At 39.3% G+C, this 576,716-nt stretch overlaps 16 protein-coding genes and 2 long non-coding RNA genes across 33 annotated transcripts; 9 read left to right on the top strand and 9 right to left on the bottom strand.

Moving 5' to 3' along the window:
- The first annotated feature begins 1,040 nt into the window (after nt 1–1,040).
- Nucleotides 1,041–3,917, top strand: LOC121954555 (zinc finger protein 503). The gene is made up of 2 exons (XM_042502134.2): nt 1,041–1,645; nt 2,025–3,917. Exons 1-2 carry the CDS (start codon nt 1,391–1,393, stop codon nt 3,453–3,455), a joined length of 1,686 nt encoding a protein of 561 aa, XP_042358068.2. The 5' UTR covers nt 1,041–1,390; the 3' UTR covers nt 3,456–3,917.
- A 57,418-nt stretch (nt 3,918–61,335) lies between these two features.
- LOC148187683 (uncharacterized) lies at nt 61,336–80,848 on the bottom strand. The gene is made up of 5 exons (XR_015778464.1): nt 80,628–80,848; nt 72,041–72,593; nt 71,475–71,682; nt 61,782–61,879; nt 61,336–61,399 (listed from the first exon to the last, which is right to left on the bottom strand). It is a non-coding gene; the product is annotated as an uncharacterized LOC148187683 (long non-coding RNA).
- A 1,757-nt stretch (nt 80,849–82,605) lies between these two features.
- Nucleotides 82,606–86,439, top strand: comtd1a (catechol-O-methyltransferase domain containing 1a). Its single transcript, XM_042502503.2, has 7 exons — nt 82,606–82,762; nt 82,851–82,969; nt 83,925–84,030; nt 85,253–85,371; nt 85,812–85,866; nt 85,967–86,100; nt 86,208–86,439. The coding sequence occupies exons 1-7, from the start codon at nt 82,708–82,710 to the stop codon at nt 86,358–86,360; spliced, it is 741 nt and encodes a 246-aa protein (XP_042358437.1). The 5' UTR covers nt 82,606–82,707; the 3' UTR covers nt 86,361–86,439.
- A 140-nt stretch (nt 86,440–86,579) lies between these two features.
- Nucleotides 86,580–92,199, top strand: LOC121954925 (uncharacterized). Its single transcript, XM_042502670.2, is given in 4 exon segments — nt 86,580–88,069; nt 88,072–89,033; nt 89,123–89,247; nt 89,993–92,199. Coding segments are annotated over 4 exon segments (2,661 nt in total). The 5' UTR covers nt 86,580–87,804; the 3' UTR covers nt 91,302–92,199.
- A 910-nt stretch (nt 92,200–93,109) lies between these two features.
- vdac2 (voltage-dependent anion channel 2) lies at nt 93,110–100,280 on the bottom strand. Its single transcript, XM_042502358.2, has 9 exons — nt 100,122–100,280; nt 98,715–98,786; nt 98,548–98,597; nt 97,768–97,920; nt 97,578–97,630; nt 95,745–95,972; nt 94,566–94,716; nt 94,414–94,471; nt 93,110–94,121 (listed from the first exon to the last, which is right to left on the bottom strand). Exons 2-9 carry the CDS (start codon nt 98,779–98,781, stop codon nt 94,030–94,032), a joined length of 852 nt encoding a protein of 283 aa, XP_042358292.1. The 5' UTR covers nt 98,782–98,786; nt 100,122–100,280; the 3' UTR covers nt 93,110–94,029.
- A 564-nt stretch (nt 100,281–100,844) lies between these two features.
- On the bottom strand, nt 100,845–103,636 carry LOC148187682 (uncharacterized). The gene is made up of 7 exons (XM_088086987.1): nt 103,505–103,636; nt 103,061–103,360; nt 102,845–102,929; nt 102,502–102,599; nt 102,345–102,379; nt 101,836–101,875; nt 100,845–101,721 (listed from the first exon to the last, which is right to left on the bottom strand). The coding sequence occupies exons 2-6, from the start codon at nt 103,326–103,328 to the stop codon at nt 101,840–101,842; spliced, it is 522 nt and encodes a 173-aa protein (XP_087943113.1). The 5' UTR covers nt 103,329–103,360; nt 103,505–103,636; the 3' UTR covers nt 100,845–101,721; nt 101,836–101,839.
- A 1,942-nt stretch (nt 103,637–105,578) lies between these two features.
- Nucleotides 105,579–110,123, bottom strand: LOC121954635 (polymeric immunoglobulin receptor-like). 4 transcript variants are annotated; one of them, XM_088086984.1, is made up of 9 exons: nt 109,956–110,123; nt 109,395–109,706; nt 108,896–109,201; nt 108,499–108,738; nt 108,333–108,367; nt 107,603–107,635; nt 107,209–107,265; nt 106,966–107,031; nt 105,584–106,400 (listed from the first exon to the last, which is right to left on the bottom strand). In XM_088086984.1, the coding sequence occupies exons 1-9, from the start codon at nt 109,999–110,001 to the stop codon at nt 106,338–106,340; spliced, it is 1,158 nt and encodes a 385-aa protein (XP_087943110.1). In that variant the 5' UTR covers nt 110,002–110,123; the 3' UTR covers nt 105,584–106,337. The 4 variants fall into 4 exon arrangements, with proteins under 4 accessions (XP_042358207.2, XP_087943111.1, XP_087943110.1 ...); XM_042502272.2 differs by having other exon boundaries at nt 105,585–106,400; nt 106,957–107,031; XM_042502273.2 differs by lacking the exon at nt 107,209–107,265 and having other exon boundaries at nt 105,579–106,400; nt 106,957–107,031.
- A 135-nt stretch (nt 110,124–110,258) lies between these two features.
- Nucleotides 110,259–115,636, bottom strand: LOC121955057 (polymeric immunoglobulin receptor-like). Of its 3 annotated transcripts, none has more exons than XM_088086986.1 (10): nt 114,966–115,636; nt 114,420–114,737; nt 113,985–114,284; nt 113,762–113,852; nt 113,163–113,260; nt 113,017–113,051; nt 111,715–111,771; nt 111,345–111,401; nt 111,093–111,167; nt 110,259–110,944 (listed from the first exon to the last, which is right to left on the bottom strand). In XM_088086986.1, exons 1-10 carry the CDS (start codon nt 115,009–115,011, stop codon nt 110,897–110,899), a joined length of 1,125 nt encoding a protein of 374 aa, XP_087943112.1. In that variant the 5' UTR covers nt 115,012–115,636; the 3' UTR covers nt 110,259–110,896. The 3 variants fall into 3 exon arrangements, with proteins under 3 accessions (XP_087943112.1, XP_042358791.1, XP_042358792.1); XM_042502857.2 differs by having other exon boundaries at nt 113,762–113,855; nt 114,966–115,634; XM_042502858.2 differs by having other exon boundaries at nt 110,259–110,941; nt 113,762–113,855; nt 114,966–115,634.
- On the bottom strand, nt 115,551–120,284 carry LOC121955056 (uncharacterized). 6 transcript variants are annotated; one of them, XM_088086982.1, is made up of 9 exons: nt 118,822–120,284; nt 118,227–118,547; nt 117,737–118,105; nt 117,385–117,514; nt 116,880–116,974; nt 116,749–116,783; nt 116,061–116,138; nt 115,854–115,925; nt 115,551–115,714 (listed from the first exon to the last, which is right to left on the bottom strand). In XM_088086982.1, exons 1-9 carry the CDS (start codon nt 118,865–118,867, stop codon nt 115,658–115,660), a joined length of 1,203 nt encoding a protein of 400 aa, XP_087943108.1. In that variant the 5' UTR covers nt 118,868–120,284; the 3' UTR covers nt 115,551–115,657. The 6 variants fall into 6 exon arrangements, with proteins under 6 accessions (XP_087943108.1, XP_087943109.1, XP_087943106.1 ...); XM_088086983.1 differs by lacking the exon at nt 118,227–118,547 and having other exon boundaries at nt 118,822–120,283; XM_088086980.1 differs by lacking the exon at nt 118,822–120,284 and having other exon boundaries at nt 116,883–116,974; nt 118,227–118,803.
- Nucleotides 120,285–120,495: 211 nt separating this feature from the next.
- Nucleotides 120,496–126,333, top strand: polh (polymerase (DNA directed), eta). The gene is made up of 10 exons (XM_042502853.2): nt 120,496–120,877; nt 122,104–122,238; nt 122,401–122,633; nt 122,755–122,933; nt 123,043–123,146; nt 123,273–123,392; nt 123,966–124,089; nt 124,277–124,342; nt 124,480–124,652; nt 124,745–126,333. The coding sequence occupies exons 1-10, from the start codon at nt 120,738–120,740 to the stop codon at nt 125,643–125,645; spliced, it is 2,175 nt and encodes a 724-aa protein (XP_042358787.2). The 5' UTR covers nt 120,496–120,737; the 3' UTR covers nt 125,646–126,333.
- Nucleotides 126,334–126,827: 494 nt separating this feature from the next.
- On the bottom strand, nt 126,828–202,917 carry gtpbp2a (GTP binding protein 2a). Of its 2 annotated transcripts, XM_088086979.1 has the most exons (14): nt 202,753–202,917; nt 158,170–158,280; nt 147,600–147,702; nt 136,180–136,206; nt 135,541–135,725; nt 135,250–135,358; nt 134,959–135,156; nt 134,515–134,689; nt 130,730–130,949; nt 130,442–130,577; nt 130,260–130,318; nt 129,999–130,170; nt 129,627–129,791; nt 126,828–128,846 (listed from the first exon to the last, which is right to left on the bottom strand). In XM_088086979.1, exons 3-14 carry the CDS (start codon nt 147,663–147,665, stop codon nt 128,664–128,666), a joined length of 1,695 nt encoding a protein of 564 aa, XP_087943105.1. In that variant the 5' UTR covers nt 147,666–147,702; nt 158,170–158,280; nt 202,753–202,917; the 3' UTR covers nt 126,828–128,663. The 2 variants fall into 2 exon arrangements, with proteins under 2 accessions (XP_087943105.1, XP_042358788.2); XM_042502854.2 differs by lacking the exons at nt 147,600–147,702; nt 158,170–158,280; nt 202,753–202,917 and adding an exon at nt 137,793–138,216.
- On the top strand, nt 140,450–141,725 carry LOC121954702 (otoraplin-like). The gene is made up of 4 exons (XM_042502370.2): nt 140,450–140,657; nt 140,787–140,926; nt 141,213–141,323; nt 141,460–141,725. Exons 1-4 carry the CDS (start codon nt 140,543–140,545, stop codon nt 141,481–141,483), a joined length of 390 nt encoding a protein of 129 aa, XP_042358304.1. The 5' UTR covers nt 140,450–140,542; the 3' UTR covers nt 141,484–141,725.
- pcsk2 (proprotein convertase subtilisin/kexin type 2) lies at nt 165,947–200,131 on the top strand. Its single transcript, XM_042502122.2, has 12 exons — nt 165,947–166,413; nt 168,152–168,256; nt 175,455–175,568; nt 175,998–176,106; nt 176,896–176,933; nt 182,876–182,952; nt 183,915–184,003; nt 184,586–184,761; nt 187,976–188,191; nt 191,309–191,409; nt 192,786–193,013; nt 199,070–200,131. The coding sequence occupies exons 1-12, from the start codon at nt 166,231–166,233 to the stop codon at nt 199,557–199,559; spliced, it is 1,926 nt and encodes a 641-aa protein (XP_042358056.1). The 5' UTR covers nt 165,947–166,230; the 3' UTR covers nt 199,560–200,131.
- A 1,423-nt stretch (nt 202,918–204,340) lies between the features above and the next one.
- On the bottom strand, nt 204,341–216,935 carry bfsp1 (beaded filament structural protein 1). Of its 2 annotated transcripts, none has more exons than XM_042502121.2 (8): nt 216,405–216,935; nt 214,293–214,353; nt 213,706–213,801; nt 210,882–210,974; nt 208,416–208,523; nt 207,158–207,378; nt 206,101–206,192; nt 204,341–205,866 (listed from the first exon to the last, which is right to left on the bottom strand). In XM_042502121.2, the coding sequence occupies exons 1-8, from the start codon at nt 216,776–216,778 to the stop codon at nt 204,866–204,868; spliced, it is 2,046 nt and encodes a 681-aa protein (XP_042358055.1). In that variant the 5' UTR covers nt 216,779–216,935; the 3' UTR covers nt 204,341–204,865. The 2 variants fall into 2 exon arrangements, with proteins under 2 accessions (XP_042358055.1, XP_042358054.1); XM_042502120.2 differs by having other exon boundaries at nt 208,416–208,529; nt 216,405–216,934.
- A 6,016-nt stretch (nt 216,936–222,951) lies between these two features.
- On the top strand, nt 222,952–230,315 carry prokr1b (prokineticin receptor 1b). The gene is made up of 3 exons (XM_042501585.2): nt 222,952–223,354; nt 224,264–224,855; nt 228,142–230,315. The coding sequence occupies exons 2-3, from the start codon at nt 224,389–224,391 to the stop codon at nt 228,845–228,847; spliced, it is 1,173 nt and encodes a 390-aa protein (XP_042357519.1). The 5' UTR covers nt 222,952–223,354; nt 224,264–224,388; the 3' UTR covers nt 228,848–230,315.
- A 16,186-nt stretch (nt 230,316–246,501) lies between these two features.
- On the bottom strand, nt 246,502–254,705 carry plek (pleckstrin). The gene is made up of 9 exons (XM_042502722.2): nt 254,547–254,705; nt 251,341–251,496; nt 250,954–251,135; nt 249,975–250,066; nt 249,683–249,867; nt 249,470–249,574; nt 249,111–249,194; nt 248,921–248,990; nt 246,502–248,797 (listed from the first exon to the last, which is right to left on the bottom strand). Exons 1-9 carry the CDS (start codon nt 254,586–254,588, stop codon nt 248,658–248,660), a joined length of 1,056 nt encoding a protein of 351 aa, XP_042358656.1. The 5' UTR covers nt 254,589–254,705; the 3' UTR covers nt 246,502–248,657.
- A 23,376-nt stretch (nt 254,706–278,081) lies between these two features.
- LOC121954395 (protocadherin-15-like) lies at nt 278,082–533,418 on the top strand. 4 transcript variants are annotated; one of them, XM_088086315.1, is made up of 39 exons: nt 278,082–279,044; nt 309,141–309,206; nt 357,456–357,574; nt 372,803–372,817; nt 375,049–375,114; nt 398,588–398,748; nt 402,350–402,505; nt 404,878–404,997; nt 405,125–405,235; nt 408,515–408,685; nt 412,834–412,942; nt 413,096–413,208; nt 416,688–416,894; nt 419,726–419,860; nt 425,149–425,298; nt 426,860–427,053; nt 428,079–428,211; nt 430,647–430,726; nt 437,984–438,077; nt 444,805–444,933; nt 453,122–453,427; nt 454,566–454,796; nt 457,397–457,513; nt 463,879–464,019; nt 465,797–465,909; nt 488,248–488,357; nt 491,523–491,663; nt 498,271–498,398; nt 504,813–505,028; nt 506,223–506,311; nt 508,778–508,954; nt 512,026–512,244; nt 515,546–515,665; nt 524,913–524,934; nt 526,955–526,993; nt 527,135–527,208; nt 528,879–528,993; nt 530,400–532,342; nt 533,277–533,418. In XM_088086315.1, the coding sequence occupies exons 3-38, from the start codon at nt 357,484–357,486 to the stop codon at nt 532,317–532,319; spliced, it is 6,513 nt and encodes a 2,170-aa protein (XP_087942441.1). In that variant the 5' UTR covers nt 278,082–279,044; nt 309,141–309,206; nt 357,456–357,483; the 3' UTR covers nt 532,320–532,342; nt 533,277–533,418. The 4 variants fall into 4 exon arrangements, with proteins under 4 accessions (XP_087942441.1, XP_087942439.1, XP_087942438.1 ...); XM_088086313.1 differs by lacking the exons at nt 372,803–372,817; nt 515,546–515,665; nt 524,913–524,934; ... (3 more) ...; nt 530,400–532,342; nt 533,277–533,418 and having other exon boundaries at nt 278,101–279,044; nt 512,026–512,300; XM_088086312.1 differs by lacking the exons at nt 278,082–279,044; nt 309,141–309,206; nt 515,546–515,665; ... (4 more) ...; nt 530,400–532,342; nt 533,277–533,418 and adding an exon at nt 327,755–327,929 and having other exon boundaries at nt 512,026–512,299.
- A 6,603-nt stretch (nt 533,419–540,021) lies between these two features.
- On the top strand, nt 540,022–568,615 carry LOC148187681 (uncharacterized). The gene is made up of 4 exons (XR_015778415.1): nt 540,022–544,176; nt 551,109–551,149; nt 554,812–554,973; nt 568,373–568,615. It is a non-coding gene; the product is annotated as an uncharacterized LOC148187681 (long non-coding RNA).
- Nucleotides 568,616–576,716: the final 8,101 nt, after the last annotated feature.

The raw sequence follows: 576,716 nt of genomic DNA, 5'->3' as shown, positions 1-576,716 counted from the left end.
TGGGTGCATCTGAGAGAAAAAAATTAAATCTTAACTCGAGAATCGATTTATTTCCTCTGAAAACTTGGTGTCTCTTGCAGAATGTCTCTCTACCCCATTTGTTCTTTTCCCGCAGTCACACTGGCATGTAATCAGCCACAATAGCTGACATAAATCAAGCGGTGGATTGACAGCGTCTGACAAATAACTGATTGATTGCGGTGGAGCAGAATTGACACTTGACGGAGGGGTGGAGATAGAAATAGAAGGGCGGTGTATATTATACTGAAAACATGTGACATTCACATCCCTCCATCACTACATTGGTCTATTCCTGTCAACGCTTGTCTGTTTAGGGAATTCAAGCTGGAAATGGTTGGTTTTATGTTTGCCAGTGAAGGAAAAGTCCCCATGGTGGACGTGCGCGCACCGTGTGCGTCTCATGGGCTGCAGACTGGTGGAGAATAATAATAAAAAAAAAACACTCGTTCAGATTATGAAAGATTTCTCAGTGACATAGGACTATTTCTACCTGTAAACTTAAAAATGAGTATTTTGTTGCCCATTTTAATGATAATAAAGCAGTGGAAATGTTGGTAATATTTGCCCGTTTCCTCAGAAATCGCTTATAAATAGTGCCATCATCAATTATTTTTTGTTTAATACAAGTCTAATATATAAATGATTTTGTTGTTTATTATAAAAACACGATTTCAATCTATCCTGCAAATAATATGAATAAACAGAGTATAGTGTTATTTAACATCCATGCGCAAATGTTAATATCATCGTTCATATTAGACGAAATTAACATATTTAAGTGAGTAAACTACGTCTTGCAATGTTATTAGTTTCCATGTTGTTCATGTATTGTATTACTCACACACTATTCTGTATTCTGGCGTGCATAGACCCCGTAGCCTCACATCTAAACTAGCGCAAGCGTTCCCAGTAACCAACATATTTAAGCCTATCTCCTCCCCCGAGCTGTCGAAATAGAGGCGCTTACAAAGAGGAGAACGTCACATCCCCTTGACCCTCCAATCACCTCAGGGTCCCATTTGATTGGAAGGCGGCAAAGGCTTTAATCTCGGACTAATTCAGCTGCTTTTGAAGTGAAAATTTCAACCAGTTCGTACTTCGGGAGTACAGAGCGAGGACCTGCACACAGACGCACTCAAGGCGCAGCGCTCATGGTGCAAGACGCAGACACGGATCTGCGATAACCTCGCACCGTCTCCTTCCAGCTGCCTCGCCTTGCTTCTTTTACTACCAGGATTACTTATTATTGAACCGTTTTACGATTCTTGTGTTTTTTTTTCCCCGTGAGAGAGGCTCGGTGCTTTTGTGATTTTCTTTTCTTAATGAATCTGACGAAAGCATCGCCGTTTCATTTCCTGACAATTGGGACATGATCACGTCGCCCTCGGCGTCTGCCCTGAAAAATAGTGATATTTGTGTAGCCTGGGAAAGCAGCAGTTCTCGGAATAGCAGCTCGACGAGCATCAACAAGCCTTTTCTCCACTCCGCACCCCCGTCTGATCCACTACGGCAAGCTAACCGACTTCCCATCAAGGTTTTGAAAATGCTTACCGCACGGTCGGGACACATTTTGCACCCGGAGTATCTGCAGCCTTTGCCTTCTACCCCGATTAGTCCCATAGAGGTAAGATGGATATTTTTATTACTTATTGTCTGTATATTTACAATGTGGGTATTTCAGTTTTAGTGCTGCGCGTGACAACGCTTTCTGAGCCATTTGCTGTTAAATAATCCTTTCGAATTGTAATCCTGATTTTGAAAATCGCGAAGTTAGTTTTGGGGGAAAAGCAGCAGTTTGTTTTTTCTTAATAATAAACAGGACTGCCGTTTTGTTCACGGAGGAGCCGTGCGTAATTATCGCATTGATATTTCCGTTGGGGAATTTGATTGTATATCCAGATTAAACGGTTTCCCATCGGGTTGATCATTTTGTAACCACCAAAGAAAGCAGTCGATGTGCGTTTTAATAGCATTTATCAACATCTGTGTCATCTGTTTTACAGCTAGATGCCAAGAAAAGTCCGTTGGCTCTGCTGGCGCAGACCTGCTCTCAAATCGGCAAACCGGACCCACCACCCACCTCCAAATTATCCTCCGTAACATCAAATGGATCTAGTGAGAAGGAATCTAAATCCGGTCCTTTAAAATTGAGCGACATCGGTGTGGATGACAAATCTAGCTTCAAACCTTATTCTAAACCTTCAGATAAGAAGGACTCGTCCTCGGGCGTCTCAAGCGGAGAGAAGTCTGGTTTCCGAGTGCCGAGCGCCACCTGCCAGCCGTTCACGCCGCGGACAGGCAGCCCCAACTCCAGCACTTCTGCCTCTCCCATGCCATCCGATGGGAAATGTGGGGAACGGGATGAAAAGAAAGAGTCTGATTGTAACAAAAATGGCACTACGGACGGGTCTGGCACCACGAGCCACAGCAGGATAAGCGTGAGTTGTGGTGGAATTAACGTGGAGGTCAACCAACACCAGGAGACGACGCCTGGCACTAAAACCACCTCCTCCTCGGAGTCCTCATCTGTAACTTCTGTATCCTCCGCATCCGTTCTCGGGTCAGGACTTGTGGCGCCTGTTTCTCCATACAAACCGGGACAGACAGTTTTCCCTTTGCCTCCTGCCGGTATGACCTACCCAGGCAGCTTGGCTGGGGCCTATGCTGGTTACCCTCAGCACTTCCTGCCCCACGGAGGGAGCTTGGTAAACGCACAGCTGGCCAGTTCTCTGGGCTGCAGTAAGGCCGGATCCAGCCCTTTGGCTGGGGCTTCTCCACCGTCCATCATGTCAGCCAGCCTGTGCAGAGACCCTTACTGCCTCAGTTACCATTGTGCCAGTCACTTAGCGGGCGCAGCCAGTGCGTCCTGCACGCACGACTCTGCAGCTGCAGCGGCCGCTAACGCCCTCAAATCCAGCTACCCACTAATGTACCCGACACACCCCATGCACGGCGTCCATTCCTCGGCGCCATCGTTTAGCGGACACCCTCTGTACCCATACGGTTTCATGCTCCCCAACGACCCTCTCCCACATGTTTGTAACTGGGTATCGGCAAATGGACCGTGCGACAAGCGTTTCTCCTCCTCAGAAGAGCTCCTGAATCACCTGAGGACTCACACTGCTTTTACTGGGGCGGAGAAGTTGATATCTGGTTATCCCGGGTCTTCATCACTGGCCAGCGCTGCAGCAGCGGCCATGGCCTGCCATATGCACATGCCACCGTCAGGTGCCCCCGGGAGTCCTGGAACTTTGGCTCTCAGGAGTCCGCATCACGCGTTAGGACTCAGCAGCCGCTACCATCCGTACTCCAAAAGCCCCCTGCCAACCCCCGGTGCCCCTGTTCCCGTCCCCGCCGCCACCGGTCCTTACTACTCCCCTTATGCACTGTACGGCCAGAGACTCACCACAGCATCAGCGCTTGGATACCAGTGAGGAAAAAAAAGACTTTGAAAAGTTTATAGTACTAAGAATGCAAATATAAAGACTTTTATATTAACAGCGCTAAACTTATGGGCGGGATCCGTGGACTTCAACTGTATTTATTTATATGTCGGCTTAAAAGCAGGCGATAATAGCTGCAAATGGAAAATATTTGAGCAACTCAAAAAGTGCATTATGTTGAACTCTATAGGTAAAATGAAAACACACACGTTAGAGTACTAATTAAAGTAGGGGTCTTCATTTCGATGTTAATTTGAAAATTGCTATGATTGTATTTGTTCTTATTTAATGTCTCATTGAGAAGAAAATAATTTACATGCATGTTTGTTTCTTAAATTTCAGAAATTGTCCACATTTTAAATTGCCGTTATTTTTCAGGTGTACACCTTGGAAAGAGAATTGGTATTTTTTTGTATGTATTCTGGAAAAAATAAGAAACAATTCTGTTCCATATCTCCGTGTGCCTCATTTTCTCAAGTATTCAGCGTAGTTGAATTTGTATTTCACTGACAGTTTTAAAAAATGGTTGGATAAATTAATGGGGTTGTGACAAAATCATTGATCATTTCCGCAACACAGGCCTATAGATTTTTCAAGGCTGTCATACTTTTTCAAACATTTCACTGCTGTCTTGTCAGAAGTCATTTTAACAGTTTTCTGATGTGCATCTTTCTTTCGTTTTCTTTCTTTCTATTATATTGGTTTTTTGCCAAATAACTGAGAAGCTTTAAACGTTTTATCAGAGCACATGTGTTGTAAAGTTTAAATTAAATGCAACTTGAATGAGAGTGGGGATTAGTGTGTGTGTGTGTGTGTGTGTGTGTGTGTGTGTGTGTGTGTGTGTGTGTGTGTGAGAGAGAGAGAGAGAGAGTGAGTGTAAGAGCGAGTGTGTGTGTATGTGTGTACTCAGAGTTAAACAAGCTTTATAAAGTGAATTTGTATGAGAGAATTTAGTTTCCTGGTGGGCGAATTTTGTTGAGTTGTTGAAGGCATATTTGCTACTTTGCCTGCGTAAAAAGTGAAATTTGTGAAATACGCCAGAAAAAAAGCGGACAAAGACAGCTGATTTTTTTTCAGTTTTTTAAAATCATATGCACATCTATGTGATTTAAATTAAAAATTAAATTATATATTTAAAGAAAAACTATTTTACAACCTTACAAGAACGGCGGACGTTGATTTGAATAATCTGACGGCTTTCAGGTTTAATGCACTAGAAGTTTTACAAGCGTCTTCGACTACTTTATGATAAAATTATGGGCTGTTGATTCTCCAGGGTGATATTTCGATGTGGAGCCCATTTACTGGTCAATATATAAAATTGATATAACTTTTTTTTTTATCATTACTAGGATGCTACCATTTAATTTGCATTTGATAATCTCATCCACCTGTAAATCTAATGTACACAGCACTAAATGTGTTATTAAATTACGCGCTTGCAAAGTTGTGGGATATTCATGCAGGTACAAACATTCAGGAATCGTGGTTTGAACATGTAAACACCATGGCGCATACTGAAGTTCTTTTGTATGTTATTTTTTTTTTTTTTTTTTGAAAATCACAAATAACACCCCACGTGAATTTTTTAAAAAAAATATTTTGACATTTTTTCTCTGTTTTCTTCGCACTGATAACGGCATAGACGCATAGTTACAGCTGATTTTGTTTGTAACATTCAGAGGCAAAAATCAGCATATTTATATATTCAGAAAACTTCACAAGTCGAAATCGGCGCGTGGATAGATAACAGTTTATACAGCCACGTTAATTATGACTTTAAATCTACCTAAAGGGCCTATATATTTTACATGTATTTATTGTTGCTATCATCGACTCTATACAAAATTAACTTTGTCTTTCAATAATACTGTTGACCCAGCTGTGTTACACTTATTATTTAGTAGCTCCTCTGTCTCTTGTCTATCGCGCAGCGGTTATTCACACGAAACAAACTCCTCTCGTAGTGTGTATAAGGCCCACACGCGTCCTAAACTGATGTAATGACGGTGAAAGGGAGCAATTTCCATTTCTACCCACATCATGGTGGCTGTGCTCGGAGGGTCCCGGTGGAAGGCAATTTATCATGTGCCCCTCCCCCTGGCCCTGTCACTGGAGGAACAGGCAGGCACATGTGTGCATGAATTACCAGGCCTCCCACCCACCCAGCCCTCACTGTGGAGATCTGACACAGAGGAGAGAGAGAACATGGGGTTATTACAGTATGCAGAAGTATTAAAGTGAAGATTAACTTTGTCCACCAGCATCTAAAAGTACTAAGGAGTGTGCTGATCTCCGCAGAACAAAAATACACACCAAACTACGGCATAATGGTACATATATAGATTAAATGAAATATATATAAATATAATTAAAAACAATTTAATTTTAAAATATGATGAAACTGGATTTTCATGATTGTTACTTAAAAATCTGCTTAATATGAAAAAAGAAACAATAGGCATGGTATTAACCAAATTAATAGTCTGATGAGGATTTTGAGAGCACAATGAGTTTAAGAGAGGTGTAATAACGGATTTGGTACAGACAGAGTTAAAGGTAAAGGGTTAATACACGGCATCAGGACTTTCAAAATGAAAATCTGTCTGAATTTGAATTTGCAAACACAGCACACTGGAGCAGCAGAGGCAAAATGTTTACCAAGAGTGTAGCTTTAGGTTTTGGGAGGTCCTTTGCCATAAAACTTGGACTGCTCAACACTTAATTTTCTGCATTCTGATGATTTTTTTTTTACGCAAATTTGTGTCTTTTCTGCATTAATTTAAGGTATAAATGTCTTAATTTTGTCAAAATAAAAGTCCTCAGCTAATTTTATGATTTTTGGGGGGAGGAGGGACAAAATTATATTTTAAATATTGAGAGGGACATGTCTCCTAGGTCTTCCCAGTTTAGGGACCAGATAGACAAGACACAAGAGGTTTTAAGTGATAGTCTTACAAAATAAGACATTAAATTTGACATTTTCTTGAGAAATTCCTAAATGAAGACGCCCACCCATTCCACTGCCTCACCTAATACTCCATAATGCACATCCATGTTAGCGACTAGCTGCGTTCAAACAGGACAAAAACGCAGTCCTTCAAAAAACGAAGAAAGCATGACAAAACACAAATCTATAAAAACAACATCCCATGCTTCTCCACTTTTCTGGTCAACACCTAAAGCAGCCATTTTAGATTCTTGGGAGATACTTGGATCCTCTGAGAGCGAGTGAGGCGCTGCAGGAAACCTGGCAGGACATCTGGCAAGGGGGGGGGGGGTAGGAGGGGGAGCCCAGGACGTGACTCACACACACCTAACCCCATATTCAACCTTACTGAATTACCACCACTAAAGCTGTCATTAGTGGGTGTGTGGCACAATATAAAGACATGCCGTCGTCTGCAGTGGCAAGTCTATAGTTTGGCTAACAGCTGTGTCAATAAGGGGAAGCTGCTATAATGTTCAACCCCATGCCAGACATAAGTCACAGAGCGATTATTATCTTTTATGTATGTGCGGTTGTTTTATCAGGCTGCGATTACAATGTAAAAGCTCTCAGTGATGGGAAAAAGAGACCTATCAATAACGGCTTTGTTTGCACTGTTTACTTTATGGGCACTTGATATTTCTTACTTGCAATTATGCTTTACAAGGGTAGACTGTTACTTTGCAAATACATTTTGATTATACATCTACTTATACAGCACAGAGAAAGGCCTTTATGCATATCTACTGTACGTTACATGGATCTAAATCTAAACTACGCCTTTGCACTCGAGTTGCCATAAAAGGTGTCATCTTTGCAGAAACACTCGACTGTCATTATCTCAGTGTGAGATTTATGGTGATCAGGCTGTCGAGGTGTCCACAGATTGTGATTGTAGTAATGAAGCCATAAAGTGAGCTGCACGAAATAAAGCAGTGGTCGTAACCAGATCTCTGCTTCAGGCAAATCCGTACTAAATCTGGCTATTATCCCGGAGATTAAAAAAAATCAACATTGTTGTTGGTCACATGTCATATCCATCAACGCTAAAGCACCCTTTCCTGACAGATTGATCCTAGAATGCAGTCTCCAACTGAGAGCTGTAATAGAGGTAATTTGGATCTCAAAAATCTGTGCCAAGGTAGACAGGAATCCCTCCCAGCTCTTCTACATGTGGTTACCCTCCTCATTGATTTACAAATGTAAAGTGCTCATCCAGGTGATGCGAGAGAAGTGGCAGTGTTGATCTATCTGTGCCACTCAGATCTCGAGCCAGTGAGACACTTTCTTGTGCTTAGACAGCCTAAATGAGGTCATTTCTGTCTGCTTTGGGATCTACGGTGCGCTGGGGTGTTTTAGTGTTCAGATAATTTGCCCATTTTCTGATTCTGACAAAGAATATTTTATGGAAATGCACCCTTATTCCAGGCACCTTAATGGAGTGTGTTGGAGTAGCATGCGAGCTGATGAGGTTGTTGTCTGTCACTGATAAATGTGAAAAAGCAAAGAAAATGTCAGGGATGAGCTCAGCTGCAAAGGGCTTTTTGCCTTCATTTGAAATCAGCAATGCCTAAGCACTGTATCTTCGGGGCGTAACGGCACACAATCACAAGGTTACTCTAATTGTTTGAAGCTGTGTGAATACAATATAAGACACTGTACGGCGTCTGTCTTTGTGTGTAGCCACCCAGTGGATTATCAAAGACAGAGCTATCCAACTTAATGCGAGATAAAGGCATTGGCTTTCCAAGTCTTTTTGACAGGTTGAGGTTTCAGTCTACCACATAATTGCTGTCTTCTGCCGTTCTCTTCCTTCTATGAGTAAATCCTGATGGTGTGTCACCGGCCTAACATGACAGTATGAGTACATGATGTCATTTCCATGGGTGTGGACCACCAATTACCATGACTCACATGCTTACTAACAACATAAACTCAGCTCTTCTGTCATTTTGGATTAAGATATAATGACTGGTCAATAATCTTCAACTTAATATATCTTCCAGGGAATATAAACGACTTACACTCCTGGGAAAAACAACATGTAAGTGATTGATGATTTTATGTACAATGCTGTTGTTTATGTTACTAGATGACTATTTGCATGTTAGGCCTACGTACATACTGTATTATGCACATGGACAGAGAGACATGCGCATATGTTATACACAATAACAAAAGGCCCCAAGAGCTGGTTCATGTTTGACTTGTAATGTTGGGGTTTTATTCTATTTGTGTGACATAGCCGCCATTCTTATTAGAATCAATTGGAAATACATATGCAACATACAGCACCACGATACTGTTGGTCAAATAAGAAACTTGGCAAAGTAGTTAAATTTACATCTATGATTGCTGTTACAAAAAGTTAGAATCATTCCATCTTAAGTGCACAGACCTTTGCCATCTCTGTTATTCTATTTAAATGATCAAATTTCTAAGCAAGCATTTGCTAAAATGATGCAAAAATACAAATCAAAAGTCTTTTCATTGTACATAATCATAGGTCATGCTGTAAAAATAAATAAATTACAAAATGCTGAAAATGGAGTTAAACTAGTTTTGAAATTAATATTTCACTTGCACACATGACTATAAAAATTATCATAATAAAATTAAATATCGCAAATTAAGATTAATATACAATGAAATATATGAGCCCTGTCACCACACACAATGTTGCCATTGTAAATGTGTCAATGTATGCAAAAACATGAATATGTTACATTTGCATGTTTCATATGTATCACATCAACATTTCTAAAATGACCTAGTATATAAGTGGATTCTGTTATTGGGAGGTGGACAGGATGGTGGATGGCGTGTCACAGGCAAGATGCCTGCCAAATAGTCGATTTGTTCAGCGGCTTTTTAGCCCCTAACATGGGTATTTTTTTCAGCAACCCTTGACTGTTTTTCCAAGTGGAATAGTGCCAGCCAAATTCTTTTAATTTTTTTTTTAAACCAAGAAATAGCTGTGTTTCAGCTGGGATTGTGCCCACATAACTGGGAATTTTAAGCCAAAAATGATATTTTCCTAACCATAACCATAGTGGTATTTAACATATTAACCATAGCATTGTGAAGTTTGAACGTATGTGCTACATGAATGAAATGTTAAAATCATAGCATATCTATGGTTTGTAGAAATGTACAATGCCAACTTTTTTTCTGGCAATTGGATTGAATGGAACAAATTCTAAATAATTTATCATAAATAAATAATACTAAAATGGCTGCAAGTAAGATGTGCACCACTCTGTGTTGAAGATTTAATTATAGAATAAGCCTATATCAAAATAATTAAAGCTGACCTGGCATCGGCAGGCAGTACTTGTCATTCACAACCTGAGCAGAAACCACATGAACACATGATAAATACAAGCCCTGAACATCTTATTAAAATCTCAAAATACTTGCAAACTAGTAAAATATTTGTTAGCTTGAGGACAAACTAAGCACCTTAGGTGCTATGTGAAAGCTAAAGGTACTTGAAAAAAAACAACAACAAATGCATACTTGTACATGTTGTAGTATGGCACATTATTAATCCTCCCAAAACACTAAATCACAAAAATCACACCTGAAAGGATTAATCTACATCTTTAATTGATTACAGCTGATGTGGCATGTAATACTGGGTGCATTTTTTTTGATGTACAGTGCCGAATAGCCACAACTTGTGTTGGCCATGAGGAAGGGTGTGACTGCTTGGCTTCATGACTTTTTCTTTGGTGGAAAATTGGTGTTGTGGTTGCTCAATCCACATACGCACTAAAACTAATGGCTGGATGCAAGTTCAGACACATTTTCAAAAGAATTTTCAAAGAAAATCACAAACTAATTTGGGCGTAGATTGAGCCAAGTCAAAGAAAAATACAAGACTTCATCACATTTCTGGCAGTGGCAGCCATGGGGTTTGACTAATGGGAGGATTAGTTTACAGTGGCACTGGATGGCTACCTTTCCCTGCTTTTTGATGTTTTCTCCGACATTGCCCATGCCTATCATCTGGCTGTGTAAGTGAGCTGAATGATACAAATCTAGCCAAACATAAATAACAGTTACACTCATTATAGCCGACATTTGAGTGATTTGCAACCCAACTTGAGCCTGACAGGTCCTTGCAAATTAACTATTACATCACAATTAAATCAAACATTTGATTTTCTACAAAAAAAGTGCCAATTTTAAATGAAAATTTTCTGCTGTGCTGCTTGTCACCTACCTTTTCTGACAGAGCTAACATGAGAACTATTATTGGGGAATTTTGCTTCTTCAAAATATTACTACACATACCAAAGCAACATGATTATAACATGAAAAGTGTCTCTTTTAAAGTTAGTTCTGTGCTAACAAGTAGTTATTTCACTTATATTAAGTATAGGAGTACACAGCTGCCTTTGTGTTTGCCTCCATTTCCCACCTCAGCAGCTGTTTTTTTTTTTTTTTGAGAAACAGAACCTGTAAAGAAGCATATGGGCGCATTAATAGTTCTCTGTATAACAGTGGTACTCTATAGGACCATTATCCAATTTAAGGAACCACGGCAGAGCCAGAACTTTCTGTATACACTCCACCATGATATTCTCCAGAGTTCCCTGGTCGGAGCCAAGTGTGAAAAACAGCAATATATAACACTTATGTGATTTATGAGAGCTATATTTATCACATTGATATAAACTATTCAACTATTACCAGCCTCCACATTACTCCTGCAATTCATTCATGTCAGTGGACCAAACAATTCCCTTCCCTGCACACGAACAACCCCAAACCAAATGACTTCTCCCTGCATGTGCCCATATGACTTTCAATAGAGACTTCTCCAAGGAAATAAGAGGAGAGGGGGACATTTCTCAACTCATCCACATGCAGTAAGTGATGATGCTGCGATGCATCACACATTGATCTGAGGCATTTGGGGGAGCCGAGCGTATTAAGAAGGGAGCGCAGCAGACTAATGGGCCTGACTGGGAGACAAATTGGGCCAGACGTACAGCAACACAGCCCCAGGAAATATGGGGGCTCGCATCACTTTTATTGCTTTAATGCATTTTAGTGTTAACTGAGAAATTGAACCTCAAATTACCTACAATCCATTTGTTTCTTCCCTTTTTGTGTTGTCTCCTGCCCTGCAGAAGGTGTAGTGAGGACATTATAGGTGGCTGCATGCTGAACAAGCAAGTTTCTCTGTTTTCCTTTTGAAATAAGTTACTTATTTAAAATAGTATGCTATATTATTTTGTAAAAAAAAAAAAAGTGGAGAGTCTAAGAAAATCAAGAGAGGCTTTGTTTTATTTCTTTCCAGGTAATATGGTTATAGGGACATTATGTCAAAGGGAAATGGAAAAATGTTACAAATTTAACAATAAAACCACTGCATATTTTTTTAGGTGATTGCATTTACAAGAAAAAATAGAACAATAATGTAAAGTAGCTATAAATCATGTTTTAATTTAGTCTGAGTTCCAGTTAGGGACTGCATGTTTTATTTAGAAGCTAACTGATTTTGTCATTACAATGTGTTACTCTACAAATATTGCAGACAGTGCTAGACTGTATGGTCATGTAATACTCCCATGCTGAGGGGTTTCAAGTAGTTGCACCCCAAGAAATCTTTCATAGGGGTGGCCAGAGGGGGGGCACTGAAAAATTGGGGGGTGGCACATAAAAACCAAAAGCCATCGCTGAATTTCAGGATAATTTTATGCTGTTGCAGTATATAGGCAGATTGGAAATTGTGTCAATATGGAGTACTGAGGAACCACACACTGATATACTACTATTTTACAGCTTATGTTACTAATTATCTGATGTGCATAGACTAATACTGTTACAGTAAACCACAAAGTTCCACAACTATCGTTTTTATGTCTTGTCATGCTGATTCAGCATGTTGAATCAGCATCAGAGACGGTGCAGAAACAGAAGAGAGGAAAGCAAATACATGGCTAAAGTCGAGGGGGAATGAGGTCGAAACAAATTTGTTATATAAGACATGGTTTTTTTTTTCACAATTGAGCTTTTTAGCAGACAAAGTTGTGAAAATGACTGTGCTATTGTTCACTAACGCACTGTGAATATCCTTTGTTCTTTCAACATTGGGTGTGTTGTTTATTAGCTAAATGGCTAACTAGCGTCTTGAATCCGTTCTGTCAGCCTACCGTTTCCCTTTTTGAATGATGAATACACACTACTGCCACCTGCTGGTATGAAGAATTATTTCCTCTCATGCAGGCGCAGAACATACGTGCTTATTGGCCATTAGCTGTTGTCTTTGTGGAGTGTTAGCGTGCAACTTTTTGGCTGAGGCAAAGTTGACACAACGCAACAAATTACCTTTGTCACCACAAGCTTTTAGATGCCAGTTTGGTGTGTCAGGTCACTAATTGTTCTTCAAATAGGCTGGTTGCCTTTTTCTTTAAAAAGACAAATACACAGCTTTAATTTACTTAATTTTACCCATAAAACCCATTTTCAATCAAATATCTCAAGACAAGAGCTCAAGGGACCCATCTGAAAATTGCTATGCTGGTTATTTCTTTGCCAAAATGTAGCCAAACTTTAGCGCCTATTAAGCCCCCTTCCCAAAAAGCTATACCGACATGTGTTTTTACCAATGGATACCTTAGGTTGTCCGGGTTCTCAAGAAACCGCTACCACTGTCTAGCTTAAAAAGTCTGCATGCTACAGCCTCTTGAAGACAGTAATATCTGCCCCCTATTATTTCGCCAGAGAGAAGAAAAGAGAAGAAGAAAATGTTTGAGAGGGGCTAGTAGGGGGGTCAGCAACTGTATCAGGTGAGCCATGGCCCCCTTGACTTCCCCCTCTTGGGGGCAACACTGGTCTCGAGGTGGTGATAATACTGTACATGGGAAATATCTCCTACATCTGTCCAAATGAACCGTGTCCTGTGACAGATAAAGAAGACCTGACCTGTCTCCCTTCATTTCCTGTGGCTGGTCATACAGAAATTCAGAGTCAGACAGACAGTCTGTCTAATTTGCAGATACAGTCTGCCTGTAAAATATTCCCTCTGTTGGACATAGCGACACTTTATGAAGTGAGTTTCATGGGAGCAAAGCTGTTGAAACGGCATGTCAGGATGAGTCCTCTTCATCATTTCTAATTTTCTATATTGTATTTAATTTGGTTGCTAAAGGGAAGGTACAATCTAAGAGCTAAAAGTCACACATAAAATACACACAGTATTTCAACAGTATAGCTTTATGTGTGATGCTCAGCATCCCCCAGAGTTTGGATTAAGTGCAACTGTTTTATGTGACAAGCAACTGGCTTTTCTCTCTGCTATGTGACATGACCTTTCAGAGGTTTTTGAAAGCCAGAAGTGTTGACAATCCTATGCTGAACTGCTCCCCCTATAGGCAGGCAGTATATGAGTAAGCTGCGGGTAGCACAACAACACAGGAGCCTGCAGATTGTTTCCGATGTGGCAGCCTGTAACAGTTAATTTTCTTTAAGATGAAAGCTGTGCAAATGCAAGCTATCAACATTTTAGGCTTTAAATACAATGAGAGAAAGAAGCACACAAAACTTAGACGTGCACATGCGCCACACACCCAACGAGTCAATCAAAAAATAAACAGATGAAATCTACTGAAAATTTCAAGATAGAAAAACTGTCACCGGGATGATTCTCACCACAAAGAAAGCGGGAAAGACAAGTGAAGGGATCTTTTGAAACCTAAGGTAAATAAGAGGAATCAGGCGTTGAACATCCAGGTAATAACTGATGTTATGACTTGGCATTTGCTCTGACATGCATTTGAGACAGGAACATTAAAAGATATCCACCATTTGACAGGTATCACAGTTCCCCCAGGCAAGAAGGATTCTCATTTTGATGAGTGTGTCAGTCACAGTGAAGCCTGTCGACAAGCCAGATCTCAAGCACTGACGTTCAGGAATAACTCTTGCCTCAAAAATTACAAATGGAATATTTGAATAGCTGTGTGAAGGAAGACTGATTATTGTTAAACTACAAAATGTTTAGTTTGGGGTATAGAGGCTTTAGCGTTTCTGAAAATACAAATTTTAGTTTTTCTCACATAACCATTAATGCAACTGAATGTTTTGAATCAGTACACTGTAAAATCTCACAAGTTGATCTTAACAAAATCCAGGAATCCGATTGCCTCGAAAAAGGCAAATAAGCATAACTATTCTTACATTATGTTTATTTTATATCTATTTGTTAGGTTTACTTAAAATTGTGTTGCATTTACTTCATTTTGTGGAGTTAACTTAAAAACAAGTGTAATTAACTAATCTGACTTAATTTAATGGTTACAACTTAACAGTTGTGTTTGCTCGTATTTATGACAGTGATTGCATTTGATAAAGTAAGCACAACAATGACTTATTACTTCGCAGGATTATTTTCACATTAACAAAATGCCATTCTGACCAGTGTTTGTGGTAACAAACGAAATTGTAAAATCAAAACAAATCCATTTGAAAGCCTTCTCTAAAATCTTAAATAAATAAATAAATAAATAAATAAAAAATATTCAGACTAGATCTTTCTCTTTGAGTTTACTTAGGACTCCATGTCATATTGTTTCATCACAAATATCAATACTCAATCAAGCTTCAGCCAATTTGTAAAATAAATAAAACTATTCAGTTAAGTCTGCCTAACATGGTTTACTTTTAAATTGAAGTTGTTATCACTTACAAAGAACAAGTTAAATCACTCGTCATTTTTCAGTTGCAACAACTTCACAAAATTAAGTAACTAGAACTTAAATTAAAGTAAACTTTACAATTATATATGAAATAAACAAATTAAAACTAATAGTTATATATATTTACCTTTAGCAAGGCAATCGGTTTCTTAGATTTTTAAGTCAGCCAGTGAGTTTACAGTTTATTCTGTTCATCAGCTAAATATTGAACATAGTTCTCCACTGGGGAGCTTGTGCCTCATTCTGTGTGATAACAATGCACAAAAAAAAAAGAAAAAAGCACTGATTTGAGACATAACATAAGCCACCGCTTCCAGTGTACATAAGCTCAATACTCAGCAGAGTGCAATTGTACAAATTCCCAAAATGGATCATTCATAATCAACTTCAATGAATTAGTTGTGACTGAAGTTGACAGGGCTGCGGAGAGATGGCGGACGACACAGGGTTTTAAATGCCATGCTCAGCGCCAAGTGTGAATAGTCGCTCTGTATGCATTTTTCACTCCGGCATGTGCCATGTTCAGTATATGACACTCACGCTGATTTACTACCCTCTCCCAGCTAAATAATTTACAGGGATATGGCTCTCTGTGCTTTTAATGGTTGTTGTATAGACCTGCTTGCCTTTAAAATGTTCCACAGGCAAGCAGCCATATGCCTGGATGGATGGGAGACCTCTCAGCGCTGATTAATAAGCTGCTCAGTACTTCACTGCAAACAGGGTGTCATGAAACACTGCATAACCAGGAGCAGCCGAGGCGCAGCTGAATGTGTTGTGTGCTTTGTGTGCATGCGTGAATAGGCCTCAGTCCACGGCTCCACAGGTAATACGAGTGATCTGATGTAGAGCTTATAAAAAATAGATCTGTTTTAAATTTTGATGTGTGATTTAGCCTCAGTGTGCACATGGGAGCCCTATTATGAAATATGAATGGGTTTGTTTTTTTGGCAAATGTTTGTGTTTGTCGGTCTAAATGCTAGTTCAAAGGAACACTCTGTCGGTTCTTTGTGGGAGGCCAATCTATTGGTGTGCAAACAAAGCCGGAGAATATGATTCATTACAATGTCACTCAAACTTCATTTCATGGACGCCGCCAATCAAAAGGCATTGTTCTTTGAAATGTTATTCCCTGTTAGTGTTTAACGTCTCTGGCAGTTCATTGAATTTTCAGCATATTCTTTTGGAGAAGGAGAGTTGATATGCTAACAATTAATCATCCAGGTGTTTACTTAAGAGCACCTGTTGATTAAGCTCTCTGACAACAATTGAGCCACCCTTTCTTTTGATGAATCTGCACTTGTTCAACTCGCAACTGCTGATAGAATTCATTTAAAAGCTCAAAGCATCAAAAAAAGACATATGAAAAACTCAACAATGACTCTTCCCAGAAATTATGACGAGGTTACTCAAGATAATCTACAGTTCTTGCTGTTTCAGTTTCATGTAGGAACTATTTTCTGTTTACTGCACATCCACCAACCATAGCTCTGCACAGAAGGAAGCGCACATCTTCTACCAAACGAGAGGTGCGTGCTCATGACAGTGCGCAACATATTCTGATAGAATAGGTCTAATGGGATCCTACAAAAATGTATGCATAACAGTTCATATTATATGATATGAATTAGTGCCCTACAAATGACTTTATGCCGACTTTGTTTACTCGCGGCAGTGCACTGATCATGTGATTGCAGCCTCTCATATACGTGGGATATATGCAAATTTGGGTGCATTATTTTCGTAGGAAAACTTATGAACAGTGTGTGAGAACAGCCTGCAGGGCAAGATGTAAACATTACTGGCTATTTAGCTAATGTTTCAGTTAACTCAGTGCTGCTAGGTGAGCTAATAGTAGATGCATACTTCCTTTTTGCGTGGTGACACCGTTGGCGGTTGTAGCTCGGTTGACAGAAAATGGTTCCTACACGAAGCTGCTCACAACAAGGTCAGTGGATTATTTTGAGTAACATGATGTCTGGAAAGAGACATTGCTGTTGAGTTTTTCAGATGTATTTCTTTTGGCGCTTTGAGCACCACAAGCTGAGTGCCATCTAGTTCCATTATATTTGAGAGAAGGCAGACATTTCTATGGCCAATATCTCCAACACACAGCAACTCACACCAAAGATTGATAAATAGAACCACAGGTCAAAAAAATGCAAAAACATTTATATTTTTGATAGGGGGTTCAATTGTTCCTTTAAGAATAAGTTCTAATGATTTAGGGGAGGTCTGGTGAAGTTAAATTTGTTTTTTAAATTGTTACAAATGATGTAATGTAAAGGGTTTGACAGCATGATGGCTGCAACATAGAGACAGTTATACAATTTAGTATTAAATCAGTGGCAAAGATTGTATCAAATGGGAGTCAAGGGGATGTAATCTTACTGGCTGCGGTCTTTGGCCTAATGTGTGTCTATGCGGGGCTCTGTGACATGAAAATGTTTGAGAACCACCGCTTCAGACAGTCCAAAACTGCAGGGAGGCAGCCAGCATTTTCCAGTTCAGAGCTCAACACAGCCCAGCATGGTTTCGACAGGTTGAGTGCCTGCATGCTTTCACTCTGAAGCGATGGAACAATATCCCCTTGTTCCTGGCGAAAAGAAAGAGAATCAACGTGACAGCTGTGAACAAATATGAAGATGATGGGGAAGTTAGCCATGTGAGATGCAAAATGCTTTTTTCTTCTTCTTAAATTTTGTGAACTTGGAAGCTATAATTGCTAATTTGATGTGTGAGCTATGTGATACACTGTCTCATGATGAAGTGCTTCACTGTCTGACACGAGTTGGAGACGATCATGCTTGAGGACAAAAACTACTGACTTCTTTTCGGCTATGGAGACAACCAGAAAATCACTTTTAATGAACTGAAATTATCATTAAAACACTCGATTACCCATTTAATCAAATATGATAACAGCAAGCAAACTCTTTAATCCTGTCTATAACATAAAACATCCAGTATTCGTGTATGTTAAGAGTGAATTCCTCCTGTTTTATCGCGCAGGCAGAAAGATCCTGACAATTCACTTCATTTTGTTTTGTTTCTGTACGAGCTATTAATTCTACATTTTCTTCACACTCGACACTCTTCTCACAAACACACGCACAATTCTGCATGTCAGGTTTTAATAAGCACTCACAGGGATATATCTTTCTAGTCCTATCTGTCATGATTACTTTCTAGCTCCTCTACAGATATCTCTTTGACTCTGTTCGGCTGAAATACACATTGAAGGCTGAACGACGCAGAACAACACACACACAGTTGTCCCTGTATTTTTCTCTGGGCTATTTAATGGTTCATCCGTCTCATCTGTTCAGCTAAATGTGCTTGTTGAAAACTATCTGAGCCCGGGCTCCGCCGCAGATTTAATTTCCATACACACTGTATACTGTGAGCTTTTAGCTGTTCTGGTAGCTGAGTCTCTTCGGAGTGAAACTTGGCTCTCGGCCACAAAAAGTCTATCGTTTGAGTATCACATGGTTAGTGGTGTTTCCTACGGCTATATTTATGTACTCTAACTGTATCCCCTTTCATTGAAACCCTAACCAGTGGGTGATTTGTCTCCATAAGAGAGTGCCATTTACAAGCAGCCATGCTGGGGTGGGACCCCAACCAGCGGACTTGTTAATAGCACACATCCACTTCGCACCAGATGCTGTCCAGAACAAACCAACATATACTGAGAGAGATGTCGAAAGCAATTTTCTGTGAACGCTGGACCACAGTGTTAAACTTTAAATGAGTTTTAATGTAACTTGCATGTTTTCTTTCCCCTTTTTTTCATCTGGCGCCATCATACAGGCCATGCCACCATAAATTAGAAAGTAGCTGAGAAGTGCGATAAAATTTTTCATAATTACTTAGTTAAAAGACAAACAAGAGAATTACACCGTGTTAATGCCTTATTGTAAATAAATAATATGACATACAAGTGATAACTGTTTAAAACTTTGTAAATTTAGTGCAGATAAATAATCAGCCAACAAGATCTTTTATCTTTTTCCAAGGTTCAAATCCCTCATGAAATCTAAAATAATCTCAAATAAAATGGTCTATTGATCCTCTGACCAACTTGACCAGCTTGTCTCAGAGTTTTACTCTGCTGTGCCAAGAACATTACATTTTAAGTCCTTTGTGCTTCAGCCAAACACCCTTGGTCTTACAGACATCAGTCCAAGAGAGCTTACTTCACTTTACCTACAGTCAAACGCCCAAAGTATTTTCCTGTCAACTATAAGAAGTCACGGGTGACCTTTTGACCTTATGCTTTTCAATTGTTCTTACTCTATGTTGGTGGGCTATTTCACACTTCTATACCTACTTTTATTAACATATTCATGTTTAACAAATCACTTAATGAATCTTTCACAGTGCTGATTGCTGATATTGAAATCATAATCGTACTGCTTACTCAACCGAATCACCCAAAAAAATGTTTGCAATGTACGTTTCTGCAAACTACTAATATGTTACATTTGCACGTTATGGAGCTGAAATGTTGAAACTGCATGTTTCAAGACTGCTGCGGTTAACGAGTGGTTAGGTTTACGCACAAAAACACTTGGTTACTGTTAGTTAGATCATGCCAGTGTTTATTAATGCCATCACTGTTCCTCTCTCGATTTGAAGATCAATGCTTGTTCTTTTGTTTGATTTAAGTCTGCGGTTATATTCCCTTTTATCATCCTTCCTTTTCTTTTTCTTTTCCTTAATTTGCTGTTTGTTGCATAGTTGTTTGTTTTTTTTTTCATTGTTATGTTTTATAACACTGTGTCTGCTCTGTTTTCCATTTGTTTTATGAATGCTTGTATTGGGACTCCCTCAAAAACGAGATGATGCATCTTAAGGGGCTTATCCTAAAATAATAAATGTATGTTTTGGCTTTAATTAACCAGTTTTGGTATTGCAGTCCCACCTGGAAAAGCAGCGATGTTGGTAAAAAACAACCACTATTAATGGCACTACCCCAGCTTCAAAAACAGCAACAGATTGCCATAAAAACACCCACATTTATGGGGCTGAAAAGTCGCTGGAAACACAGCAATCACAGAACAGTTTTGTTGTTTATTGGTCTCAAGCTATTACAACTTGACACACCATGCACTGTCCCCTCCACTGTTGATGACAAAGTCATTTCAGAAACACTATTATAACAAGTATGAAACGTGTAAATGTAAGCTTTTTGTGGCTGCAGAAACAGACAATGCCAACATTTTCTTCTGGTGACTGCATTGACTTTCTTTGAATTTAAGAGTTTCTTATTACATTTTTTCATGAATATTTTAAACTTTCATATGTTTTTGTTTAATTCATATATGTACAAGCACCCAATTGAAGTTAAAACTGTAGTTTCCTTTGTGGAGTCAATAACAGTAAAGCTCTAATGAATCTCTATCACTGGCTAAGCAGCAACATAAACTGCCTTGCAGTCATGTATACTTCCAGTAACTACATTTGGCTTTGCGATCAGGGTTTCACCTACAGCTGTAATAAATGTTTACATGCAATTTTGGGGCAGCAGGAGTTTACATGACATCTCATGGCAGTTCAGCCTTGAGTCTCTTTACTCCTACCATTTGATTTCTATCATTCTTTCTTTCTGTTTGTCAGATATTGATCCGATTAACGAGGTTTTAGCCTTCGTCCAGTATTAATATGAATTTATGTCATTCTGTGTGAACATGTTTCGTTAACTTCCCCCGCAGTAGATGAGTTCCTGACCCAGTAAGAGATGATATATTTTCTCAAATATGTGAGACACATACTGCAAATTGGAAGCTTTTTAGATTCACAGGGGCCACTGAGGGCAATCTGAGATAGACACTCTACATGCCACTCCTCACTACTTGGATCAATTTTGAAAGTCTCTCTCTCTCTTGATGTAATTGCCCTCCGTTTCATGCAGAAAAGATTTATTGAAAATCAGATCTCAGGTTATGGGCCCTGATGACAGCAAAAGAAAAATGCAGAATTTACTGTCTGCTTTTACAGCCGGATTTCAGGAGTAATTGTTGCGGGACATGACGGTGAGTTAGCAGTTATAAACCTGTCCTCCATATAAATTACCTAATCAGGAGATCCCAGTGGTTATATAAATTGAGCCACTCATTCGTCTTCAATGGCCTGTGTGTGCATATAAAACCACAACGACCATCATATACTTCACAGGAAAGGGGGTAGCCGTTGCTGTTTACAGAGTTAGGGGGAAATGGATGACTTTTTGCATGCTCAATCAACTGTGAAATGTCCATTTAATCATCCCCAGAAACCCCCCTGGTTTATTTGTGCTGCAGCACAGATTTACATTTCCAAACATCCCCCATATTAATCATTACTTCATCACGCCCTCCAACTGACAAGAAGCATAAACCACCTCAGTGTACTGCCCTGTCGACTAATGTGTGTATGTTTCTGTCTACGAGCATGTGTGAATTTGTGTGTATGCGAGCACTTTGAATGTGTGTATGCGGGTGGGTTGGTGTGAGGGAAAAACCTGCCCTTTGATTCACTCACCACTCACTGTGTCCAGCAGAAATATTGAGTTTTAGTGGCATGATTGCATTTTTTTTGGTCCGCTGAGATATTTTTGAAATACAACTTTTCAGGGCCGGGGAAGCCAAATGGGAGTCACTCACATGTACTTTTTCTTCTTGTGAGGAAATCAGAGTGATTGATGTTATTTTTCAGGAAACGGCATCAAAGAAAAAACACATGAAGTGAAAATGTCACATACTATCGTGGTTTTTAAAGGGTGAACTGGCTTTAAAAATAGTGAGCGTTCAGTTTGACTTTTGGGTAAAACACTGAGCTTTAACAAAATGGCTGCAGAAAATGCTGAGGTCAGATTTTAGTTTGTTGCATTTTTTTTACAGCATCCTGGTCTGTCCTCAGCATAAGACATCTTGAGTGATTTACACATACTGTACTGCAGCAGGAGTACCTTGGCAGAGCCCGTCTACCTGCTGCCGTAATGATATTCAGGACGTCTCACCATCAACAATGAATCCTTCATAAAAGAGTGAAGTATGAGTTTATCACCCAGGATGAGAAGCATGTTACATTTGCCACTTTAAACATGATGAATGGGTCACTCAGCCATTTACATTCTCATACATTTTTATGACTCTGCCATGAAGTGAATTTGATCTATTGGTAACAAGATAAATGATGAGCATAAAGCTTTGGCAGTTCTGACTTTAAACAATCTTTCATTTGATGCGTGTCTTTTACTTTTACATGACGCACCGTCTGTCTTCATAACCTTGTGCTCAAACAGTTGAGGAGCAAGAAGAGGAAATGGCAACCTCCCTATTTCCTGACAAAAGTCTTCACATCCAATATTAAGAATTTCACTTAACACCACAAATTTTGTGTGTTAAACATATGTCTGACACGTGATGGGAAACAGGTTGACCTCCAAGGTGCACAAAGGGATGTTTTGTTCAACACGGTCGATGGAGACGTTCAGCCAACCATGGGAGTTTGCCGTGCAGTAGCATGAGAATCAGCTGAAAGCTTCACTTTGCAGTTGCCAGTTTGGAATAATGCTCGTATGTGCGCATTTGGAATTTCAGTAGCACGGAAACAGAGTTGGGTCGCAGGAAATATCCCCTGTCAAAGAGTGATGGAGGACAGTGAATGGAGCTGTCCGGGGGATCAGAGTGATGGAAGAAGACATCCTCTCTGCTCTCTCTCTGCGTCCACGTCCTTCGTCTACTTCTCCCTCCCATTTTTGTTGTACTGCTATTTTACACATGGTGTCGGCTGGTTGGATATAACCATCGGGCACATTTCAACAGAATAATCTGTCTCTGACTGTCACGTAGATGAACTTTTTAGCTGTATGGACGGCAGATTAAAAATGTTGCCGTCAGGGCGCCATGGATGGATCCTTGTGGAGACCTCAGCACCTCTGTGCTTTAATTTGAAAACAGCCTGGACCCATTTAGTCACTGGTGAGCGAGGGCGTTGCAGCGCGGACAGAATGATGTATCACCTGGTCCAGCTAAATGACAATTTTATTTCTCACCTCCACTTTCACTGCGAAATATTACCAGCACACCGTTCTCCCTGGCAACTCCTGATTGAACCCAACGTCCGTCAAGCTAACTAGCAAGTGAGTTTGCCACAAAAACACTGACATCATCCTCTAGATGTGTTGACTGACAATACATGCCAAGAAGCAAAGACAAACACAGCACATTTTGGGGTGCGCACGTGCATTTTGCTGTGAGTTAAGTGCAACTGAACAGTGGCAATCCCAGACTCTGGGGGTCCCTGGGCAACGAAGACCTCTGAGGCCCTCCAACACCATATAGTGTAATTTTCCCTCTTTTTCTTGTTATTTTTTAAATTTCTGGTGATCAGAAGATGTGCTTGTTTTATTGTGCTGATGCTAACACCTCATGTATGTATCACAGTTAAAGGTAGCCAGCTGACTGTTTATGCCGGTGGATGGCACATAGCACAACCGCCAGATACGCACACGGGTAGCAGACTTGAGAACACAGCTGGACTGAACCTGTTGCATGCACATGAAATGTGGAAGGACGGAGTCATGCTGAAACACTGCCAGTAACCGTGCAATATAAAAAGCATGTGGGCACCCATAGGGCAGGAGGGAGGGGTGGTTGATGGGTCCCACAAACAATGGACTTTCATGCAGAAGTCCAGTGTTTGCTTCCTTTGTGAATGTAATGTTTTTTTCTACACTTAACCATGTACCTCCTTCCCCTTAACCTAACCATCAATGCCAGTGTGTGCATTTATTGATGTCCGACATTGGTTGCCATGTGCTGTTGTTACCTAAACATAAGCACTTGTGGTCACCATGTGCATTTGTTGACACCACGGTAGCAGCATACCGTAAAGTAAATAGCAGATGAAGAAGGATACCAAATTCGTAATATGTAGACATGGAAGTCCACTGTCAAAGTGGCAACATGTGATGAGCTGGGATGAGAACGGCAGTTCACTGTATTAAGCCTTTATGGGAGGTTTAAGGGGGGTTTATAGTTGTCATTGAAAAAACTGCCAATATATCGGGGGCACCTTTTCCAAAATTATTTGGTCGGCCCCAGAATTTGCCTGGTTTGCCTCTCCTGGTGCACTCCTGTGGCTGAAGTCATCTTTTGTAAAAGAGGCATGGATAAGACTATTGGGAAGAGAAACAGGAAGTACAACAGACAGCCTTTGTTTGGATATCTACGCTGAGGTCTGTAATTTACACCCTAATGGCCGACGCCATTGCCACTAGAGGCATCGCCGCTCCGAGGGAGAAAAAGAGAGAGAGGGAAAGAGCTCCATCATGGAAAAGGGAGCTCCTGTCTGCTGCAGTGGTCCGGGACAAAGCTGAGAGCTCCCAGACGCCCTGTATGATTAATGACTTATGGCCACGCTGTGTGGAAGCCTGGTAATTAGCTACAGGCTGATTAAAGACAAGTAAACTTCTGCTGATAACCCGATTCTGTTTCTCCCCAGCGCCGACACTGGCATGTGGAAGCTCTTACTGCCAGGGTTGCAAGAAACAGACCAACGTTGAGTATGATGAATGTAGTCTCCAACAGGCGTATACAGGCTCTAATTTAAAACTATTTAGCGTGTGACATATTGGCATTGTGCTCTCTCTGTCTCTCCTCCGTTCATGTTCGCGGTTTGCGACGGCGTCCAAGTTTCAGGGGGCTGTTGTTTTGAGTCTGCGCCTGGCATATTCATGAATAAAGTTTTGTGCTGGCTCCCTCCCTTTTGCTCCCCCCCGGTCTTTTCCCTGTTCATAGATTTTCCTCCAAACATTTGCATTTTCTATAATAGCGAACAAGGAGAGTGGCAGCCTGCCACGAGAGTTCGTCAACTACCAGATTTTTACAGTTCTGGTTGTCCAGAAATTGACAGGAGAGCGAGAGCTGGGCCAGAAAGTGGACAGCATTACACTGGATTTACCTTATGAGACAAAATGTAAGCAGAGTTAGCTTAGGCATGAAAAGGAAGAAAAGGCCTCCAAGAGCTCCACCAGCAGCCAAAACGACCCACGCAACCGTCCAAAGTCTTGTCTCTGTATTTTCATGAGGTGGGACTATTCCCCTAAAGTAAACAGATGGAGCAAAAGAATAATGGATAGCAACATTAAATAAAGCTGATGTCAGTTGTTTTACACTGGAGCTCAGAGAGCCCCGCAGATATTGAAATTAGTACCAGTGTTACTTAATAAATACTGTGCACTGTCATCATGCTTCTCTGATGGGAATATAATGCCATAACAAGATGTTATGCAACAGATGGATCCATTTCTCCTCTGAAAATGTAACAGAGACAGGAGCCAGTTTCACAGTTTGCTTCAACTAATCGTGCAAGCCAGTTTGTCTGTGGCAATTGAAAAATGGGCTTTACTCGAAATGAAATAGAGGACTGTCTGTGTGTGCGCACATGTGCAAGGGTCTCTGGTAGGGAAAGGACAGTGCCACAGGGCAACTGTTGGTGTGCCGAGATGAAATGCCCGGCCACCCAGTTCCCTCCTTTTATCACCCCGCTCATAATTAGGTTGGTTAACATACTGCCGTGTATGCAGTCATATTGACTGGGAACTTAATCATATTAGTATCGAGTTCCCGTCCCTGCTTGCCCCAGGTGACGCTTGTAAGTCCAGAGTTATAGCTCTAACCTATGGGAGGAAATTAGCTGTGGACACAAGTTTGCTCTTGTTCTCCACCCTCTGTGTGAAAATATTTAGCAGGCAGGGCGGGCGACAACACAGTGAGAAATGGAAGGGGAAGCACCGCATTCTGCATAGAGCGCCAGTCTATGAAAAATGCAGGAAGAGCAGAAAGAGGTGCAGCGTGTGTTAGTTTGGCTGGCAGTCCATTAGGCCTGATAGACATTTCACTTACCAAAGTCAAATATAACAGTCTAGCATTCATTAATATGAGGAAGGGTCCGGCGAATCAAACCCACCATCTGGTTAAGACGACAGTATAATCTACAACTCATGATTAGGTCTAAGGAGTGGAATTTCACTTTAATCTTTTTCAGGGCTTGAAATTTCCATCTGCACTGTGCGGCACATCATTTTTCTTCAAGACAAATGTGCTGTTTTTCATGTTCCAAAATTAGATCAGAAGAAAACGATTAATCATGTCATGGCCTGGGAAAGGAAACAAAGATCTGATTTTCCTCTCTTCCCTCTCTCTCTTGCTGCACTCGTGCCCCTCCCCTTTCCTCACCTCTTCCTTTTCTTCCCCTCTAGCCTCCTCTCATCCGCTCTGTAAGACCTCCCTCCTTTCCACCTCCTTTCCTGTATCTCTTATTCTCTACCTTCCCCCTCGCTTTATTTCCACCAGTTTCTGGACAGCATTGCTGGGCCCATATCTTCCTCCCTGTCTTCGTGTGAGACAGACTTATTTTTCTCTTCATCGCTCGGCCCTGACTTCAAAAGAAAAGATACATAGGCTCGATGATTAATACGAAATGGCGACGAGTCTTCAATTAGCATAGCCTTCCCTCGTCTCCCCCGCCCTCCCTATGGTGGCGAACAACAGATGGCTGCATGTTTGTATGTGACACCGCAACCAAATCTAAACCGGGAAGAGTGCAAGTCACCGGGACTGCAAATTAGTGAGGCCACACAACTGTCAGGTGCTGGCCTCCACTGACAGTTGTAGCCCATTACGGGAACATTGATGTTTTCACAGTGTGACAAAAAGGATTCCTTTTTTCCCCCTCCTTACAGAGGACCTGTCTGTCAGCCAGCTCTCAAGTCATAACAAATCACTGGCACTCAGCTGAGGCTGAGCATTGGGAGCGTCAGGGGAAGATAAATGACCTGCAGGCCTTTGAAGTGCTTTGGCAGTTCAGATGGCTCGGCGGCGCTGACAGAGAAATATACACAACAGCGTAACCAATAATGAGAACATTAAACATTCCTGCCTCCTGACAGGCTGACAGGAAAGCCCAGCCTGACATCAATCATCTTCCGAGGCATAACCTTGACAATTAGTCTCCTCTCTGCCTCCAGCTCTCACCCCACGCTCTCCAGACTCCAATACCCAGACTGCACTAGCTGCCAGGCTCAAGGCGGATAGGATGGCGGGGTGAAGATGACAGCGGGAAGGCAGAAAGGAATGAGGGCCACAATCAGTGGACCAAGACAGATTCCCTATCTGTATATGTAGGTGACAGCGGATGTGGGCCCGAACATGTCAGGGCATCAAGTTGGATTTATAGTGTCGTCTTAGCCAGGATGGCGCTGACTACTCTGCCTTCACTTTTCATTCATGTCGTATTCATCGTCTCCTGCCTGTCTGTCTGAGCCATACCAGCTCTTATTTCCACAAACCGTACTAAACTTTGAGAGCATGTAATCAAAGTATATCTGTGGATATACGTACTTTAAAGGCGTACTATGTAGGAATTATTGGTTACTATTTGTAAACACTCACACTTGGCTCCTCCTCCCTACACTGGTTGCATGTACACGTCAAGCTATTGTTGTAGGAATGTTGCATTTGTTGTAAAGAAAAACCTGATATATTAGCTGTCCAACACAAAACAGGTTAACTCCCTCAATGCCCACAAGCAAAAGCAAAGGTGAAAACCAAGAATTGATTAAGTCTCATTTTGGGACAAGCTTTGTCCTCTTTCCGTTTGGATTCAGTATTTTTGCCTCTTTTTTTGCACCGTGTCAGTGGTTTTTGTGGCTTCCTCTTACGTGCGTACTTCTTACGGTCTGGCACTTGCTCACTACTTTTCATAAAGTCATGGCCTCCCCTGTGCGTTGTGCTAAAGAGTGCCCCGAACATAGTAAAATAAGAAGAAAAGAAAATACAGGCAGAAGGAATTATCTTTGCAGACAAGTACAGTGAAACACACTTCAAGTGGGTCATAGGTTAACGTAGTCTCATAAAACGGACCGCACCATGACTAAGTTATGTAACATAAAGTTACATAGGTTTGGTTTAGGAGAAGAAACAAAGTGACAATATGGGTTGCAGCATTATACCAGTTTTAAGGTATACCGTGATGTGAAAGTTGACTATTATGATACCATGTGCATCTGCTTATCTATGATATTGAAAAAAACAAAACAAACAAAACAAACAAACTGGACAAGGAATCTCACCTTCATTTAAGTTATTTTAATTTTAATTATAGTGATAAAACATTTATTCAACCAAAACGTCTGTTTTCATTACTTTGACTGTCATTCTGGCTGATAATAATAATAATAATAATTCTGTAATACCGTGAAACTGTGAATGTGTGATATTTTCTAAGATGGTTATCGTACTGTGAAAATCTCATACCGTTGTATATATCTGGTGTACCTTAAAATAACAAAAAGTTCACTTAGTTTTATATGGTCCCAAACACCGGTCTCCTGGGGGGAAGTCCTGCATAGTTTTACCCATCCACCACCCCAAAGTGCCTCCGTATTTGGGCTTCCAGCCTTTACAGTCACATGATCACAGCCTTCCTGATTACGAAGGTTACACACAAATTACTGACTCATGATAACGTGTTAAATAGGAATTTTGGTGCAATATACCAACAGAGCATGAGAACAGCCGCCAGTGGTGATGACTGAGAGGGATTACTTTTGTATGAGTCTATACATTGCAGATTTGTTTTTATAAAAAACAAAGTGTACCCTTTAGGTCAGAATTTCATAGTGTAGAGTCACTAAACATATTTTGCATGTTTTTTTTGGTGACTACAAATTGTATCTTTTCCATCATTTCCGAGCTAATCATACACTGAGAATATTTCTATTGCTTTTCAATACAATTAGTGAACAGAAATCAAATAAACACAATCGTGGGAAATGTATTTTTATTTCTCAATTTTTCATATTTAACTAAATTGTCTTAGAATTAAATATATTCTGAAGTATTTTGTCTTCATTAGTTTTGAGGTAAGATTACCTGCAAATATTTGATTTTGTTATCCAAATAAGTATATCAAATGTGACAAGGAAACTATAATACATTTCAGAGCTGAGTGGCACAATCTAAACATGAATGTCTCTCAATAATAGGTACTGAAACAGCAGGAACAGCCAGAGTCCCCCAGCCGTGCCGTTACTGCACACAGTATTTCACTTGTGTTTCCTCCATTAGCCATCCGCATGTAAATCAACACAGACAAGCTGACCCCCAAAATGTTTATGTTCTCCAGTTTCCAGCACTTGCGCACTGCTCTGGCCGAACATTTTGTTGCCGCACTAGAAGAGATGATTTATGTGGAATGAAGACATTTCCCCTTTGACTAGCACATTTGCGAAAAGGTATGTCAAGGATGTGAGGTGCCTGGTACAGGCAACCTTTCAAGAGAGTATTTTTTACCCGCTTATTGGAAGAGCAATAAATATCTGGGCGACAGGGCCTTCTCATGGTTACAAAGCTTACCTGCAACTGAGCTGGATAATTAGCAGGCCCTGAAGATGATGTATGACTTTCATTACCCTTTGGGACGGGGCAAACTAAATGAGGACACAGCTAATTGCCGTGCAAAGCAGTCTGGCATGATGGGGAAAAATGCAGTCCCTGCCTCTCTCTCTCAGTCCCTCTCTCTCGCTCTCTTTGCTCTGTTGAAAAAGGAGGCCCTGTTGCGGTTGTGGGGCTGTGATCTCCCTCTCCTCCCTACCTCGCTGCCCGCAGGAGTTCACCGACTGTCCATAAATCAGGAGCTGCTTACAGCTGAAACTACCCTGAGTCATCAACATGCAATAAGCTGAGTGACAGATTCCACCCTGACTACATTACACTCGCAGTTCAAACAGTCTTGTTCTCTACTCTGCTTTCTTTTCCCTCTCACCTTAACTCCGTCTTTCCCTGTCTGTCTGCCACATCTTGAACTTCTTAGAAATCCAAACCCATCCCGGCACGGTGAGGATAAAAACAAAAGCTGGTATAATCATAAGATCTTCCTCTCTGCCAAACATTCTGGGAGGGGGGGTGCAGAGAGAGGGAGAGGCTATAAGCAGAGTGTGTACGAAAAGTGTTTCCAGAAGCAGCCCTCTCAGGAGTTCCAGTGGTGGAAGCTAATGTCTAAAATGGTGGGGTTAAGTATGTTGGCATCCATTACAGCGACAAAGCCCTGCTCTCCCGCTGACATGCCAATTCAAATCAAGCAAGCCTTTCGTTCATTATGGAATAGTGTGAGAGTTGGGTGTTGATGGTTGTGTTCATGTATCATGAGTGGCAGATTCTGTAACTAATTGCACCCGCTGAAACTTTGACCCTTGACTTTATGCTTGGTAACCTCTTAGTAGAACATCCGCATTAGCTCAAGTTGCAAGTTTTAAAGTGAATGACAGGTTTCCAGTTATTGTCGAGTGCCCTATGAAATCATAGACCAACGGGAAGGGGTATTGTTGAGAAAGTTGCTTGTAGTTAAAATCTATAAACCTCCATTAATTGATTTTTTGGCCACTTGGGTGCAGCACAAAAAGCTGTAAATGCAACACTGACATATTATCACCTTGTTAAGTTTTTATGGCAAACGTGTGAGCAAACTGTTGCCTGTTTACAGATATGGAGCATCACTTGCATTCACTTGAGTCCAATGGAAGTCCAATATCACCACTTGTGGCTACTGATGGTAACAGCAAGTACTTTTCAATGATACAGACCCCAGAGGTCCCTTCAAAATGACACAGCAGCTGCTCTGTTAGACATGCAACAGAAGAGGAGAAACTCCTGTATCTGATTACAGTGCATGCAACCACACCGTGGGCTGAAGGGATTAATCATGTCACGGAGTTTAAATGAAAAAAGACTAAAGGAGACTTTAAACAATGTCATCCGACATGATCATACTGAACTCTGATTGAATCTTGTCTTCTGCATGACATCTATCATGTGCATGCATCAAGTGGCAACCTTTGAGGCTGAAAAATTAAGTCAACACGGAGTCCCAAAACCTGCAGTTCACTCAATTGGTCATGTGAGGTCGGCTCCAAAAGCGCGTCAACCCTCATAGACCCCTATTGTTAAATGCTCAACTTTACAGCAGAAATAAACATGTTTACAGCCTGGTACAACAAACTTTTTTGGTCTCTATTGCTAATTTCACCATTCATGACAATTGCACAAGGGTGAATATAAATAAAATGGCGATGGGTGAAATGCGGAACCCAAGGCTTCAAAATGGCAGTCCACAAACCAATGGATGATGTCATGGTAGCTATGTCCATTATTTTATAGTTTATGGCTTGCACCAGTTTTTGTCAACCATCTGTGCGCATAGTTTCTACATAGACTGTATATTAAGATGGACAATGCATCTATATTTCCTCCCACTATACAAAAATGAAGCCAAAATATTCTTAACACCGGCACTGCCATCTTGTGCTCTTCCAGCCAGTTTGCACAGTAGTGATCGGAAAATGGAGCCACGATTTCACTGCCTCACACGTGTCCAACCCAATCCAAAACAGCGCCATTGATCGTACATCAACTTAGACACACAGCCATAAATCATGAGAACACACCGTCTTTGTTATGGCATTACATCTGATTAAAAAAACAAACGCTTACATCGGCGTGATAAGAATTACATAAATAACAGGAAAAATCTTTCAGAAAAAATTATGTAAGCAGTACTTTTCAGTTTGGCTGATGTCCCATCTGCTAAAATGGAGCGGGGTTTATGACTCATACTGCAGCCAGGGAGCAACTGAGATGTTCTGGCTTCACTTTTGGGGACTCAACATATTGTCCATCTTTTTATAGTCAGTGATATTTTTTATGAACCCCATGTGTGCTGGTTTGCAATTAGAATACTGTACATACAGTGTAGTAATATGTGGTCTATTTGATCAGATTTATACTTTCTGATTGGACACCTCCCCAGTGCTTTACCCTCAATTAAGCTAATTTTCATCATTTTCCATTCTAATGGGGGTCGAGCCACACGTAACAGTCGCTGCCCTTTTCGTCAGCAATGCCAAAGACCTATAAAATAAAGAGAAGCAGCTCTATCACCGAATGATTTTGTCAGCCATGAACTTAATTTGCTTCACTTGAAGCAGCAATCTGGAGCCTATTAATTCCCTCTCAGCGCGGCAAACGAGGTCTTTTTGAAACTATTTCACCTCTTACTAATGAAGCAATTGTTTCCTCTACCATGTGTCAGCTCGCGGAGCGTCACTAACCTCAGACAGACACAGAAAGGCTTTTGAGCTGTCAGGAGGGATTTTATTTGTTTCCGTCAGCTGTGCCGATCTGAGACTTGAAAGGTACATCTCGGTTTAGATCCAGATGAAGCAGGCACAGTCCAGTGATGTGAGGGCGTGTCTGCTTACTGCTCTGGAGATAATCGCACAAGTCAAACAACTGGGCTGTACCTACTCTTACGTTTACCTAAATTAATTTGGTTTTGATGAAATCTCAAGTTAAGCTAATTGTTCCTGAGAGCACAACTATTTTAGGCTGCGTGACATTCAGGGCTTTACCAAACAAAATAACACTTGGATGATTTTGTTGTGTTGCACGAGAACAAAGCTTTTCTTCAACTATGCAAACAAGTTTATGATTTCTCTCTCGCTTTGATTTCTGCTTCAAGTATCTGTTTTATTTGTTCTATTGATTCCAACTTTGTCTCCTCATCTACGCCCACAGACATCAAATCCCATTACGCGCTGCTTTGTCAGAAGTCATTGGATCTCGTTTTTTATTTATACTGACAGTGGGTGAACTCCACTCTTGGTTGAATTCCTCGTTGTCCTGGATGGAACTGTTCGCTGAGCGAAGCAGGAAGGGAGCAGGCCTCGGTGATGCCTCTTGTTTATCTCAAGGTGAGAATTGTTTTTGTTCTCACAATTCTCACAACATATCTCCCTTCTTGGCCTGCAGCTCTGAGGGGCACATATGAAGAGGAGGCGAATGATTCAGACTGAGACATCTCTGTCTGTCTGTCTAGTATTTTTTTCTTATGTGTGCACATTTTTTTTATCTGCAAAGAAATGAAAAGTCTTTCAGGGTCTCATACCTACTATAGTACATCTAGTCCAAACAAAGGTGTACAGTATGTTTTTGGCTCAACAATACTCGGTATAATGTTGAAGCATAACACAAACTCTGTCATAACTTATAATACAAAGTACAGTCCAAATGTATTTACAGTGTAACTGTGTAGGCTACTGCTTATCCTCTGATTTGGTACCTCATAGAACCGGTCAGCCCAGTCACCAGAAGAAAGTGTTGACTTTGAATGTTTCAGCAAACCAAGACTGCTTTACATTTGTATGTTTTATACCTATCATATCAGCGTTTCCGAGATGGCATAGTTCTGATTACGTTTATGAGCTGAAGGGGATGACGGGTGGCCTGACAACTCAGCGATATGGCTGCCAAGCTGCAGAACAATGTTGCAAGACCAACGAACGACAACAGCAGGTGTTTTTTAGGGAGACATTGGCGGCATTTCCAGCCCTTATTGTGTCACCAGCACTGGGTAAATCAGTGGCATTTTTAGCCATGATTGTACCTCTGAAACCAGGATGTTTTTTTTAGCAAGACATTAGCAGCATTTCAAGCTGTGATCATGCTTCCAAAACTGGGTGTTTTTTATTGGTGGCATTTCTAGTTATAATCATATGACCAAAATCAGGCATATTTTAGGGAAGCATCAGTAGCAATATAGGCATAATTGTGCCACCAAAACCTGGTGTTTTTTAAAGAGAAAGTGGTGGCATTTGCAGCTATTATCATGCAACAAAAAACTGTGTTTTCTTAGCAAGACCGTAAAAACATTTCCAGCTGTGATAATGTAACCAAAACAAGGCATTTTTAGTGAGACTTTAACTGCCTTTCCTGCTATGATCATGTGACCAGGGCCCTCTTTAAGACAGGTATTTTTAGACAGAACATATTACATAAATCACATATATTTTCCAAACTATAACCGTGAGGGTTTTGTGCCTGAACTTAACCATACATTAACCGCAGAGCTGCTAAAACATAAAGAAACAGAAAGTTTCAACATATTCGCTACATAATAGTGAACAAATTTTATATATCCATGGCTTGCAAAAATGTACAATGCCAACATTTGAACCAGCATGCAACTCAGAGATTTATCATTTTACAATTGTATTGCTTTAGCAAAAAATAAAATAATTCTTAAAAGGTTTGAATTGTTTCTCACAATGCTACAATAGATACTAGGGGCCCAGCACACCTGCACGGGGCCACCAGTCTTCATGAACAGATACGGTGCAACTTCTGCTAACCTAGCCTTACCTACTGTAAGAGTCAAACAGCTGTTGGTCAAACACAATCTCTAAATACTAGTACTGTCCTTCGACAACAATCAGCACTGAAAGAAACACCTGCGTGAGAAGAGCATATGAAGGGCCTTTGAAGCAACAAACAGAAATACAATTATTACAAAATGTTATAAATACATACATACATATCTTTTTTATTTCATGTTTTCACTTGGACTTAACATTAAGCTTTTTTAGGCAGATGGCCATCAGAAAAGTATAAAAGCAGACAATGGTGATAAAACATTTTGCAGATTGAAAATGTAAAGTGAACAATCCTCAAAGGACAGACTGACAGAAAAAAAAATTAAACTGCTGCTGCTTTTACTTTTCTTGCCAATAGCTGGTGCAAGTTGGATTTGAACTATGAGTCTCCTGGTCCAGTAATTTGATGATACTGGCTGAGCCTGATATTGTCTGCTTTGCATCAGTGACAGTGTTTGTTCTCGTTAATCTTCATGAGGAAAAAGGAGAGTTTAGGTGACACGAATATGATGAAGAGCCTTCTTAGGCAGCCATGTTGGGGAAATTAAGGTTAACTTATAAGTCGGTCTAAATTCACAACAGAGTGTATACAACTGCAACAGATTGAGCTGACCCTTTTATACTGTGAGACTTTTAATCTTGAGATATTTCTTCAGAATTTGAACCATATGTTGGGTTAATATCAGTGCTAACCTTTATGTTCCCAGACGTCCAGAGCCAGTAGATTTAATGATGCTTTGCTGTAGGAGCAAAACAGCTTCCTAACAAATCCTCTTGGGATTGCCTCATAATAGGTAACTGCTGTTCCTGATCAATTGTTAATATCATGTTCCTACCTGACCACACTGAACTTTAAACAGTGTCTGAACTTGGAGGGATTTTGACGTTTTCCCATCAACATTTCCATTACAAAGTGTTTCTTGACTGATACTGTATTCTAGAACGTTTCATTTTATTGTTGTTGGCAATAAGGAAATAACAGGAACAAATGAATTACAGCGAGGCACCATTTAAATCCAGCCAAGACTGTTATGTAATAACGTACAAATGAAACTATATCCGTATTTCTCCCAACTTTGTTTATATTTTTCATAAACTCTGCGCCTGCTGCTGAAACAAAACTGGTGGAGTTTTGAATGAAATCTGACAAGCACCAATAAATCACACTAAATCATGAATCGATAACAAATGCATTCTAAATTATGAGTAATGGCCAGGCAGTCATAAACTAACACAAGCGCAACTCAGCAGGTCATTCATTTCATGGCAGCACAAAATAAACAGACACATTTCTTTCGCGGCGCTAATAAATTTCCCTGAAAAATTCAAAGAACAGTCCATCTGCTTCAAATAATTTTTAATTTCCTTTTCTGTCCTGTCCCCATTAGGTATTCCACAGAGATATTCTCAAAATTCTTTCATTTACCTCCTCCCATATGCATCCAATTACCTTTCTCCCTGTACCCGGCCTGTGCCTGGTCTCTCCTGAGTCTGGTGCAAAATACCCCCACCTGTACCTTACGCAAACTTTATGCTTGTTTTATTATCTGTGAGATACTGTGAGTCATTCAGCTTGTGCTCTGGTGGATTTGGCCTGGGCTTTTGGTTTGATGTCTTCTGGCTCTGGTCAGGAACACCTGCACCTCCTCTGCTCTCTCTCTCTCTTTCTCTCTCTTTCCAGGCTGATCTATTAGCTGACTAAATGGCCCAGCAGATGTTCACAGGCCAGCGAGGGAATCCGTTCCTGTCCTCGTGACCGCTTCTGCAGTGATGCCGAGAGGATTTACGCACGAAGCGGAGGACGACGACACATTTGAGTTCATTTATCACTAAATCATATTTAGGTAAACAATTCCTCTGAGTGTCATCAGCGCTAACTGTATTTAAAACGACCCCTCATTTCCCATGAACCGGATCATGGTCTGCTCTTTCAGAGCAGTTTGGAGGTAACAGAAACTCTTGCGGGATCCAGATATTAACCTTCTTGATCTCATTGTGGAGTAATGACTTGAAGAGTGCATATAACCTGAGACAAGATCATATTGGCGATATCACAGACTGTTTTCCAGATATTTGTAAAATGTTATTTTAGATCTGTCATTTTGCATAAGATTAATAAAAACATATTTTTATTTATATTTATATTTTATACAGAATATATGACAGCAAACATCATATCTCCCAAAAAATCATTATCACAAAAACCCCTAAAATTTCGAGATATTGTTTTAGGGCCATATCGCCCACCCCTAGTTGTCACGCTAGTTTTAATAATGATAATGCAGCCTATGCCAATTTAGTTAACTGCCGCTCCCTTTAAAGGGAACATTTGAATTCATTTGGGTTTTGTTTGTTTTTTTATAAGGATGTTTTGCTTTCTTTTTCCCTTAATGTGTCCATTTTGATTGCTGTGCTAAAAGCACACAACTATTGTAGTTTAATTTAAATGCTTTTTATCACTGAGCCAATGTCTCTCCCTTCCCATTTTTTCTTACCTCACTCGTAGCGCCAAACTGACTTTCTGTGCATAGTGTCACTCTGCAAGCAGTGTTCATCAAAAATAACTCATCACAAAAAATCATGCTATAGATTTATAGAGCATTTTTACCAAAATAAAACAGCATGAACAGAAATCATTTTCTTAAAAATACATTTTGAAATATTTTGCTGGAAACATGTGATAAGCTAAATCAAACCATATGGTGGGCCATTTTTTAAAAATAATTTGGGTTAACTAACATTTTGAACATATCTAGAAATCTAAAAAAAAAAAAAAACAACTCTTACAAATCATATGTATCCCAAAATGATTGCAGAACAATGCAACGTATGGCTTACATCTCTTAATGGCACCAGTGCAAACAAAAATAACTTAAAAGTGTATTAGCGGCATCTATTTGGGAGGTCGCAGATTGTAACCAACTGAAACTCCTCCCATGTGCCAAGCATATAGGAGAACTACGAAAGCCGATGGGAAACATGCAAAAATCTAGTGCTAGTGTCTAAAGCATCTTCTTATCATGGTTAAGCATCATAAAAACATTTAAAAATGGCTGATTTAATTTTGATATGACTTGAACTTTTAGCTTTTGGTCACTGTAATCTCTGAAGCGCCGACTGTGTGAACTACAGCTGAGGCCATGTTATTTGCATGGTGATCTTGTGTTCACACAATGCCAGTCTTTTCCTTCACACTTTGCCCTCATCCTCAACTGACCCCCAGGTCAACCGAGCTCAAAATAGGCCTGGGGTATCTCTTTTTACAACCTGTGTTGTGACAGGCTGGACAACAGGATGTGGCAGCTAATGAATGCCTTAGAGACACAAAGTGTCTTAATTAAACAGTTGGAAAAGTGGAGGCCAGTAACAGAATAGAGGACGGCATGGAGGACACGGGCCCCTTTACAGAAAGAATTACTCTCCAACTCAAATTGATTGGCATGAGCTTTGATTGATAAGTTGATTTGGCAATTGCTGAGCCTGTAGATTTGGAATATTTCCTGGGGTGGAACATATGGTTTGATTTACTGAGCAGTTCAAGAGGACAAGCTTGACAAGTAGCGGTAGGGATTGAATGACATTTTTGGTAAGAGAGCAATAATTTACGTTTTCCCATGCCAACTATTAATACCCAGCTGGCCTCAGCACAGCACCACTTATGTAGGTCTTAAAGGCCAAGCAGGACGTGTTGTCACTGGAGTTTTTATAAATCTTGCCCACAGGAACGCAGCTCTAAACACGAGACTGGAAACAGAGCTGTGAGTGAATATGTGTGCAATGTGCATGTGTGTATGCTGTCAATATAATCTACAGCACCCTTGCTTTATGACTGTGATTTCTTGTGGCACCCTCAACTCTCATTACACAGGATCACAAATTTCACTGTAACTTTTGCAGGGAAACTGGGCTCAGGAGATAATATCAAGACCAGGGTGACTTATCGCTGTTGTGAGTTGCAGAGATTTCATGCTGAAATGAGGGTGCAGGAACAAACTCTGTGCAGGGGAATATGTACTGATGTGTCCAAACCCTTGATTTCAATCAAGGCCTCTTTTAAAACATTCTCCACCAAAATTACACTGAAAGCAAAGTGTCACATCATCCCCGCCTGTTTAATTAATATGTCTCTTAAAAGATTTACAAGTGCAGCTATTATATGCATGTAAGTTGAGAGAAAGAGAGGGCTGTGATAGCTGTCAGTGTAAAGCTAAAACATTGCCGTAAAGAAGTCTTTGCTCTTTAGAGAATTTACTGGCACAGCAAGGGATGAGGAGACACTAAAGGGTAGACGCCTGTTCCTGGACCTGACAGTTTGATGGCCGTGTGAAACTCAAGAAAGGCCAAGCTGGTTTGTTTTCAAGCCGTTTATAAACTGTACCAACATGCACCCGGCACACTGGAGCTGCTAATTCATTGCTGACTTTAATCACTCATCCTGTGATCGCTCACAACACAACACAGTAAGTGAGTTTTCATGTGTTTTACAAGCTGGTGTTTGCACACGTAGGCAAGTCTGCTTAGGGTGTCTGGTAATAATATGTAAGGTGGGACACAAATGCTACAAAGTGTTCAGTTGGTTGGTTTAAAGGACCAGTTTGACATTTTGGGAAATATGCTAATTTGCTTTCTTGCCACTAGTTAGATGAGGAGATGATTACCCCTCTCATATCTGTACATTAAACATGAAGTTAGAGCCAGAAAGCAATTAGCATTGGAAGAAAAAAGCTGGCTTCGATTTGTCCAAACTTATAAAAACATCCGCCTTCTTGCACCTCTGGAGCTTGCTAATTAAGGGCCCTGACACACCAAGCCGACGGTCAGCCATTGAATGGCCCAGGAATGACGTTTTTCTGTAGGCTAAAGCCTATGTCAAATAGCCTATGAGATTTTTCCATTGGATTTTAATTTACTGTAGAAAATAAGCTCTGCAGCAAACAAATGTTTTTGATACTTACACTCCTTGTTCAGCAAGATAACCTTCACAAATGAAAATCACTTTAAGGGTTTTTGAAGTCTTAATGCCATAAGCAGAAGCAAAAAGCTAATGTTAGGCTATTAATGAACTACACTACAGTTGTAAGATTTAACGTTGCCACAAAAACGAGGCTGTAAATCTTTGGTGTGATGACATTCGGTGGTCTCATTTAAACCATCACTGGCTTGATTACACAGAGTCTCTAATAACTGAAGTTACACAGCCCAGATAATCCTTCATATTTGAAAAACAGAAGTAACAAAGTACTCCTGATGAGTTACTAGACAAATACAATTACTGTACTATGACCTCTAAGTTGCACAGTTTTTGAAGCTTTAGGAAAAATGTTAACCCATCCACACAAGCTATTTCAAATGATTTCTAATTTCTAATCAGTCAACAACAGCAACAAAACATCAGTTTGAAGTCCACTAAAGTCCTTGCTTGGGACATACTTTAACTGACAGTCACTGACCATTTTTAACCCCAGTGCTCCAATCAGCCCACAGAACTTCCACATCATGGGCCACATTGCTAATCCGGGGTCCCAGCATTCCTGTTTGGTTCATAGGAGACTTGTCAGCTCCTGGGGGCACAGATGCTTGCCTGTCAGAGCCACTTCAGGACGATGGATTGAAGAACAGGCCGCACCGTGCTCTCTCTCTCATCAGTGTTAACTTACAGTGGAAAATGCTAAACACCTCTGACCCTCTGTCCATCAATGAGCTAGTTAGATGTCAGGAAGGTTTGGGAACAAGACCGTCAGATGACGAAACTTGATTGATGGGTTAATGATTTCAAGTCAGCAGCAAACTACCAAACACATGGAGATCACAGCAAAAGCCACAACATTATTGTTGTGAAGCAGTCAGTGACCACTGTATGTCAGTTCCTTGGAATTTTACATTTGCAATTCTAAATTAAAAGCTCAATTAAAATCAAGACATAAGCTCACATAGACGTTAACAAATGAAAACTGAAGGTATATAGTTTGTGTTTCCCAGGATAACAATGGCATTACCTTCTGTGTTGCCTTACTCTGTCTCTGATTAGCTTACCCTGACGTTCTTAACCTACCAGTCTCACTCCTCATGCCTAAAACTAACCAACCCAACTACAAGTACTTGCCAATAAGAGGGAGAGTAGGGGGGGTCGTGCCTTTGCTATCCCTTGGTGCAATAATTTAACTACAGCAATACTCAGTTTTTCACTCTGTGCAATATTCTTCCAACTTGTCACACATATTGTATATATTCTTATTGTTATTCCTACTCATGTATATACTGTGTTTTACATTGTAGCATTACACACATATTCTGTATTTCCAACTTTACATAGTAGTTTAATACATTGTATTTTAGCACAAGGCACATAGTTTTATATTTTTCTCTCTCTACTTTTTTCTCTTAAAAAAGTTGTCCATACATTACAACAGTTACTGAAGATTCCTGTGTTCCTGTTTTTTTTTTTTTTGGTCACAAGTCTTTGGCAATCAAAAGCTGAGTAGGGCGGTCATGCCTTTGTTATTCTAGAAAACACAAATTTGCATGCTATATGCATGGCTTTTGTCACCAAGAGTGTTCCATTTAGTTCTGGGTTAATCCTAACCCTAACCCTGTGATGTGGTTGGCTTGTACTAACACTAACCCTAGCAGCATCTGTCCTAAATGTGTCTACATGACAAGTATGAGCCAATCACAGCACAGTATTACTGGTCAACTATAGTGCAGTAGGGCGGGACAAAGCAAAACCAAAACACTCTTGGGAAAAAAAGTTGCATATCCGTCCCAACAGCTGCAGAAGTTTCCTGAGTTCCAGTTCCTTGATTGATTTTTTTTTTTCAAATGGAAAGCTGTAGGAAGCTAATGCTCCTTGATGAGCATTATGAGTCCTTATCAATAGAGTACAATGTTTGCATAATCAGAGATCATGTAAGACAGAAAAACAAGAGCAATAGATGGAATTTCCCTTCCAGTACAGCACTCCGTCAAGACCATATTCACAGTATGGAGGAAGGATATCCAATTCCAAGGGTGACTTAATTCCGCTAATGTTTCACTGCTTCGAAACCGGAGAGAAAATATAAACATCATGTCTTCCTTTTCAACTTTATGTGTCTGTTTATTGGGATTTAATTACTGCTCTTGGGAAAGTTCAACACACTGGAACGTAATCTAAAGTATCAGTCAAAATAGCACTTGGTAAGCACCAGTTGACGTGGGGCTTGAGAGACACCAGGGGCATGGTCGTCCCTGAAGGCTCTAGTTTCAGTGCTGCATGATTGAGGCTGCCAACCTGACAGGCCCACCTGCCCAGTGCCTACAGCCAGCTGGCTCGGACAATGATTAACGGCTAGCGTAAACTTACTCAGCAGGGTCTCAGACACATTTGTGCATTCACTCACACGTAGGAGTGTTACATGACGCTAAAAGCTATTACAGAGCAGGGGCCCGGACCAAGGCAGGAATGACATCCATAAATGTTTAGTGGGACTGCCCTGCGCAGTTATCACTTTTCAAAAGGAAAGACTCGCTCTTGTCAATAGAAGCATGATTCCAGAGATCAATGGAGCAGATTTATGCACTGTGGTATATGGGAGATTACCCCCAAACCTGGATCCCATATCTGCCTTGAGCTTTCACCCCTGCTTCCTCCATAAAAAGAAAATGACATCATAAAGAGTAAACTGGGCTTGATATCAGACTCCCCGGCTCTAATCCCTAGGAGCTTTTTGATACCTTTGAATTTCATTTTTCAAGGGCGGCGTACTATTAATCTTTTGGTGGGGTGTAAAATCTAGCTCTGGGAAAGCTCTTCAAAAACCTCCACCTTTTTTTCAGTAGAGCAAGGACTTTGACTGGAACATTATCAATGTTAGAAAATGCATACTACTCCTCATGTCTCAATGTCCTTGGACAGGCTTGTTTGGTTTGAACTAGTCAGTGAGTAAACAAAGAATTTCAAGGGTAGGAATGAAGCTTTATGCACCTGATAAATTCAGGCAGATTATGACAACTTTATACTGAGGAATGATATGCGACATTTTCCTAAATGCCAACATTGTTACTCCACAGAACTGATTTGAACACATATGGGTAATTCCAGCCTATTAAGATTCCAAAGTCGTCAAATACTGCTGCTTTGTCGGTTACTTTGACGTAAGATACTGACGTCAAAAGCCACCTTTGACACCTTTTGGTGTCAGTTTTAATGCAGCTGGACGAAACCTGTATGATATGATGCTGGATGGCATCAGTGGAAACACTGCCAGTGACAACGTTATATAAGGAGCTGGAACCCAACAAACTCACCTGGAAGCCTGGTGTCCACTTAATGCCTCAAAATACTGAACCTACATTTCACTTTATTCTGGGACGTGCCTTTGCTATTTTTCCATCGGCAATGTAACAGTATTGAATGATGTTCCTTGGACTGACTTCCTTGTTATTACTGTAGCAAAAATTACAAAAACATAGAAGGATATACGCCAGTTCATTTGATAAAAACTTTAAAATCTTTAGTAAGTACGGCTAATCCGAAAATTGTACCACGAACTTTATACACTGGCATGGTTAACATCTACCACAACTAAGAGAGAACAATTACCCGACTGCATTTGGATAGTTCTTGCAGCATTTCTGGCAGTGACTGTTTATTCTTTTGACTTATAATATATCTACTTTACAAACAATGTTTGCAATTATTTTTCAGCTGGTAAACATAAGGAATATATATATTTAGAGTTATGGGTATAGATATATAGTGATACATAGTTCTATAAGCAAAACGTTATCACACCTAAAAGGTATACTATGCAGGAATTGGTGGTTACGGTTTTAAACAGTATTGCCAGCAAAAGTTAAAGTAAAAACAAACCCCAATCCAAATGCTTGGAGTTTCGTCTCAGTGTATTTGCCTTTTTTTGTCGTGGTGTCTGCAATTCTTGCTTCCTCTGGGATGCATGCTGCTTAAGTCCCTACCTCACCTGCATGCTGTGCCCAGGAATGTCCCAAAAATACAAAATAAGGAAGAAATAAAAAAATACAAGCAGAAGGCAGGGTCTCTGCAGATGAATACAACAACACAAAGTTTTAGTGGCTCACAAGTGGTAATTGAGAGGGGCTGCTTTTGTTTGCTTTTAAGTACTTTTTAAGGAAAATACTGCATAGTATATCTTTAAGACAAGCTTATAAACCTTTGATTATGATGCATTTTTATATTTCTTGCAGCAACATAAGAGTTTTGTTTGGAATAAAAAGAGGAAACAAATAGTGTAGTACCTAAAAAATGTTGTGTAATTAATCAGATGTGAAACATTGTGTGATTGCATTGGGAATTTTTGCATGGAGTCAATTTTACATGTCACTTTATGAACTTTAGCACATTTTTGTTTCATCATCCAAGACAGTAATGAATTTAAAACCCTGTTTAATTTCTGAAACTTGTTTTAACAGATTTTAAATGAACAATAGTTGGAAGTCAGTGTTGACAGTAATCTATGGATTAGAACTCTAGTGACAAAAAGACAGAAGAATATGAAAATTCCTCAGAAAGTGCAAAGTTAAACCCTTTGCTTTTAATTTTGTGTCTGACTTTAAATCACTGCTTTAATTTTTTTATGCACCTTCATTTTAGGTAGTTTAAATCATGCAATATAATAAATAGATATGAAGAGCTATCACAGTTCTGCTGATTCATATGAAGTGGATGCGTCTTAGTGTCTGCATATGCAGCAGTGTCTGTTTTACCATTATTCCACAACTAATGATGTACTAGAACCATGACGGGTTATGTACAGAGCCATGCGTCCGAACAGCAATAAAATAAAACCCTCCACAAGAATCTCAAATGCACATTATCACCGTCTTTTAATTTCAGAGCGCAAATATGCACTTGGAAAAAAAAAAAAAAAAACAGCAGCAGCAGCCCATTTTTTAGGCCAGCCATTTGTTAGTTATGTAGCTATCGATAAGGGAGCTCAGCGTGCGGAGGATAGTTAGTATTCTGGATAGGGCTCTTGGAAAAATAGGCTGTTTTTTATCCCTCCCGTGAAACACCGCAGGCCACACCATTGCTCCAACTCCAATTAATTTCTACACCCCATTCATATTACTCTTCTATGTAAGTGCAACGTTTTCTAATTGCATTCATCACCAAAACCCTCACTTAAGTTCCCCCAGTATATTTATTATCACGCTAACTGGGTCTAAATTATTAAACCTTAATGATGTGGGCTCTGAAAATATGTTGTCCTTTATTTTCCCCACAGAGAATCAATGTTATACATTAGCAGTATAAATTAAGTAATACTTTACCTAGGCATGTTGCCGCCTTCAATATTCCTTCTCAGTGAAATGTATTCTCACAGTCCGGTGGCTTGCGGGGGCCTCTGGGGAGGGGATGATATAGTTCATTCTAATGAAAGAGCTAGGTGCTGCTAATGGTTTAAATGATACATTTGTGCAAGAACAGCAGAGAAAATACATATGAGAGATCCGGCGAAAACAAGATAATTCACACTCCCGTGGGGATATGATGTCATCGGACACATAGTGTATGCCGAGGCTCCTGGGAGGCCTCAAATGCAAGGAAGGGCTGCGTATCCCGGTGTGATATATGTGGGTCAGTAATAGAAATGGGCAATCTACGCTAAAGTCCATCACACTTAAAGGTTAATTACAATAGCTACAGTAGTCCTACCTCTTTATGACGAAATTGGTTGTGATTAATCAACCTTAGAGTGCCTTGTAACATTATAAGGTGTGGGAAAGCATAATGGACTGACACAATGTAATCTCTGTCTTCTTAGGATACTTAAATAAGCCCTTTATTTGAAAATTATTGCAGAGGAAGTGCCAATTAACAAACCGAATCAAAACTTAAAATAAGCCACTATAAATGACAGTTTTGTCTGCTTTTGAATAATCAGTGCAGTTAAAGGTGGTTGTAGACCGAGCCATTAACATGATTTGAAGTAACCGATGTCTTTAATTTAAAACCGTCTTTATTATTATCTTTTCAACAAATCTAAATGGATTTCGGCGCTGCCTCTCTTTCTCAAGGTGGGAAGTAGCCTTTAGATAAACGGAGATTAGGGAGCATTGTCTCATTGCAAGAGCATCATCCATAACACCTTCCCTCAGAGTGACTTCAATTACATTAACAAGCTAAATGCTAGTGTAAGGGGGCATTTAGAGGTAAAAAAAAACTCAGAGGGTTGCTACAAAGGTAAGGCCTTTGAGTGATGACGCCCAGGTTGAGGAAATACAGAAGAAAAAGCACTTCTGAGTGAGGTAGTCTTAGTATTTGCAGGACAGAGAAAAGGACTAAGCTCTTCCTACCTTCTGTCTCCTACTACTAGAATAAATCCCTGCTGATCACTAATTGTGTGATTCTTCTTTTCTACATCAACTTCAAACCGACAGGTTATTTCAGCTTGTTATCGGGAAAACATTTATCCAGCTGGAATTATTACTGTGCTTGGGCCTCTGGTGAAACACAAACAGTAGTGAATCTTGTAGAGTTATGGTAAGGCCTCTCCTCATTAGATGGCCAATCGACTGGCGGAGCGGAGGGCCCAATCCCAGCCCTTTATTGAGTGTTAAGGAGACACAGACTGACATTTACATCTCTTGCTTCTTCATGACTGGCTAGAGAGAAAATGGCTGCCATAGATCCTGGCTCTGAGGAGCGGCAGCTAAGGTCAGACAGTGAGACGCATCTTCGTCTCTGAGCAATGCTTCATGGGCGAGATAGCACATTTGCCACACAGAAGAAAATAGGATGAAGGCAGCAAATAGAATACAGTGGGTGCTTGGTAAGTAATCTGTCATTTTGATGAGTGCGCAACTTGGTTGCACAAAACAAACGCCGTTCTCCCAAGGCAACAGAACTCGTCCAAAAACAAACCTAAAAGATGTAAACAAGACAAGTCACCCAATCTCATCTTGTCTGTATTGACTTATTGAGCAGAGACAGAAGAAAACACTGTTGTGGATAAAGCACCCACATACCCCCAAAGAAACCACAACGGCCCCTCACTTCTGAGGTGCTCTTTTCATTCAGTGGCAATTACAATCCACACCTGGCAACACGGAAGACTCAATGCCTAACAATGTCGCAGAGGAACTCTCTTCCAAACTACCCTCCCAAATTGGCTCTGTAGCTTCGACCCAATTAGGGCTGAAATATGGTAACTGCAACAGCCATTACAGAGCCGTAGAGAGTGTGCAGGGAGAACTCTTGAAGGTTAGGAGGGGGTATGCTTCAGGAGTGATATGTTGCGCGGACTTATGCTTACACAGCAGAAAAAAGCACCATGACGAGGGGACAGCAGAAAGAAGAAAGAAGCAAAGGAGGGATGATAAATAAACACTTCTGGATAGATATCCTGTGGACATATATTATAGTAGCAAAGAACACAACAAAGGTTATTGTTTCTGCCATGAACTATTCATATCTTTTGTATCTTTCTGTAATAGGGAGTCTATTGTTAAATGCTAATACGGTCTGTTCACTGCGTGATGTAATGAGCCATAGTCTTAGCATAATCTTGCTGAATTGGCATTAAAACATGCATCATTTTACCAATTTATTATGAAAGATTTTTTTTAATTTGCAAGCTACTTCTAGCCACTACATAATTAAAAAACACCTGATTATTGTTACTGTTATTTAAGAATAAAATAAAGAGAAAATTGCAAAAGCCAAGGCATTGAATATACTTGTATTATGCAAAGAGGAGAATGATGTTTTATAGTAGCTCATCAATATCTCAAGACATTTTAGCAGACCTGCATAAAATAACAAACCGCCTTCCCCCTCTTTCTTCCTGGATGGCTGGCTGTGGCCTACATGTGCTCCTGACACCAGGGTAACTAATGTTCCCTGTGCCAGCAAAGGATTCTGATTTGATATAAGCATTCAAACCTGTCTGCCTTGAGATATGGCGTCTGTCACCCTCCGCTACGATTGATTCCCCCTTGCCCTTAAATGCAGTGCTTGCAATGCAAGCCAAGGACACTCGCCTGCCTGGTCAAGTAATGACAATCGTCTTTAAGGAATAATGGCCCGAACGCTGCTTTTGAAAAGTTACCAGGCCGCATCCAATAATGAATTCCCGGTCGATGACACATTGATAGATTCCTATTCTTCAGATGGGACACTGTAGCTGCAGTTTAATTGACAAGAAATGAATTCAGGAGGTTGGGGAGGAAAGGCGGGGATGAGATGGCGATGGCGGGAGGGAGGAAGCAAGAGGGGGACTAAATTCTGTGTGATCAGCAAGGTTTCAAACAATCATTGGCGAAGTGAAGTCTCTGCCATATCTATAAGTCATCATGTTTTATAGGCCATTAGGATCTCCAGAGAAGGGCCGTGTGGAGACCGTGGCTTTTTGTCGAAATTAAAATGTCAGAGAGGAAGAAATAGAACAAAACAGGGAATCTGCAATTAATTACCTGGCCATAAAAATTCAATAATCGGGAAGCAATGCTGTTTTCCGCACAGCAGTACTCCTGATCACAGCAAACTGGAATAGAATGCATTCATCTCCCCAAATTACATTTCTAATCTAAAAGGGGATATACTAGAGAGGGAGACAACCTTCAGCTTGAGCGGAGTATTATACACAGCCTGTAGTTTACTGTCCTGGGGTAAGCTTTAGTGCAGAGAAACCTGTGCAAACCAAAGTATCTTAAGAATACAGTATTCTCAAAAATCCAGAAAATCACTGAAGAGGGGCACTGCATTATTGGTGCAATATTTGAATACAGAAATTATGTAAAAAGTGTTAACATATGTTGAAATGTTGAATTTGCACTGAGATGCACTGTTCTGATACAGTAGGATTCCCTCTTTTTCCCCATGGGTGAATTATATATAAGAGATGTTGGCCCGAGGTAATTGCTGCTAATGATTTTCAGAATGATATGCCATCAGCATATGCCAATGGAAATTCAATAGTATAAGTGTTGTTAATGTGAGAGAAGATACAGTGTAATGTAAGTTTCATCGACTTATTTGTCAACTGAAGTGGAAAGAAAACTACTGCTAACATGGTGCTCACACAGGACTAAAATATAGACACAGAAAATCCTAGTGGGGTAATAAATACAGTCTGTCCTAATAGTCTATGTAGACACACAACTTTTGAAATGGAAACACAAAATGATCATTCAAATGTGTAGCAAACTGAACTAAAGTGGACTAAACTGGTCAATCAAGGTGTTGCGCTACAACAGCCATCTACAGTACCGCACTGAACCACTGGAAAGAACTGGCAGCAAATCAAGACTTCACAGTGGCGTATCCAGCTTTCTTAATACATCCATAATTGTAGCACACCTAATGTGGGCATGGAACAACTTGTACAGGTTGTACTCGGGCAGGTAACTCAGCGGAGGTTCAACATTGATCGATTTCTTGAAGGATATATAATGGCAGCAAATCAAAGTTCCATGAAACTGCAGACCGAAGATATTTGGTAATGACAAAAAATAAAAGTCATCAGGGGAGCAATCAAGAAAATGGAAAAAAGGACAGAAGAGTGAAATATAGATGTACAGTATCTAAGACCTATTCAAACATTGATGACTCATTGCAAGTTTGGTGCAGAGGATATTGAGTAGTGATGTCCGCTGATCCATTCAATCAACTTCTGAGACCTTCAAGACTTTCTATCATCGATCAATATTGGCGTTCTGAAACCCAGCTGGACATGTGGAATGGATGTCTGGCATGTGGCAACACAATGTTTAGAGACAATTGCAGCTGTGGTTTGAGGACAGGACCTATACAATCAATCAAGTACTGTGCTTAAAATGAAGTTTGTTTTTTTTTTATCGTTGAACACTGTTGTGCATTTACTCTTGTATTTGTAAAGCATTTTTGCACACTTGCTGGTCAATACGTCACTGCACATTCAACATAGCACATCATTTGTATGCTGTGTTAAACTATACACTACAGTAGATGTTTTCGTTTTTTAAGTATCTAATCTCAAAAGTTAGTTATATATCAAGGTGAGAGAAGGGTAAGGACACATGTGCAGATTCTTCGGCACTCCTTGTAGACATTAGACTCCCACAGCAGAGGGTGGTCTGAAGGGGAGGAGGAGTGGTTTTAATTTAAGGAATGTAGTGGTGCTATATTTCACCCTCTGCTGTTGTCTCACATTATCTTGGTAAACATCCCAGGTACTAATATGATATATTTTCGAGCAGGCGGCGTTTCATCCTGCTCCCTGCGTGATTGATGAATGACGGAGGGATGAAACAGGGACAGAGATTTATGGCGCTCGGGCGCATAGAATATGTATGATTATCAGCTGTGTGGTGAAAGCAGCGAGGTTTGAGTGATAGGCGCGCAGAGAGAAATCTACTAAATGACTCCATTCCCCCTGAGAAGTCACAGGAGGAGGGTTTTTATCTCTGTCTATCTCATTCTGGCCCTCTCTCAGACATTTGTAGTTCTTGAAGATGAGTGGAAAGGCTGGCACAAAAGATCTACAAAGCATTGCAGAGCAGAAATCATGGTATTATGCAACATAGGCCTATTGTTACATATCTGACATGCATGTTTGATGTTTAAGAAAGATAGTTTCTTTCAGCTTTGATGGACTTACAACACATTTTACTAAGCTACATGAAATCACATATTCAGTATCACAGAGACAAACAGCGACTTTCTCCATCAGCAGGCAGTGCTGCATCGCACTCACTTTGTCTTTGTCTATTCTCATCAGCCTCTGAAAAGGTGCGACAGTAATTGTCAGAGTGAAATGCTGTAGTTTATCTTCTTTTATACAGTAATTCTGTCTAAGCTCTGATTTAGCTATAATACCCATTGGCACCTCTGAGTGCCTCAAACAGTCAGCTCCTAATTGATCGATACAACGTCATCATAAATCCCAAATCCTATGCGCTTTATTGATCCTTCCAGAGCGCTTTCTGCCTCTCTGCATATGTGATTGCCTCAGCCCACACACATGCCAAGTATGAGGCATATTTTATCCACCGGAAGCATTATCATATGCAGACTGTATTGTTTTCTGCATGTGAGAATTACTGCTTGCCAGCATGACTTGAATGACACCCTAGAGAGGACTTCATTTCCTATTCACCTCAATTTATATTTACACTAGGGGCATAAATAACGCTAATGCACCAAGCGGTTGGGTCAGAGTAATTGTTTATTTGCTTTTTAGTGGACTTGGTTGACAATATTGCTGATGAACACTTCAATGTCTAGCTTTGAATTTCCATACATGCGTGGGAACGTCTCTTTTATGTACTTTTTATTCATAGTTGAATGTGTTGTTTGAATGTTTCACTGCAAATTCACCTCTGTAAAACTGTTTTTCAGTAAATTTCGATGTGCATAACATTGTGTCCATGTTGAATTTGAATTCATGAAATAAAATCAATATTAAGATGTCAGGAACACTGAAACTTAAAGCAAGCTAGTTAGGTGTGAACTTGCTAACTAGCCTCTTTAGCCTAAAAAGTAAAGTTTCAAACAAAAATGTTGACATTTCTGTTATGAGGCGAGGGTTTCTACACACCCAATCTAACAAAATAAAGACATCGAACACTATGCATGATGAGTGTCACATTATCACTGTAATTGCTGTATTAGATATTTTGGTTTGAATGGCTAAAGTGACTAATTAATGAGCTTGCTTTAAACAATAAAGGCAATCAGTTGCTATCTCTTATCTAATTTCAATCACCAGGAGATCTTGAAGGCTGGGTTTTCCCAAAGCAGCAACTGCCAAGCTGAAAAATGAAGCCTACACAGAATTGCTACAAAATTGCAATTATTTAAATAACCATTTGAGGCCAAGCCCCCAGGAAGAGCGCCAAGCTCTGATGCAAATTTTATAAAGCGCCGAAAAGTAAAATTACACCATCTGGGTCGCTCATGTGATGCCCACTGGCCCAGAAAGACCCCATTGACTTTCGTTTTGAAAGAGACATTTTTTGTGGTCATCAAAACCCCCACAAAATGACTCATTTCACTATCTAAATTTAAGTCATCCACTTTTAGAACATTATAACACAAGATTATTTTTTTTCAGACCGCCATTCAAGTTAGCGAGGAGATGCTACACTTGGTTGCGCTTGGCTGCTGTGAGTCTCTAGAATGCATGGCCTATGGGCCAGTAGATCCGTGTATTTTACGCTGATTTTACACCCAGAAAAAGAGCTTTTTCTACTTCATGTGCCAATAAGCAGCTCTCATTGGAATGACCGGGGCCCCGCCTCCATGGCTGTATCCAGACTTCCCATAATAAGTCCATGCTTGAGGCGGGCTCCAAAAGCGAGTCAGTAACCGTATTTCCCTGGTACTGTTAACTATACAAGTGGGTGAATTTTTATATAACCCACCAGTTTATGTTTTATTAAGACATAAAGTCATGCATAATTAAGAGTGTGGCCACTTTGAGTGACAGGATGTATTCAGATGGTGTCCTTGACTTTTCAGTCAGATCCACCCCTCGCTCTTACACAGCAGCAGCCTCTCATCCAATTATGGACACTTCAAGCTCCAAAAAAAAATCAAGATGACCGTGGTCACAACGCAAAAATCAAGGCGTCCACAAACCAGTGGGTGATGTCATGGTGGCTACATCCATTGTTTTATAAGGTCTATGATTTTCCCGACATTTGATTGGTTCTCATCACAACACTGGTTCACATTTATTTTCCCTTTCTTTGTGCTGAGTGCACAATTTTACCTTTTAGGAGGACCAGGCAGAGAAGCTGTAGACTTGTGAAAGCAGACATTTAACTTTAGCATTAAAAGCGCAGGTGTTACTAATAACATTAATGATAGCTTGGTTCCATCAAGTGACCCAGTAAGCCAGCTTGTACAATAACAGGACCCCGGAGAATCTTAACACTGGTGCTTTTCCTGATATAAAATGCCAAAATGTCTGCTGCAAAAGAAGTCTACTGTCCTGTGGCAATCACATTTCCCTAACCAACCTGTGAAGGTGGCTCAAAGTGAAAACAAGTAGCCTACAGGACAATGGCATCACAGAAATATGGTTCTGCCTGAGAAAAATGAATTTGCTTCTCTTACAAATCTAATTGTCTTCAACACAGCATGTTCTCACTTCATATTTCTCCCAGCAGGTTTGTTGCTATGGAGGACAGGACGCCAGAAGGGTAAAGATCCATTCCTGAGAAATGACTCGCCCCATGCTCATGTGACAGTGGCACGTGTCCAAGTGCAGTCCATAAGGTGGAACAATGAGAGGATTTGTCGTCTCATAATTGTAATTTAATAAAGATCTCACATGCTATCAGCAGAGCCTGACAGGCAGGGCCTTCCGGCGCTTGTTAATGCAATTGTTCTGGTCAGACGGTGCTGTCACAAATCATGCTGAAAGTTGGGTGACAGGTAGCAGAGCTCACGGATACATCCTGAGAAGCTCGGACATGTTTTGGATAGAGGCCAGGGAGCGACTGCTGTTGTGTTGTCTGGTTGAAAAGAAAATCAAGCAGCAAATTTGTTTCAGAAAAGAAATAAAGGGATGTGATTCTATTTATTGAGGAACCCCTCGAAAACGAGATGATATATCTCAAGGGGTTTTCCTTTCAATAAATTTAAATTTATTGAGAACTGGAAACATTGATTTTGTGGAGGGCTATAAAATTGAACATCAAGGACAGTGAAAGTAATAATGATCAAACTTCATCTAGTGCTCATCCTTCAAATATACAAGGTGTTGACAGTTTGAGGGAAACCATTTCCAAAATGGAGGCTTTTGAGGATTAAACAATCCCTTCCCTCAACACTGACACCACCACCCTCCCTCTGCTGCTCTTGTTTCACCTCTCTCTTTCAGTGCTGATGTATGGGTGATGTGTGACAGAGGGAGCTCCAGTAAAACCTTGCATACATGCCAAAATACATTTTACAAGCACTGCTCTAATCAGCCTGCAGCCAGAGGCTCATAAATTGCCTCAGTGTGTCTGGAGCTGGTGAACAAACGCAGCTTATGGTCACTGCTGAGGGTTGGATATACAGCAGGCCACGCTCTCTGGGCAGAACCAACTCTGAGTGCTGCCGGTGATGTTTGTGAGTCATTTCAATGGAGGGAGGAACAACTCAGTGCCTTTAAATTAAAAAAAAAAACAGACAGGGTAAAATAATTTATGCGCCTGTTTAATCAGCTGAGTGCATGTAGGCAAATGTTTGCATATTGCTGCATGTTTTATGTCAGACGTAAGTGCGTGAGCACATGTCCGCATGCTTGGGTGCTCTCACTCATGTGAGGAGTCTCAAATATGTTAAAAGCTGTCATTACATCCATATTTAGCCACCACTGGAGGATTCATCAAGGGTTCATTCTGAATTACTGGAATGATTTAGAGCGCTCCAGCAGGTAGAATGTGTCACCATTCAAGTTGGGAGGTTGTTTTGTTCTTTTTAATCTCAGCTGTAACCTTCAGTGTCCTCCACTGACAGGAAATGCAGTTTATCAACTGGGGATGACACCGGCGGAGGTGATATATGCAGGACTGTACTTCCCCAGATAACTCTAATAGCGTGAAGCCCTGCTCCTGCTCTGTTCCTCATTTTCAACCAACAGGGAAATTCCTGAAGTAGGAGAGGTTGATCAAATAAAATGATACTTTGAAGTATGCGCTTGAGTCCCGCGATGACTTCGCCAAGTCCTCAAATGACATCTCAGAATTAAATAAAGGCACCTTGTCGTCTTGGTTAAAAAAAAAAAAAGGTGGGGACGTAGTCTCTATCTTGGGTAAGTGTCTCCTTTTGAAGAACAATTTTTAGATGTTTCTTTTGTGTCGTAGTTTTATAAATAAAGGTATACCACACACACAGATAGGCTGGGGGAGTGTGGAGTGGCATTATCTGAGAGTGTTGCTCAATAAAAGAACAGTCACGGTGTGTGTTATAGCCAAGGCCAACATGTGTCTGCTGGCCTCAGGCCACAAGTGCTGGTGTAGAAAGGATGAGCACATGGCTGAAGTATGTGTGTCCTAAACTGCACAGAGGCAGATGCAGCTCCTACTGTATGTACACTATGTTCTAGATTGGAAATAAAACCCATTTCATTATTAAAGGAACATCACATCTCAGAAACTTCTTTACATCCCTATAGTTTTTAATTTTTATTTTAACACTTTGAAGTCCTGCTTAACTGTTTGGTGGATCCAATTTTGAGTCCCATCCCAAAGAAAAATGTGTTGAATTTAACTATTAACCTGATGGAGCTACAGTATTTCTACCATTCCATTTAAGTATGTAATACTAAAAACAAGTCCACTAAATGTAACTGTGTCTCTAACAGTTTGCTGCCTACAATATGTTAGCAACAAACAAACAAACAAACAAACAAACAAAAACAAAATTCATTCCAGACATGAGGGCTCTGTGTGGTGGGAGCTTCATGAGTAAGCGTGTTTTTTTAAATAAATTAAAACAATATGATTCTTTCACCATTTACGAGATGTTTTCAAATTCTAGTAACGGTAACTATCTAGAATATATTTGTAGAAAGAATATTAGTATGTGAATACCATTGATTATGTGGTAACAAATTGATATTTGTTGGCAAATTAATATATACTAAGCATTATAACAGTAAATTATTTGTAATTTCTATTTTTTTTCTTTTTGTTTTGCAATTATTGTGATTAAGAAATAAATAAATAACAATTGATTGAAAAACATTGAAAAAACACTGATTTGTGTTATTATAGCCCCAAGGAAATAAAAAAAAAATGCAAAAAAAAAAAGGGACAAAAAATGTTTTTTTCTTTTTGAGGACATTAAATGCTTTCTATGTGACTGGTTAAATTCACAGGAAAAGTCTGAGGTATTTTTCTTAAATTTTACAGTACATTGAATCCAACTGGGATCCATTGGGTGGCAGCACTGAGCATGACCAAAAAACTGGAATTGTGTCTATAAAAAAGTATAAATGAAAAAGGTTTTCACATATTCATTAAAAAGGGTGGAAATTTAGATTTTATGCGGCCACTAGCTATCCCTGACAAAAAAGGTGAAAACATATCTGACAACAAGTTTGTCACATGTGATACAAATTAAAATGCCATCCTGTGCGTGTACATTAAAGCGAGGCAGATTTTGTGCAGAACAATGTGCAGAACACACAGTCCCCTAATGATATATCTATAATGGTCTTTGACTTTAACATTTCCTCACTTTTACATTGCAGTGGAATAAAACCCCTGCAGAGGAAAGCTCATAACCGCTCTGAGAGTATAGCCTGCTTCTATGAAATCCAAGATTTGTTGCTTTTTATTCTGAGAGAGGATAAGGCTTGGTTTATACACACACACACACACACACACACACACACAAACACACACAAACACACACAAACACACACACACACACACACACACACACACACACACACACACACACACACACACACACACACACACAGAGAGACACCACCTTCTGCTCTGGCAGTCAATAAGCAGACTGTGGCTTTGGCAGTGCTCTATCTTATTTACAGGACGTTTGTTGCACTTGACATTTATCGTGGCTCCGGGGCCGTGAACTTCATGCAAACGCCATCGAAGCATTCAATGCCAAGGGCCCAGGGCCTCCCGTGTCGGCGTCATCACAAGTCTTTTCACGCTAAGATAAATCACTTCCACTGGACCCCAAGCTCAGGGAAGAAGGGGGAGGGAGGAGGAGGGATGAGAGGATGGAGAGATGAGGGGAGCAGGGAGAAGGGCAGGCAGAGGGAGAGAGGAGGTTCAGGGAGAGGGGTGTTAACATCCAAGGAATACCCGGAGGTTAACGCCAGCCTCATTTCTCCCTCGTTAATTGTTGGGTGCATTTGCACAAATATCACTAACCATTATCAAGGCAGCATATGGTTTGGGTAAATGCTCTTTAGATCTCAGAGGGATGTAAATACTGTCACCACATGACTCTCCCTGGTCTGCTCATGGCCACAGGAGATGAAAGCTCTAGTTCTTAACCATCTGATAAATGCAATATCTTGACCTGGAGGTTCGGGCGGAGGAGTGTGTACTTTTATAATAGACAAATTGTCGCCATTAAAGTTCAACTGCAATCAAACATAGAAAATACAAACATCATACAAACTCATGGCACATGGTTTAATTAAGTACTCAAAATGTGTCCTTATATGTTTTTTGGAGTATTGGAAAGTAACTTAACTCTTACTTTACATTTACTTAAGTATTCTGCTTTACTACATTTTTGAGGCACTTGTACTTTGATTGAGCTTTATACTTCTGCTCACCTGCGACACAAAAATATTTTACCCTTTTTTTTGATCAGCTGCATGTATCTTGAGATATAATTACTTGCAAAATTTCAGATTAGATTTTATATCAAAGAAGTATAGGCTATGATAACATCTAAATGAACTTAGAAAATAAGTTTACTTTTTCAACATACTTGTTTATTTTAAGGCAGTCTAGGTAATGCTTGATAAAGATTGACAAAGTCCCTATAGGGTGGGCAGGAGTGGAGTTGAATGCATCAAACAAGCAAGACTTTCACACAGTAGACCAGTGTTTATGCTCCGAATTCAACAACGACGTCTTTAAATATCAACATCGTGCAGCATGCCAGTATCTGCAGGATCTGTCATCTGTCACATACGTCACGTTACATCAGTAACAAAAGTTATTATTTAAAGCTAAACAACTATGTTTTTTCTAAACTCAACCATAAAGTTTTATAGCACAACTGTGTCTATTTCGTAATGTTAAGGATGTGTCTAAAACTGCAACCGTAAACTGTAATATACAACATGTCATTTTGAGGACTGTCATATATGTTGTATCGGAAGTCAGTGGAAATTCTCCTATTCTGCAGTTTAAGTACGGGAATGCTGCTCAGACGCCTTTGAGTTGTTAGCCCAAAGAGGTAAAATATTCCATTATTTCACAAAAAAGGTTAGAGAAAATCCCAAATGACAAACAAATTTAGTCTTTCATCTATCTCCTTTAATCATCTCAAGTCCTGTCAGATTTATGATGTGGCTCAATGGAGGGGCCTGGCCCCTTGGCTGGAAACTGCTCGACCGAAATACAAAAAAAATGTATGTGCTTCCCATCAAAAATGCTATAATGTCAACATTTAGTTTATATACTGCTGAAAAAGAGGTAAAACTGAACTGTTGACATTTTTTAAGGGATAAAAATGGCTAATTCTTGACCATGGAAATAGTAAATTGCCTAAAGTTTTCTGGCAGATTGAGTCACATCTGATAGCCTTCACCACAGGATGGAGTTTTGTTGTTTTAAGAGATTTTGTTGATAAAGACAATGAAAGCTCTGGATGGATGACATATAGGCATTAATCTAGTGTATGTCCTCAGTTCATGAGAAACAATAACTGAATAGAAAAATGCAGAAAAACAGGCAGATTTTGCCATACTTGTATGAGAAAATAAAATGCTGCAGTCTCCTAAGAAAACGATTTAAATTTTTGACAGATTTCAAAAGAAAGCACACTATATAAACTAAAGAACGTACCTGACTGAATGGCTGACATTCAGGAGGCAGTATATGGTCCTATTATAGGTAGAACAGTACAAGACGTAATAGTGGTACACATTAAAAAATGGCTTCAGTATGGAATGATAAATGTGCCTGTGGAGCCCACCAAATCCTCCCAGCAGCTCCAGAGGCAATATATCCTCACGCCGTCAGCCCCAAATTATAAATCAAACTTCTTGCAGGTCCGCGTGATTCATTACAATTTATCGACAATAATTTACAGAAGTGGTTTTCAGATGCTTTTAACTTTGCAGTGGCAGTAATTTACAAACCAGGAGAGAAAAAAAAAGAAAAGAAAAAGAAAACAACAGTGCTGTATTTTTTCTACTTGACTGGCAGTGCAGTAGCTGAGCAATATGGAGGGATAAAAAATTAGATGGCTGATGAAGGCTCATTGATTCAAATGCTTGATGTTCTTGGAAAGGCAAAAGGATGACACTGAAGAGTTTGCTTCAGGCTGCCTTCTGAGCGTCTCGCTACAGAGGTAGTCTGACACGGATCCAATGCAAAAATGTGATAATCATTTCAGCAAAAACACACCCAAGGCAAACAGCTAACAGACAGCAGAAAGTACTAAACAGACTACTTCTTCATACCACCAAAGATCTACTTGCGTAATCAAAACACCACCAGACGCTAAAATAACGTAGAGACAATTTAATGACCATATTAATGATAGTGCTGTATTTTACTGATTGCAGTGCCACGCAGAGATAATGTCTGTGTCAGAGTCTGTTACCTAAGGCTCGCTCTCGGGGAAAGCTTTGCAACATTTGATATGATACTTGGATTTTACATCCTAACCTGTGTAAGTGTTCATTACGCCCTTCTCTTCCAAAGGTACTGCAGATCTCCACAGAGGCTATTTCCAGTGTCGTGTGACAGTGATGATGTTGACAGCAATCGCCTTCCCACATCACAGCTGCCGCAAAGGTCAGACCAAATGAGAGGGATGTGTAAGCAAAGCCTGTCCTCTTGCCTCTGCCTGATCTGGCCTCAGGCACTCAGGCTGATGAGGCCTAAACATCAGCACAGGGTCATTATTTCAACCAGAGAAGCACTTAACTTCTTTACTCCTCGCCTCTGAGGACACCGCTGCAGGAAGGTGGACGAGGGGGAGAGAGAGGGGAAGGCGCAACGTTGGGTTTTGTCCCCAAATTATGCAGAACAACTTTTTTTTTCTTCTCCCTTCGTCTCTCGGCGAATGTAATTCCTGCACACCCCGTGTGAATTAATTAATTACAAAGCTGGCTGGGTATCAAAGGTAAATGATTTAATTATATTCCTGGCATCTTTGTTAAGAAGCCAACTGTCAGGCAGTGGTAAGTGGGGCTGTGGCCCTCATGGCGCCTGAGGGTGTGTGTGAATGTGTTTGTGTGTGTGTGTGTGTGTGTGTGTGTGTGTGTGTGTGTGTGTGTGTGTGTGTGTGTGTGTGTGTGTGTGTGTGTGTGTGTATATTTGCATGTTTGTGTTTTTGGATGTGTGTCTTTTTACATGAAAAAGACTGAAAGAAATGAAGAAAGAGAGGAAGAGAGTGTATCTTTTTAGAACACACTTGACACCGTGTATTTCCTGGTTTTGAGAACATCCTCATCAGGAAAAACAGCAGAAATTCTCCCTTCTTCAAACATAAAAAATTGCATGTTTTTATGTTTTCTTGACAAGTGACTCTTGTAGTCGCGCTGACTGTTCACTGTCCTAATGAAAAGGCAGAGGCAGTGTTACTCTGCCACAGCTCTAAACATACTGGGTGGAGTTTCATTCCAATAAGGTTCTAACTTTGACACCAAGAGCTGAACATCTTACCAGCAGTCAACACTGGTTTCCTCTGACCACGACCACAATCTCTCCCTAACCTTAACCAAGTAGTTACAGTTGCCTAAACTTAACCAGACCTTAAAGGAGCATTAAACTGGCTGAGCTGGGACAGCTGGTGAGAGCCATGTGCAGGCAAACAAACACTGAGGTGGGTGTGCCAAAACAGTGGCAGCTAGCACTACCAGTGCTACCAGTACCAACAACTGCAACAGTGCTGACTAATCTAATATTTTTAAACTGGGAGGGGACTAGAAGGAGGGCGTTTTGCCTTTGTGATGACCCATTCTCGTCACTGAGGGTTGGGAGAGTATCATCAGAGGTAACCATGGTATGAGCAAGGTGCAGAAAGGCAGTGATAAGTCACACACATGCATTCAAGGCCAGCTCAGCTACTAACACAGGTCATATGACTTTCTCTGCTAAGGATGTCATTACTCCACCTAATCTTAACATAGCAAATATTTGTTTGCTGCCGTATTAATGTGCTAAACTATGTACTAAACCTGCATTTAGTAAATTTTTAGCAACCTTTGCATCGTGGAGCAAATTGTAAAAACAACATTTACATGTTATTATTTTACAAAGTTAATATATTGAACGTATTAGCACCTCAGCTGCTTATTTTCACATCCAGCAGCTACAGAGCAACATTCATTTAGGGTTGTTTTTCTCCAAGTCAAGTATTTACTCTCCTTGTAGCTCTACTTGGTTCTCCACTGATTCCTGAGGGAAATATTTTGGTCTTTCACAGTGAAATGCTTCACTGTTCACCAGCTAGTTGCAAACTTTGTCTGATGTTGTCATTTAAAAAAACAAATAATAAAATGAAAAAATGAAAAATGGAAATTTACATTTTTTTCTTAGCATCTTAATGTTTAATTCTTTTTCATAACCAAAGTGGTGTTCTCAGTCCCTCTATATATTGTGGAATATTTGACAATAATTTTACATTACATGACTTGCTACTGGTTGCATTATTTTACAGCAGGTTACTGTGACATTTTTATAGCAAAATATAAAAAAAGAAAGCTGTATTCTAGTAGGTAAAGTAAAGTAAAGTAAGTTATGCCAACAAATTATGGTGAAATAGCAGTAGGTTTCTGCAGAATTATTGTATTGATCTTTGATTTTAAAGAAATATAGAGGAAATACACAGTCTATCACAGCAAATATAAAATCTGTTTATCTGCTTTGTGTTCTTGCCAAGCCAAAACTGACATGAGCTGGCCCTAAATCCCACATAATCCCTTTCTTGCAATTTAGCACACTCAAACAATATGTGAGATTTTTCAGTATGTCCGAACATCAGTATGATACCAACAATACATTAACTGCGTACTAATTCTGGTGCGATACTACAGTAACCAAACACTATACACTACGGCGGCATAAATATCCCACAATGCAATGTGTTTGACAACATCAACAACAACATTCATAACAGACAGCGACCGAGGGCGCTCTATAACAACAATAACGCTTCTATTTAAGTGAAAGAATAAGATCTCACTCTGCTAGGTGCTATCGTTAAATTGCCTGCAGAGATGAAGTTGGAGCGACTTACCGTAGTTATGCGTCTCCAACTGGCAAGTAAGCTCCCAGGAAGTGATGTGATAATTACAGCTCACTGCATCTAAAAAAAAAAAAAAAAAATGTTGACCAGTAGTACACCAGAGTACTACTGTACGCAGTACGTGATTTTGGACGCAGGGATGACTTTTTAATTTGTGAGCCTTTGTTACTCTGTACAAAAAGGCAATTCAGTCAATGTTAAAGGTAAAATATCAGTTTACAGAGGGCAGAAAGGTCCCAAAATGGCATACATGCCATCTAAATGTCACGCATGTTCAAATAAACATTTGCACATACAATGCACGCTCACACAGTGCAAAAACAAAACCTCACCTGTGCAAGTGTTTTGTTTATTCATACAGAAGAAATAATTCAGCTGCCAAATTATCCTCCTCTGTATTATTCTATAAATCTGCTGTGAATTATTAGTATTAATGACCTACTTTTTCAGACGCCTTGCTCCTGGGAGATGAGAGCTTCACCTTCAGCCACGGGGTCAATACTTCAGGAAGATGAGTCCATGTTTTTGGTGACACAGTGTCTGAAAAACACACACAGGCAGAAGGACAAGATTATGCTCTGTCTTCAGACCAGCAGTTTGTAAAGAGGATAAAGCTTTCATAATGTGGGGATAAATAGCGACACACATCAGCAGATCTTGATTTTTATCTAACAGAGATGCTTTCGTGATGTCACAGATCACAATATCGAGAAAATGACTAACAACGGGAGACATGCTCTTAAAGAAAAAAGCTGCTTTACAAAAAAATCCTCCTATTCACACGGCTGAATAATTGCTGAAGAAGCGGAGCCTTGCATTTGAGATAAATAGAGCCGTTACTGAGGTTTTGTCACTGCACAAAGAAGCTGTTTATAGCACAGAGGCCTCGGATAAACCATTTTCTAGCCAAACAAGGTAAATGAAGCATAATTGGAAGCCCATTACCAAATTGAAAAACGGGTGCCTTTTGTTTTAACTGTGTTAGAATCGAACCGGGGGCTCCTCTCCCACTCTGTAAACCTGCATCAAACTGCAGGGCTCAATAATTATAATGTTCAGGATCCTTCTGAGGGGCGAAGAAAATCAATAGACTAAGGACAAAGAACCTATAGCCATCACTTAATTCTCTTATCACTGTGATTTAGGGGAAGAGGAGGATGTTAAATAACTGTAAATCTTCAGCTATGACTTTGAGGGTGCTTTATGGCAGTTCTTACAGCGTCTCCCAGACAGAATGTCCATACCTTCCGCAGACCACACAATTTATAGCTTTATTACCCTTTGTCTTAAAGAGCAGGGAGACATAGCAGGGAGGAAGGAGATAACAGCCCAGCACAGGGGGGGAAAAAAAAAAGTCGGATGCCATCATCGACAGAGACATATCTCTGTGACAGGTTTACGGCTCAGGAGCAGGACTTCTATTCAGGGGTGGAAGACGAGAAAGCGTGGGTGCCCCCCTCCACCTAACCACCCCTGCTTTAACTCCCACCTGTGCATCCCACACATATCCCAAAAACTGCAGCACATGTAAACCCTGCCCCCTGTGAAGGAAGCTAAATTAAATTTCAGACTTATCCCCTGATGATCACATTTATTTTGCTGTTTATTCGCCCTCACGCCATTGCTGCCACCACGCCACCACGCCTTCCTAGAGGTCACAGGGAGGACTGACACAGGGGGAGGGGTGAGGCGAGGGAGGGCTGGTAGAAGGAGAGGAGGCGGAGCGTTTTTCACCACAGAGTCATGAGTTCCTCCAGACCGGGCAGATGCTTCCTCATATTTTCTTGCTGCGCTGACAAGTGGCTTATTGTTTCCCTTGATAAGGGTACAGTGTTCCCGGTAATGGGAATTAGAGGGAGGCGTAAGTCACCAAGACGCAGGGTGAGACTGAGTCAATAGATAATGGGAGATCTCTCATGGATGCAAAAGGCACGGTTATTATCAGTGCTGTTTAAAAGAGCAAGGCCTCTTATTTGTCTTTGAGCTACACTCATGGGTAGTGTGAAGGCTTGAAATCAAAGTTACACTTTGCTTGAACCCTGTGAAAGCAGTTTCACAGTGTCTCTAGACGAATGCCCCCAGACACCATGTTCTAAAGTGTGTCAACTCATGACGACTGACCAACCGCTGGCTTAATGAACAAAACCTTTATACTGTGAAGGAAAGCTCTTGTGCAGGAAGGATACAGCTCAAGATGAATCTTGATCTATGTGTGGTTTCACAGTGGATCTGCTCTAAATACTAATATGAGTTGTCACCTTCACAAATAAGTTGCTTTTACTGCAGATGGAGGATTAAAAAAAAAGATTTATTGATGTTGTAAGACTGGACAATTTTGAATGTTTTTCTTAAGAATCTGGTACATGTAACTAAACATTGTCTATCTCTACCTATCTCTACACCCCACCGTCTCTGGACACCAAAGAAGGACATAAACAAAAGAGTTTTTAAAAAAAATCAATGATAATATACAAATATGTATACTATACTTACTTATATATATATATAAAGGGACTATGGATTGCTATCACTATGTGGACCAATAAGTAGTTTACATATGCATATGAAGCATACACACATACAGATATCTATCCCAACACACACTTAAATACAGAAGATAGTTGTGTACATCTTCTTTTAGCAAGTGAAAAACAAGCTCATGATAATGCCACATAAAAAAGGCACTTCTTCCAGTTAAATTCCCCTGACTCATTAACACTTCACCTACTTTCACTCCAGATATCTACAGTCAAAAGGGTAAAGTCAGTCGGAAGATATTCACTATAGGGTTTATAAACCTTCCTGTGTAGATTAATAAAGATGTAGATCTTGAAGCAAATTAAAAACAGCACTCTGTGTCAACACAGAGTGCAATATTTGCTCTCTGTTTGATTTCAAGTATTTATACCTGAAACCTGCATACTTAATTTGGCATTGTACGTTTCTACAAACCACAGCTGTAACTTTTGCATTCATACATTTGATGTAGTTCAGCTTGCGTGTATAGCTCAGGGGATGCTGGATGGTGTAACGGCCAAATGTGAGTATTTTTTAATAACACGTCAGAACAAGTCCAGCTGTGTTTGTAGGAACCAAAGAGGGTATTTTTATTACCAAACATGTTTTGTGAACCCTATCCAAGTGGTTTTAGTAGCTAAACCTAACCACACATTAATCACAGTGTTGCTGCAACATACCATTGAAAATTGAAACTTAAAGTTTAAACATATCTGCTACATATGAAACGTGTATATGTTAAATAGCCGTGGTTTACAAAACTATAAACTGGCAATTGGATTGGCTGTCAGCACAACACTGACTGACATATTGCCTGTTCACTAATCCAGCAGATACAGAGCAACATCTAAAGTTTAATATGCAGGATTTTCTTAAAAAACAAACAAACAATGTATAGACTATAGAACAGACTTAAAAACATATATATATATATATATATATATATATATATATATATATATATATATATATATATATATATATATATATATATATATATATATACATATATATATATATATATATATATATAGGTAATACTTCTCAATCATCACTTGATCCGTGTGGCTGTGTATTTATCTGTAGAGACTCTGCCCTCTGCCTGTATATTCTTATTGTTTTTTTTTATTTTGAAACAAGGTAACGCACTGAGGTGAAATCAGGAGTTATCAAAAATGCCTGAATGTAAGCTGCACACATCCAAGAAAAAGCAATGAAAACCGAGGACACAGCACCGAAAAAACACACAAAACAGTGCAAAACAAACACAAACAAACCCCAGCAAAATCAGCTGGTGATACTGTTTACAGTAGCTGACAATTTCTACAGAGTATATAAACATTCATCTGAAATTGTGTTTCTGGTCACGTGATAAATATAAGTGCAATATGAACTCTCTTTAAGCTCTGCTTTGCTCTCCACTATCTCCTGAGGGAAATATCTGTCTCTTTAGCAGCTAAATGCTTCACTATGTTCACCAGCTAGTTGCTAACTTTGTCTACAGTGAGCATGGACCCAAACACTAACCAAACCAAAGCAAAACAATATCTGTGGATTTGCTGCTCTCAAATTTAATTTAATTTAATTAATACGTTAAAAATACAGATTATCGCAACTTTAAACTTGTGAAGATAGATACATGGAAAATGCATGATTATTATTATTATTATTATTATTATAAAATTTAGGCGGCCAAGAAAACAAACGGACATTGAAGTCACTGCACTAAACTGGGCTACAAGAAAAAGCAGACCTAAACACAGCAAACAGAGTCTGACCCAGGTACTGACCGCCTCCCCAAACAATGCCGACATCAAAGGGAGAGCTTGTATTCTCCTGCTTGATAAGTTATTGTCAACAGCTGCTCAGACAAGAAATGACTATTTGCCAGAGCCTCACACTGAACAGCAGACAGGAAGTCAACAAAACAATGGTCCCCTCAAGTGATAAACACAAATGTTTGATGGCTCAGACTTCAAAACCAACAGCAAATCTATAATAACTTCCCTTTCTGGGAAAACAAACCTTCTGAAACTTCTGTGACAGTATCTTCAACATTTTGGGGAACACCAAGGGGGGAAAAAAAGCACTATTACATTCCCTCAGAGAGTGATTTGTGGTTGTGTATTGAGAAGCTTGAATCCTGCAACATCTAGCATGGTCAGTGAGCAGCAGCAGTGAGGGTGTCCTCCTCCTGACAGCTCCCCCTAGGGCCCTGGAATACATTAACCACTGTGGTCCACAGGGGTGTTGGGAATAATTACTCACTCCTGCCATGTGACACCCTCGATAAATTAAACTCCCCCTTTAAGTTTTAAAGGCAAATGCATATTGTGGCCATCACTTAGAGGCTGGCCTGGCCGTGCCTGTGCATAATTTGTTGTAACAATGTGTTGCCACAATTTGGTAACTCGATCCAGTTGCCGACTACAGATGAGCGAGCAATGTGGTGATGAAATCGGAGAGCGGAGAGGAAGTGTGGAGAAAAATTGCATTATGTGTCTTCATAATTAATAAATTCTAGTCCATCAAGCTGTAATCTAATTATGAAGTATCTGCCGTGAATCATTTCTGCACTTTGTTAGCTAAATTAGGGGAAAGAACCCAGACACATCATTGAGATTTAAATGATTTTTTTCTTCGTGGAAAGCGCAGGAGAAGTTAGAGGCCTAACACAAAATGATAGTTAAACCCCTGCAGCTAATGGCTTTAAAGGAAATGTAATTATGATTTAATAATTGACAAATTAAGCCCGGGGAGCTTACATTTTTTGGCAATGGCCGTGATCCATAAAATCAGTTTTTCTAACAGCTGCATGTCTAAAAGAGGTAATTACATTCTCTGTAAACACATATAAAACCTGAGCAAATACACCCAGCAGACGGCTGCGGATTAGGGGTGAGATGTAGATGTCATCCCGTCCTCACGATGGCACATCTGGAAGATAACTCTGGAAAATGCAGCTGGTGATAGGTTCTTTCAATAAAAAAAAAGAGAAAAAAAAGTCTCCAAATAAATTTCCACTGTGCAGAAGTTGCAGTGACAACCCAAAGACAAACTCACAGAGCTGCGCTGGGGAACATCAGCACCTCCACTCAACAAAAACACGACAACCTCGAAAACTAATTACGTGTCACGCTGAGTTTATACTGAGATTACTTGCTTCAGTATAATATCATTTTATTTATGGAACACTCTGGAAACAAGGAAATCACTTTGCCAGTTTTCAGCTTGTGTGGATTGTTTTTGTTTTTGCAGACATGAAACAACACAGAAACATTTGTGAACATCCATGTCAGGTTGGCAAAGCAGGAAGACATTTAGTCCTCCTCTGTCCAATGACAATGCCCATATTATTAGACTCCTCTGAGCCAATGTTCTGTCATTACACGCAGAGACCACCGGCTTCAAGTTGAGTGAAACTTTATATTTCCCTTCTGTCTGTGTTCTTTCCAACATGCACTAATGATCTCGATGAGCAACACGTACACCAGAGAGACAGAGAGCGGGTGAGAAAGGGAGACGCAGAGCAGATATAGAAACCAAATGTAATGTGTAAGATGTGTAACGTGATTAGTCGAGTCCCCAACCGAGGCCCTCAGTCAAAGGCAGCAACGGTAAAGATCACAAGACACATTAAGAGACACTCCGTCATGATGTGAAAGAACATCTGAGTTCTCAGCTGCCGCCATTCATTTTCATAATGACAGTGAGTGCGGTTGAAAGCAGTGGGATCTCTGAATGGCATTAAGCTTTCAACTTTGATTAGGTGACTTGCAGAAGATGAAGAGAAATCATTTAGAGGAGGATAAGTGTGTCAGAAGATAATGGCTCCACAGGTTGAGTATGGCAAAGAAACACTGGCTTCAACTGAAGCTGATGAAACACAGCAACTAACCTGAGAAATCCAGGTGCGTGCATGTTTGTCTGTGTGTTTGCATGCAGATTTGTGTGAATTTGATGCACGAATGCAGTGTTTGTTTTATGTGTGTGAGCGGTGTGTGCATGCATATCTGCCTGCCAAAGAGCTCACTTTCTTTGTGTTTCATGTCAGGCATCTCGGTCTCGGTGACAGCATTTCACATTGAGGTGGCACATCTTGGAAAAGAAAACTAAGAGGGCTAAATATCTCCAGAAAGTACCTTGTCATAGCATATTAAGCCAGATTAATGTCAAAAATTAATTACTGATCGATTGCTCGCATGTTAAATTGTCAGCCTTTGAGCTCAGACGAATCTCACACGCGTACATTTGTGTTAAACCATCACCTTCTGCTTCAAGCTTATGCCCAGGAACTAGTGTGAGGGACTGCGTGCATCACCTGGAGATTCAAATTGTAGCTGTGAAAGTACTAAATCCTTCAAAATGTCTTTTAAAACTTTACGAATGTTCTGTGTGCCCTGACCAAAACAAAACATGATGACAGGTGCCAGTTTACGACATCCCTCTCTTTATCTCTGAGTCTCCTCAATTTCCCCCGACAGAGAGAGAAAAGACAGAGAGAGGGGGGGAGGGGGAGAGGGAGCGCAGGGGACCTGAAGTGTGTTTAGGAGGAAGATGGCTGTCAGTAGCTGTCAATCGTCGGCTTTTTGATGCCATCGTCTCGGCACAGGCCTGTCTGTCTCACAGTGTAACAGCTATCAAAGACTCACTCACAGCAGAGACAGGCGCCAGGGTGGAAACACGAGGAAATCCACACATTCTCTCATTTACACCTGGCATATAAACTTTGTGAAATCTGGGTCTGTGAATCATGATGGAGCCGATCGTTCTCACCTGGCCTTGAAGCAATAAACATCTTGAAGTGATGCGGCAGTCCCGTTTGTGCATTGCATATGATTATTGACATATGTTTGGAGGGAAATTTCGACTGGAATTCTTTATTATTCTGTTTTATTTGGTTTATTTTAATGTGCTGGCGTACACTGTGCCACATTCTATAATGCATGCTTAAAATAATGTTTATAAGTTGAAACTAATGCCATTATCAATGGTTAAAAACCATTTCATTTATTCTTTATAGTAGAACTGGTAGAAAGTTGCAGTACAACATTTATGCTGCAAGGCTGCAAAATTCTTTTGGTTGGTGCATATTCCCTTCATAGCATAATTTTGTCTTTTTAGCGCTTTGATTTACTTTTTTTTAGAAAGTAACTTATTATTGAATTTATAATAACTCATTTTCAGCCATTATATCTGCAGTTATATGTGTGGGTAAATTATTAGTATAGGGGACTTTCACTATAAGAATTTGCTAATATGTTCTAAGAAATGTGCATGTGCTGAAATTTATTTAAAGTTCAATTTGTAGGATTTTTGGGGCATATATTGGAAGAATCACCATATTTCTACAGAAGCCCAGACCAAAAACTCTCTGTGATGAGCTGAACAGCATTGGAAAAACACTGACTTTTAATATGAAACTGTTTCATTCAGTGTTTTAGTGCAGCTGGTCCATTTGTTTTGGAAAGGAAGAATAATTCTGCTCATGGTAAAAAAACTCCTGAATGTCTAGATCTTAAGTCACCAGAGAAAAAAGGTGAGCACACATTAGCAGGTGCTGGACTACTGGCCTGTCTGCAAAGAGCCAAATAGCATAGGAGCAACACAGGTTTGTAAAGTGAAACTACTTTCTTTAGTGTTTTTACTTGTTTTGATCACCTGGTCCGTTTGTTTTGGAGAGAAAAGACCTCTGGGGATAATTGGGCTCCTGGTAAAAACCTCCAAACCAACAAACACTAAAGGAATTCTAACCAGGAGTTTCAGTTGGATGCAATTTGCAGTCCTCACCACTAGATGCCACTAAATCCCACTCATGGTCCTTTTAAAATGAATTACTGCTGTTAAGTTACACAGTAATCATATTTTTTCAGAGAGGTGCTGTAGGTGAGTTCAAGGATGATAAAAACATTTTCTCATTGATGTCTTGCTATCTCTCTAAAGGCATTTAAAACTACCTTATTACATCCATGTTATCAGTACCATGTGGACAGGGGTTCTTGTGAAATTAGTGGAGGAAATACAAATTATAGCCATGCATTAAAACATGACTGTTCCCAGTACAAACAATATCTCTGCTAACCTGTTTTGTTTGCTGTCCTTTGGTCAATTTTAGCAGCTCCACATGACAAATACTTCTATAGTACACATTTGACCGGTTAGCCATGCATCCAGCACTTCAGCAGGGGACACATTTCAAAAGCAAGCAGCATATTTCCAAAGGTCGATATCATGATCGATCGAGCAGTGATCTATTAACAGGAGGTCCTAGCTGGTTGCCTTTATTTTCTTATTATTGCCCGCTGCAGAACATTTTGAAAAGAGTCTGTCACTGTACGCTACCTTGGTGTTAACATCAATCCATTCTGCTGTCCTTGGTGGACCATCTGCTTTTCATCTTGTTCGAGACAGATCGCTTACATGGCCTACAGTTCCCACGCCACACCTCTTCAGTGGTCCAAGACAACATCAGGAATGACTGTGTCCAGATGACCAACTGGACATAGAAGGTGGAGGAGGAGTTGTCAGCCTCCCTTGTGGGTTTGCTTCACTCTGTCCATTTGGCAGGTACAGATTCAGACAGATCAACAAAGTATGGCAGGATCCCCACTCAAGCACACAGCTCAATCTCCGGCCTGCGCCTGTAGCGTGTAGCCGCCTTCGGGAAGTCCTGTCAGCACTTACCATTTGGCCTTGAACCTGTGCTAAACTATTGAGTTCATCATGCATAAAACATTAAAGATGTACATCCGAAAGGCTGTGGCTGCCTCTTTATTGGCACTCACAGCTCCATAAACCATTTTCATCCCTTGCAGGATGAGACACACATGCTCTGCAGTCCTATTGATGGCGTTTAACACGGAATATAAACCATAAAACACAATAATAAACATAAGCGGAGCAAATAAATCTGATTCATAATAACCCCGAGGTGGGATTTATGTAAGCAAAGATAGAGTCTTTGTGCAAATTGATGGTACAAGCTCTATCAAAGCACCAGTGAGACACTAATATAGTCTTATAAACACACCAGCAACACTCTAAAGTAGCTTCATCTCTCCTCTTTGGCTGGCCTAAGTGCTTAAGTAATGTATTGCTTTCATAAGTGTGCAACTTCGTAGCACTTTCTTTGGTGGAAATATGTCTCCATCCTCTGGGTGGTGTGATTAAGGATAAAATACAAAGAGCATTACTTTGGAATAAATTCAAGCAGTGACATAAAGCAGGAAAGTGTTGGCTGCGCAGAGCTGAGCTGCAGCAGTTCTCTCTCTGAGAGGCCCCTGTGACAACGGCAGGGAGCTCTGGCGGTATCCATCACAAGCACACACTGTCCCCCTGGCACCCGAGCTAATGTATCACCTCTGGATTACTGTAATATCTGTCTGATGGATGTTTTCTGAGTGGAGCGGGCCTCGTGTACCCCCAGACAGGAGCCTCAGTCGCTGGGTGCAGCTCTGAGGGGATGGGGCCTCTGCTCCTGGAGGTCCGTTATACTTGTATTCCCCTCCTCTCCTGAGCCTGAGTCCTGAATACTACCTCCCAGTCCATTCATCCTGCCATCTTTACCCCATTCTTCAGCTATGTGTGTGTGTATGTACATGCATGCATGCCTGCTCACATGTGTTAGTCACAGGTCTCCACCGAGAGTCCGACTGCCATCCTGGGGCGATGCCTGGGCTCCTCCAGTCAACTTTACTGCCTTCATTTGGCCTGATGAATGGCTAGCTGCCTTATCAGTCCCTCTGCCTGCAATCTCAAGTGGTTCCCTGGAGCCTCACACCGCCTGCAGCTTCGGTCGCTCTCTCCAGCACGCGCTCTTTCTGCCCCTTTCACGTACATACAAACAGAGACGCACAATTACATACAGATAATACTATTCTAGATGTACAGTTCAGAAAACAACATGCACATGAACAACAATGCACCAATTGTAGCAGCCAAAAACTCTGCAGAGCCCAAAGAGAGACAGAGAGACACACACACACACACACACACACACACACACACACACACACACACAGTCTTACACGAGGCACACAAGCATACGCACACGTCAGCTAGCAAATCCATCATCTTTATTTCTTCCCCAATGTGCTCATATTTTTCTTGTGGCTGCACCATGCTCGCAAAAATATTTATTTTTGCTGATTTTTTTTTCTTGAGGAAACACAAAAGAAATCACACCTCTCTTTCTCACTGGCTCATGCCAAAATAATCAATGCTTTCCAGAGAGGGACTTGTGGCGCGACATGCGTGGAGGGAAGGCAGAAGGATGCAGACATAGCTCCAGGGCTCTGGTTGTAGATAATAAGTGAGGAGCAGTCCTTGGGTATGTTTTACAGCTATCAAGACTCATCATATTTGACATGCATTCTGGTGTTTACACAGTCTCCTCCGTAAAATCCTCTCCAGCTATAGAAGGGAACAGGGTGCAGGGAGCACACACAACGCAGCACGTACACACACAGAAGTGCTTAGAAAAGAGGAGCCGGTTGTTGCCTTTGCTTTCTCTCTCTCTCCCTCTCCCTCTTTTCTCCATGTCCCATCTCTTATCCACGGCACAATTGGCGGCGTTAGCACCTGTCAGCTGACTGACTTCTTGTTCCCGGTGGCTTATGAAAAAATCATGGCTGCTGGGCTTCAGAGGCTGCTTTCCCATCAATATGAATTCACCATGGTCTTCATGCAACATTAGGCCAGGCCCTGTTTTCATACAGCAAGCCACACGCTGCTTCGTCTGTAATACACAAGAGGAAATGAAAAGAGTAAATAGTCCTTTTAGAATGTTGCATTCGATCATGGGTGGAACCAAGTCGCCTATGAAAGGGACCGAGTATACTTGGCTCTCAAAAGCACATTTGCTTTCCATCCCGAGATATTACGGCACTGTGTCCCTTATTAGTGTGTCCTGTTTTACTGTAAATGAAACAGAACAATTCTCAGTGAAGCTCTGCCACGGTTGTCCGCCATTGTTATACTCATTTTTACGTTTACATGGGTAACTCTGAATGTACTTTTGGTTTAAAGCAGTATGTCATGTGGCATGTGTGGGGATTATGCAGAAATGAATGATCCACCCTCAGCAAAATGACACTGAATAGATAATTGCAGCTCTCAGTTATATGCTGAATGATTATGTTACTCATGTAAAGAAAATACAGTAAGGCAGGCGACTAAGCATATGAAACTGTTTCCTGTCTTTCTGTACTGAAGCTTCTCTAAAGTTGTGGTTCCTAACTTCCACAAGCAGTGCACACAAGACAAGGCAACTTCAGTAAGCTGCAAGAGGAAAAAAATGAAAAATTATGCTTAATTCTGTGGCTCTAACATTTGAACATTTCTTTTGAGATATTGTATGTTACGTCTGCATTGTTTACCTCTTTTTAAACCTAAAACAAATTTTCTAGAAGGCTTAAGTGTAGATTTCAGGGGGGGACACGACCCCTCAATATTTAGAACATATGCATTTGTCAAGAAAATTAAGGTAGCATGGCACTTTCATTTTGACAAAATCTTTTGACAAAATCTTGACTTTTACCTCATAAATTGATGCAGAAAAGACACAAATTGGTGCATAAAAATTCACCAGAATGCAGGGAATGAAATGTTTGACTAAGGACCCCCAAACAAAACCTGCGCCCTACGACATTTTTTTCTTTTTTTGGTTTTACTTAAAAAAAACAATCACATAATTGTCTTAATAAAATGAACCATTTGTTATATATATTTTTAATTTTTACAATGTATATATGAGAAGAGCAACACAGAACATGGGGTGTTTGCATATAATAAAAAAAATAGAAGTTAAAAGAATAAATTAAAGAATAGAGGTGCATTTTGGTGAATATGAATATATATTTTCCAATTCTTCCAAATACCCTTAAATTTTATTTCTTACATTCACGCTGAAAAGGTTATTCTTTCCATTACAAAGATTTTCTAAATGGTGTTGTACCAGTTCTCTATGAATGAAGTGCCTGGCAGAAAGCATTTCTTTATAACTGCTTTTCTAGCAGCACTATTTGTTTTGTTTTCATTTGTATTGTTGTATTTGTATAAAAACTCCTGGAAAATACCTAAATTACTGATACAAAATAATATAAACCCATATTTTATTTAACAAAAGCAACCAAATTTTTCAAATATCTACAGCTCTACAAGAACTTATAAAAAAAACTCATAAAATAATCAAAACTTGCAAAACTTTGATTTAATACTAGAACTGAATAAACAGAGAATGCGTAAACATGATAACAAATCTGATCAGATACTTAAAGCTTTTGACTTGTATTCAATATTCTACAAACAAAACTGTTCAGAAGAGTATTGAGGTTCGATACGCAGCATTAGTCAATGCAAGTAGACATCCAAAGCAAAAGAGCGAACAACTGCTCTAAATAACCTGCCGCAGCCAAACAGTAAAACAGTCAAAACGTTGATTTCAACCAGTTAATAAAAAACGGACTCATTTGGCCTTCACTTTCCATCTGCTCGGCTTGGACCCGCTGCAAACCCTCTGCACTCCTTCATCCCTCCATCTCTCTTTGCCTCTAAAACATACTGAAAGTCAATTAACTCCACCACTTCTCCCTGACATCATCGCGCTAATACAAGCTGCTCTTGACCTTATGTTTGTGTGTCTTGAGCGGATGGGAGCGCCATGCTTCTCCCTGATTGGATTAACTTCAGATGTGGTCTGTGTCCGGGTCTATTACAGAGGCTGTGTTGTGATTTCGAACCCCAAGCCCAACCGCTGCTCCTCCTCCCTCCACTAAACCCCACCGTCCCACCCCTCTCCTTCTTTACACCTCCCTGAAGGCCTGTTCTCCCAACACGCCATCTCCCAACACCCCACATATGAAGAATTGTCACGGACGCACGCACACACATATGCGTCTGCCTCCAAACAGTCATATCCCATGTGTCTCCTGCACAGTGATGGAATGCCCGAAGAAAGCGTCCATTCCTGCATCCACACCCTGCGTCTCTCTCTGTTCCCTTTTCCTGAGTCCGGAGGGGTCGTCTCAGACAGAGGGCTTATAATCAACTCAATTAAGCGAGGCTGATTGCTATGGCAAATTGGTCTGGGTTATAACATTATCATTAGTGCCTCAAGTGCGGTCACAATGGGACACGGCAGTCAGATGACAGTGAGACTAATAGGAAGGGAGGATGAAGCGACTCTGGACAGGAGCTCGGGCAAAGATTGAGCAAATAAAAATGTGACTTTCTGCACACAAAAAACAAAGACTGGGTTTAACCAACAAGGATTCATTCAATCTAAAATAAACTCTAATCAGAGTTTAGCAAAACTAGATTTAAAATGAGGAAATCCAGATTTTAATTAAAGCAGGGCTCTGTTGCACTATAAAAAAAAAAATAATTTCAGTTTTATAAAGCCAAGTTTATTTTCGTAAACTAAAGCTGTCAAACGATTGATTTTTTTAACATCATAATTAATTGCAGATTTTAAACAGTTAATTGCAATTTATCACATCTATTAATCACATGTTTTCAATTTCATTATTTTGCATTTAAAAAAAGGAAGTCGATACTGACAAGGAGAAGCAATTCTCACCAGATTGTCTTAATTAGGAATCAAATAACAGCAGACGATCACATGAGGCTGACGTAAAGTGGGCATGTCTGTAGAGGAGAGACTCATGGGTACCTACAGAACACATTTTCATTCAGATATCTAGAGGTCAGAGGTCAAGGGACCCGTGTGAAACAGCCATGCTGTTTTTCCATCACTAAAATGTATCATAACGTTGAAGCATTATTCCTGAGAAGCTAGCACGACATGGTTGGTATCACGGATCCCTCGGGTCGTCTAGTTTCATACGATACCAGTATCATCACTCCAGCTTTAAACTCAGCCCAGCATGGCCTCTGAACGACAGAAATTCGAGCCAGCGATTAACGCAATTTTTAAAAAATGAATGCATTATGGACCATAATTTCATTTACACTCAACATTACATTGTTGCTACCTAGCTAAAAAGGTGCTAGCTTAACAGTACTGAGGATGGACTTGCTATGACCCGAGACACTCGAGTTGTGTGCGCCAAACCCCGATCCCTGGTCCCTATCCACCCTCCGAAAACAACCTGATGCTAAAACGTCAGGGTCACCAAGAGTTCGATAGTCGGTGGTGCAGCTGCGTTTCCGTCACTGCCACGTTTGAAAGTTTCGCTCAATCTTTCTGTTCAACTCCAAAACTGTTGCCTTGGTGAATTGGCATCTTAACAAAAATTCATCGTCATCGTAAAAATCAAGTGGGTTGGGTCTATTTCTCAACATTCTTAAAGAAACTTGATTATTTTGCTCAATCCATCTCGAAAAGGCGAAAGTTGAATCTCCTCACCTGTAGGTTTGAACTGAACCCTGGATCACAGTTTAAAGTGGAGTTTAAAGTTTTGGTGCAACATAATTAAATTGAATCTAGTGTTGGAGTGAAAACTAAATAAGGTTTAAAGAGAGGTTTAAATGTAATAATTCTTCATCTTAAGCTAGTTTTAAAGTTTGGTGCAACAGAATTTAAACTTTAACCATGATTTAATTAGATTTAAAAATGAATCCTTGTGAAATCCAGCCTAAGAGGAAGAATATTGTTAAAAGGGAACAGGGCAGTTCATATATTCAGTGCTGCTATGAAGCCAGAGTGTCGAAACCTGCTGGCTTAAAAACCAAGTGGTTCACCCGGTAATTGTTTCTGAGGATGTGACATTTGTCTCTTTTTGTGGCTTGCTTAAGGTGTCAACACCTTTCATATAGCCAAGATCTTTTGGCTCACGTGCCCCGAAGCAGCCTGTTTGATCTTTTTGAGGACTGTCAACTTATTGTGTGACTCCATGGAAATTGAATTATGTATTTATTTACACGGCAGGTTAATAGAATAGATGCCTAGGTGATTTGAAAGTCAAACAACCACACCTGCCATTCATTTTTTTTCCCGAAGCAGATCCTCTGTTTTGCTCTGTATGGCTTGGATACACAAAGAGAGGATGATAATGAATTGAAAGGCTTATCCTCAACATTCACGCTCCAAAATACACTTTAATACAGCAGCGATAAATCCAGATTTCCATGATTGAAAAGCAGTTTTCAGAGAATATTTTTGTCATATCCTCATCTACATTCTGCAACTCTCCAAGTGGCCTACATAAACTGATGCTCTTTGTATGTGCACGCCTGTGTGGAGAAATTCTCGTTCGGGTCTTGCACAGCAGCACAGTGGCCCAGTTTGAGTAAAATCAGTGTCAATGCATTTCTAATGGTGTGTGCTGGTGCGTGCGCACGTGTGCGAGCCTCTTCCGGAAGCTTTAAACAGACTTGTCATGTTGGGGAGACGCCGCTGTCAAATGGAGGACGAATCTGAAGATGTCAATTGAATGCCGAGAAAATGTCTGTCAGTCGTTTTGACGTTGGTCTCTCCATTGTGATTAGCATCACTTAATATTCATGCGTGCTTATCTGCCTGCTGAGACGGTGCCAAGCTGACTGCTGTTATTAGAGTGCATCACAAGCAGCCTCCCCGTGATAAACGCACCAAGGATGTAGCAGCCATGTGGCATTACAAGCATGTCAATATGTGCCGCTCTGTGTACTCTGCGATGGTGTCACAGGTCAATTCAACAAGAGGAAAGTGATATTACTTTTCAGACAGGGGGAGTGAAGGCCTGGCTGTCTTTGTGCCGTGAGCCTGTGTGTGCAGAGAAAAGAGTGTGCATTAGCTAAACAACACTGCCACTTGCTGTTCACATATAGGTACTAAGTACAAATGCAGCCTGACTGAAATCACTTGTGCCGAAAGGCCTAAAAACTTTCTTTTTTTTTGTGTGCATATTTCAGTTTTATTTTATCGATAATGCAGTATATAAGTTTTAAGAAGTGCTTGGTGTTCTACACACCTATGTTTATTCTCTGCGCAGTTTGGAAAATTTAAAAGCCTTTTTTCAGATGTACAGCATCTTTCCTCCCACGCACTAAATGCATCAAAACAGGAACCTCTTGAATTATTTTGTTTCATATTAGCAGTTGTATGTGTCAGTTTTGTTTTTTTGTTTCTCCGCCACATCAGTTTTTTCTCTACCTCTGAGAGAGTGTGTGAATGTGTATCATTGTGGCACTCTGACAGTCACGGCCGCGAGGAGGAACAGTGGTGTGCTCGCTGCAGATGGCAGCACACATTTTTTCATTCCTTAAACAGACACAAAAAGCAGCTGAGGGACCAGGGCCTGTCTGTAGAATGTGCTGGGGAAGAGTAGGTACTTGGCACAAGTAGCAGAAACAATTAGCGTCACATAAGCAGAGGCCTGAAGCAGCTGGAGAGAGAGCGAGAGGGATGGTGGAAAAACACGGCATCTCATTTTCACTGAGAGGACCTCAGCAGAGCTGCGTGTGCACACTCTGAGAGATCCCCTTCCTTTCCTCGTAACACTCAAACCCTTTTTTAGAGACAGTTCATGTCACGGCTCATTTAATTGATGCGCACTTGTCGGCGGCGTGTTTTTGTTTGTATCTGTGCATTCTTAATTAGGGAATAGACAGAGGAAGCTCTGTGTCCTTGGAGAGACCTCACATCCCACTCACATCCCCAAAATCCCTTTTTGAACATTCCTGGCTACCGTCGTCTTTCCCTGTTCCCGTTTTGAAGTTGCAAGATGAGAGGATCTAACGCATGGCTCATGAAAAACACTCCACCAGTCTTCCACGGCAAAAACATCGTGCTCATTAAACTTTGTCTACTTTGCAGATAAGCTCAAAGAAAATGTTAAATGTTAAAAAACAATGACATTTGAAAGAAGGAGGTGGATACATGCCTCCTGTAAAGCATCTGAAAACACTTTAATTCTTAAAGAAGGGGTTTGCCTTTTTTAAACACACTGCTATACTCACATATACAAGTTGCTAAGCTGTGCTTCTATGTCAGTATAACTCCACTTATTTCTCTGGCTCCTCTTTGTCACTGTTGCTGGCAGTTTGACAGGATAAAGTGCCCACGTTGACCTCTCCCTCCGTAGCTGTGTGTCCAGTTTCTACATCAAACATAAGCGGTGTCTCTGAGAGCATAGCTGTGACCATAAATGGTACAACGAATATGTCTCACAGCAGGCACAAGCAGAGAGATCTCATCAGGCCAGCTAACTCACTCATGTCGGATACACAGTTACATCTAGCTATATAAAGTCTGCTAACCGTAGCCACATTATGCTAACCAGCACCGACTCTTTTTAAGGCTTCCTTTTGCATTTGAACACTCAGACTCGCAGGCAGATTACAGGACCAAGGGCCCCCGTGCACAGACATGTAGAAGGCACCTCCTCTTATAGGAGCAAGAAACACAAACCCTTTGTAAAGCCGCCTTTACATCTCTACACTGAACCAAGTAACAGCGCCATCATGCCGCTCCATTTTGTGAGTATAGACAGCATGTCGGCACTGCAGAAGCAAAGAAAGGTGTGACAGGCATGACGTTTACCACAACAGTGTCTTCCTCTAGCGTGACATATAACATATGCATTGGTGGCACTTTATAAACAATAACAATGGCATCACACGGCAATAACAATCATTTAGCATCCCTGTTTTATGGCAGTTGATCAAACATTTTCAGTTGCTGCTCTTCTTTTATGAGTTAGCTGCTAACTGCTGTGAGCTGCTTTTTAAAACCACAGTCCTGCCGGCTGTCCTTTCTACACAGAAGGTGATTAGGTGCTGTTACTACGTCCCTGTTCCTGTATCATACATTTTATACAGAACAGCAAGGCGACATAAAGAAGTAATATATCTGCCTTGAACAGGTAGTGTAAAAACAGTTGTTCAGCCTGTTTTTGTTATTGTTTTACATCTCTGTAGTTGTTATAAATCTCTGTGGTTTTGTTTCTATTTGTACTTGCTTTGCATCTATACCTATAGTCATTGTTTAGCTTTTTGTGGAAATTTTGAATCTCTTTGTGGTTGTAATGCCCCTTTTCATAGTCACTGTGAGTTTCTTAGCAGCTGTTTTGCAGCTGTTTCTTCCTGGTCGGTACATGTCTTATCAGGTAACATTTTGCAGGCGAAAGCAGGGGCATCCTGACATTTTGGGGGGCCAAGGTCTGTGCCCTTTAGACCTGTATAATACATCCATGCTCATTCTGCACATACCAGTTTAAGTTGCAACCCTGGATTTTACTGAGAAAGACGAAAGCTTCCAAGGGTTTTTTCTTTACTTTTTCTACACTTAAAAAACAATATTGTATAGTCTAGGACTTTAAACTTTCCGCACCATGGGGTATCGGACCTTCTGTTTTGCTGCCTGAATAACCTCTCTGACCATCTGAGGGCACCACAGACTGTTGAGAGTTTTGAAAAATAACTTAAAAAATTTCTTTATAGCAAAAATTATGAATTTTAAGTAACTTCTTGCAGGCTGCTGTACTTGCTTTTATGCTCTTATTATGGTTGTTTTTATGTGGTTTTAATGCCAATACTTTTATCTTGTAGTGCTTTGAGATCTGTTTCAAATTTAAAGTGCATTACAAATAAAATCTATTATTATGATTGTTATCATTATGATATTATATTATATTATATTATGTTATATTAGGGGTGGGGGGTGGGGAAAATCGATTCACATAAGAATCCCAATTCTCGTTTTTAACGATTCAGAATCGATTAAAAAATCCTGAACATCGATCGACATCGGTTACTCTTAACCCTCTAAAATGTTTTATCAATTAGAAAAATCTCAGTAGTTTTGAGAGCGTTTGTCGGATCGTCTTACTTTTTCGCCGGTGAAAGCTGCGCCGTTCAGAGGGATTTCTCCGGTGCATCGTAGCTCTTGTAGAGGCCTCAGTATCCAGCCTGTGAGTTCGGATGTTTTTACGGGACCTTGTTCAATAAAAACATCATGATAGATCCGATATTAGGTGTCTTCCGTCCATATTTTATCCATGTTTCGATGATACAAAATACATTAGCATCGATGCTAAACGCCATATTGCTTTCCCATGGTTCCTTTGGTGAGAAGACAGAGGTTTGCGTTGGTCTTATCCACCAATCGGCAGACGAGTCGACGCTTTGTATCCGCATACGTATGCCATACGTCATCTGGAGCAAACTGCACCGTGATTGGTCTAATCCTACTTTATCTATCGCTCTGTGTTATTGGTGGCGCCTCCTGCATTAGAATAAACTCTGGTCGCCCCTATAATAATAATAATAATAATAATAATGATAATGATAATGATAATGATAATGATAATGATAATAATAATAATAATAATAATAATAATAATGATACTGATAATAATGATAATAATGATAATAATAATAATAATAATAATAATGATAATAATAATAATAATAATAATGAAACAAGGGTAAATCAGGAGACAGTGTAACAAGCAGCAGGGCCTCATATGGATGTAAGCTCTGTGTTCACTGCAGGCAGAGCAGGCAGGAGAATCAGGCCCCTCTCTGAAGTGTCAGGAGTGTGATGTGGCCCTCTGCAGCATTACAGCAAGGAGCTGCTTTGCAGAATGGCACAGATAATGGGATACACAAACAACTGCAAAAAAACAATGGGACTTGGGAAAATGGGAAAAGTGTGTCCATTTTTTGAACTATAACAATTACAATGTTTATTTTTTCACTTTCTGATTCCCAACACTTGGGAGAAAGGTCTTCTACAACAAAAAAACTTGTGCATAATAAAACCTCCATAATTTCATACACACTTTGCATTTCATAACATAATATGCTACTGGCAAAACAGACTAGGAGTACATCCTGAAATTACACCTCTTATATTTTGAATCGGGAATTGATTTTGAATCGAAAATAGTTTTTCTTAAACTGATGGCCCTTGCTATGCTTTGCTATGAAACTCCATATGTCCAAAACCTTTCAGAGTAAAAAAGTCTTTACGCAAGCACATTTAATAACAAATAAAGGTTAAAAGAAGATGCTGGACCCATTATCACAGAGCATAACAGAGGACTGCACCAGAAAATAAAATGACTCGAATCACAAAACCCTTCTGCCACTGAGAGGCAGTATTGTGCAGCAGTAAAAAAAAACAAAAAAAAAAAACAGCAAATGCCATAACCTCCACAATGGGCTGTATGTGTTAAAAATAAATTGTTCCGTCTGGTATCTGTAACACATCTGAATTGTTTCATAATAATGTATGTACTCAATGGTTCGTTAGTGTTAAAGTAACTGTCATACTGTCATAATAACTGAAAATATATTTAGAGTCTGTTGTGTGTGTGTGTGTGTGTGTGTGTGTGTGTGTGTGTGTGTTAATCTACTCACATGTAAGTAAACAGTAAGGGAAGTTAAGTCTTGTGAAATACAAAAAAAGTTCATATTTCACAATGAATTGCAGTGATTTACAGGGCAGAGTAATAGTGTAATAGTGCACAGTCAGGAAGATTATGAAAACAAAAAAAAAAAAATAAAACAGACGAAAGTGTTGTTGTTTGGATTTCAGTACTGTGAGATTCACCAAAGCAAATAAAAAGAACAAACCCAACTAAAAACTATCAGGTCAGTTTTGGTCTGTATTATAAAAACAGCTCTTTGTCCGAAGAGTCTACTGTGATTTTCACTCATTTAATCTCTTAGTTCTTTGAACTAATTCATTGACTAACTTTCCTTTGTTAAACATATGGTACTAATATTTCACAAAAATGCCCCTACTTTTGCAACATGCCTGAAAAATCAATACATTTAGCCTCCCTCTCAAAGGTTACACAGAACAAACACAGACAGTACAAATAAGACTGACTGAGAAATTCAGTGGATTTAACCAAAAACTGTTCAATCTGTCTTTAGCAAAGCCCAGAGCCTGGAGCATAATGGCTACAGTTATCCAGATGATTTTTTGCATTTGCCTTGCTGTTGTACTGTCAGGTATGAGAGGGTGTTTTTGTGTGCATAATAAGGCATCTAGTAGGGATTTCTTGGACTGGTGTTAACTGAAGCTGCTGTCCTGTTTTAGGTGTGGGAAAGTCTGCCTTTATTGGGAAGAGCCACGGCGACGGGAAGGACGATCTTGTGCTGCAGTATGTTGTGAATAACTCAGTGAGGGAGAATCCAGTGCTCGCTAAACTCAGACTGGTAAGAGAACCAAGTAAACCCCATACACTGGTGTCTAATCCTGACATGGAGACAACAATAACTTGGGTACTGATATCTTAACACGCTGATAAAGTAATTCACTTGTTACCTGATTTAGTAAAAAAAACAAAACACAGTTGCATCTTTCATATGAGTTTCTGGATGATGCTGCTTGGCCTCTGACCAGGTCAACCACGAGACCTCATGTTAAAGTTAAGATCTTTAAATTTGTTTGCACAGTTTTGTTAAGTCAACATCATTTTTATAGCGCATTTCATACAATGTAGGCTCAATGTGCTTCACACACAACAAATAAATTAGGGTGTAAGTGCATATACACATACAAATATAGAGAAAAAAAGAAAGGAAAAAGTAGAATTAATATTAATAAAGGTATACAGATTGTTTAGTCCCCACCCACCTGCCAACATAGTCTACCCACCCATACATACATTCAGTTTAGGATTCTTTTGATCACCTTTAGCTTAACATGGACAAGCGCCTGCCAACATTTATCAACATGCTGAAGCCACCAGCAGGTTATTTAGGTCAGACGAAGGCTGGTTGGTCATCTAAAGCTCCAGGCTAAATAACTAAAAATGATTTTGGCTTTGAAGTTCTTGCTTCTAAATTTTGGATCAAACTTTGGACCTGGATACTTTTTTAAAAAAGTAACTGAAGACACACCTGCTTAGAATTATATTTGCTTTTTTTGTAGTTTGTGTTACATTAAATGCTAATATCTCTGCTTTCAATAAAACTACAATATCTTAGAGGAATACTTGCTGTATAGACCACTCACTTGATATAATATCAGGCTCTGAGCAATACAATTTATGAGCACTAGAGGGCAGCACGGTGCCAGAAAAACAATACACAGCCATTGAAGAGTACAAAGAAATGTCCATTTAGTCAATATAAATATTTCTGAAAAGTTTGGATATTTTCATTTCAGAGAACCATGGAAGACCCCTGGAGCATCATGATGGTTCCCAGCGAACAAGCCCAGTTTATGGCAAATCTCATTAGGCTGATAAACGCAACTAAAGTCATTGAAATTGGTGAGATTATGTGAAATCAAATACAAGACTATGGAAGCAAAGAAAGGGCCACTGATTATCTGACTGTGAAATTTAACCACTGCTGAATACTTACTGTTAAAAAAGGCAAATACTGCCGACTTTATAGCACAGAAACATTTCACCCTGAGAGCCAATGATATCTGACAAAACACAATCTGACAGGACAGAGAGGTCGATTCCATCCAGGCCCAAATATGATGTTTATATGTTAGACTTTTTTTATTTTGAATTTTGGTATCTAAATTTAACCAACTTTGATCTAATGATTTATTTTCTTACTTTAATGTAATATAATGTAATTTTTAGGTTCAGAAAAGCAGCCCAGTTGCCAAAAGAAAATGTTGGCATTGTACACTTTTCAAACCATGGATACGTTACATTTGTACATTTTGTACATATCATCAAAGTTTCTAAATTGTTGTATATGAGCTGATTTTATCATCAGGAGGTGGAGGGGATGGTGGATGGCATGTCATCTAAGTGAGACACCTGCTAAGTTGCAAACCACAGCAGATAACTGTTCGAGAACAACAGAAAACAAAGCCCGTCATTTTTTAGCACAACATCACTATGTTTCAAAGAGCTTTTTAAGATTCAAATTTGGGTGTATTTAGCAAACTGTCACTGTGTTTTCACTGGCCATTGCGCTATGAAAAGCAATTGTTTTTTTATTTTTTACCAAGACATAGCTGCATATTCTGTTGGGTAGGTGCCATGAAAAAGGTTTTGGTTTTTTTGTAATTTCTCTTCTTTTTCTAATCGGGGTCATCGCTGCATTTCCAGCTATGATTGTTCCAGTGGGTATTTCAAGCCAAACAGCAAACATTTATCCTAACCATTACCAAGTGGTTTTTGTGCTTAAACCGAACCACATGTGAACCACAGAATTGGTGAAAAGTAAAGTTTCACATACATAATAATGTACAATGTAACATATCTGAGGTCTGCAGGAATGTACAGTACAATAGCAAAATGTATTCTGGTGATTGTGTCGGGAAATGACCACTTAAATTTTAGCAGTTTTAGTATAGTACTTATGAAAATAAATTTTAAAATTTAAAATTTTAGAAATAGGCATTTAGTTGTCCATTAGATTTAAACCCATGTGCAGCTTTTCTTTGCTCCCATAGAGGACTCTCTTATCTTTTAATCATCTTAAAAGGACTAAAGTGACTCAGTTAACATCATATTTATTTTGCAGGGATGTACACTGGGTACAATGCACTGAGCATGGCTTTGGCCATGCCAGAGAATGGACGTGTTGTAGCTTGTGAAATAGAAGACACCTACATCAACATCGGCAAACCGTTTTTTAAAGAGGTGAGAAAGTGTCGCTCTGAACAACATGATTCAAGTCATCTACACAAGATAAAAGAAGATACTGTAGCATTAGGAACTGTTAATGAAACTTTTAACTCCATATAGGTTTCATTACACAGCCTGACACTTGTGTTACATTTAAATTTGGCATTTTGCCAGTTAAGACCGATTGTTGCTTCTGTCAGAGCAAAATTGTGCAGCAGACAGCACACTGTACATCCTGCACATCTACCTTCTGTCAGTGTGTCTTCACAAAATGTTGCAGGCTGGGGGGTAAAAAAGGTGTCTGCTCAGGAAACTGTGTCACATAAAGATGCAAAGCTAAGCAACAAAATCAATGCCTGTTTTAGCCTCCCTAACATTCTCTTAAAAAACAATTAATGAAGAAAAACCACTGAAAGTCTCTGCACAATTATCTCACAGTTTATCTTCTTTTCTAGGCTGGAGTTGAAGATAAGATAGATATCCGCCATCAAATTGCCATGAAGACACTGAGTAAGTGCCTTAATAAATATTAGTCATGATGCCTGATTAAAAAAAAGTGATTTGTGCATTTTAATTTCTGTCTTTTTTTTTTCTTTTTTTTTTACATCAGATGAACTGATAGCAGCCGGCGAAGCTGGAAGCTATGACTTTGTGTTCATCGATGCTGATAAATCCAACTATGACAGATACTATGAGACGTCCCTCCAGCTTATACGAACGGGTGGCATCATTGCAATTGACAATGTAAGTACACTTTACACAAGCAAATTTTTTAAAGCTTTATATAAAGAGGTGTGCAACTTTTTGTCAGTGATCAGAATGAAACAATACTTTTGTTACTGTGTTTAAAGGTGCTGTGGAGTGGAAAGGTGGTGAATCCTGCTCCCAGTGACATCACCTCCAAAGTTCTGGATCAACTCAATAAGAAGCTACACAAGGACGAGAGGATTGATCTGAGCATGCTCACTTTGGGTGACGGGCTGTCCATAGCCATTAAACGCTAAAATCAGCACTTAAAAAGTTACTAATTTGTCTTAATTGTGCTTTTGTTTTTCATATCAAATATATGTGGAGTAAACTGCCTGATGTACTTTTTCTTTTGTCAGCTACAACAATCATCCGGCAGATTAAACATTACAACACCATCTTTGTTGTATTCACAGGAACAGCAGTCATAAAGGAACTATAAATAATTGTACAGTTTCATAAGACTGTAAAATAACTCAAATAACAACCACAGTTCATCTGTTACAAGTAGGAGTTTAAGGTTATGTTTACTTTTATGAGTTTAATATGATTACTTCATGAGTTTGCAGGGAAAATGGAATCTATATATTGGCATTAAATTAAAACATAAAACGGTTGTGAAACATATACTCAAATACTTAAATAGGTAAAGAAAAGAAGGAAGTAGTAAAAGTACAAGTAAAAGCAGAAACACTACAGTGTAGAAATACTTCCTTAAAGGTCACGAGCAGGTTGAGCATCTGAGAAAATATTGTTGTGGTATGAATAAATTATTTTATATTAATATAGAAAAGTATAGAAATACTGCAATGCAGAAATACTTTGCTATAAGTAAAAATCATGAGCAGGTTGAGCATCAGAGAATAATTCATGTTCACATAGAAAAAAATGAAAATAATGCAGCTAATTGCATTCTAAATGCTACTTGGAATAAGTTAAGGTAGCATTACAAAAGTATTATCAGCACAAAATAAGCGAATTTAAGGTAGATATTTAAAGTAAAAGTATTAACATATTTTTATATTTAAATTTCCCTCTAAAATGTGTGGAGTACAAATCTAAAGTAGAACCAAATGTAAACATCGAACATTACTTGAGCACATGCACTTAGTTACATTCCACTGCTGAAAACAAATAACTACGCCAAAGAATAATTTTGAGGGAGAGAAAACCTTTCAGATGGTTTTCACAATTATTCAAACCTTTGAACCCTGGGCAAATTAGTTCAAACTTGGTAGAAGAGGCAAAGAGCAACTTGGTAATTGTTTCATTAATTGCAAGAAACTAGTAGCTTTATAAAATTATTTTTTTCAGTGAAAAAGTCTAGGGAAAAAAGAAAAAAGCTGTATTTATAATGATCACAATTACATATTTAAATATATGTTTAAAAAACTCTAAATAGCCTATATATAATTTTTAAACATTTTTTTCAGTTTATTTACTTTTTTATATAATTATCTCTCTCTCTCAACATTTTTCTTGCACTTTTTTACTAATTTCTTGCAATTATTTTGGTGATTTCTTCTTTTGTTGCTCAATGCCTTCTTCCCATGTTTTCCCAAATTTCTCACGTTTCAAAGGGTTAAATCTGCCTAACTCGGTCGTAAGAAGTGCCTGTAAATAACTGGCATGTGGCGTTTAAATGACGTCATCTGGTAAAATCAGTAAAGGTAGGTTATAAAACACCGTGGACTGGTATTAATGACGAACTTCAACAACATATTAAACGCCCTTACACGCTCAATGGTAATAATGATGACAATAATTAATAATAACATGAAAAACATGCACAGAGGGTTTATTGTTTTGGGACCTCCATCTACAGTCAGTTCACCCACGTCACTGCTGTCTGCGACAAACCGTAGTGTAAGCTCACAGCATCAGCTGATGCTTCACCTTTTCAGCACCGCGGACAGCTCTGTTCTGCAGCGCGAGCAGATGGCGACGGTTATAAAGAGCCCGCGAGAAGCGTCTCTGCACCGGACATCCACCACCGCAGCCTGACTCGCAGCATGGACCACAGATTCGTCTTCCCGCACACACTCACTCAAGATGAGTATCTACAGTACAAGCCAAAACGGTCCGCATTAGACACCGGCGTCGCGTCCACGGGCATGAATTTGACCAAGCCGTTATCTGAGAAGTTCACTGAGAAAGAAGTGATGCACGGCTTGAACGATCGTCTTGCAGGATTCATCGAGAAGGTGCACCATCTGGAGTACCAGAACCAGCTGCTGGAGAGAGAGATAGGGGAGATCAGAGGGAAAGCGAAGCCCGCATCTTGTTTGGAGGACGAGTATGGACCTGAGCTGAGGAAGCTGAGGCAGCTGGTTCAGGACATCACTCATCAGAAGCATCAGATTGAAATCGAGCATCAGAATTTAGAGGAAGAGCTGTCCAAGCTGAGGAGACAACATGAGCAGGAGGCGAGGAGCAGATCGGATGCAGAAAGCAAGATTGTGGTCCTCAAGAGGGACATTAATGACGCGTATCAGGCGAAACTGCAGCTGGACAAGAAAGCCCAGGCTCTCGTGGATGAAATCCACTTCCTGAAGAGAAACCATGAGGCAGAGGTGTCAGAGATGTTTGAACAAATCCAGGGTGCGCAGGTGACTGTAAAGGCGCATGATTTTGGCAACCCCGGCGTCACTGCGGCACTCCGGGACATAAGGGCGCAACTGGAAGGTCATACGGTGTCAGACGTGCAGGTGATGGGAGAAACTTTCCGATCTCAGTTTGCAAGATTAACGGAGGCAGCCGAGAGCAAGAGAGAGGCGTTAAAGGCGACCCAGCAGGAGATTCAGGAGGTCAGGAGGCGCCTGCAGGCCAAGAACATCGAGCTGGACTGCGCTAAAGGCACCAGGGAAGCGCTGGAGAGGCAACTTCATGACGTCGAGGATCGCCACAAGGAAGAAGTGATTCATTATCAGGTAAGGCAATTTGTTTTGGTAAGTGCATTAGCCTTGTCCAGTGTTCACATGGTGTCCAGTAAAACACGTTTTCTCCTCTCTTTCTTCAGAACACGATCAAAGAACTTGAAAATGAGCTTATAAATTGCAAATTTGACATGTCTGGTTATCTGCGGGAATACCAGGACCTGTTAAATGTGAAGATGGCTTTGGATGTGGAGATAATGTCTTACAGGTAAGGTGTGTTGAATGCACGTGCAGGGTTTAAAGTAAAACAGTTCAGGTGACAGCCAGTGACTTTCCAGAGATGTTCATAGGGGTGGCCACATGGGGCCACTGAAAATATTGGGGTGGCACATCAAACCTAAAGTCATAACTGAATTTCAGGAATTTGGTTTTGCTGTTTTAGTAGTCTATAGACTGGTTGAAAACTGTGTCAGTTAAAGTTAAGCCACTTTGATAAACTTTGGTTTCTTATTTTACAGTTAATTTTAGTAATTATTAGGGATGTGCGCAACTCATAACTATGTCAGTTGGGCAGCTCTACCAATTATCTGATGTGCATATAGACTAATGCCTGTACTTTCAAAAGATATCGCTACCTGGGAAGGCCATAGCCCCCCCCGGCCTCCCTTGGTCCTCCCTTGGGTGCGCAACTGATGACAACTGTCATTGGATTCACCAAGGCAAGCGTTTTGGGCATGAAAAGATGAATAAAAACCTAAATTTTACATAATTTTGCACTATGGTAATCAGAGAAGCATCAATATTACGGTCATTGTACATTAAAAAGGCAAAGAACTCAACAAATCTTATTTAAAGACACAAGAAGTCTATAAATTTCATTTATGTTACAAGGCCAACACCATAGTTTTTGCACCTGTCTCAAGTGTTTAGCATTAATGAGGACTGAAATAAATTTAGAATCACTGCTGTACATTGGTCATTGCCATTTATAATCTTTATCAACTATTTTGCAGGAAACTCCTCTGCGGTGAGGAGGCCCGACTATCCACCATGTCTGAAACCCAAATCTCCCTGCCCTACATCTACCACCAGTCCCCTGTTTACACCCTTCCTTGCCTCAGCCGACCGGGAGGCCCCCACAGACGAGCCGAGCCGCAGTATAAGTTTGTCGAGGAGATTATAACGGAGACCACGAGGGAAATTGAGATGTCAGAATTTGAGGAGACAGGATCGGAGGAGACGGAGGTGGAAAAAGATGAACAGGAGTGTACAAAAAGAGACAAAGGGAGCAGTGAGGAAGAGAACGATAATAAAGACAGTCGAGAGAAAGACGGTGAGCAGGTTTCTGACAGTGAGCAGAATCAAGTAGCATCAGCAGGAAATGTAGTAAATGGAGGTGATGATGGGAGTCCTGGTGAGGTGGACGGTCAAAAAAATAAAGAGGAGACAGAAGTAGTTGACAATGAAGGTGAGAACAGCATTGATAAAAATACCCAAAGCAAAGTTATATTAAGCGAGAGCTGCGATGTGGAAGAAAATGAGCAACATCAAAAAGTTGCTGAAAACACAAAAGAGGAGAAAGAAGCTGCAGCGACAATAGTAACAGATCAGGAAGATGTCTCTTCAAAACCAGATGATTTAAAGCCTGAGGTCCCTGTGGAGGATGAACCCATGAAAAAATCTGATGAAGGTAAAAAAGGAGATACTGAGAAAGATAGTTTTATCTCAGCTCAAGCAAAGATGCCTGTTGACAAGACTTTGGCCAAAGTGTCCAAAGAATCAGACAAAACTCAAAAGCCAAGCAATGTTCAAGTGCAAGATGAGGTTCCCACTTCAGAGACCGCTGAGAAAACTGCTGATTTTACAGCAGAGACAAAGAGCACTCCATCTGTAGAGACAGAGCAGCTTTCAGAAATACCTGAACTATCTTCAAGTACAACACCCAAGAGCGAGGGAAAGGAAAACAGTCAGACTGAGCTGAAAGAAATCAGTAAATCTGAAGCTGCACCAGGTGAGGATAAAGTAGCAAAAGGCAGTCAAGACAGTAGCAATAAAGGTCAAGATAAAGAGTCTTCTCTGAAATCTGACGTGAAAAGTCTTCCAGAAGTCGAGGATCAGAAGCCAAACAGTGTGGATGAAACTCAAACAGTCCAAACTGTGTTGCCAAGGGAAAAGACAACTGTCAATGCAGAAATCAAAGAGGTGCATCAGGTACCGGAAGGAAGCCAGGTTCAGAAATCAAAGCTGTCTGAAGATTCAGAGAAAATAAAAGAACCTCAAGGTAAAACTGAGAGTGTTGAGAGTAAAAAGTCAGAGAAATAAGATGTAAGCTGAACGGGGAAAATATCTGCTGAGGTCAGGGAAGTGAGGATTAAAAATGTCCACCATGAAATGAATGAGACAGCAACTGATGGGCAAATATCAGGGATAGTGAAGCTAAAATGGCTTAAAATGCAGATGCAAATTTAAGGCACAACCTGAGCCAAGCAAAAACAGGAAAGCTGTAGCTTCTCTTCAGGATGATAGTTTTAAGAGGAGAGAGCATGATTCTCGTTATGTACTGTATGCGACAGCTTTGCCTAAATGTGATGCATTTAAATCTTTTGTCTCATTACTTATCTGATGCAATGATGAATGTAAAAGATGCAAAGCTACATTTGAAATTATGTCTATATTTATTTGCTTTGGTATGTGCTGACAAATAAATGCAATAAAAAACAGAATACTTTGCTGGTCCTCTTAATAAATGCTACTGTGGATAATTCTGCAATGGGAAATCTACTTGTGTGCTTACACTTTCATGCTGTTTCTGATTTATCGACTATTATCCAATTTCAATTTTCCTCTTAGGCAATACATCACTTACTGCGTTTTTGTTTTTTTTTACTGAAACCTTGTAATGTTTAGTTTATTAAAATGTATAAATCTAGAAAAAAGGGTGATGTGGATATCCAAAACACAGGCTAGGTGTAGATCATGATCTAAGAACATGACAAGGATTGTCTTGTTTTCCTGAATTTGTTTCCTATATTTTGTATCAGTCATCATTGCTTCTTTAATTATTTTGGTCTCGATCATTTGGATAATTGTGCAGGTCTCTTCAACACTTTGTGTCCAACTTTAGTTTTGCTACTTCGTAAAACAATATCTCAATGACATTTGGCTTTGTTTGGTTTACAACTTCCGTTTCCTTTGTCGTTTCCTATGTTATAAAAGTAGCCTGCACACCAGAGAAATTCATTAAGACTATACAGTGCAGGCCGCCATGCATACCCAACATGTATGCAAAAAGTAATATTAGAACTTAGAACAAAGTGGATTTTGCCATGAAATTATGCATCAAAATCATCCCTTCAAACACCTTTCGTCACTCACAGCACACAGGCAGGACGCTGGCTTCAAGGCATGGTCCCGAAAATATTGGAGCTGATTTGTGACTTAAATTCAGGAGTCAAATCAAAAGCTTACTGTTGTGTGCTTCTATAATTAAAAAAAACAAAAACCCTGGATAGTCTGAATATACAGCACAACTTGTCTTTCTTAAAAAGCTTGCAATATTTTCCAAAAACATGCTTCCATGTTTTCTTTTTGGTGTGCATGATCGTCAGAACAAAAACGCAAAATCAACTGTAATACACAAAATGTGAAAATTAGAGAAAAGATTTTCTGAAGCTGCAAAGTTACCAAGTTTACATGTCAGATAAGCTGATAAATGTAATGCTGCATTCAGATGTAATCAGGGAGTTGGTAGACTGCAAACAAATTTAAAATATTTCAACATTTGGCCGTGCTCTGCAGTGGAATTCACAACAGGATGTTGCATAGCTCCCTCACACAAAGAGAACACACAAACTGGACATTACTAAAAAATTACATTAAAAAAACAAACAAGATGATGAAATGTATTTCATATCATTCTTTGTCAACCGTATGGCTTTTTCAGCCCGTCTGATTCCATCTGAATGCAGCATAATTCTTGACTACTGTCCACTTATAAACTCCATTAGCACATTAACGACTTAATCCTTCTCTGTGATACAGGCCTCTAAAAGGTTCAAATTAACCACTAATCAAGCTTGTTTAAAGAGTTGTTGTTAGTGGCATTTTTAAACTCACATATTAAAAATGCATTTATGGAGTTCAAAGACTTTATTGAAAATGTATACATACACATAAGGACCTCCAAGACTTCCTGTGGGCTTTGTCACTGCCCAGCACAGGGAAGCACTTTCCAAGAGCGCACAAGTGCCACTTTGAGTTACACCTCTTCTGGACAATGATAGTTTGGCATTACCGTGAACATTAATGACGTGCCCCCGACGTTGTCCGTTAGTACAGAATGAACAAAAACTAATTCTGCTTGGTCGGCCATGTTGTACGGGTTTCTTTCAAACTTACAGACCGGACTTTAAGCAACCCAAAAACTGCCCAGTTTAAGGGAAGGTCACATGTGCAGCTTTAACAGAACATCACAAACCCTGATGGCCGACGCAAAACAAAACATTACAGAGTTTTAGTTTGTCCTTGTGTGCATGAACAGGAAGAGTGCAGCAGTATTTAAATTATAGCAGAAAAAGACTAGTGTACTTAACAAGGTCTGAAAATTAAAACTGTAGATGACAAAGGAATATCAGATGGACATGATTGTTAAATCAGAGAAGGTATGACGACGCTCACCACACAAAACCGTCAACTGATGTCGACTGTCTGGGGATTATCACAATAAAGCCACAGAGTTGATGACAGGCAAAGGGATTGTACTGGATTTCATTAATATGGCAGTGCTGGACAGAAACAATGACATGACTTATAAATAATATGCCACCAGCTGTCTCTTGAATAGATGCAACTACAAAGTAAAAAGCAACAAAAGGTAAAGTATACCAATGACAGAAGCACCAACTTGAAGTGGTACTCAACAAGTTAGAGTTTGTTGTCGTAGCCTTTGAACCAATCTCTCCAAAGATATCCCCTTGCTGGTTTGAGTTGGACATACATTTAAGGCCAGATTCTTCTGATATTCCCTAGTCCCTTGCAGTATGTTGAAAGCTTAGGCTTCCAGTTCCAAGCCCAGACCAAGCTTGTGGCCTCCTGCATTGATGTTCTTGCCATCGACCAGGCCAGACAGGGTGAGTTTGACTCCTGCACAGGTAAGAAGAACCGACATCAGGCATTTCAAGTGCAAACAAAAAATGACTTCTCTTAAAAGTAGGCTGTGAGACTTCTGAGAATGAGGCTTGAAAGGAAAACACAGGCTGTTAAAGAAGTATTCATTCATTCATTGCTGGAAGGATGTCATTCATAGTACATTTGCTCAAAACCAAAGTGTGTAAGGAATCAAGACTCTAAAAATGGAGGTGCAAAACTTAATAAGTAAACATCTTAAAAATAAAAATCTGTCAGCTGTCCATGAATCTGTTGGAAACCACCTTACCTGGTCTAAGAGTTTGGGTGTACCCAACACCAACAAGGCTATTGTTGTTCACTTTAGCCTATAGAGAAAAACAAAGACAAAACCCAGTTAAAGACAATCAATAGTCACATTTTTATCCTTCCCATTCTATAAGCTTCTGCTGCTCTACTTACACTGACGGAGGCGTCCTTGTCCAGCTGGTATTTGGCTGCAATACCGAAGCGTGTGCTGTTGCTGCCAGCGGTCCAGGCCAGGTTGACTGCCGTCTCCAGCTTGTCGCTCACCTTCTGGTAAATGGAGCCTCCAAACTCAGCACCATCATTGCTTCAAAGATCATAAGCATAAGAGAGATCTCACGCTGCTGGAACCGAAATCTAGAATTTCTAACTAAAGAGGTGCTGGGGCTCATTCAAATGCATTCATCCACTTTATTTTCTTTCAGTTTTCTTTAGTTTTGTTGGCTTCCATATAAGGAATAGTGCTTATCTTGGAAACCGCCTTTTATTTTTTCATTGACAGACAAAGTTTCCAGGCAGAGACATGAGAAATGACGACCTCTGAGCCTTGCATGAAACACTGCAGGAAGAACCTGCCATCCAAATGTTGTTGTTGTTTTTTTTTTAGTACTCTTTTATATTGCACATTTATTTTAAGCCAGGAATCAAAAGCTCCAAGTCCAACTGTGATTGTTCAACAAGCTGTGGTGCTGGAAAAATGCCTCCATTGTTTGCATTTTGTGGAGTGAAGCAACAGATGTGTTTTTTCCACAAGAGTTGTAAACTGCCAGTGATACCATATAACTGTATTGTATAAATTACTCGACTTCTGTCTAACACCACACATTTTACCGTTATAGCTGCAGCGTTGGCTGGAAATTGACGCTGAGCCTCTTGTTGCCATTGTTAAATTAATGTGAGCATGTTTTCCGTGCAGTTTAATTACACTCATAATGAACAACAGACTTATCATTTTGAGGATTACCACATTTAGCAACTCGGAGCATACAACAGAAAAAATGTGTGCCTCTTCTCAGTTGTATAACTCTGCAGATGTTAACACAAGTAAACATACTTTGTGTTAAGTTACTTGCTGGGTTGAGCTTGCAAAGACTGCTCTGTTGCGTTTTATTATCTCTTCAGGCTGTTAAGGCTCCTCATTTTGCATGGCAATGAAAAAAACACATAACCATGTTGGCATTGTAAAAATTAAACATATAGTTATCTATTATCTAATGATATTTTTTAACAGTCACATGTGTATAGCCATTTATAGATTGCGGGAAAACAAATTTTAGATCAAGGGAACTTAAAGTTTAATCCTGCGAAATAAAACAAAGAGTAGACAGTACTCACACATTGGTGTGCAGCTGGAAGTCTCCCGTCTTGTAGCCAATGGCAAAGTTGTTCTGGGTCATCTTGGATTTGGCAGTGTCAAAGCTCATCTGATAACCGGCGAGCCAGCCCTCATAGCCGACGACGGCAGCTCCGTGGATGGTGGGGCCGGCAAAGTCAAAGTCAACATCGCAACCCAGGTTAACGTACTCGCGCTTGTAGGCGGTCTTGACTTTGCCGCTCTTCTTGCTGTTGATGAGAAACACAGTTTTGGTTAACCTTAACAGAAATGACAACAAAGTCAGATCAGGCATCAAAAAACATTTGTAGTGCATACTTTTAGTCCATTTACCAAGCTACTCCAAGGACGTTAAATTTACATTCACCTTGTAAATATATAGAAAACAACATCTTCTTGCATAATGTGTCACCATTATACAATAAAAACACACAAATTATGTAAATGCTCCGAACTATGATGTAAAGTTCAAGTTACGCTGGCAGAGACTGTGTCTTTATTGACATTGTACATTAGGTTAAACCTGTTTTTACAGTGACCGTTCCAATAAAACATATTCAAACAAGATGGCTGCATCCTCAACCATGCTGACATAAACAGAGAGCAGCATTACTCTGTGAGATTTGATATGAATGGAAGGTAAGGTTAGAAAAAAAGAATATGGAGCCGCAGATGGCTTGAAGATGCAGACAGTGTGGTCCATCTGCTTTTCACAGCCGTCTCAGGCCACAACATGTAAAATGTTTAAACCCACTACAGTTTTTAACAGACCTTTTGACAGCACACGAGGGAAGTCAGACTGTGGAACGGCTTAGACTACAAGCCTACCAAAACTTCTGACCTGCCAGAAACCCACCCATACGTTCAAGAGCCAACTGAGGTAATTAATCAGGTCTTATGAACAGTTTGAGACTAAAATATGCACAATGTCTGCCCAGATTTAGAGGATTCTCAAACCTTCTTTTTTTTTTTTTTAAAAAAAAACAAAAAACAAAAACAAATGTTTGTCATGGCTGATTTACTGCCTATGTCCTCTGTTTTTAAGTGCTTTAAGACGTTACAATAAGGTTATGTAAATGTTGCTTCTTCATCGAGTATGTCCTTAAGGCACCCCGGAGAGTTGCAAAACCCACTTCAGAAAACAACTGTCATATATTAACACCCCCCCAGAGATATTTCTAAACACATGCTCTTTGCCAGCTGTCGGCTCAGGTAGCAAATGTGATATGAAAATCATTTTTCTCTAAAGGCCATAATTCTGGGTGATGGAGAAAAATGATCAGCCACGTTTCCTACTTTTACACTGCCAAAGTGTGCTGGTGTTTACTTCCCACACCGCAGCCTTGAACATGCCATCTCAGTGTAGCAGGGTAACTTCACCCTCATCAACCTTCAGTATGAAAGAGGATGTGCTTCCTCTGGGCCACGTGCCATTTTCCTCATGTGATTTACACCTCATAGAGAGTAAACATATTAGGGATTGCCAGAGCAGCTGGGCACACTTGTAAAACTTGTTTTTGTTTATTCCTCACAGGGAACAACAAACTACAAAACACAATTCATGCACACAAAAGTGCAAATCCCAACAGCCTATCCCAGTAATGTGTTTCAATAGACCCGTTCCATATCGGGACTGGGATCACATGGCTGACAACTACACTGGTCATAAGCATGTATGACACAGATCAGGTTGCAAAAGTGACTCATGTAGAGAAGCAGCAGGCAGAGCAGACCACGCTGGTTGAGTGTGTTGAGATGAGAGTTCAAGTAAAATCCACATGAAACTAACTTTTCTATCAATTTAGTAATAATTTATTTGAAAACCAGTATCTTACCCAGTGTTTGGCGAGAAGGTTGTGTCAAAAGTCAACTTCAGGCCCTTGGCAATCTGTAAGAAACAATGACGGAAACCATTTGACCTTAAAAGAAATGAACGTTGCTGTGAAATGCTCAGTGGGTAGATACTAATTTTAGACACCTGTTGTTAAATAACAGGTGTAGAAAACGTTTGAATGTTTTCCTGACCTGATCTTCGACAGTGATTTCTGTTCCCAAGGTGTTGTCAGTGTTCCACTTCTCAGTGAAGGTCAGGCCGTATTCTGCCCTCTTATATTTAGTTTCCAGGCTGCCCACAACTTTGCTGGTATCAGTGTTGGAGGAACCAGCTGTTTTGAATTCCTGAAAAGTGACAATTTTAGAGAAAAATCAATCACAAGATTTGAAAGATGAGTTACGCTGAATAAAATATCTATGGATCAAAAGAAACTCATTCAGTGATATCTCATTACATTTGGCTGTCAGTCATACTTTGGCTAGGCTGATCGGCAATAATCCCTTGAGTTAAAAACAAATATAAATGAAGTGTGGCACATTTACTGTGGTTGAACTTCTGGGCTTGTTACCTTTATGGCTGACAATGTCAATAAAGTGTATCTGAAAAAGCAGGTTGGGCTTCAACAATGGCATTCTTCTTTTTCAATGAAGCGCTAAACTCAAAATCAAATAATCATGTCTCAAATAAACAAGACAGCACATCCCAAATTTCAAAGTTAAAGACAAAACATCATTTTGTCGTCTCCTGACTTGAAACGTTGTGATGTGCTACCTTCTTACACTTTGTTTTAGGAAATGCCAGCGAAATATTTTAAAAACAGGAAGTGTCATAAACTAAAAATGCGAATGTGAATATTTATAGCGCAAAATCGACATTATCCTGTGCAACTTTAATATGGTGTTTAATTGCTTAAATTTAAATTAAGTATGTTCGACTTTTTAAATTCTTAATCCACAGAGAAATGAACTTACCACTCCACTGGCTGACTTCGTCTTGACATCGAGCTTCACCAAGCCAAAACCTGACGAAAACAATGTGAGGTACTGATTTCAAAGCTCGTCTACAAAATAAACTACACTAGGAAACACATATGATTTAAAATCACAGTATTCCTCGGAAGAACCTAAAGAAACCATACCATAGCCTTTGTTGAAGATGTCCTTGGCAGATTTGCCCAGGTCAGCATAGCAGGGAGGCACAGCCATTGTATCTGGAGAAAGAAGCAAAATGCAACATTAAAATTACTCTTCCAATACAAAGTATATTTCTACCAGCTGAAGTCTAGTTAAAAAGAAATCCAAAATTTAATGATCTAGACTAAATTATAAAATTAATAACATATTTCCTGATTAATTTAGCAATTTACCTCCTCTAAGAATTAGTGTGGCATATGCATAACACTAATATCACAGCTTCAAATGCAAGGTCCATAAGTGAAGCTGTTAAATCGCAAGCTTTTGGGCACACGTCTTTGCATGATATGAAAGGCACCAAGATTTGGCCTTAAGGGCCAACATACCAACATACATGTACGGTATCCTGAGATTAAAGTGTTTAAATGCAACAGAGCTACAAACACATTAGGAAAGTTATGTTTTCAGGCTATAAACTTCTTACTCTTAAGATTTCTTGTAAATATGGGCTTGTAAAGAAGCCATTGATTCTTAAAGCACAAGAAAACAAGCCTGCTTTATGAGGATGTCAATTGCAATAGTACCTGTTCTTCCTGTCATTGCTGCACCTGTTGAGTGGAGCTAGACCTTCCATTAGTGTGCATTAGTAACCAGTGTCATGTTCATGTTGCACAGATCTTCCTTGCTGCACAGTCTTGACCTGTACCTGATGCATGTATGAGTCTTTGCTGCACACTGTCAAACCTTTTCTTTACTATGAAATGAGTCTCATGTTATCAAGTTGTGGTTTAAGTGCTGATATATACACTTTCACAATCACACAGCTGGTTTCACTTTTATTTCAACACGTCTGGCACAGTGACAGCATTACTATACAGCAGGTACAGTATCATTTCAAGTGCCTGACAGCTGATAGACAAGGTTACTGACTGACACAGAGGAGCCATTTTGCCGCACTGTAGTGCTTACTTCAGGCCTGGCTCTTATAAAACTACTCCTTTACGTGAATTGGCAGGAACAGCTAGGCGTGGCGGGGCACATGCCCGGCCCAATTATCGAGGATGGGTTAATTAACCAGTTCACTCCGCCACCTACCTCACCACTGCTCTCTAACTAGGCCGTAGAGAGGTTAACCAGACGCTCACTGACGTTTAACTAACAAGTTGTAACTATTTTCTCAAGAGTGGCTCTGCAGAAAAACAGCCACTTTTCCAGCAGCACGAGACTTGCAGCTGAAAGCAGAGCTCGCGTGCTTTAACCTGACATGTGTCAGACGCAGCGTGCCGAGCGCAGCTAGCTCGGCTAACTTCGCTAGCCTGCAGCGCGCCGGTGTATACAGCGCGCTAAAACGCTACTTCTCCTTTGTTACGGAGCTGTATGACGGTGTCAGGCGGGTTAAGAAGTTCTCTTACCAGAAGAGGATGGCGCTAGCGGTAAACTAAAGTGACTTTTGTTGGAGATGTTCCTCACACCGCACGGCCCAGGCAGGCGTCACCGGCAGAAGGGCGAGCTGAAGGAGACTGCACCGCAACGAAATCCACAGCTATCACATCCCGGCTCAGGACCCGGCGCGGCCGCACATGTGCCTGAGTGAAAATGCTTTCCCGTCAAGGCAGGGGTGCGTTCTTATTTTTTTTAATTCGTTATTATTTGATGTATTTGATTGATGCTATGACATGCTATTTTAATTTATATTTATTGCTTTTATGCGTCTGTTATTAATGTTTTATGTTATGTTACTGTTACCATTACTGTTGCTGTGCATCTCTGCCCCCTCTCCCTTTCGCTTTCCTTTATGTCATTTTGTCATCTACTATAATTGAATTGTTTTTACTACACTCACATATTCTCATTCATACTTAAATAAATAGATGTTCTGCTTTTGCTTTTCCCTCTGCTTCAATTGCATTTATTGCAGCGACTTGTCCTCTAAACATGCAATAAATGGGCAACTTTAAAAAGAATGAGAGGAGTATAGACATTTAAAAAAAAAAAAAAAGATAAAATACAACAGGCCACAGTACAACAATATTAACATCCCAGTAATAATCATAATAATAATAATAATAATAATATAATCCGATACACATGTACTACATATTACCTTAGACTGTGTCTATGCCACGGTTGAACAAACAGGTCAGTGCCCCTCTCCCTTTCGCTTTCCTTTATATCATTTTGTCATCTACTATAATTGAATTGTTTTTACTACATCTGTTGCAAGTATTCAACTTGTTTGCAAAAGCACTTTGCAAAACCTGTTTTTAAAGGTGCTATTTAAGCAAGTTATTATTATCAAAAAAAAAAAACGACTGTTGTGTGCAAAATTGAAACAAAGTTTGGAAGCCAGTTCTGCCACCTTAGTGTCAGATAAGGTCAAAGTTAGGCTACTTTATTTTTTCCCCTGGAGGAAAATAGCCTTGGGTTATGAAAAATTGCTGCATCAAACCAGACATGACAGTACAAAACATTTAACAGAAACACAGTAAGAACATCACACACATACATGTGCAAAAGCATTTATTGTGATAAAAGACTATGCAAATTAATTAGAATTAGGCTATGGGGCATATACTACTGCTACCCAGCCACTCAAACACAAAGTCATGCAATATTTACTTGCATAATTACACACCCACATATTCTCATTCATACTTAAATAAGTAGATGTTCTGCTTTTGCTTTTCCCTCTGCTTCATTTGCATTTATTGCAGTGACTTGTCCTCTAAACATGCAATAAATGGGCAACTTTAAAAAGAATGAAAGGAGTATAGACATTTAAAAAAAAAAAGATGAAATACAATAGGCCGCAGTAATAAGATAATCCGATACACATGTACTGCATATTACCTTAGACTGTGGCTATGCCACGGTCGAACAAACAGGTCAGTGCATCTTTTTAATGTTTTACAAATATATGGCAAAGGTAAAAAAAAAAAGAAAAGAAAAAAATAACTACAACAAAAACAGAAATAAAAACAGCTCGCCGCTGCAGAGGCAACATCCTTTAACCTGTTGGAGAATGAAAGAAATTTCAAATGAAGAAGAAAGAGAAAAGAAAAAAATGCAAAAAATAAATAAATACTGAACTACAATATGTATGCTGTAAGATATCCTAATATTTACCATTTCACTGCTGAACCACATCATTCTCCACTTGGTACCTCTGGAAAAAGAAGAAGAGACACATGTATAAAAGTTTTTGGTAGATTTTTAGTATGTTTCTTTTAAATATTGTGGCCAGCAAGAATAGGGTGAAAAGGATAACAAAAGGTACTTTTATATTTTAGCATTCTGTCTATTTAACACTCTTATGTATTAGCGTATATTGTGGTTACTTCGCCTGGCATGTTTCCATGTTCTCAACATTACTGTTCATTACATACAGTACATAAAGCTGAAAAACAATGTCATTTACAGCAGAACTGCAACATTTTAGATGTGATTATATTAGATTTCATCAACATGGCTACCTTTACAATAAAACATATTTTCCATATGCTTGGTTGAGTTCTGATTACTGCATCTATGTAATATCAATAAAGGTACATTATAGAACTGTAGTTAAACCAATGATGATAATCCTCTTTTTTTATTTGAAAAATTATATTTAAAAATTATTCCACATAGTTTACCATAGTTACGGCTGATGATTCAACTTTGGTCTGCCCTAAAGAGAGACAGTAAAAACACCTTTTACTGACGTCTCACTGCTCGATGACAGTTATGCACAATAGCCCTCATTTGAAAACATTTTTACACACATTGGCTTTATCAGTTCACCATACTTACTGTGTCTTTTGAACATGAACAAACTGAACAAGGTCACCAACACAACGAAGATCAACACACTCAGACGGATGCTGAAAATCGTCAAGTGATCAGAAGGGCTGCAGCATGAAATTTTAAGCACACAACGCAAAGTTTTATTATTATTTTTTCAAACAGACTTAGGTAAACAGTGCTACATTATAATCTAAAATCTATTCATCATATTGGTAATTTACAAAATATCTGTTCTTACAGTATCTAATATCAGTCAATCAAGTCACAGCTTCCCATAAGAACTGTTTTCTCAATCACAACATGATCGAATTTCTCCAAATACAGTTATATTAATGCAAAGACTGCTGACCTTGGGTGTTCCCTTTGAGTTGTGGGTCCTTTAAGGGGAGGTGTAAAATCCACACCTTCAGGAGTGGGTGACACAGTTGCTTTTGCTGAACAAATAATTTGAATTAGCACTATAATTACAAATGTAATACAAAAATAAACAATGCTGCCATCACTTCAACATTAAATTAAAACGTTTAGAGATTTTTATTATAAATTCAAATTACTTAATACTTACTGTTGGTATGTTGTTCATAGACAGTTACATGCACTGGCATCTGTAAGTATCCTTTAACGCAATAATACCAGCCGCTGCTCTCCATCTTCAGTCCACTCATAGTTACAGTGAAAACACCGGGGACTCTCCTGATGATAGTCACTTTTGTTCCATGTATTGATCCAGATGAACTTGTCACACAGGAGCCGCCCAGCTTGCACCACTTTACGCCTCCAGAGTTTCTGTAGTGACAACTGATGGTCATGTCGTCTCCAATAAATCCTGTCATCTCCTGTTGAGCCACATATAGACTGGGTGTACCTAAAAAGAAAACAAATTAAACAGAAAACTACGGGTAATGTGATAACAGTTACTCAACAGAACTAACAATGACATTTTTCTCTGAATTGTTAAAATGTCACAAGGGATTTGAAACATGCGTGAAGATGATTTAAAGGCTGTTACCTGTGGTGACTGCCAGGTGAAAATAATTTCTATCATCTCCCCCTCCATCAATCTCCACAACGCACCAGTAATCAGTGTCCTCAGTCGTCAGATGGTTTATAGTCACAGTTAAGATTCTTTGACGTTTGTCATCAGAGATTGAAAACTTTGCAGAATTTTGCTGGTTTGTTTTAACTTTAAAAATGCAGAGGGCCCAGAAATATCCTTTACACAAGCCTTTCACATGGTTTATGTATTGTGAGTCATAAAGACATGGGATAACTATAGAAGCTCCAGTTGTCACTGAAACTTCATTGACTGTGGTTATCCCGTGAATTCCTGCAACAAGAAGAAATACAGGATTATTGCTACTGCTAACTATAATCTTTTTTCATATGACCGGCATACTGTTCATATTAGCTGTTTTACTTATTAGGTCATTAGCCTACAGTCTTCAAAATATTTGAAATAAAAAAACTGAAATTGAACTGAAATTCAAAGATTTAGTTGCATAGAAAAGACATTTCTAAATTGTAATCTGACCCTTAAAACCCACCTCTTAGACCGGTGAGGATGAGAAGCAAGCAGAGATGAACAGTCATGATGGCGAGTGAGCAGCAGACTGCTCTGTTTCCTGATTTTACATGCTCTATGACTGTACCTATGTGTCTTGCAGTTATATTGTGAAATACAAGTTAGGGTTTTAGTGACTCCTTTTTCTTATGAACCAAACATTGCTGCATTTTACTGTTTGCACAGTAAAGGCTATAAACTTATCAGTGTGCTCCAGCCCTTTTATTCTCTCTTGAATTGCTGCATTTTACTTCCTTTTCATATCATGAAGCCACAAATCAACTATTTAAAAAGGGCTTTACACCATTTATTAGACTATATCAGATTCAATTACATCAACATGACCACCTTCGTTTTAATAGCAAGAATGAACCATTTCATACAAATGCTTTTTAAGGCCTACCCATGATCAGAGGAATTACCATAAGTTTACTGTAGATTTAAGGGTACGGTCCAGCGGATACATTTAGAGAAATAGATGCATGTAGACCGAAATGTGTCATTTAAAAAAAAAAAAAACCCCAACAACAACATGGCCTTGAAACAATTGCAATCTTTTTGCCCTTCATCCAACAGTAATAGAGATAGTAAAGCTTTTGGCAGCATCATCCTCTATATTGCCATTGATAACATTTGCTGCTCAGAGGATCATCAGTGTTTTAAGAAATTTGTGTTTTATGTTGATAGTCAGAACATTATCATGAAGGGCAGTTAGCCTGGAGCACTAAGTCAATCAATCTATGTGATACGATAGACTTGTTTTGAAAGTGTGTGAATAATATGCACCACTCTAACTGTGCTTAAAGTGTCTGCGATTACATGACAGCATTTCTGGCATATCATGTAAAGTCTACTGTCACACAGTATGCCACCTGTGCAACTTTTAAATTTTTATCTACATTTTTATATAAAACACATTTTGCAAGAAAAAAAGAAGAAGTTATTGCAAAACCAAAGAGTAGATGACAACAGCCATCCTGAAGCCTCAAGTTCATCATTTTAGCCATTGCCATCTTATTATTTTGAAGCCAGAAGTGACCATATTTGGACATGCTGGACATATCTGCATGCTGGCTGTAGAGGAGTGAGGGGTGAATCTGACTGAGAAGCAGAGAACATCATCAGCAGACAGCCTGTCCTCCCTTAAATATGCATAACTCTTGGCCTTAATAAAATGTAAACGGATAACTGAAAACCCAGTCCAGTCGGTCTTTTGACCTGTTGCAGGAAAAAAAAACAAGGAGGAACAAAAAGCAAAGAAAAAAAAAATCCCAAAATACTGAACTGCGTTGCATAAAAAAGTGTCAGACTGGGTTTGACCTCTTAATATTTAACCTCTGACTGCTGCTTTAACCACAGAACTTCTTCATCCTTTTCTACATGAGACCTCTGGGTGAAGAAGAATAGACAGACATGAAAGTTTACCTTTTTGATGAAATTCAAACTTTTTTCATTCAATTACTGGTGTGGACTGCAAAATGACATCAACAAAATATACATTTTAAGGACACAATAAAAAGGTAATTTAATAAAGGTCTTAGTTTAAAAAAAAAGTACCTTATAGTCTGAAATCTATTCATCATACTGGTCATGTAATGCACTTTCATTTTACAAAATCCTGTAAGTTAATGACTTACAGACTGCTTTTTTATTTCCTGATTTTACATGCTATGTGGGTATAACGTGTGGTTTTGTCTACTAATACTGGGTAGCGCAAGTTAGGATGTCAGTGATATAGTGCTACCTCTTTTTACTTACGTGCTAAATATTGCAGCATTGTCCTTCCTCTTCAGTGAAGGTGCAAACAAAATGTTTTGGTTTTTTTGTTAAAAACAACATTTTATTAGAATCTTCCGTGGGAGTCTTGGAAAATGTTTAAATAACATACATTGCTCTAATTGGGCTTACAGTAAGATTATAACAACTTTTATATAATATTCATTTTTACATCTACTGCCACAAAGAATACATCTGTGCACTATTTAAAGTTTAATCTACATGTATAGCGTAGACACACATGCAAAGTTAAAAGCAAACACAACATATGAAAACACAAAAAGAAAATAACATCAGGAAAGAGGTGTATCAACCAGAGGAGCTGAATATACATCATCATTCATTTTAAATCAGCACTTAAGAAACATCAGTGTTCATGACAAAAGTACAGACTAAAATCAAAAACAAAAAAATAGGGTCATAACATTTCTCCTGCAGGCTCCGTAGCCACTAAAGATGCTCTCAACCTTTTATAAGTGGTTGAGATGTAGGGTGGGGATGACATTTACAGCTTTTGCTGGTGCTGAGCCAAACTGCTGTGTGTTATATCCTCATCTTTTCCTTTAACCTGTTGCAGAACAGGAGAAAAAAACAATTAGAAGGAAGATCAAAGATAAACCAAACCAAGAGTCTACCACCACACTAGCAGCTCTCTGATGACTTGTCCACACTGACACCGCTAACACACTGATTTTAAGAAAGAATGTGCATTTTCATCATCTTGGTTTTGTGTGTTAACATGCTGACATTTGCTAATAAGCACAAAACACAAATTGAGCTGAGGCAGATGGGAATATCATTTGGTTTGCAGGTATTTGGTCAGAAATCAGAAATTTAAAAAATGACCTGATGATGGCGCCAGATAAAAAGTTAATGGATCACCAAAGTTGTTAAAATACATCCTCTGGACTTCAGGACTATCTGTACCCAATTTTGCAGTAATCCATCCCATAACTGTTGATATTTTAGGCTGGACCACAGCGGTGAACGTACAGACAGACAGACTTACTGATATTGCCATCCATAGAGCCATGCTGCTAGTGAGGCTTAATGTGGAAAAAAGTACACTCTGTACAGTATGTGAGAAACAGTATGAAGCTGGGTTTGGATCTTTTGAAATTTACCTTTTATACAGTTTGGTGTTGAACAGTAACCACAGAGCTGTACGTCACGTCCTCATCACTCTTAACATCTGACCTCTGGGTAAGAGAGAAGAGGCAAACGTGCAACAGTGATCAATTAATTTTAAAAAATACTTTCGCTTTATTCAATTGTGAATGTGTATGATTAATAAAAGCTATTTAGGTGAACTTGTTTGTCTTTTTGTGTACTCATGTTGTGTAATATAAGTTGTGGTTTAAGTGACTTTGGGCTACCTTATCTGAAGTTTTTTTCATGTACTTAACGTCGCTGTATGTTACTTCCTCGTCAGCCTGATAAAGACACGAACCAAATATTTTTCACAAAAATGTTTTACACTATTATATTAGACAACATCTGATTAAATTACATCAACATGACCCTTGTCAAAAAATAAATAAAAAAAGAAAACCATAGAAAACCATTTTATATAAATACTTCCTTTTCAGGCAAACATGTGATCAGAGGAATTACCATAAGAGTTTAGCAAATATCTTTGCTGCACTTTCAGAAAACCATATTTCATACAATAGGAAAAAAAAAAAAAGTTTTAAATTAAGGTGGTTTTTGTTTTTAGATCAAGTAGAAACAAAAGGTTTAGCCCTAATAATATGCATATTAGTTCCTTACCTTAACAGTATTGTATGTTACTTCCTCTTTAGCCTGTGTTGAAAGAGCAGAATATAGAACATGAATGGAAAGTATGAACCAATAACCTTAACTGGTTTATTCATTAAGCCTATAAATGTGATCAGAGATGCTCTCAAGTACATTTCTGTCTTTCAGCACTTACTTTTTTTGGTCATTATACAGCCCAGCCACAGGGCTGCCCCAAGATGTAAGAAATGCCCCAACAATTGTATTTTTTAAAAAACCAAACTGAAAACCTTATTATTGACAAGTGCTTGGCTCTTACTGAACATTTTTAAAACCCAAGGTCTTATTTTCTTTATATTATTTTCAATGATTATCATTATTATTTGCTTATTCTTTCACGGTTATGTTCTCTTGTGTTTTAATTCTATTGTTTTAACTTTGAATTGTTATTTTAACTTCATTGTTTTAAATCTCTCTGCACAGCACCTTAAATCTACCTTTGTGTATAAAACAAAATTGCAATGCCTTACTCTAATTTACTATGAAAAATTCACGAGAATGATAATTGATAATTAATTCAATATTAATGTTATATAAAATGTACATGTACAGTGAAACACTAGTCCTGCAGCTGCAAAGGGCCAGTACAGTATAGTCTCCGAAATGTTTACTCTTGATTTTGCTTGGTATCATTACAGTGTTATATTAAGCAAATGGCCATGATACAAGTCTCCTTTGTAAAAGTAGCATCAACATATCTTACCGTTGTTCTGGCTAATGATTCTGCTTTGGTCTGCTCTAAAAGTCAAGCAACAAAATCTCCCATTAGTGACTATCAATGCTCAGTGATAATAATTATGGTAAAATGTGCATAAATAACAAACAGTTCAGGCATGAATTGGATTAATCAAAATTATGTGTAGACTCACTGTATCTTCTGAGCATAAACCAGATGAACAAAGCCACCATTGCAATGAAGATCAGCAAACCCAGGGGGATGATCAAATGCGTTAGGTCTCCTGGAGATCTGCTATATACATTTAAAGTACACAGTGCAAATGGATTAAAATGAACAGACTTGTTTAGACATTCCAACACTGTACTGTAGTTGTATGCAAATAAAAAGGCATCTGACCTTTGTTTACCCTGACCTGTGCTAAGTGTCTGGTCTGCAAAAAGGAGGGTGAGATTCACAGGTTCAGGAGTGGGTAATAAGATTGTTTAACAGCTTTTTTTAATGTAAAAAAAAATTACATATGACTTTAATTGACAAATATTTTTCATTTACAACATTATGCTTAGCATTCATAATTACTTAATACTTACTGGTGGTGTTTTTCTCATTAACAGTTAAATGCACTGGCACTTGTAAGTCTCCTTTCACACAATAATACCAGCCGCTGCTCTCCGTCTTCAGTCCACTCATAGTCACATTGTAAACATTGGGGACACTCCTGATGACAGTCACTCTTGTTCCATGTATTGATCCAGATGAACTTGTCACACAGGAGCTGCCAAGCCTGCACCACTTTATATCTGTCACTACAGAGTTTCTGTAGTGACAGCTGATGGTTATGTTGTCTCCAATAAATCCTGTCATCTCCTGACGATCCACATATAGACTGGGTTTACCTTTAAGGAGAACAAAAAGTTAAAATTGTGGTATTCTTTGGTACATTCTGGTGATGTTTCAGAGATGCTGGAGTTACAACTGGTGGATAAATACAGTCCTCAAACAAAACATTTATTCTTATTACTTTTTAGTGACACAGTTGCGTTCACTAAAGTTTTTAAATGTAAATAAAGATAATGTAAGGGCTCTTACCACTAGTGAGTGACAGGTGAAAATACGCTCCATCATCTGACCCTCCATTAACCTCCACAGCACACCAGTAATCTTTATCTTTCGGGCCTTTTATAGTCACAGTGAAGATTCTGTGGATTTTGTCATCAGAGATTAAAAAATTTCCTGAATTTTCTCGGTTTGTTTTAACTGCATATGAGCAATGGTTCCAGTAATATCCTCTGCACAAATATTTCACATGGTTGACATATTGTGAGCCATAGAGACATGGAATAGAAATTGGATCTCCAGCTTTCACTGGCACTTTACTGACTGTTGTTATGCTGTGAATTCCTGCAACAAGAGCACAGAGAGCGTTTCAGTGGAAATATTCAAATACAATAATCTTCCTTTGTATAACATGGCTATTGTTCATATTAGCTGTTGTTTTATATTAGCTCACCGTAATCTTCAAAATACATAAATATACAAAACTGAATGACACTGATTGTCAAATGGACAGTTAGAATTATAATTTTCTGACATAACCGCTGTAAGTATAGAATATATGTAAAAAACTATAAAATTATTACTGCGACTGACCTGTTAGTGCAGAGATGATGAGAAAAAAGCAGAGATGAACAGCCATGTCGGTAAGAGTCAAAAATGTCACAAATTGACATGAACCAGTGGACTGTAAGCATGATTGTCTACTTCCTCATTTTCCAAAATACACAAATGCAAAAGTTAAAATTGGTCTTCCTCTACTGTAAGGAAGTTGTCTTACATTAGTTAGTTAGGTAATGTATATCTATGCAGCTACAGCACACCATATAGATCATATAGATGTGAATGTGAAGTCTAGTGAATACAACATTTACAATGAAAAGACCAGCACTCCAAGTGTATGGGCTGAATTATCTTCATTTATTTAAGACATGGCAGTTGAAACAATTGAATGATTAATAAAATTAGGATTTTCTTGACATAACTAACTGTCAGACAATGAAAATATTATGCACAGAGATGTATGCTAATTGTTTCCTGCCATGGTTTCAGATCACTTTTTGGCAATTGAAAGTAGGCACGCCTAGACTGTCAAAAGTGAGAGAAACACATAGGAAAATAGAGAAAAATATAGAAACACAGAATGGCGAGGAAGCCCTTAATGTGAATTGTTGAATTCTGTTGACAAAAATCACAGGTGACTGTGCGCCAATTGTTCCTAATGAGTAATCTCTGTATTTCGAGGGAAAGTAAGCTTCAAGAACAAAGGAAGCCAAAATGTTTTACTGTTTATGTTTTAAATTATGTTTATGTCTTAAATATGTGATCGTCTATCTTCAAATGATTAAATGCAGGGTAGGGTTAGAAAGGTTTAACAGAAAAAAAATAAAAAGGAGAAGGAAGACGTTGCTACACAACCAAATGACAAAGCACACAACTTGCAACACGCTAGTTTAAAACAAAAAATATTTACAAAAAAAAATAAAAATCCACTAATAGAGACAAAAAAAGACAAACATTTACATTCTGTGGTGGTGCTAACCCAATGTGCTGTATGTGACATCCTTGTCTTCTGCTTTAACCTGCTAAAGAAAAGAAGCTAATATGATCATCAGGAAGGAAGGACAAAGCTAATCCTATTTAAATCTGACAAAGAATGAACTAATCGGCTAAGAGGACATCTTTTGTCACATTCTAGAAACTAGAAGAAACACTTTGTCTTGTAATACTTACCCTTTTTACATTTTTTTTCTTTACGGTAACCACAGAACTGTACATCACGTCCACATCATTTGCAGGATATGACATCTGGGTAAGATAACAGAGCGAGAATTAAACACTTTCCATTTCTTTTGATGAATTTCAAATTGTTTTATGAAGCTGCATTTGGTGTTATAAGAAATTAGATCCCTGAGAGTTCCTGTGTGCCTTTTAAGGTGTTTGTATTGTTTAATAGAAATTGTAGTTTTATTGTGTTAGTGTTACCTGGCCTGATGACTTTTTCTTGAGGCCAACATTACAGTATTCAGCAACCTCTTCAGCCTGTGTTGAGGAAGCAAAACAAATGTCATTTACAGAAAGACTGAGTTCAATTAAAATGACCACCCTTGTTAAATAGTTACCATGTCATATAGAATGCTTTTATTTAAAGGCAAACACATCATTGATTTCTGTGGTTACTGTGTTCTCTTGATAAAAATTCACAAGGATATAGCACATCAGGATGTATTTTATACTATTAGAAATCCATCTGCAATGGCGTAGTCTGGCAGGTTATATTCTCCTGCACAGGGATTGTGTATTCATTGATTTTTTTTACATCTTGTTTCTAGATATCACTGCAGTTATGAGTTACCTGGCGTGGAGCTTTTCTCTTGTGTTTAACAGTACTGTATGTAACTTCCCCGTCAGCCTGTGTTGAAGGAGCAAAGCAAAGGACTGTCTCAAACCTTGCTCTATGCAGTTTCATAAATTAGAAACACTATTATAAAAATATTTTTAAAAAACTATTATGTATGCTAAAATAATCAACATATAGATAAGCATGTGTTGACAGAAAAAAACAAATGTCAGAGAACTGAAATTGAGAAGCTGCTGAGGTTTTGGATTTTGCATCACACAGTTCATATGATATTGTATTATTGCCATACTTTTATGCCATTTTTTTCACAGCTAGATTCTTTACAAGGCAAATAAAAAGCATCTAATCTAATCATCTGATCAGAGAAATAACCATAACTGAAACATGCACAGAACATAAATTAAAAAATAAACACAAAATTCAGTCAGTTCATTAATACCAAAATTGGGTGAATGCTAATGCAGAAGCAATTTGCTTAAGGTTAACTAATATGCTTATTCTTCGATGTCAAGTATTATCATTGAGTAAAACTACAAATATCTATCTATATAGAATATCTATATAAATGGATCTCTCTCTCTCTCTCCCTATATATATATATATATATATATACATGTACATACACACACACACACACACATATATATATGTATGTATATATATATATATATACACATATATATATATATATATATATATATATATACACACACACATACATACACACATTTCTCAAGGCCTTTTGATGTTAGGAATAGGATTTAGCTAGAAACCAAAGTGTTGGACAAATTGAAAAGCTTTTCCCCATAATGCCCCGAGATGATAAGTTAAGGGATCATAAAGGTATTAAAATTCATCTGTTTATGTCAGAACCAAATTTCATTGTCAATCTATTAAATAGTTGTTGGGACAGTTCACTCTGAACCAAAAACTCATAGCACTACAGTAAAAGTTAGAGGATCAGCAAGCCATTGGGATACATTGTCCTTGGAACCATGAATGTCTAAGCATAATTGCACGGTACATAATTGCATATTTCACTTGATAAATGAAAAGGTTGATTACACTTAAAAAATAATTTAGGAGATCCCAAAAGTCATCATTCTTTAGCTGTCAATACATTTTACTAAACAAAAAAGGGTAAATATTTTATGAAAATAATAACCTTGTACAATTTACGGTACTCTTGGTATCACTAAAGCATATAACCATGATAGGACCTTTACCTAAATACTGTGACTTGATGTACTTCTTGTAAAAAGAAATCATGATGGAGTATTAGTCCTCATATCTTACCGTTGTTGTGGCTGATGATTCGGCTTTGGTCTGTTCTAAAAGTTAATCAAAAAAGTTGGCAATGCAAAATTGTCTAAATTTAAAGTAAATAAATTTAAATATATTTTGTATAAACTGGATGAATCAAACTTTCAAATGTTACTTACTGTGTCTTTTCAGCAAACACCAGATGAACAAGGCCACCACGACAATGAGGACCAACAAACCCAGAGGAATCAGGAGGCTCTTTAGGAGAAACGAAGCTCTGTGCACCATTTTAACAACATGACACAAATTAGTTAAGCTGTTCTGTTTTAAAGATATGCAATGCAGAATTTTCCTGAAAAGACTGTCTGTAGGTAATCATTTAATCATCACTTATGACCCACTAGAAGTGTGTGACTGTGTATTTTTTCTGCAGAGACTGCCCTATGGCTGGATTTTCTTTCTGTCTTTCTGTGTTTGGGACATTTACGGGCAAGTACCTGCACAACACAACATTTGAGGTTGGAGCTTTATTAACAGGTAGAGGTGTTAGATCACAAGCAGAAGGCATCCAAGAGACACAACACTGAAATACTGTAAGGCCAAATTTCAAACAAAGGTGAATCTGGGGTCGACTTTTACTTTCAGTTTTGCTGATGGTATTTACAAACTGCATTTTATTTACTTTAAACAATGCAACAATACAATATAATAGAACATCTATGAGGAAAATATTTAGATTTAGGTTCCCTTAACTTTGAATGCAAATACAAAGACTGACCTGCTCTGTCCATTTTTAATTGTACCATTTGGGCCATCACCAGTACCAGAAATGGGATTAGGAGTGGGTGATAAGCTGGAGAAACTGTCTGCTGCTGCGAGAGTGGATATAATTCAAAACAAGACAAGTATAAGTAGAGTAAAATTACAATATCTATGCCTTTTATCTCTTCAATGTTAAATCAAATGAAATGGCTGTACCTGAGAAATACTGAAGTACTCACCAGTGGTAGGTTTCACAGTAACAGTTACATGCACTGGCATCTGTAAGTCTCCTTTAACACAATAATACCAGCCGCTGCTCTCCATCTTCAGTCCACTCATAGTTACAGTGAAAACACCGGGGACTCTCCTGATGATAGTCACTTTTGTTCCATGTATTGATCCAGATGAACTTGTCACACAGGAGCCGCCCAGCTTGCACCAATTTACGCCTCCAGAGTTTCTGTAGTGACAACTGATGGTCATGTCGTCTCCAATAAATCCTGTCATCTCCTGTTGAGCCACATATAGACTGGGTATACCTAAAAGGAAAAAGATTTCAACAGAAAACCGTTGGGTAGACTGACAACAGTGAAACCCTGCCTCTAGTTTTTCCCCGTTGTCAAAAAATCACAAAGTATTTGAAATGTGCGTAAAGATGATTTAAAGGCTGTTACCTGTGGTGACTGCCAGGTGAAAATACTTTCTAACATATCCCCCTCGAGCAATCTCCACAACGCACCAGTAATCAGTGTCCTCAGTCGTCAGATGGTTTATAGTCACAGTGAAGATTCTTCGACGTTTGTCATCAGAGATTGAAAACTTTGCAGAATTTTGCTGGTTTGTTTTAACTTTAAAAGAACAGTAGGTCCAGTAATATCCTTTACACAAGGCTTTCACATTGTTGATGTACTGTGAGTCATAAAGACATGGGATAACTATAGAAGCTCCAGTTGTCACTGAAACTTCACTGACCGTGGTCATGCTGTAAATTCCTGCAACAAGAGCATTTCCAGCATTTTACGTACTGTATATATAGCCAACAATATTCCTCTTACATGTAATTGTCCCCAAATTACATATAATCTGAAGACAAACTGGTGTATTACTCATCTGAGTGTCATTTTAATACTTAAGTATTGACAGAAGTAGTTAAGTATTGACATAACCAGCTCAAGCACAAAACTAAACATCTGTTCAAATAAAATTACACGTCTACTGACCTGTCAGCCCGGTGATGAAAAGAAGAACTCTGAGATGAGCAGCCATGTCAGTGAGTCAGCAGAGCAAGGCAGAATGATATGGACCAATGCACTGACAGACTAATTCCCTTCTTGCTTATGTTACTAAACCTGCACTTTCAACTGTCTCTTCCTCTTCCTTTTAGGCAATTTTGTTCATTCGGTTTCATGATGACATAATAACGTGGCTACATTTTGCTTTGAGTATGTGAGTATATGAAACCTGACTTACAAAGTGCTTAACAGTAATGGAACAAACATCAATAAAATGTTTAAGGTGAGAAACAAAAATTAAAGGCTTTGTTATCATAAACACATTTGTCACATTGTTTACCAAAAGAAGCTAAATTATTTTAATTTCTTTTATAAAAATGATGAGGAAATGAAAAAGAAAATAAAGATACAGATGAAAAATGTGATATAGAAGCAAATGCAGTGGATCTTGTTAAAGCCAGTGTAGCAGGACTAGAGATGAAAATGAATAAATGAATAAATGTCCTCCCCGGATCAGGACAGTATTCAAGTGCAAGAGGTCACCTAGGTGGTAAAAGGAGCAACACAACTGAGTAAGCTAAACCATTTTACTAATTTAATGACAAAGTCTTTTCCTAAATGTGGTCATTTTCACTTGCCTCTGTTCTGCTTTTGGTCGATATTAAAACTTTTGATCTTACTTAATCTGTTTTAGTGTGTAGTGTGCTGTTGCTCAAACTTCCATCTACTGGTTCAATCTAATGAGAGAAAACAAGCAGAGAAGAAAATACTGATTAATTATGAGCTAATCATAACCCACAATACTAATCTATTTGAGTTATTAACAGACAGCTGATGTATTGAGATTCCTTAATGGATTATAAATTATCCACATACCATCTGTTTCACTTGCATACTATCCTTTATTACGGTACAGTAAGTCACACTGTCTTCAGGGATATCGTTCTGCTGGATGAGATTCGAAGTCAAAGTGATAACATTTCAAGGGAAAGAAAAATACAAAAAAAGGCAAAACTGTTTTCGGACACTATTGATTTTTTTCATATTGTGTTTAACAAAATAAAATGTTCTCATCTGGCTTACCCTCTGCTGAGCTGCCACATGTTGATTGTGAACAATGGTAGCGTAGTGCACATCAGGATCACTCCCAGTGTGTAAGCCCTGAGGGATGAATTTGACATCTTACATTAACCTTATTGTATACGACATAACATTACAGTTATTTGCTTTCTCCTGTCGAACTGGACAGTTTGGTTAATTTGAATAGATCCTGAAAAGTTGTCAGAGGTTTGCCTTTATGGAGTGTATGTCAATGTTACGTTGAACACTGATTAACCATTGGTATCACAGACAGGCCAGCTATCAAACACCCCTTCCAAGACCATCTTAAATGTAAGAAAACCTTCTGATAACCATAGGAGCAAAAGGCATTTGTATACAGTGCGCAGTATGCTATTTCCTCTTTGGGTTTAAAAATTCATGGTTGTTCGTAAAACAAGGTCTATATTTACCCTACTGTACCCTGCCACGCTTAGGTAGATGTAGTCATTTTAAGACAGTTACAGTCAGTGCAGTTATATCAGGACTGAGTAAGACACTTTTTTCGTTTCTCAAAACCTGTCTACGTCACGTGTTGTATGTATGATCAGTCCAAATTGGGACTACCTGTAAAATGTTTTTTTTTTACCAAGCAAAGAAGAAATATGCCAATGAGGACTATAACCATACGTTTATTACTTTACGCGTAATGAGATACATGTTTATATCTTACCGCAGTGATGTCAGAACGCTCAGGGTTACGTTTATCTAAAAGGCATACATTTTCAGAAAAAAAAAAACAATTATAAAATGACAGATATGTGATAACTGAATTTGATTTAGCTGAGATTAGAGCAGACTCACTACATTTGTTCATCATCTTCAATCCGAAAAAAGCAGCAGGAACAATCAACAGCAGTAAGCTGAGGGTGGTGGTGAGGACTATCACCAAATTGGAGCTAGAGGAAAAATGCAGATCAGAGGTACGCTTAACCACACATCAAAGGGTTATTTATGCTGTCTAAAATTAGCTTATGTACACATACCTCTTTTATAGTTTGAATATATAAAACAAAAATTGAATGTATTCAATTAGAATAAAGGCAACTGCACTTCATTCATGAGTAACATGGAGTTTAGCTGAAAGAAACTGCTTTATTATACACTATAATGCAACAAAAAAGTGCATGCTCAAGAGTGAACAAAAAAAAAATCACTTTCATGCACAAATATGTGCTTTAGTCTTTTGGAAAGATAAGTGTACAGGATATCTGTTGTGCTGCAAGCAATAAGGAAGGGAAAGGAGAAGTTGTTAACCAGATCTGAACTTATTTAACCCTTCAAAGTGAAATAAAGAAAAGGTACTGACTCCTTGTTATCTTGCAGGTTCTCTCCAGCTGTCCTGTTTACGGTGGAGTCGGTGGGCTGAGCTGTATGTGGCTCTGCACTCGTAAGTGGGGAGGAATGCTGGGTAGTGACTGGAAGTGTCCTTGTAATGTCTGAATAAATAGATGTGAAAATTCATGTTACTTCACACTGAAGGTGATGCATTTTTAAACTGCATATCGTGGATAATCATGTAGTCATTCCCAGATTTTCAAAGTGAACATCATAAATATATTCTATAATGCAAAACAGGATTTTACTTGGATTATCATTTCATGTCCACTTATTATAATAGATTGCTAATTTAAGAAATTAGAAAATGGTTAGTATCTTACTTGCTGTATTGGCGGTGATTGTAGTTGCTGTATTTGACGTACTTGCTGTACTGGGAGTCATTGTAGTTGTAGTTGGGGTTAACTGAAGAACAGCTATATGAACTGGCATCTGAAAGTCTTTCTTGTAGCACAAATACCAACCATTGCTCTCCGGCCTCAGTCCACTCATGGTCACAGTGAAAACATTGGCGACACTGGTATCAATTTTCACAGTTGTTTCATCTATTGATCCAGTTGGACCTTCCACACAGCCGTTGTTCAGCTTGCACCACTTTGTTACTTTTCTTCTTTTAAAGAAACATCTGACAGTCACACTTCCACCTTCAAATGCTGTTATTTCCTGTTGGTCTACATACAGACTCGGCACACCTTGACAAAAGCACAGCCTGATTTTATGATCAAGACATGCAAGTGAAAATCTCACCTATTTTCACCAAGAAGTTTACAGAAAGAATTTCAAGTGTGTTTCAAACATTTAAACTGAAATTACCTGCGGTGACTGACAGCTCAAAACGTTTTTTAACATCCAGGAAACGTTTTTCCACAGCACAACTGTAACTAATGTCCTCATCGCTCAGATCATTGATGGTAACAGTGAAGATTCTTTGTTTTGGGTCATCAGAGATTGAAAACTTTCCTGAATCATCTGGCTCCTTTGTTGTAACTGTTTTCAGGCATGAGCCCCATGTTTTTACTTTACACAAGTATTTCACATCTTTTATGTCGCCTGGCTCATAGAGACACGGGATGGAGATGGAGTCTCTGGCCTTGACGGACACTTGACTCACTGTCACAATTTTACTGTGAATTCCTAACATAAAACAGCAGAAACTTAGTGTACTAGTGATGGGTGCAAATGCTTTGTGTATATCACCAACAGACATAACTACAGAACTCGTTTTTTTTACCAGCTAGTAATCATGCTTAACTGTTTTCATCAAAACACATTAGTAAATATTGTTGGCACTAAAAATTTAAGACTCAAATTGTATTTCTAAACAGCCATATATCATTAACAACATTGTTTTTAATAATGAACCTATCATTTATGTATAGCTGTCTTATAAAGGATTTAGCTGACTTACCCATGAGTCCAGCAAGTATTAGTTGAAGCACGTATAGAGAGGCCATGTCCGCTCGATGTTGTGAGTAAATGATCTCAGTGTTATGATGGGTAACTCTTATTCAGCCACTTCCTCATTTCTTAGCAATGTTATCCTGGTCCTGTTGTAAATCTTCTGGTCATAGTTTTTTATAGCATTAAAACAATGTACTGCTTGTTTTGCAAGACTATAACAGTACATTTTATGAGTAGCTATAAATTTTTATTTACCGCCTTTAGTGTAACACATGTTCAGTATAAACGTTTATGTTTAACAATGTATGTTTTTCCCTAGCCTACATCTAAATAAAAATGAAGCTAAAATTTGACATTTAATTTAAGACCTGCAAGTTGTCTGTGAGAAATCTGTGAATAACTCCAAAATCTCAAGCAACAACTCTTTCGAGAATATATATGTATGTAGCCTCCATTTGTAAGAGATATGGTTCACAAATAATTTAAATAAAAATAAACTTCAGATGAAAATCCAACAGTTCCTACAGTTTCTAAATGTGCAAACTTAAAGTTTGAAAACTCAAACCTCAATAGAGAGCAGGACAGAGCTGCTGCATTATGATATGCTGTCTGTAACGGGGACTGACTCCAACACAGTAGGCCTGAGCAATGTATCAGTATTATACTGAGATTGTGATATCGTCTAGATATCCTCTATGATTTGCCTTTAGTCACTAAATTAATATTTATAAAAACTCTAATTGTGGAAATATTTTGTCAAAGCACCAAAAAATAACCCTACAATATTTTGGCAATATTGATGCAAAGGTATATGTTCAAAAATCTTCTGATATTTGACTTTCTCCACATCACCCAGCCCTAAAACACAGTGGATATTTCAGCCCCAAACCGATCCCACAAAAGAATGTACTTAGCTAAGGGGCTGTTCTTTATTTATCAGAGGAGGAGGGTGGCTTTGGTATGACTTTTATTTATTTTTATTTTATTCACTGATAAGCTATATACTTTTCCTTGAGCTTCCCTGAGTGACTGGGGGAAAATGCACTGCCCTCCCTGCAACATAAAAAGGCCCTAACCATGCATTTTCATATTCACACCAAATGTAGGTATTGGGGCCAATGCAACAAACAAACAGCACGAAAATAAAGCCTCATTCCCACTTTACAGAAAACTCGCTAACATCTGACTTCATGCAATGGGAAAGCTTACAATCAGCGTTTACACAGCTGACTCTGGGTCAGCTGACTCTGCAGTAGTCGATAGTTGGGTGAACATGCTAATAGAAGAAAAAGTGATGCAGCTCCAGGTTTCAAAGGGTTAAATACCTCACTTTTTTGCACCACTCCCTCCCCCCACATAAGTAACAAACAGTCCCTAATGATATGCCAGTCCTGAACCTCAGAAATAGTAGGAGGCTACTGTAGTCAGCCATACATGCTAACGTCTGAAGCTTACAAATCAGTTACTCAATTTCTTACCTTCTGCTTTTTAGGTTTTGAATGTCTGAAAGGAGACATGCAGCAAACTCTTCTGCACACATCTTCACGGTGACACATTTTAAATTTTGACAGCCCTCGCGCGCAGATACGTTTTTAGCTATGATTGGACAATTGTCAGGAGGCCAATTTTGACAGAAAATAGAGCTATTTCCTTCACTTTCCACGGTGCAGACATTAAGCTAACCTTAGCGTTTTTACAGTTTAACACCGAGCTGTGTAAAATTACCAGTAAAGGGTTAACCAACTGTTAAAACTGCTACGCATGTAGAGTGCGACGATCTCACGCCAACGTCACGTCGACTTTAGATGACGTTTTTATGTAACTTTGGATGACTGCGCGAAATACAAAGTGACAAAACGGCATTTCGGCGCGCTGTTAAGTCAGTGAGAGTTGTGAATTAACAGCACGTCCAGCCAGTGGTGTATGATGGAGTACGGAAAGGAGAGAGTGGTGGCGTTAGTGGACATGGACTGTTTTTACGTCCAGGTGGAGCAAAGGCTGAATGCAGCTCTGCAGAGCACTCCCTGTGTGGTGGCTCAGTACAAGACATGGAAAGGAGGCAGGTGAGTTTCTGATAAAGAGATGTTGATTTTATGATCGATGCAACTGAAACAGCCAGCGAGGAGCGCTGCGTTTCGGTGCAGGATTGTTACAGGATAACATTAGTTAGTCAAATTTTCCAGCTCCTTTGATAACAGAAAGCGATGCAAAAGGTTTCTACTTTTACTCAGTGACGTTTCCCAGCGAGCATAGTTATTCTGCTTCCTGAGACAGCAGCGCGCTCAAGGCAAGCTTAAACAAACCTCTCCCTCCATCAGAAGTCCAATGAGGTTAAATAATAGAGTACAGATGAGGCAAGATATTGTGGATGATCTCATAAAATAAAATAAAAGTTAAAGCTGCAGAATGAGAACGGCTAAATGACAGGATATATTTAACTAGAATGACAGCACTTAAACATAAAAGTTCATTATACAGCTTAAAAATGGTAATCTGAACTCAGGATGCACTTACAACAGGCATGTCCAGAGTCCGATCCAGGGGCCCTTGTGATCCTGAAACAAATCTTGAATAGCCCTCGATTTGACTGTCAAATTATACGATGCTTGGCCCACCACACAATATTGGTTAATCAAGCCAGATCACTTTGCATTTTCTCTCTTCACCTCACAATGGTAGGACTATCACAGTTTGTAGACATGCACCAAAATGCAACGACGCAGGCACAACTGATGTGTTTTTATAAACAGACAGTAAACAAGCAAACAAACAGATACCTAACAGCAGACATTAACAGCTAAGTAGCAGACACGGCCACAGCAAAAAGGCCTAAAGTCAGCAGTGAGGACCACCAGTTTTGGATGTGGTGGACAGTAGAACATTTTTTGCTAAACAATGAAACAGTGGATTCGTCTCATTTGTATTTGATTTTTTAAAATAACCCTTTTGATGCGAGTAGCTTTGTTAGCTAAGTATTTTCCACATGATCTAATCTGGCCCCCATTCAAAACAAATTTGACACCCCTTACTTACAAGCTCTGCAAGTTTGCTCAGTTGTCATTATGTGACCTACAAATGTAACAGAGAGATTTATTATATATCAGTTCTTGCTCTGTTCAGGGATAATCTCTTGCTTTAGATGTGTGTCTGATTTCAGTTGCAGGGACCATTTTAATTGCTGTCTCTTTGTTGGCAACTCACCCGCCTTCATCTTCCACAAATAAACCATATTGGACTTTCTATTAACAATTGTCACGGTTTGTTAAAACTAAAAATCATCGTCTTTTAGTATCATAGCAGTGAGCTACGAGGCCAGGGCCCATGGTGTCACCAGGAACATGTGGGTGGATGATGCAAAGAAACTGTGCCCGGATCTCCAGGTGGCACGAGTGCGTGAGTCTCATGGCAAGGCGGATCTGACACAGTAAGTGCTGGTGATGTACTACTGACCTCTACGCCTCACCACTCCTGAGACTGTGCCATAAAGAAATTCTTCTCTCGATATGATGAACAGTAAATGTGTTATTTTAACACCTCCACCCCTGTGACCAGATGTATAGTAGATAATCTACTCACCTATGTGCAGTTACAGGGAGGCGAGTGTGGAAGTGATCGAGGTAATGTCTCGCTTCGCTGTGATTGAGAGAGCCAGCATCGACGAGGCTTACATGGATCTGACTGCTGCGGTCCAGCAGCGGCTGAAAAACATGACAGACAAACAAATTGAGCCTCACCTGCTGAGGACGACCTACGTCCAGGGGTACCCACAAAGTTCACCTGAACAGGAAGAATCTGCAGAGGACGCTGTTTTGGATAAAGGTCGGCCACAACCAAACTAATTGACTACTCACTAATTTGTTCGAGCACTCGTGTTGATACTTAACAAAACCCCAAACTCAGGTAGGATGTGTCCCTCTAACAGCATCATGTTTGTCCCCAGAGGAGCAGAGGTGCAGAGGTCTCCAGCAGTGGCTGGCGTCTGTACCCGTCACTCTGTCAGGGGAACAGAGCTCCGCAGAACTGCAGCTAACTGTGGGGGCACTTATTGTTGAGGAAATGAGGGCAGCTGTGGAGAAAGACACAGGTTTCCGCTGTTCAGCAGGGATATCGCACAATAAGGTAAGAAAATCTCTCATTGTGTTTTTTCTATAAATATACTGCTGGTGCAATAATTTCAAGAGCGGTGATTATTTTTGCTACAGTCATCGTTTACTGTCTACTTTTTAAGGTATTGGCCAAACTAGCTTGTGGTTTGAACAAACCAAATCGACAAACTGTTCTGCCTTTGGACTCTGTGACAGAACTTTTCAACTCTCTGCCCGTCGGCAAGATGTGAGTTCAGTGTACAGCTCTGCCATAAAGACTCGTCACAAATTACACTCACATCCTGACATAGATAAAAACAAACGTTAACTAACAATGCACTGTACACTTGTATCATGTGTTTTACCTGTGCAGACGAAACCTGGGGGGCAAGCTGGGCGCTTCCATTACAGAAACTCTGGGGGTAGAGAACATGGGAGATCTTGCTCGCTTCTCTCAGGCTGAACTGGGACAGCACTTTGGAGAAAAGACAGGGTAAGACAAGCCAGATATTCCTTTAGGAGTCAGAAGTGCCAAAAGATGACTGGCAAACAAAGGTCTTGCTGAGTCTCTGCAATTATTATGCCAGATGCCATCATAATTGGAAGTGGAATGGACATTTTGATTGACGGTCATTACAAGGCCTTACTGTAAAAATATTTTTCTAACTTACTCGTTTAATTGAATACATGATTTACATGATGTCCTATGCTTATAAACAAATACAGCTAGGCAAACATGCTCCCCTACAAAGACAAACCATAGACTGTATAAAGCAGGAAAAAATGGAAGTATTCAAGTCAAGCACAAATTCTGTAGCCGTAAGATTAAGTCTAGGTTGAGTTTTTCATTGTATCTTTATACCAAATTTGACTGTAAATCCACGTTAAATCTTTATATTTAAAATCTTGTAAGGGGGCATGCCCTCACATCATAGTCACCCTTTTCACCCTTGATGAATTTGCATGCTTGATAAAATGCTCCAAAAATGAACTGGACTTGAACTCTGAGCATTTTGTTCATACGTGATTACAAACCACATTTCCGCTGAACCTCTCTGCTTTGCAGTCAGTGGCTGTTTGACTTGTGTCGGGGGATTGAGTTTGAAGCAGTGAAACCCAGACAGCTGCCCAAATCCATCGGCTGCAGTAAAAACTTCCCCGGGAAGACATCACTGGCTACAAAAGAGCAGGTCTGTCTCTCCCGTGTTACAACAGAGTATATATGACTAGTGTTACTCAAACTGATGATGAAACTTTGAGAAAATGTGGTTGATATATTTAGATGTGTGAGAATGATGCATTCTTTTCAAATTATTCACAAATATGGGACCACTTTCTGTTTGTTGCTGTTATGTTATTAAAATAACCTCTATGCAGGTGCAGTACTGGCTTCATCAACTGGCCCTTGAGCTAGAAGAGAGACTTACCAAGGACAGAGAAGTGGTGAGCTATGTGAAATTTATTCCTTTCCCTTATTGCAGCATCAATATTTACTTCCTCAGTTGGGGTTTGCTGTTGATATATACAGTAAATATGACTGAGTTTCACATCAGTGCTTGTCATCTCTCACCATCTTACAGAATGGTCGAGTGGCTAAACTTCTCACGGTTGGTGTACGTCAGCTCGGGGATAAGAGGCCGAGCAGCTTCTCTCGCTGTTGTGCGTTAGTGCGCTACGAAGCAACCAAACTATCCAGTGACAGCTTTGCCATCATCAAGAGTCTAAACACAGCAGGGAACCACCAAGCAGCATGGTAATTTAACTATAACAACACTGTGAAATAGTTCAAGTCATTGAGTAAAGGAAAGCTGTGTGACTGAATTTATCCTGTCCTTATTTCTCCAGGACTCCACCCCTCACTCTGCTACACCTCTCAGCGAGCAAATTCAGTGATGCTCCATCAGCAGGGGGCATCGCTGGCTTTCTTTCCAGTGATGTCACTTCAACCCAGAGTCTTTTATCCACCACGCAGCGCTCCACGCAGACACCTGCTGAACTGAAAAATGACTCTACGTGCAAACAAGCTGGCACCATCCAGTCCTTCTTTCAAAAGGCAGCTGAGAAACAAAAACAGAAGGTTACAAAAGATGGAGACGGTGAAGACGGCGACGATACAGGCGCCACAGGGATTCTCCCAGCTTCCTCCTCTCTCAAAACCTCTGCTACTGATCAGTTGGAGACCAATTGCCCCGTTTTCTCCTTCTCACTTTTTTCTCAGTCTAAAAATGGTTCTGCCAACCCTCAGTCTGGCATTTCCTCTTTCTTCCACAAGAAAAGTCTTGAAAGAAGCTCAAACAAGCCTGAAGTGGCACATAAGGCTGGACCTGACCATAAAGAAGACACTGCTACTGCTGTGTCAGGTCTACAGGCCAAACAGGACTCATCTCAGCAGTCGCCACGTGAAGAGTTGAAGGATGAACTGGACATGGATCCAGAGGTAAATCACCATCCTTCCAGTGTGGCCAGAGAAGACATGTTGAACTGTGAACGCTGTGGCCAGGAGGTGTCAGTCTGGGAAATGCCTGAACACAACGACTACCACTTTGCTTTAGACCTCCAAAATTCACTCTCTTCACCCAGTCTTCCTCCATCTTCCTCTCGCTCTGATAGCTCTCTAACTCCCCTCAGATCCCAGTCCTCACGTGGCAAGACAAAAACCAGAGGCCAGTCAGAACCACAACCAAAAAGGCATCGATCCCAAGGTGGAAGTACGGGCACTCTGGATTCTTTTTTCAAGAGGAACTGATGATGTGTATTCGGGATGCACGATATTAGATATTTTCCCGATATCCGATATACAGATATGTAACAACTCATTTGGACAATAACCAATATGGATAGCGATAGAGCCACCTCTTTCCCCTAACCAAAATACAATGCTTTTCAGTGTATGTAATATTTATTCATTTTGCAAAATAAGAAAAAATACCTAAATTCAGGGTAGATGTTTTTTACATGTTCACATTGTAAATTAAAAGCAAATAAATAAAAAGGTTGTTTTTTGATATTGGCAAAAAGCAGCATTTGGCAAATACCAATACTGGCTGATACTGATGACATGCCAATATTATCAGGCTTCCCTTACGTATCTGTATGCTTCAGGTGGCACTCACCACTCTGACTCGTGCTTCTGATTCATATTGTTTTTTTAAGAAGTGCTGTAGAGCTACATCTTTTAAATACAAACTGCAAAAGGCAGTTCACAAATGTGCAAAGAAAATTCATGTTTGCTCAAAGAATTGAAAGCCATTTTGTAACATGAAACTCTGGGACTTTTTTTTTAAGTGATCGATGTTATTGTGCTTTTATTATAAGAATATGTAAAACAAATTAAGTGTTTATTTATGCACTTTGTTTTATACTTTTTTATTCTAAAGGGAAAGGCAATAATGTTAAGGAATAATTTTGTAGATCGAATAAATTATTAAATTTTGTGTATGTGATTGTAGTATTCTGATGTGCCAGCAGATGTCACTAATCAGTTAAACACAGAGCAGGATGACGTGTTCTTGTGAGCTCAAGAGCTACAGAAAATGTTTGTCTTTTGTAGGACGAGTATATATTAGAAATACTGATGAAATACATGATTGCCAGAAGGATGAGAGCAATTGCACCATGATGAGCAGACTCATCCTGGTTTGTCTTCACGTTACTACCGTGGTGAACCTATTGTTCTGCCGTGCTTGAGTGTTGAAAGACAGCTGAATGAGAACCTTATTCTTGCATCGTCTTGCATCAGCTGGGGAGCAGATAAGAAGGAACATAGCCAGGAAAATGAAATAACAACGCCTTTTACAACTCGACTTTGTTCAGTGAGTCATGACTTTGTGACATGTGAGCCAGCAGACAAAACACTGGTTGTATGATGACACAGGTAAAAATGCTGGGTAATTTTGTGTTTGACTTAAAAGGCAACAAAGTTTAAAACTTGTTAAGGAGACAATAAAACTTTTATTCATGTACATCATGATACACAAATTGGATCTGTACATAAATACTGCATTTCACCCAAATAATCAAAATATTACACTTTCAATTAAAGGGAAAAGCTCTTAAACGTGATTTGAAAAAAGTGAAAATCTGTTGGTGTCATTAAGAAGATTCCGAAAACAGTGAAAAACATTATAGAATAAATTGTAACATCTGAGATTACCAGAAATCTATAAAATATTTCTCAGATGCATTTAAACAAACTAACACCTGATAACTCTTCACAAAGGCTATAAAACATTTTGGTTGAAATGCGTTCTTAGTTTTTTCTCTTTGAGTGCGCACAAAATGCATAACAACAACGTGGATACAACGAAACAGGGCACACATTTCAGCTGTCCTCTATCATTGGTGTCAGTGGGACAATGACTCCATAAGTCACGTCAACGTGCTATGATAAGACATGATGAGGCCAACAGCAGCCTTAAACAAAGAGTAGCGATTAACATTCATTTTCAAACTTGTCTTCTAAATATTAAAAGCTGTTTCAAGAAGTAGCACCAACCTTTTAGTTGTAAAATGTTGGGGTGTAATGGGATACTCAAACAGTAGTTCCACTAGGCACTGTGTTAAACCCCGTCAAAGTTAGTGACATCAGTAACATAAGTGAAGAGACGGATGACATCAAGTACCTCAAACACATTGCTTTAAAACAAAGCTGCTTCAGTAGGGCAGCTTCAAGAACTATATAGTCAATAATCAAACATCTCTTTGAGAGAAACACCCTTTTCCCCCCACTAACCCCACCACCCCCCAAATGTCAGCAACAGAAACCTCCACTGGAGTCCTTCTGTGTGAGTGGAATGCTGTCTAATATCTAAACTGACCTGAGTAACTAAAGCACTTGAAAGATAGGCAGCAAGATCATAACCATCTCAGTGCGCTATCGTGAGGCATTATTTGTGAATAAAAAACATAATTCCCACAGACATATGTGACATAACAAAACCACTTACGAGGTGATTGCCAATGTGAGTTATCGATCTTGGCATGCTGACATATAAACTGGGTCAACTTCCAACTTTGGAGATTTTGCCGCGCTCTCCTTTACCTTCATAAAGTGCCTTTGTCAGCAATATTATCGCTTGAAGCAAGATGATTTAGCTTATATAGAGCTGACAAGTATTTCAGTCTTCTTCCTATTATCTCATAACTTTTTAGCTGTTTCTCAGAGAAAAGTTTAATATAAAACAAGTGAGGTTTTCCTTATCAGTCAGGCACTATGCTGGTCAGACAGACAAGCTGCTGTGGGGTGATGACAACAGTGACACTGGTGATACACCTTCGTGTCCGAGCATCTCATACTTGCAACATACTTTGTAAACGATTATCTACCAAAGGCATATCAACACTGGCATTTAGGTTTCAGTGCAAGTAAATGTGGGCCTCTTTTTTTCAAAGTGTGTGTTAGGAGTGCATTTAGGTGTAACCTGTGTAAGCAGCACATCAAGCAATTTCCTTGACGATATCACTTTGGTAGATGTTGCTAAGTGAGTGTGTTAAAGAGGCGGTGGAGGGGTTTCCTCTTAACAGTGCCAGGAAAAGCAACACTCTTAAAACCTCAAAACCAGGCAAAAATTGCAGTTATTTAAAAGGCTGAAGAGGAGGATGGTAACAACAAGGCTTTGGAAAAGGGTGCTAAAACAGACTCCCGTGACAGGGATTGACTGTGCAGGGAGCAGGACAGTGACCTTTGGAGAAAGCAGGAGGTTGTTTATAAAGCACCTTTTTTTCGCGGTGGGACGGTGTTTTCGGTTGTTTTCTCAGGGAAACTTTAGGCTTCGTCATCCTCGCTTTGGGATGGCCGGTACTGGGCGATGGGCTGCAACTTAGTGACGTGGCCGATGCCTTTAGTCACGCCCTCTCTGAAGAGCACCTTAGCTCCTACCTTCAGGTATTCTGGGTGCTTGATGAACTTGAAGAGAACCACTGCTTTCTCCCCTGTCCTCAGCTCCTCCTGTTGTGCAGTGATGTATCATAAGAATAGGAAGACAAAAGAGAAACAGCATTAAAGCTGCATTTGGTAACTTTTCTGAACATTTTTTGGTCATATTTGCTAACTGTTACAATATTCTGAGAGAAGTAGATGGGAAGCATAAAACTGCATTTTTCCTCTTCTTCATAGTGTTTTTCATGCCGTTGAATGAAATTAACCAATCAGAGCTCAGGAGTCTTAAATGCAGCTGCCAATCATGTCATTCACTGCACATGAACTGCAGTCAAATTGTCAAACCAGACAGTGCTGATCAAATGGAACATTAGTTACTGCGTTGCCTATTTCTTACATCAAATAATTTTAGAAAAATATTTTAGTGTACTGTTTAGCTGCAAAATGAGAACAATTGCTCCAGCTGCTGGGCAGTGGTTAGCTTTGGCTTGACTTTTCAAACAATCAAACAATGACCAGGTCGCAAACATTCTCATTTTACAGCTTAACAATACACTAAAATACATTTCTGAAAACATTTAAGGCGAGAAATAGGGCTATTTTTTCCTCAGCTTATCTGTCTGATGTACTACTGTGTGAATGTAGTGTAAGTTTCATCAAATATGACAAAAACTTTTGAACAACAATTCGTGTAAGAGTTACTTACTATAGCCTTAAGAAAAGACAAATAAGAAAAGACAATTAAGACAAATCCTGGTTAATTTAACACATTGGGATATAATACGCAGGTTTTAAAAGTAGAGGACAGATTTCAGTCAGGAGCAGTTGTAGCTCAGTTGATGAACTAACCTTCCCATATACAGCCTCCACTGTTGCAGTCTGTCTCACATTGCCGATGTGCACAGTAACCTGGAAGCCCTTGTGGAAGGTCTTGGCATGGAAGAGCAGCACAATCTCAGCCTCAAACATCCAGCAGATGGTAGGATCCATCTCTGGACTCACCATCACCATGCCCTGGAAGTAGCAAACACATGAACATAGATTAGAATTCAGTATCATAGCAATTTCTTTTTTTAAATTTCCTTCACATGGATCAATGATAAAATACCAAATCAGACATTTATTGAGTATACAAGGAACACACAGTCCTAAATACCTTTAAATACTGAAACAGGCAAAGAGTATAAAGAGAAAGAAGGAAAAATTGGCAGTGTGTCTGACCTTGCGCAGAAGTGAGCGGTCAAAGTTGCCCAGAGCGAGTGTCGCAGCCTGGCCGGCCCTGAGTACTCTGCAAGCTGAGCGGTTTCTTTGGATGCTCCCAACGCTCAATTTGTGAAACTGGCCCGAGTCTGTGGGCCCTACTACAAGATGATCTCCCTCACGGCAAATACCACTGCACATTCAAGGAAAGCAGAAGGTCAGATAAAGTCTATGCTAAATGCTGAAAAGATGATCATGATGTAAAAATTTTAACACACTGACCTGTACAGAGTACCTCCCACCACGGTCCCCACTTCTGGCACTGTGTAGATCTCATCCACCTGTAATGATGCAGTCACATTAAAATCACGAGTATGTATTGTGTATGTATCTACACTGCATCTGAAAGAGTGTTTATGTGCCAGCCGATCACTTGCATGCATGGACAAACTGGTCAGACATACCTGAAACTCAGTTAGCTGTTGCATAAGCTCCTCCTGCTCCTTGCTGTTGCTGAGAGGAGGGATGATGTTGAAGAACACCTTGAGCAATTCTAAACTCTCTCCAGACACACTGGATAATGTGAAGATGGGTGTGATGCTGCCAGGAAAAGCACAAGCATGCAATTAGGACAGTCAGTCATCAATGGCTAGTTTCTACTGTTCACTCTTATAAGGGTATTTAATAATAGAGGGAGCACAAACATAACTTAAAAAACATATAAGAGATTTAAATATTTGGTTGTTACATACTTGGGTGACTGGGCGAACTGCTGTGCTGCTGTGACGGCGTCGTCGGTATTGCTTACAACCATGGGCACCTTGTTGCAGCCCGGCTGCTTCAGGACCCGCTCCAACTGCCGCACAGTGCGCTCCACTGTGGCCCGCGTACAGAGGTCCACCTTACTGATGACGATGAAAATGGGCACCTTCAGGGCCATAGCAAGTCCAAGATGCTCCCGTGTCGTTCCAGCTAGAAAAAAGGGAAGAAGTAGGGATTAAGTTAGGTCTAGTTGAAAGGTTTCACTACATTTAATCTACTCATTCAGATGTATCTTGCTCTGCACAACCTCACATTATCAAATGTGCTTTTACATCCAATTGCAAAAACACAAAGTTCGTTTTTAGGTTTTACACACAATGTTTTTATAAAAATAAATTTGCATTTGCACAGCACTTTGGACAAATACTGTAAGCAAATCCATATCATTGCTGTTTGAAAGGACTCTTGTGACCTATGATAGCACATCTTATCTGTTGGTACTTTATGTGTGTCTGAGGGTCATAAGGGCATGTGCACAAACTGATAAGACCAGGTATAATTTACCATGATGTACGATTGTTATACCACAGCAATAAGTAGATAGGATATCAGTCAAGGGATATTCATCCATATATGATAGTAATGTAAATATTGCCTAGGCTGAGGCAGCAGTGTCCTGGAGGCATGTCTAGTGGTTCATCTGGTTTTGTTTCTTTGTAAACAAAGGTGATGTGTGAGACAAAGTTATATACATAGGTTTGTATAGTATAGGGTTGCTACATCTTTAGGCAAGTAAAAAGTTCTAACTTTTTAAGACTGATTTTATTTTGTTTTTCAAGTTATTTTTGTAACATAAAATGTGCATCTTTGGTAATGTTAATTGAGGATGCATTAGGTAAATTATTATTTTTTTTAAGTTACCCATCATTTTCAGCTTTTAAAATGCAAAGAAAAAAAAGTTTTAAAAATTCTATCTCCAATGTTAAAGATTTTTTAGGACTTTAGAGAGATTAATATAAGATATCTCTTAATGCCAATGAAAGCCTTATTTTTAAGATTAATGAATTAATGAAGATTAAAATCCTGACAATGAACCCTGTTGTTGGACCCTGCACTCATGTGGAAGTCGCGAAGTCTTTCAAAAAATAGAGGAATCCGACACAAACAGCTAAATTTAGAGCAGAGTAGTATGACGTTTTAATATGAAGCACTTTATTTTACAAAAGGAAATTATGGGTTGTTTTTTTTAACTAACGAAGCTCTTTCTTTGATAAAATAATAGTGCAATGTTTTGCTACATCAAAGTCAATGATACTTATTACAATTAGTATACTTTCTATTTGAATCACTGAAATGTTATCATTCGCCACATGATTAGACACTCCTTAAACTGTGAAACACAGAATTCAGAAAAATTTAAAAAGGAAAACATAGAATTTTGGAAAAAAATCAAACAAATATCTGGGCCAAGGATTAGGCTGTGTCTCAAATTGCCCTACATCATGAGGTAGTTCAAGGGTACTGACCCATTACACATTCATACGTTGACAGAGACTCAAAGTACCTTTACCCCCTCATCAGCTGAGCAGTGAGTTGTTTTGCTGGTTGTGTCATTTTAGTGCATCTAAGGTGAACGTGCACAGGAATAATCAAAGTCTCATCCCTCATGGAGGTACCAAGGAGTTTGGTAAAGCATCACAGAATGATTCAAGACGATTACCCGCCCTTTGGCTTTTTGGCACGGCACAGACACAACCTAAGATGAGCCCTGTGCATTACACAGATCCATTACCCTGTTTCATAATTAAAGCTGCTGCTCTTGGGTTGCAGACACTATGTCCCCTTTCTGTCTGTTGCGTGGCTAAGGTGGTCATCATTCTTGACCTCATTTCCCCCAACGTGCCCAAGTTTAGAACAGACACCCATACGTACACAGCAATGCCCACTGTGCGTTATTTTACTTCTGTACATAGGTGACATCACTTCCTTGTTTACTACAAAAAACAGTAAAAACATGGTTTATAAAATTTTACATTTGATGGTAATCTTTGTTTCAAAAATAACTCAAACGCAAGACCTGGGTCAAAGTCACACTCATGTCTGCCACCTTTAGCAAAAAAAATCATATATACTATATGACCTTAAAAATGACCCGAAAACTGCCAGCCATACATTAACAGCAGCTGAATATAGTTCACCTAATAACACCAGCAGGCTGTGAGCTGAATTGCTAAGTAACAAGTGTTGTCTCCAAGGCTCAGGTTTCATCTACATGTCTCCTTGCTATTTGCAAAAAGAGAAACATAATAGCAGATTTTTTTCAATAGTATATGTTATTTCAGGCTATTACTGTCAAAAGCAAAGAGATTCTTTGCAGAACGTTACAAGCTTTTAACAGCGTGCTCTTATCTGGTGCCACTTGCTGTCTCTGTCAGAGGCCCTCCTCCCACACATGATGCAAAACTAACACAAACAAAAACATGTCAGGATGCCTGAGCAGTCTCCCTTGGAGGCGTTGGTTCAAATACCACTTGGGACTGCCTTTGATCTACTTCCTGGACAATATTCTACTATTTACTACAGCAAAAAATGTAAACAAACAAAGCTAAAAAACGTCTGGCCTGTCCTACCAGTTTCAGCTGTGGTTTCAAAGTATGTAACCCTAGGCATAGTAAAAGCTTCCTGCACTGCTATTATCATAAAAGGTCTGGGTTGGTAAAAGCATTTGATGCACTAATACAGAATCTATCAATAGTGATGATGAAGACCCACTAAATGTGGAGCAATGCAAAATGAATTCCCATTAATTTTCTATGGGACACAAGTCAGTCGCTGCAAAAAAAGGAGGGGCGGAAAGTTAACAATTTTCAGCTCCAAGGGAGCTCAGAGTCACCTTCAGTGGGTCAGAGTTCTCTGGTATGAATAGATGGTATTTGAGTTATTTGAGTGGTGGCAGGCGGGGACAAGAAGGAGGGGTAAAGCGTCGGCGGTAGGACTAGTGGCCTGTTACATAAGCTCAGATATCAGATATTTGTCCCAGCTGGCCAAGTCCACTAAAGGTATACACAAACATAGGCTCTCTGTCAGACTGGCCCTGCAAGTGTCTGTTACCAGGCTGTGACCCTGTGACAGATCCACTTGCTAGTGAAGTGACTAGATGAAGTGCACACACAGAGACAGCAGCACATTTGAACTTGCTTTCAATATTGCTTAAAACAATCAGGGTTCCCAAACATTTTTATGAGTTAATATTCAAAACTTTTCAGGACTTTTCCATAATATTTTACCCCATTTTCATGAGTTTCTTTAAGTAGTTTAAAATAGGTAGACCTATGAAAATGCACTTCCCAGGTGTGTGGTGATGAGGAACCTACTAGCCCTTGCTATCTTTTTGACATTCCTGATATCAGCTAGATGCATATGCCAGTAGACCACACCAGCACATACGGACACTTCGCAAAACATCAAGGCCATGCCTCTTTTTTTGGGGTTAGAAAAACAAAGATCCAAACAACGCTCATGCAGTGCGGCACTAGATTTTTAACACAACATATTTCGAATTATGTTAGACATGTTTTGAGTATTTTATCAGTAAACATAAAACAACAGCCAAAACAATGTCTATTCAAACTTTTTCCAAAACATTCTAGTACTTCCAAACCATTTCCAGGCCTGGAAAACATTTTTTTATAAATTCATAACTTTTCCAGGAATTTTATGACCATGAGAACCCTGAAAATTAACTAGAAATCTAAATTAACAAATAAATACTTACCAATGCCAGTATTTGCACTAACGACCAGCATAGCGAAATCCGGACAATAGCTGGTGAGGCCAAAGATGGTGGTCTTCAGGTACTTGTGGTGACCTGCCAGATCAATGAATGTGATCATTTTAGAGGCGCTCTCACAAATCTCCTCTGCTGTCCGAGACTCGCTGTAATTCACAACCTAGGAATAGAAGCAATTATATTTTGAGAGTCATGATAAAAAATTACCCACCGGCATTTCCCTCAGTTATACATTTGAGATTGTAGGTTAGGCTAGAAATCAATCACTAACATTACTTGCTGATGCAATGACTATTACCATATTAACAGAAAACCTATTATTAACATATCATTATGTTTTTAACTCATGCTGCTATTCATAACAAATGATGCAAGATGTTATAAATAGGGTACACTTCATTTATTCTCTGGCATTGATTCTTTTCTCACCTCTCCTTTACTATTGAAGCCAAGGATCTCAAAGCTGATGCTTGAAGTGCGTCCAGTCTGGATCTCGTGTAGATGTCTGAAGAGGTTGAGCCTCGCTCTTCCCCGTCCATTGTCCAGCTCACCCTGTGTCAAAACACCCAACAGTGTGGACTTGCCCGAGTCCACATTACCCAGTACAGCTACTCGTAGGTCCAAGAACTGTTGGGAAAACACAAAGAATAAGCTGGGACTTAAAACAATGAGCAGATCAACAAACAAAAAGCAGCATGCCTTCATGTCGGCACTGCTTACCTGCTGGTCATCTGGCACCTTGCGAATGAGAACTTCAGCAATCATACGAGGCACATCAGAGTCATAGTCCACTTCGCTTTCTCTAAGAACAGCAATGTCAGCTCCAACTCTGTTAGAAAAAAATAAACAGAAATATATAAATAAAGTGTACTGTTTTAAGCGTGCAATCACAAAATAATTGTGCTCAAGGGTTTGTTTTAAATGGAAAATTTTGATTTACCATATGTTTGGTTAGGGTTATAACTCAATGTCAAAGTGTGTCAACAAAGTTAGTTTGATGTGTTGACTTACTTCTCTGCCAGCTTGTGCAGCGTCTTTAGTGACGTCCTCATATCTTCCTCTGATAGTCCAACCAGCATGCCATTGTCCTCAACACCTATTTGATAGACAGCTTCACCTCGACCCTCCTGTAGTCGCCATTTCATTTGTGTTGCCAGATGCTCAAAGCGGTATTGTGTGGGGTTCACCAGCTTCAGCTAGACAAGGCAAAGACTTTGGAAATTAGAGCTGAATTTAAACCTGGATTGTAGAGAGTTAAATGGGTCTAATCAGTAGTAAAATAATTATAAGTCCAATAACTAGCATTAAAATTAATTACTGTAGGGCTGAAGCAGTCTGAAACAAAACTACTGTATACTAGTGTGGCAGGGATGGCAGCTGTCCAGATACTAAAAATGCTCTTGCTTATCCACTGTGGTGTTGGTTTTCCATGGGCGGTCATGTGCCTGCACACATACATACTTACTTACACATTGCTGACAGCTTATTGTAATGTTGACCTATACCTATAACCTCCACTCCTGTGATGAAGAGGCTGACTTTACCACAAGCCACTCATTTTTATAGTATTATATGAAGTAACTGGCTCACTCAAGGATGCCATAATATCTTTTAAACACGAGATCCTTGCATGACATCTTATTTGCTTACCTTGTACTCTATATTACCCTCTTCAGCCTAAGAGACAAAGAGAGACAGAGATAGAACAGGAACAACAACTGTCAGACTGTAGAGAAGTGAGACAACAGGCTATTGATTTGTTAAAAGACACAAAGAAAAGCAATCTGACTGAATGCAGCGGACAGTGCACTCCTGTGAATAGGTAGTCACTGAGAGCTATACAAACTGACTAACTGCTTAGCTTGCCTTAATACACAGCTACTTAACGTGTTGTAAAGCACAGACACGTGTATCTGTCAATATACATTTAAAGGTTAACTAGTCAGTGTCCCAACAACCGGGCAATTGTGTAATGTAAGAAATGAATAATGCTTTGAAACAAAGTAATAATTATTGGCTACAGTACTTAAGTGTTTTTGGGGAGTATCTGTACTTTTATAGTTTTTATATTTCAGTCAACTTTCATCTTTACTCCAAAAATGTATAATTTTACTCCAATAAAAGAAAAGGGAGGAAGGACTGGATGGACAAATGAACGCTTGAGAGAGATGGAAAGAGTGGATTTTTTTCTTGAAATCCTTTGAGACTTAAAAATATAAATAGCCTGTTGTTCTTCGAGTGTAATGTATGCTCCATTTTTAAGCTGCTGTATGTTAAAAAGAAATAACTTTTATAATTTAAAACATTCTGACTGATTGCTGTTTAATTGACAGCATTTACTTGTATTTTGACTTTCAATACTTAATTACATTTAATATCATCAAATATCTTCTGAAACTAAAGTACAGTAAATATAAACTGCAGGATAGTGGGGCTAGTTACATGCTGGGATCAGCTGAAACAACAACTGGAATATGTTGAGACTTGCCCCATTAAGAGTTAAGGAGCATAATGCAGTGAATATACCACTAATCTCTTTCAAAATCGAGGTAAATTTACCTGCAGCAACTTATATTACTATTAACATGTAATCCTAAACCTATTTTTATATGGCTCTAGGTTAAGTTAGATAGAGATCAACAAAATTCTTCCCTCAAGTTTCTTAAACAATAATGACCACATAAAGAGTTGAGTGGCATTGCATTTAGCTAACTATCTTTGTAAACAAATGATCACAGTGATCTGTCGTTACTGTGTAGTGACACAGTCCTTGGCTGAGTGAATGTCAGGTCAAAATAGTAACATTAGCTAGCTTTAGGTCGGCCGAGTACACACCCACCCCCCTTCAGTTATTTACAAACACAGCTGTTCCTCTTTTGCTAGCTAACTTAGCAAAAAAAACCAGCAAATATGGGCAAACGGCGTTTAATTAAAGACACATTTGGCTTACAACTGTGAAATCCAAATTGTAAGTTAACAGCAAATGTTAGCTTGCTAATGTTAGCCAATCATATTCGTCTCATTCATTTTCCCTACCGACTTACGCTACGTGTCACCGGCCGGTTTAACACTGAAGGTAGGATAGCAAACACCGGCGACAGTGAATGCACGGTTTATAGCCCTGTGATTGACGTTACATATCACAACATGCACACAAACACCGATTGAAGCCCACATTGTCATTAGCAGACTTTGTTATGGGTCGTAAATCACATTAGCTTGACCATGCTAGCTGTAGTTAGTGCGCTTATTTTCAGCCTTACCTCTGGAGGTAGATACGGAGTGTTATTGCTTGGTTTGAAGTTGCGAGCGAACCGAGCCTTGGATTTCTTGCTGTTCTTTCCACAAGCTTTCTTGGGGGCTAACCCATAGCCATTTCCCTGTTTGCCGTTGGACGCAACACCTTGAGATCCAGAGCCGTGTCCATTTCCTGAGCCAAATAACTCCGATACCCGCGCATCCATCAGCTACTTTGGGACCTAACTTGTTAGCTTACCACTACCTAGATAAAACTTATGCTACGTTATTTACGTAAACCTCGGCCCAGGTATGCAGGTGAGTGTTTTAGACTGGAATTACCCTGCTAGTGGTAGCTTAAAGCCCCCAAAATAAAAACAAAGCTCCGGCCGCCCCCAACTCTTCAAACCGAACAATAACAGTCCCGACCGACACTGTCGTTTTGAGTTTACAGTGTGCTTACGTCACAGCGCTAAATGTCAAGGGATGTGCCTGATTTGTACAACTGGAGAGCGCGAGTGAGCGGTTCTATTTGTTTTCTGATATGTACGGCATTGTATGTAGGTTCAAACCCCGCCCGCCCAGAGACCGAGGCTCTCACAGTGTACACACAACCCCCCACACACAGACGGACACCGTTTTGCAGAGCTTTGCATCAGACAGAAAAGGAAAGTACATACTTGTTTACAAAGACTCTGCACAGGGTTCTTCAGATGATGCCACATGATCGAAAATTGTGTCATCTATTTACACATAACACATATTATATTATCAAATAATATAATATGTGTCATCTATTTACACACATTATATTATTTGATCTATAGCATTTAGAGGCTTGTTTAGTTGTACATTTACATTCACCACTAATAATAATAATAATAATAATAATAATAATAATAATAATAGGAAGAAGAAGAAGCAGCATAAGAATGATTTACTAAAACTTTTTGACAAAAAGCACAGACCCCTTGATCTATCACATTTAGAGGCTTTACTTATTTAGTTGTACATCTATATTCACCAATAATAATAATAATAATAGTAGTAGTAGGAAGAATGCAAAACCCTGGTTTATGTTTAAAATGATTTTGTTCATTAGTTTACCACAAAGGACATGCTTTCATTGTGATTATTTTGATGTAGCTGATGTTCTTTCACTTTCGTTTCAGCATAATACACCCTTAAAAGGTGAAGGCCTATTCCTCAACATTGTGTTTAGTTTGGCTTATACACCAGCGTTATACTTCTTAACATTATCATCTTTACCGTACAGTTTTACAGCAGAATACTGGCCCTATGAAACTGTTTTTGCCAGTTACTGTTTTTGTACTTGGAAACAACTTGGCTACTACCAAACAGACAGACATTGAGTGGTGCAATTTAGTAAGCATAGTTAGGGGACAAGAGTGCCATCAGGTGTCTGCTCAAAATCATGCATCACATTGGTCCAAACTCCTCTCGAGGCACTTGAGAGGGCACAGAGGGTTGCAAAGCAAAATCTGACTAATTCAGAGGAAGTTATAAATGACTAATAAATATATTGGCAATAGTTTTTACAGTGAAAAAAGTGGGTCTTTGTTCTTGTCAAAAAAAGAGACCTTTTTTTCTCCGAGTGTAATATAAGCTCCCCTTTAAAGGTGGTGTAAATTGCAGATAAATACATTTCATTATTTTAAAAATTGCTTTTATATATGACCCCATTTTTGATACTTAATTACATTTAATATCATACAATTATTACCATTATTGTTAAGTAAATAAAATATCATATACTTTAAGACTTTTACTCCAGTAATATTCTAGTGGGTGACCTAAACTTTTAACAAAGTTAATTACCAGTCTAGATTTAAACTGGGAACTAGCTGTCGCCACCAAGACACAATACATGCGATTTCAGAGTGATTTTTTCAGCTTTTTAAGCCTAAGTTTATTTATTTTTTCCTTTTTATTTTGCAATTCTTCCATTTCAAATGATTTTGTTTGACATATATTTTATGTCAGGCTATTAGAATTACATAAGAGCTGAGTGCCCGGTGGCTCAGTTGGTAGAGCAGGCACCCATGTACATTTGCTGTGTCCTTACTGCAGCGGCCATGGGTTTGAGTCTGGCTTTAGCCTTTTGCTGTGTGTCATCCCTTCTCTCTCTCCCCCCTTTACGCTATCACTCTCCTATCAAATAAAGGCATTGAAAAAGCCCAGAAAATATATATTAAAAAAAAAAAGAATTACATCAGAGCATTGTCAGAGCTAAGTGTATGTTAGACAAATAACTAAGAAACCCAGCTCAACATTTTCCAAACTCATTTTAGATTAGTTACACCTCCACTCAAGATGATCTTTAGATTTTACTTCAAGTTACATAAAATACCCAAAAAGTAATTACACTGCTTCTTGGATAGGACATTTTAGTCTGTGCAAAAATATGGCACTTACTCAAAGACCTGTTTAAAGAACAACATGCTTTACTTTATGCGCAGACTTGCTTTTTTTTTTTTACAGAGCTAAAGACAAACAGTTCACATGAACTGTGACTGCTTGTTCCCGCAAAGAGACCAAGATTTCAGCCAACTCCCCTGTGGGAGTACTACAAAGTGTGGCATGTCTGAAACTCTGCACTGATTGGTCAGGAGACCTCTGATGTAGAGGTTCAGCCCATTTAGTCCTGGCCGAGAGAAGTGTTTTGGGATATTTACAGCCCTAAGTTCCTTCAAACTTCCACATTCACATCCGCACACACACACAACGCTGCCTTGGTTCTGCTCTCTCGGTCATCATGAGTTATTCACTGGTGATCCTGCTCTGTGTGGGACTTCTGCACCAGACTGCCAGGGCCGTTCATATGGATAAACTAGCCGACAACAAGATTTGTGGAGATGCAGAGTGCTCACGTAAGTCAGAGCATTAAAGAGAAGCATGATTAGTGTGTAAACTTTAAAATCATGCAATAAAATGCATGCACTTAATAACTTTTTTCTTCTATATTTGTCTTTGCTCTTCTGTTTTCTGATTATTACTAGATGTTCTCTCCATGGCCACAGCCTTGGATGACTTCATTGCTCCTGACTGCAGATTCATCAACATCAGGAAGGGTCAGATGGTTTATGTGTATTCTAAACTCGTACCAGAGGAGGGCGCCGGAGTCTTCTGGTCTGGAAGTGTATGTGAATATTTCTTGCATGTTTATTCATAATGAGTGCAGCTTACATTTTGAAATACATGGCAGGGTATGCAGCAGCTGTGACTAACTAATGAGAACTATCTGGACTTTCTGACAAGAAAAAAATGCCAAGAAAGACATTTGGTTAAATAATTAATTTCATTCACACTGAAACAAGAAAGCTTTTCAATTATTTCAAGTCCAGTAAGGAAGGTTAAATGTACACAGCATATATAATGGGGGGCATACTGATTTGTTAGAGAGGGCATGTTATTTTCACTGGCAGGTTTACAGTGAGCGCTATGTGGACCAGATGGGCATCATTGGATACTTTCCTGCAACTACTGTGAAGGAGACATTGAAGTTTACACAGGAGACAGTTCAGATTCCCACAACTGTGAGTATTTGTGTCTTTTCTAGGACAATATCAGAGATGAATACAGCATTCATCTTATGAATGATCATTTATCTCAATTATAATAAATACAACATTTATCTAATTTATCTCAACTATGTTTTGCCTTTTTCCTCAGAACAATGACTTCTACTGTGATTAAGACGCGTCGGACTGAAGCCACTTTCCTTTCAAGTCTTGCTTTTAGTAACTCTGGCTTTTATGAAGGAGAGAAGACAGCTTCTATCTCGAGCCAGTGTGTCAGACCATTACATCCTGTGGTGTTGTCTCCACTAGGAACAAAACCTGGACACTCTCAGCCCTCTTTAGCCCACGGTCTGACACCTATCTGTCTTGCTTTGTCTTCACAAAGACACTTTGCTCAATAAACACTTTTTCAAGTCAGTCCAAAATGCTGATTATATGAAAACATGAGAATTTGTTTTCCAGATTGCTAATTTGACTTTTATGGATGGGTTATTGCAATTTTATTGTACATTTCTGGTGAAATGTCTGGAAACTTACTTTGATTTGCTGTGAAAATATTATCCTGTTATCATCAAATTCAATTTGTAATGTCTATGTAGCCTTTTCATAACAGTGTCAAGGTTTCTTAACACTGTTACGATTCATTCTGAAGCAGCAGGGAGAGAAGTCTGCTGCTTATCTTTTCTCCTTTAAAAGAAATATAGTCTTTCAGTAGAATAACTGCACAAACACATATTGCCTTATGAAATCCATTAATTCTCTACTAAACCTAATTAGTCATGTTAGCTATTTTTAGATAAAACATAATATTTTATTTTCTTTAAAACTGTATAGATAATTAATGTGCCATAATCCCCTCTCTTACACCCAAAAGCAACTGGGGAAACTAATTCCACAGTACAAACCATTCAGAGCTTACAGCAGAATGATACCGCTGTTTGTGTCTGTGTAAAAATGCAAAGGCGACATAAAGAAGGGACTTTGTACCGGCTCTATAGCACAATGTCTGCATAAAAAGGGCTATAGAAAAACTGCAGCCATGTTTTGTAAAAAGTAAGCCAAGAGATTCAATACATTTATATTTATTAACTCAACAGAAGTGATACTGTGAGAAGAATCTGCCCACCTATCGCTAATCACAGACCGTTCCTTAAACATCCATCAAAATGACATGACAGCAGTATATACAACAACAGTATTTGTAAAGTGTTCAGTGTTTTATTTAGTGATGACGCTTTTTTCCTCTATGTATGAGACAGTGATGAACCGCTTGGATTGATCTCATTAAAGAGATAGAGAGTAACCATTACTCGATAAATACTTTCACAAAGGTGAATTACATAAGATTGCATGATCAAAGTTCCCCGTTACCACCCTGCAGTTTAATCTACAGTGTGTCCATCCTCATTTATTTGATTACGACTTATGACGCTTGTTTCCTGATGATGTGTTCTGTGTTTGACCACATGGCAGCATTAATTTAGCGGGGCTTTTAGATCAGCACACATGCAGTTTGGCTAAAAGCTCATTTAGATGTGTCATGTTGCTTTGAAATATATAAGTCCCCATGCCAGACCTCCTTAAAGGCTCAAAAAGGCTGCAAAGTACCACTTAGTGTAATATGATCCTGGTAGCTTTGATTTTGATTTTACATTATTTTGTATCTACTATCCCTATAAATCTTGTATATCTTGTCTAAATCTAAATATGTATGTCTTTCTCACACATGCAGCTTCTAGAGATCTATCATGATTAAACACAGCCTGACATATTGTCACAGTTAAGACTCTTTCCAAAGGATGATCTGAATCGCTTTCTGATTGGTTTTGAATGATCAGTATCTTTATGCGTCACAGCACTCACCCAGATACAGTGGTGCATATAACATCTCAATCAAATGTTCTCTATTTACGACAGTGGATTATCAGAGCCAAATATGTTTCATTTTGATAAAGAAAGACTCAGTAATGTAGTTATTATTGCGCAGAGCTGACAGTTAATTTCTCTGGCGTCTCAGGAAGTCTCTTACATGACTGCAGCACACATTGATTTGTCATCAGGTCATTTTCATTAGTTTATTTCTGTCTCACCTGAGGCGTTCTTAGAGAGGCAGGCTTACGAGTTTGGGAAATGGGGCTGTCACACATTACGATCAATCTCCTGTCCCCTTCTCAGCCGGGATCAATATAAACCTGTCTCATATGGGGATATCTACCACGAAATGTCACTCAGCAAAAACATACCCCAGGCATGTCTGAGGGGTCTGTTAGAGTGGGGACAATTTCACAAGAGAAGAGAAGGCTGAAGTGTTTCCTGAGGCAATTCTGGAAGTCATTGCAGTTCAGAAAAAATAACATCTGTCTCAATATGTGGTAATATTGGAATGAAATTGGTGCCATTACACAGTATGTCCTGAGGAACAAGATGCTGAATTCAATGGCTATTACCAAAATTGTCCCAAAGCTCAGCATCTTTTGCTGTTATGTTTGTGCATGAGTTGGCAAATCCTCAAAATACACAAATCACAGCAAGTTACTCCTGTCTATAGTCAATCCTCCATCAGACAGCTGTAGTTTTAGGGTGTTACCATGGTGACAGGCAGGGATATCGTGACAGGAGAGATTGATATGTGTGCGTTTGTGTGTGTGTTTCTTGTGTGTGAGCTTAAAGGAGCAGCTGCCAAACGCAGGCCACAGTAGACACGTTTTTTTTTTTTTTTTCCATCCGATGTCACACCCACACTTCTACACCCAGCAGCACAGCACACTGCAAAGCTGAGAAATCAACAGCTTCAGGTCTGGTTAGCATCTGAGCATGACATTTTAGACTGGGTGAACAAGAGTCCCTTTTTTTTAACATCCCAAAAAGTCACGTCTGGCATGCCTGTGTGATGCAAGGACCTGTGATACTGTGAAACAAAAAGGGTCACTAATCAGAACAGTTGAATGACTTCTGGATTCCAAAAACTGTAGCAGATTGTTTTTCTAAGATGGAGCAATTACACAAAAGGGGAGAGGGGGAGAATATAATCAGCAAAAGACATTTTTCACAAACATTTGTGTGAGAGAAGTTCCTGGATACAGTAACAATCCTAAACTGTGGAGGGGGGCCTGGGCAAAGAAGCCCAGCCAGACCCCCCGATGCTGCCTAATGTTGTTTTACCTCCTCCTCTTGATTTTTCTTTTGTTTCTAACCAGAGAGGTACATATGCTTGTTTCATTATGTCAAATGTCGCCTTTTTTCAGGGTACTTCGGCGTCTGACACTGTTGCACAGAGGCATCCTTCGAGGCACCATGATACGTACTGTATAGGGTTGTAACAATGCATCAAAAGGCAGTTAAAAACTGATACAAAATATGTGAGATTCAAACCGGTGGACTGCCATTTTGAAACCTCAAGTTTGGTATTTTGGCTGTCATCATCTTGGTTCTTTGGAGCCAGAAGTGACCATAACTAGATGAGTGCTTAGAGCTGTGGAGGAGCGGGGGGGTCTAACTCAAAGATTGTAGTGACGACTTGCACACAACCTTTCATTCAAGTGATGTTGCCCTTAAGTTTGCGTAACTTTAAGCCTCTAGAAAATGTGAAGGGGTGTGAATAGTATTTTAAGCTAAACCGTGACATTTTTTTTCTTGACTTAACCATGTGCTTTTGTTGCCCAAACTACAGAAATAAACCTAAAAAGAAAGTGTTTTACCTGCATTCGAATTTAATTTGGAAAAGGTCGTATGCAGTTTACGAGCATAAACTGTACATATCCTGCAAAAACGGAGGTGTATTTTCAAAATGCATGTAACAAGCATTAAATTGACGCAGGAGGGGTACCTAGTGCGTCATACTTTGAAGGTCGACAAACAAAGTGGCCGTATTTGACGAGTCGGTGCCCTCCCCGGGCAGTGTACTGGAAAAAATGAGTCTTGTATAGCTTGGAAAAATGCCTTATATTGAGCAGAATTGGTGTGGGAATGAAAAAGATTGAAGTTAAAGGAACTTTTAAAGTGCAAATATATTGGTCCCTGAACATGGGATGAGTTTTTTCAGAAAAACAGCACATTTCTTTCCCAACAAGGGGCTTTGTCCCCCTTAGAGGAGGTTTTTACTCAGGACAAAGACAGACAGAAAATGTAATTTATTGTCTTCTAGAGTGATGGAGGACTTTATGTCATGCATGACTGGAGGAAAAAGTATGCATGTGTCTGTTGTGTGACTGACTTAATCAGTAGTGCCTTGGAGGTGCTTGAGTGATAGGGTTTGTCAGCGCAGATTTTCTTCATGGGTGTCAGAAAATGCCAGTTCACTGCTTGTTTGAGCTAAATCAATCCATCAGTCAGCACGAATCAATCACCGCCAAAGCCCGAGGGTCAGCAGCATCCTTCTCACTTGATTAATATTCTTTACATTTGTAAATGTATTTGTCAGTCCAGTTTTGTCTCAAGAATGTGTGACCGCCAACCAGCCATGTAGTGGGGTGTTCAAGTGACAATAGAGGTGTTTAATCGAAAAAAAGAAAGTGCGGCTTCGCCAATACTCTTTTTTTTCATGTTTCACTGTTTATCTATCTTCCTCTCTTGTTCTCCTCGTCTCTCTGTCTGTTATATCTCTGACTCATATAATTGCACAAGCTGGTGTAATTCCACCCAATTTCTCTGTCACACAACCACACAAAGAAACCATTGATTTCATTTCTTGTGTGTGCAACCCTCCAAACAACTCAGGACATGGTTGTATCTAATACTTGAAGGTTGCTGCTGTGTTCTGGTAAAGGAAAGAAAATGAATTTGAGAAGGCATTTTAACCTGTATTTTGGAAGAAAAGGAACAACATATTCCTCCAGTGAAGAGTGTTAATGTCTCGTAAAAAGTGTGGCTTAGCGGGGGTGAGTAAAAGGAAAACTGAAAGTATGAGTGAGGTATTGATGATTTTCATGTTGTTCCATTTTTCCTCCTCATCCCTACAGTCTCCCCCTTTTTCTAGCACACCTGAATAAACCCCAACCCTCTCCTGACCTTCCCCATCCAAGGAAATCAACTTCCTTTTATTCTTTTTCCTCTCTGTTTTGCCTGTCACCGTGGTTACCGCGAGATTTAGGGAGAGGTGTTGTGTGTGTGTGCGTGTGCATTGTGTGCACTTGTGTGTGTGTGTGTGTGTGTGACAATGGGTGTGGGTGTTTGTGAGCTCAGCAGTGTGTAAAAAGACCTTCAATCATTATCCAAGGGATGCATTTTGTAACCATATCTAATTGGCTGTTAAAGGTCTTGTAGGTGAAAAGGTCATGAAGCTGAAAGAAAACTACAGGAAATGAATGATACCACGAGGAAATTAGGTACAGCCATTAGCCTGTAATTTCTTAACAGATGCAAATCCAAGAGACCCCATTCAGAGACTAGTTTGACGTATTAGTGACAGGTACAGGGTGATAAATACATAATTAAAGGTCGAGTAAGTGGCTCGTTCTAATAATAAAATGACTGTCGTCTCTAGGTGGATCAGTGGATTAAGGTTTATCTTGTCAGTCAGACTCTCTCCACTCTTAATTTGCTTTTTACAACAAACATTGTACTGGCTAAAATGTCGTTAGTCAAATGTCATCCTTAAAAAAGTCATGATCATGCACAATCAAATGGATTTCATTTCAAGCGCATGACTGCAAGCCAATTGCCAGAAAAAAATGTTGGTATCAAACGTTCTTGCAAACCATGGTTACATTTGCACATTATGTTGAAACTTTGTGTTTTAAGGATGCTGTGGTTTCCGGTGTGGCCAGGTTAAAGCACAAAAACAACTTGGTTATGGTGAGGAAAAGATTTTATTTTAGCTTAAAATACCTTGTTTAGGGAGCAAAAATTACTGCAGGAAAAGCAGCAATGTCTTAGTAAAACACAACCGCTTTTTGTGGAACTATCCCAACTGATGATTTGCTACAAAACACCCATGATTGGAAACTAAAAAGCTGATGGAAACTTAGAAATGCCTCACTTAAAGACAGTTGGTTTTGTTTGTTGGTCTGGAACAGTGGTCTGCTGTTTGGTATCTGTCTCACCATAGGTGACATGCCATCCACCTCCTCCTCCACCTCCTGATGACAAGTCAGTTCATGTACTACCACGTTAAAATATTGATATGATTTGTATGGATAAGTAATAAGAGAATGAAATCTACAGGAATCTATTCGGCCAAATGTCGTCTTATGAGATTTAGATTTCCAAGACAATGCAGCAACACATAATCTCATATAAGATGTTGCAGTAAAACACACATGAAAGTGTCAGGCCTGAGTTAGTTGGACTTACATTTATGGCTTCAGAGCAAGAAGGTCCTGGGTTTAAACCTGCTGGCCGTCTGCATGTTCCCCCCATGTCTGTTTGGGTTTCATCCGGGTGCTCCAGTTTCCTCCTGCAGTCCAAAACACACAGGTTTGGTTAATTGGCATTTCTGAATTGCCTGTAAATGTCAGTGTGAATGGTTGTCTCTATGCATCAGCCCTGTGATGTATTGATGTACGTCTGTTAGATGCGTAAATTGTAACTAAGTACATTTACCCGAGCACTGTCCTTTAACATTGATTGACTGATTGATTAATGTATTTAAATGTCATGCACTTAATTGCCCACATGGGCTTATAAGACATTGACGATAACAATACAAAAAAAAAGTCTAATACGTCCATAGAACAAAATATATATTATACAAAGTGCAATTCATAATATACAAACCAATAATAGACAGTTATACCAGATACAGTGTTTTCTGGTATAATGTCCATGCATTTTCAGTGAATCTGGCTTAAGAGCCAACTCAACATGTCACACGCAGCCAGCCAAAATAAGTCAAGGTTCTTCGCCAAGTTGGAGGTACTTACTTGAGTCTTTTCTTTAAATTCCACTTTCTACTTCCACCCCACAACAATTCAAAGGAACATACTGTAGTTTGACTACATTTATTTGACAGCTTTAGTTACTTGTTACTTTGAAAATATTTTTACACACAATAATCAGCAGATTAATCCACAATGAAAATGACAGTTGTTTTTCAATATAGTTAAAAACTAGCTTAAACAACTTAACCAACCATAACCAACTAAAGCAATAAGTTGGTTACATGAAAAATCCATTGTGTACAATTTAGTGGCAGAACTATGGTGGCCAATGCAAGAATGCAAATAGCCCTGTCTACAGCCAGTGTTTGGTTTGTCCATTCTGGGCTTCTGTAGAAATAACATGGTAGACCCCATGGAGGAAGACCAGCTCCATATGTAGATATAAACGGCTCACTCTAAGGTAACGAAACAAAATTCTTGTTTTCAGGTGATTACAAACTAATAAAAACATAGTCATGAATTATATATATCTCCCATTTCTGCCAATAGATGTCCCTTAATCCCACACAATAGACCTTTTATGCATGATTAATAATAATTGATATGATATAATATATCATCATATAATAATTATAGTTTCTTGCACTGAGTACTTTACTTCATGCATAATACTTTAAGTACATTTTCCTGATAATACAGATATGTTTTCTTCAGTAACATTTTAAATACAGGGCTAGTTTATTTACTAAAGTGTCTGTTATAGGCAGCTGTTTGCTAACATCTTCATCACAACAACTATAGAACTATAGCTCATATACTGTGTGTCACTGTAGTGTTTAAAGCTTTTCTGTTGCTCTTAAGTGGCCAAGAAGCGATTACTACTAATTTAAAAGCTTTTAATCATATTTTTTGACCTAATACACTTAATAGCACCTCTAAAAAGAAAGCTGGATATTTGCCACTTTTCCATTGCACACCTGCTGGGCTACTCCTGTTGGTGTTTGTTATGTAAAGTGGCAAACTAACAAACACTCCAATTTCAGAGAACAAACACTTCAGATCACCCTATCTCATTAAACCAGTGAAAACCGTCTATAACAGAAAAAGAGGTAGTCCTGAAAACATGTCTGCATCTCACAAAGGTTTGAAAAATTCATTTATGAAGACATCTACTAACCTCGCTGAGCAAACTGAAAGCAATAAAGCTCTCTGAGGACTATCAACAAAAGAAATCCTTTATTCATCACTTCAGTTGCATGATTGTGACTTGGAGGTCACAGATACCTCACAGTCTCATCTATTCACGCTCTTGTAATATAAATAATACATGTGTTTAAGTAAAACATGGCTGGAGGTCTTGGAGAACTGGTCTTGCAGTCTGCTGCGTTTGATACTCATTTGTCATGACGGCACGTCTACCATCTCACAAAGAAAACCACTTCACACAATGAGAGTGACTATTTTATTGCATGTAACCAAAAGCTGGGGGTCCATTTTGTCCTGGAGAGTCTCCCTGCACCAGACTGATAGATTATTTTGGGAGAAGAGAAATGACCAGCTAAAGCCTCTGGAGTTGCGGAAAGCCTGCATCAGAAATCTTCTACATCCTGTCTTCAAATGATTATTTAATTATTATTGAGTTGGTTTTTTTGCACAAGCCTTTGAGCTATAAATAGACTGAGTGTTTGTCATGACAACCAATTACCCATTACAAAAGCAGTGAGGCTAAGTAAGGCAATTAAGTGGTGAAACAAAATTGTGTGTTGCAGGATCTCTCAGTGTGTTTCCGCTCACATATGTGGGTGAACACACAACAAAATGTTCCTGTGTGGAGTTTTGAATGGGAACATTTGCTGTGTTGTGTTTCATTTCTTGCTTTTTTAATGTTTTAAAAGCAAACTGTCTGCTGACATCATTTAAAATACATAATACTCTTCTGTGCTATGTTTTTTTATTTATTTTAGAAGTAGCAATCATACAAACATGTTTTTTAATTAAGTAATAAGCATCATAAGTTGTATTAAGCAATAACAGTTTGAAGTGAATGGCCATTGTTATACACAACAAGGGGAAAGAATGGCTGTAAATGTCTCATTACTTCTAAATAATGACTGTTAACACACCATCGTAAGAGAATAACTCAAAATTCAATAAATATTTTTCATTTAAGAAGTGACTGAATAACAAGCACAGCACATTTGTTCTTCTAAGCTCTGCTGCAGTGACTCTTGATGACTGAATTACTATTTGTAGTAAGTTTTTAAGAATAGCAGCTCATTTTGACTGTTGAATCTTGCTGTTCTGTGTCAGCACGCTGCGTAATTCTGTGTCTATTAGGTTTCGTCCTGTTTCTTTCAAGTTCCATATCTCACTCTTGCAGCAAACTAAAACTTGTTGCCAGAGAGTGACAAGACTGACAGTGATTTTAGAAAAAAACAGCTGTAATAGGACTTCTCATTATAAAAAAATGGTGATGTATTACTCCATTTGTTAAGTTTCAAATCATAGGAAACAGTGTGGTATAAACAGAGCACGTGCATGCACACATTAGAGGCATTACTGCATGTTGTAGGGGGGTTATCTGCATCAACACGTGTACATTAATGTGAGGATGACAACTGAGGTTCAGAATAAAACAACATCCTGCTTAATACAAATAACATGTCTCTGAGGTTGCACAGCAGGATACTTGCTTTGCCTGGGGGCCACGTTAGCAAAATGACAGGAGATCAGGGGCCCAATTATAAACAAATATTAATTATATTTATTGGTATATAACAAAATTAAATTGCCTGTTTCCACCTTTTAATGTTTGCTGTCCGCACTCATCTTTATTAGGCCAAAATTGTGGTTGCAGCAGCCACACACAAGTCAGGTGTGCGCAGGGCTGGGGTGTTTCTAGGACTTGAGAATATTTGGGGCTTAGCCTGGACCTTTGTTGGGAGGACTGGGAGGGATCCTCCACTGGCACCTTTTGTGATTAAAAAAAAGCTCTATTTTGATGCTTTGTATGCACGCTGGCAGCGTAAAGCACAATATCAGAGAACAAGTGACGGTGAAAGCAGCCTGCTGCATCACCTCACATAGCTTGTGTCTTTGCCAAAAAGTTACAAGGTAGCAAAGACAGACTTGCATAGAGAACAAAAAAGATTCGGACCGAAGACTGAATTTCAAATATCTCTGTTTTTCATGTTTTAGGGCTGTACAGATAGTGAAACAATGTGTAAACAGCTCAGCCCATGTTGGACTTTCCTCAGTCCATAATGAGGCATGCATACTGGTGCACCATACGTATTATAGGTCACTCTTACAGGTGCAACTGGTCAGTCATCAGCAGCTTGATTAGCACACATGAAGACAATTTCCAACAGGCCACATCATTACAAGTCCAATGAAAAGCATGATCTGCAGCTGTGAGAACGGTAATACCCCTCTATACCAGCAGATGGCAGATTTCTTGATTTTAGCACTTTGTTTTCTCATTTTTCTCCTGTGCCTTAATGTGCCCATCATGCTGAGTTGGTGGAAAAAATGCAGACTATTGTCAATGAGGGCCAACATCGTGGGACACATTGCAGTGACTAGGGCAACGGTCACTCAAAGATGGGCCAACATTGACCGATGGCCGACCATCGGTCTGGTGTGTCAGGACCTTTATTTACATTTAAAGTACATAAAAAATCGCAGTGTGAATTCATTTATTGTCATTGTAAATGATCCTATCACAAGCCAGATTTGACCTACGGGCCATAAGTTGAGTATCACTGCTTCATTGGAAGGCAGGCTATCCTGGAGCACATGTTGTTGCTTTACAGAGCCTGAGTGCAGTTTATAGACGGACCAGGTTTGTTAAGCCTAATGGTCCTTGTATTGATTGGCTGGGGTATCCTCACAAATCGCAGGGGTAGAATGAACAATGAGATTCTCATTGAGGATCTCTAAATGCATTTCAGCTTGTAGTTTTATTGACCCTCTCTGGAGTGACCAGTGAGGGGTTTATTTACACACTCTGCTCGCAGCCTATTTCTTACAATGGCACAACGGATCCTTGAAGAAGATGCTGAAGGAAGTATTGTACATCATCCCCTGCACAGCTGACTGGTTATAATGAAGTGAACAGATTTTAATCATATCTAAAATAAAGTGGCTATGGTTAGTAAAGTTGGGAAGTGAAAACGATGAAACGGTATGCAAATGAATACGTGATTAAATAAATGAGGCTACACTGAATAAATGAATCAGCCCAGGACAGAACTGCTAATTAGCTGCGCTGACTTCACAGTCAGTGGGCAGAATTACAGGCTTATCGTTCAGCTGCTGTCAACTCTGTGCAGCTACTGAGCCATAAGAAGACTGTGGCCATCTTTAATCCCAGGCTGGATCAAACGATGCAGGTTCTCACATCTGTGTTAAGAGTCTGATGAAAGGTGTCAAACTCTGGGTTTCCGTAAGAGTCACTGCTGCAGATTATGTGTGCACCATTCACACACAAAGGACATAATCACAGAGAGCCTTCTTATCTGAGCGGCATGGAAAAACACGCTCACCCACACGCATAATGCACACATACAATAGATGGTTTTTACACAGCATTTCTCTGCACCAATAGTAACCTTTGTGCTCCGTAGCTGATGCTTAAATGTCAAGTGGTTGTGTTAATGACTTTGTGTCTAGATTCCTAGAAATGTTTACTCCTTATTACCTCTGCCAAGGTGGTAATGTTTGGTTTGTATGTTTGTCAGCAGGATTACTGAAAAACTACTGGCCTGATTTTCGTGAAACTTGGTGAACTGATGTTGTATGGCCTAGGGAAAATCCCATTCAATTCTGGAGCAGATCTGAGCCCACGGCATACAAAAGTAATTTTCTTTTTTGTTAAAGGTCCAGTGTATAGGAAGTAGTGGCATCTTGGGGTGAGGTTGCAGAACTGAAACTTCCTCTGTGTGCAAAGTGTGTAGGAGAATGACAATAGCTCATGTGAAAATGCGAAAGAGCGAAAAAGCAGATGGACCTCTCTCGAGCCAGTGTTTGGATTGTCTATTCTGAGCTACCGCAGAACAACATGGTGGACTCGTGGATGAGGACCCACTCCATATGTCGATAGCAGCAGCTTGTTCTAAGGTGCTGAAAACACAACCATTATTTTCGGGTGATTATAAACTGATAAAAAATATAGTTCTGGATATCATATGCTATTTCTGCCAATAGATGCCCATTAATGCTGTACACTAAACATTTAACATTGCAAGATAACGCGTTTAGCCTTGGCAGATGTCTGCACTCTCAGAGTGTCACTCAAGTTACCCTTTAATTCAGTACTGTTCGTCTTTTTATTCATTTGTTCCTGACAATTTGCTTGTCTTATCAAAGGATAATGTCGGAAACTTGAGCGTTGCTAAATTGCCTAACCACATGATATGTTGCTAATTGTTTGTGGCATAGACATGTTTACCCTGTGCCCTCTGTAGCCTTTGAAAAACATCTATTGTTTGCTTTCCTAATGGACTGCTCTTTGGCTGCTAGTATATAGGGCAGTACTGGAAAGAGGCTTGGAAACCTCTGAGATACCATTACCATTAGCCCTAATGTTCTTTTAAAATGGAAAGAGCATCAGTACCCACACATGGAGACTGCTGTGCATGCTGCTGCTGCCGTTTGCGTAATACAGCCCCATTGTCATCATATCCTTCCAAGGTCACTTGGCCTGTCCCCTTCCAGTAAGTAACAGAAATTAGCCTCTTAGCACAACAGGCACTTTTCTGCACTTGATGAGCTGACACTGAGCTTTCTACACTCTATTCTCAACATTCCCTTGCTCATTTCAGTATTTCTTGCTGTGCAGTCACGATAAAATATCCTGGGTTAATGTTTAAGTTTTTCACAAAATAAGTGTTTGCTTTAAAGATACACACACACTCTCAACCCACAAGCCCTTTTTACACAGAGATCACACTAAAGGGACACTATAAAAATGCCTCTGCATTTTTGCACAAAACCACGGCAGCATCAGCCCCCTCCAGTGTGTGATTTTAGATAGCATGCCAGCATCGTGAACCCAAAAGAGGCATGACGTTCTGCTGTCCTTCTTTGAGTTAGCCGCTAACTGCTATTAGCTGCTTGAAAAACGTGAGAGAAGGGTGATGAGAAAAGAAAGAAAGAGAAGGAAAAATTACCTGAAAGTAGGCAAAAAAACCCCCAAACAAAACACACAAAAAAGAAAAATTTTACCTCAAGAAAGTGTTAAAAACAGAACTGCAACATAATTTATAAAATAATATTGAGAGAATTATAAATATAGTTTTCTGGACATTTTTCCATAATTTTTGGATAATATCTGGTAATGCCCCCCACTAATTTTCAGATCATTCCCTGGTCACCTTTGAGCAGTAAGGTGCTCTGTATGTTTTTTCCCCCGTGTTTTATGAAATAATTTGAAGAAAATGTATGTTGATGCAGGTGTTAAAGGCTTAAATCTCCCATGGTGGGTTGCACCTACCGTTAAAACATCACACCTGTCATGCCAATGGTCCCATTCCCCAATTTTGTGATCGTACCTTAAAAAGAGCAGCAAAGTGGCACAATGTTGTGATATTCATGCCTTGAACAGGCAACATAAAGGGTGCTACAGTTTCAAATGACTCTAACCTGACAGAAACAAATGGAAAGGGTGACCCCTTTCACTACACTTTCCCTGAGAGTCAGGTTTTTTTGCATGATTGTTTTCAACGAGGACATGGAGCTCAACATGGTTCGCGACAGTAACATTAGTTACACAGTGATTATTTCCTGTTGTGCCTCAAAGGTCAGGCTGTCTCATCAAACCAAAAAGGCATGCAATGTTAAACACTGCACCGTCAAACGTCACAGCCCGACTGAAGCTGATAATTGCTCAGACATCAGATTGGAGGTGGTTGACTTCGCTGACGACTTAATGAGCTTATAAAAGGAAATGGGAAAGTTGGCAGTGCTGTGAATAGCTGAGGATTGATTAGAAAAAAAATTAACTTTGAGGTAATGTTTTCCACACTGTCCAATCAAAATTATCACAGCAAATGTGTTTGAGGTGTTTGACTCAGGCATGTTGGGGTGCACTCGGCACGATACACCAGTGATGGCAATTACACCGCTGCAGTCATGACATCAACATCATTTCTGAGTGCACGCTGGGCACGAATGCGTGCCTCAGTGATGAGAATTGCTCACTCACAAACTTGCTGTAAACTCTAACGCACCCGCTGATATCATTTAGCTGATTACTGTTGTGCTTTTGACAAATCATCCCATTATGTGACACAGAGCAGAATGGGCTCCACTCAAAATACAACCCAAACAATGTTGTACTTAAAACTCAAAATCACATTTTCCAACAATCAAATTGTTGCCGTTTGTTGCGCTGATGTTTTCATTAGCAGAAAAGCAGAAACCCAGAGATCGTTTGAAAGCAGTTACTGTAAAGCATGTAGTATAGAGATAAGCATAACATTATAGTGCCAGGTTCAGACATGGGTGGATTATGAGATAAGGGCCCCTGGGCATTAATATACAAAAGGCCCCACCATCTCTCTGAATTAGAAGATACACAGAGTTTGCAGTGGTTTTGACTCCTTTCCATTTGTTTTGCATCATTTTGTAGTCAGTCTGCATCTTTTTTTATGATTTTGCATCTCTTGCAATTTTATACATCTTTGTATTTATTTTCTGTCTGAGATTTATTTGTGTCTTTTCTTTGGTCATTTTGTGTCTCTTTGTGGTTATTTCATGTCTCTTTGAGGTATGTTTGTGTCCCTTTGTGGTCATTTTGTGTCTCTGAGGTACAGTATATGTGTTATTTCCTGTCTCTGACGTCTCTTTGAGTCCCTTTAAGGTATATTTGCAATTTTTGATTGTTTTCTTTCTCTTAATCATGTTTAGTCTCTCTGTAATTCAAAAGCATCTTTTTGTGTCCTTCTGGGATATATTTGTCTGTTTTGTGGTTATTTTGTGTCTCTCTGTAGTTCCGTTGCATCTTTTTGTAGCTGTTTTGTGTCTCTGAGCTATGTTTGAGTCTTTCCATGGTTGTTTTATGATTCTTTGCAGTCACTTTGTATCTTTTTGAAGTCATTTTCTGTGTCTTTAAGGTCATCTTGTATCCCTTTGTGATATGTTTTTGTCATTTTTTGTGTTTATTTATGCATGATATTTGTTGTCATTTTGTAGTCATTTTTAGTCTCTTTGCATCTCCTTGTGTTTTTTGTGTCTCGCATTTCTTTCTCTTTGTAGAAGTCTCTGAATTGTTTGTTTGCATTACTTTGAGATAATTCTGTGTCTCTTTGAGGTATATTATTGTCTTATGGTTGTTTAATGCCTCTTTGTAATTATTTTGTTTCTCTTAATCATCGTTGCTGTCTCCTTTGAGTTCCTTTTCATCTCTTTGTGGTCTTTCTGTGTCTCTTTGAGGTGGGTACTGTACATGTTAGTTTGACTGACATTTCGCAGGGGACCATTTTGAGCCCCTGGTCCTGTAGCTGGTAAGCCTTTTAATTAATCCATCCATGGGTTTAGATGTCATAGTAAATGAAGTGTCACAGATTCACCAACATTTTCTAACATGAACGTGTATGAAATTTGGACACATGTTGGTGAAATAAGTCTCAGACTTTTTTTTTATCCTCTCTCTGTCTTGATGAACATGATTCATCTTTTACGTTAATTTGCATGTTCTTTTATTCCCTCCTAGGTGGTGCATTCATTAGGCAGTGCAGAATACTCACCTCGAAATAAGTAATACACAGAGGGAAATAATTATTGTGATTATGCATAATCTTTGCCCGCACAGTTGTTTTTCTTTTCCAATTAAACAAAATTTATATTCGGAATACGCTTTGAATAACAAAGCAGGTGGTACCATTGCTTTCCACTGCTGTTTATGAGGAAAGCTGTGTGACAACTGCACTGCTACAGGCTGCGATGGTGGATTGTTTTTCCACAGAACATTTATAATATAGGACATTTTTCCCCATACTGATACTAAGCTTTGGCACAGACCCAGTGAGTTTACGTTCCATTTGTGCAAGGATTTATAGAGGGAGCTGGGTAGACAGAGGAAATATGTGTTTTCTAGAAAGGGAAACAATTGCATAGTTTATCTTTCCGGTTGGTGAATAAAACATAATGTGGTGAAATAACATTATGATGAGTTGTATGTTGTTCACTGCTTTCAGAGTATACGTTTTGAAAGTAGGTAATCTGAATCAGCGGCAACAGGTACAACTCTGTACCTCAAGTCCTATCACTGGGTACACCACAGGCCGCTGCTGTGCACCCACTGTGATCTCATGCAGCTAAAGATACAATGAATAGAACTAGTTGGAGCTTAAACAAGAGTAGATGGTTGGCAATACAACACGATCAATTTGGCAAATTTTGCTAACTACTATCATAATGTTCCAGACTGGTTAATCAAATACTGAAACTGATGTTGTTTCAGTGCAATTTCATACGTGTTCTCTGCTGGTGAAGAGGTGTAGAATTAACAGTACAAGCATCTCCTGTATCATTTCCATCTCTAAAGTTATTGTGGTTTCTGTGGTTGAAAAAGCTGAACCGTCATAAACTCTGCATGCAGAACCGAGCATGCTCACGAGAGTGGCAGCTGCCCCGTGAGGGTGAATAGGGTAACATTTTTAACTAATAGACATAACAATGAAACTTTCCTTGTTTATTACTTACATTAAGCTAATTATTTTTTGTGTGTTTTCTGAAATTGTTTGTCTAAATATGTAAATGATGCATTATCTAATACAATTTGATCGAAATCTGAACTTAAATAAACCTTAACGTGCATTTTGGACATTTTCTATCCACTAGTCTGAAAGAAGACAAGCTATGGAAGCAAAATTCCAAAATTGCCTGACAGAGTTTAGTATTAATTGCATCTTGGCTTCCATGACTGAAGTATATGTGTGAACCAAGAACCATTCAGCTGCCTCATCTCATGTCTAGGAGACCACAGCTGAAGCCAAACTGAATGACTGAATGACAGCGGGTTAATGATATGTCCTCACCTGTCAACCCTCTGCCATCATGACGAGCAGTGAAGCCTGTGGGTTTTGATATCTGTCTACCTGTGAAGGCCGGCATCTTATCTCACAGAACCAGAGGCAGGCAGTGGCTTCCTATGATATAGAGAGAGCAGCGGAGAGACACAGAGAAAGAGATAGAGCGAGAGAGCGAATGAAACCATTAGAAGTGCACCTCCCGGCACTATCCATACTGCAATCAATGCGGATATAGTACCCACAATCCACCACTCACTCAGAGACGTCCCGTCCCACAACAGTGGCTGGCAGTGACGGAGCAGAAGAGTATAGAGCTGCTTCTGAAATGACAGCTTAACTACAGGGAGGGATAAGACAGAACTGCTTTTGTCTTTTTTTATGTCTGCTTTCTATGCACTGCTCCTAATTTCTGAGACACTAATAAAGAGGGAAACTGTAAAACGTTGGCCACATTTGGAGAGCTTTACTTGAAGAGTAAGTTTGAACTCAAATGCTTTCTCAGTGAATGTCTGCATTTTAGAAAGCCTTGGTTAAATCAGCATCTGAACAAGAGCAGAGGAATTGGATCTCTCCTGCAATCATTAACTATTCATAAACTATTCATTAACTATGCATATAGAATGCAGCTTTGTTGCAAAACATATTCTGTGTTTCTGGATGGATTTTAATTTGCATCGAATACACTACAGTGCAGGAGCTAAAGATCAATACTCTTGTCTGAGAGCAAGCAAACAATCCAAGTCTGGTTGAAAGCTCTGTGGCAGAGGTTGCTGAGGCTTTGTCATGGTTTTGTGATCCTTGTGTTTTGGTGTGTGTGCATGCTTATCAGCTTGTATGATAAGCATGCACACACAGCTTGTAGCTGCCTCTCTAATCTCTCCCGTTTTCACTGAAACTCAGAGCAGAAACACAGACAGGCAGTCTGCATCCACTCCCAGCCTCAGGCGAGTATGAAAAATTAAAGATCCATGTTTTTCTGCTCCTCCTCCAACACTGCCGCAGATACACATCCCTGCATTTTAACAACCCCATTAATGTTATGTCATCTCTGCACAGCCTATAATATAGGGCTGCCTAATCATAAAGTATGAAACAGCATCATAAACGTCCAATTTCCAAAAGTCTCCAGAGCTTTAAATAAACAATCAACCCATGATATTTTTATATGGACCAAAATCATCACAACAGTAAGCCATGTAAACATATTACTAAAGTTATTATGGATTGCTCAGTTTCCAGTGGGGTCTGTAAATTGCATAACAAAAGATTACAAAGAGTTCAATCTTTAATGGAGTTGTGCTAAGCATAGAAAAAAAGAGCCATCAGTCATTAGGGAAGAAGAGGAGGACTGAGACCTTTCTAACACAGTTGTCTGTGCTACTTGCGAAGCCTCGGGCACCTATTTTGTGTTTTTTTGTTCACGTGAGGAGAGGGTTCAAACAGGGCTCCTGCAGCTTAAGACAAGGTAGATTTAAGACTTTTTTAATGCCATTTGGAAGTAAGTTAGGAACCAATTTCCGAACAACCACAATTAAAGAAGTAGAATTTTATTTTGCCCAAATGATTATTGCAACATAAAACATTTTGTCAAGTGAAAAGATTATCTCCGTCAAATGTTGGAAAAACAACCAGAGCAACATATCATATTATCAGAAAAGTATCAATTTTGTTTACAAACAGAAGAGGGAAATATCTGGCATTTCTGGCCTGTTTTCCGGCTGATGTTGTGTTAATCTGATGTGACATTTAACTGTTTAGACTCCCATCATGATGAGTTTGAGAAAAGGAATTTAGGAAATTATTAAAAACAAACAAACAACAACAACATTACCTGTTATATTAAGATTTTGCAATCCAATATCAGAAAAAAAGATTTATAAAATCCTTCTTCTAAAACTGTTGAGAGATTAATTTAACTTACTTTCATACCAATTAAGGCCCTATTTTTAGATTAATGAATTAAATGCCTTTTAAGACTTTTTAAAGATCCGCAGGAACCCTGTTTAAAAGGGAACAAAGCGTTTGAAGCTGTTGTCTCAAACCCATCATGTGGTTAACACTCATATATTTACAATTACAAATTAAAAATCATAAATCACAATCTGTTTGAATAAAGATGTGCATTCAAATATCACTACAGACAGTCATAAAGCTCATAATGCTGTTTAGTGAGATCAAGTGACATTTGATCATCAAATAAAAGCAGATGGATAACTAGCTTCTGATTCAGAAATGACTAAAATTTCTTCAGAAACTTGTTTGGTCACCCACTGCGGGCCACAAGATTGAAAGCTTCAGAAACAGCACATTACCTGGATCTTGTATTGAGAAATATTTAGTCAAACTGTTCCCAAGGTCAAGAATGAACCTTCAGTTCAAGCCTGAATTCATGTTTGATAGATGAATTTAATTGCCTGTTTTTTCTGGTGTGACTACCAACAGTGAACACCAGAAATATTAATAGTAGTGTCCATTTCATTAGCCTGTTCTCTATGCACAATATTGGCAGTGTCTGCCTCTTGTGTATCAGGACAGAATGTATTTAACCTTTTGGTGTGATCACAATACACTTTAGGATGTACAACTACCATTATCGTGTCCTGATTCGAGCAACAGTTCACCTGTTGACACATTTCTAGTGCAGTGAACCCTGAACACATTCAGTGAGGATGCACTGACGCTCCATATCTGAGTTACACGGAGAGGGAACTGCTGCTTGTTTGGGTCGTGACCAGAAGGGATACAAGTTCTTATGAGACTGCAAAGCATAGGTTACATAATCTGTGAGCCACCGCGAAGTGACGCTGGGGTCCACACTCTACTGATAGAAACAAACACTTGATGCAAACTTCCAACTGTCTCTCAAACTCTCCAATGTGGTCTCACCATGACATAGTTTGTTACAAAAAATTCCAAAAAATGTCATATTATAGCATGCCATAGAAGTTATATAAAAAATGGTGAACAGTATATCATTTCTTTTCTTGTGCAGCACTCAATCATATGATGACTCCCTAAAATGGCATTCAGTCAGCAAAACTTTGAGACCCCCTGATCAAGGATTTGGACTTAAAAATGCTTTAAAAATAATCTGTTAATTGTCTAAAAATGTGTGAAATATGTGACTACGGCTCTGATTTAATCACATTTGAGATCCCAAACTGAAGTCATGAGTTACTTTCTGACCTCTGCCACCTCATGTCATCAGGTCAAAAATCATGTTTGCAAGCAATTCTAAAAAAAAATGGAAGAAAGTAAAAAAGTTAGGGTTTCCCCTTGAACGTCAGAGGCTCAAATTATCAGTCAGCCTCAGTCGACTGAGATTGCTTTAAGTCAGGCAGTTTTTTTTCTGTGTATTGTACTTTTAGGGATGTTTTGCTCTTGATTTTCACGTTGGACTTTGCAACTGCAGACATGCAGTTTATATGTAGCATCGGCCGAAGCACCGTTCGCTTGTTTATTATATTATGTAAATGCTGCTATCACACTGAATGTCCCACAGCGCCCGTTCAAACTTCTAAATTTTTTGTAGAAAATGAAACAAATATTGGAATATTCATATTGAACATTCAAACCGATTTGATTCAGCTAACAGAATCCAAACATAATATTAGGATAACAATGGATCCCAGCATTGTCTCATATTCACCATACTTTTTCCATTATAACAGCCAAATAACATAATAAGCGTACATTACAGTTTTTCAGTTTATCGAAAGACCATCTTTCTTTGTACATCAGGAACAATTTGCGCTGAGTAATATCATTAATGTTATATAACCAATTTGATTATATACTGCATAACTGAGTGAGATGATTTCCACCATGTCAAACAGAGTCCATTTCTCTCTGCAAAAATATTATAGGCTTGGCTGAATAAAGCAGAGTGTCATAGTCTTTGAATACTACTTCACATAGTGGGACATGGAGCAGCTTTAAAGGCATACAAACACTCATTCCACTCACAACACAAATTTTTAGTGATTTGGCAGAAAAAAACAACAATAATTGGCTAAAAGCAGAAGATGCTGAACCTTTACAGGTTTTTCACACATATATGATGACATGTGAATCAGCTGTCAAAACAGGAGAGCAGATCAGTCACAAGGGAGGAGCAGTGAAGAATGGTGTACTGATGGAGAAGGGAAGGTTGCTGGCTTGCCCGAGCTAAATAAATAATCTCTGGGCTGCAGAATTGCAGGAGTGTGGGAGGAGGTCTACAGGGAGCATGGACACAGCGATTAGTAAAAGCGGATCCACTTATAGAAAATCCACCTTCATTATTTTTCCAGACTTCTGAGATAACTGATCCACATGCTATTGCTCTTCCTTATTACCACACCTTTATAATAACATTATGTAATGGTGAACACTGCACGTGACAGTGCACCATTCTGCTGATGGATGAGCATCTTTGAAAGAGGTGTACACTGACTTAACAGGGATGAACACTGTGAATACAAAACACAGCTCATAAAATATGCATATTTTATAAGGCTGTACTTATTCTCTCACTGTGTGAATTTTTTAGCTCACATTTCACTAACGAGTGACTGCAGAGCATGAAAACTAATCATTTCTCATCACTGAATTCACAATTTAGACTGCTTTTTATGAAACTGTCGCTGGAAATTGATGCAATTCCAAATACATAAAAAACAGGACTAGTAAAATGAGTAGGATCGCTTTTGTAAATCTTGTTTTAGCTCCATTTTTGTGAAGCTTAATATTTAAAGCATGCCTGTGGTGGATCCTCCTAACATAGATGCTTGTCAAGGGTGCCACCCGAGGGAGCCCCCCAAATCTCCCCTTTTTCTTCCTCCTCCTTTTATAAAAAAAATCAAATAAATCTAACATTACGGAAAAATTATCCAAAGATCTAATGTTATCTGTCGATGAGTAATTGGGAGGGCTGAGAGGTGGGCTTACTGTCCTACTGGCACATTTGGGTGAAACTAAAGCTAAGAAGGTGCCGTTGGGTCCAGGGTGAATGACTGCAGATATCCAACTTAAAATGAACTTCACTGCAGTGCAATGGCCGTCTGGCTTGACCGCTGTGATGTGGTCTGGACTGGAGTTCGAATGAGAGATTATATTTTGTAACTGAAGCATGCTCAGTCTGTACGCTTGTTATGTGGTATAGTCACAAAAACATGGGTTGCAAGCAGACATTGGCATAGGTATTTGCGCTTAACAATTGAGAATATGGGTGGTGATGACACAACACATGGACCCAAACTGGACCCTTGCAGACAGGCAGACGCGTTAACTACGAATTGGCCTTTAGAGTAAAACAAAATGAAAAGGGCTGCCCCTTGAAAGCTGGAGATTTGTAACATCAGTCAGTGACCCTCTCAGTCATCTGAGATTGCTTCAAGTCAAGCAGTCGTTTTTTTTTGGTTTTTTTTTTGGGGGTAAATACAAGATAAAGATAATATGTTATTGTGGGATGGCAGGGGAAGCTTGCCTCGGGCGCTTAATATGCTAGGTCCGGCACTAAAGTATGCAGCAATGCTACTTTACAAACAATATAGGTTTTTATGGGCTGACAGAAATTACTGACATATGACAACAATGGCGTTATTCAAAATCAGGAAAACAAAACAATCCTGCTCCACACAGCCCACATACCCGTGTAAAAACACATACAGAGCTCTGTTATTGGAGAACCTGCTGATCCTTAAATGGGCCACTGAATAAAAGGGGCTCAGCGGTTATTTTTACTTAAGCCAGGGCAATGACCTGCCGCATTAAGTGACCAGTCAAGTCCTGGCTGAAAAACTAAAAGATCAAACTCTTTTCCAGCTGTGCAGCAGTAAGCAAGCATGCCTTTTTTCACTGAACCTCATCTGTTTGAGGGAAAATAAAAGCATCACAATCACAGAAACTCATTTCTCCCTCTTGCTCTCTATTTTCTCACTTGCACATCACTGTTACATCAGCAGCCTTCTAACCTATTCATGTATCATATAGCAGCAGGGAAGCAGGCGGAAAGCAAGAGAGTCCTTTAATGAGCAGCCTTTGTAGGAGAAGTCTTTTTGCAGGGTTCTTTCTAATAACCTGCTGTTCACATCCACATGACCAATTACAGTCCGATGGGACTGCTCTTACATTCCACCACACAAAAAAGGTCAGGCTGGTCACAACAGAGGCATACAATATGTCATTTTGTTTTAAAAAAGAACTACAGGCTCAATCCTTTTGAGTTATAGGAATTCTATATGAATGATGAAGAGGTAGAGAGCTGTATATGGCACACTAGCTTCCACTGCACTGCAACAAACTGCTGTAACAATGTGGCCAAATTCTAACAATTACATATAGTTTTTTCCTAAATACAGTGAAACACTACTAAATCTTGATGCTTTTTTTTTTTTTTAAATCTAAAATTGCTGCGGTAAAAATACAGTAAAACACTGTAAATCCTGAAGCTTTATGGAGCCAATATCACGCTGTAAACCTCATATTCCTCTGTAAAATACAGTAAAAAGTTTAACAGTAATATAATGTTGACATCATTTACTGACACTGTAAAAATTGTACCTTACTGTTACAATTTTTCCAAAATACAGTAAAATGCTGTAAATCTTGATGATTTTTGAAGCCAATTCGGACTTGAATTCGGACCTCTGCTATACAAATACAATGAAAATTTAACAGTAATTAACATTTTTTTAACCATTTGAAACCCTGGCAAATGAGCTTGATATCTTTGAAAAACATGGGAAGAAGGCCATGAGAATCCTTAGCAAAAAGTACAAAATATAGAACTGAAAATCAGCAACAATAACAACAAAAACCCAACAACAGACAAGCAAACACCAATAGTGGGAAAATAAGAAGAAAGAAGAAGAAACATGCATAAAAATTATAATAATTCTGAAAAATAATTTTAAAGGTAAAACTATGTTAATCATAAATATACTTTAGTTTTAGAGATTTTATTTTAAAATAATAATTTCTCAAATGACAAATTTCTTGCAAATTGCCAGATATTTCTTGCCAGGTTGTTCATTGCCTTTTCCCCCATGTTTTCAAAATTAATCAAACCAATTTGCTTAGGGCTCAAAGGTTTAAATACTTGTGAGAGGTGGCTGAGCGCTGCATAAGAAAAATGATGTTGATCCTGGTTTCCATACAGTGAAACCCTGTAAATCCTAATGCTTTTTTGAGCCAATATTACACTGTAAACCTCATATTCTACTATAAAATACAGTAATACATTTAACAGTAATATAATGTTGGACTAATGTACGGCATTGACACTGTAAAATTACAGTAGGATGCTGGCAACTACATGTCATGACAAATGTACATTTTAAGAAATTGCTGTAAAAATACAGCCAACAGTAAGGTGCAGTTTTCCAACATACAGTAAAAAACTGTAAATCCTGATGCTTTTTGAGGTCAATATTAGGCTGTAACCTCAAAGTCCACTTTAAAATACAGTAGTAAATTTCACGCTAATATACAATATTTAAGTAATTTACAGTATTGACACTGTAAAAACACTACCAGGATGCTGGCAACTACAGGTGCCAGTAGTTTAGAATAATTTTACAGGATATTTTTTTTACAGTGTGGTGAAACCGTTTTCAACAAGGTCAGCGTCAGCTACAAATCAATAAAATTCCCATCAACTCTGAGGAATTCTCCAAGGTGCTGAAAAGTGTCCCCGAGCTCATCCGGGGGAGGAAAGGGCGGGACACACCCGCCTGAGCCCATTGGTACAACGTCACGCGCAGAAACTACCCGAGCGAGTAAGGTAAATGAATTACAGATGAGAGGAGGAGGAGAGATAGAAAGCTGAGGATGCAGGTTTGGTCCACAACACACAACCTCCCCAACACACAGCAGGAGCGGCTCGGTGAAATACAACTTCCAGTGGTCTCATCAGCTGACGACGAGGAGATGCGTCCGCAAAAGCTTTGATTCGACCCCCTTTGCATCCTCTCCCTCCTCTTCCTCCTCCTCCACCTCCCGTCTTTAGCGAGGAGCATCCCGCACACTGATTTCACTCCGACGGGCAGGCAGGCAGACGGGGCGGATTGACACAATCCAGACACGATGCGTGGATCTCCCCGACATGGGACAGCCGTGGGATTTATGGTGCTGCTGAACGCGCTGCTGCTTGCGACGCAGGCTGCAGAGGGAGTCTTAACGGACCATCTTTTGGTTCAGTTGCACGAGGACGCACAGGATGGGGCGCACCAACTTGCAACACAACATGGGTACCAGAGTGCCCGGAAGGTAGGGATACTCGGGTACAGGGACGCTCGCTTAGAATTGTCTCGCATATATTTAACATTTTATTTTTTAGGAAAAAAACTTTCAGGAATTATTTATTATTGCAAATAAAAAAAATGCAACATAAACTGCTAAAACGTAAACATATTCTTCAAGGAAAAATTCCCGCGATCAGAAATACTCAAACACAGAGAAGAAAGCAACACAAGCAGTCCAGTAGAGAGGTTTCTCGTGCTTTAATTTTGGTTTGACTTCATTGCACTTTTGCTTAATTTGATGACGTCATTCCTACTCAACTGCAGGCCCTGGACAGTAGGTTGCCCACTGGCCTATGGCCCTGAGGGATCAAAGCTGCCCAGACCTTAATCATTTATATTTCCAAACGCATCCAATTTCACTGTTTGGAGAAAGATTTTTTTGTTTTTGTTTTTACATTTCATTTCTTGGAACATGAAGTTAGGGTGTATTATTAAAAAGTCAATTAATGGTTGAGGAGATTCTTGTTTATTTACATTGAATTAATTTGAGTATATGTTTTATTAAAGCAGGGGTTACCATTTTTCGCATTAAATTGTGTAACATTCACATCAAAAACACACAGAGTACATATGCATATTTAGATTGCATATCGTGGCACACATGGCCTTCTCCTGCAGACATTTTACTCACCTGCGTCTCATTAACTAGCTTGACAAATGCATCGCATGTCAAAAGACGCATAACAAGGCATTTATGGCACACCAATAGAAATAATACCCTGACAGTGTGTGTGCCTTGTCACATGTCAAAATAAATGTGTGGGTGAAATTGGCCGGAGCCTTAGCCAGTGAAGCGTAGCACAGAACAGAGGGGTGTCTGCGCTGCTCTGAATGAGGAATTTCTTCACCTTTTTTTTTTTAACTCCACATAAAAATTAAGCCTTGTTATAATCTGTAACTCATCATAATGTGATATGTGTGTGGTGGTTGTGCAGCATCACCAGTCCTTTTTGCTAGTTCCTTTTCTTGTAGATCACCCCCCCACCCCATCTACTGGCTCCCCGGTTATGTAATCTGCAGCTATATTTGTCTAAATGGGATGTGCATCATTAAACATTGTCTGTATTGTTTGAATTATCTTATATTGTTGCTTAATTAACTAGACCGGGACACAGAACCGCGATCCACATACAAATGTGAGCACAAAGAGAGATAAAAGACAGAGAAAGAGTTTTGCCATCAGCCAATTTTCAAAATAATTACTAAAAGAGCATTCAGTAGATGTGCACTATTTGCTTTTTTATTATATGTATCATAGGCTTTCATCTATTCTTTGGGAAATAACAGTAGAATTAAAGAGCAGCGGAAGATAAGAATAATCCTCATCCTTCCATGAGAATTTCATTTTGCACATTAGATCTGACAGGCGCATCTGAAAGCATTTATTTTGAGGATTGACCTGAACCCTGGCTGTTACTAAAGCATAAGGGGGTCTTTAATCTGTGCACAGTGCCGGAGGGAAAGCTCTGGATGATGCATCTCATTTCCCTGCCCTTGTGATTTATTATGGTTGATTCCAGCACTGTTCTCCAGTCCCTGAAAATAGAACCGAGGTGAAAGCCAGGGAATCAGTGCTCTTGCTCCCACCTGGAGAATGACCGGCCTATTGTATAGTTCTCCCACTTTGTGATTGCTGCCTCTGTGTTTGTTTTCTGCTTCTGCTCCTGATCCATCTTCCTACCTCTGTCTATTTTTTTTCCCAGCTTCCCTTTGGAGAGGGGCTCTTTCACTTCTATCCTCAGGACACTTCAAAGAGGCGGAGCAAACGCAGTGCCCGCAGCAGACAGCGGCTCCAAAAAGACCGCAGGGTAAGCAGACACACACAGGGATGCACACTGAGAAAGGCACACTGTGTGTTTACTGTATGCATGTGCCTAGAAGAGTGTGGCTTCACTTTGCACGACAATGGTTGTTTTGAGACACGTGTCCATGTGGAATACAGCACAAAATCAGGGCTTTAAAAATACAGGCAGAAAGTTGGATGCCCCTAGCTTGCAAAAGAATCGCTTATTTATTATTACAGCTTCTGATATGCAGAAAACTGAAAAGGTAAACTCAGCTCACCAGGGATACATGACATCAAAAGCCATGAGATAAATACAAAACTCATTATAATGACAAGCCAACATTATGAGATATACTTCACTAGCCAGGGATGTGGAATAAGAAAATAGTATGAGGGTGATAAAATTAAAAATTAAAATTCAGAAGCAGGAAGAGATTATTGATTTGTCACGCTGATGTTGAACACATTAATAAAATTCCAAGTATAGAGTGTAAAATGCGTGAGTATTTATTCTTATTCTGAAGATGTTACGGTGATGATGACTTCAGGAGCACTGGTCCCCAGTCAGTATCTTAAGGTGATAGGTGTTGCAAATTAGCTATTCCCTGCAAACAATACATACACTGCATCTGTTTTTTGTGCTTAAAGATGTCCATATCAAATAAAATACATAAAACTATAACCCTGACCAATGTTATGCCAGTGATTAATAAGAAATCATATACTCTGTCTCTGCAATGATGATAAAAAACAAAGGCTGACAGAATTATCAATACATTTTGATGTTAATAATATATTCTGTAGTATCGAAAGTATCAAAGCTTTAAAGCACATCTACAAACACATTTTCAACCTAAGGCTGCACAGATGACACAACCAAAAAGAAAGAAATGGTCGTCAACATGTGGCTGTTATGGCAGTCTCTCCAGCAACCAACCCACCACACTGGAGGCGTGTTCATCGACTTTCTCTGTACCAGCACTGTGGGCAGGAAATTATTCCATTTTTTTCTTTTTTCTGTGGTATCTAAAAAGGTACCAGGTATAATTTTTATGCTAGTGTTGTGTTGAAGATTAAAATTCTGGTAGTGATCATGGATTGATTACTTAGCAGGCCTACCAGGCACAGGCCCAGGGACCCAAAGGGTCAGGGGATTGCCCTGGCCTTCACTTGCAAAATGTCAAACGTCAAAGTAACACATAATGACCAGAGCACTCAAAATGCCCACAAAGAGACATCACTCGACAAAAAAAGACACAAAATCACTTCAAAAGGACATAAAGAAAACTAAAAGGAGACATTAAATGACCACAACAAGATGCAAAACCACAAAAAGATGCATAATGACTACAAAGAGATGCAAAATCACCGCAAAGTCCGTCTGCCTTGTAGAAGTCCTATGTAGGAGATGTGGTGGGGCTCTTTGCGTACCTGTGCGAAGGGGCCCATTGCCTCATAATCCGCTCAAGACTGTGACAGCCCTCAAATGGATCATTTTTATCAAATCAACAGGACAACTACAATTAAATAATTGGATATAAATTGTGAAAAATTGAAAGCACTAAAACCTGAATATTCATTTCAATGAGTTGTTGCTAATGTGTGGAAAACAAGGATAGGAGAACACAATTTGTCATTATAGATATATTGATACTTATGGTTTTGTGCGAATTACTCTGTAGACATATTTTGATACCACTCTATCATAAGCTGTAGCTCCTCGCTGCTTTCTGTCTTGTCTCAAGAAAAAAAAAAGCCACTGTGTTTTTGCCATCAGGGTAACTCAAAACCCTGTGGAGTGCCACTAATTCAATATCCAGCTTCAAATCACTTATTAAAACTCCCTCTTTATAGGCATGCCTTTTGGTGATACTTTTGGATTTTTGTCCCAAGTATTGCTTTGAATGTTTTCCTCGTTCTGTTTTTGTGTTGTATGATTTGTGTTTATATGCTTTCTTGGAAAGCGTTTCATAAGACACACGAAGAAAGTGGGTCTAGTTGTTGTGGCGCTGCATTTGCATTGAAAACGACAAAGGTAAATTATTGTAATTGTATTGTATTGTGTTATATTCTAATATACTAATATGCTATTCCAAATGATATATTGCAATAAAAAACATGATGATAGTTGCGGACAAAAATTTCAAAGCTAAAGCTAAGGTAAAATTTTTATTTTGATGGAACTAAAAAGAAAAAAAAAACACCATTAATTGATGCAGAAAAGGTACAAACTGATGAAGTAAAATATCACCAGAATGCAGGAAATTAAGTTTTTGGCACTTGAACATTCTCAGGGGAGGACCCCCAAATGTTGAGTTTCATATGCATCACCCCAAATGTTAAAGAGAAACCTACACCCTTGTGAGGTATCATCCGCTAGTTTCTTTTTTTCTTCTGACCCACACTCCAAAACCTAAAGATAATTAATGTACAGTAAAAAGACAAGCTTGAACCAGGTAGTGTTTTCATTTTTGCTTGAAAAAAATACTTAACACTGATTCTCAAAATACCGTGGCTGTAGATTAACTTGGCGACTGGACTCAATGATAAATTGACAAATCATGTCAGCTCTACTTCATAACATAAAACACAAAAATATGCCATATCTTCAAGCTCTTATTTGTAAATAAAACAGTTTGGCTGCACGCTGAGCTCTGTGTGTTTAGTTCTGTCCACCGTCGGAGCCGGTGAAAGTGGAGGTCCTGCTGCAGACAATCAACTAACCTCTCTAATTGTGGTTGTGAGAGGCGCTAATGAAAATAAATGCAAGCTACTCCACCGAGCTAATACAGCTAATGGAAGTGAGACAGCACGGACATGGGCAGGTCTACGTTCCAGATGCTGGCTTTTTAATCAGATGCTTGACTTGCTCATATGCGACACTGCAGTTATTGATTTCTGTACACCTCTGGAATGGATGAGGTCAGCTGGTCTGATTTAATGTTGCCTGTTTATCATTCTGAAGTGTCGTCTTCCTGTGTTGCAAGGCGCTACAACAGACGTGTGTCAGGTTTACACCTGTGAAAACAACAGAAACTAGTTTGTTACCTCTAAACATTTATGCACACATATGCAAAAAAGCCTTAAAGGGATAGTTCGCTGATTTTCATACAGCTTTGTATGTAAACAATTTGGGTAGTATGTGTAGTGAAATGTGGTAAACTTTCTTCTATTTAACCAGTGCCTTGATACCCCCCCCCCCCAGAAAAACTCCTCTAAATGATGTTAAATACAGTATGTCATTTCCTCTCAAAATCGGACCAAAATCCAATCAAATGGTAAAACTAAGCAGTGCTGATCGAATGTAAATAAAGACTTTTACTACACTGCCTATTTCGTTCCTTAAATATGTCAAGCAACATATTTAAACACAGTGTTTAGCTGTAATAGTGAGGTTGTGAACAGGAAGTGCGCGTCAAACTGTGTCCTGCAGAGTGAAAACAGAGGCCAATGAACAGAGAAGTGGTAAAACGAAGCAGCGCTGATCAAATATAAACAAGATTCTGTTCCTGAGCTGTATATTTCTAGTTTAGCTGTAATACGAATTTCCTGGCAGCCATTGTTTTACTTGGACCAGTCTACATTATGTCACCCACCAGTGGAAGCGTCTGGTAAGGCGTGATGCATTCTGGTAGTTGCATCTCTCTACTGCAGTGATTTTATGTGAGGATTCTCTTTATATTGGTGAAATACCTCTTAAGAAGGGGTGTGACCTTTTGTAGTAGTCTGTTATTTTTCTATTTAAAGCAGTCATTCCACGCTGATTTAATAAACTTAAAACAAGTCTAAATGAGCAGCTGCCTCGTAGTGTGTATTGGATGGATTTCCCCAGTGTCCCAGGAGCCCTGTTCTTTGTTGGACTCGATTAGTGGAGCATGTTGACCCACTTCTGACTCACCCAATAGCTTTCCCTTATATTCCTCCACATCTTCCTCTATGCTCCCTCGTCCTCTTTTGTCCTTTTACATCTCGTGTCCCACATTAATTTCAAATGAGACATCTATTCATGCACACATCCGTGCTTTCACCCCATCAATCCATCCAGCCATGGTTCCTTCCTCCGATATTTTTTTTTACATGAGACACATACATTCAAAATCTATTTAAAGCATACTATAGGAGGCATGTGTGAAATAAATAAAGGTGTGTAATAGAATAAATCTTTGTGAATGAGCAGCATCCCTTAACCCTGAAAGACACATGGCTGAGAAAGCCTTCAGGAAAATAAGGGTGAGGAGAAAGGAGAGAGGCGGCACAGCTCTTTGATTTGAAGTGAACTGGAGCGTTGTGATTCGCGAGCAGGCAGTGGGCAAAGGCGGAGAGTGATGGTGGTGCATGGGCACTGTTTGATGTTGTGAGTGGGCAGCCTGACATGCTGTCTCAAGGGAAATACCAGCTCTCCTGCCAAGTGATGGAATAAATTGATGATTGATGGAGAGAAGTGAGGGGGAGGGGCTGTGGGGATAATGTAGTGCTGGTAGTTTCCCTACGAATGTAAATGACATTATGTGACGACAAATGTAACACGAGGCCAGTTCATGAAGAAAAAAAAATATCTGAATTATTTTCACCATTGAAAAAAAATGAGATATACATGTTTATACAGGGATTTTTTTTAAGCTCTGACTTGTCATTTGAAGGACTCGCTGACATGTTGATTTACAGTGTGTGTGTCTCCTGATTGCTTAGAGTATGCCATAAAAGAAATCTCTGGCTGAATAGGCTTTGGCCGTTTTAAAAGGCCATCTTAAGTGCTGCTCTGCTCTCTTATCTGTGGTAGGAAACACACCGGACAATGCCTGTTTCTCTCAGTCACACAAGAGTGAATTTGCTAAGGGTTAGCACAAAAGAGACATTTAGCCACAGGGACCTGTTTCAAAATGTGAGACAGGCATTTGTTTTTTGGTTGTTTTTTTTATTATTAGCAATAAAATTTCAGGCATGAAAACTGAAAGGAAAGGAATGGAAAGGAATCTTTGCCAATTAAATGTTAAAGCATAGAGTTATTTGTAATGAAAGTCCAGTTAACATAAAGAGACAGAAAAAGAACCTAAACCATCAAATGAAATTGGGGACAAACATGTTGTTGACAATAAATTTCAATTTGAGAGGTTCTCTTCAGGCTTAATTTTGATATAGTCAGACTCTTATGGAGTCAATGATTCATGCTTCCTTTACCTCTCCTTAACCTCTTCAGTTTTTCCACATGTGAAGGTACCTGATTGATGAAACAGGAAATGGGAATTCAAATAAGAACGGCTGAATTAATATGGCTTCCGTTGATTGGCGACATCCTCACTCAGCCCTGTCTCTTAGAAATTACATTTTTATATATAACTAGTTTGAAACAGCTAATAAGTTTTGAGGGAAAAGTAATAGCAAGCAAATTAAGATTTCTTTTCACAAAATGAGGAAATGTTGCAAATTAACATATCTGGGAATAATGCTGATACTGAAGTTTTGGCAACACGTTCACTGAAAACATATTTCAGTTGTTTTCTGCCATCATAGGCAATCTTGCAATACAGTATCCAATCAGAAGTTGTTGTTTTCAAGAAACATGAAACTGGTTCCGTTCCCGCATCTAATTTGAACTGTTTAGAGCAATTCAACCAAAAAAAACCACATTTGTTCAGAACCCAAAAAGTTGGTTCTCTGCTTCAACCAAATATAACAATATAAGAAGTTTTTCTTGACCTGCACCGTGACAATATCAGTGAGCTTGTCATATTGTCCATGTTGGAAAAAGAGGATGGAGGAGGCAACAACGGAGAAATCAATTGTCACATAATAAAGAGCTAGTAGTGGTCTCATTAATAGCTGGTTTATTAATAGTTGCTGATGACATTTGGAGTGCCCCAACAGAACCATCTTATACAGATGAATTAAACATTCATTTTTAGCTGCACATTCCAGACGTCTGGTATGACTTTTTTAACTTTTTTATTTCTTTTATTGGTTTGAACTTAGGTGTGCTTTTACTTTTACTGGTTTATCTATTATTTTATCTTATTTTGTTTTTGTTTTACTCATGTTTTATCTTTTATTGGGAACTGAAACTTACATATAATATAGTCAACGGCAAGTAACATTAGCATAGATTGTTGTTAGGGATGGTCATTTACCTCAGCATTAACTTATAGCTTTTAGCTCTTCCTACAGCTAGCTGACACAGTGTTGAGGTTTTTGTAGGAAAAAAGTAGGTTTAGTACAAAGAGTTCCTCATTTTGACTTCATGAATCAGCTGGTCCTTGTCCACTGGAACACTTTCAAAGCCAGCGACAGATATAAATAGAAACAAACAGCATCCGATGAATCAAACCGGCATAAATAAAACCAGTTTAAGCTGGAAACAGCTAATTTTGTGGAAATGGTGTGATAGTGAATACAGCATTATTTAACCAAAAGCATGATCACTTAACCAACAGGATTGTGGAAACAAACCTAGAAATTTGGTGTCAAAGTCCTGCACAGTTTAGTAACATACATAAACAATTTCTAGGAGAGAGGGATGCCTCACAACTGGTGACTGAAATAAAGGCAGGGAAGTACTGGGAGTGTATTGTTTGCTTGATTTCTAAATGTGACATCATCGTCAAAGACACCCAATCATTTTGATGACATCCGCCAGCTAATCAAGCACCTAAATTCCAAGACATTTATCCCATCATTTATGTCCTCTCTCCTATGTTATCTTCTGCTGCTTTATAAATGGTATTGTGGCAGCTTTCAGCGTGCATTTGTAATCCAAAACGCAGCTGTTCAGCCGCCTGTGAGTGCCTTTGATGATTCAAAGAAACACAAGCATATTTGTGAGTGTAATTGCTGTGGCTTTTTGTTGTAAATGTTCTGAGAGGAAGAAAAAAAGAAAAGAAAAAAAAAACTCCATCCCTTGTGTGACAGGTGAGTTTGGAAGCTTTGGCTCCAGCTGCAGCCGCTCTGATTAGCAGGAAAAGAATAGCCCTTTTGATTTACATGATGTTCTGTCTTCATGGTACAGGAGAGCACAGCTGGGTCTGCTGATTTCCTGCCCGCAGAGCAGCAAACGCCTACACCTCGACCGTCATAAGAAATCCTATTTCTAGTTTGTGTTCCTGCGCAGGCATGGCCGTGCACTTCGATCCCCATTTCGCTCTTTGCATGATCCTTTTAGAAAAGGTTTTGTGAGATCATTTGATGCCTTTAAACTGACCCTGACATGGCATTTCTTTTGCTTTCAGGTGAAAAATATCTTTGAGCAAGAGGGTTTTAGTCGTCAGAAGCGCGGCTACAGGAATATCAATGATATTGAAGTTAACATGAGTGACCCTCTATTTACCAAACAGTGGTATCTGGTGAGTAATCAGCCAAGCAGCTGTCTGCATGCCGCCTGACCTTCAACACCAACCCACATTCTTCCACCTTAATTACTCAGAGACCAGGCATATTCCCCACTACTTTCTGAATCAACGCTGTTATTCATCTTTAATTAGCCTTGCCAATACTGTCCTTGCCACCTCATTGCAACGTTCATGTTTCCTCCCCTCTTGTTTACCCTAAGCGTGACTTTTAAGCTCACCATCACTCATCTGGTGTGTCGCTGACATTTACTTCCCCTTCCTCTCACCTTCTCCCGCCCCCCCAACACTCCTTATCCATAGCCTCCCCTTCCCTTACACAGACACACACACAGACACACATCCTCCACACTGACTAATTTTCTAATGGCAGCTCACCTGGGTGCCATGAGTCATGGATGTTCTCCATATTGTCTGAGTGATTAGATAAACACAGGCCAGGCAGACGGGACCCCTGGGCTGGATCTTAATGTGGCTGAAGCTTGGCAACTGGGCTACACGGGCAAAGGAGTTACCATCGCAATCATGGACGACGGTGGGTGCAAAGTGCTGATGAGTCTTACCCTTGAGAGCTGTCTGAAAACGCTCAATTATACCTGCATATATTCATCGTTCTGATTTAATTAATTACTTTGTTCACATCTGTTTAATTAATGGTACAATAGATAGTAACAAAAGACTGTCTTACAAAATATGTAGATAATTTGTTATGAGGAATATGTTCTAATAATTAGTTCAGACTGGTTTGTCATTCACTGTTTATATGATACACTCCATCAAATTAGGATTTATTATAAGACATAAGACCCAAGTTTTCTAAAGGCTAAACCGTTCAATTATAACTATTTATTTACAAGCTGGCAAAACTTTGCAACATTTTGGAAAAAACATTAAACTGCTTTATTCTGTGTTTTTTTTACTGGTTTAAATCACTGGGTCCAACCTTTTTTTCTATATAATAAGACCTCAGGGGAGAAGTTTCAGCTGGTTGCAATCTGAAATCCTCACCTCTAGATGCCACTTAAATCCTACACACTGTCCTTTTAATCCTTTCAGTATATCTCTGAAATTAAAATCATCAAATATGGAGTAAATAAAAACTTTCTGCATGTTTTGTCAACTTTTATTCTGAAGAAAAGGTGTTACTGTATCTATGGTAAAATGTTTATGAGTTAAAACCAGCTGTGACACATCAGAATTGTGAATTCATGCCTTTTTCTACTTCCTGTCTTCCGTCTCCTGTCTTGAGGTCACACTCTCCTCTGTAAAGCTCTCCCTCTTCAGCTTAATTACATCTCTGATTAATGTCAAAATCCCATTTCAGGCATCGACTATCTACATCCAGACCTGGCATCAAACTATGTGAGTACCTCAGTGTTATTGAATTTCATACTTTCCTTCATTTCTTTGAAGTGCTGTTAATAAGTGAAGCTGGGGTTCAGGTGGTTGATTTCATGGCCTGCAGTGTGCTGTGCCAGTGGCAGTGACAGGTGCTTTCCAAGTTGCCTTCATGGCTGCCGAGTCTCCTTGTATTCCTGGAGGACGCAGAGACAGGCAGACGGCCAGCCAAGCTGTTTAATGTTAATGCACACTGCACTGTGGCAGGCACAATGGCAGGCCGATCTGTCACAAGCAGAGATAATGCCAGGGTAGTTGGCGCTGCATAATGTGATGCTCTATCTCCAGAATACTGATAAAAACTTAAAGGACAAGAGGGATTGCTAAATGGAACAAGGAAATGCAGAAGGCTTAGTTTGATTTGAGTATAAAATTTGCAGTTTTGTCAGTGAGACTGCACTGTGCTGTTGTTTTGAATCCAGGATGTTCAAAAGCAAACCTTCCAGAAAAACACAATGTTGTGAAAGAGTGAGTCATAGTGCTTCGATGGCCACAGAACACCCCCTTTTGATAGTTATGTCCATGCTTTTTTTAAAGCAAGAATCTTATGAAGAAATTTCAGTAGTTAAAGCTTACATTTTTATTAATATATTGTTTCAAAGAGGTATTACGGATTACATGGTGTGTTCTGTTTTTCTTTTCCGCCTCAGCTCACATGTACACAGTGTGATCATTTTGAATGTGGCTTGCATAATTGTTGTTTTCTTCCCCAGTGTGCATGTGTCTGTCCACTTACTGCTATGTTTTTCTGCCTTTGCATGTTTCTTGCCTGTGAACAGACATGAGTCTTGACCCAAAAATAACACTCCGCCTCAGCTGGGGTGATGCAGGAGCACGCTCTACTGGATTGATGGATCATGCTGTGCATAGATCTATAATGTGTTTGTGTAAGCATGTGCGCGAGAGAGAGACGCTGTGTATGTGATATTGTTTTGTTACTGTTGTCATGGTGTTTTGGAGACAAAGATCTCCTACTGTGATTTGACTGAAAACATAAAAAAATATATCATTTTGGGTTCCCATCTTTCAGTTGGATTTTTGAATTGATTATGTGATTGTGAATCTTTTGTGTGTATTTGCTTTGGAAAACCAAATCTTCATTTATGCAAGGGCATTGTTGTTATTAAGATTTTTCCATTTGGTCTGATGGTCACACTGTAACAGCTCATAAGATATATTTTGATACGGTGAGCCCATTGTCTGTGTCCTGATATAAGACATTTCTAATGTGACAGTTCAATTTCATGGCACATTTACCGGCAAATGACAGTAGTTGTAGTTCTTTAATGCTTTTGCATAAATAAATACATCTAGGCCTATACAAGTGATATTATTGTAGATACACTTTATCACTTATTTCCTGCCTTCAATAGGATTTGATGTCAGATAGCAGCAGTGGAAAACATTACTGATAAGAATAAAACAAAGGATAACTGGTTGGATTTCTTCATAATACAATTACTATGTTGAGTTTGACCTCATTCCTTCAACAGAGCTACAAGTGTGCAGTTACTCTTTATTTCCAAGTTTGCCAACAGCTGTTCAATATTGGTATTGTGTTTGGCTACTACAATATTTAGAGGATTTCTAAGTAATGGCAGCATCCATCAGTGGATGATGTTTTTTTCTGGCTCAAAAAGAATTGTGCCAAAAGAGCATAAGTGTGCTGTTGGGTTTTGTTTCCCTTTCATGGAGCATGTTGTTACAAGTCTTATTACACCCCAGGAAGTTACCATGACAACATGTTATGATGTCACATTACCATGAAGTTAATCTCATATGTTGCTTTTGTTAGAATCTGTATGAGAGCAGGAGTGGGTGAATAAAAAAGAAAACGTGAGAGTATCTGTAAAATTAACTAGACGAGATATGAGATTTATAGTGCTTGGTGCTCATCATAAGCTGTAACAGAAATGGCTTTTGATGATGTTCACAACCAATTTTTCAGTAGTAGATAGACGGACAGTGTCACTATAAGCTTGGACCTCATGAAATAGTTTCATTCATCGTTGACTTTAAAGCATCTTGCAAAGGACTTTCAAGCAAGGTCACATTATACAATCCTACACCCACTCTCCTAGATTACAGATTAGGCTATCAGCACCAAATGGATTACTGAAATCAGCTACACTATGGTAACAAGAATAATGACCCTATAAGGGATACATGAGGTTCTTTTGGCAGCATTATGTCTGCTTCTTTATTGACATATGTATAGTAACAAGTCAGGGATAAACAAATACAAATCAAAATCATAGGCTTTGCTCGCAATCTAAAATATTTGTGTTTTAGCGGTGGAGGAAGTACTTAGATTCTTTATGCAAGTGAAAGTATCAGTATAGCAATACCCAATATAAAGTAGAAGCTCTAAATTAAAAGTCCTATTTTAAAAGTAGCTAAGTATTATCATTAAAATGTGCACATTCTGCAAAAAAAAAAAAACTTATGTGAATGATGTACTGTTATATGCCATTATTATCAAATAAGTTAAATTAAAATCAGAGATGTCTTTGTAAATACATTATACATTTAAGATGATACTTCTTTAAAAAGTGAAAAACTGTGAACTATACAATACAGCATTGTGGGGAAAAGAGTTTTCACCATTTCTGTATCCAGGATTTTTTGGGCTGGCCTATATTTATAGCTCAGTGACACAATGGAGCCATCCTTACTATAATCCTTCCCCAATATATAAAACCTCATGTTAGAGCGCATAACATCAGTGTCGTCTCGTTCATGCCCAATGTGCGAATGGCAATTCACTACATTCAGCAAGACCTCATAGCCCTTTCAGACAACTCTGTTAAATGCCACAGTTAAATATAAACACAATGAAGGTAGCTGTCAGAAACATACTTTTCAGTCGTTACAACCTGAATTGGCTACCCAGCTACTGGCAGTTCATGGCCACTGCTGTGGGCGTGTGCTTTGTGCTAATGTTAGCTGCTGAACCAGAGGCTGTCGCTGCAAAGTGGCTCACTCATTCTTCGACTCAGAGTGTATGTGCTTTACACTACTGGGCTAGCTGCTAATGAGAGTCTGTCGTTTTGCAGTGGCTCGTTCTTCATTTCAGCACCTTTAATGGACACCCCCCCCCAGCCTATGAGAAGAGATTACCAATTTTTTTTCACAAATTTTAAATACTTCATCATTCAGATTTGGTTGGGTGGTTAATAACACATTTTTCTGTGGGGTGACAAACTCATAACATATATTTCGCCTTAGCCGAACTTGAAGTAGCATTAGCTGGAGCCAGTTTTAACTTTATATGAAGTTACTTTATTTTGGTAATTACTACTAATAAAACCTAGTCTGGCCCTCTTCAAATGGTCACAAGCTAAATCTGGGGATCATGAGATGATTAATGGGAGATAAAGATATAAAACACTAACGTCTGCTGCATATATTTGTACTAACGTTTCTTTAATCTTTGCTTTTCTGCAAATTTTTAGATGTTTTTCCGATTTAGGCCTTGGACCATCATTAAATGAATTCATCTGAGAAGTTTAAAGAGGAAATCACTATTTGGTGGAACTGCTAACACGTCATAAAAAAATCAACCAGACACTACTTTTATACATGGGTCACAAGCCAAAAGGGCTAGAACAACAGGTATAATCATTAAAAAGGTATTACATTAAGTGGAGTAAATCATACAATATAATCTTTTGACATGTAGTGAATTAGAAGTATATAGTGGCAGAAACTGGACATCCATTAGAAAAGTACAATAATTCAAACTTCTGAGTAAGTCATTTTCTATGAATTGAATTCTAAAAACTTATTCTAGAAAAAATGGGACATAATACACTACAGCAGCTATGAGTCACTGCTCTCCTACCACGCGCTCCGGGGATGGCGAACATACGAGGATTGCCGGGGAAAGGTGACGTGGCTGAGACTGGGCGCAATCCAGATATGAGCACGAGAAGCACAGCAAGTGATTCATGGGCCATGCCCCGTATGTCATTACCGGGACTCAGCACTTTTCCCTCCATTTAATGAAAAAAAAACAGCAACACACACACACACACACACACACACATGTACACACTCCTGCTCCTGATGTGAGCACAAAACCTGCTTAGGGTTGGCATGTTCTCTCTCTGTGAACACTGACAACATTTTCAAGCCAAATCTTAGACTTTTTACATTGTTAACCATCTTCACTGCTGCTGTTTTACCACCCCTTCAAAATATTTTATTTTTACATAGTTTCTATGACATTTACATTTCCAACATGGGAGAAAAAAAGAGAGAAGTAAACACAAAGGAGATGGCATTTACCGTTCTATTTATTATCACATCTCAACTTCTGTCTACCGCCACCATCATGCAACCCCAGCCGACCTAAGCATCGCTACTTTCCTCTACAGTCACCTGCTCCACATTGTGATAATTACAGTGTTTCTCCATTGGGTCAGTAAGCTTTTGCCGTTGTGCTTTCTCTTTGTCGCTGACTGAGTCATCTCGTCTAAATGTCAGCCAGCAGAGCTGTCAGGCCCGATCGTGGAAACAGCCCCCAAGATTGATCTGATTTGTTCAGTTCTACGGCTAAATAAACATGGCTGTAGCTTCTCCATACTCATGACCACATGAAGGACCTGACACTGCGCTAGAGAAAAAAATAGTTGCCACTCCAGGTGACATGAGCGATGGGTAAAGAAGAGATTACAGCAGATTGCAGTGGCCTGAATGATCTTTGAAAGTATGTTATAGAAAGAGCACTAAGAGTGAGACTATCCTGAGGATGTCTGTTGAATCTTGAATCCGGCTCTCTGTGTGAGTTGTTCAGACATGGCTATTCTGGTAATTATGTTGACTGCATTAATGCTCTCTAGGAGATGTGTGTCTCTTCCGACTTGTTTCTCCTGCTTTTCCGCTGCTGTTCGTTCTGATCCTATTACTTTTGGCCATGTGGAATTAAATGCTGGCTGTAATTGGGCCATTATTTTCTCAGCTTGAAATCCCCGCTGTGACCACACATTATTCCAGTATTGCCGTAGAGTGAAGATTTGAAGTTCAAACTGTTTTAACAGAACACTTTACACTACAGCATCTTTTTATTACAAGTCAGCTGTAGTAGAGGAATAGTTTGACATTTTGCAAAATATGATTATTCACTTTCTAGCTCAGAGTTGTAAATATGAAGCTATCATGCTAGCAGCTGATTATCTAAGCCTGGCATATTGGCTGGGAACAGGGAAAAACAGCCAATACCTTACCGTTATCTGGCTGGTGTTTGGCTGCTAGCATTGTTTCGCCTGGACAGAAATGGCAAAACAGACATACTGTGGGAATGTCAAAATAAAAGTGCATCTTAAACATGACGATACGAATCGATGTTTTCACTTTGCAACAAAAATGTTGGATCATTGATCATTAAATATATCAGTATATAATATAATAATAATATATCAATATATCAGTTGATGTATCGTTCATCGTTTCATCCCTTGTTATCACAATATTTTCATTTTTTGTATAGATTCAACATAAATGCCAGTAGGAGGATTTTGTTTTGTGTGACTGATTGACACTTGTCTTTCTTCCTGTTTCCTGTCTTTATAATAAACTAAACTAAGCTAAAAATGTGAAACAGGAGGCTGGCTATAAATTAATTTACTGTACAGATATAAGATTGGTATTGATCTTCCCATCTCACTCTTGGCAAAGTGAATTTGCATATTTTCAAAAATATTGAACTATTTTAAATTGTCTCAGCAAAAAAGTATCAGTATTTTCACATTGAAAAGCCAAGTTTTGGAAAAATCCATCCGGATGACAGAGCAGGCAGTGATAAGGTCAGCACTTCCCCATGAAATGCTCTGTTTTCTCTCCTTTTGTTTTTCTGTCTCAGTGTTGTTGTTTTTGTAAATGCATCCATTTGGTTTTCCTTTCAGAATGCCGATGCCAGCTATGACTTCAGCAGCAATGACCCGTTTCCGTTTCCACGCTACACAGATGACTGGTTCAACAGGTAAAGCTCACCCAGTCGACCCCCGTGTACCTACGCACACATACTGTGTGTTTCTGTGTGCACGTGTGTGTTATCCCCAGAGTCTGGCAGCCCTGCTCTTCGTATAGCTCCATAAAGACATAATAGCGCAGTATAAACAGAGCTGTTGTCTAACACAACAGAATAGAAAACATAAAGCCTATTTTTACCCCCGCACTTGGAGGAGATAAGGCAGATAAAGGAGAATGAGCACAAGTCTAGTCTCCTCTCAGGGTCACAGTGTTCACAGTGGCGACCTTCTGTCTGATAAAACCTTATCTGCCTCCCATCTTCCAATCACACCGGGTGATCCACTGCCACTGCGACATGTTGAGGAGAGGAACAAAGAGGAATATATTCTTTCTCCGCCTCTCCTCCTCCACCGTGCCTCCATCTGCTCAGATGTATCTTTGTGTGTGTGTGTGGGAGTGAGAGGGGAGTATTTGGGTTTGCCAGTGTAGCAGTTGCTGACTGTCGGGCGCAACTCGCTGGCTAATCAGCTGGTTGTTATAAATAGCTGCCTGTCTGTAGCAAAGCATGCTGGGAGAGAGGGGTTGACTCTCTGCAGTGTCGCTGTGAGGAGTAGAGGGATGGAGAGATAGGCACACCTCACATGGTGCACACAAAACACTGATATGTGCAAACATATTCAGACAGACTCAGATGAATGATGGCCAAATGGACGGATAAATCCAGATGCTTCCAGCTGAGCTACAGTATGTTCTTCAGGTCACATAGCGTTTATGCTAATTTTAATTGATTTATGGCTACGGAAAATGCTAAACCTCTTTTCTCATTCTAGTGTGGCAAAGTCAACAAAAGCAAGAGTTGCATCTAATCAGAGGAATCTTATCTCTAACTTAACCCACAATACATTTTGTAAATTCATGTAAATTCATGCAAATCCTATTAAGTACATTCTCTTTTTTTTTTTCTATCACCAGTCATGGCACACGATGTGCTGGAGAGGTGTCTGCAGCGGCCAACAACAACATCTGTGGCGTGGGAGTCGCCTACAACTCCAAGGTGGCAGGTGTGTGACATATTCAAGCTGCAGTTTGGACAGCAAGATGAATAACGAGCAGTCAGTGATGTTAGTAATTTACATTTGACAATAGTATAATAAAAGGATCGGGGGTAGAATGCATGCATCAGTATGCATCATGTGTAAAATTGTATAAATTAGTGTGCAAGAATGGTGTTGCACTGTTTGGTTTTGGAGCATGTTGAAACGGCATCTCTACTCAGACAATCACTACAAACTACTGCAGAGGACAGTTAGAGTCCTCATAGCAACAGGACGACACTAATAATCTGGAAAGCTCCATGTTTCTGTTTCATATAGATTTTTCTTGAAATTTGTTTGGGGAGTAACAGTAGAAATAAGAAAATTAGTATTGACTGCTTGATTTTTGTGCTGCTGTGAAGCTGACATCACTTTCTTGCTATTATTAAGGGTTTAGATACTATAAATGTGCTGTTTTGTGCTGTCTTGACAACCTAATAAGCTGAAAATGGTTTTAAATCACCAATTCACAGCTAATAGAAATACCATATAACACACCAATTGCCAGAATCTCAATGTCAGATTCATATGGAGAAGTTTCTCTTTTAGGTATCAGGATGTTGGACCAGCCCTTTATGACTGATATCATTGAGGCCTCATCCATCAGCCACATGCCCCAGGTTATTGATATCTACAGCGCCAGCTGGGGTCCAACCGATGACGGTAAGACGGTGGATGGACCGCGGGAGCTCACACTGCAGGCTATGGCTGATGGCGTCAACAAGGTAAGGCCATGTCATACCCCCTGTGTGGAGGGTTTAATAATAATGTGCCAAAATGTGTTTTTTTTTTTACCCCCACTTGTACCACCTTTTACAATGTCTGTTTACTTTGCATTCATAAATTCTTAGTCCTGTTTCTTCCTTTTCATTTGACTGTTACTGATACCCAACTGCCAAGCGCTCCTGAGCACTACTAATGCAAATATGGACAGATCTACACACTAAGGTTGCTTTGTGCTTTGTCAGCTCAGTAGCCACATTAAAATGTTGAAATTGTATGTTTTTGTGAACCACGGATATATTACATTTGTGTGTTTTATATATATATATATGACATAGTTCAGATTACATGTAAATGAGCTGATTTTCTCATTAGGAGGAGACGGGGATGGTGGACAGTAAGGGTGTATGAAAATATCAATATATCAATACATTTGACAATGTTAATATGTTTTGTGATACCATATTGATTATCAAAACACTATTGTTCTCTGACAGCGTGTTGATAGTTATAGTTTGAAGTTGTTACTTTTTTTTTTAAATTTACCTAAAAGATGTTTCTTCTTATTTATTTATTTCTTTTAATGATTACTGATTAACTCATCTTCCTCAAATTGCATTAAAAGTAGAACTATGATGGTGGATGTTACAGGGAATGTAATGAATACATAAATAACACAACTGTTATCTATGTTGCATATGGGGAAGTGTTCTTCATACTATGACAATAGCAATGCATGAAACAACAACAATGAAACATAATGAAACTTAAAATTTAAACTTCTGCAACACATAAAACATACTGTATCCATGGTTTTCAGAAACATACAATCACAGCATTTATTCTGCCGATTGGGTTGTCTGTGTTAATGCTGATCCTTTAAAAAGCCTGTTTATAGGCAAAGAATGTAATTGGGCAGTCAGTTCATTATAGTATTTCTAATGTTTAACACTACTTTTAACTGCACATGGATACGTTTCTTATTAAGCAACCGCTGACCCCAAAAAGTCAGAGGAGAGTTTCAGGGCTCTAGAGCTGATTTGACATTCTGGTCTTTCTTAAGGACACTTCAGCAAGGTGAGAACTCTCCAAAGTGTGCCATGGGGGGAAGGCAGTCTTCTTTGACACGTAAAAAGGTGCCATGATAGCAATGCCACTGCCAATTACTTGCTCGATTAATCATCATGCAGCATGTGCAGGCAGGTGTGGGATGCTCTGAAATGACCCTGTTTCAGGCAGGGTAGCTGAGTAGGAGCAAAGCCGACTGTCATCTCTGATCGTGTAAACACAACTAATCAAGCAGCCACTCTGCAATCTGCCTCTTAAATTCTGATGATCACTTATATAAGCTTCTGTGTGTAGGCTGAACATGATGTGCACTGTGCAGAAAAAAGAGAAACATTTAAAATTAAGAAGCACATTATGCTAAATTAACAACTGGGTCAGACAGAGCAGCTTTAAGTCTGCATCTTAAACATAACTGCAGATTGCAAGCGATAATGGAAATAAACGACACCGTGTGCCGTGCAAAATTAAAACGCTTTGTTTGGATTTTGCAGGAGACAGAAGGCAGAAGGCCTGAAGCTCATAGGTGAGCTCAATGATGCTCAAACCTGTCTTTGCAATTCAAATAGAGAGTGACATAAATAAGCATCGTAAGGGGAAGGACATGCCACTCCTCCTCCACTTGATCTTTTGTTCTGTGGGAAAACGGTCGGCCTTTTGTAGAAACAGGTGCAGCGTATGGTGAAGAGGATGCTCTCTGTGTGGAGTCGCAGTCAGTTGTTTCATGTTTCAAGGCTCTCTATCAGCAACAAAGATGACATTTTACTGCATGTTTAAATGTACAGATGGTAATATGCTCCATTGCAAAAAGGAAGGACATAAAGTGCTTTCATTTTTTTCATGCCCTGACTACTGCAATGCCTTTTCACCCAATCTGAATAAAAAGAAATATAATAGATCTGATATGCTCAGAATGCTGCAGCACACAAGGCCTTTAAGGGACCATGTACACTTGCATGTCTCTAACAAATTAAACCTCAAGCCTCCAAAAGATAACAGACCATACATCTACCCAACAGACACACATAAACACAGTATTCAACTCATTATCTTGAACTTATTCTACAACCACCACCACCTGATGACCTAAGAGGTCTAACTGGATTGTGTCAGCCACTTTTCCACTGCATAAAAACATGCTAACACGTGCCAACATCTGGCTTTTTAATGTAATGGGAAAGGTTATAATCTGCATTCACTCATGGGGCAAATGACCCTGCAGTGGTCACAGGTATTAAATCGACTGATCGGCACTGATGTAAAACACAACACCTGGGTGAACATGCCACTTGTAGCCCCTTAACCAGTGAGAAGCAATGACAGGCCGACACTAATCACTGTACTGTCTGTCACTGAACGTGACACAGAAAAAAAAAAAAAAAAAACAAACAAAACAAACAGACAAAGGCCTATTTTTATCAGGTTTACCTGTGTTCAAAAACCTGCATGCATGCACTATTTTTGGTGGAGAAAAGGGGAAGCCAAATTATTAAGGTGCTCTATGTGACACTCAGCATTAATATTACAGCAAACAACTATTATGCTATGTAAAGATATAGTGGAGTAATGGTGACCTGAGCAGAGAATGAAGTCACTCTACCTTTGTGTGTGTTGTAATCTGAGCTTCTCTGTTTTTTGTTGTGGTAGCTGGTGGTGTCTGTGAGTCCCAGTGTAGGTTTCCCACTGGTAAGCTAATTGCGTCTGGCTTAGAACCGCCCTGTTTAGCGTTGTGTGTACACAATCCTGGCTCAGACTCTGGATGATAGATATGCTCTCAATGTCATATACAGCTCCTTCAAGTGAATGAAGCACTGAAAAAATATGTTTAGCTTTCCATGTATTGGTAAGGATTTGACTGACTGATAGTTCCCTAAAAAATATGTCTTCGGTATTTTTTTTTCTGAAAATGTCCCTCCTTACACGTTGACATGCTTTCAGTTGCTTCATCTCTCCTAGAAGTATAATTCTGAATTGTCCTTTTGTGATTTTGAGTTAGACTGTGCACATAATTAGTAGCCCACACTGGCACACAATGACACATACTGTATAGGTACAGTCAGGTGAAATTCCCAAAACCCCAATTCTCATTTCACCCATGTATGTCCCATTACAGTAGTAAAAGGCAGAACTGTGATGACGGTGTTGTTTTAGGGGCGTGGAGGAAAAGGCAGCATCTACGTGTGGGCATCAGGAGATGGTGGTAGCTATGACGACTGCAACTGTGATGGTTATGCTTCGAGCATGTGGACAATCTCCATCAACTCAGCCATCAACGACGGACGCACTGCCCTGTACGATGAGAGCTGCTCCTCCACCCTGGCATCCACATTCAGCAACGGACGCAAGAGGAACCCAGAGGCTGGCGTTGTGAGTGTGTTTGTGTTTAAATACATATATGTTTCATATATAAAAAAACATTCAAAAATATCATCTCAAATGTAAAGTGTCATAAATGTTTCGACATCCTGAAGTCTCATTTTACAGTATGTACGTGCGTGGGCACATTATGAGACTGATGGCATCAATATGCAAAAGACCCAAATACCCTCCTATATAGGAGCCAGAAACACAGACTTTGAGGTTGTTAAGTCCCCTTTGCAGTCATTATGCATCTAAGCTGCGGGGGAGGGTATTTTTTGGCCATTTTGTGCCTCTTTGTAATCATTTTGTGTCTTTCGTGATCATTCGGTGTCTCTTTGTAGTGGTTTTGTGTCTCTTTGTAGTTTGTTTGTGTGCCTTTGAGATAATTTGGTGTTTTGGTTGGGGTTCGAGTCATTTTGTGTCTCCTCCTTGTCTGTGTTAATCTGGGTGACATTTTCCATTGGAGGGCCAGTTGGGGTCCCTCACATTTTAGGCCACTAGGCCTGTGCCTGTGCAGTAGGCCATTTGAGTAATCCATCAGTGGGTAAGTTCACTTTTTGCATTCAAAGACAACTCAATACTTGTTTGTGCTGTCCTTCGAAAATATGTTCCTGTTCATAGACTTAATTGTAAATAGCTTTTTTTCAGTTGGCCCAGCGGGCACTGTATACTCTGCTTTTCAGGAGATTGGATGAGACCAGCCTGAGAAGCTGTTACAGGGTAATTGCTGGCTGGTTGTGAAAAATGGAGGTTCAGGTGGAGGAATAGCTATCCTGTGATTACTTTCGCAGACATCCACATGCATCATTTTGCTGTAGATGCTCAGAGTAGCCGCCATACTGTGCTGATCATTGTGTTTAAGGCACTGTGGGTGTGCTATTAAGGGAAATATGAAAACATTTCTATGGATTCCTCTTTTATTAATTCTCATTTTACCATGTTAGGGAAAAGTTTGGCCAAGAGTTGACACAAAAGTAATAATCGAACAAGTGAGACACCAGAATGAATCCAGTGACTGACCTTGGCTAATGATCTATAACTGTAACTGGCTTGTTGCTATTAACGTGGGGAATTGTGTCACCAGTGCGGGATCATAGAAGAGTAGATGAGTCACCAGAATCAGAAAGACCATACCATCTTTAATAAGAGAGCAGCAGCTGAACTTCCTTTCACTGACAACAAATTTCCGACCTTGATGGTTGGTGAACGGAAAAGGAATGCTCTTGTGCCTTAGCCCTCATTCATAGACAATATAGAGTGATATTCCATACTGTGTGTGTGTGTGTGTGTGTGTGTGTGTGTGTGTGTGTGTGTGTGTGTGTGTGTGTGTAAAAAGAATATCCCAGTTTACAAAGGCAGTGGTGCTTGTGTTTGTGATTATGCAAATCACCTTTGGCTGTTGACAGAGCCATGGCTCTTCCCTAGGGGTCCCGCTCTAATTTCAGTCAATCTGTTATCTTTTCTAATTAAGCACCAAATTAAATGATTAAACGTTTATTTAGTAAATATAAACATTACTTGTCTGTTGATGTGCACTGCGCTCTTATTCATCCTTTCATCCTTCTATCTGGCACTAAAACTTTAATATCGAGATATGCTATTAAGGAATATTATAATCCCCAAATGACCAACAAAAATAACTCACCCTGTGTTTCTATGAATTTGTGAAGAAAACTGCAGAGGACAAAGAATCCAAAAACAGAGAAAATTCTTGATGAATGTCAGAGGCAAATACATTGAACAGAAAAACAATATATTTACACACTGACACAACTCGTGCAGTGTAAGTCTCATTTACCCAGTGGTATGCTCAGTACTTCCCAAACAGACAGCTGTTTCCAATGGGGAACTGAACTGAAACCAATGCTCTCTTCAAAGCCAGACTCCATTGACAAAAACAGCAATTTTACCTCGCTTAACATAGGAGCTACTGGTCTAGCGTCTACTCAGGCAGTTGTTTGTTCAAAGCCTGGTATGCACTTTGGAATTTTGGGCTGTCCCAGACGAAAGATGACCAGCATGAAAGAAAAGTGGAAATATATTTGATAGTGGCTCTAAAACCGTGGTCCTATGTCACACAGTAAAAGAGGTTCAGGGTGGACGTCATCACGGTCTTGCAATCAAAGACAGCCTGGGATAAATTCTGAGTGTCAGAAATTTGGGATGCCCTTCTCACTGTGTGGCTGCTGTTACGACATACTTCTGCTAACAAACCAATATGAATGCAGCATAAAATGACGCACTGATCAGCAGGACTAGTGAATGCTAAATGCTGTTAGATGCTAATTCTTACTTCAAGCTCTCGTTGCAAAATTGGCATGCCAAGTTGGCCTCTTTTCCCAAGTCATGACCCCGTCCTTCTCTCCTCCTCATCCTCTTCTTCAGTTTTTATTCATCACACATAATTGCCACTACAGCAAGGGTTTGATCAATGTTTGTTGTCATTTTTTCTCTCACCACTAGAGCAGTGTAGATGGATGACGCACACTTACAGTTTTCTGTACTCGCATGTTGAAGTCAGTGGACATAATGGTAGCCTGCAATTCAGTAGTCACCAAACAGCCTGTATACATCAAACGTATCCAAGTTTATTAGAACCATGTCGCAAAGTGTAGCTTGCACTAAACTTATGATATTGTTAAAATCTCACAGTCTGTAGGAGGCTTTAGTTATTGTTTGACTTGGTGGTGTGGTTTTTGGTGTTCTGACAGATTGGTTTGGATTCACCAAAATCACACAAAAACACAAACTACCAATCGAGGCAGCTGCAGCTCCCATGTTCAGTTAGGTGAAATTACTGTTTTGGACAATGAAACCTGGCTTTGAAGAGATCAAAGATAAGTTTCACTTTAGTTCAGATCCCCACAACTGCCCGAGTAGGATGAGAGCTTGTAGGATGCTGTGATATAGTGCTGCTGTTGTTAAACATGGCCCCCAATAACTTCAATTCATCAAGAATTTTGGTAATTTGGTAATTTGGGAGTTAAGTATTCCTTTAAATTGAAAACTAGGGGGGTAATTCTGTATTTGATCTTTTTTGTTGATAAAAGGGTAGTGTAAATTTCGGGGAAGGAAGGAAAGTGTCTTAACTAACTGAACGATTCTGTGATTTGTTTATTTCAGGCCACCACAGACCTGTATGGGAACTGCACACTGCGTCACTCTGGAACATCAGCAGCAGCTCCAGAGGCAGCTGGTGTCTTCGCTCTGGCTCTTGAGGCAAAGTATGTACCCTCCTGCTTCTTCCTCACACCTACAACAGTGACTATTGATTTAGATGGATTGTCTGTATAAAACATAATTATGTTACACATTTTATTCCTCTCTGTTGAACAAAGTGCCGGTCAAGGTATAATTTCTCAATAACATGCTGTCATTCATGACATTTAGGCAATCTTCAATTTAAAGGAACACTGTTTTTAGGCAATTCATTTATGAGCTCTATTCCTTTTCAAAGTACAACCTTGAGCTTTTATATGGCATCGTGTCTTTGACTTCCTCCGTCAATCTCTCTCCTCAGATCCCTTTATTGTTATTTCCTCACAGTGTGTCTGAACACCTTAAAGGCACGAATGATTTCTCCACTTTTCACAGAGTTGCTTATTTATGACAATCATAAGGCGAATGAAAAGCAAGGAAGGGCTTATTCTGTCGCCCACAAAAGTACAGACTCAATGTGCTCGTGCCAAGGACACATATCAAATTCGGATCAGTGCTCTTTATATCGCAGTACAAGACTGAAAAATACAGTCTATATACTATATGTATGTAGCAGAGAGACTGGAATGATAAAATGAACTGCAGTGGTTTATCTCAATCTGAAAATTGTATGAAGGCTAACTGTAATATCAAAGCTTCTATTTTTGATGTTTACAAGAAACTAATAATCATGTCATTTAAACAATGTGGTACAAGCTGGAGTTTGTTTTATAATCCTTGTGAATCCAGAGCAAATTGTTCCTTGTGGATCCAAAAAATAATTGAAAATATACCACTCAAGTAAACCCGCCCACACATAATTAAACGAATATGACAAATCTCAAACCTGGAGAATTACTGCTACACAAATCCCGCAGGAGAGCCGCTTTTTTCTCTCAGACGCTTCGTTTCTCACATTAAAGGCTGACAAGATTCTGCTGCCATTAACCGACACCAGTTAGTGGAGTTGAGCAAAGAAACACTGTTTGCTCTGCACACACAATAATGATGTTGCTGTTGGGAGGTGCGGATGCTCACCCCGTCCGGCGGCAAATAGGCCACGAGGCTGTTAGTATGACTGCATGGCCTTTTTACTGCCCAAACACACTTGAACCAACGGCAGGAGTCAGTGAGTCAACCAGAACAAAGCTGTCACTACACAGAGCCAAGATAATGGAGGGAGACGCAGACAAAGGCAACCATCTGCCTCATAGTACAGACACTATGATGTTTAGATAATTAAGAGCATGTCATTAACGCAAATCCATCAAGCAGAAATGTGTGAATATTTGTCAGTAATTTTTTTTTTGCTAGTGTGCCTGCTAACTATGTCTCCCCGCTTTCACTCTGTCCTTCCTATATCTCTGTCCTATGAACGCTGGTGACTGTTGGTCCGCCCCAGTCCTAACCTAACATGGAGAGACATGCAGCATCTGTCAGTCCTGACCTCCAAGAGGAACCAGCTCCATGATGAGGTACACCAGTGGAGAAGGAACGGCGTGGGTCTTGAGTTTAACCACCTGTTTGGCTACGGTGTGCTAGACGCTGGGGGCATGGTGAAAATGGCCAAGGAATGGAAAACAGTGCCTGAGCGTTTCCACTGCGTAGCCGGATCCATTCAGGAAACCCAGTGAGTCAGACTTCTAAATATACATATATATATATATATATATATAAAATGCATTTTACATGTATACACTACATGCTCTACAATTTCAGACTGTCCCCACCGAGACACTGAAAGGAAAACACTGCTGAGCACAAGAGACACGCTCATCTAATTACTGAGTAAGCCCAATAAGGCTTAATTCAATAAAACATCTGCAATGGGAGTGTCCACTTCATAACCCTGTAATATTTAGATTAGCTGCAGAGTCTGTCTGATGGTCCTGTAGATTGATTATGACATAGACTGATATCCTGACAGGCGCTGTTTGGTAATTAATGCACAACTCTCTTGACGTCTGAATTGGATTTCTGTGTTATAGATTATGGATATTTCTCTCAAAAGATGTTCAGAGGACATCTTCTGGCATTTTGTTTGCAGACTGATGTATGTGTAAAGGTTTTCTACACTCAGACTTTGTAACTTTTTAGAGAAGAAATAAACATATTCCGCAGATTAAACATGAAAAAAAAAAGTCATAAGCAATATAGCACGCACAGTCTGGTGTGCCCTGCAACTTATAATGGCTTATCTAAACTAATATCACCAAACTTTAGGTAACTATTGTTGTTTGGTGTACATGACTAAGTAAGTTCACTGGCTGTTTAAGTCCTTTTCAATAGTGTTAAAGCATTTAAGCCAAATGAACAGTAAATTAGCTTTTATAGTACAGTTGTAACTTGTAGCTGAAGTGGCTGCTGTTCAGTTAAAGTAACACTGACCAATGACTCTTTAAACCACACGTCTACCTATGAGGGTGAGTTTGTGACAACATAACTAGTTTTAAAGACAATCATGGTCCAATATGCAACTTACAGAAGTGTGATGTGGAATCTTAAAACATGCAGTCCATGTATTTGAAAGTGAACCTTGCAGCGAGGTACAGGAGACATCTTGTGTCTGGTAGTTGCATTTTTTAATTAAAAAAGGTTGCATTCTCCAAGGGAGAAAGAGTAGATTTAATTTTAAGAATTGGTAGGCAACTTTATTGCTAAAAAAAAAACCAAAAAAACATCAGACATAAATTGTTATTCAAAGCAGAGTATTTTCATGTAAAACGTATCTGGAGGGGTTCTTTAAAGATTTACTCAAACACACAGTAAACACATGGTTATGTAAAATCTTTGCTACATGAGCTTACCAAATAGATTATACTATTTTTATAAGCTTAATTTGAACAAAAAGAAGACTCAAGTGTCAGAATACTCAATGCCTTGTTAAATTGCTTGTATCTCAGTTGTATTTATTTGTCTGCGCTGGCAAATGTTTTTGATTCATCTGTCTCATTCTTGTGAAATTTTGGCACAAACATTCACGCCGGTGCAAGGCTAAACTGATTTGAATTTAATGGTCAAAGGTCACTGATGGCTCACAAATTTTGGGCCATAACACAAAAATTGATGAGGTAGTTATGATACAATTTTACACAAATGTATAAGAGGATACAATGATGAAGTGATGACATTTTATATCCAAAAGGTCAAAAGTAAACTTCACTGTGAGATCAAAATGTTCTGCAAAAACACTTTTCTGGCCATTACTTAACACAATGACTGAGGAACACAAGGGGAGACATTTGCTCAGATACAGAATTGGAGACACTAATCTCGTGTCCACCCCAAAACAATGCTGATTGTATAAACCTTCTGCGCTGGAGGTTTGAAGATATTTTTGAAGAATTCACATTTCTGAATATGTAGCTTTTTGCAGCATTATCAATTTTTATTATAAACGGTCATGGCTACAAATGAGTCTGGACAGACATGGATGTATACTGCAACTTGACTGGTTGGCAGAGACATACAGGCACAACTAGCGTTATTGTAGTTGATAAAGAGACTACGTCAGGTAAATTAGATGTGGATTCCTTTAGAATTACTGGATTTCAAGCATGAGATAAATCTCAAATGCTTTAATGTTAGCTCCTGCTCTCAGGCTTATAGAGTGGTGTATTGATAACAGTCCATCTGGCCTCAGCTTTGGAGGAGATCCTCAGGCTTTGCCATCCATTTTTAATTCTTATCCACCCTGTGTCCACTCATACTAAGTAGGATCTTCTCTTGCACCACTATCTTTTCTCCATATCTCTTCCATCCACTGCCAGCACTTTCTTTTCTTTGGTTCCACTTTCTCCTCCTCTTCCCTCCTTCTCACTGGCCCCCTGTGCATGCCTCATGAGGGCTCCACCATCCATCCATTCATCTACATCCTGAGGCTTTGAACTCCCTTGTGCCTGGTGGTTTCCTGTGGCTAGCCCTCTTATTCGCTCTAATTAGAGCACCACAAATGGTCCAGCATGGCGTGGCCTGAAAACACTATCAATTAGACTGAGTGACATCCAGAAAGGGATTCCAGGTGGAGGTTTTCGTGTGATGTGCATGTGTGAACTAAAACTGAGCTTCTAGATGCATTGTCAAAGAGTCAATGTGTGGGTGAAGATAAAAAAGCAGACTGAATACGGTGTATCTGTGTATTTTTTGTCACCATCAACATCTCCAATTCCTTATTTTAGTCTCTAATCAGTGCTCTGCAGACGATGCAGTCAACAGCATGGTGTGAAAGTGTGCTTGTGTGTGCCTGCCTTGAATGCAGCGCCAGATAAAAAAGGAGAATCCCCTAAGAGCCACATGCTTTTATTGCATCCACGAGGGCTTCACATGCAAATGGTGGAGAGGACCTGCTCTATTATGTAGTGTGGTTGTGCCTTTAGACATTTCATTGCAGAAAGTGGCATCAGCTCTTTCTCAAACCTTAAATATCTGAAAGAATAACTGCTCATAGAGGTGGTATTTATGAGGGAGAAATACAGTCTCTGTTTTTTCATCAGTTCACTGTTTCCACAGTAGCACCACAGGGCTTCAGCTGCCTCTATTGTGGTAGAGATATAATTACAACAAGCCCACCTCTGATGATAGTGTATCACCAGAGAAAAGCAATAAACACCAACATAGCCATGCTTGCAAACACACTGCTCAGCACTGATCTGATAGCTGCTCTGGCTGGCTGTGGCTTACCTAGCTGGAGGAGAACTTCTGATTATCAGTGAAGCTGGCACACAGCGCCCCACTGTATGTGTGGGGTTGTTTTTAATCTATGCTGGTCCTGCCCTTCAGAGGCATCCCTCTCCCTGCCCTACGACCAACTGATGTAATTACTACGCACATTATCTGATGGCAACTGCGCACTTGCTACGCACAGAATCATTTTGGGGTCAAAAGTGAGATCTCAACCACAGACTGTATAAATCTGAACATATTCACTCCCAGATTTAGTTTGATGCACAAACACACATTCTAATAAACTAATAATAGTGATTAAGTATAGACAGTAATGGCACTTTTAGTGGTAATGAAGATGGAGAGAAATTAATAGCAATAAATTGCATGTTTGTAAAATAACTTTGCAGCCCTCTCTTTATACTTTATTTTAACACTACACAACCCATATTATGTAGAATCGTTAACAGGGTTGTATTGTATATAGAAACTAGAATTACCACTTTGCAGTTGTATGTCTCTACAAACCAGTCAAGTTGCAGTTACATTTTACATCCATGTCTGTGAAAACATGGATGCTTCACACACATCTTCCCCGCTAGCAGCACAGAAGATCTATACAATCAGTACAGTTTGCAGGTAGGTACCCAGGATTAGTGTCATCAATCCAGCATCTGACCAAATGTCTCCCCTACTGTTCCTGAGTGATGACGTTGAGTAATGGCCCGAAAGGAGGTTTATTTTGTCACAGTAAAGCCGACCTTTGGCAATGTGAACATCATGTCATCACTTCAGTTTTGGCCCTACTTTTTGTGGGGTCAAAGTGACTTTTGACCACCAAAATCTAATCAGTTAATTGTTGAGTCCAAGTGAACGTTTGTGTCAAATTTGAAAAAATTCCTTCGAGGTGTTATTGAGATATCACATTCACAAGAGTGAGACAGACAACATCACAGTGACCTTGAACTGTTACCAATGACCACCAAAATCTAGCCAGTATATCGCTGAGTCCAAGTGGACATTTGTGTCAGATTTGAAGAAATTCTCTCAAGGTGTTCTTGAGATGTTGTGTTTATAAAAATGGGATGGTTGGGCGAACAACTTGAACAATATAATGCCTGGACACAGCTAACTTCTGTGCAGAGGCATAAAAACAGGTCAGTGTTGGGTTACTTCAAATTTCTCAACATGCAATGTAAGGTGTAACTTACTGTGAAACACCCCACTGCGAATTGTTCTGTTTTTCTGGGAATAGTAATTTGCTTCATAAGCCCTCAGCAGATCACCGCTGCATTCACCTCTATGTGCTCAGCATAGTGCTCTATTAATCATTTTTCAAACTGAGTGCTGTTCCACACGTCTCCCTTGCTTACTTTCTGTGTCTTGTCCCTGTTGCCTTCTCTCGACCCCCATTTCCCTACTGCCTGCAGTGCAGCCTCAGCCTCTAATAATGTTATTAAGCCTTCTCATAGCCTTTGGCCATCACCCCTGCCCTGCTGTGTTCTCACTCTTTATTTCCATCACCCAAAGAGATGGGAACAGCAGTATGTCATCCCTACCACAAAGCAACAACAATGCTAAGATCTGCCTGCTTTTACACTCTGTTCTGGACAAATGCACCGAGATAGAAAGAAAAATGATTTCTTCATGCACTGAAGAGCAGCTAGACTTCAGAGGTGGTCCAGTATGTGACATGTTACATGAATAGTTTATTGACAAAATGCCTCAGACTTACAGTTGGCTGACAAAAACTACTTATTTCTTGTATAAATTTAAATATGTATCTAATTTAGGAGGCATTATTGCACGTTGCTCAAATTTAAGCGTTTGGTAAAATTGCTGTTTCTAATTGACAGTTTTTCAAACAAAAGTGTTTGCTGTTTTTCTCTGTTTTATATGTGTTTGGCTTGATTTTTTAGTTTGAATATTTGAAACATTATTGAAAAAAAAACAAACAAACTTTTAATTTTAGATTAATTAATAGTGAAAATAATCCTTGGTTGATTTACTTATGATGCACCAAACTTAACAGGGATCTTTATGTTTTTCCATATTTTCTGTCATATATATAAAAGTTAAAGTTACTATGTCAAATGTTCAAATAAAAGACCGCCAAAATTTCAAATAAATGCGCAGTCATTCACCAACTGTGAGTACACTGCTCGATGTAGCTGCATGCTAGCGTCAGGGAAAACCATAATCTTGGTTGCCAGTATTGTTTATTCCTACCTGATTTTAAATCATATTCCTGCTAGAACATGTCTGATTGTAAAGATTTTGTTTTTTTTGGTTGCTGGGGATTTCTTCACAGTAGTAAGTGCTGCTATACTCTGTTACAGTACGAAAGAACTGTAATCGCTGACCAGAAAGAACAAACTGAGCTTTTTTTGGGGGGAGGTTGGAAAAGTGAATAAAGGTGTTCCAGCACAGACAGTATGAGGCAAATAAAGCGGTTTTTTTTTTTATGTGTTCAAGTATGAACCTGAAAAAAAGTGTCATAGTTTTCCTTTAAAGCAAAACTTTGTTCTACTCTTCGGATTTGAGACACATATATTTAAGTTAATGAGAAAATATGTATGAAACCCTAATTTAGACTTCACGACAGCAATATTTAAAATCATATCAAACTAGTGGCAGCCAGAATATTATGTGACAAACATGTGGCACCAAATATAAATGGTGGCCATGTACCGTAAAAGCCAAATAGTATTTTATTGCCCCCACTTGAGATAAATTACATGGTGAAGTAAGCAGACATGACAAGTCATCTCTGTGATGAGGGAATAGGTTAAAAAAAGGCTTGATTATCTAGGTCAAGTATGTTATTTTCTTTAACCTGCTCTCTCAATCTTAGCTACAGGGAAGCCCAAAGCTGTCATATCATGATGATATTGTGTCCATGTTCTTTCTAATTTCATTTCAGTCTTCTTTCTTGACTACTGCTAATGTTTAAAGCCGACGTCTGACTTTTCTCTGTCTCTGCTGTGTAGTTTTAACTTCCTCAACCTATCTATCACTCTCCAGTAAAATCCAGTCTGGCAACAAACTGGTGCTGGCCATCACCACTGAAGCCTGTCAGGGGAAGGACAACTTTGTCCGCTACCTGGAGCACGTCCAGGCGGTGGTTACTGTCAACGCCAGCCGCCGCGGTGACCTTAACATCAACATGACCTCGCCCATGGGCACTAAGTCCATCCTGCTGAGCAGAAGGCCACGTGATGACGACGCCAAGGTGGGCTTTGACAAGTGGCCCTTCATGACCACCCACACCTGGGGCGAGGACCCCCGTGGGACCTGGGTCCTAGAGGTGGGCTTTCAGGGTGAGGAGCCACAGCGCGGAGTCCTGAAGGAGTGGACTCTCATGCTGCACGGAACACAAAGTGCCCCTTATATAGACCAGATAGTACGTGATTATCAGTCCAAACTTGCAATGTCCAAAAAGGAGGAGCTGGAGGAGGAGCTGGATGAGGCTGTAGAGAGAAGTCTAAAGAGCTTACTGAGTAAAAACAACTAGATTTTCATCTGCATGTTGCCACTTTCTCTGATCTTTCTCCCTTCCTGCAGTCTCGCTCTATCCTCCTCTTACTCGCCTCAGTTCTTCTCAATCTCTTGACATCCTCCCTTTTGTCTACCTCTCTTCACTCTGCTTTTTGTTATCAAGTGTTTCGATTAGCCCCCAGCCTTCGATGAATGTTTCTTGTAATCCAATCATGATAAAAGTGTAACCCTTACTAATGTGTTCTACATAGAGAAAGAAACTATATAACCTGGATTTTTACACTAAACAGAACTGTACATAAACAAAATATAATCCACTCTCTCATGCTCTTGCTTTAATTGCCCTGCACCTCTCTTCTGCCAACTGTTGTACAGTTTGTGACTGTAAATGATTTTCTGTGTCATTCTACTTAAAGTTTAATATCTTGCAAACAGAGCAGTGATACTTCTTTCTGTTTATATTTTTATGTGACATGCACTGTTTATATAAACAAGGAAAGAAAGATGTGATTCATTTTGCAGCCTATGGTCCTCAGTTCATATTTCATAATCTTTGACATAATGCTATAATAAATCTATTCAGCTGTTTATTAAAGCACTTGAGTGATTTGCAACACACGACCAAACATATTGAGTAAAACTAGCATGCCATTATCTGTCATTTCAAGGGGCCAAAACTCTGATATGGACAAACAAAGAATTATGACAGAAGAAAGAAGATGCTGAGTAAATCTTTCTGCATCTCAAAAATATAGTCCGTAAAATGGAGCACAAGCTGACGCACCCTAACCATTACACACCTAGTTTCAATCTTTCCCTGTGTGTCTTTGATTCTGTACTGTGTTGTCAAATAAAGGGAACACTCCTCCTAAAAATTGGAGCCTGAGCTACTGATGCCAAGTTCACTTTATAGACACGTTTCTGTTTAAGGTGCTACATGTAGCATCAATAAATCACTGCCATAACAATTTTAAGTAATGTATTGACTAAAAATCTGTAAAACATGTAGAGACTTACTATTTTTTAAGAATATGTGCTGCCTTCTGGCTGTATTTTGCAGGAAATACATGGGATTTCTTACTATACAAAGTAAAGTTGACATTATATTGTGGTATTTTTTTTGGACAGGGGTGCCATCTTTGAGGAATTGCACATATTTGGACAAACTAATCATGATAAAAAGCATTTGACTTGGCAGCCCAAGCATGAATTACAAACACTGATGAATTCCCTTCACTTGCATACTAAGACACTGTAAACATTTTTTTGCACTGCAGTGAATTTACTTTGTGTGAGTTTAAAAGTTGCAGATTCCTAGAACCTCATGAAAACTTTTGAAGTGGCACTCCTCATTTTGGCCCAATAAATCAAACAAAATACAAAAGGTAAGCAGGCAACCACTGAAGCAGGCACAGGATAGAGGGCAAACCTTAAAAAATTGCGCCCTTGTCCCACACTGCGTGACGTACCTTCAAATTCTAGTACAGAATACTAGAATATTAATACATTATCACCAAGCCCTACAGTCCAAACCAACAATCACTTGCATTTCTATAGATAGCAGCCAGTGAATCAAACTAATTATGAATAATGAATACACAATCGCCTTCCTCTGTATAGCTGTACAATTGATTACAAAAGAGACAAAACTCAGGCAATATGACACACAATAAATAAAAACAGCTGTTGACAGCGTGGTGAGGGCATTATTAAGCCACATAAATAACCTGCACTTCAACATCAGAATAAAACATCAACAAGGAAAACAATACAGAGATGTAGGCTATAATAAATATTATTAAACTCTACAGTGACTACAGCAACAAACACACTTAATTAGAAAATGCGCAATTTTTGTACAGCATGTAGGCACACACACTGGTTGCTGACACCCTCCTCTGTACAGTGAGTTTCAATAAACCAGTGCTTAATTACAGTAGATGCAACCTTTTTATTTTTAACTATATAAAGGTAAAATAATAGCCTCTAATGAAGTCGTTCTTAACTTTATTGCACTGTTACACATTTTTGTGCTGTTCATTAACTGCAAGCCCCTGGCCCCTGTGGTCAATCTTTTCTTCCTGATGACCCGCACCACTCTTCCTCTGACTGGCTAGTTTTTGTTGCCTTCATTGGCTGGGTTGGTTAGGTTTAGGCATGAGGAGTGAACTTGATTAGTGTGAGGGTAAGAGTACAGCAGGTCATGTCTTTGTCAACTTTGATCAAAAAATATTACACCCAAATGCAACCTCTTCCACACTCCCTGACACCCAGTGATCAAGCACATTAAACAGCACCTGGCAGAAGTTTACCTGGAGGTCTTTCTGGGCAGACTGACTTTTTTTTTACTTTTTTCAGTAAGAAAAAAGAAACAGCACTGAGATGTCTAAACATAGAGGAACATTATCCACCTCCTCCCAAGAAAAAAAGGGAGAAAAACACAAAAGAACCCTTGAACTGTACTCTGTTAAGTATGTTTCTATAGTCATCCTATGATAGAATTACATTACATTATGAAAAGTGCATGAAGACGAATGTTCACCTGAGAGGAAAAGTCAATGACATGTCATGAGGGTGCTCTCGGTGCTGTGGGTTAATCAAGGAAGCGTTGTCAAATCTGTTAAAACCCACTTGTTTTTCCTGACATTTCATATCTTTTTTTCTCCATGTATAAAGTATTAGAGTGCTCTGTATGCCGGATTTTAAAACAAGGGGACGTCATTCTTTTGCAGTAAAATTTAAAACTAATAGTGCTGTAGATAAAGAGAATCTGATAATGATGCTGACAACATTACACTTTAGGCTGTCTTGCTGACACCTGCCTCCTCACTTAGTGCAACACATCACCACTTCACTGAATCACATCAAGACAAGGCCAGGAAAACCTTGAGAACACTAAGTCGAAGTATACTGCTAACTACTGCTAACTTTAGTATCAAAACGTGTAGAGTCAGCTAGTAGAGTGCTGAAATAGTTACAAATGTTCACACATTACATGCACGCCACATATTCAGTGACTTAATAAACAATATATTCAAAAACTGCAATACAGTCCAAGAAAAGTTGTTTGTGTGTGTTCAGTGAGAAATGAAAACAACCTGCTTATCACCCATATGAAAGGAAATATCTGGAGACAGAAACAACCAACCTCCAAGATATATAGGCCTATACTTTCTCAAAACCCCCCAAACAAATGGAGACTGACCTACCTCACAGCAACAGAGAGCCTCAGAGCAGTCCAACATCAACGGGCAGGCTAACAGTGACCACACCAAATCCACCATGGAAAAGTCCACTCAAAATGTCGCAATTAGCATCTTACACTCACATTTTTAGCTCTTTGACTCATGACTTTTTCCAGCTCCGGTCTTCTTTGTTTTCGCCATTTTCGCTAATTTACCGGGCAAACGTCACGCAGGTGGAAACTCTTAATGACGACAATGACTGCGCCAATCACATTCCAACAAAGACAAGGATCGGTCCAAATAGAGTGGAGGGGGGTGGGCAGTCGTTTCCCCCTGAATATTGAAAGTAGATAGGCTCAGTGTGACAGACAGCCTTCGCTATGTGCTGTCTGCACTGAGAAGCAGGCTCCCAGGAAAGCAACTCAGCCTTTGCAGCCATTTTCTACATTGGCCGCTAAGAAATCAAAAACTCTGTGACCCCCGGATGGTTCGGCCTGGAATGGACCGGCTGTTCAGAAGACTTTTTGAGCTACTGCTTGGCTCCGGTTGGCTCTGGATATGCCCTGACCATACATCAACATACATAGTTTTTCCTTCACTTTTTTCTTTTTCCCCAGATGTTTTTCCCTTTCTCTTTTAAAATTATTTTCTAAAATGCACTAATTTCTTGCATTTTGTAACGTTTCTTGTAAATCTGTTTATTACCTTTTTCCCCATGTTTTTGACAGAAATCGCACCAATTTGCTCAGGGTTCAAATTCTTGCATAAGGCCTCTGTAAACAGCACAAGAGAGAGATGCCACTGCAGGTTTCAAATGGTTAAACAACAAATCCTCAATTAGCCATTCAACATGTAGACTTCCAAAACAGCTTCTTATCTCCTGCTAGCCTACTGGCTTGCTAGTTTTTCTTTTGCTCCATCCTCACACAGTTTTTCATGAGATTTTAGTGTGACTGTGTTTATATTGTAAGGAAATGTAGCAAAGTACAGTACTTGTAAAAAAAACAAAAAAAACAAATACGTCCAGCTAGCAACTTAAAAAAATACTCGAAGATAGCCTAAGTAGGCCTACAACTCTGTTACAGTAAGGAGAGTAAGCTAACCAGCCGTCCTGCTTTTTTTTTTTCATTCAACAATTTATTCTTTAGACTTTCAGACATATTGTGTTTAAAGCAGCTCAGCTCAACCAGATCAAAGATTTCTTATTTTTAATCATAAATCGTCTCTGGCACATTTTGCTCATTCTGTCTTTCATATTTGAGGTCGTTCTGGTGGTTTTTTTTCATTACTATTCTTCGCTTTTTAGAGACACAAAAGATAGAACAATAATGCAGGGGTTATTTTGAAGTACACAAGGTCACATGAAAAATTAATGAGTTTCCTGTGGATGCTACAGTAATTAAATTAAGTCTCCTAATCTCTTAATTGAGGGTGTGAGGGATAACATGATCACCAAACTGTTACACCCCAAATATATATACATTTTTTAGGAGTAATTATTATACTTTGATATAAATCTATGTTTTCATATGCATGCAAACGTGGTTTTATGACCTATCAAATATGTGTGTGCGGTACATAGTGTCTGTCTAAAAGCAGAACAAGGTTTCAATTGATGTTTGAATCTTTTTTTATTATTCAATATATCAAAGCAAATTAATTCACAGCAAAATTGTGCTGAGGGCAGGCAGTGGCATCCAATTGAACAAATGAGCTCAAAGGGGAAAATTGGAGTTCTAAGACAGAGTTAAGAGGAGTGGCACAACTTCTTCGTTTTTTGTTTCTTTTCTTATTCATTTTCATTGGTGGCGTGGAGCTTCACTTTTCATTGTCCCAAGTTTTCAGACAGTAAAGGACTCATAGCATGAGCATGGTTGTTAAGTCGAACAACAACAGCAGTACTTATGGAACCAGCAAAACGTATTCTGGACGCAAGACCAGAGACTGCAAGCAAATGGAAGAGCGTTGAATATCAGAGCAGGAATGTGTAGTTGGTCTTTACGCATGGTTGGTTTTTCTCAGAGACAAAAATATTGAGGAACAGTGGTATTTATCAGTATTGTCTTCTTGTTAGAGGACCTGAACCATGTAGGACCTTGGTGGAGTTGACTGACTCTTCATGTCAGGTGACGTGGTTTCAGTGTTTCTTCTTACTGGACTTCTCGATCATGGTCTCCACCACCATGGAAGTCTCCTCATAACCTTTAACCTTGCGGCCATTGGAGAACTTCTCCACAGATTCCACCACTTCCAACTTCTCGTAGCTCATGGCGTCTGGGGTGAAGCTGGCAGAGCTGGTGCTGGTACTGGTGCTGGAACTGGAGCTGGAGCTGGTGCTGGCACCACGAGGTGCAGGCTTTGGAGTGGGACCACTAGGCCCGTTGTCATCCTGGCTTTTCTTGGGATGAGTGGCAGCTGGGGTGGGATCTTTGGGGCCGGAGGGTGAAGGGCCAGGGCTCGGATCTTTAGAAAGAGGTTGAGGTTCTCCGTTCTTATGCTTACCTTTACCTCCATTGTCCTTGCCCTTTCCACCCTTATTATCGTCCTTTACTCCTTCTCCTCCTCCTCCATTAGCAGGCAGAGGAGGACTGAGAGGTCTGGGGTCTGGTATGGGCTGAGGAGGTGGAGGCTGAGGAGATGGTATGAGGGGAGCGTAAGGGTCATAGGGGGGCATCATTCCGTCTCTGATAGTGACGAAGATGTGGCCTGCTGAGGGTGTGGAGGTGCAGAAGCATGGATCCGGGTAGCTGCCGTCGCCGGTGACAAGCACATAACGACCCTTGGTGTAGAAGTCGGCAATAGGCTCAGGCTTCTTGTACTTCCTCATTCTGTCTCTGACAATGTTGCAAAGAGTGTCAAAGGCTTTGCTGATCTGAGCTCCATCGGGGACATCCTGTGGAGACACTCCAGTGAGAACAGGCTTCTGCTCTGTTCTCTTCGCCCTCTCCTCCTCCACTTCCACAGATGGGATCCTCTTTGTTTCATCATCTTGAGCATCTCCAGCAGCTCCACCTCTTTCCTCCAGCCCGCTGTCAATCACATCTTTTGGAGTCAGCTCTTTCTTCTTTAGGACCTTCTTAGCCAGGATCTTCTGGCGAGGCTTGATGCTGGTGATATCTTGGATAGCCTGGGTGATATCTGGACACAAATGAGGCAACAAGTCAACAACTGGAACTGGTGAACTAAAAAGAAAAAAAAAACAACATTTTTGTATACACCAACACATTCAAGTGTTCTGGGATGCTAAAGACAAAGACAGCGCTTTGTAAGACTGAATCTCAAAGAGCGAGTATAGTTGTTTCTATTAATGGCAGCTGATTAAATAGGGACTCTCAATGTAAACCAGCTGTGATGTGCTGATGGTGCCCTTACCTCTCCCCCTGCTCGATGCAGTGGGTGTGTGAGTGTAGCGGTAATTAGTTGTGAACAGGGTAATGGGAGTGCCAATTATCGCTGAATTCAACCTGCAGGAGAGAGAGCAGTGAAATGTCACCAATGCAACAGCCATGCACTCATATTATTAGTTATTTATATTTTCAAAAAAGGAAACAACAAGTAACTTTAAATAACTAAAATATAGCTAAACTGACATAAATACTTACAGTTGGTTGTAGTACTAGTAGTGCAAACGAGGAAAACGTTTGTTGTCACATAGTGCCACCTGCTGGCTAATTCTGCATCATACATTAATCCAGCTACAACAGTTTATAAAGTGGGTAGGGTTTCCACTGTACAATTACACTCAAATTACCCATTGCGTTTTTTTGGTGGTTGGCTGTGATATAATTTGGGTCAATATTTTTACTGATCAAGAAGTTCAAGAGGATCCTCTTGAACAGTGAATTGTACAGTGAAACAATCTTAGGCAGTGTTTTTATCGCTTTTACTCATTTGTTTTGAAGCAGAAGAGACCTCTGCGGGGAATTTGGCTCCCGGTAAAAGCCTTTTGAACAATGGACACTAAAGGGATTCTAATGGGAAGAAGTTTCATCTGGTTGCAACTTACAATCCTCATCACTAGATGCCACTGAATCCTACACTCCTTTAAACAAATGCTTTGCAACTGTTGATCTATGTTTATGCTATTTTTATGATTAAACCAAGTATCCTGGTCATGATAGGACACATAAATGCATTATGTATTGTTTTATTTTATATTGGATTCACCCGAGGTCAAAATGACTGTTTCTCAGCAATTATTTCATTCATTCACCATAACTGCTTATCCTGTCATGATGAAGAAGGGCCTTCTCGTGCCAACCCAGGTTTGAACCTGGACCCTCTCACTGTGAGGTGACAATACTAACCACTACACCACTGTGCCGCCCACAGTTGTTCTAGCCTTTAGCAAAAAAGTCTTTTCAGTCAGACCTGGCATGCCTGTGTAAGTGTGTCAGTGCGTGTCAGCAACCAAATGAAGGTCATCTACCTGTTATCTTCGTTCTCGATGATCCTCTTGTACCTCTCCAGCTCGTTCTCAAGGGACGTCTGGTACATGGCCAGGTGGCGACATTCACTGGTAAACTTCTCGAGGGACCTCTCAGCTTCCTCGATCTCCTTCCGCAGAGATTCAATTTGCTCGTTGTACATCTGAATCTCATCATCGTAACTCTCCTGTGTGCTTTTGATGGATTGCTCCAACACTGCAGTCTGAAAGAAGAGACAGAGACAAGGATTAATTAAGATATTATGATGAAATAAAATAAAATTACAAAGCCACTTGAGGAAATTTAACTATGCAATGCACATTTCATTAATATCCACACTATGGCAGTTTGTATTGCTTATGAAAGGGGAAAAATCTAGAAAAGATAATAAATATGTGTAAATATAAAATCTGAATTTAACTTGTGTCAACACAAGCGTTAACTCTTCAATATTTGTGCAAATTGTGCAAATAAAAACAGTGTTCTCAGACAAATAAAACAAATATTTATTTAAGTAAAACAGGGCAATTAATAGCTCTCTATAGGGTCCAAATAGATAAGAGATATATGGTGAATGATATGATTAGAATGAAGAGCATCATTTGGCCAGATGGCAGAGGTATGTCTTTCGTCAAAACCTGCAGAAACAAAGCAGCTAACTGAAGAAACACTTATGGTGTTTTATTCCATTGAACTAAAGTGGTCCTATATGTTTACATTTCCTTCAAGGAAACACTGACTTCACTAAATTTGTAACCACCCATCTGTCAAAAGGTGGTCATGGCTGACATCTAGTGGTCCTTCTGCAGCACATTATCGAGACCGCAGGGTGAAAGCCTATTAAATGCCTTGCTCAGTAATTATTCTTAACTTATAAGAAGACAAAGTAAATAAAAAAACAGAGTAAAATGAAAATACCCAGTGAAAATTCAATCTTAAAACACATGAAACTGAAAATTAATTCAAAAATTAAAATTTCCTGGGTTCAGCAACTTAAATGCTAATAAAATAAAAACTTCTCCCAGTAGTGTTTTTTGGTTAAATGTGAGAATCTGCACATTAATCAATAATGAAAATAGGTGTATATGTGGGTGTGAAGTGGTTTTACTGGTGTCTGTCTTTCCTCTAATGTAAATATATTTAGTTTCTTTGAGAAATCCTCCTCAGTGTGTCTGTCTATTGGCTTGGTGATTAAAAGAAAAAAAATCTGCACATAATTAACATGAAACCTCTTGTTGTCATGGTGACCATGTGACCCACCTCAGTCTGTAGGCGTTGTTTCTGGGCCTGCAGCTGACAGAGGGCGCTCTTATACTCCTCCAGCTGATTCTGCAGAGAGGGCACTTTCCTCTGGGCCAGCAGCTTCTCCTGTTCCTTCACATAGAGAGCACCAATCAGTGAGAACATGCAGACATGCAGAGTGTGTCTTTACAGCATGAAGGTTACACCACACGCACAGAGACTCACAGAGCTATCGGAAAAGTCTCTTCCTGTAGTCTCACTGTATTAAAAGCTTCACTGATTGATGTTTTATTTTAAAGGCACTACAACAATTAGTTTGTTAAAAGGAGTTATGTTTTCTGTTAATCTACTCTTTAAATGAATTATTGAGCATTTAGAGTGCAGTGTACGCCAGAGTTAATCATGATAAAAGTGTCATAAGTGGTTGTTGGTTGAGCTTTACTTGTTAAACCTGGAAGATCTGTTATAAGTAGTCATGGTTCACACAATATCAAATCATTTAAGTTCATAAGAGTATATTCATTTATTTATTGGCAGCAGGGGTGTTCTTGTATGGAAAAACATTATTAAGTTTTGGACCAATTTAAACATAAAATCCAATAATGACTTCCCATTCTCATTTCCATGATTGACATGCATCATCACGGCTAATTTAATTCTAAGTTGTGATCTCCCAATCATCAACTCATAAGCCTACTATATTTAGGAAAAACAACATAAAGTTTGTGATATTACTCATTAATGTAAATATTCCTGTGCTGGATCTATCATAAAAGAGGTCAGGAGATATATATAAGGATATATAAAACGGCTAATGTTAGCCTTACCTGATGAGTAAAGCACTTTTTTGGAGCAGCAGATATGGTTTAAAAGAGTTTCATATTTTTCACAGTGACAAATGAAGTGATACAGATACTGGGTCAACTTGTCTTTAGTCTGCAGGAAACATAATATTGGTGACCAAGGGAGCCAGGGGCAGAGCAAGAGATGGCTTCTGGGGCTTCAGCCCCCAGATGTTTCTCCAAAGCCTTTAATCAATGCTATTCTCTGAAGAGATTAAATATAATTGAATAAATGTTCTTGTGTTAGTGTAATATTAAATTTAGGGTATTGAAGAACACATTTATTGGCATTTTTGGGAATCTTAGAATCTGCAATTAGAGCAGCCGGGATTATTTTGGCATGGATTTAAATGCAGCAGATTTGTCATCTTAAGGTTCATTTTGTGAACTCGCCTCCAGAATAATAACAATATGTTGTTTCATGATTAGTAATGCTGTTTACATCAAATTTCTAACCTACCTATGTTACATAACTTAAAAGTAGTAATATCAGACCATTTTTGCCTCTTTTTGATTGGCATGAGTGAAAATCAGCCAATACAGACCTGTGTTGTGATATGGTTTCAGAGTAATGAAGATACAAAATAGGATGTAGGCTCTACAAGAGGTGTTTTTCCAAGATGATGTACAGATTTTTAGGTATTCTTGAAAAATGGTGCAAGTGTCTGCTGTTAATAGGAGAAAAAAATCTCCTTTTGGGTGCATGCCCCTGAATTCCCCAAGCTTTGGGGTAAACACTGAATATTTACAATGTCTGGCCCATGTAGAGAGCCAAAAATGATAATTACTTTGAGTATTTCTCATCTACATGAAATGTATCTAAATAACACATTTTGGGGCTGATGTGGCAAAAATCCCAGATATATAATATATATATATAAGTTTCAACAGAAAAAAAGACTTTTTGTCCAGAGCACCTTCTCTGACACTTAACTGCAAACCACGACTAATCAAAAGATATATAAGCAAACATTGCTTTACATGATGATGATGATAATGGAGATTACTGTTGGACATGTCTATTCAAAAGCTTGTCTAGGTGTATGAATGTGTTGTGATCTGGTGACTGAAGAGGCCATATTATAGAATTCACATGATTTCCACACTCATCATTATGTTTTTCCAATTAGGCCACCAACTAGGTTTCCTATCTTCATTACATTTCAGCAGCTAAGAGCTATGTCTTTCTTTATTATGGCCACTGCCCATTTAACTCAACCAATTAAATAGTCACTGCACCGAGAGCAGCACTGATTTTCAGAAATGATTGTATAAATAAGACTCAAATCTGCTGCTAATGCTAGGCAACATATCTCTTAAAAAAATACCCTGCACGGCTGTTCTTCCTGGCTTAATTTTGTGTCCTGCTCAAACCGCTGGCCTGCTCATGTGTCCTCTGGACTGTTCAAGTGTCTTGGTTTTACTCTGCATGTGCAAATACACCCCGTATGCACAGTAAGACACAGACAAAAGCAGGCACAGGCAACCAAGTAGACTGAGCAGTCAGTAACCTCATCAACCCCAGATAAGTAGCCAGGGCTGACACACATGCAAACACCATCTTCTCCCCCACAGGAACCACAGCGTGCGCACACACACACACACACACACACACACACAGTGACAACATTAATGACCTCACCTCAGAGATGCCCACTGACACATTGGGAACAAGGGGAAGCGTCTGGTTGATTTGCTGTAAAATGTTTACATAGGTCTGGATCTCTGCAAGGTTCTGTCGAGGAAGATAATGCAAACAGAAAAACATAAAATATAAAACTCAGCAAAAGCAAATACATCCCTGAGTTATTCCATTTTGCAAACCCCTTGCTTATTTATTTTGCACTTAGGCGAGAGAGTGCAAGTGTCCAATAAAAGGCTTTCATTTAGCTGAAAAATAGTTATACATGGTGCAAGCATTTTTTTTTTATAGCAAAGGGATTTTCTTTTAAAATCCATTTGTGCAACAGTGTTTCAGACTGAATAATAAAGAAAAAATATATTTTGTCTCTCCAGAGGGATACTTCAAAGCTCTGGACCATAAGCCCAATATTCATGTGAGGTGAGTCCCTGTTCTTTCTCACTTAATATAGTAACAGCAGTGCCCTTTGATATGCTATCTTAATATTGCAGAGTCACTGATTATTTCATCATCAAAAGCAGTATTGGGTGCAAAGAAAAAGGGCAGAAAATGGTCAGGCATGAAAGTCTATGGAACGTACGTCTGATGCATTATGCAGTGGTCTAGTTTTCTTTTGTCTCAGCGTTTCTGTGGCCCACTGTTTTGAACCTTCAAGACATTTCTACTGCACAGAGAGGAACATCTCAGTTTTTGTCTCTCCCCTCTGGGCTTTCCTGTCATTTGTCAGCAGCTGTGAAAAGCAGTGTTACATTTTCGCTGTAATCCTTTCCACACTCGCATCACAAAAGGTAAATTGTTGCTAAAGCCCCTGGTACATCATAACACATTCTTTGGCGCCCGTGCCAGATTTTGTGCCTTGTCATTCGAGGAGTTGTGGCCTGAGGTCAAGAGTGCTCAAAAGCAACAGAAAGAAAAACACACTGTGGTCTAAAATACCACTTTGAATTACAACCACTCTGTTTTGTGGAATAGGTTTATTGACTGACTTTGAGTTATCCAATAAATCCATACAAAATATACCACCCTGAGATCAAGGAAACTGTCAGAAGGAACAATACGGGCACAATTTCTAAATGCTGTGAACCTCTCAAGAGCAATATGTCAGAGACATAAGCTGCTTTGAACAATTAAAAGAAATTATTAATGCAATTTGTCAGAGAGTGGCCTTTGAAGGCCCAGACTCTGAGAGGCATCAAAAAGTAACATGCTACTATGATCTGAGCATCACTGCAATAGCTCAAAGTCACCTCTTTATTTTCGCTTTAGAATGAAAACATATTGATTTGAACACTGCTAACGCTCAAAACAGTCTCCTCTTAGGCACTGATAAAACAGCTGGTTTCTGTAGTATTTTGTTATATTGACTTATTCTAACTTTAAGAGTTACATGTTATATAATGTACATACTTATAGAACTGTCTCAGAATAGACCAATATCACATAATTTTATCATTTACAAAGATAATTTGCAATACTGTCCCTCTGTGCACTTTTATTTCCTAGGGATGCCATGTATATAGACTACTATATAGACTATTATTATTTATGATTTAAAATATGTTTTGAGACAATCATAATACCAAGGGATGCACGATAATATTGGCATGTCATCGGTATCAGACAATATTGATTTTAAAACGATCTGAATCGGCCAACATGCTAACAATATCAGCACGTCATTGGTATCGGCAAATATCGGCTTTAAAAAGAAACGTTGGAATCGGCTGACATGCTTTTTCCTATATTGTACAATAAATTAATATTACATACACTAAAAAGCATTGTGTCTCCATCTGCTGGTGGGCCATCACGATAACAGTATGTATAATATAATGTTAATTCTGCAACAGAAGAGACTCGATGGTTACTAAAATTAAATGGGAAAAAAGTGGATATATCGATATCAGTATTGGTTATCAGCCAAATGAGTTGTTATATATCAGCATATAGGATATTAGCAAAATATCCAATATCGTGCACCCATTGTGAGGGCACCTGAATTGTGTTTCTTATCACCACACTGAAGAAAGATTTTTGATGAACATACCTAATAAACTGCAAAATGCTCTTAGTGAACATTTCTACTAAACACTGACTGGCAAGAGATTTCATTTGTTTACCCACAATATTCACTCTTGCAATACCCTACAGTATTCGCTTATAAGTACTTAAGTATAGGTTTTTGGGGCACTGTGATTAATGTGAGTTCAAAATTCATCTAAGTTTTTAGTAAAAACCTTAACCGAAGTGCTTTTTGTTACCGAACCAATGGCAAGACTCAGCATGTGAACTCCAGAGTCCAAGTTTGGACGCAGAGTTTCTTTGCAGCTGTTATATCTAAAAACACACATACTGTACAATGGAAAGACTTGTATTTTGCATAATATGACAGACAACAAACAAATAAACAAATAAACTAACAAGAACAAAAACTATAGACATGATACAGGTTAATAGGTGTCTGCTACACCTACCGGTAGGTTCAAAAGGCTGCTATAGGCCCATTAAATAGTAGGTGTGGAAGGCCCCTATTAACTTATATCTATGCTTATCACCACTGACAACAGTCAATTAATGGCCTGATAACAGCCAAATTGACTTTGGAAGGAGGTTTAATGAAATACATTTTTCATTTAATTATCCAAAATCTGGATTGTGCTGAAGGAGTTGCTTGAGACCCAGAAGTTGCACTGTAAGGTTGGTTCTATGAAAAGTGTTGTGAGATAACTTTTGTCATGAATTGGCGAGATAAATAAAATTGACTTGACTTGCCTTTTTAGTTTACGGGTATTTAATTTGGCAATTTAGCATTAATGCCACTGACCTTCTTATGTCTATCTCTGGTGGAGTTTATGTCGTCCTGCAGGAACTGTGATTGAATCTGGTACTCTAGGTTTCGCAGCAGAGCACCGTCAGCCTCCTGAAGGGGGAGAGACAAGGAGAGAAGAACAAACAACAATCAGGGACCCAGGGAAAAACACTATCAAGTTTACAGAGTGTATTTGGACCAAAGAGGATTGAATAAGATACTGCAGTACTACAGTGACATGGAAAACCCTTCAGTGTCCAACTCAGAGTCATACTGGCCATTTACATTCACAAACCTCTCTGTGGCATAATCAGTCAAAAGTAATTGTGTTAGATTTTTTACATTCAGCAATCAAAAACCCCTTGTCGTATTTGCAAATAAAATATATTTCCCTTGGAAAATGTCTAAAATATAACAAAATCAACAAAGTAAAAATCTCATTTGATTTGATCTACTCATTACTTTTTAAAAAGTACAATAATCGGCAAACCATGTCACATTTTTTCATGTTTAAATGTTGAAGAATTTTAATAAAAAATATTTCAGATGCTATCCATTTCAGTTTATATAATTGGATAACAGTTATTTAATCTATACAGTACCTTGTTTAATTGTTCCAGTGTGCTCCGGAGCTGTTCTTGATAATCACATTCATTTCTGTATCTGGAACAGAAAACAGCTCAATTATGTGTTAGTATAAAACATGAGGAGGTATAATGTGTTTTTATCATATTAAGCTGCAGCTGTCCATGATGCATGAATACTTACCTTCCATAACCTGCTTGTTCACAGTACAACAGGATGGAAGAAAAACCTCATCTTTTTCTAGAAATATGACACCTCTATGTTTGTAACGTGTTAAAGCTGCAAATCGAAACTACACGTGTTGAAATCCAGCTCTCTTCACCTGCTGACTCGACCAGAGTTGGTCAATATTCTGCTAAACTCAATCAATGATGTAGCGAGACTTTGCTGTCTGCTGATGGCTGAATACGGCTGTTTGCAGATAGTTGTAATTAAAGGTTGGATAATCTAAATCACACACACACAAACACGTGCACACCCTTTCTCTCTCTCTTTTGAGACATCTGTGTAGGAGATGCCTGCCACCACATAAAAATAATTGTGAATGGAATTTCATTGTTGCTCACAGCATTGAAAAATGGTAACTACGGATAATCCACAGACCTCATTGTGTGCAGTTTTCACTAGAACTACCCAGCTAGCAATTTTTGGTTCTAAAATAGTTCTGAGAATGGTACAATGCAACCAATGCAATGTTTTAGTAACATGTTCAGTGGAAAGTTTTGCTCCCAGATCCTTCTTATTAAAGTTAGGGTAACATTTTCTAAAACCATAGAAAATTAACAATTTTTTTGTTAACATATCAAATAACACTACATTTTCAACAAAAGAGTCTGTAATTTCAGCCCTCAATAACATGCTCTAAATGTTGCTTTGAAAATGTTCTTCCTTTGTTCTCATCTAAAATTGTGGGAATTTTTTTATAAAAGAACATTCTTTGATGTGTCACTTCTCAACATCACAAAAACATCCTCAAACTGTTGCTGTTATAATGTTATGTTGTAGTCAGCATTTAACCTTAAATCAACTTCATTTGAAATGATAAACATCCTTAAAGTTTTTTTTTTTTTTTGAATTTGAATAAAATGTTAAAACATTATTACAACTTTTAGGTAACATTAGCCAATGTTGTAGGAACATTCCCTGCTAGCTGGGTACTTTCTACTGAACAGATAGTAAAACTATTGGCATTGTGTTCTGTGGATTGCCCAGAATAACACTGAGACTCTTTCTGGAAAGAAATGCCACATTTGAATTTTTAAAAATGTTTTCAAATGCTGCTTTACAGAAATATGAGCATTACAAATTACCATACACCTCCATTACATTTAGTTGATGCATGATGTTACTAGTTGTGTGAGAAAAACAAAGTCTGTTTTTCTTTGTGTGTTTTTTGCTTTGTCTTTCGAGGTTTTGCAGTGATTTGGGTGAACAGACCCTTTAATTTACCATTACTTTAATTTGGTATTTATTCAGCATGTTTTTTAAATCTCTCTCTCTCTATCTATCTATATATACAGATATATATGATCAGATTTTTTTAGCGATTTGTGTGATTACATTTCAGTTTATAAGGCAGTAAACCGATCAAATTGCATCTATTCTGACATCTCTTAATCTAAAGTTTCCTCACTGATTTGCAAAGGAGTAACAGTTATCTGCTTTTTTTTTTTTTTAAAAAAAACCTCACTTCTCACTTCTTCAACCCTTTGAAAACTGGATCGACATCAGTTTCCACTTAGATGCATTTCACAAGTTATTTAACCCTTTGAAAACTGAGCAAACTGTTTTGATTTATTTCAAAAACATGGGGGGAAAAAAGGAAATGACCAAACTGGCAAGAAATCAGTTAAAAGGGACAAGAAAATTACCTGAAAAATGTTGTTTTGAATCAGAGGAGAGGATTATTAGAAAATCACCCATGAAATTGAGAAAAAATGTTTCAGGAGACAATATTTATATTCATAATAATTTCATTTTTAAGCTTATGTCACAGAAAAGACATCAACCCATTTTGCACGGGTTTTAAAGGGTTAAGGGTCTTGATCACTTTCTCTTACTTTTTAGGGCATTTCTATATGTTTCTGATCATCTCTGAATCATCTGACACCAATTCACCACTCTCTTACTTGCTGGTGAATTCATCCAGCATTCGGCAAGCATCTCTCAGCTCTCGCTCCAGCTTGGCGTGATCAGAGGACAGCTCCCGGATCCGCTGCCTGTTGACATCAGTCTGCTCTGTGAAGGCCTCCTCCAGGCCGCTGGCCTCTTCCATCCGCTGCAGCGTCTCCAGCTGCTTGCGGAACACGGCGTTGCGCTGCTCCAGGACTCGTGCCCTGTTGATGTACCGGGCAAAGCGGCTGTTGAGCTCCTGAAGGCTCTCCCAGCCCTGGATGGCTGAGATGCCTGCAGAGGATTCAGAGTCCGCAGGTTCCTCATCGAAGACATCTGAACGCTCATACTTTTCCTTGCGCACCTCGTGCAGGTAGCTGTGCTTATACATGGTGGTACGCTTCCCTCCCGTGGGTTGGTGGTATCCCCGGAGTGCTTGGTCCCGTTCGGCACCTTTATTGTGTGAAAACTCGGGTGCTCACCCTCCGCTGTCTCATGCTAGACTAAACGCTGCACAGCACTGGCTGCTGGCGAAATAGCCCACAAAACCTCCCCCTAGCTGTGGCCACGCATGCTGCGCGCCTGGGGCCTTCCAGAGTTTATTGTGGCCTTTGTGACAGAGATTAGAAAAGCCATGCTGGTGATGACAAAGCAGAACCACAAAAACAAACAATTGGCTGGCCCGCGAAAGCACTGGGTTGTCACACACCATTATTTTGGTTCTTAGTCAGCTGCTTTCTAGATCCCTGTTTGATATGGCAGATTGGATGGTGGCCCACCACTGGACATAGGGGAAATTTCGTGCAGCACAGTTTGTGTGGACTGTGGAGAACTGTTCCAGCCAGAAAGGGCTAAGTGTTGACACACTGTGAGTGCTGAAAACAGTTGTTTTTTGTGTTTGTGTTCCTGATCACAAAAACACAAGACACCCTAAATGCAGAAATTACAGAAATGCATTCATTTTATTGGTATTGAGCATAATTGGGCATAGTGGGTGATTATACAATAGACTGAATGTTTGTTTTGCCATTACTTCTGTCTAAAGCCAAAATTAAATGAAAAATAATACTGAAACGAGTAGCAAACAACACCAAACTGAAAAGAGCAACACTGGGCGCAGTCCTGATCTGAATATGTCATAAAAGTTTCAGTCTTTATTTCTAAATGTTGTTTGCTTTAATAGAAACAATCAAAGCCCATCTTCAAATGCAATGTAGGTGGCAATGTTTGTGTTTTGTTTGGAAGATGGCTCCAAAGCTGAAATATTTCAACACTTTATTTTTTCAATTACGAGAAAAAAAAAAGTCTAGTTATTTTCCTCACGGTGCTTTTAGCTGGCATCTCTATATTTCTTTATTTCCTCTTTGTATTTACATTATTTCTTTTACACTTACAAAAACATTTTGCAGAAATAAGAGCAGGAGAAAGTGACAGAACAAAGAGGAAGCGACAGAAGAGCTTCTGCTTTGGCTCTGCAGGCCGTGGTACAAGGTCAGTGCAAACGTCCCTCTGGACAGATCTAGCGAGCTGTCTGTAAAATGGCTGAATGAAACACATGTCAAATGGCTTTACATCAGCATTTCAGCAGATTTTGGGCTCCAGTAAAGCCCACGGCTCAAGAGCAGACTGTGATTGCTATGGTAAGCGACAGAAATAGCAACTAAACAAAACTTTTAGGGCCATAATGATGCTATTCAGCTGATTTCCCATTCAAACAATAATTACATGCTTTTCTTTCACATTCAGTTACCGTCATCAATTAAATAAATGTATCAACAGAAAATGTGATGACCTCGTCCTGCTGTACTTCTATGTACTTTATAAAAAAATGACTTGATAATGGTATGAACACAAGGAGAACCTGAGAACAAGGCAGAATGAATGATGGGAAAAGGTTATTGCACAAAGTATGATGGAATGGGTATGATGGTGAGGAATGGGGGTCAGTGGAAAATAATGGAGGCAGTTTAGATTAGGCTGGCACAGATGGTGAAGGAAAGGGTGGTGAGCAGGTGAAGCTGGCAGGCAGGCAAGTGGTGATACTGGAGCACATGAAAAACACAGGTTAACAAAGGGCATGGGGAAAAAAAGGAAGCAATATTCTGATAATGAACTTTCCCTTTCAGGTGGGATGTAGAGCTACCACAGAGGTTAACAACAGTCTGGTAGTTGGAGAGCCGAAGACAGGTGAGTATGATGACCAGAGCCAGGGACCAGGGAAACTGGGAAGGGAGACCACACCCACACCGGCACACACAAAACAAAACACAGGGAGAGAAAGGCAAAAAGGATAACAGACAGAAACACAAGGAAACAGTAGGGAAAACAAGTAAGTTACAAATCAATGAAGATAATCCTTTATTTGTCCCACAGTGGGGAAATTTGCTAGTTTTACCTAAAGATATGAAAATTGTAACACATATATTACATCCCAAGTCATACAAAAAAGTCCCTCAAAGCCATACCATAAACTCAAAATAGAGTCAGAAATTTTAAATTGAATATTCAGTTATTGTCTATTTTTGTGCATTTACAGAGGTCATACTTAAACAAACTCCTTCTAAAGATTTGGTTGGATAACTTCAAAAGTTGTGTGTGCCATTTAAAGACCTTCCATATGAAAAGTTGTTAAAGGCTTGATTTTTTCCCAAATGCTGTGTTCTTAGCGAGGCATCACATTTTCTTGTTTTGCCACAAAAAAGGAAGTGCTTTGTATCTCTTCCATACATACTCCAATCTGCCCAAATTTTCATGTTTGATAAGAGTCCCAGCCTGTAGACAGCTTTGTGCAAATGTATTTATAAAAGTTATGGTGCCACCTACTGGCTACAGGAAATGGCATGCTTTATACTTTGATGTCCTTCTTTAATTAGCTAATGTAAGTCAGTAGTCAAGTGTAAAACAAAAAACAAAAAAAGGAAAGAAAAACTAGTTGTACAGATATATATACTTTAATGAACTCCCCCGAGAGATTTGATCTGATCGACTTCAAATTTTGTGTGTGCCATATAAAGACCTTCAAGATGAAAAGCTGCTAAAAGCTTGAGTTTAGGTCAAACCCTGTGGTCTTAACAGGCCTGCAAATTTCCACGATTCACCACAAAATAGGAAGTGCTTTTTATCACCACTTTATATGGTACAATCTACCCCAAACTTCGTATGTTTGATGATAGTCCTGACGGGAAGACATCTAAATGTCAATATTGTAATGGTTATTTATGGTGATAATGGTTATATTTTGTCACCTACTGGCAACAGGAAATTATATGTTTTATATTTTCATGTACATCTCTAATAGGCTAATGTAAATAAATAGATATCTTGGAGTTTCTGTCTAACACTTTGGCCTTGGCAAAGCGTCAAAATTGAATGTTTTTCCACAAAACAGGAAGTGCTTTGTATATCTCTATATTGTACAGTCTGCCCCAAACTCTATAGGGCCACCTACTAGTAACAGAAAATTACATGTTTTGTACTTAATGCATTTCTCTAATTAGGCAATATAAGTAAACAGTTTTTTTTCATGTCTTTGAATATGCAGTTGACACATACTCTATTCTGAAGACAGAAACCAACTTCAAATGATATTCACAATGCATTTCTTTTGTTTAGCATTCAGCACTCACCTTTTCCCACAGTGCCAAGACAAGGATGTTCTCTCCAACTAATGAGCAATATCTCTGAGGATACTCAGCTCTGTGCCTGTGTAAATCTCCAGGTGTATGCACGGATCTTTATCAGTCACTGATGCAGTACGTGCATACTTTTCAGTAATAAATCAGTCTGTCCTCGTGTCATGGAGTGATTCCTAAAGCTGTCAGGGTGTCCATGTGACATTTTCACGATGTGCAGTGATTTTACACAATAGGGACACAAATATTGTTCATGTTAAGAACAGAAATATGACAAGTTATTGTGCACTGCATGACATACATTGGAAAAGTGTATGTCACTGACATTTCAGTGAGAAATTGTTTTGAAATCCTTTCCCACATCCTGATCTGTGGCAGGAGGAAACGTGCCGTGGCATTTAAGGTCAGCTCTAACCTGCAGCTGGTTGATTTGAAAGTGATTTTCAAACGAAGGTGTATTTTTCTGTGATTGGGATCATAAGACAGGCTCCCACAAGCATGCTAATAGACTCATCTTACTGTAGAGCAGCAAGCAAATCCTGATGGATATCAGCTTGCTGCCACACAAATACATTCACATATGGCAGAATGGAGGCAAGATAATGTGAAAATACCTAGGGGCCAGTCGCTTTTGAATAACATCATATTGGTTATTTTGAAAAATTACAAACAAATGAGACAAACAAACTGTTTAATTTTTTAATGAAAATATATTTGACTTCACAGGGCCCCTGAAATTGGCGGCCCCCACTGTCGACTTCACGCGTCTTTGCTGTGGCCATGTGTGCTACCTAAATGAAAATGTCTGCTGCCAGGTCCATTAGTTTGCTAATTTCTTGTCTGTTTATGAAAACACATTAATTCTGCCTGCACAGTTCCCACTTGGTGCATGTCTACAAACTGTATGAAAGTCTTACCATCATGAGGTGAAGACAAAAAATGCAAAGTGATTTTGCTTGATTAACCAATATTGTGTGATGAGCCATATATAGTATATTTTAAAAGAGATGGGCTGTTAAAAGTCTGTCTGCAGGCCAAAACTGGCCCCCGGCTGGACTTTGGACATGCCTGAAACAGAATGTATCAGCAAATGATTAAGAAAAAAGTGAAAACCAGAATGGTTAGAAATGGCTGTGTAGTCAAATACTAGCAGAGAGTTTGAAAGAATACGCAATGAACCAGCATTTTGCCAAAACAGACTGCCTCAGTTCTGATTTAAACCCCATACATATATTTGTATCGATTCTCTTTCACTGCTGCTTATTCCGCCATAATGCTGTCACCAATAAACTATATCACTATCTGTCCAACATCAAGCAGAGGCCATAGATTACAGGTCTTGTGCATATTCTCCATGGCTGAGTAGAGAACACCAGGATCACACCACTGTCTTTTTCCCATCTATATTCATTGGTTACGAGCAGCAGTAAATCCAAAACCCGACTGGGATTAGAGAGCTGTCCAGAGTTGGAAATAGAAGCCAAGTGTTTATCCTGCTGGTCAGGCCTCTTGGGCTACAGCGACAGACACTATCAAGGCCGAGGAAGAAGCTCCTGATATTTAGAGGGTGATAAAAACTAATGGGAACATGCAAAAGCAATTCTCTCACCTCTTATGAGCTGAGGGGTGGATATGTTTAAGTTCTAGAAAAGAAAACAAGAGCTTTTCTCTTCCAGTGTCCACTGGAGATGATAGGAGTTGTCTGCTAGTCTCATGTCTCATGTCTGTTGTTATCCGTTATTGTATCTAAAGTGCACTGACTCTATCTGCCGGCCCACTGCACTCAATGTGAGAGCACACAAAAAGCCATCTCGCCGCCGCTGACAGATGATTGTCAGAGGCGATACAAACCCCAGCAGCATTAGCTTTCCATCACAATAAGGAACTGATTCTAAAAAGTCATCAGTGCTGCTGTCTGTGGCTGTTTATCTGCTGTTCAGCTTTCAGAAGCTCTGTCCATACATTGACCCCCACCTAGAAAAAGGAGACAAAGATCACATTGCTAATTAGTCTCATAGATTCAAGAAATTACATTTTCAAGGAACGTTTATCATCAACCTCATCGGCATAATGGAGGGCTGACTACTACTATTCCTTTTTAATTGAAAGAATATCTAAACTAAACCATTTCTTTTTTTTTCAGAACAAAAAAATGAAATGGTTTTTCGTTTATTATGAGTCAAGACGTCCCATCTCTCACATTGATTACCTTCCCCAAAGCCACTTTGCAATCAGAGTCAGCAGCAGTCACCGGCGTGAATATCAAACGTGTTGTTATTTAAAAAATCTGAGACCAGCAGAGAGAAGAGCACTTGTGATCATATGACACCATGACACCTTAAAATATGTACATTTTAATAAGCATTACATGAAAACTCAAGACATTTAAATCAAGGGAACACACACCAACATGGGCTCTTACACTGTGTTATAGAATGGTTTCAAACATTTAGGCACTTACATTAAGGGTATACATTACTGGCACACCGTTACACTATTATTTGGTGAAGATATGTTCAGGTATTTTAAATAGTTATTTATTTCATTCAATCCAAAACTGTTTAGTGTGTTAATCATTTATGTAATCATTCAAAGTTCAAAAGAACACATACAACAGGCATTAGCTTCATTTTGAAGAAAACAGCCACAAGTGGTGTTTGAAACACTTGAGAGACAGCTGCCAGTAACTCAAAAAAGTTATTGCAGATTTAATGTAATGTTTACATAAATTTTAAAAAACCTGTTTCTTCTAACTCAGTTTGAACATGCAGTGCTGGCAATTAAGCTGTCCTATGACATAGCATGATAATTACTGGATTCATGTAAGCAAAGAACATATCACATGTGATGCCACGCAGCGCAATGTGATAAATACGAAGCTTTCAGGTGAAAGAGAGGCGTGCCTACAGGATGCTATAATCACGCAGCGAGTGCATGTAAATGTGAGAAATGTTAAAAGTTAATGTAGCCTGTCATGTAGGCTACAGATTATTCTGTGTGCACTGTATTTATGGTCGACCAATCAGCTGTAAACTGTCAACTGTTTCATCTCTCGCGGACACTAACTCTTGCACGCGCGCACCTGCCTCTCTCTCACCTCCTGAAAGACGTCCATGTGCTTTCTCCACTTCGCCCGGATTTTTCAGGAGAGGCAGACGAGACACGGACGCAACTTTTTCTCTCCGCCTCTGTGAGAAACGAAGCGGACTCAGACCTTCTGTTTGCGCTGCTAAGATTGCCCGAAAATACATCTCCTCCTCACACAGTGCGGCTGTTACATTTTTTTAAATTACTGAGCTGAGAAAAAAAAGCGGGAGATACTGCAACGTCTGCTGGTAAGTGCCTTATAAAATGTGTTTTAATTCACTAGATTTCATCCTTGGAAAGTCATGAGAGATCAATGTCTCTTAAAATAAAGATGAAAGCGTTTCTTTCTCAACTATGACTCTACATTTGAGTGTTTTTACTATATTGATTTAAATTCACAGACTGTGATATTCCTCAAGGGTGTGATGATCTCCAACAGTTTAATACTCCAATTGAGACACCCTGCAGCTTAACAACACCAAGTTAGGTTTTATAAACTGCCCCAGAGCCCTAATTCAAAGTACATTTTCCCTCTAGTTCTGCAGATATAGTAATTTTTGCATGGCATTGCATTAAAAATAGATTATTACTAATTTCCTTAAGCAATAACTTTTTTCATTTATTTTAATGAAGCAGCTCTATGGAGATCCCATAAATCACAACTGTAAAAATAAGCTATTTGAGATCATGTTTTTTTTGGTGCCCCCACCACCACCACCACATTATAATTGTGTACACAGATTGCCTGGTATCACTGTATATATGTAAACCTGGCATATGTGGTTAAATGTCCCCCCACCCCCCACCCCTTCTAATTGGTTTTATATGATACTTTTTCTTACCTCATATGCTTGCGAAGCGATCCAAGTGTCCACTTTTGCAGCAAATCAAATGCCCTGTCATCACACTGAGTCTAGTCTGTGATATTGGCTTACTGTAAAGTGACAAGGTCCTGATAAATTGCATTGAGCTTGTTATAATGACCTCACCCACTAACATTTTTCATCAGAAAGTAACAGAAATGTCACACATGCCAGTATGACAACGCATGACAACGCATGAAGCACTGAGATCATGTAATTTGTTTTGATCATGTTTTGTCGCCATGAATCCTGACCCTGCATGAGTAATGCTGACATGAGAACTTTCTGTTTCAGGTGAGGATGTGCTGCTTGTTGGCACCATGTACCAAAAAGCATTCTTGATTTTCACCTAATTTGTTGGATCAAATTGTTCTGAAACACAAGTCTTTCTAAACCAAAATAAAAGTGTGTGCGAAGACATGGGGGAGTCCAACATTAGCCATGTGGTTGCAGTTTATACAGAGACACATGAGAGTCTCCCATCAGGCAAGCTGGATCATTACATGGACACCTATGACATGGACTACGGCGTCCCTCCTGATGAGATCCCAGACACAACGCAGGGCCAGGCCTTCTTTGTGGCCACCATAGTTATTGGCGTGGTGCTTGTTTGCATCATGCTTGTCTGTGGTTTTGGAAACTTCATATTCATTGCCACACTGACACGCTACAAAAAGCTCCGTAACCTCACCAACCTGCTCATTGCCAACCTTGCCATCTCAGACTTTATTGTGGCAGTGGTGTGCTGCCCATTCCTGGTGGACTATTATGTGGTGAAACAGCTTTCCTGGGATCATGGATTGGTGCTGTGTGCCTCCGTCAACTATCTCCGGACTGTGTCACTCTATGTGTCCACAAATGCATTGCTTGCAATTGCAATTGACAGGTGAGTGTGTTATTTCTGTCATGAGCTCAGTTCATTAAGACGCTGCTTCTTGCAGGAAATTTCCAGTGTTTTCTACAGACTTTAGAATCAGTAAAGCTCTCATGTTTTTATCTGGAAATAATATCTCCTTTTCTCAAAGAACATCACAAACAATATATCTTTGTCCATCCTTGTGGATTTATTCCAGTCATTGTTTGCCATATCCAAGAGATTTAGAGAGATATGGAGACACTGATGTTGAGATTTTTATTGGCAGACACAGTAAAAAACTTTCTAGATTAAAGCTGGCAACAGATGTTACAGTCTTTGAATAAAAATGTCTGTTTTGTAAAATATATTAAACTTTTTTCTCTATTAATTTTACCAAGCTAACCACTAACCACATTTGAATTTATTTATGGTGAAATATATACTACTATGCATAGGTGTAAATTTAGAGGGTGTGGGGTAGTCACAGGAGACACATCCCCCTTTATATTTATAACATGCATTTTTCTCCCCCCAATAAAAACATGAAAGCAGCAAAGGACTTTTAAAGAAATCTTTTATTTATTCATTTATTTATTACAAAATGCAGGAAATTAAGTGTTTGATGCTAAATATTCTCTAGCAGAGGACCCCCCCACCCCCTTTAATTTATACAGCTTCCCCCACGATGCTGAAATCCCAAAATGAAACCTATGGCTCTGCAAGCTCAGTTGCAGTGTTTCTTTTCCCTGCTGGTTCATATTCATGTCATATTCGTGCTGAGGTGGATATGTTTACTTTTATCAATACATGCAATTCTTTTTAATGCATCATTTGGCTCTACGCTGCTGTTGAGGTCCATCTTGATGTATAATTCATCAAAATGAAAGATTTGCGTGCATAAACACTAACGTTAGTGCTTCAAAGGCCATGAAAACATGCATTGATTCATTCAAGATTGTTAATTAGCCTGAAACAATTCTCTAGCTGATCTGTTCAGTATGCAACAGGTAGATATCCTTTCATGATGAATCAGTATATCCTCATCTACTTGTGCCAGTAATATTTAGACAGCATTGATGTGTTTAGTAGGGAATGAGGCTGTTAACATACCAAAACAATCCAGTATACAGCAGTATCCCTTATGATATACTGTAAAAGTCCTCATGACTTAAGGCCAAATATATTAAGATTCCAAAACAACCAAAATGAGCATTCCTGGCACTGGTAGGACAAAGGACTTCAAGTTCATTTAATTATAAATAGTAGTTTAATTTAAGTGTATAAATTAAACTTAAAGTACTTTGCAAAGTAACTGCTAGTAAAAAAGATTTGGATTGCATTAGCATAGCAGCAAACGTCACTGGAGGTTACTGCTTAATGTTAACATCATGCTTAAAAGTGTACTTTAATTAAAGAAACACTTTACAGCTGTTTGTTTTTTAATCACTGAGTATTTTCAGTTAATAAGAGAGTGAAAGTAATAGCACAGATGTACACATGTTCAATAGGCCCCTTTCATGTGTCATTTTGCCATGAGACCGTAGAGAAAGCACAGGTGTGAATGGTTAAATCAATTATGGCCGAATTTCATGTAGCTGTTCCAGTTACAGGTTCCTGGTGTTGTGCATGCTGGCTCACCTTCATACTGTGATGGCTTACTGGGACACTTGCAGAGAATAAAGCCATTGTTAATTGTTATTTAACACCTGTGCTGACAAGTCAACTCGTCTGCTTTGACAAAGGCTGATATATGCATAAACTGAAACAGCCCCTTAGTGTAACAGAGCAAGATAAATAGTGCAAAACACCATGATTTCTCTGGGAGAGGCACAGGTCATTAACACTGTATGTTACCTATACAGGTTCATGGTCTATAGTGCCACATCCTCTTATTGATTGAAGTGAACGGTTCATTGCCTGTACCTGAGTCTGTGAACTCAGTTCTTCAGAATGCAACCCCCGCCACCTCCTCTCCCTTAATTTTCCTTGTGCTACATGAATGTCACCTCACTGCACTGCCCTGTAGTGCATACATTAATGTAGGGAGACACGTGTATGTGTGCATGAGTGCACACAACATCCACAGATTCACAAAGAAATATGTTTAAAATTTCAAGCTGTGAGGAGATTTAAACGTGGCATGAGGGCTGGATAATGAGTGTTAAGTGTGTGAAAGTGATCAGTATGAAGTATTGTTGAGTTAATAATCCTTCTGATTTTGTATGAGCTTGCTCGTGTTAACCATAAAAACAGCTTTTTGAGCACAGTCTGTTATGGATAATCTGCAGGCCTGCTGCCAAGCTAATGGGTAATAATTGACTTCTTTGTGGGTGGTACTCTGTATCCCAAGGTAGTGTAAATTGTCATGCTGCAGCAGAAAAAACAATTGAATGATACAGAGAATAAATTTAAATTTCAAAATGTAAAATAGTATATATATATATTTGTAATGATAATGCTGATTAACATGATTTTAAACAAACATACAAAACAAGCAAACAAAAAATAATGGAGTGATTTATTAAAAAACTATACATTTAAGGATTTTGAATGGATTTTTAAAAGTGATTTGTTTGACTATAAATCATGTAGTAGATGAAGTGTATCTATATAGAGTGCTGCAGGGATGATGTTGATGATTATTTGTAGAGCAACAGGGAAGTTAACATCACCCTAGCACCCTCGACAAAAAGCCAATGGGGTTTTGCCGTTGTATACTGGATTATTGCAGAAAATAAGCTCTGTGGCAAGCAAAGTTTATGATACTAACAAACTGGCTTTCTAACTAAAAACCCTTTGACTTTTAGTTGAAGGAACCGGGACTGCTTAAAGGCAAACTAATTTCCAAGTTTTAGGACTCATTTCTGCACCACTCTATTGAAAAGTTTTACCCATCAATATTAAAATATTATATTTTTTTGTCTTTCTTAACATGCTGTGATTGGAAATGTTGGGCTATATACAAAATATATATAGATGAAAACAACTCTAAAATACATGAGTAAAGTACTGATGTCAGTTAATGCTTTTACCTCTTGCTTTACATGCCTAAGACACTGTCCCTTAAGGAGCGAAAAGCATCCATACCTTTTGACTCCATAGAAATGACCTTCTACCAATACGAAAAAGCCAGTTCTTTGAATTATGAATCATTGTGAATTAAACTTCAATCTTACATGAGTGACTGAAAGTCATTTGCTGAATCTTTTGACTTCACAGAGCGCTCAGAATGCTAAAAAGGGTGGTGTGATTGCATTGTATTATGAAGTAGATATACCCTGCCTCTTCAATGAATAATATGTCTGTGTTCTTCCAGGTACATGGCCATAGTCCATCCTCTGAGGCCTCGTATGAAGTACCAAACCGCCTACTGCCTGATAATGGGAGTCTGGATTGTTCCTATCCTGATATCAATTCCCTCTGCCTACTTTGCCTCTGAGACCATGTATCCTCATGGCGGCGCCACTCCAACCACTCACAAAGTCTTCTGTGCTCAGATCTGGCCTGTGGACCAGCAGATCTATTACCGGTCCTACTTCCTTTTTGTTTTTGCTGTGGAGTTTGTTGGACCTGTAATCGCCATGGCAATGTGTTACACACGAATTTCCTGCGAGCTCTGGTTCAAGAACGTTCCAGGTTTCCAGACAGAGCAGATTAGGAAAAGGTTGCGTTGTCGCCGTAAGACTGTGATGGTCCTGATTGGGATCTTGACGGCATACATCCTGTGCTGGGCGCCGTACTATGGTTTCACCATCCTGCGAGATTTCCACCCAACGCTCATCTCCCGCCAGAAGAACTCGTTGGTGGCTTTCTATATCATCGAGTGCATTGCCATGAGCAACAGCATGATCAATACCTTCTGCTTTGTTAGTGTCAAGAACAACACAGTTAAGTACTTGAAGAAGATTGTACTGCTGCGATGGAGGTCAACATACACACCCAACAAGACTGTGGATGAGATGGAAATTAGGACCTCCACCATTCCTGTAACGGAGGAGATTGAATGCATCCATTTGAGATGAAGAGAATAAAGTCATAGCAGTCACTTAAATTTGGGCAGTTGATATACAGAAATTATGTAGTTGAATGTTGGTTTTGACATGGAACCTTTCTTTGGTGTTTAAATTAAATTTTGAAAAGATGAAGCACAATGAAAGGTCAAACCAGTATTGTGGTCTGTGTGACATATAGGTTTATGCCGTATACCCACAGAAAGCTCCATTTCCATATGCTGTATCCATTTATTAGTGTGCAACTATGTCACCATAGTTTTGTGACAGAATTTATACTTCAGCTATTTGTTTTTTGGGGTCAAAACATGACACCTAACTGAAAAACCACTGCAGAACATGCAGAGACACTCCTTTTCTTTACTTGCCAACAACCCCCCAGAATAGTACGAAGTATGTGCATAGCGAGTGTGTGGTTGAGCATACAAGAGAGAGGAGAGAGTGACGGTGGATACGCTTAGAGCACAGAGCCATTGGATTCCAGAGGAGAGAGGAAATTAGCAGTTAAGTTGCTAAGTGGTAGTAAATGTTCACTGTAGGCCTCAGTTTGTCCATGGATAAACACTGCATACCCTGGTAAAGTTTTCTTGTTTTGCTTGTTAACTGTTGGGTAAAGTGAAGCTGTTTAGCATCAACCTCAGCCCACCAAGCAAAACAAAGAGTCCTAGGAACCACCTTGAGTCGGGGTTACATGGTGGCTTTGAGTCTGACCATGACCTAACCTACCAATGATTCTTGCCTATGTTACTATTATGAGCATTTTTTGCTGAACTTTTTATGTATTTATTTATTTTTTATTTAGAGCACTATTGTAGGAGTAATTGTATTTGTCAAGTTTTGCATACTTTACCCCATGTACTTAACTTTACATTAAGTAATGTCATTTGTGGGGTGGTCATTCATTAGATAGCATATGAACCATTGTATGAGGATACATTGAGAGACAACATTACTAAAGCTTTGGCAGTAAATACAGTACAGGACTTTCATAAGAATGTAATTGTTGTGCACACTGTGAAAATACACAGTTATTGTGAAATGTTGTAGCATGTGTATAAGATATATTACATGAAATACTTGTAACAGTTGTTACAACCCTTACTGATTCATGATGTTGACTTCAGTACCTAAGGCTAATGCTTATATTGCTTTTATGGTATGTGTTTTGTTTTTGATCGATTTTTAGTAAGGTCAAATGACTTAGAAGATCTTTCATTGATTGCTTTCGTATTTTATGTTTGTTTTCTTTTTTCCTTTTTGAAAATATTCAAGATATTTATTGTCACTATGTCACTGTATTGTCAGTATGTCACTCTATGAATGTACAGCATTGAAAAGGTTATTTAATGAAGTGATAAACCAGCAAACACATAATCCCGTGCCTCTTGAATGTCTTTAAAAATGTCTTGAATATTTGTGCTTTGAAAAGAATCAATACATTGCATGTTGTCTTTGTAGATGGATGGATTGTATGTGCATTTATGGTAATAAATAATGAGACAATGGAAAGAGAAGCTGCTTTAATTTATTGAGCTGTTCTTCACTTTCCTCCATGTAAGTTTCCTATGGCATCTATGGTATCATTCAGAAACAAAGGCACAATACAAATAACAAAGAGCACACCACCACAAGAGGTTTTATTTGGATAAATGAAAGATCAGTAATGATGGGGAGACGGTCAAGTTCAATGGGATGATGGGGGTCGAGAGGAGGGATAATGGGGAGGAGGTGGAGTTCGATGGGATGGCAAGCGTAAGAGAGAAGGATGAGAAAGGGGACGTTTGCCAGGGAATGAATGGGACTTGAAGGTTGGTCAGGGTCATGTATGATAGAATGATGGAGGTTTAGGAGAGTGAAGAAGGTGGGGTCAGGTTCCTGGGTATTGATTATTTGGATTGAGTGGTGGTGAAGCTGGAGGGTGTATGAAACCAGGGGTTGAGACTCGGGGGTGGAGGATATGTCTCAGTGAGCTCTGCCCTGTACAATCCCCCTTGGGGTTCATAGCCGGGACCACTTTGTTTTTAGGCAATGGTACTAGTGGCTGAGTCCTGCTGAGGATGAAGACAGGAGAAGAAGGTGGAATGTTGTGAGAGCTGAGACGAACAGGGGAGAAGGGGTTAAACACACCTATAAATCAAAGAAGATGACTGAATTAATGAGGCACAGGTGGTAAAATTAAAGAGATGCAGGTGATTTGAATTAGAAGGAGAGAGAAGTGTGGTCCTGTTCCTGAACCTGAGTTATAATACTACATTAGGAGGCAGGCAGCAGTTCTCTGATGACCACAAAAAGCACATAAGAACAAACAGAGACCAAAGGTAGTTTGAAAAGGGAAAGAAGACAATTATCTACATGTTAGAAAATCTGTTGTTCTGTTAATGGTCAGGCATGGCTGGAGGCTACCTCAGAAAACATTGGGGCAAAAACATTACATGCTGAACAAGCTATCAGCAAGTGAAGGGTCAAGCTAGAACAACCTTCCCTGAAAAAAGAGGGAGGTGACGACACTACCTATCAGCAACTACTAATGCTATTGTGATGTCATTCAGGAAATTTCACAGCAATTCAGACCTCACACGACTGGTTCAGTTTGGCCTCGTTCTCAAGTGGTGTCACCTGTGCGTGTTGCATTTGGATACGCCAGGTGCCATCTGGCTATCTGCCAGCATTTAATTACAACACCACCGGTTCTGTCTGAGTGCTTTTTTTTTATCTTTCGCCATCCAGCCACATTGTGGTCGGACACAGATGGTGGTTCTTGGCGTCACGATCGTATGCCACAGAGCAGCCCTATTTGACAAGTTTGGAGTGACAACAGGCTGGATATACTGTGGATAGGGTCTGAGGAAATGCTGCCAGTAGCAGCATAATATAAGGAGCTAGATGCTGGCTACCTATAGGGCTGGCAGGAGGGGTGGTGGATAGGTCCAACAAACTGAGGACTTTTACCCAGGAGTCCGATGTTCACTTCCTATATGAATGTAGAGCAAAACCATCACGTTTTTCTTTGTTTTTGTCAACAGCTGACGTTGGAGGATACTACAAATGTAATATGTAGACACAAAAGTCCAGTGACAAAGCTGCAATATGTGACTTGTAACTTGAGATGAGAACTTGTTGTAAGACCACAATGAAGGCCGAGTTGAAAGATGGGTGTGGTTCAAGCAAGGGGGTCAAAAGTAGGGAGATAGGAATCAGGGAAGGAACCATTGGCCCCCACTTTACACCCCTGGCCTACATTCATTATCAGTTGCGGATCACTTTTTTGCAGCTGGTGTGATTTCATAAGAACATGGTCTCTATTTTAAAGTCTCTAGGTGGTCTCTAGTCTCTAGCACTTAAGTAAAACTAACAAGAATGTTCCAAGCAGTGCATTTAGGCAAAAGGTTAACAGTTACTTTAGTTACTTTCCACCTCATGCTTTTATAATGGCAGAACCAGAGCACATTAATAAATTACCATTATGTGAGACCTGCTCCCTGCTAATAACAGCTTTATGTAAACTCACAGTGGTGGGTAAAAAGGTCTTTCACATGCTCACGTAACTGATTTACAATGATTTACCATATGATGGAACAGTAGTGATGAGATATTGTCTCTGGAACACATTTACCTCAAAATACATACACTGACCTTTTTTTCTTATCAGCCTCATTCCACAGTTTGCATCACTCTTATTGTTGTACTCTGAGCATAACCATGCTTCTCCTGACTTGGCCATTAAGTCCTTGTTTAGTATGTACGCAGCTTGTAAAGATGGTCGCCTCTTATGCTAATTTTCTTACAGGCTTGTTGTTTGAAGCTGGGAAATGTTTATTTTGCCATTATCAGGGTCCTTGCTTATTGGCCACATCAGTCTCTGTGCTCTGGCCCCTGTGGGTAAAGTGTCAGTTAATGCAGGTGTGTTTTTTTCTCTCTCTGTTCCTTACTTTCCTGGAGAACCTACTATTAGGTTTCACAAATAAACAACATTTCCAACACATATATTTTGCTGTCAACAGGCAGCTCAGCTCCAATGGGCTATTTCTCAGTGAGTGTTTACTCATCACTAGTTCTCCACAAGATCGTATTCTCCACTTTCTTTGAAGCCACATATTTCCCTGTACTTCACAGGCATTTGCATTAACACGGTGCAATTTCACAAACATTTTTTGTGGTGCTTAAGTGTAACAAGTGGTGATTATTGTACATTTCAGATATTTTTCTCACCTGAAAAGGGGAAATTACAGAGACTGCAGTACTAGTAAGTCCTATTGACATAAAACTAATACATACAGTATATGTGCAGAAAAGACTTGGAAAAAAGGCATTTATGTCACAGCTCAGTGCAAACATAAAGGTGGTAAAATGTTGAGGTTTAAGAATTTTTTTAAGGGCAGTACAAATTCAGATTTTTTTGTATTTAACTTGTTTTTTGACATCATGCAAAAGTGTATGGGTATAATTATTTGTTTTGTCAACAGTCCAAATAAAACTCAGCAAGATCCTATAATGAGCTCTCATCAGTGAAAAGAAAAGAGATCCAGAGGTTGAGATTTTTGTATTTGACTCAAGGGTTGCTTACTGCAACAATGCAGCACCAGTTGGGGTCATAGAGTTTGCATCATGAGGGGCCCAATCAAAATAAATGAGAATGATATTGTATAATGCTGAAATAGGGGAATACGTGACTAAGGGATGATTTTTTTTTCTTTGCCAAACCTGGAATGAATCTTGGACATGTATTTCCCCAGAGAACCAGGGATTATGCTGCTGGCAAAATGTTTGCATATGGATGAATTCCTGCCATGAAGGAGCATATCTGACTGGCAATAATGTCAGGCTAGGCTGTTTATACATTTCCTGATGTATGCATAAAGTCACATGGTTTCCTAATGTTTTATTCTTTTCATCAGTGCGAACAGTAGGGGGCTGGTTTTCACAGAACACAAAGTGGTTTTCTTGTCTCAGTGTCCAACGTCATGTTTCTAGAGCCCAATGTAGCTGTGTCAGGGTGTTTTTGGTGTGTTATGTATGGACAATGGAGGTAGCTACTGTTGCGTGAGCCATTGGTTTGTGGACTCTAGTTTTGAAGCCTTGAGTCCAGTATTTCACCCATTGCCATCTTGGTTTTTTAGGGGCAGAAGTGATCATATTTAGGCTATAGGCTGGTGCTGTTGAGGTGTGTCTAGTTCACAGTAAAGAGTGTTAGGATCTCTTTCCCCTTGTTTCTCATTTTTTCCTCTCCCTTCTTCTTTAATATTGTCCCCACTTTGCTTCCCCTGTCTGTGTGTGTCTTACCCTGGGCATGGCTGACCTACAATCTGCACTCAAGCTGAACTCCTCGCACACCTGCAGCTCCTTACACACCTGCTTATCATATACTCTGATTTCAAGCTATGTGATTTAAGAGCGACTTTCCTCTCCAGCCTTCGCCAGTTCATTGTTATCCTGTATCGGACTTCATCTTAATCATTTTTTTCTCAGTTTCTCAGTTTTTGCCTTGTTTTTGGATACCTGCCTAAACCTGTCTTCTTCTCGACACTTCAAATCTGCCAAAGTCAACAGCCTTGCCCCTCTAATCAGACGGTCAGTGGTTCGATTTCCAGCTCCTCCACTCAACACGTCAAAGTATCCTTGGGCAAGATCCTGGCCCCCAAGTTGCTCCTGATGCTGTGCCATCGGAGGGTGAGTGCATGAGAATGGTTACCGAGAAGCAGGTCCCACTATGTATGGTATCTTAGGCCACCATTGTGTGAATGGGTGAATGTGACATTTAGTGTGAAAGCGCTTTGAGTGGTCAGAAGACTAGAAAAGCGTTATACAAGTGCAGTCCATTTACATTATGCAAATTGATGAAACATCCTGTGATGCTATTTCATTCATTCATTCATTCATTCATTCATTCATCCCTATTTGGTTTATTTGCTCATTTCAGTGAGTAATTTTTGCAAAACAATAACAAAAAACAATATACACTCATTTTCATAATACTTCTACACATTATATATTTACCTTTCTTTTTTTCCACAAATCATCTGAAATTGAGCAATAACAACAGAAACAAACAATTATAGTCGTCTGTGACTAGAAAGTTTATAATGTCTTAATATTTTTTCTCTATACTTTATTTTAAATTGCATAATATTTGAGCTGCACTTAAAGTCATTATCCAGAGAATTCCACTTTTGGGGGACGTTTGCCTCTGGGTCTGGCAAAAAATTACTTTGTTGGTTGGGTTTAGGAAAAAGGTCTCTGCCAGAAAGGGATGCCTGACAGAAAGCCCTAAAGGCTATATTCGCCTATTGTCCCACCAGGCTGAATATAGCCTGACCTTTGTGTGTGTGATGTTCATCTGTGGGAGCAGTGATGCTTCGGCCTCTTGACCTGCAGCTGACTCTCAGTTTGACCTGCACTCAGAAACAGATGACTCTACCCAGAGAACTAAATCTGACATAAATGAAAAGCTCTTTCAAACTTCTCCTCTCCTCTTTCCTGAATGTGCTTGGCTTAAACATTACTAAGACTTCATAAACACTATTCCAACATGGACATAGCGATCAACTTGTTTGGTGTAGAAAAGTTTCCCTTAAATGGTTGACCAGTGTGACTGTCATCAGGAGCAGATCCAGGAGAATAACACTGTCCAGGAAGCCACAACTGACATTAACAAGCAGTTTTCTTTCTTCCCCTCTTTGCTGAATTTTCCTGGCTCATACTGCATCAGACTTCATGTTGATCCACTCCTCATTACACAGAGATCCTTCTCTTCCCTAAATGGGTATTAAATTTTACTTTTCATATAACTGCAAAATTTACTTTAGCATTTATAGGTACTCATATTAAATCCATTTGAAGAAAACTCACCTCTCAGTGTGTGAAACAATAGCCTGGTGGTAAGAATTATTGCTGTGTGGCAGCTATTTGTGCATCAAACTATTTTAAAGAAAAATATCCACTGAAAATCTATCTTTAGAGTATCAAATACACAATGACCACAGGTTATAAAAGTAGCTTGCTCATTTGCTGTGGTCAGCTTGGATTCACACCAATGGTGTGAATCAAACCACACCTGCAGCATAATCTACTTCTCTGCCCTTGATAGATATGTTCCAAAAAGCCAATATCTCTACAGCATGGTTAAATGTAGTAGTTCAGTGTTGTGCCATTTGTAGTAGGTTGAAAATGCTACATGTATATTTTTTATTGAAACAGACACCCCCCTAATTTTTTTGTTGAATATGTGAACTAATCTAACTCGGTTTATACAGTTTTGACATCGCGTCAATACTGCAATATGTCAGCAGATGGCACTGTAACGCCACTGTGGATCCATTAGGGAGACGCTAGATATTTGCTCTGTGCATGCGCGGCTCAGTATTAAACGAGCACTGGCTGGAGCAAGACGCTAACTTTTGGTCCTCTCTCTTATTAATCCACAGGTATGTTCAAACTTGCTTTTCTATGATCAGCTTTGCTTAACATCTAATGCTAGTGCATTGAAACATGTTTGGTAGAGTTTTGATATGGTTTTGAGATGTATTTTGAGCACAGACAGGTTGTTTTTGTCAGTTTGTGTCCTGGCCGTGGCCGCCATCTTGTCTAATTACCTCCGTGAGTTTCTGTTTTCCACATTATTTTCACAAGTGTAAGTTACAGACATTAGCTTGAGGTAACGTAAGAAAACGTGTTGCAAACATTGTTTATGAGTTAAAGCCAGTTCGCCGAGAGTAAATTCGGGAGTCGCGATATGCAAATTAGTTTCACTTCCGGTCGCTCGTTAACAGTCATCCTCGCGCCATATTGTCAGACAGTTAAGTGCAAGGCTAAGACAATGTTATGTAAATGTTGCACAAAGGTTTTGTAACCATTATATCAGTGTTGTATGAGTGTTATTGTATGTGTTAAAGTACGAGTGACTATGGGTATTTGAGTTAAGTAAATGTGTGTTTTTTAGTAGTATTATTTTTGTACAGTTTCATGTTTTTAGTTGAGCCAATTCTTATTTATGTGAAATATAATTTAATAGTGCTGCAGCTATCGAATATTTTAGTAATCGAGTATTCTACTGAAAATTCCATCGATTAATCGAGTAATCGGATAAAACATATTTTTGTTTAGTTAAAGAGCAATTATAAATATACATGAGACAATAAGACATTTCACCTAACAATGAACCATAGGTTTCCTTTTTTAACTACCCAGTTAGCTTTATTATGTTTTTATTTTCCACCCTCATCACTCTGCAGCGCTGTGTTTTTACAGATTAAATAAAGCCTGTATGAAAGGCACGTTAGCCACGCATCCACAGTAGTCATAATTAATAGAAACCTAGCCCTCCGCAGGGCTAACGTTATGTTAGCAAGGTACAGTAACGTTAATCTCATTAATTAGCGCTACATTAACTTAATTTTGCCTTGTCTCGGGTGACGGTCCTCCGCTCTCGGAGTAAACAGGGTGGCCTTCGGTGGAGATGCTGCAGCATTGAAGACGTACTGTTGTGGTATGCAAGCGCTGTCTTACAGTGAATACACGCAGCAGTGTTCGCCTCGGTGTCCAGCTTGAAATGCTCCCACACTTTTGACATTTTCTGCCTTTACTTTGTGCCTTTCTCTTCGCTTTCGTCGCCTTCTTCGTCGTTACCTCTTCATCCATGGTTAAAACCAAACATATCCGCCGCCTCTTTTTTATTCCTTTACGTGCGTGATGTCAGCGCGTTGTGCCGCATTAAAAGTAGTCCGGGCGAAATACCATGCTTTGAGCTGGCAAAATTAAACAATTCCTTGAGGCAGAGAAAATTCCTCGATCATTTTTTGTAATCGAGTTACTCGAATTATTCGAGGAATCGTTTCAGCCCTATAATTTAAATTATTTCGAATTCATGTGTATATAATTTACTTTAGACCTTATGTTTATCTGGTTTATTGTCAATTGGATTTTTACATTGATTTTCTTTGTGTAACTTATTTTAGTGTGAATGTGAAAAATGAACTTTAAAGCAACATATTTCAGACAGCTGACATGACTGAGATGTAACTGAGTTGTCCAGACTTTTGTTTTATGGGCTACACAGTGCACCCTTGCCTGTGTAACCTTTGCCGCCGGTCCAGATTTCCCCTAGGTCTGGCGCCGGTAACACATTGCCTTCTCTTAGCTTTTGAATATTGTATTCCACAATTTAAAGAAGTAATGAGAATTGTTTCTGGGTGTGTGACTCATTCACCTTTATAAATGCATTCATATATGTGCACCAACCTGCACCTTAGCCTTAAAACGTGTAGATAGAAAATGCTCATTGTTGTATAGATTTTGCTCAACTCACTAAACTCCTCCATTTCACACAGGCAAGAATCTCCTCTTTAGATCAACAGGTCTTGCCAGGAGCTAGCATGTTCAGCGGACTAATGAATTCTGGATGTCCTTCCAGGGGTGTTAAGACCACCACCTCTCTTAAATAGCAGTTTAATGCGATGTTTTTGCACCTCCCTACCCTTACATGGCCCACAGCTTTGCAGGCAAGAGACATCCAGTGACAGCAAATCATTGGCTGGTCATGAATAATGATTGTGGCTCAGTTTGTGCTCACTAGAGAACAATTTGATCAATACTGCTCCTTTAACGGCTTAAATGAAGAACTGCCCGTTTGTCTACTGTCCTTTGTTATACAGTGTTGTAGGCGCCTCTAAAAAGCAGTGTGTGAACTGGGACAATATTGTGTTTTATTTTAAAGAATAATCCTTTCAACAACCTAATTGCCAGAATAAATGTTGGCATTGTACCCTCCTGCAAACTGTGGATATGTAACGTTTGTTTGCTATAGTGTAGCAGATATATTTAAACTTGACGTTTTTTTTAAGTTTCAGCCACACTGTGGTTAACCTGTAGTCATGTTTGCGCACAAAAACACTTGACTATAGGAAACATAATGGTTTGCATTCGGAGTCATATTCATGGCTGGAAAATATTGCAGATATCTTGCTGAATAATTGGTGGCACAATCACAGCTGTAAATGTAATCAATGTCTCGCTAAACCACATCAGTGTGGCACAATCTTGGATGCTTTTGGTTGTACAAACATGAATACAAATGCAGCCCACACTTTGCTTAAAAACACCAGCATTTGGTGCTGGAAATACCCTGATGTCTCAATAAAAAGTGACTACTTTTGGTGGCAAAATCACAGCTGAAAATGTGACCAATATCTTGCTGAAAAACAGTTTAAGTGGCACAATCATGATTGGAAATACTGCTGATGTCTTGCTAAAAATCACCTGCTTTCGGGGGCACAAACATGGCTGGAAATGCAGCTGATGTCTCACTTAGAAACACCCACATTTGGTTGCACATTCACAGCTTGAAACACCCCTGATATCTCGCAAAAAAAAAAACTACTCATGGTGGCAAAATAACGACTTGAAATGTTACAGATGTCTCACTGAAAAACAGGTTTTTAGAGGCGTCGAGAGTTGAGGAGTCTCACAGCCTGGGGATAGAAGCTGCTCCGTAGTCTGGTGGTTTGGCAGCAGATACTGCTGTATCTTTTTCCAGATGGCAGCAGGGTGGCTGCTGTTCTTGAGTATCCTTTGGGCTCTGTGCTAATTAAGACTTGTTGTCTAATTGGCTCCATTTTTAAAAATCTCAATCATTAATCATGAAATTCCCGGCTAACAAAGCCGAGCTATGCAGCAACAGTATGACCTGCTCACATACTTATATGTGTAAATATATTAACCGTGTGCTGTTTTGCCTTTGACATAACAGGTGTAAAGCAATAGCAATTTAAAACATGTTTATGCAGTAATGAACCTGGGTACCTACTTAACAAGCAGTATGCAAGACGTTTTGCTATAAATATTCAGTAATGTGGTTAAAATTTGAGCATGTTAATGATGCAAGGCATAATGAACTGTCATTCTAATCTTTTAGGCAGCATCACATCCTACAGAGAAATACATCCTTTTTGACTTCTTTCCCACCAGGCATGAAATCAAACAGGAAACCATCCATATAACAGTGTCATTAGTTGTTAATGTGAATCGGCTCTCATCATGGGGCTTGCGCACTGATGACAGGCTGTCAGGGTCCAGAGTCTCTCCACCCCGTAACATCAGAGAGTACGAGGAGGAGGAAAAGTAAACAAAGATGGCCATGTGTATAAGTTCTCATCACCTATCAACTTCCCGCCAAGACCTTCCATCAGTAACAAACCCAGCAACTCAAGTACCAGCAGGCTTCAGACCTTTGCCAATCACATCTTTCAGTTACTGTTCATGTGGGTCAGAGGGTTCATAGTCAAACATGAAGGCACTGTGAAAATACAGGAGATGGATGTCTTTGGGCAGGGGGAGATACATATCAGACCAAACAACAGACCAATTTACTGACATTTATTAAAAGAAAAAACAGCCTGTATCCTTATGAAAGAGATGCTATTTTACTTTGCTATTATAGTTTGACATTGATATTCTCCACTGTGATCTCACTTAGCCCGCTATATACAGAGATAAAAAAGCCCTAAATTCAAATAAATCAGGTAAATAAAATAAAAGAATATGTTTGTTTAAGATTAACTAACTACTGAATAAAAATTAGTTGTAGTGCTGTTACAAAACATGTAATTGTGTAGTTGTTGCCTCACTCTCTTGTGGCTTTGCCTTTCCTTGTGCTGAATTGTCCTGGTTATTTATGGTGACCTCCACAGATGCAGTACAAATCCAATGAGCCTCCAATGAACCAATGCCATGGAGAGGAGAGTAAAAGAAAATTAAGTGTTCTCGTTTTCCGGCTTTGGGAAATAGCTTCTCTTTTACCCAAGGGACAGAAAGAAAATAAGGAGAAAATCCCTGCCATGTTTTCTTGTGTTACTGAACACAGCACCAGAGTGCTGCCATAAGTAGTTTAAATATCCATGTAACTTGAATTATTACAACAAGAAAAACATGCTGCCATACACACGCATGCACGCTAGTGGTACATTTTAATAGGTTATCTATCTGCCTTTGAATCTAGACATTAGTGAAGATGCCATCCTGTTCAAATACAAAACATGTCATTTAATTTTCTAACTCTAAATATATATATATATATATATATATATATATATATATATATATATATATATATATATATATATATATACTACTGTATGGATAAACTTAGTCAATGATCTCTGCTTTCATTTGGAATTTTTTGTTGATATCCAGATTTGAAGATTGTATGGAAGAAATACAAACATTTCCACCACATAGTTTCGTGTTCTGTTGAATAAACTGATCTGACATGGGTTGATTTCATCCTGTGCGGAAAGTAAATACTCCAGACTGAAATACCTCCTGTGACCTTCGGAATGACAAATTGTGTGAATTATTTCAAACATCTTCTGACCTTTTGTCCACCTCCTTGTTTGTCGTACAATGAAACATGACAGCTCAAAGTGGATTACTGCAGAGGGAGACTGCACTGTTCAGAAAAAATGTTTTTGACAAGCAACCTCTTGCAATAATAACTACTGTCTGTCTTTCCCTAGCTTTAACCAAGTAGTTTTAGTTACATAAACTTAACCATAGGGCTGGCAAATCTATCACAAGTCATTGTTCTTCGTATGAGTCATGTTGGAAGGAAATAACATATAATTACATTCTGTTTTCAAGCTGAACTCCTCACACACCTGCAGCTCCTCACACATCTGCTGATCATACACTCTGATTGCAAGCTACCTGATTTAGGCCCACCTTTCTTCTCCATTATTTGCCACTTGGTTGTGAACCCTGCTGTGGTAACACCTCAGCCTCCATCTTATTCATTTTTTTTTTTACACAGACTTTCATTTTTCATACTGCTTCCATATTTCCACCCATCAGTACATTTGTCATGCGATTGCAGCGTTTCAAAATGTTTCGGATATGTATGAATTTGGGTGGCCCATAGAGAAACGCATGAGCAGTTTGTGACAACAGCATGTTGTTATATAAATGAAGGCATAGTATACATAGATTTCATGCAATTATGTTTGCTTATGTCATAAAAGAAAACGGAGCCGTGACTTGTGTAAAGAATAACCTACTCAGTGGACCCAGTTACTGTAAAAAACAAAATACTCCAGATGCTCTTTCTTTCCCCTCTGATTTTGCAACTGGCCTACTTTGTCTCTCCCCATTTGTGTCTAAACTGAAAAAGCTTGGTCACAATGCCAAACCTACACCATAAACAAGCTTTTCTGCTGCTCTATCTGAATGCAGGCCAGTTTAGCAGAAGGACCATAAAGCCTGCAAATACTGTATCCTCCCATAAATGTTCAATATATGACGTCCTCAGCATATTGTTCCCATCCTTTTCATACTCATCAAACCATTCAGTGAACACTATTCAGCACAGCCTCTATCTCTGCCGAATTTCACCTCTTTTATTAAGCAAATGACTTTCTTTTGTGGGTTATATTTCACAAAAGAAAAGGTAGTGTCTCATCATATACATTACATGTCATACTCATATTGTGATGTGCAGAAGAAAAGATAGAAAGACTCTGTCCTGTGGAAATAGAACAAAAATGTAATATTTTTTATATGTATAAAATCATCAGTTTTCTTTGTTCATGAAGTTTTTACTGGGAGTCTAATCATCCACACAGGTCTCCTTCTCTGCACAACAGGTGGCTTAAACACTGAATAAAGCAGTTTCACATTGCAAATCAGTGCTTCTCAAATGCTATTAGAAATTTTGGAGATGCTGCTTGTGTGTGCTCACCTTTGTTCATCGTTAACTTGAGATCCAGATGTTCAGTAGGTTATTACTAAGAGCTGAATTATCCGCAGAGGTCTTTTCCTCTCCAAAACAAATGGACCTAGTGATTCAAACTGCAAAATGCCAAATAAATTAGTTTCACATTACAAATCAATGCTTCTCTAATGCTTTTTGGCATGCTAGGCCATTAGCCCAGCACCTGCTAATCTCTGCTTACCTTTTTCCCCTAAACAACTTAAAATCCAGATGTTTAGGAAGTATATCCTGGGAGCCAGATTACCCGCAGACGTTTTATGTCTTCCAAAACCAACTGACAGGCAAAATAAAAAAGTTTCTCCCATAAATAAATAGATAAATATTTTTTTATAGATAGATAGATAGATGTTTTTCAGACGCTCTCTTTGCAAAGGGATTTCTATGTAAAGTGGCTGACATGAAAACATTAAAAAACGCAAAAACACAAACAGCTCTATCTGGTGTTTGGTTTGTGGCTCATTTTAAGGTGACGTTTTTTCAGGTGATGATACACTAAAGAAAACATTTATTATATTCCATCATCTTCCATTTCTGCCAGTATATCCCCCCTACACAATGGAACGTATCTAAATCATGAAGTTACCTAAACATATATTTACAGGAACAACCAAAACATGTCATCTTCAGGACATACTGCGTTCACCAAATTTAAGAGCCTGTGAAGTTATGACAAACATTAGTATGCCTTGTTAATAGGTGACAGGTCCATCTTTCAGTAATATTCTGTATCTGTGTTTGGAAGATGTGACTTTTAGTCTGAGGAGGTTTGAACTACTCCTCTTGGGCAGAAGCTGAACTGCAATCTGACAGCAGGGCACAGATCTAATCTGAAAAACCATGTTATTTGAGAGCAGAGTCGTATAAAAGATTCTTCTAGGGGAGTCGCCAGTCGAAGGTGAGGAAAACTTTCATGCTGGTCAGAAAAGGGCTCTCAAATAACAGTTTGGCCAAACCCAGGAATGAGTCAGAAGCTGCTTGGTGCTACTGATGCCGTCTCCATGTGAATGCAGATGTACTTGAAAATGCTGCTCATTTACCAAACGGGTCCATCCACACAAGACCTCTCAGAGTATTTTCTATGTTACTTTGAAATTTGAAAAGTGGTCTGTTTCGACCAGTTTAGTTTAATGGCAGTTGGAAAATATCAAAACTGTGCAGTTCCTCTTCCAATAAGTTCTGTGGCTTTATGGATGGACAGTTTTGGGGGAAAAAAAGACTGGCAATTGTGCTTTGTGTCAGCAGGGTGAGACTTCGACTGTGTGGTCACTTATTTGACGTTTCTGAAGAAGTGTTGTCTTCTGCACATCTCACTGCTTCTGCTGTCAAAAGACTAAATTAATATGGTACAGAAAGATTATCGAGAGTTATACAATAAATGCTGCCTGACTGCTTAGCAAAGCTCAGGATACATAAGTCAATACTGCATCGAGACAAATTGCCATTTTAGACTTGTGTAGATGGCTGGAAGCGAAAACAGAGAAGCATGTCAACGACATTTGTGTTATGAAGTCAGCTACATTAAAATTAAAAATGGTAACAACACAAACATGGGAGTAAGCAACATGGCCAACTTTGGTAAATATTTGTGAAAATCTCAAGCTAGTTTTTTCCAACTATACATTTAAATTTGTTCCTCTCTAATTTTTAGATGTGTAGTATTGGCATAATGTTTGGAGTGCCAAAAGAGAGAGATAAAAGCTATTTTGAATGGATCCACATAAATCAAGTCAAGTCGAGTCAATTTATTTATAAAGCCCATTATCACGAACCATGGCTTGCCTCAGAGGGCTTTACAGCATACGACATCCCTCTGCCCTTAGACCCTCACACTGCTTTAGGAAAACCTCCCCAAAAAGAACCCCTGAAACGGGGGGAAGAAATGGAAGAAACCTCAGGAAGAGTGGTAAAGAGACAGTAAATAACAGTTGAATTACAATAATGTCAAAAAGGAAAGCGAAAGAGATAGGGGAAGAGAGAGGGAGAGATGCGAGCATGATGTGAGAAAAGATTGTTTTCCTATCTGTGTCTGTCCGTTTATTTCTACAATTTTCACAGACTCTGGTCTGTCTTCCTCTATCTTTTCATACTTTCTAGAAACAGGGGCTTTAGAAATCCATTATATCAATTTGTTAAAGACACACACAAACAAACACACACTTTATTCAGTACATTTGTACTTCAGATGGATCCAGCTGTCTTGTATCTTCATTTAAGTTTCATCAACTTCAACTGCAATAGGCGCGAAGCCCATATCTGATAAAAAATTAAGAGCACTGTGTTCTTCTTTACATAAAAGAGATACAATCACTTTTTTTATTTGTTTCAGTATCTGTTGTTGATCTTTGGCGTCTGTACATCAGAAGAGAAGTTCTGTCTCTTTCATCTGTGCTCACAGGATGTTGGTGTAGCATATGTGGGATGCTTTTTACATTTCCAGGATCAGTGTTTTACACAGCATTGAAACAGCTCCTGTGTCTTCTGCTTTGATCTGCTACCACCGCTGCTGGTGACCATTCTCTGATGACGTCTCTACTGAATTATTTAATTATTTTCCCAGTTGCCCACACACCTGTTCCCATCCCACATGGTTTTGAACAGGGGTTACACTATTTAACATTGGTTTTTGTTGTTGTTTTTCCAATCCGTGCTCAACTCTTTACTGGATCTGACTCACTGTTTTTCTGTGGAAAGCACAGCAACAAATTAAAAGTCAATTACTGTGCTTAGCACATGTATTGCAACAGTGTGTATTAACACAGCTTTTACAGAGACACATGCATTAACCAGGTCTGATGACTGTTATATTACATTTCCCCCAAATGTAATAGAACAATAATTTGGCCATTTAAATGTCCTGTAATTTACAGTCCTGTAACTTTAGTATTCTGATAATAATTTCTATAATGGTCTGATTGTACTTTCTGTATCTGCCACAGTGTCATTACACCATCTTTCAAATAGAATTCATAGAAACATGAAATTATTCTCGTTAATCAGGAGGAGAACATGTACACCAAGCCCTGATGCTAAATGTGGGTGACTGACCACAGCGTGTGGATCAACTTTTCACCATCTTTTCGAGGAAAAGTAAAGTGAGTGATAATAATTAAATGGAAGGATCCCACTTTGCAATGACTCACAGGAAGGTTAGATTGATATACAGTGCCCCCCTGTGTTAAAACAGTGAAACACGCATGCAGGCACGTATGATTTCTAAAAAAAAAAAAAAAAGAATAATTTTTTTATCATTGTCACATTATTTGACTGATCTTCATTTTGGTCTTTTTTATAAGTAATAATAAAAACTGAAAAAAGAAATGTACCCAAACTATGATATGCTTACCGTTTTAACAGTACAAAACATTAAAAAAGATTATAAAGACGCAGACCAGAGACATTAGTTAAATATGTTTAAACACTCAGATGCAATTGTTATAGTTCAATCAAACAATAATTATAATTCAATCAGTTAGTCATTTTACATTTTACAATCAATCATAAGTTTAGTATATATATTGCTACTTGAGATTTACATTCCTTTCTTCTGCCTTCGAGCTCACAGTGTTACATGTGACGCCTGGGCTGCTCAAGAGTGAGCAGAGAGAAAATAAAACTGCTGTCTGAGCAATGAGTGGGTGAATCACCACAGAAAATGGACAATGTTGCCAAAGTGATTCATTATGCCTTGTTGAAGGAAAACAGCAAGTAGCTAGAAGGCAACAAAATGTCCCTAAACAAGATGATAGCCTCCCTTTAAGGGGTTTATTTTAATATAATAACTTTGGCTATTCCACTGGAAAACAACTACGACTACAGCAATACAACTACAGCAAGTACACCAAGTGAAAGTTGAACAAAAGGGTTTATCTGTAAACTGTGATAATTTAGGAAAAGACTGCACCACTTGGCATTGTTTTCTCTTATGTTTGGCTGTCCTGCGGGTTTATTTAAAATCTGCACACACATGTTTTAATAATAATATCATAGTATCATATTAATACCAGTGAAAGAATTGACATGCAAAAGGGGTCAAGATTACAAAAATAAGCACCAAGTTGTCACAAACTTGACTTCATCCTTTAATCATCTTCTTTTCAATTGTCATCACTCTAAGTAGCTTCTTAACTGAAGGCTGTTTTTTTCCATGTAGTCATAATACAACTCAAGGCAGTCATTTTTGCCACTGATAAATTCTCTCACAGATGCAGGGCAGACCTATAAGCCACACTTAAAGTGGCTTATAGTGGCACTGAAGTGTGACAGCGGCATATGATTCAGACTTAGTTCACACTCAGGAACTGAGTGTGCCTGTATGATAGCTCAAACTATCTCAAACTATTGAAAAACAGAGAACAAGGAGGAAATCAGATAAACCACAGTGGGCAGAATAGTAAGGCTCGAACCAAAAACACAGAGCACATATTTTCTTGTTAGCACTCTTTACTGTTGTGAAACCTTTTATATTCAGAGTATTTCAGCTTTTGAGTTTTGGAAGGTAAATGATGTAACAGCTGCAAAATTTCTAGAATGAACCATCTTAGGGCCATGAAAACAATATAACGCTTGCTCTCATATAATATGGGGTAATTGCTTGAGTACAGCTGGGAAGTACTTGTGCAACAACGTCATAATTACACAATGTGGAAATTGTGGCAGCCACAAAAATATTTCAGTAATGCATATGTCAAGATGACAATGGGGAAACAAATTAACAAATTAGTGTTGGTATTATTATTTGTAGTACTTTTATTATTATTATTACAATGAACCACATTACCCACTCCATCTCTAATATGATTTTACATCACATGATATTAACCCATTTTTGCTGGACCTTTAGCCTTAAATACCAAGATTATTGTTAACAGATTAACTATTGTAACCTGTTTTTACCAAGTTCTTACTGATACATTTTTTAATTTGTTATTGTTTTTTTTATCAATATGGTCTTCCCAGTATTACTCTTATTTTATTGCCCTATTATACAATACTAAAGTACTCTCAATATTATTACCAAAACATTAAAAGGTTATTAACTGTATAAATACTATGATATTACCTTGACATTACCTGTTTTTTAATCTTGTTGTTACTGAGCTGGAATTTCAAGTGCAAGCAATTTAATTTAACTATTATAATTATTGACATTTATCGTAAAATTGTGATATCACTTGCACACAAAAAATGTTATAAGGTATTTAAAAAGTTATACTGGAGAATGTACTTTATAACCTTATTTTTTCTTAAATTCAACTTTAAAGAAATACATACACTAAAAAAACATTATAACATTAGTTTGATAGTGTGAGCCAGAAGGAAACTTTACATTTTACATTTCATATGTATCATATCAGTGTTTGAAGAGTGACTTTTATATATATATATATATATATATATATATATATATATATATTTATTTATTTATGAGATGACTTTGTTACCAGGAGGCAGAGGGGACGTTGGATGATGTGTCTCATAGGTGAGACACTTTTCAAGTTGCAGACCAAGTTTTGAAACCAACAAACAACACCACCCCTGTTTTTTGAAATCATAGAACCTTTGTAGTTTTAGCAGCACATTGTAGCACTTGCGAGTGTCGTTTGCGTCACGGAATAATTTTTATTGAGCATAGCTTTAACACATCACTGCATTTACCAGCAGTGTTTGTGGCTCCAAACCTTGGTATTTTCCATCACCGCATTCTTGCTTTTTCAGCTCCTTTTATGCCATGAATTGTAGATTATTTCAGCCAAACACAACCTTTTCTTAACCATAGCCAACTGGTTTTTGTGCCTAAATTTAGCCACACCTTCACCACAGTGTTGCTGGGAAATGTAAATTTCAGTGTATGTGTTACAAAATAATGTACAGATGTAATGTATTTGTTGTCGGCAGAAATGTACTGTGTAATATAAGCCTTTTTCTCTGTTGATTGACGTTTGCTCTAGAATGACATATCATATTTCAGTAATACTCTGTTGACACACTGCTAAATATAATGAATAACATTTAAAATGTGGTATCTTACAATCAATAGGTTCAACTGTGGCAGCCCCACTGCTCCTGTTATTTTCCACTTTTTGACACTGCCTGTATCGCTTTGATCCAGTCCTTTCTTTCTTCAGCTGTAGCAGCTTGGAAGAAGTAGTGAATCTCATCTGAGGTGATGATCTCAAAGAGGTTGCCATCAATGTCATATTTTTTGGCTGAAATGGAATATATGAGCGTAAAAAGGGATGGATGAGAAACTACTAAACAGCAATTATATTTCCTGGTCACAGTAGTGAAGCAACAGGGCATGTTTATCCTGCCACTGTGGTCCCACTCACCGTCAGGCACAAATTCCACAGCTGTAACCACAGACCCACGCAGATGGATCGAGCCCAGAGGGTCATCACCCTGACACAATGAAAAGAGATGAAAGAAGGCAGAAAGTAGACATGAAAAAGATTGTATGAGTAAAAAAAAAAAACTCATGTTCTTGATATTTTTTCAGCGTGTACGAGACTGTATATTTACCTTTGTGGGATCATAATAATGCATATAAGCAGGGTCATCTCTCAGAATGAACTTTCGTACCTTCCAGTTTTTTCTCTTATGTCCCTGTGATAAAATAACACACACCTGTTTATTTGATTTGCTGAGCATGATTGCAATAACTAAAAATTTTCCCACTTTCAGCCACACGTTATATTTATCCTGTATGCATCCGTTATCATGTGTGCAAAAGCAGAAGTGTGATGTATTATAATTAGCCAACACTGAATTTGTCCTCTGATCAAGATAAACTAATGTCATCAACACTGTTTATATTATCAGTGTAAAAGCATGCAGTGAAACAAAAACACTGTGAAACTTGTGCTTGTTTTCTGATCCACCTGTTTCAGTAAACAGCCTTGTTTTATGATGTTTCCTCTGAACTCTTCCTTCACAAGCACATCTTCATCACTGGAGTAGCCTTCACAGAAAAACCCACTGTCTGCCTGCAACAAGGCACAGCCACATACACACACAATACAGACACACATAAATCATGCTTCATCATCCCCAACCTTATTGAATGTTCAATTGGCTTTTTTTTTCAAACTTACAAAGTAATAAAGTGCAACTGTATGATCTAAGAAGGCTGTTTGCTCTGCACTCTCAGCTCCTTCTTTCGACATGTCACCTGCAGGCTGGATAAAACCCTCATTCAGGAGCCCTGTTGCTAACATGAGGGCCTCAGGCCTATTTCTGGCTTTCCCCACTGAGATCAACCACTCGACCACTGTTGCACCTGTGCAAAAATAAGGGAGGCGCAAAAACGAGGCAGCAACATTAAAATGTAAAGAAAAAAGAAAACGTCTGTAACTTGAATAAAAACTCTTATAAAAAGAACAGTACCGGTGAAGCAGTGGTTGAAGACTCGATTCTCCTGCTCCAGTTTTAACTCTTTTACTCCGTCATCTTGGTCTTTCATCTGGGCATACAGTTCACTAAGAAAACAAAATGAAGACAGCGTCAACATGTCTTGCCATACTATCATTCTATAAGCTAAGTCTTTTCACTAAATCCCTGCCCTCAGTTGTAATTGTCTAACCGTAGCTTGAGAAGTACACAGAGGCATGACAATCCTGTTACACCTCACAATAGTTGCGTGCCCATCCAAATAAAGCAAAATTCTAACGAAACTTTCAGAAAATCGAATCAATATTGGACGTTGGTTCATAGAGATAAGCAGTAGGTGGCCCTAATTATACACACAGGTGGCATTATTTGTTGAGTGTGTTTTTGCTGCATTTTGTCGCATTTACCTTTTATTGATACATCAAATTTTCCACTACCGTGTGCAATATATGAATATATGAAGATTTTTTATTTTTTTAGCGCAAATTGAAAATATACACAAAAACTGTTAGATGGAAATGCAACTTGCTTCTCCACATGTGCGTAAGGATTCACTGCAAACAGTGGCAAACAAAGACTCTGCACAATAACACAAAGTCCAGCTAACTGGTTTAGTAACGCTGACAACAGTCCAAGGCCAAGAAGCATATCCTTATCTAAAACTTTATAAGTGAAACATACCTTTTGAAACACTACCAGCATCTAACTTCAGTCTTTTGTCTGTGTATGATTTTTTAGAATAAACAAATCCAAACCAGGTTATGCCTGCTTTTGTCTGCCTCTGTTCAAACCAAAGTGCCCATTGTTTCAAAAATTTTGACTGATCTGCCATTATTAATATATGCAGTGCAAGAACGGAAAGCTTGACAGCTCGACAACAGCAACTAAGAGGGACACAACTAACCTAGTTAGGTCAATTCTTAGAAATGTTTTTTCATCAGTGTATTGTCCTTTTCAATTTATTTCTACCACATACGCCAGGTTGACTGTCTCAGGCAGCCGAATGGAGCGTCTTGTGGACTTCCTGGCAAACTTTCTTCCCCCGTCTAGGCAGGTGATGGCTCTCTTGATGTCCTTGACCCAAATCTCTCTCTCCTCCACGTGCGAGGCTTGGAAAAAGTGATCCTGCTTCTTGTCTGTTGTAATCTTGAAAACCAGCTAAATGGAACATTATTAGTCAGTCACGCTGTTACATTTTCTGTTCTCTCTTTAGATGTTGCTTCAGATATAACATATACAGCAACTCATTTAGAAGAAAATACTTAATTAGCTGTCTGAAATTATTCAGAAATGTAATTTGCGTATCTAAGCCTTCAGTGATATAGTTCAGATTTTTCATCAGCTATCTTTGACATTTACTTACTGTCCTCTTGCCAAAATCCTGGCAAGGATTGATGAGCTTGGCTCCCTTTAGTGGGATCATTCCTTTCGGAGACTGATCGGTTTTCTTCTTATAGAATTCCACCCCATCTTCTGACAGCACTACCCACACTGCCTTCCAGGAGTTTAGCACTGTGCCCTGAGGATCAATGAGAGTTGACAACAGGCGGCCTTGAGTTAAAGTATTGGATCAAGGATCTAGTTGTTACAGAAAATGTGTTTGAATATTTCAGATGTACCTGTTTTAACACTGGAACTTTTTGGCCTGATTGTGTAACATTAAAAATACCAAATGAATATTTAGTTTGACAGGAATTTCCCTTTTGTAAATGTGCATTTGCTTTGTGTTTCATTTCAAAGACAGGGTTTTATAACATGAAGTGAAAGGTTATCCAACAGGCATAAGAAACGAAAGAAGGCTGGTCTTATTTCATAATGCACTGTGCTAACCCATGAAAATGCAGAAATGAATCTATAGTTAGGAGTTCTGTTAATGGGTACAAGGAAAAGAAATTACCTGCTTTGCCGAGCCCTTTCTTGAAAAATTTTAGTTTGTGTTTATATATCTTATATATGTGTTCCATTTTACAAACTCTCATGCTCCGTTAAGCCTGCATTATCCTCCGTTTACTTCACTTCCTCAGGGAAGAGAAGCAAGCTGTTTAAGCAGTGCGACTTTTTCCCAGCAGGGCATGCTTTGGAGAAATTATTACATTTAAAGTTACATAAGTTATGTAAGAAACAAAGTCATCCCAAAATATATCTGCTGTGAAACACATGCCTGCAAGCATTGCAAGAAAGCTGTGGGCGTACTCCTCAGACTCAACCATGCAGGGATAAATAAAACAACAAACACATGTAACAACATAGAGTCGGAATATCAGCCTTTGCCCTCTGAGCAGCTGTAGTTCTCCATTGTGTCCTTCATGTCCTGCAGTGTGTGAGCAGAAAACAGCCATTTGGACTGCAGACTGTACTTTCTTTAATACAGTTTGTATAGTTTTAGTACTGACACTCTAAATTTATATGTGTATGTCACTGAATTGTATATAAACATATCCACTCCCACAGGAGTCAACACAGGACTTTTCTTACTCTTAACAAATTTCATTGCAAGAGTCAAACCACTATTGATTTTTAATGTCTCTAAATATTTTGGCTGCTGCCATCTTGTGCTGGTGATGTCTGAATATGATCAGTAGTGATCTCTAGTCAAACTCCCGCCAACATATCCGTGCAGACATTCATGAGCAGCGTCAGTGAATGCGAACATGTAGGTCGGCTGTTGGCACATTGGCACATATGATGATGTCAAACCAACTTAAAAAAATCGCCAAAACATTGAATATACAAACTGATCAGAAAATCTAAAACTTGAACTCACATCAGTGTGATAAGAACTACCTTGACGGAAACCATCTTTGGGAAAAATGATTTTGATGTGTACTTTGAGTTTTTAGTTTGGCACATGATGCGCTAACTTCGAGGGGTGGGATGTATGACCTTTACTGCAACCAGCCATCAGGGGGCAAATCGAGATGTTTTGGCATCCCTGAGGAGTTGTCATGTCATCCATCTTTCTAAATACAGTTGATGGTTTATAGCAGCAGGATGGTGTATGTGGGATTAAATCAAATACTGAGCTCATGACAATACTTTTGTTTTGTTTGTTTTTTAATCTATAGACTTGAAATACACAACTGAAGAGGTATTTTGTGTTTGTCCGTCTTTTATTGTACAAAAATCTTAACTTCTGATTGTAGATAAAGGTTTTTTATTTGACCCACTTTTTGCCTCTGATTGCATTTTCATTGACAGGATGTTATGTCAGGACACACAGACACACCATTAACCGACTGTTTGCATATTTTCTGTTCTACCCATCTGTCCGTGAGAAAGAGAAGGACCCTGATAATGCCTTCGCCATCTCTTGGCATGACCATTGTGCACCAATGTGGCTATGTGTGGTGCCTTCAGTGTCTTCACATTATTCATATGATAAGACACAGGTTATAATGTCTTAATAATCATCAAACAAGAAAAAGATGATCGATTAAGACTGTTTTGCACATCGAACCAGAGTTTATTAAGTGTTTCACAATACAGGATAGAATGAAAAGAAAATACAGAATAATATATTCATGTCTGATGGATAACATCAAATGTGAAATTATTAATATGATGTTTGTAAAGTTTGTGTTCCTTGGTGTGTTAGGTGTGAAGAAACTTTAGAAAAAATCACACTCCTCGCCTGATCTGAAAAAACATGAGCGTGGGTTGAAGTACAGAATGATGTGTGAAACGAACACATTCTATCCACGCTTTGGGTTTTTTTTTTTTTTTTTTAAAAATTCCATTTATCACGTGGTAAATGACTTATGTACTGCAATTATTTTGTGCAGACTAAATGTTTATGTGTCATCAAAGCAGTTTCAGTTAGTTTTGTTGTGTTTTTGAGGATATTCACAGGATATATTGCAAAGAGACACTGTTAATTTCAGGTCGTGGCATTCTTATGTTTTTCTCCATAAGTAAATATGTTTTGTATTTGGGATAAATGGTGAAACACAGCTGATAAAACACATTGCATGCTTTACTCTGGCTTCTGGACAAAAGTAGGAACTTGAGTTTTTGTTGCAACTGTTGAAAAGAAGTGTGTAGTTGTGTACTGTGCAGCAACCTTTGAGTGACTTTGAACAATACTCCTCTTAACCAGCGCTGTTTGTCAATTCCAGACTTTTTTTTCGAAATGTTCATTTTCTCTCGCCACTGTTTCTGACAGATGCATCTAACCTTAAACTTCCACTAAATGTGACTGCGTGTCTTGCCACATTAGTACTCATTACCATTTGGTTCAAGAAGTTAACAGAACCAGTCAAACCTCTTGTTAGTCCTCTATTCTGTATGTATTCTTTGACACACACTTTTTATCCCAATATAATTACTTTGAAGTTATTTTTTTTTAATGTACATGTCAATTTGCACTCTTGTTTTGCTTACATATTGCGTGCCAAAAGGTACAAAGTGTGTTGTCACAAAGCCAAACGCCTACTGATACAGAACCGATCATAACATTGCCGAAGTTTTTACTTCTATTATTTTGTCTGAAGTGCTTGTAAAAAAACAACCACACTCCAGCACTACAAGTGTAATGTGAGGAAGTAAATAGTATTTTCTTGTTATTCTTACCTTTTTCACCAAGTATCCCTCTCTGATCTGTTGTGGCTCCATGACCCTGTTCCTTGCTGCCGGTAGCTTCAACTTTGGTCACTTTTTTGTGATGGTTTCAAACGTTTCCCACTCACTCCACCTACAACCTACTCTCTCTCTCTCTCTCTGTCACTCTGTTAAAACCACAAACACACACACACACACAGACACAGACACACACAAGCAGGAAGTTAAACTGCTGGGTGTGTTACAATGATGCGTGGTCAACCAACTTCCTCTTCAATGTGGTATTATTAGTTAAAGCTACTGCTCGGCTTTATACTGTTAGTAATAATGTTCTCAAAAGGCAACTTGACAGTTTTGACGCAAATGCAAATGCAAGTTGTGGATGTGTCACTGTAGTAAAATGTATAACTTTAAATCTAAACATGGCAGCTGGTTAGAAGAAACAGTGAGGCACAGACAGAAATTAAGCCACCTTCAAATCACACTTTTTTTCTGTGCCTATGATTTAGGGATTTACTTGACCAGACTTGTGTTCCTTTTATTTAAAAAAAAATCGGTACGGTGATTAGCCTTTTTTGAATGTCAGCAGAAAGAAACCATACTTCTGTCATCATATATATTGTAGTTTTACATTCACAAAAACTTGTTGGCCCACTGTTTAAACCCAACTCAGCTGGAGTATGAATAACAATGAGTGCATGATTTAGTTATCACTGATACATCACAACAGCTGACCTGAGTCAGACTACAGTCTATTTCTGGAAAAGCAATGGTTCCTCTTTTCCTGATTGCTCAATGTGGCTGGAGTGTTGTGTGCTTTTAGTGAAGTGGACAGGCTGAGTAACAGCAGAGGGAGAACAACTTTTAAAAAGTATGATGTTGTTAATTTATTAACATTAAAATCTATGTTAAAAGCTGCACCAGTCCCCCCTCCCCCCCTTTCAAGTTCAACCTGTACTATGGAATAAATGAATAAAAAGATAATCTTAAAAAAAAAGAAAAAAAAAAAAGGTTGCACCAGAGCAGTCAGTAGAGCAATGGTACCATAAGACTTAAAGGAGCACTTCACCCCCCAGAATTTATCTTTTTCATATCAGTTACCCACCCCATGTTACATTGAATTCCTGACTTATTTCATTTGCATTCCCCCGGCCATATCCAACAACAGCAAAACTTCATCAAAACATCCATTTATAAACTCTCCCACAACTTGTGCAACATAATCCAAGTCGCAGTTATGTCCAAAAACATACATGTTTGCTAAAACCTTACAATTTAATAAAATTACATGAATCTGAACTCTGCTTTTGCTTTTTTTCAATTTTGTATCTTTCTTTCACCATGGGGCCGAATTCAACATGAATTAATGATATAAAAATGATTGTTTGTGGTTGAAGTGTTCCTTTCAGAACAAACACGAGAACATATACATAACATCTATTTATTAATGATAAAGATGGTCTCTGAATTGTTATCGTCCTAGTTCTTAAAAACCATTATTCTAATGGTTTTAAGAGTAAGGACTACAATGGCACAGTTCAAGTCTAAAGCTGGACTGTCACTTAACTTCAGTTGCAACAGAACTCACTCACACCTTATCTCAATGTGTCACAGCCTGTTTCTTCAAAAAACTTCAGTCATTTCATGACATGAAAGGAAGTCTTTGTATCTGAAGCGTCAGCTCTCATGAACACAGTGAAACAGCTGTTTGCGTTGGTGGAAAAACTCCAAACTTCCAACAAACATATGAGTGGCAGGGGAAAAGACTGGTTCGTTCTCTAGATGACAAAAGTGAAAAGAATGCAAGTTTGACTTATTTTGGAAGATTGTGATTTAATAAAAATATATATAGTGCTTATTTTTAAAATACTTTTTACTTTATTCTGCATGTTGTAAATTGTTAAATACATCTGTCACAGTCTGCTGTGTCCTATTTCTTCAGACTTTGGGGAAGACAGTTATGAGTATAAAAGACTCATTTGAGTTGCCTTTATTAGTAAGTCTGTCTTTGTTTTCACTTGATTGACTTATTGTTGAGAGGTTTGTTTTTTCTTAGTTTTTGGCTTTCAGTTGTGTTCTTCCCCCCTGTGCTCCCTCATTCATCCTGCTACCCATGTGTCTCTTATGTCCTTCCCTGCTCCTCAGTTTTCCCAGCCAGCCAGCCAGCCAGCTCCTGGTCTGTTTTTCTACCTCATCACCTTATTCCCCTCACCTGGGCTTCTCCTCGTTTTCTCCTCCCCACCTGCACCTCATCCCCTCGTCAGTCTAGTTTGTATTTAAGTCCTGGTTTTCAGTCCAGTCTTTGTTGGGTCCTTGATTTGTTCGTGTGATGTTCAGTTGCTGTCTCCTTAGAATTAAGCGTTATCTTTTTGAGTGCCAGTTGCCTGCTGTGTCCTGCTGCTCCACATTACATGACAACAACAAACTTCACAATATAACAACACTTTTTTCTGTACTTTCAGTTAATTTCCGCTGTCAGTATTCACCTGGGTGAAGCAACATGCAGATGGTGGACACAATAACAAACATACTATAGTGCTTTCCCTTACAATATCTGAGCAGCAAAATGTAATACTATTGTGAAGATATTTGCTTCCTTTTTGGCCTTGATTCAGCTCAATGGTGATTCTGAAATCTACTATTTAAATCGATCTGCTTTTGGTAATGTGTTTAATATGGATGGCATGTACAAATAAAATCAGTAACACTTCATTCTTGTGATACTGTTAATGCTCCTCTAGAGGGTGTCGCAAACACATTCAAAACAAAATCAGCTGAATGAAAGCAGCTTTACCGCATTGAGGGGTTACACCGACACTAAATACAGGATGAGAGAGAAAACAAAAGGCTACAGATGGGAACGATTGGTTGATAACGTAAAAGTGATGATAGAAATGTGTGAATACCTCATAAGAGTTAGCATATGAATACAATTCAAGTCTACTGGTGAAACTACTTTGGAGAGATTGCAAATATTTCAAAGGCAACTGGAGTGCAAAAACAAGCTGATAGAATTATTCATGAGCCATCTCATGTGTTCAATCATTCCCCTAATGGGAAGATGGTTTAAACTAGCTGCTTCATCCTAATCAAGCAGTTATTTTATGATAAGAACATACAATGTAAAGCGTCCCTCTAATGATGATCTTATTCCTATAAACGAGGGAGGTTCTTTTTATTTATCAAAAGGGACACTGACCATACAGTACGTGTGTCCGCCTTGAATCATGTGTCCCTCTCTCCCATGAATAAACATCAAGGGGTCTCTGGTGTTTATGAGTTTATTAATAAATCTTGGGGCAGTGAGTTTTATTAACTGTCAACATAAGAGTCATTTCTCTCTGCGGTGGCGACTAAAAAGGGGCTTGAGGTATAGACTGTTAATTTCACTGAGAAAACAAAGATGGAGGCCATTTCTCATTGAAAAAGCAGCCATCAAGGACATCTGCGGGAAAATAATACACTTAACCCTGGTCGTCTTTATATAAGACACATAAAGGTGCAATAACAAAAGCTCAGAGAAAGAGAATCACAATCAAGATGTCCTTTTGGTTTATTTTACTGAAATAATGTCTCTCTCTCTCTCCTCTTCATCCCTGTGCTGCCTTTCATCTGCACATAGAGCAGTATTATGATGATGTACTGTACATCCTGGGAATAGAGAGAAGAAACAGATCTGTTAGCACTGAGCTTGTAGAGGAGACGGGGAAGGTACTGTAAGCATGATGAAACTGAAGAAACAGGACATCTTCATGAGAAAAAAAAAAACACCTGCTGTCTTCCAATCTCACAAACCCTTTTCAGACCTGAATTGACCTATGAGCATCTACTGTCAACCGCCTATAGCAGGAGTACATGATGTACCAGGATTATAATGTGCTCTAATGTTTGTTTAGGATATTTAAAAATTGAAAATGTTATCTTCAGCTTCCTGATGAATCAACATAGACATGGTGTACAGGTTAATACCCTGTGGTGAGGAACATTAGTTGCATCGCCAGATTTCTCCCCTTTTTTCTTGTAAAGCTTTGAAATAAAAGGGGATATGTCTCCACGGATTCTGAATGAAAAACACAAAGTCAGAGTTGGTTTTGCATCTACAAGAAATAGTCACACTTTACTTTTCAGTGTCCATCATTACAATATTCCTCCCAATATTGAATCATTTCTGATTTCTCAAATCTTAAACAAAGGGCTGGATAGAGAGTGCATTTTCTCAAGTACTGCATATAAAACCGCAATTACTATCATTAATTCAATTATTATCCATAACCTCTTAGCCTGTTCAGGGTCAAGGGGGACTGGAGCCTATTGCAGCTCACACTGGGCAGGAGGCGAGGTACTTGCTGGGCAGATAACCAGACTATCACAGGGCTGACACACAGAGACAGATAACCATTCACTCTCACATTTACACCTACAGGCAATATAACATCGCCAACAATCCAACTCCATGAAGTTGGAGCGCTCTTGTTGTGAGGCAACAGTGTTCACCATACTAATCATATGACTAATTGTACTGTGACTAATTGAATTATCATCTGACTGTGTAGTTTCCCCAAATCTCTACTGAGATTTTTAGCATCTTACAATGCGGGGTACACCCTGGACAGGTTACAGGGCTGACACATATAGACAGACAAAACATTTTGATAAATCCAATGTATGCAACCAGACAAGTTAGAAACACACAGTAAAGACCCAGATATTTCCCTGAGGAGTTGGTGGAGACCAACATAGAGCTAAAAGAGAGTGAATATTCTGAATTTTCTGACTCTGTGAATCCACAACTGTTCTACATCAAAGGGTGATGATATATCTGTGTTGTGTTTGCAGCTCATTTTCACTGCTCCAAAGTGGCCAAATGCATCAGTTAGTGCAGGTTTAAGTACTGTTGTAAACTGAAGTGTTTGTCCTTTTCTTGAGTATTTCCATTTCGTGTCGACATGCAATCCATTACCAGATTATACATTATATAAAGATCAGTTAGTTAAAAAAAAGAAAGAGCATGTATTAGTATTGATGATACAATAATATGAACTAATATAACATCTTGATATATCCAATTCTGCATTATGAGTATTTTAAAGGCCTAGTGTGTAGGATTTACAGGAGAACTACAGTGCGATGGGAAAATGAAAAAACGCAAATGACCTAGAGCCAGTGTTTGGTTTGTTTGTTCTTGGCTACTGTAGAGACACGATGGACTATATGCAAAAGGACCTGCCCTTTATGTGGATATAAATGGCTCATCCTAACGCCAGGCTCACACTTGATGCAGAAGCGCTCTGATATGTCAATTGTCATGCAGCCGCTTAAGCAGTCGCCTGGCTATTCACACCAGAAGTGCGTTGCTCTGTGCTGGTCAGCCACCGATTCTGCTCCTCTGTTCTAATCACACATAAAGCTCTGTCTCTGTTTGCTTGTGCGTCTGTGTGTGAATGTGTGTGTCTGTGTCCTCTCATCTTTCTCGCTCTCTGTTTAGTCACAACTGACAAATATGTGAAAGCATGGGATGCGCATTCTATAATTTGTCATAATGAGATCATTTATGTCTTACTGTATATATCTTTTATATCATTCATAGTAGATTAGCAGTATGTTTTCTTGCCAGATTTGCTCATGGCTCAAGGAAAAATAGACCACACATGATACTATTTCTGCAGATTGTAGACTGTAGACAGGCAGCATTGCATGGAAAATTTACTCAATTTGTGGCGCTTCCGCATCCAGTGTGAACGTGTCATAAAGTAACCAAGAAACACTGAGTCTTATTTTGAAGTGATTATACACTAATGAAAACATTGTTTATTATACACTATTTCCAATATATATCTCCCTAAATCCTACACACTGGATCTTTAAGTCACATTTTGAATGCAGCACTACTACCTTTTTTCTTGTAATTCTTCACAACACTCCTACCACAGTAACACCAGAACAGGCTTAGTTCTGAGTTGCTCCACTTTTGAGATCACTTCCATTTTTCTTCCACTCCTTTCTCATATCGAACACAGGCAATAAATACTGCAATACCGCTGTTCCTCCTGCTGTCCCAACCTTTGCCATAGCTCTTGTTTTGCAGCCCAGGGATTTAGACATCTTCATCCTAGTCCTCTGTACCTCACAAGTGCCATCAATAATTCTGCTAAAGAGTGCACTGAGCTGAAAATGGGAGGGGAGGTTGGAGAGAGGGGGGGACAGTTGATGGCTTTTCCATGGCATACTCAATCTCTCTACCTCCTTCCATTCCCATTGTGCCCCTGTACTTCCTACTACATGACCTTCTGCAAAGTTGTTTATCATTTTGTGCTGTGTGGACAACAGGCACACACAACTGGCACACAGCCTTTACAGCTCTGACATAATGCAGGTACTTCAGCAGCTGAAACAGGTTTTCAAGAGGGCTTTTATTTGTGTATTTAAAATTGTTAAAAAAAAATCATGAGCAGTCGCCATTATGAATTGATGAAAAGATTGTAAAGTTTCTGTTAACAAAAGACATCAGAAAACTGCAGGATGGAATTGAATAACTGCTTGATAAATATGTAGAAAAGATGCCAGCCTTTTACAGTAACAGGTTGATGAAATTCAGAGCACTTTACATTATTATATCAGATATTAAAAAACTCTATTTTCCCAATAATTGGTATTATCAGTTACTGAAAATGCATGAGGCAATTACTCATTATTTATTTAATTAGGTAATAAGTACGATAAACATTATGCCATGGAAAGAACTGCTAATACACCTTACTGTATGTTTGTTCACACATGGTGCTAGCAAGACCAGTAATGTGTTGATAAGATGCAATCTGACAAGTTTTCATGAATCACACAGAAATGTAAATCAAATTTTTATGCTGGAGAGCGGTGCAAAGATGACACTGGCCTTCCCTCGGGGCATCACAACACTTGTTTCCACACATCCCACTGAGCCAAGCCTTTATTTAAAACCCACTTTTCATGATAACAGATGAATAAGGCATATATTTTTCTGTAAAATAAAAAATTAATATTACTCTGCCGCTGGGAAATGTAATAAGACCTCTCTGACTGGTCTTTGATAAATATTTTTTTCATTCTGCCACATAATCATGATTTTTTGAAAAAATGATCCTTTGCATATTGGAAAGCAGTTATTTTGACACATGGTGATTTTATGTGTGATAACCCAGGACACATTTTATGAGCTGCCTGCGAAGCCATGTGTTGGTTTGTCAGCATCTAATGTAATTCTGTCATGAGGAATGTTGGGAAAACAGTTTTATAATGAAAATTAAAATAAATACGATATATTTATTGATTGAAAGGGTTTGAAAAGTCAAACAGACAGTCACTCCACCTATTTCCAATGATTTTTTCTGATACCTTGAATTTCCCCCTGGTGCCATTGTGTAGTTTCAGTGCAATGTCTCAACTAGTAGAGGGATTGCAGGATCAATTGCAATAACATTGGTGATCCCTTAACTTTAGCACCCTCCTAAAGTCCGTACATACATGTCCATTACATTGGTTTATTGCTAAATATTGGCCAAGTTCATAACATCACAACTGGACTCAAAATACTTTGTGATTACTGCTAATTATAAAACATTAGCATGTTTACACACCAAACAAAGATGGCAAACATGCTGAGAAGAGAAGCCAATGTAGAAGTGCCTTAAACCCGCATTTGCTCTAATGGCCAGCAGAGGGGACGGCTTGCCAAATGAACTCTAATTGTATAGAGGTCAATGAGAAAATGACGCTACTATCAGAGGATGTTCATTTCATTAACAATGGTCCCATTTAGAGTAAATTAGATGATAAAGCCTGGGTATACTTTTGTGTATGACTTCTTTGTGATTGACAAGTCACTACGAAGTCGAGTTCTCTGCAAGCTCCACCCTCTCATCCAAATATGGTCACTGCTGGCTCCAAATATAGTACAAACAGCATATAGTCTATGGAATGCAGCTGATAAACTCAACATGAAATTTGCATATGTGAGCATTGTCATTGTGAGCTTGTTAGCATGCCAAAAGCATTAGCCACTAGCATTGCTGTGAACTCTTATTTATTGAACCTCCCTTTCCTCCCAGATGAGCAGATGTGGCAATGTTTTAACAGAAATCATCCCAATTTGTTTTCCCTAACTTTATCTCTTCCTTCATCCCAGTGGAGAATCTCAAGAAGTGTTCTGCTGACATCTTAATATTGAAACTAAATTGGAATTTATTTCATTTAGTAAGTGATTAAACAACAACAATAATAAAAACAATAATAAACAAACAAAAAAATAAACAAAAACAAAAAAAAACTTAAATGGGCAATTACTTACAATCAAATACCATAATATATTGTACATCTTCCTATATAGCCCTAATTTGTTGTCAATCAACAAAAAAGTGACAAAATATTGTCATAAAGCCATTTCATCATACATCTCTATGTAAAAAATGTTATTGTTCCCTGCTAAAATGGACACATTTTCAGACTCGACTTCTACAGTCTGTGCAAAGAAGTCAACATTTCTCTGATCTTTATCATTATATAATTTCTTCTTTTTTCTCTAATTACATCTTGATTCAGTCATCTGCTGGGGAGTAAAACAAAAAGAGAGATAAAGGGCAAAGACATCAAGTTCACAGCCTGAATTGACAACAAAGTGAAATGAATGAGATGCTTGAGAAGATGGCCCACTGTGGTGGGACTAATAAACCTGCAGGCTAGTTAGGAGGGAGGAGAAGGCTCCTCCATCTGCCAATTAAATGAAGAGGAAATTAATGGATAAACAGTTTCATTGGGGATCAGAAAAGAGGGATGGTGCTGTGAGCCCTGCAGGGGACTACACCACCACAACCACCACCATTCGTGTTGTTAACAGCCTCGAGGAACAAGCACACTTATTTATTCTCATAATTTTTTTTTCTAATCTCTCCATGCAATTGCCAGCAACTCCCTTCAAGAGTTTAGTTTTAGGGCAAAACTATGCTAATATGATCTTTTTTAGTATATTTTCTCTTATGCAGATAAGTCCTCTTATCCCTCTCCTCACACCTGCTTAGCTTCTGGCTATTTCTGCGCATTATTTTTGGATTGGACGATTGAGTGCACACACACACAAGGTAATGCCTTCAAAAACTTTATATGGCTTTTCATACGATTGCTTGGTACCTTTAACAAGTGAGACAGCCACATGGTAGTAACACCAAACGCAGACGCTGAAAGATTTTAAGTGCCCTCATGTGCCTTGTCTAAACCTTTAAAAGGTATTGATTTGACAGCCCTGAGACACTGAGGTGATTTCTTCCCATCATCAGTCCCAAGCACTGATGAGGCCCATCCATATGTCTGTCTGTTAAGGCTCAGTGCCCTGAAGATTGCTTTTATTTCTCTGACTTACATGAATTCTTTTTGATCTGTGGTACTCTGGCAACACCTGTAGAAGATAATGCAGTGTTATACCCCAGCTCCTTAAAACTGATGCTGACATTTATTCATGTGGCTCCAGGCTAGGCTATTGTTCCCACATCATTATAGTACAAATGTCAAATTGTCTTTTTTGTGTTTTTGTTCATTCTTAAGGGACGGATGATTGCTCCAGCTGTGCATTCATTTGCTTCAGGCCTTGATCTCACTTTGTCTGAGACATAAAAACAGTTCACAGTCAGCCTCTGCACCCACTGAGATATAACTTTGAGAACATACTAGACTTTTATTTTATTTTTTTTACACATTCTATAACAGAAAAGGATTGTGGTGACCATTTACTTACTCTGTGCAGATAAGACCTACTCTGTGATATATGCTGAACAAAAATTTAAACACAACACTTTTGTTTTTACTGCCATCTTTCACAGGTTTGAGTTAAACATTTTAGCCTTTTTCATGAACTCAGCTGACATATTTCTCTAAAATGTTGGTCACAAATTTGTTAAAATCCATGTTAGTGAGTACAAGACAAGACTAGTGGGGGAAATACATTCAAAATTTAAAACAATAGAAACCACATGCTACCACACAACAATTGGTATGCACAGCCGAAGAAATTCTGCACAAATCATCAGAAACCATCTCAGGAAAGCTTTCCTGATGGTTTCAATTTAAACTTGTAAAAAATGGGAGAAAAAACTTGTTCTGCTCTTGTTGATGATCTAGTTTTTCATTAAAAGCTGGTATATGTGTGGCTTTGTGAGAGTGATGGAATGGAAATAATATGTTTTGAAGGGAAGGCCTGGCTCGCTCCTGCTCTAGGGGACAGAGGGTAGCAGGGAGTGAGAAGATGCCAAACAACAGACTGAGGCAGGATATAAATCAAATCTCTCTGGAGACAATAGGGCTCACGGCACACACACTCAACACACACAGTGAATTCTGGGGTCTGCCGGTGCTTCAGTACCTCAGCCACCAGGTTAATGACTTCAAAACTCATTGGAAACAGAAGCATGCAAAAATGATTTCAACAGTAGAATAGTAATTAGGATGAAAAGCATTAGAGATTTGATTTGAAAGACATTTGTGGGAATAATGAGATATTATCAGTCAGGGGTGTCCGGGTTTAGAGGGTTAAACAATATGTTTTATCTTTACTGAAAAACAAAATCAAACAACGGAGCACGGTCGATAATTATAATTCTGTATGAAGGCAATTTCTCCACAGATTAAAGCCTCGTCCAAATTCAGGGATTGGATTCGGGGATGTCTCTGCCTCTGTGCCTGCTGTGGTTGTGTGGGTGATTTGGTTCAGAGGCCAAGAGGCAGAGAAGGGAAGGACATTAGGAAATGGTCTACACCTGAGTGTCTTGGATCTCAGTCCATTTAGGTGGCTTAATTTTCTAATCTCAGGCCTCCGTCAGCTAGTTTGGAGGTAAGGTTTTGTCTTTTTTTAAATCTTTTATGTGTGACTTCTCTTTTTGTCTCTTGCTCTGGGCCTGTTTGTGACACATTGGGGGCTTGTCCAGGACGGCTGCCACAAAAAAACCTAAACCTGCTCTTGCCTCCCCAAACGAGAATCTTGCTTCACTGAGACTAAACTCATGGTGCATTTGGGAGTAAATCAAACTATTCAAGTTTATGACCAGAAAGCTGCCTCTAAATGACAGACAAAGTGTAAATACCAGCGGGACAAAATTACATGACATTCCACTTTACAATTGTGGTCTTAACATTTCACAACACGACTGTCAAACAGTGTAACAGAGTAATGTTAAATATATATATTTATACAGTGTGGCAAATTTCAACCTGTTCTCATCCCAACTTCTCAGATACCACCCCTTTGTCACTGGACCTTTGCAACAACATATGACTCACTAAGTACCCTTCTGTGTTAGTTTTGCACATTCACAGATGCCAATTAAATGGACACTTGCATTTTGTTATTTCAAAATACGTTTCTGTTTTCACAGGACACATACAGTTTCTGCTCATTACATACAAACAGCCTTTAAAAAACCCCCCAAAGAAAAACAACCTTACAATGCAGTCAAAACAGTTTGGGGTTTACTTCCTTGGGTCTGGGCAACAAAAGCACATGGTTAGGTTTAAAAAAAAAAAAAAAAAAACATCCTAGCATTTGGCTTATTAAGTATTGTTGTCATTAGGAATGCATGGCGATATCGGCACGTCATCAGTATATGATAAAAAAAAAGTTTTTTTTTTAATTGACAAAACATCAATCCTAAGCTAAAGTGTTTTTCTTATTTTGCACATTAATGGAAAATACATGTTGACAAGCATTGTATTTTATGTGTCCTCATGTTAGCTGGCCAACACGATAAGAGTATACATAATATGACGGTAATTCCACAACAGAAGAAACTTGATGATCACTTAAATTAGGTGGGGGAAAAAAGCAGATATATCAGCATCTGCATACTAGCACACTACTGTGTTATTAAATTAATGCCATAGACTTTTGGTTTACCATGGAAAAAAGACAGTGGGCTCCCGGGCGAAAGTCCAGAGTTGGTTGGCCCACCTACCTCTCCTCTCACCTGTCCTGTATGATATTTATACTATAGTAATTACCTGCAGTGTCCGGGATTGCTGCGGCCTGGCGCTTATAATACCGCCACAATGGGTGCCTCTGTGCATCAGTTTCTGACGCTGATGTCACTGACAAAGTGGCAGTACGTGATGAGTTGGGAGTGGAATAGGCTTCATATTTACACCTAGCAGCTTTGATTAGCCAAATTTACATTGTGTGTAACTTTGATTGATGACCAATTGAATGTAAATATGACATGGTTACAGTATGTGGTATGTCCTGACTAAACAAGTAGACAAGCATCACCTGAATCCCATCAGACAGTTTCAGTAGGATTGATGGACTCTGACTGCTGCTCTGATGTTTTCGATCTATACATGCAGACATAAAAGCAGCCAGCCTTTGAAACGAGACTCAGCAAAATGATTTGATATCCATGCATCTGTCCATTTTCCAGTGATTATCAAGGTCTGCCTCTCTCTACAGCCTTGCCCTCCATCTTATCCTGGGGTATCCCAAGAGGTTTCCAGGCCAGATGGGATCTGTGATCCCTCCAGTGTGCTCTGAGTCTGCCCCAGGGTCTCCTACCTCCTAACATGCAGAGAAAACCTCCCATAAAAGCAGTGCATCCTCTGGTCTTGTCTTGTCTGGTCCCATGATCAGCTACAGGAAAAGTGAAGAAAGTAAAAGATATGAATTTCTTCCAGTTGGTCTTATAAGAAAAGAGCCTGATACATTAGCACTTTTTGGATGGTTACTGCAACAGCATGTGAAAGGTGGCATCCAAAATCCTTATGGGAGCCCACACACCAAGATCTTGCCTCGAGCAGCGATTCCAGTGGTGCGTATTGTGGCTCTATATAAAACAAGTATTGATTGGTTTAGACTTCCTCTTCCTCGTGTTATAAAGACGACTCTTTACACCCAGGCCTATAGAAGTTTTTCCTTTATTTCAGAGTGATTTTTAGACCAAGTCAGTGTAAGGTGGACACATTTATGTGGTCATCAAACTGCACTTAGCTTTGTACCGAAAAATAAAAACTCATGGACTGCTATATCTATTATCAATATTGTTGATGGAGGTTTGTGGAAGGACACATTTTTTAGTTGTTGTTGCAGCTGAATAAACAGCAATTGTTAACGGAATATTCAAGCATTTCTGTGGAATAAGCCTATTCACTGTGTTATAATTTGATCCCAGTACTTGCATTCAACTGTCAAATGGTTTATTCACACTAAAAGTCTGTCTAGTGTATTCCAGCTTATGCACATGGCCTACTCCAGTGCCAAAGCTTTGGCCTTGCAGGCCGCAACACACAGAGTCGGTGTCCTCTGGGGGTTTTAATGGCCCACAGTATTAGAAATCCAAATCCCATGGCTACTCCAGCGGCTCAAAAGCCTGAATGGTCAATCACAGGCCTTTGTATTTTTGGCTCAACAGAGACTCACAGACTGTCAAATAAACAGAAAGACACCAGCAGAACACCCTTGTTAAACTCTTAAGTTTCACATAATATAATTTTGCATTACCAATGTGAGCTTTAAAAAAGCAGAAAAGTCAAAATGTTTTGTACTATGAACTTGAGAAACCAAAGGCCACAACCTAACACGTGTCTGTTTTAAACATTCAACAATTATACATTTCCTGTTTGGCAATCACATTTGCATTTCATTCATTATTGATATTGTTTTAAATTATAGATTACATGTATTTGACACATTGAGTGTCATGCACTGCATTATTTATAATTGTTACAAGATGAATAACGTGAGCGCTGGGATTCAAGATGAGCTCATTTCTGTTTACGAGACGTTGCACTAGGTCTTCTCAGAGTGATCTCCATCACCCCGCATAACTTATAGTTCTGTTACATGAGAAACTGTAACAGGTAGGTGCTCCAGTTTAATCCAGTATGAAGGATTACTGTGCCTCTGTCGTACACTTGTATCACTCAAAACATAAACATGTAATTTCAAAGCCTTCAGTGTTAATAAAATCACATTATGAAATGGTATATTAAATCATATTATATGGATAGTGTAGCTGTATTACTGTAAGGGGTTTATTAATGTGTTTGCCATCAATTACAACTTTTCCAATTACACATTCATGGTTTTTGAATTAATTGGTAATATATGCTTGATAACACAATATAACATTTATACTTAGTGCATGTTTATTATGCTGGGGAAAAAAGCAGCAACCAATGAGGAGACAATGTAGAACTGAAATTCTCATATTTATGAAGAGGTTGAACAGTAATTAGGATGTCTGCCCTAAGTGCCTGACATAGGTTTTACCCTCTTTATATAGTTGATAATAATAATATAATATGTGATAGTTATTGAATGATAACAGCTATACACTGTCTTGATTTACTGTATGTACACATGTACAAATCAGTTAAAACTGTTAATAAATGTTGATGAATTAAAACTCAGACATGTGACATTTTTGTGTCTGGTTATGTTTAGGCACAAAAACAATGGGGTTAGGAAAAGATTGTGTTTTGTCTTAAAATTACCAGTTTGGTCACCACAATCACGGCTGGGCTTGTCTCAGTGGGTTTTTACAAAATACCTGCTTATATTGTTCGTTGATCTTAAACAGTGATCTGTAGCTGGGCAGCTACCTTGGTGTCACACCATCCACCATCTCCTCCTCCTTCTGACACATGTAATCTGTAAAATGACCTATGTCACTAATGGTAATGACACATAAGAAAAGTCCAAATGTAACATATCCATGGTTTGCGAAAATATAAAACGCCAACATTATATTCTGACAAAGGCTGATTGTAAATACTTAATTTAATATTTAATGGCTTCCTGATTTCAGTAAAAAAAAATCTGTAGCTTCATGCAATGAATTAATACAGAAATCTTCACAGGCCACTGATGAGGTATGTTTTCCACTGTATAGGCTGCTAACAGAACACTGGAGTCTCCCATTAACAGGATAAGAAGTGGCACAGGCAGCTCCACCCTCAAGTGGATGGAAGTCTGCTGCTCTTCTGACACAAATAATGTTGTAATGTTAGGAGTAGGAACCCTTTCAAGTTGTGACTGGGTTAGAAATGATTTGGATAAAACCTCCAGCACAGTATCTAAACATATAGTTTCAAAGCTCTTGTTCTATGCTAACATAGTATGTGAACATGCTGCCAAAAATTCTCATCCATCTGGGAAGAAATTGTGATGCACTGCTTCTGGGAAAATGTAATTTCTGCTCTAGCTATTGCTTCAGAGAGATTACCCATTCCCAATAAAATATTCCATATTTTAATTAATTTCTCATTGACAGTTTCTGGGATAGACAGGGGATTTTGAGAATGCCTCATTGTATGAGAAGTTTAACTGAGTTGATAAACTGGAGTGTCTCTCCAATGCTGGCTGTCATTTGCTCTTTAATTAAGAGGGCATTTCTTGCCTCTAGTGTCAGTATACAGATCGATTTGTTGTTTTCCTCTAATTCAGTGACTATTGCATCTATATTGCTTCTATTACATTTATTTTCATTTGTTGCTGATTAACATTTGTTTTACAATGATTTAGTTTGTGCTGGTTATGTGGCCTCAATAATGACAATGACGGATGAAAATAATGGCTGTCTCCATGCTTTCACTGTCACCCCTCGTTCTCCGGTCCTGACAGTTGCCTTGTAAACAATGTGCAGTGGGAAGCCAAATCAGTTGGCACATTCATAACTGACTACCACCTGCCATTGACACACAGTGATTGGCAACCACCTGTCATTGGCCTGGCTCTTGTTTGATTTAATCCTCATTTCAAAATCCTTCCCAACATGTATGGTGCCTCATGCATACCAAGCAGAGAGGGCTGCCTGGGAGGTTAAATTGTTCATTATCTGATTATAGAAGACAAATTGTTGAATCACCAGCAATAATGATGTAAGACAGTTACGGAAAGCATAAGATTTTTCGTGGCAGAGAGTCAAATTTGGCAAAGTGCACTGGTTATTTTTATCACAGGCATAACACAGTGAGCGCTCACTTTGGGCATATTAAATAAAATGTGTCACATTTTGTTCTGGGCTGAAATATCTATGTCATCTTCAGTGTCCAAGATGTGAATTAATTATGAAAAATACAAGCAATGCATCACAAATTATCCCTGAATATTTCAGAAAAACTATCTTGAAGGATGGCTTCTCTTAAAAATGAAAAAATGAGCATTTTTATCATCTTATATAATTCTTATCGTACAACTACTAAAGTCCACCGTGTAAGATTTAGGGGGATTGACAGAAATTAAATATGACAATTATGTTTTCTTGAATATTTAATGACCTGAAAAAAAAAAGAATCACTGTGGTTGTTTTGTTACCCTAGAATGAGCCATTTATATCTACATGGAGAGTGGGACCTTTTCCGTGTCTGCTATGTTTCTACAGTAGCCCAGAAAGGATAAACCAGACACTGAATCGAAATAGAGCCATAGGGCCATTTGCATTTTTGCGTTTTCACATTTTTCATGTTTTTCGCCTTTTCTGTGTCTTAATATCTTACATGTCTGACACACCTGCCACAGTGGTTGGCAGCCCCTCCTTGATGAGCGCATCAGAAAAATACCAATTTTTAACATGAAACTGCTTTATTCAGTATTTTTACCCGTTTAATTGACTGGGTCCATTTGTTTTGGAGAGGGTGAGACCTCTACTTACAATACAACTCTGGGTAAAAAACCTCCTGACATGTGGACCTTAAATTATCTGAGAAAAAAGGTGCGCGCTCGTTAGCAGGTGCTAGGCTTGTGGCCTGTCTGAGACAAGTCAAACAGTGTATACAATGAACACTGATTTGTAATGTAAAACTGCTTTATTCTGTGTTTTTACAGGTTTAAATCACCAGACCCATTTATTTTGGAGAGAAGGAGACCTCTGCTGATAATTCAGCTCCTTGTTAAAACTTTCTGAACATCTGATTCAGAAGGTGAGCCTACAGTAAGACAGCATATAAAAAAGGTGAGCACATATTTGCGGGGACTGGGTAAGTGGGCCATCTAGGACTTGCCAAACAGCATCACAGAAACACTGAGTTTTAGTATGAAATTGCTTAATTCATTGTTTGAAGCAATTTTAATCACGATTGTGTTGGAGAGGAAGAGACATCTGCTGATATTTTGGCTCCTGGTCAAAACCTCCTGAATGATGACCGGCTGGTTTCAACTGGATCCCACTAACTCCCCCTAAATTCTACACATTGCTCCTGTAAAATGAACACTGAGAAAGAAAAATACGTTCATCTTCCTTTAACATATTTAATGAAAGTAGCAACAGGTCAAACAAGGGAATATTTAATAACATCTGAATAATAGCAATTTTGTATAATCATTCATTCTATGACATTAAATAGATGTCAACACATATGACAAATGTGACAAATGATGTGCTGTCATGAGGACTAATGAATGACTTAATTATGGTGGCATCCATTTTTAGACTCTAATAAAACTGCTAGCTAATATCTTTTGACTGCAGGTAACGTATCAAAGCTGCTTTAAAAATTTAAATGAAACAGTGGAAGTATACGCTACTTTAACAACGACAGAACCAATAGGGTGCATGTCACCTAAAGATGAAGTGTGACTGTGAAAACAGTTTTCAAATTGCTAGAAAAATGACAGAAAGTAATATCTTTCATGTAAATCAGAGCAGCCCTGGAAGTCAGATGGATGTACAGCTCTGGTGGAGTATTATGAATGATTCATGTCAAGAAATGCTACTGCACAGTAAAGCAGACCCCAGATCTGACATCTTTATCTGCATAACAAGGGAGGACAGTGACTTCTTACAGACAAAAACTCAACATTTCATTGATATAATCCACATGTTTTATTCAGTGGGAGCTTACTGGGGGATTTGTGGTTTGGCCAAGTGCTGCATGTTGAGCCATTTAGCACTAATTCCCCCTGAAATATCTGTTATTGTTTGTGCTTTAACAACAATACTATATCCTTTAAATCTGTTGGCTAATGGATCTGTCAGACAACCACAAATGGATTTTAATTAGATTAAACATCTCTCCGAAGTCGTTGGCCAAACTCATGATTGGACCAAACGGATTGAGTTATTATGATTAAGCTCAGTGTTTATGGACGAATGATTCCAACCTACCTGAAAATCGATAAAGGACACCTCAAGGGCCAATTTCATGAGAAGTAGCCTGCATTGCATAATAAGGTTTCTCGAGCTTCTACCCGGTGATTAATTACATTCAATACTGGTGTTGAGCTTAGTCATTTAGTTTGTGTAGAGAAGCATAAACTGCTTTAATGCCTCTCTCAGATTCAAGTATGGCTTTTAATCCCTAACAACTTTCCAACCTGAAATTCAAAAATCTTTTAGACATTTAGTGTCACATCAAGCATGTCTTTGTTCGGGACACAAAGTATCCATTAGCAAAAAGTTCCCCAGCTTCCCTCTTGTGTGAAATTGAGCGAAAATCTTTAGGCACCCAAGGGTTCACAGGTGGGAAACACCTCACACAGCACATTTGTCCAGACAAAAGTTCATTATTCACTGTTTTATTTAACAGTGCTGCCCCACTTCTTTACAATAATTCCATATCAGAGGTTTTGGTTTATGGTAATCAAAAGTCATGTTTGTTGACAGTGTACATGTGTTTTCTTGCATTTGCATTTGACCTCATGCTTTCTTTAAACTATTATGGGAGAGAAGAGTAATATGGCATATGATGTGTGTTCACTAATAATAAGGGATATTTTGTGATATTTTCATATTCATCCATTATATTAGACAGACACTCCAATTCATGCACCATGCATAAAGACTGATATTTGAGGCAGCTCAATAGGTCCACCGTGTGAAGTTTTTCCAGTCTAATCTGTGATAAATATTGTGTTTCACTTCGGTGCCTATTTAGACTTTAAAGTATAGAGTGTAAAAGGGTTTAGAACATTATGATGAAAGTATATTATGGCCATTTTCATGCTTAATTATGTCTCATAAAAAGTTGCACCAATAGCAGTATTGATATCATTTGTTACAAAGATATGGTGCCAAATGTAAGCATTTTGACCACTTGGGACTTGATAAAATGGTCCAAAACTCAGATATAGAAAGAAGCCATGCTGTGATTTGGTATTTAAAAATGGTTGACATTTGCAGAGTTCAAAGAATTGCCAATCAATCAAATAAAATAATTTTTTTCGCTAGTTGGATGGTGAGCACTTGCGTTCTGAAAATTGCTCAGAAACCCTCTTATTGTCGATATACCTTTAAATACCAATCATCCTGTGAAAGTCTGTGGTATTTAGTTTGTGTTTGTTCAGTTTTATGAAGCTGTGATTGTTTTAGAGATAACAAAAGGTCATTTTATACAGTAAGGTGAAGTTTAGAAAACTGGGCTCATTGCAAGGAAACAGCTACTATGGGGACTAACATCATCGCACATTAATACAATTTGGATAATTGAATCCACAAGAGTCTCAGAATCTGTAATGCCCCATTCATGTAATCTCAGGACTATTTGGGGACCTCAGTGTGCCAAAATATTCAATCACAACATTTGTGTATTTAAAATGCATGCAAAAACACTGCATGGTTTTTGCCAAAAACTGTATTTGATTAGCATTAAGATGGCATGTGTGTAAAGGGGAGACCCGTGGGTGCCCATAGAATCCATTTTCATTCAAATATTTTGAGGTGAGAGGTCAACGGGCCCCTTAAAAAATGCATCCTTTGTAGTGGTAATTAACTATCTTTCTGGCTATCTAGTATGACACGGTTGGTCCCAATGGGTGCCCTCCGTTTTCTAGTAAAAAAAAAAAAAGGACCGTACATCATCCTCTTAAGGACAGCGATGGCAGCTGAGATTGCCAGGTCTCAGAGGAGTGCTTTCTTATGAAATGTTTGATGTTTTTTAACCATTTTCCTCAATGTTCATTTTATAGATTCTGTATATTTCAGATGTTGAGTGTGTTCTGCTCTTTGCCTGCATCTGAGGTTTGCATTTGAATGAATAAAGCCTCACCGTTTTAATTGGTGATTGTATTTTACAAGAGTTATTAGTTAAAGTCTTACATGATTAAATTTTAGCAGGGTACTGTGCAAAACAGTTGATTGCTTTATTTATATTTTGTGGTTAATTGTATTGTGAGAAAGGATTTATATTAAAGCATTTTCAAATTAAGAGACATTTTTTTTCAACTAATTTAACAGTTGATTCACTTATCGAACTTGTGAAACTGCTTTTTACTTGCCATCGTTTTTTGGAAAATAAGCAATAACAAACTACTGAAAGCCCTGGTCTGTGAAACGGTTCACAATATATGAGGAGAACTGAACCCTGATAAGAAGCAAATGGATGTCAGCTTTTCAAGTGGCTTGGTAAAGAATCTATGAATTCATCCTCTTGACAGCAGTGCACATAATTTCCCTGATATCCAGAGACAGGTGATGCTTAGGAATAAAAAAAGGTAGTTTCAGCAGCCATGGTACCCAACCAGGTAAAATCGTAACCTGTCATCTTTAGTTCCACAGCACAAATAGACAGATTAAATGGCATCATTTACAGTGGGATGTTTATTGCACTCTAGAGAAAGCTGAAAGTCCACAGCAGCATCATCATTCCAGGAAGCAGCTCTCTGAACTTTTACAAGCGCATTACAAGAAACAGGTACTTTACACTAGTTTTAAGAAAAGGTTATATAACACTCTTTAAAAAAAAGGAACAGAAATCAAGTTTGTGCCTACAGGCTAGAAATAAGTAGGATACAATTATTCTCCAACATCCGGCACATTGACAAGAACTGTTCTAGTTACTGGAAGGCACAAACTGACTACATAAAACTCCTCATATAATTACCAGCTTCTAACACCATTCATTACATGCATATGTATAACAACACAGGTCTGATTGCTCTGACCGAGGGTGGAGAGGCCAGTTGACTGTTGCCCTCCTAATACTTGTGATGTTATTGGTATAGATAACACAATTATCAATAGGGTCAGTGCTTGTGGCCATGGAATAATTAGACCAGTCTTGGTACATAATAACTTAGTGTAGCATAAAATCAGAGCAGTTAAAACATTAAACATGAATGATATACTTTTCTTTTTAAATTAAAAGTGTTTTTCCTCCCTCTGACACTAACCTTGTATTCACATAGTGCCTGTATAATTGGAAAGAAATTAGCTCCAAACCTGGAAAATTCATGTAAACATACAAACTGCTTTCACTCCCAAGTCGTCAAATACTGATGCTTGGTCAGTGACCCGTTGGCGTCAGACATGGACCCAAAGAGGCAACCTTTAGGAGCATTTGTTGGCACTCTGGGCAGCTACCATTATACAAAGAGTGAGAAAGTCTGCATGGAGTGGGATTGCAGGTAGATGGGTAAAACAAATTTTATTAGTGTACTATAATGTGTTAAAAACTATGCTAGGCATGTGTTTTACATAAGGTTATATAATGTCAGTAACAAACATAATTATTTTAAACCAAACCAGGGTGTTTTTTCTTTTGTTACCTAAATCTAAGGAATTAAACCCTCAATACAATGTTTGTTTTTTTTACATGTTCTAAGTGTATTTTGAAAAAGACTATGCATTGAACAAGCATAAACTGTATTTCCTGTGAAAACTAAAGTTTATTTTGAAAAGACACAATGCATGTAACAACTTTAACTTGACACACTATTCTTGAATGTCCAAAACTGCTGCAGGAGGGTACTCCGAGCATCATTATTTTGATGTGACATGCCACAAGAGAGAATGTTTTGGGAACACTCCCTTAAGTTATAACACCAACTCACAGACTAAGAAAACAGTAAATAATGGTTGTTGATGGTTGATGGTAATATACTTTTTATTTTTTCCACATATTGCCTGGCCTTTTTTTTTTGGCTCACACATAATGTGTGATATGGCATTGGGCTGTAACTGCTACTTGCTGTCAATGTAGAGGGACCTATATTAATTAGAAAAATATTTTATTAGCATTAATAAGGTAAAGCAGGTTTTATTTCTAGGGGATGTACTGGTTCAAGCAACAAGTGTGGGATAAAATCCCTTTGTGATAAAAAGCTCAAACTGTTATCAACATGTTCTTTATATTCTCTGAGCGATAATATAAAACTTCTTTGTAGCATCCATTATGTTTCCACAATGCAGCTTAAATCTCATAAACAAACCAAAGCTGGAAGAACAACTTCCCAGTTGAGGAAATGGAACCATCTGATGAGCAAGTGAATGCAGAATAAAAAGCCTTTTTTACTTTTATAGATGAGTGTTAACGCTAATCTTCTCTTCTCTTTTGCAGTAAAAAAAAAAGAGTTGTGAAAAGAAACTGTTAAAGATGCCGATGTAATTGCATACACCATGGAAGTTTAGAATTTGCAGATCAGAGCTTACACAGGATCAGTGTGGGATAAGATCAAGTAAGACTTTACATGTCGGCACTTTATCCTATACAATCTCATGTGCAGATTCAGCACTTACACCTAATGCGCTTGACACTGAGGGTGTTTTCACTCTACTTAGTGAGATTTAAAATAATGACAGAAACAAATAGACAAATCACAGCTGATCTTTCCTATCCTGCCTGATGGATAGATGTTGTACAGATTGTCAGCACTTGCAAACGCAGCACAGTAAAGTTCTTCACAGTTCCTTCTTACTCAAACATGAACTCTACTTTAATGTCATTATATTCCCAGCTAGCTATAAATTTCTCTGTGTTATATAGGAGTCATTTTCTAGTCTGATTTAACCTTTCTCTACCTCATTCTCGACAAGCTGTCATTATGATTCAACATATGGCAGCTAAGTGCTTATATGTGAAACCAACCAACAGGGGTCCCTGGAAATGTCCAACTTGTCATATCAAATTGACAACCACATTGTAAAGACCCAGTTCAGTAGATATTATGTTTTGTGAATGTTGTCTTTTACTTCCTCATTGTTTTGAGTCCCACAGATTCTATTATTGAATAGAAGTTTTCCCTTTTCTCTGACCTTATTCAAACCCCTGTGCCCTGGGCCCCACTGTCTAATAATCCATTGTAAACAAACTGTTACAATAAGAATAAGATTAGAAAGAATAAGAATAAGAATCAAATGACAGAAATCAACAGAAGTAGACTTATTTGAGATTCTGAAGGCACATGGCTGCAAAAACAAGTACTCAGATACTATAGGAAATAATGAAAATTCTGAGAGACCCCAAACCAAAGTAATGTTTTTTTGTTTTTGTTTTTTGTAGCTGAAACATATCATCAGTTCAAAATCATGTTTATTAACATTTTTATTAAAACAAGGGAAAGTCATACAGGTGATTAAACCGGCCTAAATGTTGTTATGCTGCTGTAACAGCATAACAACATTCATGCCCCTAAAAAACAGAATGCTGGAGAGTTTACTATGTTGATTATTAAAAATAAGTTTCCTAAAGTTAACAAAAAGACAAAAAGGAGGCGGGGAGGAACAGTGAGGGTGTGGCTTGTACATGACACAAAGTGCAGAGCTGGGCAGCTGTTTTGTGAACTGGTAACAGGTGCGCAGGTGTGTGGGACTGTCACGTGACGGCTAAAGGCAGGAAATACTGAGGACAAACGCGGTGCTTGGAGGCAGCATTAGCATTATGAGGAACTAGCTGTAACCATGGCACACACTCTGAAATGTGTTGTTATTTGGCCCATGCGTTCACAACGTTATCCAGCCGTATACTGAGGGCGTTCAGTGAGGCTCCAGTGAGACTTGGATTAGTTCCATTTCACTGATGTTTAATTCATTTGATGCTCCGAGTAGAATAACAATATGAAACTTAAATCAAATTTCTGCAGCAAGTGATATAATTCAACAAACATGATCTCGACGGGTGTGTCTCCAAATCACAATCTTATCAAGTGTCCTAAATCTGGTTACAGGGAGCTGAACATGAAGACATTTGGGAATCCCGACGTGTGGATAAAACTCTCCAGGACAACTTTGGGTGGCGCCAGAGCGCAAGAAAAGAGGAAGTGGGGGTAAAAAAAAAAAAAAAAAAAAAAATCAACACAACTCATGGGTTAATCTGCCTGGAGGATGGCTTTCTGGCTCCGGCCGTCTCCACATCCCGCTGGATGATGTGTGAATTTTTTCAGCGGGTGGTTGGACTTGCCACCTGTCAGGAATGGTAGCAGCGCTCCATCGCTGAAGACCGAACCGACCTCTCCCACTTTTTCACTGGGAAACGTGGACATTTTTTAGTGCAGGGCTGCCTGCATTAGTGAAATAAACGCGGACAACTTTGGCTGACCGGCTGCGCAGGAGAAAGTGAGCCACATGCATGAACTGGCAGTGCTGAGATTATAAACGGAGTCTCTGAGCGCTCTGGAGGCTCCGACCCCCTCTCGCTTTGAAGATTAGAGGTTTGACGACGTCTGAAGGACACTAAGAACTGGATTAGGCATTGTGCAGTCTAACCTACTTCTCATTACTGCTACATCTTGTCCTCTGAATATTTGCGCAATGACCTTTGGTGCACTTGGAGTACAGCGGGTGCGTCCGTAAGGTAAGGATTTTTTTTATCTGTATATTACTCAGTTATTTTTTCTTTTCTTGAGATGAATCACATTATGTGAAGTTAACTCAGACACCTAAATCCACTCTTAACGCAAAGCAGCTGGTATTTGGAAAATGACATCCTTTAACGGAGCCTGTTACGCGCAGGTGCCAACGCGATCCTTTTTAAGAATATCATCGACATCTACATATATTTGACAGGCATGGTGTTGGTGGAGGGTTATCCCTCACGTTGCACGTTGTATGGCTTCATCCAGGGACCGTGCGCGGTGTTTCACACACTTAACACGTCAGCCTACTCAGGCGCTCTGAACGCTCCATACGCATGAAGACTAATGCAATTTGCAGAATGTGCACCAAACCGGCGACGATCAATACTTCGGGGATCCGTGTTATAGAGTGCTTTAGTGCATGTTTGGTTAGCAGGGTCAAAGCTGTTTAAAAAATGCCTCGACCCACTCTGATCAGGGCATCGAAAATGATTTCAGTGTGTGCTTCCTTCCCTCGGAGTGACACTATTTAAGAACATGAGATCTAAATCGTCTAGGACAGTGCCATCATTTTTTTTTTGCTCTACAGCCGCCAGAAGCCAAACGAGACGTCTTACTTGTCGTAAGGTGTATAACATGATTTCAGATTCAAACTCACACTACTTTGGGGATCAACGAGATTAATGAAACAATGAAGAGCCTGATGTATCTTCTGTAAAGAAAATGAGCTTTTATAATGCTCATTTATAGAGGAGACTGTCTCTGCATCAATTTGTAGTTAACCAAAACTGCAGTAATCCCTTAGAAAACACTTAAAAATAGAATAGAGTTGGTGAGCTAAAGTGCATGTGATCCTGGCCAGTCTGAGGACACAGAAAACTAATTTCATCACGCAGCATTGTCTCATGCCTTGAACTTCAGACCATCGATCTGTATAGTACAATAGCAAGTAAGTGAAGGCCAAATGTATAAACACAAAAGCCACTGTGATTTGTTTCGTCTGGTATTGAGTGGCATTAAAAAATCCCAGTGCAACCATCAGGTCAGTGCAGTTAGACTTGGACCCCAGCCAGATTTAGTCAACTATTAAGTCCTTCCTGAGCATGGCAGCACACACTTATTGCCCAAACCTGACACACATCTTAATTTGTCTGCATACTTGTAATTGTACGTTGTTGGAGACGCATACGTTTTTATCTAATATGTGCATAGTACTGTGAGCATCATGAAAAACCACAAGTGTTTAAAATACTCTTCTCTCTCTTGTCTTCTATGATGTTATTTTACCCAATATGCACTACATTTCCCAAAAGCTACAGTTTTGGGTAGTGCCCTAGAAGTGTGCAGGGAATACTTAAAAGCATTGCTACAGGATGTCTTCACCAGTCTAGGTTTTGGCCAGTTTTTTTTTCCAGGCTCACATTTGGGAAATGAGAGATGAAGAGTAGCGTGGCTCAGGCCAGCCAGACTCCATTGATATTCTGCCTGTGTCCTGCTCCATAGGCAGCCCATTGTCATGGCCCGCTCAGTGGGATAGCATCTGATGATTGAGGGGTATGGACGAGGGTTGAAAGCCAGCTCGGAGAGAAACTAAAGGTTCATTTGTTGAAGGTTAACGATATGTTCTCACAGGAAAGGCTGATAGTGCGTATGTGTGAGTATTGCATAACGATTAAGTAAATCCAGAAAATGTATCTAATATGGCATTTTTAATCATAGTTTAGTGTGTATTCCATGACATGCACCTTTGTGTGAGCCCAAACTAATGTGGTACGGTCATTTTTGTTTTACAGTAGGATTACATTTAGATGCATGTCTAACAAAATTACACCTTACTTGTTCAGAACCCCCATGGCCCCTTTAATGTTCACTAATTGCGCCCCAGATGCCATTCAAATAAAACGGGATCTCCGAGCAATGCAGGTGCATCCCAAGTTTCAAAGGGTGCAGCTTCTCCAGCGTCAGGTGCAACAGTGACACACTGTGTGGCCACTCAGCCCTAGAAGATTCATGGCCAGCCAAGCAGAAAGATTTATCTGTCGTGAGTGCGTGAAATTGCAATGCTCTGCAGTATTCTGTCCAGGGCCGGTGAGAGAGACAGATCCTCCATTGCTTTGGGAAATAAAGAAGTAACAGAGAAGAGTCACGCACAAAAAAGCAGCGAGCACTAATGGCTGCCTGTGCACTGTGTCAGGTAGAAGTGATCAAGGCCGTACTCTCTCTTTTCGGAGGGAAAGACAGGAAAAGGAAATAAGCAGAAAAGAGCAACCACGAGGGAGTAACAAAGAAATTCATCTGAGCAGTCGAACAAATAAGAAACTTTTAAAGAGTGCTGCAGAAGTTTGACACACTGAAGTGCTAAAGTTTACAAGTGGCTACAGTGTAGTTGGATTGTACTCAGCTCAGAACTGATTATCATACCTCACTCTTTAGGTATCATACTGTAGGGCTGCGGCGATATACCGGTTTTAAAATATACTGGGATGTTAGAACTGACGATTGTTATACAGTGTACATTTGCTTATCTATCATTTTCAAACAAATGCATCTGGATGGAGAATCTCACCTTTATTTTAGCTATTTAAACTCTAAACTCTATGCCCAGGAATCAGTTTTATCTTTACAGTTTTAACAAGACAAGTTAATGATTATATTCATGACATATTTAAATCATATTAAAATGGCAATAAAAAAACCAAAACAGTCAGGAAAAATTCATATTTAGGGAACTTTTTTTTCATTTGAGAGGGAACCTTGCGTTGCTGTGACCTCCAGCTCAAGAGTGCAACATTTCATCAACTTGATCTAGAGGTGTTGTAAATTTATAGCCAAAAGCTTGTAGCTGCATTAGGTCCTAGTATGGCCTGACTAACCGTCGTGGCTGGCAGCTGCAGCAGAAATCTGTGTCCAAGTCCCCACTGAAGCATGAAGGAGGAAGATGATTTCATATACGTTATCTCAGTATGGCAACACCAGTAGTCTCAAAATTAATGGAAAGGGGACTTGATTTGAATATGAAAAAGCAGGCATACAGACGCACTGCAGATCTACTCTGTGCCATCCTTCTCTTGTTCTTTCCCACTGCTTTATCTCTGTTCTTGTCACTCTCAAACACAATGACTAGTTCTATCCATGCTGCTCTCCTTATCTCAGATAAGAACTGTTTTGTTCTTCTTCACATTTATGGAGTAATTTTTAAAAATATGTTGGATCCTGTTCCTCTAACAGGCAGACCTTATTGTAGTAGGTAGGGTGCAAGGTCGCACAATCTACAGTAAAGCCTAACAGAATCCTGAAGGGCAATTTGTTCCTCCAGTGCTTTCATGCTGTTGTTAACTTTCTGAATGTGGACGACTGTAACTACCGCTGACTGGGCTGCAGTGTATTGCAGAGAGAAGAAAGCTTGAAATGTTAGAGAAATATGTTTGGAAATGCTGGACTTTTGATTAGCGTTATTAGTCTTTCTAAAGAAATGAGTCTTAAAGATAAGTTTCTTGCTTCAAACATGATTACCTAAGTGTCTTTGATAAGGGTAGTGGTCAGTGGTGTGCAGGTGGGCTTCCAGATGTGCACATATGTAAGCTGTACGTGTGTGTTTAAGCTCCCAGCAGATGTCTACTAGAGTATTAAAGGGGCTTTATAATAGTGTTGGCTCTTTGTTGAATTGCCCGTTTTAAGAAGAATGTCAAACTACAGCACCGAGTTACCATGTATGCCAGCTGCAAAAGCTAAAATTGAGCCATTATCATGCTGCTGATATTTGGGCCTTTTGCCCTTTAACTCAATAATTAGATGGAGGCTGAAAACAGTTTGTTGTTTACTTGCCCTGCAGTTAAAGTCCATCTAATGAGCAGGATCAAACCAGTGCTCCAGTAAGTTAACATTAAGCGTCTTCTCCTTTTAGGAGCTGCTCTTGGAAGGAATTTATCAATTTTCATTTTTTGCTCAAGGAACCACTGACAGCTCAAGTTTCGAAAGGGGAAACTGTTTGAGGGAAGCAGATATGCAGATTGCTTTCATCTATAATTTGTGAGGAAGTTTGCAAGTGTCCATATGTTTGCTGATTCAAAGTCTATTAGCATGAATTAATATTTGCCCCAGCTTCAAATAAATACTGCTGTACAAAAAACAAATAGTGAGGAAGGGTGTGAATTATCATACTATGATAATAGCTTGACTTGACATAGGCTGCACTATTTGTAGGTGTGCACAGATAACATTGTGGTCATGTTTTAATTTCACACTTCAGCAAGAGTATTTATCTGTGTCTGGTGCGGCAGGATATGGTATATGTTCTGTATCTTTACTGTGCATGATGATTGCATTGACCCTCTGTGACTTTGCTTCAGTATGCACCTCATGATTATTGGGTTATTAGAATAATACAAGAAATATATTACAGAAACAATTTAACTAGATTCAAAACAACAGTGATCTGTGTGAGAAGTTTGGGTTTTAAGATGTGGTTTTAGAGCTGTGACAAAACCAGTGGTTCTGTCTTTATATCTCTGATTATTGCTTGTTCAAGGAAAGTCCAAACCAAGGTCTGAACTCAAGGTTTACATTTTTGTACATTTATCTGGTTAATTTTGGGATCATATTGCAATAATGCAAGCGTGCTAAAGAACTATGCATGACATGCCCATGTCCTGCTGCCATCACAAAGTGAGCTGCGTCTCCCTATACTTGAGATTGATTGGTTGCAGACTGGCTCTCCCATCATTTCCCTACTCTCTCAGTCTCTTGTAAAATGAATCTGAGTTTTTATGAGTTTTTCTTACTGTTTCTTTATAAAGTAATCTCCTCCTCTCCCTGTGTGCTTCTGCAGTTCACTGTTATGTTGCGTTGCTCATTGACAAACTGAAATCTACACTGCACATTTAACATCACTTGACAACTTAAATTCTAAACTCAGGCTAGGATGTTCAACATTTGTCTGCTCTGAGCATAGCCACCATCATCTAGCTGGCCAAAACTTTCTGCAACTGGTCTGAAAGTCTCAACCATCCAAATGATGGTTTCACATTTGAAACTAACGGAACCATACTTCAGATTGATCTGAACTGAGACTGCCTCTTTACATTGGGCCAGGGTTTAGCTGTTGGTCCGGACCATGGTCCAGGGAGGTTTCATAGCTTCAATTTTGTGAAGATTGTTTAAAAGTACAGCAGAATATATTTTGTTAGATTTGACATGCATCAGTATAATTTTAAGGGACATGTTTGAAATAATCTTTTAAAGTTGCAGGAATTGAATTTTTGGCCACTTCGGGGCAGTGCATTGAGCTACAAACACAAATTGGCATACTGTTTTGTAGTGTCACCTTATAAAGTAGCATGGCAATCAGGTTACCAAACAGTTGCTTATTTGAAGCAACATCACAATTCATTGGTGTCCAATTTTTACTCCCGTCTTTGCTCTGCTTTGGTCTCCATCACCTCAGGAAAATATTTGGCTCTTTAGTTGCTTTGCTGGGTTACCAGCTAGTTGCTTACTTTATTCTTATGCTGTTTGGTGCTGGGTAGGTAGTTACGGGTGGATTTTCAGAACTTTTTTGCTGAAAGCAATACTGATGAGAGTAATGAGAGTGAATCAAAACATCTTGCAGCCGTAAAACCAAAACAAATATCTCAAAGGCACTATAACGTTGACAGGAAGTTCAGGATTGGGTTATAATTCTCAGTAGGTTTGTGAACCCCTTTCACATCATCATTTGATCTGCTGTAAATATAAAATATTGAGCAGCTTTAGATAAAAGCCATCATGTGAAGTCACCCACAATATAAAAAAATAAGACATTGGGGCAGACAATACAACAAGCCGCTGCTTCTGCAGCTCTTATTTTGAACAGGTTGTTCATTTTATAACATTGGATAGTTGTAAACTCAAGGATACACTCAGCTGAATGCTCAGCTTTGCACTCAAATAGCCTTGCCAGGAGAAGCACCATCAGTATAACAGTGCTGCAGTTAAAATCCATCAGTTTTTACATTCAGATATTCCAACAATTCCAGACATCTAGGTTACACTGCTGACAATAGCACGCAAATTAAAAAAAACATCAACACCCAAAGCAACCTGCTGTAAGGCCTGTGAAAGATTTTAGTTTCAGAGGTTGAATCCTGAAGCTCATAAGATCCACCCTCCCACCTCACCAATAAAACATCTCCATATTCTCCTGCTTTCTCTCGCTCTCTCTTGAATACTCACTCAAACACACTGACACACACATACACAGCTCTCCTTGAATTTCTGTTTCAAGCCTAAAAATAGTGAGATGCACACAATGCCATGGAGCTCTGAGGCAATCACAGGTTGCGGAAGTACAATATTTGATTCCAGGGTGACATTCCACTGATTATGCTTTAAGTCATAGAGAACCTAAAGCTGTTGGGTATTTTTGGTTTTCTTTCACACAGCGTGTACAGTTTGCTGAAAATAATTGCACTCTTGTGGCCTTACAGGAGAAGTCTTTGGCTTTGTTTTGACTATAGCAACCTCTCTACATAGATTTAGCTGCTTAACTTAAATTAACAGGATGAACACTGAGACAAGGTAAATGTACACACACGTTTTAGACATGAAGTAAAAAAATAAGCTTTAGTTGGCTGATTTACAGCCGGTCAGATTTATTCAGCGGCAGACACCGAAGCAAAGACACACTGGGCAGCAGTTGTTTCTGAAACTGTGGGCAACTACCATAGTTTAAAGAGTGAGAAAGTCCACATAATTGTGGGTGAGAGGGAAAGTTGATGTTTAAAATTAACTCTGGACTTTCAGCTAGGAGCCTGCTGTCCGTGTTCTGTGTGAAATAAAATGTCATTTGTTATTTTAATAACAACTTAGTGAGGTAGTATGTGTAGCATGCTATGCTAGTGGTGTTTGCCACATGATTTTACATGACGTTAGTAGCAACCATATTTATTTTAAGCAAGAAAGTAAAACTTCAAATGAAATATTTTAATTAAGTTGTAATTTTATCCTGAAAAAGACTGTATGCCTTTAATGAGCAGAAACTGTACATGTCCTGTGAAAAAGCAAGTGTTTTTTGAAAAGACACAATGCATGGCATGAGCTTAAATTTACATGCTGTCCCAAAAGGTCCAAAACGGACACAGGAACGTACCTAGCGGGTCATATTTTGATGCGAAGGGCCACTGACCAAACGTTGGAATTTGAATTAGGATGAGAGTGTGTTGAGTAGACTATAATAATCTCGACCATCATTACTACTACTACTACTACTACTACTACTACTACTACTAATTACTAAATAATTACTCTGCCATGTTTGTGGGGACTTGGACGTGGTTAAGCAAGTGTCTCAACAATAAGGAACAGAGTAAAATTTTTCCACAGCTTTTGTGGAATAGATACTAAACAATCTAAGTGATCACACTACTAGGCTAAAGACGAACAATAAATAAAAATTAATAATAATTTAAAAAAGCGGTTAGCCAGCAGAGTAGCTGTTGCTGGCTGCAGCTGTTTTGAAACAGTAAATCAAAATAAATGTAGCAATATAGTCAGAGCGTCTAACTTTGGCGCTTTATTTGCATTCAGCAACATCTTGCATGAATCAGATGATGAATTAGTATTATCATCACATCACTCTTTTCACTCTACAACTATTTGGCGGAGGAAATCCTTCTATTTAAATTTAACCTCTATTTGTATTTGTTACTGAGACATAAACTGCAATAATATCTGATCATCGTCCTGTCTTTTAATTTGACTGTTGAGAACTTTTCCCCAGACAGTACAGCTTATTAAAGACCTGACCTGCATACAAAACATCCATTTAAGGTCAGAGCAGCACATCAAGAAAATGCATTCTGATGATGTTCTTAAGCAACACATGTAGTACATACTCACTCTTTAGCCAGAAGCATTTGACATACTTACAGGGGATTATTTATAAATTATACATTTGATATGATATATATTGAGGATTTGTCGGTAGTTTTGCTAGAAGGCTCTTTAGATTGCTGTACACTCAGAAGGACGAGCTGTTCTATTCTTTAGTTGCATAAATACGAAATGCAATCTCTTTGGCCTTTGTGACCTCAGAGATCTGATAGATTTCTAAGCTGAGGACATGTCCAAGTGCTTTTCTTAACAGGAGGAGGATCAAATTGTATTCCTGAAGCAGTGGGTAGCAAGTTCAGGTTTCTGAGGAACGAAAATATATTTTTTGTCTTTTAAAGAGCACCAGCTGTCTGAATGAGTTGAAGGCCGATAAACAGAGAACTGCAGTAGTCTAGCCTGCTCATGACAAAAACTTAAAATTCAATTGTAAGGGGCGGCCTCTAGCTCACCTTCTAGAGTGTGCGTCCCCATATGCCGAGGCCTTTGCAGCAGCTTGGGTTTGATTCCAGCCTGTGGCCCTTTGCTGCGTCATTCCCCCCCTCTCACCCACATTTCCTGTCATTTTACAGCTGTCCTATCAATAAAGGGAAAAATTCCATTGTAAGAACTTTAAATCAAGCAGTTGATTTGGAATTATTGTGTTAGTTTGATCAAAGGGCATTAAAATAAAAAGTTGCATATCTTTAGCATAGCTTTGGTAAATAGTGTTTGATAATGTCACCGCTTGTAAAGGTCATGAGGGAGGGGTTCAAGGATAGCTTGCTTATAGAGAAACCACATTTATATGGGAGAGAAAGTTGCCAACTGTGACGGTTAAATGTATGTAAGTAAGTGTCACAAAGATGCTTTAATCATGCATGTTGTGTGCATTGTCACTGCCAGCTGCACTGCATACTGAAACTGATGTGCTTACATGTGTTATGAATGGCAGTCTTTGTGCTGGATTTTGCTCAGGTCACACTAAAATCAACACATTTTGATGTTCGTGGTTAAAAGTAGGGCTGTCACATTAAGGGAGTATCCTCTGCCGTGATTAAGTGTGGCTCAACAGCACGTAATGCAGCATTACTACCACTTTTGGTTTTTGCAAATTGCCTTATTTATCCTGATTTTAGTGCTTTAGAAATACGCTTTATTCTTAGGCTATCATCTGGTACATTGTTGTTTTTTAAAATGACAAAGTTGACACAGTTTTAAAACAAATTTAATACTTGTTTCTGTTAAATTAGGAACATAAAAGGACAATAAGTCGCAATTAGGGGAGCAGCGTGTTTGCCATGCCTCATCGCATCTGGTTACTATAAAGAATATTGGGAAGTAGAAATAATGTCATAAGGTTGAGTACTTGCTCTGGATGGAGGGAAGGCTAAAGCAATTAGGCAGAGAGGATGGAGCTGCCAGTCTCTGTGGGTTCAGTATTTATTTGTCCTCAATTGTTGTGGTTCAGCGATGTGACAGTTGGCCTCTGTGGTATTTTTCCTTCCCCTCCTCCACTGTGATTGGACATCTAGGTAAAAAGTGACAGTGACGAGCGGCTTCAGTGTTTTACCCAAAGTTTAAGAATTTTGTTATGCTTATCAATAGTGCAGTGCTGCAATATTGTCGTTTTCGTGTCAACCCGAGGAGCTTCTCACCAAATCAACAAATGGGAATGGAGACAAGAATTAGTGATTTATGTGGCACCATCCTGGCTGGGACCGGTTATTCTATAAAATCCTAATTTATTTGAAACCTAAAGCTGACACATGAGCCTCTTTTTGTACATTCACTTTTATAACCATTGCTCAGCAGTTTTAAGATCGTTGTCACTATCTATTGTGCTCTAAAAGTAGTCTTTGAAACCAGGCTGACATGTTCATTCTCTGTTTACTTGTCTGCAAATGTCTTGCATGCCAAATGCAAAGCAAGTCAATTATATTATTAATATTGCTAATTAGTGTCCACATGAGCAGAGCTCATAAAACATCGAAGTCAGTTGACTTTGCCAAACGTAATCATGCAATGAGAAATGGCTTTGTCTTGGTCGTACACTCCTTGCAAGAAACGTTTCTCCTAGACTTTTTTTTTTTTTTTCTTTTTTTTTTTATTAAACTGCATTGAATAATATTTATATTTTGATGCATTTATTACGCATCTAACTGTCATAATTATAAGTCTTTTAAAACTGTCCTCCTGGTTATTTTGGAGAGTGAAGGACAGAAACCAAAGAAAATGCAGAGGCCAAAAATGAGCAATGTAGTCTGAGTACGTTCTGTTTTTGTTGACAAATATTTAAGTAAGAATATGGATGCTGTCACTAACATATCTGTTAATGAAGGGTTGTTTTTTTTCTTAAAATTTTAAAATAGTTTGCTTTGGGCTGTACACCTCCAAACTCTTACAATACTCATTCCTTCATCAATGCAAACATAATACAATGGTCTCCTGACTTTGTGTGATCTATATTAACAAGAACTAGTGCACACATTACAATATTAAATCTATTTTTGGCGAAAAATAACATAATTTCAGGTCTTTCCTGAGTTATATTCATGGCGACTCCAGTTAGCTTTGAAGTTTGTATCATGTCAGAGTCAGCAGGTAACTATTAGCTGATTAACCTACAAACAGCTGAATATAATATTATTTTTGTGAAGTTTTCAGTTTGTTGTATTCTTGTTGTAATCCTGGCGGCTATCATATTTACCCTCCCATGCTGAAAATTAAATTCACACAAGCTTAGACGTGTTTACTACAGTACGGAATTAGCCAAGAGCTGGAAAGGGACAAAATAACAAATCACAATATTTTGGTCCAAATGCCTTGAAATCGATATTGTGATGATACTGTAAGGTTGACAATCGACGCTTTCACAAAATATACACATGAGATTTTTGATAAATAATCATCAGTAATGTGGATATAATCAGTGGGTAGCAATAAGTGGGTAAAGGCAAATAAAAAATCAGAACAGTCTGGTAAGTTCGGAAATGACATTGCTTTGCTGCAATGAAGCCTATGAAACCAGGAAAAGACAACACTTACAATATTACAATATTCAAAATCTAAAACTGTGTCTAGTCTGATATCAGAATATTGATATAATACTGATATATTGCGCAGCCCTACTTTCTATGGCTGTATTACTGTCCTGACGGTGGTACAGTTTGGCAGGTGTAGAAATGATCTGACATTAAATGCATTTACATCCGCTCCTTTTGTATGTGCGTGTTCAATTTGTGTATTAAAACGCTGAAACATTGGGGAACGAACGTTTTTGTGCTAGGCAGAGATGGAAAAGTTGTCGATACAAGCTATACATGAAAAGGTGCAACGGAATTAGACTTAGCGAATTAATCGAGATGTTCATGAAGCGTGTGACTTTAACACCCACTAAGCTTCTCTGAAGAGATTAAAAATAGCGGCAGAGGAAGACATCAAATTTTTGTGGAGCGCTGAGGAGACTGTTGTAACCTTCTTCACATTAATACATGAAACATGCATAAATGCCACATTTCCATCTTGTTTTTTTACACTGTTACACCCTCTTCTTTTGCAGCGGTTATTAGTGCCTCCAGCTGTTTATCTCAATGAACTCTAACCCTAACTCTTTATGTTCACATATTGGTAAATGAGGGAAATGACATTAGTTTGCCCTTTCTCTGGTTATTTAGCAAGATGTGAAAAAAAACTTTTATAGCAAATGTTTTGAGCGATAGCGTCATTTCACTTTTTTTCAAACATTAGTTTTTAAGTATTTTCCCCTTAAGACAGATTCATTAGCGTGAAAGGGGGAGAGATAGAGGAGATGACATGCAGCAAAGGGCCGGGCGTGGATTCGAATCCCCGACACAGCCCTTGCACATGGGGCACCCGCTCTACCAGGTGAGCTACTGGGTGCCTCAGTGCCAACTTGAAACAAAATGAATATTTATACAAAAGTTGAAGTATATGTACTTGGCCAAAGCCTGTTAGTTGTAAGTAATGGCTGTGGAACCTTTCTTGGCAAAATGAAAGTTTACTTTTTAGTGCTTGGCACTGAATGTAAATATTGTTTCAAGCTGTTTAGAAAAAAAAAAAAACGACCAGTGCTGCTATTTTTTTTTCTTGCTTAGTCCTAAAAGATCATCTAGCTGGAGGGGCTCCATCTATTTCTCTGCATGAAATAATATCCAACTGTTTGCTGCATGCAGAGAAGGACTTCTTAGCACATAGCTTTTTTAAAGTTTTATCTTCATTAAGCTTTTGAAGTGAAACATCACACGATTTTTATCTCTTTGATGGTAGGTACACAAAAATAAATACCCTTTGGAGATTATATTGTGAAATGTGTGCCTCCTTTTAGCCACATAAGTTATACTTTGACTTCCAAGACACTAAACATCACACCTTTTGTCCGCCTGATTATTTATTACTTAGCAGTTAGGCTGCAGGTGAGACAGGTAGGAGAAACAGATTTATCACAGCAATTTTTCTTGTTCTCTACCCTCTAAAAAGGGCAATAAATGGAGATTTAATGCATAAAATGACTGAAGCATGAGTCTACATTACTTTCAGCCGCAAGTGACTTAAATTCACTTACGCGTGACAATAAATAGACCCTCCTAATTTCAGGCCAAAGAATCCATGTCAGTGTTTCCTCTACACTCATTTAGGAGTGGCGGCCCGCCAAATGTCGTTTTTTTTTTGGTTGTTTTTTTTTTTTTTTAAATTGCAAATGCACCACCGCCGCATCACAGCACAGTCCTGCACTGCGTTGGGTGTCGCGAGTGCTGAGGCAGATAACTATCTTGCTCCGTATCTACTCTTTGGGGTAGATACCACCGCCCCCTCCCACCCCCCAACAGAACTAACTGGTGCCGACGTTAATTAGCTACTCGCATCCAGGCATCAGGTCGGAGAGTCAGAGGAGTGTCGGCTTGAAAATAGCGTGCAACTTACCGGAGAAAAGGTAGACTTATTAGCTTAAGAAAACGTATAATAGATTTTTTAGTTAAATAAACATTCGCAAAATATTGATGGCCAGCTAAGGTTACGTAGCTTAAGTTAATTGGGCCCGGTGCCAACTCAACTCAGTGTCGCTAACGTGAGTAAACTAATTGATAGCATTAAGCGATATACACGCCATGATGTAACTGCTGACTGCATTTTCAGATGAGCTTGTTCAAATATTTTTCAAAGAAGAGAAAGACACCTGATGAGGATGGCGCTAGTCAGGTATCATTATCCTTTTTACTGACTCAAATTATGATATATTTATTGTTTTTATTATTTTATTGTTGAATTTTTGTTATTATTTTTTATTTTCACATTCAGCCTTTAAAAAGCGTCATTTGTTTACGCCGCCACGGCTCCCCGGAGAGCCTGCCTCCGCTGCTGAAAAAAATCCTAGAGGAAACACTGCATGTGGAGGTCTATTCACTGTAGGGTCCTTGGGATATGGACTATTGAATAGAGAGCAATTTTGCTTTGTGAGGTTTGTTCTGGCTCTTTTTGGGTCAAATTGTTCTTTGGAAAGCCATGACTTTCAAGAATGCGTTCTTTTTATTCCAGTATCAGTCATTCAATAAGGCCTTCTCCCACTTCTGTAGCAAAGTCTCAGAATGAATATTAATCAGAGCATACTTGTGACTGTTGTGGCCTGAAAAAATAAACCAATTCATCATGAGAAGGGGACATCATTGTTTAGATGTCTGCAAATAATCAGGTCAGAAGAAGTAGAGCTTGACTTGATCAAAACCAATGCAGAGCCTCATCTGTAACACACATACTCCATTAATCGCCCAACAAAAAGCAGCTGTCATCTTAGGAAGCAGTCCAGTCTTGTAAATGCATGGTTCATACTGTATTTTTTCCACTCCAGTACACTTTTGAGATTTTCAGCCAGTTGTGTAGACTAAACCTTGATCTATTTTATTCATGTGTTCTGACAAAAGTGTGTGTATTTAGCAATGTGCATGTGTGAGTGTATCACATTGCATGGATGACATTCTTACATTAGTAATGGCTGTTTAAAAAAAAAAAAAAGGGGGTGCAAGGCAAGGATCCAATTATAATTTGTTAAGTGAAGCAAGGCCTGAATATTTGGAAATTTGGATATGGTACCTCCTTCACCTCACTTCTTACTTGCTATTCATTGAATTCAACCATGCAGCTCTACAAGCATAGATTTCTGTAAATTGAAAATAGTTCTCCAAAGTCTGAAGACACACATTATAAATTATGTCTGGAAAGCTGTAAGTTGAATTACATGACTGAAAAAAAGTGAAGAAATTCCTTCTAGATTTTTTCATTGCTTCACAAAAACTCTTGACTTCCTGTCATCAAGTCTTAATTGGTAAAGTGAGCGAGTCATAAGTGGTTCAGCCAGTCCATTAATGGCACCTTCACCTAATTAACCTCTCTCTCTATAACTGTAGACACGTGCTCAAGAAGGACTGAAAGACTGTAGTACATGCCTTGGCGCTGAAAAATGAGAGTCCACTACAGGCCTTTCAGCAATGGGCTATTATGAATACAGGTGGCTGCTCAAAGGGGATCACATAATTACTTATTTCCACTGCCTGAAAAAATGCATAAAGGAAAAAAACGATGCTCTGTGTGTGTTCGGTGTGTGTGTGTGTGTGTGTGTGTGTGTGTGTGTGTGTTTGTGCGCGCTTTTTTCTCGCAGGTTCTGAGCTGGCACAGATCTAAAGCAATAACATGAACCTCTGTCCCAGTCAAGTTTGTTGCCTCGATCCCTATCTGAATTATTTAGAATTGAGTATCCGTCAGTGCTGAGTCACGGTCCGAGCTGTATTCCATTGAGTGTTTATTTTTATTGTCTGAAAATCTTATGCACTGATTAGATTAACAGATTACTCTTATTGACTTTTTACCCGCTGGATTTAAGTTCAGACCAAAGATTCATGACAAGACAAAACATTGCAAAGAAAGGCTGCAACAGTGTGAATTGGCTGGTCTGAACTCATCTCAAACCAGCTGATGGTTTCACCTGCAACTCAGCTTGTAAAATCACCAGCGGCTGGTTTAAGAATGTAAAACACATCACCTTTGTCAACGGCTGATCAGTTCATGGTAGAGTCTGCTGGCCTGCTCAGTAAACTGCCTGCAGATGGCGTGTTCGGTTGCTGTGGCATTCTCCAACAACACCCACTGAAGACATGTTTGTCGGTCCTGGTCCTCATGGTGTGTTGGTTTGTGTCCTGCTGCTGCTAGCTGAATGTGCATGTAAGTCACACACACATTCCTCAGCTCAAGTTTGTTTTATTTTTTCGCCGTTTCAAGCAAGTGTCTCACTGTCACTACCCTCATTGAATCAGCAGGTTTTTAGAACTTTGCAGACTGGCGCATTGCAAGTAGTTGCGTTCACTAAACACATCTCGTCTCAAATCTTTGTTCTGAACTGGGGTTTAGTTGCACTTGGCATGGTGAGTGTGGCTGGTTTTGCTGTCAGCTTTGGTGGTGAAACACCATGACATAAATGACAGCAAAATGCAAGAGACTTACAATGAAATGAAATACAAGGAGAACTTATAACTTTGGTAAATAAGTTAAATAAACAGTGTCATACTGCATTTTGCTGTGTTTCTGGCCTGTGGTGTTTCAGTTGAGGCTCAGGCACTGCTCAAACCCACACATGTAGCTTAGTGGAGGAAAGACAGAGTGTGAGACTTGTTAAAGGCAGCACTTGTTGTTTAATACGCTTTGCATATTAAAACACCTGTGTGACAGTTAGGATTGGAGCGAGCTCAGTGTAGTTCAATATAGTCAGTCCCACTCACTTAAAAATTGCCTTGATCAGCCCTGATGCTGATCTCTGAGATCGGATCAGGACGTACCTAACCTCCACTTACTTGTTTTAGATTGTACTGCAACACAGAAGTGTCACTGCATGTGTAGCAGCCTTTTATTATCCTACATCTATGTTTTTTTGTGGTTAATTTACAATTAATCATGCTTGCAATAAGTCTGGATTGTAATACTAAGAATCAAATCAATTCCACTGTTTTTCTCCAAATTTAATTGTCGCAAATGATGCAAAGTTCTAAGTATTAGTTAAGCTATTTGTGTTAGACATATTTTAGCAATCCAGCCAATTCAGAGCACGGCAGTATTTTGCCTTGAGCACAAGCCAGATGGTTTGGCATTTATGCTTTTAAATCGTACCTCACTCACACTTGTGCTGAATGCAGGTGTGTTCCCACCTATTTCTGCATGTTATTATGCATGAATGGTTTTGGTGAATATTTTACCATAATGAATGTGTTATAAGTAAGGATAGTGTGTGAGAGCAATTAACTGTTGAGACATTGAGACATTGGGGTTATGCTTGAAAAGAAGTAGTTTTTCTGATCGGTGGTCTGACCATGTCTTTAGGCAAAATGCTCAGAACAGGTCTGTTGAAATATACTGGCTTTTTCAGTTGGCGCCTACAGGCGACTGTGCTAGCCACTGTTTGTGACTGTAACCACAGTAAATAAGGGAGCAACAGGAAAAGGCCCACAATTTACTGTTCAAGGTAGTACTTGAGACGGACATCCATGGCCACTGAGGCATTTCTTGGAATCCATTTGGTATCTTTAAAACTCCATAAAAATGATGAAGCAAAAAACATCCGAGGACACCAGGGCACTTTAAGACAAGCTGGAAGGGTTCCTCTTGGTAAAATCTATATTTTAACTTTTAAGAAGCACCTTAGTGCAGAATAGGCTGTAGTTTGGGAAAGAAACATTTTTATTTTTTATTTTTTTTACCTCATTATATTTTTCTCTCTCCTTGCGATAATCACTGTGGTCCCTAGTCCACGTTGCTTTTCCCTTATTTTGACGTTTTATATCAAATATTTCATTAATCCAGCCTAGCAAGGAGCTGAGAACACTGTTTGAACATGACAGGCTCAAGGGGATGAGAAGGCATGGGCTTTTAATGAAGAGGACAAGGTTTTAGCTTGGGAAAATGAACACCAGCAAAGAGTGGGAATTACTTGTCTGTCGCTTTGAAGTTAATGTGAGAGCCTCAATTAAATTGAAAAAAAAAAGTTCTATTTTTACTGCACTTTGCTCTGCTTAGCACAAATCTTTAACCTTTTGCGTAAAGAGCCTTCCCATGTGCCTCGATGTCAGGGCTTCTGCATCTTGTTTCTCACACTGCAAAATGAAGAAGAATTTGGTGATTTTTTGCTGGATGTGGGATATGACACTAGTGGCTGACAGCCAGTGTATACAGTAAATGCACATGGTCATGGCCCATTACCTAACCAGCGAGTGGTAGTACATTCAATAAAGAAAATGACTTTTTGGTTCAGTGAAATAAGTGCATTTTTCTCTGTATATGGGGATAAACACTTTTCTTGCTATGTGGGTTAGAAATGCAGCTTTCCAGAACAGTCACAAAATAAATAAAAAAATTAAGTTCGCAGCAAAGGATATGCACACTTTTTCAGGGAACACATTATTCGCAGAGAGCTGACATTGTAGTCATTGTCATTTAAATCATTGTCAGTAATTCAGCAGATTCTGCAGAGTAACTGGACAGATTTGCAGATATTGCTCAAGCCCTGGCACAGAATTAAATGCACATTACAATAAGAATGGATTTAGTTAAACATCAGCTCTTGTTCCATTAGAATAACCCTCAAACGGCAACTTGTATATTTCAGATGTGATCCTACCTCAGGCGGTGGACCAAGAGCTCACGCTGAGTATGAAGCAGACTCACTCTGAATTACGAGTGTAACATTTTATAAATCTGTGCAGACTCAAGGCCACACTGGGCTCTGAAAAATGAAAATCTGGGAGACTGGAGACAAAAAAAGCAAAAAAAGACATGCAGGGTCATGTTCTAAATACTTTAGGTGTATTTTATATTAAGTAGATTTAATTGGAATTGGAATCAAAAAGTGCAGCAAGTAAGTAAAATGCACTGTAAATATGGTTTCACAATTACAATTGAGCAATTTGTTTTGCTAAAATCATAGTCACACAGTGTTCCACTTTGTAAAATGTATGATTTATTGGTCAGTGTCTTTCATTAATATCACCAACAGCAGCACATAGAACAAAATATTCATTATATCAGAAGGCAGCAGGACACCTGTCATGTTTTGTTACAGTTTAAATTATTATTTTTCTTTTGCAGTTATGCATCAGAGAATGAGTCATTTTAAACATTAATAACCTCCTGGCAGTGGACTACCATGAATACAAATATGTATGTGTCCTTTTTTAAAGTACTCAATTGATGCTTTATTTATGTAGTTCAAGTACAAACTTCTAAAGTCACATTCCCACTTTCCACTGGCCACATTCTTGTCCTCATCTTTTCCTTCTTTCTGCTCCGAGGAGGAAATCCATTAGAGAGGACACCAAATCAAACCTGTTGCCAGAATGTGCTCTGCTCATGTCTAATCCTTCCCTCTGTGCACCTCCCTTATGAATTCTCCTGACAACTCTGATAACACCAGACGCTGGAGGGCTATTTATACACCAAAACTGCCATTTGCATCCTAAAGTCAGTTGGCAAGCACAATCACCATTCTCATAACAGCCACAACAGGGGCCTCTTACAAATATTTCCTCAAGTTTGACAGTGCATTTATTCAGTGGGCAGGCCGAGGGAGCAAATGGCTGAGTAACCTTGCATCCCATCGTGAAGGTTATCACTTTCCCGTGCAGACTCAGAATGTCTAGCAGGTGCGATGACAATTTCACGACCAATTACGCTCTCTCTCACTCATCACTGCTTGACAGTGTCGCTCCAGATGAAGTTCAGGATTTTTACTCCTATTAGAGCTGAACTTTCCCGCCCTCATCCGTCCTAGCTTTTACACACACAAAGCTACTGTTTAATAAACTCTCTCTTAACAATTTGATCACTGAATACTTCAAAACAAGTCACTAGAAAAAGGACTTCTTGTTTGTGCTGATTGCGGGTGCTGTGCTATATATTCAGAGTGCAACTGCTGGACAGGGCTCATGCTGATGGATAAGCAACTTGAGGTGAAAAAAGGGATTGTGGAGCCAGTGCAGTCCTCGTGCTCACAGGCTGTCAACCTGCCAGCACTCAGCTGAAACCTCAAGTGATTGCGCTCAGACTTCAGCACAGTCACACAAGGACCACACAGGCCTCATGATGTTGTGTATGTTAAGTGTACTGCATATAGAATCAATAATAACTGAACTGGTAGAAGTAGCAAAGACTGCAGAAGGCTTAATGATGTATACATGTATATATTAACTAGCAGGCTTCATAATGAATTTGTTGAACCTCCTGCAACCCTGTGTCCTTATATCAGGACATTTGGGGTTTGCTGCATCTGATACCTCATTCTGCTTAATTTAAACCTGTTGTCCTTGTTTGTGGAAACGTTTTCGTTGTTTATTGGTAGTAAAAGCCCATGATGGCGGCCATCTCTGCAAAGTGAGTCTAGAGCCGATCCCAACCAACAAGAACACAAGAAACAAATATGATTGGATTTTATGACTGCAACTTGTTTATGTATGCTTAATGACATTTACAGCTTGATTTGGCATACAATGTTGACAAATCTTAGCTAAAAAAAACAAGGTAAGATGCTGATAATTAGGAAGTATTGGGCAAGTATCAACAAATAGGCTCGTAGATATGTTGCATGATTTGAAATTTTGTTTTTGCATAGCTGTGTTCAGGCATCGAAATAACCAGTTCTGAGCAGTTTTAGACTTGAACAGTGACCTATAACCCTAAGAGTTGCATACATTGAAGAGATGCAGGTCATGTCTCTCAAGGAAGTCTACAGCCAATCTCTACAAAAAAGTGGACAAGGTACAAAATCTGATAAATTTTATGGTTTAAACTTGTTTATCATGCTTAATGTCTATAGCTTGATATGGCATAAAGATTTTACAAATTCTAGCTATAGTAAAAGTTAAGATGCTGTTCACCAAAAAGTACTTGTTTGAGAACATTGCAACGTCATCATCATCATTGTTTGAGGAAACTGGGACTTTGTATTATTGCAGCATTTCACAGGCCTGTTTGGTGTACCAGTTTTTTTTTAAGACAAAAAGACATCCCCACCTTTGAGTATGGAACAAAGAAAATTTGTGCAGAGTTACATCAAAAGGCTTTTAGATGTGTTGCATTCTTCGCAATTTTGTTTTGGCACAGCCAGTTTTAGGCCTAAGCAGTGACCCCTAACCTATGGAACGACAAAACATCGAACAAATAGTGCATTGCTTGTAGTTTTGTTTTTGCACAATGGCGTTCAGGATTTGAAATTAACAGTTTAATATCTTTATTACACACTTGAGAGCCATTGTCCCCATAAAAAGGACAACTTTTTATTTTTCAAAAACTACTTATCAGGTCCTACTAATCCCAAATAGCTTGGAGCAATTAAAAATACAAAGAAAACAAAAAGCCCTTGTCTCTGGAGGTTAAGCGTGAATACTCAGAGACATTTATCACAGTAAGTTTTGAAAAAGTATTTTTCTTTGGCTACCAGAGCAATCAACTTACTTCTTTGCCTTCAAACTGTTTTGCCAGATCAAGGGGTCTCAGAGGAGATACAACACTGTTATCTTTCGACTCCTCTGAGGGATGACATTTACCCCCCAAAAGCACATATAGTGAGCGCAGCCTTTATCAAAGCAACATATGACAGTGACATTTAAGAAAGTGCCACGTTGCACTTGTTTGCAGTTGTAAGGCTGACAGTAAAGATGCTTCTTCTCAGCCAGAGGCTTCATTAAGGGTTTTTCGAATGTGAATAAAGGGCCAGAGTTTTTATTGGCACTCAGCAGGATTGTGCAGTAGCCATACACACCTTGTGATCCAAGTAAATTAGCTGTGAAATGTGGAGTTGTGCTGATGTCAGGTTTTAATTGAAGCCCTCTCTTCCTCACTTTCAAGGTGGGCTACTTTTTTTTGTACATAACCAAATAGAGCATGACAAACCCCTGGAATTAAAAGTAAATCATACATCATGCTAGTCTTTTTTTGTGTGTGTGTGTGAAAATGACTTCACATTAATACCCTTTGTCTTTTCGTGTCAGCCTTTTTCAGGTTTGCCTTAGACTGGAGTCCTTCTGAGAATATATTGCTAGTCCACTCCATAACAAATGTACAACATAAATTATTTGTATCTGACAAGTGGCCCATTCTCTGTGCTCCTGTGCCCCCAAATGTGTTCCCATTTAGCAGCTTTTGTTTCTTACCTTATTGTGCGGTATGATAGGTTATCCAGCAAAATTGAACATGTCACCCAAGCTTATAGATGTTTTTCTATGTGACCTTAAGTTCATACCGTAGTCCAGTGCAAGAGAAATAGCCATGGTCTATTTATGTTTATAGTTTCCTGTAATCGATTTTCATTTGCAGAACCCAGAGAAAAATCTAGGCCACCTTTTGAAAGGCCACCAATGCCTCAACGAGCAATCAATTGCCGGCATTCTTCTTTTACTGGAAGTGTTTTAGTAGAAAAAGCTCTACCCTAGACATTTTTACCTGCAACTCTTGTATGTTAAATGTTACACAAAGCAGTGCTCAAACACATCAAGCACAGGTTTTATTGTGGTGCTTACCAGGGCAGGGCACAGCACCACATGAACACCTAATGGCTGTGTCTGTTTTATTTAGTAGCAGGTCAGACTGAGGTCCTGTTTTGGCATTAACCTACAGGGTGTTGTCAAAAAATGGGGAAATCAGCGTACAGACCTCTTTGCAGTGCTGTTGGTTTTCTAATGGCATATTAAGCTTTTGCAGCAGTTTTTGGTCTTTTATTTCTATGCAAAGTAAGGTCAACAATAATTACTACTAACATAATCACTGGTCAGTGAGTGATAATCCTGGTCCTCTGGTCATTGAAAATGCCTTATTATGCAATTCAAATGCCCATTCATCTGTTCATGAAAGGAACATTCAATGCACTCCAATAATTAAATTATACCCACATAAGGCAATGCTTATGCTGATTATTGCAGCTGTCATGTTAATATTTTTACAGAGTTATCTTATTGTCTTATTTTTATATAAGGACACCATGGGAGTAAGCATAACCTGATTAACAGGTTCAAAAGGGCTTATTCTAAATTTGTTGTGGTGAGAAAGTAAACATTTAACAAGAAGGTGCAAAATATGATAAGGGACCTGCAGCAATGTTAGCAATTCTAACTTGCTGATGTTTTATGTGTTCAACTAGGGGGTACATAGAGATTGCTAAGATTTTTCGTAAGGATGTCCAGTTGATGACCAGGTATTGTCTGGGACATTGGCACAACTTTCATTTCTAAACTATTGTTGAGCCATCACATACAAAGCTCTTTTATTGCGTCAGTGTTTGCAAAGTGGACTGCCCAACATTGCCATCCCTAAAGCCATTCTGCTACTGTGGCTGAGAAGAAGAGGCCCCAGCTCAGGCCAATCATTCACTGGGCTGTAGAGCACTGAAAGATAAGGGAAACTAAACACAACAGAAGCAAAGCCACAAAAACAAGACTACCTTTAACGTCCTCCCAAAACAAATGATCAGAGTAAAGAAAGGGTGTTGCTGGAGCAGGGAGGGAGACTGCAGAGAGCCTTTAAAGTTTCCAGCCTTTTTAACAATCAGAACAGACAAGGTACACCTGAGGGTAAAGGATACAAAAGTTAAAATAAACACCCCAAAGGAACAACAGAGGGACCACGTAGCATTCATTAATCTTTCAAATCACTTTTGGTTTACAACTTTCTCTCGGTTTTGTTTCTGCACACGTGCCACAAAGGTCAACCGTGTTCTGGATGCAGAAAAGTGAAAGAGCAAGAGTTCAAGTAAAAGATTCAAGCTTCCTCATGAAAAACAATGAATACCAATGAGGTCCCGCATCACTTCTCTTCTTCCTCCTAGGCGTCAGCCAACCACACATCCCTCTAGATTTACAGTATGTGAATTGTCAAACAACCCATGTAAACTTTTCTAGTTTGAAGGCAGTTCAGAGTAGTTGCAGGTTAGAGAAAGGAAGCTCAGAGAAAGATTAGATGAAGCTCAATGAATTACATTAGTCTTTTTACTTTGACTATGGGGTTTAATGGCATCTGCTGTAATTTCCTGGACTAAATGGAGAGATCTCTGCCTTTTATATCTCTCCGTCTTGCCGACTCCCATTTATTGAGTCTGTCTGTACTTCTGTTCCAAAGTGGCAGTTTGAATGTAGCTGTTTTCTCACTAGAGAGTGTCTCAATGGCTTTTACTGTCCATTAAAGCACATCAGCGGAGACACGTGTTAATAATAAGGAATATCTCAGCTTAATGGCTACCACAACAGGTCCAGGGCTGTCAGACTGTGAGTGTCATATGCTGAATGAATTCATAAAGAGGAGCTGCTTTTAGCACCCAGTGCTGGCGGTGCTAATGAATGATTCCATTAAGTCAGGTGTCACATGACATGCAGGGTGACTGCATTTGTGTATGGGTGTTTGGAGGATTACCTAAAAAAAAACGATTCTTTGTGAAAACTGCTATTATGCAGTGACCAACCAGTCATTGACTGTTAAAACTAACATTTGGGGGGCAGATGATTCTTTGTTAGTTGATGGCTAAACCTAACTCATGTGCATTGAAGTTGTGCATTACGTTACATAATGTCTACCTTTGACCAAGACCATAGTGAATGTGTCAACATTATGGGGGGGACCACATCTCAGGGGGTGTAATAAGCAAGCAGCTATACATTATATTATAAGTATGTAATAAATAAAAGCTCCTACTCACTGCATAAATTACACATTTGGCATAATATCAGTGGTTGACACTTCAACACTCTTGTTACATCCTAGTTTTTGCTTTTTGATACATTCAAAAGTCATTGAATATAGACAATACAGTGTTTGACATTTGTTGTATGGACCCACAGCAGTCCAACAACAGCTTTTGCTGGGGTAAGGCAATATCACTTGGACAACCACATGCAGAAATGCAATACACCAAAATACTAGAACCAGTAGTAATAATGATGGTATTGTGTGACGTTTTTCTATTATTATGATTATTACATTAGCTAATGGTATTTCAGTTGGCAGTGCATGGTTGTATACATATTATAATTATTGTATCAATATATCAAGGGGGGCGTATTTTTAACATGTTTGAATATAGGGAGAAAGTTAGTTTCCTAACATATATATTCTTTTTACTGCCTTGCCTTTGGCATTAGTAACACTTTTATTATGTTGAAAGGTTTTGTAATGTTTCCCGTGTGAAAGTCTGGGGTATGTTTGACCCAACCACCGCCCGACCTGCCCACATTATGACGGCCTTTCAGCTCCTTATATTATGTTGCTACTGGCTGTGTTTACATCTGATGTTGTCCTGCGATATTATAAATGTATCTGGTATGGCAGCATATCATATCACAGAGAAAGGTTCCTTTTGTGTCGGTGTCTGAAGCCAAAATCACTGACCAAGAAGCAGTATTTGACAAGTTAAGAATGAGAAAAGGTTGCATTTTAGAAAGCTGTACCAATTTCAGAATGCATAGTAAATGAAAAAAACAACTAATAAATATACTAACTGGAGCTTTTCTTACTTGGTTTGGTATAGTTTAGGCAATTTCCTTGTTCTGCAGTCCTTGTGATGGACAACATTTGTGCAGAATTTTTCACTTAACCTCCCAGAGCCCACCCACCTGTACGAAGGTGCACCAGCCAACCAGTAGGAGTCTCTAGTGCAGTTTTAAGGAATGTACTCCCTTACTGGCTTCCCACTCTGGAACACTGACATGTTTGTTGGACGACAATCACATTAATTCTTGCAGGTCTTGCTTTGCATCTCTGTAGCTTTGACTTATTGTTGGTGAACGAGCATGCACACAGTCCAGATGTTGCACAGTCCCAGTACTGAGTTTTATGTGCACCATCAGCTGGTTTTGTAATTGAAGATGCTTTAGAATTATGGAAGTTCAGTACACTACAAAATTGCTATGCACAAGTAGTTTGGCCATCTAATATGTTTCAAAAGCATCACCTAGACTTAATAAATCCTCAACTGCCATACAAAAAAATGTTACCTACTTGCAGTCCCTGATAGTTAAAAAAAGGTGGTAGATGTAAAAACAAAAGGTAATCCCAACAATGTCCAACAACAAGAGGTTGGATAGTTTGCATTATAACTTTTTAATGCTTAGGTTTAGGGCCACAATTTTAATTTCTTGGTGCTCCAATCTCAGCCTGAGAGCCTGAGACAAGAAACTGCTTGAGAGATTCATCTCATCGAAAGAAAGTCCCCTATGTTTCTGCCAAAATCATCAAGACAAGTTTTAATCTCTGTTGGTACTGAGATATGCATGGCTGGATTGAGTGAATTGTTGACATTAGAAACTTCTGTCTAACACCAGACTGCTGGTAGTGCAATGTTTTTGTAACATGAAAAACAATGACTGAACAAAATATTTAATTCATGTGTTGACTTAGCCACTACATTTAGAAAATCCCTAACCTATTTCCTGGTATGTGGGGATGCAGCTCACAGGCTTACAGCTAGGTTATTCCTATGATTTATGCTCGTGACTTTGAATATACAGTGTTTACTTCATGCAGGGCTCCCAAGAGTCAGATACTGTAATTACAGTTTTGACAGTGACAGTTTGGTTGAGTGTTGTCCCCGCCAACAAACACACCTTGTTCTGCAGTAGATTCTTTTTTCCTTAATAGACACTGGCTGTTTAATTGTTATGTGTTTGTTTATTTCCTTCTCTCATATCTGCAGATTGACAAGTGTTTTAACTGAGGACAGATGTGAAAAGAGCAATGCAATAGTTAATGTGCATACCTAATGAGCATTCTGCTGTTATATAGGGATTTAGTTTTCTTCTTCTTTTGCTTCTATGTAAACTTGGCCAAAGCTGCACAATACACACAAGGATGCTCAGGAGAGATGAGTCACATAATCTTTCCTCATATTTCCTTTTTATGAATATGACTTTTAAGTCAATAGCCCCCGCTGTGTGGCTGAGAATTTTAAGATTTCAATTGTCTTTGTCTTGTTTGCAAGACTTTTGAGAGGACCAACTCCTTTATGTCAGTTTTTTGAAAATAATTTACCAAGGCATTGATGGGCTTGCAATAAAAATCTTAACATAAACAGCCATCCTTTTAAATATCTGCCGAGATTGAATGAATGGTAGTAACTGGTTGTATTCAATTTAGAGAGCAGTGCGTGTTGCTCACAAGTAGAATTACTGAAAATGCATCACTGAAATGAAAAAATGCTCTTTAGCCAACCAACAGTCTCAGGTTAGACTTTTGAATGTGAAAGTCCTGGAGCTGGTGATTTGTAATTATGTGCAGATGTGCCATTCTTTGTTTATGCTACATGGATTAACTAATGCCCTATTACTGTCGTAACAGCCAAGCTCTTAGACAGGTAATTAAGATTGTGGTAGAGCGATGGGGAGTGAAGTTCATGCACCGAATAATTCTTCATTATATCCACAAAGCGGATATTTTCCCTGAAGCAATGTCCTTTCTATGTTTTTATGCATTGTTCTAAATCATCAAAACTGAAGTTCAACTTATACACTAACACATACATGTAGTATTTACCTGAAGTGTTTGGAGGGTTGCCCTGTGGTATAATGCAGTGTTTTATTCCCCGCTCATGGGACAATCATTTGTCCATAACCGTCATTGTGACAACAGTATTTGAATAACCTTGGATATGGCCAATTTGGGAAATATGCATGTGGTACAGATCGCGCCATACTCATACCTGTCTGTTAATGGAAAGCTAAAGCCAGCAGAGAGTTAGCATTTAGTTTAGCATTAAAACTGGTCGGGGAAAATCGGTAGGGATGGGAATCATCAGGGGCTCCACAATAAGTTGTTATCATGATACTTAAGTCACAGTATAACATGTTTAAAGGGGCTTAGATATATAAGATTTTTCCATAATCAGGCTTTGTCAGTTTACAAAGCCTTTGTTGTCTTTGGAATGCACTGAAATTCCCAATTTAGTAATTTAGGTCCAAAGCCTCATGACAAGATACCTAAATATCTACTGCAACTATGGTGCATATACCACTGCCACAGGGAAAAGCCATTTTGGAGGCAGAAAAAAGCACCATATGGCCTCAACAGAGATGCCGTACACTCCAGATATTGACCGTTTATCTGCAAGATGGCCAAAACACCAAATGGTATGACTACATCCATATTTGGCAAAATATTACAGGAATTACGGAGCAGTTGTTTAATTTGACTCTTGGCCCATACTTTCTGAAATAAATCAAAGCTGCCATATAACCCAAAAAAAAACCTGCTTTGTGTTGTGCCTCAGTCTTTCTTTTTTGAAAAGACGTACTAGATGTAGCACTTGGCAGTGCAGCTGCTGTGAAAGCAACTACTTGCATTCAAACTCTGTCCATCTCTTTGCTTCTTATTTCTCTCATATTCTCACTCCCACTCTCCTATTCTGTTCCTTTGCTGCTTCCCCTCTGCCTTCTCCTTTTTCATGTTCCCTCTCTCACCCTGTGTCTATCATTTCCTTTTCTCTCTCTCTCTCCCTCCCTCTCTTGCTCCTCTCTCTTTTCTCTTGTTTCCTTTGAAGTGCTAAACAATGAGAGGGCTACACTCCCTGTTAAGCTCGTAGGGAAATCCAGGCTGAAACTGCATGGCACAGTGCAGCGAAGCAGAATCTTGTCCTCGGGACCACAGGGGGATGGGAGGGGTGGAGGCGGCATCAGAAGTATAGTCAGCATGCGGTGACAGTGACAATGGCTGCACAGAGCCTTGATCCTCCAAGCCGTCAGCAGACTACATACACAGCATGGCTGATGAACGCTGTGACTCATTTTCTGAGAACATGCCTATCTGTGCCTATTGCTCTGATTGTTAAACCTTGACAACTGTCCATTTCTTGACAGGATGTATAGGAGACTATCAGGGTGTAATTATGGAGACTATAAGATTTGCATGTCAGGGCCCTATTGACTATAATTATTGAGTTTCATTAGTATAGCATGTCAGCGTAGAGGAGAAAGACTATCACTCGCCCTTCCACTGTCTTTGTCCTCCCCCTCCTGTCTTTTTTCCTTGTATGCAGCCACAGACATATCCATGCAGTGATGAATGCTATTCATTACTAAGGATGGAACGGGAAATGAAGCAAAATGAGTGCTTTGGGAAGCAATCCGTGACTGGGGCATACACTATCGTCTGCCGAAGCATCTGAGACATGTGTTTATCCACTCCCACGTTTCCTTGAAGCTATATCTTACAGTTGCTTGCATTTCTTGCAGTATGCACCTTCTTTTGAAATCTGATATGGCCCCTCTCCGATTTCCTCCCTTCTGACTGTGTCTTTCTCTCACATTCATACACTCTAATGCTAACACTGCATGATGTTCTTTTATGCAGCCCTTGATGAATTTAGTCAGTCTGCCTCATAGAGCAAGCGCCATAATTCACCCTCCATCAATCGCCCTTAATGCAAGCAAATGCCTTCCCCCTTGACATAATGACATGACTGATTCCACATAGGGATTTGTGGTGACAACTTGACATTTCACATTTATTTTCATGAATCAAGAATTTTATTGAGTTCATATCTGTGTGAAAAAAGCACATGTGGCACATTTGCGTTTTCTTCTCTGGCTATAAATACCTGCAGTGGTGTTTGTGAAGCATCTGGGTAGAAGATTGCTTCATTCTCAGTAGGGCTCTGCAGTTTCACCTAATGGCTGTTTAATTTGTTTGATTGCTCTGATGAGGTGAACAAGTCTTAAGGTCTCTCCATGCTTACAGAACTGCCTGAATTCTTTGGCTCTCTGCAGGTCATTTCACTCCATTAGAAACACAATTTGGTAATTGCTGAGCCTAGTCTGAAATGTGTCTGTAAAAGGTTTGACTGACTGGAGTCACAGTGCAGGTCATTGATAACTGTATGCATGCATTAATTTGAAAACTGACTTGTTAATAAGATAATATTTAAATGTCAACACAATAGTCTTGACATTGCATGAGTAATGGAAAATTCATGAGGGACATTTAAAACTGATCCAGGATCGTATATTAGTCCTATTTGACGTTTCACACTCACAGGCAAGACAAACTCCGATGGTAGAAGGCAACTGTCATAGTGACTTAATTCAGGAACAACAATGTCAGGCAGGTGTGACTGTAGCTGTAGCCACTCAGAGGACAGGACTTGTGAGATGCTGAATGTGGTCAAGCTGAGACGAGAGGTCTTCAGTTGTATCTCAGTTATATTCTTGCTTCCTCTGTTTAAGCTTTGTCTATCCATATAAAAAAAGGCAAACAACAACAAAATTATTTACGGCATGATTAATGAAGGGACAATGTCTTACCCCTTTGCTCCTTGCCCTTTACTTTGCACCCAGATTATGTGCCATTTAATGAGCAAAAGTGGAGCTGGACACACCTGAATTCACTTTAGACCAAGTCTTGGAGATCATTAAATCAGGCCCTTTTGTTAATAAGGAACTGATGGAGTTGTTTAAAGGTGTATCGGTTCACTGTTGATGGAGTTAAGCTAGCTGGCTTTACTTATTACCAGTTTATGTGCCAAGCTAAGCTAAAGAGCAGGAAGTTAATCTACCACAGAAAAAGTGATGTTATGTTGTTTATACTGTTTCTTAAAGATCACGTAAACTTCAAGGTTGAGTTCATTTTTCCCAAAGATAAAACCACCTCGCAGACTCTTTATTTAAGCTTCAAACTAAACTTCATTAACAACAGAGAAAACTGAAAGGAACCTTTCTTTGTCCCTTTTCAGTTTACTTTTAGACAACAGCATGACATTTCTGTCATAGTGTACGGTATTATGTGTCTAAAAGGGTTATGCTTTGGGACAGAAAGTAAGATATGAATTGGATAACAGGCAAATCAAGCAGACTGATGATACCAATTTTCCAGCTAAGTTGATAATCATCATAAAGCTATACGTAAAATATTGCCCAGGATCCACCACATTCCTGTACAAGACGTTGCACAGCACAAGGCTTTTGTTCAAGATGAACTCTGGTGTGTGTAGGGCATCTACTGTATGCATCGCTGCACAATGTAATGGAGACAGACAGGAAATGTGGGAGACTGAAGGGATACTATCTGAGAATGAGATTATGAATTTCAATCATATTCACAAGTAATGGAGAAGATGATTGCACTACTTGACTGAGGCAGGGTCTGCCTCTGCATTTCTTTCTATGTAGATGTTATGAATTGTCTTACATATTGTGCATTAGGGAACTAACACTTTCCTTTTTGCTTCACAGGTGTGTTTGCGTGTTTGAATTTGACTAAAGGGCGGGATGCGGTGTGATCACAGGAACTCAAATCAGGTATTTATTTCTCAGATTTTTTTTAACTTATGGTAGTTTTCAGAACCTGTAAAATATTCAGTCTGCATGTTCTGTTGCATGGGTGTATGTGTGCATTAGTGGACTTAGAGTGGGACATCCCAGAGACATACTGAATCGGACAGGATGGACCGTAGAGGTTTTTAAAGCCTTGCTTTTCTATGTTTTATTGATGTTCTTAAGATGATTCGCCCTGACATTTGCTGATGCTCTCTGTCACAAGTAAATCTCTTGCCATCATAAAACAGCTTGTCTGGGGTCCACTTGGTAAATATTTAAGGGGTCCCCCCATGAGTGTTGACCACTATCCAAGGCCCAGGTTGGTCTTTAGAGGAAGAATTTTACTGTTATTAGGGATTACTAAGGTCTACCCTTACCTTTAAAGGAACAGAATACTATGTAGGATTGTTGGTTAATGTTTGTAATAATGCACACCAGAAAAAGAGAAAGTGAAAGCCAAACCCAGATATATTCTCATCTGGCCTTCTGCTTCGCCCTAGACCAAATCACTGTAACACTACGCTAACAAAAAAAGTCACTTCTGAGTAGAAAACTGTTTTGAACTGTATAGTTATGTAAATTTGGCAAAATTTGTTTATTACTGTTGTCAGTTACAGTTGTAACTGTACTGCCCACTGTGCTGTGGATGACAAAACATAACACATTTATCCGCCTAAAAAAAAATGAATGTCAGTGTAAGTATACACTATATTTGAATATTTATGAGTGGAGTAACATAACTGTTTTTCTTAGTGAAGTCTGGTGTTTTTGATATAATGGCTTTAATTCCTCATCACTAAGGGCTGTCTTACCTCAAACCGAAGCTGTGAAAATATTCCAAATATAGCATATACTTAAACTTATATTGTTTTTTTAGGTTGACCTTTTTAGGGGGCTTAAAACCAATCAATTAAGGCTAAGTTTGCTCAGTGCCGTTTGAATATATGGAAGTGACGCTGTGGTTTTCTACGAGCGAGTTAATGTGAATAAACACTGGGATTCAGCCCATATTTGTTTTTTTCTTTTGGTTACTAACTTTTCATAGAGCCATGACCTTTTCTAAATGCTGTGGTGGTACAAAACATCCTGAACACAGCAAAATAAGAGGAAAATAAGAAAATACAGGCAAACGGGTCTCTGCAGAAAAGTGATGATTGATACGGTTTACTACTGTATAAGTCTATACATTGTTTTATAAGAAAATCCTGCATAGCTTATATACATATAGTTAGGACTGAGAGTCGACTTTCAAACAAACACTGCGTTTGAGCTGTTATGACTCAAACACAGTCTGGCACCAGTAACACTGAAAGTGGCTAAGATCTGCATAAAGCTGCAGTCTGTGGAGTTAATTACCAGTGGGATTCGCAGTTCTAGACACCATTTACTGTTTCAGGGAAATATTTTTATTCAATATCAGAAATATGTGAAGTGGAGTTGCTCTGTTGTGTTTGGCCTCGACATTGAGGAGTTTTCTCATTTTACTGTTTGGGTGTTTCTGAGACACTTTGACTCGACAGGTCTTTGATCGATGGTTTATCCCTACATTCGTTATTGTCTCAATACAATATCAGTTCACCACGATGAGTTTGCTTTCAGTCTGCTTTTTTTTGTTGCAAAAAAAAGGAGAAACCAGCAGCACATTGACTGGGCGAGAGCGGAATTTAGAAGACAAAGCAGTTGACTAAGCAGGAATTCATGAGGAAACCTAATTTAGTCCCAGATTAATTAAACAGAGATGTTTGACTGTTTTAAACATTTGCATCCGTTATAAACCAGAGTAACATAACCAACAGATGAATCAATTGGTACATTTACATGCACACTAATATTCCACTATTATTCGTGATAGAATTCTGAATGTGATGTGCGTAATGCAACCAGCATATTCTTTTTGGATATTCCAGATTAGACCTTTTTTTCTGAATTTGCGGTTTCCCGATTAAGACGTGAGATATGCTAGTATTATTCAGGTTTAATAGCATTCTTTGGACATGTATGCAATACATTCAGAATATGCATCTCAACTGGGGTTTTTACCACGCTTTGCAACACATGGCACCTTGCAAGCCCACATTTCTGGTCAGAGGGAGAAACACAACTTCTATTAAACATCATGAAAGACTTTGATATCAACATATGTGCAAATATTGTAACGCTGACCTCTACAAGCAGGTGGTTAAAGGAATGAAAGAGGGAGGCTGTGTTAGCACAGGCGAACAGGTCTGGCACTGGTGGTAAAATTTGTGAAAATCCTGGCACCAGTGACATTGGTGTCACTTTTCCATATAATCCATAACGACATGAACAACATATTAGAGCATGGTAATCGGAGCATGCACAGCTGCATGTGAACAGGAATATTATTGGAATCATAATTTTCATTAGCCATGTTAACAGCTTAGTAGGGATACTGTCTTTTTTGAATAAATGTTTTATGCTTATAAACATTATCATTGTTACTTAGGGTATCAGAAGTTAAGCCAGAAATCAGTTGATTTGGGGGTCTTCCTCAAAGTAACGACAGCTCACATAGCTTATACAATGTTTGTGTGCTGGAGGATGCCACACTCAAACTGAGACTGATGTAATTAATAATGGAATTATTTAAAAATGGCTTTTCACACCAGGTTCTAAAGACTTACAGCTGTTATCTGTGTCATGTCAGATAGCTGTGCGACTCTTCATTCATGCAGGTTTTCTCATTTTTTTCCAGAAAAAAATATTGTCATAGCTGCGAGATGCAAGTACTCATTTTTTTGCAAATGTAAATTAAGACCCATATGTTGACAGTTAGAGACTCTCTCTCTCTTTGCAGGTCTCTGTCTTTAACAGTCTTGTCCACTCTCTCTCAGTATCTTAAATGGCTTTGTTGTGTAAATAGAATCTGGGGTTGACTTTAGCTTTTGGTCCACCACTTCTAAAGGTAACAGGCCTAGTAACTTATATACACACACACATCCACACACACAAAGTAAGACTATTTGCAATCGACATACTGAGTGACTGGTTCAAAGTTTGTGTGAAGTGAAAAACAAAGAGGACTGAGAAGAAAGATGGGATAAATAAGGAGGCAGTGGTGCAGGAAGTGGAGCGTGTACCACAGCAGAGGGGATATACGCTGAGCAATTGGTTGGAGCGTGAGGAGAGCTGATGGGGTTCACATGGTTATACTCATAGATAGCATGTTCGCTCAAGCACAGGCACAGACATCAGGCTTACATGGTGCTATAAGATGGGCATCAGGATCAGAGGTTAGACGTACAAGAAGTCAACCTTATATGTGTAAGAGAGTGAAATCTGTGGTTGTATTTGTCTCCTCAGCTCAATGGTCTTAATGAAAGGATTATTGTACATGTGCACTGCTTTATAAAGGAGTGAGTGAAGGTGCGATTTGTTTAGGGATCATAGCCAAACCCAGAGACTCTTCATTAATCACATTTGTCATTGTTGTCTTTCAAAACAGTCCCTGCCTCTCCGTGGGATTTCTATCAGTAGAGAAAGGAGGAAAAAGCATGCCTTTGAGGCAATCCAATTCAGCGCTCTTCCACAGCTTTACTGTAACACTAATATAATCTCCCTCCTCACTCAAGCCCCAAATGCATCTCCCTGACAAAACAGTAATCAGTGAACAGTTTCCCCTGCCTCGCATGCCTTAATGGGATGTTAAAAACTGCGGCATGTTTATGACTTGTTGTTTCACTCATCTCCAATTTCATTTGGATGTTTCCAGTAGGCAGAACATAAACTGCAGTTGAGGGGGGCTGCGCTGCTGTGTGACAACTTTTTTCTTGTGCGTGTGTATGTTTGTGTATTGTTATCCCTGTTAGCTGTGCTATATTGACCTGTGGTTCACCTGGAAGTAGGCCTTTAAAGGGTTCAGTAAACATACAACATAAGTGATGTGTTGGTGCAGGGCACAAGGTGGGATTGAACTGCTGGAATGATGCTGATGTGTTTGCTGTTTTGCAGAAAATGGTGAATATCACCTGGACTTTTTGTATTCCAGAAAATGTATGCTTGGAATATATGAACTCAGTTTGATACTTTATTTGTGCATGCCACTGTGAAGCAGTGCTGTGTTACAGATTTAAAACGTGACGCTACGGCATTATGTGAAAAAAAGTTTAAATCTGTGTATGTCGGTGGTGGCCCACACTTTGTACTGTGCATGGAAAATTAATTTCCAGTTGCCATATGTTGATCTTTTCTTTGAATTTTCTCATGAATATGCACAGTGGAGTGTAAAAGCAGGTGTATTTACTCCATACTCTGCTGCTAAGATACGCTGAGCTGGTTGTCATGTGCTGCATGTCCAGTTGAGATTTCTGACTGAAGGTGTTTCCATGCCAAGTCTGGAAAAAAAAAGATATACTGTATGTGCACTAGGGTTGGGTCAGTGTGAATTTAGATAGATATCAGCAGTGGTGGATGAAGTATACCTGATTGCCATACTTAAATAAAAGTGCAGATATTTTACAAGAAAATGACTTTAGTAAAAGTTAAAGTCACCTAATAGAATATTAATTGAGTAAAAGTCTTTATATAATATTTACTGTACTTAAGTATCAAAATAATTTTATGCTTTTAAATGCATCATTGACAATAAAAGTACAAGTAAATGCTGTTAAACAGCAAGAAGTCAATATTCTGATGTTTATTTCTTCACACTACCCTTAAAAATGGAGTGTACATTACTCTTGATAAAAAACAATGTCTTTTTTTTACACAAATGAAATTATTTAAAGAAAAAAATTCCGGTTTTTACTTCCCTCCCATTCCTTTCTTCATTTGTCCATATGTCTGTTTGTCACTCCCTCCCATACTTCCCTATTCTGTAGTAAGTAATAAAATGCTCAGGGGAAATGTATTGTAGTACAGTACAGTTACTCTTAAAAGAATTCAAGTACTGTAACAGTATCATTAGTTTGTTACTTTACAGCACTGGATATCAGCAGTGCAGTTAAGATCAGACAGGATATGTAACCACTTTTTAAAATTTTTAAAATAGAACACAGATTTCATATTGCGATATTTACTGGAAAGACAGACATTGCCAACAGTAGGTAGCCTAGCTTGTTATTTGCATGGTCATTTATGACAGCAGAATCTTTCAGCTCCCAGACAAACTCTTGTTGTTGTGTTGTGTTTTTGTATCGAAATATGGAGGCGTTGTGTAGATTATTCCTCAGTTGATCTTCATGAATCAGTCATTCCCGACCACTGCAACATTTTCAAAGCGAGTGACAGGTTAAACGCCTACACTGGATTGCATTGGCAAAAAACAGACATTGATCAAACTCTAATTTCCATGAAACCTACTAGTGTTTCTACTTACACACCTTACAAACCAAAGGCATAATTCTGTGGGAAAAAAGTCAGAACTGTGTTATTGTGAAAGCCATTTCCGTTGAATGTCGTTCAAGGCCAAAGAAATAGCAGTTCGTTATCAACCTACCAAGTCCGAATCTTATTGCATGAGTTGTAATTATCATCGTGAGAGACTGAGGCTGTCCCTAACAACAACAGCTGTCATACTGGGTGTATGACAGGAAGAGATTTGATGGTTCTGTATACACATAAAACATTACGATATCACATTTAAACACACTACCATTTAGCACTCGCCTTTCTGTCTTTGCCTTGCCATTATGAACTCAGTATATTTTTTATTTGCAAAGACGCATAAGAAGCATCAGCTATAACTATTGACAAATAAATGCAATGGAACACAATGAAAAGTAAAGTTTATTTGGCCTTGACTTCCATTATTCACATAAAATTCTTGTTTAGAAATTGCATATGTTTATTATATTAAGTATGACCAGTACAGTGGCAGGCGGATTTATGTAAGTATTTAATTGCTGGGAAGATGGTATTTTATTAAAACAGGGCTACCTATGCAGTTGAAAGACTAAAATACTTTTGCATTTGGTTCTGTGACCAGAGAAAGCAGAAAAAAGGACAAAAAAGGGGAAAATCAGAAAGGAGATAAAGGGGGATCTTGGTGCCGTTTAGATGGAGAGATGTTTACCACAGTTCATTTACACACACTACACACATTAATATGTTAGAGTTGGTAAAAAAAAAAACTGCCAAAGTAGCCTGTTATTCCACCATCATTACAGATATATCAGTGTCTGCATGTAGACATGCAGATGTGCAAAAAGAAAAAGCAAAACCATACACTTTAACAATCATTTTTTATTGACAGCATTTTAGCAACTTTAATATAGTTTGGATGAATGTGATTGGAGTAATAGTTGATGTTTAAAATTATTATGTATGGTCAAGTTTGGAGAAGTATATGTATTTATTTTTTTGCTCTGCTTTACATTATCTTCACCCAGACAAATCTTTATCACGAAATGTTAAGTTGTGTTTGTATGAAAACAAAACCAGCTGATATTTTGGGTTATTGTATTTGAATTAATTATTATTATTATTATTATTATTATGACAATGATTGCTTTTGAATCATTTTGTTAAATTATTTTGTTACAGTAGTAACCATCGTACCTGCTCATGAAAAAAAAAAATCAGCTTAGATTCACAGCTGATTTTATTGAAAGGAAAACATATTTTCAAGTCATGCTGAAAAAAAAAAGAAAATCAGCCTGCCACTCGTCAATAAGGCGGTGTGTCTGTGCTGAAAGGGCATATTCAGAAGACACAGTGTCTGACAAGTAATAAATTAGAGTCCCTTCTGCTAAGCCCAAAGCTATGATTAGGGCCAGATTCTAATTCACTTCATTTGCTGTTCGTCTGACAGCTGTCTGTCTCCACTCCTGTTCTGCCTCTAGTGTATTCTAGATGCTGCGGCTGTGGAGTTCTTGAAAATCAGCCCACTCCACCACCTTCAAATCCAATCTCTGTCACGTCACCCTTGTCTGATCACCCGTGTCAATGGCATTTATAAATGTCTGAAATTACATATTATTCATCGCTCGCATGCATGTGCACACACGCACGCATGCGTGCACTCAAGATACAGACAGAAGTGAGCACGGAAATGAAGTTGCAGCTGCCACTCTGGGTGTTTGCAGGTGGAAATGACAGACTGATTTCATAGATGAGGTGTGTGCCTCTGAGAGGCACAGCTATTACACTGGTGGAAATAAAATGGCCCGAATAAAGTGTTGATGGAGAACAATGTAAACTAAACACATATGGCTGAATCAGTTCATCTGGAGTTTCCTTCTGATTTGTCAGGGCCTGTTGGACAAGACAGTCTTTTTATATGAACACTAACTGTGAGACAGACGTAGCCGTCTACTTCCATGGTGCACAGGTCAAGGGCATTTTTCAATGAAGGGGAGTTTTTTGCTTTTGTTCTCCGTCCCCTCCTCCCTGTATCTGCCGTTACTTCTCTATTTTCACCTCATCTCATCCTTATCTCCTGATAGCATCTACGCTCTTTATCTCCTGCATCTTATCTGTAGTGCCAGACACAAGGAAATGCAGTGCAAAAGAGAGGGAGATAAAGGGAGAACAGGACTCTCAGAATTAGGAAGAAGGGGGAGAGATGTAGAATAAATCATGTAAGAGAGTGAGGAAAAAAAAGATTCAAAGGTTTTCTTTAGGTTTGCTGTTAAGCTTTGTACTCACACAAAGTAAAGAAAATAAAGGTTTGTTTTTCACCCTCTCTAATGTAGAACAGCATGAAACGTCATCTTGTAAAATTATATTTCTAATATTTTCATTTCACTATGAAAAAAGGAATTTACAATCATGAATGTATGTTCTTTTTTTCATAGACTTTCTTTATCTTCTACATACCTTTAGATAAAATGCATATTCACGGTCTTATTTTGGTATGTATTGATTTACACTTTGTGATAAAGGACGCAATCCCCTGCACAAACAACCTGACAGTGATCAGTGTCCTCACAAAGCCCTCACCTTGGCACTTCATTGATCCTAGTTCGCACAAGCTGTCAAGTTCTGATGGATAATAAGCACTTGATTCGATTCCGTCCTCTTTTAAAAGTTGAAAGTCTGCTTACCAGCTATACTGTAGAAGTCAACTGCTCTTCTACTTGCTAATGGACTCTCTAGAGGTCTGGTTGCCCCTGGTCAGAAAAGTAATAACCTGTGGTAGCTGTCAAAAGAGCTCTCTCTCCAAGGTTGCCAAGGTGCACTCTGAAGAGAAGAAGAAAAAGGCAGAAAGGGGGTAAAAAAAACAGTAAGAGGGAACATTTTCATTACAGCCCTCTGTGTTGGTTTCTATAGCCGGTGGGATTCCTAGTAACAGCTCTGGTGCTAGTACTCTGGTCCCCATGTGTTCCCATTATCAAAGCCCTTTAGCTTCTATGCCCATGTGAGCAGCCCAAAGAAATCATGTCTCATGAGTATCTGCTGTCACATAGCTCCAGGGCAACTGAAAGAAAGAATTACAGAGTATTACAGAAATAACCATGCAATTATTAATATTTTTTTTATTTCAGTGTAAATGATGACTTTGACTAATTACCAGACATTATTCCATTAACAGATGATTATCCCCTTTGCGGTTCCATTAAGCTCTTTGGAGCATTTCAGCATCTTTCAGCTGATTGTTTTGGTTTTCTGTTTACCACTTTCATCACATATTTTAGCCACAGCAGGTGTCAGTGTTCTGATAAAAAGCTCAAATCAACTCACTGTACACATAGACTGTTAAAATGAAGGATGTAGCTACCGTGACGTCGGTATGTGGACTGTAGTTTTGAAGCCATGACTTCAGCATTTCGGCAGTCCTCATTTTGGCTTTTTAGAGCCACACTTTCTGCAGAAAGCCTGTCAGTTGAGCAGCCCCACCCTTAAATATGCATAACTTTGGGCCTTGATAAAATGTGAACAGGTAAAATATTTTTTTTAAAATGCAGCCCTGTACAATTGTCATGAATGTTAAAATTAGCTATAAAGACCAAAACTAATTTTCGTAACGGGCTGTAAACATGTTTATTTCTGCTGCAAAGTTGGGCATTTTAACATGGTTGCCTTTGGGGACTGAATTTGTTTTGGAGCCAGCCTTGAGAGGCCATTTGATTAACTGCAGTTTTTGGCACTTCTGCACATTGGTTTCACTTCTTTTCCACTTGAGTGTACACTATGCTACCTGTCCAATTTGTGTCTAGCTGAAGAGTATTGTGGAACATTTAACAGTTAAAATGCCAAATATTTCCTCAGGAATTGTAGTAAAAAAACAAACCAAAGCCAAAAGAGGAGTGCATATCTGACTTAAACTTTCCATTGGGACTGTCAGTCATTTAGACGGCCCAAAATTCCAAAGTCCTGGTAGTCTTCAAAATATCTCACTGGACTGGAAGCCCATTTCTCCGGCAGCCTGTTACTCCAAAAGAAAACGCTCATTGATCCGAAGTCCTGTTTCTCCAAAAGTATCTCTCTACGCAGTTAGACAACCCAATCGCGAGACAAAATGTTTGCATTGTACGTTTCTGTAAACCATCGATATGTTATATTTGTAAATTATTTTCTAGCAGAGATAATGAAACTTGTGAAAAGGTTCCTGAGTATTTGAAGGTTAAGATACTGTAAGATAAAGACCTAGTAAATGTTTACACTCAAGTGTTAAACCAATTGGACCTTGAGTTACAAGGCAATTGTTTTGAATCCTCCAAAATAGCACAATTACATGTAAGATTTGTGTGCTTTAAAACATATGTTCATGTAAGATCAACTAAGGCTCATTGAGTTTATTCTACTTGTCATCAAAATGAAAATAGACCAAGAGAACAAGTTTTTCCACAATAGTCATGGTTAGGGAAAGGTCGCGTATTGACTTAACCCTTTAAAACCTGAGCAAATTGGCTTGATTTCTTTCCAAATGTGCAACAGAAGAAGAAATTACCCTAAATTAGCAAGAAATTAGTAAAATGTACAAGAAAATCACCAGAAAATAAAATAAAAAAACTAACTGAAAAATAAAATAAAATAAAAAAAAAAAACAACAAAACAACACAAACCAAGCAAACACAGCTTGGGAAAAAATGCCTAATTTTAATAACTCTGTAACATAAATTTAAATATGTATTTAAATCTGTATTGATAGATATGTAAATATGTATTCATAATTATAAATATTTTTTCCTGCTCTTCTATTTTCTAAATCCACTTATTTCTTGTGGAACTTCTCATACCAAGTTACTCAGTGCCTTTTTCCCATGTTTTTAAAAGAAGTATCACCAACTTGCTCAGTGTTCAAACTGTAAATACTTGTAAAAGGTGTCTGAAAGCAGCAAAAGGAAATTGATGTTGCTCCATGTTTCAAAGGGTTAAAAGATCTACGTTTGGTGGCACAAAATCTGCTGGAAAAGCTGTGGGTCAGTGAAAAAACCCAGCAAAAGTTTGATAAAAAATACTAGGGATTGGTGGCTCAAAAGCTACTGGGTAACTGAAACTAATTATAAAAAGTTAGTATTTTTGGAGGAATAGGACATTGGAGCAATGGATGTTTGTTTTTTTTGGGATAATGGGCTGCTGGAGAAATGGGCTTTCAATCCAATGTGATATTTTCCTGACTACATTTTTGGGTTGTTGGAACAATGGCATGGCACCTTTTCCATGTGGCCAGAGTCACAACTACAACTACTGGATGTGTAAATGTTTAAAGAATTTCCATATTGACTTGAAGATATGACGATATGTTGTTTTCACAGCTTGTTTCTGCTGCCCCCAAGTGACTTAAAACGTTAGGTTTAATATCTCAAGATATATGAATGCAAGGCTGAGAAAACTGCTGTGAGAGACAAGTAATTTTGCTCATGTTGTTTTTGTTTGAATGTGAAGATTGACCTTATGCGCTTGATTTGCATCTCTATCCATACTGTACAGTTGCGCTGCTCAAGGATTTACCACACTAAAAGCCTTTTCACACCAAGGCTGATTTCTCATGCAGAAAACTCAGACAGCAATAAAATATAGATTGACTTCAGGTCTGCGCTATAAATACTTTGCACAGTGGCTCAAATCTGGGAGCAGTTAGATATTTTGCATAATTATGCACTTTCAACTCAATTGAATAGGACATTGTCAGATTAGCTCCTGGATTTAAATTCACATTCTCGCATATTTTCTTCCTCAATAAGGAACAGGGGAACACCACAACATGGCATTTTGAACAAACTAGTCACAGTTATTTTTAAATCCACCCCCTGTGCAGACTTAAGCCCATGGATATTCTATGCTAAACTGGTGAGTCAGCTGCATGTCGCTGGCCTAAACCCACCCTTTTTTTTTATTTTGGTTAGAAAAACTTCTAAACTCAAATCTGTGACCTCTTAACTGTTCTAATTATTAGATAATTGACACAATTTTTCTTTATTTTTTTGTCCAGCTCTTCCTCACACACAAGTGTTTATCCAAATTGGCAGGTTACAATAGGAAAGAACTGTCTGTATTGATGTTTTTGCGCTCCTATTGTCTCTGGAAATGATAGGTGCATTTCCAAAGTGTTCACCTGCTCTCCATGTGCCTTTATTTCTTACTCTATCTCTTGTTCACTTGTTTTCTTTGATCTCTCTCTCTCTCTCTTACACACACATACACACTCACACTCTGTCTCGTTGGCTTTCTCTGACCTCCCTCTCTAACAACCCTCCCTCCCTCTCGCTCTCTCCCTCTGCCCGCTGTCTCAGTTGCTCTGACCTCTCAATATCACACAAGCTGTCAGTGCCAAACTATGAATGTCCCTTGACACTTATTCGACTCAGACTCCCTTCGGCATTTCCATTTGCACAGAGCCAATTTCAATTTTTCTGGTGGGTCGGGTGGGGGCCAGTGTAAAGCCTGCAGTCAGAATAAGGGAAAGTTGAACACACAGAAACAAGCACCCTGGGCTCAACTAAGTGTGCGTGTGTGCCTGTGTGTGTGTGTATTTTTGTTTGTCTCCTTAAAAGGGGGGCCGCACTCAACCGTGGAAGCTGTCTAAACCCACCTTTGGCAATTCTACCATATGAACTAACTGCCCACCATCCTTTAAATAGTTTGACAAGGACAAATATTGACTTGTCAAGCGCGTTCCATAGACATTTTTCTTACTTCTCTTAGCTAAATCAGCCAAATTCATAACACTAATCTGTTTCAGAAATAATCTGCATACTAATGAGGACTCACTGCAGAAAGCTCACCATTGGGAGCCTATAGTGCCTTTAGTGCTCCAGAGCAGGCTCTCTTTCAGCACCATGGACAGCTTCAAATGCTTCACTCTGTGTGGGAGGCTGCCTTCTGCCCTCATCACTGGCCGCGGTTACATGCACACCAATATTCTCCTATTGTTCCAAATATGACAATTTCCTGATTAAGATGGGACATGCCGGACATTATTTGGGTTTTAGGTGCACTATTTTGACAATTTGTAACATGCAGTTCAACTGTTTTTCAAGCTGCAGTTTGCAACACGCCTCTCATATATTTATGGTCAACTAGGCACTGTCTTTGATATACAAACCAACTCGCCAACAGTTTGAAGGCTGTTGGGTGGAGATGCACATCTCCTTTTGAACTTTATGAAAGACTTAGATATCAACAGGTTTTTGGATGTGCAGAAATATCACAACACTGACCTTTTCAAATAGGTGAAGTAAAGACATAGTCCAACAAGTCTAGCTTTTCTACTTTTCCATATTTTAACATGAAATATGACATGTTAGGACATGTTAAATAGAGTACGGCTGCATGTCAGCAAAATAGAATATTAATCTTCGTTAGACATGTAAACAGCTGGTAAGAATATTGTTTTTCAGAATAAGGGCATAAACCAGACTATTTTCTGCATTTAAACATACTCAGTGTAACCATGGAAAGCTGATGACATCACACACATACCAACTCCCCATACAAGTGTGTAGAAGTATTTAATTTTGGGGGGGGAAATGTTGGTTTGAGCTCTGGTATGTTTTTGGTCTCAGTTGTGGGGCTTGCACACAACAAAGTTCTAAAGTTTAGCTCTAAAATTTTCCAAAAAGAAATTTATTTTCTGTCTACAAAGTCAGGCGGGTGCCCTCTAAGTAAATGCAGGGATGGGCTTCTTTTGGAGACTGCATTAAGAAGTCCAGCTCACATGCCTTCATAAAATACTGGGAGAGGAAGAGAGAGAATGTGTCATTTCACCGGGCTGTGCTCAAAAAGAGGCATCCCTATCATACCCTAGATTTTCCTCACACATAGTGTCACGCATCAGCACGTCTGGAAGCTGTCCTCTCATCTTTCAACCTGTGGTATTTGGTGCAGCACAAAGAGAGAGGAGACATTTTCATGTATTTTTGTTCATCTTATTATACTATCAACCTCAAAATCACAGAATAACTGATGCACTGCTTGCTTCAAAGTGCTGTTCAGTTGCCGGACTAAGATCTGAGCCTCTCAGCTGTTTTGCTGCTTTAAGATCTATGCAGGAAGGCGCACGTGCTTTTTTATGCATGTGCACATACTCCCATGGGATTGCCTACAGGGAGCTCACAGGCAGAGGATTTCGGGACTGAACAGCTGAGTGCATAGACACAGTCCAGGGAAATGACGCTTCAGCAAGAAGAATAGTTCAATTTGTCCCCAGTGAAAAAACGTATTCAAGATGAAGAATGCCTTTTTATAGTGCCAGTATCTTCCTGCTCTTGATTTCTCTCTCTCTCACACATGGGCTTGTATCATCACTGGCGCTGCTTTGATGGGTTTGTTGACAATATGCTTTAAGAGCTCACCTTAAAGAGGCCAAGCAATATAAAAAATGATTTTCGAATGAAGGCATCTAAGGAATTGTGTTCATTTTCTGCTCATTGGAGTATGACCGTGCTCTCCTAGAAACGAACCTCTGAATGATTTATGGCACCATCGATTCAAAGAGTTCGCACCACCAGTTGACTCATTCTCAAATAAGAAGAAAGCATCAGTTCACTTGCACTTCCTCTCCAGCTCCGTGTTGACTGGCTGGTTGTTTGGATCCCACATTTGGTGGATTGTGCTGAATAATGCCGCAGATGGTGTGCAACCAATTACCCAAACATTCTGTCTGAAAACACTCCGTCGCTCTTCGAATACAAGTCATATTTAAACATTTTAATGACCCCGAAACCAATTTAATGGGTCGGCAAAATTCAATCGGTAAACAATGCACCTTCCACCCCAAAAAAGACTGAATGAACACATTTTACAGCCCCCAAATGAGAGACAAGAAGACGTTCATTGAGGATAATTAAACCATTGCTGTCTGTCACTGCAGGGAGTTAAAATCTGCGAGGCAAAATCACTTTCCCAAGCTTTAAAGAAATGACTGAAGGTGCTGTATTAATGCAACATCACTAATAGGAATTATTTTCCCTGAAGAAGACTTGCCTGCTTAGTGATTGAACCCTCAACTGAATACAAATAAGCAGCATGCATCATTTGTAAAGGGACCCTCAGGCTTCCCTGGTTGCACAGAAAAGGCACAAACACTGACACAACTTTTAGCATTCTCAGAAGAAAACACAGTACCTCAAAGTTAAACTTACCTGCTGCTGGTTAAAAGAATTCTGTGCCTGCATAATTAGTTTTAAAGAGAGAAAGCTTGGACATTTTAGTTGAATTATGTATCACTTGTCCACCACTGAAACAGATCCTTTCTAATATAAAAAGACTATTTCCATACTCCTTTTTATATAAACATTATTAGAATGGGCAAGCACACTGCGGATATTTGAAAAATGATATTATGAATAATAGAATAATGAAGAGTGAAAGGGCTGTTAATTTCTATAGTTATGAGACTATATTAGACAAATGCCTGCAGTTATTGCTACACTTTTTCTCCATTATTTCTTCCTCATTTTAACTAGCACAGACATGAACATTCAAATATTTTGCTTTAATAGACTCAAACCTGCGTATGAATGATGTCTGGTGATTTCTTACTAAGAAGACTTCATTGGGACGCTGAGACAAGACATGTTCCCCAGAGCAGCATATCCTTTAATCACCCTCCTCTGTGGAGTGTCTTCACTCCTGCCTGAACCCTGGCCCCTTTTTTTCTCTGCAGCGACAGAGACAAGATGAGAGGGAGAATTAGCACTGTGGCAGGGGCTGATTATTAGAGAGCCTCTGCTCAAAGCCTCCCTCATACCAAAAACAAGCAAGGCCAAGTGGAGGTAGAGATGACTTAACCCGGATTAGCTCTTCATGCTCATCCAGGGCCTATGCATGAGGGCTTTTTTAATACAATCTTTAGTTTGATTTCATTTTTAAGACGGAATGATGATCGACTAAACGTGCAAATATCTTGCCTTGACTCACATCCTAATAATGTTTCTGGTGTATCATTTACAATTGTGCTGTGTGTCTTTGACATTACATTTCACCCAGCATGAATAAAATACAAAGAAAGTATATTGCTGCTTTCTTTCTTAAATGGTAGTTGCTACCTTTGCACGTCTGAAACACAAGCAGACATGATCCCCTCTCAAATGAGCCTTTAGTTCTGAATTATTCATGGTAAAGTGAATTTAATCACATCTATTCAACGAATACTGTGAGATGCAGTTTAGTGAGTGGGCCTTGGTGTTTAGATTCGTACTGTTCCCAAAAGTCAAGAATGAACATTTACTCCACTCTGAATTCTACATGTCAGTAGTGATTTTTAGGCCCTTAGATACCCTGTCATTGACGATACTTGTCATCAGCATTAGACATAGAACATTTGCTACTCTAAGACTCCCCTGCCCCCCAGCCCCATAAATTGTATTAATTTTGTTATTATTCTAATTATTACGTTTTTTAATGAATGAACAAGACCTAATGAGAAAAAAAAACAAGCAACAAATAAATAATTTAGCTAAAAATGACTTATAAAAAGCAAATACACAGAGTATATGCAAGTTTGCAAATGTGGTCTTGTCTTGTACAGTGCCACTGATGACTTTTAGTTTTTCATTTATCTTATTCTAATACTTATCACATACAATCCACTCAGCTATTTCCCTTATGTGTGATTTTTTCAATGTCAGTTTTGCTGCCCCCTTCTGGGTGGCACCCTTGGTAGCCGCCTGATTCACGTAAGAAAGATCCGCCACTGTTTGTCAAGTTTTAAACTTGGTTATATAACATATTGATATTGGTACTATATTTTAAGTTTTAGGTTTAGTTTCTTCTTTTTCAACAACGCTCATTATAGATCGTAATGCCCTTCGGTCGGCCCAGTGCTTTGTTAAAGATTGTAATATCTCAGCAACTATTGGATACACTGCCAGCAAAGTTTATACAAAGTTAATGGTCACCAGATGATAAATCTTACTGACTTTAGTGACCCCCTGACCTGCTCAAGGCCCTGTGTCTGCCAAAACATTTTTTCCCCCCTTAAAAACTCCAGAGACTCCTCAGGAAATGCCCAGCTGGGAGCACTTGAGAGCTCTTTGGAGGAGCAGTGTTTTTTCAGCTAAGATGCTTTGTTTGTGTCTGGTTGGAAGTAAAATTGTCAGCACAAAGTGGAATATTTGCTCTCGTTGAAGGTAAAGTTGAAACACACAGGCAGAGTGGACAGAACTGCAGGTATGTTTAGGTTCATGAGAGGAAACGTATGTTCATGTGTATATACAGTGAATGAAAATATTTCTCCTCCATTGTTGTGTTCAGAAATTGTACATGTAAGATGTGGTATTTGTCTCGCCTTCCCTCCACTTTCTTGGGGGAAAAAAAGCCAAACCATAGTGTTCAGAGCAGAATAGATGCTCAACCTCTTGTCATGCATTTGTAGGGTAGCGTTAAATCTCTCTGAAACCATTGCGAATAATTAAAATCATACCGTGACCTCAGAAAATGTGCTTTGGTGGACAGGAACCCTAACACCAACATGTTGTTTTCTTGTGTCCCCTATGTTTGTTATATTTTTGATCTATTCAGCTCAATTTCCACATTAACCACAACTCTAGAGTACTGCTGTTGATTAAAAACTGCACCTGAACTTCAGTGTTTTCTTCATAATTTTTCAAACGAGTTGAGTTACATCACAATCTGTTCACTTCTGAAACTGCAGAAGTATCCGCCTACAAGTACTTCTGGTTAGCCCTGAGTTTTGAATGACATTTATGTAGGTTCACATTTAAACCGATAATCTGTTCAGCTGTTTTCATAACAACTATGCTGGTTTATGGATTCAAGAGCGTCATTTTAATTTCAGTTGGTGTGGATAATTGTGATCTTTCCTTTTTGCACCTAATTTGAGTTTTTTATGACTCTTGTTGTGGGTGTGTGCTTTTGTTAAAAATCTTAATAGATGCTGGCAACTTGTTCATATCTCCCCAAATTGCATGTGCCGTTTGAGAAAGGTAATTTCATAATGTCAGGAGAATTGTCTGAAATTTACTGCTGTTGACATGCCTTTTGTGAACGAGACCCCACGCTGTGTCTCTTGTGCAGAAGTTGTTATTGAATATTCCCCGCAACCTTTAGTTGGAACTTATTCAGCACGACATCTAATTAGAGAATATTGATGGGAGGCTTTTTGTAGTTGGTTAAGCTGGGGGGAAGAAAAGGCCAGTGATTGTTGCAAAGTGACAGGTGAATCATAGCTAGCTGCCTCCAGTGGTTTTATTTCTCAGCTCTGCTTCCAATCGGTGCAGACAGACCAGACTAATGGATTTAACTCTGAACTAATTGACAAGTGACAGTAAATAGCTTTTTGCTGACCTTCAGTCAGAAAGTGCAGGTCCACATCAGTGAGAGAGTGGCATTGCAGTCCAAAAACTGTAATAAGATATGGATTAGTTTGACCTTCTTGAGGGGTTTTGGGGACTTTTCTTTCCCTTCTTGTTTATCATATAGTGAAGACATCCTACTAACTAGGTTGTACACTATAAAATCTGCCAAGTTGATCTTTCGTAAAATAATCTTGGAAACCAATTTCCTTGAAAAGGCTTGGTAAATATAACTATTAATCTTGATTTATGTTTATTTCTAATTAGGTTGACTCAAAATGTAGCTGTGTGGAATTACCTTGTTCTTTCCAAGTGTTAGCAACTTCAGTTAACCAAGTTAATCTGGCATCACAAAGAGGAAGATGAATTTAGGATATCTGCAAGTTTTGTTTTGTTAACATGTTTAAGAAAATTCAAATATGACTGACTAGTTTGCAACCAGCATAATACATTGCATTGCACAGTATACTCAGTTAACTGAAGTTGCTAAAACTTATAAGACTGATTTAATTAAACGTGCTATTTTTAAGATGCAGCAACTTCACGAGATCAAGTAAATACAACTATATTTCAAGAAAAAATAAGAATTAGTTGAAAACCAAGCATAAATTAAAAGTTATATTTACTTACATTTTTCAAAGCATTGTTTTTTTTTTTTGTTTTTTTTTTAAAGCAAAATCAACTTAGATTTTACAGTGTATGTGTCTCAGTGGGGTGTAAACCTGAGTTGGTCAGGTGCATATCTGGCAGATATAAGGTGGGGGGAGGGGTAACAGAGCTTTAGCCGGGATCACCTTTACTGACCGGTGTAATAAGATTACCTGCTTCACACGTCATGATGAGAGAGAGAGAGGGGAAGGAGTGGGAGAGACTTGAGGCTGGCTGCTCCATGCTTGTGTTAGACCCAGGATACATCTCACCGACACCAGGGCAGCAGAGCGCTAATGTGCTCGTGTGAGGAGCTGCCCTGCCAGCCGGTATTTGTGGCTCCTTTTCCTTTCCAAAGGGGATTTTTGACACACACTCCCAGAGCCAGAACATGGTAAGACGTTTTCTGTTGTTTTTTTGGGATGTTTTTTAGGCGCATTCATCGCCACATGGGCGTTATGATACGCACACTGTTTTCACTGCGTAATTGTCTTCCTTAACCGCGGAATAGGAGCTCGTTCGGGGCTCTTTTTGCATTGCCAATATTTCCACCGTATCATGTCGATTCCCCGCCGTGAAATGAGTAATCCATTGGCAAGGCGCACAACTGTGCCCTGATCTGTGCCGCTAATCTCTGGAGGGTGAAGTTTTCAAACACTCAACTGAGCGCATCAGCGTTCACTTTGGATTATTTAAAGGATGTCATCCCATCAATGCCTGCGCTTGGCTGTAAAATGCATTTATTGGTTTGACACACCATGAAAAGGCTAACGCTGACTGCGGCTGTTTTTTGAGATATTTCAATGAGATATTCGTTTATGTGAGAGTGATTACCGACATTTTTTTGTCAGTGAGGAAACCTCGATGAGTGTGTCAATTCACCAGCTGCATTTTTTATTAGCTGACTCTTGTATCTAGTCTCATATGCATATCAATAAGAGCTTTTTTACCGACAACACGACTGGCATGTAATAACTTCCCCCTGCGAGTGTTGGGCTGCAGGAGGCGGCGCGTGCACCCTCAAAACTTCATTCACTCACGCGGTCTATTCACAGGGTTAGCCTACATTAAAGAAATGTAACATGGATGATTTGGTCCTCAAGTGTACCCTTTTTAGATATTAAAAACCGATTTAAATGCTTGAATTACTACAGAATCTATTCACTTTAGAATTTAAAGTCCATGTCTTTTGGTGGAGATAAAACCAACTAACCAACTAACCTGAACAGAATTAAAGAGTCATGTCAGTAGTTCTGGTGGTTTTGGAGCCCAACAGGTGTTTTAGGTAAATCAGAATTATTAAATTATAATATTCAGTCATCTCACCTTAAATTGTAAAAAAAAAATAAATAAATAAAATAATCTAAACCTTTTGTTGTCTAATTGCTAATTGGAGTACTTCTTGACAAACAGAGGTGTGGACTCGAGTCCGGTGACTTGGACTTTCAGACTCGAGTCACAAATTTGATTAATTTAAACTCAACTTGACAAAATAAAAAAAAACAAAAATAAAATGATTCGCAACTCAGCTTGGACTTAAAACACCTATGACTCACACATTTATTTTGACATGAGCCCTATTTAAAAGTTGTGCCATGACTCAATTTATTTCTCCATTTCTTTAATCAACTGACTATGAACACTTTTCATTCTCAGTAAGTGGACACCTAATTCTCCAGATCCACTTTATTTAAACCAATCAAAAAGCATCCAATCAAGTTGCTGGAGAGAACTGTGAAGAACTAATGCTACATTGCTGAGTGACAGCTGGAAAAAATGATACCAAAGATAGTTTTATTCACTTACAAAAAGTAGGTAAGATCAACAAAAGAAAAAAATTGCAGTATGCAAAACCACATGGGTCCAAAATTACAGACAAAAAAAAGAAAAAGAATTCTTGATTTTTTAAAATTCATAATATTACTATATTGTTAAAAATGGCATTGCATTTGGTGAAGTGGGCATCATGACTTGTTGAGGACTTGAAAATCAAAGTTCTACAAAGTTCTAGACTTGGGACTTGACTAAGGACTCATCAGCCTTGACTTGGGACTTGACTCAGGACTTGCCTGTCTTGACATAAGACTTGAGTGCAGACTTACTTGTGACTTGCAAAACAATGACTTGTGCTCACCTCTAGTGAATAGTAGTCTAACCGTCTAACTCATACATACATCAAACATGACTAAGTGACTGTAGTAGTCCAGGTGAAATCTCATGTTACCAACAGAACAGCCGTGCTCACAATCAGCCCAAAGACTGTCAGCACTGTTGCCATTCAGCCAACCTGAATAGCCTATAAATAATGAATTATAGTCAATTGTTAATCAACGTTGTCATATTTCCTAGATGTTAGGTGCTGCAGCTAAATGTTTGTTCAGAGTTGGCATTTATTTTTCTGTGCAGACATGTCAAAGCAGCAAAAGCCCAGATGTGACAACATTAATGCTGGCTGGACTCCATCTAGATGTGTCCCACTGTGTCTTAGGTATAACTGGGCTGTTACTGCTATGGCATCTATGAAGTCAACATGTGCTCTGAGGAGGTATAAAGAAAAGCCTTTCCTGTCAGGCTATTTCCCGAGCAATGCTTTTCAAGTGGCTGTTTCAGCTGTAACTAATATTGTAGAAAAGCCCAGATTTGTCTGAAACTACACATGAGCTGGTGCTTTTACTCTTGCAGTATAATCAACACGTTTAGATGAGGTAGTTTCGACGCTTTGAAGGCTTCTTAATTAACAGGAAATGCTGCGCCGATGGTGCGTAATTAGACATCTGCCCCAGCATGTTAGACAATCAACATGAAATAGCCTCTGTACTGTATTTTCGCTCCCTTTGTGTTTACGTGTGCTGTTGATTTTTTTTCTACACCTTGGCATTTAGCACAAGTGTCAAGTTTTTCTGTTGTTTTAAGATGATGGGGGTAAGTGGTGAGGCACAACATCTGAAGCAGTGCACATTTTATCCCATAAAAGTACTTGATGCTACTTTCAGGAGGTTGTGCCTATAGGGAATCACAGTATAAACTGTAGGTAGCTAAGAGCCCTGCCCGAAAGGGAAAATGCTGCCCACTTGTATTCTATGATAGAAAGTTACAGTGCCCTGGATACAATTTAAGATACTCAACCAACCAGAGACTAGTACGAGTGTCAAGTGTGAAAATGTCACAAACAGTGTCTAAGGTATTTGTGGAATGAACTGTGTAATACAATACATTTATGGGACCTTGCATCAATGTGATGGGATCATCTTGAATAGTCTGGAATTCAATTGACTTATTGTCTATAAACAAACTTTCTTATCTCATATACATAAACAGTCATGCAATATAATTAACGGAAATTGTACTATGTCATGAAATACATCATTATCATGATGATGTAAAAAGAGATACAGTAGGTATAACTAACGATTAATTTCCACGGTAAAGTCATTTAGCTTTTCTAGTGAAACATGCAAATCCTAATATCCTAAAGCCTAAGATGATGTCTTTAAATGACTTGCTCTTTAAAACCCACAGACATTAAAGTTATGATAGAAGAAAAACAGCTAATGCTCACAGAATTTCAACCTATGATGATTCATGAAATATCAAAATAGTAGCTGGTTTATGTTTTAATGACGGGCTATGGGCTAAGCATCTCATCTCTATAAAAGCACAATAGAAAACTTGATCCATGTTAGCTTGGTCCAATATGTAGAATTTAGGGGATGTATTGGCAGAAATAGACCATAGTATAATATGTGTGGTTTCTTTAGTGTATTATCGCCCTATAATAAGACTCACCTCTAGACAAACAGCATCTGAAAAAGTTTATTTTGAGGAGAAACTGCTTCATTCAGTTTTATTACTGGTTTAAATCTGATTTTTTTCTGTTTTTGTTATGGAGAGGAAGAAACTTCTGTGGATAATATGGCTCCCGGTTAAAACCTCATCAACAATGAACAGTGAAGGGATGCTAACCGGGAGAAGTTCATCTGGTTGCAATTTTCACCAGAGGCCATTAAATCCCTCTAAATCTTAACCACTGTTCCGTTAAAATATAATGTGTGTTAAAATACAATAGATGCTATGAAAAAATGGATGTCATATCTCTGATATCGGTCAAACTTGTGAGTGGAGATTTTAAAACTTGGAAGTGGACTATAGTTGTTTTCAAAATGTATAAAATTAGCTTCAAGACCCTGAACTTTCTTTGGGATTTTCTTGGAGCCATTTTTAGTGTTCACTGGATGAATTGCATATTAAGGTACTTCTGCACTTCAGCTTTGGTGGTTGTTGCTTGATTGATGAAAGGTCTTTCACCCCTGCTACGAGCTACAGGACTGGCAAAAGGTATATATCATTTTTATTGTCATGATGGAAGATGGGAAGCTCAAGGCAATCTTCTCTTTAAGTATTAATAGGGTGAACTAAATTGTTTTAAAATACTACTGGTAACTGAATTGAACCTGGAGGGATATTTGAGGCAGCGGTGAATTCTCCTAAGAAGCAATATAGTGTTTTGTTTATACCAAAGGATGGTGTAGAAAGCATTCAGGGTGTGGCTTGTACAGGTGGAAGCCAAAATGAGAGTAATCATCCCACTGGGTGGTCAGCCTTCTCAAGTTTTTTCTTAGTAGCTTGTTCGATTAGGGATGACTCTCAATGTTATTTCACCTCAGCATTATCTTTCAATATTGAAATACAATGCTCAGCAGTCCACAGTTACACAGCTCAAGGCACCTCATGCTCGTATCGCTTTGGGTGAGCAGTTTGCATTCATTTAGTCTTCACCTCTTTATTACATGCGCCTACACCAGCCAGATGTGTATGTGTGTGTGATAAAACGGTAATTAACAAGGGCTGCAACACTCCCATGGCTGACTAATGATCTAATCTTGTCTGTTGCATCAGCGCTTCACACAAAGTGCATTCTGGTGTTGAAACAAATAAGGCTGTACTAATTTTGCAGCCCCTAAGCACTGATGGCAGAAAACAATCTTGGGAGCTAAAAAGAAAGTCTAAATTTAGGCTTTTTAGCATTGCAGAAATGTGTAACAAATACCACTGCCAGTTAAAGGTTGAGGTGGCGAATATTCTTTGGTCATTAAATCCCATTAAACACACTAAGCCCGCTGCTTCCATCTGAAGATGTGAACCTTTAAAAATAGGCCACAAATATATACTTTCTCCTTATTAATTAAAGGTCATGTCAAGTCATTTCTAGTAGTGGATAGTGCATTTGTTGGGGACTACATTTAGTCACAAATCTGGTGCACAAGCAGGTTTTTACAGCAGCTGTACGACGCACGTGGGATGAACAGTGCCTGTACTGATCGTAATAAGGGACCATGTCACCCAGGGGAATGGTGTGCTACAGTTTTGTTTTTGACAAAAATGGGGATTTATGGCTCAGAGGAATAAGCAACTTAATGCCAGGCTTTGGCCACATAGGCAATATTTGTGAGAGGAATCATTTGTTTTTGGAGGGTGGCATATGTTTTTAATAATGGAATGAGAAAGGGTTAGCTGAGGGAGAAACTTGTAATAATGGATTTTCTTTGGCTTCTTTGGACCACTTTGGTGTTTTTGGCCATTTGGGTTACCTTGGAGAGAAACCTGTATTAATGGATTTTTTGGTGCCTTGGGGTCAGCATAATAAGCTATAACCCTAGCACTGACATATTATGTTTTAAATTTGCAATAACAGGCCTATTATGATAACTGCATATGCTGGATGTTGTAGTGCCCCAGAAGTAATTGCAATTAGCAATGTTATTGTCATTTTGAGACCATTTTATTGATTCAGCCATCCATTCATCCATCCATCCATTTTCTTTACTGATAAAATAATAATAATAGCATAATATCATACATAAACCCTATTAATAATATTTAGTCATTGGAATTGGAATATAAAAAATATTTAACTTGTCTTTTTTAAAGTAATTAACACCTGTTAATATATCCAAGAAGTATAATTACAGAATCTTTGGAGTAGCCCAAAATTATTCAGTTTGAGACTTGAAACAAAATTTGGCCAACTAAAACAAAAACAAGTGATGTATCTTGTAACTATTAGACAAGTTTATCAAAAGTCCAAGAACACCACAGTTACCTCCAGCCTGTGTGCTGCAGTCAGCTGCTGGGGTGTGCGTCCCTGTGTGATTTACTGGTGGATTTACAGAGAGAAAAACAAAGTTGTTGAAGGGTATAATTACAAATGAGGAACCTTTTGGTTTATTGCCAGTGCTTGGCAAGCTAAAATCTATCAGGACTGTGCCTCTTCCACTGCAAAAGTGCATCTGCAGGCTACTGGTGAGCTATGACGAGTCATTTTTGAAGTATTGTTTTATTTAAATTGGATTTGCGCACTTAAGAAGGTATTGAGTAAAAAAAAGGGAGAACCACTGTGCCCATGTCTTGTCATGATTGGGGAGACACCTGCTGTTTATTCTGGCATCATGTTGGCATAAATATTGGTGACATTTTCATGTAAACACAACGAGCAATAACAAAGCTATGTCTATATATCATGCATAAGCAATGTAAGAAGCATGGTGAGAGCAGTGGGAGTGACCCAAAACTGTAAAGTTGCCAGCCAGAAAAACCAAAACATAGAGCTGAAAGGCACCAGAAATCTCTGTAGCTAGGGGTTTGTCAGTATGAGCGTTCCCTTTCACATACATATGGTCCTTTGATCCACATCAAAGTATTTCTTAGAGCTCCTTTGTCTTTGGTTAGATATTGTCTGGCAAGACCATCTGAAAGGGGGTTATTAGTTGAATGGTTACACATTAGAATTGTAGAGCAGGCTTGGATTTGGCATTTCAAAATACAATAAGTGCTTCTCTCTCAGATTTCTCTAGGAGTGAAGAAACAGGATGAGTTATGAAAATGGGATTTCATCATAGTATAAAGAATATTTTCCCTACAGTGCATTACTATCATAACTTACTTATCATTCAGCAAATATGACTTTATTCATATGCACAATGGACACCTCAGGGTAACCATTTCAGTATTATTTGATAAGAGACTCGTGGGTAGTGATGCCTGAAATGATTTGGGCCCAAGTGTATAGTGAGAGGAAGAGGAAACAGGGGCAATTGTGAAATGTGTTTTCTTCCTCTTCACCTTCCTCCTGGTGTTTCAATTTCCAATGATGTTCTTTCACAGATTCAGAAGAGATGCTGCAGGTCGCAGACTTGTGTAATGATTTACCACCTTCTCCCTCTCTGTTACCATGTGGGGAAGGGCACGTACTGCACAGCAAGAACACCATTATCAGATCAGCAGCTCAGTGTTAGATATCAGAAGTAGTAAACTCCACCACCTGTTGCGGAATGAAATGTATGAAAGGGGAGCATTATACCGAACCAGTAAAACAGGCTGCAATGAGCATTGAAATTAGTAAAAGGCATAGGAGAGGTGCAGGAGATTGACAGGCGATATGATCTCTGCAATTGCATAAGTGGTTGGAATGAATCTAATTTGATATAATAACACAACTCTTCAGTGGTGGATCTTTTTTTCCTCCCCCATTAGTCTCAGATTGTCTTTATCTCTGCCATTTTATCACTCTTTTTTCACTTTCAACCCTCTTCAGCTGTCCTTATTTCTGTCAATTATGGGTTTGTCACAAGTTTTGCATGTCAGTCTACTTTTTACATTTGAGAAAACTAATTGGATATTGAAATGAATCAATAGTCAATATGATCTTGCTTAATTCAGTCAATCAGTGCCAGCATCATTGTGCTGTCAGCTCTTTGTCCAAGCCCTCATTTAACCTTTGCAGTGTCAGAGTGAGAGCTTAAACAGAGGTAATATCTCAAGGCTACAACAGAACTGCAGTATGGATTCTTTAAAGAACTCAGCATACGGTGTGTTGGGAAAATAAGTCAGCCTTAATAAGCTTACTGGAGATGGAGGTATTGTACAGAAGCCAAGCTGTAAAGTCAGTGAAGCGTGGGATTTCATACTCTTCTTTAATTAAGTGTAGATCACAGATCACATATTGTAACTAGCTAGTCAACCTGTCAATCTGATTACAATTTTTTTCCTCCCTTGAAAGGCATTTAGTGGAAATGCAAATTAGATGCTGTGAGCTTTTAGCTGAATCTGGCTTGGAGAATGAATTAATGTTTTGGCCTTTGACCAATTATTAGTTTACTTTGTAATGAGACATTGACGTTGGAAGTTTGCGCTTCGCTCCATGCTGAGCAGAAGCGATAAAAACCCTGTTTGAAAGTTGAATTTAGGGCATTTGCATTATTTATTTGTTTATTGTGACTTTAGTCAGACTGGGTATGTTCCAGCTGTGAGCTGTTGACTAGAGGGTGGCTGGCATTACATCTGTGGTGCCTGTCACCACTGTAGAAACTCCCCTGAGCCATGCTTTAAACCCTGTGGCGCTCTGTGGTGGTGACAACAGTGTATGTCCAACTTTCTGAAAGTTATACTCAGCTGTGTTTCTCACACTTGGGTCAACTACATGACACATGTATTAACACCATAACAATGAGGATATTTATCCACCCCTAGACTGCTTACATTCTGTTTTATTGCATAATTATTTTAATCAGCTTTTTCAATTTATTGTCAAAACAAAGACATGCTATATGTAGAAAAGACGCACACCACCCACCCAAACATTGTTGTGGACCAAGAACACCTTCTCAATGGTATCAGCACTCCCATGGTAGTGCCCCCCAGAAGGACGATGTGCCATGCCACACTGCAAAAACAGCTTAGGAAAGGTCCAAGGAAGATGACAAAGAGCTCAGGGTGTCAACTTGGCCTCCGAATTCCCCAGATCTCAATCCAATCACGCATTCATGGGACATGTTGGTACCCCACCTCAAAACCTACTGGAGTCAAAGGATCTGCCACCAATGCCCTGGTGCCGGACAGCATATGACACCCCAAGAGGTGCTGTTTCAATGCTTCAACTGGTCAGAACCAAGTCTGGTGGGGCGTCTGACCTGTCAAGGCATGGATACAGGAGCTGTGGGGTAACGCCACGGCCCACGGATTCTCAATTGGATTGGGATGTGGGGAATTTGAAGGCCAGATGACACCTTGAGCCCTTTGTCATCCTCCTTGGCCCTTTTCCTGTGTTGTATGTCACATGGCATCCAGATGATTGCCAGGACCAGATCAAATTGTAATGAGACAATCAATGTTATTCATTCCACCTTGTCAGGGGTTTCAGCGTTTTGGTTGATCAGTATGTTCTTAACCTAACATTCAAAATAATTTCTTTGTAACCATTAGATCACTTACTTCAGAATTCTTGGAAGTGGTTTGAGTGTCTTCCTCTAATCACCAGGTTTCTGAGGTAGAATATTCTACCCGGGTGTTACAGTGTATCTTAAGGACATGCAGCTGAGGTCACTGACACTTTTTTGCGTTTAAAGCTTCCAGGCAGTACTTTGTTGGGCTTTTACAGCATTTTTGAAGGATCACTGTGACATATATTCACCTGAATGTTCCTTATTGTTGGCACATAAAAGACCAATTCCAATACAAATGGGCACTCTCTGTCTTTGATTCCAACCATTACAGAAACCTTTAAAACATTTGAAGTAGTCAGAGGAAGTTAGAGAGGTGAATGGATTGGGTTGTGTCAGGGCTCTCATTCCACTTAAGCAGACTCTTAAAAGGGAAAATGTAGGTTTTACTTTGCATATCTTGGCTGAGCCCACAGTGTATGTGGAATTCCTTATAATGGTGAGCATAAATAATAAGAATATAGATGTCTAATCTCAGAAGCTGAAGCTAATTTACAAGTGGCATAATGCCGCTGCCAGATATCATTTTTTGAAATGGATTGAGTGATTGATCCAACCTTGGACGACCAGATAGAAAAATGCAATATATTTATCAGTTTAGGTCTAGGGTTAGGCTGAAATTATGGAGCGATAACAACATAATATTATTTATTCAATGTTACGGGGAAGTTACACAGGTACACTGGTAGGTTTACTTGCTCTTTGGGTAGAGATGTTGACTTTGGAACATTGTCAAACTTTCTGTGTGGGTGTTTGGACTAAACAGCTGACTGTTTGTATTCAGATGTCAAATATATAAATAACCTGGAAATTTGAGTCATGAAAAGTATGGGATTTTGAAATGGAAAATGTGTAGGAACCTTGTTCATAGACCCTTTTTAAAAAGGAGAATTTTATCATGTATTTTTTTATGTTGTGAATAAGTTGCACACTGAAAAGGATATTTTACAGTTGAGGAATACATTTTTTTCAGATCTCTTTGGTGTACAAACTATGTAATTTAGTCACGGTATCTAAATGAGCTCAAACCTATTTTGGCATTTTTTAGCCTGGCTGATTATTGGTCTAGCTCTACAGGGAACAATGTGACATTGTTACTACTTTGCGTCTTTCTTTTTTTTTTGACAATATCGCTAATCTAGATAAGTGCACCAAAAATGACCACCATGCTTCTTTATTCTAAACATTCCCTTTTGGATTTTATTTTTCTGTAGAAGGATTAGTCTTTCTATTATGTGTTAAGGCTTGGAGAAAAACCCTTTGACAATCTCAGCTGTGCTTCAGCTAACTGCGGGTTAAAAGTCACCCACTGAGGTGAAGGATTTACAAAAAGTCAAAAAGCGTTCCATTGTGTGGCATCAGCTGCATGTGTTTAAGACCTTGCGGCTAAGTTGTTCCTATTGTGCAGAGCAATGTGCCTTGTGACATGGATAGGGCATTGTTGATACTAAGCAGACAGCGCAGAGTGGTGGTGGCACCCACATGGACGGAGCTCAGCGAGGGTTTAGAGATTTAAAATGTGGTCATGAGATGACTAAGGCGGGGGGATTAGACCCTCAGAGATCTGTGCCTCACTCGCTCTGAATTAGAGAAAATGAGAGGTTTAGTGGATGACCGGGCTCTGTTGACATGATGCAGCTGAATACATTATCTGCTCACTGCACTGCATGTTGGTTTACTTTTCAGCTTCCAGTTATGGGTTGTTCGAAAGTAAATGAGAGAGAAAATTGCAGAGATATTATGGTATGCAATTATAGTCTTTTTGAACACTGTAATGATGTATGCACCACTGCCCATTTGTGCTTTTTGTATTTGGTCCAATTTTGGTTGAAGAGAAGATGGAAGTGCACTCTACTGATTTTTATTTGTATCATCCTGACCTTCCCCGTTCTCCAGACATTAGACAATACAGCTGGACCGTAATCACAATACATAAGTACAAGTACTACCCAGAACTTGGAAAATAACAAATTGCCCCCCACCCCAATAATATATACATTTTGACTGTTATCATGTTCTTAAATGTGCATACAATTTGGCACCAATCAGCCTAATTTCCAGCACAATGGTGAACCTCCAGGACATTTTTTCATGCATTTTAATATGGGTTCAAAGGAGAGGAAATTGTTGCTTGATATGTCATTGCTTCTTGTGTCTTATTTTGCACAGAATACTGTTGCTATCACTCACTTTCTTTGTTTGGCAAGTTCTGTTTAAAGTGTGCACTAGATGTCTTATTCAAGTTAAACATTCAAAATAATGTGAAACAGATTATAGCGCTGAGGTTGGCGTGGGTTAAACCATCTTCAGCTGGCAAGGAGGCACTCAGGAAGAGATGCGGTAATTACAGCTCAGTGCGTCTGAAAAGATACTGTTTTATCAAAAGTATGAATAGCAGTACACATTTGTAGTCCATAGATAGTATTTTTTTAGTGTTTGAAAGATGAACAGCAAGTGAGGCTGAGGTGAGAGGTGTCTTCGCTCTACAGAAATCAACATCTGACTCCCTCTTCCAGCTGTCTCTCAAACTTGCAAGACATCTGCATCCTTGGGACCCACTTCCTGCCCTTTGGCTGTTTGACCTTTGTTTATGTCATAAAAAATACCATCTAAAGGAACAGAGACATCAGTGACTAGTTTTATAGTTGTCTTTCTGTGAAAGTTTCTTATTTTGACAAAATGCTGCTCCTTATGGCATGTTCACTTTGTTGTGTTCTGGCAAAAGAAGAGGAGAAAGGGGCTAAGATAGATGGCACCCGATAGCAAATAAGTAAGGATAAACTAAAAGCTTATAGTGACCTAACATATAACTATATATCATGTAGCCACATGCAGTTCAAATATGTACAGCATTCAATACTTAACCAAATAACCTAATGTTGACTCTTGTGGGCTCAGTGGATAACGAGGGAGACGGAAGGAGTAAATGAAGTTGTAGAGAGTCAGGTCACAGGTGACCTGGGGGAGGGGAGTAAGAATAATGTGATTTTTGGAAACTGTGGTAAAATATCACAAGGTAAAGGCCTATCATCCCCATTCAACTAGACGACTCTTTCTCTTTATGCCGAGAGAGGAGGTGTATATGGCTGTAAAATAATATTGCAATATTTCAGGGTATTTTTGCAATGATGACATATCTTGATTATACGAAAAGAGTACTCAGAATATTTTATTATTAATTTTAAGAACATACAGCTGCACCAAAATAATTGTAATAGTTGTATTCTACAACATAAATGCAGTTTGCCTTCAAATATTCTATAAAAACTGAACAAAAATGATCCCTCAGTACATTAGTGTATAAACAACATCGCAGTATATATATATATATATATATACATGACAGAGTTGTTTTCTCCACCTGGACCTGTATGAGTTTCTCCTCCATTCTTCTTGCTGTAATTGTGTCACCTAGTGTTGACGATCAGAACCTCCAACCGCACAGACCTGCCTTTATTTTGACAGGCTGCTATGTTACGATGGCTTTGACACCTTCATATATATTTTCTCTTATCGTACCATGAGCGACACGTAGGTTTACATTAAGACAGGCTCCAGACACATTTAGCTGATGACATCAATTCTGTGTGCACACGAGAGAGGAGAGGGAGAGAGCCGCTGACAGTTTACTCTGAGCGCTATGTTGTAAATAGATGCTGAAAAGTTGCTTGTAGCTGGTAGCAATTTTGCTTTCAGCCACACTTGTTGTTGCTATGTGTAACAGTATGACACCAACGAAAACAAGTTGAAATATTGCCAATATCAAAATATGATTTTTTTTCTTAACATTAAAAATTAGAATACTATTATTGTGAAGATTTGATATGACGTGCCTCTAATAAACAGTCACTGACAATCTTATGATTGCCCCAGATTTTTCACACAGAGAGGGAAGGTGAAGATAGGGCAGGCACATCAGTAAGAATGGACACTTTCTTGGAATACATGGAATAATGCAATATAGCATTGAATTTTTTTTTACTTGGCAATACAGTGTTTACCTCTGCATTTAAAAGACCAAGCAGTTTGTGGATTTGTTTTAGTTCTCAATGTCAGTGGTGACAGCTTGAAGGATTACATTCAACATTTATCATTTTAAGTCTGTGACCAAAACAGCTTAACCTTTCCTGTAACATTAAAATCAGTTTTTGTTTATAAAATGCTTTAAAATGGTCCGTTTAGGTTTTGAGTTTCTAAAAATCTCCTGGATAGTTGGGTCGCAGAAAGCATAAGTTAAAAATTGCTGCCCCAGATGTTAAATAAGTGATCATGGCTCTGTAATACAGTGACAAGCCAAAATGTGGAATAATGTGTGACTACAGACCCTCTCTGATGGTAGCTTTAACTCTGGCTTCAATCACAGAACCCATTGGTCCAAATTTCTTGGGCGTTGCACGTGGAAAATCTTGTCTTGTTGCCTACGGATTCTGCATACATATGCATATATCTGTTCATAGAGATAACTTTGGCTGTATTCCTCCAGGTTTGGTGCAGTCATGCTGTGCTACACCGAGCAGTGAATACGTGTGTTCCAACTGTAGCCACACAGCAGAAGATAAGCGGTCCATGCTGTTGTGGTCCTTTTCAGAAACATAGGACAGTTTCCTCCTTTTAACCAAAGCTTTTACTTTAGCTGAACTGGTCAATACATGTGTATCTGCAGTAGTGACCAAAGAGCAAGAGCTGTTTATTAAAGTCACTCTTTTGTAGCTTCTAACCGAATCTCTGGGGTTTGGATTTTTTTTTCCACTCTGACATTGCTATTTGTGAGTTATGTGCTACTTCACATTAAAAACTTTTCACGAGAAAACCAGCGGGAGGCTGCCATAATGCAGCTATAGAAAATGCAGCGTATTTGTCACTAAGTTTGCAAAGCTTTGTTAGCAGTGTTTAATAAAAACTGTATGGGGAAATAATTGGCCAGTCAGTTTTAATAATGGCAGGGAGGAAAAAGTAGAAGATCAAACTGCCAGATCGTGACAGTCAGATAATTTGTCTGCGAGAACAGTTATACACAACCTGCTGATATATTTTTGGATACTGTTCATTAAAGAAGAATTTCATAGATATAAAGAGGGCTCTCACATAAAACTGGGATGTATATGCAGTAAAAAGATGAAAATACTTTTAAAATTGGTACTACACGACCAAAGAAAACAGAAAAAAGATGCTTTTGCTCAAGACGGAGAAGACTTACAGCTAGTACCAGAATGCACTTCGCTGTACCAGACCAAGAAACAATCCAACATTCTGTGACATAATTCAAACGTGACACAATAGCAGCTGGCTGGCAAGTAACAATCTTGTATTACAGTTAAACAGTGAGTTTAAACATGTTTCTGAAAACATCTGGGGTGAGAAACAGATAACTCAGTAGCAGAATCTTAAGTTATTTTTGATGAGCGCTGCTTAATTTGATTGCAGTATAATCGGCCTCCATTTTCACTGTGCAGAAAACAGTTTGGCGCCCACTTCTTGTTTAAAGATGCTCACTGTTTAAGCTAAACATGGCACAAATATTCTGAAAACATTTAAGGCAAGAAATAGACAGTATAGTAACACAATTCTGTTTTTTATTCAGTCTGCACTGCCTAGTTTTACAATTTGATTGTATTTCAGTTCAGGTTTTAGGCAGAAAGAGAGGAGGGTCTGTCCCTAGATCTTCCTCTATACTCTGTGTCTGCAATGGCGGCATAGATGGTGGGCAATACTAAAATGCACAAGTACAGCCTGTAGTTCAAGCAACAACCTGGATAGCCAGTGAAACTCCACTGAATGACATGTTTTGCATCAATTTGCACCATCTGGTGGAGTTTTGCTGGGGCAGGAGGGATATTTAAGCAGTGGTTCGATGGAAGGAATTTTGCCATGGTTCATCAACACACACTACCCACATTGTAAAACTGATAAAAAGCTCGTTAAAAATCAGCAAAGTTTGCCTCTGAAATCACATCTTTAATTTTAATTAATTAAGTCACTATTGCCATTAACTGAGAATACGTCCTTATGTTCCCTGCAGACATTCAACCACCAAAACAACCCTGGGGCGCTCATTTCCTCTTAGTTCCTCTACTCAGAACGAGCATATTTTTGTCTGTGAAAGTACATTGCATAAACAGGTGCACCGGGTTTATCATGTTCAAACCATCTCAGCCCATCACAATAATCATGAGAGCACTTGAGGCCCACATTAAATCTTTCATTTGCTGCTGGCAGCACTGCAAAAGCACATAATGGTGTTTATACATTCTCCCATTAGGGTCAGTGTTTCCAGCCGAAATACCCAGGCTAAACACCCCAACCTTTTTATGTTTGCGCTTTGAATCAGCACCCGTCAGCTTAGCACGCTCCCCCCATAGGGAATATGATAAAATGCACTTGGTAACAGAGGTGGGATGAAGTTATATAATTAGGGGAGCCGAATGAACATCAGCTCCATAATAGCTTTTCATTTCTATGTCAAGTGCACATTGAGAATACTGTTCGCACTGAGGGCTACTCTTTCTCCCACAGCCTCATGCATACAACGGGCACTCGGTTACGAATCACTCCTCATAAAAAGCAATTACATCATCATACAGAGGAAAGAACCTGCAGTGTTAGTGATTGACAACAAACAAGGACATTTAATTTAATTGCAATGCGATGGGGGTTTACAGCCCATTACCCATACCAGTACAAATACTAGCCATATTGATCATGTTAACCCTTTTAAACCAAGGCTGATTGGTTTCTTTCAAAAGAATATGGGGAAAGGGCCATGTGCAACTTTACAAGACATGGCCCAAGAATTAACGAAAAATTAGTAAAAAAACAAAACAAAACAAAACAGAAAAAAACAAGAAAATAAGTAATATATAAATTAAATAAAGAAAAAAAAGACAAGAAAAAACAAACAAGAAAATGCCCCCCACTGAAATGATTAATTATCAATTATTTTTAAATATATGTATTGATTCTTTTTCTCTGTAATCTAATTTTAAATGTAATATAGTAATTCTGAATATATTTTCCTTTTAACCCCCTCTCCTCCTTTGTCCTTACAATTTTAAGGTCTTTGTCATGTCAACTTTTAACTAATTTCTTGGAATTAGTGGGATGTTTCTTGCCAAGTTGGTCGTTGGTTAAATAGCTTGTGAAAGGCCTCTTAATTCAGCACAAGAAAACTGATGCTGATCCACGTTTCAAATGATTAATACTCATTACTTTTGGTGATTTAAGAAGATAAAGTATTTATGGTCAAATGCATAAAGAGCAAATTAAAAAAAAGAGCAAATTTCTTTAAAAAAACATGGGGAGAAGGCAATGAGAAACTTTTTGCGGGATACTTTTCTAATACTCATCCGCTCTTTTTAAAAATTTTTAGATTATTTTCTTCTCACCTTTTACTTATTTCTTGCAGTTTGTGGGAAATTTCTTGTCCATTTGGTCATTGCCTTTTTTTTCCCTTTGATTTAGAAAGAAATCAAACCAATTTGCTCAGGTTTAAAAGGGTCAAATAGCTTGTGAAAGGCACCGTAGCACAGCAGAAGAAAACTGATGTTGATCCAGGTTTCAAGGGGGTTAAACAGGATAAATTGTACAGTTCTATCAGGATAGGGTCACAGTTGTGCTTTACACAGTTAATTAAGCTTGATTGGCTTTGATATTTACACTGACATGCATTTATAGCTTTTCTTGGGTTTATTGGATCAAGTGCTCTGAATCATAGGTCAAGTTTTTTTTTTTGATCACACTGCAATTATCTGGTCTTTACTTTTAAGAGGTTGCAGCTATATTAACACTTCTTTCATTCGGCTGCATGCTGCCTTTTCTGTTTTGATCTGGTTTCATGCAAAGAAAAAACAGTCTGACATTTACATTTGTAGTACAACTTGACAGTAAATTAAACTTTTTTTCCCCCCAAAGATGAATCATTCTTGTAATGACAACAATAATTGGGAAGCCCCCACATTATGTTGATATATTGCTTTGCTCTAGTTCAGTTTCTGGTTGTGTTCCTTCCCTCATGAAGCATTAAGTTCAAATTAAAATAGTCAGTAAACAACATTTTGAGAAGGCCTTCCCGAATTTGTCATACAGTAATGAATGATGCACTGGATGAGACAGTTTGAAGAATTTGCATATCGAAAAGGCTTTGCACATTTTGGAAAAAAGTGCATTACCTATTGCCTTTGACATGTATACATGACATTTGTGTGATTTAAAGGGGAACTGCATCCATTTTCATTATTCATACATAAAGTATCATTCCTATGGTCTAAGACCATCAAAAAATAATAGTAAACATGAACAACTCTCTCCCAGAACACAGCACTACAATAAAATAAAGGTCATTTTGCAATGAAAGAGAAAAACTCTCTGTGGGTTCACAAAATCAGGCTCCCTGTCATTGTCTGTAGAGCAGCTCCAAACTTTATACCCGATGACATAACCACTCTGAGACTTACTTCTCTGATTTCTGGCTTTGGGAAATGGAGAGAGTGGCTCATATTCTAAAATATAGATTGAACTTTAATAGGCCATGCAAATAACACACTGGAATTGTTCTGTATTTCAGGTGGTGTTTTCCCACGAAACAGCTTCACAAATCTGCAATGACACCTGCTTATATCAAATATATTTCAAGCTGTTTATGTATTTATTAACTTACTACTTGCATCTACATTGATTGATCACCTCTTAGACTGTCTGCAAGTTGCAGATTCCCCCCCACTATTTATGGTGGGCTGAGAAATAAAATCAACAAATCAATAGGCACTGTTGATTTCTTCCCATAGATCTGACATAAAAAACATTTTGTTCAGTAAATGTCTGCTGTCCATCAGCCTGATGAAGGCAGTTTGGCTGCTGTCCCCTTCAGTTACCCAAGAATGCTGCTGACAAACGGCTGCTTCTGTGGACAGCGACGCTAAGTGCAGGTTGGAGCCAATGTGGATTGAAATCACTCCCTCTGTTCTTTGTCAGCATCTGTTGACACTCACTTCTGTTATGAGTTTAGCATTTGAGTTGTGGCTTTTTGTTTTTTGAATTTGGATATGCAGTTCATTTGAAACTTCTCAGCCAGCGTAGAAAGATCAGGGTAGGCTACACTAACGCAGGGAGCAATCACTCAGGCTGAAAGCAGTCTGATATCTGTTAGGCGTACTTTTGTCAGAGTTCTGAGGGTTCCAGGAAAACCTGGAAAAGTCTAAGAATTTCACAATCACATTGTACAGTCCTTAAAAAGTCATGAAATCAGTAAAAATATTATTTGAAAGCTTTGGAATTTTGTAATGTGTAATGAAATGAATACAGTCATCTCCCATGGATAACCTTTCGTGTAACTGCAAATTTATTTTCTAAAGCTGTCGACATAGCGTACCTGTAATATATGTATGTTTCTTGGTTTTCTCCCTGCTTTCCGTCTTTCCCCTCATGTATGCTAGCTCGCTGACATTATGTGTACAGAGGGTTTGAATCTGATATGTTTTTAAAAATTGAAAAATGATTATTGGTCCTTGAAAAATCATGGAGAGTTTTGAAATTTTGTTCATGAAAATGTGTGGGAAAATTGTTTTGTGCCAAAAGATACATCATCAACTGTAATGGAAGTGTTACTGACGTTTGGGTGTAGGAAAATGTAAATTTTGGGGTATTTACTGTTAAATACGTGTGTATCGTGGCATGGAAAATGGAAAAATTAATGAAGTATAAAATCCATTTTTCAATTCACTGTGACTTTATGTGCAAATTACTAAGCTGTTTCCTAAACGGTAAAAAAGTGAGCCCTCCTCTTAAAGGCAACCAAATCGTTTATGTCTGCCATCCTTTTAGTTTTGTTTCACTTCGTTAAACATAACTAACCAGGAGGATTAGTAAACGTAGGCATGGTGCAGTCTACCAATGTCAAGTCCAGTTTAAATATTAAGTTCTCATACTAAACTTAACGTTTCCTTGTGCAGCTGAAATTGTTGGGGAGTGTAAAGGGAGTGTCTGGCCCAGCAGTGCAAAGCATGAGTTACAGTGTCCTCTCAAAAGTCTCCTTGTCTCAGTGATCAGATACCTTATGGCAGTCGTTTAATAGATTGTCTCAGTATCTGTGAACTGCAGAGTGATAAGGCTTCAGCAGCAGCTGCTTGCCTGGATATTTAGCCTGCTTTCTGCTTGGTATTTGAATGCTATCTCTAACTGGGTGTGAGCCATGAGCAGGCCGGTTTGTTAGCCAGGGCTAATCACTCCCGTCATTAGAGCACCGAGGCTCCCTCTCTACCACTGATTACATCTCACTGTCTGTAATGAATAGCTCTGCACTGGTCTAGTACACCAAACCAAACTGACTTAACATTTGGTCTGTTTATTAATCATCCTGTTTACTTTTTGTGTAATTTGGTGCACGTGTGTCTATGTATGACTTTGCTTAAAGAGGCATCAGGCTGGTTTACGTTACCTAGTCTTAAGTTGCACACTGGAGTTGAGCAGCTGGTGTTACATTACTGTTACAGATATCTAATGGGCTTGAATTTGCTTACTGTTGCCAAGTTGAGATTAACTTACAGGCTGAGGAAAGACATGGCTCACCTGTGATGTCACCTATTGAGACTATTTAGTCATTTACTGTATCAACTGTCTCACTGCGTGGCTGTTTTATAAGACCACAACTCCCCATTTCTGATTTAGTATCTCACCACTCTGTGTTTCCATGCTCTGCATTAGGGACGACTGCAGCTGCGCTCTGCAAGACACTGAAGCCCAAATTGATCCCAACGGTCAGCACGGTAGCTCACTGCCGTTGGTGTGTGTCTAAATGTATAAATGAGAGGCAAATTGTAAAGCACTGTACAAGTGCAGCAGTTTACCATTTAGGCACTAATCATACATAAGCTGAGTTAAAGCTGCACCATGCAATTTTGTGTGTTAGTGCTTTAACGAATTTTTTTATATTCTGTGCATGCAAAAATAGCAAAAAGTTGTCCTGTTTTGGCTCCTTGAATGTAGGGATTTGCTAATTTTTTGTGTTGTATATCATTGTAAACTGATTATCTTTGGGGTTGTTTTTGACTATTGGTTGGACAAGAAGAACAATTTTGATGGCATCACATCAAATTCTTGAAAACTCATGAGATGCATGCACCATCATTTTAAAGGTGCTACAGGTGTTTCTATTTTTTTTTCTCGACCCTATTTTATCAATGACCGAAACACCTCTCTGTACCATAAACTGCAGCTTCCAAAATGATTATTTAGTGGAATCAGCATCTCTTTGAAACAGTTTTAACAAAGTCAACATTATAACCTTCATGAAGGTACAATTTATTGCAGGACTGTTGCATTGGATTGTAATTGTTGTAGCTTGGTGCAATGAATAACCAGAGTGCATTGCATGCATATTTACTATGGTTTCAGTGGATGAAGAGTCTTAAAGTTTAAAGCAGTGGCAATACACTAGCACACAAGCTTTTATTTTCCAGGGTTACAATGTAGTTTTTTTTTTTTAATTATTGATGGATATGTCCATTATTTGTCTACATAATGTCAGAAAATAGTGACAAATGCTCATTACAGTTTTACAGAGTCCAAGGTGGTCTTGTTTAGCCTGACCAACAGTCCAAAACCCAAAGATGTTCATTTTACACATACCCTTACTGGAGAAGCTGGAATTAGATCAAACAGTTTTACTATCTTTTTTACTATTCTAAAATTAAAATCTAATCTAATCTTCAGTTCAAAAAGATGTTTGTAAAAGATGGTTGTTTAAAATGTTATAAAATATTAAAATTAAAATATTAAAAATATTTACGAAAATCATTATGTAATTCCGTGACGGATTGTATTTACAGTATAAAATGAGAACAACCTCAAATACAAACCTCATAAAGGCAAGATAGCCAAACATTTTGTAGTAATTATACATTGGACAATAGTGTTTTCGTAAATTTTGCCTGAATGACACAGAGTGACAACTTCAGTGACTAGAAGCTATATGATGCTGCATTAGTAAATGGCACAATAACACTCATGGTTAACAATCTAGCTGTCACTTATTGTTATTTAAGTACTGTCTTTCCTGTATTCCTTTTGTGATATTTAGATGCATGAATACACAATAACAAAACCAAATCCATATAATTACATTTAGGATGTAATGACTTGTTGAAAGAGAAAGAGATAACGTTACAGTGTGTCTGCTGCATCGGTACTGCTTTTATGAGTCACACCCACATGTTGATCAGCAAAGTCACATCATGTCTTACAAAAAATACATCATACGTATTATATAAGCATACTTAACCCAAAATAAAACATCTGTTGGAGAAGGAAACTTATTTTCTCCAGGATATCTTGAGTTACACGCAGCCTCTTTTCTCTGGCACCAACTCAGTCAGTCTGGAGAGGGGAGAGAGTCTGCATGAATGCATTTTCTAATGGGAGAAATATGTGTTACATGCATGGACACTGCATGCAAAGGTTAGTGGAAAGTGAGTCTCCTGGGAGTGCTGGCAGCGTTGACAAACGTGGGGATGAGACATTTTTACATAAAATGTTTCTCAGAAGGCTGACATTAATCGTCAATTTGCTGTATTAGCAGATCCGAGCTGGAGCCAGCATGCATTCTGCAAAAGTCAGAACTATATTACACACGCACACACACACACACACACACACGCACGCATGTATGCACACACACACAATGGGAAGTTTGTTTCCACATTACCAGAGCTGCAGCTCTTTGGCAAACAACAAAACATACAAACTACACACAGAAAGGATAAGTCGTCATGCTGTTTTGAAAGAGTGCTGAGCCCCTATGCCATTTCTCTCATTCATTTCACACCATTTTATTGTTCCAATGTGTTATTCTCTTTTCTAATTAGTCAGTATCAGTCTATTAAAGCATTTTAATCTATTGTATTGTCGGTGCAAAGCACAATTCATTGTTTGTTTTATTGTTCCCTATGTTCCTGCAAAAGTGCAAAGAGTGTTTGTTGGCTGTGGATGTTTTAAATATGAATATGACAGGACAGTCTGCTGCTATTATGATGCTAATGGGGATGTAATAAGGTTGTAAACATCGTGATTAAACAAATAATCCTTGTGTTGCAGTTAGTTTGAGCACTCTGGCATTATGGGTAAAATAGCACCCACTGATAACTAATTTATGAAGCCATGTGCTGCTGGCATCTCCCAGGTTTTATGACTTACATCTTGGTATAATTTACAGCGCTTTGTTTTTTTCATTTGGTCACTTGATCGATCGGATGACATGGCTCTACGCTGTAAATATGGATGGGAGGAGCCACTTAAGATGCAATCTGGTGCTTTTGTTACACTGATGAGTCCGCAGTTTTCATTACCTGCACTGAGGGGAGGAGGCTGATATGAGATTGATGAGGGCGTCAGATCTCTTGAGAAATGACTGTTCTCTGTAGTTAGTTTGCACATTAGGCACTTTGTTGCTGAATGTTCTGCTCAGTTGAGGTTTCCAAAGAATCCAGTGTCTCCAACTGCTTTCCACATCATGGATGAGCTTATTTATCGGTTGGGTAATACTGCAGTTGTGTTTTGCACATTAACCACAAGGTTAGCAGGACATGCTCAGGTCCTTATTCTTTTCATTATAATTTGTCAAATCTTTTAAGCAGGAATAATGATTTAGTAAGACTTGACAAGAAGAACTCTTCCTGGATGTGATGCAAACTAGCAAACATCAGAATATTTCAGTTTTTAACAATGAAAATGACCTAATCTGCTCCATGCCTCATCAAACAGGCTAGGGGACATGTCACTTGGTTGAAAAACCACTCTCCCTGGATCTATTTTTGCAAAACTTTGCACTACCTCGATCCAACCACTGCAACAGCAAGCTGTTCCTTAGGCGCAATCAGTGCTTAATATACTCCCTGAATATTGTTGTCATTTATGTTCAAATTTATGTAGTAGGATACAACCCCTAGAGTCCTGCCATCTCATTTTTGAGGGAGTCCTACCAGTTATATAAATCATTATAAAACAACAGAGAAACAACATAATAAAAAATAATAATAATAATAAAAATACAAGTCTGTGTACAGCAATATATGGACAGACAACTTACAAAAGTAAACACACAGCAAAAAAGAGAGAAGGGAAAAAATTGAAAAGAACACAAACTAAATTTGGGATTTGGCATTTGGCATATGCCGATATGTAACAACTTGTTTGGCTGATAACTATTGTAGATATCGATATTTCCTCTTTTTTTCTTCACCCTAATTTTAGAAATCATCAAGTCTCTTCTGTCATGGAATTAACATTATATTATGCACACTCTTATCGTGATGCCCCACCTGCAGATGAAAACATAAAATGAAGTCTTTTAGAATATGAATTTCTCATTTATTGTGCAAAATAAGAAAAATAATTTGGGTTGATATTTCAATTTAAAGCCACTATTGGCCGATACCAATGACATGCTGATATTATTGCATCCCAATAACAAATGCAATTCATGTCAAAGTAAGAAGACAGAGCATGCTTATAAATACCAAGTGTTGAAGTCGACAGTGACTTATCTAGGCAATTTTTTGCACTCCATCGGCCAGAGTTTTCTTGCTTGCTCTATATTAGGAAGAGGTATAATTCAGTATTTTCTTTTATTTACTTTAAGAGGAATCATATTGTGTTGGCACAATCTTATCTCGATGTTATTTGACATCTCATGTCTAAAGCAATGATTTGGAACAAACTGTGATTAAAAGACATGAACATATGAAGACTCTGTTCTCTTGTAATACATAACAGTCTAACACAGCTCTTAGCTTTAAGCATCAGTTTGATTATTTGATGTGATTTCCAAACACTTGCGGTATGAATGATGGATATCTATTGGTAAATATCCAGGTAAATACTTTACAATGATTTCAACCACAGAGCCCAGCTCTATTATTTAGACTGCATTGAAATATGTAACAGTCAAGATAAGAGATTGTTGGAGTGGTACATCAGTCAGATTATGCCAGTGAATTGTGGCTCTTCTGCCACTAGTCTGTTTTGTTCTGCTACAGTGGTTAACTGCACTGTTACATATTTAAGAGACAATAGTGTGACCCACTCAAAAATGCTCTGCTGTCAGTTATCAAAGAGAAGCAGCCTCCACACCTCCACAAAACAGCTGGAAAACAGCAGCGAGGTGTTATTACTAGGTCATTACTCTCTTCCACACCCTGTAGAACTGAATGCACTTATTTTGAGATAATAACAGACAAAACAATTCATGGGGATAAAGCAGCAGGACGAGATTTCAAGCAGTCTTTACATGAAAGGAATATTTCGTTGCTTATTATGGAGAGGTCCAAGCTGTGCATGTTAGACTTTTTTGTTTATGTTAGAAAATGTCTCTACACTGTGTGCGAGTTCTTCAGCATTTAGCTTAATTATTTTGTAAGTATTGATTTCAAAGACAGATCTGTCAATTGAAAAATAACTTGAAATTGACTTTAAAATTAGATGCCTGCAAAAAAGGACACTATAAAGTTCTATAGGCAGACACATAATTATTTCTCAGTTAAGTCATCCAGCACGGTGAGTCAAAGCCATTTTTTTCACCTCAGACTATAATAGCACTGCTGCCAGCAGGAAAACGGGCATGAGGAGGGAATCCAGCAGTCATGGTGCTCTGCTGCTCAGATGGCATCCTTCTGTATGATGACACATCGGGCGGAACACCTTGACAAACACAGCAGATAACAACTCTTCTTTTTATTAGTCTACTAGATCACAGTTTGATGAATTGGAAGACTGAAGTTTCTGCCTTTGAGTACTTTTCATCCATTCTTCTTAATTGCTCCAAACACTGAATTAACAGAGCACAGCAGTGAAAAAGACTTTGTAACATTTTCTTAACTTGTAATATAACTCCCTAGATAACAAATGTATTTCTGGATATTGGTATTGATGTGATTATAATATGAGAAAGTCATTTGCAGTTTGTCCAGTCTAGCCTGGGAACCAGATAAATCTGCGAGTTCACGTGTTTTTTGCTTTGGCACATAATAATTTCCAGCCAACCTGGCCTTGCCCAGGCCAATCACAACCATTTGTCTAATATGTGTGTTTCACATGACGAATGACAACTTGTGGAGCCTTCATGCTTTATGCAAAATGCGGGCACACTATGGCGAGCTTCCCCTTTCATGCTTTATCGGTCTTGTTAAATAAAGACATAAAAGCCCCCAAAAATAATCTTAAAAAAACAAGAAATCAAAAATGAGAGAGTTTTCAAACTTAAGCCATTGCACGCAAAGTCCATATTTTTTTGCCTCCACATCAGCTAAAGTGTTTTTTGATTGTCCGTCCATCCGTCTGATTGTCTGTCCGTCCCTCTCGTTCAGTCTTGTGAACACAATATCTCTCGAGAGCCTTGAGGGAATTTCTTAACATTTGACACAAATATTCACTTGGACTCAATGATGAACTTATTAGATTTTGATGTTCAAAGGTCAAGGTCACTGTGATCTTGCGTCCATCTTATTTTGACTGTGCCATTAATGAAATGATCATTACTCATGTCCACTTGCTTAGGAGAAGTGTATTATTAATAATTATATGTTTCCTGCTGTTGGTACCTTGCATGGCCTTAAAGAGTTAACAAGAAGTTAGGATTGCTGTTATCGAGACATCTCTGACAGTCTGTCAACACCAAAGCTCCTGAACAGGAAGAGGTGGAAAAAGAACTCGATGCCAGATGAGAGGCGATCGAAGGAACACAGACAGAGGAAGAAAGAGAGAGACAAGCTGTTTTTTTTTTTCTTCCACGGAGCGCAAAACCCCTGCACTTAGGGGATAAAGAACTGCATCTTGACTCTCGGTGTAATCCATAACTGTGATTGCTTCATTCACCTCTCCCCACTCTACCTTAAACACTGTCTGCTCTGTCTTGTCCGCCCCCTGCATTGTAAGTTTAATCACTTTCCCCCCTTCAACACAGAAATGTGATGGCAGAGATACTGTATAATCATATAGGCAAGCATTTTTATTCTGCAGAAACACTTAACGTGGAGGGAGGATTGTAGTAGCAAAATATGCATTATGATAGAGCAGAGTGTAATTGAACTGCTACACTTCATGATAGCATGGTATTGTTGCTGAAAATACTGATATCCGTTCATGATGTGACTCATGAGCCGCTCTGAGAGGACTGTGTGGGACACGGAGCATTGGAGCCATTTTTCTCTCAGCACTTGGTCAGCAATCTCTCCATTTTCCCTGTTCATTAAGTTTGAAGGAACATCGTTGTTAGCCTATGTAAATGAGACACAGCGTTCCCATGTCAACCAAGAGGAGATTTGGAAGAAGCTGTGGAAAGAAATGACTTCCCTCTTCAGGGTGGCAGGCTGTGCAGGTCTGAGTTTTCTCATGTGAAAGGGATCAAAGCCATCTTACTCAGCCCTCTTAAGAAAGATAGATGTACGAATGTGGGAAATCAAATCTGCTTCAAAAGGGAACACCACTGGGAGTAGGAGAGATGAGAAGGCAGTGAGAGAATAGGAAACCAGTGTGAAATCGCTCTTGTTGCACTGTAAGAGAAGAGAACACAGCTGTCTCCTGCTGTACACAGACTGTTCATTCAAGATGTCTGCTGTTTTGGTGCGTTGGGTTCACTGGCGGAGAATTTGTTTGGGTGTTTACGTCTGCACGGATTTGTAAGAAAGCAAGTAAATGCATACTGTACAATGTGTGTGAAAGAGAAAGAGAGGGGAATCACTGATAAATGAAGAAATGCTGATAGTATGAGTCACAGATTTTTGATTTTGTCAAACACGCTTTGATATGATAGTGTTGATGCTTGTGAGTCCTCTCCCGTCCCTTTAGCATATGCTATGAAAGCTGATTTCACAGCTTATCGCCTGCTCTGAGAATAAGCCCTGTGAGGAAGGTGTGACTTCAAATAGCTCAGACAGACAGAAGCTAAGAAACCCCTCTATTCCTCTTACTGACACCTCGCTTTCCTCCAGCTCACAGTGGAGGCTGTGTGCTACGGATTTGTGTGTGCAACGCATGAAAAAGCCCAACATACAATCTGCACCTACCTGCTTTGCTTGTGATTTCCACTAGAGCCTGAATAGTAGTATTTACTATAAATCCTGTCTGTCATGTGGATTGAGGCGCCATCATAATGTATGGGGCTGATACAGTACAATGTCTGTGCTGCAGTTTGCTCTGACTGATCCTTTGTACTGGTGGCTTGTGCATTTGTTGACACAAGGTAATAACTTCTGACGAGGATGTTTTCTTTGTGCAGTATTTAAATTCCACCTGATATGTATTCCTTTATGTGTGTGTAAAACGTAAACACACTGTAGAAAGGTACTTTAAAAAGTTTGTCGCGGGTTACTTTGACCATGGGGTCGTTTAGAGCTGCAACGATTTGTCAACCAATTTATTAATTGATAGACAGAAAAATAATGACCAACTATTTGAATGATAGATTAATCATTAAAGTAACAAGGTTCCTGCTAGAGCCTGACTGATAATGGCTTTTTGGGGCAGATGCCGATATAAATAAAATTATGCAATGCAAATACTTGTGAAAAAGATAATGATGGCAGGATATTTTACATTTTAACAATAACCTTTATTGTGAAAAATGACATCAATGCACTGAAACAGAAAACTTCATAAAGAATGTCATAATTATAAGTTACTCTAAATATTTGTTTCTGAATTATGGTCTGCGAAAAAAAGCTTTTCATGTTGATCACACGGAACAACAAACAAACCGTTATTGATACTGTGAGGGGCCAATATTGGTAGATAAAATTGGCTGCCAGATATATCGGTCTAGCTCTAGTTCTTGCATCCCTGAAATTTGTGGAAAAGTTAAGAAATTAGAAAAAAAAGATCAGGCCTGGAAATGGGTTGGAACTAAACAAATGTTTTGGAGAAGTTTTGATTTTACATTGTTTTATAGTCATAAAGATCCCAAAACATGTCTAACATTAGAGTTAAATATTGTTCTTGTATTACTCATTAAAATCTAGTGCTTTACTGCATGTACGTTAAAATGTCACTAGCATTGCTTGATGCATATTGATGGGACCCCTCTTCCATCATTACCCAGGGTGTGCACCCTTGTGGGCTAAAGACAGACGCTGTCACATTGGGAGCAAAAAGTGAAAATGCTAAAAAAGCTGTTACATAGCAGGTTAAGACTTTACAGGTACCTGTATGTTTTGGTCTGGTGTATTGGCCTGTGCAGATAGTTGTTGGCAGGAATGTCTACAAAGTGAGTAAGCAGGTGTGCATCCACAAATACCTGGGAAATGCACATTTAACACTGCATGGCTGTTTCTCCATCTAGGCCTGCCTATTTAAACTACTTAAAAGAAGTCTCGGAAACAGGTTAATGGAAAAGTTATGGAAGCTTTTTGAAAATTCATTTGCGGAAATGTGCGAGAACCCTGTCATAATATTTTTAAGATGATGCTGTTTTCAGCGTTAATTACACAGATTTCCCAGCTTTTCTATGTTTTATATCATAGTAAATCACAGTGAATATCTTTGGGTTTTGGAAACACGACATTCAAAGACATAACCTTGGACTTCACTATTTTTTTGACATTTCCTAAACCAAATGATTGATCCCTTAATTGAGAAATTAATCTGCAGATTAATCAGTAATGAAAATTATGATTATTTGATTATTTTTATTCACCCTGTATGATCTGTGACAAAAAAAGCACTTTAACACAATGCAAACACTACAACCAAAAGCCAACCAGCACATAGCTCTAAAGCTGCATCAGAGGAAATAACAGCTCATACCAGCTAGTGTTGGGAGTTTTATTCATCATTCAAAAGGGAAACCAGAATAGGAAGGATTCAAGACACCAGGTGAATGCTCCGGTGAACAATAACAAAGAGAACAAACAATTATGAACTGTTTCCGTTACAAAGCTTAACTACTATGAAATATTAACTTATATAATAATTTTTTCCCCCTCCCACGCCCTCTTGATTTTGGGTGTTTGTTTGCTTTCCTCACTTCCATTTCTAATGTTGTGTATACTGAGCTAAACTGCAAATCAGATTGATTTCATTCACCGATGGCCATCGCCAGCTCCAACACTAATTCAACATGCTTAGTCAGATGAAAAACAAGCAACAAGAGCCTACCAGCGCCAACAGATGTCCACTGATGGCCTGACATTGACCAAGGGCTGACCATCAGCTTGGTGTGTCAGGGCCTTCAGGGTTACATAAGGGGAAAATGAGCATTACTTGCTTTGAATTCTCCAAGGAATTGTCAGTACAGATTTCACCTGGAATAAATTATCAATAAGTTAGAAATTGTTGCAGTTCTATTCAAATCTGCATGTTTGATAGATCAAAGTATTGTTACATTTCAGAAAATCCAGTCGATTAGAATTAGAGTAATCCAAAAGCAACTGCACACATTCAGATTGATTCAGGTAATCCAGTGGATTATGTTATTTACTGTTAACAAAATTGGATTGCGAGATTACTCCGTTCTTGGAAAATATTAACCTAATGATAATGCTGTGGGTGACTGTGCATGTGTGCGTTGCGTGTGTTTCGGTCACAGCTTAGCATGCGAGGCCTGGAAGGTTTGCTGAGACATGAATGAAAAATCCTCTCTCCTTTTTTCTTTTTTTTTTTATGTCCAGGTGGGCAGGCAATAAGGCTTGACAGAAGATGCGACGGGGGTGGTGGCTTGTCAGATGGCTGGGGACAGGAATGGCAATCCTCTCTTTGCTAACCCACAGCTGGGGCCAGGACACAGAAGGTATGAGCAGCCAGCACTGAGGCCAGCACCCTCAGGCCTTCCCTTTTTCAGTTAACTATAGCTGCACTGCCAAGAGGAAACTGGTAATGTGGAAAAGGCAATGTTTCTTTTCACTGTCAAAGGACCAGTATGGTGTAAAAGCCTTTGTACAACAGCATAACACTGTTGTTTCTGATAAATTATGTGCCAAGCTGAAGTGTGGACCACTTGAAGAATTTCACAAACTCTTGCTAAATGGACTGGAAGTAAAACTCCAAATGATTTTCTAGCTTGAAGGTCTTTACTTGCAAAGTACGGTTATACATTTTGTATTTATTCCCAGGGCATATTTTATATTCTACGTCTATAAAGAGTTTCCTGCTATTTAACGCTGTGTGGTGTAAATGCTGTCTGAAAAATCACACACAGAAATATTTACTGCCATCCACTAACCTGTGTAGATCTGTTATCGCAAAAGATCATGGATGGATTACTGAACGGGCCTAACACGCACAGGCCCAAGGGAACATAGTGTCAGGGGCCCCCCTGGCCTTCACTTGCAAAATGTCACTTAAATTCACACGTACTGACCAGGAAGAAAATTACAATGACCACAAACAGACACAAAAAGGCCACATAGAGATGCAGAGGACCTGCAGAGAGAAACAAAATACTTACAAAATGGGCAAAACAACACAAAGACAAAAAAGTTGCTCGAAGTGGCTACAAAGAGATCCAAATTGACTTCAAAGAGGTGCAAAACAGCCACAAGGAGACAAAAAAAGTTTTGAAAGTAACACAAAATTGCTAACAAGAGATACAACGTGACTACAAAGAGATAGGAAATGACTAAGAGACACAAATGTATCTCAAGGAGACCCACATGACAAAAAAGAGATACAAAACCACTATAAAGTCTGTGTCTTTCTCCTACGTAGGAAAGGTGGTGGGGCCCTTTGCTTATGTGTGCCCAGCTGCCCCACAGTCTAACAATCAGCCCATGCTATTGAAGCATGTTGTGTTGATGGATGTTAAGGATTCTTGTTTTTCATCACAGTCCAAATATGTGATCTTGCTTAAAGGTCTAGTGTGTAGGATTTAGTGGGATCTAGCAATAAGGTGGCCGAGCTGAAACTTCTCCCGTGTGTTCAGCATTCAGGATAGCTCATTCTAAGGTAACCAAAACACAACGATTCTTATTTTCAGATGATTTATACACTAATCAAAATATAGCTATGATTATTACGTTCATTTTCTGCAAATACATGCTCCTAAATCCTACACACTGGACCGCTAAGTCAACTCAAGAAAAGTTTGAAACGTTGCTCTCAGGTGAGCTCTGAAGGCCGTGCAGTATGTTTCTGTACAAATGAGTTTGCTTTTTAGAGTATTCTTCCCATCCTCTCAAATTTACATAATGCTTTTTTTTTTTCAAAAGACATTAGTTAAAGAGAGGGCGTAAATCCAGCTTTCTTCCTGCACAGTTCACTGATTGTGCTAAGAGGATTCTCCTTGTACTTTCATGTTTAAGTTCCCACATTACTGAGGGAATCTTAGCATTTATAGTCTCAACTCACTGACTTTGTAGCAGATGCCAGTTAAAAGTGAATTTCAGCTGTATGAGATTGGCAGTTCTTTAAAGATAGCACTGAGGGGAAGCTGCACATGCACAGAGACTCGCGTCTCTTCCCCCCCGTGTGGCAATATTGCACATAATTCAGGTCAATTTTAAGATCCCAATGTGGTTTCCCTCTTTCTTTTCATCCCTTTTCTGCTTCCCAGCCTTCCTTGACAAGCTCGCTAATGTTAAAAGAATGTTCAGATAAGAATATAATCTTTGCTTACTGTCATTTGAATTAAGATTTTATTTGGAGAGGTTTCCTTCATGGGTTTGTGTGATATTTTAGTCGAGAGATGACTCGCTTTCTGACTGACTGATCCTCTGAAGGTGAACGAGTGCCTTGTGGTTTCCTTTTTGGATAAAGTGTCCCTCCCAGGCTCTGACCGCATTAATAGATAAGTGTTGTTGTGTGGACGGTGGAAGTCATTGACCCAAAACATAACAGCTGTGGATCTCAAGAACATCCCTGTGGAATATGGGTTTGTTGGTAATTTCCTTTACAGCTTGTGAGGGCATTGGTATACTGAGGCATTATTTATTTTGTGTACCAAAGCTTAATATGCAGTTGCTTGACATAATTATTACAGTACTTGTTTTATACATTTATGATGTTTTCTGTTCAATGAAAACACATCTTTACATGGTCTGTTTTGCAGTTCAGAGAGCGAGATGCCTCCTTACTTCTTCCTTTGTATGTAAATCCGATTCAATTTCCTTAAAGTTCTGATTAATATGGCTTATTCGCTTTGCTAGTTGCATTTTAAGGTAAAATATCAGTAGGTGATTTGAGGGGAATTAGGGTTAGTGAATTTTCACTTCCTAGCAAAGCAAAGGCATGACCTGACCTACTCTTCCTCTGATTGGCTAGGTCTCGTTGTCTTTGTTGGTTGGGTTGTTTCGGTTCAGACAAGAGGAGTGGGATTTGGTAGTGTTAGGGTAAAAATGCCAGGAAAAGCATGTCAAAGGCAGATAATACCAAGTGTGGCTGGACTTTGCTAACATAGGAAACGCAAATTTGCAAGTGGGTGACAGCATCCCTCTTATTTGCAAAATGACCCGAATGTTGTCCTTGTTTAACTGCCATCCCACTCCAAGCCCTGGGTCCAGAACGAGATGCCATATCATCCGAACTCAGACCTTTAACCAAAAAATATTGAGATCTATTGAATTTTGATGCCGCGTTTAACTAGTGCAACATTGGTAGCACTTGATTTTGCGGAGCAGGAAACTGACATACTGATTGCATGTGTTTAATCGTCTCACATGATGCTACTCAGCCAATCAAATCTGTGCATTCCGATTCCTACTTATCTTCTCTTTTGAATATGAAATATGAAAATTTTATATATATGTTTTGTTTTGTTTTTTGTCATTTTCTTGTGTTTGTAGGACATTTCATCTTGGCAGCATTACATTTCTTACAAAACATCTATTATTAGTGTAAGTGTAAACAGGGTTGTTAAATCAGTTTGTCTTTTTAACTTTGGGCTGTTTTCCAGAATGAAACAAACAATAAACTCATTCTCATTCATGCTACTACTGCTCTTCACAGCTAACAGCTTTCTTTTTTTTATTTCCTTTTAGCTCAACATGCATGCCTTAATGATGCAAATGCTGGGAGGATAAGGCTTTTAAAGCAACTCTGTTACTTGAGACGGCACAATGCTTTTCAAATTACGCCACATTTATATCCTTCTCATGGATTATCATTGATCTATACCATCAAATGGTTTCCATTCTGATATGATCAGACACTGTCCTGATATTGTCTTGTGAGCGTGTCATGATGGCTGGGTTTCATTGTGCTGATTGTAGTTGTGGCTGCAGCCTGTAATTTCACTGGTTGCAGACAGAAATAATTACGAAGGGGGGCAGCTAGGAATTAGTGATCGTTCCCCTGCATGCAAATGAGCTGTGATTGGATCAGAGTCTGCCAGCGAAAGACCCACAGTGTCATAGTTGTAATGAGGGAGCAGAGGGTGAGACTGAAAATATCAGAGTGAAGGGTGAGGGCAAATGTGGAGGACACTGTCTTCCTTCGCCGAGCTATGTCACCCAGGAACGAACTTGGGTTTGAGGAGGGATTTTCACCTCCCTCAACGCCACATCGCTCATCTTCTCACTCATAAATCTCCCTGCTCTGCTCACCTCAAGGCGCCCTTGGCTTTTGGATCTGTCATCTTGTTTGTCTGTCTGTCTATCAAATAAAAAAAAGCAGCCAGGCATTTATTTTTCATGGCACTGAGCTGCGAAGTGATACATACAGCAGTGGATGTCACAGTGTCTCTCAAGTCCTTATTCAATTAGCAGAGGGACAGTATGAAGCTCTCACTGCTAATTAATGTGAAAGTGGACACAATGTGAGAGAATAGAGTTGACCTTGACAAACATTTGGGTTTCATCAACTAATCAATTAGTTGATTTAATTGAAAAAGCGTGTTATTATCCATCCTTGGGCGAATACAGTGATCTCTTGAAATATACTCTTAGGTAAAGCACAGAACGTATTTATGCATACTGTGTGTCAGTTTCCAGTAATATAATATAATATAATAGCTCACTCAACATGTAAAATAACACAGTGAAAACAACCATTCATTTCTGTATCTTTTAGACAACTATGACCGTTGGTCTCAAGTAATAGGGGGCAGCCATTAGGAAAAATCATGGACTCTAATTTGTGTGTTTCTCCACCCATGCTCCCTCAGTATTTTCCCCCTTAAGTACTTTTCTTAACACCTTTACTGCTTTCATTTTTCATTAATAATCCTCCCCTCCGTGTGTCATGTGTTCATGTCCTCCTCCTTGCCTGGCATCATCTGACTGCAACTCCTCTGTTCAGTTGTCTTTCTCAACAGAGATTAATTTTTGAAAACTTATCAAAAAAAGGTAGTGGTGTGCTGGGGGACTGTCTTTGTCATATAAACTCAAGAAAAAACACAGGTGCACTTGAAGAATGCTTCAACACGTGCAGAAAAAAATAAGGCATTCATGCGTGTACAGAAACAAATGCATTTTAATTAGGTTAAAAATTGCATTTTATGCTTGTTTAGTTACTTCCCATTCCTGCAAAATCTTTTTTTTAAATGCTTGGGGACGCGTGTCATGTTCTACATGGCCTCTTATTGTGATCCACCACTGTCATCCAAATTAACTAACTTTAAAATCAGGATATGGTGACACCCAGGACCAAGTTTATTAACTGTTTGCTTGGTACTTGTTCCCTTTTTGCACCCCGATGAAAACCAAGTGTCGAAACCCGTCTGTGTTTTTGTGCAAATAGCCATGCTCTGAATAGAGGCTTTGTAACCTAATTCAGCTGCATTTGTCCCTGCTCTATGCATGAGTGCCTGAAGTTTGTTTTCCTTTCCCAGAGATCAATTTTTGACAGCACATGTGTAACAGTGTACTTTGTGTCCATTGTCTGTTGCATAAGTGAACACGAGCACTTATTGTCTTCCACAAATAATGAAAGGACAAACTTCACTCCAATGCAGGGTGGACAGATGCACAGTATCCATACCTCTAAATCCCTCCATCGCTAAATCCAGATGTAGGACAAATGTACACACACTCGCACGCAAACATGCTTGCTTGTATTTCTGTGTGAGGTGAGGATTAGTTAATATGCCTGTGGACACTCCTGCCATCAGCCCACCGTTCTCTCACACTATTTCCATCTCTCTGCCTGTCTCCCTCACTTTCCATCTGCACATCCATTCTGACCCACAATTGTTTGTCTATTTTTGGGATTGTCTGATTAGGGGCCAGATGTGCAGACTGTGTCTGGCTGCTGTACGAGCCTGTGGAGTGGGGGAGCAGCGGAGTGACAGGGGGAGGGGGTTTTAATCTGTCCGCCAGTAGGCTGTAATCAGGCTCTGGGCAGCACATAAAGAGAGAGAGAAAGAGACTCTTGGTAAGACTGGGCCTCGTGCTGCCTGGGATCTGTACCAATAGGCCAAGCCTGGGGTTCAGTACCTGGGCATGTGTGCGCTGAACTGTTCAGTGGGAGTGTGATTGCAACCTTTGCCCTCCTGCCTGTGTGGTTAACCTCACTGAGTCACACAGATAGGGAAGTCTGAAGAAGAGTAGAAGGGGAAGCTCCTGCAAAGGGATTACACATCAAGAAAGTAATCCCCTCCTCTCTTCCATTATCAGCCTCTAATGATTAACATGATGCTGCAGGAATTCATTTCCAGCTCCATCTCTGATACCCTTCATCACTGTTACAGTGATGTTACACACTTTTTCCTCCTTCACTCCCTGTCTTCCATTTTTCTTTCCATTCCCTACCAACGTATGCTTCGCCACTTGCGACCCTTAAAACTAAGCACATACACACAATTACAGCCCCACAGAGAGATCCACACTTCTCATGATTTGTTAGGAGAGAGCGAGAGACTTGGAGAGAAAGATGGAGAGAGACAAAGGCAGTGATTGCATTGCTTGTGCCAAACATAGACATGCTGCAAGAAGAAGCAGGCTGCATCGATTTAGCTGTTCTTTTCTGTAAAGTAAGGGAGTGGTGAGTGGTTGAATGTCTATGTAAGTGGAGTGTACTGCAAGAGTTTTGGCCATACACAAAACAGAACTGACTCACATATCCACGGATAGTTTTGATTTGAGTTGGGTTTGGTTTCTTGGATTGTTAGCTGCTGTGGTCCTTATTGGTTTGTAATTGTGTCAGATCTGTTGTCCTGGGGATGTGCAATGGCTAGAGATCAAAGCCACAACACTTTCATGATCATAAAGGAATCAAATTGTTCTATGATTCAGATACTTGGCTTTTGTTTCTTTGCATATTTACAAATACATTTTGCTGTTCAAGTGTGCAAGTAGAAAGGTTATTTCCAGTACGTTCTCACTCCCAACTTCTCTAACGCAGACCTTTGGTCAGTGGCCCATCACGTCAAAATATAACGCTCTAGATACACTCATGTGCCAGTTTTGGACATTCAGGGACAGCATGTCAATTTACACTTCTTACATACATTGTCTCTTTTAAAGGTAAACTTAAGCTTTCACAGGAAATGTACAGTCCCTGGTTGTTAAATGCATACAGTCTTTTTCAAAATAAAAATTTTTTTGGTTAACCTATTTAGATTTAGGCAACAACAGAATATTGTAAGGTAAAAAAAGCAAAAAAAACATTTTGGTTTGGCTTACAATATGTATGTTTGTTACAAACATTGACATACATCAAAAGTAGTAGTATGTATCTGCCCTGTGTTACAGATTCACTCCGAAATATAATGGGTTCATCCTGAGCCCATGCTACAGTTTTCCACTAAGTTTCTGGATAATTGGGCTAGCAGTTGCTGACAAAAAACCAAATTGATCTGAAAACATTACCTCTTTGGTGGCTGTATTAACCAGGGTTTTTTCCCAGTCAGCATCCACAATCATAGCAATTTCACGTATAAATGAACAGACCAACACAATGATAAAGACACTACATATCAGAAAAGAACTGAGGCTCCTATTTCAAAACATGCATCCAATTCTAACACTGTAACGTATATAGGAGGCTGTTGCCTATGTAATAAGTTTTAGTATTAATTATATTTATTTAAAATCTATAATTCATTTATAAATACTGGTTTCTGAATGGCGATTTATGGGAGAGTGTATGAATTCATCAATCTCAAATACTTAACATTCTAGAGAAGATAAAATTAGACACAAGTGTCCACAATGTTATTGTACACAATGTTCTTTTCTCTTGTAGAAATTATGTCTGTAATGACTTTATCTATAAAAAATGTAATTCTAGTGTGCCTGTAGATTCAATTTTCTCTACTTGAGGCCAGACCTATCATGACATATTACTTACATTTATGGAAAACTTACAATGAAAAGGGTGGAATCAGTGACAGAAATACCTATACATTATAGCGCAATCAAATACAATATTTTGTTTGACATATTATGTTTGCTTTTTGTTGAGAATGCATCTTGGAACGCATTATTTTATGGACTTGTAAGAACTTTTAATAGATGCATTTATCTGATAAGCTTGTAACACAGAACAATAACATTTTAAACAAACAACTAATCTACAATAGGAACTATACAAAAATAACTCCAATAGACATTTAAAGGCTTTGAGATGTGACAAAGAAATGACCAGGGAGTATACTCCGAACAAGAAAGGACTCTTGCTGTAAGATGTGAACTGTAATGCACATCTCTGACAGCTAACCCCCATAGACAACTAGCCCTGACTCCCCCTCATTATAACCCAGACTGCTCATCTGTTTTGACCTGCTGCCTGCCCATGAGCAGCCATTACCTGGCAATGTGTGTCACTGGACAGCTGCCCTTTGTCTGTCTCAGCATCCTTTGCCAAAGTGCCAGGACTCACTGGACCTGTCCCAGAATGCCCCTCTATGCCCCTCTGCCCCACTGGACATGGATCCATGCAAAATAAACTATCAATCCAACTGGGAAATTAAAACAGTGTCCCTGTTTGCTCTGTCCACACTCATCCCCGTCCTGGGCTGCCTGCCACCGCAGGGATTAGTGATAACTCTAACCTCCAACCTTGAAGTTTTTTAAGTAGATGCTTGTCAAACCAGAGGTCAGTAGACATTGCCCCCCTTAGGTGGACCACTGGTGCTGTGGCTAAAAGAAGAAAAATGAGCTCATCTAGACTTCCTCGTCCTTGCTGAAGGAGCTTTCCATTTCCTTATCATCACATCACATAGGGTCTGATATTTTATGAAAGGGCAGAAGCATTTATGATTGCATATGGACATACAGTATGAGACGTTTTATGATGAGAGAAACATTGTGTTGAGTTGGCAGTTTGCCATCCATCTAAAGGATGAGAAGTTAGCTTCTACTTTCCTCTTCGTCGCTTCTGCCCTTTCTCGAGAATCTCTTTTTGCCATTTTCTTTTTTTCTTTTCCTCTCCTTCATTGACAGTTTTCAGTGAGTGGCTGCCCACATCCAGAGAGGGCAAGCTTGTTTCGCTGTAGTTCATAAATGTGAAATGATTTTTTCTTCCTAGTTATCTAAATAAGATGCTTCTTATCTCTTGTAGGTTTGTTGTGAAGGTGTGCCGGATTGATTGTGAAATAGCAGCCTCTTGCACCAAAGTGCTTGTTAGGTTAGTCGTTCTTTATATATATATATATATATATATATATATATATATATATATATATATATATATATATATATATATATATATATATATATATATATATATGTTTTCCACTTCCAGGGAGCAGCACTTTGATTTATTGGTTGCTAAGAAGGTGCTTTTGCAGATGAAGCCACAGGAAAGCGCAGGCTATTGAGTTGAGTGTCAGGTAAAAAATGCCTTTTGAAACTAAATGTCAGTGAGCAGAATTCATCTCGCTCCTGCCTTGTTGCTTCAGTTATACTGGGGTCGATGAGCTGCCTTGAAGAGACTTGAATTTCTTGGGAGGTTGTCTATATCTCATCTGTGTCTCATATGAAAAGAATGATGAAAGGCCTATGTATAGAAAAACACATACACATTAGTGATGCATATAAAGCTTTCATTTTCTCCAGTGTAAAAGTGCATAACTTTTTGCTGTTTTTACAGTACTTGAGATTGAGAGTACTTGAGCCACTTTTTGCAGGTCTAGTATTGGACTCAGCCACATTTTTTCTCTGTAGTGTCTTGAAAGAAGAGGTCTTGTAATTTTATGTCAAGACTGGTCAACATCACAACTGCTGGGATAACACTAAATCACATGTGCAAAAAAGAGTGTTGTATAAAGATCGTTAAGTTAATTTCAGCTCCTTAGTGTTTATATTGTTAACTAGAAAATAAAGGAAAATTCCCATACAAAAAATTTACTTCTGCAGTGCCATATTATCATGGTAATTAGGTCACAAGGCAATATTGTTGTGACTTTAAATGTTTTATGATGTTATGAGTACTGATAACATATATTGCAAATTATTGTCTTTTTGTTTAACTGTTGTAACTGTGTAATTATGCCACATCACATGTCCCTAAAGGAAAACCTCATCAACAGCTGTTTTATCCAATGTGATAAAGTTTTCAGTCTGTTCATCTCACTCTAATTATTTTTATTGCAGCAAAATGTAACCAATGGACTGAAAAAAGAAACTGATTTTGTTACTCTAGCAGGCGACCAAAAGTTTGATTTGTATTTTCAATAATATTTTATATAGTTAAAAAACAAAAGATATGTGTGATCATGTATCATTACAGTATTGCCATGCAAAATATCTTGCTACTAAATTATGTTGTGCAGATTGTGGTTTTCCTTCCGCCACTAGTATTTTTACAAGGGGTGGAAGAAAACATTTTTTTAATATGAATCTCCACATCAATTTGAGAAGCACCTGTGGTTTGCACTTTCCACATTTTACTATAGTGTGTCATACAGTGTGAAAAATTAAACTAGTCCGGTCTTTACTTGGCCTCCACCTGCCTTGGTTATGGTCTGGGCTTGGTCTCATCTCACCAAAATTTTGGTCTTGTCACTGTCTCCATAAACTATGGTCATGATTTAGTCTTAGATTAAGTGATCTTGACTGCAACACTGCACTTATTCCCCAAAACACCCTCTAGTTGTTAATATATTCCTACCACTTCATATGCCCCAAAATGGATCTTAACACTGCTTTACATTTTTAATTTATGGAGCCATTATCACTGTTCCTTTAAAATTTTGTATTGTAAAGTTTATTTAAGGCTGAGTATGCATACAAGTCCCCAAATGTTAAAGAGTTGTTAACAACAAACAAGCATTTCATTGTCTTATTTACATTGTCTCATAAATTCTGCTCAGATCTTTATCCTCTTTTTTTTTCTAAATGTCATGGTTTCGCAAGGAAGAATCACAATCACAATTCTACAAATTGATTGAAGCTTGCTTGCACTCGTTTTTCTCCCTGATTCCTCTGCGAGATGAGCAGTGATCATTCTGTAATTGAAGTTTTACGGCTTCAAGTCAACATTGGTAGGTTGATTAGTGAGAACATTTCTTTAGTTGAGAGCAAATTACCCTGAGGCCAAAATTAGAAGGTTTTGATTGTCTTTGGATTAAAACTCTGAATTGTACAGTGCCCTAATTACCTGTTAGTGATTGAATGCTGCTTGTTGCATTTGTTATGATTCCCCTCTTTTTAATCTCTGGCTCCACCCCGCCCAAACCCAGTGCTCAATTCGTTTGGAACAGAGAGATAAGGTCGTAAAATGAGATGCTTCCTGAGATTTATTGAACAAAAGCCTGTTGAACATCAGCGTAGGGCTGGGAGAGAATCACTACAGTCATAACAGCAAGAGAAGTACACAATTTTATAATGAGGCTGTTTGCTTTGTTGAGGATACGCACAGAACCTCAGCTCTGAATGTTCCAATTGAAGCCAACTTGGTGCAGCATGCCAACAAACCAAAGTTAGTCTGCGATGCTCCTGCTGTGTAAGATAAAAAGAAGTTGAATCAGTTAACTGGCTCTGAAGTTATGTTCCCTAAGTAATACAAAAAAAACTGTGTGCGATCTATTTATCTATCTGGACTTAATTAATTTGGCTTTACTTTTGTCTTCTTGGCTACTTGGCTTGTCAATGTGCTGAGTATGTGATGTGATCCTACAGGTGCTTAAATATTTCAAATGCAAACATGGCAGAGATAAACTCAGTATTGGCCAAGAATAAGACACTGTATTTACTCATAGTCAAGGAGTATGTTCATTCTCCTATGAGACAGCCAGCTAAACCCAGCTCAGTCTGCTCCTAGGTCAGTATTTTTTCTCCAGTCAGTGGTACTTTCTGCTTATCTTACAAATGTGCACTCTATTATGTGTAGGCCTACATTTAATGCCACGCAAGAGCCTGGCCCTGTTAAGAAAGGTCAATCAAAACAATTAACACCCCCGTAAAAACTCTGTCAGCCACCGTTGGTAACTATGTCAGCAGTACAAACTGCATATTATCACACTGCAGACATAAAAATAATACAAAAAAAGGTTTTATGAATGTACAATAGTGAGTTTCTTCAGCTTTTTTCAAAGAAAATATGGCATCTGAAGTACAAGGTGAGTTCATTTTGCGTCATTTGATTTTATGCAGTAGTCTTGAATGTTTAACGGAGAACTTTAGTCGACTTTTGTTAACCGATTATTGACCCAGTGAGTGAGGGGAATGGAGTGGTGGTAACTATTTTATCTTATTAATTAAAGACCTGTGCATTGGTTCACTCAGAGCCTTCTTACCCCTCTCTCACTCTCCAGCTCTCTCTCTCTGTGTTTACCATGACTCTACTGCTGCAGGAGTGTGAGAACCATGCTGGGGAGATAGAGCGTCCACCCACCCAGTGACAGGGCAAATTGTTAGCGTCACACAGCTAATGTTACCTAGCAATTTTAACATCTGGGTCTTCAGTGCGGTGTGATTTTGTTGGGACCATATAACGTCTCAGTATCAAATGTTTGTCACTACTGCTGTGTTAGCTAGTGCTAACTGGGCAGCAGTTGAACTGACTGTTGTGTGTAATGGCAGCAACATACATTTTTATGATGTTTCGCACCAGTGAAGAGGATTAGTATCCAATGGGAGATGGAAGGATTTTTTCTCATGTAAGTGTCAGCTTGTGGCTCTTTGCTGCATGTCATCCCCTCTCTTCGTTCCTTTGATGCTATACATTTTGTCCTGTCAAAGGCAAATGGCGCCCTCCCAAAAAAAAAAATCTTTAAAAAAAACAAAACAAAACAGATAGTAGCCTATTAATCGGTCAAAATCTGTATTGTCGGTTAACAGTTAAACAGATATTTATTAGCGTTCCTAATTTAATCTCATATTGCCTCCCAGTCTCCCAGTCTTAGTCATCTCAAGTTAGATATGTTTTTGTCCCTAATCAGGCTAATTATTACCCACTGAGTGGCTGTGCCTATGATTGAGTCACCACAATACTTATTTATTGACCTCGAACTAACTTTATTCAAGACATTTCTTTTGTCTACTGGCACATAATGTTTCTCCACTAGTTCCTCTTTTCTAATGCTATTGATTTTTATCAAGACCAAGGCCTACAGCTCTTTTCAATAATATACCTACACAGTAAGTCACCAGCCCTTTTACAATCATACCATTTTACCCAGGAAATATAGTTGATAAGGAACACATCTATTCTCAAATCTTATTTAAATCACACAAAACCCCAAGCCCGATGAACAGATTTGTTGAAAATCTACAGAAAGTGAGTGTTCTCTATGCTGCAGCATACCCCACTCCCAGATGTGTGTGATCAACTGTGTCTTTCATCTAGCTCCCACTCCTCTGCTCTGTATGCTTTTGACTGTTTACCCTTTTAAACAACTGCATCACATTTGATCATGAGACATTCATTCATTTATGCAGATTGAGAATTCATTTAGTATTTACATTTTGCTCTCTGCCCCCCTCTTTCCATATTACTCTCCATTCCATGTGTACATATAATCTGTATAATATTTATAAAAAGCTTGCTCCGCCTCTGCAGTTTCACCCTCTCGCTGCCCTTCTTTCTTCCTAAATCAAGGATGTAGCATTTTAAGGATTTGTCATGGTCTTCTATATAAGTGGATTAATCTATAAGTACTTTTCCAATCATGTATGTTCACTGTATATGTATGTTTGGGTCTGCAGGTTTCATCCTACATTATTATCTTGAGTGCTGCGGGGGGGGGGGGTGTACAGGAGATTTGGTAGGACAATTTGGCACAGTCTTGTTTAACCTTGTGTTCCCAGAGAGCCAGGGGGAAGTGAATTATTATTCACAGAGGCTTCTTAATGGGAGGAAAGCTTGATGCAGAATGTCAATAGAAAATATCCCCCGCTGTTAAAAGGTGTAAATTTGGCAGGAGGATGGGATCATTACATGTAATATTGAGCATGACTGAGCAGACTTCGTTGCTACTAGTTTGTGTTTGTATTCGCGTGCGTGTGTGTGTGTGTTTGTGTGTGCCTGTCTCACTTCTTTCAACACGTTTGTGCTCTGATCACAATATAGGCCTGTTAGTACTGCAAATGGAGACACTATTCTCTTTTTTCTGCTTGGTTCTGCCTTTTGTCTTCAAAGCAAACTCTTCACATCTCTCTCCTACCACCATGACTACCACTTAAAGCCACACACACACATGCATGGTTACACGTGCACGGGCCAAACACACACACACACACACACACACACACACACACACTCATTCGTACTGAACACACATATGCAAAACTAACAAGGCAGACTGTCTGTGATCCCTTAAAAAGCTTCTCAAAATGAGTGCAAGTAACTTTTATACCACACACACACAAACGCACACATGTGCACGCTCTTTCTACTTCACACGGTGCATATTCTCTCCGAGCAGATTTGCATACTTATTTTGATGTTGCTTGTTGTTTATGTCTCCGATTGCGAGGTGTGACCCACTTGCTCTGTTCATTTTGTCGCTATTAAAGGAATCCCTCATCCTGCTATTTCTTCTGCAGATAGGTAGCGGTTTTCTAATTGCTATGGAATCATAGAACTCTTGAAACGAACAGTGAGTACACTTTCGGAATTAGCAGTGCAAGCTGAGTGTGTGTTACTAATTATTCCCTCAGGATTGCAGATTAGAAAGGGTTCCCAACATATTTTCTGGTTCTGAGAAATGATTTTCACGCAGCCAGTCACACATGGAGAAAGGTGAGATGCACCTGCATGTATGTTAATCTCTGGCAAAAAAGATGTCCAGCTCATGACACTTACTTAAATTAGAAACAGTAAGATGAAGCTGGGATCAATGATTTGCATATAATGCTCCGCACTCTAGCCTCAGGTTTTCATTGCCATTTAATTGCTAATTATTGTGTGTATCTGCACTTTGGAAACAGCCGTGATTAAAAATGCAGCAACATCACATCCTGAGGTTTTTTATCTCTGATTAAAATGCGCTTTTAAACCACCACATTAGTGAAGTCTCGGGGGCATGCATTTTTAACAAGAAAACTATCCACTGTTATGCACCTGGCAACAGGTGTGTAGTTGCATGAGATGAGTCAGGCAACAGAAGGTGGGTGTGAAACCCAAGCACGCTGACTGTTGTGGTGTCATTAACCATGTGTCTCCTTTTTTTCTGTCCATCTCTGATTACATGTGATGGAAGTGGACACTACCTTATAGAGAGCTGCTTGAGATGTATTATATGTCAAGATGGAGGCAGAGCGATTTAAAAAAAGAGAGATGAAAGGGGTGCCAGTGTTCTTTTAGCTGTTTTTTTCTTATTCCAAAACACACGATACCACTTAATTTACAAAGAGAGAGTGTTTTTGAATTGATTCTTGTTTGTAATGCACCCCACAGCATCTCTAGTGGAATAATGTCAGCCAGCAGCAACTGGCAGCATGAGGTGATCAGCTGGCCATATTTGTAAAACCTCTGTATGGTTCACTAACATACACCATTTCTCTAGCGGAGGTTTCTACAGAATAACCTCTGAAACTGTCTCCTCTCCCCTGTTTTCTAATATCTGTTTGTTTTTATAATGATCTTTTTTCCTCTCCTAACACCAGAGTTCTTCCTAAACCAACTGTATCATACTTTTCTTTTCTTCCATGCTTCTGCTCTGCTTCCTTCTGGCTCCACTAACCTCTGACCCCTTCAGACTGGCAGTATGAGGGTAAGAGGGCAAGCATTTGTTGTCCGTTTTCCTTTTGTTTCAATTCAAACGCCCATATTCTCCTCCACCATTTCCCTCTACCTCTGTCTCTCCCCTTCTCATTTAATGCTGAACTTTCCTCAAATCAGCTTCAGAGCGCGCATCGCTTCGCAGTGCCTGCTCCTCTACACTAGACACCTTCCTCCTGTCTCCTCTTCTCCACCTCTCCTGCTGCCCCATCTGGTGCTGTCTGTCAAGCTGCCATTACCTGAGTCCCAAGTGCTCGTACCATCTAGCTGCTGTGACCTCCATCTGTGAAACCGCTCTCGTCAGTGCTCTACTTATGATGTTGCCACATGCTTTGACCACCCCGTTTGTCTGGTGTCAGTATCGTGTGGTCCATTCCCGTTGATGTTTGTGCGGTGGCAGTCATATATGCCACCTGCTATAAAAAAGATGTGTCAACTTGACAGCTTATGGCATGACAGCGAGGCAGTGCAACAACATTTTAAGGTTTTTTTCCTCGGACCAATGAAATATTCACTGTCAGTATGTCAGGTTTTTTGGTTTTTTTTTTTGTTTTTGCAATGCTGTTCTAGCTTTACTGTAGGCTGTAGTCAGACAATACTATATATCAGTCCTTCATTTAAAATACTTTTTAAAGATTCAATGTGTAGGGTTTCGGCGGGATGTTTTGGCAGAAATTGAATGTTAAATAAATTTTACATATTTTTTTGAGTATAATCTGAATAAGAATCTCGTTTTCGTTACCTTATGCCCAGGACACACTGCATGTGTGAGCAGCGTGTGAAGGCAACCTCGCCAAACTGCTGCATCTTGCACGCTTATGGTGTTCACACTGACAATGTTGTTAATGCGATGCTTCTGTAGAGCTGCCTGCTGGTATGACTGCTGTTATTCTGTTAATGTTACTGTGTAACAGAAACTGCAGTAAAAGAAAGAACACTTACGTATGCAATGTTTTCTGGGCATGGGAATAAGCCGTTTCTTTCCACGTGTGGCATCCTCATCAATGGAAATTGTTGCACTGGCTCTTTCTAGTAGCCCAGAATGGCCAAACCAAATTCTGACTCTAGATAGACCACTGAGTTTTTGCGTCCGCCACTGTAGTTAGTAGCCCATCCACACAAAAAAAAAGTTAGAAAAAGACAGATTTTTCAGTGGGAAACTATTTAACTTTGTTTTTTTTTTCTTAACGGATTTAAATCACCAGGTCTGTTAGTTTTGGAAAGTAAGAGACCTTTGTGGATAATTTGGCTCCTGGTAAAAAAAAAAAAAATCTTCCTAAACATCTGGATCTTAAGTTTTCAGAGAAAAAAGCTAAATCATTGTAGAAAAACACAGATTTGTAAAACGGCTTTATTCGTTGTTTTTGCCACTTTTCATCACCTGGTCTGTTTGTTTTGGAGAGGAACAGACCTATGCAGATAATTTTGCTCCTTTTTAAAACCTCCTGAACACTAAACACTAAAGGGATTCTTTGGGGAGAAGTGTTACTTAATCCCTCTAAATCTTCCACACTGTTCTTTAAGTAAAAGTAGGCAAACATTAGCAGCAAAATGTACTTAAAGTATCAGAATTAAAAAAAACAAAAATCCTTTTGCTGAAAAACATTCCCTGTGACTGATACATTTTTACATATTACATGATTAAAATGTAAATACAAATGCATCCGTGCGTAGCCTCCTGTAGGTTTCCAACCTATAGGGCTTTGGCCTATAAGATAAACCATGGATTGGTGGAGGATTAATGCTGTAGAAAAGACAAAAGACAGTTTTGCTGCTTAAATTTAAATTCATTTTGGAACTTTCTTAAATTGTTACTTTTTTTTCAAAATACTACTGAAAATATCTAAGAAATTTAAGGGGAAAATGTCTTTAGAGGAGAGGATAAAACCTCATAAATATCTGAAATGTGACAAGAGGCCTCAAGTGTTATTTTTTGTTGTTGCTGTTGTTGTGGTCTGGTTCCATTTTTAAAAGTATACTGTATTTTATAGGCTCTGTTTAGAATGTGAAATCCTAATCTGGAAAAAGATAAAGCTATCAAATAAATGTAGTGGAATAAAAGTATATCTAACTCTGAAATTTATTTGATTCTACACGATATATAGTTATTTTCATAAGCTGCCATGAAGCACAGTATACTTTAGGGATTAAATTATTTAAATACAGCACAGAGAGACTGATCGTCCTTTATAATAATTTGTTTTGTTTTGGCTTTCTCTGCAGCGTGTAAACTGTACCGGCCAGGCCCCCCTGCAACCATTGTGACCATTGACGAGGAAAGCCCCAATGGTATGTACCCTCAGTTGCCCGCCTATGCTCCTCGCGTATGTGTGCTCCACTTCATCATACATTCAGTATAGTAAACGCTTCTGCATTCAAGTAGTGTGGATTACACTGTTGGGATTGTTTCTTTCTGTTGCTTTGGTAATGCAATACATATTAATACTACTTCCCCTTGTGGGACTGCTCGGTGTTGTCGTGTAATGGAGTACAGTCGCTCAGCTGATGATCTCTCGGGGCAGGTTGGTTGTGGGAGATGTTTTGTCAGACATATTTGATTGTCATTTTGATTGTATTTTAAATTAAAGATAAATAAATTCTAGTTGTTCTGGGTGAGTATATTTGTTTAACTCTCCCCGGGTAAAGCATAGGTGTGTGTTTGTGTGTGTGTATGTCTGAGTGAGTGAATACAGATGGTGTTTGTCATACGGATGTGACATGGGGCTCCATTAATGAGTTGTGTGCTCCCCGTGCAGCTTGTCTTTACCGTGGTATTCCTGTGCTACAGCCGTACAGGAAACCGCCGATGCATAGAGGAGACACGCAGCACTTGAGTGGGTCAGGTGCAGCTATTCTGCCCCTTTTTTTCTCTTCTTTCCCCATCTTTTTTTCTGGCCTCTCCATCACCTGCAAACACTTGTCAGCTCTCTCTTCTCTCTCACCTTCATGGCTCTTTGCTACGAGTTTTGAGCATTTGCATTTTGTTGATGAGCTTGTGTGTACGTCCGAATACTTGGTGTGTATGTGATGGGGAGTGCTGACTACTGCTCTGGGCGGGGCTATATGTTCATTAAGGGAATGAGAAATGCATTCCCCCTAAATGGAGCAGGTGTGTGTTTGTCTCAGCTCTCCCTGCAGATATTAGTTCTTTAGGTTAATAGAGTTTAATGAGCAGCTCTGACTGAAGCTAGAATCCAGAGCTTGTTTATACAATTACAATACTATTCCACAGATGCTCTGCTGCTTCCCTGCAATATGTGCTTTGGGCATTGCTTTGTGGGTGGTGTGTGAAGGAGAAATGTGTGTGTACACATATGCATGCACCTTATGTGCATATTTGTGTCCCAAGAGTATGATTGGGTGGCTCTGTGTCAGATGAGGCTGCAATTCGTCAGTGCAATAGCCTCCAATTCAGGCTGTCATACTGTCTCACCTACTCCTTCCTCTCTGTGTGTGCAGCTGTGATTTGGGGCTTTGATCGATTGCCGGGGGAATGTGTGAGATGGAGGTAGCCAAGCCTGCATCCGAAAGCCTCCCTCGGCCCACATGCGTCGATGCTCTGTGTGTGAGGGATTTGCGCTAATCTTCCTCATAAAGCACTCATTTACCTGGGATACGGGTCTCTTCTGGCTCCGCCGTCCTTTTATTTATCTCTCCGTGATGAAACGGCCCAGAGCCCGTCCTCCCCATAATGGAATGTAAAACAGGCAACCAGCCGTTATTGACCAAAGCAATTATCCTTCTAAATGTGTTTCATCTCTTCTCTTCTGTCACACAGAAACCATACAAATGGCACGTAATAAGATTCCATCTTTCCTGAGCGTTTGCCTTTATATTCATTCATGTCAGTGAATGGGAAAAGCAAACAGCATAATCACCCGTCTGTCTGGCTTTGTTTGGCCGAGGTCAAAAAAGATAGACAAACAAATACATTTAAAATTGTTGGCTCGTCAGAAGAGCTAATTTAACATCAGTCAGAAGAGCCAAGAAAGTCTAGGGTTCCCTGTGGAAGTGGGGTGTTGCTCAGAAACACGATAATATTTGCAAGACACTTTACTCTTATCAGCAGCTGCTTGCTCATTGATTGTCTGGGGTGGAATTATATTTGACTCAGTTAAGACAATAGGCTTTAGCTTAGACTTTATGAAATAAGCCCATTTTCTTGCTTTTGTTTTCATTTCAGAGCACTATGTTACATTTTGGAGGTTTTCACTCAAAAGAAGCAGATAGTCACGTGAGGATAGCAACACAGTTGCTCAAATGAAGTGTAGCATGTTTAATTTATACAAGCTGCTGCTTCTGCAGACCCGCTGACAGGTGCCAGACACTACACTTGCAGAGTAGATATCTATTGGGAAGACAACGCTTGTTTTCTATAGGCTCCTTTGTTTATTCAGCCTATGAGCTAAATCCAAAAGCAGTTAATCAGATTGAAGAGATTTTTATCTCATTGGATAGGGGCAGCTGGATATGAGCAGAGAGGGAAGAGAGAGGGTGTGTGTATTTTCTCAGTGACTGAAAGCTTCCGACAACAGTAGTGGGAAATCAGTGTGTCCGTAAATGAGCGTGCCGTCTCCTGGCTTTTATCTTGTCTCTGCAAATTCGTGATTTGTATCAGCTGTTGCCTGAGGCGTGCAAGGGTCCTCTCAACCCTCTGCATATTGAGCAACAGCTTATAGGAAATCAGAAAGGAGTGTTGCTGAAGGGCTTTATTAAAAAGGAGTCCATTTAGCATTCTTTTATGAGGTGTTTCTGCCAAGGTAGATCCACTCCAAATGCTGATAAATCATGGCATCTTGAGGAAGGCTGACATCCAGTTGAAGGAGGCAATCAAAATAAAAATCCTCCACAGGCTGATGGTGCAAGTGAGCAAATCAGTCACTGAAATGCATCCTTGACCTTAAACATTACCCCACGGATACACTGAATGTCCACAACAAGTGGTTTAATCGAACCAATTCAGCCAGAGGTAAGGGAATCCCTTTGGTTATTGCACATTTGCTTTGGCACAGTGACTCCTAAAGCAGGAGTTTTTTTCTCCTTAGATGAACCCGAGTATGGGATATTTTAATCCATTTGGGGTTTAAATTGATTCATAAAACTCTGTAATGCTGGAATTTCTCTTATCAGTGAAGTCCATTGCAAGTACTGGCCTGGGCAGTTGTCCAGCTTCATCCGATAACCGCTGTGTTACAGTGGACTTACAGTAATTGTTGTGACAAGCTCTTTGAGTAATTCATTATAAGCCTCCCATTAAGGCTGCAGTCATCACCCGTCTTAAAACTGTACAGTAGAAGGATAGTAAATACTTCATGTTAGCAATTTCTATTTGCATGAGCTTCATATTTTATATTGTTCTCATAGACCATAAAATCATTGACGTAGCAACCATGATGTTACCCATTGGTTTGTGGACTCCTGTTGTGAAGTGTTTAGTTGGGCATTTTAGGCTGTCGCCATCTTGGTTTTGGGAGGCTGAAGAGGTGGAGGAGCGATGGGTGGATGATGCCTCGCAGACAGCCTGTCACTTGAAGTGGCCAGCCCTTAATTATGTCTACTTTTAAGCCGTGTTTATCCTTTCATTCAATATCCATAACTGCTTATCCTGTTCAGGGTCATGGGGGAGCTGGAGCCGGGTCACCAGGCTATCACCGGGCTGACACAAAGAGACAAACAACATAAAACTCTATATTTGAATAAAATGGTGATAAAAACTAACACTTTATCTGAGAGCGGCACTCCAACACGAAGCACTCCTTACCTCTCCATCATTTTGTGCCCCTTTTGTTGTTACAAGCACTCAGACCAATCATTCATGACGGATAGTACCCTCTTTTTGGAAGGAAACAATATCCTTGTCTCTTCTCTGCCTCTTCACGCTCGTCTCTGAACTTGCACCAAAGTCAACCACACAAAGCTCGTCTGATGGAAGGCGAAGTGACAACTGCGCCGGGCTGCGTGAAGACTAAACAAAGAGAGCGACGTAAAACTTCTGCACTGTTTGAGCTGTTTCTCTGGTCTATTGTCAACTCCTCGCTTTGTGCTCAGACTCTGTGTTTCTGTTTTTAGACCCAAGACAACTGGCCACAGAGAAGCCTTGACACAGCATTAAAAGATTTGATGGAGCTGAAATGATGGCAAACAGAGACAACATGGAGTGCAAATGCTAAATACCATGCAGTCTCTCTTCTATAACTCTCAGATAGTTGTGCAGGCTTTTTTCCTAAACAAAACACCAGACCATGTGTTTTCTGGTTTGCCACCAGGATTGAAGGGCTCAGAGGCAGCGGTAGAAAGTTTTAAATGTGTTAGCAGGTTTAAACAATTAATGGGATGAGCAAGCCTATGCAAGGGTTTTTCTCCGCCACCCTGGACTCATTAGCTTCTCTCCTTAAAGTTAATTCAATCCCTCACACTGTTTCTCTCCGCCGAGCTTGTCATTAGTTCACCCATGCTCTTTTGCTTTATACCATGTTGCATAGTTCGTCTGTTGGAAGCCTTTGCCTTTATGTCTACGTCTTTTTTCTATATTCCTAGAAACAACATCTAGCCTGTTATAGGTGCTTGATGTTGTCTGTTTATGTGCACTTTATGATCATTGAATATTTGTCATGCACCTGTTGAGACCTCTTACCCGTAAAATATGGAAATTAATTAATACGCAGAGAAATTATGTTAGAATTTCTGATGCTTCCTTTGGAAAGAGGATATTAAATCAGACTTTAAAAGTCAAGTTGTTCAGCATGCTTTAAGAACCAACGCACTGGCTGCATGGAAATTAAATATGTGGTTCAAATTAAGGGGCAGTTTTCCTAATTAAAACTGAGCTTCCGCAGGCCGACATGAAAAGGCTGTAATTTTTATTCCATTAGGTGCACCTGGAAGGCAATAACATGTCCTCCGAGGTTAGCAAAACAGCGGGCTAATACTCCAGTTAGACACCCCCAAGCAAATAGCCCCGTGCCTTACCATGATGAATCTTCAAACACCCATAGTCCTGAATTCCCCTGGTTTCAAACAATAGCAGTTGTCAACAGGGGAGCAAATTGATAAATGGGGCTTTCAGTGTAGCACTGTACAAAAAGTAAAGGCATAATTTGTAACCCTTTTGCCAAGTTGGGTAAAAAAAAAAAAGTCTTGATCCCGGCACAAGGTATATAGCTTCATCGTTTGCCACAAGTAAACACAGTTGACTATCTGTTGTCTGTTGGCCACCCAGTTGCCTTTGAGTTGTTTCTCAGGAAACATAACTGGCAATTTTGAAGATTTGCATCTCAGGCAAGGACTTTACTGTTCTGCTGTAAACTGCTTGTGATACCTTTGAAACATTCTGCAGTATGATATGATTTTCAAGATATCGCCAAGCCCAAATCCACAAACTTTTCAGTCAACCTACATTGTTGCATCGTCCACATGATGCAAAGACTAAAATGCTGTTCAGTCAAATGTATTCTGTGTCAACCCCTTAATCTGATCTTTAACCCTAACCCTTGAATCACAGGTCTAGGGTTTACATTAAGCCTTGGAGCTGGGTGGTCTTTTCCTAACCCGAAAATAGTTGATATTGAACATGAAAAAGTGCAGTTAATTTATGTCTAATATCTGATTCAGTGCATTTGGTTTAGTGAGAGGTTATATTTTTAACAGCTCCAATTCAAAAGAAAAACATATTGAAAATATATTCTCACAAGGTTGGCTCTAATTTTGCTGATCAGGACTCTGGACTTTCCCAGTCTGCTCAATAATTGCAACTTAGCAGGAGAGGAAACATCTGGGCAAATCTGGCTGAAGCTACCCAAGTGGCCAATTTGATTTTCGTGGAGCTGTGAATATGTTACTCAAACAAAACGAGCACTGCTGTTCTGTATGCACACGCAGCCGCACATTTAAAAAGGGTGTGTGTATGTGCTTGTCTATGTGCACTCACTGTGAGTGAGTGAGTGAGTGAGTGAGTGAGTGAGTGAGTGAGTGAGTGAGTGAGGACATATAGCACCTTGTTTTATCATATTCTATGCAGATGTCTGATTATGCTTTAGCATGTCCTCTCTTTTCCCTAATCTGTGTTTCAGTCTCTCTCTCTCTCTCTCATTCTCTCTCTCTCTCTCTCTCTCTCTCTCTCACAAACACACACACACACACGCACACACTGGTCTTAATTCTATGATCACATCCAGTTGTGATGATTGCTAGGTCATCAATATATAATTAGAGCATAGCTGAAAGGCGGGATTAGTGCACAGAGCACCTGCTCCATGTGGATTAGAGAGCAAAACGGGAGGGTGGGACACGCAGTGAGGCTCAATTATACACTATACAGTGCATTGTGTCTAGCTCAGTACACCAACTTTATTTTTGTATGGTTTATGCACCTAACAAGCCATTTTTTCTTATGACGTAATTTATGGTAAAAACTGTCTGGTCTCCCAATGCTGAAAGTCTTTGTTAATCAGATTTAAAGTGGCCGGCAACAGCCTTTACTCTCCCGTCTACTAGCCCCTAATTAGACCACTAGTCTTGTTAATGCTATTGTTTTTCTTTAGAAGTGGAAAACATATGTAAATGTTTGATGTGCAAATAAAGACAGCAATTATAGAATATTGTGGAGATAAACGGTCAGCATAATTACTCCTGTTCCTGTTGTAAATCACTTTGTACTTAGCCTGATAATGCCATAAATACAGGCCTTTCATGTGTTACGCAGCACTGCAACATTATTTGAATGAACATTCACTGGTTTAAATATCAGTGTAAAATGCTCTGTCTCTGAGATGCAAATAATCTCTGAGTCAAATTGCTTAATTTATTTTAATGTGTTTGCTCCATGCATGATCAGAGAAAACAGCATGTTCAGTAAATGACCACTAAATTCACCCAAGCTACTTTGTTTTCTGTCACCAGATATTTTTTTTTTCATCTGACAGAAGTAAATGTTTTTTTTTAATATATATATATATATATATATAAGTACTTGTCCTCACTGCATTATTCAGCTGGTTTTCCCAAGAATATGGTGGGATTGTCATCTTAGATTAATAGTGTCGTCATAGAATATGTGTTTTTTTATTTCCATCTCTCTAAGGGAATCCCTGTCTTCTTTCACTGCAGCATCTCCCCCTTTGTGTACGTGAAGAGACTATAGAACAGAATGATGGTTGCTAGTTTTCCACACTGTACTGTGGCAAGACGAGTGGAGAGATCACTGCAGTATGTAAAAAGTAATGTGTTGGCTTCTGCATGAACAACATCAGAGTAAAATTCTCCCCGCAAATACACAGGAAACTGAAAATTATTTAGAGATTATGTAATGGGTGTGATTTTTAAACAAAAAAATCCTTTTTATATTGTAACTCGCTTGACATTCAAAGACTTTTTCTCCCCTAAAGCTGTAGAGCCAACGTTGTATTGATGGCATCATCAGTCGAGAGAACTGGGAGCTGCTCCACAGAAACAATGATGCCAAGTTTGTGGGCACCATAATGATGCTCTGGGTGATTTTAATGATGCTGGCATTTTCTGGCTTATAACTGTTCACACTGCATTGAAATTAAGGTTAATCAAAACCTCCTTGAGTCTTTGGAGTCGCACAAAGCTCGCTGTCAACAGAATGGCTCACGGTTTTTGCTCTGTGATGGTCCCTCGTTAGGAAATATTGATTGTATATTCTGCATTATGCCAGAACTTGTAGGAATTACTGGTGGATTTTGCTGCTCTGGTTTATTGAAGGAAGGCAACCATTGATTTTTGCATTGTAGGAAAACACATATGCTGTGTGTGTGCTTCGACCTTTGCAAAACCTGCTCTTGAGGCGTGTTTGTTTTCTTTAAAATACAAAAACACTGGGGAATATCTATCACTTTTAAAAGCAAAACATCAGGTTTGTTTGTGTGCATCAGCTGATGATTTGCATCCCTCTCTTAATAAGATATGCAGCATTCACCAATTAATTTCCAGCATATTGTAATGAGATTGTGGATTAGTTTAATCCTCAGATTAGGTTGAACAGACATTAAAATAATTGGTCATTCGTTTTTTATGTTTGGATCTCATTTTCAAGCAATACAAATATGCACACAGAATACAATGTTTGCTGATCAACAATAGACACGCTGCTGTGGAGATTGAACCATGCATTTCTGTCAGTCATCATGGTTATAAAATAATGCTGGCAAATTGACTGCACTTATATTTTGCTTTCCAACCTTCATTGGACAAAGCATTATATAGTTTGCTTCTTATTCACATATTCACACTCTCAGAGCAATTTAATGTTATTTAATTATTTAAGGATTAACCCCCTCACCAACATCTACCATACAAACCCATCTGCCTCCTGAGTTACAGCTGCCTCCGCTTGTCAGGTGTTCTCTGCAACAACACAACATCCAAATTACCCTTTCCTACCTGACCTTTAAAGCTAATGTGGAATGGCTGAAGGAGTTTGCTGACTAATGTTGAAGCGTCTTGGACCTGGGAATGACAAAGCTGATCAGCTGTTCTGTCACTTTCTATACTGAAATATCTCAGCAACCATTGCATGGATTGTCATGACATTTTGTGCAGGCATTTGTAGAGCCAAGAGGATGCAGCCTGATGGGAATCCCCTTAGTTTTGTGCCTCCATGCTGGAGATAGTTGTGGCCAGAGGCATTATTATTTTGGGTTGTCCCATTGTCGTGAATGCTATATCTCAAGAATGCCTTTCTTCAAATGAGGCACAAACATCCACTTAGACCCAAGGATGAACTGATTTGATCTTAGTGGTCAAAGGTCACTGTGACATGGGCCCATGTTATTTTTATTAACATAATATCTTAAGAAGGCCTTAAGGTTTCCACAAATTTGGCACAAATATCCACTTCGACTCAAGGAGGAACTGATTAGATTTTGGTGGATTTTCTTTTGTGAGATCACAGTGACCTCACAAGACATTTTTGGCCGTAACTCAAGACCCAAATTATGACAGCATTTTCTACAAATGTCTAAAAGGATAAAATTATGAAAAGCTTAACTTCACTATGACATCATAACATTTTGCAAAAACACTTCTCTGACCATTATTCAACGCTATGACTCGGGAAAAGAAGGGGAGACATTTGGTGAGATACTGAATTGGTGACAATCCTTAGTACGCACCTTGAAACTGTGCTGACTGTATAGATCCTCTGTGTTGCTAGGTTAAAGACATGTTTGAAGCATCCACATATAACTTTGTAGCTTTCTTCATATTTGAAGGGTTTTCTAATACCCTGGTCAAATATGAGTTTGGAGAAGAAGGATGTCAAGTATTGGCTGGATTGTCATGAAATAAAGTTCATATCCATGTTCACGTTGAGGTGCACTTTTTTGTGATACCTTATTTTTCTCTATTGCACCATCAGGTCAAAATCTCACATTCTCCCACACTTTTGCTTAGACCAATTACATGCAAAAGTGATGACATGCCCATCAGCCTCAGCTGCACTTGCTAATTATCAAATGTGACCAAGCTAACATGATAAATAATGCTGAACATGGTAACATTACCTCCTAGCATATGGACCTTGTTATTGTGAGAAATTTGCATATTGATGTTAAGCTCAAAGCGTAAAGCGCTACTGTGCATGAGGACTGCCTTCCAGAGCCGCAGACTCTTTCTCTTCTTACTTCACAGCTTCACACTTGTCAATAAAGTTGGTAGAATTCGTTTGAAGACTTATCTTACAAAGATAAAAGAAATGACATGGTTGCTTCTGAGGCATTAAGGTGCTTCTTACTATTTACAACACTGCTATGTGACAAAGCTGAGCCACTCTTACCAGCTTTCTTGATCTTTCATCTGTTAGTTCAGCATAGTCGGTAATCACAGTCCCTCTAGTTTGTTACAAATGAGGCAGAATGGGATGAAATATGAGACAAAGACAACAGTGAGTTTGAGGGGTAGGCTGGAAGATAAGATGCTACCTTGAAAGTGTCTGTTTCCTTTGCGAGTGTTGTTCAGTGTTTGCATGCACACAAGAAATCAGTCTGCTGGGAGAAAGCAGGTTAAGGCAGCAAATTGGAGTTTACATGCAGTGCAGTAATCTGGTTTGTATAAAACCCATCTTTAGTCAGTAATTAGATTTCTCCCTAGTGGTGCTTTGATATATTTTCAAATAAAGGTTGGAATACTTAAACAATAAGTAAACCCCAGAGTTTTGGCTGAAGTGCCTCTCACCTTGACATTCAAAAAAAGATCTCTAGAAGGCTGTAAAAGGCATCAACATGTGCAGGGCTATGAGGGGGCGCTAACACCATAGATGTAGACATGAAGATACTACATTCCCGGTTTGACGTGTTACTGCGCGGTCGCCAAATACTTTTATTGCACTGTATTTAAATGAACAGCTGCTTTAACTTCAATGTTGTGCTCCATTCTTGCTAATGTACTAAGTTCCTCTTCACCTGAATTCAATGCATCTTCTATGGATGCATATCCGCCACTGTATGTAGGTCTTTATGTATATTTTCATACAGTAGTCATGGTACCATGACACTCAGCATCACTGTCATGAATGTCTGAGCTGATGCTGACCAAGGACAGGGATTCAATGAGGTAAAGTAATTGACCTTTTTCTTCTTGGCCTTGATGCATTCATCGTAGATTGTGGCAGGGTTTTTTTTCAGGTGGTTTAAAAAGTTCACGTTGCTTTGTGGTGCACACACAAGTCTCCTGCAGTCTTTGCATATAATTTTTTTTACCATAATTTTGTAAGATAATCCCTCATCAACTATCATCATCTGCTTTTACTCCATAATCTAAGAAAAAACCCTTCCAGATAATGATCCTGGATGATCCAGTTCAGATCAGGGCAAGGTAGCAGGTTTTTCGTTATACCTTACCCCAAATTAAAAAACATTGTTTTTATATCACATCATGTTTATGAACTCATTTAACTGCAGATTGCTGACAATTAATCTGTTACTTGTGAATGAATATGGTTTGTTTTTGATGAGCATACATTGATAGGAGCCCTGAGTCCATCTGAATAAAAGAAGCGATGGTGGGACTTGAAGCTACTCAGAATATCTTAGAGTAGAGTAGAGTGAAAAAAAAAGTACTAAGTGACTTCACAGTATTCAGTCATGTAGAGAAGCAAATCCCATTCTTAGTTTTAAATGCAGTTAATGCATACAAAACTGGAGAATTGTGTCACACATAGCTATTTCTGTCCACATGGAACGTCTCTCAGGTAGTGTATTCATATTAGAGAGTGCTATATTTTATCAGAATACATGTGTACATTTTTGGATTATAAATGTTTGAGTTGTAGATAGCAAATATGGATATACATCGTTTAACATGATCAGGAAACATTGCCTGGGTTAAATCCATCTGTCAGAATAATAAAATGTCATCCCTGTGCCCTGTAACAGTTTGAAGTGTATTGGTGAATATTCATCACTCTCTCCCAAAGCTAGAAATAAGAGAGATGAGTTTGCCCCATCTCTGGTGTCATCCCAATGTACAGTTGCATAGAGAACTGCTTAAAAATGATGGCAGTCATTGGATGGGAGTCAGTTCCAATACCCGGGACATCTTTCAAGCTAACGTTCTAGGAATGCACAAAGTCGGTCTCCCATTCATTATCAATGGAGCGGCTCCAGGCTGTAAATCAGAATGACATCACAGATGAAAAGCTTGGTTCTTGAAATTTAAGCTTTGGACAGACCGCATTTATTTGAGATTCAGATGCTAACTGAGCCTGTTACAGACACTTCAGCATCATGCAGCGGTGCTTTACTCAGTGGCCCAAATTTCAGATTTTCCCACTGAGAGATGTGGCCTCCTACCTACCTCTACTGGTAAAGAATATATATGACTAAAGGCTTGTCCAGTTTTACTATAGGAATACTTTGATGAAACTTAAATCAAATACAGATCTTACTATGTCTCCTGTTGGCCATTTCTCTTGATGTAAAATAGCACGTATGAATGCTAATAAACAGCCATCTGAATCTGCCGATCGTAAACAAAGAGCACGTTATTCCAAGCGGTTCAGCACCCTCTTCAGCTCAGCTATTAAAGAAGTGCCCTCTCTTATGTGTTTAACACGTGTTTATGTAATCAGGCTGATCACCATAGCAGTGTAGACAGATGCAAAGCTACCTGGTATTTAGGCACTGATAGGACTTTTGTCACCGATCTAAAGCCTCTTTCCTCCTTTTTAAAGCAGCAAATGTACGTTGTGCATACCACTTCATGTTACTCACGGAAATGAATGTTTTTTCTTTTCTGGCAACAAGGTTCTTCTTTAAATGATTCAGCTTATTAAAAGGGCTCTAAGGGTGTAGATTATTGTCTCAAAATGCCTGGAATACTCATTCTTAGTAACCTTGGATAAAGCCATGTGTTAAACCTATGATGTACAATGTGACATCAGTATCCTGATCAAGGACGTATGCAAATACATAACATCCTTACCAAAAGTCATAAAACGTGACCGTCATGTGCTGGAGGCACAAGAACAGAGCTTGAGGGAGTGGTAAAAAACAGCGGTGTGTAGAATATATGATATATAACAGTGATTTCATATTGTGGCATTACATTTTTGACATGCTACATGGATCATTCGACCAATTAAAACTCTCAATACAAAGCTCAAGGCCTTGATGTCTCAGTTCTACTGATGGTACAATATTTGGTAAGGGGTACCAACTCCACTGTCTCTTTTTATTTCTCTCTTTATTTATTCATGTTTACTTTTTTTTAAAAAATAGTATTATTACCATTTTCATTAATATGTATATGCAGTGCTATATATTACTCCTATCATCACTTACATTCTGTGTTTTCCTCCTAGTTTTATTTGCTCAGCACCTCCTCTGTTGTTAATCAGCTGCAGACATGTATGCACCTAAACACATGCACACGAGTAACCTCAATAACCACCCATATTATAGAAAACAACCAGTTTGCATATCAATAACAGCAATAATACTATTATGCCTGATTATCTTTTGCATATTTGTATGTTTGTCTTGCTTTTTCCTGTCTTGTCCTGTCCCATCTTCATCTACCTCTATATACATAGGTATATAGTACTAGTGATTGGAAATACCTGTCACTACCTTGATTGATTAGTTTGAAAATCTTTTGTTAAGTTAGTGTTCTTTGAATCAAAAGTTTTAAGAATAAGCCTAACTGTGCCATTTGAATCGAATTTGGCTGTTCAATACAAATATTTGACCATGAGTTCCCTTTTTTTTTGACAGTGATGTTCATGTAAAATAGTAAACATGTGTGCTACCTATGACAGGTTGGAAATGTGCACCTACATTTTTTTTTTTTTTTACCTCAGTAGATATCAATCAAAAGCCAGAGACTCTCTTCTTCCAAGCAGCTCTTTCTATGTTACTCAGACTAACCCTGGGTCTGGGTCTGCAGCTGCCTGCACAGGAGAGCAACATGAAAGTCAGACGCCCTCACTCTTCAGCTAAATCTGGGGACAGAAATGTCCCCATAAGTACATTGCACACTGACTGAGAAAAAAAAATAACTGCTTGACTAGAAGAATCTCAGTTGGCTCAGGGGTCACCAACTGATGATTTGAATCTTTGACTTTCAGGGGGCAGCCCTAGTTTATATTCTGAGCAGCAGCTGAATCCATTGGACAACCTGGAAGAGAAATAACCCGTGAAAAAAGGCTATGCCTTTTATTGTTCTTCAGCAGTCAAAGTAACAACAGACTTGCTATCTATTTTATTGCTGTCTATTTAGAGACAGTGCTGATGGTTTAATGTACTTTTCAGCATCATCATTACGTCTGCATTGTCCATCTTTCCTTTCATTACACAATCTCCTGCACAAAGCAGCAAAGTTTTTCTCTATGCCAAAGACATCACTTGAGCCTTCAGAAAACAACCGTAACTATCGTGCAATAAATGTTGGATTTACAGTGATGAAAATACAGTTAACTGTAGATCATCTAACACTTTGGCCTCTGTGATGGTTTTAAGCATATGCGACCATCTATTGTACAGTGTATTTCAGCCATCCACTTTATTTCATGTGACTGCCTTGACTGTTTTCACTGCACTGTAAGCTGACCTACAAAATAAAACCACATCACATTATAATGAATTTATGCAAATTGCACTGTCAAAAGTCATTTGCCAGGCCAGTCTGCTTCTTTGGCTTACATTTAAAAGGAATAGCATTATTACACAAGAGAGATGGAATCGTCTTGAATGGTAGACACAATATAATATTGTACTTTATTTGTCTCCAATGGGAAATTTAATTATTTTTATTTTGTTATTTTTCTTGATTTACACACACATGCACACACACACATGCATCAAATGTGGAGAGAATGATGGGTCACCACAGCACACTACCATGAGCTAGGGGTACCAGGCATTGGTTGGGGGCATCTTGGCAGTGCCCAGGAGATGAACTGGCATCTCTCCAGCTACAAGTCAGTCTGTCCAGGGATTGGACTGATAGCCTCCATTTATTAGCAAATTAGTTGATTTTGATTACAGCTTGACATCTGTTAATATCTTTTGAATCCAAGAAAGTTGAATCTGATCCCGATATCCATATCCATTCCATCCATTCATTTTAGGTGTGAAATGTTTAAGTCCTTTATATGTCTCCAACTTCAATGTAGTCAATGTAAGCAGCCATTATTTAAACAAACTGACAAGGTATTACAAACATACTTGGACCTCCAGTGGATTTGTCTAGCAGAGCATATAAAATCAATCTTACAGGCACCCTAACTTTTTCACTATCCTCATTTATTGATACTGAAAACCAGCCTTAACAACATGTACAATTTATAACTATGGAGAACTTTGGAGACAAATCTGCAACAAGCAACAGAAGGTACAATTGGCCACTAGCCAAAGAGGAGCCTATCTCTAACCTTCTGAGCATGTTTTTCGTTTGCATATCGGTTTGGATCTTGCAGAGGCGTGAGGTGCAGCTTTGGAAACTGCACTCAAAGATTGCAAAACCCTTTGAGAGAATGTACTGTAGGTGGACAGTCAAGTTTCTGGTGCTGCATGATGTCAAAGAAATTATTGTGTTTATCAGTTATTTTGGATCAGACATGTATCTGTCATCTATGCTTGATTACTCAAATAGTCTCTTTTCCAGCTTTTGTGAATTACGCATCAGAAGTTCTTGGCTGCTAAAAATTGTTACAGCTGGGAAACTTACAAAGATGCAGTGGACCTCCACTAGTCGATAGAAGCTGGAGCTGATTGTCAGGTTTATCTTACAATACCCTGAATGGTGTAGCTGCATCATATCTATGGCTTATTGTAAGAGAATACATAAAGCTCTTCTTTGCAATCACTTCATGCAGGTTTTCTGGTTCCCCTTGGAACATTAAGTGAGCCTGAGATTTGGAAATGTGATTTTTTTTCTGCCATTTGTTTGGAATTTTTGAACAGCTATTTTGCCATGCTAGCTAGTAGTTCTAAGGATGATAATGATAGGCTGTTGATTGTAATCACTTTGATGACCAGCTGTCTTAACATGTAGTGCCATGAGGTTGAAATTATTGTTTATGACTAAATACCTGCAAAACTTCTGGAATAGCTTCCTTTTTGCTTTCAGTGCTAATTAGCAAATGTCCACATGCTAACACACTAAACTATGATGATGAGCATGTGAACATTATATTTTCCTGACATCAGCATGTTAGCATTTTCACTTTGAGTATGTTGTTAGTATAATTACTTTAGTGATTAACCCAAAGCTTCACTATGAGCTTCAGCGGTACCCTAGCTTCACAGAGCAGCACCCATTGTTGATGACTCAAATGTGCAAATGTTTAGACCCAAAACAGCCCTGCAGGCATGAAATGCAATCAAGAAAGTTTTAGTGACAGATTCATCAGTTTGAAGGCTTATAATGCTATGCCATTCCAGCAGCCCAATTCAGAGGCCCCACTAGTCCCCAAAGTGTCCCATTGAACCGAAAGCTAATTTCTGAGAGAGCCCATTATTATAAAAAAAAAACAAACAACAACAAAAAAGCGCCCATCACTCCAGTGTCCTGTGTGTTTAAGTCACCAGTCCCAGATGTGTTTTTTTTTTTTTTTTTAATACCAACCTTTCACAGCATTTCCCTGCAGCATTCGAGCCACTGGACCTGTTTTCTTTTCTTTCTTTGTTTGTTTTGTTAAACCGAACCATCCCAGCTTTTCCAGCAGCCATGAGCTACCAATCTTGGGTGTTTTTGTTGTTGTTGTTTTGTTTTTTGTGCTTAAAGCTAATCACGTGTTCTCCACAGCATTAATGTCAAATTCAATGTATCCATGGTTTACAGAAGCATTCATTACAAAATAAATCATCTGGTGACTGGGTTTTTAAACTGTAGTGAGTGTGTATTTTCAGAGAAACAAGACTGCAGAAATTGGCATTTGTTTTTGGGAAAACGAACTGTCGGAAAAATGGGGACTTATGAGGCTTTGGAACCTTGGAAACAAAGGGCAGTCACCTCCAAAACAGAGCAGAGTTAATACAGAATTTGACAACTATGGAAAGGTATCAAAATGGCACAACGCACAACAATAGAGTGGTAGAAAGTAGTAATACACTGTTCACATCTAGAAGTACCGGGAGTTTTTGATGTGTCACCATCTTAGCCAATTACCCTGCATGGGGTTGCGGCAAAAGTTGAGCCAAGTTAAACACTTGACCTTGCAATTTGATTGCCTGATCCCTAAAAAGTGGCACTCCCACTGCACCAGACTGTCCTCATTCAAATGATGCAGGGCTGAAGTTGTTGTCTGCATTTGTAGTCTCATTGTAAAGTGAGTGCCACCCCTGTTAAGTATAAGTATGCCAATGCATGTGCTTTTCTTGTGCAACCTTCTCTATTATAATTATATGGGTTTTCTATCTGTAACTGAATGTGTGAAGTGTTTTAAGGCCTCTCTCAGCAGTAATGCCCCATAAATATATTGAAATTTATACGATGCTCAGAGATGTGGTAATAAAGAGAGTGTGTGGTTTAAGACTGAGAATAGTGAGAGAGTTGAAAAAGTAGGTTTGACATCATTGCATTATTGTATCACAGTTATTTTTATACTTCAATTTGCAGTCAGAAAATTATGCTTGTATTTGGGCTATTCTGGGCAATCCACTGATTCAAATTAGCATCCTACCAAAGTGATGGGAAAAAGTTGATAGTTTTACCCAGGCTGAAATTAACCCAATTGTCAAGAATGGCAGGGTGTTAATTTTATACCCTGCATTGACAAAATTATGCTCAGGGCTCCCATATAAGCCCAGCATGCATATACATGCACCTCACACAGTATGAAAAGGAATTAAAAAACACTTTATGTTTCTCTAGAGGAAGAGATTGCTGTAACACTGTTTCTCAGAGCACTTATTGGGATGTCTGTTTACTGAATGAAACAGCTGCAGCTTTTTTCCCTTCGTCTCTTTGGCAGACATGCATAAACAGACAGATGTTTTTCATGTCAAATTATATCAAAAGTAATTAGAGGTTATTAAGCATTTGGAGTGCTAAGAATGCAGCGGTATTACATCCATCCTCATTTTGTGGTGGATGAAATATACATATTTCACTTTTGGGGATGTATTAAGCACAGCAGGCTCCTTGACAGCTGGTGCATGTTTTTATTCTGTGTATATGAGTGTGTGCTTGAGTGAGAAAGTTCAACACTTCTGTGAGGGTTGCCTGAGACACATACGACCTAGTCTTTTAATTTGCGCTATAAATATGCTTTTACAGTTTCCATTGTTGCTGGTTGACCAGTCACTGTGAGAACACAGATGCACTCCGTTTCAAAATATCTCAGGTGTAGATCCACATCCTCCTCCTCCTCTTAGTCATGTCAGGCACCATTGCTCAGACAGCAGTGATGCGCTGCAGATGCCCCACAGTCATGACTGCACAGACTTTGATAGAGAAAGGTGTAGGCTACTGGATATTTAGTTATTTTAGCAGCATCATTGTATGCTTTCATTTTATATTTATTGAGGAATATGCCCTAGATATTACCCCTTTTGTCTATGGGGGTTAGGGATACACACACCTAAAACACTACACACACAATAAAGTGTGGTGGACAGAGCAGATGGTGTTAAATTCAGTCCACATAGTAAATTCAATACACACAGAGTAAATTTCTGCATTTCTTTTTCTTTTTTTTTATTCTACTATGCATATGCAGATGAACTCTACAGTATGCATGAGTGTCTATGCAACTCAAAGAGCTATAAGTTCTGACTGTTTTTCATACATTCTGTTTTTGTAACGGTATTTGTAATTCTGCATACAGGACAGCTGACATTAAGGGGCTTTTACCAGTCCTGTCTAAGCACTCTATTTAAAGTGTTGTCTAAGATAATGCCTGTTAAAGTTTGTTTGTCAGAGGGGTTGTAACGATCTGTGTTATGGAAATAACAGAAAATTACTGATTAATTACAGTAACTAGATACTTCTCTTTAAAAAAATGTGAATTACTTTACCAATTGCTACCTCCAATGGTACTTAGTTACTATGGAAAGTAATGTGCATTGTGTTTACAATATCTGCTTCAAATACCTGATTACTGCGCACACAGTGTGGGACAAGACAACTGCCACATTTTATCTATGATTGTACCCATTATCAGTATGATGAAAAGTAGAGGTACAACTCAGTTGATATGTTTTGAGAGGTCTATTTATTTTATTTATCGACAGACCTTCAAATCAAGCAACATAAGTTAGTTCTTGGCTGGGTAGAATAACTTTTTCTCAGACATTTGACAATTTCTTATCATGATAGGCCTAATGAAATAAGATAAAAAGTTAGCAAAACACAAAAGCAAACACATAAAGGTTTATACAGTTATTCAAATTCTGCATATAGACTGCAACTTGTCCTTGATATAGTGGAGGGAAAAATAATGTCCATATTTCAGGGCAGCAAGGTCAAATTGCCTGAACTGTTGGCCATTGTGTATCTGATATTCTAAAGCTGACTGATCTATTTACAGCATTTAATGTATCATCCATAACGTCAGGTGACCCACGGACACCATGGCATTTTAGTAAGTTTTAATAACTAAAAGAAACACTGCGTGTAACAGTCCACCTTCTTCATCTCTCTGTCTCTCTCAAACCAACACGGTCTCACTCTGAACTCGTCACATGGTGCCGCTCTGTCAGAACCTTCCTCATCAACCTGTGACATTTTAGGTATCCTTGTGTTTCAGCTTTTTACGCAACTCCTAACACTGGTAACTTGTAGGTCTACACAAAAGTCATGGTTCAGTTTGTAGCCTGGTTTAGGAGTTCGGTGCAAGTTCGGTACAGCAGGCAAGAAAGACCCAAATACATAGAGGACACATTTCTTTTTTAAATAATTTTGAACAGTAGTGCAAATGTCAAAGACAATCAAATTCCTCTTGCTGATGAGTGAGGTAACATTTTCCCTGCTGGCACTTCTGGTAAACTATTTTCATAAGAAAAATTAGGAATATTTCAAGCACTTCAGTACAATCACTGAACAAACACATTCCCAAACTGCAACAGTTGCACTTAAAACTGTAATGCTAAGAAAGTGAAACCACTAGAAATACATATATGAAAACTTGGCAGTTGAAATGGTCTTGGCACTTGACTCAAAAATTCTTCATTACTAGGAAACCGGGCCATGATCTGCTAATTTATCTCATTTCAGAGTAGGCACCTGAATTGCAAAGGCTGATCTCTTTTGGTCTTTAGACTTTTGAACATCTAAAACAGGGACTTCACAGGATCTCAGCCAGAAAGCTGGTATATTTGGAAGCTCCCCCTGTGCTTTAATAGTCATCAGTGAGATGTTAAAATCACTTCTAAAAATTAAGAAGTAACTAGTGAAGTGATATCAGGATATGCTCTCATTTTAGTACCAGAAAGACACTTTTTTGCCATTTCCAGAAGAAGGGAAATTACAGGAATCCAAAAGGGACAGTTTGCAGGTTTGTTTTGGGGAGAAAAGCATGATTAGACTGGTTTATTTGTACATGGTTTGTTTTACAGGATTCTTCCTCTGCTGTGTAACAAACTGGAATAGAGGGCTATGCGGGTTAGAAACCAGGTGGTTTGGTTATGCTGGCCAGTTATGAGAATCTCACAATGTTTTGGCAGTCATGAAAGTCCTAAAGGCAGCTGTGGCCACAGCACATTATACTTGGTCATTGTCCAAGTAAATCTGTGCCATCCACATAAAGATGGAAACACAATGTAGGAGTGTGAATTAGATGTTGTAGATGCAGCGTGAAAATATGGAATATAAAAAGGGGGTCCCAGCTGAGATGTTCTGCAGTGACCCTTACAGTCACTTACAGAGTCAAGACTTACTCGGTAAAGTGCTGTGTTGGTAATGGCCACCCAGTTCCTGGTATGTCTGCTAATGCTGCAACTGTATCAAATGTTAGGAAACCTAGGAATGCATTATTCCAACTGCTTTATAATCATGAATTTATTGCCTTCAGAAGGACAATTTCACTACTGTGATAAGTTTTGAAAGGCAGACTGGATTTTTCAGACACTAGGTTCACATTAAAGTGAAGAGAGAACCATTAAGCACCTTAAAGAGAGTGTTTATACTTTCAACTGACATTGTTAATTTATACCCTGCATACTTTCATAAGAGAGCTACGTGTGCATAATAATTGCAGCTTTTTTCTTACTAAATTAAGTTTAACTCACATCCTTTAACAACATACCACCTACACATGTTCTTATTATGTACTCTCATTTGAAGGAGAAAAAAAAAATTGCTTTCTTAATGATCATCTAATTTCAAACAATTAAGTGTTTTTACTGACTGATTCCAGCCTCTTGCAACAGCACTTGTCTTGTTGCCATTTTAAGTTTTAGTTACAAGTTAACAGTTTGTTTTTACTCTCTCATGCCAACTTCTTTCTCCTGCTTTGCTTTCCTGTGACATCATTAAACTCTTAGGGCTGGGAAATATGTCAATATTACAACCCCAGTTTTGAAAACCTAGGGACATTGAGTAAAAAGTAAATAAAAACAATGATTAGCAAATCATTTTTGACCTATATTCATTTGAGTACAGTACAGAGACAAGAAATTTTTCTTGTTTCTTTTTTTTTTCTTGTTTTCTCGAACTGAAAAACTATCATTATTTTTTAAATATGCATGATTCTGAATATGATGCCTGCATCACATTCCCAAAAAAATTGCACCACGATGCTCAAAAACCACCATTTGGGACAGCCACAGTTAAACAGGTTAATTGGGAACAGGTTATGGAATTATTTTGGGGGTAAGAAAGAGACATCTTTGAAAGTGCATCTAAGTGAATGAGTGTATATTTTACAAAAGACAATAAAGTTCATGAGTTTGACCATTAAGTATATTGTCCAAAAGGACTAAGGGTCAAAAAAGATCTGCACATGATTGCATTCTGTTTTTATTTACATTTTACTCAGTCACTTTTTTTTAAAAATTGTGGTATATCTATCATAATACGAGACAAGATATTGTCTTAGGTTTTGGATGGCGTAATCAATAAAATGATGTCTTTTTCTGGGTTTATAGACTGACTTAAAGTCTATAAACCATTTCTGAAATGACCTTCCTGTTCTAGCTTTCATATTATTTCCCTTCACTGACATAGTTATTAAATCCATATTACTGATGACTATTTATCAGAAATCTCAGTGTAAATATTTTGTGAACGCAAAAGTAGTCATCACAACAATATACTTACAATATTAATATCATAGGTCAAAAACATCATTATATTTTATTTTTGTTGTATCACCTGGCCCTAACCTTTGTCAGTCAAGATCATGGATTAAGCTCAAAACATATTTCAAACAGGACTCCATGCTAATACCAATAAAACTTAATGCAGGTAATACACTAAACCTGCAGTCCTGACAGAAACAGGCCTCCTAACTCACCAGGTGCCATCATCTATGGATGCCAAAATTATCATTATCTGGGCTAAAAGTGATGCCTTTGTATTGTCTCTGTGGTGTTTATCCGCTGTGAAGCTCAGATCAGAGGCACTTCTTACCAGAGATGAACCTGACTGAGCCACAAGCTACTAAAGAGAGTGAGATTGTGTTTATTTTGAAATGAAGTTCATGGTGGAACTCTGGGTAGTGTTTGTTTATGTAGGTCTGACAGAATCTGGCATCCTCCTAACTGATGAGGACAATTCTGCTTTGTGACTGAGATTGAGAGTGGAAGTGCCCAAAACAGTGGGAGGATCGGCTGTCACAGCAAAAAGTTCAATTAACTTGAGGAAGAAAGGAGGCTCTCCGTGCCCTCCCTTGTAATATTATCAGTGGTGTAATTTACGACCTGAGAGTTTCAAAAAGATGTAGCTCACCACTCAAGTTACCGAGGCAGCTATATTTATGAAAAGCTGTGTTTTAGATTAATGAACCAGCAACAGGGGGGTCTTTTGACTTTTAAATTAAATTTTTAGAAGATCCATTTTTCAGATGGAGCTTAGCCCAAGTGAGACAGATAATTATAGGTCCTTGTGATTACAACACACAAATGCATCAAACCCTAACTGCTGCAAACAGGGTGCCCAGTCATTAATAGTAGCATACAAATTTGGGGTATTCTAATTACAAGGCAAAAGCTTCCATCACACCTCCATCTGTGCTGTTTGTTGAGTATCTTAGAGTCTGAGTGCCTCTGCAAAATGGATGAACCTGCTTTATGAAAGGATGAAATTCAAGATGTTATGGGCAGTAATTAAAAAGCCCATTAAAACACCACCACCCTCTTAGGTTTTACAGCTGGTAGATTGGTGAGGCACGTCAAGTGCTTTTAGTCATTCTCAGTATTTCAGCATCGACAGTACATACAATTAAGTAGCTTGAAGCTCAGTTTTGGGACTTTGTACTTTGAAGAATCATCTGCTCACTTGAAGCATACTGTTGATTGCATGTGAGAGGTGATGAATGCAAAGCAGATGAATTAAGGTTATACAGAGAGTAAAATTCCCTGAACTCTGTATAACCCATGTGTCTTTATACTTGGAAGCTGTGATTTTGCTCTCATGATTCAGCCTGTCAGGGAGCTGTTACTCCTGTAGGCTTTATGCTTTATATACCTCTCCTCTTTTTAATAATGCATTGTCACTCTGTGTTGAAACACCAAAGATTTTCTGTCTAAGCACATGGATAGTTCAGCATTGACTGCTATTTTAGTCCAAATGTAGTCAGCCAATATCCATATCCAATCACACATTGAAGTAATGCATTTTTACCCCCACGTTTTCTGTTAAGTGTGGCACGCCATGTAAAAGTAGCAACAAACAGTGTATACACATTCTGTCCGTACCACACTTGCCTGACAAGTATTATTTTTTTAACAGCATGTGTACAGTTTATAAATCATGTTTTATCCAAACTGTGTGTTTCGTAGCTGAAATATTTCCTTTTCTTTTGGTCATTAATAGTAATTGAAACATTTTTTTAATTTTGGCACAAAAACACCAATACAGGATCTCTAATTTGACCCAGCCACAAAAAAAGGATTCTTTTCATTTGAGCTGATTGTTTGACGTTATATGACCTTCATCATCTGGTGCCTTTGCTTTTTAGTATTATCTCACAACAACAAAACATTTTGTCAATGGGTAATCAGAGGCTTTTGAAAAACTATTTAGTGTTTCATTTATTTTCCACTACCTACTTCAGTGAACAACAAACTGAGTAAAACTGTGATTGTGAATGCTGTTCAACAAGAGGGCCTTTTATTAATTAGAGACTGATCTGTCTACACAGGTACAATTTTGGTAGAAAACATGCAGATAAATGGCCGTGCCCAAGACCCCGAAAGAACCATCTGGCTGACGTTACTGGACAACTATGACTACTGGGTGATACTGGAACCAGCACGGCAGAGGCTCTACCTCAACAGCACTGGGCGCGTTCTGGACAGAGACGTGAGTACAGGACTACAGGTGGTGATCTGTGGTGAGACATTAGGGGAAAATTTTTAAGAGGTTCTAAAAATGTTTACACTCAAGCTCATAATTTGGAGAAGAAAAACAGTTATATCATAGGAAGAAGCACATCATTATCAAACATACGTACTACATAACTTAAGCTGATGAAGCATCTGCACACGTCAGAGAAGGACCAGATTCTTGTATGGGGTGTTAACATGCCACAAAATCCCGGTTTCTATCAAAGTGCTGCAGCTGGCATATTCAGGTTTCTCAAAACCAGAATAAGGACTCACACACGATTTTGAATCCAGCACAGTTTTCCCCTAACCTGACTGGTTGTGGCCCAGCAGATGGCCAGTGGAGGGGGAGGGGATATGCTGACACAGAGAAACACTCATTCTACCACCTACCTGTGTGCTTTTCAAAATCCACATGAACTACTCTTTAAATCGGCATAAATTAGATCCACTGCACAGCAGTTATTTTTTTTAAAATGTCACTTTCAAAGCTGGTTCTCCTAATATTTCCGTTATTAGAGTGGTTAAGAACACCAGGAGCAAATTCCAGGAGTTGAGTTTTCATTAACATGGAGAACAATGACAGCAAAATGGCATCACTGATCTGTTTTGCCTAAATGTTCTTTGGTCTAGCTCATCTAAAACTTGTGGCTGTAAGCATTAACGTGTTAATCCTGATGCAATTAAGGTCCTTATAGATCATGATATTTTTTTTAAATTGCGCTAATTGCTGGCCTACGTGTTTGCCTCTAAGAGGCAGTACCGGGATGACTTTTAAAACTAGAGCGATGATATGAAGACGTGATATCATTTGAAACTAGAAGACCCCAGAAATCCAGTGATACCAACCATGTCATGCTAGCTTCTCAGCAGGAGGGCTGGATAACGCTTCAAAATTAGGCTAAATTTTGGGGATGGAAAAACAACATGGCCATTTCATAGAGCTCCCTTGATCTTTGACCTCAAGATATCTGAATGAAAATGGGTTCTATGGGTTCTATCTACTCATGAGTCTCCCCTTTACAGCCAAGCCCACTTCATGCTAGTCACGTGCATTTTTTGCCGTCATTTAATTCCTAATCAAGACAATCTGGTAAGAAATTCTTTACCTTCTCATTATGGACTTCAAAACTGTTTTGAAATGCAAAATAATGGAAATGAAAACATGATTAAAAAAGTGATTAATCTTCACTATTGAAATCCTGTGATTAATTGCTATTGAAAATGATTAAGTGTTTGACAGACCTAATTAAAACACATAATCTGTCAGCATGTTCGCATGTCGTTCACAATGTGATCTCACAAACTCTAAAAATGGCCATGATCTCTTAAACACTGCATCATGTGGTAGCTCATAAAGTGCGTCATCAGGTTAATTGTTCACTATGGAGCTTTTTTTTAAACTAGTCACCTACTGACAGCATTATCTTTAAGTAAACATTACAACTAACTTTTAAATTACAATTTTAAATTACAGACACTCAACTGTCCTGCAGTTATTACAGATGAACTAACCAAAGATCCTTTACTCGTTCATGGACTCACGGTGGTATGACACAACAGTTAATGGCAAGCAGCTGCTGCAGAATACACATAGTGGGAAACACTGTAATCGTTATTGGTGTTATGTTGGCATTGCAAAAACAATTTTTTTGGTTAAGTTGGGCTTTCCATTGGACTGATGGCCATCCAGGCCTGCACAGTTATAGGGAAAACACAGCCGGATATAATCCCCTCTTTTTGCAATGTCACTGTGCTTCTTTTTTAGTACTTCTTTGTCATCTTTCATGCTTCCAAACAGTGAACAGAAAAAGAAGGTGATATATCAAACTTGTCATGCAAGATAGCTTAAATTAGCATTCTGTAAATTTGACTGATAACAGCAATCATGTCAAAATTATCAGTATAATATGGCAATTAACCTTGATTCTTACTAAACATTGATCTTACAGTAACAGTTTAATCTCTACCATTACCCTATTGCTCCTTATTTTTAATAACATTTTTTATTCATGATGTTTTTCAGTGTTGTTTATCATCAGACTGAGCTTGTGGTCAGTGGTTTCAATGTAGCATGATAATTCACCCCTTAGCGCGGAATACTGAATAGTAAGTGAATGAATAAATGCAGACAGTGTGTCTGTCTGTATGTAATATGTTCAGCTCTCGAGGGTATTTGGCAAACCTGCTGTGAATACAGATCAGTCTAAATGGTACAGTATAGGGTGTAAGGTGCGGGGTGCACTGGGTGTTAAGTGTTGTGAATGCTGTGGTAAGGGAGTTGTTTTTGAAGTGCGGTTATGTGCTATGGGGAGGGAGCTACACATGAAGCTACTCACAAGAATATCCTGGAAATATGGCCAATTAACAGGAGGAATGAGTGAACAGTGGAGGAGCACACAGATAAAGTCAAACCTCGGCAAGAGAGGGGGAGGGTGAAGCTAACTGGGGTGCATTACATCATTTACTGTTTCTAAATTCAGATTAGGTCTGACAAGTCGCTGTGGCAACGAGACAAGCTGTTGTTGTCCAATATACATTTTAAACAGAACATGGCACAAGGCTCACAGCTCTTTGTTTGATCAGATAGTTGAATATTTAATTACATGTTATATTCAAAAAGCGAATTCAGGCTGCACAGTTCAGTTTAGAATTAAAACAACAATAGCCGGGATTTGTTTACACCTGTGCTTTAAAAGCAGTGTGATCATAAATTGCAATTTTGTTTGATTATTGCTGTTTTTTTATGATGAATCATGATAAATTCAGTATCAGAATAATGTTCACCAAAAAATATGATGATTTAAGTACATTGGTTCAGCCTCGGTGGATGCTGATAAACAGACATTTTTATGCCTCGGCACTGACGATAGCTGAGGCCAGATGCATTATGTTTTTGGGTGCTCCGTATGAACATATGTACGTACATAAGGCCGTACGTCTGCCACATTCTTGTGAATGCGAAATTTTAAGGAAACCTTGAGGGATATTTTTTCTAATTTGGCGCAAACATTCAAGTGGACTCAAGGATGCATTGATCAGAATTTGGTGGTCAGAGGTCACACTGAGCTTGCATTCATCTCAGTCTCGTTAAAGCGGTGTCTGAAGAACACCTTGAGAGAATTTCTTCAAATTGGACACAATCATTCACTTGGACTCAGCGATGAGCTGATTAGAATTTATTGTTCAAAGACCAAGGTCACTTTGATCTTCCAGCCTTCTCATTTTTGTGAACGCAATATCTGAAATTTGCATAAAGGTAGTTTCCTCGAATTTGGCACAAATGTCCACTTGGACTCGAGAATGAACTGATTGGAATCTGGTTGTTGAAGGGCGAGGGTCAAGGTCACAGTGACCTCGTAAAAGGTCAGGGCATCTTTCATTTTATCATCTTTGATCAAGTAGACATATAATTCTTCAGAAAATGCAAGAAAATGGCTTATTATGCTTATAATGCAATTGCTTATTATGACACCAGTCAACTAAAGGTCTGCATGTTGAAAGAAAGGGAAAAAGAACATAAATAAGAACTTTCGTTGTATTATCTCAATGAAATGTCTTTCTTCTCTCTCTCTCAGCCCCCCAACTACATCACCACCATTGTGGTTCAGGTCCAGTGCACCAATAAGCTGGTTGGTACGGTCATTTTGCACGAGGTACGGATTGTTGTGAGGGACAGGAACGACAACACCCCTCGCTTTCAGCAGCCACGCTACTATGTTGCAGTGAACGAGGTAAGGGAGTGACCCCTTATGTTCTGCAGGATTTGTAACTGAACATGTGCCAGATTTTCATGTTTGTTGTGGCATCTATCAAAATTATTATGTTGAAAAATGAGCCAGTACTAGTGAAATTGGTGCTGCCTGTGTGTTGTTTTCAGTCCATTTATCTCAGTGTCCCTGGGTCCACAAAGGAGGGCACAGTGACATGTACTGCTGTCTGCCACAGAATATTTTTTTGTCAGTGCCAGTAGGGTCACCAGAGTTCTCAAATCCAGCACGTAATTGCTTTGCATCTGAGCCCACTGGTGCAAAATGGATTGTCAAAATGTTGAGGAACTTCTAGTTCTAGTTAACTCAACGTTATTGTTATTTCTCATTTTTGATATTTGAAATAAAACTAACTTAAGTGTCTTTTACAGCTATTCTCTAATATATTTTTTCCCCACTTTGTGTGTGTTTACATTGACATGATTTACCCATTTATGAGGGTTATCCAGATTATGATCTCATTTGGGACTGGTGTTTAATGAGCACAAACAAATTGTTTTTTCATTCAGTGTTGAAAAATACCACTTACCCATTTACTGATTACATATTGCGGTTTATTTGCTCAGGCACCTGTGATGATGCAATGGGAGATAATAGCAACAGGAGATCTTTGACACTACATTGTACTTTAATACTACTTGAAACCTTAAAGGAACAGAGTGTGGGATTCAGTGGCCTCTAGTGGAAAAGACTGCAGATTGCAACCAGCAGAAACTTCTACCATGAGCCAGGTTTGAGCTCCCGATTAGGATTCCTCCAGTGTTCATTGATTAGGAGGTGAATTATCAGCAGAGGCATCCCTCTCTCCAAAACAAATGAACCCAGTTATTTCAACCAATAAAAACACTGAATAAAATAATTTCATGTTAAAAAAAATCTGTGTTTTTCTGACACTTCTTGTTGCAGAGGGGCTACGAACTACAGTGGCAGACATGAAAACACAAAATGTCCTATGTAGATCCAGTGTTCTGTGTTAATGGAGACACAATTTAGTGGCACAACATTACTTATTTTGAGGCGATTAACACGAAAGAAAACAAACTTATTACATTATATTCCATTTCTGCTAATATTTCCCTTAAATCTTGCACACTGGACCTTTAACTGCTATTTTCTTCTCTGCTCTAAGTGCCGACCATGATCCCCTTCTCTTTATCTTGCAACTGCAAGCACTACGTGCTGAGATTACGTTTCTTCTGAAAAGAGCTAAAATTACACTGCTCTCCTCCACACTGTCACCAGCCTGTCACTGTCACTGTGTAGGACAGGGAAGCAGTGTCTTTGTTTCATTACCGAAAGACAAATCCCAGTTTCTTCATCACTTCAGAAGTGAGACCAGGACTGGGATGCTTTTGCAGCTGCCATGTTATGTGTCTCCGTTGTGTCATGGGGCTGAAGTCATACCAGTGTAGGTATTCGGCGGTGCTCAATAACCAGGATAAAGTCTATACATGCAACAATATACTGGTTTCTTTCTCCATTCCTCCAGCGAGCATATTTGGGTTCTCATTAATGAGATTAGGTCTAATCCAGGTTTCTAGGCATGGGATAAGGTGCTCAAACACATAAACAGCATACTCCAAAAACTGACTGTTAACAGGTTATTCATGTCCATGTAAACACACTCATTGTGGCTGAGTAGAACTGTATTTTTTAGTGCACCACATCCTCATAAGATAACAGTCAAAGTGTGTTCTTTTTTTAAAGTTTTTATATTTGACTGATATGGTATGCATTCATGCAAACTTACAGGTCAGGAGAATTATAAATGTCTGTTGAGCACCAGACAGGACAAACTTTTTTCTCCAAAACAGACCTGCAATGATTCCAAAATATTCATCTCCTAACTGTACAGTCATGTGTTTTGAGATAAGGAGATAATTCCCCGCTGATTTCCAGACAACCATCATCTCCGTTGTTCACACTTTGTGTACATTGCGTGTTAGAAATTCCTGTCACAGTGTGTTATCATAGCCATATGCAGCTGCCCCAGCAGTGTAGTGAGTCATTCTACGTTGCTGTCAACTTCTCCCCTGAACAAGCTCTCCTGCCCGCTGCCTGGTCCTGTGGACTCTGCTGAGGGCTCTGGGGAACAGCAGTGGTTCTCATACTTACTTTTTATTATTCTGTCAGCAGTGTGCATAAGCCTTCAGACTGCTGCTGACTGCAACATTTCCCCTTTTTGATTTTCTTTTTTTCTTTTTGTATACTAATGGGCTGGAGTGGCAACAGTAATAGCTATATGCATGGGCTCTCTGCTGTAAGTAGATGTTGTACTCACAGGGGGCTGTTTGAGCTGTTGACTTTTTGTTCTCCCCACTCATGTTTTCCTCCAGCTCACCCCAGTTGGAACGACTATTTTCACTGGCTTCTCAGGAAATAATGGAGCTACGGACATCGACGATGGGCCAAATGGACATATAGAATACAGCATCCTTTACAACCCCAATGATCCGGTATATGGACAAGTCACGCCATGATAAACACCCTCTACACCATTGTAAATTTCTTCAACAACCATGACTTATTCCTCCCATTCACCTTTCTTTCTGTCTTATTAAATTGACTCTGTTTTTCTTTCAGGCATCGAACAGAACAGTGAGTGTCGCAAACACCCTTTCAGGACACATTATTCTGGCAGAGAGGCTAAACTATGAGGAGAGAACTCGCTACCTAGTTTTGGTCCAAGCCAATGTAAGTGAGCTAATCTGCACAAGCACAATCACTTTCAATTCAGTATCAACAGATTACAAATAGGCCTTGATGTTATACATTCGGATGAGGTTGTCTACCTCAGCATTGACCTTGAGGGTAAAGAACTCCCAATGCCACTGTGCTGATATCTCAGGATGTGCTTTGTATTCAGTTGTAGCAGCTGTGTTCACAAATTTCCATTTGGAGCGTGGAATCAGAGCACTCAAGGACCTGCTATTTCTTGGCCTAAAAGAGTAACTGTGTTTCTACCATATTTCAAACCTTTCAGTTATTTTAAGGTTGTAGGAGGCGGATGTTTTGAACATGAAGTCAATAGTTTGCTGCTTCATTGAGTTCAAGTCCTTACACTGCATAATTTCTATTTCTGAGTGCAGTTTCAAAGCCAGATCTGGTGTATGTTCTCTTTTTTTTTCTTTCAAAAAATGTGCCCAACATTTAGCAAACCATCCTTTATATTTTCAATTTACCATTCATAAATGAGATTCTTGTTCCTTTTTCAAATATTAACAAGGGGCAATTAGAGGTTTCTCGGATGGCAGTCTGTGTAAAGACATCACAAAAACAAGCTATTAAACTCATATTTGACTAATACTAATTCAGAGATAGGTCACAGTCCGCAATGTTAAGATGAGAGTATAGAGCCCGCCATAGTTTCATTACAATGTCCCTTTTTTTTTCTTCATTAAAATGATTGGAAATGTCTTTAAGACACGCTGAGATAACTGACTGTAGTCTGTAAATACCAGAGCAGCTCTGCATATCAGAGATAATTATGGCTGCATTATTGTGCATTTTACTTGAGGGCGGGACTTTTCCTTCACACTCTTTCTGGAGCAACATGACTGAGACAATATTGTAAAACAAATAGTCCCAATGATGCCAGTATGGGTTACGATGAAGGCTCTTTCTCTTACACGAAGCCATTAGGCAGTAAAACCACGTACTTAACACAGACTTTCGGTTTAGTACTCTTAGAACCGTTCCTTATCTGCACGGACATGTATCGAAGCCAGAGATCTGTTTTGCATAAGTACATAAGTTGCCAGTGTAACCATATACTGTAAAAATGATGGACAAAGTGACATTTACATAATCATTGGTTTGTGGGATGCCCTTTGGAAGCCTCGATTTTGGCATTTCAGCCATCCCCATCGTGCTTTGTTTGGAGTCAGAAGTGACTTCATCTGAGTGAGAGGGTGGAGTTGTGGAGGAGTGAGGGGTGGATTTGACTCATAGACTGTGGTGGCATCTCACAGACAGTTTGTCACTCAAGCTGCCCTGCCCTTAAATATGCATAATTTTGGGCATTAATAAAATGTACTGATTACTGATCACTGGTCACTGATCTATCCAGCTCTCACAGTATTTACTCTTCACCAACCACGTCTCTGCCTTATTGATTATCTAAAGAACAGGGTTATGTAACATTTTGGAACAAAAAGAACAGGCTGGCGTGCTAAGAGCAGGGATGCAGTGCTGCCAGAGTGCACAGGAAAGACACTCCACCACTTTTTTAGTTAGTTAATGAAGTTAGTGAATAGAATATTTGCGTTTCTCACATTTGAAATACAAATGGAATTGTAAAAGTTATCATATTGGCATTTAAGGTGTGTTTATTGGTTCACAGCGTCAACTCATGTACTTAGTAACATGTAAAAAAGCATTCCAGCTTAAAAGTTCATGGTAGTTGCCAGTGATAACTTTTGAGCGGCACATTGAATTAAATTATTTTTTTCTTAGTCAATGAATTGAAACTTGTCCGTGTGGGATCAGCTGTTACAGTCGATTTTCTGTTGACCACTCAACAGACTGCAGTGTTGTGGTACAGAATGTCATCCAAAATTTTTGACAATGGAAATACAAAAATAACTGTCCTAATATGTAAAAAACTGAACCCAACCCAACCAAACCAAACTGGACAGCTCAGTGAAACTGGGCTTCAATGACTGTTGACCAAGCTCCACCGACCAAGAATTTGACTTTAATCATAGAAACTGTTCCCCATTTTTAAATGAATGCTGCGTCAAAGACTGTTTGAAAGTTGGGAGTCTCAATATAAAAAATCTCTCTTAACAAAAAAAGGCAACAGTTATCATAATTCACATCATTATAATCACTTCCAAATCACTGATTAATTACCCTAACAAGCAGCGGTCAAATATTACACCCTGTACAATAAAGTTGAAGTACTGCCGGCCATATAATAATTCAACAGTCAATTCATCTCACGTTCTCTCCATTTCCTGCATGAGGGAGCAAAAGACTCAACCCTTTAGCCTGACAAGAAGTCCTCCAGGGAGATTTCATTTTCTCTTGCAAGAGGACGTCAGAGAAGAGAAAGAAAGAAGACATGGTATTTACTAGAACTCTGCGCTGCTTGTGTCAAGAGTTCAATTACACCAACAGCGTGAAGCTTTGAAGTGCTGTGCTGCTCACTTCTCGGGGTACCACTGTGGGAAGCAACAGTACCACAAGAGGGAATCTTTAAGGATAGCATCTGAAAAAAAAGATATGTTTTATTGCCTAGATCTATTTCCTTAAGAAGGAAAGGTTTTGTAGAATGTAGAGGAGACGTGCTGTTCTATCTGGTTTAAGTGATGTTGGACATACTGTTTGCATCATAACATCTCCTGCATTCAAGTACATGGACAAGTGGGAGCCTTGAAACCTGAGTACTAGTTGAAAGGTCTTTGCCGGGGATATGAATTTATTATTTAGCAAAGCATAAAGCAGAACAGCCAGCTTCCTTCATCTAACATGATGCTTTAAGGAAAAAGTTGTGTGATGTTGATAATGTTAAAGTTGGAGTAAACAAACTATTCATTTGTATTTTTCATATGAAAACACTCCTACAAGCTTTTTTTTTTAGTTGTGTGTTTTTCTATTGTTATGATCTAAAGTTTTCCATATTGCATTAGAAATAATTGTGATTTAGCACTGTATGTTGTGACAGCATCATTTTTTTTATTTATCAAAGGGAATATTTCAATACTCTTCTACTTGAAGCATTCGAAAATGTGATTCTGGACCCGTTACTGCAGCCAAACAAATGAAGAATAAAAACTGAATTAATGCATGACTGTGAGCTTCCATAACGCCCACCGTTGTAATAAATACTGAAGAACAGCTTCAGAGATCTGTCATTGTTTAACATGTTATATTGATTTTAGCTCCAGCAGTGTGTAGCCACAGTGCACAAAGCAACAAATCGTCTGGGAGTTTTGAGGTTGAAATTGAAAGCATTTGTTTGTCTTCCAGGACCGCGCTCCATACCCCCCCAACAGGCGAACAGCTACAACAACTCTGACTTTGGACGTTTTGGATGGAGACGACCTGGGCCCCATGTTCCTGCCCTGCATTTTGGTGAACAACACCCGCGACTGCAACCCTCTCACTTACCGTGTAGCCATCCCTGAATTCACTGAACCGGTAAGAACCAGGCAGACAGGAAAGTGTGAGCTCGCTGCTGCTCTGCAAGGTCATTTTAACAGAATATCTCTTGTTAATAGTATGTGCATATATCTATTCTCATGCATGGAGGTTCTATCTGTCGTCCTGTGTGTGCTTGTGCATTGTGACACATAATGCAGACTTGTTATGTCACATTTTTGCTGCATATATACATTCCTGCTGAATGTTAAGATGTGCCACACATGTTAAATAGGCTAATTGTCCCCTTACACCTTGTTTTTGCCTCAACACCTGGAGGCAGGGTAAGCTTTGCTGTTGTGTCTCAGCATGGTAATTCCAGGGGCATTTTTTGGTCTGTTGGACCAACAATTAGAGCTGAAGGCTGAGTTGACCTGGGATGACAGCCAAACACCACTGGAATTCATAGAGGCAAGAAAAATAGAGGGAGATGCTGTGGCAGCCGGGATAAAGAGTCTAAGGTGGTTCACCAATAGAAATTCTATGTATATCCATAAAAAAGATTATCTATGTCTATAGGAATATATATCTACTGTGTATTTCTATGCATGAAAGGATCTGAACTGAATTGGACTGTTCTGATTTACTGAATTGAACTAAAATAGACAAAACAAGCTAATTTCAAGATCCATTTGGTGTTGCTCTGGAGCTTTCGCTCCTATCACATGATGTTGATCAGCAGATGGAGTCGGATCAGTTGCCATGGAACTGTAAACGTCTACACATTTCATGATTCAAAGCACGTCTAGGACTCCTCATAAAAGTTGAGCTTGACATTTTATTCTTGATCTTGGAAACAGCAGTTGACAAAACAATCTCAACTCTTCTATCTCGCTTGTTCTGGGGTTTACAACAGTATAACACAGTCCTCATCAGCAGTCTAGACTAGACTGGAGTGGAATGTATTGAATTGAATTGGATTGGACTGGAGTAGTCTGGATTGGATTTGATTGGATTTACCTGACTTGACTGGATTGGGGTTGGCATTGTGGTGTCATCAGAGTAGGTAGTTTGAGTCTCAGCCCTGCTCCTCTCTGTGCAGAGTTTGCATGTTTTCATCACACAGGTCTCCTCTGAGTGCTCAGGTTCCCTTGCACAGTTCAGTAGACACAGTACAAAAGGTGCAAATTGAAACTCTGAATTGCCCAAAGGTGTGAATGATCTTGTCCGTGTTTTAGCTCTTGATCAACAAAAAGTCTCATATTTTATAGACCTGCGGGTATAATTATTTTCTCTCATTTTTATGTCAAAAATGTTAATGTGAAAAAATGACTGTCGGAGCGTTTCAGTTTTTCTAATATGTGGAATTGCCTTACAAATAAGTGCCAAGTTCTTTTGTTGTTTTTGTTAATTGTAGCTTGGCAGACCAATTTATAGTTTCATTAGCGCTACCAGCTGAACCATGATGGAATTTAAGTACACATATCTGAGATTTCTGCTCCCAAGCAGTTTTGAAAAAAAGACTGCATCAAATAGGGGTTAAGTGTACACAGTTCACATGTTTTGAACATGGTAGTTGAATTGAATTGAACCAGAGAGAGATTTAAAAACACAAAAGCCTGCAATAATGACACAGTAGGAGCTTTATAGATTGCCTTAGAAAATCAAAGGTTGTAGATTGATGCCTAAAAGGAGAGAGGGAGTAATAACAAAGATGTATATAGTCTATACTGAAATGCGTGTGTGTGTGTGTGTAGCTGTGGTTACAGGGGAGCTGCCACTGTAAGTCATAGTTGTTTGTCCAGACTTTCAATTCAGGGTTTGCCCATGTAATGTATAATTTATGATAAAAGGTTTGCAGACTGCTAAGTATGCAGGACCTGGTAGCACCAGCTGCACAAACCAAAGCTTTTTTCATTGGTGTGAGAAAATGTTGGCCTTCCTTCCTGTTTTTTTTTTTTGCTTTTCCCCCTCTGAACATTGCACGTTTTCATCCTGCCAAAGCCCCACGCCATGAAGTCTGATGTTACAGTGATAATACATTACATACAGAGTTTTTTACAGAATATCGCCAGTGTGTATTAAATCTGCTTCTTAAAATTTACATCCCGTTCTCCCTCTTTTACTTTCCTTAAACAGTTCAATTTCTTTCTTTTTTTTTCTTTTTTTTTTTAGGAATGGCCTACATTTGCATTGCAATTTTCAGTCAGTTTTTTGCTGCTCTGATTTTTCTCCATTCTGCAGTGTAACCATTATACTAACATGTCTGTCCATGGGGAGATTTGTCTTCTCATAATTGATGAGTGTATTGTAATTAATCACAATGGCTAGACAGGCATTATTAAGTTGATCTGTATTTATTTTTTGCCCTGGGGGGATATAATGTGGGCTCTGGAGTCCCCTGGATAATGACTGCTGGAGGAGGGTATTATAGCTAATCATCATTGTGCAGAGCTAGGGGGATTTGATTTAGCGCACCTCCAGACATTGTAAAAGCGAGAGGGCTGATTAGGGAGGGGTGTAAGGATTACTTCAGCGCTAGGGGATATAAATATACCCCCTCAGGGAAGGATTCTTCCTGCCAGAGAGCTGTTAGCCATGTGCCTGTCTCCGCTAAGGAAGTTTAGCACAGGCCTCTTAGCATAGCCACATCCACTGTATCAGCCATATGGAGGCATTGTGCATGAGGAGAGGTATTCTTAAATGTGATGTGCTAAACATATTCCCACTTCGCCATATGTGCAAAAGTGTCGCGGTAGAGCGGGGTAATTAGTGCTGATGATGTCTGAGTATGCATGAGCAGGAGAAGTGGCCTACAGCACCACAAACAGATTATCCTTGATGTGCAACTCTATTAGGCATATTTAGAAGCATGCTGATGAGTAATAGATCTAATAGCGCTGGCTCATTAATTAAATATCCTTATAATTGGCCAGTGTGCTATGGATTACAACTGCTAAGGAAACTGGCCTACTTCAGGATTTTTTTTCTCTTTTATTGGATATCAGAAATATTCTTTAATGCCTTCGTGTAGGCTTCGGACATGGCCTGAAGCAATATGTTATCATATTGTCAGTACATCCTTCTGTCCCATTCTCGTGAACACAATATCTCAGAACACCTTAAGGGAACATCTTCAAATTTGGTGCAAAAATCCACTTGGACTCAAGAATGAACAGATTAGAACTTGCTGGTCAAAGGTCACTGTGACCTTGTGTCCGCCTCCTTCTCATGAACATGAATTCTCAGGAACCCTTTTAGGGAGTTTCTTCAAAATTGGCACAAACGTCCACTTGGACTTAAGGGTGAATTGTTTTCATTGTGGTGGTCAAAGGTCAAAGTAACTGTGACCTTGCGCATGTCTCATTCCCTGGAATGCAATATCGCAAGAACACCTTAAGGGAGTTTCCTTAAAATCACATCCATGTGGACTCAAGGATGAACTGATAAGTATTTCATGGTGGAAGGTCAAAGTTCAAGGTCACTGTGACCTCACAAAACATATTTTTGGCCATGACAAATTTTCAGACAAATGACCAATAGGATATATTTTTGAAGTGATGATATTTTGTATACAAAAGGTCAAAGACCGACTTCACTGTGGTATTACAATGTTCTTTAAAAACATTACAGCTGTTATCCAGTGTCATAGCTCAGAAACAGAAGTAGAGACATTTGGTCAGACACTGAATTGCCATATGTGAAGCATTCATGTTTTAACAGACATAAATATAAACTGTTGTGCAAGTTGGGTGGTTGGCGGAGGCATACAACTGCAAGCTAGTAATTCTAGTTCTTCAAGAATGCCCAATGACAGAAGTTCCTCTCATCCCCTTTAAAAGCATAAATCAGTTTAATGAAGCAGGAAAAGAGTATTGGGCAGTTTTTCTATAGAGCTGTTTTTATCTGGAGGATTATAATTTAAAGTGATATACAACACGCCACATAAGATTATACAGCAGCCCAAATATTGATATATAGCACACACAATATGTTTTCAGGGGCTGATGATATCCTTTCTAAGTGGAATTTTCCATTTCACAAGACACTGAAATTCCTGTCTCTGCATAATCATGCACTCAATGTTATTTTAGGGGACAATATCCGTGTGACTATAGGATACAACTACACAGTAAACAGAAAATAAACGGATTTGCATCTAATTGTCTTGCAGTGTTGTTGACTGACTCCCCCTCCCTTTGTTGCAGAGCAAACTGAACCCACTGAATGTGACCCCTGTGATCCGGGCTGTGGACATGGACAGGAACATACAGCCCCCATCAGACAGACCTAATATTCTTTACTACATCCTGGTCGGTAGGTTCATCGCGAATCTTGATTGCGTTGAATGTTATTTGGCTCAGGCGGTATGCCATGACTCGACTTCTGAGTGTCCATCCTGGTGTTCTTGATGTTTTCATAAAGTGCACTGAATCCAAATCTGTGAATGTTCTCATATTTTTATTGCAGGTCATCCAGTCACATATCCAGAGTATTTCTCCTTGAACAGAACCACTGCAGAGCTGCGTGTGCTGCAGCCTATCAGCAGGGACTTGTATCAAAGGTTCACACTCATCATCAAGGTAAACAATACACTTCAGAATCAGTTTTATTGTATCAAAGGTTACAGAATGCCCGATAGCAAGATTTACTGCATGACTTTTGACTGAAACTAACCCCAGCACAAAATACTGTTGAGTGCAAATCTACTTGGAAATTATAGTGGTTCATTTATCATGCATACTTTACGTGCATAGACAGAATTCGCAAAATGTAAATTGGTTTAAAGTCACGCGAAAGTCATCCATTGCCTGTATGTATGAAAGCTGCATTTACTGAACCAGATGGAACTTGAATGTCTTATCAGGGTTCAGCCCAGGGTAAAATATTGATTATTCTGCTGCCTCCACTTTAGGTCAACAAAGTTTTATGAAACAATTCTGTACTCATATTTTTAATGTGCTCGCGCCACATCAAGTTTAACTCATATCCTGATAACTTTAGCATGCACCCTTACCCACTCCACCTAGATAACCTCAGTCCTGAAGGCCATTAACCTTATCTCTAGCTGCTTTGGAGATGGGGGTGAAAAAGATGTTATGATTTATGGACTTAGCAGGAGGATAGGCTGCTGCGCTCTTCTGAATCCTAATTTAGAGCAGAGTCAGGGATTGCCTTGGTGCTGCTGCTGCAGCAGTGCAGATGAACTTTCCATCCACCCATCACTAACCTCTAGACACCTCTGAGCACTGTGTAACCTGCTGCTTACTGGGATAGGTGGGGAGAAAAGAGATGAGAGGAAGAGCTGATTTCCACGAGAAGAAGAAGATTGATCATATGAGAGGCATTTTGCATGTCTTCAGGAGGATTGTGCATAGCTAGGGGGAAGGGACACAGTTCAAAGGGGGAGCAGGAAAACACCAAGATAGATATAGAGAAGTGTGAAGGATGGTACTTTAGGAGACTTATCTACCTGAGTCTTAGAGAGGGGGAGGAACTTATTGCTCAAGGACTCCAAGGGGCAGGAAAGTGAGAATTAGACTTGGGTGTCTTGAGAGTGCTTTGACGCAGCACAGCATGTGGTATACATAGCTTATGCTGTGGGAGGGAAAAAACGCCTGTGGTGGAATGAGCTGCAGCATCTCAAGAATGTTTTAGAAAAAAAACACATCTATTGTTCTTCAGAAGTCATGATTGATGCTGATAGAGCCATATCCAGCAGGATGGCTGGGATTAAATGAAGAGAAGTGACACAGGTAGATTGAGATGGAGAGAAAAAGTCTGGTTAAAAGGAAAGAAAAAGATAGCAAAGAGATGCTGACACTTAAAAGATGATGGAGTCCAGACAGGAGAATCAAGACTGATAAACAGTGACTTTTGCTAGTAGTAAATCTCCTGCAGGCATGTGTGTGTTGTAGCATTGAAGCACAGGTCATTTAGCACTGCCTCCCAGAAATAGGAACATCGCTAAAGAGCGAAATCACCAGGGAACACTGTAATCCTACACCCCGTCTTTTCTCTCTCAGACAAAAATGTGTGTGTGTAAATGTCGAGAGAAGAGGAGAGCATCCAGGCACACACACTTTGTCTGTCAATGACAGCACTTTTCCCTCGGGTGTTTTCTGTGAGCAGATTGGATCTTTGGGTCAGCGTGGTGTGGGTGTTCTTTATTATCACTCCGATAAGGGAAAAGGTAGAAGATGTTTGAGAAAGATAGTCCGCCTAATTTGGTAATGCCAATAAAAAAACATGAAATGGATTGAAACTCAACTTGATGTGCAAAAACTGCTTAAGTGTGAAGCAGGGGTCTACAATTATTCATATTTTTATTATTATTATTATTATTATTATTATTATTATTATTATGGGGAATAAACACAAGCCAATAATCAAAAAAACACATTTCTTTGGCTGCTGCACTTTACCATTTAGCAGAGGAACTTTATTCCTCTGTTGCAATTGGCACTCTGAAACACAAGCCCAGTGAAATTGAGCTAATGTGCGGAATTAGTTCCAGGTCATGGCTTAAACTGATGTCGCCTCACTCCTCCTCTCCATCTGTATTTTTAAAGCCTTAATGTTTCTGAGGCTTCACAGTGTGGGAGCCAATAGTGACATATGTCCTTGTAGTGACAGTCTGCCTAGACCACAATATATTTGTTTTTTTCTGGCAGGGCAGGTGTCACATTTGGGGTTAAAGTGCAGCCTCTGTAGGTTTTTGTACAGTTTGAATAGCTGGGACAACACACATTTTGGTTTGTGGTAGTGCACTGTGCTACTTTAGCAGTCGTGTCATCCGCCGACTGTGCGGAAATGAAGGGGAAGGAATGTTTACATTCTGGTGATCGTGCGATACAGTTTGGTACCTGTTCCACTGTACGTGACACAAATACAAACTGGGTTTGGATGAAGGTGAGTCAACATTTCACTCATGCATTTTTAGGGGAATGTACAAGTCTGGGATTTTCTGTGTAAGCTGTATTGTAACATTTATTGTGTCCAATTACACTGCATGCTCTAGTATTTTGGAATATTTAATGTAGTAGGATTTTTATGCCCTCGTGCCGGCAATAGCCTTGGCCGGAGGCATTATGTCTTCAGGTTGCCCGTCCGTCTGTATATCCTTCCCATTCTTGTGAATGTGATATCTCCAAAAGGCCTTGAGGGAATTTCTTCAAATTTTGCACAAACATCTACTTGGACTCAACGATGAACTGATTCAATACTTTTCATGAAACTAACTTGTCGTGGAGGCGTAGAACTGCAAGGTGTTAGTTCTACTTTTGGAGAATACTGTTGGTTTTATCAAGTACTGACTGCTACCTGATTCAGCAATTTGAACCTCACCATTTATCCCAACATGCAAAGTGACATTTAAATGAGGTGCGTTTCTTGGCTCGGTCCTGCATGTCAGTTTTTGGAGAAAGATATAAACATGCCAAAGAGATGAAGAGGTTGTCAAGTTGGATTTTGTCATATCAGACTGTTGCGATGGTTCACTTGAGCTTTCAGGCAAAACAGAGACCCCGTACAGAGATGCACAGGGTTCAGCTCAGTTCAGTTTGCTCATGGAGACAGACCACACTGGAAACAAGTTCTAGCAGCCTCGTTTGCTAGTTCATTGGTTAATTCTGGCACCGACTTAGCGAGTCATATTTCCATTGAGCCTCCTTCTATCATTGGTCACCCATTGGACAGAGTAGCAAGAGCCACTAATTACTGCCTCTCCCCGACAAATGATGGTATTTGCGTTAAGTGCTCTGGTAATTACTAAGGCCTAATCCTAAGTGGACCCCTGATTAAATTTAGTCAATGTAGCTTTTTGTAATTGAAATGACACTCAGAGAAATTAAGCCTTTCTGTCACTGCCCCTGCATAAGCGTCGGGACGGCATAACTCTTGAGTGTGTTACTTTCATCATCAGACTCATTATTAGAACTTCTTAATAAATTTCCAGCAGACAAGTTATCAGTGTTTTATAGAAAATGTAGACTTCCTTTAAGGCTGAATATTTGAGACACTGACCTTCTTGCTCTCTAATTCTTTTTTCTTTTAATTTTAGGCTGAACAGGACAATGGTCACCCCCTTCCAGCCTATGCTGACCTCATTATCGAAATCCTGGACGAGAACAACCAGGCACCGTATTTCCAGTTTGCCACCTATCAGGGCTATGTGAGTGAGTCCTCCCCTGTGGGTACGACTATCTCAGCCAGTGCCAACCTCACTGCCCCCCTGGGAATCATCGCTCTGGATAATGACATTGAGGAGGTAGAAAAAAAGTGCCTTTATCAGGCTGTGCTCACTGTTGCCTACACGTTAAACATGTCCACCCATGCATGTGTGCACACAAACACACAGCGTATTCATTAAATATTGATTAGAGGTCCAAGTTTGTTCATTCCTTTGCATTGTGTACTCATAAAACACATGAGTCATTTTTCTGCTGTATTTTTCTCCCTTGTTGTAGCTGGCTCCTGGTGATACACCTGTAGGTAAAGGGGTTGCTTTTAGATGCAGTGGCACACACATACACACATAATAGGGATGTCCCGGTTGAGTTTTTTTTCCAGATCTGCAGTGTGAGTCCTTTGAATATTGCGTATCTTTTGATACAGAGATTAATCCAATATTTATGTTTTCCTGCATAATACAGCTGCACTGTGCGCACTTAATAGCTTAGTGTCGGCCTCCAGTTATATCAGTAAAGCCAATTCAATTAAGGGATTTGACTGCTTAACAGCTCTGCATTAAACCTGCATCACAGCTTTAATTGGGTTCTTACAATATTTAACGTATAGCATCCTGGAGTGTTTTTGTATAATATCTTTGCAGAGAAAAGTGTTGGTGAGAGGCTGTTGAGGCAGGAAAGTTTTGACAGGAACTTCTCTTCATCTCCACTTAAAACAAAATGCTGAAGGTTAAACGCATTTGTTTTGTTTTGTTTGGTGTAAAGAACTCACTTTGCTCGCTCTGGCACAATGTCAGTGTGGATATTATTAATTGAAACTGACGTCTGCTGTTTATTTTTGGTGCCAGTGTTTTGTACATATTGCAATGGGGTGGCTCTGACAGCTTGTCGTACCTGGAGTGCAATAAGTTACAATAAACAAAGGATCAGAAGTGGAAAGGCTTTATATTGCCAATACTCATCTATTAAATAAAACCCTTGATCAGCTTGATCCCTACTCTGCAAATCGACTTGGGACATCCCTACTGTTAATTCATGCATCACTTTGCAGTGAAAACAAACTGAAAGCACTCATCACTGCTGGAGACATCCTAAACAGCAATTTGCGAGCTTTTCTGTCTGTTTGCAACAGCAGAAATTATATGTTTTCTGTTATTTCAAAATTTCATAAATGGTGAATTAAATGCTACGCAGGTCTCCAGTAATGACAGGTGTGTGTAGATTAATCTAGCTGACTGATTTTTGTATCCTGCTGGGATTGTGTGTTTGGAGTGTTTTGCTGTGCTGCATTTTTTTTCTTTTTTATACGCAGATGGGTGTTTTTGCTGTGGTTTCTGCAATCAGTCTAAACTTACGCAATTATTCTCTTTGAATATACCAAACTTTGCTTTTTCAAAAGACTTTTATATTTGTTTTATGAATTCATTGTCATGTGTTTGTAGTTGGTTGAAAGGGGTGTTTTGACATATTTGTCTGACACATTTAGCAAACTGTGTGATTCTGTGTTTGCATGTCTGTGTGTGTTTGTTCACCAACCACAGTGGAGAACGATTTAAAGGGGCAGTATGGAGAATTTAGGGGGATTAGTGGCATCTGGTGGTGGGGACTGCAGATTGTAACCAGCTGAAACTTCTCCCACTGCAGTGTTCTTTGATCAGGATGTTTTTACTGGGAGCCAAATTATTAGCAGAGATCTCTTCATCTCCAAAATAAATGATTATTTACACTGGTAAAAACACTGAATGAAGTAGGTTCACGTTAAAAAACTTTGTTTCTCTAACACTTTTTAGCATATCAGGAATAGGACATTAGTTAATTTGTGTTAACTTTATTTCTCAATGACAACTTAAGATGCAGACATTTGGGAGTTTTAACTAGGAGAGTTTTCCCTTGGAGCTTCTAACTACAGTGGCTGATGCATAATGTGAATGGCCCTATCTTGAGTCAGTGTTTGATTTGTTTAATCTTGGCTACTATAGAAACATGGTAGTGTAACATAGCAATCTCTGCAGACAAGCACCTGCTCTCTATATAGATAAATTGCTCATTCCAAGGTAATGAAAACTCAGCATTTCTTATTTTAATGTTATTGTACACTAAAGATCATATTATATCCAATTTCTGTTAATATATCCCCTAAATCCTACACATTGGACCTCTAAATTCAATTATACCCTAACTGCATAGATTTATGTTTGAATTGATGAAAACACACTGACACACACGCACAGCTAAAACTAATGACCACTACCTTTAGTTCATCTTTCAAAATATCCCTATACTCTGTCTTTGGAGAAGATTAACAAATCAAAGTGGAGTGGAAACAGAGATAACAAAATCAATAAGCCACCCAGTCCTGATGTTTACCAAATTCTCTTGAGAGGACTCATTGATGGACGTGAATCGAAGCCGACTTGCAGCAATGGACCACAATGAACTCAAGGTTTATTTGTTAACAAAGTCCAGCCTCAGCGGTGATGACACATCTTTGGTTAATGGCTCTTTTTAAGAAAATGTTTTCAAGCTTAGTTAGCATCTGGACATCCAAACAATAGCTGTGAACCCCATTCTTTTATCAACTGCTTAATGTGGTCGATATTTTTCCCTGAAAAGGCTATAATGGGTGTACATTGTTTAAGCAGAATTCATGTCCTTTTTTGTTTTCTTTATTGGTATCATCATGTTAAAATACATTGGTTTGTGGTTCTGTCCGCAGCTCCTGCACCATTGTTTTCTGAAGACAGATGAGAGACCTGCAAGCCGATTACTTTTTCAACTCTTTGGCAGATCAAAATGTACTGTTTGATAGGTTTTTTCAGCCCCACAGCTGCGGCCTTGGAAAAGAAAAAAAGATGAAACACTCATGTCACCATGGTAACATGTTTCTTTTTGTATATCTTTCTGTTGGAAGACCAAAGACCCCATGGTGAAGATTACCCTGGATGACTACACCACGATCTTCGGCCTGACCCCAACTGGGATAATCCGCTACCTGAAGCTCATCAAACCTGTGGACCGGGAGAAGCAGATGGCCTATACTTTCATGGTAGGCCTCATACTCAGCGGTGGCTATCTGCAAGACAGCTCTAAAACCCTGTGACCTACATCTCCTAGTCTGTGTATATTAATAGAAGTCACAGGTTAGCTCTATACCAAGAGGCACTTGCAGATACAAAGCTGACCTGACACTTTTAGAGCAGTATGACCTTTATCAGTGGTCAAATAGCAGTGAAGTTAAACAGTGTGTTCACTTGAATTTATACATTTCATGCAAAAGTGAACCAAAGGCACATTGGACCTAAGTTACAAAAAAGACTTTTCCTCCATGTTAACTCTACTTCATACCATATAGAGCTATAAAACTATAAATCTTATTTTTGTAAACAAAGCACACGAAAACCAATAACACATCTTCACCAGTTTTTACAATGTAAAGGCAGCATTTACAAATAAAACTTCAATTAAATCACAAGCAAATTAATGGACACATTTGTTGATTTGACAGCACAGACACAGCATGCTGTAAATACAGAACACATGGTCAAATAGAGAAGTGCTGCAGGTTGGACAGAACACAATAAAAAAGTCTGGCTAACAATAAAAAACTGATGAATACTTGAAAAAGAGCTAACCTATTTACTTTAGTCTCATTACACTGACTGTATGATTCCAGTATTATCAGAAATATTAACTGTGGGTCTAGAGTTTTGCTATTATTTCCTTCTCACCATTTGTTTTGTGTCCTGGAAACTATATTGTGTTGTAACTTATGCTGCATTCTCATTAAAAGCAAACACCTCTGTGCTAGGGACAGCTTTGGCCAAAGCTATTATGTTTTTAGGTTGTCCGTATGTCCATCAATCAGTCTGTCCCATTCTCATAAACATGATATCTCAAGAAGTTTGTTGTTATGCATGTGACGTTTTTGGTTTGATGTGACGTTTTTCAGGGCAGAGATTCACAAGGATGTCAGATATGTGTCACTTCAAACATGAATGTTAACAGCCCAGGCAAAAAGTTCTGACCTTGGAAAAAAATTGAATTGAGCATTAATCCTTGTGATTGGAAAGAAGTTTTAGTTTTGTACTTATGTGTTCTGTATTTTCAGCACATTTCTATATGTCCCCTATGTATTGTCAAAATGATTTATGTGTTTCTCAATTTCCTTGTGTTTAATCTTTATGTTCACTTTTGGTTCTTAAGATGCAGTTTGGCCACTTCAGATACACATCCTACTGTCTCTGTAAAATATACAGTAAAAATCAAAGTGTGTTACAAATCCAAATCAAAGTTCTCACCTAGCTCTTGTCAAGAGAGCAAGCAAGCCTTGTCCCAAAATATCAAACTATTACTGTAAAGAGATATATAAAGAGTGTATAGTGTGGGTACTTTAATCTTTTAACATTCGAGACGGTTCAATCTCACTGTGCTCTGCAGCTCCCTCAATGTTCCATTAGGATTCTGAAGTTCATTACTTCTAATCTTCATAGTGATTCATTAAACTTAGTTCATGGTGTTTTTAGTTTCTGTTTTAATGCTGTCACACTGGCGTCAACAGCTTGGTTTACCAAAGCGACTTGTTTCTGCGCTGCTCAGATGGATGGCAGCATCTTGGGAAATACAGTAGCTCTATCTATCCAGGGGTATTCTTCTGGATTAGAGAGCATCAGCAAAGCAACAGTGAGCTCTGAGGGAATGGTTCCCTGGAGAGTGCGAGTTTTTGAACAAGGAGGATCCACTTCACTTTAGATTCGGATGTGTAGCTGGGTTTTGCGGGGTTTGCTGGGACATCAGATATTTATGAAGGTATAATATGTTTATTGTGTGTGTGGAGACATGCGTAGACAGCTTTGCTTAATTTAGTGCTTGAATTCATGTCCAGAATAGTTTTATCTTTTGTTCAGAGTATGAGGATCTTAAAAGATGATTGTGTTTTTTGAATATAGATGCTAAAAAGAAAATTAAAAAAAAGCCTTTATGCTCAAGATCCACTTTGACTATGCACAACAACGAGGGCTGAGAGCATGCTTCTGTTTTCCAGGAGTGACTGTTCAGTACAGCTCTTTCGAATGGTTTCTGAATTCAGTGTCGAATGTAAAGGAGAAATTTCCATCCAGGGTCATCAAGAACATTATGCTCTCAGAAACATCCTCCATGAGTGTTTCTGTCCAGAATAAAAGATGATGCTCACTACCTTGTGAAGAGTGGAGTGGTTGTCGTTGAACATGTTTCAAGGAGGACATTAAGGGCTAGATAGCTTCTGAGGTAGATATATTTGTAATGAGCCTTTTATGTATACTGAAGAGCAAACACTCCTTAGGTCTTAAATGCGTGTACTAATTTAGCAACCCTTTGCTGGTAGTTATGAATCAGCCCATACAGGGAAACTCTACTTGAGTTGTGCCACTGGTTTTACCTTGCTGGATGACAGAAAGAATGGGCAACTCATTATACTTCATTTCCATCTTCAGTCTGACATTGTGTCCAATGTCCATTGAGGTGGGGTATCGATTTTCCCAAACCAATAGTCTGGAAAAGTTCATTTAGTCTCCACTGAAACTTACTAATTCTTTTTTTTTTTTTATCAACAGACTAGTAATTTAAGGTGTTTTTTACCATAACATGTTTCGTCAAAGGACGAGCCCGCCACCTGTTGTCCGACAGTTTCTTGAAGACAGCATCCCAGGTGTGGGACAACATGAATGCCCCCTTGTCCCGGATTACTGTCCTTTAAGCCCTTTTCCGAATCTCATTGGCCCCATGATCCAAAAGTGGTGCTTGTTGCCTACCGGGCACAGGATCTGGGCTACAAAGTGTCAGGGGCCCCCCTTGCCTTCACCTGTAAAAATGTCACTCAAATTAACACGTAATGACCAGGATGAGACACAAAACCACCAAAAAGAGATGCAAAATGACCACAAAAGGATGCATAATGTCTATAAAGACATACAAGAGTCTTGCTTCCATATAGAAGAGCTGACAGAGCATTTTGCATATTGGTGCCTAGGGGCCCATTGTCTCATAATCCAGGTATGATTTTATCGTATAACTGTGACCTGAACTATGTTTTAAAGGCTTTAAGTGTATTTTATATTATTTTATATACATAGTGTCAGCAGTTTTGTATAAGGGTCTGAGCTCTGCCAAAATGCAGGTGACCTACACACCTGGAGAACTGATGATGCTGCTTATCATGTAGGCTGTGCAGACACGCGGTAAAAAGTATTTAATAGAATTGAAAGTGACCCGAGATATCATTTTTGTGTACAAAATCTGCACTGAAATTTCACAACCTGCCATTGTGCCCAGATCCTACAACCAGTTCAATACAGTACAAGAGCCAACACAATGAGTTTAATTAATGACTGAGATTTTTTTTTTTTTTTTTTAAAACTCTAAATGTTCTGCAAGACTAGACGTGGCATTTTTGAGAGAAAAAGTCTTAACTGGTCATATTATCAACCATTACAAGTGAATGCAATGTTTTCTGAGCTCTTGCTTTAAGCTTGTTAACATAATGCTCATTAGATAACGACACTGAGGCTTTGAAAGTTTTGCTTTTGTTTTTCTGACGACAATGTTGTTCCAGAGATTGTCATTAAGTGAAATCTTTTCTGCGGAAACGCCAGCATCAAATCAATTTTTTAATTACTCTGCGCATCCTGGTCTAGAAGGAGAGAGAGTACATAGATCCAATTCAGATAAATATCAGCCCTCAAGGATTGTTATGTTTATGTTTTGTTGTCACTGTTTGTGTGTGTGTGTGAGAGAGATAGAGAGGGATGAGGCAGGACTGACATCGTTTACATCTGTTTTGTGTTTGTGCAGAGACGTGTCGGCACGTGTAAAACCGTGGAGTTTCTATACATACAGTTACGATGAGTCAGTAAATCCAAATCTGTTTTCTCCCTTGGCTCCCAAAATTGTCTGGCGTCTCTCTTCGGGGGCTGGCTGGAGAACAGAGACTCTGTTTGATAGGAGAGAGAGCCGCTGCTGTCGTGTACGTTGTCATGTGTCTCTGTACAACACCGTCACTGTGAATGTTTGGCCAACACTAAAGGCACCCTCCTGATGTACAGTATAACCAACAAGATGCGTCATTTCCATTTCAGTGCTGAATGCAAATTTTTTGGGCAAAAACAATTTCCCCTCACACAAACATGTATTTCTTGCTGCTGCCACAGTTCTTCTTCCCTGCCATGTACTGGAGATCAAAGATGCCAAGGACAAATAAAAATACACTTTTATCATTTTGCAAACAGTTATTTAGGGAAGCTTTATACAAGCTCTCTCTTCTCATCTATTTAAAGACATTTCCAAGTTAAAGGGAATGAAAAATGAACATATGCAAAGGCAGAGCATAAGTGGCTAAAAGACGTGGTGTACGTGTTGTACCTGCTGTAAAGATAGCCTTAATATAAAATTAGGATGTCTATGAAGTAATAGACATAGATACTTTTGAAATTGGTCTTATGTGACAAGAGATAACCGAGAAAAAGGGCACTTTAGCTCGAGGTAGAAAACCTACAACTACCAGAATGCACTACACCACACCAGACCAATAAACACTCCCATATTACAGTTAAACGGTAAGCTAAAACATGTTTCTGAAAACATTTAAGGCAAGAAATAGGCAATGCAGCAACGGAATCTTGGTTTATATTTGATCAGTGATTTTAAGTTTTACCTTTTTTTCCCAGTTTTTTCACCCTCCATTTTCATTGGGGAGAAACCAGTATGGCACCAACTTCCCATTCACAAACTATTTTCTTAACAGCCAAACAGGGCACTAAAATATGTAGAGAAATAGGCAGTGCAGTAACATAATTTTGATTTATGTTTGATCATCACTGCCTAGTTTTTACTATATGAAAGAGAGAGAGAGAGGCAGGCAGGTCTGTCTCTTAATGCAGTTCCATAGTCTTTACATCTGCGGTGGCAACATAGGTGGTGAGAAAAACGAAATTGTGAAAGAACAGCCTGTAGTTTGAGCAACAGCCTGAGAGCCAGCAAAACTCTGCTGGATGACAAGTTTTGCATACATTTGCATCATCCCTCAGGGTTTCGCCAGTGGGGGAGGGATTCTTAAACACTGGTTAGATGGAGATAAGTTTTAATGTTTTGATACAAAGCTGGTTATACATTAATCATAAAGAAAGTATCCCTTTAATTGTTGTGGTAGAGGTTTGACACATTGTCTTGTCAAAGGAAAACAGTCCCAAAAGCTTGAATCAAAAAATGTGTCCTTATTTCAACAGATGGACTTTGGTCACTTCTCTTCAGTCTTCAGTTTTTAAAGCTACAATACGTATTTCTGTTTTCTTGTGTTTACAGATGGTGGCATCAGATGGCGTCCAGCAGAGCAGCCCAGTAACTGTCAACATCCTGGTCATTGATGCCAATGACAATACACCCACATTTGCTGAGGTGTCCTACAGCGTTGAAGTCTTCACGGACATGCAGCCAGGGGAGACGGTCCTGCAGGTAATCAGTCCAACAACTGCCTTTCTCCCTCTCTTTGTTCTCTTTCTCCGGCACTCTGCTTTACGTCTTTTTTTCCCATCACACAGAATCTCTCTTACACACACACGCACACACACACACACACGCGCACATACGTCGTTTCGTTGCTCAAAGTGAATAGCCACAACAATCCAGTGCATTGTGTTGACAGGTTAACTCCTGGAACAGTTCCCTCCGTCTCATCTGCAGTCATGACAGACAAGTCAGAGAGAATGTTTCTCTTTGTCCTCAGTGCACAGGCTTGGAAAACCTTTTACACAGCAGATCATGATTGAAGTTAATTTATTGTGGTAGACATCATAGATTACCATTTATCAGTTCTTTCCCTCACATGAAAAGGATTTTAAAAACAGGATTTTATGTTTTGATTCATGAATCAGGAGCAGAGTTTACTTGATTTCATTAGAGCTCTGGCTTTAAAGGTCAGAATTTTCTTTTTTTTTAATACACGCTCATGCTACATACACTAATACTGACTAAAGCAAGCATTTATGCACATGCATGATGCATGTGTAAAATCATGCACATTTACATGCACGAGTTCAAAACGTAAATCTATAACCCCAGTATATATTATTACTGGGAGTTCCATCATTTCATTGTCTCTTATTTGGTAGTCGGAGCATGATCTTTTTGTCTTTTGCTTGATCTGTCCTCTCGACACAGCCTCTCCAAAAAAAATGTCAGACGCTGAAAAGGTCGACTTTAATCTGTCTTTTAAAAAAACAGCCGTTTCGCCCTCCCTGAAATGAGGCCAGGGGTCACTGAGTGTCTGGTATGACCGCTTAACCGATTTTTATAAGCCGTTTATGAGAGCTGCAGGCCCCTGGAGGATGCTGCTGCTTATTTGATGCTACAGCTTTTACTCCGACGTCAGGAGCATGAAAAAGGAGGTCTGGGCAGCTTGGATTAAAGTTTCAAGGCCTTAAAGATATCAAGCCAACTACACCATGAGGATTCATAATTACAAGCAGCTGGATGCCCTAAATAATGGGATTGAAGGGAGTGGTGGCGGCTTAATTGATAACAGACTAACAAATTATATATATATATAAAATATATATATAATCTTGCATCCCTCTATCTTGCAGCTGTCTTATCATCTGTATAAATCCATTTCAAATGAAAGGTCGCATGGAATTAATTTAGTCCAATCTAAACTTCATTGATCTTTAAGGTCACCAAACTGCAGTCATGAGGAGTGAGAATTTTGCAGCCAGCAGAAAAAAAATTGCACTGTATACTTTTAGCTAAATGCCAAAAATTTGTTCCTATCTTTACATAAAACAAAGGTCATGTCTCTATTAGTTGATAATAGGGCTCCAAAATGTATTCTGCTGTGGGTTGGCAACTTGACTGAAGTCAGTCGCAACCCCCTACCGAGAAATATTTCATGCTTGACTGGTTCATTAAGCATGTTGCTGGCAGCTGCGCAGAACTCCCCATGTAGAACTACAAAGTAAAGATAAAAATAACAAATTATAATGTGTATCTGACTCTTTCTTCCCCTCTATTTTCCCAGTTAACAGCGACAGATGCTGATGAAGGACTGAACGGTTTGGTGACCTATGAGATACTGGCTGGAGCCCAGGGAGACTTCGTCATTAGTAATCGCACTGGACGCATCACCGTGGCACCTGGTGTCACTTTAATTGTGGGAAGATCTTATGCGCTGACTATCAAGGCCTCTGACAATGCACCAGAGATCCAGAGAAGGTATTGCACAGTTGCTCTCTTCTTTTGAGGGATATCTTTGAACACATTTGAACACAGTCTGCATTTCATTAATTTTTTATAAGGAGCAGATTTGTTCCTAAGTTGTTTCAGAACTCAGTCAGTTTCATTTTTGTGCCTCCTTGGGGTTGCAGAGCAGCTAGTAGCTTGTGTTTTCTTACAAGTCTTATTTAATTCAATTTATGCTCATACTGATTCACAAGTTTGCTTCTGAATGACACGGAAAGTTTTCTCTGAGTAGAATTAGGGAGAAGTAATGTTTCTGACAAGCTGCTGTGAGCCAAAAAACAGATGGTCTTGTTCCATCTAGCACTGTGGAAATTCTTGTACAATATGTTTCATACATTGTCTCCTCTTCATCTTGTGATTAAAAAGCAAATAATTCCTTTTGCAAAAACTAGCAGCTCAAACTCCAAGACATTGTAGTTGGTGTTGGAACAGGCTGACTCTTTGATTTCAGCAAGTTAAATAAATATATTTAAACTGCCCAGGATTCAAACAAGCTGTTGTTCAGGAAGCTACAGGTTGATGTAATAACAAAATGTATACACAAAAAGGTTACTGCAAATGTCAGATCATCTGAAAGTACATTCACATGTACGTTTATAACATTTAGAAAAAAAAGGTTTCTCGGACAATGAAAGAGTAATCAATGCAGTCAGTTCCATTTTTGTGTGTGCCACTGTGAACAACTCAGAACAAGTGAGCTGATTTTAAGCAAGCTGATTTTTCACTCATGAAAAAATCATGAATAAAACGAAAGAGACATTTGCGATGCCATTGTGAACCAGATAAAGATCCCACTTCAAAGAAATGAGACCAGAACCTGTTGAGTTTTTTTTCTCTTTTCTGCAATCAAAACTCCACACTAGAGGTTTGACGTGGCATTATATAATATGAACATGTTTTACTCTGCTGTGGGCAAGGTACTTCAGTTCGGCTCAACAGATTGTCAAGGAGAAAGTGGTGCTGTCAGTGGGCTGATGTGTGCATTTCTTTTCTGACAGGAGCTCCATAACCACAGTATACATTGAGGTTTTGCCTCCCAACAACCAGAGCCCCCCACGCTTCCCTCTCTTTACCTACAGCCTGGAAGTCAGCGAGGCCATGAGGATCGGGGCTATTCTACTCAATCTGCAAGTGAGTCACTGACAACAAATCACACACACACACACACACACACACACAAACAAGGCACATGCATATAGGAAAATGTGGAGTTTAATGAGGTGTCAGAATCAGAATCTGGTTTATTGCCAAGTCGGTTTTCACATACAAGAAATTTGCCTCTGTGTTTTTGTGCATATCATCAACATAGTTGGAGAAAATGTAATAAAAAATAAAAGCAAGCATTGCAAAAATGAAGAAAGTTAAATATATAAATTAGCAGAAAATTACAATACAAATATGAAAAATTACTATAAAATATGTGCAATATATCTGAATGAATATGAGAGCTGTGCAGTTTTAAGAAGTGGTACTTTTTGCAGAAATGTGCACAATTGCCCAAGTAAAGGTATGAACACAAGTTTTGATCCTAATGAACCACAGCCTCCTGGTACAGGGGAGTGTTTCAAAGCGATTTTTGTCCAGGTCAAGAGCAAAGACTTTAAAAATAATGGACCTAGCTACTGTGATGCCACTCATTCATTTGTGGACTCATTTTGGAGCCTCGAGTTTTGCGTTACGGCCATCGCTGTCTTGTTTGCTTTTTTTTTGAGCCAGGAATGACCTAATTTTGGTGAGAGGGGTCGATCTGAGCGACAAATCGTGGGCACTATCAGCAGACAGTCACTCAAAGCGGCCCTAAATTTTGTGTAACTTTAGGGCTTCAAAAAATGTAAACAGATGAGTCATTAAGTCATGTCATGACAGGGGACATTAGCTTTACAGAGAAAAACTGTTTTTCTACCACTCTGTAAACACTTAAATTTGTGCCGTAAAGTTGGGCATTTTAACATGAAGGTCTGTGGGGATTGACTGGCTTCTGGGGCCTGCCTCAAGCGGCAATTTAAGGAGCTGCAGTTTTTGGCACTTCTATGTTGGCTTCATTTTTCAGCCTCGGAGGTTGCTGCTTGGGTAGAGCATATACAGGTTATGGTGGCACAACAAGTTGCAGCCAATCACCTTCTATGCAGAGCAAATGATGCGCTGTAGTCTGGCCTTGTCCTTAGCAGTAGCAGCACCAGATTGTAATGGAGGAGGTGAGAATGGACTCGATGATAGAGGTGTAAAGTACACCATCACTGTCTTTGGCAGGTTGAGCTTCCTCAGCTGTTATAGAAAGAACATGCTCCATTGTGTTTTCTTGGTGATGGAGCTGAAGCTCCCACTCTAGGTCCTGGGGGATATTGGATCCCAGGGAGTGGAATGACTTACTGGGGAGTCCCTCAGGGTGATGGGGACAATGTGGCTGAGTTGGAAATCTACAACCACCTACACTGTCTTCAGAGTGTGCAGTGTATGTACACTGCAAAAACTGCCGATCTAACCAAGTGTAATAATCTTATATTTAGATTAAAAAATCTAGTTAGTCTTGTTTTAAGTATAAATGGATTATCTAGTGCACACAGTTTTACTGGTTTTAAGACATCTTAACAAGCAAAATTTGCTTACTGTACTGGCAGCCAAATTTGCTTCTTTTAAGTGCAAGTATGCTTAAATCTAGGGTGTTTGGCCTTAAATTTGACAGGCCATTTTTGCAGTGTAGCTCCAAGTTGTTGTCTCTACCAGGTGGTCAGTCTTTCACCTGTGGGCGGGCTCATTGCTACCAGAGATGAGTCCAGTGAGGATGTTTTCATCCATTTACTATGTTCAGGAGAACAGTGCTGCAGAATCCCTATCACATCATTACATAAGCAAATGTTAGTGTTAAAAAAAGAGTCCTTCACCTCTTTATTAGCCAGAGAGCTTGTGTTGCGATCTGCTATGAAAAGATGGAAACCTGCCAGCTGCAGCGCAGATTCTAGTATTGATCCACAAAACTACATCTCCATAAAGCAAAAAAAAAAAGGGAAGATGAAGAGAAGTCTCCGTTTTTTTCCACTGTTTTCTCAAGTTTGTCTTGTTTATTGCACAGAGAACACACACTGACAAGAAATATTCTGGGCCGTAGTTTGGAAAAGTCCTTGCCAGTGAAGCACACGAACGCACTGGCTGGTTTCTTTTCTCTTTCCATTGGTGTTTCACTGCTTGAATAAAGTTGAGTGAACCTTTTACCAGAATGTCCAGTAATTTAACTGAAGAGGTGAAAAAAATGGATATAAATCCACTGGATGTGATCCTCTTATGGTCAGAGAGCTCCAGCTATAGTAACTTAACACTGAATTGACAACAAAACACGACACAAATGCAGTCATTCAGTATTCACTATGCTGCAGCAGTTTGATGGCATTTTTAGCAGATTGTTAAGGTTTAATGTAGTTTTGCGGTCACAAAACATTTTCTCTCTTTTCTCTCATGTCTCACTCTCCAGCATCCAGCACCCTTGTTGCTCAGCTGTCACATCTCATAGCCTTCAATTTTAATGGTACTATTTGATCTTCAAGATCCTGATTTTTTTTTCCTTCCCCCAGGCCACAGACAGAGAAAATGACCCGATCACATACAGCATTGTGAGTGGGGATTCCCAGAAGGTCTTCAACCTCTCTGAAACGTAAGTCCAGATAATTTTCAAGTGCAGACGGGCCCCATAAGGCATTCCCACCAAGGCCCACTTGTGAGGGAAGGATAGTTGTGTGGATATATGGGTAGATGGAAAGGCTAGTAAAATATTGATTGACAGAAGTTTGCTCATGTGTTCCTTTGATAGCATGAATTTAAAATGAAAATAAGAATAAGGAATTGTGTAGTTTGCATGCTTATCTTGTGTCTATGTGGGTTTCCTCTGGGGGTCTCTGCTTCCTTGAATGTAATAAGCCCCTGATAAACTATTTTATTTTTATTATAGTATATATATTTTAATCCATCTGCATGCATTAAAGTAAATATAGTATAATAAAAATATAACTATAATAGTTTGCCAGGGGCTCATTACATTAGTTGGACTGCAATCTACAGAAATCCTGTTGAAATACTTTTCAAACTGACATTAGTTTGGGAGTTGATGAGGTTTCTAAGCAACAATGCAAAACAGTTGTTTATATCTGTAGGTTTATCAAGGACAACAGCTTTCAAAGTCTCCAACAGCTTGTGTGTTACATTTTGTGCTCTAAAGTGTGAAAGGCTATACATAGATGAAGAGTGACGTTATGTTTGGGATGCAGTGTCCATATCTTTGCTGTAATGGCCAGTGAGGAAGCCCTTCAAACAAACCTGGCAGGCTCGTCATTAGATTCCCTCTGATGATATAGACTGTCGGAGCAAGTGATGGTGGTAGTGAAGAAGGAATGAGAGGGAAAAGGACTGTAATGGTAGGGAGTAAATGCTGACTTACCAATTATTGGTTTTGGATGAATTATTAGCCAATAAATGACTTTGTTTTATGAACACTGGCGCTGGCTGCTGGCACTCTTGAGAATCCCAGTGAACCAAGTTGAAAAGCACACATGCTGAAACACACTCACCTGCTGCTGTTTATTTGTGTCCATGAAAACTAATGTTCTAGTCAGGTTTATTCAGTTTTCTTTGTACAGCCTAAGAACATGAAACACACATTTGCCTCAAAGGGATTAACAATCTGTATAGCTTTAACGGGAAAATAAGGGAAGAAACCTCAGAAAGAGCAACATAGGAGGAATAGACCTGCAATGGATCAGATGCAAAGAGTAGACAGAAATTATATTAACACAACATAACAACAACAACAACAAAATACTATAGGACAAATAACAAAACACTAATAATAAGAATAAGAATAATATATGGACCCAATATGCATCCATATTTTTTAAGGCTTTGTTTCCCTGTTTTGTCTTTATTACTGATGAAGAGTGACAGGAAAGCAGAGACATAGAGGGAATGGCATGCAGCAAAGGGCTACGGGGCACCTCTCTCAGTGCATTACTTAAAGTTACAGTTGGTGACATTTGAAAAATAACGCTGTGCCATATTTGCTGGAACTGTCACTTTATTCTGAAAGAGGGAAATGAGACGGATAATCTGTGCATCAGAGCCAAGGAGCCTCTAACTCAGCTGTCAGTCATATCAATCACTGCTTGTCTGCAGTCAAACTGTCAAACTAAGCAGCATTAATCAAATACGAATCAAGATTCCGGTAATGCATTGCCTAATTTTACCTCAGATGTCTTCAGAATTATATTTCAGTCCGCTGTTAAACTGTTGTTTCCGAAATAATCGACTGAAGCAGAAGCACCAACTTTCTGACTTTACAACTAAACAGTATACTAAAATATGTTTGAGAACATTCACAGCGGGACAAACAGTAACAGAATCTTGATTCATATTTGATCCACACCACATAGTTTAAAGGTTTAACTGCAGTTCACAAAGTGATTGACGGTTGAGTTGGAGACTTCTCGGCTCTGATTTGTTGTTTTCATTCATGTGTGGTAAGGCTATTAGAAGTGCAACCAGATAATAGAGTAGGCAAAGCATTATGATTTTTTTTTAACTGCACAGATTATCTGTCTCATTTAGTGCTGTGTGAATGCAGTGACAGTTTCAGGAAATATGGAAAAAATTAATTTAATAAAACTACTGCTACTACTACTACTACTACTACTACTACTACTACTAGCTTTATTTGTTGCATATTTGATGCAACATAAATTGAGGTATCCTGTCAGAGTTCTTCTGCTGTGTCATTGCTTAATATGTGCAAGAAGTGGTTTGATGAGGAGAAAAGTTCCTATCTTCATATTCTTCATATCTTTTGAATGCTTTAGATATGTGTGTAAGCCTAAAAAAAAAAAAAAAAACAGGGAGAGACATGATTTTTTACCAAGCGTGGGCGGTTAGGTCAGAGCTACGGGAAGCTGATAGACAGCGCTGACTCAGATGAACTCTGTGAAAATAATCACACAGAATAAAACTTTATTTGATAGCTGGTTTCCTCCTTCTCTCTTTTGTCCTCTTCTCAGTATTTCTGTTGTCTGAGCGAACATAAAACGCCAAATATTTTTGAAGAGGAAATTGACACCAAATATCTAAGCTTACCTAGTACAATAAACATCACCATTTGAAAAACCCACCTCACTCAACCACTTGTCAGGAGCAAGGAAAAGGCATAAAATATTAAAGTGGTCAGTGCCGTGTTACCATGAAAAAAGCAAGCATATATGGAGGGAGAAGACGTGGGGGGACTGAAAATGCAGGACCCTGCCAGACACGTTTCTCACTAATTGATTAAAGCCTCTTTTGTCTGCATCCTCCGTCTTCCAGCTATGCAAGGACAAGCCCGGTTGCAGCCATGTATTCCTTTTTACTCTTAATCTGCTCCAGTGTTAAATTGTTTGTTTTATGGTGGGATGTTTACTTCAGTGGTAATGGCAAGAAAAACATGGTGACACGATCAAATAATGCTGCAATTGTTGCCGTTACCACTGTAATCTCTTCAACCAGATATGACAGCGATCTTTTTGAATTAGGTGCACCTTCTTCAGTACATTTTCCATATGTCAGAAAAATTACAATTCCATCACAAGCACTCAGCAACCCAGCAATATAATAACTTCAAGCAGGTGCTGATTTAGCACATGATGAATCAAGGAATGATTAGCTGGTGCTCCTGACGAGTGTGCAGTATACAGAGCCCTACTTCATGCTTTCACTTTTCAACCCCTCAGAACTCCAGTATGATTCAGTGAAGAGATTTTCACATTGCTGCATGTTTGGATTCAGGCTACATATGGAGCTGGCTCAATCTAGCTATTATGAATAATGAGCTCTCCAGTCTATAACTCCCTATAAATGCGGCAGGTTCTCCCGAGGGAACAGGTGGAAATGCATCAGATTTACTTACCATTATGGTAGAGAGCAGGGCGCACCCTTGAATCTGTAGCTGTCAGACGCCAGCCACTATACAAACCGCGTTCAGTAACGACATACTAACCGTCAGAGGCAGGATCACAGTTCACACATCATAAAGAAGTCTCAAGTATTTCTAGTGAGGTGTCAGGGCTCATGTGACTGATGATCACTTAAAAGTACAGTGTGCAGGATTTTAGGGGCATTTTTTTTTTTGACAGAAATGGCATATAATATTCATCACTGTACCCAGTACTCCCTCTAGATATTATGGGCAGTGTCATTTTGGAACAAAATTATGTTTGATCAGATATAATAGATCCAAAATGAAATCAAGTACTAGAAAAGTATCCCCTGACAGCCCAGTGAATGTAAAGTACATGGTCAGCCGGACCAATATAACAGCTGATTATAGCTTTTTGCAGATAAACTATGAGAGTATAGTATGAGAGTATATGTCGGCTGACAATTATGAAATGTCACTGCATAATACTAAAGATGTGCTGGAAGTAATTAAGAAACAGAACTGTCTCAGTTTGTCCACCAGAGAGAATTGACAAGTTATTTCACCTGTAAAATGTCCAATCAAAACAAACTCCATTTATCAGAATTCTTTAAAATACCAATTTAAGGGAATACTTTGTAAAATGAATAACAGCCTATATTTCACACAAATAAAGATAAAGAAACTATCAAGTGTCAATATTGGATTAGCCTCAATACAGTTTGAACTTTATTTATACAGTTTAACATTGCACTGTGGCAATGAGTAAGTAGAGTTTGAAAGATTAATCAGCCAGGCTGATAGTAGCTTATTGCAGGTACCAGCTGTATTAATATCAGTGTATTGGGCCAAAAGGTAACAAGAAATGGCAGCACAGAAATTCTAAACCAGGTGTAAGGTAAGACACAGTGTCATCATTACATAGTTGGTCCACCAGAGAGCACTGACAAGTTTATTTTTACATTGAAAAATACATTTATTGATTACCATTTTAAATATGTAAATCTGACAGATTTGTATTAAGATTGTTTGTCAATATTTTTGTGTTTATGTTTAAATATATATATATTAATCGGCCATTGTATTAATTTTATTTTTTATTACCCTATTGATTTAAGTATCAGCCTAAAAAATCCAGTCAGGCTATAATCCACAGATTTTGCTGTTATTCTCCTTTTGTTGATGACAGCATCCCCTTTGAAGCCAAAGCCTTTTTTCTGTAGCATGTCAAAGTCACAAAAACCTAACCTAGAGGCCATGCCAACTTTGATAGTTGAGCTTTTTGCAGTGCTCAAGTCTCCAGTTGGCAGCCAATTGTCATTGCTTCACAGTGATTTTGAAACTGAAATTGACAGAGTTCAGAAGAAGATACACTCTTTAGCACCCTCTGAAACCAAACACTGCAGTGTCATTTTTAAATGAAGTGACTCAAGTATTTAAAATGATCAAATTCAAATACAAACACGTCACAGTTTTGTCTTTAATTTCCTGTTGTTTTAATCACTAGAGTGTAGTGATTGTTAACATATCAAAGTTGTTGTATCTGAGGTTGAATATTCATGCTTCCTGTCACTATCGTCCTGTACATCAAGTCTGATTTACCATTTAGAGACTTGATCCGAGCAGAGTGAAAATCGGACTTAGTGTGACCGGGATGGATAGCCTCTAACCTGCATCATTGTCACTCTCGACGATGCTGTTAACAGCACCCTGTCAGTCTGACAACATCTTTTCATTTGAGGTTGCTGGGGAGAGGAGGCAGGACGCTATCACACATGATCGGTGAACCTCTCAGACCCCGCCGCTCAAGTGTGGCTCAGCACTCCAGATGTAGTAAGGAATAAACTCCCCAGGCTGGCAAAGTGGCATTAATCATTCTAATCTTTGTCATCAACAGCATCAAGATCATCATCATTATCACTGTGATTATGGCAATTATCACGGTATATCTTCATTATCATATTCAAATCAAAGGCATCCTGCACCTTCAGCTTCATTGAGCACAGTGGCCTATTTTCAGCTCTCGTGCCTGCGTATAAATAAACATGAGCACAGCGGCCAGTGAAGGATGGTGTGCTGCATTTTTATGGTGATTTTAGAAAGCTGTGTTTGCCCTCTTGAACCAGCGATCACGAGGTGTATTGGATTGAAAGCAGTGTGTTTACCATAACTTGAGGCGAGTGCTTTGAAAAGTAGACAGTGTTAATCGAGGTTTCTGTAATTTCCCTGTCAGATGTTAAGATGAGGCTCTATAGCTTGACTTTATGGGCCGGAGAGGCAGGAGCGAAGCAGCGGTCAGGTTCTGCTTCGACTGTTTGGCCAAAGGAGCTTTAAATTAGAAATGTGAAGGAGCTTGGGGACAGCGGGGAATTGCAACGGGCATTAATCTAGCAGTGCGTTCAGATGCATTCGTCTTTCCTTTCGTTTGTGGTTCTGGCAGAGCGTCTCCTGAGTGTGGCAGTGAAATTGTTTTGTGCATGCTGTTTTTGTGTGTGTGTGTGTGTGGACTCGCACTCACGTGTCCTCCATGCTTGTGTGTGCAAACAAAGATAATTCAGCGTTCTGCTTGGGAATGCATCCACACTTTGTGCTTGGAATGCCAGAGTGCCAAATTATACCTTGTGAACGAGCGTGGAGGGCCGCTGTGTGTGCTGCAGTCATTGGAAAGGAAACATGAATCTTTCTGTCTGTAGTCCATGTGCTGTGGGAGCGAGAGGCGGGCTACAGAGAGAGAGAGAGACAGAGTGGGAGCATTTAAAATCCCACCTGCTCTTTACCCAAAACTCATCCTCCTCTATCAGCAACCACGTTTTGTAAATCTGTCTAATCTGGAAGTAAATAAGCTCTGAAGTGCAGCCCTTTCCATCACCCTCTGTTGCATCAGTGATAACGTATTCAAAACTATTGTACAAATCCCTTTAGATGAACGTTTTTTCTGCATATGGCACAGTCAAGTAACATGGGAATGTGACAACCTTCTTAGAGATAAAGGAGCTTATTACACCAGGGTTCTTTGGCTTGTCCCCATACAGGAAACCAACACAAAGGGTTACAGGGTTCCCACGATCATGGAAAACCTGTAAAAGTCATGGATTTCACAAACTTGTTTTCTAGGCCTGGGAAAGTCATGAGATTAGTAAAATCGTTGAAAGTTTTAGAAAAAGTCATGGGATGTTGCTGTTTTTGATTAAATTCATTGTAACAGTAATCTTCTGTAGATAACCTTCACTGTAATGTAGCTTTATGGAGAATTCATTCTATGTAGCTTTTAACATAACGTAGCTCTAATATGTAGCCCTTTTGCGTACATTCCTTCAAGGGTCATTGTAACTAAAGGACATTTCTGCAATGCCTTGACACAGTTACATTGCAATATTTTTGTTTGTCATACCTTCAAAACCTCATACCGTTGCAACCCTATTCATGGAGAAATGGAGATTTTGTGAAACCACTACTAAAGCCTTTTCCAATGTTGAAGTAGGGTTATAATCAGAGACAAATTAAAACTAATTACAAAATGCCAGCACACCATGGCATGAAAGGATGGTAAAAATATCAACTATGGCAGAATGCTAATAAAAATGAACTGATTATGGGAATTTCAGATACATCTACATTTAAAAATTCTATTTGAAACACAAGGTAAATATTTCAATATATGAGGGTAAGGATCTTTTAACAACTATGCTTTCAGCATTACTTAAAGAACTCTTTCTAAGTTTCTTTGGATGAAAAGTGTTGTTAAAGGTTCCCTTTCTTTTACAAAGAACCCTGTCTTTAAAAAAAAAAAAAACATCGTCATAAGCAAATGGTTCTGGATAGAACCTCAGCCGGTTAGCAAGAACCCTCATGGAACCCTTACTGCTAAGAGTGTACACAAAGCCTTAAATTGTTTTTCTTTTTAGTAAGGAAGTTGTATCAATGTCTCGAGTTGTTTTTGTGTAATAGTAACTGTGTGTGTTCTCTGACCTCTCTCTACAGGATTGGCCTTCTGCTCCTGGGGAAGCCTCTGGACAGAGAGACCACAGATCAGTACCGTCTGATTGTCACAGCCTCCGACGGCAACCCTGGAGGGGTGAGCCACAACCCACATTTATTAAAACTATTGGCCTGATTCCTCGGGGTCGGCAATCCTCAAACATTTTGAACACATTATGCCTCAATAAGATCATCTCATACAAGCTTATTAGCTCGGGAATTTGGCTTGCTGAACCCTAGTGCTTCATTAGCCTGGAAAATCTAATAATGCATTTGAGCTTGCAGACTTAAATACCCTGTGATTTTGTCACAGTTTCATAAATTCTGTAGTGGCTCTGGAGGTCAGGAATGCCACTGTTTTTTGCCAAACCAGTGTGACACCAGGCTAATAGGGGCTGCCTGCTCATTTAAATCCATGTAGTGTAAGTGGAAAATATAATTTTCTTTATTCGATAATGTGTTCCTTAGTAGAAATTTCTCACTGATAAACAAATGCCATTGAAAGAAAGAGTGCTGTGAATATAACTGTTTAGTGGTTAGAATTATTTTTATCCACAGTCTGTTGGTCACCTTTCCTGTTTTCAAACTCGAGTGACTCTCACTCACCAAGTGTTCATCTTTGCAATTACAAAGGCTATGGGCAAATTCTACCCTGCAATAATGTTAATGTTTTTGACTGGCAAATGGCAAATGCTAGGTTGCAACTACATGCGTTTGCAAAATATTTTGCACAACAAGGTTTAAAAGCCCATAGTTACCTCCTTTATGGCAGTTATCTTTTTGGTCTGTCAGCAAGCGTAACGGAAAAACAGCTGTCCCTATTTTCATGAAACTTGGTGAAAGGGTGTAGCATAGTTTAAGGAAGTATCCATTACATTTTGGAGGGAATCCAAATCACAGGGCGGAGACACATGTTGTTTTTCACTTTGGTTTACACTGCAAGAAAGGGCATTTTGGCCTTGGCGGAGGTCCGCACTCCCTGAGTGCCCTTCTTTTTAATTAAATTTGTTGTTTACATTTTACACCTAGCACAAGCGTATATTTTGGTGTGTATTTTACATTTAGCTAGTTTAAGATATCAACACAATTTTTCTCGACAGAACAGTTATGTGATGTTTTAAATTGCCAAAGGATTGTGACATATCAAACATAATTTAGATAATGTGCTACATTTAAGATAACAATACTTAAGGCAAAGTTGATTGGTGTGGTTCACTTAAAAATATCAAGAGCAAATTTAATGCATAGCTGCCAACTAGTGGAAAAAAAAGCATCTGTATCTCGCCATTGAATATCTTAATATGCGCACACACACAGTGACTATCCCACATTCAAAGCTCGTTCTCAGAGGAGCTATCCAGTGATTCTATATTGCACTTTAGTAAAAATTTGGTGAGTCATTAAATAAAGAACTTAATAGAGAGATACTCAGACTTTTAGTTCCTAACATGGTTCAAGCTCCAAAAACACTGGATACTTTTAAAAAAAATGTATTACGAATTTTATTGTTGTTGTTGTTTTTTCTTTTAAGTGTAACAGGACAATCAGACAAAGGACAATCAGAAAAACAAAACAAAATCAAGAAAGAAACAAAAAAACATTGCATGACAAAACAGCAAATAACATGGGGTTACATTCAGAATGCTACACAACATACAAAAAATCAGACTACTGTTTTAAAAGTTTGCAGATGGTGTCCCAGTGATCTTGAATCCTCATTGGCTAGTAAATGTCCACATCTGCAGTTTTGTATGCCGGCTTTCTGTTGTCATCACCATGACATTATGAGAGTTACTTTATCAGATTTGAAAAACTTCTTTCAGAGCTACAGATGAGATTATAAACATCATTTCAGCTCAGTAGTAGTAAAGATGATAACTAGTAAACTGATCACTAATTGTAAAATTGGTGGATTACCCCTTTAAAAACTCCCGCCCTCAGGATGTCATCATGTGTTGTAACTTTTGAGTGTTTACATCCACAGAGCTGTCTCTGTGACCAAAAGTGAATGCTGGCAGCTCCGTCTCCCACCGAGAGTTGATAATCATATAAACCTTCTTAATTTAATTAGACTTCACCTCAGTTGGCTCAGTTTTCGCAGCTGTCTCTCTTCCAGGCAGAGGTGAAACGTGGTTTTCTTTTTTAAGATGCTGTGCGCGATAGATAATGAACATTAGCTGATGAGCTGTCACTGGAGTGATGTTGATTGCCCCCCTCTCACCTGCACACACATAAACACTCAGAGTTACAGCCTCTTTTCATCTGGTGGTAGACTATCATGAGTTGGTCAAGTGGAGCTGTGTAAGAAGCATATGTGCTGCCGGTGTGTCCTAGTGTTTGTGAGTGTCCCAGGAGTGCAAAGGGGACAGTTAGAGTGGGAGGGGCAGAGGAGATGGACAGTGACAAGGTCAGAGAGAAAAGAGCAGATAAGTAAAGAGAGTGTGAGATGGGGCTTCACCTCACAGAATGAGGTAACCACAAGCTGGTGCTCTTTGTCCTGATATTGATGGACAGACTGTACAAGTCGACACCGTTTACCTGTGTAGTGTGTGTGTGTGTGTGTGTGTGTGTGTGTGTGTGTGTGCGTGTGCGCACGTAACATCTCGTCCACGCAGAAAATTACTGACTGACTTGTGTGGGCTAAATGTCACAGCTAGGAGGAAATGCTGTCACAACAGGAAGGAAGTCGAATGACTGAGAGGGGTAAAGGGTTGCAGAAGGGGACTCATTCAGCGAGACGAAGTGCTGAGAGAAAGGCTGGAGACAGGGAAGGGATCAAAATAAGCACAGGAGGAGGGCACAGAGAGGAGAAAGCCACAGAGAAAATGGAGGGGGACACCAGGGATTCGGATGTGTAATTAGTGCAGATATTCGGTAACCATGGGAACCTGGCACAAGGAGCAAAGCAAGACATCCTCCCCCCTGGTGCTCTTTGAGTATTGTCAAATCTGCGCAGGCATACACACACATGCACACTCAAACTTTTTTCACAGTACTTGTTGAATTTAAACTTATGCATTTGGTGCATTTTGTGTGACCAATTCAGCATATTCTCAACAAGCTGTAATCATAACCACCAAGCAGACCCAGATCTCACAAAACTCACCCAGGGATGCTGGATAAAGATGTCCTTTTTGCCCTCAGAGGAGGGACTACTAACAGCCTGATCATTTCAGTCCCTGCAGCATGGCTTCTGGTCATGGTTTGTCACAAGGCAAAAGCACCACCAGCCAGTTCTGGATCCTTCAGGCAGTGAGGACAGAAGAAGAGACATCACAGGGCTCCATCTATTTTATGTTAAATAAATAATCGCAGCTCATTAATCACACTCCTGGTCATAGAGGTAGGATTTTTGCCTTTGATAAGAACACCCACGCCAGGATGGAGATGCTAATAGGCTCCAGGGTCTTCTGTGAAATTGAAAAGAAGTAGATCCCCATCATCACACTGATGTGTCCTCTTGTATCTTAGTAGTGAAAGGGAGGCAAGAGAGGCACGAGGAGTGATGTTTTTCAGCATGGGTTGCAATGTCAAGTTGTTCATGAAAGCACTGATTATGTACGTCTCAGAAGTTAGAACAAAGAAAACAACAATGGTGGAGAAATTCCCAACAGATGGCTACATGAAGGTGACATTAACTGGGTCATTTCCTTTGTGACATTGCTGCTGAGTGTCTCATCTGCCAGGCCAACTTCAAACAGCTGTCTTCTGGGAAGTATTTTTTCTTGCAAGGGCCACCTCCTCCCACGACACGCCCATCCTTCCTCCCCCAAAGGAGACCATTTACAACATTATTTGCATACAGTTTCGTCCCAGTGCACCGAGAGTTAAAAAAGTGTGCATGTTCAGCCATTTTTCTGTGCTGATTTATAGGCGTGCTATAGGTGTGTGTAGTGTGTCTCTGTCTGAAGGTTAACGGCAGTACTTTGCTACACATTGGTACTGCAAATGAATGAACACATCAGATAATGCTAGTGGAAAATTTCCTTCTCCCAATGAGCTTTGAGATCAAACAAATCCTGAATCAATTTACTTTGGACATGACTGATGTACAGTTGACAACTTTTCATCCCTCCTTCCACTTTCATCCACCTATCCAAGGCCAGCTTCCTGGGGCATCAGGCTGAGCATGGTACTCTACACGTTCCTCTCCCCAGCAACACTTTCCAGTAGGGCTGGGCGATATGGACTGAAAATTATATTGCGATATTTTTAGGCTCTATCTCGATACACGATATGTATCTCGATATATTTAAATCTTCTCAAAAGTACTTCATTAATGCTTGAACTGGGAGACAAGAATCGAACATTACAATTTTTTTTAACCGAATTCCCTCTTTGATGTGACAATATTGTAGGGATGACTATTGGTAACTTTAAAAAATATAAACACAATTCCATTTTTGATCAGTAATTATTTGTAATGTAGATAAAATGACTAAGGGGGTAAAGGCAAGTATTAAAACAAGTAGAACTGTCGGATAAGTTGAGAAAAGTATGTCACTTAACTGTAACGCAACCTTTAAAATCAGGAAAAACATCATTATCCCATATCATGATATGACAATATCCACTATCTAAGATGATATATAGTCTCATATCTCGATACTATATAATATCTTTATATTGCCCAGCACTACTTTCCAGCCCCTCCTGGGGAATCCCGAGGCATTCTCAGGCGGGATGAATTATATAATCCCTCCAGCATGTTCTGGATCTTCCCCGGGGCCGACTACCAGTTAGACATGCTCGGAAAACCTCTAAAGGGAGGCTCCCAGAAGGCATCATGATCAGATGCCCAAACCACCTCAATTGGCCTCTTTTGACATGAAGGAGCAGCAGATCTACTCCGAGCTCGATCTACTCCGAGCTCCCTCCTGATGTCTGCATGAGCTCCTCACCCTATCTCTAAGGCTGAGCCCAGCCTCTCTACGGACACATTTTGTCTGCTTGTATCCACAATCTTATTTTTTCGGTCATTAACCAAAGCTCGTGGTTAATGACTTTGTGACCATAAGTGTGTGTCAAAACACAGATGGATTGGTAAATGGAAAGCTTTGCCTTCTGTCTCAGCTTCCTTTTCAGTACAGTGGTCCAGCACAATACCCACTCACTGCTGACACCTGCCTGTCCATCTCTAATATACCCTCACTTGTGAGCAAGAGACACTTAAAGTCCTTAGCTTGAGGCAATAGCTCTTTCCCAACCCAGAGGGGGCAACTGACTGTTTTCCCCCAGAAAACCATGGCTCAGACTTTGACTTTTTGACTCTCATACTCACTGCTTCACATCACGATATAAACAGTCCTGTGCATGCTGCAATCTCATTCTTTTGTCAGAAGCTCATTACTAGGTAAGGGTCGTATCGTAGATGGACATTGTACTGCACAACTATGACATTTTCTTCTACCATAACAAAAGTGCCAGTGTTGATATAAATTCGTTGAGTAATGGAATTATGCTTCATTGGTGCATTTAGTCTTTATTCTAAAAACATATTATTAGATGAAGGGAAAAGTGATGGATCTGTTTTCATGCTTTCATACCCCATATACTGGGCCACTGAATCTCACAACCGTTTACAGTTTGCTATTAATAACTATCAAAATATCTCCTGCACTAGAAGAGAAGGTCAATACGCCCTGAATTAGCCCACTATGTTTTCTGCAAACAAAGCATTAATGTTGGTGTTTAAATACCACTTGAAATCGCTGATAGTACGTAAGTGCTTGTGGGAGTATTTCTCAACACATTTAATGGCTTGGTTATTCACTTTTACAGGGGTTGTGACACCGTCTATGTTGATGTCAGTAATTTGCCATTAATTTGTATTCTCTGTGTTAACAAGGCCAAGAGCCCTTTAGCAGCTCTGTGAGGTTGTACTGGGTTGGATAAATAGTGGACAAATTAAAATTTTGAGAAGATGTGAGATGAAAAGTCAAAAGTTGAAACAATTCATCCCCATAGTACTATGAATACCTATACAAAATGTCAGGGCAACTAAAAAGCCTTACAGTAGTTTGACTTGCACAACAGTTTAACAACCAACATTTGAAAACACTTTTTTTGCCATTTGAGGTTGAGCTTTTATTCCAAGTGATTCTGCTTTTTATGTAATAGGATGACTTTTTTGTATATTTTTCCCCTAAACAAAGAATTATGAGTGCAGTAGTGCACTTTGCAGAGTTTGCTGCAGCGTGTTATAGCAGAAGAGGGCCTCAAGTGGAATGAACTAAAGCTTACCACCTCTGCTCACCATTGTCCTGGAAAAAACTGCTTTGCACAGTTGGCAATACCTCCTGAATTCCTAATAAAATGTTTTTGTGTTTAATCTGCTTTTCAGTGTCATTTTCACTGCATAACAACAATAGAATCTCAATAATCTTCTCTTAAATGATGCTTCTGACAACAGTAACAGTTCTAAATTGGGACCTTGTAAAATAAAAGAAGAGCTGGGTTTTGCATTAAGAAGATTTTTGTCCCCACTCATAAAAACAAGGCTGCTAATCTTTACTGTTTCTCTACAGCACCCTAGTTATCCTTTTCTGTCTTAAAAAACCACAGGGTCAAAAGTACTTCACAAAATCATTATTTGTTATCAGTAAGCTTTCAGCAGTCGACCTTGTTCAATTCTAATGCTTCTGGAATTATTACTTGAGCATGAGATAAGTTTCCAAAGTTATCACATAAATTATTAATTCAAAAGTTGGCTTCACATTTTAGCCAATATTATCCATATTTATTACCATATTTCTGTGGTTTATGCTGTGTTTATGGACTAAAAAACTGAATAGCATTGCTCTTTCTTATTTCTCTTTCTTTAGACATCCACTACTACTGTGAACATAGTCGTCACTGACGTCAACGATAATGACCCCGAGTTTGACCTCACAATACCCACTAATTTTACTGCCCAAGAAGAAGAGGCCAATCTGTTTGTTGGACAAGTCAGGGTAAGTTTGACGTCTTGTTCTTGAGAAATCAATAACCTGCTGTTTCATCAACATCCAGATATCCCTCTCTGATACCCATACAGTTGATCACATTTTTTTCCGCTGTTTTATATCCACATGCCGTTCCTCATAAATTTCACTGACCACTGAGTCACAGCTGTGCCTCAGTTCTTTTTGTTGTCCGTTAAAAATTACCTGGCATTTTCCAAACATGGTCAATGTAGTTTGACAGATTTGTCACCCAGCGCTGAGTCCCTGTTGACTGGCTTGGTTCAGCACCACTGAGCAGTCACACTATTCCAATTACTGCTGTAGATTAATTGGCCTGATGTGTTTCAGTGAATTAATAATGGAATGATGACAGGAGACATCCTTTGCACATACCATGCATGCTTACAGAGTGGCAGATGAGGCAATAAAATCTAAGGTTCTTGGTTTTTATTGCTTCTTTTTCTCTTCCATTTAAAATATGATAGTGCCTCAAGTCACTGATTTGAAGCATACTTTTGAAAAGCAGTACAGTTCAGTAAGAGTGGTGGAGGACAGTTTCAAAACTGTGAACCAGGAGACATTTGGGGGTATACATCATTCTGTATCTGTGTATTTTAAAGAGCTTGGTCTGAGTTTGGAAGTGTTGTTTATGAAGGTTCACAATATCAGAAAAATAAAATGGAAAAAATGGTGGTCCACAGCGAGATAATTAGAGAAATACGTTAATAAATGAATGTAATTAGTCCGATAATGAGTTACCCAATCTAATGAATTTGTGCGGGCTAATTCTTGAGTTAGTGAGTTGTGCCGTTTTACATAACAGTGTATTTTGGACAAGATAATAACTTTGATAATTTAATTTCACAACCTTAAATGTCTCACTATGAAAGTGATGATTTTTCCAAAATATCTAAATCTTCATTTTAGGTTGATACCAAAGTGTTTGTGGATTTCAACTTTTAACCTTAGAAAACTTAAAATATTTTTGTGATCACTTTAGAAAGTAACATTGTACCGGAGTGATTGCTTCTGTGCTTTTTCAGTTCCTTGTCATGTCCTTGTAATTGCAACAAATATGCAAAAGGTAAACAGGGGCTCTCATATTCTGTTTCAATTGTTGCCTTTCAGAAGATATACTTTTAACGTTAGGCATCCCATTACATTTTCAGGAGGTAATAAAATGTACCAACAGAAAATGTTGCGAGTTTATGAACTGTGAAATAAGACAAAGGGACATGTGAGGGAAGCTCGGTGTATGAATGAGGTAAAGCTAACTTCAGATCCACCCCCAAGTCTGTCCTCACAAATGTAGCCAGCAGCTAGATTAGAGCTTAAACCACCCCACCATCTCCCTCTTTCTCTCTGCCCTGCCTCGAAAGGTTTTCAGCTGGCACCTTGCCAACACGAGCTGAGGCTGTGCCTTTCTGACTGAAAGAAAAGTACATTAAAGTACTTAGCTCAACACAATCCTGCTCTCCATGCACATGCACATAGAGAGGCAACAGCTTAGCCTGTTGTAGCTAATCGAGTAGGGATTGTGGCATATTTCTATTTTGATGCAGCACTTTTTCGTAAAATCTCATGAAGTAAGCACAGCCTGCCCAACATATATTTGTTATATGTTGTAGTCACGAATATAAAGATGCTATAACAGAATTTCATTTTCAATCTTATTTATACAGCCCATTATCAAAAATCACAATTTTCCTCAAAGGGCTTTATAGCATACAGCATCCCCTTGTCCTTGGACCCTCACAGCGACTAAGGAAAAACTCCCTCAAAAAAACCCTTTAACAAAGTAAAAAATGAAAGAGCGACTGAGGAAGGATCCCTCCTCCAGTTGTGCAATAGATGTCGTAAGAACGACTGAAGTACAGTAGCATAAAAAATGCTACATAGAAGAGAGAGAGAGAAAGAGAGGGGTAGAGATGCACAGCAACAATAATTGTAACAATAACATTACATATAATACATACAATAGTAACAGATATAATATAATACATACAATAGTAACAGACATAAAGATTCATAAAGGTAAGTTCTGATAACATGTAATATTATATGCAAATATTGTAGTATATGCATGTGGCAATAATAATCATATGTGTATAATAATAGTGGAGGTATGTCTAATAATGATGGCAGTAGCTGGCGTTGAGTAGGACCGCTGCATCAGTGCAGCCATGACCCACAATCTAGGCAGGACCACAGCATCAGAATAAAATAGATTACATAACAATTTCATGAACCTGACCTGTCATTTTCACTTTTTTTCACAAAAATCCTGTAAAACTTCTTACCATGGCTACGCAGATGATACCAAGATTTATTTTGTTCCTATAAAGACTCACTATGTCAGTGCTTAAAACATGTAAATAAGTGAATGTGATTTCAGTTACATAAGGAAAAAAGTATAGAATTTCTATCTAAGAAACATTCATAATTCAATATATCAGCAAGAAGGAAAAGTTCTTGGTCACATATTGCAATAAAGACCAAACAAACATTTTAGCTGCAAATTGATGCAATAACCCAAAATTCCTTTTGGCAATGTAAACAAATTGAAACAATTAGGTGTGCCAAATTCTCACCCATGCATTCCCCTCATGCTAGACAGATTGTCGCTGTAGCCTGATGTCTGGTCTTTTAACCATTCAGCTGCTGCTAGACTAGTAACATGACTAAGGAGAACTGAGCACAATATGCCTGCTCTCAAATTATTATACTAAATTCCAAGTAGTCATTTAGATTTTAGAGCTGCTTTAATTTTATAAGTACTGCATGGCCTGGGTCCAAAATAAAAATGGTGAAAACTTGACTTGACCTTGGTGAACTTTGGCCAGTTTCAAATCTAAATTCAAACTTTGCTTCCCTCAGCCTTCATAAGATGAATTCATGATTACATTGAAACTTTTCTGCAACTGCACAATCCGTTCATTTAGAATTGATTTTACGTTTAATTATTTCATTCAGTGTTAATTTATTTTCATTTTTGTTGTCCATTTTCATTGACATTATTGTTCTAAAGGATGTTTATGCCTTTTGTAAAGCATACTGTGTTGCCTCAGTGTAAAATATGCAGTGCAGAATGTCTTTTTGTTTAATCAAAAATACTTTGGCCAAAACAAGAAAATACAGCTAAAGGCAAGTGTATATGCACACACACCAAACAAGCCACAATGCCATTAAATTACAACCTCCTAGTTCTGCAACCACCTCAAGCCTGTTTGTTGCGTCTGTTCCACAGTTTCTATCTGGTTTGTCTCCTTTGCTTAATCCTTTCATAGTGGGGAGACATTTTTATGCATGGTGCACATACTTAAATTTTAAGACATAAAACATGCTCACTTTACAGTATTTGAGAAGATTGTACCCTAAGGGTGAGGCTTCACTGGGCTGCAATATAGATGACACAATTGTTGAGTGATTTTGTAATGGCTGCAAAGTGTCTTTCTCTGAGGTCTTATGTGTAGTTGCAGGCAAAGGTGACAGAGAGAGACTACTCATGCTCTATAATAGCTCTGGGCTATTGGTTTAATAAAGTGCCCAATTTCATCCATAAAGACATATAGCATTTAGATTAAAGTGCCAATAATTGTGTATAATGTGTCTGAATTTGTCACATTTTCACATTTTCTTAACTCTCACTTAAATCATGAAGTCATCTTGAAGTCATACTGAAAGGTAAAGGAAGGTCTTTTTTTCATGTTTATAACAGACTCTTATCTAAGGTTGCGACAAAGAAGGAAAACTGAATGATTAATTAACATATAATAGAGTTAATCTTAGACAATAACAAAAGGAGGATGTGCAAAGAAAAATTATGCTGCTGCTCAGATTTGTGGAGTTCATACACTCAGGGACATACACCTACACATGCCAATGGTTACAGAGAAAAAAAATAGCAAAAAGTTGCAGAGCCAAAGCTCTTAGAGAGCATCTTCTCTTAACATACACCACTTCAGTACTGTTCTATGTGTCATTGAGGCCTGATAGGCTGACAGATGTTCTGTAACTGCGAGCTCTCTTTCCTCGGGTCTGAGTAACATCTTGTGATGCAGAGATTTGTTTAGAAGCTTTGTGTGCAAGTGCACATCTGTTACAAGTTAGTCTACTAGAGAAAAGTGTGTCCCTATCAGAACAGTAGCCTACAGCTTACTGTCACATGATTTGACAAGTAAAAGTCAAGTGACAGATGAAGGCATGGATGAGAAACAGACAGCATGAATTAAGCTGCTATTTGCATCTATTCAATTATTTCACATTTAAATGTGATGTGCTACTATAAAACCAGTTCTTTTTCTTTATTTTTTTTCCTGTAGTGACTTAAATTTCCCTGCAGAGAGGGGGTAATAGAGCAGTCAACCACAAGGCTTCAGGCAATTGCCAACGGTGAAGATGACTGCAGTGGAAATGCATAATGCTATTAAGTAGCTTAATGCTAGCCCTAAAGCGTTTTGAATTATCCTTACAGTAATTGGAACTGGTTCCCACCTGTTCTTATTTTACACACACTTACATCGACTGGAGATGATTTATTGGTTATCACAATTGACAGCATTGCTGGTTGTGCTAATAGAGTCATTTGTTCTGTGACTGACAAATCCTACACCATATATGCTCATTCTGTTTGCTCACAGCAGGAAGCTGTAATCTGAGCATGCAGATGACCGGAGGACAAATTGATTAGCATTCATGTCAGACACATCACGGAAGCATCTTGTGCAATTGTTGCTAATTGGAGAGGCTGTCAAACAAAATGCAATTTAATATCTGCCAAGCAGATTCCTCGATAAAATGAGTTTGATGTTTTTATCTTGCTTGTAACTGTAGACATTTGCAAGCATGTTGCATTTCGCTCGGTTAAAACACGGCAGTTGTCACCCTTTGTGTTTGGTTTTGAAAGGAGTGCAACAGTGTTTAATGTTATGTTTGCAAATACTATGCCCAGGGTCTAACGAGACATCATTCTACCACTAGCATAAGTGGCCAATTCATACTAAATTTTAGGTCTCATCATTAATCATCCAAAGAGAGATGAATGTGCTTGTTTTGTATGCAACAAGAAAAAAAGAAACACTGGACCCAAGCCGACTGCACACAAAGAGGACACATTTCTCAGGTACTATATATTAGAGGTCTGCGTGGGCTTGTTGTTTTTTTTAACACCGCAGCCACCTGCTCAAGCTGCTTTGTGTGCCTCAACCACCTGCAGGATATTCCTTCGCTCGCACAATCGATTTACCAAGCCTGCCCACCAGCTATCCAAAGTGTATGCCTCTTACCCTCACTGAATGAGTCTTGATTGGAAAAAACTACGTGGAAGCTTGCCACACCCGCTGTTACAGTGTGAGGAAATAGATGATTCAGAAAATAGCCAAATAATTCAGTGCTGATATATGGGCGAACAAACCAAAGATTTTACAGACAGACCTGTGGACTGCCCTGAACAGACCTCTATGATGCATATAGTACTTTGTGCATTGAGGGCTATAGAAATATGCAGATTTGTTATTAGATTTTATTGCCTGTGAGTAGGTTGGATTACACCCCTTTAAAGGAGCAGTGAGAATGTTTGTTATGTAATCACTACAGAGAAGTTGTGATCCGTATGCACATATTGACATTATGAGCCATAGTCTGTTTTGCAAAGGCTTAATGCTGAGGTTCAATTTTTACCCTTGGCTTTGAGTATTTGTCAGGCACTTTGTGTAAAACATATCAGGGTTAGCTTTTAGCAATCGTATGTGTGTCCTCCTCTTACGCTGTTCCTCTTTTTTTCCTGTTTGTGTTGCCTTGTCCTTACTTGCACTGAGGTTGAGAAAGTATTGCCAAAGAGACAGATGAAATGTGGCTTTATCTCCCTCTGTCTTTTTTTCACCATCCCTTCCTCTCTCAATCTCGTCTCTCTCTCAATTACAACAAAGAATTACCACCACACAGGAGACCGTTGAATGTAAACAAACACACACACACACACACACACATACACATATAAACAGGCATAATAATGACCTGTCATATCCACACGGGAATAAAAATTTGTAAAGCAGATAACTCATTTTAACCCTGCAGGATCATCACAGAGTAGAATCGCGTGCCTCTCTTGAGATCATCTCTCTGACCACTTCTTTTTTATCAGTTTTTAATATTGTGCTCTTTTTATTGAAAGAATGACATATAAGCTATTAGAGGGAGATTGGGCATTCAAGGATTTCCTTTTGATACAATGCAGAGTTCACATAAAAAAGGGTTCTGGTCCTTTGAACTCACAAATGATTACTAATGAGTCTTTGACAAAGACTCTGATCTCAATATGAAGAGCAGGAAATGAGACTAAAACATATGACAGTTGTTTCTGCTCGGTTGCAGCTCACATGGTTTTGTGTTTGAAGCCTCTGTAAATATGTAAGGCGTTAGGATAAAGCCAGGCTCTAATGGATCATGTAACGGATCACATCAAACTCACAACAGCTGTTTGCTTCAAGGGAAATAGCTCTGCATTTCAGTTTTAAAACATCTTATTCATACGCTGTGTATTGGTGAGTACTTCTCTCTCTCTCTGCTATTATTGATGTATGTTGATGGATTTTCAGTGTTTCCCACAGGTTGTCAGTTTTCTTCAGCAGCATCAGGGGGCAAAGGTGGTTTATTGATGACTTTTTATTGACATTTCATTTAGCCAGCCCACTAGCTCACATTTTTTCCAGCACACACAGTCCACTGTAAGATAACGGCAAAATTAGACGACTTTTATGCTTCATCTGATTATCCAGGGTATATTTCACACAGTGTCTCTCTTTGCTTTGTGTCGGCACAGATCACAACTCAAACAAGAGCAGATAGGCCAGTACAAGGAATTACAGTTATTGTAGTTCACTTATTGTTTGGGGAGCTTGGCAGTATTAAATGGTGATTGGTTGATATCATCAAAAATGTGAGGCATCAGATTATCTGAAATTAAGTCAAACAAAACACTTATTAACATCGGCAAGCTACCCATTAAAGGGATAGTTTGGATGTTTTTGAAGGGGTGTTGTATGTGGGAGTTACCCATACACACTGTCTTACATAGAAATAGTGGATTGCGGTTGGCATGAAAAAACAGCAGGATATAACTATAAACCCTTGTCCTGGAGGGACATCCCTTTTCTTGTGCTGCTGTCAGATGCCTTTAACCAGTATTTGAAAACTTGGACCCTGAGCAAATTTTTGTGATTTCTTTCAAACATATGGGGAAAAAAGCCAATGAGCAACTTGGTAAGAAATGTTTCACAAATTGCAAGAAATTATTAGTTAAAGCTTATTTTTAGAAAAGGCAGAGAAAAATGTCTCTGGAAAAATGAAAAAATAGGAAAAAAATATATTTATAATAATCATATTTGCTTTTTTAAATATTATTTAGCAGAATTATATCTTTCTTTCACCATGTCTTATTTGCATTGTTTTTTTTCTTTCTTTTTCTTTCCTTTTAAAAGTATTTTCAGGTAGTTTTCATGTACGTTTTACTGATTTCTTGATAATATTGGAGTGCTTTTTTCTTTCATTGCTCATTGCCGTCTTCCCATGTTTTTGACAGAAATCAAGCCTATTGCTCAGGCTTCAAAGGCTTAAATGTACACCATGAGAGTGAGAGTACTTGCTCCACCTTTCGGTCAGACAGCTTATTCTGATGGTAAAGCTAAAAACAGCTCTAGTTCCCCATCCATGCTCTTGTCAAAGCCACCAGATTCCATTGACAAAAACATTCATTTAGGAACTATGAACACAGGAGCTGCTGGTCTTCAGCTGCCTCAGTCAGTCACTTAGTTAGTGCTATTTTGGGACTCTGATGAATCTGAACTAACCAATTTTAATGCTTAAGTCGCACTACAACACAAAGAAAATATAGTAGTATATAAATAGTACATAGTCTACACATAAACTGATAATGACTTTTTTAGGTGGCTAAAATATGATTTGCTACTGCCCCTGTTAAGAGTTTAGCATTGCTTAGCTTCCATGTTGGGACAAACTGGGAGCATGGCTACCACCATCTACACTGACTATGGATTAATACCACATACTTAAAAAAATCCGAACTATCTCTTAAACATTACATGGGTGAGATTTCTTCTATTCCAACACTACGTAGACAGAGACAACTATATTTATACACCCAAAATAAAGCCCTGTGGTAATTTTTCTTTCTCCCCAGGCGACAGATCCAGACGCAGGGGTCAATGGTCAAGTACGCTACCGGATCGTGAATCATCCAGACTTGTTTACAATCAGTGCTAATGGCAGCATCTTTACAAGAGTGCCACTTGACCGCGAGCTTAGAAGCCAATATGACCTGGTGGTAGAGGCCTCAGATGGAGCAGTGGATCCACGGCGAACAACCTTGACCCTTTCCATCCAGGTTACGGATATAGATGACAACAGCCCAGTCTTCTCCCAGCAAACATATGTGGTGAATGTACCTGAGAACAGCCCTGTGGGAACTTTGGTCCTGAAGCTAAGTGTAAGTACTTCTATGTGTGTGTTTATTGCCAAAGTTGTTTTCTCCCTGTCTTCATCAGGAAATGTCTCCTGTCTCCCCTCATATAAAGTAGCAGGGGTGCTTGATACAACGGTTGTAGTAACAGGCTTTTAGCATCTTTTAACTTCAAGTGCGGGCAATTTAGTGTTTAAATGTCAAATGCTTCCAGACGGAAACATTTATACAGACAGAAACATACACAGCCTTATATACCCAGCAGAGAGACACGTGTTTTTTTTTCTCCTGTCATGACAGCTCTTTCTGCATTTTTAGACTCAAACAGAGTAAGACTTAAAGCTGGATTTTTCAAGTCATCAGCAGCCTTTAGTGGAGGATCATTTTTCCATCTGTCCTGGCAAACATGAATGTGATGCTCCACAAATTTTGAAGAACTTTTCAAGTTGGCGGAGTCGGTCTTCGGGTAGATTCAATACTGCCATACGTTTGCACTGACAAGATGTATAAGGGGACCATGTGCATGCAGAGCAAACAGAGTGGAGGGTTGATTAATTGTTCGCATATTGTGAGTGGCATTTCACAGAGAGTAATAAAGCAACAGGGGAGGATGAGGAGCAAGGGGGTTAGGGTTGAGGGTGAGGGGTGGGAGTGACGGTGACACTGTTACTCTCAACAACTTCGCCTCAACTCTAAACGAATGGGGGCTGGAAGGACACCTAAACAGCAAAAGCCGATCGGGACAGTCTCAATGAGGTGGTCACATGGGGCAAATTTATTCTGATTGGACAATTAATTGGTGGAATATTAGAGGGTAGAAGTCCAATTATCTCCTATTGCAGCAACCTTTGAAAATGACATATATCTGCTTTGAGAGTTGTGATTTTATGCAATGAGGACCAACTTAAACTCCCTATAGTGGTTTAATTTAATCCTATTAATGATTGATGTAAGTAACCCCCGCAGCATAAAAACGTAGAATTAAAATAGAAACATTAATATTCATTATCCACAGCCACAGCGCTTATTATATGTATATGTAAGGTCCAGACTTTAAGACTCTTCCTCTTCCCTAATTCTATCACCCCAGTTTTTCTCCTAACCTGTTCTTTGTTTTTTCTATCCTTGTTTCTCCTGCTCATTGCTCTCCTCTTCCTTCTCATAGGCGGTGGACGCAGACCTCTTCTCCAATGTCACATATCGGATCAAGACTGAATCGGCCAGGCAGCTGTTTTCTTTGAACCCTGTCACGGGGGAGTTAGGTGTGCTGCAGACCCTGGACTTTGAGGACCTGGCAGCTATGGGCATGGGGGCCTCTTACACTTTCCAGGTTGAAGCTGTCGACCAAGGAGGAGTCATGCCCCCAGGGCAGGCTACCGTCACGGTCCGCATAACGGTAAGATCCCCCCTAGGTAGTGAGTCCACACAACCCCTCAGTGATCTCTTCTCCAGCCATCTTCCCTCAGGAGCAGCTGCAATGTCAGTGAATATGTGTTACTCATTAGCAGAGTTTTACAGTAGTAATAGCTCATCTGAGCCACAGTCCAAAAGGGGATTGGAGACAAATTGTACAGTATTGCACCTGTGCTGCTTTTGTGATATGACATTCATTGTTATTCAGTGTTGAAGCTGAATGCATTTCCCTTATAAAACAGGTTTTGGCCTCCCGACCTGCTTGTCCTCGTAGCATCACCATGACAATGACAGTGTGATGGATAGGTGTTTCTGTCTCACACACAGTGCTATTTCAGATCTGAATGACTCATTAGCTTTGTGACAGCAATTATGTCAGGTTTTTCAGGAGCTTGTATTCCCTTTACAACCTTTCAAGAGATTAACAGCTGAATCCCAACCAAAGGATTAGACGCCTTATGTTGTGGCACTATTCATGTGTGTGTGTTTTTGCTCCGCGAGTAATTCAACGCTTTTAAAATGTGTGCACTCACATTTATCACTGTGTATGAATTCAGTCCAGCCCTAGTGACTGACTCAAAGTCTACAGAATTAAGCTCTCTGTATTACGCTGAATGGGAGGAAGCGTCTAAGCTTATTCAAGCAGGCTCGCCGCATGGCCTGCAAACCTGTAGAGTGAGTTTGTCCTCTGATAAGGACGCGCTTTGTTGCCGCATTCGTGCTGTCACCCAGGAACTGCGTTTGATAGGATAAGGCATTGCACAGCCACTGATATCAAACCAATGGCTGCTATTTGAAATGGCAGACATGAATTAGAATGAGCCTAATGGATTCACGCAGGCTTCTCGGGGACTAGAGTTGGAGCTGATTCCACTGATTCCATTTCCTTCCTAGTATAACACCTCCAAAGGGTTATTTGAAGTTGTTTGCATTTGATTTCTCCTTGTATTGTTTTGTTGTTGTCTCTTGTTGGATGCCTTGCAGTGATGGATTGAGTGTCCTGTGTGTCTTTTTTTTTTGTTTTGTTTTTTGTTCCGCATGACTCTCCAAAACTACTTCTTTTATGCTTGTACTTCGGGAATGTAATACACCTTGTGTTTTTAGGTGTGTGTGGAGATACTGTATGTAGCACATGCATGTTTTAAGCAAGCACACGCACGTGTGCCTACAGTTGCAGCACAAGAATCAGGCTTTGTTGTTCAAAGTAAGATGTGGATCATAGATTTTCTGCTACGAAATACTAAACCTGTGTATAGATCAAACTCGGGCTGCCCTCTAACGCTGAGTTTATAGAACACATACTGTTGCCCATGGCTGAGTCACAACAGTGGAGAGTACAGAGAAAGGTCAAAAGAATAGAAGATCAGGCTCCAGCTGTTACTACAGAGAATACTACAGAGCAAATGTATTCCTGAGAGACATGTGAATGGCTTACTGAGTTTTCATTCTCACAAAGCAAAGCAAGGGCTGCACAGTTAACAGGATTGCATTTCTTTGCAGGTCCATAAAAATGGTAGGGCTCTGATGTGCATTATTTACAGGGAACAGGTGATTAAAAGCAATGGTGATGTTAAGTTCCCACTTACGTTCAAGGGAGCATTATATCACCGAAACAAAACAGTTTCACCGCTTAAAGGGCTAGAAAAGACTGTATGAATGATCACTTTCCATTAAATGTCAGACTGTATGTTCAAGTAGGTCAGCAAACCTTGCTCGTGGTTGTCATCTTAACAAGACATAAGTGCACTGTAAGGGTCCTTTAGGCTCTGTTATCTTGAGAGAATAAAACTGTTATTAAATGTGTGTTGTCTTTACCCAGTGAACAATGAACAGCTTTTAATTCTGTCATCTTAATTGGCAGTCATCTGGTACTGTGCAGTGTATATCAGTAAAGATAAATCAACACAAAGCAAAATGCATTAATTATGAAAGATTAAATTTCACAGCAGTAGCAGTTTTTGTTCAATTTAATAAGATGCTGTGATTAATTACCTATACAATAACACAAGCCTTCTATTGGTTCAATTAACACAGTGTATTTTTTAGTTTTAATCAGTTGGCTACAATATTTTGTATGTTCACATTATTAGGGACTAATTTTATGGATTTGGATTCTTTTCATCTGCAATGGTTTGATAACAGGAAAAAGTGTATGTTTATATGTGATCACATCCAGTTCAGTTGCACAGTTCTTAAATTACATTGACAAACCCTCGGGCATGGTGGATAACTGCAGAGGAAAATTTTGCTTGAATCCACAATAACTTGCTTGAAGTGTTAGCTGAAATCAAACAAAGCAGCAGCTGCAAAATCTGCACTGCAACAATATTACTGTTTCAGCATGCAGACGGCATCAGCAAAAGTGGTGGCAGAATACATTGATACATTTATTTGACCCTTTTAATGCCAAATCTGAAGGGATATCTGTCTTGCCTGTTCTCTGAGACCTTCTACTCTGCAGGAGTGCAGCTGAACATTTTGTTCTGTTCTTACCCAACAATGTTTTACACTGGCATGTCATTGCAATGTGGGTACTTATTTCACCAATACATAATTGATACACCTATTTCTTTTTGTTTATAGGACATGAATGACTTCTCCCCCATCTTTACCCAAGACCTGTATAAGGGCATGGTGGCACCCAATGCAGAGAAAGGAACGGTCATCACAACTGTTTTTGCTGAGGACCAAGACCCACCAGTGAGTATGAAAAATGCTTATAATTTACCTTAAAACATGCACAAAGTGTACACAACATTGATCGTTAAAATTAAAAGCACAATCATCATCTTCAATTCATCTGTGTCTTTAATAAAGATAGCAGAGATAAAAGCCTTCCTTGGTTACTTTTAACTTCTCGCTACATCATGTAGCATTATCGCATTAGCACTGAAGAAGTATTTCACTGAAAGGTGGTCTTCTCATAAAACTGGGCTGCCAGTACAGTAGAAAGAAATACTTTACATAGATATTAATGCCACATGACCACAAAAAAAACAGAGAAAAATGGCTGTGTCAATTGCTTTTGCTCAAGAGATAGAAAACCTACAACTACCAGAATGCACTGCATTTAACCACATAAATGCTCCAACTGGTCAGCACTGTAACAGAATACTGGTCCATATTTTATCAGAACTGCTGTTACTGTTTGATCTCAGTCTTTTCAGCCCCTGTTTTTACAATACAGGAAACAGTATAGCCCCCACTTTCTGATCACATATGATCATATTATAGTCATACAGTGTACTAAACACACCCCCAGGATAGCCTCTGAGCCTTGCAACATTTTTTTCCCAATGGCCACTTGCAGTATTGCAGCAAAAAAATTGCCTGAGGCCAAGAAAGCATTTTCCCAATAGGCCACCAGGTAAAAGAGACATCTGTAAAACTGTTGGCAGGACACCTCCAACTGCAAACAAGACCAATTATGGCTCTTTCTGTTTTCAGTTTTTGAGCCGTGGTGGTTTTATATTTGTCAAACTTTCATGGAGCTGAGAAAAGCAATTAAAAAATCTGGGACGTCATCACAATGTAAAGTCTGAGCCACATGGGAACTTGCAGGAGGGGCCAGTGTGAGAAACACCACTGCACATGTTCAGTGGGAAACTGGAACCTGGAAGCTTGAAAAAAATTGCACCAGGTGAGCAACTCCATCGGAGTGATTAGGGGCCATCTTTAGTCCTATTTCTGTGTATTATTAAAGTCTGTGGTGCTAAAGTATGTTTCAGAAGAGATTCTAGACAATAAATGGGCAATGCAGTAACATTATCTTGATATTTTATCAGTAGCGTCTAGTTTTACTGTTTGATCTCTCGATCGGCTTTTACACTTTTTGCGCCAGCGTGATAGGCATTCAAAGTGAGGACATACAATCGGTTGTTGGAGCAACAGCCCTAGAACCAGTGAAAATCCACTGGATGATTCGAAACACATCAACCGGTGGATGTGACCTGTGAGATGAGCAGAGAGAGCTGGGTGCTGATAAGATGAAGGGAAGTTTACCACAGTTGGTTTACACATACATGGTCTGTTAAGTATTCCTTAAAAAATGTTTTTTTTTAGGACTTCGATGCTCTCATTAGAGCTACACTACAGTGCTGTGTGTGTTTATTGTAAGAGGGTCTTGTTCAGCTCCTTCCCTTGTATGACTCATCTGTCAGTTGCCTCAGACAGCGTCATGTTTCCTCAGACTCCTTCAACTCACTATATCTGAGCAGGGTCTCCTGGGACTGAAGGTTTTTTTTATTTATTTTTTTATGGAGTCTGCAAACCAAGGAACAAAATTACACAATGCGGAAGAGAGATTGTGACACCCTGTTGAGACTAGCAATGGTGTGATTAAGAGGAGAACATTTTTGGAAGTTGAGGGGAGGGGTGCATCACATGACCTTTTTCATCAGGGTGATGCATAAGGTGTATATTTTGGATCGCACATGTTCAGAGAATGTTTTGTTCCACGTCATTCACCTCAGCTGAACCTCTTTTATTGGCAGCGCCACCCACCTTAATATTTTATTGCACTTGGTGAGTCAGCAGTCTTCTTGCTCACATCTTCTCTTTCCTTTTGGTTGTGCTGAGTTTTTTTTTTTTTTTACAGAGACTTCACCAAACCAGCTTCTTCTCTCAAAACATATTTTCATTTATTTCAAAATTTATTTTCAAATTTTCTCTATGAAGAAAGGTAACAGGAATCCCCCAGTGACCCCCTGCCTTGCCCTAATAGCTCCCAGCTCTGTGTGTTTTTCAGTGAAGTCCTGTATGGCCGAACTTGATGCTTGTTATTAGTGGCCCTCCTGCTGATGGGATCTCACCAGGCCTGGGTGAGCTTTGTGTACTCTCGGCAGCACGTAAACACTGAGGGATATGAATGCCTGTCAGTCCCTGCTGTGGGTGGTGAAACATCTCCAGAGCACCACAATGACTGCTGTACATCTCACTTCTCCTCTCAGAGGGAGACTCTCCCTCCTCCCGCTTTCCCAGCCTACACCCTCTCCACCTCGCTGTCTGTGCAGCTATGAAATCATTCTTTTTTAATGCGAACTTTCCTCCTTATACAGGTTTATTTTTTCTCATAGAGAAATATTGTACAGTACAAAAAACATCCAGCAGTGCTGAGGTACAAACAATAGGAAATCATTGTAATGTTTTGGTGAGCACAGTGGCAGCGAGTGAGACATGGGAGTGACTTGGGAAAGTGGTTTGACAGACAGAGGGATTAGATTTTCTAACAGGAGCTGACTAACCCAGTCTCTTTATTGACCTGGATTTGGGAGCTCAAAGCATTTTATTGACAGGATGCCTGTCATAGACACCTCTGCTGGAACAGGGCTTAGTCTAGCACTCGCTAAATACACACACAAATGTGCGCTCACACACATTCTCTCTATTACACAGGCTCAGAAAACCTGCACACAAAGAAAGAGAGGCTCTGGCTTTTAGTCATAATGTGACAAACATGAGCCATGCATAGCTTGTCCAAAGGTGATAATGGTGTAGACCATTCCTTCTCCTGCTTTTTATTTGTTTCTACAGAAGGCATGCTATCTATCCCCCTGCACGTTGGGAGAAGTGATACTAATGGGTTTTGACAGGTGACTGTATTTTTGGCAGTGCCACTTGACTCCATACTGTGAATGTTATTATCACCCTAAATGAGAGAGGAGCCATCATAGAGACAAACATTTCAGGGAGAAACTTTATTTTTCTGCATACGAATTGCAGATTCTGTTTTTTGACTTATTATTTGAACATTTATTTTTCTTCTGTGGCATTGTTCATCACAGCAGAGAATAAAGTGCCCCAGGGATGATATTTTTCTGTAGGCTGATGCGAACATTAGCTCCACCCTGGTTCCCTCTTCAAAAGGTCTATGGGATTATTCCATTGTATTTTAGAAAATAAGCTGTGTGGCAAACAAATGTTTATATTACTTGCATGTTTTGTTCAGCAAAATAATCTTCACAAATGAACACCACTTTTGGATTTTTCAAGTGTAAATGTCGTCACCAGAAGTAAAAAAAAAAATATTGCTAGGCTATCAACAAAATACACCATGGTCGCATGATTTGACGTCCCCAACAAACTTGTCAAACCCGTGTGATGCTTACAGTTAGTCCTGTTACCATGTGTGTGCAGCAGGGCGTACTCTTACCAGCTGCACTCCCCTAACACAGAGCTCACTCTTCTGTAGCCGTAGTCTTGTCTCATGGTAAACACAAAGGGGCAAGGAGGGACTTTAAAAACGCTGTGTGCAGCAACACATTTGGTCTTTACGAACAAAAATGATTCAAGTTTGTTTGCATAAAGTGTGGGGAAGTGAGTTCCAATCACAAGTGGTCACTCAAGTAGCATGTACAGATGTATTTTCGTGCCAGGTGTGAACACACAGACATGGAGCTGTCAACTTGTGATCGGATCACCCAAGACACATGATGATACCAGGTGTAAACAGGCTCACCCACACTTTGTCTGACTCTTGTCTGTGAAGGTGATGATTGCAAGAATCTGACTGACGTGGGTCAAACACAGTATGAAACAGTACTTCTGTTGTGTAAGTTTTTGTTATGTCTCCATCCATGCACATGTGCCTTGCCAAAGGCTTCTTTGATACCAAATTTGTGGTGTAATTACATTTATATCTCCAAGTTAGAACAAATGAGGCTCATGGAATTTGTTGCATTATTCATCAAAATGAAGAATTGACAAGAGTACACGTTTTTGCACAGCATTTATGTGTTGGCTTTGCTGTTTTACACCGTAAGCCCAAGTCTTTTTTTCTGTGTTGTGTGTCTCTAAAGCATCATTCAGTGCTTCCCATTGCTTCTGAGCTTGTTCTTTAATTCATGAACTGGCTATTCTATGGTAAAAAGAATTAGATTCTTAAAAAATAAATACAACCGAAACAATAACAAAAAAACAAAGATATGCTTTATGTTGCAATATGGAAGCATTATTTTGATGCTGAAGTGCATTTTTTGTAGCTCATCTGCAATGTTAATGGCACAGTGAGTTCACTTCAGCTGTGGACATGAAACATTTATAATCTGTTAGTCGAATGCCAGACAAGAAATTGTGTTGTACAGCTGAAAATGTCTGTAGAAAGACACAGACTGAGATGTAACTGCAGCAATAGTGAATGCAGTGCATTTTCAAGCATCAATCCTGAGCTGCTGTGAGTTGTGGCACGAAAATGTTCAAATCTGGAAATATGAATCACTTCAAAATTGTGCAGTCTGCTAAATAAATACAAGGGAAATTGTCTTATTATTGATTTGCATCCCATAGTCCTGATAGTCCATGGTTAAGTCAGACATGTAGGTTTTAAAAGGCAAACTATCGATACAAATGGAGAGAACAAGAACGAGAGCAATGGTTCCAAACTGGTCCAGCCTCTCGGTCCAGATTTCTCCTTAGTTTTTAGTCAAAGGTTGGCACATAAGTGAAATTGCCCTATATTCAGTTTAATTTGACAAAATGTGAATAACATGTGGGCTTAATACACAATGAAATATAACATATTGCAAGAATATGGTGCAGTTAGTTAAAACCAGGGGCATTTCTAGGATTTAAGGACACTGGAGTTTAGCTCGGACCTTTGGAGGAAAAGAAAAAGCAACATCTTTTAAAGAAAACATGTTGCTTTTGAAGATTTTCTTTTTTTAAAAAAGTGATTTTTGTTTGTCTTTTAAACGTTAAACTATTTTTTAATTGTTTTTCTTTTTCTTTTGTCTTTTTTCAAAAAGTTATTTTGGTGATTTTAAAAATTGGCAATTTTGGGTTGTTTATTTTTCTCTAAAAATTTTTAATGATTTTTAAAGAGAACATGCCCTCCAAACCACAGGCCCACCAAAATGGAAAATCACCAAATGACACCATTTATCTCAGCCAGAAACTTTAAAAACATAATTTTTCATTGGATTATCGGATTTCCAGCAGTCCTAGAATGCATCATGTGGTATTAACACTTTGTATTTTCCTTAGTCACTCAGGGAGGCTCAAAGAAAAATATTCGTAGCTTTTAGGAGGGTTAAAAACAAAAAAAAAAACACACAGCAAGCCAGTTTTTCATAAACTTGACATGATCTCAAGTCACTAGCGGTCCATTCAGAGTGGACCTGTGACCTACCAGTTGGGAACCACTGAACTAAAGGTTGGCTTCTGCTACTCAGTTGACAACATTGTTTGTTTATCTTTGAGCAAAGTACTTTTAACTTTCTTTGCCGAAGTCACTGCAGAGCTCTTGCTCCTGAAGCCACTGTATTAGAGTCTTCTGTAAGAGGTGTTTTTTTTTTATTAATGGCCCTGTCCAGACATCTTTTCCATTTCATGTTGGAAAACAAGTTGAAGAGCTTTTAGAGATGAGGCCTTTTTTTCTGAGAAACCCCTTAGTGAATTCACTCAGATAGTTTTGTAACCTCTTAGAGACACATTTGTGTGAGTAAGCCTCCCGAGGGATCCACAGCTACTACAGGATTTACCTCTCTCTCTCTAGCCCCGGGTTTTTACCCCCGTCCCTGGGGAGCAAGATCTGCTCAGGCGAGGGAGCACAGCTTCAAAAAAGCTTATTAAAAATCAGACTGAATTGGAGGTCCGAAGGGATGAAACTGCAATAAGATAAGCTATAGAGATGATTAGTAATCAGGAACTGTGATTAATCTTAATCAAAGGGTCACATTTAAGTCCAGGCTCTGGCTAATGAATGTAAGTGTGTTACTCTAGAGACTAGAGGGATGGGTTTGATGTTATTTTATTCCAAATGAAAGGGAAAAGGTCTGAATCAATGAATAGCAGTGCGTTTACATTAGGCAGTGTGATGAGAAAAGGGAAGAGTGAGACATTAGGGTAATTTCTTAGGTTACACAGAGAGGAGAGCAACTTTTCTCACTTAAACCACTTCAACTCTGAGAAAATGAAATGTAAAAATAGTAGTTTTAGTATTTCTAAGCAAACCACACTGCTACACCCTTATGGTGTGAATACATTTTGCAAACCTTGGAAAATTGAAATATGGTGTGTCCAGATAATTGGATTTATGAGGTTTATGTTCTTCTTTGTCCTTCCTCCAGGGCACTCCGGCCAGTTTTGTCCGCTACAGAGTGGACCAGGACAGGTCACCGTACAGTGGGAGCATCTTTGATGTGGAAGAGGTGTCTGGAAGAGTCATCACCAAGGTCAACCTCAATGAGGAGCCCAGTGTCACCTTTAAAGTGAGTGGCGGTGATTACTATGACAATGGCGTTGATTAGCTGCTGCTGCTTGTAATGTCAGTGTGTCGCTTTAAAGATGTTAATGTTATTCAGAGGAACATAAGAGTGTGTCAAGGAACTGTCTATTTATAATGAATGGCTATACAGTTAAGCACCTTTCCCAGTGCACAAAAAACCCTCCCCTAACTTGTTAACATCTGGCTTTTTTATTTGATGGGAAATAATAAAATTAAGCAATATTACTTGAGAGGGTGTGCTTTATCATTACTTGTGGCCCAACAGAGATGCGGTCAGGACCGAGGCACTTGGGCCGAGATCCATAAACATCACTGAAGTGCCACAAATGACGTGAAAGCACACCATTGAGTGTAATATTGTGATGATACAACTATTACCAACAAAATAAAAAATGTTATCAAAATATATTAATGCTGTAGGGTAATTAGCTCTCAAAATAAAAAGTGTTTTTGACTGGCCAAACCCTAACCACTTTAATTTGGGGGAAGCGTTATTCAACTGTGGAACACATTTTGATACAACACCGGCCCATTTGTAGCATTAAACAAGACACATCAGACCCCCCCTCCAAAAAAAAACCACACATGCAGCATGTACATCTCTCTGGTCTACTGGCAATGGAAAATGAGTCTTATTTCACACTTTTAGTGGGTTTTCCAGTGTTTAAAAAACCTGTATACACACACTAATTTTGGCAGAAAGGAATTAATAGATTTAAAAAGGAACTGCTTTTGGGCTTCTAAATTAATGGATTCTGATCTGGTTTGTGCATCTAATTTTGAGTTTTCACCTAATCACACCAACAATATCACTGCAATATTGAAATCTAGGTAATAGATATTAGGTATCAACAATATTGTAATATTTGATTTTCTCCATATTGCTCAGCTCTTGCCATAATGCTATTATAACTCTTGTAATCATGAAGATCTCAGTCTATATCATAAATCTAAGAATCACAGGAGTTTTTTTTTTTACACTGCATGGACACAATTCCTATAGCTTATTTTAATGCTCTGTCTTGCATGTTTTAGTGCGCTACAAGTTGCAGGGAAGATAAGCCGGTCCGAAATGTGCATATAGACTTGTTAAAATCGAAGAACATTTTTTTGGGCATTATTACTAAATTACCTAAGGGATCATGTCATTGCTTCACTTGTGTCTATGACCAGTGATGTTGAGTTTTCTTATTGATTCAGCAAATTTCCTCCCAAGTGCTCACAAAGGTTGTTTTTATTTATTTATTTTTAACCAACTTAAGGTGACCTTACATAGGCATCTCCCTAGTTGTGAAAAGTGGACAAGGTGTTTTAGATATAAGCTCCTAATGCAGATGTGCTGCTCACACTCCCATGTTGTCTTGCTACCTCTATCTGCTGTGTCTTTTTTTCTCTCCACTGTTTTTCTTTCTCAGTTTCTTTAAACATTTGTCTGTGTTTATTCTCCTTCTGCCTATCTCTCCCTCTCTGCCGCCTCACTCCCCTTTGCTTCCCCCAGGCTCCATTCTCCACAGTCTATGAAAGTAGATCAATACATTCATACTTGCTCTCTGGGAGCTTTGCAAGATGCTCGCCAGATCCTATTTTGCCAGTCTGTCTTTATTAGGATGCCGAACATGTCTGCAAAAAAAATGCCTGGCAACCTTAGAAAGGGAATTATTTGTGTAGTGAGTAGTAGTGTGGTTAAAAAAAATAATACTAAAGATCTTGTGCTTGTATTTACATGTGTGTGTTGCGTATGTGTGTTCTGCCCACTGCAGTTGTTTGTGATAGCCTATGATGACGGGGAGCCGGTGAAGACTAACAGCACTTTGGTGGAGATCACTGTTCTTCAGCCCTCCCGCATCCCAATTTTCACCCAGGAAGAGTACAGGTATGTCTCCTTGACACACTGTGGATGCAGCTGCCTCTGCCTGTAAATTCACACATCAAAGTGTAGCTTAGGCTGTAGTGTCAGTATGGATGAGACAGTGAAAAAGCCCAGAAAAGGTGGACAAAGTATCTTAAAAACACCTTGACACACATTTTCATCTGTGGTCACACCTTACAGTCAGCTTTTGTTTTACTTTGATTAATATTTAATCGCTGGTAAATTATATATTCTACCTTGAACTTCCACCATTGACCTTGAAGTCACCATTCTGAATACGTTCATTGTTTTGTAATAACGATAGCTATCTCCGCTTTATTGTATTCAACCACTGAAGTGGCCCCAGTTTTGATGCTGCATCTCCATCTTTATCACGCTCTCTCCTGTGCATGACTGATTAATGAGTTTTGAGTATAAATATGCATAAGAGCTTCGAGGTAGATGCTGCAGATCATCACTGCCGTAAACCACATTTGTTTCTCTCCGAGGGTAAAGCCCGGCTTCCCTCTGAGTTTATTAAGAGTCTCTTTTGACAAGATTAAGTGTTTAGACTGTTAAACGGGCAGAGAGAGATGCCGGATGAGGGAGCATAATCTATAGTGCTCTGAGGTGACTGGCTGCTACACACACGAGATACAGCTATACTGGGCCTGTGCTGGGTGGAGTTTGTCTGTACTGATGGTACTGTGGCTTAGGAGGAGGCCAAGAAGGAATGTATAATTAAAAATAACATGGATTATTAACACTACAGCTGAAGCTACTTTAAAAAATCACCCATCATGAGTGAGTACTAGCATTAACAGTTGCTGTCTATTAGATTTTATAGTTGGTTTAGGTTTTATTTAATAGGTGAATTTGTTAATAGTGTTTTGCATTTATGCAATTGTATGTATACTTTGAACTGCAAATGAGTTAAGACAATATATTGTTCAATGTCACCTTTACTTTTGCCTTTGCAATTAAAAAAGGCAGCATTAGTTCAGGCACTGTTCAGGCAGTGATACCTGTCTGCTGTGTTCAGGAGATTTTAGCCAGACTGTGAAGCTTTAGGGTCTGATGGCGAAGTTGCCTGCAGTCTGTGGAAATTTTAAGTAAAGCTTGTTTTAAGTGGACTGATTTCCTAACTTGTGTGTCAGTCAAAGTAGGGAATCTTGACAGATTTTCTTCTGTAACAGAGTTTGATTATGCCTTTATGCATAAGACAGGGAATGTAAATCCTGTCCAACCTGTCAACACATCAGTTTAGTTTAGTTTTAGTTTAGTGTGTGTGTGTGTGTGTGTGTGTGTGTGTGTGTGTGTGTGTGTGTGTGTGTGTGTGTGTGTGTTTTGTTTTTTTTTTCTTTGTGCACAGATCTGCCTTTCTGCCCATCTCACCACCTTTTGTGAACATGTATGTGTGCAATGCATACATCTTTGTAATCCAGCACTTTGTGTGTGTGCTCACGTTCTCCCGCTGCGCAGCTTTATTCAGTGATTGATACACAGGCGCAGCAGCATAAGCTGTTGAAAGGCCATTGATTAACGCTTTGAATGAGCGCTCTGTCTGACACACACACAGAAGGTCGGGACCATAGGCGCAGACCTCTGTAGGGTGTCACGTTGACAGTGCCAGCCAGAAGCAGTGGCAGGCCTGCTGTAAATTGTGAGCCATGAAAGCATTAGCCAGGTGCTCGAGCCTCTCCTGCTGGATGAGGCTCTCTCCAGCGGAGAGCGTCCAATCTGCTCACTCTGCGATGAACTGTCTCCTCATTCCTCGACTCTCCATCTCTCCCCACCGTCCTCTCCCTGAGGAATCTTCTGAACACAAATCACTCTCTAAACATCCACAGAAGATCTCGTCTGTCTCTGTAAAGGCAGTTAGTTATGGCAGCAATCAGGTAAGCTATGCCTACAGCTCCAGAGCACACAATTAAAACAACTCTGCAGGGCTTTGGCTGACTTAATGATTTCTGCTCCTGCTTTATGTTGGGTCCCCTCCATCTGTCAGAGGGAAATGAGCGGCTCCTAGTCATTGTTGGCTAAAATAAATGGCTCATACCCTAGTTGTTACTGTAGCAGCATGTTACCACTTGCTTTTGAAAGGTTTGAGCAAAACACCTTGTGTTGTTTCTATAGAAATACAAATTATGTGTTTAAAATTCAAATTAATGTTTTAAATGAATTACTCAACCCCCAAATGAACATTTGTATATCAGTCACTCACCCTGTGTTGCATTGAATTTGTAAAGAAAACTTCTTGCATGCCTGCGCTGAAAGAATCTGAAAATTGGGAAAAATAAGGGGCTGCATTTAACAACAACAAAACTTTATCTGAACTTCAATTTGAATACTTCCAATAACTTGTGCAGTTAAATATAAGTCTCATTTATCCAGTTGATTGTTTAATACTTCCCAAGCCGACAGCCATTAATAAAAGTTATTTAAAAAGCACACACAAGGAAGTAGAAAAGGGCAAATAAAGACACAAATAAATGGTATTTAAAAAAAGAAAAGATTAAAATAAAATAAAGTAGAAGATACAGATATGCTAAACTTGATTAAGGCAAATCTAAAAGTTGAGTTAAGAACTGTATTTCATATTACCTTAATTAAATTGAGTCTCAAACATAAAAGTCAAAATCCCTAATTTGAAAGAACTGAGAGTTTTCTGGGTGTTTATTCCACATATGTGGTCAGTTAAAACTGAATGCTGCTTTTCTATGTTTAGTCTTGACTTTGGGGATGGGAAGGACACCATCTAAGAGGTCGCTCATTAAACTGGTCGACTTAGTGAGAACTGCCGCGCTGTTATATTGGTCTTGCCAAGTTGCAGTTAGAAAAATAAATCCACGGCTGTGCTTGATTATTAAATCGTTAATTGAAAATGTCAAGCCAAATTTAGTGTGTTAAAAGCGTAATTTGCAATACATTACATTCTTTTTAGACAGGACTGATGACAGATTGTGGGTGACATGGAACTGATATCAGATATCTTACTGAGGTCAAGAGAGGTAGAAAAGTAACAGGGTGAAAGAAAAATCTTTGGCGAAAAAGCAATAAATTGAAGCAGAATTAAAGAAATATGATAATGATGATGATGATGATGTTAATGATTATGATGATGATCTTTGAAACCACATACATTTTGGCAAGTTTTGCCATAGTTGCCGATGAGTAAGAATATTGATTTATATTGTCAGTTAGATATCTGATATCAGTTTCATGCCACTCACACTTCAGTGCTGTCTCAAAAAAATAATATTTCAAATTATGATTTAAACATACTAAATTTAGTTTCACTAAACATCAGGTGTTAGGCAGGCACTTTTAATAAATGATTTAATATTCAAGCACAACCTTGAGTTTATGTTTTGCAACTTGGCAAGACTAAAATAACAGCACAGCAGTTCTCATGAGTCAACTCCTCCAACTTTAGTTTTATGAGATACCTCTTATATGGTCTGGGTCTGGTCTTCTTACCGTCTCAAAGTCAAAACGAAACACGTAAAAGCAGCATCAGTTTTAATTGACCATATGTGTGAAACAAACATCCAGAAAACTTCCAGTTCTTTTAAATTAGGGCTTAAAAACTTTCTGTTTGCCACTCCATTAACTAAGTTACACATGGGGCTTTTTTATTCATATTTTGAACTGCGCTGCAATTTTTACTCTACTGTTGTTTTTCTAACTCTGTTTTATCTTATTTTGTATCTTCTTTTTTATTTTGTGTCACTCCTTTCCTTAAAAAAACTATGTGCTTCAATTATGTATTGTCTTTTTCTATTGCTTTGTGTTTTTTGTATCTTTACTTAAAGGTCCAGTGTGTAGGATTAAGGGAGATATATTGGCAGAAATATAATAATTATGTTTTCTTAAGTGTATAATCAGCTGAAAATTTTAAAAAATGATTGCATTTCCATTACCTAAAAAGCCGTTTATATTTACATAGGAGGTGGGTTCTCATCCGTTGAGTCCTCATGTAGCTTCGCCATGTTTCTAAGGAAAACAAGAACGGACAAACCAATAACTTGCTCTTGATACGCCATTTGCATTTTCTCTTCAGCCACCGTAGCTAGCAGTTCCTCCAAGATCTTAAAACATGACAACAAGCGATGTCATGTTTTGATGGGAAAAATTACCAACGGACCTATCCATTAATTAAAAAACAGCAGGAAATGGTCACCTATGAATGAGGTTTTGTAGCTGCAACTGCAATGGTAATTTGAATATGATTAATCATGCAGCCTCATCAAGTACTACTCAAAAATCACTTAATGCAGCTTTAACTCATTTTGAAATTATTTAATGGATTTTTTTTTCATTTCATATTGAACATGTAAATTACTTACAACTAATGTGCGTGAACCAAGATATTAAGTTTTGGACAGGCTTTTTTTAGTGTGTGTGTGTGTGAGTGAGTGAGTGGGGGCGGGGGGTACATTTTGTAGCTCTATCATTAAACTACTGTGGATGCCTCATTTATATGGAGCTCACAGACACAAGCCTTTGGGGAAGTCTTTAGCACTGGGCACATGGGAAGGAAATGAATATTTATTTTCCCCCATGTGTGAAGACTGGAGATGAGGAGAGGCAAGCTGCTATCTAACACGGTCCCACTATGTGAATTCCCCCCTCTTGTACTTAGGCTACTTCTCTGGCCCGGTATTGGAAACCTGTGGTCTGAGCAGTTTTCCGTGCCGCTTATCTCCCCTGTAGCACTTCCCCTCCTAAATCTACTCTAAATCACATGAGACTTTTGCCTCACCGCTTTTGAGTATGTCATTTTGCTCTCCTCCTCCTTTCAGCCCCCCAAGCCAGCACCTCCCCTGAGTTTTTCTCTTCAGCTTATATCTCTCTCTGTCAGTTTTCTCACTTTGTCTTCCCTTTGCTTCTCTCCTCACTATACAGTCAGTAGCCCTTCATTTTCTCCTCAGCAAGGGGTTGAATTTCCTTCTCTGTGGGTATATGTGACTCTGTGTGCTTATGCTCATACGTGTTCATTCCTCTATATAAAGCCTTCACTTGATTGATGCAACTTTTGTGCTCGGTGTAATTAAATAGTCATTAGTTATGCATTACTGTACATTAACCTATTTTGGCCCAAGTGGTTCTTTTTTTTGAGTCCAATTAGTCCTTCCCAAGTCCCGCCCCTATTAGCTCTGTGCTCCAAAACAGTTGAGCAAGCTCAGAAAAACAGCAAGACCTCTGTAAACTTTCCCCTTTTCTGTCACTGACAGATATGCTAATTAAAAATGTTAAAAAGAAAATCCCATTTTGAAGATGGTTGCATTTTATATCCCATCACACGTTAGCTGATGTAAGCAAAAAGCTAGGAAGAGCAAACTTTATCAAGTCTTTTTTTTTCTTTTAAATGAGTGTGTGTTTGTGTGTCCGATTGTGTCCCCTTTCTGAAGTCGGAGGTTTTTGTAGTTCCATGAGCACTGTGCAGAAAGCTTTATGAGTTCTTTTTTTCCTCAGCAGCAGTTTGTGACTCACAGGATGGATATTTGATCTGTCGATCCATTCAGAGCTAATCAGATAAATGGATGAGAGAAGCAGCTGCTGTGAGTGAACTTTTAGACCCAGAAGAATGTACGCTTGCGTTTTACTTTCAATGCGGCTGATGTTCTGTTGCTCCATCTGTGCCCAGAGCACACTTTGCACTCCAAGAGTGTGGTGCAATAAATAACCGTAAAATGGTAAATAATTTCAACAGCTCTCCTAATGAATGGTCCAGCTGCAAAAACAGAACATCTATTTGTGTTGGCAGATCACAATTAGATCACAAATAGATCTCAGTTTAATCATGGCAGTATAAATAAATGAATATGTGGGGAAACCCTTAGATGAATTATTGTTAGCCATATCAAGACTAATGTTCCCTAGTTTAATTTATTTCTGTAAGGCTGCCTGCTGCACTACAGTAATTAACATAACTTTCTACAGTAAAGAAATACTAATATTAGGTTAGCACTAAGGCTGCAAATTGTAAGCACTTTCCTTGATCAATTATTGGTGAAATTAAAGATCGATTACTCGATTAATCATTATTTGGAAAAAATGAATGAATACATAAAGTTATTTTCTCATCCCTGAAAAAGAGGAAGAGGGAATATATATATATACAGCAGTGCTGGAGCAGTATGGACTGATAGTCTTGTCATTTTCCGTCTCTACTTCTCCCTTTTTCTTTGAGATCGAAAGCCTCAATTTGTGTTGTTTTGCGTTGTTCATAAAAGTTTACATCGTGAATATGTCACTTCAACAAATACTGCAGTCCCTGCTGCTTGCTTCTTTAAGCTACACTGCCTGACACTGAGAAGCTTACAACTGTAGACACTGTGATTTTACATCCCTTAGTGTATAACAAGAGGTAGTTGTTTATATGTTACCTCTGTAACATATTTCAAAAGTTGTTCTGTTAAGTGATCGAGGAAGGTGTCATTTGGAAGTGACATGTGTAGCCATTATTTTATTGTCTTTGTTTATTTTTGTAGGGACAGCACACAATTAATTAAAAAAAAAAGTATAAAAGCCAGCATAAAAGTAATGGCACCAGAATTTGCTAGCCACTAATTTGTATCTGTTATCCATGTGCAGGTAGACAAAAAACAACTACAGAACAGCAACAGCACAATAAATAAAAGTCCATCAGTCCATTACTTAGTTCACTGTAGTCACAGACGGCAGATGTTGTGCCGTACCTGTCGCATTAATATGCAGTCTGGCACCACAGCCTGTTATTGAGCGATGCTCTTAGTTATACTGTTAGCATAGTAAACAGTGTCAACATTGAGTATTACTACAATCAACAACATGCTGTCACTACTTATGCCTGCCGCCCCACTAATTACACAATTAGTGACAGTATGCTAAAATCACTGTGTAGACATTTTGTTTGCTCTTTCGTGTGCACATGCTGTTAGAAAGAACATTTTCTTGGTTTCAGCGGACACTTTTAAAGGTGTTTTTGTATGAAATAGAGGTACAACTTTTTTCAGCCATGGCAGATTTTTCCTATTTCTCCATTAAACATTGTAAGTCTGGCCATTAAAGTGAATGTCAGAGGTAATAGCTCTAACTGTGGAATATTATACAGCACATCTCTCTCCTGCAGTTTCTTGACGTTTACAGACCATGGAGACCGCCTTTGTAAATTTTCTGCTGATGTCCGACCACGGTGTGACCATTGATTTAATGTTCCCAGCGGTCTGACTCACAAATGGCTGCACAGTACCTGAAGTAGACACATCCTGTAGCTTGAAATGCCAGCTGCACTGGACTCCACAGCCATTAGCCACCAATAAAAAAGCAATAAATTACCCATCAAATTTTCGGTAAATTAAAAGGACAACTCACTCCATGCCCTCCATCGCTGACATCTAGAGGAAAAAAAGCATTTATTATTTTTAGAGAAAACAAATCCATCCATATTTCCAATTCAGAAAAGGCTGTAATTCTCACATAATTAGGCAGATGACATGCTTTCACAGCATACAGCTCTTTTATTGGCAGTCTTCTCGCAACTGTTGTCTTGCCAGACGTGTACACAAGTGATAGATGTCCTCACGGCCTACTCATCTCTTCTCACTGCCAGGCATTTAAAGGGTTAGCGGTAAACCCCACAGTGTGCTCTCCCACACACTGTCGTCATGCCTCACTGCAAATGTACATGTTTTTTATAAAAAAGCAATCTCAGCCCTCTCTATTTCTTTCTATTTATCCATCCATCTATCATTCTATCCTTCCTCTGAATCACAGAAATAAGCAGAAGTAAGGTGTGGAGCGCTTTCATGATTCTGAAGGGCATGATTGATTTTCAGCCACAGGTTTGAATCTGCTGCCCTGAGCCTTGAACCTCTAAGCACCAGGAGCGCTCTGACCTTTCACTTGTCTCTGCTAAGTAGGCAGGCATCACTTGGCTGTCTAACAGGCGCCAAGTTACACTCAGTTCACACATCCCACATTTCAGCTAAAGGTCGGTGCTGAATGCCAGGGAAGAAAAGCGGTGCGACCTGTTCTTAGAGGATAACTTTCCAGATAATTATTGGCAACTATGAACAGAATGTATGGGTGTAAGCTGTCATGATTAATATGTATTATATTGTCTGGATTTGGATATCTGAAATGTTTGAACAGCTGTTTCCATCTAGAAGGGTCAGCAGTTACGTTATCCGACACTACTTAGGCTGATGGTGAAGCGGGACATTATTGCATGAGATGTTGTGTACACTCTTACATCTGACATCTCACTGGTGCTTAAGTTTTGTAACATGCAAGTAATTTCTCCTCTATAATTTCCTCACCTCACAGTGGTAAAGTGAGGGACAAGTGCAGTTTAACGGTTTTATTTACACAAATTTCAATGTCTGTGACAAACGCATCAAACACATTTTGCAGTTAATTGCTCTGTCTATCCTCGTAACTGAGATCCAGTTAGAAATTGAGCTTCAGACATGTGTAATGAACACACTGTAAGGCAAGACACTTAACACAAAAGGAGGACCAAGGGAACACGATAAACAAAAATAAAGGATAACATTAACATTGACTATGAATACTTTATCATTTTAACCCGCAGTATTACTTTGCTCTGCATGATAGAAGATCAGATTTCATTTTTGATGTGATGTGACGAACATGATGTTATGACTGAAGTTTTGCACTGTACTTGTAAATAAATTTACATCAACCAATGACCAAGGAAAAATAAAATGAAATGTTTGGAGAAAGCACAACTTAACCTACGCCAATGCAGTCAGTGTTTCTGCAAACCACGAATAGATTACATTGGTGAGTCAAAGCTTGATGTATCAACAACGCGTGGCTCAGGAAAAGATAATGTTTTGCCTTCAAATATCTGGTTTGGGGGACAGTATGCCAGCAGAGAAAGCAGCGATGTCTCTGAAAAAACAATTGCTTTTTGTGCCACAATCCCGACAGGAAAAGCATCAATTACTCGTTAAATATAGCCACTTTTCACGCCACAGTCATGGCTTGAAAAGCAGTGATTGTCTTGGTGAACGTCAACAGCTTTTCGCACCATTATTGAAGCAAGAAAAACAGCAATGTCTCTGCAAAAATCAACCGCCTTCCGCATCAGTATCCCAGCACAGTGATGTCTCATTAAAACAACCGTTTTTGTGCCACCATCTTTGAACCACAAAGAATGTCCTGCAGCTTGACAGTTGTCTGGCCTTTTGTCACACCACCCACCATCGCCACCACCTCCTGATGATAATGTCCGCCCCTTTAGACACATTGAGACTAGGCATATGAATCATTCAAATGTTACATATCATGGCTTGCAGAAACGTACAATGCCAAAATTTTCTTCTAGTGACTGGGCTTCTCTTGCAGCTAATGTCATTTATGTGTTTGCAGACTTGTAAACATCACATTGAAGTCAAAATTATGCCAGAAAACTCTGATTTTTCTAAAAGCGTGACCTGCCTGAAAAACAACCAGAATCCAGTGTAATAAAACTAAAATTGAATGGATATGGAATTGTATTGCCAACGCACAATATTTTAATCTTCACGCAACCTTCTCTGTAATCATAAAACCACATCCATGACAAGATCGCTCACATGCTGTAAAATTGGATTCTTTCCCGTCTCTGCCATCCCTAAAAATAAAGAGACATGTGGCTGGAACCTTCATGGAAACATTCAATAAGGATTTCTGTAATTGGTGAGAGCCAGTCCAGCACACAGCCTCCGTTAATGATATTTCTTGCAGCATTATGCTTTTTAGAGAGGTACTTATGTCTTTCTGTGGGTCAGGCCTCCAGGTGTTGGTGCAGGAGAATAGATAATTTGGGCAGGAGCAGTAATTTGACAGTAAAACATGCTGGATGGCATCAGTACCTACATGGCGCTGCGTGATATCACATTGCAAGCCTCAATAGCTGCGCCAGTTTGGACAACATGCTCATCCACCAGCGTCCAAACACTCGCTGGCCAGGTCTCCTCTTGTGTGCTAAATGACCCAGTGGATGATATGTGAAGTGATGTCCTGTGGGCTGACATGGCTAAGCTGGCACAGAGCTCTCCCACTCTCTGGCTGCACAGTAAATGTTGTTTCTCCGGCTTTGCTAATGTCTTCCATCTTGCCCTCCAGAAGATATTTTTGATTGAAGCCCTTTTCTTTCTTATGAAACTCAGAAAAATGGCTCAGTGTGAATACAAAAGAAAGTCTGGGTCTGGTGTGGCAAGATAAGTGATCAGAGGAATAGCTTAGGGAGGAACATGATCAGACGAGGGGTTGTAAACATTTTTTTTTTCTTGTTTTGTAGAACATGATGTTTTAATGTGAATACTTTTACTTTCTGAAGCATTACTTCATGTCAGAGGTGTTGAATTTGTGAGATATGTGAGCACCAGAGCTTTTTTATTTTATTTTTATTTTTGCTAAATCCTCTTAGCAAGTGTGAGTCAGCAGCTCGTAAACATTATGCGCTAATATCTGCGAGTGTGGAATTTGGTTTACAACTGAGAGAGCATTTGCTGGAGGAGGTGATGAATTGTTCATTTGTACAGTATTTTAGGAATTTGAGGAAGCTTCGATCGGTATAGATAAAACATGTAATAATAGTTGTGAAAAGACGTAGCAAAGGATAATGTGTTTGAAAGCTGCAGGCCTTTCATATTTAGCATAAGCTCTGCAGTGCTGGGAAACTGGAGGGACAAATTTAATGCATGTCAAAATTCCAAATTTAAATGAGCATCCGATGCAGAATAATAAGAATTCTCCCTCATCTACCGTTAACAAGGCCATTGCCTTGTCTTAGTGTCTCAACAATTATGAAATATCTTGAAATACATTCCCATTTGAAATGTATAAAATAACAATTGCTGCAATAGTCACTTCAGTAAGTGACACATCTCTAACTGTTTTTATGCAGTTATACAGTTTAACTTATTATAACGTATAAAGACAATATCATATGTACTTGAATGAATTATCTCTGAAAAGGAGAGTTGGCATTCTCTTGGTTTAATATTAATGCTAAAGATATGCAGACATAGCCTTCCTGGCAAAATCACTTAAACTGTTAATGACATAAATGGCAGTGTGATTATCAGAAGCTGGCAATGTTGATTATAACTTTTACTATTGTACTTTACTTGTCCTCAGATAAAGATCAAACATTTTATTAGGAATTTTGCATGTTCCAAGTTATTGCTTAGGTTTTTGTTTTTGTTTGTTTTTTGTTTTTGTTTTTTTTTTTTTTTACAAAAAGCTGAACATCAAATACCTAACATTTAAGCCACACTGATATCACTGTACAGGACATGGCAATAACAGTGAAAGCAGGATTTTTGATATTAACAATAAACCGAATGATTCTGTGTACTAGAGTTGGTAGTGCTGCTGATCCCAGAAGAGCAACATTTTATTAGCTTAGTGAGTCCAAACTAACCACATTAAATGCAAAGGTGCAAGAGAGATAATCAGGAGAGGAAGAAGGCACAACAGCAATTTGATCCAAGGAAAACAAGCAGTGAAATTCAGTATGCCTCATTGCTGTTAAAACATTCACATATAAAAAAAATGCATAAACAGTAGAGTGTATAGTTATGCAGTCCTCGCCACCTGCCATGTTTTTACTTCTGAGCATTTGTAGTTAATAATTCACCTGCATAATGACCATTTATCAATTAGTCATGCTGTGTTACCTCGAATTGGTAAAAAAAAGGTTTTCTTGCATGTCTTTATGGAAATGGGGAACATATTAATTTATTCATTGATTAGGAACTATGTACAACAACAAAAACGCTATATCAAAACATCCATTTACAAACTCTCACACAATTCATGCAGAATAATCAAAGTCTCATTTAGTCACATTTACAGTTGAATACTCAGTACTTCCCAAACGTGCATTGTTACTTAAAAAAAAACAAAAAACAAAAGAAAAACTTTTTTGAGTCTGGCTTTAAAGGGATACCGAAGACAAGTTTCACCTTCAGTTCAGTTTTACATGTTATGTTTTAGCGAGGATGCATTGGTTTGGAAGGACTGAGTACACGACTGGATGAAGGAGTCTTATTATTCTGCATGAGTTGTGTAAGAGTTTGTAAATGCATGTTTCGATATAGTTGTGCTGTTGTTAAACATGGTGGCCAATCAGTGAATTAGTCATGTCTAAATTTAATTTACCATATTCCTTGGAAGCATGGGAGAAAAACGTGTGGGTGAGGTAGCGTGCCATGATTAACTGATATGCAAATGTTCATTTTGTGTATGAAGTATTACTTCAAATGTTGAGTTCACAACAAAGCATTTTTAACACATGCTTATTAGTATCATGCCATGCAGTGGGTTTGGTTTTATGTGCTGAGGAGTTAAGCTGAGACCTCTGTTGTAAGATTTCTGTCATCACTACGTTTATTTGAAAACTTCCAGCAGAAACAGTTTTCCTATTTCTCTTGATAATCCACAGACTTCATGGTGGACAGTTGAAACTTTTTTTTTTTTTAGTTGGACATAGCCTCAAACATAAAAATGGAAGACTAGTCACAAACACACACACTTCATACAAAGAGCTTTCTATATATTATGCCAGATAGCAGTACAACCTTTGCAACATCCAACTTTACACCATATTACAGTATAACGTGCATGGTTTTTTTTAAATTTCATGTCAATAACAGTTTTGCATTGCAGTAGGCAGTGCAGAGCTCTTGTTGAGGATGTGTGCCTTATCTGTTCTGAAGTATTTATGCAATTTAATATGTATTTTCTGGCAACACTTATTCAATAACCTTTATGCCGCTTTGCCATTGTGAATGTTGCATTCACAGTTGGGTGTTTTTTTTTTTTTTTTATAGAATGGCAGTAGTGTATTTTATATTCTAGGTAGAGAATTGACTCTTGACAAATGAAATAGCTTCGTAATACCCTGACTGTTAGACCCTGCACTATTCCCCAAAACCTTTTGAATATCTTGAGTGGTTTCAGAATCTTGTAATAGCTCTTTTTATCTCTGTTTCTCGTTTACCTTTCTCGCCTCCACCTATTCGGTCTTGCCAAACATAACCTATAATCTTTAAAGTTCACGCTTCAGTCAATAACACAGTACAGCTCAAACCCTAAGATAATATTATATTAAATGAGAGGTGGTGCACTCTTTCTTTCAGCTTGAACTTTTATTTCTATGAACTGCAATGTTGGGGCGAAAAAAAAGAAAAGCCATTAGGCAGAGTATGACATTTAGCATATACATATTGCAAGGCCTCAGTTGCATGGTTTGAAAAGCAATATATGCAATACCTAAGTATTGAGCCAGTCATTTTGAATGTTAGATAAGCTAATGAATTTTGAAAACCCATCATAAGATTCAGGTTAAAAGGCTATTTCCTGTGTAAATCATGCTGTGTGACTGAGCTGACTTTGCCTTGGCTGTCAAAATCACTTAGAACTGTGGTTTTAATCGAGAACACAAGCTCTGGATTCACTGCGGTGTTTTTTTTTCTTTCTTTTTTGTCTGCTTATGTTCGAGGAGGAGCTGAAATGCATTTCCTATGTGTAATTTGTTTCAAGTCAGAGGAGCTTCTGTTTGTCACCCTCCCAATTTGCTTCCAGGCAGGAACAAACAAGTTAACACCAGGGTGACATTAACAGCTAACTAACGAACTCTCAAGCACGTATCCACCTTCATCAAATTAAGCTGATTCATAATTGCTGAACAAAACATGCAGAAAAACAGCAATCAGGCAGGAATGTGCTGCGACACATTTGCAAGTACATGTTTAAGCGCATTCACACACTGTTAAAGATGTTTAAGATGTTTGCTATTACAGTTAAATGACTCATGTCTGCCTGTTGTTGTTCAAGTCTTTTATGCAGCACCGCAGCTACACATCCACTAGAAGGACTCATAGGCTTGCACACATCGAGGTCAATCCTTGTATCTCCTGGCATCTCCGTCGTCGCTTGTTCACTCGGTGATGCGATGCATGAACAGAGAGGGAAAGCGCGGTAGAAAGAGAGTAGACACGGTAACAGAGGCCCCTGTGGCGCACGACAAGGTTTATACGCCTCTGCCTTGTCTCGTAAGCATCACTCGCCACTGGCCCTGGGGCAGAGTGCTTGCTGACACCTGTGTGCCGCCCGCGCTTCTCAGTGGCGTGTCATTCAGCCTCTCTCATGTTGACACCAGGACTCTCTGCTGCTGCCTGTAGACATGTCAGCATCTTCCCTTCTCTTTATCTCTCTGTCTCGTTCGCGCTCTCTCTCTCTCTCTCTCTGGATGGGATTTTTCCTCATCTGAATATGAAAGGAATGAAAAGTGGCTTTGGCCCCGCTCAGTAGCACATGGTATTGCATTATGCATAATTGGCTCTTTGAATTCGCCTACTACTTGACTCTTGAATACACAACTTATTTACCTTCCCTGGTATCTTCGAGTCTCAGTATATCAGCCAGCTCGTAACTCCCCCCATTTAATCATCGGATATTATTGGAGTGCTTGTGCTCAAGTAGCTGTTTGGATCATCATTCCTCTATAGCAGTGATACTCAACTTATGGCTCGCGGGCCAAATCTGGCCCCTGATGGGTACCAGGTGGCCCCCCCATTCATTTTCTAATTCATAAAAAAACTTAAAGTGATTCACCCAGGGAATTAATTGTTTTTGTACTTTTGGACATTAGATGCCATAGTGCATAAAACAGCATCAAAACAGAGCCTGGTAATCCTAAAAAAGTGCCCGTAGAGGTCTAGACCCATCCTAAAGTGGCTTAGAGGTAGAGCGGGTCGTCCTCTTATCCAAAGGTCAGCGGTTCAAACCTCCGCTCCTCAAGTCAACATGTCAAAGTATCCTTGGGCAAGATACGGAACCTCAAATTGCTCTTGATGCTGCATCATTTGAGTGTTAGTGGTTACTGAGTAGCAGGTGGCAGGAGTATGGTAGCCTCAGCCACCACTGTTTGAACGTGTGTGTAAATGGGTGAATGTGGCATGTAGTGTTTAAGTGCTTTGAGTGGTCGGAGTCTATTTGCAGTTGAATAAATGTCCTTAAATCCTAGAAATGTCCCAAATTCCTAGAAACATCCTTAAGTCCTAGCAAAGTAAAATCCTAGAAACATGTATGGGGCTGCTACGATTGGCCGTGGCCTCCTGTTATTTTGCAAAAGTGGCCCCTATGCAAAGTAGGTTGAGTATCCCTGCTCTATGGCTTTTCAGTGGCTACAGTATATACAGTATCTCTGTCTATTTCTTTTTTTATCCTGCTCATCTATCTGTCTACTTATCAGTATCTACTGTATCTAACCTCTCTGTCATCTCTTCTGAATACATGTGGATACACCTTAATACTAATCTGCACACTTTATACACCTTCACACCCCCTTTGGCATTTCTCAGCAGCTTACAACCCTCAGGCAGAGCCACTTTGTAGGGAAGTGATAACATGTCTGCTCTGACTCTTCCTGGCAATCACACCATGCAGCTGTGTGCGCAGCCTCTCATACGCCACTTATGCTCAAAGAACAATATGAGAAAAACCGTTGAATGGGTCAGCACGGGTCATTCAGCCCTGCCTCAGACTGGAGTTTTACCAAAGCTGCAACCACCAAAGCTGAACGCTTCAAGAAAATATGTTATCTAGGGATGCACAGTTGTTTTAAATAATATCAAAATTGCAATATGGCCAAGTGCAATATCCAAAATGATGGAGCTACAATTATTTAAATGTAAAATGTGTCACAATATACTTTATTTACAACACAATATATAAATGGAGCATTGTGGTGCTACAAAGATGTCCCAGCCTATAAATCATAATCTAGACAAACAGGAACATACTTTGTTTTGTACAGACCCCAGCAAAAAAATCATTTAATTATCATACTTTTATTTTTTTATGATAATAAAATGCAAAAAAAAACCCATAACTGCTAAAACCATGACTCTCACATTGCAATTGCAATGTCTGTCAAATAATCACAATGTATGTATTTTATATCATGCAGTCCTAGTGTGTTGAAGTAGTTGAGGAAAATGCAAGAAGAATGGAAGTCATTGGGTCTAATCTAAGAACTACTTGTACAAACTGATTCTTTCTTAATGGCCCCATTGTACGCTAAAGGCATGCGTCATGAATATAAATTTATGCATGTCAGTTTTTTGCATAATTATAAAAGTGAACACTTAATTTTGTGATCTTTCCTCATAATTTTGAAATCTGGTCTTGTAATTATGAAGTGTCTAATGTATTTTTTTTCTTTTGTTAAAGCAGTGTGCTTCTGTACACATATAAGAGAATTTGTCAAAAGCACCAATTCCATTTCTGTTAAAAAAAAAAAAAAAAAAAGAGATACAAACAAACTTTACAACTTGTCCAGAACCGGTCGTACAAGTCAGGCACAGTCTACCTTTCTTCACTAAGAAAAAATAATTACTTGACATATAATGCCTTAATCTGAATGAATTTGGAGTTTAAATATGTGACAGAAATCAATTAACATAAAAATAAGCAACTGAATTAAATTGTAATGTAGAATTAACATTTACCACAATGCGTATTTATGTTTGTTTTTGTCTTTGTAGATTTATCGGCGTATCTTGGCATGGTAACAACAGTTCATAAGCTACTAGGAAAATGATTTCTCTGACAGCTACTTCAGGTTTGCAAGCCTGTCTAAGGGAACATCCTCTTTGCACCTGACGGTGTAACATTACCTACTGTATCATATTGTATCTCCCTGATTGTCATATCCCCTTGACTACCTTCCATCATGGACAGCTTTGCTTTAAAAGCCACATTAGCATTTAACTTCACGTCAGTCTATTCACTACATTTTATGTTTCTTCTGCTGTAGGTTTAAAGTTCTTCTTTCTACTCTTGAGTAACATTTCTTGTCAGTAGTTGACTGGCTCTGCTCTATTCACCCTATATTGCAATTTGGAGGCATTAAATATGCTAATGATCAAATCTCATGAATGCAAACCTCCTCATGAACAGGTGGTGCTGATCAGATTGAAAAGAGCAATTTAAGTGTGTGCAGTTAAGAGACTTTGGTTAATTGGGCTGGGAACACTTTTAAGACCAAATCTCACAGAAAAAGTAAGTGTGAGTAGGACAACAAGAAAAAAAATGTTCTTGCATGAGGCTGATTGTATTTTGCTTGATGAATTTAGGGTTTCAGTGACTTATATAACAATTTATTTGTGGTCACCTGGTGATTTTGAAAAGGGTTGTGTCATTAACAATGCAGCAAGAACAAGTATTTTGGTGGCATTTTTGTCTGAATTCAGGGTCTTGAAAATCTGTAAATCTCAGCTAGTGTAGTTGTTGCCTGATTTCAGCATCACATTCAGGCCTAAATTTTTTTTTAGGCAAGAATGGGGTGAGCAGAATTACACAATTACTGTTATCCATTAACCATATATAGTGAAATTATTTCAGAATTATGATTTTCTGCTGGCTAAAGCCATGCTTTACCAAACAGTTTAATTAGTGTCATATGGTAAAAGTAGTGATGTGAAGATAATAAATTTACATATTTTCTGAAGTAAAAAAGGATGAATATTCACTGCGGTTAATACCACATTTTTATTGTTATTCCATCATATATTTGATAAAAGAAACTATGTTGGTATGATTTTTTTTGTTACCATTTCTGATATGTTTTAAAAGTATTTTAACAGTTCATTTCAAGAATATATGCATGAAAACATTACTAGTACTGGTAATACTAATTTGATGGTCACAAATTGAAATATGTTGGCATAACATATTACAAGCATTGTAACAGTAAATGATTTGCAGTTTTGATTTTTTCCTTTGTGTTACCATAAGCAGCCATTACCATAAGCAGCCATTTCAACCATTTGAGGCCTATATTTAAAAAAAAAACAATAGGGTCTGTTTAAAAAAAACATCATCATTTGTTATTTTAGCCCCAAGGACTTAAGAAATGCAAAGAAATGAAATCAAAGAAAATGCTTTTCTTAATGCTGTACTTTAAAGGGATATTCTGGTACAGCGGGCGATAGTAGCAGTGTAGTTGCCAAAGATGCATCCTTGCATAACAGTTTTTATTTGTTGACCAAGTAAAGAAAAGCAATTCAATAAATCCACTTTGATATTTCTTGTGTCAACATTGCAGCAACCAAAAAGGTGTTAATAGCCAGTTGAATCTGTGTTCTAAAACTGTATCATATGTATTAGTTTCAACCACAGTCGCGTATCAGCAAGAGAGTTGTTAGTGTGTATTGCATCTGGCCAATAACACCCCCACCTCTGGGCTGTTAATCTCCAGAACAGACATTAGATTGCTGAAAAGTCCATTAAAAGTGAAAGGCATATAGATTTAGTGACAACCATTGTGTCACCCTTGGTTCCAATGAGTGGCACATTTATATGACTGATTCAGAGTCACATGTTGAGCTGTGCTGCACCTCTCTGTGCTAACATTGTTCAAGGGCTTTTCCTCTGTTATTTTCTGCCTGTTTCCGAGCCAAACGGGTAATCTACTTATGTGTAGACCACATTAATGAATTGGTCCCATCCATGTGGTGCATGATGTGGCTTCATGCTCCCGGATGCCACAGAAACGCATTTATTCAGTGACAGGCCATAGGTCGACCAAAAGGGAAATTGAACGGAATTGATTTAGTAATATCCAAAAAACACATCATTCAAGAGTCAATAACGGCAATGTATTTTTCATGAAAGGCTTTGTGAACATGTGCAGTTCAGTCTACTGCAGCAGAACAATATTATCTCTCAGGATGGTGTGTTATTTCAGCCGCTGTCCATTCTCCACATCTGTTCTCAATCCAAGATGTCTTTGGGGTTTGTTTGTCTCCACAGACAGTAACTGTAGCCCCCAGGATGGAAAGATGGATGTTTTGTGCTCTAATGTCCTTCAAGAACATATACTATATTCTATGGAGACTGTTACACCCACCAACTGTCTAAAAAGTTACTGTTAACTGTTGTAATGTTTAACTCCAGTCAGCAGTGAAGACGGTTTCATTTATTGTCTCTACACCTGAGTATCCTTTCACTTCTCTTTCTGTGTGAATGAAGCCCTCCAGTTCAGTGGCACACCCAGAAATATTTCATAGGGAAAGCCAGGTGGTGATACTGAAAATCTTGGAGAGGCACTCCCAACACCAAAAGCCATAACTGTATTTCACAGATTTGATTATGCTGTTGAAGTATATATAGCTTGATAGTTGAATCACATACTCATATTTTTTCTTCACTCAGTAGTCAAATGTTGACTTATGTTAGCAGTTGTTAGCAAGTTTGTTTTTGTTGTTTTTTTTGTTTTGTTTTGTTTTGTTTTTGTTTTTTTGCAGTAGAAATGGGGCTTAAAATACTGTAATATCTGCCTCCAGCTATTTTTTGCCAGCAGGGGGGCCATGCCCCGACCCCCAACCCCCCTTGGGTGCACCATTGTATTCTGCAGTTAAAGGTGTTGAAACTGAAGGGTCAGCAAAGACTAGACATTGAATAACACATTGTAATATAAACATGGACTGGAGGCATCTAATCACCTCCAGTCTATGTTAATAACTCAGACTGCCAATATAGCATTTTCCCAAAAATATCCCATAACACTGACATTGACTGTAAAATAGAATCTGACTGTCACAGATTATGGTTTGAGTATCACTCCCACGACATTGTCACAGATTTCTTACTGCTGCTGTGAATAATAGGAAAAGTTTAAATGAAAACTGCATTTAAAGCCGTATCACCGTGCGTGCACAATCACGTACACACACACACACACACACACACCTCATATGCAAAGATGAGAGAATAAGTGAGAAAGCAGTCGCAGTATCACAAGAGGGGTGTCGCAGTGAGAAGACATTATCAGCTTAAATCAGCCCTCGCCGACACACCGCCAAGACAGGGTTCCCTGCTATTTATGGCAGCAGTAATTCCTGTGGAGAGTGGTGACAATCATATCTGCTGGATATAATTACCCGCTTGTACGCCTGATAGTCAAGCCTAGTCATTAGCTGTTACAGAGTCTCACTTATCAGGGGAAAAAACATTCGCACAACCATCTGTGATGCATTTGCTATCAAATCTTTTGTTTGGATGTTATTTTTTTTAATCTGATAATAAATAGTCTGCGTGACTGATAGATTTTGGGTGAAAATGTCTTTGCTAAAACTTGCCCAAAGAATGTCATGATTATAATAATTGATGAATTAATGAATAAATGTGCACAAACTGCATGTACAGAATTTTCTACAACAGTGATAACGGAGGCTGGAGGCCTTATGTTTTTGGGTTGTCTATCCCATTCTAAATGTGATATCTCAAGAACGCCTGGAGGAGATTTTTTTCAAATTTTGCAAAAACGTCCACTCAACAATTAAGTGATTAAATTTTAGTAGCCAGAGGTCAAGGTCACTGTGACCTTTCATCTGTCTCTTTCTCATGAATGTGATCTCACAGGAACACCTTGAGGGAAATTCTTTAAAATTGGCACAAACATCCACTTAGAGTCAATAATGAACTGATCAGAATTTGGTGAACAAAGTTCAAGGTCACTGTGACCTCGAGAAACATGTTTTTGGCCTTAATTCATACGCTAATCATATTAGAATGTCACATAGATGTCAATAGGATAAAATTATGCTTTAATGACATTATATATCCAAAAGGTCAAAGCTCAACATTGTTACTGTTGTCAAACTTTACTCTATGATATAACTCAGGAATAGAGGGGAAGACATTTGGTCAAATACCGAATTGGTTATATTGATCTTTGGTGTCCAACTTGAAAATCTGCTGATTTATATTTATTTTCTTTGCTGTCAATGGTCATGTGTATGTCAAGTATCCATGTAGTCTCAAACACAGATGTAAACTGTAGCTGCAACTTGATTGGTGCAAATAGGCATATAACTGATAGGCGGTGATTTTATTTTTTTATTATTTTTTTTTTAAATCCATTTGCGCTTTCCTTACTATTTTTTAAGCAGCTCGTCCTGGTCAGGGTGTAAGTCGCAATTGGAAAAACAGAGCAGCCCAAACTTGCTTTAGCCCAACTACTTGTACTTCCTCCAGCCTCCTCCTTGTGAAAACCCCAGCATTCTCAGTCTAAAAAAAAAAAATCTAATTCTTTCATAATATGCAGGGCCTGCCCTGTTGTCTCCTCTCAGCAAGTCGTTTCCGAAACTCCCCCAGAAGAAAGCAGTCTGGGGGCATCCTCACTTAGATCCCAAACAACCTCAGCTGGTTCTCCACAATACAAAGGAGCAGCAGCTCAATACAGAGGTTCCCCTGAACCGCTGAACTCTTCACTTTATCACGTAGAGTGAGACCAGCCGCCCTGCAGAGAAACCTCATCTCAGCTGCTTCAATCTTCAATCTCGTTTTTGCAGTTACTACCCAAAGCTCCCAACCATAGTCGAAGCAAAGGCTGAGCAGAAAAATGAGAGCTTTGTTTTATAGCTCAGCCCTGTCCTTACCACCACAGTCAGATACAAAGCCAGCATTACTGCTGCTGATGCACCTAACCCAGAGTCAGTCTTTTGAGTGTTCTTATCCTCACTATGTAGTTATTATTGGATATGTGGGGAGATTTGGCATCGGTCCAAGCTGTTGCAGATTATTTATTTATGAGTCATATTTTTTCCCCCCACAAACTACATTGCGCTCCCTCAGAGAAAAATCGTTTACTTATTCATTTACCAGAAAGGAGAAAATAATGTGGAGTATTGTTATCTGGAGACCAGAGTGAAGTTACAGTGAACGGTAAAGAAATCAAAGCAAAACAAAATCACTTGAGCAATAATTGGGCTTTTGTTTAACACTTTCATAGAGATGAATAATTATTTTTATTTAACTTATATCTTATTCAAAGCAGGTTTGAAAAATACACACTTGACAATAACACTCCCACTCAAACAAAGAAAAAATGGGAGGAAAAAAGCTGGAAAAAGAAATATTTTTGGTAATAAAATACATATATTCAGAATTTTAACTACTTAACTTCACCACTGGGCAAAAGCCATGCTTCAGGCAGATAGTTCTTTCCAAGATGTTATAAATTATTATGAAAAAGGTTAAATTACTTCCCAAACAGTTACACAATCAGAGTAATTAATGGCTACTCTGTGCTTTAACGACTCTGTGCTGAATTTTTTTCATGCATTAAGCAAGAATGATGAGTGAAATCAATCCTGACTTAATCAGTTTGAAATTATTCCAAACATTTTACTTTTTCTTTTGATGTACAAAGATAGACTGTAGCTTCCATGGTAACCTCGGTATTCATCTTAACCCTTTTTATACTCTACCATTCATATGCAGCCTAATTGATCCCTCCGGTCTTAATACCCATTGTCTTATGGTTTATGTTTTATGTCTTTCCAGGTTTCCTCCAGTTAGTGAGCTGGCTCCATTTGGCACACCAGTGGGGACTATTCTAGCTGCTGCTATCAATCAAACGATCTTCTACTCCATTGTGGCAGGAAATGAACTAGGTATGTTCTACAGATCATATATTTCATATACAGACATTTCAGCCTACAACTTTTGTACAATATTATGTTTCCCAACTCTCCGGCCAAACACACGCATTCACATTACAACACAGCTTCAGTGTCTGAAGTACAAATCCCTGTTTTTTTTTTGGTCTTGCACGTATCTCTCTACATGAAACAAACATATGTTTGCACCAGTGTGTAAACTTCTACAAAGCCTTTTGTCCTGAAAACTGCAGATGTCCACAGACCAGATTTTCATCATACTAAAGAAGACTGAACAATAATGTGATTTTACTTACATCAAAAGGTGCACAGTCAGTTTTTAAAGTACTCCTGGAAAAGCTTCTAGACTGTTTTGAAAATTGCAGGATGCACATCAAAGCTAAAGGTGCTTTTTGTCCTGTCTTTGTTTAGAAGTAGGCAGTTTTGCCACACTAGCTGCTTTAGAGTGGTTTTTACACAGTCCGGTGAGTTCACAAAGAATGGATTGCAGCTGCTGATAACACTATGAATTGCGGATCACTTACAATCGCTATCTGCCTACTCTCAAGATCCCAAAGATATTGTGCCAATGATAGTGCAGCAAAAAACACACCCATAAAGTTTTGCAGCTGAGAGCAATTTTCCCTTTTTTGCTCTGATTGCAATTATCCATGTGGCAAAGTATAAATTTTGTGCCAAGAACACAGTAGGCAGAACAATGGCAGAGAGAAAAAGAAAATTAAATTTTCAGTCAGCAAGCTAAAGGTCCTGACTGATGCGGTGCAGAAGCGTTCCTCAAAACTTTGAGCAAGGAATTTAAACTATATTTAGGATTTAATATTCTTGTCTGTCAGTGTTGTTGGTGTTTTTAAAAGCATGCCCTCAGACTGTTAAAGAGGATGGCAAAATTTATAATAGAGGACCAAAAAAAAGATCATGCAAAAGACGGAAACACAGTCTGCACACTAGACTTTGCTGCCATGAACATACAGTATGTGTAATTGAATTACTACCAAGGTGACATCTGGAGCATTTGGAAAATATTCAGTGTTTTACAAGCTTCTCAAACGCTTCTCACTGCTACCATGATGACTGGAAAGTGTGGGTGACACCTCTTATAAACACACTTCAGTTCCTACCAACTCTCTGAAGACCGATATAATTTTACTGTAACTGTGTGTTCCCATTAGCGCTGATCTTTGTCAATTGGACTGTTTTTGCAGTTAGGCTCATTTGCATAGTAAGGGTCCAATTTAGCACCAAATGTATGCATATTATCTCATTTAAATACGTTCAAGTAGGACAGGAGCGCTGAGACGTGTTTGCTTGGCAGCACAGTTAGGGGCGCATTTCACCATTTGCGTGTGCTTTGAGAATTACACTGTTTCTTTTTGTCTTGGCCTCAAAAACTGTGCAATCCAATTGTTATTTGCCCCTGAAAGTCTGAAGAACATACTTCCACAATGGGAGAGAGAGAACACCAGACTTGGACTGGACACTGGGGCTTCAATTGCACACCAGCAACCACCTACCTAATTTAACTCTTCCATACCTGATGCCCTAGTGCTGCCTATGCCGAAAGGTGTAGTAGGAAGCTGTCCATCAGTAACACCTCCCTACCATGCACCTCAAGATCTCCTGTGGTGGTCTGTGGCTTGTAGAAACATGATCTAGAGTCACTTTTCCTTACATACCCCTGGAAATTGCAGGCTCAACGGCTAATAAAAGTGCTATAAATCTACCACCAGGCCCCCAGCGGTAATATTCTCTGGAAAAGCAATAGCATGCTGAAGCATGGTATTTTTGCATGGCCACAGTGGAGTTAGGGTCTGTCCTTGCCACTGAAAGAGGAAAAAATCTGCCCGATGTATTTCTGTGATATTTCTTTTGTCAGTACTTGAACCAAACAGTCTTTCATCTGCCAAATATCATTTCATAATCCAATTTTCACAAAGCTTCTGTTGGAATTCATGCAGTCTGTGTGTGATTTCTATATTTTCCAACATGTGCTTTTTTTCTTTGATGACTACATATGGCTATTTAAAATGAGTGGGCATCTGTATAACTGAACACGACATTGTCATAGGTTCTTGCGGAAGGTGCTAAAAATATTCTATTGTGCTTTACACATAAAGACCAATTGGCCATTAAAAGAAAATGGAATGAATGCATTTAGTTTTTATACCTGCAGAGTCATGTTTAAACAGCATTGACCTTAGAGATGAGTGGTGCGAGGAGTGCAAACAAAGCCAAGCCATAGAGGTCTGTGTAACATTTATTAGTTCCATTAAACATTTTATAAATGAAAATTAGAAAACTGGAGTATTGAGTTTTCTGAAATTGTATTTTTTGTCTTTGTCTGCATTTTGAGGTCATTTTTTTTAAATTTTCTATTTGCGGAATTCTGGATAGAACAGGAAAAACTGAGAAATGGAAAACCAGGTGTTTTATTTCTATTTGTGTGTCTTGCTGCGTGAAAAGGGTGGTTCCTTGGGCCTTATTTCTGATTGGCCGGCCAGGTTGGCTACCGTAAGCCTTGTTATACAGTGTGTCCATCGTGGATGGTGTAGCTACATAGCATACTTAGCTTTTTTCATCATAGCATTCAGAAAAATCACTGTATATTTACATAAACCCAGAGTCTTCCCCATGAGTTGCCTTCTCTGACAAATGTGTATGTAGAAGGAAAAAACAATTCACTCACCTACAGTAGGGGTATCTATGTGCCGCCATGACCAGATGTGATCCTTGAATGAAGCCAACCCAGCTGGCTAATCAGAAAGAAGATGAGTCCGGTGCATAGTGCCCGCCCTCTGAGGCAGCACAATACACAAATAGAACTGAAAACCCACAGATTTTTGGTTTGCCAGTGTAAGTTTTTCTATCCAACATTCCACAAATAGAAAATGAGAAAAACAACTTTCAAACCTTACACACTGATCTGACAAACAAGCAATACAATTTTAGAAAATTTAATTAAATTCTTCAAATTTTTAAATGTTTTTTTATATGGAAAACTGAACTGATAAGCACTACATGGGCCTGTATAGCTCTGATCAGAACACTTTGTACAGTAGTTACAGTATGCATCCAACCAGTGCTTACATCCATTCTGTTCCAAATACCTTTGTCCTTTTTTTCTCCCTTTTGGTCATGTGCTCTGATTTTGTTTGCATCTAGGTCATTTTCAGGTGAACAACAGGACAGGCGTCATCTCCACAGCTAAACCTCTGGATTATGAAAATGTGACCAGCTACGTCCTCCGGGTCCAGGCAGACTCTATGGTCATTGTCATGTCCAACCTGCGCGTGCCTTCCAAAAGTAAGATGTAGCATCCTATACATGGGTGAATGTTGAGGTTGTGTTGTAAATCCTGTTTCATATGGTTCCAGGTGTTGCATTTATATTTAATCATAATAATCCCCCACTGTGACAGATTATGATTTAATACAATTGCATAAATTCTATATTTGTATCCTTTGTATTTATTTTCATGTGTACTGCAATAATATGTTGCATTATATCTTATATTATACATATGTGTGGATTATTGCAGCTTCACTTCTGCCTGGTCTATAAGCATATTATCAAACACCTTTAACATATTATATCTATTTGTGCTACCTACACTGTTAGGCTGCAGGTTTGGATCAAAACCAAGAAAACAATATGTCACAGTAGCTGTATGCTTTATGCACTGTAGTTTTTTATAGCACTGATCCATTTGTATAATTGGTGGCGGGTTGGCTGCAGTCTGTGTTTGGTTGCTCAGTTTCTCACTCGATTCAACAAAGAGCTGATTTTAAATTGACTAAGGATATACTATATTTGCTGGTTTTCTCTAATCTGCTTGTTTGTCTGACTATATTTGAGCCTTATGGCCTTTTCGTACACTCAGACTAAAATGAAATGCTATATTACTTGAGTAACTATGTTGCAGATCCAACAGGTATTTTCTATTACTGCTTTTAAATTTGTGGTTAATATTTGACCACCCTCTGTCCCACCCGCAGGGTGCTATAGCGCTAACTGTCACGGCAAAACTGTTTGTACTCTAAAGTTGAATATGAACATGTCGAAATATAAAATACATGCATTGACTCTACTGTCAGTCATGCTGATTATTAAAAATAACCTTAAAAATATGATCTATGCGTACTTTCAAAGCAGCACATCATAAAAACTTAAAATGCTAAAATTTGTTGCAAGGGTCTAGTAATCAGAAATAGTCCATTTGTTTTAATTTAGCCAGACCTTCTGCCAAGCGAGGGTGGGTGACAAAACATTAATCTTTGCAGATTCTCAGTTAGTGCGACTCCCGTGTGCTCCCATTCCAAAGGCCTCGGTATGCTTAAAACCAGATTGTGCCACATCGTCACAGCCCTTTTCTGGCTGTGTCCCACTGCCTCCCTGTGTCTTTCCAAAAATTCAGTGTCATTTGCTTGTGTTTGTAGTCTGGGCGCGATGAGTTGAACAAATGGGGATAAAAGTGTGTGTTTTCTCCCCTCAAAGGCATTCATGATAGAGGTACTTTACTTAAGGAAGTATTTTACCGATACAAAAAGAGTCCTCACATAAAACTAGTTCGTCTGCAGTAGAAATATGCAACAAAAAAAAATTTAAATGGTGCGACATGACTAGAGATAACACAGAAAAACGATGCTTGAACTCAAGAGGTAGATAACCTAAAACTACCAGAATGCATTTCGCCTTGCCAGATGCTACCGCTGGTGGGTCGTTTCACTTGAAAGGTCTAAGTGAAGCGATGGCAGCCAGCAATCTCATAATACAGTTAAACAGTGACCTAAAACATGTTTATGAAAACATTTGAGGTGGGAAATATTAAACTCAGTCACAGAATCTTGGTTTATATTTGATCAGCACTGCTGTAAAATATGTCTTTGGAGCAGTTTCGCTGTTGGGGGTGGGGGGGGGTTAGCTTGACACTGGTTAAATGGAGGGAAGTTTACTACAGTTAATCTGCACATTTTTCATTCAAAGATGAAAATCGGCCAAATATCCCACTTCCTTCCCTCATACCTGTCCAGTTGCGATCAGAAAGGAAGATTGAGACACTGTTTAATCATCCAAAAATCACTCTGTGATGGCCACACTTCATCTGGAAAATCATTAAGCTCGTTTGTGGACAGTGAACTGACAAAAGTTTTGTGAAATGATGAAGTGCTAACAACACGTTGGGTTCATACCTCACCTTCGATCCATTTGAGCTACCAATGAATAATCGATGACCTGCTCTACCTGCCTCTGTCCTCCTCGCACCATCTGTCTCTCACAAACTAATGATGGCAATTACAAGTGCACAATACTCATACACACACTCACATCACTTATCTGGTAGGTAAAGCAGAGAACTCTCTTTTTCTCTCACGAGAGAGAGAGAAAGCTTCCCTGGCATCTACAGGCTGACATCCTCTTTTGGCCGAGTGAACAGAAACTGTTTCTTTTGTCACTTGTCTCAATTGTGTTACTACAGATAAGACAGGTAATATCTGTCTTCTCTTTATTGACATTAAATAATAAGAGCATTACTAGAACGATTTGTCAGATAGGTTTCTCTCAAGCCTCTGACACACCAGGCCAACGGTCAGCCATTGACCATTTGTCGTTTCAGTTTTTTGTGGTGTGGGTGGCACCCTTAGCACTGATATGCCCTTGCCTGCTTTTTTTTTTTTTTGGCTGATTCAGCATGTTGAATCAGCATTGGAGACAGGGGATCCTGTCGGTGAATGAAATCACTCTGATTGCCAATTCAGCTGAGTGCACAAGAAGAAAAATGGAGGTGAGGAAAGTAAACAGCCAAGTCAAGAGGGCGTGAGATCATCAAGTTCTCATTGCAACTCGTCACACCTTGCCGCTTTGTCAGTGGATATTTTGAGTTCGGTATCCCTCTGCATCTGATATTTTCGCTCTGGGGTGCAGCTACCACGATGTCAACAAATGCACATGGTGAGATGACACTGCATGTGGTTATGTTTACACAGCAATAGCGCATGGCCACCCATGCTGGAACGTCAATAAACGCACATGCTGGCACGGAGGGTTTGGTTTTGGGGAAGGAGGTGCATGGGAAGGTATAGAAAAAAAACATCAAATTCACACAGGAAGCAAACACCATAATCTTGGAACAAAGTCTGTTGTTTGTGGGACCCATCACCACCCCTCTCACCCGCCCTATAAGTGCCTTTGCACTCATTATGTTACGTCATTACCGGCAGCATTTCAGCCTGTCTTTGTCCTGCTGCGTTTCATTCGCAGGCAGCAGGTTCTGTCCAACCATGTTCTCAAGTTACGTCTCCAATGCTTGTATTGGGCGGACGCGCCAGATGTCACCCAGCAATTTGCCGGCGTATAATAACACCACAACTGGTCCTGTTCAGCTGCGTTTTCAGCTGACGCCATTCAGCAGCATTCCATGCACACATGAAAGGTGCCTTTTTGGGTCATGCACTTACGCCAAAAGCACTGACAGAACGGTGCAGAATGAATGAAAACAAGATGGTGAGATTGAAACAAACTTTTTATATAAATTAATATATAAAAGATTATAAATTATAAATTATGTTTTTAGCTGTTGAGTTCTTTAGCAGAAACAGCCTGTATTGTTTGTGGCATTGTTCACCAGTGCACTGTAAATATTCTTTCTTCTGTCAACATCAGGATATGTTAAGGTGCCAACTGGCTAACTATCATCTTGACATATGTCCTGTCCGTCTCATGGATGCATTAAGAGACCTAGATACAGTGTTGAAGGCGGGATCCCATTTATACCTATGAATGTTGCTCAGTGACAAATGAAGTCAAAAACACTCAGCTACCGGATAACAATTGTAAAGTAAATTACCCGGATGATCGGCGCTGCTTCTGCATCATTGGACCCATAGAGCAGGTGCACTAGACTTTGGTGGCCGAGCAGGCTACCTCTGGTTTAGCGACCTGCTAACTTAAAAGGAGATAAATGATTTAAACTTGTGTCTCTTCTAGACTTTCCAAATGTGATTTGACCGAATGGTTCACATACCGATAGTGTTATGAGTCACTTTGTGGAAGTTGTGACGCTCAAGAAAATATATCCATTGTTTTTCAGACATCTCTTTCCCAATGTAAGTCGATGGGAAAAAGTCTTATTTGGGCCCAGTGGCATCATGTGACGGGCTTGCTGGTTGTAATTCCACTGTTTGGCGGCTATGAAAATTGGCTTCAGAGCCTGGCACACCTCCTGGGGGCATGGTTGGTCTTCTGGTTTTCTTTTTGAGAAATGAATAGAGATCACTGCCACCTGCTGGTATGGTGAGTTACTTCCTCTCACCCAAGTGCAGAATGTATGAGCTTGCTTGCCATTTCCTGGAGTCTTTGCAGTGTGTTGAAGTGCAACTTTTTGGCTGAGACACAAGTGACATGGGGCGACCCAACAATCGGCGTTGTCGACACTAGTTCTTTGATGTCAGTTTGGTTTGTCAGGGCCCTTTAACTCTTCGGACCAGGGCACTTTATTTGAACATGCATGTCCATATCCTCACATGCTGATTCATATGCACATGTATCATTATCTTGAGTAAGACAAGATTTAATTAAACATGTTTTCTAAATGATAATGAACTCATAGTCACACTCAAGTTAACGCTGTCTTAGTAGCAAATCCTCCTCTTAATGGGCCACTTTCTTTCATGCATCCTTATGAGTGTGAGTGAGACTGAGAGAGAAGAGGGGGGCTGTATTTATGTTTTCATATTCTGATACTGCGAGGACGGAATACAGCCACTCTCTACAGAAAGAGAGAAGAGAGAAAAACTCTGCAGACCTCTTTTCGCATCCCCTGGAGTCCTTCCTCTGTGCCTCACACTCCAGCTTTTGTGCCTGTAATTTGATGTGCTGTGTTTTTGTTTGTCCAATTCCCCTGGTGCATCCTTAGCTCCAATGCCACATGGCTTTACATTTTTGTATGCCGCCAGAAGAAAAATGGTCCTTGACACTGCATATTTTTTACCTAAACTGCAGTTATGGAAGGTTTTTTGTGCTGTACATAGTTATGCTGTTCATTGCATAGGTGTAACTGTGACAAATTATCAAGGGGGACAAATGTTTATACTCATATATATGTGTTTTCCTTTTAAAGGGACAGGGTGAATATTTCAAGAGCCTCACAAAAAACACCAGTTAACCAGAAATTTAGTCTTAAAAAAACAAATTCTCTCTGCCTCCTCTCTCCATGTCTTTCTCACAGCATTCCCTATTACTCCAGAGAAATTCTTGCTGCTCGATTATTGGCTGCACCCCCCTAAGTTTTAATCCCAATAATGTGCAAATTTCTTGCCTGTTGAACTTTCAGAGCCTTTTATTGATGGTATTGTCAGGCACCAGGTTGTGGGGAAAACAAACTCTTCAACAATAAATTATGCGAGGTAGACCTCACTTGAAAAATAATGGCTTGGAAGGCAAGATTTCATCATTGTTTTTATTATTTCACAAAGCCATATTTTACTCAAAGTGTGATTGTTATCAGTATTTGGTTGGTAAACAGAGTGCAAACTGGCTCAGTTGTTTTGCAGATCTACTTATCGAGGGCAGTGAGAGAGAAGTCATCAACACTCTTCAGACTCGGATTTTCTCAATTCAAAATATTTGCTCTAATAGAAACAGAATTAACCTCCTCATTATTGACTCTGAGTTGCACCAAAATAGCTTCTCAGACTGTCATTAGAAAGGGTTGAGTAAGGACTGAAGAAACATGTTTCTCTTCCTAGCGTGCAATTACAATTCCACTTCAAATAGACATGGCAGTGCAGTTTACTGAATGAAGAGGCATTTTCCTAAAAGTCCACTTTTGATCAAAATGAAAGCGAGCGTTTCTTTTTGCAGTGAATGTTCCCACATTCAGTCATATTTCAAAAGCTAGGTGAATCTATTTCCTCAATTTCAAAATATATCAAATTAAAGTCAAAGTTGGTCAAACCACCCATCCTCAGATGATTAAAGAAAATCTATTAATTTATTTAAAATTAGTGATGGCTGGTCAGTGGGATATTATTTGAAAACATACTGTGATGATTCCAGTGATGACTATCTTGCAAAATATTCTCAGAAATGAATTAAAGCTCTCTTTTGAAGTTATGGACCAGCTGATGACCATGAAAAAAATTATACTGGCATGACAATTTTGAGGCTAAATGGTGCAACATTTCATCAATGTTAGTTCAGATGACTTCAGAGATGTGTTTATTAGTGGATGTGACAAATAAACTTTCTGGGTGTGTGTGTCCCAGTTCTCGGATGCAGCAAATCTACCATGGCCTTGATGGTCAAAACACCACAAAATTTCAGAAACACAACATTTCCAAGGACATTTCACAAAACATGACAGCATTTCTCAAATAAAAAAGATTTCAGAAAACACATTTCATGAGACACAACCACAATTCACAAAATATAACATTTCATAAAACAAACATTTTCACAAAACACAACATTTAAAAACATTTTTTTTTGTGAAAAAGGCGTGTTTTCTGGAATGTTGTTTTGTGAAATGTCATTGTACTTTCTGAAATGTTCACCTTTGTGTTTTGTGTAGTGTTGTTTAGTTAAATGTTTTTGTATGTTGTGAAATTTATTTGTGGTTTGTGGAGTAATGTTTTGTTTTGTGAAATATACTTGTGTTTTGTAAAATGTTATGTTTTCTGAAATGTTGTAGTGTTTTCTGAAATGTTATTGTGTTTGACCTTTAGTGCCACTCATGCTTGATTAGGTACACTGAAGTGCACAAACTGGAGTTAAATGCTTTTTATTCGTTAGTTATTGATTTTTTTGTTTTGTTTTATCTGAAGTGGAATTAGGTCTTGTAGTAAATCTGTATTTATAAGTGAAAGCCTTCGACTTGGTTTGATTGAATTCTGGTATCATTTGTTTTTCGCAGCTAACACAGCCAAGGTGTACATTGAGGTGCTGGATGAAAATGACCACCCTCCCGTCTTCTCCAGGAAACTCTATATAGGCGGCGTGACGGAGGACACCAAGATCTTCAGCTCTGTGCTCAAAATAGTGGTAAGAAAACATTGGCTCTCACATTTGTTTTTGTTGGTTTGTGCATTATTCTGCTCCCACCTCTTCAACACTCGCCCTGCAGCCATAGTGGGAGAATTCATCCGTGGTGCTCTCTGTGGTGCAGTTTCATCTCTTCCCTCTATCGCTTTCTGCATCTCTTCCTCAATTTCGCTCTCCCCACTGTCTGCCTTGTCCAAGAGCAGGTGGGATCAGAGCGAGCTGAGCGCTGTAATCCCCGTATGTTCACACAAGCATGGCTGGACATCCTGTCTGATTATCAGCTCGCTCTGCCAAGAAGCTTTCACTTTGTCATCCTGTGTACTACTCTGTATGTCTATTTTCTGTATGCGTGGGTGAGTGTTGGTGTGTACTTAAGCATGTGTTTATGTACAAAATCCTCCGAGAGCCAGTGTCTTTAATGCCTACCTTGAATGTCAGCACCAGAGCTGACACACTGTCAGGCGTTAATGTTTGAATGTACAATATGTCATGACAACAGATTTGTTTATTTGGCAGGCCTTCAGGATTTGTTGGGTTTATGTTTTTAGTTTGGGATTTTTTGATAGGGTGTGTTTTTTTGTAATATGACACAAACTGGATTACTTAAAAGCGCCGGTCCTCTCATCAGGTCTCTTTATTGCTATGAATGCCATTAGCTGTGTTGTTACCAACCTTATGGAGATATATTTGTCTCAATATTATTTGTGTGAACCGATTGACAATTTGTGTGTCAATGTGAAATCTGTAAATATCTGTAAATATAAAACACCTTCCACAAATACAAAAAAAGATCTGTAAATTCACAGAATTATTTGCAAACATAAAATGGATCTGCGAATACACAAACAAAATCCACAAATTTGTGCTGTAACCTACAGGCAGAGTTTGTACTGGCCAACACAGTATTGGCAATGGTGCCATAGAGCACAACACATAGGAAACTGTATCTTGCAGTTGTTTTTTTTTTACTTTTTTTAATCCCCCAGAACATGATTTAGTGTAGCCTGGCCAAGGCTAAACCAACATATACAATACTGCTTAATATTAGTGTTGTAGGACAGCTTGCCATACCTTGAGCCTGATTTTCAGCCCAGTATCATCAACTTAACTAGAAAAGGAAGAAATCTGTCAGAACAGAGACATATAAATGAATATTATGCAGAGTTTATTCCTCATCTGTTTTGTGTGGTCTAAGCAAACTCAGGGTCATTTCATTTTTTTGTTGAAGAATTTTATGCTGTTTAAAAACCATTTGAACTGTGTGTAGCCTGTTTAAAGTCACAACACCAAGCAACAACATAGTTACAATGTTTTATGGGTTTCACGAACACCTTTTCAGATATTTCTGAGGTGAATGGAAACTCCAGCAGGTTTAAATTAAAGTGGGACCTGGCCAGGAACATGGGAGCTGTTTACAGTATAATGGACACCAATGGTGTCTAAAGAAAGTCTAAGAAAAGATGTAGGTGTAATATCCAGCCGGCAAGTTGAGGAGGATGAAGGTCATGAAGGGAGATTCATCAAAAGCATTTCAGACTTTTGCCAGATGTGAAAATCAGCCAAAGTTATCAAAGGATACAGAGAAAAGGGAGCTGCCACTTATTTCATATCCCCATCCCTATTAACAGAACAGTCAAAAGAGCTGTTGATGTCTAAAAGAAAAAAAAAGATGGGGGCACCAGGGGCAGTCAGAGAATTTTATTTGATGGTCTCAAATAAAATTCTGGGGTTGCTCTTTCTGTAGGAAATGAGCTTATCCTTAATCTATATGTTATACATTTTAAAAAGCTCACGTAGGACAAAGAGACATTCCTCAAGGACTTGGCAGAGATAAGATAAGATGAGATAAAACTTTATTTATCCCAAGGGAAATTGCTTTGCAGCGGTTGCAACACAAAGTTAGAAGAGTGCAGCCAAAAAAGAGCAAAAATATACATAAGACTAAAACAATAGGTGCATTTTTTTAAACAGCTCAGTATAATATGCAATGTCTAATTCCATGTCAGTCAGTATTTACTGCATCTGACAACTCTAATTACATAGCATGTTTTTACAAGACAGATGATTGCACTTGAAGCGATGCAGACTTTTTAGTGCTGAGCGCTGTCATTTGAATACTCACTCAGTAGCTCAACATCAGATGTAACCTACATCAAAGTAAAATTTAATACATTAAACTGTTGATTCAATCGCACTTTGCATGCCAGTGCTTGTGTGTTGTTGACTTTTTAGTCTTCAAGGTTTGATCAGATTTCACAGAGGTGAAAACTCAAAATTACTCATAAAAGGGAACTGGCTCCAGAAGATCTTTTTCACAGCAGATATTTTGACTTGTCATAGCAGAAAATACACAGGTGTAACTCATCACATTAATGATCGATCTGGTTCATTCAAGTGTCCCAGGATGCTACACCAGCTGTGGCAGAGTCAAACGTTGTAAACATTCCCGAACTTCTAGGGGCATGCTCCTCAGGGGAGGTTTTTTCCCATTTACAGCAGCTATTTGCACTATATTTCAAGCAATTTCAGATAATTTTCTAATAATATGTCATCATCTGGGAAAAATATGATAGCTGCCATGAAAAAAGCATCCTGTAGAGCCAATATCTTATTTTTATCTAGTTGTTCTCCAACTGTCATCATCATTCTGAAAATAAAAACACTACAAATGTTGTGGATAACTTATTTTCACACCTGCCACCTAAAAAGAGGCAAACATTGTCTCATGTTGCTATTTTAAAGTGGCATAGGAATGGTAAGAATATTGCACAAACATTATTACTAATATTTAACCCTTTTTTTAGTACTGTGCTGGTGTGGACTTCACAGAATGAATGTTCAGCTGACAAATCTGTTACACTTGAATCCATGCCACAATAATCTGGCCTACTCTTAATTGCAAATTGAGGATCCCCAACGATGCCAAGTAAATTTGGCCTTAAATACTCCGAAATGAATATTTGGCCAACAGAAGAACTTTTGCTCAATTATATTAGATTGCTTCAGGGAATAGCATAGATTCAGGCTTTTGAAAATCATTTAGGGCCAGAGTCCCAGAAACCACACCATCAACCCCCCACTCATCGTGCACAATACCAGAACCCAATACCTGAAAACAAAAATGATGTTTTATTACATCTGTGTTCCTCCTGCTGTTACTTGTCAAAGTACGTACAATGAAAACAGTCTATTTTACTTGCAAACTGCAACATACATCTGGCAAGGATGTCTTGTATCCCTTTAACACTTGTATCCACATCAGTTTTCTTGTGCTGCATTCAGACATTTTTCCACGAGCATTTAAACCTATAAAACTTGATAAACTGGTTTGATTTAAATCAAAAACATGGAAAAAACATAATGGGGCTGGAGCCCCATTGTCAAGAAATGTCCTGCAAACTGAAAAAAAAAATGGAAAAGGTACATGGTAGATTTATTAGTCATTTTTTAGTCATGGTTTAAAAACATGACATTAAAATTTGTCCTGGGTCCTGCTACATCTACATACATACAAGGAAATGATGTTAAAACAAAATAGCTGGGATGGATTATTAGATATTATCAAAAAATACATAAGATTATATACTTGTCTAAATTATGTGTAGTCCAAAATTTGGGCCATTTCTTGTTAAGCTGCTCGTTGCCCCTCCATGTTTTTGAAAAAGCAAATTTGCGTTTATTGTGTGTGTGTGAGAGAGAGAGAAAGCAAGAGAGAGAGTGTGAGAGATCTAGATGTACAGAAAGACTGAACACTGTCCAGTGGCTTCAACCACTTGACCAGTTCAGCATCCCTTTTTCTGTCTTTCCTTTAACTCAGAATAGACACCAAAAGTGTAGAATTATGGGTCAAGTGCTATCTATAATTTCCCCGGGGCCAGGGCTTCTTTGGAGTATGGCTAGTGTGAAGTGTTTGTACTTGACTTCATTAGCACTGAAGCTGAGCGCCCGTTCCTCTGGAGATAATCATTAGAAATATGGTCAACATTTGGTCTGCTCTACTGAAACTTCTGACCTTCTGTTTTCACTTTAGTCAGAAATAGTTCAGTCACATAATACGATCAGAAGCAGTAACTGGCAGACATTTTTATGCAAGTAAATGAACCTTTTCAGTGCCAGACACATTTGCTTTATTTGCTGCTAGTCTAATCTCAGTGTTATAGAGAAATTGAATGGAAAATATTTAATCAGGAAGTTAAAGATGTACTGTTTAGAGGAAAAGTCTGATTGCATGATTACACCCTGCTCGTTGTGGCACTTACTTGACCCTGTTTTTTAATCAGTAAGTAATTGCATTCACGGGTAGCCATGACAGCCACTTTTTCTCAGTGCCCTCTTTGACTGCTTGGCCGTTTTTGGTTTGTTTTTTTCAACACAGTGAAAAAAAGTTTTTCGACCAACAAGCAGAACCTTTATTGTTTCCATTTTAATGTACACTTTCGAAATGCATGCATTTTCGCTTGCTGTTTTTTGGCACCATGTAATAAACCTTGTAGTTGTAGCTTTGTCAGGGGATGTGTGGGACCCGTCCCCCTTCGTTCCCAGAACAGGTGCATTTTTCCCCGAATAGAAACATGATAATAGCAGAGGACTTTTATTTTGACAAAATTAAAGGTATTTATACCATAAGTTGATGCAGAAAAGCCACAAATCTGTACACAATAATTCACCAAAATGAAGGAAATTAGGTGTTTGATGATCAAAGTTCTCTGGCAGAGGACCGCTAAACCCCTGAATCATATGTGTCCCAAGCAATGTTGAAATAAAATCTAGTCTTGCACTGAGTGACAGTTTCCCCCCTTGTGTCCACTACAACTTTTAAAAGGTTTGCCCCACATAAACGATGCCAGTACACATATTTGGTAAATTTTGTCTTCACCCAATGAGGATATCTCACTCTGCTGATTTATGCAGCCCTTTCATCGGGACCTTGGCCCCCCCTTTCCCTCCTCCTCTTCCAATAGCTGGAGAAAAAAAAGATTGCTCCTATTCATCAGTGTCACTCGCTACAGACAAGCACTCTGAAAATTGATGCCTGTGTGAGAGCTCAGTGGCCGGTCGGAGTTTATGCCTCAGAGGTCGATGGGAGAATTCTGTGGTTTTGCCACCAGTGACACAGAGCACTTTGACGAGCTTCATGCAGGTTATTAACCTCATAAATTACATGTTGTTTTTTATGATGAAATGGTTTTTACCTTGGTTATATTCTTGTTTTGATGTAAGAAATAGTGTTGTATAAAAATCTAAAAGTCATTACAACAGACTTCTCAAATTTAAATCACCTAAAGCTCCACTCTTCCAACTCATATTTGAGTTTGCTGTGGTCAGTGAACCCACTGAAACCTGGATCAACATCACTTTTCTTGTGCTGCATTCAGATTCCTTTCACAAGTAAATAAACCTTTGAACCCTGAGCAAATTGGTTTGGTTTCTTTTTTAAAACATGGGAAAGATAGGCAAGAAATGTTCAAGAAATTTGTAGCTTTAGAAAAAAAAAATTTAAATAAGCTAAGGAAAACTATCCAAGGAACCAAATTTTTAATTAGTTTCTAGAATCATTTTATTTTTAAGCGTTTTTTCAAGTAATTTCTCTGTTTTTATTCTTGTTGTTTTACTTTCTTGTTTTGTTACAAATTTTCAGCTTATTTTCTTTTACCTTTTACTAATTTCTTGCCAGTGTCTGGGACATTTCTTCTCAAATTGCTCATTGCCTTCTTCCCCCTTTTTTAAAGAAATAAAGCCAGTTTTCACAGGTTTCAAAGGGTTAATTGTTAATAAAAACAAGACACACTGTAAGTAGTTCCCACTCCAGCCAGCTGTAGTTGACATAATGTTGTAATGGTTTTCAGTCAATGATTTTGACATCATTAAACAACATAACTTATATATTAACACCACAGCAGCAAAGTATGGATGCACTAAAGGCAATGCTGGCCTCAAAAAAAAAGTTCTATAACCAGAAAGCTCTGATGGTTTGTGTTCATGAGCAAATTGAATCATTTTGATTTGTCACATGGCTGCAGAACGATTGTGTGATAAATAACAGGAAGATTGATGCACCATGGGTGGGTCGCACAAGAAAGCCCTGCCTGCAGTGTTTTCTGTTTAGACTTTCAAGCATATTGCTCTTCCGGCCCGATTCGCTGATGTCACAGCAGGTGTTTCCCGTTGGCTGTCAAAGACCAAATAAATCCTGCGATATCACTGAAGTACAGCATGCTCAGAAGTAAACAGCCATCATCACGATCACAAGCTGCAATGAGCAGTGGATGCTGGCTCAGGCTGTATTGAAATCTAATCTATTTCTTTCCGTAGCACATTGTTGTTTTAGTGTTAGATCCTTATTCTATTGTTTTGAGTATAACACATATATTTTTTCCTGTCTAACTTTATGTGTCTACTAAATGTATGTTACAGGCCACCGATAAGGACACTGGAAATTACAGTGAAATGGCATACCGCCTGATTATCCCACCCACAGCAGAGGGCCAGGACAGTTTTGTCATCGAGACCTACACAGGTATCATCAAGTCGGCCATCATGTTTCGGAATATGCGCAGGTCCTACTTCAGTTTTGAAGTTATTGCCACAGACGACTATGGAAAAGGACTCAGCAGCAGTGCTGAAGTGGTGGTGAGTATCCTGTATATGTAGTGTATGAGTACAGTTTCTTGTGCCGATCAATATCTATACTGTGCATTTAATGGTCTGTGTGCACACTGATGAGCACTCTGTTAGTCTTTGACCTACATGTCACCTGCACACCAATAGCATATTGATTCTATGTATATGGCCTTCACTGCGTGGTATTTCTGCAGAAAACAGTCCTTTGAAATATGGAATTGGTTTGCAGTGTTACCTATCCATAATTCATTGATAGAGGATAATGCGGACTTTTGCTTGTAACAGAATATTTTCACTGGGTTATTTAAGTATATTAACTAAATACTTCTTCCACCACTGTATTCTATCAAAAGATCCCTGCCATGAACAACCACAGACTGTATATTTTTGGTTTATTCATTCCGAAACCTCTGCTCTGCATTCTTTATACTAATTTGTTCATTATGAGCCGAGATGATGCTTTTTTTTTTTTTTTGTTTACTCAGTGCTAAACGTTTTGGTTCCAGTCTGTTGAATTATTCATGGTAGGTTCAGGACACACAACATGTGGCCTCTGCCACTGGCTGATGATCCAATTAGACTCTTTCTTTCAGCCATGTGTATTAACGTTGTTCACATTATGTGCATCTGTCTGTCTGTGTGTCTGTGTGTTTGTCTAAATTTGTCTCTGTGTGCATTTCTTTTTCCCAATAATTTCCCCACGCACCCACTGTGATTGGGCTCAGCTTTGCCCTCAATTCAATGCTTATCTTTTCTGACTGTGGGAAGGCTTATTTTTCGTTTCAGTGAAATATGTCTGGCTAACAAGCCTCTAACGAGACAGAAGGAGGGTCTGGGACATTGCCTGGATATGAGAGAGCAGCGAGTGCATAACCATGGTGCTCGTTAATTTTCAAGGGGAAACCTAATTTCACAGGAGCCGCATGGGAGATTTGGCTTCAGAGCACAGAGGCCGTTGCCTATGCACTTAACTGCGGCATCAGAATTAACTCCTGTTAAGTTTGCCGCATGCCACCAATGCAAGCAGGCAATTAGAGGGTCCATTTGGTCCAACAGCGAGACATTTGAATCCGTTGACAAAACTCACAGTACTAGGACATATGTGGCACACTGGCTTAATTGCTGTTTATCTCTGTTTACTGCCGTTTGTCTTATCTCTTGGTCCTTTATTTCTCGCTTTCCCTCTATCCTACTTTCCCTCAGGTTTCTGTGGTCAACGCATTGGATATGCAAGTTGTCGTGTCCACTGTCCCACCCACTTTAGTGGAAGAGCATAAGGAGGACCTCATTAAGTAAGACGGCATTTACTATGATTGAAATATTAATTCATTGATTTATTATGGACTGGAGCCTGTCCCAGCTGTCAGTGGCCAGAGGCAGGCTACACCCTTGACAGGTCACTACACTATCACAGACTGTGATTGAAATATGTCAGAAAAAATAAATTATCCTGTTAAATGTACATTTTTGTATAAATAAGTCAAGTCAAACCTTATTTTTACAGCCCATTTAAAACAACTGCAGTTGACCAAAGTTACAGTCACGAAACAGGTAAATACTAGGGCTGTCAAACAATACTTTTTTAAAACTGTGATTAATCCCATAATTTCAATAGTTAATAGGCATAAACTGTATTTTTATCACGTTTTCAATTCCATTATTTTACCTTACAAAAAAAAACAGTTTTGAAGTACATATTGACAAGTTAAAGCAATTCTTAGCAGATTATCTTGATTAAGGAATCAAATGATAGCAAAAAACTCCATGTGACTAGCATAAAGTGAGCATGTCTGTAAAAGGGAAACTCATGGGAACCAACAGAACCTATTTTCATTCAGATATGTTGATGTCAGAGGTTTAAGGGACCCCTGTGAAATAGCCATGCTGTCTGTCCATTGACAAAATTTAGCCTAACTTTGGAGCATTATTCAGTCCGAGATGCTAGCATGATATGGTTGGTACCACTGGATTCAGGTCAGGTCTAGTTTCATATGATACCAGAATAATCAGTCTAGCTTTAAAATTCAGCCCAGTACAACTTCTTAAAGTCCAAAATGTCAGCTGGTGATTAACGCAATTTAAACACGTTATGAACAGACCTTAATCGCATCACGATTGACATGCTTACGCTGAAAGCCCTAATAAATACAGAGGCAAGCAGCAATAGGAACATAGGAGAGAATAAATATAATGCAACACATCAAGGATAAGGCACAACAAAATATTAAATCAATTTCAGTTGTCAGTGTCAAATCAGTCATACACCAACAAAAACAAGTGGGTCTTTAGTGGCAACTTAAAGGTTTTTAATGTCTGAGCTGTAGTTGTTTGTGTAAGTAAGTTGTTTAAGAGTTAAGTAGCAGTGCTGGTAACAACCAAGAACATCTAATCAAATAAAGCAAGCTACTTGGGCTGACCCAAATGCTTTGAAGCCCCAATCATTCCCTTGTTAATAATAGTCCAAATCAGTTGTCGTGTGCTCCATTTTTCTATACCATTTCCCATAAAATCCCAAATAGCCCACAAATAAAGAAACAGTATTGCAACATAATTCATTATGCATCAATATTAATCAGGTATTCTCCGGCAAAGACACCTAAAGTTAATAATAGGCCTATTTTTGTGACCACAACAATTTCACCACCTGTGGCATCTTTATGCATATACTTGCATGTTGAAAAACTTAAGTGTCTGGAAGATTTGATGCCCCAAAACTGGTATTTGGGACAGCCCTAAAGCTATTGTGTCATAAGAAGGTGAACTCGACAGAAAATATTAGCCTTCCTACAGCAGCTTACCACATCTTTTATCCCACTCTCATCCGTGTAACATATCAATTCCTTGCCCTCTAATATTCCTTTTGCTAATTGATCTCGTGTAGAAGTGACACTGGAAAATTAATTGCATCTTTCTGTGCCGTGCTATGATACGAGGTGAACTTGGTTCAAGGTTGCACCTTCGTTTGCATATAAAATGATTTTCGAAGGAGTGACAAGTATGATTCAGCTGTTCCAGATGACAATATCAAATAAACAGGGACTAATAAGAATTAATGTTGGGTACAACTTGTCTGTTGTTGTTCAATAACCATTGACCAATCAATTAAGATCATGGATTAGCCAATGAGATAGTTGCATCTATCCTCCAGAGTCTGTTTTTCTGGTCCAAATTAATTAATGATAGAGATTCATAAAACATCTTTTGGAGCTCTCGGGGCACAGTGTTTAGTCTGATTAGTCAATCTGAAAGGCAAATGGGTGTTAATAGTTGTTTTTCAAGAGCTCACTGTGTGTCTCTGTCACACAAGTGACACCGCTTTTTAGGCTAAAACACACACATTAGTCAAGTTAAGCTCTTTGCAGTGATTTCATTTGAGAGGTCTGCGATTTTTTCACAGTGCTGGTGATCATCCAGGGCCATTTTACCTGAGTGCTCATACTGTTTATCCACCTTGGCAAAGGCAGGCAGCAAGGCTTTTCTTTATTGGCTGTAATTTGAGGTGTGGATTTCTCCCTGCCTGAAGGGGATTATCAAGGCCAAGAGCCCAGTGCAGAGAGGCAAAATGCACCCATACGGGACAATCATTGCCAGAATGAAGTACTTAAGATTGGTGGCTCTCATATTGCTTTAGGCACAGAGGTGCCAGAAAGGGTTGGAACCCAGATTTTGGCTTATATAAGTCTAAACATTAACTTCTTTTCAGTGTTTAGGCTCTTACTGCTTTCTTTAATAAGTTTGTGGGTTTGTGTTTGTTTCAGTATTCTTGAGCGCCACGTCCAGGACCAGATTCCAGGTGCCAAGGTGATTGTAGAATCAATCGGGCCGCGTCGTCATGGCGATGGCTTTGAACTAGAGGACTACAGTAAGTCGGACTTGATGGTGTACGCCATTGACCCGCTCACCAACAGGGCCATTTCGCCCAAGGAGCTCTTCAAGTGAGTGGGTGAATTTTATTACAGGAAGTACAGTCCACCATTTGTTTTAAATTGGTGTCCTAATGTCCCTGCTGTGCTGCATGTCTTCCCTGCAGTCTCTCTTTACCCTCCATCCATACAGTGACTCAGCAGGCTCCCCGTGGCTTCCTCCTCTACAGTGTGTCCATTTTTTTTCTGTCTTTACTTTCTGTATAAGACTTTGACTATCCTGCAGGTACACCAAATCTTTCATATGTCACAAAAAAGGAGCAGATAAAAGGGAGAAAAGGAGGAGGGAGGTTAGGGGAGGGACAAAGTGAAAGTGAAGCAGGCAATATCTCAATCAGTCCATTCAACCTGTCATGTCAGTGCCTGAAAGTGCTTGGAAATATGCCAGCTATACATTTTATCCCTTTTGTTTGGGGACACAGAGATAGAGAGATTTGTATGTGCTAAAACCCTGTTCGGCCACCGAGACGCCATGTTCACACGCTATTAAGACAAGCTAGAAAAAGAGCTTACAAGACACTTTTTTATCCCCTTAGAGGGAAAAAGTCCTTAGCTGGCACCTGAGGACAATCTCACCTTTCTCCTGTTCCTTGGCCCTTCTGTCAAAGCGATCAGACACCAATCTAAAAACGACAACTCCATCAGAGCATTAAAGTCATGGATCAATAGGAAACACCCCCTTCTGAGTCCTCCCCTTAGCTCTCTACCAATTTTGCGCTCCTGCTTGCCTTACATTGAGTTATCCGACACCATCTTCTGTCTTTGTTTCTCCTTCACCATGCCAATTCTGTTTTGTGTGTGGCTCCCTATGAAACCTCCCTCCTTCTCTTTGGAATAATATTGTGACAATATGAGTTCATTTGGAAATCCTCCACTGCGTTGTGTATGTACTGAATTAATTTATAGACATTATCCCAGTGTCCTTGACCATCAGAGGAGCACCTCAACTGTTTTTTAAGTGGGGGATAGAGGCTGGAGCAATTGAAAGTGTGGCACTAGTGTCATAAGAACAGTTTTTTTTCTAAAACCAGAACTAGTGACTGTCGCTGTTATCACAAGTGCCAGCTTTTAAGAGTGCAAGCTAATTTAAAAAGAGACTTACTACATCCCTGCTTTAATGTGAATCTGCTTCCTCAGATACAGATACTGTCAGGAAAATCATTTAAGGCTAGAGGAGAGAGGCTCTTTATTCATGCAGCACGTGTCTGACAATGTGGGGTAATTGCATGTTATATATCTGCGACTTTGCTGTCAGATCACAGAGGGAGAATGAGAAAGACAACATAGTGAGTGGATTCTTGCATTATACAGTGTCCTTACGCCACCTTGAATGCAGCGCTATACCATTTGAGCTCTCTGGAGGATAGATTGCCAGAAAGGCCAGTTGATAACCTTCATCTCCACTCATTCATTCACCTATAGAACAAAAATGACAGTAATTGGATGAGACAGAGCGCTCATTCCTTTGTGAAGCAAGATGTTTGAAAGCCACACTGGTTATTGTTACAAAGTAACATTGAGAGAATAGTGGGCGGATAGTTTGAATGCATGTTTAATTTACTACAATAGTGATGCAAATTCTGCCACAGGTCGGTAATTGAAACTCTGTAGACATTTGAATCAACACATTTTGAAACAAAGGTCGCACAGTATTTCATCAAATCACTTGCACTGTGGGATAAAAATACATTTCTATGTGCAGTATGCCGATGTTTAGTTGCATTTACATCTAATTGGTATAAAAAACCAGGCGCCACTGGCCTTGAAGTGATTGTCTCCCAGCAAATGAGATACTGCAATAGCAGATTTTTTTGGGGGAGCAAGCTGTAAACACAACATTGACATATCATCATCTTTTTAAGTTGACGTGGCACACTTGTTAAGGGAAGATCATACTTAAGAATTCAGTAGCTACAGATCGGCGTTGTCATTCATTTCAAAATATTTGCTTGCAGCTCCATTTTGGGTCTCTACCAGTTTCTGAGGGGAATATCTCACTCGTTTTTTACTGATCAGTGGTTGCTATCTGCCATCTACAATAAGTAGATAGTGTACAGTGTGTTTTATACAGCTCTTCCCCTGCCTGCTGCAGTAAAAACGACAACAATGAGAGTGAACCAAAACAGCTTAACAACGAGCTGGAACTCGCTATAAAGCTCACTAAAGCCAAGCTGCAGATTCATGAGCTAATTCTCTGTAGGTTCATCACTAAGAGCGGCGCTTTCACACTGACCCTGTTTAAACTTGTTTTTAAGATGTATTTTAGTGTTTCGAACTCAAGTGGACAGCCGAGTAATATCCATTCACGTCTGTATCTATTGTGCGTTTCCAGCTGTCTGCACTTTGATCCAGCCCTTTGATTTTGTTAATTCCTAAGTCAGTTATGCAAGAGGGTCAAGTAGCCCCACGCACACTTTTGCCAGTCATGTAAGGGTTTATGTCAGTACAGCTGGAGATATCGTGCTGTCAGCAGGATTCAACATGTCTCTTTACATAAGGCAAAATGATAGACGGTCACACACCACTTTGTCCAACTCGTCCTTAAATGGGAATGGTATAGAGAATTAGTGTGCTTTTGCTGAAACAACCACCACACCCTGCCTTAATGGCATTTTTTTTTCTTAACCCTTCATTCACCATTTAGAGCATACATATAACCAAATACAACAACACAAAGCAATAATATCGGGTTCAATATTGAATAGAAGAAGAAGAAAGCAACAACAATTATGAACATAAATATTCTTAAAAAAAAGAGTAAGGGAAATAAAATTCCTGTATGGTGCTTGTCAGGGATGCATTAGAGCATGTTAGTGTTTACATTACGAAGGATGGGGTCAAATGCATCCCATCGAAATGCAGCTCAGTGGTTACTTATACTTTACACTTGGGATCCGAACACCTAAGATGCATTTTAAATCAAGTTTAAACATGGTCACTGTGTCATTGTTTTCACATACTCATTTGATACATTATTATTAAGATTAAATATGATATTCAATAGTTTGCATGATAAAGATTAAGAAGATAACTGCTAGAAAACCACTTCATCTCCCATTCTCATTATGTGTTACAAATCACAGATTTCTCGATGGAAATGTGCTGGAAATCAACAAGGAGTTCCAGCCATACCTTGGCGAGGGGGGCCGCATCCTGGAGATCCGCTCTCCAGATATTGTGGCCAGTGTGAAGAAGGCGGCCCAGGCTGTGGGCTACACAGAGGGAGCTCTCCTGGCCCTGGCCATTATAATCATCCTCTGCTGCATCCCTGCCATCCTCATTGTCATGGTCACCTACAAACAGTGAGTAATCTCGCCTCAGTAATCATCGCTGGCTTCTGTAATCGATTAATCATCTTTAACCGGTTGTCAGGAAATTAAGAGGGAAATACATTTTAATTAAGCAGACTATTGTCTTGGGGGATATTGTGTTGCACTCAGTTTTTGCAGAAGCGTTTGGTCCTCACAGACAAATCAGATATTTATTGTTGGAATGTAAACCATTGTTTACATCCAGTACCCTGTGGCCTGTTAGAATAGAGTCAGCAAAACCACAAACAGCATTGTTGAAAAGTGTATTTGTCAAGTATTTAAGATAAATCGAGAGCACTTCTTGCTTGGTTGTTGCCTTTTTGTGTGTGTCTCTCTATCGCTGTCTCTCTCTCTCTCTCTCTCTCTCTCTCTCTCTCTCTCTCTCATCAGACATGCTGACTGCGCACTCTGCTGGGCTAATCTCCCTGCTCATGCTCTGTGAAAGCAGATTAATTAACACTCATTTGTGACAAATATCTACAGCCAATTGTGACCGTCACAGTGCGTCTTCACGCTACTTAATCATCTCTGCCTGACGCACACACAATAAACAGTGTCTGGCTTGCTCTGTCTCTCTCGCTCACGCAGACACTGTGTAATTTACAATAATATGATGCTTTTAGTTTAAAGCATCGCTCAGATTTTTGAGATGGTTGAACTCTCGGTTGGCAGAAGTCGTCTTCTTATCTCTTCTAATCGTCATTATGCTGCAAGTGTTCCACAAACGGTGATGTTTGGGAAGTGTTTATTCACAGCAGATGGGTGGAGTGGTTGTCCTTTTGCAAATGCACAGACCAAACACACACCAGAAAGCTGTTGATGGTGACATTAGCCCTAACGCACAAACTGTCAGAGCAGATGGTACTTTGTTGGTGGCGTCATTACTTTAGTAAAATGAAATGATTTAGGAAATCATTTTCTGCGTGTCAACATAACTTGCTGTTTGCCTAAATTTGGGAATGGACGTAATATTTAAAACATGAATCTGTTTATTCATGTGGAATAATTGAATTTTGTTGTGAATAAGTCATGGCGACATGAAGCATAGAAGATTCACTTAAGGAGAAAGCAGTGGCTACTTTTGCATGTAGCCCTGCAGTCACTGCTGGAGGCTTGAGTGCTTCCTACTTTGCATAGAAATTGAAGAGAACCTACAAAAAGTTTTCTCCTGTCTCTCCTGTTTTGTGGTTAAATAGATAAAGGTTGCATGTTATACAAAGATCTTTTGTTGCCTTTGTAATGTTCATTATTTAATTTAAAGTGTCTGTTCCCTCCCATCATTAAATACCTCCTATTAATACAATTGTATGGGGTAACCCTCTTGACAAACTATGTAATTACCCGACTTTTTTTGTCTCTTATCTTTCTCACTTCTGTCTCCTCTCCTTTCTTCCAAATCAAAACCTCTCACCAGGTTCAAAGAGTAAGTAATTATTCTTCTTCATGTTTTACAAGTGATTGCTCTTTCATTGCTTGAAGTGTGTGTGTATGTGTGAGAAGTACAGTTTCTCCCATCTTCATTATTCATTAGTTATTTAAAGACGAGTTGAATGTGTGAAGATGACGAACAAAATGCATGCTACAAGCTAATGCCACCCTTTTGAAATGTCTGCTAGCATCATGACATAAAGAAACACTGATTCATCTTGTAGGTTACAGAATGAATGTTTAATTTGGCAGTTTGGAACGGTTTCTCCTCATGTGGAAAATCTGATGAAATTGAAAAGGAAAATCAACCCAAAGTCAACAAGACACGTTTTTGCACTTATATCCTCTCACTAAACTCTAAGTTAACACTCTGTTATAACCTTGTTCCCCATCAGTTCTGCATGTGCATTAATGTTGGACCTACTAGCTTAAAAAAGTTTAATTGCCAAGAATAATTCAGGTAGTTGAAAACAAACAAAATCTTCTAACTAGCAGTAACGTAAATTGATAAATCTCAAGACTACTTTTTGTATGACTGTCATGGAGAAGTGCCAACGCTCTCTCAAAACTAAATGACAAAATAGGTTAAATTGTCATTGACTTCCTTACAATTTTAAACACATCCTGAACATTATGAAGCAGTAGCCGTTGAACTCCAAAACTATCTGGTTAAGTTTAGGAAAAAACATTGAGGTTTGCCATAAATAAACACTTTTTTCACTAACGTAATACATATCACTTGACATGCATCATATACAACACATCATATACATCCGTAGCTTAGCAAGCTACACATTCTAGCATTCTAGGCAACATTTTTATTAAAAGAAGTTGACTTTGGGACACAGAAATCGATCTTCTCAGTGCAAGTCCTGTGCTTTTCGACCCATCCATCACTGACAACATTACCCGGACATTGTTGCTTTTTATACTACAGCATGTCCCTTTCATCCTCAGCTCCTGTAATAATTATAAGAGAATGCCACCTCACTATAAACATAAACATGGGGCATGGTTGACCTATGTAACCATTTTCGGTGAGACTGATAATTCCAGGTATCTTTCTTCAAAAGAGACAGTCTTAGTTACAAAACTGTGCTGTTATAACTTCACTGCTCCCCTGCAATTTAAAACACTCGTGTCGAGCTTGAGTTGTTCTCATGCTTAAAGCATGTTTTTGATGGTAATACAGAAAGAAATGCTTACCTTAAAGTGAAAGGGTTGCTAGTACTGCCGATCCCGTTAAAAATCAACACCTGTGGCTCCATACAGCTTTCAGAGTAAACAAGTAGTTTGTTAAGACAGTTGAACAAGCTAACAAGGACCAGGTATTTATCTCAGGCGTTGGCAGAACAAGCCAGGACTAAATGGCAGTGAATGTTGGACTCGAATACAGTAGACACATGGTAATTACATTGACTAAGTTAAGTTTTTTTTTAAATTTTATTTCTGACCTTAACTATGCTACATTTACCTCATCTCAGTATATCATGTGATTCTTTTCTTATCCCCAACATCACTTTAGACGTGACTGAACATAACAGTAACTTTAGTTTTACCACCAGTAACATCGTGTGTGTCTCTCTTTTTTTTTTTTTTTAACATAAATGCCTTGTGAAAGCACATGGTTAATTTATGTAGAGACTTCATGCATAAGTGATGTGTCTGCTAACTTTTTAACCACACTGTTCTAGAAAAGAAGAGTTTAGTTTTAACTACATGAGACGTGAAAGAAACAAAGACTTGTGTTTTGGGTTGATTTTTCTTTTAATGTTTTGCGTGGGGTTTTTAGTTCTTCACATCTTTTTGCATGTGGTTTAGAAACCCGGATCTTGGTGACTATAAATGTTAACACTTTGCACAGGCGACAAGCAGAGTGTGCCAAAACTGCCAGGATTCAGATGGCTTTGCCACCGGGAGGGAAAGCACCTCCGGCGGGTGCTCCCACTGCTAATCTCTATGAGGAGCTCGGCGACAGCAGCATGTGAGTCAACCCTGACCCTTTATTATCTATTTCCCATCCCACCCATGATGAGCTGGTACTCTTGCTCTGCAGGTTGCTTTCTTTGAATTACTTAACAAAACGCAAATGCTGACAGTTTGAATGCTACTAGAACTGGTATTTTCCTGCGTTTTACACCAACCGCTGTCTAGGGTTCACATTTATATCCCTCCACTCTTCTTAAATAACCACCAGTAGCTCTGCATGTTGACCTCAGTCATCCCCTTACTGCAGCAAAGGATCGCCCTGCTCTCTGGCTTCCTACCTATTATTGACTTGCTGCAGCAGAGATTAGACTCTAGTTCATGTACGTATTCCTAATTTAATTACGTGCATTTTCGCATGACCCTCTCTCAAGGTAAGGGTGTGTTTTGGTAATAGAAACATATACAGGCTCTGGCCTTTGCTTCATAATTGTTTTTCATAAATTACCACTGTTGAATGCTTCCTGAGCTTGCCTTTATATCAAGAGTGTTTTGCCATTGGATTTCACCTTTCGTTTTAAATGCTACCTCGAACGTGTAATGAAATGTTAATGCTCGCTGATTAAATGAGGTTGAAACTGCTGCCCCGCTGGGTTTAATAATTGTGATTTACAGCATGTTAAAGAAATTGTGCTACTAACATCAAAATTGCTGTTACAAAAAAGAAAGAAAATGGAAATTTTAACGGTGAGCTGTAAAGCGCTTTTGCAATGTTTACAACAGATGTTGACCAGCACTCAAAAACAAGCCGAAGCTTTTGATTCTGTAGCAGGAGAAAAGCTCTCGTGGGGATTGTGTTGTTGTGTTGTGTCGAGCAACCCTTATACAGCGGTTATTTTCCAGTCTGCATTACGAACAAGAGGAGTTGGTCCTGTAAATAGCCCCATTAAAGGACTTTGAAACGCCATGCGTAAACTAAGTTTTCTATGCAGAACAGTGTGTGTGTGTGTGTGTGTGTGTGTGTGTGTGTGTGTGTGTGTGTGTGTGTGGTTTGTGTTTGTGCCAACAGTCCCGCATACTCTCCAATGCACACAGCAAATAAATCAGTACAGTATTGACATACCCTTGAGCTTATGCTTCAGCCACACCTCTGACATTTCTGCTTTAGTCTTCTTACCATCTGTCTGTGTTTCTATCTCCTCTATCATTTCTATTCCCCTGTCTCTCTGGATTCAGACTGCAGTAAGTAATCCCAAAACATATGACATCTGATGTCTATGATCAATATTATTTCGCCAATATGGCACAGGAGCAGAACCTTGTTTCCCCTCTTGCTTATAGCTTTTGCTGAGCGTATGTAGAGACTACACAGATACTGTTTTGGTATTTCGCCTTTACTCTTTTGGTGGGATCTTTTTTACTATTGATACCCTAGTGGATTATTGGCAAAGTCTGTTTTTGTTAATTGACCTTGGTGAAGTGCTAGCAGTTGGAAAGTTTTGTAGTTAGTGAAACCTTTTACCTACCCTGTAGGCTAGAAATGTGAAGCACCCTTTGTTTAGAGGTACTGAACCTCAATAGATACCTGTTATACTTTTGTAGATAGCTCTTACCTTCACATCTCTTAGTGTTGTGACTGTCTGCACTAATGCGTCCAACTCTGGTCGGTGTTGCTTATTTGTATTAAACAGTTTCTGACCAAAACCCTGCATATCTTGGGACTTTACAATTTCACTTTTAATATTTTAGAATACACGAAGAAATATTTAAACAATCACCATTTTAATTTGCCTTAAGATACAGCCATGTGTCTGTTGAAGCTGTGCAGACATCCTGAGCTACAGTTACAATACTTAAACCGGGATGAACCAACAAGCATTAATTAAAGCTAAGATTAATTCTAATCAGAGTTTAGTAAAACTAGGTTTTAAATGAGTAAATACAGATTTAGAATTAATCAGAGCTATGTGGCACCATTGAAAATCAATGAAACAGTATTGCTAAATCATAGATTTCAAAAGAAAAGAAAGCGTACAACAGCATTTCTGTCAGTCACTGCCATGTTTGACAGTTGGCCCAATCTTCCTGTTCAGCTGAAAAACGGTTTCCTTGTTGAACCGCTATCTTTACAAAAACTCATCATCATCATCATCATCCTCATCATCATCATTGCAAAAGTCAAGTGGGTTGAGTCTGTCTAAACTTTCTTTAAGGAACTTGATTGTTTTGCCCTATCCATCTCAAAAAGGCAGCCACTGAAGTTTTGGTGCAACCGAATTAAATTTAATCAAGGTTTACAGAACAAACCAAACAGAGATTTAAAGATAGGTTTAAATTTAAGCTAGTTTTAATTTGGTTTTAAAGTTTGGTGCAACAGAATTTAAACGTAAGCCATGATTTAATTCAATTAAAAATTAATCCTTGTTGGTGTCATCCAGCCTCTTAGATTCTTAAACAGTTGAGATGCAGGAACAAACGATAGCCGAGATGCTTTTCCCTCAACATTTTTCCCTCACTTTGCTAAACCTTAGACTATCAGTCTTCACCTGTTTCAAGTCTTTTTTTCTTCTTCACCTCCACCTTTTACTGGGGCAGGGCTAAAAAGTCTGTCATGGAGGAGGTTGACCACCAGAGGATTCTTAGCACCTTTGCCTGTCGCGCCATTGCAGCCCGCGGCAACGGAACGCTGCACGTCAACTTGCCCAAGTCAGAGAGCAACGTGACCTTCTACTCTGACCGCAACCCACTCACCACTCAAAATCCCGTGTATGAGGACAACAGCCCCCTCGGCAGTCCCACACGGGGGGAGAGTCCGTCTAAAAAGCGGTTCTCCTTTTCTCCCTCACACTCACCGAGGTCAGAGGGTGCCTGGTCCATGCCTGCTCGCATTCACAGCGGGCTGTACAGTTACGAGGCGCCAAGGAGACAAGCTCTTATGGATCCGGATGACTGGGAGTTTCAGATACTCCAAGCGGCCATTAGCGGCAGGCAAAGGATGGAGAGTTTGGACACATTGGACCTGAGTGGGAGCACGGAGACCAAGTTGTCAGTCCGTGAGCAGGCCAGGCAGTTTGAGCAACAGGCCTTCCAGGAACAAAAGTCAAACAGAGGCTCCCAGGGCTCCCTGTCCTCCATCATTGTCCGGGATAGAGACAGCGATGACATGCTGGAGCTGACCTCGGAAACTCTGCTCTCCGTCATGGATTACTCCTACAGCCCCACTTCTGTGGGCAGGGATGTGCCCCCCAGCATTATCATCACTCAGGGAGATGACTCATGGCCTCCGGCAAGCCAGAGACCAACTCCACCTCTCCTCAGGAAGTTTAGCACCAGCATCTCCAGCTACATGACAGTTCAGCCTTGTCAGATCACTGTGGAGATCATACCGGACCCACCGGAAAACCCGCCACCTCCTCCTCCACAGCGACATCCACCTCCCCCATCCACACCTCCTCCCCCCCCATCCATCCCACCTTCTCCTCCACCTTCACCTTCTTTTCACCTTAAACCACAGTATACCCCTAACTCCTCTCCTCCTCCTGCCAATAAACAAGTTGCGCCCCCTCCTCCACCTCCTCCACCTCTCCCTCCCCCACCCTCACCTGCTATCAGCGACCAGTCTCGCCCAGTTGTGCAGTTTGTTCCAACCTCTCTGCCACCCCTGTCCTCGCTCCGCCCCGTCTCGGAACGAAAACACCCTCCTCCTCTTGACCCCACACAGAGTGACGTCGGCAAGAAGGAGCTCAAAGGGATCCTGAAAAACATCCAGAATCTCGCCGACATTGAGAGGTCTGTTGCCAACCTGTACAGCCAAGTAGACAAAACTTGCAAGGTGCCCAAGTTTAACAAGAAACCACAAGTGACTGAAGAATCAGAGGGTTCTAACAAACCGCAGAGCTCTGATCCCTGGGATGAGCAGAGCACGCCAAAAACAACCAACTCCAGCTCTGCAGTCCAAATCAACTCCACAACAAGTATGAACTGTGCTGAAAATGGAACGAGTGAACTGAACATGGCAGCAGACGTTCAACAGACAAGCCAATTGAACTCGAGCAGCCCAAACACTACTGAGCACTTTTCCTCTCAATCCACCGTGTTCTGACTTTTTCTCTTTGTCTCCACACTCTCATTATTTCCATTTATACACATCCATGCCTGTTTGTCTGTTGTTTCAGAATACTTTTTTTTTTTTTTTTTCACAGTTGGTAGTGTTTTATATAAGCTTTAGCTTTCGTCAAAGAATTTTTGACTGTGGGAGTATGTCACACAAAACACTTTTTTACTTGATATTTTGTGTGGAAATCAAATTTTAGTGCCACCTGCCAAGAAATGTACTCAGCTCTGCCACTTTCACTGTACAATATGATTACAGGCTTGCATTAGGACATAAAAAGGCTTACGTATACAGCATCAGTTTGGCTCATTTGCATGTTTTAATTATCTGAACTGCTGTGAGATATATGATAGTGTCAAGCGTACCCCTGAGTTAATAGATTAGTAATTTCATCATGTTGTAAGTATGTTATTTCAGTTCATAATCCTAACATTAACATTTCATGACCAAAGCTACTTTAATTAAATTATACTAAACACCAACATTTATAAATCCCACAACCCCGGGGTCTGTTTCCTGAACCATTTGCTGGCTGCATACTGCTGATTTTAAAATTTGTTCTCTTACTTCTTCACATGAGATAAGAGCATGAACATTTCGGTTGCTGTTGCTTCGTGCAGAATCCAAATTAGGCAAAAGGAAAAAAAATATAATGTTAGACGTTTTCTCAAATGAGGGGAAATTACCATAACTGTTAAGAATTTTCCAAAGGTATGCAAATGCTATGAAATGAGCTTCAGAGTCTTCAGGAGGGATGATCGCATATTTGTTGATGAAACATATTTAAAGCTTTGTTGCAGTGACTTAAGCTCACATAATATATGACATTATTTTTTGGTGTATTTGACAGGAACTAAGCACAGTTATGAATGAATGTGAAATATGAATGTGCCAGATGTAGGATCCCATTAAAAAAAGAGACTAATTGAAATGACTAATTGTCATACCCAGCCCCCGAGCAAAGGAAAAATAAGTGAACAATAAACATATAAGGAGTGGGAATCACCAGAAGGCCCCAGGATATGATATTATCATGATACGATAATATCACGATACTTTAGATATGGTACTATTGCAATTTTACAGTGTTCTCCACAGAATTGAAATCTTTGTGTAGCGGTAGCTGATGACAAGGGGTGTCAACAAACTTTCCAGGCTTCTCTTAATCTTTTGTGTCTTTCTTTTTTTTTGTATCATTTTGTGTCTCCTCTTCAAATTTGGATGTTTTAGTGGGTCCTTGAATACATCGCAGGCGCAATTCTTCATTGATTCTTTTTTTTCCTCAGCAGCAGTTTGTGGAGTTTGAGTCATGTGGTGGATAATTGCTTTGTTGATCTGGTAAGAGCTGATCAGATAAAATCAATGGATGAGATATTCAGAGAAAATTGAATGCAAAGTTTTAGGTCCAGTGCAGTTAAAGATTAAGTTTCACTTTCACTGCATCTGTTGTTCTGCTGCTCTGTCCGTGCCCAGAGTATGCTCTGCACTCCAGGATTGTGATGCAGTGCATATACAAATCGTATATATGTTCCATTAGCACTCATAATGACCAATCCAGCTAAAAAAAATAAAAAATCAATATGTGGCGGCACATGTGTTGATTGTGGTGGGCCACCACAAATAAATGAAAGTATTATCTTATTTGAACTGTAAATTTTGTCCCGAAAGAAAAAAATGTCAATATCTGTTTTGTCTATTAAGGTGTAAAGATTAAGTTTCTCAGTTCAGTCTTTTTTATTTCAACAAAATGTGTCTTGTGGGAAAAAAAAAGCAATTGATTTAGAAGGTTACGAAAAGTTTAGTTTGTATTTGTAATCTTCGTAGAATCTATAACTGAGATTTGTGTGTCTATATAATATTGCCACATAAAATATAATTTTTCCTCTTACAATTTATTTCCCCATCCACATTACATAAAATGAAACAAGTTGGATATTATACAAAGGCAGGCAACTGGAAATCCTTTCATTTATATGTGAAACAGCTGAATGCAGATACGACAGGGTCAGGCACTTCTGAGTGAAAAGATCTTCTTATGTTGGTTGAAGCGGCGGCTATAAAAATACATCGACTGGGTTCCCTAGCAGGCTCATGTTGAATGAAGAGAGCCAACCTCTGGGGGAGCTGTCTGTTCACATGTCTGCAGAGATCCTCTCAGCATGATAAAGTAGTCACTGTGATGTTCGGCTGCACACTCGAAAAGGCTAATTAGAGAACCAATCAATCGTTAACTAGGGCCGCTACCGGTGGGACTGTCAACTACTGTTACCCTCTCCTTTCCTTTTCCATCTCTTTGACCTTCTGCCTGTCCCATTTGTCTGTGTTTCTCTCTCCTGCTGTAGTTAGTTCTAATACTTTCCAATCCTTGGCCTCTTCTTGTTAATCTTTCCTTGTGGTTCTCGGGAGATTCTATTACCTTCTTTCCTCTCATTGCAATGCGGCCCCTGTCCCCGTCTCTCTCCCTTTTTCTGCTCAGGTTTTTTATCCTTTCTTTCTCCCACATACCCTTCATGTGTTTGTTTCACCCTCCTCGCCCTAAGGCGAATGGTCTTAGCATACCTCCCTTCCAGAGCAATATAATGTTTGATTCATCACACGTTCCCCTGATGGGCAGATCGAACGCCTACTAATTCTGTATTCCATGTTCACTACATGGGGTGATCTCTTTTGTAAAAAGGCAAGCAGCTCACATGCTGTTTTTTTTTTTCATTTAACCCAAATAGGAGACAGCCTTAAGGGATCGTATTCTTTATGTTCCATTTTTACATCAGTTTTTTGTCAAACTCTTTTGTCCTGATTGATAATGCAGTGCAGTATCAGACAGAATTAAAGTGTTATATTAGGTTTAATAATTAAAGTAACTCAAAACTTTACTTCCAGAGAAATTTTCTAAAGAAAAGTTACAGAATTGTGGCTCAAAATGACAAAAATTGAGATAAAGTTAACAACAAGAGTATGTTTTGAGAAGAAACCTCAAAATGACACTGACTCAACAAACCGCATCTCAGCATGGTGTGTTCAAGAAAATACTAACCATATGGTATACAAAAGATTAGGCTGTGATTAATGTGCATGCACACACAAAATGCTGATCAGAGAGATTCATAGCTGCATGAAAATATCCATCTGCTCTTACACCACTTTCTAGATTTAGTTTTTGTTACAGGAAAAGTTCAACATTTGGGGGAATATGCTTATCATCTTTCACACTTATAGTTTGATGAGAGAAGCAATGCCTTTCTCCCATATGTGTGGTAAATATGAAGCAAATCAATCACAAGAAAAAATGTTTATGTTAAATGTTTCTGCAAACCTCAGTTACATTTGTACATTATTTAGCAGGTATAATGAAACTTGACGTTTCTTAAAAATGTTGGGATGAAGGTGAGGTTAAATCTGGTGGTACAAACGATGCTGGTAAAGCAGGGGTGGGTCAGTAAAATACACTAGGTTCAGTGCTTCAAACATTGCTGGGAAATGCTGTGTTAAGTCAGTGAAAAACATCCAGTTTGTGGCACAAATGCCATAATGTGTCGGTGAAAAACACCCAGGTTTGGTGCTACAAACTCTGCAGAGGAACATTGCGATGTGCAGCTAAAAGCACTCAGGTTCTGTGGCACAAACACAGCAATGTGTTGGTGAAAGACATCCAGATTTGGGGCCAGGAGCACTGATGGAAATGCCCGAAGGGTCGCCAAAAGACAACTGGTGCTGTTTGTTGGTTTCAATCAGTGGTCTGCAGCTTGGCAAGTGTCTCAGGTGTATTCAACATGCAAATATATCACATTTTTAGTTTGCAGTCTGGCAACTGACTTGTATGATGCTATAACCAGCAGCCCGATATCTTAGTGTAGCACAAAGAACAAAGAACCAGCTAGCTCTGGTCACTAGTTTAATTTACACTTTAAATGTGTATCATCTTAATCTCCGCAGTCTCATTTTCAGCAAGGTTAAGTGTAGTTCCGAAAATGTTGAACAATTCGTTTTAACTAATTTCTGTTACAATGGTTTGGGTGCATTTGTTTTTTGGTTAAGGTGTTTGCATCAGCAGAATAATTAAAGATCTCTTTATTTTCTGCTTAAAAAATATACAGTAAAAATGTAAAGCTAGTCATTTATGAATCCAGAATCACATTACTGTTGTAGATATAATCTAGCTCTTTAGAATTCAAGTCATGCTTAAATTCTGAGCTCACCTCTCTCACCTCTTTTGCTACAACATTACCTTATCACCAATCTCCCCCCGAGTCTCCTCTTGTGCAAACTTCCCACGGCTGCTGTCCACTGGGCCATTTTTCTTGATGTTGCATGGAGCAGCAGCAGCCAGCAGCCAAGCCAACAGGCCATCCATCAGATCCTACTCCCATCATCCACTCTGCCTGGGAGGTGTGGCCATATGGCTGTGCCCTGTCCCCTGGTCTCTGCTCATAATAACAGATTACAGCTCTCCAGAGGAAGCTCACATCATTGCTTGGCCATATATCTGAGTGTGAAAGTCGTCATTATTTATGGGTCCAGACAGGTTACAGTTGTACGCTTGTGAAACTGGAGGGTTGAGCCGGGCTGCTCCATTACTCGCCATTTCTCATTGACTTGTACTGAATGCGCTATAGATGCACTGTTGTCCTCAGGATCAGCTCTGAGTTATTTCTCATGTGCTTGATGGAGTGACATTCCTGAGATTTACTAACTACAAAAACATTGCCGCCTGCTAAAAGAAAATAGCACATTATGACGAGATAACCAAAGACAATTTTACTAACTTTCTTTGAGTCATTAATTCCTCCCTGAATCACAATGTCCTTTTCATATCTGCTAGAAGATGCTCAAGATATGTCTGTATAAACACTGACTTCCAATCTTCCAAGCCTCTCTGATATTTGCATTTATTGTAACTTTTTTTTTCCCTCCCTGTTTGGATGAGATAACGTGGGGGAAAAAACAGCCCACACCAGCACGATAACATTGTGGCCTTAGGCACCCTTTTTAAAACTGAACAATATCTGCAACTCTGTAATTTAACACATAAAAATGCACAGTAAGTAAAGCTGCTATTTCCTCACTGGTCAGCAGAATGTAGACCCGCTAGTCCTGTAGATTTAACATTTCATTTATCTAAAAGCATTTGAAATGTTGCTGTCAATCCATATTCATTATTTGTCTATTTTCCACCCCCTTCCGCGGCACTCAGGAGGCGAGGCTACGGGAGACAGGTAAGCATTCCTGTTGTGATATGTTTTTATCTTCTTGTCGCACCGAGACATTTTGTCACTCTCAAGGCAGCTTGAGGCAGCTTATATCCTATTATTCTTATCTACAACTCACTTGATGGAAAACACTGAATGAGATTAAGATGAGATCCTGGTGATAGGACTTCTAAAACTGACATTACAGTTTCAGTTTGATTCGAAAGTCTGTTGTATTCCTGCAGTGTTCCTGTCAAATGGTAGATAAGCATTCCGATGAGTTTTTCTCCTGTGGTGGAGAAAAACTAATCAGGGACCAAACAAAGTGAATATTTGACATTAAACTATTTTTTCGTCACCTTCAAATAATCTATGAACCGTCAGCATCTGACACAAGCAGGATGGTTTTTTGTTTGTTTTATTGGTGCCTTTCCTTCCTTTTTTCATTGCTTGGCTAACATCTTCCCTCTTTAACCTTGCTTTGTTACCATTAATATTTAGTAAATCTTTTCACCTTCCTCTGAATTTGTGTATAGCATAAGCCCCTTTTACACAGAGTTTGTGCTATAGGGCTGCAACAATTTCCCTTCTTTGTGCTGCCTTTTTATTTTTACGCAGAACCAAACAACAGCAGCAGCATTCCACTCCGGTGTGTGATCCTGCACAGCACGCCGGCATCTTGGAAGCAAAAGAGGCGTAATGCCTGTGACGTTAAACATAACAGGGTGACATGTAAGATATAGGTCGGCAGTGCTTTATAAACAGTAACAATGGTATAAAATGGCAATGTCAATCATTTACCTACCCTATTACATAGCAGCTGATCTCATCCTCCGCTTGGAGGGTAATGCCCGGGCCACACTGCGTGCATGAGCAGCATGTGTGCGCTACAAGACCTGTTGAAATTTTTTTGGTGCCCATGTTAACAGGTTAGAGCAGCCACATTGCCAGTGGGCTCAGGTGCAGCTCAGGTGCAGCTCAGGTGCAGCTCAGGTGCAGCTCAGGTGCTGCTCAGCTGCTGCTGCTCAGCTGCTGCTGAGCTGCAGCACATCTAGAGATTTTGAGTCTTATGTTTTTTTTCCTTTTGATGCATGTGGTTTTCAGCAAAATAGACAGTAAAATGGTGCTTTAATAATCATATTGGCATTACAATGCCTGTCACTCCAGTTTCAATGTCTATATCTGTCACAGACATGGAGAAATACAAACAAGTATATCTGTTTTACTCAACCTTTTCTGTTGAGCCCTCTCCATTTCTAAATAAAAGCCCTCCGACAATGTTTCTGTCAACAGAATCCTGCCACGTGTTAATACAAAGCTTTTTGTTGTAAAATATTTGCATGATAGTGAGGTGTATTATGCTCTGTTTATATGGTAATAGTGTTGTTGACAATACAGTGGCTTACATGGCTTTATAAATAAGTGGTGTATCAGCTTTTAATTGTACAATAGAATAGAATAACAATATACTACAATAGTTGTAGTGGCTGCTCTGCAGCAATGCCGCAGCAACAACGCTGTCTGTGTGCAACATGCATGTGTAGGCCTCAGAAGTTCAGCGACGTAGCCTTTATGTGCTGCTCACTCATGCAATGTGTCCTGGGCATAAAGAGCTCCTAAAACTCATTGTTTTCCCAATTTGCTACATTTTTGGTCTTTGTTCTTCTTAGACCCATGGTGGGTCACGCACATAACATGGCACTGACATGTCAGACTAATCCCGCCCATAGTGTTGTCCTGCTGGCTGTCCTTTTTACACAGATTTCTATTCAACACTCTTTCTATATCTGCTGCTGTCTTAAAGGTGAGACAGCTCTGTCCCCCCATTCCATAGTTGCATCTTTTATACAAAATGGCGAGGCGGCATAACATTGCAATATTACCACCTTGAGCAAACTGTGTAAAAGGGGTTATATACATGAGAGATGCCTGCAGTTCCTGGCTTTAAATTTTAAATGTGTTGAGTGAACGCTTCCTTATGTTTGTGTCTCTCCTGACCCCCCTTCCTTCCATTACCTTATCCTTCTTCTGTACAAATCTTTGGCAGCAACAGCAACTGCTGAGGCCATCTCTTCTGAGACCTGAGGTAGAAACACTCCTGCTTTTCTTAATTCACAGGGATTGTAGTAATTCTGCTGTATTCTCACCCTGTGTGCTGCTGCTGCTCTTCTTCTTCAGTCTTCCTCCAAGGAGTGCTGACCAATTTTTCTCTTCCTCTGGAATGCAGGAGCTCTCCATGGAGTCAGGTATCGACCCAGGCCAGGACTACTATGCACAAGACTACTATAATTACGACCAAGGGTGAGCATGCAGTCTACTGATCCTCTCATCTCTCATCAGTCTTACAATAATCCATGAAAGCGATCTCCACCGGTTCATTTAAAGCTAAAAAATTACATCATTAGGACTTATTTATTGTGACCTTGCTTTCCAGCTCCCATTTTATGGGGTCCTTGAGGAAAGTAGAGCATTTAAAGAAGTTCAAAATAAAATGATGAGCATAACTTGTGCTGCCCCTTCAGCTGTACATAACATCCTGAGCGTTTACTCTCTCTACTCCCATCAAATGAGATCAATTATGTCGCCTTGAATCGGGCACCTGAGAGTGTGAAAGTGTTTTCCCATGGTTTAATAGAAAGAGGGTGATTTGGCTTGCTTGCTACATAGTCCATATGGTCTGAAGAGGAAAAACATGGAACTCAAAGCCATAACAGCTGCTGAGAAATTGTTATTCATTAAATGCTCCCACTCTATGACAGGTGACTGTGGGGAATTACAAGAAGCTTTTACACCTTACAAGCTTAAGAGAAAATCTGACAAATGTTAAAAACTGTCCATATTAAGATGATGTGTTTTAATTGCATCTGTAGTTACTCACCAACTTACCTGGCGTGGTCTTTACTAAGTCTAATTACCTCAGCTCACGGTGTCTGAATCACACCAGTCTTCATTTGTGAGAAGCTGTAATTATATTTTAATAGTATGCCACTAAGTTCATTGTAAAAGCTGCTATTGCCGATGAGTGTACCGTCCCTTCAACTGGTGCCTTTGATGTGTTTCTGTTTTCACTGAGGGGAACACTTTAAGAGCGGTCAAGCTTTTAATACAGCAGTCACCAGACCGTGTGGTGAGTCGCCCTGGCATGTTCAGAAGGACACAAATTGCCATCGCCATCTTTGTTAATTCAGTATGGTAGAGTAAGAAGAATAATTTGCATGTTCAGTGTCAGTGATCCAAGCTAATTGAAGCTATCTACCACACCATTGTAGACAAACTAATGGTGGATGATATTTTGAAATATTAAAAGCATGAAATTTAAAAACAAAAGATAAATGATTAAATCTACTCTTCTTTGTCTTTCATTTTAATGGGAGTTGGCACAGAATAAAAGTGCATTCTGCTCTCTTTAGCAGGGTGTGGTTGAATAGATGGTCTCATTTAACACTCCCCTGATGAAAGCCGTATAGCCAAACATGCTCTGGAATAAAAAACAGCACATTGGAGAGGAGTTATGCAACCTGATTTTATTCAGTATTTTAATAGGCTTTTAGGCATTACTTATTACTCCACTGGTTTTCGTCTCAGCATGTGTTTGTAATTTATGAGACCCCTTCGACAAACATGGGCAAATGTGTACTAAATTTATTTTTGGAAACGCTCTATCAGCTTCTGCAACTTTCTTTCTCTCCATTATATCCTTCCAAATTCAAAAAGCGATTTCTAGCAAGTGCAGCAAATCACCACAGCAATTACTGCCTATCTGATGGAAGATATTGCCAAATCTCAGAAAAAAAAACAAAATCAGTAAATGGGGCCAGCCTGATATAGTAGAGGAAAATTCAGGATATGAAGATGACAACATTTATTAAAACGAACCATTAACTTGTTCCTGCTGATGCCTTCTGGTTCCCTATAAAAATGATTAAACGAAAGCCAAGTATTTTTCATATTCTTGTGACTCTATTCCTCAGGTATGACATTCCTCAGTATGGCAGTCGGAGGAGGCTGATAACTCCCATGTATGATGAATATGGGGAAGTGATCATGGAGGATGATGGGTATTACTACAGTCCTCATGGCCCTGAGGTAATACTTTTAATTCGATTTGAATTTTTATCCTCTCGGTGTTGCCTTAAATGTCCCATATTGTAAAAAGTCAGATTTCATTTTTTTTCATTTTTTTTTTTTTTTTTTTTTTTTTAATTACAAAGCAGGTACATATATCTATAATGTGAAAGTATCAAAACACTTAACCCAAGAGAAATGCACACATCTTATTTACAGTGACTGTACCTTTAAATGAGCCATCAGGACTCCTGTGATGTTGTGATGTCAAAACACAATATGAAGGGAGAAGCTGTCACTACAATGCACTTATAGTCATTTTACAGCTGTAATGACGGGACTCTCTAAAAACACTGTGTTTCGCCCAGACGGTTGTGGTTTTTTCAGGACATATAGTAGTTTCAGGGACAGTTATGTAACATTAATAAAAGTAATTTAGGTTACAACTTTTAATTTTCATGTTGTCATGTTAAAATGTGCTACAGGTGCGTCATATAATGTGCCATGAAAATACTGGATGAAAATTACTGACTAGCTCATGTTATCTAACTGTTAGGAAGCTAACTTTGCACTGACCAGCCTCGTTTGCAAACAAAGAAGTTGGACTGTGTCACAGAATGGGTTTCTTTTATTTCTAACACTTTGAAAATTGGACAAACTAGACTGAATACTACACTACACTGTACAATATGAGAGCAGTTTATTTGATGAATGTCAATTGTGAAGGTATATAGAATAAACTATTCATGTTTTCTTAAATTTTGTACATTTGGTCTCACACCTGTATACACGGAAAGTGATAGTCTGCTGCATTTGGGCTGGGCATGATGAGAGACACTATTCTGATATCAGAATACACAGACCTCTCAATCATGCCAGCGATACAAAGATCAAAAAGCCAAGTGTTTCTTTGTAAATAGATGATCATAAAAATTACAAAACCATCTGTTTGAAGTTACAGTTGGGCATTAGGCCTCCTGTAAGTTTTATCATGGGATTAAGGCACATATCAAGTTAATAAACTAAAAGGTCACAACTTTCCTAGCTTTACTGACAACTGACAAGACGCTCTAAATTCGAGCTGATGGGAATGCGCATCAGGCACACACTACTCTGTTTGAGGCAGAACGTAAGGCTCCACCCCCGGGGAAACCCCACTTTTTTAGAGAGTCCAGTAATGAAAGTGAAGAGATGCTGAGAGATTAGATAAAGAGGATCCAGAAACACTAACCAATCAAAGCAGGCTGTATCATGTAAGCATGAGCTAAAAGAAACCCAAAATACAAATATGAACCTGAAAATGAGCATAATATGGGACCTTTGATAAGTTGTGTGTCCAATGTATTATTAAAACTGCAGTATCAACCCTTTTAACAATGTGGCTTTATTATCATGAATTGTTGCTGAATTAAACATGACTGTCTTAGGGCCGGGGCAGAGGCAGAGGCAGGGGCCGTGGTAGAGGTCCGCCAAAGAGGGTTGCATTTAGGGACGAGCCGCCAGAGGATGAAATCGAACAAGCTGAGCCAGCAGAGGGGGGCGAGCCTTCTAAGGCTGCCAAGAAACTGAAGTCTGTCATGAAACTCAGCAAACTCCTGGCGGCCAGCAAGCAACCGTCTGATGCTGGTCCTTCTGGCCCATCTCCATGGAAGAGAGCCAAGATGCTCAAGATGTTTGGTGCCGGGAAGAAGGACAAGGATTACGCCAAACTGATGTCAGCTCGCCGTATTGACAGCCAAGAGAGTCTGACAGGCGGACCAGCAGTTATGGGACCAATCGACAGCAAGTCAGATGCCCGCAGTAAACTCGGCAAAGTTTTCAGGAAAATAAACTTAGGCAACAAGTTGCAGCTTCGGCGGAAGTCGCAGAGTAGTGTGAGTCGAGGCTCGGCCACAGGCAGTGAGAGAGATGAGGAAACCTCACAAGTAGCCAGTGAGGAAGACAAGAAGTCTAAAGTGTCCATTAGTGTGACAGAGAGTGAGCCAGAGGCAGAAGCAAGTGGAAGCAGTAAGGAAAAAGGCTCTGATGAGGAGTCCTCAGAGAAAAGCAGTGTTGACAGAGATTATCTGAAAGTAGATTTAGACCGGGACGATGCCAACGAAAGCACTGTGGACTCCGAGGAAGAGCCAGATGAAGAGCCGGGGGATTCCGATGAGGAGAGCAAGTCCAAATCGGAAGGAGAAGAAACTGAGAGGGAATCTGTCAGCGAGAAAGAATCCGGGACTGAAAGAGAATCAGGGTCAGAGAAAGAGTCAGAGTCTGAGAGGTCATCTGCCACAGAGAGAGAATCAGAAACTGAAAAAGAGTCCGAGTCTGAGAAAGAAACAGAATCAGGAACAGGCACAGCAACAGAGAAGGAGACAAGTACAGAAAAGGAATCAGGGACAGAGAGAGACTCGGATGAAGAGTCTGAGGAGGAAGAGGCATCAGGGAGCACCAGAGAAAGTGGGTCTTCTGCCCGCTCTTCCATGAGATCGTCAGTTACTGAGGCCAGCAAGGGGAGCAGTGCTTCAGGCAGTGGCAGTGGCAGTGGCAGTGGCAGTAGGAGTGGGAGTGGTAGTATTAGCAGCCGTGGTACCACAGAAAGTGAAAGTGCAAGTGAGAGTGGCAGTGGTACCGCCAGCAGTGCTGCATCTTTATCTGGCTCAAGCGTTAGGTCATCACAAAGAACCAGATCATCAGGAAGCGCAGTAACCTCAGAGAAGTCCAGTGAAGAACTCAGTGAGGCTGAGTCGGGGACAGGGACAGCCAGCGAGGCAGAGGCAGAGTCAGCATCAGTGTCAGAAAGTGAAGGCTCCTTGTCTCGAGGGTCCAGCCAGAGGACAAAGTCTGGGTCAGAATCGGGTGGAGGGTCTTCTTCTGGCAGCCAGATGACAGATCAGAGTTCTTTAGGCAGCGAGGAGAGTTCAGCTGGTTCTCGGTCCACCGGTGGCAGCCGGCATTCCCGTAAATCCATCCTGAGCCGCGGATCTGAGGACACAATCACAGAAGAGAGTGAGGAAGAGGATGAGGAAGAATCTGAGACTGCTGATGAGAGCAAAGAGTCAGCCAGCGAGCTTAGTGATGACACATCGCCTGCAAAATCGAGGGCGCTGTCTGGAGACCCTGGGCCCTCTGCCCGTTACACTGGTCCCCCATACAGCTCTGAGATCAGAAGCATCGGTGACACCTCTGTAGAAACATACGGAGGACTGTCCCCTATCACTGAGGTGGATGAGGACGCCATCTCTTCAGACAAATCTTCAGCCGGTGTCTCCGGATCAGAGAGTGCATCGAAGGACTCGGGAGAAACAGAAGCAACGTCAGACACTGATTCAGAGTCTGAAGGAAACTCAACTGCCTTCTAGAGAGATATATTGTCCACTGCGAAGTAAGAGTGAATAAAATCAATTACCCTTGCATGGGAGTGAAGAAATATTGCTTTCCACTACAGAGTGTTTCAAACATCCACTTTTTCCTCATTTCCCCTAAGCGAGGAAAAACTTTGGTGGTTTCCTGCTGCAAAATACACCTTTGACTTATTCTTCTCTTTGATGTTTCCTGGGTGTGATTTCATGCTTTTACTTTCTCTATGACATCATGCTCTTGTTGCTGCTGTGAGATTTTGCATGTTGCAATACTATCTGCTTTGACTCAATCTTTTCCTGGATATTGAAATGATGACTTTATATAGCATTACTCCAATCCATAGAAAAATTGGATTTCTCACAATAAATTATTTTCTAAGACAGAACTGCAGATGCTTGATCATAAATAAGGGTTATGCTTGTTTTCTGAGGATATTTTGTGACTAGGGGTGGGCTATATGGCCTAAAATAGTATCACAATATTTCAGGGATTTATTTTTTATTTTTTTATAAAAGCGTTATTCTAGAAGATCTGACAAAATACAGGGAAAAAAAATGTTCATCAGTATTTCAGGAACAGACATTTGCAACAAAATAAGTGTATATTTTTTACATGTAAGCATAAATGTAACAGTTTGTACTCAGATATTTAGTAAAAAACAAAATAAAAATTATTTCTCATTTCCTTAGCTATAAACAACAACAGTAACTCCAGTCTGACTCAAGTCCAAGTCATGTGACTTGAGTCCACACATCTAGTTTATGAGTTTTGTCGAAGGCATCTTTGTTTCAGTACATGATAGTCGAGTATTTTTCTGGGACAAGAGAGTAAATTATGGTGAGAAATCCCTTTGAATTCTGTGATCTTGGTACCTGGTGTATACTTTTTTTCCCCTGTTTACTTTTCCTTTTGAAAATAAGCAATATATTGACCTTGACCCCTTCTGTACTCCTCAGGCTGGCAAAAAGAAGCGCATCAAGCTAGTGGTAGATCGGGAGACCAATGAGACCACCTCCACAGGAGAGGAGAGCACCACAGAGACCCAGCGAAACCGACTCCCAAACAGTCACAGCAACATCAATGGGAACATCTACCTCGCACAGAACGGCACTATCGTCCGAACAAGGCGGACACCCCACCCTAACAACTTGAAGCTGGGCTCTCCATGCCGGCTCGCTAAGCATTTTAAAAAACTCGACAAATTGGGCGTGACTCATGAAGAACCCCCTCCCATTATTAGCATTGACGGCACAGGAAACAACACGGAAAACGGAACGGGTACATGTGTTCCCTCTAACGTGGACGTCAACCTCAACACTCGGTCCTCCTGTGGCTCCCTGAGATCCACCATCACAGAGCTTAAAAGTTTTGGGTCCAAAACCAATATGGCCAAGGCTTTGATTGACAGAAACAGCAGCGGTCCATTTGTCAGTGAGGAGCAAGAGACTTCTGTTGACAACCCCAAGGATAGTAGGGAGACGCTGGAGTCCCACAGTGACCACACGTTATCAGATGAGGAGGAGTTGTGGATGGGACCCTGGAACAGCCTGCACATACCAATGACAAAACTCTGACTGACCATGCGGAAAACTAATTTGCTTTTTTGTTATTTTCATATTTTTATCATGTTTTTTTTTTTTTTTGTTAAGAAAATTATCTTTGAAAAAATGATTGTGTGCCTCAACTGGATAAACTCCAATCACTGTCTACAACAAGTGATTGGTGTTATAGTCAAATTTTATTTAACCCTATTAAGTTAAAGCTTTCTTGTACCAAGTGTTTTTCAAAGACAGGGCTATAACAGATGGGAACACAGAGCTGCAAGGCAATGAGTGCCTCAAAGAAATCTGAAATTTTATGTGAACCGTGCTTGACTGTAATTTTAATTCTTTATTCACAGAAGATGGGCCTCTTTTATGGAGTGATTCCATTTTTTGCTTTCTTTTCTGAGCCTTGGTTTGTTATTTTTAATCTTGAAACAGATCACAAAGAAATCGTCATTCATTTCACTAAAGATGTTTCCAGAGAAATCACAGTGAACATTTGAAGAAATTATGATTATAGAGTCTATGATAAAGTAAAAGATTATTTTGCTAATATCATTTTACTTGCAAATAATTAAGATTGTCATTGATTATTTTATGTTGTGATCACTTGACAATGTTTTTGAAAAATTTCTGGAGAATATATGAAATTATTTTTGTCTATTTTGTATCTAACAGAGATGAAGAATCTAACATATGACATTAAAGACATAATACCCACATGACTGTCACTGCTGTATTTCAACAGTGAGGTATGACACTGTGGTCATAGTGTTTTTATATGGACATTTGTAATGACAGAGTGTGGTATTTTCAACCCCTTTACATGACGCAGATTCACAATAATTTATTAACAGACGCATCAGAACCTCAGTATGAGGCAAAAGGACTACAAAAAAATGTACTGGATTCAAAGTTCAAGTTCTAACCTATTTTTATGTGTATTGTGAAGCATAACTGCAAGCCTTGACTATTCCTGCTGCTGCATCATAACCTTTATGTCAAGGTGCTTTAACAGTGTGCATAATGTTCCAAGCAGCTCACAGTTTTGGAAATATTAAAGTGCACCATTGTGTGTCTTTATGACAATGTGAAGAATGCTCAAGTTCTGAAGATGCAGTCCTTGAATTTCATAATGGGGATGAAAGTTGAATATAAGGTAGTGCACAGCAGTGAACTCAGCAGTTAGCTCATAAAAATACGATGTCTGCAGAGAGATGTCTGTCAGAATGAGGCCTTCTCCGTGCAGTGGGCTTCCTCTGTAAGGAAGAGCAATGACAGGTCACCAAACATGGGGATATGGATAGTTACTGTATCGCTGAAAGCAGTGGGAAGTCTGCCAGAAAGTCTGAGGAACTGACAGTCTTCTTGAGCCCACTCTCTCACCTGTCAACACAAACTGCAAAAAAAGAAGAGAAAAATGTGTTTTTAAAGATGGCATTGATTACATCCAAAAAGGCGGCGGAAATCCCTTGCACATTCTCTTCATTTGTGTCTTGGTTTGTCGGAGATTGACACATCTAACACATCCGGAATGACATTTACAAAAAGTGTCCTGCAGTCAATCAAACTGTGAGAATGCCAATCAAGTTCACAGAGCTCTTTGGAGGCTGAAGTTCAGACAGGAGCAGGAGCTGAATGCCAGGGTGAAGTAGCTTGAAAAGCTACTCAGAAAATAGGTCAGGAGGGAACCTTGTTCGCACCACAACAAGCCCGCTGTCCTAAAGGATCAAAACAAACCTCTGCGCAATGCTGATGGAAGCAAAACAAAATATGGAAGGAAGAGCTGAAAAAAAAGCATTAAGATCAGCCTGTTTTGTCAGTTGTGTCTTTTTTAACTGTTAAATGTGTGACGTCTTGTGCAGATTAATTTTTGGGTGTGCACAGACAAGAACAGGGTCTCTGTAGTGTTCACTGTCTATCAACAGCCACCTGCTCTATTCTGCATGCTCTAAGGAACTGCCACTGCTGACAGGAGAACGGCACTGTAGAAACCCTGTTCAGGGCTCCAGATCATGCCATTTTTGGCAACCTGCATTGTACATATTATTTGACAAAGCCTTAAATTAGAGCAAAAAAGCAGCAGCCAGAAAGAAAAATAATTAGCAACAGATATGAAATGCATCCGTGCCCTCGTCTTCCCAAATACAAGGACGTACTTTACCAATCTCTTTTTGGAATACCTGATGAATTGGATTAAATCTGGCCGAAGGACTAATGGAAGCATTTCTACTGAGGATTTCCATCTGTCACAGGATTATGACCCAAGACTTTTTTCACCTTGATCATTTCACTTAGTAAATTAAATTACAGCACTAAGAATGGCTTGAGAGGACCCACAATCCAATGTCTTCTCAAATGGGATTTATTTGTCATTTGCATTTTATATTTTTAAACAAAGTTGTCAAAAGATAAAATGTTGCACACTGCCAAAAAAAATATTAAGCAGATCTATTAGTTTAGTTACTGTTCATTGTTACAACAATCTGATTATCTGTCATAGGCTCATGTAGACAAGAGTCAAGAAAAAGAAAGTGATAATTTGCCTAATGCAATGACCTGCTGTGATCTACAGAAAACTACAGTCATCACAAAGTTTTGGACAGGTACATCAAAGCTAAATTAGGTCATATTAATAATAACCTTAAAAAAGACAGATTGTAATTGGGCAAAAACAAGAAGATAAATGTGGGGAGGCATTAAGTTTACTGAAATAAAAATCCAATCTTATTAAATTCAGCCCAATAATGCAAGAGCTGCTAAGCAAGATGAGAAAACTTCAAAATCTAGTCCATTAAAACTTGATGTTAAAAACATTTTCACAATGCCAAAATTTCCTGCCTTGCAAGAAAAATGACAGAAAAATATATTTAATTGGAATGTAGGCCACTGATGCTTATTGCTTTAGTTAACAGTTCAGTTCCAAAGACATCCTCGAAAATATTAATTTGGTATTTGACATGTAAGGTTGCAAAAATATAATTCTCATCTCCCCGTCCATCTTAATTGTGGGACCAAATCATATTATTTGACATGCAAAAGTTATGAAACATACTGTCTCCTACTGTATCTTTGATCAGATTCTGTAATTTGGAAAATGGCCAGAGATTTTTGTTATCCTACTGGAGTTGCATTATATTTCAGTTTTAATTGTGGCAAGTTTATCTGTATAATTCTTTTTTACTCTTATATGTGTTCTTATGACCTTCTCTGTAATGATATTTGATTGAATATAGATGTAACATTGATGCATCACAGTTTTTGAGCCATGCCAACACAGCTCTGTGAATGGCTATGCCAGACTGTCAGTCCACAACTTTTGTCCAGGCTGAAATATTTCAACCACTAACAGATGTTTGTCTTGACATTTTGTACAGACATCCATCTCCCCCGATGGATTCATCTTAATGACTTTTGTGATCATCTGACTTTTCCTCTAGTGCCACCAGCAGGTCAAACCTCTCAGTTCTCCAGTGAAATATTTTAATATTTGCCTGATAGAATAGCAAAAAATGTAGTACAGACAGGAATATTTCTGAGATGACGGACTGGTGATCCCCTGACTTTTTTTTAGTGTCACTATGGAATTGACATTCGTGGGTTCGTCTGCTATTGATGTTCTGGGACACCGCAACCCACGTTAGATGTCAACAAAGGCTCATTGTTGGGTCTAGACAACGAAACCACGTGCCATAGTCAACAAAAGCACATGGTTAAGATTATGCAGCATAAGGACGTCCCCCCCCAAGAATCGCCACCTTAACGCGGTGGAGGGGTTTGCGTGTCCCTGTGATCCTGGGAGCTGTGTTGTCGGGGGCGTTAGCTCCTGGTAGGGTCTCCCAAGGCAAAGTGGTCCCAGGGGAGGGACCAGACAAAGAGCGATTCATGAAGACTCTGATGACACCTTTTCTCATCAGCCTCAGTTACACTTTGTTTTTAGCACTGTTTATAAAGATGGGTAATGCATCTTCATTTCCTCCCAATTTTTAGTTATCCCAGATCTTGCTCTAGTGATGTCATTTGGAGCCAGGATATGTGCAGTAGCGTATCATATACACATCCAACCAATAACAAGCAGTGCCACTGATAGCGAGCGCACAGACTGAGACACAAAGCTGTCAGTCTTGACATAATACCTCCTTTTTATGGCATCAAATAACTCACCATAACTTAACTTATCAAAAAAATGAACATTTGAATATATAGCGTTGTGATAAGAATTACTTTAAATGACAGAGACCATCTTTGGGAAAAATGTATTTTAGGTGTACTTTGTGTTTGTAGTTTGGCCCATATCCTATCCACTGTTATGGGAGTAGGGTTTATGATCTGTACTGCATCCAACCACTAAGGGACAGTTGAGATGTTTTGGCTTCATTTTTGGGGAGCTGGCATGTCATCCATTTTTATATACAATCTATGGTGCTAATTAGCTAAAGTTAGCATACTAAAGTGCTTAACGAAGACAATTTCAACATTGTACCTGTTAAACATGTTCAACATGTAAGCAAAGTGAGCATTGGCATTAACTCAAAGCACTGCTGTGCCTCAGTACAGCATCACAGAGGCTAGTGTGGCTTTAAGCTCTTAGTTTTTTTTGAAAATGTGTCCCTGTGAACTTCCTCATAAAAAGATTTCACTACTGTTGTAACATGAATGCAGCTATTCAGGTGGGTTTCCTATTTTCCCAAACATGTACTGTTGAGATTATGACAGTTTGTACAAATGGGTGACATCTGCAGTGATATGCCTTCTGTTTTGGTGTCTGTAAATTGTTATGAGTAATCTGAGCTTCATAGTAAACAAGATATGTAGAAATTCAGTTTTATGAAGTAGTAGAGCAGTATTTCTATACCCCTGTATCATATAATCTTCACCTCAGGGTTCATTTAAATGTATTTACACATCCTGCTAAACAGGTTCTGCCATTGTTTGTGTTTATGCGAAGTCATTTTCTGAAGCAGTAATTCTGTAACAGACCTGCAGATGTAAATCACGACACAGACATACTGCTGTGCTTCACAGAGATTCATAAATCTCAAAAGGTTTTATGAAGGGCCATTATTCATACAGCAGGGAGTCTTCAAAGTTAGTAATGCGGTGTATGCACCAAACAATGGTATGGACTCTTACTCCGTCTCTATGCTAACTTGTGACAGTTTGCTTATTCTAATTGGTCTTTCGAGGCTTTGTTCCTGGCCCTTAGTTTAATCAGCGCAACAAGCTCATGCATGCATTCAGATACACCCGACGCCCTCTTTAACGAGTGAACAAATTCATTGGCTTGCTGAGGATGTAGTATCGCTGCAGCAGCAGACGGAGCCACACAGCTCCTGATATGTTAACATTCAATTTGACAGGAAGAAGAAGTGGGAGCAACTTCACAGAAATGCATCAATATTAAATCACCTTATGATCAAATATTCATAGTGAATGTAAAATAGAAACATCCGCTCAATAGGAATCGGGATTCAGATTTTTTTTTCTTTTTTACAATATACAAGTGCCAGTGGTCTGATGTGTATCAACCCATTGGAATAATGATTCCCTGCTGGCATTGTTGGAACGCATGTATTATGCCATCTTATTGACGACACATGAATTATGTTCTGGACATCATGCCCGCTCTATGGGTCAAAAAAAGGTTATGTAGTCCTGATGCTATTGCAAAGAATGTAACTCCTATTAACATCACTAATGTTTAAAAACAATATCCACATTTGGGGTATGTTTTGCTCTCAGGGTCATGAATCATTTTCTGTACACAGGCAAATTGAACATTTTTTGGACACTGATTGAAACCTTGGAAATACTGCAACAAAACACAGCATTCACAACTGTCCAGAATGAAACAAGTCCTAATTAATATCCCTTTCCACCAAATTTAGTGTGTGCATGCAGGTTTATTAAACATAAGTAAACCCGCTTAAAATAGACTATGAACTCCTTTCCCATTGACAGTGGAGCAGGGCTGTGTACACTGCTCTGAAGCGGTGTGTGTGTGTGTGTGTGTTTGTGTGTGTGTATATACATATATATATATATGTGCATGCTGGATGTCCCAGACAGGCTGGAGAACAGGCAAACAGTAAAAAAGCAGCACGGTGGCCGGTGAAAACTTTATGGTGGTTACTTCTCCTTATATATATATCTCTTTCTTATTCAGTCTTCCTTTCAAACAGTGCAGACTAATTTGGATCGATGTTTTAGCTCTGCTTACATGGAGACAGGGAGTCATTGCATCTCGCTGGTTAAGGAGCTAAAATTAACGTCTTCACCTGCTTGTTGTGTTTCCGTCGAAGCCAGACGCAGCTGGAGGTGATAAATACCTCTGCCTACTGCAGAGTCAATTGACGCGGGTGTGACTGCAGATTGTACACATTACCTTTAGATTAAAAAGCCAGATGTTAGCAAGTATAAGCAGGTTTTTTTGTGCAGTAGAAATGAGGCTTATTTAGACTTGACACAGTAATAAGATTAGTGTTTGATTTGTAGACCCCCCATTTGTTGAACTTTACTCTTGAGTGTGTGTGAAAAAGCAAATACGGCAGCCCCACTTTTATCACACGTAAATACTGCATGTCATAAATGTGTAAAGAGATGTTTGATAGCTGAAGCCATAACATAGGCATGCAGATTGGATTTTCTGTGTGCACAGGAGGAGTGGCTAATATATTAATACCATTTCCACTTGCTCAGGAATGTGCTTCCCAGATACAGGTTAGCACTGTTCTCATTCCAAGTCCACTGGCGAGCCTCCTGAGTTTCACCTATTAGCATAGCCTATATGGGATATCCTGGCCTACAGCAGGCAATATGGTAATCTACCCATGACTCATTCGAAAGGAGATTATCACAAATCCCCAACGGAGGCAAGAGAAACTCCTCATAATACCTATCTGTCACCATTGCTCATTGCATGCCTAGACCTGGAGGGCAGGACTCTTCGTTTCCTCAAAAATGAAATGATCCATTTCACTACTTTAGTCTTGGAGGTCACATGTTCATTTACTTTTGCCAGATGTGTTGAGGGCAGCTAAAGACGAGAAGAAATAAAATCAACCATGTTCCAATCCTGAGCCAAAATACAGAAAAAGTGAATTGTGTGTTTTGAAAACTCCACAGCTACTGGTGAAATTACAGCTCATGCCATGCATCTGCTGTGTCATTATTTTTGTTGTGCAGTGAACTCTGGCTTTTTACTCATTAAACTAGATCCGATCTGCCCTGCAGCCAGCACAGGGACAGATGGGAATAGTTCAATCCTGCAGGGAAGACTGGGGCTGGTCGCAGGTTGGTTATTACAGCAGAGCCACATTAGAGGGTGCTGTGTGATACTGTTTATTCCAAACACACCATCTGGTGCAGGGGTCATTTCTTTGATAAACAGCAAAGCTGTGAGGTGAAGGTCTTTTTTTTTTTTTTTACAAGTTTAAGCTTTGATGAGTTTCTTTGAATTCAAACAAGGTGCATGCTGGTAGTTTTTCTGATTCTGGGGTTTTGATAAAGACACTGGTACAGTACAGGATGCTGTGATCGCTGTTAAATGTTAGGCTGTTCCCAGTGGCCTAAAGTCATTCAGCAGTGACAATAACGAGCAGATGGTGGAATTGTAATCTTTGAAATGTAACAATTGAAACAGAAACTGATATCTGTATAAAATATGTATAAACGTATTATGTTGTCGGTCCAATAGACCAGATAATAGAGTTTTATAAATGTTAACCATGGCAAATCTGTCCAAATATTGGACATACCGTGTTGAACTACCAGCTCTGGGTCTTATAACAATTAGCTCAGGCATTTCCAAGCTAGGGTTTAAGACCCCTAATAGGTGTTGCAAGGCAAATCTGAGGGGTCTCCAGGCGATTAACAGCACAGGGACCAGAAAAATTACACAAAGTTATGTTTATTTTTCTGAGCTTTTTAGCTGCAGCCAGCAATTCTGTGGCTCACTCGCTCGCATGGTTAGACCATCCTTTGGCCGCCACAACTTTTGCCCTAGGAGGCTGAAGTTTGGAGGTCAAGTGTTTGTGTGTGAAGGTGTGCATTTGTATTCATGCCAGCTGGCTAAAACAGGGGATGACAATAACTTTTCTTGTAAAAAAAAAAAAAAAGCGCAACTTCCAACTGGTTTCACAGACTTGCTTAAGATTTTGTTGAAAGATTGTTTAAGAGCCGATAAAGGACAGCTGACTTCCTGTTCATACCAACTGGTAAAACATGGGCAATTCATAAATGCATGCGTGAATAAAACTGAATAATTCTCTAAAGCAGGGAAACTTAATTTTCATTGCTTGAGGGCCACTTTTGCAAAATTGCAAAAAAGCAGCTCTATGTATGTTTCTAGGATTTTAGGACATTTATAGGATTTTAGTAAATTTCTCAGATTTTAGGACATTTATAGGATTTTAGGATATTTCTGGGATTTTAAGAGATTTCTATGATTTTTGGACGTTTCTGATTTTAGGATTTTAGGACTTTAGAGGCTTAGCTAGGATCTCTGTTGGAGGTGCTGCTGTTCTTCCACTATCACTTTTTTTATACACAAGCTCTATTTTGATGCTGTTTTAAGTACTCTAGGAAATGGGAAATAGGAAATGGTTGGAAGGGCCACCCAGTACCCTGTCTGGGGCCAGATTTGGCCCATGGGTCATAAGATGAGCATCGCTGCTTGAGAGCATTGCCTTTCTTATTGCTGATCTGGCGTCTTTGTCACTTAAGACTGTCTTCAGTAAAGCCATGTAGGGCTTTTGGAATGGCCCTTATGGCCACACGGAGTGTAACCATGCCATGTTGATTGCATTTCCACTATCACTTAAAATGAGCTGAGTTGTGCCAAGTTGCTAGAAATGGACCATCTCTTCAGTTGGCTCTGTGCGGGCCCTGTTGCCTTCGAGCTGGTTGTGATGTTGTCAGATGGACTTCCTCGTCATTTGATTTGGCATCACCATTCAGCAACAATTCAGCAACATGTTTATAGCCTCTGTTGCTAGATGATGCTAAATGCCACGCAAAATCAAAACAACAGCCTGAAAATCCATGATGATAGTCAAACCAAGTGAGCATGCGTAAAGCGCTAATGATGTTTCCCTTGCTGTGCATCCCTCACAGCCAAGGTTTGTTGACAGACTTTAAAATGTTTTCTTGGTATGATGTGTCCACACAGAAACAGATATAGCCAGAGACAGTGCCAAGCGGCTCATCAATATGCTAATAACTTTCTAATCAGCTATATCCAGAGGGGCCTGTAGCTTTGTAACAGCACTTTCAGTTCAGTCCAGATCCTTTTCTCTTTAATTCGGACTTGACCTCTCTTTAAATGTGAGCTGCAAGTTTAAATGAGATTCTGGTCAGGTGATCAGGGAAGGGAGTGCTGCAGATTTTTATGTACCTTTAACAGAACCATAATAGTGATGGTTCTTTTTCCATGTTTGTGTGTAGGAAGCTCATGGATTATAGATTGCACTGCTTACAATTGCCAAAGACAAGACTGGGATATTAGGACAGACCATGCGCAGATTGTGTGTTACTGTGTGAATATTATAAAAATAGAAATACAATTATATTTGCAAACAATTAGCACTAGAATGTAAATATTTAAAATGATAAATATGTGTAATGTGCTGAGTGTGTAAACTGTGTATGAATATAAAACTATGTGCTTCATGCTACAATATAATGTTTAATATGTCAAGTTAGAAATATAAAATATGTGTTTGATGCTACATTGCACAAACAATATATACATACGTGTAACATGTTAATTATAGCCTACATTCAAGAGTTGGAAAAAATATGCCATGTTTAAATAACTGCACAGAGGATTGTTGTAATTAATTTATTTCATCAGTTATTGCAGTTAAGACTGTGTATAAAGAATTATTGCACCTTAAAAAATGATCACACAGTTGAAATATAATAAATAAATTATGGATTATAATTGAAGATGGGTGAATTAAGTCCAAGTGCTAGTCTATTGACTCAGACACTGTTAGGGAGGAGTTAAAAATTGGATTCTTAAGGAGAAAATTGCGATTCATTTGAACTTAGCCGAAGCAAGCCCATTGCTACTACTGTGCTGTGATGTCAGTATCTTTGAGATATCCCTTTAAGTTAAAATCTGTCTAAAATCTTTGAATATATTTTCTGAAATGCAGGGGCTCTGAAACGCTACATGACCTCAAAACCACAGAAGCAACCAACCTTGGTGGTCTACTCTCCACGTTAAAAGGATCTCTATAAGAAAAGGTGCACACAGCTTTAAGACTGATCACTTATCTCATTCTCAAGATGAAAACCACAGATAGAGGTATGTATTGTCCTTGCTTCATCAGTACTAAATTAGGTTACATACTGCATTTTATTGTTCCTGTGCCCTTCTTTGTATTGCTTACGCAGCGAGACACTTATTGAGTTTGATGTTTTTGCTGCTTTTGATAGTTCATTAATCCTGTTGACAAGTGATGGCATTGTTGTAGCTCTGGCCTGTACTGATCGATGCTAAATTCATCAAAGCTTCCCCATCGTCCCTAACTCGATTAACCACACTTAAGTCCAATTCATAATCATTCTACAAATTCTCTGCAGGGCACTCAGAAGCCACTAATTTCACTGGTGATCAATTTGACTCTCACCTTTTTTTAGTTTTGCCCAGCAGCTCAGCCACCTGTAAAGATTACACTTAACCCGGCTTCTTCACATTTCAGCACATCACTGCTTGCTAATTAGATTTCCTCTGGAGTGCGGTGGAGTTGAAAACTCTGATCAGAGAGATAGTAAGAGAAGCCAACTGAGAATAACTTTAGGAATCCCTGCATGACCCTGTGGAAGCATCCAAAACTGTTAATCCTTCTGAGAGACACCCTGAGAAATGATAAATGTCCAGAAAGAACATCACAAGCTTTTAAAGGAACCAAGTATTTGCAGCAAAATTGAATTTAATCATCACTTCTCACAAGCTGTTCCCATGCAGGACTTGCATCATGTACTTCTTTTACCCTGCCATTGTTGGCAGCAGTAACATTTCCATGGGTTCATGTATATTTCCTTTGCCTTTACTCCTCCTGAAAAGTGAACTTATATAATGTCATAGTTATGAAATGCTAATTATTTTTCTGGGTGTTTCTCCCGTCAGTTAGAACATTTGATTTTCACATCATACAAAGAGAGGTGGTAGAGAGGTGATAATGAATACTGGGATGATTCAGAAATGTAGTGTTATTTGCTTATGATACATTAGTCACTGTTAGATAAATCAGTGGCTAGCTATCATTTTGGCATTGTCGGAGAAGACAGTTAAAAAAATGTTACACATTAAAATCTGACAAGTTGATTTTACTTAAAATATTCTTAGAAACTGACATACTGTACATATAACAATTAATGTAAACCTTTGTTTACTTTATATTTAAGTGTTACGTTTACTTGAAATTTAGCTGTATTTACTTAATTTGTGAAGTTGTTGCAATTTAAAATTGACATGTGAAATTACCTTATTCTTTCTTAAATTTTTAAACTTCAGTAAACCGTAAACAGTAAAGTCCTACTTAAGTTGATCATGAAAAATTTTGCCGATGATGAAGTTATGATATCTACGAGTTCTGTTTTGTTAACATGTTTAAGAAAATAAAAATTAAAAAAAAACTAGTTTGCAATTATATGCTCTATGTAATGCCATTTATTTTCAAATTTTGTATAAGACTGAAACCAGAATCAAGTGAACCCACACAAATCTTAAGAAAACATCATCTGATGTTTGTCTGTCTGCAGCAAAACCATCTGATAAATTCATGCTGCACTTTCAGCCTCATATGAGCACAGATGTTGTGCATGCATGACCACAAGATGGCGCCTAGAACTCACGGCTGTGGCTTGACATAGGCCTGTGAAATGAGAGGGCAAATGAAGTGAGAAAATTACTTATAAAGAGGTGGCGGTACTGACGGAGTGGAAATATGCATATATTTGACTTTTAGTCTCTGAAGACATTGTAGGCTCTGCAGCGTGGCTGCTTATTTATCTTGTGTGGGTTTATTGCTCTACTAAGTGAGGACTTGCTGTAAATGATGACACTGATTAATTAACTTTGGATCAAACTAGCAGCCTGAAAATATCAATAACACAAAAGCTGTTGCTTTTAAGTAGTCATGTTTGAGAAGTCTTTCTGAATTACACTTTTCTCTTCTCTTGTTGATGATGTTAATCTGTTTTTTGAACTCTCTTGTTTTTGTGGCAGCCAATTAATATTACACTGAAAGATCTCACAAGTTGTTCAACTTAAAATAATCCTGGAAATTGATTGGCTTGAAAGTAAATATGATAACCTTAGTTTATATATAATTGTTAAGTTAACTCAAAATGTAGCTGTATTTACTTAATTTTGTGAAGTTGTTGCAACTTAAAAACGACAAGTGGAATTATCTTATTCTTTCTGTGTTTGCAACTTCAGAAAACCAAGTTAGTCCAACTTAATTTTGATCACGACAAAGATGATTTTGCCAACGAAGTTAAGAGATCTATGTTTTTTTTAACATGTTTAAGAATATGCAAATGTAATTGACAGTTTGCAACCAGCAGAATACTGATATACAGTACAGTATACTCAGTTTACTGGGGGTTTCCAAAATGTAGAAAAGATTGATATGATGAAATTTGTCATTTTAAAATTACAATAACTTCACAAAATTAAGTAAATATTGCTAAATTGTCAGTAAACTTAACAGTAAGATAAACATAAATACTTACTTATACTTGCATACATTTTTTAGGCAATCAGTCAGATCTTGTCAGATTTTAGTGATGTTTATCTGTTATTTTTAGCTCACTTGTTTTTGTGGCAACCAAGTACCAAACACAAAATTCATTGATTTGAGTTGTTATAAATAAATATGACGGCTATGGCATTGTTTACACCAGCAACTTGTTACTTGTCCTGCCAACCTAATTAGTGAACATTGCTTCCAATCTAATTATTTTCTTCTTTCTTTCTGGCATGTAGAGGACAACAGATCACTCCTATTTTCAGAGAGCGGTGCTTAGGCAGAGGGTAGATTCAAGTCCATCATCATCTCCTCATTTCCTGCAGCTATTTAAGACTGTGCCTCTCCAAAATAGGCGCCCGATGACCGCAGCCAAAGCTATCTGGGGACCTGCTTTCAAACTAATTCGAGGATATTAGGATGTCTCCAAATGTTTTGTTTTGACATTTCTATACCTTCGTCGGCCGTCGTGTGCGCGGAGCGTGTGCCATCTGACTTAAAGCCATTTTAGAAGTCATCTCAGATGTTTTTAGGGTTTCCATAACTATATATTGTACATCTTGAGTGCTTTATAATTTCTATGCTGCACATTGTTATTTTGGAAATGTACTCAAAACCCAAAGTAAGGTTTAACTGACAGACAGGTCATACACTCTCACACACACACACACACACACACACACACACACACACACACACACACACACACACACACACACAGAGCGAGCCCAGTCCTTCGACATCCCGCCCAAAGGTTATATTCTAGCCGAAATGTTGGGTGTGTAGTAAAATACATGCTCCACACTGTCTGGCTCTCCTAATGAAGGGGTTTATGACTGGTAGTCCTGTGTTTGTACCATGTATCATGCACCACTCTATCACTGGATACAAGGTCAGATCATATCTCATCCTATATCTGCCAGCGGTGCAAGTCTGCAATGACAGCTCAGGCTATTAGACTTGGTGGAGACATTACTCCAGGATATGAAGCCACTATAAAGAAAAAAAAAGATTTTGATAGCTCCTGAGGCATAGAAATATAATTTAATGCCTTTTGGATGCTTCTCCTGCTCTCATTGTTCATGACTTTATAAACAGCATATAATGGAGTTTTTCACAAAAAGCCTCTCTTGTGTTATTCTGAGTCAGACGCGGCTGTACGTGGCCAGACTTGTCAGACTGCGAGCTTTCAGCACCCACAGTGTTAATGTATAATGTCAACGCAGTAGGGAGCCTTGTTAAAAAGCAATTAAGCCAAAATGATTTAAACATTGTGCGGTTTGGCCATCGGCGAGCCTCGAGGTACACACTGTGTTGTTGTCTTAAAATGAGAATTTCACTGTCTGCTCACACTGAAAACCGCTATTTGTGTGAGTGTAGCTCTAACCACACTTTCCCACACCCGCCAAACCATACCAAACCACAGACTTCAGATGAGTATGCACACCACACACACTCGCACACAGACGCACACACACACAGTATTCACATGAGGAGTAATTGAGGGGTTTGACTAGTTTTTGGTGCATTAAAACAGTAGCTGTTTTAAATGACAGGGGCTGAGACATACTTGCATTGATGTCTGTGAGGCTGGTAAAGATGGCTGATTACTCAAAGAGGACGTGGCATTCAGTAACTCTTATTATATTCCTCTTTATTCGTTGGAGTTTGACTGAATCGCACCATTTAAGCTGTTCCTGACTCTAATACATTCTTAATCCGTGGCTTTCTCGCCCATTTCTTGAGTGATTTCAGGCACAAGCCTTTCTGCAAACAGTGTTATACTTGGTCTTATTTTTGATGATCAAAACATTAGTGCTGACAGTCGAGAGTCTTCAACAGGCAACCCAGAGCTATTAAGTTGTTCACCCTGTTTCCAAAGCAACAGCTCATCCCATATTCCATGTGATAATTTGCCATTATGTGTGTGTCTACCAGTAAGTCTACCAGCGTTACGTAAGCAGCTTCAATTTTAGTTCCAGTGGCCGTTGTCTTAGACTAAGATTAGTGCTAGGCCATAGTCAGACACATTTTAGCTGTTGGCAGATTGTTAGCTAACACTCTGTGTGCAAATGTGCTCATCACAGCCAGACTGCTTGGATGTGGTTTGGAACATCTGTGTGGTCCCCGCTCCAGAAGAAGACAGACAGGGGAGAGACAGAGTGTGAGGAACTGGGGGAAGGGAGGGGTGGTGGGACCCCAGGGCTGCTCAGAAAGAAGCCCTCAGTTTTTCCATCACTGCTGTCGCCACCACCACAGTGGCGGTGTTGCCTGCAAGCGGAGCCAGGGGGACAGTGTGAGGCAGATGCAAAGTGTGTGTGGGGAGAGAGGAAGAAAGATGGAGGAGAGAAAGCAAGACCGGGACAAAGCGACTTGTGGGGAGCCATCAGTCTAGTCGATGACTGATGAAGTTGAAGGTTAGGTCTGGCAATCCGTGGAGCTGTTGGCGGGGGCGGGGAGAGGGGCGTTGAAAGGAGCCTTGGTCCAAACCTGCGGTCGGCTCCTCTGCCACCAGCAGTAGAAGCACCGCAGCCCAGCTCCCTGCCTGTATGCGTGTGGTGTTTATTTACGAGCCTGTTTAACCACGGCGCGGTCCCTGTGGTGGACTGACACAAGATGACAGCAGCCTAAATGTCTTGCCCTTTAAATCCAGCCTAATGGTCGCTTAGTGCTATGGAGACAGGCACTGGGATAGGCGCCTGGGGTCTTTTCATAGGGGCCCTCTGAGTAACACATCAGCTAACACATCTATGGGCCACCATCCAGGGCCTTATTACTACCTGCTTCTGTGGCTGTGGCGCCACTGATTTAGCCATGTCTATGTGTGGGGGGACAATGCGAGCATGGGAATAGACACTATCCACCTATTACAGGCACTCTAACAATGATTTTGGACGTGAATGTCTTTTTAATATCTGTGCCTGTGGCGTCTGGGTCAGTTTGAATAGCCACTGGATGGCTGGTTATGTGTGGAGTTTTAAAAAAACTGCGATTTAATATGATGTTTGGGACGTCTGTGCTCCGCAAGAGCTGAGTTTTTAATTCTAAACCTACAATTTAATTTCTAGAGAAGAAAAATTGGCTTTTTTTTCTTCTTGTTGTTGTTTTTAACTTTTGCTGTGTAGACTAGAACACAAATGGTTAATCCCATGTGTTTTCGCCTGAAGTAACTTTGTGGTAAGTTAATAGCAGATGTGAGTGTTATTGGGCAAATTATATGCAATATGAGAGCAAACATACACTTCACATAAAACAACCTGCGTAAACACACCATTCATAACTGCATACCATTCTGTGTGGGCTTGCCAGCCAATGCAATTAGACGCTTTCTGAGAGGAAGAAAAGATTATCATCCAAAAGCTTGTGCCTTGCTCAATTCGTGTGAAAAAAGGAGATGTTTATTGTAAGTCAGATTCTGCCTGTCAATAATCCACTACAGATCTTAAAGTCATTCAGATCGCACCTCTGGGATCTATGAGAGGAAACAGGCAGGGGGAAAAAAAGTCCGCCACAAATCCCATGGGAATCCATCTCTGCAGAAGTGTCTTCTCCTGAATCACCTGTTAGCCTCGCTCGCTGTTGTTACCCCGACCTCAACTTGTTGCTCAATGCAGCACGCACACACACACACAGACGCACACACACACAAAGGCTTTGAGCTTCAATCTGCATGCTTCGGTCCTGTGCAAACACAGATCAGACCATACTCATTGGGCCGTGTCTCTGGCACTCATCAGGCTGTTTGTACTGCAATTTCCTCCCCGCTCTTATCCATGTTTTGTCCACTGTCATTCCAGCGGGATTATGGGATGCTTTCATCATGCAGGAACCTCAACTGAGGCAGTGGGGGGAAATGCAAAGGAGGCATGTTGTTTTGCTCCTCTCATCACACATAGTGTTATCATCACATGCCGTAATGAATGCTGCAGTCTGGAGTTGTCCTTAAAGCTTATTATTATTTTGTTGCTGCTCTGCTGTCCATCGAAACAAACAGTGTTTTCAGCAAACTCATATCCAGTCGACCTTCTCCAACCACAAAGAAATGCTGCATATATTGTGTAACTAAAACTTTTGCAATAAGAATGAGGAATAAAGTAGTGATATTATTATTTTCGCCAGGTTAAATTTGATATTACCTTAATTATATGAACATGTTTTATAGCTGTATTCAGTCAAACATATTGAGCCTCATTCATGAGAGTTCATACATACAGATGTGATCATAACTAGAGCATTAAAAAAATAACCTGTGGAATTCAGAAGTGTTTTCTTAAAGGTCCAGTGTGTACAATTTAGGGGGATATTTTGGCAGAAGTTAAATATAATAAACTTTTCATAATCACTTAAGACTAAGAATTATTGGGCCTCATGCAACTAAAATTTTCTCTTATTTTTGCTCGCATCCAGGATTGGTTCATATTTTGTTAGTACCCACTGATTTTTGAGATTCACCAATCTTTTGTTATTTTTGTTTTTCTCTTAGGTAAGAGAGAATTTACATGGGTCCAGAGCACTCATACCAAGGTAAGTGAAAACTCATTTTCACAGGCCGCAAATTGTTGTCCAACACAAGAAATAATACGTTTTATACTTTTTATACATTTTAAAAATGCATAATTATTTAATCAAATTTAGATGGAGTTTTAGAGTGTTTATAATGACTTGATTATTAAATTTCAGGGCTCAAGGGATACTACAATACTCCATCTATGGATCCCAATTACAGTAATTTCAGCTACTGTGTGTCCCTCTGCTGACCAAAGCTGAACTGTAATTAAGTACATTTACTCAAATACTGTACTTAAGTACAAGTGTTACTTGATCATCTTAATCTCATGCCACTTTCCATTTCTACTCCACTACACTATCGTACTTTTTACTCCACTACTGTTATTAGATAACAACTTTACAAATTAAGATTTAAGTGCAGATTAAACATTTAGTTGATTAACTGGAAAGCTAAGTGGAAACTAATTATTTCATGTAAGTCATTTTTCATGCAAAAACAAAACAAAACAAAATGAAACAAAAAAACATTTCATGGTAATTTGATAATCACCATTTTCCTGTTTGCAAAAAGAGAGAAAAATTAAGAATAAAATTTTTAAAAAATTACAGAAGACAATGATTACCAAAACACAGTAAGACTGACAAAAATAATATAAGTTGCAGATAATTGTGTTTTTTGTTTGTTTGTGTGTTTTGTTTTTTTGTTGTTTTTTTTTTTTTTTTTACTATTTATCATATTTAATAACTCAGATGGAGTGTTTAATTATATTTTAATTTGTTTAGTTTTTACAAGCAAATTTAAGGCAAAAAAAGAAAACTTTTATGTATGAAGCCTGTTGTCCAAAAACTCATCGTAACAATTTGGCCAACAACACATACTGTATGTCTCCACCCATTTATCTATGGTGTTATTGATTTACAGCACTGACAGTAACAAAAGGGGACAACCAGGAACATAATGCAACCAATGTCATTAAATTAAAGATTCAGTCTGAGAAAGACGTTACAATTTGAAACCAGTTGACTTTTATAGCAAGTCAAAGCACAGTCAAGTTTGTTTCTTAAACTAAACTATATTGCAGAGCTTTTGGGTCCAGAGGAACGTCTTTAATCTGCTCTTCAATATCATAAAAAAACTTGTTGCTCTTAAATGTATGTCTTCTTAAAACTAGCTTTTGTAGACATGCTTTTGTGCAACAATCTATGATCCTTAATTTTCTGGCGTACATTCCTTTTTACTCTCAGTTGTCTGTTTATTTATGTACTATTTTAGAAAGTGAAGTTCATTTTTTTATTTTGTTGTTTGTTTTTTTAGCATTTTTGTATACTTTACTCATGTGCCTCTATGTGTAATCTCCCTGCTAAACTAGACCAGTGATGTCAATATCCTCATCTGCAAGTTCTTAGAATAAGTCATCAGGGTAGATTAAGTCTCCGTCTAGACACAATCTGTGGTTAGTTTTGTGTTTTCTCTTCATATTAGTTAATGCTTTGGTGAGGTTAAGATTATCCAAAGACATTGCTTCGAGGCTTCGGCCACTCGTGGCTCTAATCTGCGGGGGGACAGTTTAGTTGATTCAGTCTTTGATGAGGTGCCCTCCGTCTCCAATACTGATGAGCTGTTAGTCGTCACCACTGCCCAGCCTTGCTGCTGTGGTCTAGGCCTGCCGCCTCCCTTCTATCCAAGAGCCTCATTCATCCCAAGACAAACAGACACAGTCATTACAATTAAGCAGTGCTATTAAAGGGACAGGCTACTGGCAGATTAAGAGAGGAGAAATGAAGTGGTTCTTTGTGTTATTGCAAGCAGTCAGCTCATTAAAGGTTGAGTTAGTGAAGTTTTGTTTGTTTGTCCATGAGTCTAAATATACTTATTAGCTTGCATGTGGGGATTTGTGCACGAAGTCACGCTCCTGGAAAAACAGCTTTGTGACTGAAGAAGTTTTTCTAAGTTAAAATTGCACTGCTTTGTATCTCAAGAGCAAATGAAAACAGGCCAGAGGAGACACTGAGGGCTCAGACTCGGTTCTTAAGGGGCCTTGAGACTTGAAGGATTAAGATTATGGGGGAGGTTCTTTTAAATGACTGATAGCACAAAGTGAGAGAGGGAGCAAGGCAGGGCAGGGCAGGAGTCTGTGTGGCGGACCAGAAGCAGCTTTACTCTTCAATCAGTGAGATGAAAATTGCCACTCCTGTCAAAGTAGAGGTGTTTACTGAAAGGAGGACAAGGGAGAAAAAGAAATAGAGAGACCTCTTGAGAGGGAGAGTTATGCAACCTGTATGGGTCCAGGGTTCCCATGGCTAAATTTGGCCAATCAGGGCTAAAGTTGGTACCTCAAAAAGTCTGCAGGCAGAAATAGCAGAGGTGTTGAGAGGTAGGACTGGGTATGATCCTGCAGTGATGTATATTGACACGCAACCAAATTGCACATCTATAAATGTGGCTTAAATGTGGCAAACAGAATGACAATTTTCCGGGAATGAAAGTGGAGCATCGGAGTGTTGGACAGCTGTAAGACACGCTCTGGATCTCTTATGAGTGATTCCACAAAATATCAGGGAAAGTGAGGCAGAAAAGCAGCATCTGAAACTCCAGGAAACTGTTTAAGGCTACGAGAGGCTGTCGACATGTAAAATGTCACTCATGACCTCAGCTCTTAATCATTTACAGGGGTTTAAGCATAAGTGATTGCCATTAAAAGTAGTCTAAATCTAAGTCGGGTGCGGTTTGGTATCATGGTGGTCTCAATGGTGATTTATGATACAGTAGGGCCTCACTGCAATGCTGCCCACAGTGTATTTTGTGTCTGTCTAGATTTTATTGATTGGTGATGTGATGGAGAGCTGCAGTCAGGCCTCTTTGTCATGGCCGGATGTCATTGTTAGGGCACTTGGGCTGTGATGAGGATCCCTAAAGTTTTATGACCTCTGTGGCCTTAGTGATTTGTTGTTTGTAAAATGTATTTTTAAATATGAGCGTCTTTAACATTTTTCTTTCAAACTCTGCCATCATGTTAAAGAACTTTGCGGCCTCCATAATTCAGAGCAATTTGCAATTTGATGTCACCAAGAAAATCCGCTAGATTAAATGCTCATCCATTTAGCTTTTTAGGGAAAGTGGATCATATTTTTGTGGAGTACATTCTGACATCTTCATAAATCAGCCTAATCATAGGGTTGTGGTACACCCCTGCCTTGTTTGTGTCTTTGTTAATGCCATGCACATGTGACCAATGACATGCTTGCATAGATGAGTGAGTGCCAGCATGCTCTCTCAGCTGTAGAGGCGGTGAGACGTCTGCTTACATTCAAGAACGTATTGTGGGGGGGGCATGCCAGAAGTTGTTTGGATGTTTTGCTGTGGGTTTTGGCACTAAGCCGCACTCCACATCTTAAAGGTACTGTATGTAACTTTTCACATGTATGTTTTTTATTGCCAGTGGATGAGCAGATTGCAATGTAACTTAAATACTGACACCTTACCCAGCTTCTCATTTGCCTTTTACAGCCTTTGGACTATGTTAAGCACTCAGGCATCTCTCCTTGGCTCCATAACAGTGCCACACGGTGCAACATTGGTTAACATTAGCTAAGAAATTGAGTCTGCTAACATCAATAAACAATCAGCACCCACCACAACACAGAGTTCACACTTGCTTTGTTTTCACATTTTGCAGCGGCAGCCCAGAGACAGACCTTCGGTTACTGTTGAGGTTTAAACTGGCAGAATCTGAGCTGTTGCAGCTGCTGACTGAAAGTTCATCCATGGAGCTGCTGTCCCCGTTTCTCCCGCAGAGGTCATCTCTAGGCGGAGAGGACTGAAGTGGAAGGACAACAAGGTGCGCTAGCTAATTGTCTCATTTTTGTTCTGATTAACGGTAAATTCATAAAATTCAGTGTCACAAATCATAATATCAGTGTCCCCCACACAAATTTGCAAATCCTAGGATGGCAAAGAAATGGACCGCCTTACTCTGATTGGCTCACCCTAAGATTGTTGCCCAAACCCTAATGACTCCCACTTGCTACTTGAAAAGCTTCCAGAGAAAACACTGACAAGTGTGTGCGTATTGTTATTTTGTGGTTTTAGCTGACTGATGTTCGCTGATGTTGGCTTGCATTCTTAAGCGGATGAAATAGCAAACGTAGCAAAATACTATATTGAGTGGATACCGTCAATTAATTCATTTAGACTCCTGGGGCCGGTTTGCAAATAACCTTATCAGCTACTAGCAAACAGCAACAGACCCATGGAACATAGCTACAATGCATGAATCTGATGACGCTTGCTATGTACCGTCAGCTGATAAAGAAATTTTCAAACTGAAAACGAATTAGTATCCTGGAGCCAATTTCGTCCAAATAAAATACCAGCATGTTCTAATCCCAAGTCATCACATATTGCAACTTATCAGTGGAATTTGGCATCTAAATATTACATTTTAGGTATTTTTCTGCATCTGCAATCTGCAGTTTTGGGATGCTGTGACCGTGATGTCAACAAATGCACATGGTGGAATGACAATGCACATGGTTATATTTAGGCAACAGCACATGGCAACCAACACTGGGATGTCAACTAACACACATATTGGCACAGATGGTTAGGATTAGACAACAAAGTCACAGATGGTTATGTTTCGGGGAGGGAGAGATTTTGCCTGTTGTTTAATATAGCAGAATATATGAGTTTATTCTCATTGAAGCACACTAAGAACACCTTTTATAGCAGTAATATATTTTACCAGGAAGAACTTGACTTGCTTGGAGCTAAACACAGCTGGGCACCACATGCCATATTTTCGTGGTGCGTTCCATGAATCGTTCAGAGACAAGATACTGCTCCCGTCTTTGTTTCGTTTCACTGGCTTCTCATCTATTTGTGTCTCTTTCCGTTATCCAAAGATTTCTATCATTCACTGTATCTACAGACTGCACCTATCATCAGACAAAGTTCTCTTTAAAGACATTCGTGCAGTCTAAAGTGGAGGCAGGCTTTGTTCAGATAGCAGCTGATGAACACCGGAATGCTTTTGGTCTTATCATGTTGTTGTCACACGATCCAGCTACAGTGGGCCGAGCCCGAGCGATGCACGAGCGAGACACGATGTCGTCTCGAGCTCAAAGGTTTGCACTACGTTGTGAGTCACGCTTTAAATTAACATTTCCGTCTGCTGCTTTCACAGCCTCTTTTCACATTAAGATGTAGATTCCTACTGGAGCATCTAATTTATGTGTTTTTGCGTTGAATTATGGCACTTTTATGGTTCACAATCATCATAATAAATAGCTTTCTGAAATGTTTGTTTGTCATCTAAGTGCTGAAGATGAGCTGCACTTACCATGCTTCTCCTATGATATCTATTCAGACTGATGTTTGGTTATCTTGTAAGGGCTATTAGGAGCCTGTTTGTTGTGAAAAAAAGCTCTTTAGTATCCCCATGCTCTATTTATTTTAATGTGCTAGTGTGCCTGTTAGCTACCTCAGTGTTTTCTAATAGTCTTGTTTTTTTCTTTCAGCTCAAACTGAAGTATCCATGTACGTTTTTCTGCACTATATTTTAAAAGGAATGTTACTATAATCATTAATTCTAGTAAACCACATGAAGAAAACAACATATTAAACCCACTGGGTGAATACATTTGAACATTGTGGTAACCATCAGCCCAGTCACTGAAATATGGCTATCGTTTCTTTCATACCCAGAGCACTGGTGACACAGGCGACAACAGTACGACTGGCTGTCTGTCAAAGTTTCCAGCAGTCGCTTGTAGTCTACGGTGCGCACAGATCTGGTTGTGATTACTATAACGGAGACAGTAAATCATGACGCAGCATGATACTAATTTGTGGTGGGGGAATAAAAAGGACCCGGCCCTTTCTTTATGGAGTCACAGTTAACTACAAAAGACACATTAACACAAGCAAAAGAACGTTTCAGTGGCAGAAAATAGGAGAAGAGGAGCAGAAAGAAATTTAACATTATATGTGCTTGTGAAATTATGTACAGACAAATTAAGAGAAACACTAACATTTGGTGTCTTAGTAAGGTTCTGGGCCACCATGAGCCACAAGAACACCTTCAGTGCTCCTTAACATACATCCTACCAGTCTATAAACTCTACTGGAAGGATAAAAAACACTCTCTTGAACGATACTCTCTCTTTTGATGTTTTGCTAATGGTGGCGGAGAATGTGTGTTAAAGGGCTATGCTGTGACTGACCCACACATCCTCAAAAATATAACTTTGTGTCTGGGCTATGGCAGTTATGGGGATGCCACATGAGGGTCACAAGAAATGTTATTGGTTTGCTTGGGCTGGTTGTGTTTTCTCCCGCAAATTTCTGATGCCGGTCAACCTGGTCTACAAACCTGTCAAATGCAGACACAATGTCTCAGTGGCCCTCAGTGTCAGACAGCAATGCACCAAGGCGCTCTATAGCAGTGATATGAGATGCAATGGCTGTTGGCTTTTTAAATTTTTTTTTTTACTTTCTGTGAATTAACATAAAGCCACTCCAACACCAGGTCCTTCCTACGTCATTACCAGCAGTGTTTCAAACTGATAATGTCCAGCAGTGTATCATATGGCTGTGAAAGGTTCTGTCCGGTCACATTATCAATTGATTTCGTCTGTCCACATACTGTTGTGCCAGATGCTGTCCAGCCATCCAGCAGCGTATCATAAAAACCACAAACGCTGCATTACAAATTGATGTCGCCTGGCAGAGTATGATATCGCCACGAAAGGTGGATTTGGGCGTCTGTTTCTTATGCCAGAATGCTGACAAAGTGGTAGTATTTGATGACTTTGGAATGAGCACGAGCTGGGAAACGGCTGCTCATGTCCCATGTGAAACCAAAAGTCGATGGAGTTATTTTAATAACAACATAGTGTGCTAGTATGTGTAGCATACAACGCTATGTCATCTGACATTACATTACGTTATAATAACAAACTTACTTATTTTAAGCCAAACCATGATATATTCTAAACCAACCATGTATTTTTGTTGCCCAAACCTAAGGAAGTAAACCTAAAAACCTTTATTTCAAGTTTATTTTTATACATGCAGCACACACTGTACATTTCTTTAAAATCTGAAGTTTATTTCCAAAAGACCCAATCCATGTAAAAAGCGTAAATTGACAGACCATCCCTGAAGGTCCATAACAGATGCTGGAGGGGTATGTAGAGCATCATATTTTGATATCAAGGGCCACTGATTAAGTGTCAGTATTTGACGAGTTGAGAGTGAAAATATGTTGTGCTGGGAGAGACTGCTGGGAGTGAAGGCAAAATGTGAAAGTCATCTTATTTGTGTCCTGCATGGAAGCGCCTGTGTTTGTTATGTTTCTCTGCTCATTTATGCAGGTTTTTCCCATAATTTGTGTGTGTGTGTGTGTGTGTGTGTGTGTGTGTGAGAGTGTGTCTTTGAGTGCCTTTGCAAAAAGCCCTGAGTCATTACTTTACCACTCAATCAATTACTCACCACTCCTCACCTCCTTAATCGCATTACAACCGAGTGGAAAAATTGTAAAAATGCAACATGAGTCATTTTTGTTTGTTAGCTCACCTGTTTGGATGTTGTGCATTTACACAAGAGTGCCTGTCTCAGACGATGATCTTACAGCTTTTAAGTCAGAATTTTCCACTCTGGTTGGAGGCCTAGTGAGTCAGCATCAATAAAATTTTTAGGACCATCATGCCCTCTGTGAGCCAAAATCAAGCGCAGGCAACAGCAGGCAGATAAAGTGGGATTGCCTCGCATATCATCTTTCTAGGACAGCCTGAATGGCTTATTAGGACACTTAATCCCAGTCTGTTTGTTTTGGAACAAAAACATATTTTATTTTTTATTTTTTTAAATAAAACCACAAAATGTTTGACGTAGCCTAAAAGAGCATCCTTCCAGTGAGGCTATGGGGTAAGGGATGACTAATAGGCGTTGTAACGACTCCTTAATTTTTCAAGTCTCCCATAGAACACAAACAATGTTTAGAAGTGCTCAGTCTGCCCCTTAATCTTTGGCTGTTGAGATGTTTTTGTCTCTGCTGCTCTGCTTTTCAGTTTTAACTCCTTTGAATCTGTCTCTCTGGGTCAAATGATTCCCTGGCTTCACAGCAGTTCTGTGGTGGCTCCACTAATGGCGCTGTAATTTTGCATCTCTTTGAAGTTCTCCCCAACCGTTGTGTTACCTGAAGTCTGCGCTTCTCTGAGGTTTTGGGATGGGGCAGGGTAGCTACCCTCTGCAGCCTAATTAAATGTAATTGCTCCATTTTGTAGTGGTGCCCGTGTGGAGAGGGGAAGCCTTGTAATAAGGGAGATTGCGTGAAGGGTCCGAGGATCACAGACGCCAAAGAGGAGCCACGAGGAGACGATCGGAGACGCTTCCCCCTCTGTCGCCTCCTCTGTCCTGAGCAGACCTAGTCATTACCCCCTCCACTCTTCTCACTCTGGCTCTGTCTCTCCTTTCCTCTGGTGCTCCCTCGCCCTCTCTGTCATCATCACTCTTCCATTCACAGTCATGCATGTGCAAGAGCGTTTTGAATATTCCACTCATGCCTCATGTGAGGCTAATTTGTTGTTCACCCTTAAATTTTATCATCTGGACATGAAAGGGAGTCATGTTGCTGCTAGGAGATGAATCCCGAGTGTGTGCAGGAAGTGTCTGGTATGATCTCTATGGCATTCCCTGAGGTGGCGTCACAGTCTTGGGTGCAAAAGTTGGAATTCTTGGAATCCTTTAGGCACCTCTGGGACTCCGCAACTGAGTCAGACACCGAAATGGGCTGTTTAGCCCCCTGACACTGACTGGTGGAGCGACAGGAGACACATTCTTTCCGGGAAAGAGGAGAGGAAAAAAAGGAAATTACAGAGCAGGAGAGAGACAACATGACACACAGAGAGAGGGAGCGCCAGCTTGACCGTGACCCTGCGGGATGACAGGCTGACAGGGGATGTGTGATGATGTGTGTGCTGTGGGTGCAAAGGTGACTTAGATCGAGGGATAAGCATCTTTCTCCCTCTCTGTTGTCTCTTTTTCTGGGGGAGGTGCCAGAAAACCCTCCAGTAGAGATGATGGCATTCCTTCCTGATCTTTAGCTGCACATACTTTTCCTGCGTCAGGGTGTCCAGCGATTTGCCTCCCTCGTCTTCCTCCTAGTCCTCCTCCTCCTCCTCCTCCTCCTTCTCCGCCGCCCGTCTTCTCCGCTCTGTGGTGCCAGTGCGTCTGCCACACGGCCCGTTAAGGCTAATGCGACACAGGCTCCGGATCACATTTCAGCCTCACATGAGCACCCCCGCACTACTTCATCTCCCCCCTTCATCCTCATCCTCTACACCCTCTCCATTTCCTCTCCTCCATGCTGACCAGGCCTGGCCCAGGAAGTATACATTTGATCGGGGAGCACAGATCAATAAAAACACAGGATCCCAAAGCCATCATTTGGTGTTTTATGATCCAGGAAAGTGTCCGCTAAATGATTTCTCTGCTTGTTAAAATAGTTTTGTGAAGCTGGAAATGGGTGGCAGTAGCCAAGCTGCTGCTCAGATGAAGCTGTGCGTGAGCCTCTGTGTGTGTGTGTGTGTGTGTGTGTGTGTGTGTGTGTGTGTGTGTGCGTGTGTGTGTGTGTGTGTGTGAGATTTCCTGACAGTGAGAGTCGGGGTCTCTCGGGGAGCAAATGATAAAAGTTGAGGAGGGAAACATCAAAAGTGCGGTGGGGGAACGAGTGTGGTGAGATCGCACACAGTGCCGGGCCTGCTGTCTCTCTCATGACCTCCCTGTCATGTGGCTTCCATGAGAACCAAACATGCAGCCACAGTTGTTTCCATACAAAACCAAGCTGCTTTGGTGATCCGAATGCTTTTTTTTCTCTCCTTTTTTACTACCACAAAGCTAATCGTTTGGCTGTTTCTGTACAGCTTGTTTTTTCATCGTGTTGTGTATGAAAGTCTCAGTATCACACATGGTGGCAGATTTTATCATTTGCGGTAAAACAACACAGCTATCTGTAGCCCTTTTTTCAGGGGTTGCGCTATAGGGCTGCTACTGGGTCCCTCCTTTGCTTCCCCCTTGCATTTTTACACAGGACCAAACCATGGCTGCTCCAGCGTTCGATTTTAGATAGCATGCCAGCATCGCTGAAGTAAAAAGAGGTGCAACACCTCTGTCTTGTCATGAGTCAACCTCTCGTTCAACATATTACCATAGACAGTATATAAAGATGGACAACATGGAAGATGCGCCATGGGTCTAAAGGACATCACCAGCACAAGATGGCAGCAGACATTTGCAGCATTTTTTAGCTTCACTTAAACATAGAGGGGGTATGTCGGGGTGCATTGTCTATCTTTATCTACCGTCTACGCATATAAATACATCGGCAGTGCTTTCTGAACAATAACATTAATATAACGTGTAAATAACAATCATTTGTCATCTCTGTTATATGGCAGCTGATCTGATCCTCTGCTTGGAGAATAAGGGGCTCCCTCACCTCCAGACATTTTCGGCCGCTGTTCTTCTTGGAGTTAGCCACTAACTGCTATTGGCTGCTTTGTAAATCTTCAGCAGTGGGTTTTGTGCATAACTCGTCATCAAAACGTCACACTCATCCCGTCTGATCCCATCCTGCTGGCTGTCCTGTTTACACAGACACCATCTTGATGCTATTACCACTTCCCCTAGCGATTATAGGCACAGAACTCTTTCCCTTCTTTTGGGTTGGTACCATTTATACAGAACAGTGAGCCGGCACAACGGCACAATATTTTCTCCTTGAACAGGCAGTAAAAGAGGCTTGCGTCACCTCCTTATTTTCAGCCAAATTCTCTAAGCTATGAGGTCAACCCCTCTATCACACATACCTATTCTGGTAAACACAGTTAAAAGATACCAGAAAAATGCTTCTCCAAAACATCAGTGTTATGTTCTGCTGCTCCATAAATCTGCCAACCTTATCATGCTCGCGTTTTAAACTGGGGGCATAACCAATTAACGAGGCCTACACAGTAATTCGCTGTCTGCGTGTTAAATAACTCCTCACTCCCAGTTCCCATTAGTGGCTTATAGCTGCAGAAGTTCATAATTATACCATGAATTGTATACGTGCTTGATTCGTAATTATACCATCTGTATAATTATAGATTCATGCTTCCTCCTGCAACCTGTTTTGACACATAGTTCTTGAACTTGTGTGATCAGAGCTATCGGTGTGTTAATGTTATTGAGTCAAGGATTCCAGATGATCTTTAGGCAAATGTTTTTTGTTGTTTCCAAACATTGGGTAAAAACTGTTTTTGGTATTAGAAAGTGGAAACGGTTCAACTCCTTTTTCTCTGAGGGTGAGACCTTCCATCCCTGTGATGAATCCAAATGGTTCTCACTTAAAAAGAGGCCAATTTAATTTATTTTCTATTCTTAGAAAACTTTTTCCAGTTTTATTGGAGAGTATGAAGTATTCGCAATATGAAACTGCATATTTTCTAACCACGTGTCTACTCTATGATTACTGCCTCTTCACTCTGCACTCATTCTATAGTAGGTGCCCTGGAATTAATGTAATTGTTTGAAGTGTAAAGTGTAAAATCAGCATCAGATGGCATTCATTTATGAGCTTATCAAATCCAGATGGAGCCATATTTTACTCAGCATGATTCAAAAATCCATCTCTTTGAGTCTGTATGCAATTAAACCATTCAGTGAACGTTCAACAGCCTGAGAAAAATCCAGTCTTTCGGAATCAGTGGGACACAAAGCAGGGTGAGCTGTTAACACCGGCAAAGACCACCCCTGATTTTGACTGTAAATGATATTATACGTCCGTCAGGGCTCAAAGTCCTACATCAAAGCAAAGCAACAATACGACTGCGGCTGGTTTTTGCCCTGTGTGAGAAAATCAGGAGTGTTTTGAGTGCTGTAGAGTTAATCTCTTCTTTGGATACACAACAGTGATGGCATTCCTCTGGATGTGCACTGTATGAAATGCAGCCATCAGGTGAAAAATGAAGAACAAGCCAGAGGACCAATAAAATGTGTATTATGGGAAACTCCAGATGTTCGGCTAGATTGAGAAAAACAAGAAGAGTCCCTGTCAGAAATTGCCCTCGGGCAACATGGGGTTGTAATTTCAACCCCATTAAGATGCATTAGTGTTAATTTGTTTAGAGACAAGGAGCTGTTGTGTTGTGAGAAGAAGGCCTATTGTGCTGAGAGCGGGTGTGGACAGCGGCATCTAGATTTATCTGCAAATGTTGGCAAATGAACACTTAACGAACGGAAAATATTTGTTGATTAAAAAAGAAAACTCTGAGTAAACCCGCAGCTTCAGTTAATTAGAAATGTGTGTTTTGTGGCGAAAGAGAAAGAAATACGTAAACATCTTGATATTGAAATGTAACTTAGTGACAGAATGGGGACTGCCTGTGATACAAATCATCTTCTAACCACATAATGAGATGGTATTACCGAGTTTCTTTGAGATGACATGGCTAATCCTGAAGACAGCAAATCTGCTGTGTATCTTTCTCATGAAGTTCAAAAGGTAAAGCTGCTGATCAGGTGGCAGGTAGCTCAAGGGGTTGAAACCTACATTAAAGTCTCTCTTTTATTTCCTTTCACTTTCAAATATTTACCATTCCAAAATCGAAATTAAGTACACTGTAAAAATAATCTATTTGTTTTAACTTTTAAAAAATTACGACTGCCTTAAAATTTTAAGTTGACTGAAGTTGAGGAGACAAATTGTGGTAATTTTGTAATGATCCAACTTGTTTTCTCAAATTCAGAGCAACAACTTAACAATTCAAAGCAGCCAAAACAACATTTAACATTTAAACATTTAAAACAAATTTTAATGTGTAAGGTTAACCAGAAAAGGAAAAATCTGTAAAAGTAAGTCAGAGGAAGGTTCTTTTTTTTCTTAATTTGCTCAGAGAGAAAAAAAAGATGAAAAAGAACCATTTAAGAGAATCTTGACATCCGTTTCCCACAGGGACAGAGGTGCACCACTGAATAAGCTTCACAGGGGTCAAAGGGGCAACATCTAAATGAGAGAAAAAATAAAATACATATCGGCCTCTCTCATTAGAGTGCAGCACACCGTGGGGACTTCCTGGGTTAATAACTGGGATGGGGTTGGCATTACTTTGTGTCTCAGCAGCAGGAGAGAACACAACCCTTTAATACAGCAGCTTCAATTACACCACATCAGGAAAACGATGTCCCCTTAGATCCCATTAACAAAAATAATACTCAGAAATTGTGGCGTGTCTGTGTGTGTGTGTGTGTGTGTGTGTGTGTGTCTGGTGCCGTGTAGGATGTGAGTTAAATTTGACTCCTCTGCTCACAGAACTGCTGCACAATTCATACATTTGTCAGAACTGTCCTTTAGTCAACACTGGAAAGACTAATGTGTGTAAAAGTGCACCAACATCTGTTAAATTGCTGCCATCGATAATCATCTCAACTACCGGCAAATTGCTGCATCTTATCGAGGGCAATTAACAAAATACGGAACTTCTAAAACACCCTCTGGCTGTCTTTTCTCTTCCTGAAATTCTCTCTCTCTCTCTCAGCTGCTCAGACATATGTGGCCTCATGTCAAGGGATGCCTCGTGTAGTGAATGCCTATTGAAGGAAGCTATTTTGCCAAATGCCAAAGCCATTGAGTTGCTTCATATCCTGTCAGATAAGCGGCCACAAAGAGCTCTCTTTTTTTTCTTTCCCTGCTCCCAAACTGTTTCTAACATCTCGACATCCTCCCCTCTTCCTCTCTGCTCCCCTCCTACTCCTCTTGTTAGTTGATAAAGAGCGTTGTAATGTCAGGAAGGACACACATTCCTCACAATGTACTCACAGATCTCTGAGGAGCAAGGGTTAGCTTCCTCGCAATGTGCGCGATAGATCAGAGGCGAGAAAGGATGAAAAAGAGAGATGAGAGGAACAACCATGCAACATTTGAGGGGAAATGCACACCCGTCCTCATTCCGATCTAGTCAAATACCGCCGCTTTGATAGTGCTTTTGGCGTATGATTCCGTTGCCAAAAGCCACCTCTTGTGTCAACATGATATGCCCCTGTTCGGCATCAGCTGAGCACCAGTCAGTTGCTGTGTTATTATACACCGCCGGATAGCTGGATAGCACCTATAACAGCAGCCTAATAAGTGGACGGGCGATGTCATTCACATTCGCATGATATACCACCAAATGACGTTAGGTTGAAACGCAACAGTAACAATGTAAAATGAGGAGCGTGAGGGCGTTTATGGGGCAGGTTGATGGGACCAATAAACCCTGGACTTCCATGCGGGAATCCAGTGTTTGCTTCCTGTCTTAATGATATGTTTTCTTTTTTTTCCAATACCTAAACTTGCCTCCTTCCCCTAATCCTAAGCATCCATGGCAGCATGTGCATTTTTTGATGTCCCGGCATGGGTCGCCATGTGGTTTTGTTGCCTAAACATAACCGCGTGCAGTGTAATCCCACCATGAGCTTGTTTTGACATCATGGTATTGGCATCCCAGAACATGTATAGCAGACACAGAAGGATACCTAGAGTGTAATATGTAAATGCGGAAGTCCACTGCAAAGTGGCAGCACATAATGACTTAGGATGAGAATGTGTCTGAAATACATGTGGCAAAATGAAGGGAGAGAAACTTGAAACAACTTTATCTTAGCTTTATCACAAGCAAGCCACTCATTAGTTGTTTTTTTTCACAAATGAATCAGCTATTCTCCTCTGTGGAAAAACTGAACCTCTGAACTTGGCACCGTGCTGAATGTCTCACAGCTCCAAAATGCACCGAGTTTAAAAAATGTGACTTTATGTGATTGCACCGCAGGAGTCAACAGTAGCAAGTTTTCTGAGTCCATCAGTTTGATTGTAAATTACATGCACAGCACAACAAAAAAGACTATGTGTCTCCAGCGAGCCAATGTTTCAAAACCTCCCTTGTGGCAACATTTGGACGTCTTGCAAGTAGAATGCTCAATAAAAAGCAGGCCTGGTACTCAGCCCCAAACCATTAGTAGTGAGCTGAGGCATTCGGCGCGGTACACAGGCGTTAATTGCCTCGTTGCCTGTAACTTTTTTTGGACTCCTTTTTTAACTCTGTTGTTTTTGTAAACAAGGTTGTTTGGAAGGGATGGTAAACACCTGTGTGCTGGGAAATATTGTATGTGATCGGGACACTTGGATGCTGAAGAGTCAAGCACTTAAGTGAAAAGCTGCCAGTGTGTTTGTGCACAGACTGGTGATCTGTGTTATCTCACAGAAGCTTGTGGTTCTTGTTGTCCACTGAGAGATCTTTTATCACTTTATCTGCTTTAATCTTTAAGCCATGCTTTGGTTTCTTTCTTGTCTTCTATTCCAAACCTGAAGCTGATCTGGAAACTGTCTCCAGATGCTCCAGTTCTTGTCATTGACTCCATTTGTTTAAGCATAAAAACAAGAGGAAACTGCCCAATAACAACATCAAAGGACAGCAGTATTACACAGCACACTGTTAGAATCACCATTCTTGAAACTGAGATAATAATATGTTTACATTTTCACTCCAAGTGTATTAAAATCACTGAGTTTATTTGAAGGTGAAATGTAAAAGATATTTTGGAAGGTGTGGTAGCGTCTAGCAGTGAGGATTGTCAGCCTGTTCTCATTCCAAACATGTCAAATACCACTGCTTGGTCAGTGATTTCGGTGAAAAGCCACCTTGTGTGGTGTATGATACAGTATGAAACACTGCTAAGCAACGTCAGTTCATAATGCGGCCAAACAGCACCTGTCACAGCAGTATACCCCACTGGGGCGCATCAGTTTGAAGCACTGCTGGTAACATCAATATAAGAAGCTAGAGAATCCCTATAGAGCAGGTGGGAGCAACAATGGATGGGTCCAACAAACCCCGGACTTTCGACTGAGAGCCCGATGTTCCCTCCCTTTATGAAAGCTAAGCCAAATTATTATATATTATTATAATTATTATATTATTATATTAAATACAATGTGTTTATTTTGAAAAAAAAAAAAAAACACTTATACATCAAACAAGCAGAAACTTTCTGTGAAAGTATAAGTGCATTTTGAAGACATGCATTTAACAGGTGTAAATTGACACATCGTCCCTGCATGTCTACAACAGATGCAGGAGTACACCTAGCACATCATATGTAGATGTGAAAGGTGCTGATCAAGCAGTGATATTTGACAAGTTAGGATGAGAATGTGATATGAAGATATGATTTACTGAATACTGAATATACTGGTATACTGAATAAAGCAGTCTCACGTTACAAATCAGTGTAACTCTAACGCCACCCGTTGCCAATGCGCTTCTAACTACATTGGCTGATCTAAAAACACAAATGGCCTTCTCTGAAGCCAGTGTTTGGTTTACCTATTCTAGGCTAGAAACATGGCAGTGCAACATGGCAATCTCCATAGATGAGCATCGGCTCCCTATAGATATAAATGGCTCATTCTAAAGTAACAAAAACACAATAATTCTTATTTTCAGGTGATTATATACTTACCAAAACTTACTCATTATATTATGTTCCATTTCTGCCAATAAAACTCCCTAAATCTTACACACTGAACCTTTAAAATGTTCTCTCCATTCCTGCACAATTAAACCTCAGCTCTTGCTCATTAGATTTACAATCTGTAACATTTTACAGTCCATAACTGCCCGAGTTTATTTTAATTTTATTTGCACATTTTCAATTTGTCAACATGAACTATTTCAATTTAGCTGCCCTGTTGCTGACTCTGCAGAAAAGGCTGCTATATGTAGGCTGAGCAAAAAACAGTGTAACATATGAAGCCGTCTCAGCTTGGCTCCTATCAAAATGGTTGAGATGCTTGTGGCTTTGTGATTAAGCCGCTGCAAACCACACAGCCCAGGGAGAGTAAACCCAACATTTAAACCAAAACCCAGATACAGGCAGCCTGGGCAACAACAGTGGCATATTAGTAATTATCCCAAGACAAAATGTCCGTCATTTGTGTGTAACCCACATTCAGGCAATTCAGCTTCTCAGCACATGGAATTAAGTCTGGGAGGCTTGGGGGGAGTTTGGGGGGGTGTATTATGCAGCAATTTGACAGCCCTGAATTGTCTGGAGGAATTAAGAAAACTGGCTGATTAATGTTGAGATTTTCAGCTTCACTGTCTTGTTGTCATGATTTTTTTAAACGTTTTTTTTTTCCTTGTGTTTTTTCATAGTTCTCTCTTGTGGTCAGTTGGACTTCAAAGTGAGCAATTGGACATCAACAGCACCATTACTTACAAGTCCCTGTGAATCCCTTTCTGGCCAGTGGGACCTTTTCTACAGGGGAAAATAACCCATCTGTCCGGCAAATGCTTCCATATGGACACAAAGAGTAGGGCACATTCTTGTGGAAATGAAAGCAGGTCCTTTAATCTAAGAGACATAATCAATAAATGATAAGGCCTGTAGCCACAGGCAAAGCGGTAGTTTGAAGATAACTTAAGACAAGATTAGTGATGGGACACAACAGGGTGGGGGTGGGGGTGATCTTGAATTAAAACATTATGCATGGAGGACTGGAGTTAGTTGCTTGGTAATCACGGGTTCCTATCAGCTCTTTAGATCACTTCCTGCAAAGCTTAGCTCAGGCGTATTCAAGTGATCATTGTTTTATCTGGAAGGAATGCTAATTGGAGTTGTAGAGAAGCCAACCCTTGCCGACATCACCAAAATACCCTATGTGGTCAGTTTAAATGAGACAATAGATGCCTTCGCAACAACTATTATGCAAAAGAGACACTGGAGTACCAATTTGGAATGCAATCTCCGTCAAGTGAGTATATTTACAAACGGCCAAAGACAAGAAAAAGAGCCTAAAAGACAGCTAGCATGGTTAATGACCGAGTATGAAGAAAGGCTGAAATGTACATTTCAGTTACGGGGGCCAGGGGGGTGGGGGTTGAGGCTTCAGAGCACGATTCAAGCCCCTTGGGAATGTGCTGAGTTGAACATTTGATGCGCAAGATAACCAAAATAGTGGGCATTTTCAATCAACGTGTCAACCCAAATTTCAGTAGAGATTCAAAAATAACACCAAGTATGGAGGGAGGTTTCAGACTTGGCTTTGACTTCATGGTACTATAGGCTTAAAGACCAGAATTATGTTTGAGTGCCAGGAGAATTTGTTCATCTCTGGAGCTGTTTCTAATGATATGGAGTGACCCAGACGGGTGCTACTGGTCTTAACGTCCCTAAAAATAGAGATACTTATTTGCAATCCCACATTTTGGGCCATGCACACAGAGAACTGTGACACCAGGCAGGGAGTCTAATTTTCCCTCTTTTATAGTTATTGCTGAGAATTCGCTCTAACAAGCCTGGCAGCCTTTGAAATAATAAATATGGAAATATATCCCTTGACGTCTGTATTACTGGTGAAGAACAGCAGCGGCGCTGAAGGTTGAGAGCTCTTGGCATTCACATTATGATTCAATCTTGAGTCACTCAGCTGTAAAGAAACTTTTCAATTGTTCCTGTCTTTCCAAGGATCCTTCGGTTTTCTTCAATATCCACCTATTCTTTTGTCTAATTTGAGACCTGTGGCGTCGGGATGATTTTAAAGAAACAGTGACATTTTCCACAGATACATATGCAGTTTGTGGTTTGTACCAGCAGGGGTATTTGCGAACGTTTTGATGTCCACAGTTTATAAAATTAGGGGGAGAGATGTCATGCACAATAAACGTAATCCTTTGTCTCTCCCTGTGGCTGACAGTGGATGCTGGAGTGTGTATGTATGATTTATACCTTTCTCTAAAATGTCAGCTGTGAGAGTGACAGTAATATGATGTTTCCCACCCACAACGGAGGAACACACACACAGTCGGCAACCTCAACATGGCTGTTAGTTGAGGCTATAGGGTGTTCCCAATCATTTCCTTACCCACAACATAGACAATGAGCATGCCGCACTATTAAAGCTTGGTGCTTTAAGAAGAATCAGGCACTACGTAAGGAAATAAAGCAGATTTCAGTCAAGCTGTAATTTGTGGAAATCTTGCTGTTTGGAATTAACATCGAGACTTTTTAAGTTGTCCACTTGGGGTGGGTTTAACAGTAAATGTTGGGGGTTACGAGGAGAGGAGTTGTGCAAACAAAGAAGTGAACTTGACCACTTTGCTCATTTGCATTCACTGGGTGTTGCCTTTTGTCAGCTCATTTAGGGCTCCTCAGATGTTGGTGTGAACAAATCAACATTTAGATAGTGTACTAATGTGCCACTGAGAAGACCTTCTGAAGATAACTACCTTTGATATGACCCCCTGCTACTCATACTGTCTCCAGCTTAGCCCCACCAGCAGGGGCAAGACAATCCAATCCATTTGCCCCCTAGAGAGATCAAAGCCTCGGCCTCCTCCTTTTCTTTCTATTACCAAAGACTCCACCTTTGCAAAGTCCCGACACAAATGAGATTGTGCCATTTTCTTTGGCCAGGTTAAAGGCAGTGTTTTTTAAAGGATAGAAAACAAGTCGGGACATTAAAGAGTTTGGGTAATGAAGGAGAAGAGATGGACTGGGGGGGGTGATCAGGGTGGATGAAAGGAGGTGGCAAAAAGGCTCTGATTAAGGCCTGATGACTGTTAATGGGACAATGCTTGATCTACTGGAGCCATTACTGTGCTATTGTCTCATAGGGTGCTTCCCTATTGAGTAAGGGTATGCTATTAAGGACCAGACACACCATCAAAGAACTTGTAACGATGAAGCCGACTGTTGCATAGCCTCATGCCGAATGTGTCAACCAACCACCAACAAGCACATATGACCTGTGCCTTTGTGAGAGGAAACAACTCTCCATACCAGCCGACAGCAGATGTCTGTAACTGTTATTTAAAACAGGAAACCAGAGGACTTTCATAACACTAGTTAGCCATTAAGAACACAATCCGATGTTGAAAGAAAAAAAGATATTTACCGTGCACCCACCCTGTTCTCATTCTGAAGTCATCATATATTGCCTCTTTGGCAGTGCTTTCAGCATATGAAAGTCAAAAGCCACTTGGCAGGGCTGTATGATATGCTGTCAGGCAGCGTCAGTATGTATTACAGCTGGATGAAACCTTTCCTGCTGTTCTGATACGCTGCCTGACAGCTGAATGACACCTAGCGTGGTCGTATGATACGCTGCAGGACAGCATCAGGATGAAACACTGCCAGTAATGATTGATACAGATCGCAAGGGTGCCTATAGGGCTGACAGGTGGGAGAGTCGGAGGATACATCCAACAAACCCCAGACTTTCACCCAGGACGTCAGTGTTTCCTGCCCATCCGAATGTAGAGCCAAACCATGAAGTTTTTTCCCAAACCTAACCCCTTGCTTCTGTTGCCTTAACCTGACTACACATGCCTTGTAGTCTACTCCTAACCATGTGTTTTTGTTGACATCCCAGCACAGGCTGCAGCATCCCAGAACATCAACAGCAGACGCAGAAGTTATACCTAGAGTGTAATATGTAGATGCGGCAGAAGTCACACAAAGTGGCGATATGTGATGACTTGGGATGAGAATGTATTGGTGCACCAGTGAACAATAACACAAACGGGAAATGATTCTGCTAAAAAGCTCATACACTAAAGAATTTTTTTTTTGACCTTTATGTAGCTTGTTTTGACATCACTCCCTCTTGACTTAAGCTCTTTGTTTACTTTTCCTGACCTGAAATGCCAATCTAAGTAATTCCATTCACTGTCAAGCTTCACCATCTCCAACACCAATTCAACATGCTGAATTGGTTAAAAAAAATCAGACAAGGGCCTTTGAAGGCCAACTGTGTGGGACACACTGCAGCAATTAGGGCGACTGAAACTCACTGACAGCCAACCATAAGCTTGGTGTGTCAGGGCTTTTTCATTCAGACTTTTTGATGCGCCCGCTTAAGCACAGGCATATTCATCCATTTCTCAGACAGACAGGCTCACCTCCTGTTGAGGATGTTTTATGAAATGAATTGAGGGCTCAGAGACCCCTATTTCCTGCCACTCACAAAATGTAGTCTGCCTGCATAGAACATATTGGATTAGGCATGGTAACCGGTAATGGCCACTGATGGCGTGCACTCATACTTTGGTTTGCCAGTCATTGGTTAAACTGTCTCTCCTCTGTACTATAAGGTATTTTTTAAAATATAAGGTTTCTGCGGTTAACTCTATTCAATCAGCTCTGCTAATTGACTGTGACTCCATAAGCCTGCCATCTTTCAATGTTATATAACTGCATATAACTTTATTTTTCACTGAACAGCGACTCAGTCCGTGTTAGTTTTCCACCAACTCTCCCACTCTGCAATATATTTTTTTGACTTCTTTTCGAAAACTACATGAATAATGAGTAAATTATATGTGTGAAGCAGCTTTGCGCAATGTGGTTGTGGCTGAGGCAGACTTAACATAGCAGCCAGGAGCTGAGCCAGCTCTGGCCCTGGCCCTTGTCCTAGCCCCAGCCCCAGCCCCATGCCGCCAGCAGCAAGCTTCTGGACCAACCATAATGAAAAGTAGGCATTTTTATCCCCAGCTGTAGCTCTGCCCACCCCCCTTATGCATCTGTTCACTCCCTGATCTGCTGGCAAAGTGGGCAGACATGGCATATTGGGATATTATTTGTATAAACAATGGGCAGATTGTTTGTTTGCGCTGAATTGGTCGCAGCTGTGTAAGCACTGTGGATATGTTGCACATGGAGGAGCTGGAGAGAGTAAGGGAATCCACCTGAAGGATACAGGTGTTGGAGGATGAAGTGAAGTGCCTGAATGGTCCCCAAGTGCCTCCACCGCTGGCTGCTGAAAAAACCACCAGCAAAAAAAATAAACATGTACATGAGTCTAGAAGGCAACAGAGCATAGCAAAACACAGGGTACTGTGGTCAGGTATCTCTTTACTTGGGCTTTCATGCAGTGTTACTATAACAGCCAGCTTAGGCAATATAATACGACCACTTGTTTCTGTTTTAGCCCAACACACTCACCAACCACGGACCTGAACAGCTGAAGTCAGAGCAGTCGAATTTCCTTGATGTGGTAAACGGGGACTCTAACATGGTATGACATCATCAGAGAGGGACCTGAGACCACAGAGGAGGTGTCAGCTGCAGATGGGAGGAACACCAGGATGGATCAAACCAGTCATTCATGAGCCTGCCTTAGTGAGCGAGACCAGTGTCACGGCCCTGTCCCTGGGATAGCAGTGAGAGACGGGCAGGGCCTCGTGGTCGCCCCATGGAAAGCCCCACACGCAGTTTTCTGATTAAATGGAAATGTTTCACAAGCATCATGCTGATAATGAATAGCTCAGCATTCTGGGAAATACACGTATTTCAGAAGTTACGCCTCTTTCTGAGTTAGGTGAGGTTACAGACAGCAGCTGCTTAGATTAGCTTAACATAAAGACTGGAAACACTAGCCCCGACTGTTCTCATTCCAAAATGGTCAAATACTGTTGCTTTGTCGATGATTTCATTGTAACATACTGATGCCAAAAGCCACCTTTTGCAGTGTTAGTGTGGCCATATGATGTGCGGAGGGGCAGTGTCTGTTAGTAACATAGCTGGACAGAACCTGTCATGGCCATATGATACACTGTTGAATGAAATCAGGTTGAAACACTGTTGAGAACTGCGTAATATAAGAATTGCAAGGGTCCCAATGGAGCAGGCTTGAGGGGCAGCGGATGGGTCCAACAAACCCCAGACTTTCACCTGTGAGCTTGGGGTACTCTTCCCTATAAATGTAGAGTCAAACAATTTTTTTTCCCTAAAGTAACCGCATGCTTCTGTTTCTTGAAGCTAACCCCCCATGCCTTTGTAGCCCAATTCCAACCATGCACTTTTGTTGCCTAAACATAACCATGTGTAGGTGGGTACCTAAAGCGTAATAAGTACACACAGAAGTCCACTGAGAAAGAGGAGTCTATAAATCAGAGGACACATTTTTTGAATATCACAACCCCTGCAAAATGACTTGTTGAACAATTAGGGTTTGATCCATTCTGTCCAATAACATGTAGAAAGTCTAGAAAAGCCTGACATTGAATAGTTTTATGCCCATTCAACTTAGTGGAGGGCTTTACCAGAAGTAGATGGCTCGGCTGGTATTGGTCTTTAGTGCAATTGCTTTATAGGCCACACAGTGTGAAGTAGCACCGATCATCTGGGTAATTTTACAGATGGCAGTTGAACTATTTTTGCATCCATGCACCACTGAGCAATTCCCATAGGAATGACAGGGCCTTGCCTCCAGCGCTTTATACATTCAGGGTCATAGGAGTTGCAGGACTCTGTTTACTGATTGATCTTTGATTGGTGGCACTTTGCTGCAGTTCAGCTTTCCACAGACATTACATGGCAGCTTGCTGCAGGCTGCACCTCACTGCTGCTCGGTTTGTTTTCAGCGTAACAGACATAATTGTTGTTCTTAACATCTCACTCTGAAAAACAAAAAATATGCCCTCATTTGGGCTTAAATCTTTGCAAAGATAGAGCAAAAGACAGAGGGAGAGAGGTGTAATACAATATACAAATTCGTAGGAGGTGCGTAGGAGCAACTGTCACTGATTAATTACTTGAAACGTAACATGAGACCCAATGAAAGTACTATACGTCATCCCCTTACTTTGTGAAATCCCTTGTTTCCCCTGTTGTGTTGACATCACGCAGAAGTTAAATCAGTGCAGCAAACCTGTTCTCCACCTGCATTCACACACTCAACGCATTGTACTGAATGAGTTGTCCTTTGTTTAATTGTTATTTCCCAAGGACAGGGAGATTTCCCGTTATTGCTCAATACTCAGTCAGGCAAATTGTCATTCAACTGAGATGAATAGTGAGCATTGTGCTTTTTCTCTATATAGTCATCAGTGCCAGCTCCCAGAAGTTTGACACCTCCCTGTGAAATTTTGTTTACATAAGAGCTTGGTTTTGATCCGAATGCTCATTCCAGAAGTATGCCATCTCTTTCATCTGACAAAATAACATGCATCGCCTCTGTGTACACTGCCTCGCTTCTTCACCCTTTCATCTCTGATGGTTCACTCATGAGTTTGCTAACTCAGGGATGTCTGTCAAGAGTGTTTGGCAGCGATGTTAGAATAACAATGGCAGATACGCCAGGTACTCAAGCAGAGAAAAGCTTTATTGTGCCTCTTAGATCGGCAAGGGAGATAGCATATTTTAACACAGCAGTATAAACAAATAAGCTCTGAGTTTTATTGCCCATTAAGTGTTATCATATTACATTTCACCTGATGCATATAAATCCAGCTGGAGCAGAACATGGATTGTGCTAACTTTGCAATTAAAATACACATAAAACACAAGTGTTAATCTTGTATTTTCATTAAAAGTAGCATGCATGCATGTTATTAAGATAAACATTTGCTGTAGTTACATGATTCCAGTTTCTGGAAGTGTACAGTAGCATGAAAACGCATGTTGTGGAACTGCTGATTCATTCTTGTGGTATGACAACACCAAATGTTGTTGGTTAGGATTGCAGTTCCTGGGTGAGTGTGCCTCTCACACCCCAAGATTCTCCCCTATGTGGGTGTGTGAATGTGTGTGTACATGTGTGGACATGCGCAAATGTGTTCGTATATGTGTAATAGCTGTGAGGTGGCATGTGGGGACACAGTTGTGTGTGTCTGTTGTCGTGGAAGCAGTTGTTGTTGCTGTTGTTTCTCTGGAATCTACTAAATGTACCGTAGCTGAGTGTGTGACACACACCCCGGCCTTCCTGGAGTTAGGGCACATGCCTGTGGCCTGTGTTAGCCTGTGGTTGGTGTAATGATGACAGGCTCACTCGCTCGCACACACACACACACACACACACACACATACGGATTCCAGGACCCCCACAAGCATGACTTGGCTCAGCCTGCATGGTATATTGTACTGCTGACAATGCTCCCATTAGTCTTAATTACGCTGAAGAATGGACACTAAATTGTTTAAATGGACTGTGTCTCTGTATGTCTGCCCGCCTCCTGTCAATCCATCTTTCCTCAAGAGATGTAGAACAAGTGTTCAGATCCTTTATTTGTTGAACTGGGGCTGTATGAGGTTATCTCTTGTCTTTGTATTACCTACAGTATATGGCAGTTGGCATGCCCCGAGTTTGGAGAGGCAGATGGAAGTACTACCACACTAGCTATGCATTTTTGTGGATGAGAGTTTGCAATAAAACAGATTTTAGCCACCTAAAAAGGGCCTACCTACAAAATCAATACCAGTCTAAATCCTCATTCCCACTGCACAAAAAAACAATTAACACCTGCTAACATATGGCCTTTTAATGCTATGAGAATGAGTACAATAAGTATTGACATCAAGGTCAAATGACTCTGCAGGAGACACAGGTATTTATTGCCTACAACTATGATCTGCATTAAAAGGAACGCAACACCCAGGTGAGCATGTTTCAATGTCAGTTCCTTAACGATCAAGATGCAATGATGTACCACCACTAATTACTGTCCATCTCCGACCAAGAACAGTCAAACATCGCTCTAAATTAGTCTTCACTAAGTT

Source organism: Plectropomus leopardus, chromosome 13 (genome assembly GCF_026936395.1).
Source record: "Plectropomus leopardus strain MGB_pleo_1.0 chromosome 13, ASM2693639v1, whole genome shotgun sequence".
NCBI classification, from domain to species: Eukaryota; Metazoa; Chordata; class Actinopteri; order Perciformes; family Serranidae; genus Plectropomus; species Plectropomus leopardus.
This window is presented reverse-complemented; position numbering and strand designations above follow the sequence as displayed.

Excerpts from the sequence above, each read along its gene's own strand:
- gtpbp2a (XM_042502854.2), bottom strand. The coding sequence starts at position 137,993 with ATGGATGCGCGGGTATCGGAGTTATTTGGCTCAGGAAATGGACACGGC. Across the intron at positions 135,157-135,249 it reads AGGTGCCAGATGACCAGCAG|TTCTTGGACCTACGAGTAGC; the intron begins GTAAGCAGTGCC and ends TTTTCCCAACAG. Across the intron at positions 130,171-130,259 it reads GTGGGAGGTACTCTGTACAG|TGGTATTTGCCGTGAGGGAG; the intron begins GTCAGTGTGTTA and ends TTGAATGTGCAG.
- prokr1b (XM_042501585.2), top strand. The coding sequence starts at position 224,389 with ATGGGGGAGTCCAACATTAGCCATGTGGTTGCAGTTTATACAGAGACA. Across the intron at positions 224,856-228,141 it reads CTTGCAATTGCAATTGACAG|GTACATGGCCATAGTCCATC; the intron begins GTGAGTGTGTTA and ends GTGTTCTTCCAG.
- vdac2 (XM_042502358.2), bottom strand. The coding sequence starts at position 98,781 with ATGGCTGTGCCTCCCTGCTATGCTGACCTGGGCAAATCTGCCAAGGAC. Across the intron at positions 97,631-97,767 it reads AAATCACTGTCGAAGATCAG|ATTGCCAAGGGCCTGAAGTT; the intron begins GTCAGGAAAACA and ends TGTTTCTTACAG. Across the intron at positions 94,472-94,565 it reads ACAAGGACGCCTCCGTCAGT|GCTAAAGTGAACAACAATAG; the intron begins GTAAGTAGAGCA and ends TTTTCTCTATAG.
- LOC121954395 (XM_088086315.1), top strand. The coding sequence starts at position 357,484 with ATGCGACGGGGGTGGTGGCTTGTCAGATGGCTGGGGACAGGAATGGCA. Across the intron at positions 412,943-413,095 it reads TCTTTACTACATCCTGGTCG|GTCATCCAGTCACATATCCA; the intron begins GTAGGTTCATCG and ends TTTTTATTGCAG. Across the intron at positions 515,666-524,912 it reads GAGCTCGGCGACAGCAGCAT|GAGGCGAGGCTACGGGAGAC; the intron begins GTGAGTCAACCC and ends CGCGGCACTCAG.
- LOC148187682 (XM_088086987.1), bottom strand. The coding sequence starts at position 103,328 with ATGACAGGATTTATTGGAGACGACATGACCATCAGTTGTCACTACAGA. Across the intron at positions 102,380-102,501 it reads GTTCATGTTCAAAAGACACA|GGCAGACCAAAGTTGAATCA; the intron begins GTAAGTATGGTG and ends GTCTCTCTTTAG. Across the intron at positions 101,876-102,344 it reads AATCATCAGCCGTAACTATG|AGGTACCAAGTGGAGAATGA; the intron begins GTAAACTATGTG and ends TTCTTTTTCCAG.
- pcsk2 (XM_042502122.2), top strand. The coding sequence starts at position 166,231 with ATGCGTGGATCTCCCCGACATGGGACAGCCGTGGGATTTATGGTGCTG. Across the intron at positions 184,004-184,585 it reads CTACAACTCCAAGGTGGCAG|GTATCAGGATGTTGGACCAG; the intron begins GTGTGTGACATA and ends TTTCTCTTTTAG. Across the intron at positions 184,762-187,975 it reads TGGCTGATGGCGTCAACAAG|GGGCGTGGAGGAAAAGGCAG; the intron begins GTAAGGCCATGT and ends GTGTTGTTTTAG.
- plek (XM_042502722.2), bottom strand. The coding sequence starts at position 254,588 with ATGGAGCCACAACAGATCAGAGAGGGATACTTGGTGAAAAAG. Across the intron at positions 251,497-254,546 it reads AGGGATACTTGGTGAAAAAG|GGCACAGTGCTAAACTCCTG; the intron begins GTAAGAATAACA and ends ATTGATCCTCAG. Across the intron at positions 248,991-249,110 it reads ATTATTATGATCCCACAAAG|GGTGATGACCCTCTGGGCTC; the intron begins GTAAATATACAG and ends TCATTGTGTCAG.
- LOC121954635 (XM_088086984.1), bottom strand. The coding sequence starts at position 110,001 with ATGGCTGTTCATCTCTGCTTTTTTCTCATCATCTCTGCACTAACAG. Across the intron at positions 108,368-108,498 it reads GTTTATGCTCAGAAGATACA|AGCAGACCAAAGCAGAATCA; the intron begins GTGAGTCTACAC and ends CTTGACTTTTAG. Across the intron at positions 106,401-106,965 it reads TTACTGTTCAACACCAAACT|GTTAAAGGAAAAGATGAGGA; the intron begins GTATAAAAGGTA and ends GTTCTGCAACAG.
- LOC121955056 (XM_042502855.2), bottom strand. The coding sequence starts at position 118,620 with ATGTCTGTTGGTGATATACACAAAGCATTTGCACCCATCACTAGTACA. Across the intron at positions 116,139-116,748 it reads AGCGTTCTGACATCACTGCG|GGCTTACACACTGGGAGTGA; the intron begins GTAAGATATAAA and ends TTCATCCCTCAG. Across the intron at positions 115,926-116,060 it reads ATGTGGCAGCTCAGCAGAGG|CAGAACGATATCCCTGAAGA; the intron begins GTAAGCCAGATG and ends AATCTCATCCAG.
- bfsp1 (XM_042502120.2), bottom strand. The coding sequence starts at position 216,778 with ATGTATAAGCACAGCTACCTGCACGAGGTGCGCAAGGAAAAGTATGAG. Across the intron at positions 213,802-214,292 it reads CACTGGAACAATTAAACAAG|GAGGCTGACGGTGCTCTGCT; the intron begins GTACTGTATAGA and ends CTCCCCCTTCAG. Across the intron at positions 208,530-210,881 it reads TGTCAGTGGGCATCTCTGAG|GAACAGGAGAAGCTGCTGGC; the intron begins GTGAGGTCATTA and ends CTCTATGTGAAG.
- LOC121955057 (XM_042502857.2), bottom strand. The coding sequence starts at position 115,011 with ATGGCTGCTCATCTCAGAGTTCTTCTTTTCATCACCGGGCTGACAG. Across the intron at positions 113,856-113,984 it reads TACTGTGAAACCTACCACTG|CAGCAGACAGTTTCTCCAGC; the intron begins GTGAGTACTTCA and ends CCACTCTCGCAG. Across the intron at positions 110,945-111,092 it reads AGAAAAAAAATGTAAAAAGG|CAGGTTAAAGCAGAAGACAA; the intron begins GTAAGTATTACA and ends TCTTTTCTTTAG.
- polh (XM_042502853.2), top strand. The coding sequence starts at position 120,738 with ATGATGGAGTACGGAAAGGAGAGAGTGGTGGCGTTAGTGGACATGGAC. Across the intron at positions 123,147-123,272 it reads TCTCTGCCCGTCGGCAAGAT|ACGAAACCTGGGGGGCAAGC; the intron begins GTGAGTTCAGTG and ends TTACCTGTGCAG. Across the intron at positions 124,343-124,479 it reads TTACCAAGGACAGAGAAGTG|AATGGTCGAGTGGCTAAACT; the intron begins GTGAGCTATGTG and ends ACCATCTTACAG.
- comtd1a (XM_042502503.2), top strand. The coding sequence starts at position 82,708 with ATGGCTACAGTTATCCAGATGATTTTTTGCATTTGCCTTGCTGTTGTA. Across the intron at positions 85,372-85,811 it reads GCAAACCGTTTTTTAAAGAG|GCTGGAGTTGAAGATAAGAT; the intron begins GTGAGAAAGTGT and ends CTTCTTTTCTAG. Across the intron at positions 85,867-85,966 it reads AATTGCCATGAAGACACTGA|ATGAACTGATAGCAGCCGGC; the intron begins GTAAGTGCCTTA and ends TTTTTACATCAG.
- LOC121954702 (XM_042502370.2), top strand. The coding sequence starts at position 140,543 with ATGAGTTATTCACTGGTGATCCTGCTCTGTGTGGGACTTCTGCACCAG. Across the intron at positions 140,658-140,786 it reads TGGAGATGCAGAGTGCTCAC|ATGTTCTCTCCATGGCCACA; the intron begins GTAAGTCAGAGC and ends GATTATTACTAG. Across the intron at positions 141,324-141,459 it reads CAGTTCAGATTCCCACAACT|AACAATGACTTCTACTGTGA; the intron begins GTGAGTATTTGT and ends CTTTTTCCTCAG.
- LOC121954555 (XM_042502134.2), top strand. The coding sequence starts at position 1,391 with ATGATCACGTCGCCCTCGGCGTCTGCCCTGAAAAATAGTGATATTTGT. Across the intron at positions 1,646-2,024 it reads CCCCGATTAGTCCCATAGAG|CTAGATGCCAAGAAAAGTCC; the intron begins GTAAGATGGATA and ends TCTGTTTTACAG.